The sequence below is a fragment of the Oryctolagus cuniculus genome, chromosome 7, assembly GCF_051225735.1.
Source record: "Oryctolagus cuniculus isolate XC-2025 breed Fujian yellow rabbit chromosome 7, ASM5122573v1, whole genome shotgun sequence".
NCBI classification, from domain to species: domain Eukaryota; kingdom Metazoa; phylum Chordata; class Mammalia; order Lagomorpha; family Leporidae; genus Oryctolagus; species Oryctolagus cuniculus.
This window is the reverse complement of record NC_142873.1, coordinates 62860653-63363717: the sequence shown is the minus strand read 5'-3', so window position 1 is coordinate 63363717 and position 503065 is coordinate 62860653. Positions and strand designations below refer to the sequence as shown.

General features: G+C 41.3%; 1 protein-coding gene across 4 annotated transcripts; it reads right to left on the bottom strand.

Annotated features, from left to right (window-relative positions):
• Positions 1–76972: 76972 nt before the first annotated feature.
• On the bottom strand, positions 76973–481568 carry VAV3 (vav guanine nucleotide exchange factor 3). 4 transcript variants are annotated; one of them, XM_089300257.1, is made up of 28 exons: positions 480950–481561; positions 381433–381549; positions 286126–286184; positions 282572–282637; positions 277839–277947; positions 275286–275378; positions 273123–273191; positions 270731–270834; positions 268222–268321; positions 263173–263268; positions 260185–260253; positions 258122–258208; positions 253560–253645; positions 251501–251633; positions 251002–251111; positions 216226–216327; positions 215531–215631; positions 201815–201840; positions 197063–197108; positions 145993–146129; positions 122410–122475; positions 115659–115693; positions 112223–112339; positions 111560–111647; positions 103687–103816; positions 82052–82135; positions 79865–80016; positions 76973–79196 (listed from the first exon to the last, which is right to left on the bottom strand). In XM_089300257.1, the coding sequence occupies exons 1-28, from the start codon at positions 481481–481483 to the stop codon at positions 79155–79157; spliced, it is 2958 nt and encodes a 985-aa protein (XP_089156383.1). In that variant the 5' UTR covers positions 481484–481561; the 3' UTR covers positions 76973–79154. The 4 variants fall into 4 exon arrangements, with proteins under 4 accessions (XP_089156383.1, XP_002715863.2, XP_089156384.1 ...); XM_002715817.6 differs by lacking the exon at positions 82052–82135 and having other exon boundaries at positions 480950–481557; XM_089300258.1 differs by lacking the exons at positions 76973–79196; positions 79865–80016; positions 82052–82135; ... (8 more) ...; positions 215531–215631; positions 216226–216327 and adding an exon at positions 250620–250764 and having other exon boundaries at positions 480950–481568.
• Between the last annotated feature and the right edge of the window lie 21497 nt (positions 481569–503065).

Below are 503065 nucleotides of genomic sequence, written 5' to 3'. Positions count from 1 at the left end.
TCAGTTCAGCCATAAAATACAGCTAAAGCATTTCTTTCATGGGACTCTTCCAACTCAAGCAATTAAATCTACTTGTCAGGAATTCTGGTTTCTAAGTTCAACTATTTTTATGGACAAAATGATAAAATAATAGAATCGCATGATTGGTAGCAGTTAAAAGTTTTCGTACAGCTAAATAGTCAAAAGTTTTTGTTTACTTTATTCAATAAAGGAATCAAAACAGTTGAACAGGTGGCATGTATCATTCCTCAACTTGTATATTTGGCTTTTCCTAAATTGAATTATTTGACTAAAACAAGCTACATCCAGACTAAAAGAGAAGTTGAAATGAGATTCTAATTTTCCTTGTCAGCTCGTGGCTGTAGCTTTCACTAGGATGCTCTGAGGCCCGGTGAGATCCCATTTAATTAAAGCCCATTCGTTCTGACTCCAACTTGCCCACCGTCTCTCTCTGTGGCCTCGATCTGTGCTGTTTCTTTACCCACTAGAAGGGCTCAGGGGGCTGTTAATGCAAGGAATCAATGATCAAAAATTAATTTTAGAGCCTGTGGTAAGGGTGCATTAACATGAACCGTGCAGCTTGCCTCGTGGAGAAGCTGAGCAGCCCAGCGGAGATTTTCCAAAGGATTTGAGAGCAGAGTTTTGCAGATAGATGTATCTTGAGAATAATGATGCATGTCACTAATAACCTAGCGCTAAGTTATCAGCCTAAATTGGAGACTTCGCAGAGGAATACACAGCCTCTGTAATTTCCAGTTTGGTGTAATAATATGGAAATGGCTTTTGGTGCCGGGATTGGATCAGCCTAAATGAGCTGGAATTGATAGCTGCCTGTAATACTAGGGGCAGGAGAGAGTGATCACGTCTGTGTCCTTGCTGACTTATCTAGGGCTCTCCAGACGTGACAATTTTAAGGAGTGAGCCTTTAAATGTGATATGGAAACGCACTACAATATCCCGCGGCACAGGGCAAGGTACTTCTAAAATTGCCTCAACAAGGATACGGAATGGGAGCGTCCTTTCCAGGCAGGGAAAGTGCTTTTGTTCCCTTGAAAAACAAAAAGAAATGGTAAGTTTGGAAAAAATGTAATGGGGGTATTCTGGGAGAATGGATTTTCATGAAGCAGAGTGACCTTAGCCCGTCCATTAAAAGGGCCCTCTGGCACGGTCCACTCTGAGCCCTGGAAGTCATAGCATTCCAGGAAAAGCTGGTATCTTCACCTTGCCTTTCAGAAACCACACAGTGACCCTGGAGAACTAGCCTGTTGTTCCCACCAGGGAAATGTTGAAATGCTGGAATTGGAAGCCAGAGGCCAGGAACATAGGAAACAAAGAGGTTCTTTTATTTCTATGTTATAGACAGCAACTCCAGTGTTGTCCAACAATTCATTTCACATCTAAGTCATCAGGCATCCGTCCATCATCAGGAATTATGGAACAGCAGCAAGTTTAACCTCCATGGAATCGAGCCAGAAGAAGGTGTTTTCCAGGCATGAAAAGTTCCCTATGAATAAAAACAAACAAGTACAGTTTCCCATGGTCCACCCAGCTCCTGCAGGTTGCTTCAGTCACATCTTGGTGGCCAATCTGTGCTTCACACAAGCACAAGTGAGGGCAAGTCCCTCACGACACCACCCACTCACTAACGTCCGATATGATTTTGCATGTGATGTCCCTTGAACCTGGTATGTTCTTCCCCATGGTGCCCATCTGCTGAGCTCAGCCCTGCAGGCCCAGTGCAAGTACCTTCTTTTTGATGCCCTGTTCCAGGTACTCTTGCCATGTACCAAATCACACCAAAACTTAGTGGAACGAAAGAAGACAAGCAAGGATGGCTTGTCTCCCCTCCTCAGTCAGCCATGACTCAGATGGCTGGGGGCTGGTAATTTGCAATGGAGGATCCACTCCCTAGACAGCTTCTTCGCTGACATGCTGCTGCCTTGGTGGAGGTGACTGAGGGCGGAGGCCTGTTGGTATTGTCAACCAGAATGTCTATGTGTGTCCTCCCTGGGACAACAGCAGTACAGTAGTCAGACATTCCAATGAACAAGGTGCCTTCCCTCAGAATTCTTGTGGTTCTCTGCTACATTCTACCACTCCACACAGTCGTGAACTAGCCCAGGTTCATGGGGAGGGGACACAGACTTTGCCTCTCCACTAGGAGACAAGTCAGAGAATTCTGAGCCTGCTCCTCCTCTGATCATTTCCAGACAGGGAGGGTACTTTCTCGTTTGCCCACCCCTGAACCTTGCGATCTCTATCAACATTCCCTTCTGGCTGTGCTGTGTGGTTGTTTAACCCACCGGCTGTCACACTAGACCTTGACTTGCTCATGGATGTTGTGTCTACAGAGCCTGGCAAAGCTCACAGGTGACATTAGGTACAAAATGCTTGAATGAAATTCCTCCAAGTATGGTCCAAAGGAAAGGACTGTGAGGTTGAGACTCCAAACACACAGAGAACCCTTTCTACTAAAGGTTATAGGACCCCAGAACCAAACCGAGCCCTCTGTGCTGTGGGGAAGAACACTGTTGCTGAGTAGAGGACCTGGGGACTGAAAGAATGCAGGCTCAGCTCTTGGTTTAATTGTCGGTGGCCACAGCAGCCTTCGTCCTTCCCAGGGATACATAAGGAAACACAAAATACATGCCCTGGTCAAGCTTAGGGTCTTAGGAAGGAGCAGACCTCTGAGTGCAGATGTAGCTGGGGAAGGAATAATGTGGGGCACAGGAAAGAGGATTCGTGCAGACTGGGCACCATAGAAACTCTTAGGCATGAAGGAAAAGACCCCGATATGAAAAATGCTTTTATACAAAACTAATCTCTTCACAGAGGCTGAGGTTAAGAATCTGCTGTGATAAGCAGCAGTATTTTTCCATCTGTGATGGACTGAATTGTGTTACCATAAAATTCATATGTTGAAGCCTGATGCCCCAACATGACTGGTTTAAGTACCCTTTAATTAGGTCCTTAAGGTTAAATGGGGTGGGCATCTAGGATGGCTAAGAGGCCTGATCTGAAATAACTGCTGTCTGTGTAAGCAGAGGATGAGACACCAGGAATGCACCAATACAGAGAGAAGGTCACGGGAGGACACAGTGAGAAGGTGACCATCTGTAAATCAAGAAGAGAGGCCAACCCTGCTGGCATCCTGCTCTTGGACTTCCAGATGTCCAGCCTGCAGAACTGTGAGAAAATAAATACTGGTTGTTTAGGCACCCCGTCTGTGACTCTGTGATATGACCATCCTAGCAAGCTAATAAACCATCTAACGTTCTCAGTTTAAAAGTCCGGGGCGGGGGTGGGGGAGGCAGTCTCCATTTAAATCCATTCCTTCGTTCTTCATTTACTGAAGATTTATTTGTGCCAGGCATGGTCTTGATTCTGGTGCCCAGTTACAGTGGAGGACAATATGATCCTGTTCTCAAAGAGCTCACGGTTTGGTAGTTGGTGACTGACAAGGACAAAAGCACAGGCATGGTATGTCACGTGGTCACATGGTGATGCATGATGTGGGCACCGAGTCTGAGGATGGGTCGTTGGCACTTGAGATCAAGTTGAGATGAGAAGTCACTAAAAAATGACATTTGAGCAGGAACCTAACTTAGTGAGAAAACAAGCATTAAAAGTGTCAGGAGGAAGGATCTCAAAGATGGAGGGTGCAGCCTAGTCGGAAGACACAAGGCGAGAGTATGATGGGAGAAGAGCAAGAAGGCAGTGAGTCTGAACGGGCTGAGAAGGAGTGAGCAGTGGGTGAAGTGATAGATGCTCAGGACCCCTTGTTATCTGTTATGCTGAAACCTAAATTTATGCCAACATTTGAGGATTTCTGGTGCCCAGAGGAAACAAAATAAGGAAAGCAGCCCCTTTATATTAGCCTGTCTTAATTAGTCTTCTTTTTGTGCAGTGAGTTAACTAAAAAGCAGCAAAGTATTAAGGTGCTCAATAAATGCTCATGGAATGAATGAATTCATGACCACGTGAACTAATCAGCTCTACAATCATCTATCCAGACATTTGGAACAATCTCAGTTTTAAAATGTTTATATTTATCAGACCATCTATGCCAGGCTTCAATTCAGAAAACACAGTCAATAAATTGTCCAGGGTAACCTGTATTTCTTCTGCAGTCAAAGGAGAAACAGGCAAATCCAGGAAATTTGGTCTGAGGAGTTACCTACCGCTCATGAAACAGAACAGCAAGCACCACCAGGGCAATAAGAGGCACAGATCACCGCGCGGCCGCACTCCTCTTGCCATGCCCCACCTTTTCCTGGGAGCCAGGCGCCTGCATCCTGGGGCCACATGACCTCTAAGCGGATGTCTAACAGGAGTGCTAAACCAGTATGTTGCAAATACCAAACTCCTGAGCCCTACCCCACCCCAATCTGCTCTCCTCAGCTTCCCCTTCCCAGATCCACTCCTTCCTTCCCATTCCTCAGACACCAAACCTTGGAACCACCTCTACCTTTTCTCTCTGTGGTCCATCCAGTCAGAAAGCCCTGCGGGCTTCTACCACCCCAGACCCAACTCCTCTCCCACGTGCTCCACTGCAAGCGTCCTCACTAGTTTCCTTTCATCCAGCCTCACCCCTGCCTTTTAAATCAGGGCACATGGGCATGGCCACCCCCCTCCTCTGCTCAACCCCTCCATGGCTTCTTCGTAGCAGGCTAACATCCCAAAAGCTGATCACAACTCAGCAGGCCAACCTGAGCCTCCCTCAGCCACATCTCCAATCTGATTTCCCGCCACTCAGCTCCTCACCGACTCCACCTCAGACCCATTCCCCGCCCAGCCTTCTGGTACACTCCACCTAAAGGCTCTGTGTTTGCTGCTCCCTCAGCCTAGCTCCTCCTTCCCTTGATATTTTCCATAATTCTTTTAGGACTGGGCGCAAATGTCACCTCACCGGAGCGGCCTCTCTTCCTCCTCAGTCACCTTCCATTCCTTTATCCTGTTGTCTTTTTCTCTCCTGCCCCTTATATCCACTGACATTTTATGAAGGGTTTGTCTATTGTCTGTCGACTTCGCCTGCAGTGTGTGTGGCGGCCGCCACGGCATTGCAAGCACCAAGAGCAGCATCTGGCGTTGTAGACGGCACTAAATACATACCTGTGGAATTAATTTGCGGCAGTGCAGGGAAGCTCCTGGAGCACCTTGAGCCCAGTGCACCTGTCTGCAGAACCCAGGTGACCCTTCAGAGCAATCAGGCTCCAAGCAGTCACTAACAATTGAAAAGTATTTCAGTTCAAGGACAAAAGAAGATGACGTCATCCCTGCACTACGCTGTAGGTTGCTTTTTGTTTCCATCTTGGTTGGTGACACCCAGGACTATTTTATGTCTCTGCATTTCCAGGACTTAAAAGTGGAGCTAACAGGCACTCGATAAGTGTTTTCTGAACTCACACACAGCAGACAAGCAGTAGTACAGAAAACGGCTGTTTCTCACCTTATGTAAAAACGAACCAGTGACATTGTAGCCCCAATTTCACTCTACAAACACTTCACTGACATGCTCATGTCCCTCGCCAACCTCCTCTGTGGCTCATCTGGAAGGCAAGCGAAGGTATTCCTCGCCTGGGTTTAACCAGATGGGGCCAAAGGAAAGAGCATCTGAATCCTATTACCTCCCCCAGCACAGCCTCTTGCCCAGCCTCCCCCAGTGGCATGGTCTATAGGGCCCCAGCTGCTCGCTCAGGGCTGGCATCTCTCCCTTGACAGACCAGAAAGAAGACATGGTGCCCTCTTTATCCTGTGCTTACACAGAACTTGTAGGGAAAGTACTGCTCGTGTTTGTGACAATAGCACTTAATTTACATGTGACATTTCCTGTGTTTTAATGTTACCACTCTGCCACTCAGGTGGGGTGCTCATTACATAGATCCCAAGGGATTGCGCCTTCTGCACTGCCTTGTGCCAGACTGGCTCTGCTGTAATGGGTGCTAACGAAGGGCACAGTGACACAGGAGATGCTGCTCTGGGTTTGAAAGAGTTCAGCCAAGACTCCCTAGGCATGGTACAAACATTAGGAGGAATTATTAACCCCACTTTACATAAAGAGGGGCAGTGTTTGATTTCTTTAGCAATGGCCTCTTGCAACCATTTCCAAATGTAATTACATTGGCTGGAAATGTCAACTGGCACAATAAAATTACCAGCACATTACATAAGACAAACAAAAAGGAACAATACTTCACAGAGCATGTCTAGTGCAAGAAGAGTTTCCTCTGCATCTGACTGTTGCTCTAACTGGGGGTAAAACTGAGCATTCCACTGGGAGGAAATGCAAGACACAATTCAGCACGTCTTTTAGGGGCATGGAGGAAGGCTCTCACCATCTCATGAACATAACTTGTGTAAGTGGGTCTGCCAGGAGTAAGGAGACATAAGTAAGTCAGGGATTAATGGATGCCCCTCTGGCATCCATTGTCTAAGAGAGACAAGGGACAACTAAACTTTTACCACACACCAGCACCTGTGCACCTGGCATTGTGCTGGTACAGGCACACACCTGCCCCCCTTCAACCCCTGTGGCACTCACTTCACCAAGGGCAGAACTGTGGCTTCAGGCAGCAGTGGGAGCTGGGTCTTGGACTTGGAGTTCTTTCTGTCACTCATGGCTGCTATGACCAAACCAGGGGCCGGCACCCTCCTCCCCAGGAACTCCAGTTCATCAGCCCTCCAATATTACCGAGGGGACCCCTAAGTCCCAGCAGTGCTCGTCTCACAGAAGGAGCACTCTGAGGCTGAGGCGTAGAGTACCCTCCTCACTGCCACCAGGCCTGCAGTACCCATCCTGTTCCCAGCATCTTTCCTGGTCTGGCAGCGTGGTTGGCGATATGAACTCAGAGGTGCAATTGCCCAGGTTTGAAGCCTAGTTTCTCTGCTTTTAAGCTAGATGATTGTGGGCCACAACTGAATTAACCTTAGTGTACCTCAGTTTCTTCACTGCTGAATGGGTTTAATAATATCTACCTCACCTTGCTGTTAAAGACATTGAATATCTCACTACATATTTTTTTTAAAAAAAAGATTATTTATTTGAAAGGTAGAGTTACAGACAGAGAGAGGGAGAGACTGAGAGAAAGGTCTTCCATCCACTGGTTTACTCCCCAGATGGCTGCATCGGCTGGAGCTGAGTGGATCTGAAGCCAGGAGCTTCTTCCAGGTCTCCCAGGTGGGTGCAGGGGTCCAAGTACTTGGGCCACCTTCTACTGCTTTCCCAGACCATAACAGAGAGCTGGAAAGGAAGAGGAACAGCCAGACTTGAACCAGTGCCCACATGGGATGCCAGTGCTGCAGTTGGAGGCTTAGCCTACTATGCCACATTGCTGGCCCCTCTCACTACATATTTCAAATTCAGAACAAAATAAACACTTGATAAATATTGGATATTGTCATTTTTTTAAACTAGTATTAAATTGCTTTAGTGGTGTTATCTACTTGCATGGTTTTGACCATCACCTTTACCTGGACATACCGTGATCTCTATCTAATCCCCTGCCCCAGCTGCGGGACAAGTCTGCCTGAAGGGGGGCTCTCCTGCTCAGCGCCAACTGAATCAGGTCAGGCAGGGTGATCCTGACATATTGTGCACAAAGGACCAAAGCATATGCGCCAGTTTAGCTTACAGGGTTCTGAAGTATCCATGCTTACACTGAGAACTTTCCTTTTTGAGTTTAAGTGGGTATGAACAGCCAATGCCAGTGAAAAACCAAGAGCCTACTCAAGAGCTGAGTCAGCAGTTTAAGGACAGAGACTGTGCGGAGTAGGAGCAGGGCCCAGGGAAAAGTGATCAAAAGAGAATAATCTAGGCTTCTCAAGCACCCATGCTGCTGCCTCCCTGACCTGCCAGTCAATTTAATTGTTTAAAATTTTATTCATTTATTTGAGAGGCAGAGATAAACAGAGGAGCGTGCGGAGTTCTCCCATCTGCTGGTTCACTCTCCAAATGCCTACAATGGTCAGGGCTGGGCCAGGCTGACGCTAGCAGGAAGTCAATTACGTGAGCCATCACTGCTGCCTCCCAGGGTCTGTACCAGCAGGAAGCTGGAAACAGGAGCCACAGCAGGGATTCAAACCCAGGAACTATGATGTATGTGGCTTGCTGGTGTCTTAACCGCCAGGCTAAATGCCTGCTCCTCCCCTGTTGATTTCAATCATCACACCCTGCTGATTCGACTGCTACCAGGTGTTTCCACCTGGGTCTTCTCTGTTTTATTCTCACTGCCCCTGTTTGGTTTCAGCCCTCCTTTATCTGCCTCCGGGATTCTTCCAATAGCTGGTGTCTAAATGTCCTTATCTAGCCCCTCCTACTGCCTACTGCCAAAGGGTCTGTATAAAACACACTCAGAGAGTTCAATTCTGCCTTCATAACAAAACTCCTGGAAATGTCTATTTTATTATTTAATAAAATCCAGTGTCTTCAGAGTTTCTAACATCCAGTAGCAAATTGGCTGCTCACTGCCCTGGAACACGTTATCATGCTTTCATTAAACATTTATTGAGCCCTGCTGTGTTTCAGTACCATAGCAGGTAGTAGGGACTTAAGGATGAAGACCTGGTCCTGAAACAACAGGAGGTCCCAGCATCACAGGGGAGATAGACAGGGACCAAAGGAAATGTGTGTCTAGAAGGTGTGGGAAGGATCCAGTCTGTGTGATTGGCAGTGCTGGCTTAGAAGAAGTGACTCAATTAAATTGCTATCAGCATTGAGGACTTCATTAATTGCTTAATCACTTTTATTAAGTGAACACATCCAAAAGAGAAGGGAGAGCCACTGGGTTTAGGTGTAAGAACAGACATAGGATGGTGTTGTGTGCAGGGGTCAAAAGTCCAGTATCTTTAGCAGTCATTGGCATTGGTGGGGGAGGAAGGTGCAGTGTAAAACCAGAAGGAATGGTATGGATTGCCTGCCGGGCCTTTCAAAACCCTGTGACAGACCCCAGTAGCTCAGCAGGGCAGGCTGGACCCCTTTGCAGTCAGCCCTAGAGAAGGCACTAAGGACGCAACCTTCACATCCAACATGCTGTTCTTGCCTCTCAAAGGAGCTGTGCGTCCCAGGGAGGGAATCACAAATTCTTTGAGTCTCTGCCTTCTGCTTCAGAAACTGACATACCAATTCCCACCTCCCGAGTCCCGTGGCATCCACAATGTTGGAACTGGTTTTCCATTATTGAATGCTCTCTACATCAAGAAAAGCAGAGCCAAGGCAACAACCACAGAAAGGTTTCTGACTCCAGCAGAATTCCCCACTCACAGGCGGAGTTCACCTTTCTAGATAAAATGCGAATCATAGTCAATGGTGCCTGGGCTCTTCTGAGTTCCAGGCCACTTTCTCCCGGTTACAGCTGCCTATAGACAACACAAATTCGTGTTCTCCAAGTGAACCCATCCTTGGCCCACTGCTTTCCCAATGGCTAGGAAATCGGTCTTTGAAGATAAGGACACACCCCTGCAAGTGCACACGCACATTTCTACCCTCTTTGGCAAAAAAAAAAAAAAAAAAAGCCTTAAGGAAAAAAAAAATGTTTTCAAGATGTGATCATGAAACTATTTGGTAGGATCTTATAATCTCAAGGCCAAGAATAAACACAAACATACACAGACACAAAAGGAATTTCACCCACTATTATGGAACCACAGCAATAAAAAAGCTGTTTCCTGAACAACATAATAGCTAAGCCATGTGACCTTTGTTGCCATGGAAGAGCGAGAAAATCTGTAAATTAAATCAGTCAGAATGGCGAACCCGAGAGGCACCTTCTGACTGAGACCTTGGGCGGCAGGGCAGAGGGTAAGGCTGGGAAATCAAGCAGAATTGAAGCTCCCCTGGGAAAGCAGCCGAGAGTGGGATGGGGAAGTGTTTATAAGCGGCTCCACATCTTCCCTGGCTCGCACACTCTGGCTTCTCCATTGCGTCCTGCACTTGTTGGATGTTTGGCCTCTGCACCATGGCTCTGGAAATGCTCTGATGTAATTACAACATGTGTACGTTGTCTGCACCTCTAAAGGGGAGCTCCAAGCTATGAGGGTGGGTTAGGATTGAAGGCAAACAGGTTCATAATTTTGTAATGCTCAAATGCATTTGCTTCCAGTGTATTCACCTAAGCAAGAGCTGGGCCTCAGATGTACCTGGGTAAAGAGCAGGCCACTCGCCTCCAACCTTTCACATTGAGCTGAGCTGGAGCTCGGACACTACGACACTATTCATATGTGTTAAGAGGCCCCTTATCCCAAGTGGCCAGAAGTACTGAAGTTTCAGATGCTACCAAGGGGTGGAGTAAGGTGATGTCAGGCACCCCCAACTCTCTTCACCCCTATAGACCTATTTGAGTCTCCAGTTTATTAGAATGCTGCCCTGAAATGGGTTCCATTCATGACCAAATTGTAAGAAAGAAAAGAAGATAAAAAGTCCCAGGAGGAAAATGACTTTGGAGTCAGTGCCACAGCCTATGGCTCAGGGGAGAGGTTAGGATTCTGCCTCGGTCATCTTCCTGGAATGCAAGTGCCTTGGGAAAATGATTTGGGGTATAGTCAGGATTCCAGCAGGAAATGATAGAACACTCAAAGGAGGAAATTGGTGGGTAATATAATGAAGGAACTATGTCCAAAGATGCAGGTAGTTAAGGAAACAGGAATTGTGAAGTCTGCTTTGGGGTGGCTGCTGCCATCCACCAAAGCTTAAAGGATAAGGGAGTGAGCCTTCCTCAGAACTGAAGGAAACTGGTAGGACCTAGGGAGGATTAGGTTTCAGTGGAGGAACCACTCTCTGCCAACCTGCATCCTAGCAGGAAGAAGTCCCTAGGAATGAGCTCCCTTTCTTCTCTGCCTGGGATCTTCAGCCAGTGCCTCTCACTGGCCAAACCTGCCAGGGATCCAGAGAACAAAACAGCCTACTTCTGTCTTCTGAGTAGCCCCATAAGGTTGGCAAGTCTCTGGATCTACCAAAATGGCAACAGGGTGCTTTACAATGGAGTAGCCCATGGGGAGGAGATAGTGAGCACTAGGACTTCAAGGCTCCCGGGCGGCCTAGGGGATGACTGTAGCAGTGGCTCCTCTGAAGGATGCTTGGTGGCCGTCACTGTCTGAGTCCAGCTTCTAAGGGTAGAAAGGCACCCTTAGAGTGCCTTGACCAGGACTGACAAGTTGACCCTCCAGGGGAATCTCATGCATTCTGAAGACCAGGCAATAGGGCGCAACAAGCCCATTCTGCACAGGTCCAAGCAGTAAATATGTTAGGCTTTCTGGGCTGTAGCATTCTCATTCACAACCACTGAAGTCATTCACTGAGCACAAAACAGACCCAGGAAATAAGTAAACAAATGGGTGTGTCTGTGTTCCCATCAAATTTTACAAAAACAGGTAGTCAGCTGGACTTGGTCTTCACACTGCAGTTTGCTAACCCATGCATTAGGGTATTGAGATTCAGGGTAATCTTCTAACCCTGCTCTCATTTGTACCCACAAGATGGTGAGGCTGGGGACATATTTATTTTCCATGTTGACTTCCTGATTTCTACTAGACTGTAAGCCACATGAAAACAGAGCCTTATTTTACTTACCTGGGCATCCTTAGTACTCAGGATTACATGAATGAGTGTTTGAATCAATCAAAAATGAAATATTCATAAAGGGATAATATTTATAATTCCATTTGCTGCTCTTGTTAACCTAAGTTAAATCTTATGCCTTCTTCATTTATTTAGAGTATTGAATGATCAGAATATGTGCAGAAAATTTTATATCCTATAAGGATTCTACATTCCTTATAAAATTGAATCACATTTTCATGTACTTACTGGTACTGCTTTCCTCAAATGAAGGTAGAATAGGTTAGCTCAAACAAATAATTGTTGACAGTAGAAGAGTAAACAGGATCCTAATTAATGTGTTAACTAATGAGACTCCCTGGTTGGCTGTTTAGCCATAACACATGAATTAGGTGTTCATTCCTAACATATGTTCAACTTATGGAGTTAGATATACAGTGATGTATTTATCACATGTGGCCTTCAAAAACTCCAGAAAAAAGCCTTGCAATCCTGTTTTTTATGATCTTGCACACCTTCCCTTTCTATCTTTCCTCTCTGCCACCTGCAGGGTGTCTGTGGCACACCTGCTATCATTAGCACTTTCCTAAGAGAGAACTATGGAACTGCTTGTGAGATACTATTCTTAGCCCCCCAACCACGAATACAAATCTAAAGACTTGCAGGACTATTTAATCAGCAAGGAGGGCGACAGAGCTGAAGAAGAGAATATAAAATAGTTTAGGTGGGATAGTTGGTCCTCACCCCTCTTTTCCAAGCAGAAAGAGCAAAGCAAGAAGAAAAGTATCTCTGCCTTCCACAGTCTTTTTAAAGATTTTTTTTTTATTTACTTCCTTGAGAGGCAGACAGATGCACAGAGAAACAGAGATAGAGAAACAGCTCCCAGCTGCTGGTTTACTTTCCAAATGCCCAAAACGATCAAGGCTGAGATGGGCCAAAGACAGGAGCTGGGAAATCAATCCAGGTCTTTCATGTGGGTGAAAGGAACCCAATCACTTAGCCATCACTGCTGCTTCCCCCGGTCTACATTAGCAGTAGGCTGGACTCAGCTGGAGGTCGGTGTCAAATACAGTGACCTTGATGTGGAATGTGGGAATCTCAAATGGTGATTCAACTGCTAGCCCAAACATCCACCCCTGCATAGTCTTATTTTTCTTTATGATGAGTGGAATACAGCCAACAAAGGATTGGAACAGTGCCTCTGCCTTTTCCTTAAGTAAACAGTGATTTGAATCATTTGACCATAAAATATTAAAGTAAGAGAGTTCTTAGCTTTCCCACAGCAGAAACTTTTGGGGACAGTAGCATTTTGAGGGCACAAAGACTCTAGTAAATTTGTGTTTCAGCATGAGTGGCTGGTAATAGCTATGATCAGGCATCATAAAAGAGGTATAACCTCCCTGTCTAGGTCACCGAATTCATTCAATAAATATTTATTGAGCATTCACCAAGCACCCAGCAGAGATGGGTCCAAATCTGGATTCTGCCAGCTCATCCAGGCCTTTGTTGAGCCTACACATAACTGTTCTGCGAGCTTTTTAGAAGGTGTGTATTTGATACTCACTTTAGAATCATCCTAGAATCAGAAGCAAAGTCCCTGGACACTAACATTATGTCTGTGTCTCTATCTTTTCTTGCCGTGCCTTACCTTGACTATCTAGGCAGAATTTAATGGGAAATGTAGCTTATCAACAATCAATAGATGAAACATTTTTGTTTTTTGATTAAAACAAAACAATCTTTGCTTAGTGTGTTTCAATCTAAATAAAATGCGAATTTTATCTTTTTCTTTTTTAAAGGGACAGTGTTTAATTTTTCATAAATCCTGTGGTCCTCGTATTCCTATTTTGATAAATTATAAAACGTCTTTCTCTCCTCTCATCTTTTCCTGCTGAGACCTCTTTCTTACATTTCTCCTTGTGCCCTCTTGACTTCTTGCATATGTTTGTTCCTCAGAACAGCAAGCTGAGGTCAATGAGTTACTGAAGAAGACCAGTCAATGGAAAAAATTCTTACTGCTTCTCGACATGTGTTGTCCTGAAAGCATAATGATTTGCTTTATAGCACAAGTTTGATAAATGAACCAAACCGAGAAAAACGTTAAATTGCTAAAATGTAAGTATATTTAAAACTATAAGATAAAATGGTGCAATACTCATCCTTACACCCTCAAGGTATCCTGCTAAAGCTCATTCTTGCTCTGTGAACAATATGACACAAACACAGATCATGAAAAATACAGAGCTGAATTTGAGAATAAATAATTAATGTAACTCAAGTTGAGAGGTGAGGGGTGCAAGTTATATATTGAGGGGTAAATCACTTTCATTCTCTTTTTGAACTTCTCATTTACTTTGAGAAAAATAAATAAACATTTAGTTCGAAAAGCACTATAAACTTAAGCAGTGAAAGAAAAGATGCCCATCTGTGGCTCCTAAGCCATCACTGGTCAGCAACATTGGCACCACCAACCGGCGAATGAAGAGCTCTCTGTTAGTGAAACAACTGGTGTGATTTCGATTCTGGTTGGCACTATTCAAGACACAGACATAACTGACATCTCCTTAGTAATCCTGAACTAAAACACATCACAGGATCCAAGAACATTTCTGATTCTTAGAGTTCTCATGAAGGTTTCCCATGAAGCACTGGGAAAAACACTTGCCAGCCTGTCACAGAGGTTCTTAGCAAAAGTGTGTGGATGTTCAGCGTATGGAAGATCCAACAGGAAGGAACTGTTTAATGGTTGAGTCCTGTCCTTAAAATAATAAGAATAGTAAGAGCCTTCAGCCAAATTTGTCTACGATGGTATGATGGTTTGTTTTGAATTTGCTAATAGAAGATAACAGATGAATGTCAGTCCTCACACAGAAGTTATATATTTCCACAGGTCATCTTTAAGAGAATCAGATGGGACAGGAGGGATTTTTCAATACTATTTTAAAACTATCTTTGTGGAAAATAAAGTAGTGGCCTAAAGATATGGAGTCAACAAAAGTAGGAATTAGAGTGCCCACAATCTGATCCTATGATTGCAGGAGCCGGTTTGGGTTTGACCATGTGGTGGTCGTACAAACACTAAACAGAATCTACTCGACAAAGAAGTTGTTTGGACACTAAAAGAGAGACCATAATTCAGGTGATCAGTCAAGGGCAAAGACTCCACAGAGAAAACTTAGGACATGGGAATGTAACTCTTGCTTGTCAAAGAAAATTCCAGAACCCTGACTTAAATGATTCGTGCCTTCACTGTTTTTCAGATAAAGAGACCAAGGCTTAAAGATTGAAAGTGATGGGGCCAGTGCTTTGGCATGGCAGGTAAAGCCACTGTTACAGTGCCAGCATCCCACACAGGCTGCTCCCAGCTGCTCCACTTCTGATCCAGTTCCCTACTAATGTGCCTGGGAAAGCAGGCAGGAACCAAGTCCTTGGGCCCCTGTACCCATGTGGAAGACACTGAAGAAGCTCTTGGCTCTTGGCTTCAGAGAGGCTCATCTCCAGCTGTTGCTGTCATGTGGGGAGTGAACCAGCAGGTGGGAAATCCCTTTCTCTGTCTGCCTCTCTGTCCCTGTCCCTGTCCCTGTCCCTGTCCCTGTCTCTGTCTCTCTGTCTCTGTGTGTGTGTGTGTAATTCTGCCCTTCATGTTAAAAGATTAAAAGTGATTTATCTCGTCATATTTATCTTACATCCATTCATTCATTCATCCAATCAGGAATTTAATGAACACCTATGATGAGCTGGTGATCATGCTAAATGGTAAGTGCAGATGGGTCCCAGCTTGCAGATCCTGCAGTTTATGCAGTTTTAAGAAAATAGTGTATAATCAAGTCAAAACTTACATAGAACATTAGAAAACCACAAAAAATTAAGTCAAAATTCATCACAAATATTATACAATCCAAGGAAAATAGCATTTTTTACTAATTAGCTTCCCTGACAAAAACTCCTATATCTTTTCCTGATATTTTGACTGATCACTTTACTTATGACAATTATTTTAAAATATCATTATCTATAGACAGAAAGGAAGGATATTTTACTCTTTCCTTCAACATCACTGATCTGAATTTTTTCCTGATAATTGGCAGTTTGACATTTTTTTTCCAGCTTTACTATTCATTCTTGGTAAGGTACTATAAAATTATATCTATCAAGAAGAGAACTTCTCTTTTGGTATGCTCCCAGCAATTAAAACCCAATCCTCTATGGCCTTCCACACTTAATGGCTGGAAGAGCTTTCCTAGACTAATTTCTGGCATCATAGACTTCAAGCTCTGCTTGTCACATACCTCTCTCCTTGGAGTTCTAGCAGCACATTCATCTCAAAGAACAACCTTCGGTCCTTCATTGTTACAGTCCAACACCGGGCAAATTGGCACAGGAGGCAATAATTATTATTTCTGCAAGCTGTTCTTGGACTGGGCCAGCAAGCTGTAGCTTAGCTATACAAAGAGGAGAACGTGAACCACATGCATAAATATTGTTAGATTAAAATGAAATCTATATATTCAATTAAACTTCCTCTGAGCTGAGTCCACAAAACTCCCTTAGCCACATCAACACTACTCAACGTGAGGGAAAGTGGCACAGAGAAGTTAGTGGAGAAAGATCTGAAAGTTTGATTGGCTGTAGCTTAAGCATCTAATTTGTTCAAATTTTAACAGAAACAAGCAACCATGTGAGTCTTTGTTAATGATCTCTTTCTTCCCCATCAAGTACAGGGACAATGCATATCGGGAACCTGAATCCTTGTACACTCATTTCATGGCAAATTAATTTCAGCCAGCAAGGGCTCAAGGATGATCCTCCAGAGGTCTCTACCATCAAATGATTTCAGGTATAAACCAGAAAACAAGCAATTACCATATAATGTATCATTTATGAACACAGAGAAAACTATGAACTACTTATGAAGACACAAAAGACAAACCTCACCCAGCCTCAGCAGGCAAGAAAAGCTGGTAATAGTTGATGGTAGAACCCAGACACAATTCACTCAGGCCAGCAGTTTCAGACCAGATAAAATGTCCAAAAGTTGTATGCTATTCTGAGCATGCCGAAGCTACTAACAAAGGAGAGAGTGAAACTAGTTGGTGAAAGTGTCTTGTTCACTATTTTAGAAGTGATAAACTAGAAAGAGCAGCCCTCACGTTAAGCTATCTATAAAGCAAACTTTCCAAGAATTGTAAGTTAGAGATCAGCATCCTGTCCCTGAGATAACTCATGTAGTCACTGGATCCTTGTCACTCACCTGTAACCATCTATTGCACGCTTATCATCAACAGGCTGTGAGCTAAGGGCTTTACATGGTGTAGTGCATTTAATCCATTTGATAGCCCTCATGTTGGGACTTCTTAACACACTGTTCAAATGTGGAAACTAATGCTGAAGCAGATTAAATTCTTTGCCCAGGCTGCACAGACATTAAATGGTGAGGTAGGACTTGTAATAAAGATTTCTTGTCTCTAAAACCAGTTGGGGACTTCTGCCGTGCGTGGCACAGTTGTCACCATAGGAGGCAAAGAGACTGAGAAAATAAAGTTGCCATCCTCTCAGAGGAAAGAGTGGCAAGAAATGACAAAATCAAAGCACGTCCTGTTTCATAGACAAAAAGTGCTGTGAGAGGATGCATTCATCCCCGAGTCCTGGGGCCCCAGACCCGTTCTGCTCTGTCACTCCAGCCTCCTTGCTGATCCTCAAACACACAATGAGTATTTGCACCTCAGTGCTCTTGCACTTGATGTATTCTTTGCCTTAGAACACCTTTCCCTTATTATCCCAGTGGTTTATTCTTCACCTTACTGTGGTTCCTGCTCTGATGGTATTGCCTTAAAAAGAACCCTGGCTTAAATGCACTCCTGTGGGGAGCAACTGGGAGCAACTCGGACTAGACTAAGTTACTGGAATTAAGACTTATTTATGCATCTGCTCTCCCACAATATGGCGCTGGGAGAGGAGGAAACAGCTTCTACACAGCTGCCTCCAGTTCAACCAATAAACAGCAGGACCTGCTCCTGATTGGAGGAGAGCCGCGTACTCGGCGTGTGGGTAGCAGAGTTGGGATTGGTGGAAGAGGACTATAAAGGAGGAGAGAGACGCCATGCACGAGGAACATCTAAGGGGAACATCTATCTGAAGGAACACCTGTGCAGCCCCCGAGAGAGCCGGCCGGCGGTGTGCCGCTCCCCCGCGGAAGTGGGGAAAGTGGCAGGGGGAACCGCCCTTCCACGGAGGTGGAAGGACGGTAGCCAACCCGGGAAGAACCAGCAGCAAACCCGGGAAGGGCCGAGCAGACAAAAGAACAGTGCAGGGTCCTGTGTCGTTCCTCCACGAAGAGGGGGAGTGACATAATGGTGCCGTGACTCGGATATGAAGCCTAGGCAGGGTTTAGTGTCGTTCCTCCACGAAGAGGGGGAGCGACACACTCCCTTTCAGTACATTCCTCCACTATTTGAAATTCATCTCATTCAGCACTACCTGTATGCATGAATGTATATACACATATACCCATTTATCCCCCTTTAGAATGTAAATGCCTTGAAACCAGGGGTTTCATTTTATCGTCTGGTTTATCCCCAGTGCTCAGAAAAAATGTGCAATTCATTGTAGGTAACCACGAAATATTTGTGAATATACAGATATGACAATTTTGTGGCCTAGTGTCATGAATGGTTAGTGGGATAGGCTGTGCTGAAAAGCAAAATAAGAAGAAAAATATAAGTCCTTTGATACTTGTTACGCCACCACAGGTCTGGATCTGTGAGTATAAACTGAGTCATTTTAGTTCCCACAGATGTTCCTTCTTCTCCAGGAAAGACAACATTCATTTTCTTTGTCAGGTAAATTCCTTTCTCCCTGAGTGAGGGCTGTTTTGAGTCCAAAATTGGGATTCTGAGCAACACATTCAGTCCTCATGTGGACTTTTAGATCTTGGCTGTGATCCCATATATCTCTCCTTGTCAGCAAGCCTGACTCCTAAGATATACTTGCTGTGTTTCTCTGGGAAGTTGCTCATAATATTTGGCTTTATCTACCATACTACAAGGTGATATAGACAGATCTTGGGCAAAAATGACTAACGCTAGTTATATAACCCTAGCAGAAGTGGGTCCAAGAATTTAATGATGAAGAATCAGGCCTGAAAGCTATTATTAGTTAGCCAGTATGAATGCCACCCTCCAAATAATTAATATCTCCTCTAATGAAGAAGATGCATTCCAGCAAAACATCTACATGTGATGGTACAATAGAGGAGCAATGACTTAGTAAGTTACAAGGTGCGCTCCAGCTTTGGTGGCCAGTGAGCTTCTTCCAAAATTACATCAGGGCAGAATGTGTTCAGACAGGCCCGTGGGTACAGAAGTATTGTAGCTCCAACACTCCAGTGAAGGCTTAGCTTTAGCCCATGCAGCCATGGCTGCCAAGAATTACTTGTTATTAAAAAAACCAGAGTAGGCATTTAGCACAGCAATTAAGATGACCCTTGAGACAACAGCATCCCTATTAGAGTGCTTGTGTTTGATTCCAGCTTCCTGCTAATGCACACCCTGGGATGCAGCAGGTACTTGGGTTCCTGCCACCTACGTGGGCGACTCAGATCATGTTCCTGGCTCTCAGCTTCACTTCACCTTGGGAAGTGGACCAGCAGATGGGAAACCTCTCTGCCTGTCTTTCTGCCTTTCAAATAAATATAATGAATAAATAGTACTTTTTCCTTTGAAAATGAAGATTTTGTAAAACCTGGATGCTACTAATTTTTTTTAAATAAAATTTCCTTTCTTGTCATTTGGCCCAAATCTAGACACATAGTAAAATATAAAAATGCATTCACAACCAAAGTCATAGATGTTTGCTTATGGGCTGAATTTTCTGGAAAGTGTTGTGATCATGCCCTCACCAGAAGCCCCTCCACACCCTACAGTGGTCAAGCACTACTTCTTCGTGCTCACAGCTAAGGCTGAGCAGACAAAGGCAAAAAGGGCCCTTTTCTCCCCAAGCAGCGCCAGAGCCAATCATAAGGCTGGAAACAACATGTGGTGTCTTGCCCATGACCCCCCTATTCTCACAACCACATGAGTCTCACTATAAGGACCAGCTAGGCCTGGACCCAACACTTTCCTTGAGGTAAATTCCCCGCATCTCAGATGTCACCTTGGCCACCATTGTCTTAAAAGATAGACATCAACTGTGGGGTCAGTATTGTTTCATAGCGGGTAAAGCTGCCACAGGCAACTCAAGCATGCCACACGTGTGCTGATTTGTGTCCTTGCTGCTCCACTTCCTATGCAGCTCCCTGCTAATGGCCAGGGAAAAGCAGTGAAAAATGGCCAAGTGCTTGGGCCCATTCATGTGAGATACCCAGATGCAGCTCCTGGCTCCTGGCTTTGGCCTGGCTCTGCCCTGGCCATTGTGGCCACTTCGGGAGTTAACCAGCAGATGGAAGACCTCTCTCTGTGTGTCTCTCTTTCTCTGTAACTCTGACTTTCAAATAAATAGATAAATCTTTAAAAAAAAAAAGATAGACTTCAACTGCAATTGACTATTCAGCAAGTTGCTTGAAGTCCAAGACCATAATTTCTCTAAACCTACTCCAAGCACGACTGAGAGGATCTTAAACCCGAAAGAATGTTAATAGTTCTTATGTATTAAGCTCATTAACTATATGCCCATGTGGCTGGAACATAGAATACAAAGGACAGGGAGGTGTCAGGTGAAGTCAAATAGGTAGACAAGTTACATCAGGAAGAAGCTTATTTATAAAGATTTGGGACCCCAATAAAATCTTCTTGTAGCATCTAACAAAACTGTCATTGATAAATCTGATACTCAAATCTAGGCCTGCCTGACCCCAACATTGAAACTCCAAAGGAGTATCATGCATACTTAATTACAGTTAGTACCATTATAGATACAATTTTTATGGAAATTTCAATGTCTTATTTAGATTTTTTTATTTAGATTTTATTCTTATTTATTCCCTCCAGTTTGTTTAGAGTCTTTCATTGGCATTGGCATTTTTTCAGCACACTTTTGCCCTCTGTCTCTCAAAATCTGTTCTCTGCTCACAATGGTGTTTTGTTTTTGTTTTTGTTTTTGTTTTGGTGGCAATTCTCCTCTTTCCCCCAACCCAGCACCTCCTTTCAAAGATTTCCAGCATGGTTACTCGACTTCAATGGGATTTTTTTCATCTTCCTTCTTCTTGGCGTCTCCGCATGCTATACGCTTTCCTTCCAGATAAGCTGTTCTTCAGCTTCAGTGACACAGCTCATGCACTGGTCTCTCTTCCTTTCTTGTCCCTCAAATACTTTATCAAGATTCTCTTCCAGCCCCTTTCTCCAGGCAATCGTTTCCTTTACTTCAGCCACCACCTCGAAGCAATGATTCCTAATCCCTGAACTCTAATGCAAAGTCTTCAATTCTCTTTGGCTCATGGACCAAATCCTCCTTCCTTCCCAACTGGTTTCTGCTACTGCAGTTCTTGTTTTATTGAGGACAGCACAATTTGAGGTTCTCCAAGCTGGGGAGGCCTGTCTTCATAGACTCTTCCTGCACTTCTCACAGCTAATCACTCCACAAATCCTAGCCATTCCATCAGAATAGCATTTCTCCTATGTCTCAGCTCTCTTCTATTCTGCTGCCAGTGCCCTGATTCTTACTGTCATAATCTCTTGCCTGGATTATTGGACATGATTTTTGTTTTCCTATAAATTTATATGACAGTAGTATTCAAAAATTTATGCTCTGAGCATACAGTTGTCTCTTGGTATCCACACATGGGAATTGCTTCAGGATCCCCCACAAATACGCAAATCCACAGATGCTCAACTCCTGTACATAAATTGGTATAGTATTTGCATCCAACCAATGTGCATCATTCTATATATTTTAAATTATTTCAAGATTCTTTTAATAACCAATAAAATATAAATGCTACATGAATAGCTGTTTTACTGTGTTGTTTAGGGAACAATAAGAATCTATATACATAATCAATTTAAACACAATTTCTCAAAATATTTTTGATATGCATTGGTTAAATCAGGAGATGCAGCTATGGAAAGCCATTCGAATTTGTCACTATACTGCTACTTAAAACACACACACGTATATACACACACACAGACGCCTATTTGTCCTCATTGCCGCCATAATGAAATCCAGACTCTTCACCGTGGCTTGTGTTTTTATCTGGAGAGGGTAGAATTGCTGTAATAACAATCCCCAACGTCTCAGTCACTTAATGTGTTTGGAGGGAGTCAGCCTCCATGTGATAGCTCAGTGTTGCACTTTCACATCATACTTCATGCTTCCTTCATCTCACGGCAGCAAAAGAACCGGACATAGAGCTGACCACCAAGAATTAAATGCTCTGCACACACATTCACTGGCCAAAGGAAATCACAAGGCTCATACCCAGTTTCCAGACACGTAGAAGTACAATCCTGCCATGTGTCGAGACGAGAGCAGCAAGGTATCGATGTACAGCAGCAGATTTGCCACAGCCCCCTACGTTATGCACGATACTTAGTCAAACTAACCTGTGTCTACACTCATCTCCCTTTTACAATCTAAGTTCTGAATTCCTGAGATAATTCCAATTTTTCCAAACACAACATGATTTTCTTACACACTGTCCTGTTTAAATTCTTAGGTCTTAGTGTCAAGGCCATTTATCCCCAAAATTTTCTGAGCCCTCCAGAATACATAAGTTGCCCTGGTTATATGGTTTTTGCATTAACCCTGCATTTATTTTATTATCAGACATTTCTCATTTTCCATCTCAATTACTTTTGGAATTATGATATTAGTCCCAAAAAGCTGAAACATTCTTGAGAATAAGTAGAATATCTTAGTCATAAAACCATTTTTGTAATAAGTACTAACTAAATATGGCTCTAAATTAGTACTAACTTATTAAAATAATAAATGTAATTTATTATAAATAATAGTCTAACTAAATAAGTACTAACTAAATATGACTGCACAGACCACTTCAAATTCACCCTTTCTGGCTTAGCCATAATCTGGCCCCCACCACCTTCACGGGATTGTCTCCCATTATGTACATTGATGAACTTCCTGTATCACACAATTAAGTTACCATTTTACTATATGCTCCACATTTGCCATCCGATCTTTGTGCCTTTATTCACACTGCTTTCTTATCCTGGAAGCCTTCCTAACCACGTTTTTCTATTTTTAAACCTTACAGATTTTTCTAAAGATATGTAGATATTTTGAAGGCCAGTTCTAAAGACAATCCTCTCTCCATCCTCAAATAATGTATTACAAATAACGTAATCTGAATGCTGTCAGATTTTACCCATAGCCTGTGAGACCACTTTATCATGCAAAGTGCTCAATAACAGTTTGTGGGTAATGCTGAACATTTTACGTAGTAAAAAATCCTTTCTGTTCCCTCCCCTCCTCAGAAACAAGAACTGAACTTCTAAGAATCCATGAAATATTCAACATCCTATTCAGTCCCTATTAACCAGCTGCACAACAATGACCCTGGAGTCTAGAAATACCTGTGCAATTTTAAATGAATGGTCAACAATAAACATTTTGCCAAGGAAAACCAATAGGTATGCCTTATTTGTCGCTTTGCCTTATTCTTTCTTGCTGTTGGATTTATTAATGCCCATATCATCAGAGCTATAATAAGCTTTAAAATTAATGTCCAATGTCTTTTGTAGCTTAAGACTTAATTTATTCCCCAAGTCTTAGACTCTGGCACAATTAGGTTTTGATACATGGACATTTCTGCTTACTCGGGACTTAAAGGAGGAAAGGACTTCACATTTTGAATGGCCTCATAAATATATATTGAATTTAATTTTCTAACATGCAAAACCCATTTTCTTTTTTAGAGGATTTTCAGGCTGGGGGTAGAGCAAGTTTCTATACATATTTTTGTTGTGTGCCATTAATTAGTTCATAAATCAACATGTCTTAGAATTGCACAGATTACCCTAAAGCCAATACACTTAGCATCAGAACACAACATCGTGTTCTTCAATCCCATCCTTGTCTCACAGAGGTTTGGTGCCAAGAAATTAAGATTGCTGGGGTCTCATGGATATTAATAATTTGGTTATTCTTTAGCAATTTTACTGTATGCCTTTCTTTAAAAAATGTTAATCTACATGAATGGAAGAGATACAACCAGCACAATTGAACAGAGAAGTAAAATATGGAGAAAACAGAAGAGGAACGGAACAGGAGACATTTAAAAGTAGCTAAAAATGTCAATCAGGTACATGAAAGTCCATAGGCAAATGAAATAAAGTGATGTACCATGGAGGGTGCATACATTATAACAAAGTGTGCCATATGTCAATAATTAAAAAGGAGGAAAAGGGGGAAAAAGTAGAGGGGAAAGAGGAGGAGGAGACTAAAAAGGCAGAGAAAAGAAGTGGAAGGAAGAGGGATGCAGATGGAAGAAATTCCCTAGCACGCCGCACACTTCTGCACAGGGAGCAATGGACTCATTTCACATTGTTACCATGACTTTGAACGATGAACTTCATGGAGGGAGAAAAGCAGTGCACACGTCTTCTGTTCAAGCTGCACTGCACGCCTCAGAAAGCATTCAATGTGGCCAATACTATAATCAATGGAGCAGACACAGAAATGTCTCCCATCACATCTTTTCATATATTCAGCCTCTACTTTTTAAATTCCAATTCTTTGGGTGGAAAAATAATTCCCTAACCCAAAGAGGCCTCCTTAAATGATAAATTTACACCAAACAAACAACCCATCCTATGAACCAGAGAATCATGAACATCACTTTATGCGTCCATCTAGCCAATCCTTCATTCATTCATTGTTGCTTCATTATTCCTTTATTATATATTTACTTATTTATAGTTATTCTATAACAGCATTGTTCTTAGACCTAAGTAGCTTGATAAAATGAAGACTTTATCAACAAGGAATTGACTGTTTAGGATATAATTGCCGTTCCCGGTCTGGTAAAAGCATACCAGTTCTCTATAATTCCTTGCCTTTGCCCAAATCCTAAGTTTATTTTTCCTAGGTTTAGATCCAAATCTCTAAGTGAGTCACACACAAAAATATCCCTCCTCAGGGTGATAGTCCAGTTATTTTTGTTAACTCATGAAGATGAATCTCTTAGTAATTAACAGGTTTTATTCTACTAGAAAAATCCCTTAAAATAAACCTTCTCGCGGCCAGTGCTATGGCATAGCAAGAAGCAGCTGCCTGCAGTGCCAGCATCCCATAGGGCTCTGGTTCAAGTCCTGGCTGCTCCAATTCTGAACCAGCTCTCTGCTATGGCCTGAAAAAGCAGTAGAAGATGGCCCAAGTGTCTGGGCCCCTGCACACGTGTGGAAGACCTGGAAAAAGCTCCTGGCTGCTGGTTTCAGATTGCCCAGTCTGGCTGTTGTGGCCATTTGGGGAGTGAACCAGTAGATGGAAGACCTTTGTCACTCCCTCTCTTTGTAACTGTACCTTTCAAATAATTAAATAAATAAATCTTTTAAAACGCTTATCTTGGTTGATGTTCACATCCACCCTGTGAGCTGAATTCAGCAGGGTTTGATCATTTGTGCTAACATTCAGGGGGAAATATTGAAAAATAACCGAGATGGCAGGGTTGGAAAGTCTACAACTACTGACTCTTAGTCAAGCTTTCTTTCTAAAAAAAAAAAAAAAAAAAAAAAAAAGATTTATTTTACTTGAAAGGCAGAGTGACAGAGAAAGAGAGAGACACAGAGAGAGATATCTTCCATCCATTACACATCCCCACCACCCAACCCCCAATACCTACAACTGCCAGGGCTAGGACCAGTCCAAAACTAGGATCCAAGTACTCCATCAGAGTCTCCCACATGGCTAGTACAAACTTAGTACTTCGGCCGTTATCTTCTGCCTCCCAGGCACGTTGTCAGGAGGCTGGATAAGAGGCACAGAGTGACCAGGACCCAAACCAGAGATTCTGATAGGGAATGTGGGCATCCCAAAAGGTGACAATCCCCCCAACCCCCTATACCACAAAACCTGCCGCACTCAAACATTCTTTACATCAAGCATCCCAAATCACCACCTACTTCTAGGAGAAACCTAGGGAAAAGAATTAAAATGTAAAAGAACTTCCATTTGAACACTTATAATTGTTGCATCAGTGATTATTCTGAACCTGCTTGAGGATAATAACCTCACAGGTACCTGGACCCTCACAGCACTTGCTGTCATCCTCTGTAGTCACAGCAAGAACCGTGGCTCACTGTCATCTCAAAAATCCTGTTAGTAGTGTCTGCTGATACTAACTGATAGAATTAAAAAAGAGAGAACAATCCAACATGGAAAGCAGGATACACAGCAGACTCATAGAATGGCAGATGTCCTAAACAGCACTCTGGCCTCAGAATAAGCACTTAAGGCATTCGGATCCAGCTAAGAAGCCCATGAGAGTATTTCAGGCATGGAAAGCCAAGACACTCTGAAAAAAAAAAAAAACACCTAAATGAAAGATCTCTGTGAGTGAAATCCCAGTGGAAAGAATGGGCCATCAAAGAAGGAGGTACCTTTCTCCGAAGGGAGGCGAGAAGTTCCACTTTGACTATGGCCTTATCTAAATATGATTGGAGTTGGAGGACTCAAGAGGCTTCCACAGCCTTGGCAGCTCATGACAAGAGCCTCGGGTGATTACTAACGTCATAAATAAGAGTGTCAATTGTTAATCAACAACAGGAGTCACTGTGCACTTACTCCCCATGAAAGATCTCTGTTCTTCATGTGTTGTACTATGTGAATTAACAGCATAACTAGTACTCAAATAGTACTTTATACTTTGTGTTTCTGTGTGGGTGCAAACTGTTGAAATCTTTACTTAGTATATACTAAATTGATCTTCTGTGTATAAAGATAATTGAAAATCAATCTTGATGTGAATGGGATGGGAGAGGGAGTGGGAGATGGGATGGTTGCAGGTGGGAGGGAGGTTATGGGGGGGAAAAGCCGCTATAATTCAAAAGTTGTACTTTGGAAATTTAAATTTATTAAATAAAAGTTAAAAAAAATCCTGTTAGGGGGCCAGTGCTGTGGCCCTGGCCCAGGCCTGAAGCACCGACATCCCATATGGGTACCGGTTCCAGTCCCGGCTGCTCCTCTTCTGATCCAGCTCTCTGCTATGGCCTGGGAAAGCGGTGGAGGATGGCCCAAGTCCTTGGGCCCCTGCACCCTTGTGGGAGACCTGGAGGAGGCTCCTGGATCCTGGCTTCGGATTGGTGCAGCTCTGGCCGCAACGGCCATCTGGGAAGCGGACCAGCGGATGGAAGGACTCTCTCTCAGTCTCGACCTTTCTCTGCAGCTCTGTCTTTCAAATAAATAAAATAAATCTTTAAAAAAATCCTGTTAGGTGGAAAGGGTGCAGATTCTCAGTGACAGCCACTGCCACTTCCTCCCTCATGCAACCAGTGTAGAAGCCAAAGTTCTCTAAAGGGCTCAAGGCAAGATGTGAACTTGATCCTCAGTCGTTTACAGCTTGAGCATCCCTAATCCCAAAATCTGAAACCCACAATGCTCCAGACTCCAAAGCTTTTTTAGAAACCCCAAGACCCTGAGACCCTAAGTGGAAAATTCTACAGCATGAAACTGTTTCACCAATAAAACTATTTAAAATATTTTATAAAATTACCTTCAGGCTGTACATATACATGGCACATATGCCTATCCACAAGATATCTCATTATGTATGTGCAGATATCCTGAAATCCTAAATCAAAAATGTGTGTGATCCTAGGCCTTTCGGATAGGGGTTACCTCAGCTGCACCACACTTGCCCACCCCCCACTCAGCCTGCTTCAGCCGCACCTCCCTTGCTGTTCCTCAGAACAAACTGGGCCTGCTCCTAACTCAGGCCGCTGCCCTGGCCATTTCCTCTGCGGAAGCACTCATTCCCCAGAAGTTCCGTGGCTGTCTTCCATGCTGCCTTCAGATCATTGTTTTCACTGTCACCTTCCCAGTCAGGATCACCCCCGTCCACTATAGTTACAATGCCGATTAACTTTACCCACTTCCTGAAATCTACTCCATGTTGTCTTTTTTTTTTTTTTTTTTTGCTTTTTGTTTTTTGCAGTTTATCATCTTCTAAACTGTATCCTTACTTACTATGTTTATCACTTATCACCTGTTCCCACCTCCTTTGCCTGTCTTACTCAAAAATAAATCTCAAATGGCACACAGGAGGTTCTTCTGACGTCTGTACTGAATGAATGAATACATCCCTAGATAGAAGTCCAGATGCAACTGGAAAACATCATACTTAGTGAAATAAGCCAGTCCAAAAGGGACAAACCAGATATGTTCTCCCTGCTCTGTGATAACTAACAAAGTACCTAAAAGGAAATCTACAGAAGTGATGTTGACACTTTGAGATGCAGTGATTTTGAACAACAATTGTGTTGACTGTTGAGGAACAGATAATTTTTAATTTTTCCATACTATGTGTTGAACTCTTTACTTAGTGTAGGGCTAATCTTATGAGTATAAAGTTAATTGAAAATAGACCTTTGTGGGGCCAGCTCTGTGGCATAACGGGTAAAGCGGCTGCCTATAGTACCCGCATCCCATTGGGCACCAGTTCGAGTCCCAGCTGCTCCACTCTGGTCTGGCTCTGTGCTGTGGCCTGGGAGGGCAGTGGAGAATGGCCCAAGCCCTTGGGCCCCTGCACCTGCATGGGACCAGAGGGAAGCTCCTGACTCCTGGCTTTGGATTGGCGCAGCTTCAGCTGTTATGGCCAGTTCAGGGGTGAGCCAGCAGATGGAAGACCTCTCTCTCTCTCTCTCTCTCTCTGCCTCTCCTTCTCTCTCTGTGTAACTCTGACTTTCAAATGAATCAATAAATCTTTTTTAAAAAAGGAAGAAAATAGATCTTTGTATAAAAAAAGAATGGGAATAGGAGAGGGAGGAGGAAGAAGGGTGGGAGTGTAGGCAGGAGGGAAGGTAGGGTGGGAAGAATCACTGTTTTGAAATTTGAAATTTGAAATGCATGAAGTGTGTATACCTTAAATAAAAAGTTTCTAGGCATTAAAAAAAGATGAATGCCAGGTAGATATTGTTCCTATACTGAGATTCATGGGATGACCTTGGTCTTTCAAGTTGCTCCCTTTATAACCATTAGAGTTACTTAAACATCTTTTGTCTTGCCTTTCCTCTCAGGTAATTCTCAAAGGGATCCAGTCCTGCATCGTCTCCCTGCAGGAACCATTTCTCCCACAGAACTGCCTGCATCCTCGAAGTAGCAGGGGTGGCCTATGCACTAATTGGAGCTTGTTCATGCCCCTGCCTGAGACAGCAAGCACCTTGCATCTAAAGGCCCTTCACTTGGCAGGTGCCATTTCAACACCCTGTCAAAACTGGCTACACCTGAGCGTTTCCTGCCAGCAGCGTGATTTCCTGTTTCATCCATGTTAACATTCCAATCCGGATTCTCTTACCTGGCACGCATTCTGTCTGATAAACATTATCCTTTCCCCTCTGTCTTCTGTTCTCTTATAGAAACATTATTTATTCATAGCATATTATAACAGACAACTGTACAGTCAGGACAAAGGAAGCACATTTCTTCCTAGCAATACCCACATATAATATTAAGGGTGATTTTTCCACTTACAAGATACAGGCTAAGGAGAGTGTCGTGTGTTTGACAGAAACCCAGCTGGCAGGAGTAGCATGGAGGCCCTCCGTCAGGATGTTTGCAAAGCCACCTCCTCACGGATGCCGCTCACCACGCCTCAGCTGCCAAAGTGCTCAATGCGCTCTCTCCTAAATGTGACTCCGAGGTATATTTGCAAGTGGGAAACGCTGACCTCTCTGATCTGTTTGACTGGGGCATGCACCACAGAGTGTATCTTGCAGGAGGAAGGAACCAGAAGAGAGCCTTTAATTTTCTTTGATTTGTCATGGTTTTCATTCCCATTTGAATGGTAGGTGTCAGAAGACCTCTGTGTGGTGAAATGTCTTACCCTTGTCATCATTTCCTCTCCACAGTCTGCCTCACTGCCCATGAACTACACCTTGGAGTCGCTCTGGTAGGAAGCCATCTTCTGCAACTGCCTGGAGACCACTCCCCAGCCCCCTTTTGTTAGCATTGTAACCAAGCTTACATGTGGCCATTTTTAAGGGAGGGGGCATATTCTTTCAGGACAATGATTTGCTAGGCACACAATAAATAATTATTGATCAACTGCTTAAACACCCACAAAGGACATTTATAATCTTGCCATTATATCGTGCAGAGTCTGGAAGGCCACACCATCCATTATAAGAAAAAAAAATCCAGTCTTACTAGTAGCCCATCACACACATGCCTGCGGTCCAGGGAGCAGTGCAAATAGTATCTTTATTGCTCTCCTTGGTTGAGAGAGGCTCAGCCATTCTTCTCTCCTTTTCCCTTGATGTCTCTGTGCCCCCAAGATCCTGGATCCATCTGGTTGTGGCTCCTTGTGGTACAAGTCTGTGGCGTGCATACCTGGCTACACTGAGAGAGGTACTGCTTAGAAAAATAATTGTATTTTTCCATATGAAACATCTAAAATACAAATTACATTTTCATTTGCTAATACTGTCTCATGTCCATGAACTGCACAATGTTAAGAGCTAAAATTGAAGGCATTCTGATTACAAACCAAGTACTGAGCTAAGCACCTTACACATGTTACCCACTTGAAATCCATGAGTATCTATATGTTGAGCACTATAATTTTTCTTATAATTTCATAGACTAGAAAGGTAAGACATGGGGAATTGTACAGCAAGTCACATTATGCAGTAAAGAATTCAGAATCTGAACCCAAGTTGCCAAATTTAAGAGCTGGCACACAGTAGGTATGAGGTGATGTTTGGAGGACTGAGAGAGCTTAGACTTGGGAAGTTCTCAAAGTGTGGTTTGGCACACAGTGAGACTCAGTGCCAAGGGAATAGAACCAACTGGGATAAGGGAAAGAAACTATGGATCATGCCACACGCTTATTACGTGAGGGAGCCTGAGGAAGGCAGGGAAAGTTGCTTTCTTTCTCTTATCAAATATTTACAATGACTACTATCATGACTAGTAACAGCCAGATCCTGCGTTAGATGGAGAGAGTCAACCTAATGTCATCTTCAAAGGGAGCAGAATTAGAGACATAGAAGTGGAGAGGCCCACGAAGCCTTACAGGCCTCAGTAGAGCAAGATTCACAGAGAAGAGGGTGTGTGATCCCTACAGAGGTGGGGCTCCAAGTGAGTAAGGAAATCCTAGGAGTGCCGTTGGCCAAAATGAGGACCCGCAGTTCATAACACAACTGCAATAACAATAAAGGACATTAAGAATCAACACTTTTGGGGCTGGGACTCTGGTGTAGCAGGTAAAGCTGCCACCTGCAGTGCTGGCATCCCATATGGGCACCGGTTCAAGTCTCAGCTGCTCCACTTCCAATCCAGCTCTGTGCTGTGGCCTGGGAAAGCAGTAGAAGATGGCCCAAGTCCTTGGGCCCCTGCCCCCAGAAGAAGCTCCTGACTCCTGGCATCAGATTGGTGCAGCTCTGGCCATTGCAACCAATTGGGAAGTGAACCAGTGGATGGAAGATCTCTCTGCCTGTCCTTCTCTCTCTGTGTAACTCTTTCAAAGACATAAATAAATCTTAAGAAAAAAAAAGCAGCCCTGTTTTTTTAAAAAGTGCATGGCAAGTGAATTATAGATCAATAAAGTTGTTTTTTAAAAAAAAGAATCAACACTCTGCTAAAGCCACCCACAGGTGATTGAAGGGTATTTCTGTTGCCTCCTCCCTCATCAGCACAGTGAGCAGCAGACATTCTTCATGACTGCATGCTTAATGAAGTATGGAGATTCAATCCAAATACACATTCACACAAACCTGCTTCAGCTTCACTGACTAAACCACCTCTTTGTTCCAGAAAGGTCATGTTTGCTGGATTTATAAAGAGGATGTTAAGCAGTGAAGTCAGGTTTACATCTCTGTTGTTTTGTTTTGTTTTGTGTTTTAGCTCCCAAACCCTAATCATTTTTTACCACTCCCTCATTACCAGCTTTCTCTTTTGTCATTAAAGTATAGTTATATGGATTTACCTCCTTGCTTAATTGTATCCGTACAGCATTAGAATATATCAGTGAGAGCCTGGAGTAGCAGGAAGAAAGGTGGACCTGGAATTAGATGATCTGGCATCCAATCTCAGCTGCACTCTCTGCTGGCCCCCTCCCTAGGGAATTTGGGTCTGCAAAATGGGTTTCATGATAGATACAGAGTGAGTTGCTACTCTGGAACTTGAAGATAAATAAGATTGGCTTCTGAAAATTTGACTAGTGTAATTCCACCCCTTAGATGCAATGAACCTCTATGGGAGTAAATGAGATTCTCTGTGACTTGCAGCTTTAGAAACACTCCCAAATTCCAATGAGGGTGCTCTGGGGGCAAAACCAGGGAGAACAAACATGAACATAATTAAGATTTAAGCAGGAAAAAATAAATCAATAGAATTGAATTCTCCTTGAAGGAAGGGTTTGTAATCCAACAGACATACTGGCAGGGAAAGAGGAGTCAACAGACGATACCCTGTAAGCCAAACCCAGCTTGTTGCCTGTTTTTGTGAATAAAGATTTATTGGAATATTTGCTTGCTTATTGTCATTGTCTGCTTTTCTGCTATGATGACAAATTTTATATTTATAACAGAAGCATATGGCCCAAATGCCTAAAATATTCACTACCCAGGCCTTTACAGAAAAAGTTTGCTAGTCCATGATGAGTCTTTGATGTCTTTCAATTTATCTCCAGAATAAAATATGCTCCCATCAGTCCCTAAATTAGATCTGTAGGTCCTGGTTCTTATCAGAATCTTTGTGTGTGGCATTTAATTGTGAATGTCTCCTGGTGTGGTTTCAGTGACAGATACTCCAGTTTCCAAGTTTGGAGGTTTTGGCCTAGATTTACCTCAGGTGAGATACCTGCTGAATGTATCACAAGCTGGTGTCCCTAATGCACATATTCCCACCTTAAAGATAAGTGTACCAAGATATCCAAATATGCAAGCTATTCAGATATTTAATTCCCCTTATTCCATGCCACATCACTGAAGTGGTCTTGCGATGATTTGACTTTCCACATAGAGTGCCCCCAGAGGGCAGGTCAAGTTGGCATCTGCTTGCCAATAGCCTTTTTCATTAAAGATAACTAACTCACTGTGAACTTGATGCATGTGACCCAGTCCCTAAGGGCAGCATGGCAGAGACATTCTCAACAGATTCTGAGTTCAGGACACACAGGTTGTTGTGAGAATTACCTGAGTAGTAAACTTGGACTCAATTGGTAAACCATAAAACCCACAATGTTGCTTTGATTTCCAAAGCCTGGGCACTTAATTGAATCTTGGGACAAGGGGTGAGAGTTCATGGTTGAGGAGTTACTTTGCTCATAGTAGAAATGCTATCAGTATCATTTGTTAATGCTTTTCAATTGAGGTGACCAGCAGAATCTTCTCAAGGAGTTTCACCCCCCAGTTACTGCTTAAATGTCTCACAAGTAGCCTTTCTTCACCCAAGTGAAGCCCTCATCACCTCTTCATCTGCATTTACAAGTGCCTGCCTCCAGTTTAATCTTTCCAGTGATGGCTCATTCATCAGGAATGGGATTGATCTACCCCAACACAAAGCTCAGCATGCTGACCCCATGATAGTGTAATGTTCAAACTCTTCTGCATCATGGCCCCCTTACCTGTCACCTAAGCCGTGACCCAGCTGCACTCCACCATGTGCAAATCCCACAACCCACTATTCCTTCTTCTGCTCCTGTGTGATGGCAGCTTGCTAGTTGTTCCCCACAGCTTGGGCTTCCCTTTTCCGTGGGTACAGGGCCAGGTTACCCAGACTATGCTGCAGCAAGATATGGCTGTGTGTCCAGTCTCAGCACAGTGGAATATAAAGAAATACACGCAACTGCTGCCTCTCTTGACTAAAATGAATGAACTCACCATGAATTCTTTCTCTCCCTCTTGTGACAGGAATTTACATTTTGCAGCAAGGCAGCTGACACATCACTGGTGGAAAAATGCTTACAGGACTGATGGTGAACACATCACTATCCCTGACTGACCTCATGGAGCAGAGCTGCCCCACCAGACTTCCAGCCACCTGTAGCTTGTTACGTGAGAGACAAGTCAAGTCACTGAGCTACAGATCTCTTTGTTGTAGCACCTGGTCTTATGCAAACATGCATACCATTTTAATTCTTCAGGCTACTCCATCCCTGTTCACTTGGTAAATTCCAAACCACCATATTTGTGAGCTACCACAATGCCCTCAAGACCAAGCAGAATTAATCCCTCCTGGTCTTTGTGCTCCATAGCACAAGTATTTGATGACTTCACACAGCATTGCACTGTTGTAACTGGATTTCAGGTTTGACTATGACCGTATCCTCCCATCAGGAAGGTAAGAAATGTTTTTAAATGTGTCTTTGAATCCTCAGACCAAACTTCCACATGTAGTAGGAGGACGTCCGTGTCTTTTTAAAGGCAAATGGATGAAGGCCCGTCCTCTTATATTTTAGCACAGCAATAAGGGGCCTTCGAAAGTGTTAGGAAGCAAAACATAGAAAATGAGAGGAGGGGATAAATGAAAGGGAAGGAACCGTGAGGCAGCGGCCATGCCTCTGGGTCAGCTGCCTCCTCTCCAGCACCCGGTCCTCTGTGGAAACTCAATAACCACATATTGATTGAGTGCAGCTTTTGCGTGTCATTCTCGCCTCCTTCTGCCAGACCCCAAGGAAGCAGCATATAGGAAGTCAGCCAAAAGGCTAAAAGAAGAGGGGCGATGTGTCAGATTTGTTAATTAAGAAGTCACTCAAATCATCAGGTAAATAAATCTATATTAGATGTGTGCGTGTGGTTAGGGTATGGTCCTTTAATGGAATATCTTTGGGTTTATAAGTCGTCTTATGACTATATGACAGTTGTTCATTAAACATTAATTTAATTCAAAAGGTTTTCAAACAGAAACTTCCAAGGGCAACTACTTCTCTGACCGATCCTGGTACTCTGTAAATACAGCACATGTTGCTTATGGTAGCAGAAGCTAGAGTGACAGTAGGAAACTCAGTGGCCTTTAATTATTCAGGCTTTAATCGTGCAAGCATGTACAATCAATATTTGTTGATCTTAATCTGATTACCAGCTAGTGGTGTTCAGTGTCTCCATCAACAGGATAACAATATGACACATTTCATAGACTTTGCCTCAGCTCTTCCAACAAGCTTATTGGAAGGATTTTAATCAGCTAATGAACTCATCAATGGGATTTTCTGGAGCCAAGGCACTTTCCTGTACCTACATCCCAGGGCCATATTTGCCTGACACCTTGTGGCCACAGGAAACATGACAGTCTGTAAATCCAACATCTGCACGCAGGGTGAGCAGCATGGTTGAATGCTAATGTCAGCATTACAGTTTGAGCAAAAACAAAACTGCTTAGACGATGTGTGACATGTAATTATTTCATCTCATTAAAATGGAAGCTAGCCTTTTCTTTTTATATTTATCAGGCAAGTTGGAGCACGTGATTCAATTCTTGTAAGGAAAGGAAGGGGGCTTCAGCCTGGGCAGAACAGCATCGGGTCTGGGGTCAACTACCTTGGCCACTGAACACTTGTCCTGTGAAAGACCGCAAGGTCAGAGTGTGGCTTCCCCGGCATGCGGAAAGAAAGCGTGTGTTCTCAGCTCCGCTAGGACAGGCGATGTCGAGCTGGGGTTGTTGGGGCAGAGGGAAGAATCCAGAGTGTCTAGTGAGGGATGGATCCACGCTTTCATTTTCAGCATTGCTAGGACATAGTGTTGTGACACACAAAGTTTCCTTTTTGGCACCAGAAACATTTTGTTCAAAATCAGATTTAGTGTAGAATCACACAAATATACAACAGGACCAGAAAAGGTTCTTTGATTGAGGCAGGAGGTCTGAGATATGCTGGTTTGGCCTCCCTCCCGTCCCTAAAACCCAGAGCTTCAAGGGTACGGTTGGGAGACCACTGGAGTGCAGGAAATAGCATTTACACTTGCAGTGAGAAGCCCTAGTTTGGCATCCCAATTCTACGCTTTACTACCTGAGTATTATTTAGCAAGTCACTTATCTTTCTAAATTTCAGGCTTTTCTTCTCTGAAATAGGTGAAATAATATTTGCTCCACAGGGCTGTCAGAAACATTCAGAGAGACAGTGAGATGAGAATGTGCTGTAATTACTAGACAAATGATCATAGTGCCCTCATTAAACAGTCATAATGGGTACTCATGCAACAAAGAGGAACAAGCTCCTGACAATGCCTTGCTTTGTCTTCTTGCCAAGTTCTGCCTCCTCCAAGTTCCAGAAGTCATTGGAAGTCTTGATTCATGTGTTTGTCTCTGAGTAGCTCAGAATAGTGAAGACACAGAGGGATGCTCTGAACACTAAAATAATGGGCCTCCACCACACATGTTAGTCCATTATCATCAGCCTGCTCCCGAGGACAGCTGTGCCTGTTTCTCTTTTTCCCTGAGTGTGTTACTCATCCTCTCTTCATATGATAGTCCAATCAGAAGATCCATGCTAGTGTGTATTTAAAAAGGTACAGATATCAGGCCTTTAGAGGTTGTAATGTGTTTCTGAGCACACAAAGAAGTTCACACAAAGTTAACTCATTTAGCTGTGGTGTTTCCTCTAAGATGAACGCCAATTTCCTCTAGATTTTACAGTTTAAAAGCCTGGAATGTCTCTGGAATCCACTTCCCTCCTCACTCCAGGGAGCATGCTTCTGCCAGTGCTGCCTGTCCTGTAAGGGGCATCAATGTTTGTTAACGGGGAGAAAACGAGGGCTGGTGCTGCGCTGAACAAATCTAATGGAGAAAGCCACGAAAACAGCTCCAGAATCTCTCCACGGAGCCAGGGGACAGCAAGACGAAACAGCACAGTCAGCCAGTATCTACTTCCCCTCCGAAATCCGGCAGGAATGGAACGCTTTCTCCCACTGGCGAAAGGATCTGGGTTTCGTTTCGTGGTGTTTCTAAAGGATGAGTGATTCTGACCATCCAGCAGTAGGCTATCACATGCTTGAACCTGTAACTCTGGGCAACCCAACCCCATGAGTGTGTGACACCACAGGAGGAGGCGGAACAGGCAGCACTGCTCCCATGGCAGCAGCTGGGGCTGTCGGCGAGCTAGGATGCAGACAAGACGGAACCTGGCTTATCCCACAGCACATCGTCAGCACAGGAGTACACACTCCCCAGAAAGGGGGATCATTCCCGCAGAGAACTTCACAAATAAGTTGTCTAATGTGTGACCCTGACCCAGCAAGAGGAAACGGGTAGGACCGGATACCATCCAAGAGCTAAACCTTTCTTTTAGGCTGAAAACTACGTAGTTCTATTGTCCCATTAAAGATAATTGAAAAGAAAAAGGGTATTTAATTTAAAGATCATTTCTGGCAAGCCTAGGAACTATCATCGCCAGTACTTGAAGCTATTATATAAATCACCAAAATCAGTACCACAGGCAGTCTTGCTTATTAATGTTCCAGGCATTTGTGCCTTCTCTCTCGTGTCCTTTAATATTTGCTTGTTCTTTTATTTGGACCAAAAGCAGAAAAAGCTCAGTTGCAGACATAGAACATGCAGCCCTCTAGTTCAGTAGAGTGTCTTTTTTTTTTTTTTTTTTTAAAGAGAGGCTTCAGAAGCAAGTTGATAAATGGCTGATGAGAAACAGGGGTTTCATGGGGCTGGCACAAGGAGAGGTTAACCATGCAGGGGAGAATTCAGGATTCGATGATAGGGAGCTGCCATGTCTCCCCTCAAAGGAGAAGTTATCGATTCATTTTTAAGGAAAACAACTTGGATCCTTGAGACTGCTGGAGGGGGAGCAGCGGAGTCTCTGTGCCTGCCACATCAGGTGACCTTTGCGTGGGGCTGCAGAAAGAACAATGGAGAGACGGCGCTCCTAGATTAGTCACTGGGGCTGTTTGATGTGTTCCTACGCCAGATGTTCCCTTGCTGATCCCTGCCTGGCCCATATGTCTTCTGTGAACAAGAGAGCGAGGGAGCCAGGGGCTGCCACTTCTGAAGCAGCGCCAGTGCGGGTTAATGGAGTCGTTGGCAGGAGGCTGCTGCCTGATTGGTCCTTCAGTGTTTCTTTTAGAGATCAAGGGCGTTATGCAGACAGCACACCTGCCCACTCTCAGGGCCAGACTCGCGGCTGATAGGCAGCTTTGGTTCCTGCTGGGTTCTGGAGATCTCCACAGGGCCCCTCAGCTGGGTCCTCAGCCCTTACCCTCCTTCTTCCCAGTCACAAGAAGCCACTGTGGAATTTTTTAAACAGCCATTGCCATGTTCAAAGTGGGGCCCAATCTGGTCAGTGGGTTTTCTGTTCCCACTAGTAATATCCATCTGCCGTCTGCCCAGGTGAGTGTTGGCGACATTCTGTTGTCCTCTGAGGTAAGGGAGAAATGGGATCACCATTTAAGCTGGCAGGTGGAGACAAGAGACTTGAAGGTCTGTTCATTTGGGAAACTTGGCCGCTTTTGTGTTTTGACTTCAGCAAGAGCAGTGTGCTGGGTACAGGAGGCAATGTACCGTTTCCAGCTTCTCGAGAAGCCTGGAAGGGATATTCTCTTTGTCTGCCCACATCATCTTTTTATTTTATTTGTATTTTTTTCTGGAATTCTGCTTGGAGCTGCTCGTGGGCACCTTATTCAGGCTGGCCAATGAGGGAAGCTGTCTGTCACTTTCCAACAAGCACTGGCCTGACAGTGTGCTCCAGGTGTGGCAGTTATGGAATGTAGCACCTAGAGCCAATCAGTGAGTGACTCCCGGGAGGAGTCCAAGTGTCACAAGCAAGGGAGTGCAGACCCCAGCAGTGGGTCAGCGCCTCCATGGGCCAGCAGTTCTGGAGAACCCACTGCACCCCTGCCCTTCCTCGTTGGCTTCGAGATCCCTTTTTCAGTTATGTATGATATTCCTGTATCTGCACTGTAAATTACTGTTTTTGCCAAATCTATTTTGAGTTTCTCTCACTTGCATCTAAAAGACTCCTGACAGATAAGTGAACCAAATCAGATGGATAATCCCATAAATCATGATTTTGAAAGCCAAATCTCTCATTAACCAACTTACCAAAAACCAAACTCCTCTGTTTGCCAAGAAAACCAGTCACAAAACAGGAGTCCTCCCAACTTCAGTATGGCCATGGCTTCTTGAAGGCTTTTAAGTTAGCACATTTAGCTATGGTAATTCCTCTAAGACGAATGCCAATTTCCTCTAGGTTTTACAGTTTAAACCTGGAATGTCTCGAAGCCTGGAAGTTCTGTATGCAAATGAGGTGAATTTCCCGCTAATGCAGTGCGCCAGGCTCTCTGGTTCGGGATCTTATGCTTTGCTTCTACCGGCTCCTCTGCTTCTTCACCTTGTTCCTGCCTCGTGCTCCTATCACCCTGACCTTGCTTGCTCTTGCCTGCAAAATGACTGTGACAAGCTCTTCTGTGTCTAAGGAATGTATTCCCCCATCGTTAGTGAGCTGCTCTTCCAGCAGTTAGCTATTAGGTGAAGCGGTTTTGAATAACTGATTCTAGTGGCTTGAGTAAGATCTCAAACACTCACGCAACGTGGGTGAGTTGGAGACTGAAAGACCTATTGAACAATTAGCTTCCATCTCCTATCCCTTCCCCCTTCCCTTTCAGTGGGCTAGCCTCTTTACCCTGCTTGTGGATGTCCCTGGACTCTTGAGATAAATTCTGACCCCTGATCTGAAGGATCTGCAGGAGCTGCCTTGGGAGGGCCAGGGCTCCATGTTGCACAGGGCCATGCAAGCTACTGTAGTAATTACCTCACTCATATATTGTGCTTCTTCATCATATGCTGCTGCTAATCTGCATTAATTAATTACTTAGTTATAATTGCTTGCTTTTCACATCCCTCCCCACAAGAATAGCAGTTTCTAAGGGCAGGAAGCATTTCAGCCTGGTGTCATCACCATATCCCAAAACCAGGCACAGTGTTGGTTGCACGGTAGATACTCCGCTGCTTCCGTAGGAAATCATAGGTCAGCCAACTCCACCACCATGTGGGCACTATCCTGTTTTCCCCCTCCTACACCGACCCTACTGCTGCCTCCCTTCAACCTTCTGAGGACCAGACCCTGGGCAGCCCTGCTTTCTCCCACAGCTCAGTCCCTTCTTTTGGCCATAGGACTGGGAGAGTCTAACCTGCTGGATGCTGGACGAGTCCAGCTCAGCCTTTTTCTTTCATTTATTTGACCTCAACACCACTTTCCTTCACCGCCCATGTCCCTGTCTCTGGGTGAAGCTTTGCTGCTTCTCCAAGCTACCCAACAGAGTGTGATGAAACACCTGACAGCCATCATCTGCTGCGAAAGGAGGAGACTCAGCAGGACACCTCAGAAAGGGCAGGCACCACAGAGCCAGGCAGGGGAAGGGCAGACAAGGCGGCCAGAATGGGGGCAGTTTCAGGTTCTATCTTTTACTTGCCATGTGATATGGTACAAAGGAGAGTTAATGATAACCACTAGTTCACAGCGTTCTACTTGTGAGAAACAAGAAGCCACTCAGAATAAAAAGCTAAACTGGGATGAATTATGAAGGAATGGCTCACACAGGCCAGTTGTAAGGACAGATACCTCCAATAAGAGCGGAGGAGCTGCTGACGGTTTATCTTGGTCTCTCTCCCTCTCTGCCTGACCTCCTCATTCTATTGCTCTCTCTGTGCCCTGGTTTCCTCTGCATGATTTCCAGCAAGCATCCAGTCCACAGGGCCACCTACACCGACAGGCCTGTCTGCTGGGTCTGTATGTCTTTCTCTCTGTTCTTCTCACAATTAGGGGCTCAGGCTCTGCCGCCCACTACAAAACTTCAGGGGAGTTTCCAATTGGCCCAGTGTAGATAATAAGATTTGCATGGAACAAGAGCTGCCTCTCCAGGCTTTGGGTATGAGTATGGGGAGAGCAATCTAATAATGAGTGGGTGCTGGAGAATTAATAGGCCCTGTCACCTCCCTACCTCATGGTGGTTAAGAAAATAAATAGAATAAATAAATAAATAGAATAGAAAATAGAAAACGATGTCTGTCTCAAACTAGAAGCTCATTGGTTCCACCCCCCGCCCCAATTAGGTCACACTTGCCACCTGGTTAAGGACAGTTCATACTTAAGGTCTTTGCCTGAAGTCACCCTCTTGATTCCATGGACTGTCTACCCCTTTCTTGCTTTTTGGAAAAAAAAAAAAAAACCTGAAACAAAGCCTGACTGGGCACAGATACGCTGCTGACAGCTGCCCTTCCCATCCCACTCTGCATCCTCTTGAGGGTGGGCATCCTGATTTCCACCCTCAACTCAATGGGCTATGCAGGCATTCAGAGTAAGTGTCTCTCCTGAGCAGGGCCAGGAAGGCACCTACTGTTAGCTAGGCACCTGCCTTCCTGCCTTCTCTTTTGACTCTGAATTTAAAGGTTGCCAAATTCATCAAATGAAAATGCAGGACACTCAATTAAATTGTAGATAAGCAAGCAATTTTTTAGCGTGTGTCTCAGATATCCATTGTTTACCTGAAATTCTTATTTACCTGTGTGTTCTGTATTTTATCTGGCAACCTACTTGTGATAGTGCCTTTTCTTGTTTCATTCTCTACAGTGGCTCTCTAACAATGTCACACACACATGCACACACACACGTACACACACACAAACACTACACATCTGCACTCCAAGCAGGCCCATGATGAGCATTCAATAGTTAATTCTCTCTCCACCCTCCTCTGTCTGCCTCAGTCTCCTGTTCCTACTTGTCTGACCAACTTCTAGCCCCATCTTTCTGTGCCTGATTATTTACATTGGGCACGAACCCAGCCCTGGCTCTTAGCAAACTATGCCCTTGGCTCCACACCAACTGTTTCTATAGCCAGAACAGGCACTGTTTTTGCTTATGCACTAAAAGGTAAGGGTAATAACTTAGCTCTTTCCATCTCAAGTCTGCATTCCCCTCTACGATGGTGATTATCCAGCAAACAAGGAAGCATTTCATATTTCACACCATTTCATTCCCCCCTCTTTTGCACTCTCTCATTTTCAGTGATACATTCCCCCAGATCTCTTTGGCCCTCACTTGCCATCTTTACTGAACTCTATGTATTGGTTTCTTAAGGTGTTTTTGTTGCTAATGCTGTTTTGGCTTTATTCCCTGGAGCTACATGCTGGAATGCCTCACAGAGCTACGAAGGAGGGGAGGACAGACTGCATTTGGAATTATCAAGGTTGAGAAATAACAAAGGTCTTGAATCCTTCCCCCTAAAAGAATACCAAGTTCTTGTAGTATATCCGAATTTATTTCATTTGACTTTAGAACTCAGATTCCCGAAGCCACAGATTTATATCTGAGATCAAAAGAATGACAGTTTAACTTACCAGCGATCCCTAAAACACAAAACAAGTCTCAGGCCCTAGAACATCATGATTGTAAAGAGTAAAGGGTGTGAAAAGGTCAGGAAACTCTTAGCCAGTGAGACCTGGCAGATGTCAGAGAGGAAGAAACACCTGCTCAAGCCACCATAGAAGACAAAACTAAACATCTGTCAAATTAGAAAAGGAAGGAATATTCTTTGTCATTACAAGTGAAATGTTTTCCAATTGAATGGGTTTTTACATCAAGCTCATTTTGGCCATGTTTACCAATACAAACATCAGAGTTTTTCAGGGAGCTCAAGAGAGAGCAGATGTTAATTAGAATGGAATCATAGCAAGGCATTCTGCTCTTTGTTATGTCCTAGTGTTGCATTATTAGTTCATCACACCCACTTAGTCAGCATTGCAACCTGGGCAGGAAATAATCTACACACAGAGCTTGATTCATGGGAGTCATTCTCTAAGTGTGATCCTGAGCCAAAGGCACCAGTCTTTCATGAGTCTTTCAACTCAGTAAAAATGCAGCTGACCTACCATTTCAGAGAGGCTGGCGAAGGAACCCTGCTGACAAGCCCTCTGATGTGCCACCACAGCCACTTGGTTGTCACCTACCTGATTCTTTCTGATCACCCTATACTCATCCGCAGGGCAAGAGAAATTACTATTTTTCTCAAAGCATTTTGTCTTAAATGTGTCAGAAGTCTAATTTGGTCCTTTCCTTTGTTTAGCATGGACACTAGAGTCAGTGGTGCAAATCTCAGACCCAGGAGTTACTTGATTTGTTTGTTACCCACACATCTCTTCAGTAACACGGCATTATTTGGTTACACCTTACCCTTGCCTAAGGTCCTGAAGAGGGCAGATCAAGAAGAGTAGAAAGACTATCTCACCCAGGTATTGCTGCTCCTCCCAGGAATGAGGGGGAAATGAATCTTGCACGCCACCAGCAGGGTGCCCTCCACCCAGGTAAGTCCTCCTAAAAATGCAGAGGAAAGCAATCAGGTTTTCACAGTGGAAGGCTTATGACTTGGGTCTCCACCTAGGAGGCCAAGGGGTGCGAGTGACAGCTACAATGTTTGGGATCTAGAGATTTGCTCAATCTCCGACTCTAAACCCAGTCTCAGCATGAATAACCTCAACCTCAATCCAAAATTATTTCTAGCTTGTTACATGGCTCTACATTTACATATATATATATATGCATACACATATATATTAGAAAAAGTGTTTTATTCCTTTATATTATTTATTTGAAAAGGGATGAGAAAGAGAGAGAGAGAGCAAGAGCCTATCTGTTGGCTCACTCCTCAAATGCCCATGATACCAGGGGCTATACCAGGCCAAAGTCAAGGGCCTAGAACTCAATTCAAGTCTCCCACGTGAGTGACAGAAATTCAAACACTTGAGCAATAACCTGCTGCCTCCCAGGGTACACATTATCAGGAAGTGGGAATGAGAAGCAGAGCCAGGACTCAACCCAGATACTGCAACATGGGCTGCGGGTATACCAACTGGTATTCTGACTGCTAGGCCAAATAGCAGCCTGGAAAAACCCATATATTTTTAACCCCCAAAATAATTGTATTGGCCTTAATAATGCCTTCTTCTTATTTTCTGGGCATTGAACAGATCATGTCATACTTAAAGTTCTTCTCTAATGCAATTTTACAACAAAGTATGTTCACCATGTATTAAGTTTATGAAGTCGGCTACCAAATAGGACATACACACATGCACAAAAAACTGTATCTAATATATACCAATGACTGAGATCTGGGCTTTGTGAGATTTGGGGTTTCTACTTTATACTTTTGTGGCCATAGATACAGTAACTTTATTTTTAAAGTGGTAAAACCATCTGACCTTAATGTACCTCTTTCAAAATATCTATTAGTTACTATAATAGCCTTAGTATATGTCCATAAATTCTTTGATATTCCCCTCTGAGGAGGTGGAACATAATTTCCAACTCCTTGAGTGTGGACTGAACTTAATGTCTCTCTTCTAATGAACAGAGTACAGAAAGGGAATAGTAAATGTACAGTGGATCAACCTGAAAGATACAACCACAGCTAAGTCAAGGTCAACTTCAGCAGTAATAATTCATGTTGCTATAATTTACACTTGGATATGATGTGATGAGAAGGACATTCACTTCAGTGGTATTCTTCCCTAAAATGCAGATACCTAGTTCAACTATGAGAAAGTATCAAACACAAATTGAGGGATATGCCACAAAATACTTTATCAGCACCCTTCACAGTTACCAAGGTCAAGAAAAATAAAACAAGACAGAAACTATCACAGATTGGAAAAGATTAAGAGACTAGACAATTGAATGCAATGTGGTATCTTACATTGGATCACGGAACAAGAAATGAACTTTAATAGCAATGGAGAAATTGGAATAAAGCCCATATGATTGTTAATTTTTCTGTTTTGTAAAAGTACCATGGCTACTTAAGATGTTAACATTAGTGGAAGCCAAGTAAAAGGTGTGTATATGGGAACTCTTCTAAACTATCTTTATAACTCTTATATAAATCTCAGATCATCTCAAAATAAAAGTTAAAAATACAAGAAGACTACTGAGCATTTAACAAAAAGCACTAAATCATCCCTTTTCCACCTATATATCACATACCCAGGCAGCTATTCTATGAGGGCATTTCATTCACTTCTAGAAGAGGCAAAAGCTCTCAAAACTTCAAGTATTATTTTGACCAACTCCCAAGGGAACTTCATATCCCAGGAAGACCTGTGAAATCGACCCCCACTTGGAGAAGAGAGCAGCTGGAACTGGGATTCTGTTTGCCACAATGCCCTGTGTGGCTTCATTGTTGAGGTCCCCTCTCTCATGACCATCCCACTGTGGCATTCATCACACCTTTCTTGTTGGCTGCCCTGGAGAAGAAAGGGAGCCTCTGAATATTCAGTCATTTAATCTCTTCCAAGGGAACCCACCCAACCAATCTGCTTAATTCTCCATTTGTCATAAACACACGACAAGGACATTTTAAATCCAGTTTTTGCTTGATTTTGTTTTTTCCTTCCAGAATGAAAAGAGCTCTTTTTACCTCTGAGGGTTTATGTTCCATTATTTCATTGGCATTGATTTCTTTGCCACACAGCCCAGCTTATTTCAAAAGCATGAAATCTGTCCTTGCTATACATTGCCACTGGAGTTCATTTTCTATACTACTTCTCAGGCACTGCTTCTCTTTTTCAGAAAAACAAAGGATTCTGCCAGTGCAGTGATCTTTCTCACAACCTATTTTGGGATAACTTCTGACCCAGGAATTTTGCATTCTGGCTCAGCTGTTGCTAAGACTGTCATTATACAAGATTTTCCTGTGAGGGAAGACTCTCATGTCCCCTGTGGATCATAAAGGGCAAATAACTGAATAGAAAAGAATAGTAACAATGGGCATCCAGTATCTACAGAGCGTTTCTCCATTGGAAGCCATTGGCACGTCATCTTTGTGATCATTTGCAAATACTTAACAAGGGGTCCGTCAATGAAGCAGATGTTGAAAACATTAAATAAAATGAAGGATAATCTGTCTCAGACATTTAACCATTAATTCCTACTAGGTCCTAAGGCAAGCTAGGAATAGAAAAAGAATGAAAAAAGATCAATTATGTGTTTATTCCTTGAGACTAGGAAACAGTGGGGATGAAAGATTTGAGGCTAAAAGACCAAGTCCACAGGAATCTGGTGCAAATTCACATATACTCTACGGTTTGCTGATTCTTTCCCGGTGGAGAAACAAGGACATGAACAGAAATGGGAGCACAACATAACTGTAAGCTGATCTAAGAGACAGGATCCTTGTTGACAAGGTCCTCTGCGCTATGCCCAACTACTGAAATTTGTGTCTCCAACTCAGTGCCTGACATTATCTAAGATAGAACTTTCTTGGCTTCAAACACTAAAAGATAAAAACAAATATTTAGTCTAGTTAAAAACAGCTTTTAACAAATCAAAAACCAAACTATCACCATAATTTCATCATTTAGCAAGTCAACTCTTTTTTGTTTCTCCAATGCCCTTCCAGCAGTTACCAGTGTATGAATATTTTGTAGAACATTATAATCATACATTAACTCTGATGTTTAGATTTAAGTGACAAAAACCACATTTCTGATCTACTATAGCATATTCAAAATCACTATTTTGATATCTGTACAATATTCCATTTTTGTTGGTTTTCTGCAATGTATTTACTGACTATTGGACATGGACATTGATTCCAAATTTTTGCTCATATAAGTCAGAATCTAGAGCCGATAGCTTTTCCCTTTTTTGGGATAGTTTATTAGGGATAATTTCCCAGAGCCTAGATTGAGACATTAAAGCATAGGTCCATTTTTACAACTTGTAAGTAATTTTCCACAGGTATCGGCTACAAGATACTGATCTGTTTAGATGAATGCAGATGATCGAAGCCAAAAGTGGGAATGGATGTGCACCATTGTTTCTGCTGAGCAACCATGCATCAAGCCTTCTATTAGATATCTCTCTTTGGATGACCCATCGGTATTTTCAAACTCATCATATTCCTCCCAACCTTCCCACACTTGCTCCTCCTCCACAGTACCTTGAATAGGGAAGAGCAGCACCACCTCTCCTATCACTGAAACCAGAAGCTTAGGAGTGCTTGGTTCCTTCTTCAATTCATCCTAGATTCCTTCTTAGCCTTCCCTTCTCCCTCTATTTAATCAATCAATTAACTGCTCTGGGTTCTCTCTCTTGGGTATCTCTTGAACCTGATCATTTCTCTGAATATTCATAGTTCCTATTCTAGCCTAAACCACTATCATCTCTCACCTGGACTACTGCATTAACTCCCTTCTCCCCCAGCCTGGATCCCATGCCTCTGGCTTTGTGCCCCTTCTAATCATTCTTGCTGCATACAACACAGAGAGAGCTTTCAAATTACTTCTGTTCTGTGCTTAGAAACCTTTGTCTTCCCATTCCCCTTTGCATAATTTTAACATTCCCATGATGGTTTACAGGGCTTTTCAGAATCTGACCTTTCCAACCTCTCCACTTTTACCATACGCCATTCTTCTTGCTTTCTCTACACCAGCCAGTCTTGTCTTATTTCAGTTCATCCTATTACCCCATCCCCACTCCTCTTCCATCCATCTAAATCCTAACTGCCCAGGCTGTGTCCCATCTTAAATGTCTCCTCCTCTGAAAAGAGACCATGGCATCAATCACTACCACCATCAGGGCCTGTTGTAGCCCAATGACATGCTCTCAAAGTACTCTATGCTTCCCCTATGGTAATGTGTATCTCACTTATTTACCTACAAACATCTATCTGTACCACAGATTGTAAGCTCCATAAAGGCAAGAACCAATTTTGTTTTGGTTACTACTGTATCCTCAAATCCCAGCATGCATTTGAGATGTATTAAGTACTTGATATATTCAATGAATGAATAAATGAATGGATGAGCTAACCATATTCTCAGACCCTATTTTAGAGGTATTTCCAGGATATTAAACAAGATATTCTGAAAACTTTACTTCCAAATCCTTTGATTAGCATTCACATTTTATGCCATATTTGCACTCCATAGCAAGCGGAATATTTGAACAGTTGACTTTTTTCCCCTACATGGATAGATAATTAGTACAACAGCAGACCAGCAGCTAAAGGTGAGTCTAAGCCTACATATTTTCTCCTCTTCCCTGTCTCTCAGACTTGTCCTTTTGGAGAGGAGTGATAAAGCAGATGGATTTAGTTTTTATGTCAGTCATCATCAGCTGAGTGGAGGTTTTTGTGTGAAAGAAAAGGCTAGTATTAAATTGATTGATGGCTCGTTTTTCCTATTTGCTCCTTGGTCACTGGAGTGACACTGGGAGGGCTGCCTAGTTAGAGGTGTATGAGACAATAGATATGACAAAGGCCATTACAGAATGTACCACTTGTAAGTGATTCCTGGAAATGAGCACAAGCACATGTAGTCACCAGTAAACTCACATGCTAAACAACTAAGGAAAACCAATCTTGGATTTTCTTCAGTACTATAAGGAATTATCATACAAGAGTAATGATTGTAGTAGAGTTTCTATTTTATGACAGACACACAGATGATGAGGATTCCTGTGTACATGTAACTCTATCTTTGAGTTTTCTTCATTTCTGATCACACAACCAAATGCAAGGCATGCAAATATGTGATTTTCATACACAGCTCTTGTTGTGTGTGGCACAGGAGTTGTGCCCTACCAGACTTCAGAGCTAGATCCTGCTGCTGTTATCACGTCTCTTATTAAAACATCCAAGGTTTTGCCCTAGGAGATGAAGCTCTAGGCAGGAAGAAATAATTTGCCCAGTGGATCCAATATTGTCTGACAGAGTTTCACTTTTCCCCAGGGACTTGCTCACATCAAATATTGCTGCCATCAGCCTGCTCCCAGTAACTGCTACATCCCCTTGCACTCTCTGGCACAATTGGAGACAAAATCTTCTGTCCCTGGTTATCCTTAGCACAGCTGAGCCTGGCTAGGCCAGTCAAAAAAATTATAGTTCAAAAGGAGCACAAAAGAGGGGCAAACAGAAAAAAAAAAAAAAGAATCACAAACTTGCTTGCTTACAAAGTGCAGACTTGTGAACCTTCTCATGCTGCTGTGAAGAGACTCAAGCGCCCTGTGTTTCTACAGTTTTTCTCCTGGGGACACTATATTTTAACTCAAAAAATGCCATGTATCCAACTTCCTTGCTTCTCAGAGGTGGTGTCACCAGTTGCAAATGAGCCTCCATCCAAAGCCAGAGTGAGTTCTCCCTCTGTCCCTCTCTTGCTGACAACATCAAAGGCGTATCAGCATTTTCTTTCCAAGAGGAATAGTGAGTACGTGAATAAGAGCAACCATTTCTTGGATTCTGTTTCTGGACCCACATCATGATAAGGGACGTTCCCTAGGTTAAGGGGCAGGGGATGGATAGAGAGACAGTAGGGGAGAGAATGTTTTGTGACTCAGCAAAGAGCAAGTTCACAAGAAATTCCCTGCAGGTCATTAGGAAGCAAGTTCCCTCTCCCCTCTCCCCTCTCCCCTCTCCCCTCTCCCTCTTCCTTTCACTCTGTTTTGGTATCAGGAATGGATACACAAGCCAAAGGTGGAAGTTAGCTTCTGTCATATCTACTGGCCTGTTGGTTGGAAACCCACTCAAGACCAGCGCTACTCAGAGCTGCTCATGCAGCTAGTTTCTAACAGTGCTGCCCAATACGATAGGCACTAACCACATGTGACTAAGCACCTGAAATGTGACTTAATTGGGACTGGCATTTGTGGTGCAGTGGATTAAGAAGCCACTTGCAATGCCATCATCCCATACCAAAGCACCATTTCAAGTCCCAGTTGTTTCACTCTCAATCCAGCTCCACACTGATGAATCTGGGAAAGCAGCACAAGATATTCCAAGTGCTTGGGCCCCTGCACCCAAATTGGAAACTCAGATGGAGTTTCAGTCTCCTGGTTTTATCCTGGCCCAGCCCCAGCTGTTGTAGCCATTTGGGAAGTGAACCAGCAGATGGAAGATTGGTATCTATCATTCCCCACCCCCCACCCCCACCTCCCATCTCCTACCTCTCTCTGTAACTCTGTCTTTCAAATAAACAAAATAAATCTTTTTTTTTTTTTTAAGAATGCCCCACAAGTGCGAAACAGGCCTGGGAGCCGATGCAAGGCAGAGTGGATATTCTGAGGCCTGCACAGCCTGGCCTCCTGTCAACCTGGACCCTGGATGCCCCTTCTGTGGGCACCCTCGGAGATCCGGCCCCCGACTCCAGAAGCCCCACTTCCTCACAGGAGACGTGCGGCACGCCTTGGGGAAGAGAAGGGACCAACACAGGTGGAGCGCAAACTCAGCTCAGTGGGCATGTCAGGGTCAGCAGCCTCGCCTCTCCCGGACGGCAGAGGAGGCTCTCTATCTGGGAAGGCTGAGCAACCCGTGGGTGGAAAGCAGGCTGGAAATATTTTGCAACAGAATCCTCATGGGAAACACGACAAAATTAGTAACAGGAATGAGGCTTCCCCTAGAGGATGCACGATTCCTTGGGTCCAAAATAACCACAAGGTCATCTGGTCCAGCTGCCACCAATTGCCTGAAATTTTCCAGCAAGTTTTGGACAAGCAGTCACCCAGCCTCATCCAGCAGTTCCGTGCTCCATGTGGCTGTCCCTGTGGAAGGTGGGCAAGGCTCAGAAAAGCCCTGTGGGGCCCAGCACTTCCTGGACTAGCCTACGGTGGGCAGAGGGCAGCATGCTGGGGTTTGGATGCAGCACATTCCTCCTTCAGGGTGGAACGTTTGCACTCCCTCCCTTCCCAGAAAGGCCTTTGGATGAGGTCCGGTTCTTTACTTGGGGCTGTTCGTGTGGCTTCTTTAATGACCCAGCTTTAAAAATTCCCTGTGGGAGGGGCAATCCTTTGCTGTTGGTTCGTACTTTGGTGAAAGGTTTTTGGAATCATAAAAACCAGAAGGAACTTAGCCCAGGCTCCTCATTTGACTTAGGAAAACTGAAGGAAGGCTGAGCCTTGAAGTGGAGTGCACAGAGCATTCCCCTCTGCTTCCGCCCCTGCTCCTTCTGAGGCACCAGGTCCTAGAGCTCTGGTGGTCTGTGCTTCCTAGGCCCCTCACAGAGATGTCCCTGCCTCTCTCAGTCCCCACATTATCTGATCAACAGTAGTACTGTTCCCTTGATTCTTCCTTCATTTTCAGAATTCTCCTTTCTGTCCCTGCACCACATTCCCAGGCTCCTCCCATCTCTTTGATGGTTGCTTTAGAATCTCCTTGACCTGATGTGTTTTTCCACATGCCCCATAAATACAAGTGCTCCCTATGGCCTACCCTAGCCCTGTTGTCTCTACTCACTCCACATATTCCTTCCCTTGGTTACAATCACCCATATGTGGCTAATTTATAAATATCCATCTTCAACACATTGCTCTCTCCCCAGCAGTAGTAGATTGTACTCCAGGTCCAGCAATTCAACTGCTTACTGATCATCTGCATCTGGGTATTCCATAAGCATGTTTAGTCCACATGTTACAAACTCAATTTATTATGCACTTCCCCCAACCCTTTTCAAGTCCTGTATGCCTCTTCTCTTTGATAGCTACCTCTAGTCATCAAATCCCATCAAACCCAAAAGACTTAATCATTGCCCTTAATGGAAATACAGCAAATTATTGCACCAAGGTTAAAAGAAAGTGGCCTCACCTTCCAGTTTTAGGGGATGCTAGAAATAAAATAAAGAACAAACTCTTCCAATAAAGTCAGCAGACGAATCTACACATGCACAGCTGGAACAGCTCTGACTTTAATCCACAGATTCTTCCACCAGCCTCCTGGTTACTCACCTCTTCTAGGCCTACCTTCTATCAGTCTAGCTGAGAGTCAGTCGTCTACCTTTTCAATGACTCTCTTTCCAATATCTCCAAGTCACTTATCCAGTCATCACAATATGTACCCACATGAGAGGAAACAGAGGAGCACACACACTGATAGACTTTAGAGCCTTTTATTGCCAGTGGTCAAGAGTGGGCTCATACTCTAAAGAACCCTCGACCCCCAAACTCAAAGCAACAGGTTTTATAAAGGAAAAAACCACAAGGAGGGGAGGAAAATACATGGGTGCCAGGGTCAAGCTGACCTGAATCATATACAATTACAATCTTGACATTAGTCCAGGTACTGACCTAAATCATATGTAGGAAATATACAAGCTATAATCTTGACATTACTCCAGGTGCAGCCTGTTTTAAGCTTGAACAATCAAGCTAGGGGATTTCTATATTCTGCCAAGCAGGATGCGGGGTGCTGTTATTGTCTTAGTTTTAAACCATAGTCCCAAAGTGGAGGGTGCTTTTTCAAGATGGAGTTTTGTCTGTCTATAAAATGGAGTCCCTACCCTCATGGTATCACTTCAACAAAAACTGGAAAGGTTCAGCTATCTGTCTTCTCCAGGCCTGCACTCAGCCATAAGATGCTGATGAGAGACGTTTTCCCACCAGGGACATTAGCACCACTGTAAACTTGCAGTCACCTGACTCAGCCTGAGGAGCTCTGCCCATTAACGGTGTTGTCTCTTCTGTTCTCCACAGTCACCACTGCAAAACTCCTCTCTGCAAGCTCCTCACTTCTGACCCCTCCCACATTCCCACTTCACATGCCACATCCTTTAGGAACAGCCTCAAGGAGCTGTCACAATCCTTCTCACTTTCTGCCAAATGGAAGTGTTGTTGTTGTTGTTGCCACCTGAGACTTCTCTGAAGACCAATGACTACTGAGTGTCTTACTATTTGCCAGGATCACAAGGGCAGCTCCTGCCTACCTCTATCTGCTTCCCAAAAGGTTCAAGCACACTTAAATCTCCCTCATGTATTTTAAGTGTTTGGGATCCATTGGTCCACAAAACAGATCATTCAAACACATCTATCCTCATGGAGATTTCATTTTGATGCAGGAGATTATAATAAATAAGATTAAGTAAAATATGCACTCTGTCACATAGTGATTTGTTGCCACAAATCACTTGCTTTTTTTTGTTGTTGTTGTTGTTTGGGGGGATTGCAAATTTAGGGGTGATACCCAGGGAAGGCCTCGGTGAAAGGTGACGTTTAAGGAAAGCCTTGTAGGGGATGAGGGCAATCACCCTGAGGGTACCTGGGGGAAAGCATTCCAGGCAGAGGGAAGTGCAGGTTCACATCTCCGCATCAGGAGCTTACATGGCAAGGAGAGCTGGTAGGCAGAAGCAGGAGGGGGAGATAAGATGGGGGTGGAGCCCGTGTACACTGGGCTTCATGAGTCAAAGTGCGGACGCTGACTTTCACTGTCAGTGAGACGGGAACGCAGGGAGATTTTGAGAAGAGGAGAGAGGAGCTCACGCACGTTACCAGGAACTATCCTCAGTGATCTTGTGATCCACCCCGACAAGTGTGTGTGCCGTCCATCACTGCCTCTAGGGTCTCTGGGTGATGTGCTTTATTTCCTCTCTTGCAATGCTTTCTAAAGGTGTGGAATGGAGAATCCCTGGGCATGGCAGAGAGCTGAAGCTAGACTGCAAGGTAGTAGAGCAAATGAGGAAACTGTGGACTTTGTTCTAAGGCCAGACAAGGAAAAGCTGCCTTCCCATACCTGGACTATGAGAAACATTCCCTCAGTTGAGTTTGCATCAGACCTCCCTGGCTGAAGCCACCCCATGGTTCAGCTGAAATAAAATACAGACTTCTTGCCATGACCATCAAGACTCTTCAGGAGCAGCCTAATTCTCCAAGATCACCCCCACCCCTTGCCACTAAGTACCAAACACTTCATCTTTCTCTTCATCAGACATGCTGGGTTCAATCTTGCCCTGGGCCTTGGCCATTCTTGAACACTTTTCTTCCATGCTTTGTGTTGCTGCCAAAGCGTGCACAACCTCTTCCTGACCTCTGTCTCCTCTGAACATGCTCAGGTCCACCAAGTGTCTCTCCCCGTATAAACAATGTATGCACGTGGACATCCTCAATCCCTCCGAGAGTGTGCACTTGCTCCACCTTCACAGCTGAGTTTCTGCAGGAGCACGCACCCCCTGCCTCAACTTCATCACCAACCCCCTTTCCCCACTTGTCACTGTCCCATCTGTCATGTGCTCCCATGCTCCCCTGGAACTACTCTCATCAGTGTCTTGTCTCCCAGGTTGCTAATTCCAATGTTTACTTTTCAACCCTACCTTGTTTGATCTCTTAATATTATTTAATCCAGTTGACCGTACCCTTCTATGTAAAATTTTACTTTCCCTCAACTTCTGTGACATGACTGGTGTTTCTCTCCTACTTCCACGTCAGGATTTTTTTGCCCATGCTGCCAGGCCTTGAAATGTTGGAACCAAACAAATTCTGTCCCAGACTTCCTTCCTTACTCACCCTAATCCTTTCCTTGGGGCTCCATCTATCCAATGAAGATCACCGTCTATCTGTAAACGAACCACTCTATTCTACAGCTCCCGCTCAGATTGGCTCCTAAGCAGGGATGTCCCTCCCCACAGGGATGCCCTATGTGTCTACGTCACACTTGATGTGTCAGAAGCTGACTCATGACCTTCTCCTCATTCTCGCTGTCCCCCCTCTGCCTCCAAAGCCCCATTTACATCAATGTTCCCGCTTGGGAGATGGCATCACCTGCTGTTCAGGAAAGAACGCTGTGGCTCCTCCTTGACCCCACGCACTCCCTAACGACTCAAATCCACTAAAATCCTATTTAAACAGGCTCCAGGTTCATGTCTTTCTCTCTAATGCAGAGTACATCTGGTCTGCGACTGTCATCTCTCACCTGCATTACGGCAGTCACCTCTTATCACATCTCTTGCATCAACTCTTGACCTCTTCCAATCCATTATCACATTGCAGCCAGAAGAGCCTTTACAAAATGCACATGGGACTGTCACTCACCTGCTTACAGTCCTTCAGTGGATTCCCATGATTGTGATAACACCACAAACCTCAACAGGGCTGGATTTCCACTTCACAATGTCATTTCTTAAACTCCACTGGGCAGCTTAACTCACAATTTTTCATTTCCTCAAAAGCTTCAACCTTTTCCAATTTCTGTGTCTAATTGGTTGTTAAATGATAATATTATCCATCCATTAGATTTTAAAACCCATGATATCATGAACCCTTGTTTATTTTGTTCACTATTTTATGTCCAGCAATTAACAAAGTGCCTGACACACATTTGGGAGAAATATAATTCATTTCCTAAAGATATGCTTTTTGAAGATTTATTTATTTATTTGAAAGGTAGAGTTACAGAGAGAGAGGGAGAGACAGAGAAAGAGATCTTCCATCCTCTGGTTACTCCCCAGATGGCTGGGATGATGGGGGCTGGGCCAAGCAGAAGTCCATCCAGGTCTCCCATGTAGGTGGTCAAGGACTAAGCACTTGGACCAACTTCCACTGCTTTCCTAGCTCCATTATCAGGGAGCTGAATTGGAGGTGCAATAGCCGAGACTCGAACAAGAACTCATAGGGGATGCAGGTTTTGCTGGTGGCAGTTTAACCCACTGCACCACAACAGTGGCCCCCAAAGATGTATTTGAGTGCCTATTTTTGTCTCAAGCTCTATTCTTGGCATTTGTAAAATCAAAATATTTATTTAAAAAAAGGGATGAAACTTTCTGACCTTAAGAAGTTCACGCTTCAGAAGAGAGAAACAGAATAAATAAAACAAAAATGCATATATCACATATAGCATATTTTATATACAGTATATAGTGAATTTAATATAATTTAATAAAGTGTGTTCAGTATAATATATTTGATGGTGATAAACATAGTGGACAAATATTAAATGGTAGATGAAGTATATGATGGGAAGAGGTTGAAGTTTTAAAGGGGGTTGTTATAAGACATAAGATAACATTTGAGAGAGGATTCAAAGAAGAAGGAGAGAAAGAGAGGAGAGGAAGAAGAAGAGGAGAAAAGGATGGGAAGGGGGAGAGAAGAGAAAGAAGAGGAAGCAGGGAGAGGAGGAGGAGGGTTAGGGGAAAGGGGGTGAGGAGAGGAAAGGGGAAGGATCGTAGAAAGGGGAAGGGGAGGAAGGAGAAAGAGGAGGGGGAAGGGGAGGGGAATGAAAGGTAGAATGGGAGAGGGAGGGGCTGAGGGAGGAGAAGGGAGGTGGGAGAAGAGAGAAGGAGAAGGAGAAGGAGCACCAGCTAGCTACCTAGGGGAAGAGTGCTCCAGCAAATGGAATGGCAATGCTAAAGTTCTTAGGGTGCTGGTGCTGTGGCGTAGTAGGCTAAGCGTCCCACTGCAGCACCAGCATCCCATATGGGCTCCAGTTCCCAGACCGGCTGCTCCTCTTCCAATCCACCTCTCTGGTATGGCCTGGGAAAGCAGTGAAAGATGGGACAAGTGCTTGGGCCCCTGTTCCACGTGGGAGACATGGAAAAAGCTCCTGGCTCCTGACTTTGGATTGGCCCAGCTCTAGCTGTGGCGGCCATTTGGGGAGTGAACCAATGGATGGAAGACCTTTCTCTCTGTCCTCTCTCTGTCTGTAACTCTACCTGTCAAATAAATAAATAAACTGTTTTTTTTAATTAGTTCTTAGATGGGAATATGCCTTGGGCCAGAAAGGTGGCCAGGGTGGCCAAAGCAGAATAAACCAGTGAGAGCGGTAGAGAGAGAAAGGAGACACAAGAGGTTGCATCACTCAGGGCCCTGTAGGTCTGTGGACCTTCCATGATGAAGGAGATGGGAAGCCCCTGGAGGGTGTTTCAGTATGGGAGGGACATGGATATCAGCAGAGCAGTCTTCCGAGTTGGCTCAGTTGGGAGTAGATTGAACAGGAGAAAAAATAGCCAACGTGGCAGGTAGGAGGTTGATAGATGATGGTGACACTGAGCAAAATATTTTGAAGAATTGAAAAGATATGCTGATGGACTGTTTACTGCAAATGGAGGAGAGGAATCTAGAGTGATCCTAAGGACTTTTTGCCTGAGCAGATGGAAAGATGTAGGTCATTATGGAAGGAGTAGGATTGAGCATATTCAGTTTATGCAGCCTGTTAAACCTTCAAGACATTTCATGCTGATCAGAGTTGCATTTTTAAGTTAAGATATCACTTGTCAACATGCCTGATACCTTTTAGGATTAGCACCATTCCTTCCAGGCCCAAGGCTCTGGCCCTGTCCCAAACTCCATAGATGTCGTAAAACTGGTCTAAGGGGATACACTCCTTTGGTGCCATCGTTGGCACCAGATCTACAGAACTGCTGCCATCTAGATGTTTACTCTGAGCATCTTTTTAAAAAATCTAATAAGCAAAACATTCCGGACTGTGGAGAAGGCTTGGACTTACTCTACACTTTAAAGCTTCCTAAACTCAGAGGTATTAGATGAGATTTTCTTGGCTAAACCATGTGCCAGGTCCTCTGATAAACCATCTGCTAGGAATCTGTCCTTCTGTAACGCTGAGCCAAGAGTTCCAGATGGGCGCGTGGAAGCACTCTGGTCTGGAGAAAGAAGGCAAAGGGATAACCACGGGCATGCGTTCAAGTCACTGTGCCTGAGCCACCAAGGGCATCATCTGATAATGTCTTCTCAGACCTTCTTAGGGAAATAAAATCATTATTGACCTTAGGATGGAACACCCAAGCCCATTAAGTCCCTAAGACAACTTCTGTGAGTAAATTGTAGGCAGATGTTACCATAATGAGTAAACTGAAAAAAAAATCACAAAACCCCAATTTGCAGAAAAAAGTTTTACCTTATACCTACCATACTAAGTGGGTTAGTGTATTTTCTTAAACAACTTGCTTGCTGAGGAAAAATTTCTCACAGTCAAAAGTGCATCCAAGGAAAGCAGCCAAGCTCTACAGACAGTCCATTATCCACCTACTGGCTCTTGTGATAGATCTTGGGGTGATCAAAATGATAATGTCTCAGTTTGGAACTAATGGCCTGTCTTGAAGGATCCATGTAGCAAGGGTACCAGTTGAATTCTTGGGGCAGTTCTGGACAGCTCCCCATTGTTGCTATCATGTTTAAGTGGAGGAACATCATTTCCTGGTGCTCAGAATGAGTGTCCATCAACTAGCAAGCCTGGTGCCTTTGTGAATCAGTTTAGAAGACAAATCACCACCAAGATTTCCAACCCCTGCTGGAAGAAAGGTAACATCAATGAAATGGGAAGAGAGCTCCTCAAAGGGGAGCTCTGAAGATAATAGCATGCACTTGACTATAAAATCACAGTAGGTTTACTATTTAAAGATCCTTTCACTCGGCGTAGATAGATTAATGCAATAGGTAAATAAGAATAGGCAATGTAATTTCATTAATAAGCTTGTTAAGCAACATGATACTATCTTGTTCATCTAAACTTCTGCTGACAGTTCAAATAGATTCTGTTCCTCATTGATACCTAAGACAGAGGTTTGAATGGGGCTACCCTAACTGAATACATCAGACGTGGAAGTTACCTATAGAAACCACACTGGCCTCCCCCATTCTGGAAAATCTGACCTGCTGTGATTCAGGGGCCCATCTTCCATTCCTGCACTGATAGGAAGGGGGACGTGGGGATTCTCTGGATACATTGAGGCAAAGAAAGATTATGAATGCACAATCAGTTTCTTCTTTATAGGGTACCTCTGTAAACTTGCCAGTGATTATGGGTGACAGTTCCTCTGTCCTTAGAATTACTCTAGAAGCGTGTCTGCAGCACTGGCATACTAATTACCAGTTTGGTAGACCACCATAAAGGCTCTCCCATGAGGCCTTTGAGCATTCTTGAGTATAAGGTTGCAGTGGAGACTGGGCTCCTGTCTGGACCACTTTCTAGCTGTGTGATCTTGAACAAATAAAGAAAATTCATGTGTCAGTCTCTTCATCTGTCAAGTGGGCCTTAGTAGTATAACCCTCACAGGGAAGTAAAAATTGAAGGATTTAATATGTACAAAGATGGCAATTGGTACCGGCACACAGTAAGTGCTGTCTGGTGTTGTGTTACTAGCATCATTTACACGGACACAGGTTCTGTGCCTACTGTGTTAAAGAACTGGATTTAAAATTCAAAGAAACAAGCTGCTCTTGGTGTCGTCCAGTGGCCTGCAATAGCTGCCACCACAAGGGTATCTGGGAAAGCAGGGCGGGCCAGGGTATCAGCTGGGCTGGGAAGCTGGTGGACCCTGCAGTGCAGGTGAGAATGGACTGGGATTGCTTTCTGGCTAAAGGACAATGAGGGCATTCAGATATCTTTTATATAATTGAGATATCATAGTATCTTTCCCACACCATCCATGCAGAAAAAAACATCAAAATATTATACTTCAATATATTGTGTGAAGTCAGAGGAAAATGTGAAATTATGCTTATCAGAATTTTCCTAATCTGGTGATGTTTAAGACAAATGCAACACATTAAGTGTTTTTCATCTTAATGATTTTATTGGGTTGAGTTATATAAAATTGCCCATTTGTGGATCAAATAAGATAAAATACCAGCATTTTCCAAAGGGGTTAGTCTATAACATGCCCTGGACCTTGCTATTCTATGCAATACACTTTAATTATTATTTTTTATACTTTGTACTCTGGGGCAAATTTATTAAAGGGCTTGTTTTTAAAGATGTATATAAAATGAAAACATTTCAGGGTTGACCTTGGGTTGCATAAAGATTAGATTTTCATAAAAACTTCCAATGATTTTGTTTCACTCATACATGGAGCTACTAAAATTGGAAGGCCTTCTGAGGACACCTACTGCAAATCTTTCTTCTGATGAACTAACAGCAGTCCTGAGCAGTGAACTTGTTTACCCAAGGTGACAGTTAGAAAGTGCCAGAGCCAATAATACCTCCTCAGGCCCTGAGCCCCCACTGAGTTTCTCTTGTGGGAAAGTTAAATTGCTACCGTCTGGAGCTTTCAGGCCAGTCCAGGCCATGTTCAAAAGGAAGCCATGGGTGTGGTGTGTAAGACCCTGGGTGTGCACAGGCAAATGGCTGCAGCAGCTGAGCCTGGAACTCCATCTGGGTCTCCCACGTAAGATCAGGGATCCAAGAACTTGGGGCATCTGCTGCTGCTTTCGCAGGTGCCTTACTAAGGAGCTGTGTTGGAAGAGGAGCAACTGGGAGAGGAACAGCTGGGACTTGAATGAGCACTCATTTGGGATGCCAGCGTCTCAGGTGGCAGCTTTACTTGCTGTGCCACGATGCCTTGTCCCCCAGAGCTTTGATTCTGGACTTAACGAATCACATCCAAAATGATTGTCTGTATCCATGAATTCTCAGAGCACTCAGTCACGTGACCTCACAAGGTCCAGATAAGCAACATTGAAAAGGAAGGTACACGGACATCTAACATGAGTCCAGGCAAGGAACTCGGTTACCTCCATTTGACAGTGAAGTCCCAAGTTCAGAGATACTGGCAACTGCCAGGGCTCAGGTCAGTCTGAATCATCAGTAATAGGCAGGTCCACCTTCCTGTGGTGTTCCAGGCTCACCAGAATGTGTTAAGCCAGAAGAACTTAATGAGAGAAACCTAGTCTCAAGAAGTTTGGAATATAAGCTTTTTAGCTTTCTTGCCTCCTGAATCCAAAGAGGGTAAAACAGAGGATGAGAAAGTCCTGTTAGGAAGCACTAGAGGGAAATACGTTGTACTGATTGGTGTGGGTCTGTTTACCTGAACCAATAACTGTGGTACAAGGAATTACAGGTTTATCTTGTCTGGGGCCTGATTGGGCTTAAACCAATTGGGGCTTGTTTCTTGAGTGAAGGATTTGCTCATCAACTGAAGTCTGGTCCTCCCTCGGGATCCACAAAGGATTGGTTCCAGGACTCCTCCAAGGGTGGCAAAATCTGCAGATGCTCTAGTCCCTAATACAAAAAGACATAGGATATGCATATAAATCTATGCACATCCCTCCATATCCTTTCAGTCAGTTCTAGGTAATTATTACACTCTACTGTTTAGACAATAATAACAAGAATTAAGTAGTCACAATTTTTTTCCTGAATATATAATCCTGATCCACACTTGGTTGAGTCTGCAAGTGTGGAATCCATGGAGGCAGAAGGCCCACTGTGTATGGGCAGGAAGAATATCCTAACAAAATCTGGAAACTGTTAAGAAAGGAAAAGTGGAAAATAGGTGCTGAGTAATCAGCCAACAAATACTCCATGCGGAAGCCTATGTGTCAATGATTCATACAGCAGGTTCACTGTTGCTGGGCATTTATATTCTTTTTAACCTCTCACTCTTTTAAGTTGCCCCTTCAACAAACACTGTAGTGGCTCTTTTTTTGAGCATATCCATGAGTATTTTACCAGGATAAATTTCTAATACTGAATTGTAGGGACAAAATATGTAAATGTTGAGCTGATCTTGATTATTTTCTTCTAAGAACTTCGTTCCCACAGTTAACACCCTTATAATTCTGGGAGTTTTGCACACTCAAATATTCACACATACATATATATGTATATTTGCGTGTGTATATATATATATATATATTCCTTGCTAATTTGATACATAGAAGTCTGTGCTTCTCAGACAACATTCCAGAGTGGAGTACCACAGGAAATGATGGCATATTGTTATAGAACTTCAGTTCTTTCAGATTTATCAAAGACATGATTTTTAGATTTCAGGATATCATAGAATATAAAATCTTATACAATGAGGTGCATCAGTCTTCTCGTCCTTTCCCCACTGCCAGAAGTATAACTCACTTTCCTCTGCAGCGAGAAACCTTGGTAGAAATTTTGAGAAATAATTGTATTTAACAGGAATCCACTAATATAATCAGTCATCCCATAAAGTCATGAAAATGTGTGAGAAGATGATGGCACATGTGGATTGTATTCAGCAGCACAAAGGAGGATGATCCAATGGCTAAGAGAGGCTAAACCTTGACATTGGAGGACAGCGACCAAGTACTTTCTTCAAGGACAAAGAAATTGTCCCAGAGGTTTAATGATAGAGCAGTGGCCTACCATTTCCAATGACAGACGGACTGCAAGCATTCTGCTCTCAGTCACGGGAAATCCCCACCTGCTATAGCCAGCAGACTGCTGGGATGATGAGGCCTGTTTGTTATGTGTCCCACTGCCAGAGGGAAATATTGTGAGCTCCCAGCACAAGTCATTCCATGTAGGCTTTTTGTGATTACAGAATGCCATCTCTCTGATTAAAATGGCTTGAATCATTTTGCTATTTAGAATCATTTGGTTTTTGGAATGTGTGACGTTCAATGGAAACTCCAATGTTAGATGAAGAAGAGGCAATATCCAATTAAATTCATTCAAGAAGTCTAGGAGTCACTATGAAGGCATCATTAAAGTTTTTGTGCTCCTCTATTAGTTAGACTAACGACAATAAAATGAGTACTTTTTTTCTGGGCAATTCCAAATGCAGCAATACCAAAAGAGGCCGGCATAGGACACTGTGACTAAATTAGACACTTATGCCTTCATGATTCTTTTTTTTTATACAGGCAGAGTTAGACAGTGAGAGAGAGAAACAGAGAGAAAGGTTTTCCTTCCGTTGGTTCACCCCTCAGTGGCCTCTGTGGCCAGCGCACTGCGCTGATCTGAAGCCAGGAGCCAGGTGCTTCCTCCTGGTCTCCCATGAGGGTGCAGGGCCCAAGGACCTGAGCCATGCTCCACTGCCTTCCCAGGCCACAGCAGAGAGCTGGACTGGAAGAGGAGCAACCGGAACAGAATCTGGCGCCCCAATTGGGACTAGAACCCGAGGTGCTGGCGCTGCAGGTGGAGGATTAGCCAAGTGAGCCGCAGCGCCATCCACCCTCATGATTCTTAATAAAAACAAACAAAAATGCAAAAGAGACATGGAAGATTCCAGCCAAATAATCTTTATCTAACCTGGAAATGCAACAGATAAAATGTGTCCTACTGAATAAAGACATACAGTGTTTCTATCCAGAATAAGAAGACCAATTTTCTCCCATATAAATCTGGATGACATCGTGTGAGTAGACATTTCTATCTTTGCCCATAGATCCACTTTTCACTCTTTCCCATTCTTTTTATTGGGCCTCAGAGAATACTCTTTATGGACTGTGCCAAGCAGAGTCCCATGCCCTCTGCCTTATTGTTGTGTTAAAACAATGGAAAGCCCTGGAAGGAATGGAGGATGTGAGACATTGAAGTTAAGATATTTATCCCCACTTCCTCTATCTGGTGCTGCAGGTGGGCAGTGGCTCATCTCTGGCTCACTCTTACAGCTCCCTCTAGCTCTCTAGGTTCCTGACAGTACTCAGTGCCCCCACTTCTTTGGGCTAAATCATTTTTCTCCACTATTCCTACCCCAAGAGACCTTACTAAGTCTCTCTGGTTCCCCTTAACTCTTCCCTGGGCTCTGTAGACAGTCTCTTCATTAAATTCTCCATTACTCATGTGCTATATGTCTCCTGTTGGAACCATAACTGATGCAGCTCATATATAGTCTATCAAACAACATGAGATATAATTCCATAAAACACACAGGAAAGGCACTCAATTATCCATAGCCCACAGTCCAAACAGAAAATTGACACCTCAACTATAAATTTATGTGGGGTTTTGAAAATGCTAGGCTATTTTTCAGTATGACTCCTTTTTATAACATAAGTCACTCTCTTTTGATTTAGTGTCCTTTATAGTTTTACCCCCCAAAAGATTTATAATTAGCACATTTATACAACTTTATTCTCCTCTGGAATTAAGAGTCTTACATGAGTCTTTCACACTCCAGAGTATTCAATAAAATACTAGACATCTGTCCATTTCTCCAATATATAGCAATATAACCAGAAAAAAATTAAAATTACATGAACTTTTTATAACAAAAAACAGAGTCATTCCTTATAACCAGTCTTAAGAAGAAAAGCAGAATGCTTTCAGATCATTCTCATATCAGCGTAGATATAGTTACTGTGAGAACATAGAGGTATTCAGAAACATGAGTTGCTGGACATAATGAAAATTATTCATGGAAAAGTTTAGGTGGGCCCATGAGTCTGTCACTGAAGAAAGTGGAGTGACTAGGAGTACTATGAGATGGGGGACTTACTATAGAAATTAAATCTCAAGCAATAGCAAAAGTAGAAGTCTGGAGAGGTGAATTGGAAGATCAGAAACTTAAGTCATTAACCAGCCCTCCTGAAGAACTGATGTGGGTGGACAAACCAAAACTTGCAAGAACATCTGAGAAGAAAAACACATGAAGACATTGAATTGTGACCACCAGGAGGAAGCTTGGATAAAGGCATAGGCATCTGTCACCTCCATGCAATTACCACTTCTGTAAATCCACAGTCAAGCATCCAGTATTAGGTCTGGCATTGATTTTAGTCAACAGGAAGAAAAACTAGAGGAAGAGCAAGGGAGTGTTAGGAAACCTGACTGTTGCTAGGCACCACTCTACCTATCCATTATCGCTTATATAACCACAAGAGATTCTTAGAGTAACATTGCTAATTCATTTTTATCTCCTCTAGACCTCATGTAAGTTTCTTGTTGACCAGCTCTAACCGGGAACCAAAGAGACAAGAGGATTTTGGGAAATGTATTTCCCAGATTAACTGAAGGAGTATCATCATAGCTGTATCACAGTTCATTCCTTCTCGACTTGGCACCTATAGACACTTCTTTAAGTATATTTGAAATAAAAGTAAAGATACTAGCAAAATGTGCATCCCCTCAACAGGATGCATTTATTTGAAAACATGAAAATTCTTTTCACAAAAGAAGATACACAAAATCTCAGACGGCTTGTTGTATTCCTTTTGGTGACTTTCATTCCTTTTCTTTGTTTCACTAGCATTTTGGTATCCTGTAACTTAAATATTGGGATAACAGCAGAAGAAACTTCATGAACTATTTATTAATCTATCACCTATCTAGCTACCTCTATCAATTACCAAGTGTATATAACTATGCAGAGCAAGGAAGAAGGCCTCATCAATACATTCCTCCTTTCTACAACACAGCGTGTGATTACGATTGGCTTTTCCAGCATCCATTTTCCACCATCATACTCATTTTCCTCTCAGTTGGTCATAGTTCCATGCTGAATGGGTGTCCCCAGATTTCCACGCATGAAGGGTCTGAACACTAATAGAACATACACTGCTTAGCTTTGTTGTAGATTTCCTGCTTTTTTTTTTATCACAGAGTATGGGAAATCTAAGAGGCACACAGGGTGGAGTTCTGACTTCAGATATACTTCTCTCTGACCATTAAGTAGCTACCATACAATGGTAGCTACTTAATTTCCCCTTGATAATCAGGATCAGTTACCCCAGTACAGTAACATCCTTTTTGGTCTGTTGCTAAAGGGGCTTGAGTAGCACAAGTGTTCAGGTGGCAGCCTCACACTGCAATTTAATAGAGTCTTGTATCTCCCAGTGGCAGTATTACTCCTTTGGGAACTAAACCAGTACAGCCTACACCAATGGGATGTGAAGTTAAAGTTGTAGTTAGAGGCCACTAAGGGGAATTGTGAGAGGACCACTTCTGCATCCATCCTTTGATTTTCCAGCCTGAAAAACTTGGCAATGGAGAAACAATATTTACTGGTCACTGCCTCAGCGCGCACACTGCATGCTGAGGGATATCACCCCAGCTCTGCAGGGTTGCCAAACCAGCTGGACTGCAGACTGACTCTTCAGTGCTACAAGGTCAGCTGCTTCAGCATGATCAGAAACATGGTAATACCATTAAATACTCCCAACACCAGACCATTGTTGCACTTAATTTGCTACAAAATGAATTCTTTGGTCTTAAGCCATGCTCTGTAGAATAGTGAATAAGATATTCTGTAGGTCCATAGATGGTGCTTTTGGCAGGTTCACTGTGGGTAAAGAAGGAAAATCCATATCCAGAGTAAGTTTTGTTCCAGAGAGAGCAGAGTACTACTTTCTATGCTGGAAGTTATCCAAAGTAATCAAAGAGCTGGCAAGATCCCCTAAAGAATGGTGCCATATTCAACACTCAGGGCTATTCCCTGTTGTTGGTTGGTTGGGCATTTATCTGGAGATGTAGTCAGATCAGCTTTGAAGAACAGAATGCCATGTGGCTAAGTCTGTGGATAACAATACCAATAACCAAGGGTTAATCAGAAAACTATGAATGTTTTAATATAGAATTAGATCACATATAATTGTGGCAAATATTTGGGAAGCAATTTCTAGAAGGAAGAGATGGACAGAAAGGAGATAGATCAACCAGCCAGTTCTCCTGAAGCATTGGTGCAGGGTGTACAAGCCCAGTCTTGCACAAAAATATAAGACATACTACCGATACTGCAAAGGGCATCTCCTTGACAGGGTTATGGAAGACTGTGGCATCTTCATAAGTCCACAGCCAAAAATCTGGTTTGAAATCCATGAATCAGAGCTAAACAAGAATGGTGAAGAGAAATGGCAAGCTGGAAACCCCTGGGCATTTCCAAGTCTGTCCATTCTCCACATGTTTGGCTGTATGACCTTCTAAGAGTCATGATTATTATTTTTTTTTTTGACAGGCAGAGTGGACAGTGAGAGAGAGAAACAGAGAGAAAGGTCTTCCTTTTCCATTGGTTCACCCCCCAATGGCCGCTGCGGCCGGGGCACCGTGCTGATCTGAAGCCAGGAGCCAGGTGCTTCCTCCTGGTCTTCCATGCGGGTTCAGGGCCCAAGGACTTGGGCCATCCTCCACTGCCTTCCCGGGCCACAGCAGAGAGCTGGACTGGAAGAGGAGCAACCGGGATAGAATCCGGTGCCCCGACCGGGACTAGAACCTGGGGTGCCGGCACTGCAGGTGGAGGGTTAGCCTAGTGAGCCGCGGCGCCAGCCATGATTACTACTTTACTTCTATTCCCTAAATCTTTTACAATTTTTTTGTCAAGTGTTTTCATGAGACATAGAAGTAATGAGATTCTAGGAAATGCAGTTCCATCTCAACCAAATTGATAGGGCACAATCCTAAAGGATAAAGGCTAGTTGTCCATTTATTTACTCATTCATTCATTCAAAGAAGTATATGATGCCAGTAATACCCTAGATGCTCAATTTACAGAGTTTAAACAAACTTTACAGGAATTTAAAGAATAGTGGAAGTGACAATGTAAATAAACTTCAAATATCTAAATCCATAATTGATAATATGTGAGGGAAAATGGAATGGGTTCATTAGAGAAGATGATAAAGGAGGAACATCTTTGGCTGGTAGAGAATGATGGATGATAACATTGAAGTTGAGACCAGAAAAATGATGAGCAGGGAAATATTTCAGAACCCAGTATATGAGAACCAGCCACCAAAAGCAGAACAAAGATCGCCTTTGAGAGACCAAAGAAAGAGGTGGACTAACACAAGATTGTAATTTGCTGGGGAGATGGAAAGACGGAAATATTCATCTTGGACGGATGAAGATGGGAAGGAGAATTCCTGCAACACAAGTAGGAGAAAGACAAAGGTGGCTAACAAGACTGTACCTGGATTTTCTCAAGAGATATTATCATTCTGGGCATCAGATAAAAGACATTCCAGGCATTGGGTAAGAGCTGCAGGTTCTTAACCGCTTTGTTTATAAGATTCAGGATGATCTCCAAGATCACCTAGAGGGCCGGAGTGGTAATTACATCCTAGATGGGAGATGCCTGCAGTCACATCAAACTGGATCCTCTCTTTAGATCATCTCAAAATCCTAAAGGGGATTGAGTATACTTGCTATAGCTTGTTCTCTCCTGCTATTTTATCTTGAACCGACTCCAAATAGATTTTTATTTCTACCCCTCCATTAAAACTCATCATGTCAGGGTTACCAACCCCTCTCACTACCTAATAGCCCTCATCTCACATGATCTCTCAATATCACTGGTCCAGTTGAACACCCCTCCATTCTTAAAACACTTTCTTCACCTGGCTTCCAGAGAATCATTGTCTTTCTCTGCCTGCTAGAATGTGCTGTGCTCTACAAGAGTAAGGGCTTTGGTTATTCACTGCTGTATCTCTGCTGCCAAGAACAATACTAAGCACATAGTAGGCACTACATAATTGTTGAGTGAATCGAAGGAGTCCAGGGAGAATCAACCAGTATGAGTAGATGGAAAGGGGAATAAGAACAAATGGGATTTGTGAAGCTAAATGGAAACAAGGATTTCAAGGAAGAAGGGGATGATTTATAATCGAAATCCTGCTGAGAGTTGACCTTCGGGATTTGGCAGTGTAGAAGTTTTGGGTGAAAATTTTCTGGTGAGTTAAAGGCAAAGTCAGATCGGAGTGTGTACAAAAGAGAATAGAGGAAGAATAGATGGGAACAACTTCAGTTATTTTTAGGAGTGTTGCTTTAGAGATCATAAAATTGGTAGTAAACAGAGGTGGGCATGGAGGCAAAGGAGGTTTTCCTTTTTTCTTATGTATTTCCTGAGAAGGGTATGTGTATCCTGATGGAAGGTTTTGGTAGAGAAATGAATTTTCAGAATGGGGAGGGAATAATTGCTGACATGATATCATTGAGAACATGTGAAGGAGTGAGATTCCCTGGGTAAGTGAACTGGTGGACTTTGGAAAGGAGCACAGACACAGTCCGTGTAGCAATGGGAAGGAAGGACATTGGTGTAGAACCAAATAGATCAGATGTAGTAAGGAAAGTTAGTACACAGTTTCCTGCAATATCTGTATACAGTATCCTGTGATTTCTCTCCATTGCTGGTGTCTCCCTCTCTGCCCAGACTCTGAACACTGGACTGTCCCAGGGCTCGGTCATTGCTTTGCTTCCCCTCCTACTGATTTTCTAAGATTATCTCATTTAATCCCAAGGACTCAAATATGGGAATTGTTTCCAATGTTTTTTCCACTTCCCTCAAACTCTAGACTCATACAAAACTGCCTGATTATATCTGTATTTAATCTTTAAGCATCTTAAGTTTAGTGTGTTTGGAACTGCACAGTTGATTTCTCACCTTCCTTTCCAAATCAACTATTCATCCTTAGCCACGTATGTGTAACACCATGCACAATGTAGCTATGATGATTCTTTGATAAGAATCCAATCACACACCTTCCCTGCTCAAGATCATCCACTGGTTTCTCAAAAAATAAGACCTAAACGTCCTTCTGTTACCTATGAAGCCCAAGGTCATCTGATCCAAGATTGATTGTCTAACTCATCTGCCAAAATCCCTTTCCTGACCACGGTCTGAAGTAGCACTTTCCTCATACTCTCTCCTTCCCCTGTTTGACTTTTCTTTTCACTGTATTTACCACTTCCTGATATTATGACATACATATTTGTCACTTGTCATCCTGTTCCTGCCAATATAAAGTAGACTCCAAAAGAGCAGAGATGCCATCTGCTTTGTTCACCACATAGCTCTACCACTGTGCATAGGTAGGTGCTCAATAAATGTATTAAATAAGAGTTGTTGAAGAGGTCTGAAAAAGGAAAAGTAATAACATAATCAAAAGAGTGGAAAATGGTGAGAATCAGGGCAGGGATGGCAGTTAGGGGTCCTAGAAATCGTATAGATGAGATGAGGATGACCTGGAATAAGACAGAGGAAACATGGGTCTTAAGAGAATTATTCAGGGGCAGATGCTGTGGCATAGCAGGTAAAGCTGCCGCCTGCAATGGGCGCCATATGGGTGCTGGTTCAAGTCCCGGCTGCTCCACTTCCAAGCCAGCTCTCTGGTAATGTGCCTGGGAAAACAGCAGAAGATGGCCCAAGTCCTTGGGCTTCTGTACCCATGTGGAAGATCTGGAAGAAGCTCCTGGCTCCTGGCTTCGGATGGGCGTAGCTCTGGCCAGTGAAGCCATTTGGGGAGTGAAACAGCAGATGGAAGACCTCTCTCACACATTCTGTATGTACCTCTCTGTACTCTGTCTTTCAAATAGAAAAAATAAATCTTTTCTTTTAAAAAAGAGGATGAGTCACAGAACCTTTTATAAAAAAAAAAAAAAGAGAGAGAATTATTCAAATCTCCTCTTCAAAGTGGTCCACCCAGTTTTGTTTGTGCTTCAGTTCTCTGCCTCACTTGCAGATTTGATCCTTGTGAATATGACATGGCCAAATATTTTTTGACTATCTAGATGCATAATGTTAGAATGTTAGGACTGGAAAGTTACTGCAGATAACAGGAAGCACTGGAGTTGATGTCTTCACTCTACGGATGAGGAAACAGCCTTGGGGAGGTTGGAGTTACAGGTTCAATATTAGAATTCGGGATGTCTTATTCTCATTCTGCTGCTCTTTCTACTTTCCCATTAGTTGTACAAGTATTGCAGAATTGACTTGGGAATAAACATACATACTTTTAGCATCTTAAGAACTTTAAAACTACTAATTGTTTTAAAAATAACTTGCCATGTGATGACAAGAGTTCAGGTTTGCCTTCTTGCCCAATTTTTGTTGTATTCTGGGTTGTGGCAAGAAGTCCCAGAAGGATGCATCAGATATTCATCTGGGTCTTTCTGTTTCACAGCTTTGAGCTGATGGTGCAACAGCCAACATACCTTTCTGGGATTATTAATGTAGGGCTCATCCACCTCTCTCCTGTGTGCTCCTTCTGGATATCTACATAATACCATCTTTCAGGCAGCACCTTAAAAATGGGATAACGTCCAGTATTTTAAGAGAGATGCAAAATAAATCAAGTTAGGAGTAGACCAGATAGGCTGGATAAAGTAAACAATTTTTCCATACTAATGTAGATTAATTGCATCACGTATTATTAATGTAAAGTTTCTCCTTCAAAACACCCAGCAATAATATCTCATCATTAGGTGTAATAAATGCTGAGGGCATTTCCCACCTCTCTACACAGGCACAGCACACTTTTCTTCCTTTCTTCATATTCTGCAGGCCTAATTTGCACAGAATCCAGGAGCGTTTCATTAATTCATTTAAAAAGTTGCTTGTTCTTAATGAGCGCACTCACACCTAAGTACCTAGGAGTTTTCCTTTCCTGGCAAAAAAGATGTGTGATCTTGACACACAGGGTGAGAAACAAAGGATAAATCACTGAGGGGGCTGTTGGCTTGAGAAGCCGACAAATATATGGGTGAAAGTACCGTTGGTTCTTTCAGCATCTATTCGAATTTCCAGTGGAGCCTGACTTTTGTTTACAGCCCTTGAACTTGAGCAGACAGAGACAGGCCCTGGACGCAGTCTTTAAAATAGGTATATCCTCTCTTTGGCTCTCTTTCCTCTTCCCATGCTGCGCACTGCCCTTACAAACCTCTGCTGAAATGTTTGTATTTTTTAGGCAGCTCTTTAATACTATGAGATTATAAGGAAGAGAGTTGGCACAGATTGAATTATGCACCCCTCCCCATTTCATCCAAGACTTAACCCCTGACACCCCAAAATGTGACCTTATTTGGAAACAGGGTCTTTGTAGACAAATCTAGTTACAATGTGATCTTCCTGGGACAGGTGGACTTCGGATTCATTGTGACTGTGTCCTTACCCAAAGGGGGACTTGCACCTAGGTACATTCACAGGATAGTATGGTGGGAAAACTAGAGCTGAGCCATCACAAGCCACGGGACCGCAGGAGGTAGGAGGGAGCCTTGGAACAGATCCTCTCCTTAGGGGCACAGCCCTGCTGCACCTTGAACTTGGACTCCTAGCCAGAACTGTGAGGCAATGCCTTTTCATTATTTAAGCCACTTGGCTTGTGGTATTCTGTTACACAGCCCTGGTAAACTAATTAAAAGAGCTTTTTTGGAAGAAGGGAAGTGTTGATTTCACAGGTCTAGCTGTCTCAGTCCAGAGCATCTGGTGTGAGTTTTCTGAAATGAAAACATGATCACCTCACTCCTTGGCTTAAAACTCCCGTGGCTCCCATCAGCTCCCTACCAGGCCTACGAGACCTAGTGGATCTGGCCCCTGGGAAGGTCTCGTCTCCTTTTACTCTCAGCCTTCACACGCTCTCTGACCACATTGGCCTTTGAGGTTCTCCAAACACTACGATATGTACTTTTTTTTTCACTCCCCTTTGTCACTCAAATTAGACTTCTGATTAAAACTCATTTCCTCATGAAAACTTCCTGGATCATCCTGTTACCACTCTCCTCAGTAATTTTCCTTCTCTCCATCACACATATCAGTTCCCAACATTATGTATCTATCTGTTCATTGACTATCACCATCTGAAATCATCTAAACTCCTCAAATATAAGAATTGTGTCATGCTGATTGGGTTCTAAAAGTCTAGAACTGTGGAATGCATAGAAGGAGCCCAACCCTTGCTTGTTGAATGAATGAAGATTTCCCAGACACTTCAGGGTTTGAAATTCAACAGCTACTGCCAAGGCACACTTGATGGCTGTTCCTACTGTATTCCTGTGCTGGTGGGAGACTGGGCAGCTTCATCTCCTTTCTTTCCCTGTTCCTCTTCTCACACTCAGAACCTCCAGAGGGCATTTCCCCAGTGAGAAAAGAAAGAGAATATGAGATTCCCCAGGTGGATGGACCTCTCTTGCTCATCCTTGTATCCCCTGCTGAGACTAGCATAGAACAGATGTGTGGTAAATACAGATTTAAGGAGCCAACAGGAAATTGGTTTAATTATTTATTTAGTTTTTACAAAGAACTAAATTTCAGATTTTTAAAAAGATTTATTTATTTGAAAGATAGAGTTACAAAGAGGCAGAGGCAGAGAGAGAGAGAGAGATCTTCCATCACCTGGTTCACTCCCCAAATGGCTGCAGTGACCAGAGCTGAGCTGATCTGAAGCCAGGAGCCAGGAACTTCTTCCGGGTCTCCCACGTGGGTGCAGGGACCTAAGCACTTGGGCCATCTTCCACTGCTTTCCCAGGCACATTAGCAGGGAGCTGGATTGGAAGTGGAGCAGCTGAGACTCGAACAGGCACCCATATGAGATGCGGGCCCTGGAGGGAGAGGCTTTACCCGCTACACAACAGCGTCAGTCCCTAAGTTTTAGATTTATCTCCATTTCTCTGGAGTAACCCATGCATTTCAGACAGCCTTCATCCCCTTTCCACTCACACTTCTGTGGTAGGCAGCCATTGGCACGGGGCCCTCAACCATTTCTCAGTCCTGGAATTCTCACCCTATGTCCTCACTCCCCTTGAGACAGGGCTGGATTTAGTAACTGAATGCTCAAGAACAGAATAGAGCGGGAGTGATGGGGTGTCATTGCTGAGATGGTTATAAAAAGACAAGCTTTCATCCTGAGTGCTCTTGTGCTTCCACTATTTTGGGAGAAGCCAGCTGCCATGTTGGGAGGCAGCCATATGGAGAGGTCCATACCAATGAACCTGGGAGCAGACCTGCCCCTAGCAGAGCCTTGAAATAACTGCAGTCCTGGCTGACACCTTGATTGGAGGCTCATGGGAAACCTGAGGCAGAAATGCCGGCTGATCCTCCTGATCCCCTACCCCAGACACTGTGAGATAATGTTTGCTGTCCTCGATTGTGAAAGTTCCAGATGTAATTTGTTATGCAGCAGTTGGTAACACATACAGCATGCTCCACCGCAGCCTTGGACTTCTGCTCCATTTGTGTGTCCTTTTTAAAGCCTTACTAGCGTGAAAAAGTCAAGATGTTTCTTCAGAAGGCCAATATGCACTCAAAGGAAGTTTTTCTTCCATCTGAGTTAGATTTTTAATGTGTAATATTTTTTGTATATTCCAAATGGTGGTCAAAATGCAATTATAAACAAAACTCTCATTTACTGAACATCTACTTTCTGTCAGACACTTTTCTAAACATTTTACACAAACTATCTAATTTAATCCTCAGCACCCACCTCCCCCCCTGCAGTAAGATGCTGTCATCACCCTGTTTAATTATGGAGAAACAGCGGAACAAGCAGTGTAAGCTTCGTGGCCAGTGTTACACAGCTAGGAAGTGGCAGAGCCAGATAGTCTGGTTCTGAGGCTGCGGCCTTCACCACTGATCTATGCCGCTGCTTAGACAAAGTCAGGTCACATAAATGTAGAACAGGTCAAACAGCCTTGAACACCAGCACCAATGTAAGAGAGCTGCCTCACTAGCACTGTAATTTTTATGATTAAAAGATGGGATCATCTTTGATGAACTCAGGATTATGGGATAAAGTAGATAATATATAACAAATAACAACTATGTCTGCCTATTATCTGGCACATATCAATCCAAATATATAACAAATAACAAATGTGTCTAGACTACTATCTGGTACATACCAATCCAAAAAAGGAGCATCCAAATTAGAAAAGGAGTTAGACCTTAAATTATCAGAGAAAGAGACAACCCACACACTTTCCCCTTTTGGTGGAAAGGTCATTCAGATCTTGAGAACAATCTACAAGCGCTAACTAATCAGACTCCTGAGTCACTGTTGGGTTTATGGACACATTGCAAACTCATCAATACACACTGATGGTGTAAAGGACAAGGACTATGATCCAGTTATGTTTCCACGTGACCCTGTGAGGTAGACAGCAGCTCCCACGAATGAGTCTCAGAGGAAAGGCCTTAGGAACTACAGAAATAGTTCTGAAGAATGAGGCTCCCCCAGGCACTAAGTTATCATGGAGGGCTGTAAATAGCATTTGTTTGACCTGGGCTTGAGTTTCAACATTGCCAGTGTCTTCTACCAGCATAATGCTGGGCAAGTCTGATCATGGATGGAACACATTGGCCACTCAAGTGTATCTTCTCCTGTACTCAGGACTGTCAACACAGACCCGATGTCTGTGACAGGACAGGACATGAAACAATGTTTTCTACACTAAGGCCTTTCATCAGCTGGCCATGTGCCTAGAAATCCTGGAACTTCCTGCTAGAAACAGAGTCCATGGTGTTTCATAAAAGATGCTTTTCTGTTTCCCCCAACCGGGTCTAATCAATGGCACCTAACTAGAGATAGGATTCTTTTCTGCTCTTTTTTCCTGGGACTTGGTCATTCCTTGTGCTGAGGTGCTTTCCAAAGTCTGCCAAACTGGATGTGGATGTATAGCATTTCTAATCATAGTCAAACCAGTCCCAGAACACTAGTTTCCATGAAAGATGAAGTGGCTAATGGACTAAGTCTAAATGATTATGAGCTGGGTGAAAATTCCATTTTCCCAGTCAAAATAAGGTAGGGCTGTTAAACTCAACTTCTGCTATTGTTTGTGGGTTCGCGTATTAATCTTGCCAAACATATACCTTTTATTCTGTTTATAATTTGAACACCGAAAATTAAACCATGTGGAAGAAACAAAGCTTGAGCTCCCAGTAGTATTCAAAATAAAGGCTGCAAGGACATAATTTTGTACTTGAGTATTGCTCAGTTTATAAAGGAAGAGGGACCAACATTTATTGAGTGTCTCATAAGTGCCAGTCTCTATACTGTGTTCTGTTTCATGTTATTGCTTATTCCTCACAGTAGCTCTCTCAGGCACTTAGATTGCTACCTGTATAAGAGAAGGGGAAATTTGTAATCAGAAAAGTCAATGACAGAGCTATGGTTTGAATCCAGGTCTGACTGATTCTAAAACTCTTCTTTTTCCTGTGACACCAAATAGTTTGAGTTCCTTTTTGGAGAGGCTGCCTAATTTGGGATCTAGAGTTTTCCCCTTAATTCACTAAGTGACCCTGAAATGTGCTGAAAGAATTTAAAGACGAAGATGGCAACTTACCCAAATGTGTCAGCAAAACCATCTGACCATGTCAGCAATGATGGTGGCGATGATGATGAAAACCGGCTCTATGTAAGCCAGGCAAAATCCCACTTGGTACATAGAATGTCAGCTGAGACTCCCACCATGCTTTGAGGTAGGTGCTGTGAAGATAAGGATTGGCTGAGGCCCCGCATAGCAGGGATGGGATGTGAATCTAGACTTCTGGGGCCGTGCTTTCTTTACTCTTCTCTACAGCTGTCAAACAATGTAGAATAGTGCATGACACCTAAAGACTGCTGACACATTCCGCATTGACGACACTATGTAAAATACTTGCAGATGACATACTTGAGTGCCACCAAGGCTGTGCTTTCATGTTAACAAAGGGGAGTTCTCAGCACAATTGGCAGTGATGAGGATGGAAATGATTTGACACAAGTGTAAAAGTTCTATATATGCTAATGTCTTGCCGGCATCTCATATGGGCACCAGTTTGAGTCCGGGATTTTCCACTTCTGATCTAGCTCTCTGCTAATGTATGTTGGAAAGCAGCAGCAGACGGCCCAAATTCCTGGGCCCCTGCACCCATATGGGAGACCCAGAAGAAACTCCTTGCCTAGCCCCAGTTGTTGCAGCCAATTGGGAAGTGAAGCAGCAGATGGAAGATCTGTCTCTCCTTCTATGTAATTCTTTCAAATAAATAAATAAATCTTAACAAAGAAATGATAAGATAAAGACAATGGAATAGGCTCTTCCAAAAAAAGGCCATATAATGCACCACATAGTAACAAAAATCAGGGGACCTTAGTTCCGGGTGAGGTTCTGGTGGTGATGTCAACCAGAAGCTACCAGGAGCAACCGGCATCTCTCACTCCCTGACTAAGCCTCCATTATGGTTGAGCACTGGTGGGCCTGGCCTGCCAAGGAAAACTCAACTCTGAGTGTCTTTGGTTTAGCTGTTATTATTTTCTAGTGCAAAACTGAGTCAAAATAGAAAAAAAAAAAAAAAGCTGAGTCTCTGACAGCAATCTCTGTTCGTGGTTTTCTTTAGGGCAAAGGAACAGCAGAGTATTCTGAATCCTGTGTTAATATTCAATTGTTCAGGGGCCAGTGGTGTGGCATAGTGGATAAAGCCAGGTTGAAGTCCTGGCTGATCCACTTCTAATCCAGCTCCCTGATAATCAGCCTGGGAAAGCAATGGAAGGTGGCCCAAGTGCCTGCCTGGGTCCCTGCACCCATGTGGGAGAACTGGAAGAAGCTCCTGGCTCCTGGCTTCGAATCATCTCTTCTCTGGTCATTGCCGTCATTAGGGGAGTGAACCAGCAGATGGAAGATCTGTCTCTCCTTCTCTCTCTTTAACTCTACCTTTCAAATAAATAAATAAATAAATCTTTAAAAAGTATTTAATTGTTTAAATCAGTATTTAGTATCAGTTTCTTCTTGGTCACAGAAGCTTAAAATCATACTGAATCTCTCTCTCTCACCCTATAAAGTGTGCCAGGGTAGGGTAGTGGTTATACAGACTCTGGAGCCAGACTTCAAGAGCTGGAACCTGGTTCTGATGTTGACAAGCTGTATGACCTACAACCTCTTGGTGGATCTCAGTTGCCTCATCTGAAAATGCAGGCACAAGATGGGGTTCTGCCTTCTGGGATTGCTGTTAAGTTAGTGCACACAAAGTACTTGGATGTGGCACAAGGTAAGTATGTCAACAGTTCCTATTTACAGCTATTCAGTTGATTTGAGGTTCACTGCTTGTAACTTAGGGAGCAATCTTGAGCTAAACCTAACCACAATTAGGGCATGTATTCCCATGCTAAATTATGAGGTTGGTATAGGTGAGTTATGGAGTCATTTAATGCAAAGACTCCTCAAGTTTGGAGAAATCAATTTAATGCAAGTAGTAATTACTTATTGTATTGACATATTTACAAAATATTACAAAGTAAGATACCACTCCAGTTCACCGTATTACACAAGGCTGAATACAGGCAAGACAAAGTATATGGGAAACCTTTACTTCTGTCTTTGGTATTAGAAATCTACACAAATCTGCAGCATTTAAAGTTTCCAATATGAAGTATTAAAATGTAGACAAAGATGTAATCAATAATGTCACAAAAAGGGTCTCTAATATCTTCTGCTACGAAACCCCCAGGCCAATGAAATGCAACAATAAAGAGTGAACATCATCTGTAAAGGGACAGGGAGTCTAGTCACTAAAATGCACAATCCATGCTGCAATGCTGTACACAGGAGTGAGAAGCAGGGCTCTCCGTCACAACACGTAGCTGACGGTAACAGACAAAACATTCCCAAGACACAGAGTCGCCGATAAGACTTCATAGGAAAGAATCTACTGCAAGAGTACACTTGGACAGTGTAACTTTCCTGTACAGAATAGTTTATAAAATACATTTGGTGAACATTTACACATATACAAAAACTTAACTGCTTTTAACAAATAATTTTTTCTAAGACACAATCACAGTTTACATCAATCTGAGGTAAAGGTCTTGGATCTATCCTAGATGAGAAGTCCTAGCCCATGAGCGTCTACAAGGGGATGTGTCCATTAGGCTTCAAGGACTGGCACCCAAGTGGGCAGGGGAGAAGGTAGGGCAAACCCACCTCATTTCAGAGATGACCCAGAATTTCGAAAGTGAAATGTTCCTGGTTTGGCTCTATGAAGTTAATGCTTTCTAATTGTTTTTCTCTAAATATGAAATATGCTATGAGTCTTTTCATAACATGACTTCTGCTATGGAGGAAATATTTCATCAAGAAAGGGCCAAGTTAGTGTTCTCACTTGGCTGCCTTGAACAGGGATTCTGTGATCCCAAGAAGAATGTTCTTAAAATCCTCCCATAAAAATGAGGGCTTGGTAGAATAAGGGGCCTGCAAATGGGTCTTCCCAGCACTGAGACAGGCCCAGAAAGGGCCTGCAGGTAGGAAGACTGACAGAAGCGGGAAGCCACAGGAGCCCAGTGATTCTCCCTCTACCCTAGAAATGCATACAGGACTCATCTGTGCTTTCCATCCAAAATCCTCAGCAATGTCGTTTGTGCTACTATAGATACTCCCAAGAAAACATGGGAATGTGGGAATCAGCAGTTATGTCTCCAGTCTTTCTGGGTACATGGAAACAGCATAGTAATAGATACTGCTGCTATCAAACTGACTTACTGTAAATGACAGCCCTTGATCTGCTTCTGTAAACAATCCCACCTGACTTGGGTTACTGGCAACTCTCCATACTACGCCCAAGACCACATCATTGTATGAAGTCAAGTACTACATTTCCAAACGATCTGATGCAATCACAAAGGTTGTGAAGATTTATATGGAGACACTCTCTTTTATGTGCTTTTTTCCTCCCCTTTATAAAGAAGTTTGCAAATATAATTAGGACATCAAATGGATAATTAAATCTCTTCTGGAATATATCACTTGCATTGCACACCTGAGCATCTGCCTCTTATATTTTATCATGAGTCATATCTGAGGGTAAGAGTGTTTTCTGCGCAATGAGTCATGTGTTGGACAATTTAAGACAAGTACTGCTGGATCTTTCCAGTAAGCTGCTCAAATGGCAGAACTCTAATTTTTCTTCATGCTAGGAAGAGCAAAATTAAACTTCTGCTTCCTGGTACCATCAAAAAGTCTTGAGTATGGCACATGAGAATAAAGTGAACAGGCATGAAACATTTACTAATGGCTGGCATTCATGGTGTCTGACCAGATGAAAGTAAGAGAAACCCCAAGCAATGTGTGTGCAGGGTTCTTTCGAGAGGAAAGGCTTTTGGCTTTGCCCTGGTCCCTGACAATGACAGACCGGCAGCCTGTTTCTTGCACAGCTCTGGGCAAGCCATTAATCTGTCAGTGCTAGCATCTTTAGAAATCCCAGCATTAAGACTTAGGAGGGGTAAAGGAGTGTGGATGTTGGACCGCCAGATATGCAGCTTTTTAAACACTTCAGTTAATTCCTAATGTTGTGCAGGCTTCTGTTGATCCCTTCTCTGACATTTTTGGTGCAGAGTGCGAAGCTGGATAGAAATTTATTCATCCTCTTCCACATAGGTGGATGGAAACCAGCCCACCTGAAAAAGAAAAACAACCATCATAGCAACATTACCGTGCATCTGGCCCTTCAAAGAATTCTACAAACAGAGCATTTCATTTTCATAACATCCCAATTAAGCTGGGGTTTTATGCCCATTTTAGGGAAAGAAGATTGGTTTAACTACTCGTAGAAGACTAATAGAGTGAATGATAGAAACAAAGGAATAAAATAAGCTTAAACAGTGTTCTAATCCGCTAGCACACATATAAATATGTAAATTAAGTATAACATGGAGCTCTACTACATAATGAATCCTATTTCTGCAGTAGAACAGGATGTAAAGACAGAGGTACAATGTCCCATTCCTTCCAATTTAGATCAGCAGCTCTTACACATATTTTGCACTACCCAGAAAGTTTATACTCTAGGGCTGAGGGTCTAAAAAGAAATGAATTGCCCAACTCTCTTCTAAAAAGGAAGCCGTGACACTTGCTCAGTGAGCTTTATTTATGCCACTATCACATTCACTCTATATTTGCAGTGAGTTCCTTTTCCCAGCAAGGTCCAGCACCAATCCCAGGGGGCAGGTGTCGGGGGAAGGCTACAGCCCAGAACAGGGCCTCTCGCAGACACCATAAAAAGTGCTACCAGCTGTTCAATCTCCTTCAGGGGCATGTGCACGCACATGGCTGGGGGAAAACTTACCCGGCCATTGACTTCTCCTCTCCACCAGCCATTTGCACTCATCTTTGTGTAAATCTTCACCACGTCTCCTTTCAACAGAGACAGTTCTCGCATGTCTCGTGCGCAGAAGTCATATCGAGCAATGGCAATGCCTAGCACCTTTGGACTCAACACTGTGAAGAAAGGATGGGGAGTCATTGATTCACAGTTAGTTAGCAGCCACCAGAACCCAAGTGGACGAATGCTACTGATGCTATCAAATGCACAGTTGTGATTTCATTACAGACCAGTGATAATGGCAGAGCTTGAAAGCAGCACAATCGCTGTTTCAATGCACGCAGGTGTAGGCACATTCATTTTATAAAGTTCAAGAGTAATATGTTTTCACATTCTCCCTAAGAACTTCAAAACATAGGCTAGTTTTGTAAAAACACTAGCTGGTTAATAGCTAAATTACTATCTAAAGAGATAGGATTTAAAATAGCTTTGGCCTAAACTTCCTGCTCATGGCACAGTAATCTGGCTCTCTGAGGCAAAGGTTCATGTTTTATCTAGTAATTTCTTTGACTCAAGACAACTACATGTTTTGGCTCTGATGAAAATCTGTCAAACACATGCCATCACTTGTAGTTAAGTGGCACTTTTCTCCCTCACCAGAGTTTGCCATGTTAAAACTATTGGGATAAACTCAGTTATTGTTTTATATGTAATTTCACTTAGGTGGAGAGGTATGATTCCGATTTCACAGAAGGAACAAATGGCATCCACAAACAATCTTCCTTTCAAACAAATACTGTCTTCTAGAAAACGCTTACTGGGGGGGGGGGGTAGCTCATCAAAAACAAGATGTCAGGGTGTTCATCTCCTGGTTCAATATGTCTCTCTCTCTCTTCTTGATGGTAGCAGAGGAGCCCACCCTCTTCTCAAAGGAAGCTCCAGTTACTGCACTTGTCTGTTGGTCTCCAGTGTTTCATTACACACCTTGTATTAATATCTCTATCTGCTGCTCTTTGGTGTTAGAAAGTATTTTCAAGTATATGTTCAGTGATTCTGAGAATCACTCATCTGAGATTGGTAGGACTTTATAAATCTTAAATGGTAGAGGAACTTAAGTGTAAGAAAAAGGGACAAACAGGAAAGGCCATCTGGGAGCAGTTTGTTAACAGTTCCCTGTGCCCAGGCTGCTGCAGTTATGACTTGTGCTACCCAGGAAGGGCCCACCTACAGGGCAACAGGGGTCTCAGGCCCATTATTCATAGCCTTGTAATGACAAAAGATTTTTTTTTAGTCTCTAGGTGTCAATCATGCAATAAATGAATGGCAATGCTATAGATTCCAGAACTGTAAAGGGAGTAAAAACAGGTCATTTTATTTCACTGTTCAGGACACAAACCACTTTAATGGTTTTCTTGCTGAAAACTGTCCCATGGCTGGGCACTACACTCAGAGTTGGTGCACATAAAAACACCCTTGTGATGGAATAACCCAATCATCAACTTAACCGGGCAATGTCGCAGAGGCCTTCTAACCCCTCTAGAGCATTTTTCTCATCTATTAAATGAAAAGTCTGTACTAGGTGACTTCTAAGCTCTTTCTAGTTCTAAATTCTATTCTTCTATTGGGACTTACAGATTAATTTCTTAAAAACCTGTAAGCAAACATACTTTACCTAGACTTAAGGCACTCCCTTCAATGTCAAATAAACAGCCTCTAAACTTTCTCATTACAGAAATAAAGACCAAAAAACCCAGTCATAAACTAACGAGCTGGGGAGGGATGGGTGCCAATCATCCTTTCAAGTAATGGGTATCAATAATTTTTTTCTTAATATGTGGAGACCAAGTTCAGATCTGGGTTCTGTTTATTGTTTTCCTAGAAATGCAGTGTCTTTTCTCAACTAAACTTTCTGTTCAAGAAATACAATGATTTCACAGAACACATCAGCCCTCATGCCTGTACAACCTCTTCTCAACAGTTGGATTATAAAATGTCTGACACAGCATGAGCTTACACACGGAGACCAGAGAAGTGAAATGTCATGACAAACAGTGGCTTCATGGCAGAGAGGAGTAAAGTGCATGACAGCAATGGAACTCTAGGGACTTTCTGAAGAAATGCATCTATATGAGAAGCCATACATAGAAGTAAACTAGTTTATTTGCAAACAGAAGCAAATTGAAGAAACATATAAAAGCAGTAAAGCAGTACCTGACCAGAAAGGAGTAGAAGAAGGGGGAACAAAGCTGTAGTCTGGAGGAGTTACAAAAGAAAAGCCACAGAACAAAGAAGGGGCTTAGAGAAAGAAAGAAAAGAGAGAAAAGCAAAAGAGCATTTAGGTGTTGGCAAAAAAATATCTCAACACAGCTATTTTGTTGTTGTAATCATGAGAAAACTGTCACATAAAAGTTGGGACATCAAGATTCATTTTCACCCACTTCTCCCTGCTCAACATTTCTAAATGAAGAACAAGTCAAGCTTTTACATTTTGATTGACATTGCTCTGCAGTTCAGAGCTGCCTGTCCTTTTACAGGCAAACACAGAGTACCCACTCCAGTGCTGCCATCTCTGAACCCCATCCATCCAAGGATGCCATTCTCTTCTCGGTGAACTGCCTGATTTCCACTCTGTTATACCAGTGGAAAGGGTACTCCTGTAAATTCTTGATGGAAAATGTTTCACATCAAAACTGATAAAAAGAACGTATAAGGCTGTATCAATGAAACACAAAGAACTGATGGAAAATTTAAGAAATAACTCAATTTGTTAAGAACCAACTGTACCCTCCCTCCATTCCCACATGCAGATGCCAGCTTATTTTCAATGGGAAAATGCAAATAGAAGTGAAAACCACTCTGAATCGTACACCTGGAAAACAAAGTATATACACCCTCCAAAATATAAAGAGGTACAGAAAAGTCAATGGCATTTCGATGCTCAAAGTCTTTTTATTCTTAAGGATAAGAGCCAGTAACATTTCTTAAATAGTTCTAAAGTGTTAAAATACATTATTCAATGTGCTATGTGCTTCAGTATTTCATCTAAAAATCACAGTAACCCTAAGAGGAAGGTATTAATGCTATTCCCTCTTCACATTTCAGAGAAATCTGGAAGCAGTGTGAGCCCAGGGTCCACACTTTCAACCTTTGACCACTGCTGCTCCACTCTGCATCTATTGCTCTGCTTCAGGTACCTCTGCAGGCAGAGGTAAAACCATGGGGCTATCACAATGGGAAGGAAGATGTGGTTATAAACTTTCTATTACTATTTATTCTCCCTGTTTTCATTTAATAGATTATTCAGTTGGGCCATGTTTTCCAAGAAGACAAATGATATCTTGCTGTTTTGGTACAGCTGTATCAATAAGTTCTGGCCAATGAAATGTAAGCAAAAGTATCATCAGGCAGCTTCCAGGGCCTTTCCTAAGAAGACAGTGTGCACACAGCTTCGCCTTGCCTTGGCTTCTGTTTTCTGCCCTGCTGTCTGGAGTGTGGTCATGAGAAGGAACGTCTCTTCTGGATGATACAGCGTGGGCTTAAAGGAACCTGTCCACTACTGATTTCATGGAACAGAGATATCTGCTCTTCTCTCCAGCCCTGGGCTCACTACCACCAGGTTGTATGGGAACTAGAAATGCAACTCTCTGCTGCTTCAGCTGGTGGATTTGGGTTTCTGCCACTTGTACCTGCATGGGATCTGATCGTTATAAAAAGCTTTCTACAACTAACCATGAGGCAAAAGTGGGCTAACTAAACTGGGAAAACATTCTATCATCTTCTAATGTGATCTGCTTCTTTGCAGTAACTGCCCAACTCAGGAGCCTGACAATTCCTCCAAAATTAACAGAATAGCAGTGACTTATTAAGAGATTACCAGAATCCACCAAACAGACTAGCCCAGGGAATTGGAGGGAGTTCAGTTGTTCTTACAACCCTGGGTCTTGGAGCCCTCTAAACACAGAGTGTGTCCATGGTATATTTCTCCCATGCATGATCTCATACGTTCACACTGAACCTACTCTGAAGCATATCCTTGCTAATCATCAAGGTTCTGTTCTGTCCTGTTGCACACTTTGCAGTGCATTTTTTACTTAAAATTCATTGGTACATGTCATTACAACTAATTTTACAATTTGCTCAATTTATTTATTGCCACACAATAGAACTGGCACATTTTCATTTTGTTAAATAGAGGAGAGGCTGCCATCTCTAATTTAATGAAGTAAACAATATATACCTAACTCTATTCCTGCCAGAAAATCTGATGCAAAGATTTCTATCCCAGGTCTGAACAAGAAGCCCTCATCATGCACACCACTTCTGACAGGTATTAGCATTTTTCACGTGAGCTGTTTCCTAATTATTCATGTTTGAGTCTCTCTCTAGGACTATTTTATCCATAGAGAAATAAAAATAGGCTAAATTTCTCCAAAACTGTTAATGAAGGTAATTTAAGCCATGAGTTTGATATATAACAAGAGATAAGTTAGCTCTAAGAGGAAGAAATGAGAAATCAATGGAAATACAATTAAATGCAATTTAAATAATCTCAACAATAAGGAGATTAATTAGATAGATAAGTTGTCTGTAATCTTAAAACATCTGACATTCTTGAAGTAATATGGGTAGTACCTCACCAAAGGTCTTGAATCTCTGTTTCAATTATATGGTATCTATTTTCTAACCCTAAGAGCATATAATCACTTGCATTCATGTCAAGTAGCTAGAATTTGGATCTTATAAAATCTTATCTAAACTACTATAACTCCAATTACATAGTAGTTCGCTGTCATGGTGAGGCTCTGGCCTGTCTGCAGCTTTTATTCTACACTAATTTCTTTTCCTGATGACTGAACAGAGCCTTGGTCTGCCTTGGTTCCTCACCTGAATTCCAGCCTGTGACTTTTAGTGTTTCCAGGACACTGCCATGAAGTGCAGACATTATCTCTCATTTAACCTGCCTGAAATTGGACTCCTTATCTCCTTCCCTATAATCTAGGCTCGACCTCCCACTTGTTTTTCTTTCCACGACTCGGTTGTTCTCTCTGTGAACCCCACCTCATCAAGTCAGTGATGAAGTTTGGCTCTTCCAGCTCGCTCTCTGAGTCAAACGCCTTTTCTTCTGGACTCAGAAATGTGTCCTTCATGAATTCTCAAGTGCTGCCACACAGTCCAGGTGTTGGCATCATTTCTAACCTCAGGCAACAGCCTCCTACCTGGTCTTCTCACTGTTCCAAATACTGCCTCCCAGATACCAATCCGCAGTTCACAACCTGACTGCTCCTGCTTTCTATCCAAATCTGCCATAATTTCTCCAAGTGAATTCTCTTCACCCAGGCCAGCCTCTTACCACCCCCGATGTCTACTGCTACATTTCCACATCAGAACCTTTGCTCATTCTGGAGTGCTGCTGCTTCCCCTGCCTCTGTTATCCTAAACTTCTCTCTCAAAAGCCCAGTGCAGGTCCTCCCCATGGGCCTTCCCTGACCACCCAGGCATCCTCTGGCCCCTTTTCCTTCCTCTTCTAGCCATGTTAGACACTTGCACCACAGCCCTCCTGGGGGCTGCTACTTCATGACTGCATGAGGATTCTGGAGGGCAGGGGCCAGCTCTGATAACACTACTGCATCTCCCACAGGATATCAGTTCCAGTACTAAAAAGCTGAAATTGCTTAAAGGACATGTATCTCGGCAGGGTATTTAATTTTGCAATTTCTTGTGCCTCTTTTGCCTATTCATTTAGCTTATCTTTTGTTCACTTAAGTGTTCAATAAGACTTCCACCAAAGGCCAGCAAAACACAAAGAAAAAAAGTGAAATATGCTCAGCTACTATTCCCAAGGCTTCCGGGGGCCATAATCTATCAGTAATATTCCTACAATCACTGAAATTTTTCTGAGTTGCTGAGCAGCTATTAAATAGTGTACGACTCCTGGCACTAACCATACTGCATGCCTGAGGAATCTTCTTAGGAAGAAAAGGCTAATCAGTCTCCCCTGCCGTTCAGAGTATAGCTCTCAGCCAAACATTTTAAGGCTGGATGGGGGATGCTTTCTACTTTTCTACATGATGTAGCACAACTTGCACCTGCCATTCTTCCTATACATCAATTTCCACTGCCCCTGGGTCTTTAATTCCTACAAGCTGGAAAAACAGCATTTAAATGTTTATACCTATGGAGATAAGAGTAAAAGATAATGTTCTTCTCTAAGAAGGGATGAATTTAAATATAGATGTAAGTCATGTCAGAATAAAGCATTTGCTTAAATATTTTTCACATTGTGTTAATTTGCAAAATAGAGTAACATCCACACTGAGTGTATACCCACTGATTTCTACACACAGATGCAGACCCATGCATTCTTCATCAAACTCCCCTCACCATACCAAGACACCATATTGTAAAAAGTATTGGCAAGTCTATGCCATAGAATAGAATGAGAAGATCCCAGTAGTGGGAATATTCACATTGGAATGTCAGGAGTATCTATCATCTCCTGAACTCTTTGCTCACTGCCTAGTGTTACAGTTAGGCTGCCTACTAATGCATGAAGTTATTGGGGAAACTTTTTGAGAAAGGACTCTTTTATTCATATTGGTGTCTACTTAGAAAATATAAATCAGGGGCCAGTGCTGTGGCGTAGCAGGTTAAGCTGCCGTCTGCGGTGCTGGCATCCCATATAGGTACCAGTTCGAGTCCCAACTGCACCTACTTCTAATCCAGCTCTCTGCTGTAGCCTGGGAAAACAGCAGAAGATGACCCAAATCATTGGGTCCCTGCACCTGCATGGGAAATCCAGAAGAAGCTCCTGGCTTCGGATCAGCACAGCTCTGGCTGTTGCGGCCAATTGGGGAGTGAACCAGTGGATGGAAGATCTTTCTCTCTCTCTCTCTCTCTCTCTGCCTCTCCTTCTGTTTCTTTTTTTTATTATTAGAACTTTTTATACACTTTTTTATTTCTAGAATTGGAATGCTAAGTTCCAATCATTATTTAATTTTTTTTGCCTCCACTTTTTTAAGCTTGGGAAATCCATTAACTTTTTATTTTATTTTATTTTATTTTATTTATTTTTTTAAAATTTTTATTTAGTAGATATAAATTTCCAAAGTACAGTTTATGGATTACAATGGCTTTTCCATAACTTCCCTCCCACTCGCATCCCTTGCATCTCCCGTTCCCTCTCCCATTCAATTCACATCAAGATTCATTTTCAATTATCTTTATATACAGAAGATTGATTCAGTATATATTAAGCAAAAATTTCATCAGTTTGCACCCACATAGAAACACAGAGTGTAAAATACTGTTTCAGTACTAGTTATAGCATTACTTCACATTGGACAACACATTAAGGACAGATCCCACATGAGGAGTAAGTACACAGTGACTCCTGTTGTTGATTTAACAATTTGACACTCTTGTTTATGGTGTCAGTAATCTCCCTAGGCTCTTGTCATGAGTTGCCAAGGCTATGGAAGCCTTTTGAGTTCGCTGACTTCGATCTTATTCAGACAGGGTCTTAGTCAAAGGAGAAGTTCCCTCCTCCCTTCAGAGAAAGGTACCTCCTTCTTTGATGACCCGTTCTTTCCACTGGGATCTCACTCGCAGAGATCTTTCATTTAGGTCTTCTTTTTTTTCCCCCCAGAGTGTCTTGGCTTTCCATGCCTAAAATATTCTCATGGGCTCTTCAGCCAGATCCAAATGCCTTAAGGGCTGATTCTGAGGCCAGAGTGCTATTTAGGATATCTGTCATTCTATGAGTCTGCTGTGTATCCTGCTTCCCATGTTGGATCATTCTCTCCCTTTTTGATTCTATCAGTTAGTATTAGCAGACACTAGTCTTGTTTGTGTGATCCCTTTGACTCTTAGACCTATCAGTGTGATCAATTGTGAACAGAAATTGATCACTTTGACTAGTGAGATTGCATTGGTACATACCACCTTGATGGGACTGTATTGGAATCCTCTGGCATGTTTCTATCTCCACCATTTGGGGCAAGTCCGATTGAGCATGTCCCAAATTGTACATCTCCTCCCTCTCTTATTCCCACTCTTATATTTAACAGGGATCACTTTTCAGTTAAAATTTAGCTGTAGTAACTAATGTGTAAATCATCAGTATGCAACCATTTAGTTCTGACACTTGAGTGAGATGGATAAGACACAGAACACAGAAGTATATCCATTTAAAAAATGTATTTATAGGTGGGTAAAAAAGTACTAGAGACTTGAAATGTGATGCCTATGTTTTTATTGTTAAGGCTAACTAAGTGTTGCTTTAAAGTATTATGTTTTGCCTTGATCAGGCTATGAATGTATATGAAAAAAATGAAAACATTCTCAATTTTCAGTAACATCTGAAATTTGTACTAGCAGAAACCAAGTTCAATCAACACTCTTCCTAAAAGTACTTATTAGCAAGCCCTGAAGTATTTTTGAAGTAACAATTTTCCATTCTGAGTATCACAGAACACTACTGTAAACATGTTAATTATTCTCAGGTAGTGTGAACATTATCTAATATTCAGCTTTCTGTTGTTAGAAGTACATATGATCATACCTATTTATGAAACAGAAAGTCGTTAGTAAGAATATCAGGCAATTGACCCAATGGTATACAGTGGTCACTTAAGTTCACTGCGCAAGACTGGCCTAGAAGTCACCCCAAAGACCTATACTCCTATGGAGGATGTTCTGAAGATCAGTCTAGGAGGTGTTTTTGTTTATTTGTTTTTTTTTGTGTGTTGCTTGTTTTGCCAATATTGTCTACAAATGGCTTAACAGACAGCAGGCTAAGAATTTAATGAATGTTTAATTTTAATTGTGATCCTTATCCTAATTTTATTTTAAAACTCATGTAAGTCTTCCTTTCTTCCTTTTAGACTCCCAGCAAGATCCACAGACTATCCACAGACTATCAACTATCTACTCCCCCAAATAAAGCAAATTAAAGTCTCCCAGCTTAATGTGTATCATATACTTTACATACTGTTACTGAAAAATATAGGAATAATTCAGATTGGCTTCATTTAATTGGATGTTAACAACTGGTAAGTGGATGAATTTTCCATTAATCTAAAATACAAAGATTTAATAAGAAAAACTTATGTCTAGAATTATTGCAAAATATATAGTTACTTATTAATCAATGCAACATAGTAAAAACATACAAAGTCATTAACAAGAAAACAACATAAGTATAAGTTCTTTGCTAATACTATGGAAAATTAGATAATTTGACATCATCTTGGGATTTCAGATTATTTATACCCATTTGTTAAGACATGAACTTGTTTCTAAATCCATATTCTTTAAACCTAACTGGCAGACATGTATTAGATTAGCAATGTGCAAATGACTGAAGACACTGTAGAAGATACACAAATACGTTCAGCCTCTGACTTCAAAGTGCTCACAAGTCAGTGAAGGGATAGACACACTATATAAAGACATGGGCATAATTCATTTCGGATACAAAATGCTATGACTGGATGTTCGGCTCCACCTTGGCCCTAAAAACAAAACATAACCCTATAATCTTCTAGTTGCTCAGGCCAAAGCTTCAGAATCAACTTTCAGTATTCTCTTAGTGTAATGCGTCATATCTGATATGTCATACCACCCTGCTAGATCATCTTCTAATTTATCTCACCTCTAGAGTACCATGTTGGCCCCAGCCACGAGATCTCTCACTGGCTTGCATCCTGAGTCTCTCAACTGGACTCTCTGTGTCTGCCTTGTCCTCTTTCCCATGGCCTTTTCTCAACACAGAAGCCAGAATAATCCTGTTAAAACGTAAAGTCAGACCATGTCTTTGCTTTGCTTACATTCTTCCAACAACTTCCCCTTTCTTCCGGAGTAAAAGCTGAAGTCCTTTAGGGTCTTATGTGACCTGGCCTCCCTACCTCTCAGACCTCATCTCCTGCTGCTTTTCCTCTGTAGGCTTACGCCCTGCCCACACTGCAAGGCCAAACTTGCCCCTTCCTTTGCCTTGGCTATTTCCCCTCTTACCATCCTGAGTCTTTACTGAAATGTAACCTTTGCAACGAGCCCACCCTGATGTCCTACACAAGAGTCATCGACACATATCACTAATGTTATAGGGTACAGGCAGAAAATAAGATTTACTGGGCAGGGGGACAACACACAAGCAGAGAAGCAGATCAAATGTTCGCACTTTCCTAAATGTCCATTGTCTCACAGTGTAGTTGGGCACAAAATAGTCTGCCCACACTGTGGTTAAAGTACCAGCAGCCTGCTCTACATATTGATAAGTTATCTATGCCAGCTTATATTAATAGAAGTCCCCTGGTCATACAAGAAGTCTTGTTTTAGAAATGGGAGTTCCTGGAGCCAGTGGCTGCTGCCAGCCTGTTGAACTATTGACCTAATTCAGAACTGCTGAATGGGCCTTTCCGATAGGCTATTGAAAGGAAAGAAAATAGGAAAGTAAACCTCCCATTTTTTCTTTATCACCCAATCAGCTCAGTTAGAAATCAAAAGCCATTCTCTAGCAATCTTGAGCTTCGTTACATCATTATGGTATTTTTTTCCAGCGCAAGTTTCAACTTCAAATACTACACAGTTTAATTCTTAATCTACAAGGGTAGGTACTTTTGTCTGTTCTATTCACTGCTGTCTATCCCCAGCAATTTGAACAGTGCCTGACCTGAAGGAGGCTCTGTGCAAAGATCTGCTGAATGAATGAATGATCTAGGGAGAGAGCTGTTGGTAAGGGTGTCATAAATAAAAAAGATATGAGGAAAGAAGCATTTGGATTCATTCAAGTACGTAGAACCATGCCTTCTGAGGAGGAAGGACAAAGAAGAGGGGAAGTTAACTGGGAAAGAATGTGTTTTGACTAGCGAAAACTAAGCCTACAAGTTGGGCAATACAGATATTTGTCTGCTCAGTTCTAATTGGAGTGCCTCCACAGGAAAGTGGCCAGGATGGTGAGAGATTCAATGACTGTTTACATGGTAAGGGATTGAAAGGTTATTTCAAAAGGGAGGAAAAGAGGGGAGGCTGGAAGGCAAGTAGAAAGACACAGAAAAGAAAATATACTGTATACTCATACAGAGAGCAGATAGTTTATTTTGAATATATATTCAGTTATAGTATATTCATTTGACATTAATATGGTAGAATGAGCAAGCAATCTATTTATTTTGTACTAACTACAGTAGGTTGGTATCTGTTAAATCAAATTTCTGGATCAATATAAGAAAAAACTGTTCAAAATAAATTAGATATTCTGTGTGGCAGTGGGCATAAAGTCACTTGAGTGTTCAAGCAAATACTGATGATGACCTTTCAGGAATGTCATAAAAGATATTTGTTTAAAGGCCAGCGCTGTGGTGTAGTAGGTTAAGTCTCTACCTGCAGCACTGGCATCCCATATGGATGCCTGTTCTAGTCCTGGATAGTCCACTTGTGATCCAGCTCTTTGCTAATGTACCTCGGAAAGCAGCAGAGGATAGACCAAGTGCTTGGGACCCTGCAACCACATAGGAGACCCAAAAGAATCTCCTGGCTCCTGGCTTCAGATCAGCTTAGCTCTGGCCACTGCAGCCATTTGGGGAGTGAAACCAGCAGATGAAAGACCTCTCTCACTGTGTCTGCATCTCTCCATAACTCTACCTCTCAAATAAATACAAATATTTTTTTAAAAAGTATATTTGTTTGGAAAAGCCTCAAACAGGGCTCACATAGTTGGTAAGCTGGAGAATTTTTCTGCCATTACTACCTATAGAGTATGCATCAGGCTGCATTTAATATAACACTTGAGGGATATGTTTGCTATACTATTTGGTGCAAGTAGATGCTTCATACATGTTGAATGGATGAAATAAAGAATGAAAGTATGAATGAATAGAGGAAACCTTGGCTCAATCTACACTCAATGTCCCAATGCTATTAAGAGAGAAGAGAATTACAGAGTGAAGACCTGCTACTGTATGCAGATTTGAAATTCAGTAGGGGATTGGCCTATCAGTGGTATATATCAAGGCAAAAAGAACTTGCAGTTGATCCTCACAGGTGGGAAATGAGTTTTTAGGAAGAAAAAAAGCTGATTCTCTTAATTTAGACAAACTTCTGATTGTTTTCTAGACAAGAGAGACTAGAAAAGACAAATCTTTGGATTGGGGCCATCATACAAGGGCACTATGATCAATTAGGGAACACTTCACCTATTAAATGCACGGAAGCCAGTGTTAATTGATAACATAAGAGAGCTAATAATAAACTATATACAATTTGTGATATATACATTTGTATTTATATTTATAATTTATGTGAATTAATAGCATAAAAGATGAGAAATACTAAGGACATCATACTGCCTTTTGGGCTTTGAAACGTTAAAAATATGACTGAGTGAAGTTATCTAAACTCGTAAAATTTATACCTGCAAGTCACATTCTGAAAGAATCATGGCTACTAGTCACTAATTTTTAAAGTCACTAGGCTCAGATAAAAATGCTTAAATGGGGCTGGCACAGCAGGGTAAGGCACTGTCTGAGATGCTGACATCCCATATGAATGCTGGTTAGAATCCTGGCTACTCCACTTTCCATCTAGATACCTGCTAATGCTCCTGGGAAAGAAGCAGAAGATGGTAAAAATACTTGAGCCCTTGTCACCCATGTGGGAGATCGAGATGCAATTCCTAGCACCTGACTTTTTGAGGAGTGAACCTGCAGATAGAAGATACCTCTCCTCTCCCTCTCCCTCTCCTCCCCTTTCCCCTCTCTCCTCCCCTCTCCCTTCTCTCCTCCCTTCTCTTTCTCTCTCTCTCTCCACCCGTGTCTCCCTCTCCCCCATCTGTATCTCTCTCTCTCTCCCTGTGTGTCTCCCTATATTAATCATTCCTTTCAAATAAAGACATCTTTTAAAAATGCTTTATAGTAGCCATAATGTAGCACTTGCTAAGGAAGTATACTTGCCAAGTATAGTAGCACTTGAAATAAGTAAATAAAAAAGGAAAGCCCTGGGGCTGGCACTGTGGCATAGCAGGTAAAGCCACCATCTGCCATGCCGGCATCCCATATGGGCACTGGTTTGAGTCCTGGCCGCTCCATTTCTGATCCAGATCTCTCGTATAGCCTGGGAAAGCAGGAGAAGATGGGCTAGGTCCTTGGGCCCCTGCAATCTCATGGGAGACCTGGAAGAAGCTCCAAGCTCCTGGCTTTCCAATCAGCCCTGGCTGTGTGGCCATCTGGGGGCTGAAACAAAGATGGAAGACCCCTCTCTCTCTCTGCCTCTGTAACTCTGCTTTTCAAATAAATAAATAAAATCTTTTAAAAAGGTAAAAAAGGAATGACATTAAAAAAAAATGAAAGCCCAGTGTGACCTAATCATGAAAATGTGCAACTGGTGTTGAGCACTTGCCCACCAAATGAAAACTCTGTGGACACAACAGACATGGGAAGCGAAAAGTATATGAAAATGTCAGCAATATGTTCTACATTATTCTGCCTGTAGAATAGTGTGTGTATTGGGAGAAGCACAAGAAACAGAAGTAATAAACTAAAGTACCAAAGAAAAAGAGGAGGACTTTATAAATACAAAAAAATAATTGTCAAATGAGGCTAAGGTAACATTTCACATGGGTAGCAATGTTGAATAGTGTGGAAGTGGCGGAAGAAGCAGTGATAATAATTGCAGAAACTGAAACATACAGCATTTCCTATATGACAGACAATACTGTGAGTACTGCACATCCACTAACTCTTTTAAAGGTTCATAACCTGAGTATTAAGCATCAGGAGACAATGCTGCATAATGAAATAAACTAGGGGAACTCCAGGTAAACTGTCACTTTCTTAGAAATATATGAGTATCATAAGCTGCATTTCTTGTATGTCTTTTTGATAAACGAAAAGTTTTCATGCACCTCTCACAGGATTGGAGGTTTGTGGACTACTCCCCCGAAGACATTAATTTATGTATAAGGTGTTTGAAAAATAGTGTCTTGGTAATCATCATATTCCTGGACATCAGACAAGATTCTTAGGTCCCATTATTCTCTATCAAATAATTAATACAGTGTTTCAGAAAAATAGGCAGGGATTGCTTGGAAACTTGCCTTGGCTAGGAGTTCCTTCTCTTGGAAGACAATGCATTTGCAGGAAAGCCATAATCTACTGAAAATACTTCATTGAATTAAAGTCATGTTTTTCTTATAACTCCCATCAATGGGCTACCTATTTGGTCTAATAATGTCAAGTCTTTCTATAATTCAAAGTTGTAAGTACTTTAAAAAGAAAATTAAAATAAGGATGGAAAAATTGAGGCAAAATTTTAAAATTAACACAATGAGATTGTACTGACTCTAATGGTGTTGCCACCCTCACCCTTCACATAAAGACATCTCTATCTAGAACCTGTGACCATGATCTTAGTTGAAAAAAAAAAAAAAGTCTTTACAGATGTGATTAAGTTAAGGGTCACGAGAGATCATACTGAGGTTGAGTGAGTCTTAAATCCAATGACAAGTGTCTACACAAGAGGAAAGTGTGGGAGATAGTCCACAGAGAAGCCAAGGTGAGCACCATGAGGGCACTAGGGTGATGCATCTACAAGCCAAGGGACATCAAGCACTCTGGCAACCACTCAGAAATTAGGAGTCCTAGGTAAGGGAAAAATGTTCCCTGAGGCCCATGCCTACATTTTGGTTTCTGACTTTCAGCCTCCAGAGTGATGAGAACGTTTTTCTGTTGTTTTCAGACACAAAGTTTGTCATAATTTTATAATAATTTTAGAAACTAATATGATGAAATTAAAACAAACATTTAAGTTATCAGAATAAAGTTATATCATATTAAACTCAAATGATAAGGAAAAGATGACAGAAGACTGAGGGTAAGATAAATAAATTGGAAAATAAGGGTAGATGAATCTTAATATGCTGAATTAGAAGTGCAGAAAAATTCAAACTAAATTAAGTAGATCTTTAAGAAGCTGTAAGAGGAGATAATATGGATTATCTCCTATTATAATGTATATAATAAATAGTGGTTAGGGAATCATCAGATGTTTCAAAAATAATTAGAAATAAGGGAGCATTGTGTTATGTTGAGTTATGTAAATATGAATGGCACAAATTCTCCAACTTCAAGTTTGTGTCTAAAATGCTAGCTATAAATGAAGCATAAGTACCTTGTCAGATGCTTATAACATAAAAGGAACACAGGAGTGCAAATAAAGAGGCTACACCCAGGGAGAGGCAGGCTAGGTTCTGGCTTCCACTTGTTCTTACAAGGTCATTTGTTCAGTTTTCAGAAATGAAGGGAAATCTTTGTCCATTTTTAAAGAATTGTTGCAATATTTGTCATCACACCAAAGGGAATACATTGATCTTCATTTTGTTGTCAAACCCACTCATCTTTTCATGCTTTTTTCCTCTAATAACCACACTTCACACTCCGATACCTGTGGTGCCTCCCACGGACCTTCGGTTCTGCCTTCACTTATTTAGTCCTTTCTGAGCACCTATCCTATGCAAAGTACTATGCAAAGTGCAATTTGAGAATCAGAAGCAAAGGAGCCTGGCCTCTGTAGCTCCAGGAACAATAAATCAGAAGTAATTAAAGCTATACACAAATAACTGTAATTCTCAAATTACTATATTCTCTATGAGCTAATAAACAAAATATTGAGGGTTCACAACTCTATCTGAACCCAGACCACTCTCCTTGGTTCCAATTGCCTACTGAATCACTGAGTATCTGCACATACCAAAATATTTCTGCAAAACAGAATGTATTACCTTCTCTACACCTATTTGGTCTCTTCTGTTTCCCAGCCAGTTAGTGGTTTTACCATTAGCCAGTCATCACCAAGGCAAATACTCATGTATCATACTTGTACTACTTCCATCTCCACTCCTCTAGCCAACCAATTCACCTTCTAAAGCATTCAAACCCAGCCACTGTCCTTCTCCACTATCACTATCAAACTCTTGGCCAAACCACTCTTATCCTTCTCATGGGCATCTGCAACAGCCTTTTTGTCTATACTCTCTCTAAGCCACTCTTCATAGAGCAGCAGTGGTCTTTTAAAACAACACAATTTTGTCATAGCATTTTTTGCACATAAAGCTTCAGGCTATTCCTACCACAAGGAAGAGAATCCACAAACTGTGCTTCAACCACTGACTCTTTTACACTCCCTTCAGCATGTGAAATTTTTATTTTTTTGCTTAGAAGCCTTCACATAGCTACCTCTTCACTGTGGACTTCCTCTGCTGTCCCACCCACTCCCCTGCCAGTGCTCACAGATCCATTATTCAGCCTGAATGTCACTGCATTAAATCCTAGAGAAAGTTCCATGCACTGGTTTGTAGATATCCGTATGTCCATTTGGTCTATAGAGTTGATTACTCTGTTGTTTCCTTGCTGATTTCCTGTCTGGTTGATCTATCCATTGTTGAAAGTAGAGCCCTAAAGTCTCCCATCACTAATTTTTTTCTTCCATTACTATTATATTGGAATCTATGTCTTCTTTTAGATCCCTTAGCATTTCTTTTAAATAGCCAGGTGCCCTGTAATTAAGTTCATATACGTTTATAATAGTCACAGTTTCCTCCTGATTTAATCCCTTAATCAGTACATAGTGCCCCTCTTTGTCTCGTTTAACAGTTTCTGTGTTAAAGTCTATTTTGTATGATATTAGGATGGCAACACCAACTTTTTTGGTTTCTGCTTCCATGGAATATCTTTTTGCATGCTTTCACATTCAGTCTGTGGGTATCTTTGTTGGTGAGATGTTTTTCTTGTAGGCAGCAAATAGATGGTTTTGTTTTTTAATCCATTCAGCCAGTCTGTGTCTTTTAACTGGAGAGTTGAGGCCATTTTCATTCAATATGACTATTGATAGGTCATGAGTTTGCCCTGCCATTTTCCAGTAAATATTCCTATTGTTTAATTTAGATTTCCTTTGTACTTTTACTGGGAGATTTTTCTACCTTCACCTTCTTTCATAGTGATGACCATGTTTTTGTGTTTCTGTGTGTAGTACATCCTTAAGCATCTTTTGTAAGGTTGGACGAGTGATGACAAATTCTTTCAGTTTCTGTTTTTTATGGAAGGTCTTTATTTAACCTTCACTCATAAATGAGAGAGTTGCAGGGTGCAGTATTCTGGGTTGGTAGTTTTTCTCTCTTAAGATTTTGAATATATTTTGCCATTCTCTCCTAGCCTGTAGGGCAAAATCATACCATGCATCTTCTCTGAATACAATGGAACAAAGCTGTCAATCAGTAACTCAGGAATCTCTAGAACATATGCATAACACAGAGACTGAACAACATGTTCCTGAATGAACAGTGGGTCATTCATTCTGGAAACAAATGAAGATGACAATACACCAGATCAAAACTTATGGGATACAGCAAGAGCAGTATTAAGACAAACGTTTATAGCAATTAGTGCCTAAATCAACAAATTGGAAGGGCACCAAATAAATGAGCTATCAATGCACACCAAGGACCTAGAAAAACAACAGCAAACCAAACCCAAAACTAGGAGGAGAAAAAAATAGAAATCAACAAAACTGAAACAAAAAATATACAAAAGAAACAAAGAGCTGGTTTTTGAAAAAAAAAAAAAAGACAAAATTTACACACTATTGGCCCAACTAACTGAAAAAAAAATAGAGAAGACCCAAATCAATAAAATTAGAGATGAAAAAGGAAATGTAACAACAGACACCACAAAAATAAAACGAATCATAAGAAATTACTACAAAGAGTAGTATGCCAACAACCTGGGAAACCTAGAAGAAATTGACAGATTCCTGGACACATATAACTTACCTAAATTGAGCCACGAAGACATAGAAAACCTAAACAGACCATAAACCAAGACAGAAACTGAATCAGTAATAAAGACCCTCCCAACAAAGTAAAGCCCAGGACCGGACACATCACCTTAATTCCTAAACCTGAAAAATATGCAACAGAGAAAGAGAACTACAGACCAATTTCCCTGATGAACATAGATACAAAAATCATCAACAAAATACTAGCCAATCGAATCCAATAACACATCAGAAAGGTCATTCACCTGGACCAAGTAGGATTTATCCTTGGTATGCAGGGATGGTTCAACATACACAAATCAATCAATGTGACAGATCACATTAACAAACTGAAGAACATTAACCATATAATTATTTTAATAGATGCAGGGAAAGCATTTGATAAAATACAACAGCCTTTCATGATGAAAACTTTAAGCAAATTGGGAATAGAAGGAACATTCCTTAATATAATCAAGGCAATTTAGGATGGACCCATGGCCAGCATCCTATTGAATGGGGAAAAGTTGGAAGCATTCCCACTGAGATTCAGAACCAGACAAGGATGCCCACTCTCACCACTGCTATTCAATATAGTCCTGTCAAGAAAAAGAAATCAAAGGGATACAAACTGGGAAGGAGGAAGTCAAAATATGCCTATCTGCAGATGACATGATTCTATATATAGGGGATCCAAAAGATTCCACTAAGAGACTACTGGACTCACAGAGGAGTTTGTTATAGTGGTAGGATATAAAATCAACACAGAAAAATCAACAGCCTTTCTATACATGGACAATGCCATGGCTGAGAAAGAACTTCTAATATCAACCCCACTCATAATAGCTACCCCAAAATCAAATACCTTGGAATAAATTTATTCAAGGATGTCAAAGATCTCTAGGATGAGAATTACAAAATGTTAAAGAAAGAAATAGAAGAAGATACAAAAATGGAAAAGCCGTCCATGTTCATTGATTGGAAGAAGGAATATCATCAAAATGTCCATTAGTGCTGGAAGCAATTTACAGATTCAATGTGATACCAATCAAAATACAAAGGGCATTCTTCTCAGATCTAGAAAAATTGATGCTGAAATTCATATGGAAACACAGCAGACCCCAAACATCTAAAGCAATCTAATACAACACAAAACAAAGCTGGAGGCAGCACGATACCAGATTTGAAGACATACTACAGGTAATTTATACTTAAAACTGCCTGGTGCTGGTATAGAAACAGATGGATAGACCAATGGACAGACTAGAAATGCCAGAAATCAACCCATGCATCTACAGCCAACTTATCTTTGACAAAGGAGATAAATTCAATCCCTGGAGCAAGGGCAGTCTCTTCAACACATGATGCTGGGAAAACTGATTTCCATATGCAGAAGTATGAAGCAAGATCCCTACCTTATACCTTATACAAAAATTCACTCAAAAGGGATTAAAGACCTAAATATACGATCTGATACCATCAAATTATTAGAGAACATTGGTGAAACCCTCCAAGACATTGGCATAGGCAAAGAGTTCATGGAGAAGACTCTAGTGGCACAATGAAAGCCAAAATTGACAAATGGGATTACATCAAATTGAGAAGCTTCTGTACTACAAAAGAAATACTCAGCAAAGTGAAGAGGCAGCTGACAGAATGGGAGAAATTATTTGCAAAATATGCAACTGATAAAGAATTAATTACCAGAATATAGCAAGATCAAGAAACTCAACAACAACAAAACAAACAACCCAGTGAAGAAATAGGCAAAGGACTCAAACAGGTATTTTTCAAAAGAGGAAATCCAAATGGCCAAAAGACACGTGAAAAAATAATAAGGATCACTAGCCATCAGGGAAATGCAAATCAATACCACACTGAGGTTTCACCTCACCCCAGTTAGAATGGCTTTCATACAGAAATCAATAGACAACAAATGCTGGCAAGGATGTAGGGAAAAAGTTACCCTAATCCACTGTTGGTGAGAATGTAAACCAGTAAAGCCACTGTGGAAGATAGTATGGCAATGCCTCAGAAATCTGAATATAGAGACACCATATGACCCAGCCATCCCACTTCTGGGAATTTACCCGAGGGAAGTGAAATCCAGCACATGAAAGAGTTATCTGTACCCCCATGTTTATTGCAGCTCAATTCACAATAGCTAGGATATAGAATCAACTCAAATGCCTGTCAACTCAAGACTGGATAAAGAAATTATGGGATATACACACCATAGTATACTACACAGTGGTAAAAAAAAATACACACACACACACAACAAAAAACCTGAAATCTGGTTGTCTGCAACAAAATGGATGAAACTGGAAGACATCATACTCAGTGAAACAAGCCAGTCCCAAAAGGACAAATACCACATGTTCTACCTGACCTGTGATAACTAATAGAGCACCTAAAAGGTAATCTATAGAAGTGAAATTGACACTTTCAGAAGCAACCTCTTTGAACAGTCCTTATCTCGCCTGTTGAGGAACAGTTTTTTTCTTTTTTCATACTATTTGTTAAACTCTTTAGTTAACACAGAGTTAATCAAATGTGTATAAAGTTAATTGGAAATAGATCTTAGTAAAAAAATAAAAGTGGGAATAGGAGAGGGAAGAGGAAGAGAGGGGGGTGAGTGGGTGGGAAGGTGGGTATGGGGAAAAAATCACCATGTTCCTAAAGTTGTAATTATGAAATGTATGAAGTTTGTATTCCTTAAATAACAGGTTTGTGGGGAAAAAAAGGAAGCATTGCCTTGTGTTATCACAGTACAAATATCAAAAGCAGAAATTTGTATTGACGGAGTTTTATTACTTAATCTAGAGAATTTATTCAAAATTTACCAGTTCATCACATTTATAGTAACATTTTATCATACATATATTATGTGTTGCTACATGAGGGAACTTTAAAAAGTAAAAAAAAATGGAATTAAAAGATATGACTATTTTGTTGTTAAAAAATCTAAAATGTATGCAGTTTATCCATAACATATTTTTATAAAGGTTTCAAAGTCCCCTTGCATGTATGCATCCTTCCCCTCCAGAATTCAACCCAGGATTACATGTTTCATATAACTGTCATATCCCTTCCATCCCCTTTAATCTAAAATAGTTTCTTAGTAAGAGTTCAGGCCAATTATTTTGTAGAATATCTTTCACATTGGCTTTGATGTTTCCTCAGAATCAGATTCAAATTATGCATTCTGGGGGCAGGAACACCAGCCAAGTGGTGGTGTGTTCACCTTGGAGCATTACAGTGGAAGGCACATGGATCTATTTGTCCCAATACTGGTGATGTTTTCTAACTTTGATCACTTGGTTAAGGGGTGACTATTTGTTCTCTTATAATTAATAAGTTCTTATGTTAGATACATTGATATTATATACATACTATGACAACCAAAATTTAAATTCTCCAACTCTGTGACCCAACTAATTCTCTATAAACAAAAACTTCAGAAAAATGTTTGAGGTCTGCCTCTGCACTAACCAATAAAACAGCTTATTATGCAATTTTTCCAGGTATAAGGGTCTATGAACATTCTACCTTACCTCTCGCTGTCTCTCATGCATACAGAACAAAGAACCTTCAGGTGTTATTTTTCTTAAAGCACAATAAAACCTCTAAACTCATTCTTCAGATGAGAGGCATGAGGCCCAGACTGACTAAGTGCATGCCTATAGTCAGACAGCTACTCAGCGTCAGACCTGAAAATAATCAAGTATTCACTGAAGAGGAAGAGAGGCAAGTGTCAATTCAGTGCCCTTCAAATACACAAGCCCTACAGTTAACTAAGCAATCTAAGGCAGGTTCGCTGTGACCATTTGGGGAAACAGTAAGACTCACACACTGAGCCACAGAACACAGTTCCTGCAGCAGCTACAGTGTCCAGGGAAGCACAACAGCTTTCCTAGCTCTCTTCCCTGAGCTCTCTTCTCTTTATTTCTCTTTTTTAAAAAAACTTTTAGGTCATTCCAAAGGCAATGAAAAAAAAATCCCATAACCTTGCAGACAACCTAAAAGGCAGCCTGCACTGGGCCCCTAATCTAGAAATGCTGTGCTCCTCGCCCAGCCCTCTGGACTCCCTGTTTCATTCTAATCAACATCTTTCTACACGAAATTTTGTATTTGCATGAGGCAACTCCACAAATTTTACAAATTGAAAAATAGTTGTAATCATTCTATGAACATTCTAATTTAGCCCACGGGTAATCAGTCTCTACAATGATCTGGGAGTTTCTTTTCCAAGGTGACTATAAAAACAACAACAATAATAATAAACAGCCAATTTCAGGAGTCAGAGTTGCAATTTCAACCTCTACCCTGAAAACAGGATGCATCTGGGTTTGACCTTGCCTGCTCTGCATTCTCCAAGGCCTTTTAGAAAGAACAGAGATGTCAATGTCCCATGCAATCCAGAAACTCAAGGGTTACTTGTGGGTAGATCTGGCATAAAATAAGTGAGGTATATGTAAAAAATCATAGAAGCCAGGATGTAAATTGCTACAGCAGTTTCAAGCAATAAATTTATTCAAGCCTTAGAAATTCAGGAAAATGTGTGTTAGTGAGTAGCAGCAACAGTAGCAGTGGAAGAAACTGACCTGGAACTTCTCTGGAGAATTTTCTGTGTCCCAGTACTGTTCTGTCTGTCCCACTCTCTCCCCTAGGTTCTCTAGAACTAAGGGAACAGCTCAAACTGGTTTTTGAATATAACTACTTTCCTGGCAGCTTTTAGTATCCCCTGCTGCTAATAAAGCAAAGAGAAAAAGGACTGAAAACAATGACTCATGTGGGGGTAAAAAGTCATAAAAAGTAAAAAACTTTGATAGGTTTTTAAAGAAATTTGTAGGAAATTTACCTTTTAGAAAACACTTTTGAATGAGCAAAAATTATGACAAGTCTAAAAATGTAAGATAATTGAGTAATATTGGACTAAAAAATTAAAAGACGCAAGTTTAAAGTTTCAACAACATATGTGTTCTTACTACTTTCAACGTACAGGCTTGGGTGTATGTCACTCATCACTGTGGCAAGAACAGCTAGAAAGTCATTCAATATAAAAACCACCTGTCAACTGATGTGACAAATTACTTGTATATTTACTTGTACTGACATGTGTGAAATTTTACTGATGTTGTTAGAACCCTGACCATTACCTGTTTCCCTTACAGTGTCTGCTTTTAGGGAAAAAAATAAGGTTATATTAAACTGATGCAAATTCCATTTTGCAAATACCCTTAGATATCCCAGATTTGCTTAGACTAAATATTCTAAGAATAACACATTTGTATTCATTTCTCTCCTAAAACAGTTTTATTTTTAAAGAAAGATATCAAAATAAGGGAATGAGATCACACTTTTCTTCACAATATTTTTCATCATAATATTCTTTTTCATGCTATTTCTATCTCCAGGAAGATTATATAACATTAAGTGGTGAGAAAAAAAAGATCTGGACTTGGATTTACACTCAGACTGTGACATGTTTTTGTTGTTAATCTTTTGCAATGCATTGTGGTACAGTGCTCCTTCTGAAAGGAAGTGGCTAATGTACAGTTTTAGAAATACTGGCATCTGAGAAAGCATGTTAGTCATTTTGAAATTCTGAAAGTAGTCGCTGACTTAGAACCACAAGCAGATGTGGGATACCAGGCTAACTATGAAAGCTGAGCACCAGCCCCATGTAAACACTGTTCCTTGAACAGCGTTCTGACCACCAAACGCTGCATGTATGCTAAAAAGAGTTTGGCTAATATATAAGCCCATGAAAAGTACAATACTTACATATTAACATATCTTAATATTTCTGATTTTTTGAACACAAGCATAATTTTTAACTTGGCACCAAGTTCTATAACTGGAGATGTTCATAAACCTGTTGGTTCACCTTGTTCTGCTTAGTACCAGAAAAACATCCTTGTTCAATGCATTAGTCTATTAATTGGTTACATTTAAAAATTTGGAATAAAGACATCTAATGTTATTGTGCTCCCAACCCTTCAGTGACAGCAAATCATATTCTCAATTGAAATACTCACAGCTGTTGCCTGTTCTATTACCCCTCTGTCCAGCTGAATGCTCTGGCTCCTTGTATGGGAACTGTAGCGTTGTATCTAAGGTTCTGAACCCTTCCTTAAGAGAATGGTGTTTGTAATACTCCACAAGTTCCTTTAGGAAAAAGAAACAAAGAATGTTTTTATAAAGATACTTGTCCTCAATCACATGAACTCCTTAAAATATAACTACATACAACATAATGATGCTTGGTTTAATGCTAATTTTTCCATATGTACAAGGGTATTTCAAAAATTCATGGAAAAATGAAATTAAAATATAAGTTTATTTTGGTGCAAAAATACTTTGTAGTCAGGCATACAGATGTCTTCAAAAAGTTTATCAAGGGGCCGACGCTGTGACACAGTTGGTTAAGCTGCATCTTGCAATGCCAACATCTCCCATCAGCATGCTGGTTCCAGGGCCAGCAGCTCTGCTTCCAATACAGCTTCCTGTGACCACATCTGAGAAAACAGAGGTGGATGGCCCAAGTACTGATGTCCCTGGCATCCTAGGGGGAAATCAGGATGGAGTTCCTGGCTCCTCACTGTTACGGGCATTAGGGGAGTAAACCAGCAGTGGAAGATCTCTGTGGCTCCACCTTTCAAATAAATACATAATTTTTAAAGTGTATGAGGAAAAAATGAAAAAAAAAAGTATGGGTTTCAATTTTTGTCCCAAGATAAACTTATTTTTTATTCCCATTTTCCACACACATTTTGATGTGCCCTCATATATAACAGAGCGTGGAATGTTAATATCTCCCTTTTGTCTGAATACGTGTGACCATACCTGGTAGTTGTCTTCATTACTCTGGCCATTTATAATGTGCCCTAGCCCCTATTGTTATTCACAGCTATGTAATGTCCCGTTAGTCTTCAGTCAGATGTGGTAAATGAAATGATATTAAACTTGAATTTCAGAATAGTGGTTTTGTTCTTATTTATGAAATACTTGCCTTTCTAAGCAAAAATAAAAGCAACATCTGTTTATTGAATACCTAGCAATTCTTTTAGCATCTTCTTTTAGCATGGCAGAAAAACAAACCTGATACTAAGTGTACTTTTCCATGGTAAACAAAAGTTAATAAAACAAAAATGCCACTTGACATTGTATTTGATTTATGATGATGTGTTCATGTTTGATAGCTTTGCATATCATACTCAGAAGTCAATGATATGGTTCTTTCCAATTTCTTCTTATAAATAATTTGCCTTAAATATATCCAACACTAATACAATAATTACCCACCATCTTTCAGGCCAAAATATTAGGAAATTTCTTTTCTTTATTTTTCAGTTTGTAATTTATTTATTTTTTTATTTAGTAAACATAAATTTCCAAAGTACAGCTTATGAATTACAATGCCTTTCCCCCCCTACAACTTCCCTCCCACCCTCAACCCTCCCAACTCCCGCTCCCTCTCCCATTCCATTCACATAAAATTTCTTTTCATATGTTGGTTTCAAAGATTCTGCACAAATTTGCATCCCTCCATTGTAAACTGAAATTGAATAATGATCGATTCATAATGGAAAAATACATCTTATAGCATTAGATAAGTACTGTGGATGCAGTTTCTTATAAATAACAAGCAAAAATAAAAGCAAAACTACTTTTAAGCTAATTATTCAGTGCTTCTACTATAGAACCTTTCTTTTTGGGAAAACAAACAGTGGAAATGCAAATTATTTCTTCCAAAAAAAAATCACACTGTGATTGACTCAATGCCTCCATTCAGTGGTTATGTCCCAAATTGCCAAAACAAGTCATTTGGGTCAAAAATTACTCAAAAGAGAAAGAGAAATCATCAATGATATACTAATTATTTATGCACAACTGGGACACGTTGTGGAACATATTGTGATGGAGGTTTCAGAAGTCCCAAAGACAATGAATACAAGACTCTGCTCTAGGAATTCTCATCCTATAAGGAAGGTGAACATGGGAGTTTGAAGGCATGAGAGAGAACTTCCCATGGTGTATTCAATGAAGTGGGCAGGGGTGTGTTTCATGATGGAGGTAGCTTGGTTTAAATGAAAGAACCGAGATTCTTTTTTTTCTTTTTAATTTTTTTTTTTTTTTTTGACAGGCAGAGTGGACAGTGAGAGAGAGAGAGACAGAGAGAAAGTCTTCCTTTGCTGTTGGTTCACTCTCCAATGGCCGCCGCAGCCAGCGCGCAGCAGCCGGCGCAGCGCACTGATCTGATGGCAGGAGCCAGGTGCTTCTCCTGGTCTCCCATGGGGTGCAGGGCCCAAGTACTTGGGCCATCCTCCACTGCACTCCCTGGCCACAGCAGAGAGCTGGCCTAACAGGGGTGAGATCAGTTTACAGAGCCCAGCCAGGCTGAGAATAGACACAAAGGTGATAAAGTAAAGGTCACCTCAATAAACTCATGGCAGCCTGGTTTGTCTAACACAATGAATAGTGAGAATCAATATTTTTCAGTCCTTAGACCTGTAAATTGGGGATAACAAACCATTTCACAGACTATAAGAAAGACAACATAAAAGTTGTATATATGTGAATAATCATAGCTACTGCTATCCCATGAGCCAGACCCTTTACCTACTTTTTCATATTTTCACTCAAGAACATTGTGAGATGGGCCTTATCCTCACAGATTCTCAGATCTCAGAGTGGTAAACCGACCTGCATAAGGTCAGATAGCTAGTGACTTTCTCCAAAGTTTGTGCTTTAACTACAGCCTACTGTTAGCACATAGTTCCTGGCAAATGTAAATTTTAAGACAGCAAGGCAAAAAGGAAGGAGCAGGTGCAAAGTGTCTAAATTATCAGGAATTTTATTTTCTTAGAATGAAGATTCCGGGGTCTTCTATATATATATGTTTCTTCCAGGGACTGGCAGTGTGGCGTAGCAGGTGAAGTCGCTGCCTGCTGCACAGGAATCCAATAAGGACACTGTACTTTTGATCCTGCTCCCTGCTAATGTGCTTGTGAAAGCAGTGGAAGATGGTCTAAGTGCTTGTGCCCCTGAACCCATGTGGGAGACCCAGAAGAAGCTTCCATCTGGCCCATCTCCGGCCATTGCGGCCATTTGGGAAGTGAATAAGCAAATGGAAGATTCTCTCTGTCTCTCCCTCTCCCTCCCTCTCCTTCCCTCCCTCTCTCTCTCTCTCTCTCTCTCTCTCTCCCTCTCTCCCTCTCTCCCTCTCTCCCTCTCTCTGTCTTCCCCCACCCTCTCTGTAACTCTGCCTTTCAAGTAAATAAATAAACTTTAAACAATTAAAAAATGTTTCTTCCTTTCTCCCTTGGGCTCAGATAATGGGGGTCCTTGATGAATCTAAGGAATCTGGAACCTAACTAACCTTTAAAAACAAAAAGTAGGCCGGCGCCGCGGCTCACTAGGCTAATCCTCCGCCTAGCGGCGCCGGCACATCGGGTTCTAGTCCCGGTCGGGGCGCTGGATTCTGTCCCGGTTGCCCCTCTTCCAGGCCAGCCCTCTGCTGTGGCCAGGGAGTGCAGTGGAGGATGGCCCAGGTGCTAGGGCCCTGCACCCCATGGGAGACCAGGAAAAGCACCTGGCTCCTGCCATCGGATCAGCGCGGTGCGCCGGCCGCAGCGCGCTGGCCGCGGCGGCCATTGGAGGGTGAACCAATGGCAAAGGAAGACCTTTCTCTCTGTCTCTCTCTCTCTCACTGTCCACTCTGCCTGTCAAATAAATAAATAAATAAATAAAAACAAAAAGTAACAAAATACCAGATAGAAGCCTGTATCTTCAAAATGCTTTCAATATTCAAATATTGTGTTTGCATTGTGATAATTTTCAGCATGGCTTACAAATTCAAAGTCTAGAATTAAATTCTATTTAGTGACCAACAATGCTATTAATTTTCTTGAATAATACAAAGCAGAATTTTGTAAGGCCTCTGAAGAACTGTATATGTACACATTTTGTCGCTAATAAAAAGGATACCAAAGAGCAGTTCTCTTAGTCCTGTGATTTAAATTGAGTAAAATGAGTTATTTTCCCTAGCAATATGAAAATAAGTCTGAAATGAATTATTGGCTAACAGCTTTGAAATTCATTTTTTATTCAGTTATAATGAGTTCTATAAAATTTGTTATTGATCAGTATGAATTAAAGCTTATTTGAAGCTGGTTTGAAACTATAGAATTTTTATACTGAAAAGTCATATGGTTATCAACACACATCCATCCCCAAATTTTACAGAGGAAACCAATGGCTTTTCCAAGGCCTAGGGGTCATGTGGCTTAGCGAATGGCACAACCCTCTTTTATCACTTCCCTAAGCACGGGAGAGGTTTTAGTTCTGTTTTTACAGTCTTAGAAGGGTAAGTCTTCCTACCTGTGTCTAGCTGGGCAGAATTAAATAGTGCCACCATGGATCTTTTCCAATTCATGCCTTTGTGCTTTCTGTATTTTATTCTAATCCACCCCTGCTTTAGCAGCCATTGACCTTCAGGTACAACAAGTAAATAAGAAGACTCTAAACAAAAGAAATCGCTAAGCTTCCTTATCTCACACTGACACAGCAGTGTCAACAATTCAACTCTGTCTGAAAAAATAATGAGTGAGAGCCACTCATTCCAATTACCAAGGAAACAGGCAATGGAGACGGTTTATAAACAGCATTTGTACATGGATTGTCTGGCATACATGAAAATTAGAACAAAATTAATGCCTTGTAACCTGGATCCAGAAATCCATTTAGGATTTGAATTTAATGACTAAGAAAAACAAAGATTTTGATGAACTATGTTATTGAAACCCAAGGGGAAAAGGTTAGGTCACAACTACCTCAGGCCAATCTCCTCTCTGAGGAATCGGCTAATTTAAAATAAGCTCCAGAGGGGAGTTTGTTTGTGCTTTACATCCTTTCCAGCTGAAAGTTAAATTCCAGGCCCTACCACATTTCACAGGTAGAAGAGTATAACTTTAACACCAATGATAGTGGAATTCTGAGTTATTCTGAAGGAACAATTTTTCTGAAGAAATCCACAAACATTATTTATACCGGGAACTGATGTCACCAACACGATCAAAGATGACTCCTTGAGTTTGTAGGATCCTGACTTTAAGCAGCTCCTGCAACTATCAGCTTGCATTTCCTTCCATGGTGGTTGGTTACTGAAATATGAGCCACCCTTTCTGACCAAATGCCCACGCGGCATTTCCCAGCTTGACTTCATAGGACTCCAGTACTGTGAGGTTCTTGCACAGAGGTATTTACTAGTTTGTGGGCTTTTTAAGGACAGTTGGATCCTTTTCAAATTCTCTAACAACATAGTGATATACATAGCAATGATTCAATTTAAATTTGCTCAACAAATGAACAGAAACAAAAAAAAGGGGCAGCCCCAGCCTAGTTCTGCGGCCTCCTCAGCAACTTTTACAATTTGCTGAGCCTTTCTGATACTGAGATTTTTCAGCTCCTTCTTTTTCTTTTTATGATTGCATCCTTTTGCTAGTGATTTTTTATTTCATTGTGATTTGATTTTGCTGTTAATTCTCAGTCTCCTTAGCCCACTGTGGTACCTGCTTCCTTAAAAAAGATCCCCAGATACAGAGGAAAACAATATGCATGTGTCCCTAGCAGTAGCATTTCTGAGATTTTACATGTACCATCTAAGAGTAGCTTACTTTAACCCTGTGACAAGTACCTTAAATTCCTTGCCCAAACTTCATTGCTGAAACTTTCACTACTGTGTGGCATAAATTTTTTGATACCTGAATCTCTTCTGCTTTTATAATAGTCATAACTTCATATGGGGATCAGAACTCAAGGATCTGCGCCCACTAATCCAGGTCACTGTGGCATAACTGCCTTCCCACCCAACCTTAGTGGCTGAAGGACTGCCTTGAGCTGAGCCCAGGTGACATAACGCGGAATCAATTCGCTCTTTCCAGTAACTGTTCCTTTCATCCTCTTTGCTTGTCAGATCCTTTTGCTACTTTCAAAGTCTGCAAGGCTGGCATTCATCTTTGGCCCTGCAGCACTTTTTTCCGTGCCATCTTAAGGACAACGCTGTGGGGCAGCCTCATTACCATCCAAGGAAGTTCTGCGGGTGAGAGCTCAAGCTGGTGAGCCTTGCAGAGCCGGGAGCCCAGTGCAAGCTTCCAGCACGTCTCCACTGTGTCTGCCATTCATTATTTGTGCACGCACTTGCCACCCCCCTCCTAGGTGTTCTCTTTCTGAAGAACCTCCCTGGTCCAGTTCTCTGTATGCACAGGCTGCTTATTCCAACAGAATGCAAGTCACTTCCAGCAGGGAGGACGCCTGGATCATGGCTACCAATTTGGCAGAGTTTACATTTCCCAGGACATAACCTTGCTGTCTATCCTCAGCTTTTGAAACTGGAAATGTGATATTTATGTCCATAGAGGTTTTCTTGTTTTTCTTTCAAGATTCTTCAAGTTCTTCAAAACACTGATTTGTATCTCGAAGCACTTCTGAAATTTTAGATAAAATAGCCACGCTGGCCTGCTTTTATAAGGCTCTCAAAACTCAGTTTTAACATTAATGTTAACATCTGCAAAGTGCTCTGAGATGTTTTCCGGAAAGCTACAGTGTGTATCATTTGATGGCTCAATCAATGAAAGCTCCTTCCCAACGTTATAGTTCCCAGCAGCTACAAATGCATCATTCGTGCAGTATCCAGATTCTTCACTATCACTAAACTTGAGGAGCAGACCTGCAACTGCTTTTAAGGAAAAATGATTCTTACTGTTAACAATGTATATATGACGACATGTGTGCAATTCATATGAAATATGCACAATATTCTTAAATACCAACACTATTAAGTTGTAACTTAAAAAAAAAAAAACGGGGACTTACTCAAATGACACTGGTTCATTTGAAGCAACTTGACAATATACTATTTTTATTTAAATACAAAATTTCAATGAACTATCACCTGTTGTATGGTAATTCTGCTGCCTTGTTAATGTTTAATTGTCTGAGGTAATGAATAAGAACCATGGCACAGATAATTTAAAGCAGCAAAAAGCATGACAAGCTTTTCAATTTCACATTATATTACATTTTCTATGTACTAACTTAACTGGGAGAGGAATTTTACTAATTACACCTTTTGTATTAAAATTAAAATACCTTCCCCTGCCTGAAACAGGAGACAGACGCAAAAGGAAGGAAGAAGAAGAAAAAAGCATATTAAAAAATTTGCTGTCATTGAAACTCAAGTTGAAACACACTTACTTTAAATAACTGCAAATTGATTGCACTTATGCTCATTTGACTCTGTCATTCCTCTAACAGTCATAGAGAGCACAGACTCTGAAATATTATCTAAAACAGGCAAATTGAGTGCACACTGAAAGATAGGAGTTCAGCAAAGTAAACGTAATTGGAGTTTTTAAAATTAGAATTATTTTTGAATTCTTCTATAAATTTGTAGCATGATTCTGTTTAAACAATTTTTCAATGAGTAAAATTTCCAAGAAACTGATTTTCTTAACAACAAAAAATAGGGATGAGGGCCGGTACAGGGCATAGTGGTTAGAGCCACCACCTGCAACAATGGCATCCTACGTGGGAACCACTTTGTGTCTCAGATGCTCTACTTCCAACCCAGATCCTGGCTAGTGGCTTGGAAAAAGCAGCAGAAGATGGCCCAAGTAGTTGGACTCCTAGGACTCAAAGGGGAGATCTGGATTAAGTACACCTTGCTCTTGGCTTCAGCCTGGCTCAGCCCTGGCTCAGTTCTGGTGATTGTGGTCACTTGGGGAGTGAACCAGCAGATGGAAGGTCTCTCACTCTGTCTCTCCCTCTCTCTAACTCTGACTTTTAAATAAACAGATAAATCTTAAAAAAATAAGAATCACAGATTGAAAAGAAATAATCAATGCTCACCATTAAGCTTTTAAATTTTCTGTTTTCTGCAATATGGAAAAAGCCATCTCTTGTTAAAATCTTGATGTGCTTTGCTTCATTATTGTACCTGTGGGCAATGAATAACTTATGAATATAAATGTGTTCTTAATCAGTAGAAATCAATAATTACCAGAGGGCATGCCCCAATAACAGTATAGGAATTAATTCTGAAAACAAAATATATACCTATGCCAATACAATGGTGACAGCTAATTAACAAAATATATTTACTGGATTGGTTGAAGACACAATGAATATTTGGAATGAGGGAGGGTTGGATTTGACTAATCATTATGCTCAACTTATTTAGAAAGTTCAGTTTGAAGATACAGAAAAAAAGACAAAATCTATAATTTATTAATTACCAAACAGAACAAAACCTTAGAATTTATTAGAAATATACACATATCAAGTTACCAAAATATAATGCTATGAAAAAATCTAATATGCCAATTAGCAGCCAATAATACTTATTACTGTTTTTCTAACAGAATTTTCAAGTATTAATGAACTCTGTACAGGTGCATTATTTCTGCTGCAATTAGAACCTAGGTTTTCAGCTTCAGTGTTACACACGTCAGATGGTCTATGCAATTATGAAAACAGGAAATCTATTTCTGTAAAAATACTTGTCCTACTTACTTAATGCTAATTGCATATTCTCCTGACTCTTTGGTCCTGTGCCTCACAAGGTAAGTACTATTTACCCTATTAATAAGTTCAGTCTCTGCTTGCAATCTTTCCATTGCTCCAGCATACCTGTAAGAAAAAATAACACAGAAAATCTGGATAGTTATCTCTGGAAAACAAAAGAGCTTAAAAGAAAGTATTTGTCAGTTTTAATTTAATGGTAGATCTGAGTTGATTTTACTTCTATACTAATTACATCGCTTTAAAATTTTTCAGGAAAAAAAGTTAAAGAAAAACTTTCAACAGTACATCAGCTATCATTCAAGTTGCTCATACAGGAGGCAGCTTAGCCTACTGTGCCACAGTGCCAGCCCTCAAGAGTTCTTTCTTAATGTCTGATTGTTCCTTATGTAACACTTCCAATTCTCTTCCATTAATGTTGTATCTTTTCTTAATTTTGAAGATGTACATAAAGGCTTTAAAAATTCTCCTATTCATGGGGCCGGCGCTGTGGTGTGGCGGGCCACTGTCTGTAGTGCTGGCATCTCATATGGGCACTAGTTTGAGTCCCAGCTGTTCCACCTCCAATCCAGCTGTCTGCTATGGCCTAGGAAAGGAGTAGAAGACGGCCCAAGTCCTTGAGCCCCTGCAGCCATGTGGGAGACCTGGAGGAAGCTCCTGGCTCCTGGCTTCAGATCGGCACAGCTCTGGCTGCAAGGGCCATCTGGGAAGTGAACCACTGGATGGAAGACCTCTCTCTCTTTCTACCTCTCTGTAATTCTGCCTTTCAAATGAATAAATAAATCTTTTCTTAAAAAAATTCTCCTGTTCACTATAATGTCAATTTTTTTCAAGTTTCCTTTTCATGCTTATTTTTTGTTGTTCTGTGGCTCAAGGCTTTCCTCAAATGTCTGGTTACTCTCTGTTGTTTATTCATATTTAAGAAGGAGGCACCCAGAAACTGGTTGGTTGCTCTGGGTGTATGGGTGCAAAGGTAAGACCACTGGGAAAGACTTTACCATCTGGCAAAAACCTGACAATTGGGCTTAGTAACACCCAAACATTCAGATTTTACTCTCAGTTCCACTTGCTCTCTTTAGAGGAAATACCTTCCAAATTCCTGTCTGGATACAAGGACAGTGGGGGGAGAGGGGAGGGAGAGAGACTTAGTTGTCACAGTGCTGGAACTGATCAGATAAAGAATGGAGGATTATCATCATTCAGTACAGAGACTTGCTTTAATTTCAGCCCTGTTTTCAGCATGGCATCTCCTCAGCCGCTGCTAGATTGGGTCTTTCCTAGTCTTGACCCCTTGTGGTCCATTTTTTTCCAAGGCTGGCCTTCTAACCCCAGTGCCAACTGCCAGGATGGGACAAGGGAAACTGCCTAACTACTAGGAGGAAGCACTAGGGATCTTGGCTTCTGTCTCCTGTTCCACATGCAGATTTCCAAATAGGTGCCCAGCTTTTGGCCTCATAATTTATCCCTGGCCTTTTGACACCCCAAAATTTAGATTGTAAAACATAATCACTGGGATTTTCTATTTTATAGCCCATATAAGAAATATTTAATCTTGTGGGGAAAACCTACTTTTAAATGTGGAAATAATGAACAGGTAATACAGTTGGTGCCAGTCAAGTTCTCAGTGATTTCAGAACTACCACGCCATCATGTGGGATACTTCTTCCAAACAGTTTAGTACTTCTAAAATGGAAGGTTCGATTTTCCGGTGTAGGCGATCATTTTGCTCCCTCACAGATGACATTTCCCACAAAACTGCCTGCTTGGTTTGAATAAATTCTCCAGGTTGCTCGGGGAGAAAAAGTAATTTTAAAATTTTACTGTGAAATATCTATTTCTTCCTATTTTCGAGGCTCTTCCTTTGTTGGAACATCTTGATTTTTCATCCTTAGGAATAAGACTATTCAAACTGGTCATAATTTCAATTGAATTTTATATACTGGCACAGGTGCATTTTAAAACAAAGGATACAAAAGCTATCCTCTTGGGACTGAAAGGTCCCTAGGTACCTAGTAGGTTTATTTTGTAAATTCCATGTCATTTATGGCACTAGTATTTACGTCTCCAATCATTATCTTATAACTAGAATGCCTGGTCACATAAAAATGGTAAAGCAAAAAGAGAAGGAATCTGATCATTATGCTCTAATGATTTTTACCATTTCTGGATGGTTTCCACCTCTGTTGTCAATGCTATTAGGCCTAGTCTGTATACTTATTTCCTGTTCAGGATTACAGACTTGAATTCCACAGAAACTAAGACCTTGGGTGTGTCTTAAACTGGGTAAAAATACAGCAAAGATTCCCAGTGCTATTACGAACTTGTGAGGGTTCAGCAGAGGCAGACGATGACCAGAGAGGGCCAGAGTGACTGCTGCAGGCCAGCAGGGGGTGCTGCGAGGAAAGGAAGCCCATGTGTGGGCAGTGGGCTCCTCCACCAAGAACAGTAACATGATACTTCTCATGTTTGGGTTATAGAACAGGTAACTATTTACACTTGAAAGTCAAACTAGCACTAGATACTCTCAGATCATTGTTCCCATTCCTCATTTTGTATTCATATCCTTCAGTGCTAAGAAAAACAGAATTAGTCATTCCAAAAGGAATCAAATACAAAATTCAGGGAAGCAAATATATAAACGAGAAATATGCCCACATTGTGCATTTTCAGGGCAGGACAGAAAAGTGCAGACTGCATAATTTGGATGCTGGCATATAGGTCACCAGTTGCATAGCCATAACTTTTTTTTGTAAATCAGAAATAACACCACCACTTTTGCTACGTAAATGTTGGAAAAACAAAATTAAATAAAACATGTGAAGTAGTAAATACATAGTTAGTACTTGGTATAAATGAGCTGATACAATGAATTCTGTATTCTAAAAATATTCATTATAGTTGAAGACATTTAAAAAAATAACAATGTACTTCATTTCTTGGTTCTGCTAAGGATTCTGCCAGCCTTCACAGAGGAAGTGTGTTCTATCCAGACCTACAACTTAGACATCCATATATCTTGCTATTCCCTGTTACATGTTGCAAATTGTATTTATAGAATCAACTATCCTTTTTGAGCTAATCTGGAGTTTCAGACAATGATATTTATTTTTTCTCTCTGCTTCATGAAATTTACCTTATTAAAATGCAACATACATATTCACCAATGTCGCATTTCTTTCTTGTGGCTATTGTAAACTTTCAATTCATAGTCAAATGCACTTACAGGCATACACACACACCATTCTCTGATAAATATACAGAAAGGTCAGCAAGGTATGAATTCATTATGGTGTTTTGTTACATCTGAAAACACCTTTAGCGAAGACAAATGGAAACAGAGCATGGTTTACTACCCCCGCATTTAAAGCATCCTCGAGGTAAAGGTATGGTATTTCAACTTAGCTACATAAACATTTTTAATACTTACCAGGGTTGGCAAGAATAATCTACTGGTTTGGGCACCTAGGATATAAAAAGGCAAAAACAGATTAAGTTTACTTAAGGGAAGCTTTTAGAAATCAATCATTAATTCAGTTTAGCTGACTCAGCTCTATAAAACCCTAAGTAGCACAGTCCTAGAACCATCCAGTGGCAATTTTATACAGAGTGAATCATAGTATATGTCAGATAAGTATAAAATAATTCATTTCACTTTAATTCACTCTTTCATTCATTTTACTGCTACTGAACCTTCAAGGGGAGAGATAGCAGAAAAACATGAACTAGAAACTTTCAATATTTATTATCAAGGCAATTTAATCCTATCATTGAAAACTAAAATGAAAATGCTATTAGGAAAGCCAAATAGCACTCTACTTTCCCAAGACATTGGGAAAACACACAAAGCAAATGCTATGCACTGGATTTGGTTTTTATTTTATAACCTGAATTCTAACCTCTGATTCTGAAATCTACCAACTGGAAAACCTTTATTCTGGAAAAGTCATGGGAAATAGTAATTTTTCCCATAAATTATAAGTGACATACCCTCACTTGTAATAGTAAAAGATATAGTATTTCAAAGACACAGTTATAGTGAATGTATCTCTAACCTACACCAACTTTCATAATGTGTTGGTTACTCTCACCCTTCCAGGTTATGAACTATATATCACAATATAACTTTCTGGTGATAGTACTCCTGTGATTATTAATATTTAAGTATTTTTAACCTATGGATCACATTGTTAATACTACTTCATAAAATCCTGATAGACAACAATACTGAAAGCAAATTATGCCCATTCAGATCTTGCAGATACTGACTTATCATTTTGCTTTCACAAATAGAAACTGATGAGCAAGGTTTCCTTTTGATAAGATATACATAGCTTCTGAAACATACGGGAAAAACATTTCCTCCTTCCCTCTCTTTAATTGTGTTCTTCAAATGTATAATGTATGCTTCTCCCTAAACCTGTCTTTGTCTATTTCTCTCTTTCTCTCTCTCCTTGGATAACAACAACAAGAAAAGGACATAAACAAGAATAGTGTCTGCAAATACTAGCTGATAGAATAAAAAAGGGAGAGAAGGATCCAACATGGGAAGTGAGATACACAGCAGACCCATAGAATGGCAGATGTCCTAAACAGCACTCTGGCCTCAGAATCAGCCCTTAAGGCATGCGGATCCAGCTGAAAAGCCCATGAGAGTATTTCAGGCACGGAAAGCCAAGACACTCTGGGGGGAAAAAAAAAAAACCTAAATGAAAGATCTCCACGAGTGAGATCCCAGTGGAAAGAACGGGTCATCAAAGAAGGAGGTACCTTTCTCTGAAGGGAGGAGAGAACTTCCACTTTGACCATGGCCTTGTCTAAATATGATCAGAGTCGGTGAACTCAGGGGACTTCCATAGCCTTGGCAGCTCATGACAAGAGCCTAGGGTGATTACTGAGGCCATAAACAAGAGTGTCAATTTGTTAAGTCAACAACAGGAGTCACTGTGCACTTACTCCTCATGTAGGATCTCTGTCCCTAGTATGCTGTACATTGAGATTTAATGCTATAACTAGTGCTCAAACAGTATTTTTCACTTTATGTTTCTGTGTGGGAGCAAACTGTTGAAATCTTTACTTAATGTATGCTAAACTGATCTTCTGTATATAAAGAGAATCGAAAATGAATCTTGATGTGAATGGAAGGGGAGAGGGAGTGGGAAAGGAGAGGGCTGCGGGTGGGAGGGACGTTATGGGGGGTAGTCATTGTAATCCATAAGCTGTACTTTGGAAATTTATATTCATTAAATAAAAGTTAAAAAAAAAAAAAGAAAAGGAGACTGGCAGGAGGAGGGTAAAAAACTTCAACAAATTCTGACTTGGGATGCCGTTAGCTGGTGAAAGGCTGGAAATCCAAATCAATTAAGGTGGCATAAAATACTGAAGTAAAACTCCATCCTGATGTGTCCTACTGTCTCCTTTTTATTCACAGGGTATATTCTTCTTCTTTTTAAAGATTTATCTATTTATTTTAAAGTCAGAGTTACAGAGAGGTAGAGGCAGAGAGAGAGAGAGAGAGAGAGAGAGAGAGAGGTCTTCCATCCACTGGTTTACTCAAATGGCCACAATGTCGGAGCTGTGCCTATCTGAAGCCAGGAGCCAGGAGCTTCTTCCAGGTCTCTCATGTGGCTGCAGGGGCCCAAGGCCTTGGGCCATCTTCTACTGCTTTCCCAGACCATAGCAGACAGCTGAACTGGAAGAGGAGCAGCTGGGAATAGAACCGGCCTCATATGGGATGCCAGCGCCACAGGTGGCAGCTTTACCTGATATGCCACAGCACCGGCCTCTCTCCTTTTCTTTTTAACGAGTTAAATTTTGTTTATTTATTTTACAGGCATAAGTAGGGAGAGGAGAGAGAAATAAAGAACATTCATTTCTGCTGTTCCCCCAAAAGCTCTCAAGGACTGGGGCTGTAAGCCAGGAACACAACCCAAGTCTCCTGTGTGGGAAGTAGGAATCTACTTACTTAGGCCATCACTGTTGCCTCCCAGGGTCTGCAGTAGTAGCAAGCTGGAGTCATGAGCCAGATCTCTGGAACTGAACCTAGTACTCTGATGTGGGGCACAGCTGTCTTAAACACTAGGCTATATGCACTCTCCAGGTAAGTATATTCTAATATGTGGGGATCCAGGGCTACCTCCTTGGTTATGATTTTCATAACCATATCATTTTTCATGTTATTGGCCCTCTCCATTTCTCTTATGAGTAGCCTAGGTCTTTGTCATCATATGTAAGATTGTAGATAATTTCATTATGAGTAATCTCATCTTCAAGCATATGGTTACTATTTTTTCCTAATGCCATTCTCTGATTAAATTTTGCTATGGACAGAGCATTTAAAAAATACTTAATTAATAAAAAATAGCATGTACATAGAATTTATACATAACTGTATCTGTGTATGTTATATATGTTTATCAACACATACATAGGGGCTGCTAGTGTTGTGGTGCAGTAGGTAAAGCTTCCACCTGCAATGCCAGCATCCCGTACAGGTACCAGTTCGTGTCCCAGCTGCTCTACTTCTGATCCAGCTCCCTGCTAATGGCCTGGGAAAAGCAGCCAAGGATAGCCCAGGTGCTTGTGCCCCTGCCACCATTTAGGAGACCTGGTGGTAGCTATTGGCTCCTGGCTTAGGCCTGGCCCAGCCCCAGGCATTGTGGCCATTTGGGGGAAGATCTCTCTTTCTTTCTCTCCTCTCTCTGTGTAACTCTAACTTTAAAATAAATATTAAAAAAGAAATATATATAGACACATGCTTTCTCGTGTATTAATTCTTTCAAACTTCGACCATACAGAAGCAAACTTTGTGTGTATTTGGCTATAAATGTCATTAGTTTATCTGTTGTTGGGAAAGCCAAGTTTTTAAGCTTATAGTAATTTTATCTCTAAACTTTTAACATATTATCCTTATTAGATATTATAGTTTCACATTCTAGAATCTCCACTTGACTCTTTTTTACAATTTTTATTTCTTTGCTGAGGATTCCTGTCTGTTCATTTTGAATGTATTTCCTTCGTGTCTTTGAGCACGACTGTAATAGCTGTATTTAAAATCTATTCCTGCTAATTCCATCATTGAGGCATTTCAGGATATATCATCTTTCAATATCTTTTCGGTATGGGTTACATTTTCCTGATTCTTGTATATTGAGTAATGTGTGATTGTATTTTGCACAATTTGAATAGTAAGCTGTCATTCAAAGTGAACCTCTCGATGCTGCTGTGTCTACATGGAGTGTTTTTTCTTTAAGCAGGCAGCTGAATTCTCCATTAAGTTATTTTAACCTGAGCTGAGTGGCTTAGAGTCTTTACCATGTAGCCAAAGAACTTGGGTAGTTTATACACAGCATTTGAGGTTACCTCTCTGATTCCTTCCTTTCTAAGATCCCCCCTTCCCTCTCCAGCTGCTGTTGTTGCTTCAAACTGCTACCCTGGTCCTTCAAATCAGAACTACAGTTTCCATCTGAATTCTAACCACTCTAAACTGCATAATCCAGTACTACTCTCGAGGTAGCCATAACCCGGGAACTCTTCTATCGTCATTCTGTTTCTCAAACTCCGATTCTCCTCCTAACCAGTACCTTCGGATAGTTTTTTGTTTTCCCCAAAGTTTATAGTGATTATCAGTGGGAGGACTGGCCCAATAGAAGTTACTCAACAATTATGAGTGGAAAATTCTTGTTGTTCTATTACTGCTGTGTTTATATCCCTTTATAAATAATTTTTCTCATGTTTTAATTTATTAAAATACTATTTCCTCTAGAATATCCTCTAGTTTTGTTACAACATGTCTAAGTATTGATTTAATATACTCTTCCTGATTCTCAAAATTAGTTTTAGCTTTTATTCTAGAAAGTTCTTAACTATTATCTATTTGAATATTGCTTCTCAATCATCTCTATTTTCTCCTTCTATTAGGTGTATTTGAATCTTTTCAATCCATTCTGCATTATATCCTCCAATTCTTCATATTTCTGGACTGTTCTTTGGGAAATTTCAAATTTTTCTTCCAATTTTCTATCCAACTGTGTCTGATATGCCATATAATGTGTCTATTAAGGCTTTCAGTTCAATTACTGTAACTGAGGCTTTGAAATATGCCCAGAAAATTGAACACTGTCTTGTTCTCCTTTTAGATTTTATTCCTTTTATTTCTTCAGTCATATTACATATAAAATTTTAAATTTACTATCTGATAATTCTGATACCAGCTATCGTTGTGGTCCAATTATATATTTTATTCTTCTTTCTGACCTTATTTAGCTCAAGGTGGTTTGTTTCCTCCTAAATTTAATGAGTCCAGACCGTATTTTTGTTCCCTGGGACTTTATCCATACAAATCCTTTGAGGACTATGAGCAGAAAGGTCCCATCACACAGAAAATTTATATTTTAAATCGGTAAACAATAAATATGGAATCATTTTAAACTACAATTCCAGCTTAGAATTACTTAGCCATAGAGCTTCTATGAATTCCAGCCCTACATCTGGGTAGTCTTTGGATTTAAGATTAGGAATTCTTAGGGAATACTGCATGCTCCCTCTTCTTTTTTTTCTCCATACAACCCAAAGACAACACCGAGATAGGTATCTTTTTCTGTGGGACTTTTTTCCCTAGTCCACCCACAGAGGGCTCCTGGATTCACAGAGATGCAAGTGTGCACTGTGCTGCGGCTGCAGGCTTTGTTGCCTGTCACCACACTGCCTGAGAGGATCTCATCTCTGGACCTCTAGAGTACTCAGTTCTAGATTCCTACCTGTATACCTCAGAACTCTGGGGAAGACTCGTACAGTGCATGTAAGAGAGGACCTTTTCCCCTCAGAACTGACTGCCCAGTACTACTCTTGGATCCCTGATAAACAACACACGCAGAGTCAGTGACCCTGTTTCCCAAACTCCCTCAAAGCTACTCACTACCACCCCACAGTCTTGTCTCTTGCTACTTACCTTCAGTTGACTTACCCTACTGTATAAAACAATCTGTAATTTCGTTAAACAAGCAGTAACAGTTATTAACTTTAAGCTATAAAACAACCAGATTTGTAATACTAAGAATAATGTCCAGTTCGAAACTCTAGGACCATTGAAATATAGCAAGAAAGTTTAAGGAGGATTTTGAGGTTGTTTTTTAAAGCAATCATCTCTACCACATTAATAAAAGAACTTCACTTACTTTTGGAGTCAATAACAAAACAACAAAGACCTTTGTGGAAAAATCTGCCCTAAATACAGTTGTGATTCTAAAAAATGTTACTCCAAATAGAAATGTATCAGTATCAAAAAGCATCAGAGTACATTTTATGATATATTCATCTATAGTATTATTTGAGTAAATATTCCTTAATTATCCTTTTATCTGTATTTGATATTTTTAGAAAATTTCATTATGACATTAATAAACAGTGATGACACAGGAAAGCATAGAAGATGTATTCAGAGATCAGACTGAGTACTTCATGGATTTCTCATCGTCTACCAAGCTTCCAACCATGCTCTCCCTGCAATGCAAGTGATTGGGAAAAGAGTAGGTCGTACCATTCTCAGCTCAGTAGGAACAGGGAAAGTTGTTCAATGCATCTAATCTGTAGCTTGAGTTTATTTCTTCTAAAACCTTTCAGAGAACTTAATCTTTTAAATTCTACTAAGATATATCTGCCTCTTTCATAAATACACTTTTGTTTATAACCTACAGCACTGTAGCACAGTAGGTTAAACCACTACCTGCAGGTCTGGCATCCTATGTGAGTGCAAGTTCAAGTTCTGACTGCTCTACTTCAGATCCAGCTTCCTGCTAATGAGCCTGAGAAAGCAGTGGAAGATGGTCCAAGTGCTTGGGCTCCTGCTCCCACATGGGAGACCCAGATGAAGCTCTTGGCTCCTGGCTTTGGCCTGGCCCAGCTCCAGTCATTGCAGCCACTTGGGGAGTGAACCAGCAGATGGAAGATTTCTGTGTGTGTGTCTCCTTCTCTCTAACTCTGACTTCAAAATAAATAAATCTTAAAAAAAAAAAACTGAAAAAAATTTTCTGACATGGAATCCTAATGAATTTGGAAAAATATGATCTGCTCAGAAAATGCAATCATTAAGGAGTGACTTGGCCAGTATGTTTATACATTCTTGCAAAATTAACCATAGTATCAAAAACATAACAAGAAAGAAATAAACTACTAGTACTCACACAAGGGGAGGGCTTCACAGCATCACTTGGGAAAAATCCAACTTCTCCAGATGCTAAATTTCTACCCTAAATTAGAAAAAAATCCAGAATTGAAATGAAATTTACTGTAAATGATAATCCCACAATGCTCGATAACAGTACTATTTCTTTGAATCCCAAGAATTATTTACATTTTGTATTCAGTCCTGGACATTCGCTTACTATGACACAGAAAAAGCAAAAGCAGCCAGTTTTTTTTTTTTTTTTTTGTATTTATTTGAGATGCAGAAAGACACACAGACACACACACACACACACACACACACACAGACACACACACACACTGTGCTCCCATGTGCTGCTTTACTCCCTAAGAGTCCACAATGGCCAGGGCTAGGACAGGCTAAAGCAAAAAGCTGGGAATTCGTCCAGGTCTCCCATGTGCATAGCAGGGACCCAAATATTTGAGCCATCACCTGATGCCTCCTAGGGGTCTACACTGACAGGAAGTTGGAATAGAGAGCTGGAAATTGAGCCTAGGCACTCCGATAAAAGAAACAGTCATCTTAATTGCTAGGCCAAACACCCAGTTCAGACAGTTTTCTTCCTTGTTAGACACTTAATAAGTGGTTTCATGTTGTGGTTATAAAATAAAGTTTATTTTTGAACATATCATTCAATTTTGTTACTGCTATATGTCTGATTCTATACAGAAATAATAGCATACTTTATCTTTCAATTTTAAATACATTAACACAAGTATTATACTGGTTTTGTGCAGGAATCAGGAAATAAGTTTAAATGGACACTATCAATGTGTTTAACAGAATATGTGAGTATATTCCTCTAATAAGGTGAGAAGAAACAGTGCTAAGGGTCAGAGATGGGGAAGAAGGGGAGAAAACAGGGGGAGAAGAAAGAGCGGTTTAGAGCAAAGGGGGAGAAAATTCAATAACCAAGCAGAGGAGATATTAATTTAGACAAGGCTCAAAAACTGCACTGTCCTTGCATAGCAAAAGACAAATATTCATTCATTCATTTATTCAACAGTCTTTGGTATTAGCTTGGTTAGATATTGAGGCAAATATAAAAATTGATAAAACAGTTCTTGCTTTCCCCTATATGTTGAGACCAAAGCATGTATATGTATAATAATGATACTATGGGAGTTAAAGATGGAGGAAGATCAAGGTTGGACATGAGGGGTGACTCCATAATCCATTCCAAGGGATGATGTACATACGTGTGGAAGTCACAGAGAGGGGGTTCTTGATATCAAAGGATTATGACTATCTTGGGAGGAAAAAAAATATACATATATGTAGAGAGAGAGACAGAGAGAGAAACACAGAAATTAGTGTAACCAGAAGGCAGGAAGAGACTGTCAGGAAAGAGAAAATCCAAGACTAGCGAGTTAATGCAGTGTGGTAACTGTCAGGTTGGAACAAATGTTTCTTTCTTCCAATTGTACTCACCGAGTGCTTTTCAGTGCTATGTTTTAAGCATGACATTGAGCTATCAGTAAATATATTTGGTGTCTATGCAACCAGCCAGAGCTTTATTCGTAAATGCACTGCAGTGCTACCTGAGTGTAAAATACAGGGGCGTGTGGGTGGGGATCCTAACTGAGTGGGCCCAGGAAAGAACAAGAATGATTTTTCAAAAAGCAACAGTAAGACATCTGAGTCTTCACTAAAGGAAATAAGTTCATTTTGCAGGGGAAATGCCCAAAGATGGTTTACATAATGTTCTTTCCAAACTACATTTGAAACGTATCAACAAATGAGAAAATCTTGGCTCTTACAAGATGGTGAACTGTCAACACTCATTCTTCATTAGAACTGCAAAAGGTCTTAATCTACAGGATGCAGAGTTCAGGAGAAGCAGTGATTTTGGGACTGTGCATGATGGCCAATGTAATAACTATTTACTATCTCAGAACAAAATCAACACGGAGCCGTTAATCTACATTGATACTTTTACTCTGTCCTCCTCCAAAACTCAGTCCACATATCACCTGTTCAGTTACGTCTTCTATAAAACCTTTGTGGAGCTGCAGGTCCAGGAGAATCCCATGCCTGCTCCCTCACTGCACCCTCGCCTACTCTCCATAGTACATAAAGAAGGAGGACCTTTGCAAAACCTACCAGGGCATTAAAAAACATTGTGGAAAACTGGAATTAAAAGTTTATTTTGTTACGAAATGTTTTAAATCTATGTACACCTTTTTCATGGTACACATTTTTCATGAACTTTTTGAAGATTCTTTCATATGTATGGACTTCACTTTTTTTTTTTGGTACCAAAATAAACTTATTTCTTACTTTCATTTTCCATGAGCTTCTTGAAGCTTCCTCATATTACCAATAGTACATGGTCATCTCCACTACTGGACCAGGAGTTCTTTGTGATCAGGAAAAACATCTCTGTCAATTTCTGTATAACCCAATGTGGACACGTGGTAGGCATGTAATAAATGCTTCTGAATTGAGACTTTGCTCAATGTGATATTCTCTTGTCAACATGCCTCTTCATCAAAAATTTCCAGAGGGCAGGCATTGTGGTGCAGTGGGTAAAGCCCACTGCCTGGGCTGCTGGCATCCCATATGGGTGCCAGTTTGAGACCTGGCTGCTCCACGGACCAGGCTGATCCAGCTGATCCAGCTCCCTGCTAATGCACCTGGAAAGACAGCAGAAGATGACCCAAGTATTTGGGTCCCTGTGCCCATGTGGGAGACCCAGAAGAAGCTCCTGGCTCCTGACTTTGGCCTGGCCCAGCCTTGGTTGTTATAACCATTTGAGGAATAAACCGGTGAATGGAAGAACTCTCCCTCCTTCCTTCTCTGTAACTCTTTAAAATAAAATTAATCTTAAAATTTTTCAAAAAAAAAAAATCCTGTTTTCATAAACACAAGCAATAGAAAGCACTAAGCTACCTCTTCTGTATGCAAATGTCCATATGTTGACCTTCCTTGACATTTTCTACAAGGACTGTGTGTTGGGGAGCACAGTGTCACAAAACCACTAAAATGAAGGGAGAACAAAAGGATGAATGGGAATTACAATCATCTTAGATGGTAGAGAAAGGGGCCATGATTATATAAGAAATGCTCTAAAACTGGTCACTTGCCATCCAAGTACCAAAAAAAAAAAAAAAAAAAAAAAACAAACCAAAACCCAATACATTTGAACTGTTGTGGGTAAACCAGTACACTTGGTCATTTTATCAAAAACCATTTTGTTCTTTCTCCACTTCAAAGGCACTATTACAGACCACTTCGGAGTGGGGGAAACTCACTAAACTCGCTGCCATGGTCATTCTGCATTGCTTTCTTCTTAAGGAAATGCTTTAGCAGTGCAGGTTACAGTTCCTCAATGACCATAGGCATCCCTTAGATGACATAAAGCAAGATATTATTCAACAATTCTCAATGGTGAATTCTTACAATTCCTCACTTACTCTTAAGAGATGTCAGTTTTAGGTAAGGGAGATAAAATGTGCTATATTCAATGATTTCCACTTATTAAGGAAATAACTACCCTATGACATTTGGAAGATTCAAAACAAAGCAATATGTAGGAGGAATGTCTTTGGTTCCTTGGTAGATGTGCGTGGGATGTACATTGGTAACTCATTAATACTAATGGATGCAGCAGCTGTTAATCCCTGACACATGAATGGCACAGCAGACTGTAACTATGAAATAAACCATCTTCAAAGCCTTTGGTTTAGTGGCCTTTTGTGATGATTTATCTAAGAGACTCGACTAACCTTGATGAGCAACATGTAACTGAATTTCCTCCTTCTTTACATTCCTCTGTGGGCATTTCATTCTGGCTCAGATAATCAGCCTGTCATCCCTTGCACACCTATTACAAATGCCAGAGATAGGGAATCATCTTTCAGTTATCCTCGTGTCTGATATTTGTTCTGGGAGTCTCTCAACATCTTCAAGGTCAGCCTGAAAACATTCTCCTTCATACTCAAGTGTCATCTAATATACCATATGTGCTATCTTTATATGCATTTATTCTGCAGGGCGTCTCTGTACTGTGTGATGGAGCTTTTGTAAAACTAATAGTACAGGATGGGCCATTTTTATAAAAATACTGTTTTTGGAAAGTACCTGAGAAAATGGGCTATGGGTTGCAAATAATAATGAGAAAAGATGTGCCTTTATAATTTTCATTAATTAGAACACAGAAAATTATAATTCATAAAATAATGTTGCTTCTCCTGAAAAGCAAATAGCTTCCTGTAGGAAAACATATCAAACTAAAATTATTGACAATTTTTTCTGAAATTCTTTACCATCATAAATATAAATGCACTATTAAGTATGTATTTATTCCTAAATGACTTCAAGTTTTAATTAAACCTCATTTTTCTTCAAGAAAAATCCACCACGAATTGTAATAAATTTAAAGTACTTTAGAAACTACTTCTGCAGAGGAAAACATTGATGTATGCCAGGAAGGCAGAGCTAAAACTGCATTTTTAAATCCAAAAGACAAGGATTGCTTAAAATGACAGAAGTATCCTCCAAAAATCTTAATCGTAAATTGCTTGGCACCTAACTTTGTAAAAAGGAGGAAGAATTGCTTTAAGAAAAATACAGTGTCTCTTCCCTGTGGCTCATTTATCCCCTTAATACTACCTGGATTGGAGCTTTAATGCACTCCTGGAATCACACTGAACAATTTGAAACAGATGTGGAATGCTGACTGTAAAAGGGACAGATTAATGGTTATTCATGAAAGATTGGAAAGTCTTCCAAGTTACAATGCCCTAAACACTCTCAACATATGCAGGATGGTGCCGTGGGGATTACTAAGCAATTTGTTATGCGTGGGTAACGGCCAGGGTGACTGTCACCCTGCCCAGTCACTTTGCCTCTGTCAACAACACACCGCTTAAGTGGAGGGGAAGAAAGAAACACACAGAATGATCACGGATTGAGGGAATACAGGTGAGTATACATACGACATAGGTTACAGACTGGATGGGCAGATGGAAGGATGAATAGAGACAGAAGCACTGGATTATGCTGAACTGGCCTGTGAAGACATACAATGGAAAAGGGGAGACGATCAGGAAAAGACCAAGTCTGAACCAGCCTCTGGTAAGCAGTGGTTTGTGTTCTCAACTGCAGCCACGTTTGTAACCACCATCGTCACTCAGGGAGATGTCAGAGCAGGTTCTTAGAAAACACAGACAGGCAGGAGCATAGGGATGTGGCATCAGAAGAGCCTGTTCTATTCCTAGCTCTGCTATAAAAAGCTGTGTAACCTTAGGCAAGTCTCAATGGTAAAACAGGAATGAAGATAAGACCTACCACACACACCTTAGCAGGCTGTTACAAGGATCACAGAATTAATATGTGTGAGAGCACTTTGTGAATGTCCCATACTTATTTTCTATTTCACCCATAATATTGCTGTTTGATTATTCTCAATCAGTTCTTTTATTTCTGAATTTTCACTTTTGTCTCAATCATGTTGATGCAACAGAAATGCTTAATCTTGCACATAATCCCAGCAGTCTCCTTACATTTAAGCAAACTTGTTAAACCATAAATAATGTAGACTCCCGTATCACTTTCACCTGAATAAGATGTATTGTATTTCAGATAGTTTATTTTTTAACTGAAAACCTTTATTGCAAGTACACATATTCCTTCATTGTTAATTATCTACTAAGTGGAGGACAAGATATATGTTTCTTACTAGTGAACCTTGAAAACTCGCCAGGCATAAATGTATGTGGTTGTACTGAATGACTATCATAATAATTTCCAAAATATTCTGAACACAATGCCACAAAAGCATAGTCCATATACTTTTGATATTCCTTAGGCAAAAGAGCATAGGATCTTTTTATTTAACTTTTATCCCATATATAAATGTTAAAATTCAAGTTTCAAAAGACCATGGAATTTACATTTCTGGTATAGTTCATATGTAGTTAAGTGGCTTTCATAGGCTTAGAATTCTGAATAACTAAACAAGTTGCATGCACCCTGGTCTAGGATCTTTGAGATAAATTTATTTTCAATTTGTATGCGTTTATCCTTGCACCAAGTTATCAAAATAGATTTCAAAAGCTTCGATTTTATATTTGATGATTTCTTCAATTCTTAACAAAATTGTTTGTGTTTACTATATCTCTGAAATTTTGGCAGATGGAAGTGTCCAAAAAAAAAGACTTAAGAAATTTTAAAAATATTCTAAAAAGCCATAAGCTGTGTTTCTACACTTACTAGATGTGAGATGAATATAGCAGTGAATAAGGCTTTGTGGAATATTTTTACTATTATTTTAAAAAATGTACTTGGTGGGGTTCCTGTATTTCTCCAGCAAGAGAGAGGATGCTGATCATGAATGTCTTTAGAATTTTTCTGTAGTTTCAGTGGGCAAGACCTTATTGTACATGATGCCATGCTGAACTGTAATAATATAAATGTATTTTTCTTGTGAAAGAAACAAGAGAATGCTTTGACAATGGTTAAAGAAACTCAGCAAGCAAAACCCAGTCTGCATGTAAGGTAAGCCAAATCTCAAGTGGGCCCTCCACACAAAATCTGCACAGAACAAGGCACTATCATATCTTTGGTGAAGTCCTGGAAGGGAAGAAGCCATATAACAAAATAAGCTAAGCTGGAAAAGTCCAAAGAAATTTGTTTCCCTAACTCTGGCAGACAATAAATATTTATCCTTACTGATTTTAATCATCACTAACCACAAGGAAATATCTTGAACAGCACTTTATATATTAAATGCTTACGGTAGCATTAGCAATTTTAAAGAATGTTACTTTTCTACTAAGACTAGAATCAGTGCTTTAAAATGTATTGGTTTCATCTGCAAAGAGGGATAGTTTGACTTCTTCCTTCCCAATTTGTATCCCTTTAATTTCTTTTTCTTGCCTAATGGCTCTGGCTAAAACTTCCAGAACTATATTGAAGAGCAGTGGTAACAGTGGGCATCCCTGTCTGGTACCAGATCTCAGTGGAAATGCTTCCAACTTTTTCCCATTCAATAGGATGATGGCCATGGGTTTTTCATAAATTGCTTTGATTGTATTGAGGAATGTTCCTGCTATACCCAATTTGCTTAGAGTTTTCATCATGAAAGGGTGTTTTGTATTTTATCGAATGCTTTCTCTGCATCTATTGAGATAATCATATGTTTTCTCTCCTGCAGTTTGTTAATGTGGTATACAGTTAGAAACGTGCCAGGGGATTCCAATTCAATCCCATCAAGGTGGCATGTACCAATGCCATCTCACTAGTCAAAGTGATCAATTTCAGTTCACAATTGATCATAATGATAGGTCTAAGAGTCAAAGGGATCACACAAACAAGCCTAGTGTCTGCTAATACTAGCTGATAGAATAAAAAAGGGAGAGAACAATCCAACATGGGAAGTGAGATACACAGCAGACTCATAGAATGGCAGATGTCCTAAACAGCACTCTGGCCTCAGAATCAGCCCTTAAGGCATTCGGATCTGGCTGAAGAGCCCATGAGAGTATTTTAGGCATGGAAAACCAAGACACTCTGGAAAAAAAAAAAAAAAAAAAAAAAAAAAAAAAAAAAAACCAAACCTAAATGAAAGATCTCTGCAAGTGAGATCCCAGTGGAAAGAACAGGCCATCAAAGAAGGAGGTATCTTTCTCTGAAAGGAGGAAAGAACTTCCAGTTTGACTATGACCTTGTCTAAATAAGATCGGAGTTGGCGAACTCAAAAGGCTTCCATAGCCTTGGGAACTCATGACTACAGCCTAGGGAGATTACTGACGCCATAAACAAGAGTGTCAATTTGTTAAGCCAACAACAGGAGTCACTGTGCACTTACTCCTCATGTAGGATCTCTGTCCTAAATGTGTTGTACAATGTGAATTAACACTACAACTAGTACTCAAACAGTATTTTACACTTCGTGTTTTGGTTTGGATGCAAACTGTTGAAATCTTTAATTAATATATACTAAATTGATCTTCTGTATATAAAGATAATTGAAAATGAATCTTGATGTGAATGGAATGGGAGAGGGAGTGGGAGATGGGAGGTTTGCGGGTGGGAGGGAAGTTATGGGTGGGGAAGCCATTGTAATCCATAAGCTGTACTTTGGAAATTAATATTTATTTTAAAAAATTAAAAAAATAAAATGTATTGGTTTTACAATATATACAAGGCACTGTGCTATGTGCTAGGTGACTAAAATTCAATAAATGCAACCACCATCTTCAAGAATCTCATTCAGATAATGTCATTTCCTCAATTTGCTTTTACTTTACTTTTGATTTATTTTTGTAAAGTTTTTTTGAATTTTATGTCATAAATAAACCTTATAAGGTATTATTAGAAAGTTGAGAATATGATGATGAATTCCTGGCCTTCTAATCTTCGGTAAGTCATTTAAAATTTCTTGCTTTCAATATCCTCATCTCTGAGATGAGAGCTTCACCCAAGGATCCCCAATGGTGTCTTCACCACCACAATTCTTTATTTACGTATACTTTTCCCAAGGATCTTCAATTCTCTGGTCACTTACTACTGGCCATTATTTATTTAATCCACAAATTCTTTATTATGGATAATTTTTGCAGTAATTTAACCTAGTTGCTTTTATTTACAGAAGAGGACATGTTAATGTATAGGAGTCTTTTTTAAACTTTTATTTAATAAATACAAATTTCCAAAGTACAACTTTTGGATTATAGTGGCTTTTTCCCCCCATAACCACCCTCCCACCTGCAACCATCCCATCTCCCACTCCCTCTCCCATCTCGGAGTCTTAATGATCTTCATTTTAACTCCATGTGAAGACATCTACTTGCCAAAGTGTATACAGGACAGACCTCTTAGAAATTACATTCATTCATTCATTCATTCAGGAATTGGGATTATCATGAGTAAATTCACTATATAATCTGTTGAATTATTTGGCTCACAGTCTAAACAGCAGGTGCACATTTAAACCCCTTTTGGTATCAAGTCAATAGTCCAGATTGACAAACCACCAAAAATATTCAGTGACTGACACAAACTTCTAGTAATTATAATAGAATGTAAATTATATGGTAAAATAACAGAAGAGTTTCTCAGAACTGTCCCCATAAAATGTTACTCTTTCACTTTCCAGAAAAGAAGAGATAGTATGTCTCTATGTGAATTTCTGCTTAGGTGACATTATAATCTACATTATCCCCTGCATTAAACATTGGAAAAATACAAGATTTAGTAACCAAAAATGCCATCTTGAAAGTTAACAATTAGGTCCTCACCCACTTTGTCAGGAGGTTTGCCAACTCCCAGAATACAGTCTGTACACTTGGAAGCATTCCTGCAAACTCAGTTTATAATCTATTCAATCAAAGCCAGTTGGCAATCACCCAGGGAAAACGTTTCTCACAGGCCTTTACTAATGTCTATTATCTTCTATCCTCATGTCTCTCAAGGCCTTCGTCTCCTACTGCAGTCACATGCTGCCTTTTTCTCCTTTCCTGTAATTAGGGATCCTGATACCCTCAGGGTCAAAAAATCCAATAAAAACAAAGGCTTCAAATTAAAGGCTATACAAGCGTACTTCAAAAGGTTCGTGGAAAATGGAACTGAAAGATAACTTTATGTTGGTGCAAAAAAATTTGAAATCCAGGCTAAGGGGAATCTTCCAAAAGTTCATGAAAATGTATTATTACCAAAAAAAAAAAAATAAACAAATAAAAACAAAAACAAAAAACAAAACCCTATACATTGATTTCAAAATTTTGCTGCACCAACATGAACTGATTTTTTATTCCATTTTCCCACAACATTTTTAAAGTGCTTCCATGCTAACCAAGTAAGCCTTTACACTTTCCTCTTGGTTTTTAACCCCCACATCCACGATCTCAAGTCTGCCTTGACGTCTCCTGATGGACAGGCTAATACACCAGCCAGTGGTGAGCAGCAGTGTAGAAGAAAAGCCCAGGTGAACTGAGGAGCACCCTGGAGCTGTACTCCATCACTGCTAAAAAGGTGTAACTGCCACAACAGCACTGAATTTGGAACTTCACAAAGAAATACCCGCCGGTAAGAATCTGAATTGGGAAAAACATATCAGTTGCACAGATGCTGATTCCGGTCCATAAGCCCAAAGCAGTGAGTCTTTTGGTAATGATGTCTGTTTTAAAAGGAGATTAGGTTATCTGTTTTATATATATATATATATATATATATATATAATGTTCTTATTTGTCTTTGATTATCATGCAGCCTGAATCTTGAATTTTAGATCAAGAGGGGAAAATAAACACTTTCATAAAATTTACTGGACCTAATATTCTTGTGTGATCTAGATAGATTAGAGAAGTCTCCTTGTAAACTGGAGCAGAGTAAAAGAATGTTTCAAAGTGACTGACTTCTAAGGCTGCAGGGAGAGGTGTGGGGAGGAAGGACCTACTAATTCCTCCCGGCCACACCTCCCTTCTCCAGCCCTCAGATGCTGGAGCCAGGCTACGAGTCATGGCACAGATCACACAGGTTCTCACTCACATGCCCTTGGCAAGGGTTGTTTTCTGTAAACCCACCTGCTTCCCTCCACCTCTCCTTGAGGTATCTGAGGCCTTCCTCATCCAAAGGGCTCTGAAAAAAGGGCTCACAGGTTTCAGCTTGATATGTATATAAATCAGTCCTTCCAGTGGGAATCATCACTTGCACTTTTATGTAGAATTATGAAGTGACAAGTTTTATCTCTGATTAAAGAAATTAAGCACTGAGTGTAAGAATTATGGGGGCACAATAGTCTTCTACGAGCCCTATATGTCAGTGGGACTCTTGGCATTAAATAAAATTAAATAACAAGCAAAATACCAGATAATCGTTTTCCCACTTCTGAAAAATGAAACTTAGCTTCTACAATCATTATTATACAGAAGTACATTTTCTTCCTTTTCAATTTTCTTTCCCATTTCTTTCTTATAATTCTCACACCTCTGTAAGTCATTTAAGTACTAATATTCCCATTTTATAGATGAGGGATCAAGGTGAGGATGAAACTTTAATTCACCTTAAGACTATTCTGGGAGAACAAAGATAAATCTAAATCAGACCAGATGAACATTTCACCATCTTTCAAACCACTTCATACAGTAAGACTTGAGTTAATAAACAATGAACTTGAAACCTTGTAAATAACATATTATGGAACTAGTATTGTGGAATATTCATTCTACACCTGCAGCCTAAATGTCTATTTTCTTCTAGGCACTGGAGACAAACAGATGGAAGTCATAGTCTTATCTTTGTGGAGTGCTCAACCAGGCAGGAAGCAGGATGAAGGCTGGGGGGGGGGGGGGGTTCTTGGTTCCAAGAAGATCCAAAAGAAGGTGAATATAGTACTGTGCCTTGATGGTAAGGGTTTAGCTGAGACAATGAGAGTAGAAAGGAACATCCAGGTAGAGGGTAAAATACACATACATGGTGGAGATTTGAGAAAACCCATTCCTTGTGAAAAAGATCTCCCTAATCCAACTCTTCAATTTTTTTCCAGCTCAAAGTGAGTAAAATACACCTCTCTCTATTTATTTAAATCTCCTGGGTCATATCTGTTTGAACAGTAAATAGAACAGTATTTTGAAGAGGCAGGAGTTGTGGTGTAGGCAAGCAAAGCCATTGCCTGTGATGCTAGCATTTCTTATGGGCACCAATTCGTGTCCTGGCTGCTCCATCTCCAATCCAATTCCCTGCTAATGGTCTGATAAAAATTAGCAGAAGATGGTCCAATTGCCTGGGCCCCTGCCATTTATGAAGGAGATCCAGAAGAAACTTCTAGCTCCTGGATTTGGCCTGGCCTACCATTGGCCATTATAGCCATCTGGGAAATGAACAAGTGGACAATCTTAAAAAACAGAGAGGAAAAAAGAAGAAGATTTCTGCGGAAAGTAAAAATTCTTGACAAAGTAAACTAAGACTAGGACCACTCACTGTTCACTCACTACCAGTGTCCCAATTGCTGGGATGAGGGAAATGGAGAATGAACAGCTTGCTGTTCATGGCCACGTCCTGAACTACATGTCCACCAAGTTCTTCTCAGGACTCGCTGTGACCAGGAATGCTTTTCTCCCGAGAATGTATGAGTTCCTGTCAAGCTCACATCATTTCCTGACTTTTCATTGTTTCTTGTATGACTCTTCCCCTGAAGCAAAAACTCAAAAGAACTTTAAAAAGCAAAAATTATCGCATAGAGCAATGTTTTGTTTCCTGGTTTTTCTACCCAAAAAGAACTAACTGGCCATCAAAATGTGTTTTCTTTAGATGTGTTAAAAAAATAAAACAACTCTTCTGAAACAAAGGTAGAGTGATCTAACATACAGAAATAAAGTAAGAGACAAAAGTCTGGAAGAGGCTCTAATTTTAATTCTGTAACTGCCATGCTATGGATAGGGGATGAATCTGGCCCTTTAAGCCCACAGAACTAAATGAGGGTGACAAGATTTTTCCATTTATCCTCTTTATGGAGATCTCTGTAAATTAATCAGAATGTGTGTAAAAACATTTTCACTCCTTAGACTAAAGATCATGTAGATGCATGATTTGGAACTGTGAAGTATCACAACTGTTTTCTAGGTTATTTAACTTTCATTGTAGATAAAAATACATATATTTTTGGCACGGATTACAGTTCTACTGCTTATAATTGCCTCTTGGTTCCAATTAGCTTACAAAATTCTCCCAGTGGAGTATCTGGAGATTCATAAATGACAATGGAGAAAAATAAAGTCCTGTGATATAGGATATGGAATCATAATCGTTTCCTAAACTTTATTCTAAGAAGGAAATATACAAAGCATGCTATTGTAAAAGAAATCTTTGATGGCATGGCTTGAGTTGACATTTACCGTTTTCTTTCTATTGCTCTCCCTTCTCTGGTAAGTATAATCTGTTATCTTTCTTGAGAAAACAAAGTTCCTAATACAATCTCTTCCAGCATGAAGGATGTTCTCTGCTGTTATTAAGCCTTTATTATCATGTATTTTAACAAAGACCTATAAGCAACAGGTTTACCCCTAAGCAGTCAATGACACTGTTATACTCAGTGAAAACTATGGCTTACACCTGCACTAAGAAATGTACCCTAAATGGCCAATTTCCTATTTTATATTCATTTCAGTTGAAGACAATTTTATAGAGCTTTCAAGGAAAGGAAAAGAGAAAAAGAAGACAAAGAAAAAGCTGCCAGAATGAATTCCTTCAATGCAAAGACTGAACAGAGCACATTTTTACAGCTCAATTGACAATTCATTGTTTGAAAGAAGTTATAATGAAAATGCAGAGCCCATTCACTTCAATAGCATTAGAAATTACTGTTGTTATAATAATAATAATATAGACTAGACTAATAGCTATTCAAAGAAAGAAAGTTCCTGAAAGATAGTAGAGGCTAATTTGTATTCTCTGGACATAGAATATATAGAAAACATGACAGTCTATAACAAAATCTGACTTTCCACATTAATGAGTGAAGTGATACACTTGGGAAAAAAAACAGGATATAAAGTTTAGAAAGCACAAGTTGTTGAAAATTTCCAAAGAAGACAAAGCACTTAGCTAGTACAAAAGATATTTCTGAAATGCAAATGAAGGCCATAGTAACATCACAGTAAGTATTCTAGATTTTTACCTACAGGCTTAATACTAGATTTATTTGACATATGATTTTAAAAACTCTTAATATAAAACTCAAACTAGAGACCAAGTGCATCCCCTATCCTGAACTTTAATATTTCAATAGGTCATTAATGCTATGAGGTTGGTACCTGGTTGTCTGTTTCCTGGTCCTAACAATATGAATCACAGCCAGGCACTCAGTAGGTACTTTCTAAGTATTTGGATGGTAGGTGGAAGGATGAATAAGAGTTACAGCTTAATGCTCACTATGCTAGAATTCCTCCTTATATTTTTATTTTATATGCTGTGATTATAATTACTTCCACTTTACAGATGATAGATGTAAAACTGAGGCCAACAGAGTGTTTAAGGTCATGCTGCTAGCAGATGGCAGAATCAATAACTACTACTCAACAAAATGTACTATGATTTTCCAAATTCTAGTGCAGGAAAGAAAAAACACTCTATCTTGCTTCTCTGGTACTAATTATGTGCAATCTCAAATAAGATTGGATAAGGATCAAAAAGAAGTGCTGAAAAGCTATGTTCTCACATGCAATTTAAAAAAAATTCCCAGTTGAACAGTCACATAATTTAGGGTGTAAACCATAAAGTACATGCCTTCTTTTGACTTGTACTCTTCAGCAAATTATCATACATGGAACCACTGTGAACACATCTACAGACCATATGACTCTGAAGTATCAACCAGTACATTTCTTCATACACTTACACCCAACATGGAGAAAAGATTTTTGCTCAGGATTTTTAAAAGCATGCCACTCAAGATCATGTCATTTTGTAAGTGCAGTCTCAAGCTAGTTTCTTACATGTATCTTCCCCAAGTCCACTCTGAAACAAAAGCTAATTTTATTAAGACAGCATTGAGACATTATAAGAAATGGAATACTTTTTAAATCAAAGAGAATAAGTTCAGTAGGAAGTTTGTGGCAAATACATTTTTATTGTACACTAATTCTTTGGAAATATATCCTTTGTGTAGCACCTATCATAAAGTATTGAGTTCATTGTATTATTTTGTTTTGTAGCTATGCTTAATAAATTAGTTTACTCTCTATGACCAAATAGTGAGCATGGGATAATGCCCATAACTACAATGGAGTCTTATTAACTGAATCATCTAATTAACGGCTCACGTTAGATTTATCTTGGGTTTAGTACAAATTACTCATGCTTGGGTTCAACCCAAGTCATCTGTATATTGATCTTCAAAAGTCAGTGTGCACTGACATAATTACAAAGGCCCCCCTAAGTGATTCAGTGAGGATTCTGTACATTGGTCTGGTCCAGCCCCCTTCATGTAACATATAAAAAACTAAGCTACGGAGTGAGTGAACGACTTGACCCATGACATCTTGCTCTCTTGCTGCAAATGAATGACCTGAATCCAGTATTTCTCACTCTGTCACTGTTTCTTTTATTAAGGCTAGAGTTTGTTAACTAAAAACCCTTTGATTGGCTTAAAGGTATTCATAAGACAATCCTAACTTAAGTTACATGCATGTTACAAACACCAGATGAACTTTTAACACGTCTGAAATGTCAAACATACCACAAGCTGCCAGCATGCATGAATGTTTCTCCTGAAGACAGGAGACCTAATGTCAAACCACTGACTGGAGCTGATAATTGAAGTGTGAGCAGTGTCTGAGCAGTGAATACAGAGTTGGCACCTGATACATACTTGCTGATCTGAAATAAATGTGCTAATTGTTTTTCTCTGTTCTAAACACTAACCTTATTTTTCCCTAACCATTACACACCCCCGGCTCCCCCTATAAAGACACATACACACTATCACTCGAGAACTCTCATTCTCCCTACAATTCTCCAGAGTATTTCCAAAGCTATTCTACCATCACACCAGAAAATCTTCATGTTTCCAGGCAGCTAAGAGGAAATAACAACTAATAATGTCTTTCTTTTTGTCTAGAAAGAATAGAAGACAGCACAATTTAGTAAAAGGAGTACTTAGGGTGGTTGTCACAGAGCTTGAATTATAATCTGTATGCTGTGAGGACTAAATGAAATAATGAATCTGAAAACACCACTAAAAAATTGAAAGCACTATCTAAACCTAATGTGATAAAAAAAAACAAATGAGGAAAATGAAAAAAGGATACTACACAATTTTTTACAATTTTTTTACAAGTCTAAGTTATTGGTAAAAAAATCTCTGTACCTATTTCAAAATCAATAAGTAAATATTTTTTTAAAAAAGAAAGGAACAGGGACTGAAAAATAAGAGGCCCCCCAAATTCTCTCTTAAAATAAACGCCTCTAAGCACATACTGTGCATGTTTCCAAGATTCCTGCTGACCTAATTCTACAACTTTCAGAATGATCTCAAGGATATTATAGTATCTTATACACTTATATCACCAAAATCTTCAACACTTAGTGCTTGGCTTGACTACTTCAGTGCCTTTCTCTACAACAAGAGATTGGAACTGATTGGTTTTCAATATCATGGGGAACTGCTTAAAAATCAGCTTATTCTTAGAACTGCTAGACAGCTTCAGAAATGTGTTTTGGCTGTGGTACATTGTTACTCTGCAAGTATTCAATTGGCAAAGTCCACATTCTTTGTACCTGGGCTGGTGCATGTTATTTTAAGATTTATTTATTTATTTGAAAGGCAGACTTGTACACACATACACACATACACACACACACACAGAGAAAGAGAGAGACAGAGAGAGAGAGATCTTCCATCTGCTGTTTTGCCCCCACTCCCCAAATGGTCACAAGGGCTAGGGCTGGGCTAATCTGAAGCCAAGAACTAGGAGCTTCTTTAGAGTCTTCCACATGGGTACAGAGGCCCGTGTACTTGGGCCATTTTCCGTTGCTTTCTCAGGCACATTAGCAGGGACCTGGATAGGTAGTGGAGCAGTTGGGATTCGAACTGGTACCTATAAGGGATGCCCACATGGCAGTCAGTTTCATCTGCTACACCACAGCGCCAGCCCTGCAGGTCATATTTTTAACCAACAGCAGAAGTAATTTGGCACCAGGTCTATATGTAACACTTAAGAAGGTCTGGCACCTTCTGCTTTTATACCACCCATTACATAAATCTAAATAATAAATTATGGAAAATAACAAACTGTTGTATAATAAACACAAAGTGAGATGCTGTCACAAACTTGATGGTAGTAAAATAAGCCCAAGAAACTGGTTTCTTTAGAATCAGAGACAGCTATCTTCTTATCTTACAGAGCACATAAGCCTCACTCACCTCCCTTAAGAAGTTTAATCACGGATAACATGATTAACGAGGATGCAGCAGTTTGTGGTAGGGAAGAATTCTTGAATTCTAGGGCAAGAGTTCCTAGGTTTGAACCCAGCTCTGCCAAGTTACTGTCATGTGATTTTGGGCAAGTCACCTAACTTACAGTGCCTCAGCTGGCTCATCTATAGAATGAGTATAATAACACTAACACATTTTTATAGAATTTTCATTAGTATTACATGAGTTAATATATGTAAAATACACTTAGAACTCTGTTTTGTACATGAAAATATATGATGAATATTAATTGTTGGAGCTGTTGTTGCCACTATTATTGCAAGAAATGAAAAAAAATAAGCGGGGGGAGGATGCTGTGGTATAGTGGGTAAAGCCATTGCTTGCAGTGCTGGCATACCATATAGGCACCAGTTTGAGTTCCAGCCGCTCCACTTCTGATCCAGCTCTCTGCTATGGCCTGGGAAAGCACTGGAAGGTGGTCCAAGTCCTTGGGCCCCTGCACCCATGTGGGAGACTTGGAAGAAGCTCCTGGTTCCTGGCTTCAGATCAGCAAAGCTCTGATCATTGCAGCCATCTGGGAAGTGAACCAACAGATGGAACTCCCCCCTTCCTCCACCCCGTAACTGCCATTCAAATAAATAAATCTTTAAAAAAATAAAAGGGAATTCTGCCCAATTATGTCCAAATTAAGGTAGGAGTAAAAGAGTAGATAAGATAAGACAGATTTCACAGTATAACTCCAAGTGAAATGCCAAGGAGTGGGAGGTAGCGGTGTGTGAGAGTGATGATGAAAACGTAATTAGTGGGAGAATGATAAGATCTGAAGTCAGAGAAGAAGGCAGGGACTGCAGCACGAATCCTCTAGGTCACAAATTCATTCATGCTAAGGTGTGAATTATGTACGGTTACAAAGGAGATGCTGAAAGACTTTAGCAAGAAGTATGTAGTTGCATTAGGATTTTACAGGGGTTGCTGGTGAGTGTTGCAGGCAAATTTTGGAGGTGAGGAGATCAGTTAGAAAATGGCAATTGCAGAGATCATGCGAAAACTGATTAGAGGGGAGATGGAGAAGAAATTCATTGGGAGTGATTTAGAACATAAAATGAGGAAGACTTCATGACAGAAGAGAGTGAGTAGAAAGAATAGACTTTATGAAGATTTCAGACCTGCATGCAAGAGGATAGATGGACCGGATGGTTTTGCCATCAATCGCTAAGGAGATGGAGTACTTGAACAACACTATCAATTACTTTGACCTAACTGACATTTGTAGAACTTTTTACTCCCAAAAGCAGAATACATGTTCTGTTCAAATGCACACAAAAAGTTCATCAAGATAGACCACATTCTGGGCCATAAAACAATTCTTAATAAATTTTAAATTATTCAAGTCACACAAGCTATGTTCTTTTATGATAAGGAATTAAGTTAGAAATTGGGAATAGAACTATGTCTGAGGAATTGCTAAATTTTTTGGAAACTAAAGAATGTATTTATTAATAACCCATAAGACGTAAATGAACAGGTAATTAGAAAATATTTCCAATTGACCGGAAATGAAGATCTATCATTTTAAAATTTTTGAGTGGTAGCAAAAACAGAACTTAGAAATTTAGAGAACTAACTGCCTATAATGGAAAGAGAAAGGAGAGTGTTCAAATCAATAAGCAAACACTCTACCTTAAGAAACTGGAAAAAAGGAGTGAATTAAGCACAAAGCAAGGAGAAGAAAAAATAATAAAGATCAGAGTAGAAATCAATGATATAAGAAAAGAAAAACAATAGAAGAACCAATGAAATGAAAATCTGGTTCTATGAGAAAAATCAATAAAATCCATAACCATGTAATCAGACTGAAGAGGAAAAAAGGACATTACCAATCTCAGAAATGAGAGAAATAACACCACTACAAACTCTACAGACATTCAAAGGATAAAGAAAGAACACTGCAAACATCTTCATGCCATTACATTTGACAACTTGGACAAAATGGACAAATTCCCTGAAAAAATCAAACTATCAAATCTCATGAAAAAAAAAAAAAAAAACAAACAGATGACCTGAATAGCCCTATATTACAGAAACTGAATTGTGGTTTAAGAAGATCTTCCTACTAAGGAAACTTAAGGCCTAGATAACATTCCTGACAAATTCTATAAAGCACTTCAGGAAGAAATAATGCCATTTCTAGAAAACCTGTTACAGAAAATTGAAGAGAATAGTTCCAATTCTTTCCTTGAGCATTACATGTTATCCAAAACAGACAAAAACAATTCAAGAAAATAAAAAATATATAAAAGGATAATCTATCATTGCCAACTGAGGTTTACTGAAGGAAAGCAAGCTGGGTTTAATAAGTGAAAAAAATCAATGAAATCCACCTTATTAGTAAACTGGAAAAAGGGAAAAATGATATAAACATTTCATTTGATGCAGAAAGCATTCAACCAAATCTAACATCCATCACTGTTTAAAAACTCTCAGCAAACTAGGATTAGAAGGACATATCCTCAATCTGATAAAGGGTATTAATGAAAAACTAAAGATAGCATCATACTTGCTGGTGAAGAACTAAATATTTCCCTCTAAATTGAGGAATAAGGCAAGGATGTGCACTCTTACTATTTGTATTTAACATTTTATTGGATGTTCTAGGCATTGCCACAAGGCAAGAAAATGAAAGGTTGGGGGCCAGCATTGTAGCACATGGGTAAGCTGTCTCTTGCAACACCAGCATCCCGTATCAGAGTGCTGGTACCAGGTCTGACTACTCAGCTTCCAATTCAGCTTCCCGCTAACGTACATGGGAAAGCATCAGAGGATGGCCCAAGTACTCAGACCCATGCCAACCATGTAGGAGACCTGGATAGAGTTGCTGGCTCTTGCTCTTGCCCTGGCCCACCCTTGGCTGTTATAGCCATTTGGGGAGTTAATCAGCAGATTAAAGATCTCTCTCTCTCTCTCTCTCTCTCTCTCTCTCTCACACACACACACACACACACACACTGCCTTTCAAATAAATAAACACATTTTTTAAAAAGTAAAAGCATCCAGATTGCAAAGGAAAAAGTAAAATTGTTTATTCACTGACAACATGATTATCTATATAAAAATCCTGCTGGAATCAGGAAGAAAATCTACAAGAACAAATGAATTTAACCAGACTTACAAGAGAAAATTCAACATGCAAAAGTCAACTGCATTTCAATATACTTGCCATAAACAGCAGACATTGAAATTAAAACTATCACTGACAATAGCATCAAAAGGAAATAAGAAATAATTACAATAAATTTCACAAAAGACTGCATGACTTTAATTTTGACAATTACAAAACATGGCTGAGAAATTGAATATCTAAATAAACAGAAAGTATACCTAATTCAGTGATCAGAAGACTCAATGTTGTAAATTTTCCAATATTGATCTACAACTGAATATAACCCCAATCAAAATTCCAGCCGGCTTTCACTAGTGAATTGAAAAGATGATTTTAAAATTCATATAGAATGCAAAGAATTAAGAATAGCCAAGGGGCTGGCACTGTGGCATAGTGGGTAAAGCTGCTGCCTGCAGTACCGGCATCGCATAAGGGTGCCGGTTCGAGTCCCAGCTGTTCTACTTCCCATCCAGCTCTCTGCTATGGCCTGGGAAAGCAGTAGAAGATGGCCCAAGTCCTTGGGCCCCTGTACCCACGTGGGAGACCTGGAGGAAGCTCCTGGCTCCTGGCTTCAGATTGGCACAGCTCTGGCCATTGCGGCCAATTGGGAAGTGAACCAGCAGATGGAAGACTCTCTCTCTCTCCCTCTCTCTCTGTGTAACTTTGACTTTCAATAAATAAATAAATCTTTTAAAAATAGTTAAAACAGTTTTGAAAAAAAATAAACAAATTTGGAAGGCAAACACTATTGATTTCAAGACTTCTTATTTGCTGCAATTAATCAAGCATCATATTTGTACACAGATGGACAAAGAGATCAAGGGTCAAGAATAGAGAGTCTAGAAACAGACCTATACTCATAACTAAGGATAACTCTTTATCTACAAAAGTTTAAAGACAACCAAGTTGATCAAAAACTCTCAGCTCAACAAATGCTGGTTTAACACCTGAGTTTCCATGTGCCAAAAAATGTACACCTCTCATGCAATACACAAAAAAGACTCACAATGATCAATAAACCTAAATGCAAAACTGAAAACCACAAACATTCTAAAAGAAAACATAGGAAAATATCCTTGCAATTTGGGGATAGGCAAAGATTTCTCAGATGGGATACATACAGCTGATCCATAAAATAAAATGGCAAACTGACTATATCAAAAGTAAACTTCTGCTGTGTCTACAAAATTATTAATAGAAGAAAAAGATAAGCTACAGATCAAGAGAAAACTTACAGATCAGCAAATTTTATTAAGTACTTTTATCCAAAAGTAGAAAGGGAACTCTCAAAAATCTATACTAAGAAAACCCACAAACTCATTTAAAAAACTTGATGAAATATTTGAACAAGTACTTCAGCAGTGATGGCATATGGTTGGTAAACAAGCCCAAGAAAACATACCTAACATTATTAGTCATTAAAAAAAAGTAAATTCAAACCACAGTGGTAAAAAGACTAATCACACACAATGTTGTAAAGGAAATAGGGCACCTAGCACTCTCACTTGTACAGCGGATTGAAATATAGCACTGGTATGGTGACTTTGAAAAAAGTTTTGTAATTTCTGAAAACAATTAATCATATATATACCTCTGACCTGCTCATTCCTCTTGATATTTTTCCATAAAAATGAAAGCATAGTTCATATAAAACTTATTCTTGAATGTTCATAGAAGCTCTAAACAAATGATAACTTTAAAAGTCCAAGAACACATGACAAACAAGTCATGCTGTATCCATGAAATCATAATCAGCAATAAACTGTTTTTAAACACAGAAACATGGTTGGATCTCAAGATATTCATGCCGAGTGACAGAGATACAAAGAAAGAATACATATTATGTGATGTGCCATAACACTATAAAAAGTGTAACCTCATCTACTGTCTGAAGGCAGAGCAGTGGTCACCTGAGGACGGGGACAGGGTGGAATGGAGGGGACAGCCAGAGGGGCATGATGACTACAAATGGGCACAAAAATTTGGGGAGGGAGCTGACAGATACATTTATTATCTTGATAATTAGTGATAATTTCATTTATATATACATTTCTCAAACATAATAAGCTGTATACTTTAAATATGTACAGTCAGCATATCACAAAAGTAAATTTTGTTTTGGTTTGTTAAGTGGCATAAGAAATCCAAGTTGCAGCAGTTCTTGTAGGAGCTGTAGGAGTCTGAATTATGAGTAAGACACAGAAGGATAGATAACGAGTATAGTCTGCTATCTCAACAAGTTTAGCTTTAGGTATGGAAGAGAAAGAGGGTGGGAAGAGCATGAGAGGATAAGACAGCCTCACATAACCAGAAAAAAGTTTGAGTTATATGTGTTCTATAGTAGAGTCTGAGCATATTCACACTCTATAGAAAAGGTGGCAGTTGAGAGAAGGAAGTTGAAAATTTAGGGACAAGAACCAACTGACAGAATACAAGATGGAAAATCCAAGGTGAAAGATAAGCGTTGCATAAATGGAATCCTATGAGTACAAATGCAGGTATGTTTTGTGGTTAGCCTCAACAATGCAGGAGTGGACTGACAGGGAGTAGAACTGGGGAGGATGAGCTTTGAGAACAATAGGATACTTAAGAATGGTAGAACGTTGGAAAAGGCACTGGCCACAGCAGTGGAAATGGTGGTTGCACATAAATGCTCCATCCAGCGGCATTCTTACCTAACAAGAGGGTGGACAACAGCCTAGTTTTAAATAAACAGAACAGCTATCACATACATGTGAGTACAACAGAATGTTATCCCACACTCTTCCTGTTTGCTCTCTCTTTACCCCAACCAAATTTCACTCATGCATTAATCTATTGATCATCATCCCCAGTTCCTCAAAATAGATTTTTAACATTTGTTAACTTTTTGGGGAAGCATCTTTAACATGCACAAGGAGACACAGAGTAATTTAATGAACAATAGAGTTCTATTATTCAGCTTCATCAGATCTTAACATGATACCGTATTTAGCCCAATTAACAAAATCCTTGAACCAAATACAGGCATACTAGCTAGAAAAGATCTCACCACCAGCAAACATCAACATGCTCATTTACTTTCCAGGTTTTGTATGTTTCGTGAGTGATGCACTAAGTACCTCTTAGAACTTCATGTACTGTGGGCAGGCAAAAACCAAATATGGCCACAAATGGCCACTAGCAAGCTAACTAGTTGGTTTCCCTGAAGTTAACTGCTAATGTATGAAAGCCATGCAAATGAAATCATGCCCACAGGTACTAGGTTTGGAAAAATAATGCTCTGGCAAAGTATGAATTTTAATAAAAATATTAATTATGACTCACAGCACTGGCACTATTTTTCTTCAATACATGAACGCTCATTGCTACTTTGGCATTGGTAAATATGGGGAAGGTTAAGAATTATTTTTCTTTCACATCATGTAAAATCTCTGAAGCTGGAAGTATGTAATCAGTTTCTAAAGAGAAGAGCTTTATTCCATAAGCAGCAATAAATCATCCATTAAGCCTTTTAAAAAGATTGTAATTTGGACAAATACCTGCCAAAACAGACTGTGTGCATCTCCTCTGAGAAGTTCAACAGTATCCCCTGCCTGGATATGTAAGGGGGGTCCTTCATGAAGGCCGGGGGGTGGTGTTCCCATATAGTTCCTAATGACCTGCATCTTTGGTAAACCTGAAAACAAGCAACACACATTTTAGAACTCAGAAAGCAATAGTGTGTGAAGTCTAACTGTACTTTTTAAAAAATACTATTATTAACAATAAAAAAAATTTAATACCACTAAATCCAAGTAAACATTTGAAGTCATTCAATGCAATGCTTCTCAACTTTCTCATTATTTGAGATGGTGATGGAATAAGACACATATTTATACACTGATTTCTTACATACTTTTCCTCTCCCTTAGCATCAATCTCTTTTTCATTGAAAAAATATTTCTTTTGGCGGATGCCTGCTTCATAAAAAACACATCACGTAGGGTTTAATGGAAAAGAATCAATTTTTTCATCAACTCTATCCTTTCTGCCTATTACTTTCCTCTTGGGCCTTGGCTGATTTCATCACCATGGAGGCTCACCCCTTCTGTGTATGGATAACATTGCCCAGTATAAGGCTCATATCTTAAGGTTATCTTTGTAATTCAAAAGCAAAAAGGTGATGGATGTGCCACTGCAATACTTAAGACATTTATATGGAGAAACTCTTCAGGCTCAAATTTAGGCTTGCAAAACAGACCCAATAAAAGGGAACATGTCTAAACCAATAGCATCAACAATATTTGAAATACAGATCCATCCCTTCTCTTTGTATTTCTTTGAATGTGCAATGAAGGCCTCAGTTCAATATTTCATTTTTTGAGAACAGCAGCTTCAACTGCACACAGGTCTAATTGCACCAATATTGGTCATAAATGGACAACATCACAGCCATTTTTTCATTTAAGGGTGAAGCTGCTCTTTTCTAGAGAGAAATATCACTCATAAACTTATGTGTTGCACATTTGGGGACTTGAGCCATTGCTTATTACATATCCGGAATTTTAATTCTAATGACTGCCCATGCGGAAGCCGTAACTTGCTGAAAATGCTGCATGAAATAAAGAAGAGTGGATGGGGATGGCGCTGCGGCTCACTAGGCTAATCCTCTGCCTGTGGCACCGGCACCCCAAGTTCTAGTCCCGGTTGGGGTGCCGGGTACTAGTCCCGGTTGCTCCTCTTCCAGTCCAGCTCTCTGCTGTGGCCTGGGAGGGCAGCGGAGGATGGCCCAGGTGCTTGGGTCCCTGCACCCGCATGGGAGACCGGGAGGCAGCACCCGGCTCCTGGCTTCGGATCCGCGCAGCGCCAGCCATAGAGGCCATTAGGGGAGTGAACCAACGGAAGGAAGACCTTTCTTTCTCTCTCTCACTGTCTATAACTCTACCTGTCAAATATAAATAAATAAATAAATAAATAAATAAATAAATAAATAAATAAAGGGTGGATGACTGCTATTCGGTCCTGAAGGTCCAAATCCCCTAGAAAAGACCTCAAAAGCAACATGAAATGTTCCAGCAAATAGTTAAATTTTTCAACATCAACATTCGTTCCAAAGGGGAGAAAACAAATTAAACAGAATTGCAAAGTTTAAGTCAACATTGTTTTATCAATGCAGGCAATCAGAAGGCAGAAGACTGGAAAACACTGTGCCCTTAACCCCAATTCAGCCGCTGTGTTTGTTCAGGCATGTTACGTGTTGCTCCATCTCCCCTTCACTTCAGTTCTTGTGCCATGAACCCCTGGAGGTCTGGCTTTCATCCTGCATCTTTCATGGACTCTTTCCCCACCAGATGTTGTAACGTAGTGCCCCAACACAACCTGCACACTTTATTGCCTTTCCCAAAAGCATCACCCAGCAAGAGAACTCTTCTGGGTGAAGTGTTTATCAGACTTGTTCTTCATATGCTGTTAACGCCCTAAGTAGTTACCATTGCTAACTTAAACTATACCTAAATATCCTAAACACACGACAAGTGACATAATGATCGATCAATAGGCAGCAGACGATGTAGGATCAAGCAGAATTTTGAAATATGGACTGTTGCAATTGACAGTTAATCCACGTTTGGGGAGAGTTACAGTTAGCCTCTATTTTACTGAGCATTTCCAGGGCCAGAAAAGTATTTCATTTGGTAGACTCCCTGGGTAATCTCACTTTTATGCCAATTTTTAAATAGAGGCTGGAGGTAAGAAAGAAGAGTTTTAAAACCTGAAATGGCTCATGGACATCAAATACTGAGGCTGTCAAGAGCCCTGGCCTTCTCTGCAGTTGTCTCTTGCCAAGACCCATAAAGGGAGAAAAGCAGCAGTGCCAAGTGACAAATGATGGACACAGCAGCTTTTTTATTGTCCACATGCACAAATGAGTCATTCTTGAAAAAAAGATTAAAAATTCATAGAATTTTTAGAAAAAAATTAACTTTGATGACATTTCAACATTCATGTATATACATATGGAATTAAAACCACTAACATGTCAAAATGTCATGTATCACAGTACCTAGGTTCAAAATCCAGCTCTGGCTCCTGATTCCAGCTTCTTGCTAACGCAGACACTGGGAGTCAACAATGATGACTCAAGTAATTGGGTTCATGCCACTCCCATGGGAGACTTGCACTGCGTTACTGGCTTCCAAGCTCGGCCTGGCCCAGCCCTGATCACTGGAGCATTTAGGGATGATAGCTTGCTCTCTCTGTGTCTCATTTTTAGACATGGGGTGGGCATTTAGCATTGGGGTCAGACACTGGTTGGGACACTGGCATCTAATCTCAGAATGTCTGGGTTTGAGTCTGGCTTTGCTTCTGATTCTAGCTTCCTGCTACCGCATATCCTGGGAGGCAGCAGGAATTGCTGAAGTATTTGGATTTCTATCATGCACATAGGAGAGGCAAAATAAATTCCAGTCTCCTGGCTGTGGCCTGGTCCAATCCAGGTTGTCGCAGGCATTTAGGGAGTAAACCAGTAGATGTTGTAAGCTCTCTGTCTCTCTTATCCTTTCAGAAAAAAAAATGAAATAAAAATTTAAAAATATACACATACTCAGGTTACATAGATGCTGAGATGTGAAGCATGCAGCAGTGCTGCCTCATGTATCTTTTTAGATGGGCCAGAATGCAGCACATGGCCTGGTAAAATCATAATATTCTAAATAGACAACAACACAGATATTAACATAGTATAATCAAGAAATAAGACCTACCTATGAAAATCAGAATGATGTACTTTGTTTTTATAGCTCATTTATTCCTAATTTTTTTCATAGGCTATCTTTCTGGCTATTAATTTCTTCTTGGTTAGATATAAACTTCACTGGGAAAGTTAGTTAGTAGCATACCAGAATGAGTGTGTTGCTCACCTTATACCTAAAACAAAAAAATGTATAACTCTTGCCAAGAATAATAGTTGAGCCCATGTAATACCCAAAAGAAATGGTTGCTAGCCTCAATTCAGACATAAAGAACTCACAAAGCCCAGTGTTTGACTCATATGATCATTCTGTGGGATGAGTTACAAGTTTGTGAAATAAAGGAATTTATATTTTGGGCTATTTGTTAGGGTAGGGTAAGCTTTGGCTATTTATTCATAATTGGTCAACCTTTCAATCTCTCAACATGATCATGATCTGCTGTCAGGGCTGCAATGCTACAGAGATCAAAGGATCAGAGGAATAAGACAAAGACACAGTGATATGATGAATTCTGACACTTTCCCCTTGCTTATGACACTAGCATATAGAAGGCGTTGCACAATCCTTGGGGGGGGGGTGTAAATGGTTGCATTCCAAAAGGCCTCTTTATATTCTTCCTTCTCACAAAAAAGTCACAGTAACAGTGCTGTGAATATAATCATGTTAGCTGATAAATAATAAATGCAATTAAAATAAAAAGAGAGAATGAGTTAAACTTCACATCAGTGCTCAACCATCAATAGAATACTTAACACAATCTACTATCACAGCAGGCATCACACTTCATAAATGAGATCAAGAACAGAGAAGAAATTAGATTTACAGATGTTCACATTTCAAATAGCCATTTATTGTTGATTTAGTGTAGTTCTTCTCCCCTTACAAAATATGCCCAGCAGATTTTAACCTCTCTTTAAAAATGTGCAGGACAGAACATTCACTCCACATACCCATGACAACTCAGTCATTGTTGCATACAATTGATTAACAAGGTCTTCCCATAAACTTATTCAAAAATCTCTGTGTAATGTCTCTCCATTGACCTGCCTCCTTCCATCTGGAATTGTGCTGAGGAAGGCACATCTCCTTTTCACAGATTAGCCTTTTAAAACGTGTTCAGGCTTAAAATTCCTAGTCTCTTAAAAAAATCATTCATATCTTCCTATGGTTATCTATACTTCAAGGGATTCTGACATGCAAAACAGCATAAACTACAAAAGTAGTTCTCTAGTTTCCTTCATTGATACTGATTAAATGGAAAAACCTTCATTAAGAACTATTTTAAGAGTGGGGCATTCGGCAGAATGGTTAAGATGCCACTGACGACACCTGCATCCCACATCAGAGTGTCTCTGCTTGAATCCAGCTTCACTGCTCCTGATTCTAGCTTCCTGCTAATGCACACTTCGTGAAACAGACAATGATGGTTCAAGTAGGTAGGGGCCTGTCGTCCACAGCTGAGAACTGGATGGACTTCCAGGCTCTTGGCTTCGGCCTGGCCCAGCCTCGGGTGTGAGTGAATAAATGGATAAGAGATCTCTGTCTCTTAAATAAATTTCATTAATTTAAAAAAGTTATCCTAAAATAATGAAAAAATATACATTTCATTACACCATGAACTCACAACTTATCCTAGAAAGCTGCTTCTTTCTTCTTGGGAAAACACATACCCAGTACTTGCTTTAGTTCCTTTCTGCCCCAGACTTGCATTTACCATGTATACAAGTACAGTTACAATGCTACTCCCTAAAACATAAATGCTTATTCTACAACTGCAAAATAATATGCAATTTCAACACACATATTTGGGCAATCTTGAAAATTCCTTAAACTTTATATAATCAATAATCTAAGGAAATAAGATTAAAATGGCTCGGTCAAAACCTGATCTCCTAACAAATGTTTACTTACCTTAGCTTGTTTTATTCCCTACAATAATCGTGTGTTGTCCAGCTAACTATAGCTTTAGTACACATGTGGCTTCAGAATGCTCAGGGAAAATGTACATTATCTTTTAACTCCACATTCCCATGAATGTTTTGAAGCCCCCCATATAGCTTTTGGACAGTTTGTTCCTTTAATGTTTATTCATTCTATTACTTTCATCCTCAAGTCATCCTTCTGCATAAGCAATCAACACAGAGCAGCACTGGTTACATTAAAATGATGGTTTACTCCATTAACTGTTGTGGGGCCCTGGTCACATAACTCAAGCCATGTGGAAGCATGTAGAATGCTAGTCTCCCAAACATAGTGTTTATGAAAGAAAGACCTACAACAAGATTTCCTTTCAAATATGACTTCAATTCCTCTAAGTGTGACACATATCCACAAATAAAAAAATTTTTGATTTTTAAGATGTTAGTTCTAGGCAGAACCTCATCAGAATATCTGTCATATATAAACTACTTCACTGATACTTTTCACATAAACCTCAACCTTCAATGAATTTAACCAGTTAATTGTACCAGTATCAGCCATTGTGTCTTCTAAGCAGGGCAACAAGAGTGATTGCCATAATATAGATCAGTATCTATTCATGATGCTGACATCACTGGCCTAATGCAAAGGCCATCCCTGGGGCAATAACTACTAGGAGAGTGCTGCATGGGAGACAAATGGCCTGTCAGTAATATGCTGGCCTTTCACCTCTGAGGCCTCATTTAAAATCTAAACACAGCCACAGGAAAAAATAATTAGTTTTACAAGATGTCAGAGGATATAGTTGGTTTACCCTGGGAAACCGATCACAAGAATAACATATTCATTCATTCATTAAATGTGTCTGGTGTGCTCAAGTGCTGGGCTCGGCAGTTTCAGAACAGGGCAAGGGCAAGCTTCCTGTCCTCAAACAGCCAGTAGTCCACTGCACAGAAAGGTGAGCGCACACAACACAGCAGCACACGAGCTCCCACCCCAGGCGAATGTGTGGAAGATGCTCCTACCCATTAAAATGCTAGGAAATTTTAATATCTCGAGTAGGACCCTGAAATACACGTTTGAACTCGTCTGTACCTCTCATGGGTGTGGTTTCCAAACTCTGGCCAGGTTTGGGCATCACATTCTCGTGAATAAACATGCAAAGCACCATGACCCAAACCACTTTTTGAGAAAATTATAGTGAGGTATGTCTCTCATCTTATCAAATAAATGCGTTTTATAGTTTGAAAATAATTTTTCCTAATTTTGAGAATCTAACTTTTTTACATTTTTAAACTGATACGTAAAACTATACACGTTCATGGGGCTCCATGCAACATTCTGATACATGTATACACTGTGTAATGTTCCTTAAGGTAACTGCATCTATCACCTGAAATATTTACTACTTATTTATGGTAAAAACATGCAAAACCTCTTCTTCTGGATTTTAAAAAACAGGCAGTATATTACCATTTTCTATCATCACCCTCCTACTCTTGATACACATTCACAATCTAAGCGTCAGATGCTGATGACCAGGCTGAGCGGTCTGCGATGCTAGATGCTGGCCTTCACCTGCTTACCACACCCAGCAAGGCCCTTTCCAAGGAAGCACTGCTCCTTCCTTCACAGGTTGCACTTAACAGAGAAGCAATAGGAGCCCTGAAAGGAAACCATCTGCTTCAGCAGAAGCAGACAAGTTGGTGGAAAACAAACTAAAGAACTAATTGTTCACACAAAAAATACTTTCCATCAATGATTTTAAAAATCTGTACCCAAAGAAGCCTACTTTTACTTTTATAAACAATTATGAGTCACATGAAGGACATAATCACTGCTCATATAAAAACAAGGATCAGGCATAGAAGCTGATCCTCCAACTTTATAAACAGTGACAAGTGACCAGAGACTTCAGAGACTTCTATGCCTGAATTCTATGGGAGTATTAGTGAATCATGCATCAAGGGCGAAAGATATAATACCTTTTAGAAGTTACTTCCTTTATTAAAAAGAAGCTAGCCGGCGCCACAGCTCAATAGGCTAATCCTCCACCTAGCGGCGCCTGCACACCAGGTTCTAGTCCCGGTTGGGGCGCCGGATTCTGTCCCGGTTGCCCCTCTTCCAGGCCAGCTCTCTGCTGTGGCCAGGGAAGGCAGTGGAGGATGGCCCAAGTGCTTGGGCCCTGCACCCCATGGGAGACCAGGAGAAGCACCTGGCTCCTGCCTTCGGATCAGCGTGGTGCGCAGGCCACAGCGTGCCAGCCGTGGCGGCCATTGGAGGGTGAACCAACGGCAAAAGGAAGACCTTTCTGTCTCTCTCTCTCACTATCCACTCTGCCTGTCAAAAACAACAACAACAACAACAACAAAAAAAAGTAGTTCATCTAATTACATCTTCTCTTAGGAAACATTCTCCTTAGAATTAATTGGCTTAAGCTTCATTATTAAAAGATTTTGAACAAAATTAAAAAAAAAAAGAAGCTATAGACTACCAAATATGAGAACTGTAGAATCTCATGTTACTCTAAATTCATGCAAATTTAACATTCTGCTTTATCATATATGTGTACTTCAGTGGAAAAAAAACAAAGTTTCCCTAAAATCTTTAAATAAGATCAAAGTTCTGGGAGAATATTTGAAGTGTTTGGCATGCCGTGAAGTATCTTTCCTCAGGGTGTGATGAGTCCAGTCCAGGAGCACGGTCCTGAGCTAAGTCTCCTTACCTTCTTGGAAGACAGAAAAAGAATAAAATCACACAATTTCCAAGTAAGGGTATCATCATCTTATATGGTACATTATGAAATTAAGAACCAAATGGTATATAAATCAAGTAAACCCCAACAGCCAGACAGACACAGAAACAGAACTAGACCTCAATTTACCAACCCCAAGTCCAGGCCTCCCTGGTGCAGGCTGATCATTCTCTGCAACCTGAGGGAAGCCAGCAGTGGCAGGGACGTGGCTTCCTGACAGTGACCGATGGGCCCTCAGGACGATTTGATTCCCTGCTGGTCATGGATGCTAACCCAGGAAGCAAGAGGGGACGAGGTAGAACTTTCCTTCCAGGTGAAAGATTAAGAGCTCCTGCAAATTAGTTAAATTCTGGGAGAAAGGTAATAATTCCCACTGGTGTATTAGAAAGGCAGAGCTTCAAAAACCCTCAGCTTAAAAAAAGAAAAATCCCTGTGCTTGACAATCTGGTGAACTCAGTGCCTCACCCGTCCACATGCGGCTCTGTGGCTCCACGGGCAAGTGGTTGCACGCAGTTCTTTCTACACTAAGCTATAATCACTTAAGCCACATCATTCTTCCAACCACACCCAAGTGTCTCGGGATGGTGATTAGACAAGGACTGCACGTGAGACAGTAATGGTGCAGAAGGGAGTCTGTCCAAAGGCTCAGACCTCATGCAGGAGGATAAACTTGATCAACTTTTCTCTTAGAGAACACAGAATGTGGGAGGTGGAGTTTTAAGTCATTGAATGATAATTATTTCTCATTTCTGAGGAGAAAAGATAATTGGGAAGGGGTCAGCACTGTAAAGCAGCAGGAAAAGCCACCGCCTATGCTGCTGGCATCTGTATGGTCACCTGTTTATGTGCTGACTGCTCCACTTCCAATCCAGCCTCCTGCTAACTGCTAACAGCGTGGGAAAAACAGCAGAAGATGACCCAAATGTTTGGGTCCCTGCCACCCATGTGTCAAACTCAGATGAAGATTCTGGCTCCTCGCTGATCCTGGCTCAGCCACTGGGGAAATAAACCAGTGGATGGAAGTTATTCCTGTCTCTTCTTCTCTGTTAACACTTTAAAATAAATAAATAAGTCTTTAAAAAATGATTGGAATCAGGGCCAGCGCTGTGGCACAGTAGGTTAATCCTCCGCCTGCGGTGCTGGCATCCCATATGGGCGACGGGTTCTAGTCCCGACTGCTCCTCTTCCAATCCAGCTTTCTGCTGTGGCCTGGGAAAGCAGTAGAAGATGGCCCAAGTGCTTGGGCCCCTGCACCCACGTGGGAGAGACTGGGAAGAAAACCCTGGATCCTGGCTTCGGATCAGCGCAGCTCTGGCCATTGAGGCCATTTGGGGAGTGACGTTTCTCTCTGTCTCTCCTTCTGTCTGCAACTCTACCTCTCAAATAAATAAATAAAATCCTTTAAAAAAATGATTGGAATCAAAAATTTCCAAAACTATTGGTCCAGAAAGATCCACTGAAGCCTGCTGTGTAATCTTTCTTTCACGAAACGTACTGAGCTCCAGAATGACTGTGAACATGGTTTCCTGGGCTGGTTTCTGACCCTCCTATCATAGACCTCATCCACTCAAATTAACTAAGCATGTTTCTTTCCTTCAACCAACATGAACATTTAGCAATTCAGTCACAAAGGACATCTAAAGGACAAAAGAGAAAAAGTAAAAATGATTACGGCACTTTGTGCAACCGACCTTGCTTTCTTTGTTGTATGAGTTCATTCATTTATTCTACAAATATTTGCAGATCATTCAACTATAGATACTGGGATTACAGCTACAAAAACACTGACTAGGTCCTTCCCTCATACACCTTGTATTTTAGGGAAGACAAGCAAAAAAGGAAGCAGATAAATATAATAATATCAGATATAAATATTATAAACATGTATTTAGAAAAATATACTATTTAGAGGGTAACTCTTTAAGAGAAGGTGATCAGATCAGATTTAGACTCTGAGAAGACAGTCAGCATTTAGGTGGAAAAACCTGAACAGGCAAGCTAAACCACAAACTGAAGACTCAGAAATGCACCTGAGGCACTTAAGGGACATAAAAAAGGCAGTGGGGCGTGGGAGGGGAATCAGACACTGCATGAAGGCAGTGGCTACAATTTAAAATTGATAATATAAAATTCTGAGGACCTGTCTCACGTACACTAGTTCTGTTGAATTAATTGAGAAGTATTGAGCAGGTCAAGTTCTCGTTCTTTCTGGCACATACCAACTGTTGTCTGTACCCCCCCCCTTTTCCACCCAAGGTGAAAAATAGTCTTACCTAACTCCTCTCACTCTTCAAAGCTCATACACAACTTCTGCTAAGAAACCTTCTATACACTGAATTATATACCCTCCTCAAATTCCTATGTTTACCCTTAATCCCAGTGTGATAGAAGTGGGAACCTTTGGATGATTAGATAATGGGGAAGGAGTCTCCACAAAGAGACACTGGAAAACCTCTCACCCGCTCCAACCCACAGGCACACAGTGAACAAGTAGCAAGTTACGGACCCAGAGGAGGTCCCTCACCAGACTGAATCTGCTGGTGCCTTGATTTTGGATTTCTCAGCTTCTGGAGCTATCCAATTAACTGCTGATTACTGGCTGATCTGTCCATAGTATTCTGTTGTAGCAGTGTTACCAGAGAAGCAAAGGGTTCTTGTCTTCACGCAAGAAAGAATTCAAGCATGAGACAGAGAGCAGGGGAAAGCAATATAGCAAGGTTTATTAGGGTAGGGGCATCCGTAAGAACAGATGGGCACCTCTCCAGACAGGCCCTGAGAGAGAGTGTGCAGTTGACATTTAGGCTGGGGTGTTTAAGGGGATGGGTCTTGCCTTCCCGCCTCTTCTTCTCCTTCCCTCGAACAAAGGACTTGTTGGATATAAATACGAAAAATTCCTTTCTGAGTTTTTCCTCCGAGTTATCAGACAGGGGAAGCCTGACTGGCGTCGCCCTGCCTTAGAGGAACGATGTTTATCCGGTAGAAGGGGCAGGGCGTTTGAAATGCAGATACTGGGCTGCATCTGTTAGGTTACTGGGACGACTCTGAGATGCAGATGCTGGACCTAGATGTTAGCTCCTTAGGCCTTTGTCGCACACACATAAGCTCATTTCTGACTTCCTACCTAACAGCAGCACCACCCCTGTTCTCTACAGTGTAACTTCAATGCCTAAAATATGTACTCCCTTAGATTCTCATGCTTATTGCTTTAAAACCACTTATTACACAAAAATTAGTTAATTACTATAAAATATATCTACCAGGCCATAAACACCTTTCTATCTATAGTCTTCTTTAAAAAAAAAAAAAAGATTTATTTTTATTTGAAATACAGAGTGAGAGAGAGAACGTGTCTTCCATCCACTGGTTCACTTCTCATATGACCACAAGGGCCGGAGCTGGGCTGATCCTAACCCAGGAGCTTCCTCCAGGTCTCCCACATGGGTGCAAGAGCACAAGAGCTTGGACCATCCTCCACTGCTTTCCCAGGCACATTAGCAGGGAGCTGGATTGGAAGTGGAGCAGCCAGGAACCAGTGCCTATATGGGATGCTGGCGCTCTAGGCCAGGGCTTTAACCTGAGGTGCCACAGTGTGGGCCCCTGTCTATAGTATTCTAACAGTTTACATATATGTTTGACCATCTTGGCAACAAAGGTTATGTTCTTTATCCCAATAGATTGTTTTGGGAAGAAGGAAGGAAGATAGTGATCCTTCTCCCTCAAAGACCACACTTACAAATATGCAAATGTGCATATACACACATGTAGCTGTACCACTAAAATGTGTCTCTAATCAAACCACTTCTCCCCATCTTCATTTCCATCCCCCACTTCAAGCATTGCCATTCTAGCTGACCTTTCCTTGTCTATTCACATAATGCTTGATCACTCTACACAGAGCAGCCTGGATTTCTAAAAATATATTTAATGGCATTTCCTCTTTTAAAAAAAATCCCTTCCCATTGTACTTAAAATTAAATCTCAACCATCAGTCACCACTATAAGACCCTATATTTTCAAGCTCTGGTAAGTCTCCAGTCTCACCTTATCCAATCTCATAATCACTATTTGTAGTTATACTTACCACCTTCAGGTGCTTAAAACACCCAAGCAAATGGGTCCTACCAGGACAGTCTACATTAGGAATCTGTAATTTATACAGTGATTATCTATTATCCATCTCCTCTTTTTTCCTTTCGTATCTATCTATACTTCCTAAATTTATATGATAAACATCTATTATTTTAATTAGCTTTCAATAATAAAAAAAAGTCCAGACATATGGCCTAGCAGTTAAATGGCCATTAGCAGGTCCACGTCCCACGTGGGAGTGTTTGGGTTCGATTCCTGCCTCCAGCTTTCTGCTAATGTATACCCTGGGAGGCAACAGCGATGGCTCAAAGCAGTTGGGTTTCTGTAACCCATGCAGGAAATATGAACTGAGTTCCCAGCTCTGGGCTTTTACCTTTGGTCTCCCCAGCAATTGTTCTCATCTAAGAAGTGAACCAGAGGGGTATGGGGGCTTGCTCATTTTCACTTTCTGCCTTTCAAATAATTTTTTTTAGTTCAGTCTTTCCTGGTTACCAATACCATGATCATCACATGGAGTCTCCAAGAGAAAGTTTCTTTTTTTTTTTTTTTTAATGTTTATTGCTTTCATCTACTTGAAAGATAGTGTGAAAGACACATACATACACACACACCCTCCCTCCTTCTGTTGACTGGTTCATTCCTCAAATGCTCTCAGCAGCCAGGGTTGAGCCAGGCCAAAGCCAGGAGCCCAAGAGTCCATCTGAGTCTCCTGTGTGTGGCAGGTACCTGAGCACATGGGCTATCATCTGTTTCTTCCCCAGTGCATTAGCAGAAAGCTGGGTTGAAAGCAAAGTAGCTGGGACTTGAACCAAGAGCAGCTTTACCTGTACACCACAATGCCCAACCCTCAAGTCTATAAATTTAAAATAATTTCTAAATAAAAAATACTTAGTTTTATTGTTACTACAGAATCAAGCTCTCATCACTTATTATTAATTTTGACTTGATTTTAAACTGCATCAATACATTATCTGAAACTGAAATCTTACATGAAATAAAAATTATTGTAATGTGTAAAGTTGCTAATGTCTTTTTAAAAATCCTTAACGACTCTTATTAATTTATACTCATCCTGATTATGCTTTAAATTAGGAGACATGCATCATTTACGGTAAAAACAACCACAAACATTTTTATTCCTAGACACTCAATTGTTTCCAATTGTTTGCTTGCTCTTCCCTGGTTTTCTCTTGACCTCCCTCCTCCCTGTGATATACCTGCTTGAGTGGCAAAGGGCACATTCAGATTCGTTCCCCAAAGATTCAGATTTGTGCATAGTTTATTGATTTGTATGTTAAAATGAAGAGCACATAAAATTGGTATTCCTGACAAAAAGACTCCAGACTACCATTTTGATGTGATTTTAATTTTTTTTAAGTAGCTAGGGAACCTGGAGGTCAGAGACCAACCATCAACATACCTAAGTAAAAATATACATGGCTGGCGCCACGGCTCACTAGGCTAATCCTCCGCCTTGCAGCGCTGGCACACCGGGTTCTAGTTCCGGTCAGAGCACTGGATTCTGTCCCGGTTGCCCCTCTTCCAGGCCAGCTCTCTGCTGAGGCCCGGGAGTGCAGTGGAGGATGGCCCAAGTACTTGGCCCCTGCACCCGCATGGGAAACCAGGATAAGTACCTGGCTCCTGCCATCAGATCGGCACGGTGCGTCGGCCGCAGCGCGCCAGCCGTGGCGGCCATTGGAGGGTGAACCAACGGCAAAAAGGAAGACCTTTCTCTATGTCTCTCTCTCTCACTGTCCACTCTGCCTGTCCAAAAAAAAAAAAAACAAAAAACAAAAAAACAAAAAACATATATATATATATACACACACATGGATTGAAGAATCTCTTTATCCTTCTTGCAAAAATTCTTCTATAATGAATATAACTTCTGAAATATGATAAGGTAGAAGCAGAAGAAATGGTCTCCACTTTATAAAATGATCCTACACTGAAAATATTAAATTTGAAGATCTTCCAACCTGCTCAGTCTTCGCAAACTTTCATGAGCCCCTTATCAGACTCTGAAAATCTGTTGCCACCACAAAGCCTAAAAGCCAGCTCTAAAGTTTGGGTCACATCTATCTGTTTACCTAGAGCTTTCTGTTTTCCTTCTTGCACATTTTCCTAAAGTGAAAAAGGGAATTCAAGGTATATGGCTCCAGATGTGAGCAGAGTAAAAATTCTCAGTTTAAATCCAGTGAATGCATAACTGTGACTCAAGAACATAATGTTTCATAAGGGACACTGGATACATATCCACATTTTAACGTGGTAAAGTTTTGTTTAAATTCCTTTTCACAGGGACCAAAGATCAACAACCAAAGTATCTATGTAAGCATATATAAACTGAAAAGATTGCTCCCACCTCAGCAACACTCCTCCTGAAACTGTCTGTAATCTAGAGAGGAGGGGATAGCAGAAATCATGCCAAGTTGTGTATTCTTTTTTTTTTTTTTTTTTTTTTGGACAGGCAGAGTGGACAATGAGAGAGACAGAGAAAAAGGTCTTCCTTTTCCGTTGGTTCACCCCCCAGTGGCCACTACGGCCGGCGCACCGCGCTGATCCGAAGCCAGGAGCCAGGTGCTTCTCCTGACCTTCCATGCGGGTGCATGGTCCAAGCACTTGGGCCATCTTCCACTACACTCCCGGGCCACAGCAGAGAGCTGGACAGGAAGAGGAGTGACCGGGACAGAATCCGGCGCCCCAACCGGGACTAGAACCCGAGGTGCCGGCGCCAGAGGTGGAGGATTAGCCTAGTGAGCCGCCGTGCAGCCAGCCAATTTGTGTATTCTTTTGAATTAACACTCCTCTGGCAATGCAGACACCATACACTGGAATAATGTAGCAACTGCACAGAAGAAGGTTCCTAAGAGTATTTAGTCAAACATTGTCATTTACACATGAAACAATTTAGTGTAGCTGCACACAGCTAGCTTAAAACCAACTTGGTTTTTTAAATTTTCTTTTCCCTAACATTACTGTGGTACTCAGTAATGGTGGAATCCTGAGTTGATGTGGGGAGGAGGGGAGCGGGGAGAGGGAAGATTACAGACAGGTCACACACAATTATTTCAGATTTAATACTTAATGAATAATCATTACATTTTCCAAAGGAAATTGAGAAAAAAATCAGATTTAAATTTTCTAGTGAAAATGATAGTTTTGTAACCAACAATAGACTCTTAAGACTACTATAGAAAATTCAGATTTAATTCCAAAATCTCCATACCCCAGGATTATTACGTTGAGAATACATATTTGGCCTCTTCAAACTAGGAACAACAACAACTATATATATATATATATATATATATATATATATATATATATAGTATTACCATATAAGCTCTTCTCATCTACCCTTTTCCAATGACTAAGATTTCAAATGTAGAGAGGATATCGACTTTATGAATAGTATTAGGATTTCTTTGTCCTTCAAAATCTCAATCCCAGCTGCTCCCCACCTCACTACCCACAACCAATTCAAAAACTACTGCTTCTCTTGTTGACTTTCCTTTTTCTTCTCATCTTTATGACTAGTCTATTTCTTTCCCAAAATATTTCATTTCACATCATTTTTTTCTACATAAAGAGCCTCTTTCATTAACCTAAAATATCAAAATTATATTATGGTTTCAACTTGTTCAAATGTAACATAATAAGCTATTTAAATGGCTAGACATACAGTTCCAGTTCCTTCTAATCATCTGAAAAATAATAATGAAATGCTAGCTACATTCTAAGGATATAATAAAATATAAAAGCAATAATTAATAAAATGTAAACTGTAGGCTACAAAGAAAAATACAAATGTTAATAAGAAACTGTGCCAAGAAGTTATGAATCATCTGGAAGGCAGATACATTGGTAAAAGAGGGTTATGCCTAGAAAAGACATTGAAATGGGACTTTTAGTTCCGCCTCATTTCTAAATTGAAACACCAGTGACACTTAACATAAAGTTCACATGCAATTAGTTTACAAAAGTACTTGAATAGAAAACATAATATCTAATATGGAACATGATTTTAAACCAAACAACTGATTGCTCAGTAAATTTATTTGCCATGAAAAAGTATTGACCTTAACAATAACCTATTCCTGAATTATAAGTCTGGTCCTTTCAATTACGAGTTTCTTACTCATCAGTAAACATAAATCTTACAGGCAATTCTTTTTTTTTTTTATTTTTATTTATTTTTTTGACAGGCAGAGTGGACAGTGAGAGAGACAGAGAGAAAGGTCTTCCTTTGCTGTTGGTTCACCCTCCAATGGCCACCACGGCCAGCGCACCGTGGCCAGCACGCTGCGGCTGGCGCACCGCGCTGATCCGAAGCCAGGAGCCAGGTACTTATCCTGGTCTCCCATGGGGTGCAGGGCCCAAGCACTTGGGCCATCCTCCACTGCCTTCCCAGGCCACAGCAGAGAACTGGACAGGAAGAGGAGCGACCGGGACAGAATTTGGCGCCCCAACCGGGACTAGAACCCGGTGTGCCAGCGCTGCAAGGCGGAGGATTAGCCTAGTGAGCCGTGGCGCCGGCTAATCCTTACAGGCAATTAACAAATCTTGTCTTTTTCTTTTTTCATTGTCAATATACCATTGCTCATCCTTTGAAGTTGTGATATTTATACTGGGTTGAACAACAGGAGCCGATTGCCTTCGGCTACTTTTCAATTATCAAAAAGGCAACTTTGTATAGTTTAACCAATATGTACAAAAATAATCCTTCTAAGATATACAAATTAAGTATCTAATATGAATGAAGTCACAGGAAAAATGTCTGATTAAACTCAAGTAAGACAAAAAGCAGGTATAATTTTAGGCAGAAAAGAACATCTTATGCAAATCTGCACTCAGGTATTTGCTCTGTGGACCAACACTAATTAGTAACTCTCTGTCCAATAAATCCAATAAATATTGGTTCTTCAATCCAATCTACCTTGGGGGCTATGTGTTATTTTCAAAACCTAGCTACAGAATTTTCTCTAGGTTTCAACAGCAAGAATATTGCATTTTGGCCTTTAAAGCTGGGAAGTATAATATATGATGGTAGAATTTTTATGTTCTTTTTTGTAAACATTTTTCACCTCTGTATGGTGAAAAATATTTTTAGCTGCAGGCATTTAACCTAGCAGTTAAGAGACCTGCATCCCACATTGGAGTATGTGGGTTTGGCTTCTGCTTGTCAAGGCAGACCCTGAGAGGCAGCTGTGATGGCTCCAATAATTGGGTTCTAGATTGACCTGGATTGGTGGGGGAGCTGGATAGAGTTCTCACTTCTGGCTCCATCCCCAATTCAGCCTGGCTGTTGTGGAGCATTTGAGGGTGAACTAATGGATGGGGGTGCTCAGCTCTCTCTCTCTGCCTCTCCAATAAAAATTTAAAAAATGTTTTTAACCCACTGCAGAAACAAAAAATATTTTTCATCTGTAGAAAAAAGACTAATTCATTCATCTTTATTAACTCCTAGCACATGCTAGTACATGGTAAAAATCTGATGGCACTGAGTAATCTAATTTTCAGGAGACATTTTTAGTTTCTAAGAGTTAAATGTTAATTTTAAAGCATACACATGATAAAAACCAAGTTGATAGCTCTTTGTCCTATTATCTGCAAGGACTTAAGAATTTATGATATTTGTTCTTAAAATTCCCTTTGATTTAACCACTATGACCTAGGCAAAAGAGTGATTCAAATACTGGGCTACAGCAACTAAACTGAGCAGGCCAGGTGGGAATTGCAAGAGGAGGCTGATGGAAGCAAAGGCAGCAGAGAGCAAGGAACAGGAGGTCTCTAAACCTGCAGTAACAAAATGAGGTGTTATAGTTACTGTTTTAGGAAAGGCCCACCCCAAGGTATGGCTATGGGGATACATGGCTGAAACAGAAAAGGGACAGGGGTCACAGTAGGTAAAAATATCCATGGCAGGTGAAGTGAGGAGGCTCAGGCTTGGATGAGTGGCTTGCCATGTGCAGTCACCCAGATGGAAGGCAGTATTTCCTTTCTGAATATGCAGCAAATTAGAGAGGTGTGCACATGAGAGGACAGCACAGTGGTCAAGAATACAGGTTGTAGCGAGCACTCCTAAGGTTGACTCTCTCAAACAATTCATTTCCATGTGTGGAAAATAGGGTACTAATATTATCAATGATATTTGTGTGAAATAATTATGGAGCACTAAGAGCACTTGCCATGTGGTACAGATCAATGGATGTTGGACCCTTCACTGAGTCTACTTGTTTTTCTGTAGTAGGTTATTTATGTTTACCTAGGGTACATGATCCTATGCTTCAAAATACTGCAAGAAAATAATATGCATATACTTAGTTGTAATATCAATCTCAAAATTAAATAATTTTAACTTCAATATAATCATTATAAAGAATAATAATTAGAACTGTACTATATTAATGTATGGATAAATAGACCAACAAATCAGGAAAGCAAGACTAGAAACATGTCATTCATGTGTCCAGATGAAATAAAGAATGAAATATAAATTGCAAAACCATACAGCTTTGAGAAGTTAATATATTAAACCAGCATTATGATAGTAGGCAGAGAAGGATGACTTAGTCAAGGCACCAAAAGGATATCATAAAAGTACAGATGAATAAATTTGTCTCCATTAAAATTCACAACACTGAAAATAATTTAAAATTCATGCAATTAAAATCAGAAAATGATTAGTACCCCAAATACACAAAAATATTAGCAAAAGAAAAATGTAAAAAGCCTAATAAAAAAAAGAAAATATGAACAGGTAATTTATAGGTAAGAAAAACTGAATTAACCTTAAGCATGTAATAAAATGTTCATTGTCAGTTATGTACTATTAAAGGAAGAAATTAAAACAATAGAATGTCAACCTATATCCTTTATATTGGTAAAGTCTTACAAATCCAGTACACTAAAAATTATTGAAAATTTAAGGAAATAAGAACATTCTGACTAGGATCTAATAAAAGTTGAAAAGTTAGTATCTCTTTACCCTTAAAGGTTAAGTACACATACACCTATCATATCTGTTCTTATAAATGTGAAATGTTTTACAAGTATACCTTAATATTTCACTAGAGGCTCTTTAATAAATACTACCATTGGAAGTTTTATATTACCTTAAAAAGTTGTTTAGGCTATATTCACCATGAATACTGTAAGTAGCACATAGTATGAATAGTATTTGCAGTGAATAAAATTAGCAAACAATTTTCTAGGTACTGACACAGTGCCGTCACTACTTTATTTAAAGCTTTACCTTTTGATTTTGTCTGATTTATTAGATGAGATACAAGAGATGACAGAGAAAGTACTGAATTGTTCATGGATGTCTGTCCCCATAAATAGAAATTACGCCAGCTCACTGTGCTGGGTACAACATCCTGCTCCTTTCTGTGTCTCTGACCACCCGTGACAGTCTTCAACAATGCTCTCAGCAAGCATCCCCAAAGAATAGAAAATGAGTAAACATTACTGCTGCATACAAGCCTAACCTGTAACGTGTTTTTCAGGTAAGACAATCATTTATATTTCCTGAATAATTAAAGTAAGACCAGCTTATGAAGCAAAACAATCTAACAAAGGTTAGGCCTATATAGTACCAAGGTGACATTTATGAGCAAATTCCACCTCTGTGAAATCAAGGCCTAACAATAAGACTCCTAGTATTTTTTAAGCAGAATTTCAAACTTCATAGCCTATGTTCTCCTTACTTTCTTCTTTTTGGCTATCTCAGGTAATAATGAATGCTACAGAAGAGGATGGCCAAGACAGAATTGTTCAGCATAAGGACTTAATCCTTCCTGACACCTGCTGCAGAGAGGTGCCTCTGGGCATATATTCTCTAAGACACAACAGTGATTCATAGAACCTTGAAGCTATGACTTCTGATCTGCATTGCTGTAGAGGTCAACAGCAGTTCCACAGGGCCCCAGAAGGAAAAACACACGATTCAATGCAAAACGATACATTTCAGGAATTCACAGAACACACGGCATGATGTAAGTTCTATTAACTGTAACATGGAACACTGCTGAAAATTAAAACAGCATTTTCATACTTGTTATTCAGTGATATTTTCTGGTGCTTCACAGGTATTGTTAAAAATGTCCAACCACTTAAATCCTCAATCATTTTATGAGAACAGTCATACAAGAGAAAATTGCTAATTAACTGCAATTAGTTTAGCTACCCAGGAGAAATATAACTAGAAAATCTGCAGTTTAGGTCCTAGCTTTGATTTTGGCATAGAATTTATATGAGGATGTGAGCATTTCATTAAATGTCATTTTGCCTCAATTCCCCTACTGGCACAATTCTTCAATATCTTTTTAATAGAAAAATACTCTTGTTCAAATAAAAGGCCTCAAGAAAGTTACTAGCATATAAGTGTAGAACATACTATCATAAGACATATAGTTAGAGAAAAAAGGTTTGAGTTGTTGCTTCAAAGTTACAGGAAGTGAGCTTGAGAATTAGATAAATTCATCATGGAAACTCACTTGTGTAAATAAATATACAGATGTATATGTTTTAAAAATATTTATTATTTATTTAATTTATCTGAAAAGCAGAGTTGCAGAGAGACAGAGGCAGAGTCAGAGGCAGAGAGAGAGAGAGAAGTCTTCCATTTGCTGGTTCACTCCCCAAATGGCTGCAATGGTGGAGCTGTGCTGATCTGAAGCCAGGAGCTTTCTCTGGGTCTCCCACGTGGGTGCAGGGGCCCAAGGACTTTTTGCCATCTTCCATTACTTTCCTAGCCCATAACAGAGGGCTGGATTGGAAGTGGAGCAGCTGGGACTCAAATCGGTGCCCACATGGGATGCTGGTACTGCAGGCGACACTTTACCCACTAAGCCACAGCACCGGCCCCATTATGTACTCTTGTTAAAAAGACTCACTTGCACTTGTAAGGCTCCTATAGATTCCAGAACTTTACGATGTCCCAAAAGACAACCATCTGGGACTCCAAAGCTGCTTCTTTAGAGTACTGACAATATGACTGCTCTTTATATGGAGAAGCACTTTTATTTTTACATAACTATATATGTATGCAGAAATATATCATATTTTAACATAGCATTTTTTTTTGACAGGCAGACTTAGTGAGAGAGAGAGAGACAGAGAGAAAGGTCTTCCTTTTCCGTTGGTTCACCCCCCAAGTGGCCACTATGGACAGCGCGTTGCGCCCAGCACACTGTACCGATCCGAAGACAGGAGCCAGGTACTTCTCCCGGTCTCCCATGTGGGTGCAGGGCCCAAGCACTTGGGCCATCCTCCACTGCACTCCCGGGCCACAGCAGAGAGCTGGCCTGGAAGAGGGGCAACTGGGACAGAACTGGCGCCCCGACCAGGACTAGAATCTGGTGTGCCCACGCTGCAAGGCGGAGGATTAGCCTAGTGAGCCATGGCGCCAGCCCATATAGCATTCTTAAAATCTACAAAAATATATCCTAGGTTAGTCTTTTGTTGTTGTTGTTAAGGAAAAAACTGAGCTGTTATTATCTACTGGCTACCACATTGGGTCTCAGGTATGCACAATTACCTGCTCTTCTATGTTTTCCATTGAAAGCTTCTTTTCCATACATGAGGGTAAACATTCAGGGGTTTCCTGTGAGATCTGGATTACATCATGAAGCCCTCAGGGAAAACAAGGCAGAGCGGTGCCATCTGAAGTAACCAGTTCCCACCTGCCATTCCCACTACCTTCTTCCCTGGCGGCCGCCTTTACAGAAAGCTGCTCACAGGCCACGGCGCCCGCGGGAAAGCCCTCCCACAGCTGAGATGAAAATTCTCTGACATCTAAAAGAGGTCCCCACAGACAACCTGGACCCCGTGTAATTCACCCCCTCCTCTCCTCGTCCCAGACGGCTTCTTCCTCGGTGCCTCTCCAGAGCCCACTCAGGCTGTAAGGAGGGGGATTCCTTCCTCTTCAGGCCTTTCCCACACCGCTGTGACTCTCTGATGAATGGTGTCAATAGCAAACGCCACTTTCAAGGTGCCAAGCTTGAAGTTTTCTTTTCTGCTGCCCTGAATTATGTAATTGTTTTTTTTTTTTTTATCTTAATTATCTCGAGTGGGAAGGCATTTTGAGATTCAGCTCCCACAGCTTTAAAACAAGGTGACTAGAAAAGCCAGTTTCTGCAGTCATCCATCCATGCCTTCACAGAAAGAGAGAAATAGTCACCAGGCGTGACAGTGACCAGCCGCCTTACAGCTTCCCTCTCTCTCAGATTGAAGCTCTGACGTTACGTCCACTTCCCTTTCTAAGGAGCACATCACTCACCGTGGCTGCAAAATGGAGTCCCTGGGAGGAAATTTATTTGTTGGTATTTTAGCTCTGTGATTCTGCTTGTTCATCTTTTCCTAGCATCCATTCATCCCTGTGTCCATTAGTCTTAAAAAAAAAAGTCTACTTTGTGATTAGATTAGGAATAACATAAACAAGATAGGTTTGCTTTTACCCTCAACAAAGTCTGGAGTCTAACAGGGAAAAGGAAAATTACACAGGAAAATATTATAAAAACACTATTCTATGGCAGAAAAAGATTAAGTGTTATAGAAGCACAAGACAGGAGGGTCTAATCTCATCTAATCTCGTGAAGAGAAATCCTTTTCCCCAAGAGTACTTACCAATATGACGGTGATTTACATGAGATATGGATGAAATTTTTGTGTTTAAGAAAAAAAAGGCTTCAAAAGTACTTTTTTTTTTTTTTTTTTTTTTGACAGGCAGAATGGACAGTGAGAGAGAGAGACAGAGAAAAGGTCTTCCTTTTTGCCGTTGGTTCACCCTCCAATGGCCACCGCGGCTGGCGCGCTGCGGCCGGCACACCGTGTTGATCTGATGGCAGGAGCCAGGTACCTATCCTGGTCTCTCATGGGGTGCAGGGCCCAAGTACTTGGGCCATCCTCCACTGCACTCCCTGGCCACAGCAGAGGGCTGGCCTGGAAGAGGGGCAACCGGGACAGAATCCGGCGCCCCGACCGGGACTAGAACCCGGTGTGCCGGCGCCGCTAGGCGGAGGATTAGCCTAGTGAGCCGCGGCGCCGGCCAAAAGTACTCTTAAGAATAAAAATGTGGGCTGGTGTTGTGGCACAACAGGTTAAGCTTCCGCCTGCAACTCTGGCATTCCATATGATTGCAGGTTCAAGTGCCAGCGGAGCTGCTTCTGGTCTAGCTCCCTGCTAACACGCCTGGGAAAGCAGCCGAAGATGCTTTGGGCCCCTGCCACCCACTTGGGAAGCCCAGCTGGAACTCCTCGCTTCAGCTTGCTCCAGCCCCCGCTGATGTAGCCATTTGGGAAGTGAACCAGAGGATGGAAGATCGATCTCTCTCTCTCTCTCTCTCTCTCTCTCAAGTGAACCAGAGGATGGAAGATCTCTCTCTCTCTCTCTCTCTCTGTCCCTCTATAAGTCTGCCTTTCAAATAAATACATCCTCTTCTAAAAAATAAAGATTCATTAAATGTCAAAAAACACAAAAGCTAATTACTAAAACATCTCTCAAAGTTCACTGTAGTATTTTATGGTATAAAAAAGTTGGAAATAATCTAAATGAATAGCAATAGGAAACTGATTAAACAGAGGGTATAGCCTTATAATTCAATAACAAGCTAAAATACAGAAATTAAATCATAGAAGACAGTTAATGGTATGGGATTGTTCAAATAACTTGCTGAGGAATAGCAAAACAGGAATGTACATATTAAGACATTTCCACTTAAAAAAATAAAAGTATACAACAGCACTGAAAAACCTGTCAAGACACATGCCACAATGTTCATAATATTTATGAGATTTGAAAAATTTTGAAAACATTTTTATCTGTATTTTCTGAACTTTATATAGTTAACATCTGTTTCTAAAGTTTAAAATATTGACTGATTTGAGAGGCAAGCAAGTAGAAAGAGAATGATGGAGCGCTCTCACCCACTGGTTAACTCCCCAGAATACCCACAATGGCCATGACTAGGCCTGGAAGAAAAGAGGAATTCAACTTGAGTTTCTCATGTAGGTGACAGGGACCCAAAGGTTGAATAACCTGCTGCTTCCCAGGGTCTGTAACAGCAGGAAGCTGGGGTTGGGATCAGAGTCAGTACCACACCATTCAAGTTACCAACCACTGGGGACAAACCTAGTTAACAGAGTACCCTTCTGTGACTTCGAATGAGCATCCCTTCTGGGTAGGCCTGGCAAGCAGATGGTACATTCCTGCAAAGAAAAAGCTCTCCTTCCCTGGGGCAGACTCCTTCTCACGCCAGGACCTGCGAGGCCCTTAGGAATGCTGGCTGCAGTTCAGCCTCACTCCCCTTCACAGAGAAACTTGGTGACAGGCATACAATCTGTAGCCCCCATCTCGGCCCCTGGTGCACCCAAAGTGCACACCGCCTGCTCCTGCACAGTTGGCCCTGCACTTCCACAATACATGGCCTTGCTCCTAGTTCAGTGACCATTCCAGTCTCTCAGGCTGCTACCTCTGGAGCCTCTTCTCAGCCCTTATAAGCAGAAAGATTCCTTTGTCCCACTGTGTTTTGACAACTTTCTGAACTTCTTATTACACGAACTATTAGGCAGAACATAAATTATAGATTAATTTTGTTTCCTCCCCATTTGAATATAAGCTTCACAAGGTCAGGGACTATGAATTATTCAACTGTTTATCCTAAGTATAGTGTTTGGCTAACTGTCTCTCAATAAATATCTGTTGAATAAAAGAAATGCTGCATGAATGTTTATCATTAAAGAATAAATTATTAAAAATAAGTTTTATAAAAATTTTTACTTTATTTCTTGACTAATTTTGCTTATACAAATATAAGGTCTATTTTTTGTATATACCTGTGTGTGTAGTGAATTCTCAATTTTATGTTGCTTTGGCATTCATTTTGAATACAAGTTTAACTTTCTCTTAGCAAAAGCAGGGTTTGGTTACTCTTAACACCATTTCTAATTCTATGCCACATTCCAAATGGCTCAAACCAGTAGCTAGAAATGAAAACTGAAGGGTGTCTCTCCCATTTGGAACACAGGTCTTCCCTGTGTTGCACTGATTCAGGCATTTGCCAACAAGCTTAAAGTGACCTCTCCCTAATCCCTTATAAACGTGCCTGGTTGCCCTGCCTTCTTTTTCCATCTTTTTGCCTGCCTCTTCAGTCTTGCTTCATGTGACCATGGGATGGAGGCTGTCCATGTGACTCACACCGTCTGCCATCTACTCTCCTTGCCCAGGTTCTGACCTGTTTCCTACTGTGGTGCTGTACAGGGGTAGCCTCAGGCCAGTTTTCCCCACAGAGGCTGAGGCAAACACAAGGTCAGGCAGGCATAAACTAGACCCAGGTCAGACAGGTGCCATGAGCCCAGCTGCCAGTATCAACGAGTTTTCCCTGTGAGTGGCTCCTGGTACAGCTCCCCTCCATTTCCCGTTAGGGCAGGTTCGCTAGCCACTCTGAACCTGAAACACCAATTTAGCCGGGACTCGCAAAACATGCTGCCAGATTCTACTTCAAATGAAGCAAGGCTTTAAACCACAAGCCCTCAGAACAAAGGTACAACTGTGATTCTCTTCTACACGTGCCACACTCTAGGACTTGGTAAAACCCAATTTCTCCAACTCTGCCTCCCACCAACAATAAAGGTGGCACAAGAGACGCGCTGAGTGTTCTTCTCTCCCAAATGAACAATTATTACTTACATTTTTAACTCATAATATGCCTATAAGAACAACACTAAAAAGCTCCATAGGCAACTATTTTCACAGTATAGACCTGGAATCTCAAAACCAGAGTATTGTATTTAAAGAGACCGTATCATTAAAAGGAAAAAAAAAGAGTTACTACATTTGTTCAGCATGGAAAATACTTCACAAAATCAGTCTCTCAACAAATTTATACTCCAACACATCATCGATACACACGTCTAGTCCCTTCTCCAAATGATTAAAATTATATTAAAAACATGACAACCCGCTTAAGAAAAAATTATAGTTAAGGCTGAAACATCAGGAAAGCTCAAAACATATGCGTAAAGAACACTGTCTCCATTTTCACTGTGTCTAATCTGGATTTTTCTCAAAAGGATTTCTATAAGGGAAAAAAATACGTTCCTGAAGTGAGACGATCATGTCACGGGGGCAGAAGTTAGCTCACAAACACACAGAGCACTTCCAGGGCCAAATGCTGCTGCTCCTCCGTGCACCACGATTTTGGAGGCCCAATACTTAGCTTTCTTGTTTTATGAAAAGCTCTGAGAGTTGCATAGATTTTATTCAAGGCCACTGGTCTTAAAGCTTCTTATGCCCCCAATCCAACCAGACTGACAGGTTCTATGACAATGCTTTAGCAAGAACGTTTACTAAAGAAATGAAAGCTCTACAGAGCTCTACCATGTGTTAGAGAAAAAAATGCTAACAGAGGCACATTCTCTGTGTGCCTAATGGGTAGAAAGAGACATATTAGTCACAGGAGTAATGGGCAAGGAAATGAAGCTAAAAGTTTCTAACTCTATCCAACTACTCCTTTAAGTGCAGGCAGTTAAAAGCGCTTTCATAATGGGGGCAGATGTCAATCAGAAAGCAGTAATTCACCAATACCTGGGCCCTTGCTACTCACAGCAATGACCTGTAACTCTGCTTCCTGGGCTAAGGCTGGTCTCATCTTCCTGAAGTGCCCCTGACATTTCCATTTTAGTTCTTCGTGAATCTAAATATGCCGAAGCATTTAGGTCTTAAAGATATCTCTGTTAACTCTAAGTAAATTCTTGTAGAAACCCAGGAATGCATTGATAATTGGAACATGTGTTTCTCTAGTTCATCTAGTTAGTCAGAATTAAGTGGAGACCTCCAAGGTTGGTAACTGCCTAGTGTGAAATGTATTCAGTGATTTAAAAATACACTTTTTGTGAATATGCCAATGGAATTTAATATATGAACTTTTATCTTGTTAAACAAGGTTGTGGGAACTTGTGTTGTTAAAAAAAACTTTCATAATAGAAGCAAAATTGAGAAATGCACTGTCCTAAGTAAAGTATTTTGGTACAAAAATAACCTTAATCAAATAAGTACGGCTAATACCCAAATGGAAAGGCTTTGAAAATGTCTCTGAGTCTTCTGTACCATCCATAGCTAAAGCCTTCTCCAGATATTTGAATTCTAGAGAAATCTGGATTGAAAACAGAATAAATAAAAACTTTATAGACTCCTCTTTCACCAAACATATTAAAGCTACAGAAATGTAACAGGCAGTCCAACATACAACATGATTCAAAATAATTGCTGATCAAGTGGCTAGAACTTTAAAAAGAAATGCCAATTTACAAAAGAAAAAGTTTGCTGGTATTCTACCTCTGCTGAAAACCGTGACTACCCTGCCTTTCTGTACCAGCAAATTCCTCTTCATAGTCACAGCCAACAGTGCTATAACAGTGTTCCCGCTGCAGCTATCATGGGTCCTGAATGAGATTCCTGTTGTTCCAGTTTGGCTCTGAGTGGCTGGTATTAGAGACAAATTATTTTCATTTGAAGATTCATGCAAAACTTATCAAAATACCAGTTTCTTGATACATCTGTGTTCAATATTGCTGTGGGTTTGGAATATTTTATTCATTGTTCTTAGAAAGAAAAGTTAGCAGAATTAGTACAGACTCACCAATACTCAAATGTAAAGCTCTTCATGATTTAAATACTCATTTGAAAAGCAAACAGCTAACAAAATAAGTCTGCTCGTCTCATTAACAAATGGTTTGCTTAATTTTCAAAGTGTAAAAAGCAGCAATATATACCAGCTTTTCAAAGAGGTTAAAGAATTTTCATATCACAAGCTAGTGCTGCATTTTATAAAGTTGGGCTTGTAATTCAGTTCGGTGTATGTTTACTGATCACCTACTATGTTCCAGACACTATGGATACAAGTCTGAAGACATGAATTTCCAGCTATTGATGGGATCCTGAAAGCCTGTGGAAAGGAGCTGTCAATCCAGATGGTTCAAAAGCAATATTCAGGCAGTGCTGCCACAGGCGAGGGACCCACAGGGCAGAGCAGGCACGGATAACACAAGGAAGGCTTCTTGGAAGAGGGAGGGACTATCTTAATTCAGATTAGGTGAATGAATCATAGAAAAATATTACTTGGCCAGATACTGAAGGTTGTATTTTGGCCAGAAACAAGACCATGAGCCATAACAGCAGCAAGAAAGGATTCAGCATGTGTAAAGAATTACCGGGTCTCTGCTATGGCAGAAGCGATGAGGAGCAGAAGTTAGGTAAGAATCAGAACTCAGAGGCCGGTGCTGTGGCACAGTTAAGCCATGGCTTACGATACCATCATCCCAGATCAAAGCACTGGTTCCAGTCCAGGTTGCTCTGTTTCAGAATCAGCTCCCTGCTAATGCACATGGGAAAGCAGCAGCAGATGACCCAAGTATTTACGTTCTGGCCACCCACACAGGAGATCCAGATGGAATTCTGGGCTCTAGACTTCAGCCTGGCCCAGCCCTAGCCATTGTGGCCAGCTGGTGAGTGACTCAGCAGATAAAAGATCTTTGTCAGTCTGTATCTCTGCCTTTCAAATAAATAAAACCTTTAAAAGAAAGGAATCAGACCCTGGGAGCCTGGGAGCCTGTCCTGTGGATAGACCCTGAGAAAGGGCTAGAGTTGAAGCACCAGGTCATGGTCTCCGTCCTCCAGGTCTTTCTTCCCACGTCTGCAAGAAGGTGATAAAGGAACTTGCTACTGGAGGCGAGATGAACAGCTAAGACACTATTACAACAGCCAATGTATTGAGTATAATGAGAATTCCCTCAACACAAGCAGCATGGGATGAGGAGAGCTTAGGGAAAACCAGGGGACTGGGAATCATCCACACTGGGCCAGGCAAGAGGAGGTGCACTATGTGGGGACAGCTTACAATGATCAAATCCACTTATTTCTATTTTTATATATTTATTTTTAAATTGACATTTGGAGATCTGATTACTGTGTATAGCCCTTGTCTATACTCTTGAGAAACAGTGGTTTTTCTACTTACTACTTTTTGAATTCTTTATTTAGTGGAGGTTAAGCTTGTGATTATAAAGTAAATTGAAAGTATGTCACTGTAAAACTTAAAAGAAAAATAAGAGGAGGAGGAGGCAGTTAGGGAGGGGGGATAGGGTAGGAAGTATCACTATGCTCCTAACACTGTATATATGAAATACACGAAATTTATGCCCTTTGTATAGATAAGAGCTAACTTTTAAATCAAAGCCAGTTTGATTTTTCATTTGGGCTTGGGCCAGCAATTCTCAGCAATGTCAGTGCTGACATCTTCCTCCCCACTAGTGCCTGAACCTCTCCCACCACAACCGTCCTCCTTCATTAAACACTTCTGTGCACAGGTCCCTGTGCTGAAGCCCTCTGAAGACCAGGTGCTCGCCTTGCAAGGACATATCAACCTAGTGGGAGAGATAAGGCACATTCCTCAATAACCACAATTTGCAAATACACTTTGTACAAATCACTCCTTTGCCAGTCATGCGGCAAGATCAAGGGTGGGAGCCCAACTCATCTTACATACCCAGACTTACCAGCCACTCTGCCGAGAGCAGAGGTCAACACAGGGACCCGTCATCCCTCCCTGATCCACAGGATCCTCGTGATCCATTCACATCAAGTTTTGCTGTGTCCCTACTGCACTGTCTTCGCTGAAAAGCCACACAGCCAAAACATACATGGAAGCTCTATCTGCTTCATCCCCACACCAATGGGGACGGAAACACAGGACAATGGACCTGACCTGTGTAGGTGACAGTTCAAAGAGGCAGTACCTGGGAGCAGGGGACACAGCCCAGAAGCAAACCACAGAGAGGGAGCAGCAGAGCTGGGAAACATCCCCTGGTTCATTACGTTCAGAAGCAGCACCAGGGGCCCTGCAGAGTGCAGGTTTTGATGCCAGAACCTTCTCCATTCACCTTCCTCTTCCTGCTACCTTTTCACCTCACCCTTCCTCTGTACGACAGAAAGAATCTTAGATAGTGAGGACAGGTATTGAAAATCACCAAATCCAACCCCCCTTCCCAATTTTCAAGAGCAAAATCAAGCCCAGAAAGGGTCCATGACTTACCAAAGGCACTCATGAGGCTATCAGCAGCCATGAAAAATTAAGAAAATTCTTCGGCATGGGAGGAGAGCAGAGCTAAATGACTTCTCAAAGGTCAGGCCCTTGGCCAGGCCACAGCGATGCAAAGCAGGAGCGGCGGCTGCAGTCTGGAAAGGGCCGTGGGGGCTGCAGGACTCCGAGGGCCACTGCACGCGAGGCGGGGGAAATGCGTGGTGCTTGGACACGTGCCAGGATTTCCAGAAGCAGCACCTAACTTCCCACCCTTCACACTTCTGCAGCCAGAGCACGTCACTTGGTTTCCTGCCTTAAGGAGTCCTTTAGGGTAGAGAGCAAAGGTTTGCAGAAGGCGCCGGTGCTCTCTGCTAAGCCTGAAACCCCACAGTGATGGTGTCGGGTGTGTCTTGGCAAAGAGGGAGGCGGAGGGTGGGCCTCCAGCAGCACCTACACGGCAGAGAGGAGATGCCACAGATGGAGAAGCTGACAGAGGTTTGCAGGTCGAGGGGAGCCCAAGAACTGCTTACTGCTCCACGGCTTCTCCGTGGACACCGCAGCATTTCAAAGGTTTGGTAGGTGTCCACTAAGGCGGGGCCCTGGGCCTCAGGACACCCTCCTGGCCACACGCTGCCCTGCCCCATGCGTGAGACTGGGACGGACAGTCTTCAGAAAGCACAGGAAGCATAAGGGCCCAAGGCAGGAATTAATCTGATTTGAAGAAAACAGACGGCTTTATTTCATGTGCTGCTGAACGCAGGGACTGAAACTCCCGCTGGCGCCTTGTGAATGGAGTCGTTCTACAGACAGAGAAGTGCCCGCTGTCCTGCAGGCCAACCACACTGTGCCTGCCGCCATAGCCTGAAAATGCTGCACAAACCAGCCAGCGCGTTCTCTTTAAATATTAATTTAAATTAGCCTTTTAAATAATATAATGATCTATTTGTAGGACATATTTCTATCATTATCTCAAAATAACTGGAAATATTTTACTTTTAAATACGCTAGCTCACACTTTTAAAGCCAATCCCAGTTCTAAGAGCTTAACTCATTTAAACCTTGAAACAATTCTATGAAGTGGGTCTGATTATGAAGCAGAGTGATTAAGGAAGCAGGGTGAAGGCACAGAGTTTAAAAAGCCGGTTAACAGTGTAGACAAGATTCAAACGCAGGCAGCCCAGCTCTGGAATGTACAAATAGTCAATTTTGTTAAAACTATCACAGCAGCCTGTACTGCTACCTCTGCTTGTGGAACTGGATCACCTGAAGTAGAACTAAGATCACAACATGACTATGGCCTCAAGTGTCTGGGCCTCAGGTCCAGTCTCTACAGTTTTCAGTTCACGCACCTGTCCAGGACCCTGGAGATGGTGGTAATGACGGTGAGGACAACAGTGATAGCTTGTGAAATGCATGCAAAGAGTCAAGACTGTGCCAGTGTTCTACACGTACTTTCTCTCCGTCAATCCTCACACAGCCAGCTCTGGAAGGTGGTTCCAGCACTACCTGCAGTTACCAGAGGTCAGACTGAGGCAAAAGAGGTTGACTAGCTTCCCAAGCGGGTACTGCTAGGCTGCAGAGTGACACACTGAACCCACACAGTGCTGACTATAAAATCTGCTTTTATTTTCAGAACAAAAAAATTAAGATTTATTTATTTGAAAGGCAGTTAGAGAGAGAGAAAGCGAGAGAGTGAAGGAGGGGACAGAGAGAGATCTTCCAGCTAGTGGCTTACTCCCTAAACAGCCACAGTGACTGGGAGCGAGGCTGGTCCAAAGCCAGGAGCCAGGGGATTCTTCCAGGTCTCCCACATGGGTGGCCCATGGACTTGGACCATCCTCTGCTGCTTTCCCAGGCACATTAGCAGGGAGCTGGACTGGAAGTAGAGTAGCTGGGACTGGAACTGTTGCCTATATGGGATGCCAGTGCCACAAGTGGCAACCTTACCAGCTATACCATAGCGCTGGCCCCCAAATCTGATTTTTGTCCATTTATACTGTCTGACTCCTCATAGACAGGAGAGTATGCCCTATAATAGGGCCATAATGCTGGAAGTATAATCAAACAGTATCTCCCTATTTTCCCAGGACAAGAGATATAATCCTGTAAGCATTTTTATTATATGAAATACTGCCATAATAGAGTGATGACTGCTGACTGCTGATGTTTATGCCAGGATTATATACACACATACACATAACCAGCAATAACTCATAGGACAGTCAATCTCTATAAATCATTTAAAATAAAAAAGTGGGCCCTAAATCCTATTTACTACATACATTTTAATATAAGACATTAAGAGAAAAGATTATAAAGAACAAATAGCAGTTTTCAATTATTATATTGTTTGGGGTCACTTCCTGCATTTTGCTGGCTTTATTCTCTGGTTATGTTAAAATCAAAACCAAGGCACACTAACTGAAAGATCCAGAATGCTGTAGGGAGTCAGCTTCCTCCTGTGCTTGGAACTAAAGCACCCCAAGGTGGGCAGGGACCTCAGGACATCCACAGTGCCTACCAGCCCCCCCCCCCCCAACTGAGGACTTTGAGAAGCCCCTTCTCAAATTTTCACGTACCTCTGATTGCTCTCATCCCCATGGAACCCAGACACTCAGGTCCCAGCAGATTGCCACCAACTCCTGGAAAGCCCTGGCTTCAAAGTCACATTCTCCCGCCTTCTGGTATTAGCTGTGAAAGTGTGCATTCCTCCTCAACCTGACCAAGAAGATTTCTCTTTAGCCCACCTTGGTTCACTTCCTTCCTCATTTGAGTGTCTGACATGACCCATGGCAGAGGCCAGCCCCACTCCAAAATAAGTCTGAGAGAATACACTAACTTAGCAAGTGCTGGCCCTCCAAAAGACTCCTAAATTAGTTTAAAACATTCAATGCTTTTACTGGGTAGAGAAATATTACATATATAGTATAATAAAATATAATATTTGTATAAGGTTTTGGTTTAAAGCTGAGCTTCAGTGTTTCTTACTTATGTGAATCTGGACATGTCTTAGACTTTCCATGTTGCTTCCTCATCTGTAAAATAGGCATAATGTCTCCCTCACACTCTTCTGTGAGAATTAAACTTTGCTATACTTACAGTACACAAATGTCACTAATATTTCCTCCATAGTTACTCCACCAGCATGCAGGCAAAAATATATATCATACTAACATAGAACTTCAAAAAGCCCATGGAACACAGAATTAAAATGTAAAATTATTTAGGTACAAAAGTAATTTGAAATCTAGTATTTTCAGAATATGCATTTTTCCATACACTTTTTTTTTCAAGATACTTTGCATGCATGGATTTCAAAAACTGTTTTGCACAAAAATAAAATTCTTTTGTTTCTTTGTGGCATACAATGAAATTTGTAGAATAAGAGATCAGCAAATCACTAACTTTCTCCTCACTGTAGTAAGAAGAGAACAGAGGCCTGGCCCCAGAGACTACGTGAGTACAGTCTGAAAGGAAGAAGGTGGCAATTTCAGAAAAACTGATGGTCAAAGGAATACAAATGGTTCAGCAGGAATTTCTAATGCTTAGCATCAACTTTACTTTGTATTTTGAAGTGAAACCTACAATTTGGCCTGCCACACATTCAATGGTATTTTACTTTATTTTGGCTTTATAGCTGGCAGTGTCTTATTACAGAAGCATCCTGCAACAGTGAGTTCCCAAGCTACTTATCTCAACATGTTTATTTGAATTCTCTTCAACTCTTTTGCAATAAGGGTGTGAGGTTCAGGATTTCTAAGGGAGTCAGTGCTGACTATTCAGTAAAAATCCCCAGGGGAAAAAGTCAAGAGCTGATAAGAAGGTCAAAAAGAATGCAGGGGGAAAAAGAAAGAAAAACGAGTTAGGCTGGTGTTCTTTAACGGTGAAGACAGAAAAATTCTTGCCTGCGCTTTCATTGTATTTCACCTTACAAAAACCTCCTGCTATTCTGCTCTGCTCAATGTCTTTTTTCAAAACTATTTTGACTTAAAAATGAACTAAGCCTTACTACATGTCCCTATGATCTCATCTTTATCCTTTACTGTTTAAAGGGGGACAAAAAGAGCTACCCCCAGCTATTGTTGCTGGACACAAACCTTCCCTGTCTCCTGTGATTTCTGTGAAACCTTCAGGCTGCATCTTCAATCATGTCCTTAGAACTTCCTGTTCTTCTTTTGGCACGGTACAATCCTTCTGATAGACTCGGCCACTGAGATTCAGAAATAAACACTTGAAGGGCAAGTCTAATAAGGGACACGTGAGAAATCAACACATTTTGCAGGAGTGCCTTAAAATGTCACCCTAGACCTCTTTCTATCTCTGATCCTTGGTGACTGGTAGTCGTGGCCAGGTAGATTGCAGTACACCTCGGCTTGCACAATAGGCTCTTTTTCTATTGATAACTGTTCAAGTTGGCACATCTATTTTTCACACGAGATTGTGTTATTTATTTATTTATCTATGGCCATTTCTTTCATCTACTGGCAAGGCTTTGTGCCACTCATGAATTTTTCTTACCTATATTTTTTTAATCAGAAGATAGAAAAAAATAGAAGTATACAGTTACAAAGAACGAACAATAAAGTTTCTAGTAAATGTAAATCAAAAACCTACACAAGAGATGTAGTAACCACGTGGCTCACCCTAAAATACAACTAAAACTACTAGTTGGTAGCTTTGGGATTCACAAGGAGAGAAGGCCTACACTTCAGGGAATGGAGAGTCCCTACCCACACTTTCGGGGACAAAAAGTCCTTTTCAAGGTCCCCACGGGTGCCTAAAGGTCAACCAATGAGGATCAGACCTGCCTCAACTTTTAACCCCCACGCCCTGTATCTATAAAAGGAGCCCTCCCAATCTCTGAAGTGCGACTTCCTGAGCACCATCTCCCCCCTTTGGGACCTGGGAACCTCTCCCGGGAGCGGAGTCCCAATAAAAGCTTGTGAATTAATTGATTCATCTGCCTGGGAAGATTTGTTACGTGCCGGACACCTTCCACTGAGAAGCTGATATATATGGCAAAATAAAGAAGATTTCACAACTTGGAACTTTTAATTTTATCACACCAGTTTATATGCCATGGCTAGGTTCAATTATCCTTCTTGACTAACACATTTTCTCATTTGTGCCAATAGCTAATCCTGCAAGGTATGTAGAGAGAATATTTTCACTGCCATTTTACAGACGAAAAAATTGTGGGTTATTATTGTCCAGAGATCTGCACAGAAGTTTGGGTTGAAATCTGTGTTTTCAAACTCCAAGCCCATTCTGCCTCCAAACAAGGGTAGTGATTTCCCTCCTTCCGGGTACTGGTCACCGAGTGGCATGCACTGTCTCTGCCGTGCCCTGCATGTGTTATGATCGCACAGGCAGGGAGTAACACTGCCAAAGAGTGTGGATCTAACCCAAACTCTTAACCAATACATTCTACTGCTCTATATTATGCATGGACATTCTCAGAGCAAGCTGAATTTATATAACATTATCACAAGTTAAGTAACAGCCAAATTAAAACCTTTTTGAAATGAAGATTAAAAAAATAGGGAGATTTTTGCCTTTCAGAAATGTTATTAAAAATTGGCATGAGACATGAAGTATGTTTGTTCTTGTGCTTCGATGATGATTAATGAACTCCTTTTTGGAGAGGCAAGATCTGCACTTGGCATTAATATTATAAACTTTTCTTATCCCAGTAGCTTCTCTTTAGGTGGGGAAAGCAGTTACATAAGGCAGTGATTAATGAGATGCCACAAATGTTGATTTAGTCCCAGATATGGAGTTTTTTTCTTTCAAATCTAAATGCTTCACCAAAATTAATTTTAAGTCACACTACAAATATGAGTAAAGTGCCGATTCAAGTTGAGAATACATCATATGCTCAACCTGAGTCCATATGCTTTTTTCCCAATTTCTTCCTGTTTTGCTAGAAAAAAATATCCCTGAACAGTTTGAGATTCCAAGAAGGTGTTGTCACTTCTTTTTCTCAAAACCATTGGCCACATTTTGTTCTTGGATACTGCTTGAATTTAAATGGAAGTTGCACCAAGCACTTAAATATGGGATCCACAAAGCATGACACTATCTTTTTTAAAATGGCAAGTTTCTTCTTCTGGGAGTGAAAAGCTATATTAGCAGTATAATGGCAGGTGGTAGTGGAGAAATACATGAATATTTCCGTCTCTCATCTATTTAATCCTGTTGAAGAAGAAAACTTCTGCCCTAAACTGAAGGCATCACATGACTCCGTTGGGCCATTTAGAATGCTAGGGCGTTACAGGCACATCTGCTGATATCTGGACAACCAGCAGCACCTTCTCTGAGCAGACCATCAGGAGCAACATGCCAGGCAGGAAGTCAAAGGCACCATTCACCGGCTTAAAACCAACTTACCCAAGAAAGTCTATTAACTAAACACCTAACGCTTTCATGGCAACATACAGGAGGCCTCTCTCACGAGCTCCACTGGCTGCTCCACTGGTAGTAGTGAATCACAGATATCCTGTTTTTTCCCATGTGCCCCATAGTGGTGCCACATATTATTAGAGTCCTTCCATGTCCTTCCATGTGTTATGCCCTGTACCTCTTTTGCATCACTACTCTTGTACTTTGGGTCCATTTTTTAAATAAAATAAGAGTTAGTTGATCATAGGCACTACAATACTGTAGCAGTCCATCTGATAACCAAGATAGCTATAAGGTGTCTCTGGACAGAGTGTATTTATTTGAACATGCAGGACAAACAGATGATTCACAGTGTCAAAGGTGGGACGGGGCAATGTTTTAATATACTACTCAGAACAGCACACAAAACCTTGGGCTTCTTTATTTCTAGAAATTTCTATTTAATGTTTTTTGACAGCAGTTGACCAAGGATACTACAGCAAAGATGAGCAAAACCATGGATGGAGGGGAGAACAGGGAGGGGGAGGGAGAAGACTACAATACAAAACTTCCCAAATTAGAGCTCTGAAGCATAGAATTTCTACATTAATTTTGAAATGAGGACAAATCTGTTGCATATTTCAAGCAAAATAGAAATCGTAAATTTTGTAATTACATGAAAGACTATTACAACATTTTAAAAATAATAGATCTAGTTTCAGCCCTAGCAGCAACTGAGAAAATTAAGATGAGAAAGAGATGTAAAATTAAGAAAAATGTAGACACGGAAGGGGAAAGGAGCAATGGGAAGAGCTACTCTAGACTCAAAAGAAAGCTACAAAATACTTTTCTACTTACATAAAGGTTTAAGGGAGGTAATTATATGTCATCATATTTTATAAATAAGAAATGATTATCTCAAATTAAGTACTTCCATTTGTTCAAATTGTTATTTCCTTTTAGAGCACATATTGTGATTTTTGAAAAATTATTTAGAGACAGAGTACTCCCAACTACTGGTTCACTCCTGAAATGCCACCCAAGCCCAGCACTAGCCTGGGACCAAAGCCAGGAGCCAAGAACTCAGTCCAAGTTTCCCATGTAGATTGCAGATGCCCAATTACTTGAACCATTCCCACTGTCCCCCAGGGTATGCTTTAGGAGGAAGCTGGAAGCAGGATTCAGAGCTGTAAGCTAAAGCCAGACACGTTGATGTGGGATGTCAGTGTCCTAACTGGCAACTTAACTGCTGAGCCAAACACATACCCCTATTATATTTTTTTGCCTATTATATCTTACTATCTGAGCATACCATGTGTATCATAAAACACAAAATAAAATGCAACATGGTATTTAGCAACATATAAAAAGATAATTTTAATTTTATTCAGTGTTTTAACAGAAAGCCTAAGAAACTTTTTAATGTATATTTTGTATCTGCTGACAGAATTGTAATCCTGCATTGGAACCGCACCCCTTCTCAGAGTGAAAGTTCCTGTCCCTAGGACCCTGATCCAGCTTTCAGCTAATGCACTCTAGGCGGCAGCAGATGATGGCTGCCTCCCATATAGGAGACCTGGATGCAGATCTGGGCTCAGCCCTGGCTGTTGTTGCCATTTGAGGACTGGATCAGGGAAGGGTGGAGGGTGGAGGTGTGTGGAAAATCTCTGTGTTGCCTTGGAAATAAACATTTAAGAAATAAATACAATTTAAAAATGAGTTAAGTGATCAATGCTATAAATTTTAAACAAAATTAGTAACACATATTTAGAATTCAGAGGAGAAACTTTCTAAACATAAGAACAGTAAAATCACAAACATCAATGATTTTGACCACCTGCAGATTTAAAACTTTATGTAGAAACAAGCCAGAAAAAACATGAAAAATATTTTCAAAAAATTAGATTAATTTTATTTATATTCAGTTTTTATTATAAACAATTTACGAAAGCACTAAACCTTGTACAGTAAAATGGGTAAGGCATAAAGCACTAAAAACCAAGGACATTCACTTTATGGTATGAGTGAAGATAGTTCTTGACTTAAAATTTCTAACTTTATAATCCTGTAAAATTGATATGCATTCATTAGGAACTCTATGTTGAACACTGATCTTTTCCTGAGCTAGCCACATGTAGCACAATAGTTTATAACTTGATGCTGAACAAGATGCAATTCCCAGGCAGCCACACCATCACAGAGGTAAACACCAATACTATGTGGTGTACCATATGATGCGCAATGTGCTGTTTATGCTCAGTGGGATATCAGACCTATAGTATTTTCCATTTGCAATAGGTTTAATCAAGATGTGACCTCATCGTAAGTTGAGAAACATTAGTACTATGACATGAATAGCAAAATATTTTCTCATCCTGTCAAATGACTTAAAATAAAAAGAACAAAGCTGTTGAGTAAGCATAGGATGTAACATATTCTTGGGTTGATAATGGTGGGGAAATAAAGCAGGGCCATATTTCTAAAGGGCAAGTTGGCAGTCTAGTCATATACATCCAGTACCTATGCTTTGACCCAAAAACTCTACCTCTGACTCCAGTCATAACTAACAACCAGTCACACGGGCAGATGACCCTGGAAGTAGCACTCTTGACTGTGTAAACTAGAAAGACTCATGTCAAATACCACACTAGGCTGAAACCACTCTGCATGTGCTCCTTTGAGTCACTGTCTCCTGTATTTCCCGTCTTCACTATTACCTTTGCTCTGGGATGCTGCGTGCTGTGTAAGGGAAAACACATCTTGTTCACTCTTGTAAGTTTACCACCGAGTCTGTGTATTTGTCAAATGGTTGAATGGACAAATAAACAAATATGTTCATGAAACAGAGTTAGTGACAAAAGCAGAATACCACACTGAAAATGCAGACATTTCATAAACACAAAGGTACTAGGTAAAAGTGTTAAAGGGTGACAATCTGATGGGATTATAGGCAATTTGTCCAGGGAATTTTTCTATACTGACTTGTATTTTCTGAAATTTTTAGAGTAAATTTTATAATGCAAAATTCTAGTTTATCAAAGAAAATTGTTATTAAAATACATTGCATCACCTTTAAATACTTGGACAATATGTACCTATTATTTTTATTGCAACAATGCAAAACAATCTGAAACCAGTTTTTCAGAATAGCAAATATTTAAATACTGTACATTAGTTTACACAGTTAATTCCATAAAATGTTTTTTTTTTAAATTCAACTGCTTTCAACTTTAATACTTAGACTGCCAGAAAACCTTTCCATTTCAAAGCTGCTAAGCAGAGTGAGTTCTGCCGGGTGTCATCCACCCAGCATGTTTCAGTGCCAGTGTCTACAGTTGTTTGTCTCAGAACCTCTAATTAGCTGCCTTATCTTCTACTGGAATTCTTCTAGTGCTAAGTTTTAATCGTCCAAATTAATTGAAATACTGTAGCAATTTCAGATTAACATTTTCAAAATTAACAATGCATAAAATAAAATCACCCATAAATTTGCTTGGTTACAGCAGCCACTAAGGAATTCTTTAAAGCAGACAAGATCCCACTGCTAACTTGCATATGCTATACTGCTATACTGCTAGACCGCAGGAACAGGCTTTTCTCTATCCAAAGCATGGCACAAGTAGGGCACACTTTAGATCCCTGGGAGGATAAAGACTTTGGAGCCAAATACACTGCAATAAAGCTTAGGACTTGCTAGGAGCTGTGTGATCCTGGGAAAATTACTTAACCCTCCAGAGCTTTGGTTTCCCCTGCTGAGAAATCCCAAGATGTCTGCTTCCTGATCTTCATAGCCTCAGTTAATTCCCTTCCCTGCATGGAAGACCTGTCACATCCCTCTAACCAATAGAAGACGGCACAAATGATAGGACGGCACTTCCATGGCTGTGTTACAAAAGATTTTAAATTTTTTATTTGTTTTATTTATTTTGGGGCCAAAGTCAACAGCCAAGAACTCAGTCCAGCTCTCCTAAGTGGGGGGCAGGGCCCCAAGTACTTCACTTACTGCCTCCCAGGATGACATCAGCAGAAAGGCAGAGTCAGGAGCAGAGCCAGGACTCACACCCAGGCCCTCAGACATGGGACAAGGGTGTCCCAAGAACCATTTTAAGCACTGTGCCAAATGCCCATTCCCTGTGTTGAGATTTTAATTTCCATCTTGCTGCCACAGTGTGATGGAGCCTGCCCCCGTAGCTAAGAACGGAACACAGCCTCTGGTGAGCAGTGTGACGGGCACTGGGTCCTGATTTCTATAGTCCAAATGGAAGAGATCCCTGCAGCATCTATGCCAGTGAATTTGGAAGCAGACTCTGTTCAAGTCGAGCCTTCACATGAGCTCTAGCCCTGGCCAACACTTTAAGTGAGGTTTTATGAGAAACCTTGAAGTACAGAACCCAGCTAAGCCAGGCCAAGCTATCTGACACATAGGAAACAAGAGACAATAAATGTGGGTTATTTTAGGCTTTAAATGTATGGTAACATACTAAACAGAAAAAAACTAACACAGGTGTTTTGATTTGTTCTTGTATGTTTAATAGCAATCATTATCACCATCATTCACAGAGAACTTAGGATGTGCCAATGTTTGTTGATGAATGGCTTACCTGACATCTCAATCTTCATGAGGACATTACTGGTGGTGGCTACGAATACCCCCATTTTAGACATGAAAAGACATGTTTACTTGCCCGAGATTATACAACCAATAAGTAGAGGGGCAGGACACAAACCCAGGTCAACGTCACTGCAGAGCCCTTCCCAGGGGTGGGGAGCGTCTGGCCCATGGGCCTTATATGGCCTGCAAAATCATTTGGTCTGGCCACGCCAAGGCAACCGCGGCAGGACTCAAAACCAAGTACATCTATGGCAGGCTAATTTTTAAGTTGATAATTTTGTATGGCTCGTGAATGATGTTATAAATATCCACATGGCCCTTGGCAGAATAAAGAGAACAAAGGTTCCCCACCCCCGCCTTAGACTAAACTACTGTACGTGACTGCCCCTGGCCATGCACAGCACTGATGTTAAAGTGATTCACGTAGACAAAGCTAAGCCCTGTGCTCCTCTCTCTTTCCTCATGACTCCTTCATTGCACAGAGGCAGGCTGGGCCCATGTTGACGCCTGCAGGCTGCGCTTCAGGCTCTCCAGCATTCTCACACTGGCCCTGCAGCTGGGAGAACACTTTCCCTCCCTCCTGTCTCCACCAGATCTGCTGTGTGGGGTCCTGTTTGCTCAGCTCTCCAATGTGACGGGGACCAACACGCAGTAATGTGAATGAGAAATAGAACAAGGGAGTTCTCTCTTCCTAGAAACACAGCAGCTGCATTCAGAGCAGGCCATGAACTTCATGTTTTTGGTGCAACAACAGTTACAAGGAGATCAAATGTGTGGTAAGAAAACCGTTACTAGGTGGAGCGGGCCTTTGTTGGGAAGCTCCAGTCCCTGTTTTAGGTATATTACTCCAGCTTTACCTCTTCTGATACTAGAAAACAAACAGAAGAGCCTGCAAGCGGAAAAAAGACAAGATAGGAGAGGTGGAAAACACAGTCCCGGTGTGCTCAAGGATAAACAGCTGAAATGTCAAACCACACTCCTCTGTTGTCCTTCCCTATTCTGACAGAATTTACAGAAAATAAAGCCTGTGGGACAGGCTAGGTCAGCTTCATGCCCCATCTTGAAAGTGGGCACAGAAGCCAGGTTGACCAATCCTGGGATGCCCTGGCTGCAGCAACTGCTTCAGAGATGAGCACAGGGGCTATGCTGGGCTAATCAAAGCCCTCTTCGGGATTTTTGCTAGATTTACTTGGAAAAGGGTATTCTAATTTTCTATGGGTTCACTAGCTATGAAATCCATGCATATATGAGATAATGTGGAAAATGTGTATTTCAAAAAAACTATGCCTAGATTTCAAAAGTTTTTTGCATCCAAATAAACATCTTTTAATTCAGATTTTCCATGAAAGTTTTGAATTACCCTTGTACACTGAGAGTTACTAAAGGGCACCTTCGCCTCTAAATGTGACAAACTTGCCTGAGGTGCCTGCTGATAGGAAGTCAACAGAGAAAAAGGAAAACTGAGATATAGGGAAAACCCAAACTGTGATGGCATCAGTCAAGATCCTGTATCCATTCTGCTTGAAGCAAAAACACTTCAGACTTTCCAGTTACCTGAGTCACTAGACCCTTGATCTCCTTTCCCTCTTTAAAAAATAAACTAGTTTGGAATGTGTTTATGTCAACCTACTGGCTGATATACTAATTTAGAAGTGAATGGACTCGAATCTGGCAACAGACTGGCAACTTGTACACTTACAACGGTATACACTTATACATCTCTATTTCTTATAAACTGACATTTACTGGTGTATCCATTAGATATTCTGCCTCCTTGTCTTGTGTCATTCTTCAATCCACAATGAATTCTCCTTCATCTATCTTGATACTCAACTACACCATTCACAACCTACACAACATACTTGGTTGGTTCATCAGCTACTATAAATATTACCAATTTAACATGTTATGTTTGCATGTCTTATCTCTTCAACAGTTCCAAGCCCCTCAAAGACAGAGAAAAGATCCATGTATTTGTAACATCTACCTAGAAAAAGTCAGTCTCAAAAGAAAAATGGTCTGTAGAAACAATGAGGAGAAGGCTGGCATTAAAGTGGGTAAAGCCACTGCCTGTGATGCTAGCATCCTATATGGATGCCAGTTCAACTACCCGCTGCTCCACTTCCAATCCATTTGCCTGCTAATGGCTTGGGAAAAACAGTAGAAGAGGGCCCAACCACTTGGGCCCCTGCACCCACATGGGAGACCAGTAAAAAAAAAAAATACAAAAACAAAAAATTCCCGGCTCCTGGTCCAACACTGGCCATTGTGACAATTTGGGAGTGAACCAGCAGATGCAAGATCTCTCTCTGCTTCTCCCTATATCTCACTCTATATAACTCTGCCTTCCAGATATTAAATCTTTGAAAAAATGAGGAGAAAGTAATATGTTTTTTTTTCTCAAATTAAAATTTAAAAAGTCAACTTGATTTCAATATACTAAAAGATACTAATTGCCAATATGAGTCATCCTGACAGAATTCTACAAACTGCTCTCCAATGTTCTAATTAATTTGAGAACCATCTTCACCATTTGTATATGGATAAGAATATATATTATATATTAATAAGAATATGAACTGTTGCTATGGTTGGAATATTATTTACCCCACCACACACACATGCACGCACGCACGCACACACACACACACACACACAATCATGCAGGACTTTAAACTCCAAAGTCATAAGTTAATGGTACTAAGGGTGTGGAAACTTAAGTATGGTACGTAGATGTCCTTTGGTCATTGGAGGTGGGGGAAACTGCCAGGTAGTTCCAATGACAGGGTTGCTGTAAAAAGCCTGAGCCTGTGCCCAGCCACTCCTCGCTTGCCATGTGATCCTTTCTCCATATTGCTCTGCCACTACTATCTATTACCTTCATCAGAGGCCAAACTAATGGGGCCACCTGATATTGTGTACAAAATGAACTTTTTGTCTCTTCACAACTTAGCTACCTCAGGTATATTCTTAGAGTAACAGAAAACAGATCAATGTAACTATTTATGCTACTAAGGATTACTTTATCAATTTCTCTCTCCTTATATCAGTTGGATGTTACTTACATCAAATATTGTCATTGAAAGCCAATGTGTTTTGATCTAGCTGGTTTCTTTCATTTATGTTACCTTAAAACTAAGTCTGAAACAAGGTTACCTGACTCTCAAAGGTTGTTCATCATATAAGGCATACAAAATTTTTTAAGTTTCTATGTTACTTAGCATTACATGGCACATTCTTTTTCTTCTAAAATGGGCAAATTTACACTAGCATGGCTATAGAGATAGCAAGGGAAGTAGTCCAAGCTATATTTCACATTCTAAGGAAGGGCCATTTTTATCAATGATTTTTTTTTTGTTTTGTGTTTTTGACAGGCAGAGTGGACAGTGAGAGAGAGAGAGAGACAGAGTGAAAGGTCTTCCTTTTGCCGTTCGTTCACCCTCCAATGGCCGCCACAGATGGCGCACTATGGCAGGCGCACCGCACTGATCCGAAGGCAGGAGCCAGGCGCTTATCCTGGTCTCCCATGGGGTGCAGGGCCCAAGCACTTGGGCCATCCTCCACTGCTTTCCCTGGCCACAGCAGAGAGCTGGCCTGGAAGAGGGGCAACTGGGACAGAATCCGGTGCCCCGATCGGGACTAGAACCCGGTATGCCGGCGCCGCTAGGTGGAGGATTAGCCTAGTGAGCCGCGGTGCTGGCCTATCAATGATTAATGTTCAAAGTAACTCACTAGGTTTAAGACTTTCTTTTCAGAATGTTTTTCTAAATATTTAACAGATACACACTATCGTCTAAAGACATAATTACTATAATAACAGAAATTACGTTAGTGACCCAGAAGTAGTCTCTGTATATAACAATCCAAATGTTTTGTTATCTCAATAGTCACATTACTGATGCTATGTTTTCCACCTAAAAGCACCCCATCTACATTTTCAAATATTCGCCCCCCTTTCCTTTCTACTCCAAAGGTACCCGAGCAGTATTAGGAAAACACTGGCTTGGCACGGCGTGTACAGACCTGCCAGATGGCAGCAGTAGAGATCTTTTTGTGAACTCCAAATGAGCCCTGAAAGGGAGAAATAAATCCTCCTCAAACCAAAAAAGATGCGAGCCAGAGGCTGTGATGCTCATTTCAGAAATCTGCTATCATGGTAAAGGGAATTAGAACAGTAGCCCCAAAAATAACTACAAGGGGATCAACTGCCTTAGTGCAAAACTAGTCTTACTGTTCATAGCTTAATAGAAGCCAGGGGGAAAATCAGCTATTTTAAAATCCAGAGCATGCTCCCCAGCCTTCGTTCACAGCTTGCATTTCTCATTTCTCTGCAATGAATCTTAATCACTGGGTTCTACTGTCCCAGTTTCTATCAAGTTCATTTCTTTCAATGTGAAATACATTTTTACACATTTACAATTATGCTCCCAATATTTAGATTAGGATTTATATGTGATGAGAAATTAGTTTTGGAGGTGACAGAAAAGACAGAAATAGGTTTCACTGATTAATATGGAAATATTATAATCTATGGAACTTTATTACTTATCTATTATAGACAAAAGCTCATTTACTAAAACTTTCAAAAATATATGTTTGCTTCCCTCATACAAAAAAAGAAAAATGTATTTTTATACCAGTCTTTTAAATAAAATACTAGGTTGCTATTTTTCTTTTTTCTATTTGGAGACTAAATTATAAAATTCCTCTAAGGAGAAAATTGATATTCCATTTAAAAACAAATGTAAAAGAACCTAACAATTCTATTTAGACTGTATTAAATTATAATTTAATAAACCAACAAAATAATGTTATTTTTATTAATGAAAATATCTGTAAATAACTCAGCTTAAGAGCAATTTGAGCCCACAATTATCTTTTCTCAGTTCATTTTGCTTTTTTGTACTTAGTATGCATAGATCTTTTACATGTTTATCAGACTACTATTTTTTTTTTTTTTTGACAGGCAGAGTTAGACAGTGAGAGAGAGAGACAGAGACAAAGGTCTTCCTTCTGTTGGTTCACTCCCCAAATGGCCGCTATGGCCAGCGTGCTGCGCCAATCTGAAGCCAGGAGCCAGGTGCTTCCTCCTTGCAGGTGCAGGACCCAAGAACTTGGGCCATCCTCCACTGCCTTCCCAGGCCACAGCAGAGAGCCGGACTGGAAGAGGAGCAACCAGGACAGAATCCAGCGCCCCAAATGGGACTAGAACCCAGGGTGCTGGCACCGCAGGCGGAGGATTAGCCAAGTGAGCCGCGGCACCGGCCTTCAGACTACTATTTTTAAAACAATGTCATTTCACAACAGTTATATGAAACATAATATTAAATGTTTTATATTTGCATTTATACACATGCATATATGCAATTAAAACTTTGTACCTTTATCTATTCCTTTCATAGGCAGAACATAAATTCCTTGTGGAGAGGGGTCTTGTTTTAAAATCAATGACATCACTATGGTTAATGTCAAATAAGATATGAAGTTGGTCATGAAAGAAAGATTTCTTAAATGCCATTCTTCAGACAAGAACAGATAGGTATGGTGATATATATCAATCCTACCTACTTGAAAGGGGACAATCTTTCAGGATGTCACTACCAAGAAAAGGTTAAGGCATCTCCTCCTTAATGAACAAGACAGCATTTCTAAGCCACAAGTATCTCTTTGTAAACAAGAGTTTAACAATGAGCACATGGAAAGCACCAACTCTCAGAAAGAACTCATCAATTTAACTGTTATCTGTCCATTTACTATTCAAGGTTATCAGAAATCACATAAGAAACTTCAGATCAGAAAGGCAGTAATCTACCTAAAAATTTCTACTGTATCTAATCTTTAGGCAATACAGCACAGAACAATAGTTTGAATATTTTAAAAGCTAGTGGCTGTGGACTTAAATATAAGATTCTATGAGATCCACAAATAAAAGACAATTTTGCAATTGTCTAAAATTGAAAAAAATGACACATGCCTTGTTATATAGATCTGACACATGCAAACTGATATACATCTTGCATCTTCTAACACAGATAACAGGGAAATTTTAAAGCTCAGTATTAAAATTTAATTGGTAACTCTGACCTTGAGTGCTAAGATTTTCTTGAGATTTATGATCTCATGTTCTTGAAAAAGGCCTAGCACCTCCATGTTCCTGAAATAATTGATCTGTTACAAGTGCTATTTTCCTGATACCAACATCTGTCTCAGGAAGAAATGCACAAACTCATGAAAATACCTTGCTAAATTTAAGAAATACGAACGAGCCACCCAAATTTGCATCTAACACGTTACTATTTTTATAAAAGCAGTCAAGATTAAAAGTTGATAAATTTCTTAGCACACAGCACAAGAAAAACTACAGAGCAAAGCAATCTGCAACTATTGTGTATAAAGACTAATACCATTATTAATGAAAAGTTTTTCTCTTACCAAATGAATGTTCTTATTTTTATTTTTATTCATTCACTTCAGAGGCAAAGAGAGCGGCACACAGAATTCCCATCCACTGGTTCACTCTCCAAATGTCTGCAATGGCCAGGACTGGGGCAGGCTGAAGGCTGAAGTCAGAACCCAATCCAGGTCTCCCATGTGGGTGGCAGGGATTCAATTACTTGAGCCATCACCGGCTGCCTCCCATTGTGCACATTAGAAGGAAGCTGGAACCTAAGCACTAGGGCATTGTATGCAGGTGACCCAACTGGCATCTTAACTGCTATGCCAAAAATCAGGCCCAACAAAGGGAATGTTTTAAGTACATTAACAACCCAGAATGTAAGCCTACAGTTTACATCTTTCTTGAGTTTGAATAGAATTTCACAACATACACTTTCTGCCTTGGGAGTTTTTGTTTATTGCAACCACAATCTAATAATTTCACCAGAAAACTCCCAACCATCACCATTGGTTGTGCCTACTGGTAAGAGTAAGCAAAAGCTTACGGAAGCCTGCAAAGAAGAGAATAAGAGCAAATCTGAATATGACTGTGATTATATAACCTCAATGGAAATGCAACATAAAACTCAGGATTTATTTGCAAAGAAATAACTGGTAAACATCATTGATCTTAATATGATAAAATGTTCAGCATTAAACAACATGCTGCAACACACACTATAATAATTGCCACTACGTAGCATTCACTACCTACTGGACACTTTCAAAAGTGCTTTATATCTATTAACTCATGCAATGCTCACAACAACTTTTCAAGGCATATGCTGCTATGAAATTCCTTTTGCAAATGAGCAAACCACAGCAGAGAGAAAGGAGGCAAAGTGCCAAAGGCCAAACTGCAAGCAAACAGCTACATCTGGTCCCACGTCCAGCGAATGTGGATCAGAGCCATCCTACCATCAGCAGATTCCACCAGTGTTCCAGGAGGACACCAGCAGGATGGATTTAGAAAGCAAGAGAGACAATGCATACAACCATTAATCCACATGAAAAATTAAAAAAAAAAAAACCTCACACTTGTGTTATCTGAGAGAGAGAAAGACATACCAAGGCAGACACACAGAGAGGGTGCTCTCATCTGCTGTTTCACATCCCAAATGCCCAAAACAGCCAGGGCTGGACTAGGTTGGTTCTACAGGTAGAAAATCCAGTTCTCACAAATGCACGGCAGAGATTCAATTATTTTAGCCATCACTACTGCCTCTAAGGGCTGTATTAGCAGGAAGCTGGAGTCAACACACGGAGGCTGGCATCAAACCAAGGCACTCTGGTATGGAATGTAGACATCTTAATTACTGGGTCAAACACCCACTCTGCTATGTAACAGGATTAATTAAGCTCCTACTATCCACAAAACTGTGCCTCAAAGTCCTTTCTGACACAAAAGGTCTATGGAGAAGATATGTAGTTTATATTTGTCCATGGCTCTGAAATTCAGACCCTATGAAATGGTTATACCCAGCCTCTGAAATGGCTTAATTTTATTTTTCCTACAACCCACCCTGAGACTCTAGAAGACCATCAGCATATTCAGTCTTGGAAATGTCTACTAAGTAAGCTTTAGAGGAAAATCAAAACACTTCGACAGTGAGAGTACTACCAGCAATTAATACACCTTGGAGGCACTTTGTCCATGCAGCTTCAACTGCACTGATCCCTGTGTAAACACTGTGGGTGAAACATCTCCCACACAACTGTGATCATCTGTTACACAACAGTCGCATCAGCAGCAACACAAGATGGCCATCAAGCAATGGTTAACTGAGCAGAGAAACCCAGCAACTGGGCATCAGAAAAGCTTGAGGGGAAAGTCAACCAGCCCTAATCATATAATTTTAGCCTACATCAAAAATAGCGAAAGGAAGAAGAAGGTGTTACACCACCAGTCACTTCAAGAGGCAAGATCACCAACTATTGTTGACTTTTTGGCTTAGAAATGTGGAAAAACTAAAAATACATTGATAATATTTATTATACCTATTAAAACATAATATAGTCTAAGGACAAGACATATAGCAGTGTTTCTTTTTTATTTGTAACTTTATTCTTCATGAAGTTCTAAAATCTTTAGACAAACAGAAATATCAGGAGAGCTGTACTTATACAAAGCCATCACCTTTAGGATAACGGCATATAAATTTATTACTGGTCAGCTTTGTGTATTTAGAACATGAGTTCATTACAATTCCCTTTAAATAATCTACAGGATTCTAAAAAGCTTTGGCCATAAAATATATTGTTAAGAGTCAAATGTTTCAACTGACACTAAAAATATAGAAATGCATTTCCCTGGAGAGAAATGGACTAAATAAAAATGCCCATATTAGAAATAAAAGACACTTAAAATATAGCATCTATAGAGGTTAATTTTCTGAAACAAAAATACTACAAATCACACAAAATAAGAAAAATCCCTCATATTCATAGCCATGCACTCCTATTAAACAGAATAGAGGAAGTCTCTTCTAAATATTATTGCAAAGTCCTCCGCAGAGACTATTGTCTTGGGAGAGCTAGAACTATTAAAAACTAAACCAGACCCTTATTTTTTAATAGCCTTAATTTTGTTCTATAGTTAAAAGATTTAAACTGATCTCAGAACACAAGTGAGGCAATTTCTAGCCAGAGGCAACAAAGCTCCCATAAACCCCAGATAGCTCATAAACTGGCATGGTCACCATGGGTGTGGTTTCAGTTAGAAGCTATAATGCTTTGAAAACTAAACTTTACAACTAGGTGAACACTGCTTATGATGAGAAAACAAAACAAAAGACAGAATCCAGATTATTTCTCAGCAAGGGTACTCTGCGTCTCATCTTCCATTTACTTTGTTATCAAGTTCATACATTTAGAACCCTTTAGCTGGGAATACCTTTAACCCACAATAATAGGAACATATATATAACAAAATATTTGGTAATTAAACTATGGAAGGTGGCATTGCTCAATGGACAAAAACATAATTATACTAAAATAAGGGCAGGCCAAACCTCGCCATGTTAAATAAAAAACACTGAATATTTTCTGCAAATAATTGGTCTCCTGAGAAGGCACTTGTTCAGCATGCTTCTACTGTAAAACAGCACAGATACAGGATCAAGATATTTTCCCAAAGTTTATTCTTTCTCCTACTCCCCTAGAAAATGTTAACCTTGAAGTGCCAGCTTGCTAGTTGATTTTCTTACCAGACTTAGGATGGAGCAGGGAAGGGGTGCTGGGTATGTTAGCATTCACCAGGCACCCTGAGGCTGTTCAGAAAGCAAATAGCCAGCTGCTGATTGTAGAAAAGTGTGGTACTGTATGCAGCTTACTCATCCTGTGAATGATTTACACTTTAGACTGCAGCTTTCTGGTCTCACAGTACACACCAAACTGTAAGAACAAAGGTCAACAATATGCCTTCTGTAACACTTTCCATGTACTTTCAGGAACTAAATCACTTTAGCCATTACTACTGCCTGCAAGAGTCTGCACTAGCAGAAAGCTGGAGTCAAAAGCTGGAGGCTGGCATCAACCCAAGGCACTCAGGTATGGAATGTGGGCATAACTACAGTCATGATCATAGGGTATATAATCAGCAACACACCTGGATCCACCTGTCTGGAAGTTCTCCGGAGTCCATTGGTCCGTTTCTGTGAAAAAAAAAAAAAAAAGGTAATACAAAACAAAATAAAGACATATTAGTGATTGGGTAATACTAAATTTTATAACTTCTGATACTTTGGAAGGAATGCTGCACTTTTTCCAACTAAAAGCATGACTAAATTTGATCAAAATGGGTTTTTAATATTCATTTTCATAATTTAACTTTTTGTTTTTCTAATTGATCCTCCACATGAATGCCATTACATTTGATAAGTTGTTGATACAACACTAAGACAAAGAAATCTTTTTGTTTACCAACTCCAGATATCATGACTTCACTTTTTTAAGTACCTGTGACTACAGGAACAAACACAGCTCAGACCACTGTTCTTGGTTGGAAAACATTCCCAGCAATGATATACGAGCAACAGCCTTCAACTCGTCTCGAAAAACTCAAACTCAGCTATATGTGGGGCTAGATGGACCAGAGACTGAAAAAAGGATATGGCCTCAAAACTAACATCTGAAGCCCTGATTTTAGCCAACATTGAAATGATAATGGTGTTTTAATTATGAACCAGTTGTTTCTGAATACTTTGACAAAGCAAAACAGAAACACAGTTTGTGAACCATAGAAAAGTGAAACTTTAATACAGAAAAGAAGTCCATAAGAAAGAAACACTGTGCATTACAGAAGAATTACAAAAGAGATACAAGATACAAGAGACTTTAAATCTTTGGAAATGCATTGTTACACATTGGATTTCACACACATGAGGTTCATTCCCACCTCAGCACTCTGGTAATCTCACTAATTAAGGACTTGAATTTCACATTGTATAATACAAATGGATGAAAGGCTGACTCTATGACTATGATATAATTCAGATTTTTGCAAGAGTGTGTTTCTTTTTATGTGTAGGGGTCTGCACCTGTATATGGAGACTTGGTTTCATTCAGCACACTTGGCTTTGCCTAACACACGTTATCCACCCCACGTTATCCACAGATGGTTCTCAGGGACTCTGCTGCTGCAGCTTTCATACCCAGAGTAAATGGCTGAGCTGGAGGCTTTCGGCCTCCAATCATATCCTGCAGACTCTCAGGATCTCTGGTGAAAGCAAACTAGAGGAATTTTTGGAAACATGATTTTTGTTTTTTCCCCCAACTACTTCCAAACTGGATTTATAAAAAGATGAATAGGATTGTTAAAATGGCCATTGCAGCCATGTGGAGTGAGATGGATACCTGGACTGGAAACTATCAACAAGAGTTGCTGTGAGGGAGAGGGAAATGGTGCTTAGGGCTTCTTGGTGGCCAAGGCCTGGAGAGGGGAAGCGTGAGGAGCTGCAGGTTCAGGTCGGTTAACATGAAAGGAAACCACCTGCAGAGAAAAACTCTGGTCTCCCTGAAATTTTATAGAAAAATCCCAGAGCTTTTGATACAAAGGAGATCACACAACTGAGAATATTTTCAACAGGAAAATACCTGAGATGGGTACATGGATGCTACTCCCTACATCTCCCACCACCACCTTACCATACCATAGAAGCTGTCTCTCTGCTCATCTGACACCTTCCACTCTTAAAGTGCTTGGAAGGCAAGGAAAGCAGTCAGCCTTTTGGTCTGATTGCTAGAATCCCCTGACAAGCGTATGGAGACACTACTCATTTAAAACATGAAAAGGAGAACTGTGTTCAAGAACACCTCTATATTTTCTTTAATTTAGCATTAAGATAAGCACCAAAAATGTGATTATTGTAAGAACAGATTCTAGAACAAGACTAGCAAAGTTCAAATGCAAATACTACCACCTGGCATTGCTTGACTGTGAGCATCTCACACGTCTGTACCTCAGTTTTCTCATCTACAAATTGGGAATGATAATAATACTTCCTAGGGGTTTGTGATAAGAATTGAACCATTTATATGAAGTGCTTAGAAAAGTAGCTGCCACATGGGAAGCATTATTAAGCGACAGTTTATTATGATCATTAGTAACTTTATGCATTTTGAATGCTTAAATTCAAACAAAGGATAAATTCTTCTACTAAATCTATGTCTTGTTTTAGGTTCTTTCGTCTGAAAAAAATCACTGAAAATTAGTCACCTGAAAAAAGAAACTTTTCTACAGGATGGATAGGTTGGAAAATGAACTCTGATCTGGTGTACAGAATATATATATATATATATATTTTTTTTTAAATAACTTAGGTTACTTAGACAGTGTTCGTTTGGGTAGTTAGAGATTTACTATTGTTTAAAATAACCTAAGAAGTGTTTTATATTGCAAAAATTTGGAATATGTTTTAAACAATTTTAAAACATAAACTTCAATTGTCATTCTATCATCCCTGTTCCTACTCCCCTTGACAGCTACATGCTAAGGCCTACGACAGAGCTGAACAGGCCATTGGCCCAGCAGGGGGAAGGAGGAGGGGAGGACACATGTACGCCATCTCTGGAGCTCTGAACTACAACTCAGTGACCATGAGAATCCACGTTCAGGGCCTCTCAATTCCTTTGATCTAACTAGAAGGCAGGAAAACACCAAACCTAACTTTATAAGGAATTAATAGTTATTTCTTGCTTCATTATCTATTAACTTGTCTTTCTCTAAAAGAACAAAAAATACCTTTATCATCCACAAATCTCTGTCTCTCTTCTTGCCTCTTTGGGGATTAAGTGAATTCTCTGTTGATTTTCCCAACTAGACAAATAAGCCAGCTTTGCTCCTTCTACCTGCTCTAGCCTGTGTTAAGGAATGAATTCAAAGTTGCTAAAGAGATATAATACCCAAGGTATCATATACCTTGGGTGTGTTGATGGAGGCCCAGGACCTGTGGTTATGGACAGCTGAACCTACCTTGAGAATCAAACATACAACTAAAGATTAAAAAAAAAAATCACAATCATAGTTACTAAAAGGGAAATACCTGGGGACTATAAATCAGCTCCTGAAGAAAAAGACGGTGGTCAAGAGGGGAAAGAAGAAACTCACAGAGTTCACCAAGCTAACTCGCACATCACCTGAATGTCTGCCTTCAAGAGGGACACTTCTGGTATAGGCAGTGGACAGAGATGCTCCTTAATGTTCTCTTACTACACTTCCGCCTTCAACCGAACTAAAGTTTCCTTAGCATACTGGCCGTATAAGACTTTGCTATCTTTCTCCATCTAGTAGAGATTATTAGCACAGTCACATGTTAAATAAAAATTACACTTATTATACTTGAAAATTAAGCAAGTCATTAAAAAACCGATGCGGCATTTAAAAAATGTGAAAATTAATTCGTTTCATAAGAGATTTACATGCACTTTTTAAGCATAAAATGTGTGTGAACTATTTAATATCGTGAAAATTATTAGCCACTTCTTATTACCACCCTTTTCTGTAAATACACCCACTTCATGTTACTTGATTAAAATGAAATGAAGTAATCTTACTTAGAAAAAATAATATACACATCTAACTGGATAAATATTCAGTAACACTGAGTTAGAGTTCAGAGCTCGACAAGGTATCTGTCTCAATAACCAAGAAACAGTGCAGGAGAGCACACGAAAGCTGTTTTACAAGATCAAGGACACTGCTAAAAAACACTTTGATAGCTCTGACAAAAATTTATATATAAATGAAATACTAAAATATATTTTAGCCCTAAAAGAACCTGTAAGACCTATTTTTTTAAACAACAATAATGCTATGCATTCCTTGGTCACCATCTAGTTTCTATGATATTAGTCAATGGATTTACTGAATAGCTGAATGTAATATGAACTTCTTCATACAACACTCGTGATACCCTCCATACAACAACTGTATATCCGTGCAAAAAAAGGAGAAACAAGTGCTTCACATGACATTTTGTTATATTTTTCATTTTCAACCAACTATCTAAATGCTAGCTTACTAGAAACATTAACATGACACCACTTTTAAAGACACATAAATGTTACATACTAAATTATACTAAATTGGTAAACAGTTTTATCATTATTCTGAAATTCTCAGATTACTGTACTTTTGGTTCACATTACTAAGCACACACATTTCATATTTTAATTTTCTCTACTATGGTATTTTTTCATGTTCTCGCCATGGTATTAAGGGACTGGGGAGGTGGTTCAGGTATGAAATTTGTTATTTTTTGGTTGATAACCAGGGCAATGGTTGTTGGGAATTTGCCATCTTGTTCATTCTTTTGTATTTTTTAGGCTAATTTTATTCTAAGGTGGGTAACACTATTCACATATTTCTGAACCACTACAATTCAGATCCTGTATTAAACAAGGGGAAAGTTATCAGATGTTGACTTGATTAATAGGACATGATATTATTCTTTCTTGTGCTCAGGTAACTACTAGGAACATGAACCCATGTCCTTAGATGAGCAATGCTGGAATCTTTAGTACCGGCAAATGCTGTACAGCGACATAACATTTCATGACAGAAGACACGTCTACCAACTTCCTGGAGAGAAGCCACCCTTCCTACGCTCAATGTCCCACAGCACACACAGCCTTAGACTCCATATTCTCATTTTCTCTCTACCTGTGATCTCCTAACAGGAACTGTGAGAACTCCTCTGATTTAACTTGTGCATTTCATTAAAAAGTACTTGCTAGCTCCATTTCTGTCTCTATTCATTTTAAAAGGCACATTTAACATTGTAGAAGCTCGGACCTGCTTAAGCTAGCAAACAACCTGAAATGCAAAGGTTATATGAAAATTTTTAAATGTTAATCTTACCTCTGGTGGTTTGAGCGTCCCTTGTTCTGAAACAAATGTGAAAATTGGCATTGTCAGTGTAAAGTTATTTTGTTTGGTTAGCAACCTTAGCTTGTGCTCTGCAGTGTGGTAAAACACTACTGCTTTGTTTTCTTAACTGATACCTGTAATATATTTCCAGGGTCCCTCAGGCTGGGCTAGTAATTGTTTTGCAACCCAAGTTCTCTTACCTTATTGGCTTGTCAGGAAAGTGACTCATAGTTCTAAATGACTTCTCAGTTATGCTTAACTTTTTCAGTTGTTTATTAAGCAATGTCAATTCAACCGCATAAAGCTCCTTGAAACAGAGGCTTGCACTAAGTTTATATGCATGAGAGAAAGCTAAAGGCAAACCTTTCTGCACACCTCACTTTAAGAATCTAAACGCACTAATTTACAAAGGCAGTGCATTGATAGAACAATGGCAAATTTAACACAGTGCATTATACTCCATATGAATTTTTTTTCATTAAGAGGCTATAACTCTTGTTTTTAATTTTAGGAGGAATACAGTCTGATTTAAAGATGGAAATAAAACCCTGAGTCAGGATTCGATTTCAATGCTAATTTTCCTTTCATCCTTAGTTCACCTTTCTATAAATAGGGACAACAATCTTTCCCTACAATACAACTCTTGACATTCACTAACAGTTATAAAGAAGCCTGGGACCTTCAGGTAGAAGGAAGAGCAGAGCACAGGCCGCCCTTGGAAAGCCAGGGGACAGAGTTTCTGCTTCCTGTCCCCGTGCCAGGAGCACCAATACACATTACAGTTTCTCCAGACTGACCATCACCTTGCCTATACTTTTCCCATCCAAAGCGACCTCTCAGGAATGACCAGAGAGGGGAAGATGCAATGGAGGGGGCATCAGGAGAGCAGGGCAGGCCCAAGTGGGAGCTGGGTGGCGTGTTTCTCGCAGCGGCTCTAAGCCCCACTGCCAGAGCTGGCAGAGAAAACTCCTGCCACTGGACCAGCTGCTCCAGACGGGTTTACAGAGCAAGACTGCCTGGGGCATGGAACAGAGAGTTGCTTTACTGTTTGTTTTTTAAAGGACTACTTCTGATTGATGGAAACAGAAGATATATGAGCAAAAAGTCACCTTTCTGGAGAAAAGCTGAATTCTGTATCCTGTTGTCAATTTCAAGCCCCATGGCCCTGGTTTTCACAGATAACTGTGTCTTAAGAAAGCATCTTTGCTAGGCCTGAAATCAGTCTTAACAAAGAAGTAATCCTGGATAAAATGCTGGAAAGAGATTGCCTAAGAGAGGGCTGGTTTGGGAAGAAGGTCTATAAAGCAGCACTGGGCTGGCCCAGCCTCTGAACCCAGGTGAGGTGAACTTGGGTTCTCAGCAGGGCAGCTGTGGTACCTGTTTCTCTGGTTTCCCCAGAAAGACCTATTTGCTTGGATAGCCCTAAACTACTTGCTTCTCCTAGTGGAGAGGCAGAATGCGATCCTGAGCTGAGGATCAGAGACTGCAGGAGGCCTCCAAGTCCTCTATTCAAGGAGACAGAGGAAAGCTTTATAACACTTCCACAGGATTCTGAGGTGGGGAACCCTCAGATCTTCCATGTTTCAGTGCTCCCAACTCCATAAGCGTGCACCTTAATTTCACTTCAAATGCAGCATCTATTCTGATTATTCACATATAAGTATTTCATATCCTTGTGAAATAGGCCTTTCCCAACAAGTATTATTTGTGGCAGCCAGTGTTTGGGTGCGGTGGGTTAAGCTACTACTTGTAACCCCGGCATCCCATATTGGAGTGCTGGTTTGAGTCCTGGTTATTCCACTCCCAACCGGGCTCCCTGCTGAGGCACCTGGGAAGGCAGAGGAGGGTGGCCCAGGGGCTTGAGTTCATGCCACTCACGTGGGAAACCCAGATGGAGTTCCGGGCTCCTGGTGTCAGCCTGGTCCAGCTCCAGGTGTTACAGGCATATAGAAAGATATCTTCCTCTCCCTCCCTCCCTCTCTCTCTCTCTTTCTAGTAAAATAAATGTATTATTCATGGTATAAAACCTATGACAGCTCCATGTGACAGCAGTGTCAGATCAGGCCCCATGGAAGTCCTCTGGGCTCTCCTCGGGAAGAGGAAACAACAGTGTTTAGGGTGGCCATGCCACTGTGCAGACACCTGTGCCTTGTCACTTGGGGAACACATCTAGAAACAGAAGACCTTCCCTTACAGGCTCTTGATACCTTGTTGCTCAAGTCAGGGCTGCAAGCTGGCTAGCTCTCAACATGAAAGAGAGGTTATCACAGAACACACAGGGACCTGAGGCCCAGAGGACTGGCACCAAGTGAGGGACAGCCTAGCCAGGATGGAGCCCCTTCCTCTGCTCTCCCTCCTTTATTTCTCCACATCCTCATTGTCTCCTGCTTTCCTCTGTGGGAGTCTCACCAAGACTATGAGCTAATCCCATATTTCTGACTGGATGTCTGCACAAAGCCACCCCTGTGTAACCCACATGAGAAAATGGGAAAAGGGGCTTTTTGCTGGATGCATTTCTAAGCGGGACCACTCTCTCCGCTTTCCTGGCTTTACTCCTTCTTCCCATCCACCCCATTGCCCAGGACAGCCACTGAAAGCAGACTTGACACGAAGCAGTTAGCATCCTACTCTGCTCATGCTGACTCTGCTGTTTAAGGAGCAGCTCTCGTACATCTGGGCTTCTATGTAGTCACATCTCATGGAAGCATTCTAAGGATTCTGAGGGCAGGGCAAAAGCCAAAAGGGTGGCAAAAATTCTTAGGATTTGCTTTGAATGAAAACACCCTAAGCCAGGCTCCTTAACTTCTATTTCTGTACTTGGAATGAAGGTCATTCCACTAAATGGCTTCTTTTACAGACATAACCTACATTCTCATAACCACATTAATACAACAGCTTATTAGTTTTTAAGATTAATTTATTTATTTAAAAGGCAGAGTTTCAAAGAGAAGGAGGGACAAAGAGAAAGATCTTCCATGCACTGGTTCACTCCTTAAATGGGAACAACAGCAATGGTTGGGCCAGGCCAAAATTAGGAGCCTCATACTTGATCAAGCCTCCCATATGGGTGACAGGGTCCCCAAGCATGCCAGCCATCCCCTGCTGCTTTTCTAGGAACATTAGCAGGGAGCTGCATCAGAATTGAGGCAGGCAGAACTTGAACTGGTGGCATATGGCATGTTGGCATTGCAGGCAGCAGCTTAACCCAGTGCAACACAATGCCAGCCCCGATGCAGTAGCTTGTTAATGTACACTGATGGTAATGAGAGAGAGAGAGAGGGAGATAGTATTTCAGATTTTTAAAAAGTAAAAGATCATTCTGGCTTAAAAAAAAAAAAAAAAACAGAAAGAGATCCTTTTTCTATTAAGTATCCTATGGAAAAGTTGCTCTAATCATGAAATCTGTAACCCAATCCTTGACTGCCTCTTGGTATGTACCCAAACGTAGTATGGAATGAAGTAGAGCTCCAGAAAACTCCATGTGCCACAGTTCTGCATTAGGACTGGGATAATAAGAGCTGATATCATTAACACTTCTATGGTTGAATCTGACCTAGGAGAAGGGTTGCTGGGTGAGACCTGATGAAAATGTCTCTTTCTCTCTTTCCTTCTCTTTCTCTCCTGGGAGTCTTCTTAAGATAGTAATACAGTTCTTCAAGTTTCCAAAAGTTTTTAATCCTCAATTTGTCTTTATGCTGCCGCCTGCTTCTCAGGCTGCTATTGATCAAACTATAAAACGTTCTTACCCTTTCAAGACCCTTTCCAGATGGTGACTCGCAGGCCCTCAGGGGTTTATACCTCGCATTCTTTCATCATGTCCCAACGGGTTAAATGGGATTCAGGAAGTGGTGTGACTGAGGTGTGTGGAGCCCTTGCAGCACTACCTCTTCATGGCCTGCACACAGCTCCCTGTGCATGTTTGTGTACGAGAAATGACTTTCACTGAGGTTTAGACTCTCATACTACGATTCACTAGTTTAAATATAAAATTCTCTTCTGCTATATTTGTTTTTTCCAATGCAAGTGGCTCTTTGTTCACCCTTTACTACACAATTTTATCTGTCTCTTATCTGAAGTTTTATTACTTACGACTAAACAAATCAATGTTCAGTAAGTCCGTTTGTCTCAAAAGGGGCTACAGAAAAGTAAATACCAAGACAGTTTTGGAAGAGTCTCACCATCATGGTTTACAAGCTATTTTTGTGAAACACTAAAACTAAAAGACAGCTGAATTGATCCAGTTTGGGGGAAAGATGTACAAATTCCATGCTCACCACTCAGATCTAAAAAAGTTTTTAAAAGAAAAAAACCATACAGAAAAACACAAGCCATAAATAATACTGGGAAAGAAACTGATTTCAAGTCTTTTCAGAAGCTCTAACAGGAATCCAACCATATAATAGTTTCCAATTCATTTCAATAATTATTAATGTATCATTAAACTGACCCAAATAGTTAAATGGAAAGAAAATAACCACTCTTGAATATAAAATTGTCTTGATGAGTTAAAAAGTTCAATTTTTACAAAAGGTTTTAAGCAATATCAGGCAAAACCAAAGTCAATTTTTGGTTATGAAATCAATGATCAAGCCTCAATTCACAAAATAGTAATGTGCCAAAATGTCTAGTGGCAGAGGATGAAATAAAATTGTATTCTAAAAACCTGTCTCTTGTGCTAAAATAGGCAATACTACATATAAAAGAGTCCTTTCTAGAGGCAAATTTGGGGTGCAAATTCTACATAGCAATGCTGCAGGTTTAAACCACTAGGATTCCAATTAGGGGTGGCTATTGCAGCAGCAGGAGCAGCCGCTGGCCTAGATAAAAGAGCGATTAAACAGATAAGCAAATGGGGATCTGCCTCGGTTAAATATTAGAGCAGCTGAGGCTTGCATTCCCACTAAAACAAAAGATGCACAAACCAAGTCTGCCGCAGCAGTATTTGCCTTCCAAAGTTACTTTCTTTGTTCAAACTGAGAAGATGCAAAGCAAGCTATATTGATCAATGTCATGGTAACAAGGGGACTGGAAGGGCTTAGTCATCTATATTAGAGTGGGAAAAAAACCATAAACATCCCCAAAGTTTGCAGCCTAGGTTTAAATTTTAGGGTAGTGTACTCTGAGAAAGAAATGCCACCCTAGAGTTACACCAGCTTTGCAGTAACTTGTTGAGAGGGCCTAATATAACTGAGTTCATACTATTCATTATTAACATTAGAAACTTCTGGCATACACTTCAGAGCCCGTGTACATGTTGATCATTGAGGTTGCCATGGTGAATGTGAGTCAACTCAAGTTCAGTGAAAAAGAGTGGAACTGCCTGTCCTTTAAATCCAGGCAAATCCTCGAATGGTAAGACACAAGGACATCTCCTATCTTCACATTTTTGTTTTCAAGTTGCATTGTCTTTTAATAAACTTAGCACATCTTTCACTTAAGTTAATATGTCAGTCACCTATTAGAGTGAATGAATGACTTCACTCTGAAATGTGCTGCATTTTTGCCATGTAATTACCTTGTCCAGGATGAATGAAGACTACATAGATATAAGGGATATAGATCCTGAAATATAAAAGATTTCTGAACCTGAAAAGGATAACATCCAAAGGCTCTTCCATTAAAAAAAGGCCTAAGAGATATTTCAAATGCTTAATGATTAATATTTTGCCATATTCTAGAACATCACTAAAGATTGTATTTGGGTTCAAATATTCCTACTTTGGGAAAAAAAGTGATAACTGAAATGAAGTGTCCTTTCTTTTTCACAGTACTAAGGGATGGATACAAAAGATGAGAAACATGCTTTCCAAATTAAAGGTGCATATAACCTATGAGTAGAAATAAAGCTGGCAGAGACAGCAATGCCCACCAAACAGTCCACATGGTCCACTACATTGTCCAGCTTCCTTTATGACTGAAGCCATGTAATAAGTTTTAGCCAATGGCAGTGATCAAAAATGGCACTGTTTAATTTAGGCTATGATTCTAAATGTAGCAACCCTGGGAGCCTCATGTCAAGTCGGCAGAGTCACAAGATGGACATGACCTGGACCCCAAGATACCGTTTAGAAAGAGATGCGCCAGAGGACCACTGAACCCACAGCAAATAGGGCTCAGGAGAAAAACTTGTATGTGTTAAAAATCACTGGAGCTGGGGAACGCGTTAGTTACCACAACACAGCCTAACTTTAGCAAATAAACAAAACTACATCGAAGCTAATTAGAGAACAAGTTAATTCAGGTTACCATTGGGTGACCAAGGTGAGGTTAATGATTGGCAAAGAGCTTTTTTACTTACAGGAAGTTAAGTAAGCATAGGCCTTGAAATAGTGCAGAGAAGAGAAAGCATATTTCAGAGAGAAGAAATAGTAAAAGCTGAGCAAGAATTATGAAAATGGAATTGAATGGATCAGAGAGTAGATTTCTCCAGAAAGGAAAAACATTTTTGTCATCAGGTATTCTGTGAACTGGTTCACTTTCTTGCTACTTATTAACCTAACCCAGGAGTCCCTTGTCAAAGGCCTATTGATCAATGCTTAGGGCTTCAGCCTTTCCTTGCATAAACACTAGAAAGGAATATAAAAGGTCTAATCAGTTCTTTCTCTAACAAGTCCCCACCAGGAACTCAGAAAAGCCTTTTATTCTACTTGTCCACTTTCTAATTAATGGTGAAACCATAACCTATAAAACCTCCCAGACCCTGCTGCTTTTGATTCTAAGACCATAATAATCATTAGGGCCTGGAAATCCTGGCGAACCACACTCTACTCATTCATCCATCCATCCGTTTGGTGACCCAATCACTCATTCATTCATTCATTTACCATGTCTTCCTTGAGATCAAAACATCAATTAAGTATAGTTTTTATCACCAAGAGGCCCACATCTAATTGGGATGATCCATATTGCATCAGTTATAATAAATGGGTTCCATGCAATGAAAAAATAAATATAAGATGGTAGGAAACCACAGAGGACAGACAGACAAAAAAAGTCCAAGCACTGAGAGATCAGAAAAGGTTTTTCAAAGTCAGGACAACATTTGCATTGACTTTTAAAAAAGGAATATAAATTCTTCAGACAAGTGGAGGGAAGATATTTAAATAGAGAAATGGGAGACCAGCATTTGACCTGGTGAGTATGACACCGTTTGGGGATACCTGCATCCTATATCAGAGTCCCCATTTCTGAGTCCTAGCTCTGCTCTTCATGACAGCCTCTTGCTAACGTGGACTCTGGAAGGTGGCAGGGGATAGCTGAAGTAATTAGGCTCCTATCCATTACATGGGAGACCTGGATTACATTTCAGCTTCTGGCTTTGGCCTGGCCAAGCCCTGACTCTTGTGGTTATTTGGGGAGTGAACCAGCAGACGGGAGATCTCTGCCTTTCAAATACAAAATAAAAGTAGATTTTAAAAAATAGAGAAAATACACTTAGATACATAAACATGAGAAAAGTAGTTGGGGAACTGTGAGTAATTAAACAGAGTTGCACTGTGGGTTAGAAAGTGGCAAAAATAAGTGTGAAAGCATGACCTAGAGCTTCATATGCCATTTTGGGAAGTCTGAACATTATTCTATAAGAAATGGAAAGTATAGTAGGTAAAATTATGACATAATTAGTCTCAATGTTAATATGTAGATCATTTTAGAAATTATGTAGAAGGTATAGGATTAAGATTAAGGAGTTAAGAAACTCTTACAGCTGTCTGAATAAGAGACAAGGGCATTTTCTATCTATAGCAATATCACATTGGTGGATTACAGAGAAATTTAGGAGGAAAATTAAGAATAGGAAAGTGAATGAACATGGGGAGCAGAGGTAAGCCAATGCTGACACCAGGCTTGGGTGAGTGTATGGATGGCAGGCATTTAATTAAGGAGACAGAAGTTTGTGGTAGGATTAATGAGGCTGATGTTAAATGAAATCTGAGGTCACTGTAGAACATTTGGGAGGAGATATGTGAGGAGAAGATGGGAAATTTTTGGAAGATGAAAGTTTTTTAAGATTTATTTATTTGAAAGGCAGAATTACAGAAAGAGAAAGAGAAAGAGAAAGAGAAAGAGAAAGAGAAAGAGAAAGAGAAAGAGAAAGGGAGGGAGGGAGGGAGGGAGGGAGAGAGAGAGAGAGAGAGAGAGAGAGAGAGAGAATCGATCTTCCATCCTCTGATTCACTCCCCCAATGGCTGGGGCTGGGCCAGGCCAAAGTCAGGATCCAGAACTCCATCCAGGTCTCCCATGTGAGTGGCAGGGAGTCAAGTGCTTGAGTCATCACCTGCTGCCTTCCAGGAATATTAGCAGGAAGTTGGGTCAAAAGTGGAGTAGCTGACACTAGAACCAGGCACTCCAACAGGGGATGCACACATCTCAAGTGGAGGCTTAACCCACTGTACCACAATGCCTGCCCAGGAAGATGGCAATGTTTTATACACAAGTTCAGGAAAGCAGTGTTAGGCAGAGCTAGAACATTATATACCTAGGGTGTGGGCTGTAGCTAGAGCAAGAAAAATGGATCAGATCAGCAAAGGAAGGCAAAGGGGATGTGGTGGAAGGTGAAGATCGTCAAGGAAAATGGTTAACAGCATCAAATGACTGAGAATGGTCGAGGAAGGTAAGTCTGGAAAGTGACAACCCATGGATCTGGCAACTGAAAGGCAGAGTGGAAAATTCTCAAGTCTTCACGTAGCCCCTTGGTTTCCCCTGTCATTCTGCACAACCAGTGCCTCTTCTCCATTTGACCACTCCTCTCCACAAACACAGCCAGTGTGGAGTAAAGATGGTGTGCTAACCTTCCAACATTTATGACAACATAACCACTCCTACCAGCCACAGCTTCCTGGACCACAAGTGAACTCTGGACTCAGGGACTCACTGGGCCAGGGAGAGTCCCTTCTTGCCTCTTGAGAATACAGTTAGGCTGTGCTAGGATTGGATACATAAAGCTCTATAATGTTGGGGAGGATTTCAAGTCACCTCTGATCAAATGTTATGTGGGAATTTGCTTTATGTAAACATTTAAGTTTGTCTATGTCAGTCTTATTCTTTTGCTTTAAATTTGGCTATTGGGTAATTTTCCTCAAAGTACTCCTGAAATGATATCACACTCTCCTCCACACAAAAGCCCCATTCAGGTAACCGACTGTTCATCCTCTTGCTTTCCCTTACTTCCACATTTCTCCAAATACTATGCCAATGGCAGGAAACTGTATTGCTGAAATGCTGCAGACAAGTATTTCTGGATGCCAAAAACAAGTGCCTGTGCGAGACATAAACCCATGCTTGGATTCTCAACAGGCCAGGATCTCAAAATACTACCTATTTTATCACTCTCAACATCAGACCCACTAAGCTCAAACTCACACTCCATTCACAGAGCAGTGCAGGAAGGGAGTTTGCGGAAAGGACGCCATGACTTCGAACTTTGAGAGGGCACCTATTTGGGAGTGGGAGGGAGAAGGCTGCTGAAGGAACCATAACAGATTCCTCTTCCCACTGCAGACAAGGTCCCTGTTACTCTACTACAGGGCTCCCCAGCAAATCTCGATCTGAAGTCAAAAATAGAGACGCCCCTGGGCAGGTTTTTACTCTTTCCTGATGCCAAGTAACTATGAGCATCCAGTGTCATTGGTCTCTTCAAAATGTTGAGTAGGTGGCCAGTGCCGCAGCTCACTAGGCTAATCCTCCACCTGCGGTGCCAGCACACCGGGTTCTAGTCCCGGTCGGGGCACCGGATTCTGTCCCGGTTGCTCCTATTCCAGGCCAGCTCTCTGCTGTGGCCCAGGAGTGCAGTGGAGGATGGCCCAAGTGCTTGGGCCCTGCACCCCATGGGAGACCAGGAGAAGCACCTGGCTCCTGCCTTCGGATGAGCGCGATGTGCCGGCCACGGCGGCCATTGGAGGGTGAACCAACAGCAAAGGAAGACCTTTCTCTCTGTCTCTCTCTCACACTGTCCACTCTGCCTGTCAAATAAAAAAAAAATGTTGAGTAGGAAAGGGGGAGGGGAAAGAAGAAAAGGAGGAGGTGGAGGAGGAGGAGAAGAGGGAAGAGGAAGAGAGAAGGGAAGAAACAGGCAAAAAGCACAAATGTGAAAACAATAGGGGGATGGAGGTCAACACAAGAACAAATAAGAGAATCATGAAAGCAGGTAAATCAGTTCAACCCACCGCCCCCCAAACAAATTGAGTCAGAGCTATAGAAAAACTTTTCCCTGCTCCATAATGAATGATATAGCAAAGTTTAGAGAATGGTGCCAGTGTTGAATAGCTGACACTGTGCAAAAGAGCCTTTTCTACAATGTGCGGAGGACCAACAGTCTTATTCTTAGTTATATTGTTTTCATATTTTTATGACCTAGTTTTCTCACCCTAAAATAAGGGCCCTAGAGCTAAAGGTGTTTAAAGTCCTCCCAGTTCTGAGAGCCTCTGTGTAAAGAGGGCAGCTCAGAACCCAGGATGCCTCTTGCTTGCAGCACTTCAAAACATTCAGACCCCAAACCACTCGGTAGAGATACCAACTCAACTGAATTCCAAAGTGCTTCTGCCTAAGGAAGTGTAAGAAAATCTCTCCCTTTCAGCAAGCATGGGATTACCTACTGGGTTCAGGAATGGGTATTTGACACATTTGCCATGTTATCATCACAGATATTGTCACGTGACGGGTAGCACAGTCCACTGGTTAAGAATAAATTAAGAAGCAAGATTACCTGAATTTTAATCGTGGCTCTGTTGAATAAGCATTTTAAGCAAATGGCTTAATCTGTGCCTCAGTTTCTTATGTGTAAGATAAGCATAGCAACAAGGCCAACTTAACAGAATTTTTATAGGACTAAATGAGTCAAGAGTGGCAAAGTACTTAGAACAGTACCTGGTACTATATGAGTATTAGTTTAAAAAAAAATAAGGCTAGGTGCTATGACAATCACTATTTCATGAGGGAAGAAACAATAAATTACAAAGGTTAAGTAAATGTGGTCCAAAGTCCTCAAGGGTTAAAGAGTGGAGCCTGGATTCAAACAAGACCAAAGTCCAGGGCTTGGAAGTTTTATCACCATTGCATGCTGTCTCCCTATGCAACATGACTCACCTAGGGACACAGTATATTGATATAATGATCAAGGGACAGACACTAGAATATACTAGTCTTCGTCTGGCTAAACCAGGAATTCCCCGCTATTTCTGATGATTTTTTTAAACATAAAAATTAAAACTTTTCAGGTCATATTTTAGTTTCTGTCTTCTGTATCGTTTCAAAGTTTGGTGCTCATTAATTTTTCCATCCACATTTACTCCAGACCATAAACACATTCTTCAAGAAACTGACTTCTCACTCTAACAACTTGGATAAAAGCTGTTCTTACTGTATCCAGGCACTGGGTTAGGCACCAACACTGTCTCATTGGGTCCTCACAATAATCCTCTAAATTATATTTAAAGATAAACAAAAGCTCATGTTTAAGTAAACTCCCCAAACTCGCTTAGCTAGCAAATAGCACAGTTTGGATTGCAACCATCTGGGCTTGATTCTCAACCACCCTCCCACACAATCCCCTTTAGAACACAATCACCATGCTAACTCTGGGATGGCTTCAGGTTCTTGAGAGACTACAACTCATCCAGACAGGGCCACGGCATTTGTAAAACACTGCACTACCATGGGCAAGTAACATGTTCATCATTTTCGGAGAGAACACAGGATGGGACATGCAGGGATGGAAGAACAAAAATTTAAGTGACAAACTGCATCAGTCTGACAAAGAGTATCAGTAACTGCTAATGCTTCTATTCCATTGTTCAGCTTTGTAACCTGTGTCTGACTTTCAGATGGATGTGATAACCTGGTCTCTCTCACCTAACTGGCCATGAACAAGTTGCATAAGCACTCTGGCCCCTGTCAGAACGTGGGAAGGGCTATTCTGAAGACAACGAGCTCATGCAGGAAGACGCCTGGCAGAGAACCCCCAGGGCGGGCACAGTGATGTGCTTGGATCTTGCCAGAATCTTTTTCTTTGTAGCTGCCAGTGCCCAAAGCTGCCAACAGCATATGAGGCCTCTTAAAAATGTCTACCAGGGAACAAGGGTGCTATAATCTCAGTCCTCTCACAGGAGTCACCTTTTCCACAACTGCTCATTTTCTGAACTCAGCTCTGAAATGAACTATTCTCTGTTTCACTCTTCTTCACATTATCCAAAATAATTCAATGTCCACCTTTTCCTTTGGGAAAATCAAAGGTTGACACGGCTACCTTTTGAACTCAGCTGTTTAAGATCCTTTCTAGTGTTCAAAAAGTTTTACTGATTTTGAAAGGTCTTATTGATAAAACACAGAGAAACTCAGGGGAAAAGGACAAAGAGAAAGACGAAGAAAGAGAAAGAATAAAGAGGCCAGAAAAGAAAGAGAAGGACGAGAGCCCAAAAGGAGCAGAGAGAGGCAAAAGGCTACTGAATGCATAATCGCCAAGTCTTAAAAACTGGTTCATGTAACAAGCATGGAGCATTCTTTTTATAAACCAAGGAGAAAATATTTACATAAAATCCAAAGGGCATGTACTCTTTGTTAAAAGCTAGAAAATGACAATGTATTCAATTTATTAATTCATCAATTAGGCTGTGTGATGCTTCTGGAACCATCAGCAATTCTAAGCTAAATATCTAAGAGAAGAAAGAAGAAATCTACCTACTAAGGAAGGAAGTAAAGAATATTTTCTTTCTGTTTTGTGATTCCATTTATTCATGTTGCTTGCATTTGTACAGCTTTAGTGACATATTTAGGGGTTGAGATTAATGAAATAGGTGACAAGGAACAATCCAAGTCCCGCTTACAAACTTCTGCCTTCAAAATATCTGCATCAAAGTCATACAAATTTTAAATAATTTATAACAATAAGTCACTGGGGCAGACATTTGCTCTAGCAGTTAAGACACTTGGTTAAAACTCCTGCATCCCACATCAGAGTACCTGGGTTCAATACCCTGCTCCACACTAACACGAACCCTGTGGAGGCAGTGGTGCTGGTTCAGGTAATTGGGTTTCTGTCACCCATGCAAGACACCTGAATTGGGTTCCCAGCTCCTGGCTTCCTTGGCTTGGCCCAGCTATGTCCATTATGGGCCTTTGAGGAGTGAACCAGCAAATGGGAGCTTGCTTGCTCTGTTTTTCTCTCCTCAAACACATACACAGTGATGTAAAAAAAATCCTTATGAATTTTAAAGTGTTCTAATTATACGTATAGAATATAATTTTAATGGCCAGCAATGTGGCACAACTGGCTAAGCTCTGTCTGCAATGTCAGCAACTCATATGAGTATTGGCTGGAATCCAGGCTGCTCCACTTCTGATCCAGCTTCCCACTAACGTGCCTGATATAGTAGCAGAAGATGGCCCAAGTACTTAGACCCCTGATACTCATGTGGTAGACCCAGATGGAATTCCTGTCTCCTGGCTTTATTGTGGCTTGACCATTGTGGCCATATGGGGAATGAACCAATGAATGGAAGATTGATCTCTTGAGATCTCTCTCTACCTCCCCCACCCACCCTGTCTCTCTCTTCCTGTCATTCTGCTTTTCAAATAAGTAAGTCTTCACAAAATATATAGTTTTAAAAGCAGATATGCTGTAGTAAGCACTTATTAGAGGTAAATCAAGCCTTAGTTATGTTTAGCAAGTTTTAGGTCCTCATTAACAGAATCACAAGAGTAAACAGAACTTACCGCCACAGTTAACCCTGCCACAGTTGTCCACTCGTCCCAAACATTCTTTGTGTGCTCTTGCTCCACACTTAAAACACAAATAGCCTTGGTAAAATGTTCCTCTGAAAGGTAAAAAGTAAGAGTGACATATTAAAAGGTGCTAAGTTCTGCCTGTCTTACATCATTAGAGTAAGAAGGGGATAAAGTGCCAGAGTCCTACTCAAATACTCTCAGCAGAGACCTTCCGGGAGGCTCAACAGGGAGCTCCAGGAACAAGGCCTTAGCAAAGATCTGTGACGTCCAAACTTAGGACAATACCCCTACTTTAGAGTAGTTTGTCCACAAAGTAAAAAAAATTAAATGTCTCAGGTGGGGGTTCATATTGCAATGCTGCAGATTAAGCCACTGCTGCAAAGACGCCAACATCCCATATGAGCCCTAGTCCAAGTCCCGATCCAGCTCCCAGTTAATGGTGGGAAAACAACAGATGTCCCAAGTTCTTGGGATCCTTCCACCCATGTGGGAGATCCAGAGGGAATTCTGGGCCCGTGGCTTGTGGCAGTCATTTGGGGAGTGAACCAGAAGATGGACAATCTCTCTGTCTCCTCCTCTGTCACTGTAAATATTTAAAAAAAAAAAAAAAAAAAAAGGCAGCTGAAGTTGTTAGCAATGATTTTAGCTCCTTTAAACTAAGAAACAGGATGGCACACACTTACCTCAAGAGCATCTGGCAGACTTTGCAGGATGTCACCCGAGTAAAGGTGTGCATCTTGAAGTCATGGAAATTAGAGTCCGCATGGTCTGGCCTTATGTTAGATCTATAAAAAGGATAAAACGTCACTTCCCAAAGGCAGTTTCACAACAAAGCAGCAGACTAGTCATCTAAAACCTAAATTAATGAGAATGACATTGGGCAGGTATCTTATTCAAACCAAAAAGGCTATTACATATGCAATGCTTTCTAAGCTGGAAGTATGCTACCCATTAAAATACACATCAAAATCTGGTTGTATGGGAACCAGCAGCATAATCTTCCTCAGAATGGAGTGTTCCCAGAGAACTTTCCAGAAGGCACTTGGGTCAGCTTGTCTGGAAACCAACCAACCCTGCTGGAAATCAATGCTGTGTGACCATTTGCCTTTCCCAGTCATGGCGGACATGTCACTGAAATGTGAACTAGCAGGCCAGAGTGGGAGAGACGGGGCTTCTCTGCCCGAGTTAAGCTCGGCTAGACTCTGAAGTTGTCTACAAAAAGGAATAATTGTATAGAAAGTTTTGAAACAAAGTATCAGTCTGATCATAAAAACTTCTTCCTGCACAAAAAATTCACCTTCCTCACAATCCAGATAAAAACTAAAAACTCTTTCTCATCATTTATATTTTTGTTTCATTTATATTACACACATATACAACAAAAAATAATTGACATTCACACACTAATATTCATTGCACATATACTCTGTCATCTCGGGACAACCACGTGGTGCTCATTATTGCATTTAATTATGGCAAATGCTAATCATATTACAAGCAGGGAAACTGAGGCTTACTCTAATGTGAAGGAAATGGGAGCATCGGGGACACCTGCCAGGCCTGTACTCTTAGCCACGGAAGCCATACTAAATACAGGAAATCAGCAATATTCACGTTAAAAGAATTGGATTTTTGTGTTTAGTGGGTAGACTGGAAGCAGTTTAAATTAGTCAATTCTACTGGACTGGCATATATTATCCTTCATTTAGCAATATTACTGAAGAAAGCAGAAAAACTACAATAGGATACGTGAAAAATGACTACAAATCAGGGGTCCATCTAAAAAGCCAAGACAATGCACTTCAAGATGTTACACACAATTTGAGAGATTGTAGGAAAAGTTTGAGATAATGATGAGCTAGGATTTCCCCTCTTATAGAATACAGCAACTTGCAACCACACAGAGCCTCGGCGTAATGAAGCATAACGCAGGCGGGCAACCAGGCATCAATCTCCGAGGTACCAAGAGGAGCCTCATGAAAAAACATTCACAAAGGCAATTGGAGTAGCAGGCAGTGAAGCAGAAGTGTCAGAGGGGTCAGCCTTCCAATCCATCTGCTGAATATGAGCGTGCTAAAAATGAAACCAAATAGCAGCGCCATCTGGGATTTCTCTGCTCTGTGCTCCTGGTGACCTCGCTTTTGAGGAAAATGTCCCACGGTGTGCGGAAAAGGGTGGCCATTTCCACAGAAACGTGTTGCTGATTAAAAATTACAGGACTCTTCTTCGGGTACGGAGGAGTTGAGAGAAGAATCTATAAACAAAACTCTCTTCAGTTTTTTCAGAAAACATTTGATCCCTGAGCCCATAAGGCAGTGCATCGAAAAGAGCATCAAAATCCATTTCCTCCGTCGGGGAGGGCTGCTGCTCATTCTCCTCTCAGCAGCAGGGAGGTGCAGTCGTGGATGAATTGTCAAAAGCAGTTTCAGTCCCAGGAACTTGAAGGATGCATCAGCCTGAAGTTTTCAAATAAAGGTAGGTCTCCTTCAGGCAGAAACTTGCATGCATGGACCCCAAACAGGTAAGAATTTAATTAACTCCAGAAGCCAGCCTCAGACATAGGTGGAACACCCTTCTCGTGGGGTCAAACCAACCTATACATGGAGTTGTGTCTGGATCAATTAATCAACTCACTGGGAATAAACTGACTTTTCAGAAGACAAAAAGTTGAAAGGAGAATCAAAACACACTAGGAGGTTTTAAAGAAACCTGATGGGGGCTGGTGTGGCATAATAGATTAAGCCACCGTCTAGGATGCCTGCAACCCATATGGGTGACAGTTCTAACCTGGAAATGCCCATTGTCCTCCAGACCAGGAATCTGCATGTAACTATTCCAGCGCAATAAGAAGTGGTGTCACTCAGGAGGGAACATGCAAGAAAAACCCAGTAAATTAGCTGAAGTCATCAAGTGCTACCTGTTGAGAGATGTTGACACACACGGCCTGTAGCCTGTGAGGACGCAGAATTCAAAGACAGTAAATTGGATGGATAAGAATGGTTAGGAAGGTAGCCTGGAGCAGAAGCAGACAGAGAAACATCAGGATTATATACTAGGGAAAACACAGGCACAAAAAAGCAGAGCCAGTGTTGTGGTGTAGCGGGTAAAGCCACCACCTGTGATGCCCATGTCACATATGGTGCCGGTTTGTGTCCCAGTAGCTCCACTTCTGATCCAACTCTCTCCTAATGGGCCTGAGAAGAGTAGTGAAAGATGACCCAAGTGCTTGGGTCCCTGTCACCCATGTGGGAGACCCAGATGAAACTCCAGGCTCCAGGCTTCCGCCTGCCCCAGCCCTGGCTCTTGTGGCCATCTGGGGAATGAACCAGCAGATGGAAGACCTCTCTCTCTCTCTCTCTCTCTCTCTGCCTCTCCTTCTCTGTGTAACTCTTTCAAATAAATAAATAAATCTTAAAAAAAAACACACACAGAAACACACACACACAGCTGTGGTTCCTACACAGAGAAATCTCTTGTGAGGTAAGAGTTACCACAGTGAGACAATTATAGGTTGAGTTCTCTATAGAGGACAACTGAAGAATCATTCTCCACACCTGCATTTCCAAGTAGATATTCATTTTCTCTTAATCGTTGTTCTGGTCCAATCTCTCCTCCTCTGAAAATATGACCACTTTCTCTCTTTTCAGCCTTAAAAATACCTTCACCAAATCTCAGGTATCTGTCTCTCTTTCTCTCTGTCCCTCCCTCCTGCTCCATTCTATTTCTCAAGATAGCCCCAACACAGACACTCTACCATGTTGCATAGATTAGTGGACCAGTTCCCAGAGGAGGAGATCAGATGTGTCCTCCACTAACTCTGTCCAGTCCTGAAAGAAATCTTCACACACCATTAAAAGTGCATGTGTGTATGACCACCTCCATGTGCCTGTATGGTTAAGGACAGGGGCAGTGCCTTCTACTGAATTCATCACTTTGTTGTAGTTACCACTTTCCACCAGGAAAATTATCTGCTAGATATTTATGGCTGCTGGAAGTCAGAAAAATATTATATTGTAGCATTTTCTTCACTTGTTTTCCAAAGACTGACCTTTGCCACAGTATCAGGTGGAAAGATGGAGGAAGAACGAATAAAGATAGTTACTAGGTCAAAAACTTTTACCTCCCATAGGGAAGAAAAATGTAGAAAAACATAATGATTATCTGGAATACAACTAGATGTTATAAATTATATTTATTTACCTATATCCTCTCTTCTTTGTGAGAAAATATTTACTTTCATACAGGTACGATAATGCCACTCATAAAGATATTTTAGTAGTATGAGAGTGTAGCTGATTAGTAACACAGCCATGATTTTCACAGCCTGCTTTCAAAATCAACAGTTTTTCTATTTAACCATATACTTTAATTCCTGAAATCATTTTAATAATACAATTTAAGAATACAGGAATCAAATAATTGCAAGACAAAATGATCAATAATCATGATCCATTACAAAAGAAATAAGATAACTCATGACATCACAGTATTATTAACATTTCTATATAAGTATATAAAATAGTTTATTTCATCATATTGTATTGAAAGTGAAGATGAGAGACCTGGAAGCGGGTATAGATGCTTGGGAAAAAAAAAAATCTGTCTGTATGCAAGTCTTTTTTTGTGTGCCAAAAATACACAGATACAGATATACACCTACAATTATAAGTGTGGGTCACCAAAATTCAGAAAATAAACATTTTGGCCAAATAAATGTCAAATATATATCATTTCATTGTATGTATCTTTCAAGAAAATCTGAACAATCTTCATTTTTGTATTATTCTAAAGTATTTTCACACCTCACAATTTAACAAGATGAAAACATTTCTTCTTGCGTCTTTCTAGTAACACTATTTTAACTAGAAGTAAATTACTATAAGCTGGGGCCAGCACTGTGGTGCAGTAGGCTAAGACTCCACCTGCGGTGCTGGCATCCCATATAGGCATTGGTTCATGTCCTGGCTGCTCCTCTTCTGATACAGCTCTTTGCTCATGGCCTGGGCAAGCAGTGGAAGATGGCCCAAGTACTTTGTGGGAGACCTGGAAGAAGCTCATGGCTCCTGGCAGTTCCAGCTGTTGTGTCCATTTGGGGAGTAAACCAGTGGATGAAAGACCTTTATCTCTGTCTCTTTCTCTCTCTGTAACGTTACCTCTCAAATAAATAAATAAAATCTTTTTTAAAAATTACTGTAAGCAATAGTTCTTAAAATTTTCCCAAAGTAAGGTTTTAAAATTACTTAAAAGAATGTAGATTCTTTATTATTTTCAAGATTCTTAGGAATTAAAAGATGAATTTATTCTGAAAGAGCTTTGCAGCATATAGTATTCTGGGTTTACAGTTTTTTTTTTTTTCTTTTAAAACTTGACAATGTTTCTCCGTTGTTTTCCAGCCTGTCGGGTTTCTGATGAGAAATAAGCTGATAGTTTAATTGGCAATCTTCTGAACATAATCCAGTGTTTCTTTCATCTACATTTTAGAATATTTTATGTTTTACTGTTAAAAGTTTGAGTACAATGTGTGTTGATGAATATCTTTTCTCTCTTAGGAGCTCTATGTGCCTTGTGTACTTGCACATCCCATTCTTTCTCCAAATTAGGCAAGTTTCCTGTAACTATTTCAATGAATAGGCCTTCTAACCCATTCTTTTTCCAAATCTTCAGGAACTCTTAAGACCTGTTATGTTGTGTTGCTCGATAGTAGTTCATAAATCTAGAGCACTCTTAGGCCGGCGCCATGGCTCAACAGGCTAATCCTCCGCCTAGTGGCGCCAGCACACCGGGTTCTAGTCCTGGTCGGGGCGCTGGATTCTGTCCCGGTTGCCCCTCTTCCAGGCCAGCTCTCTGCTATGGCCAGGGAGTGCAGTGGAGGATGGCCCAAGTGTTTGGGCCCTGCACCCCATGGGAGACCAGGAGAAGCACCTGGCCCCCGCCATCGGATCAGCGCAACGCGCCAGCCGCAGTGGCCATTGGAGGGTGAACCAACGGCAAAAGGAAGACCTTTCTCTCTGTCTCTATCTCTCACTGTCCACTCTGCCTGTCAAAAAAAAAAAAAAAAATCTAGAGCACTCTTTTTAATTATTCTTATTTATTATTTGGTCTGACTGAAAATTTCCAAAGACTTGTCTTCCAGCTTGGATATTTTTTTCTTCTGCTGGAACAAGTCTGTTTTTAAGGCTTTCCACTGTATTTTTATTTGACATATTGAATTCCTTTCTAATATTTCAAAATCTCAATTTCAGGGGAATATTTTTCTGCCATGTCATGTATGAATTTCTTTTTTAAAAAGATTGATTTATTTTACTTGAACAGTGGAGTTACAGAGAGGGAGACAGGGTACAGAGGATCTGCTCCACCCTTCCATGGAGAGAGCAGACTTGTTCCCAGAACAAGCTGCCTGTGGGTGCTCTAAGGCCCGGGGCCTGTGATATGTTGAGATGCTGGGAGCAACTCACAGTCCTATGTGAGTGCCTAGCTCCCTGTTGATTACGCCAGCAAGACCCAAAGTATGTGGGTATGTGGTTTTTTTTTTTTTTTTTTTTTTTTTTTTTTTTTGACAGGCAGAGTGGATAGTGAGAGAGAGAGAGACAGAGAGAAAGGTCTTCCTTTTGCCCTTGGTTCACCCTCCAATGGCCGCCACGGCTGGTGCGCTGCAGCCGGCACACCACGCTGATCCCATGGCAGGAGCCAGGTGCTTCTCCTGGTCTCCCACGGGGTGCAGGGCCCAAGCACTTGGACCTTCCTCCACTGCCTTCCCGGGCCACAGCAGAGAGCTGGCCTGGAAGAGGGGCAACCGGGAAAGAATCCGGCGCCCCGACCAGGACTAGAACCCTGTGTGCCGGCGCCGCAAGGCGGAGGATTAGCCTAGTGAGCCGTGGCGCCGGCCAATGTATTTTTTTCCCTCTGGTAAAATCCCTGGATCACATGTACACACAAGAGCCACCATAGCTCAATTTGTGTCAAAATGGTCCCTTCTCTCTACACCTTTTTGACATAAGTCAAGGACATAAGACCACAGCCCTGCTCCGCAGAAGCAATTCAACAGGGGGCCTTCCAGGACCTATTCCATCTGTCTATCTTTACTTAAGTATGCGTCATACCCTAAAGTCAGGTACTAAGTTTTGGCCAAATATCTTTTAAATTTAAGAATCAATTCTTCTACAACTTATTAAAATTGCATGTAGATAAGGTGAACATTTTTGCCAAATCTTCAAATACTAGTTTTAAAGGTAGCAGGCCTTATAAATTAGAAGTCCTAAAACAAATAAAAGGCTATTTTTATCTTAATATATGCTAGCTTATGTAAATCATTTCTCCTTCAGGACTGAGTACAGATGAGATAAATACACAAGTCTGTGAGCCCAAAGAAGGCCAATATCATGGTTGGCAAGCACCATCCTCCGCATGGTCCCCAACATGTAGGGCTGACCACTGAGCTGGCTGGACCATGGGTCTAACTTACTACATTATTTCTCATACCTTTAGAATTACTAATTAAACATTCTAGACTCAGAATATCCTACCCAGGTTGTTTCTGACAACCCACAAGCTCTTCTAAAGTTTCCAGTTCTGATAAAGCATTCTTAAACCTAGTAAAATCTTAGCTAAAACCTCAAAATGAGATTGATCATTTTACATCCCAAATTTAGACTCTCCTGTAAGATACAGCTTTAATGGACTCATTTAAATGGTGTTTTTCCATTTTGTTAACATGAAAATTTCCAGAATAGAATCCAAATATTTATTTTTAAAATATTCTATATCATTAAATTAAATCCATTAAATAGAGATTGAATAAGTACAGAAATATATTCACCTAATCTTTCAGTAAGTGATCCCAAATCCTTACTTATTTTTCACAATTTGTTCCCATAACACTACAGCATACTAATTATACTGCTGGTTATTTGAAAGTAGAAAGAAAATGAAATAAAGGTCCTGCAAAAACTAAGCTAAAACAAACGAACAAACCAGTTCAAAGGAACATTCTTCATCTATTCCTAAGGATTCATAAAAGGAATACAAACAACAAAAAGGATTTATAAATCACAATCAAATCTTGTTCCTTATATTTGATATCACGTAGTGTTTTAGCCAGGAAAATGAATAAAAACTTTCAAAAAACCTCTAAAAATAACATAATCTTGACTCTGGAAAACAGTATTTTCTTATATATCATATACCTCTTTATTTCATTCAACATTCACATGTTAGTAATTTTAAATATACATCCATCACTGTATTTTGATGAGATATGGCAAGGAAATTATTAAATGAAAAGTAAAATCTGCTAATTCTACAGCAAATTTAAAGTGGAAAAAAAAGTCACTCTCTGTAATTTGGGTATATATCTTTTTAAACTTGATGTATGGCTTTGGCATGTAACTTTTTTTTTTAAGATTTATTTATTTATTTATTTGAAAGGCATAGGTAGAAAGAGAGGTCTTCCATACACTGGTTCACTCCCCCAAATGGTCTCAATGGCTGGAGCTGGGCCAATCCGAAGCCAGGAGATTCTTCCAGGTTTCCCACACAGGTGCAGGAGTCCAAGGACTTGGGCCATCTTCCACTGCTTTCCCAGGACATAGCAGAGAGCTAGATTGGAAGTGGAGCAGCTGGGACTTGAATGGGTTTGGCATATAACTTACTATCTATATTTTAGTTTCTTCAGCAATAAAATAATTCTGTCACTCCTGTTATAGAAGGTGACATCCAAAAAAAACCCAAAAAGTGACATCCAGGAATGACATAAAAATAAGTGGCTCTGTTTGTTGTTACCTGTTCTACCTACTATTCAAATTTATCATGAAGTGAGGACATATACATGTACAATTGTATAATTAAATTTCATTGCTCCCACAACAAAAATCATATCTATTATTGTTTCTGCAACCAGAGAGACAAACATTCTCTAGAACATCCAGAGATGTAGAGTGATGTAAGTGAGGACACAGCCATCACCATATTTTGAATCAATGGGAATAAATGCTTTTCTTGTATAGAACACATAATAAACATGTTACGATTTCTCTTTGCTTATAAAACAGTTTATCCTATCACCCATTCAACAAGCCAAATGCTTACTATGTGCCAGTCTATTTTTTAACACTGGAATTACACTAGTGAATTTATGTGGCCCAAACAATCACAGAACTCTGGTTAATCCTGACAATATTGCTTTGTCTCAATTATTCCATTAAGATACACTGTTCACCCTCTTCAGAGAAGGAGACACAGAAACATGAGAGGGTAGAGAGACTACACAAGTAAGCACACATGTGAGAAAGGAGAAAAAGGTGTGTCAAAGTTCAGGCTTTAAAAAAAAAAAAACAAAAAACTTACATTGGATTAGCCACTCCAGATAAGCAACAGGTTCTACAGAATTTGGATTTTTTTATCCTCTGGTCCAATAAATCTGTACCATAATTCAAACACTGAAGATAATATGAATTAGGAATGCTGAGCTGGCATAGTGGATTTAGGTTGCTGCAGCACATTTTAAATTATATCCAGTAATATGAAGTTGGCTGTTGAATTAATGTGTTTTAGAAGCACATGGAGACTGAGACGATACTGTTACAAGGCAATATTAAGGAACAAAAGCAGGAAATCTGATAGGTAATCTGACAAGTCTGGAAGGCTTTCCCTTTCAAATTCTTTAAGGATTATGTTTCCAAACATAATCCTTTAAAAAAAAGTTTAATCAACATCCCATCCCTTGCATACAAAGTCTGTTTTACACTAAACCCTGTGTACGCAAGTTCAGTATGCACTGAACAGGATTCTTTTATCTCTCCCCCACCAGAGAGAAAGAGAGGGAGAGGGAGAGAGGGAGACAGGGAGGGAAGGAGAGAGGGGGAGAGGGGGAGAGGGGGAGAGGGGGAGAGGGGGAGAGGGGGAGAGAGGGAGAGAGGGAGAGGGGGAGAGAGGAAGAGGGGGAGAGAATATGTATTTTAACAGAATTGAGGACAAGCAATACTGTCCAAATTAAATATAGATCTATGACTGCTGGAGCTAGATAAATTTGATACAAATTGAGGCTACCATCATCTGTGAAAACCAAAAATCACTCTTCAGGAAAACCAAAAACTTTAAAATTTTAAATATATTCCTTAAAAGAAAAGGCATATTTGTTATGAACATGATTGTGGCTAGTAAAAATGTTTTAAAAAGTGGTTTGTTAACAGTCTAGGCCCAATGGGACTTGGAGGCTATGAAGGCTAAGAAGATAACTGTCCTCTACCAACTTGCCATAAATTTGCAGAGACGAGACAAATATACATCAATTTGTGCAAAAGCTGAGAACTTTAATGAGACTTCAACAGCCATGTGGCAAGCTATGCACAAGAGCTGTTTTTGGTTAGTGGGGAGAAAAACACACAACAACCAGTGAATCCAGGAGGTAAGGTATAAAGGGATAGGTATCTATCCCATATTGAAAGCAACCAGGCAAGGTATTGTATTTGAGTTTTAGAGTGAGACAGAAGGGACCAATACAGTGAGAGTACTGGGTGGGGCCTACACTGTGGCGTAGCAGGTAGAGCTGCAATCTGTGGTGCCGGTCTGTGTCCCGGCTGCTCCACTTCCAATCCAGCTCCCTGCTAATGGCCTGGGAAAAGCAGCAGAAGATGGGCCTAGGCACTTGTACCCTGCCACCCATGTGGGAGACCCTGATGAAGCTCCTGGCTTCGGCCTGGGTCAGTGCTAGCTGTTGTGGCCCTCTGCAGCAGTGAACCAGTGGATGGAAGATCTTTCCCTCTCTCTAACTCTTTAAAAGTAAATTAATTGGCTGGTGTCATGGCTCACTAGGCTAATCCTCTGCCTGTGGCGCTGGCACCCCGGGTTCTAGTCCCAGTTGGGGCACCAGATTCTGTCCCGGTTGCTCCTCTTCCAGTCCAGCTCTCTGCTGTGGCCCGGAAAGGCAGTGGAGGATGGCCCAAGTGCTTGGGCCCTGCACCCACATGGGGGACCAGGAGGAAGCACCTGGCTCCTGGCTTGGGATTGGCACAGTGCACCGGCCGTAGTGACCATTTGGGGGGTGAAGCAATGGAAGGAAGACCTTTCCCTCTGTCTCTCTCACTGTCTAACTCTGCCTGTCAAAGCAAAAATAATTAATATAACACCATAATTATGTCATGATTTTAAAAAGAGTGAGAGGGGCCGGCACTGTTGTGCAGCAGGTTAACAGCCTGGCCTAAAGCGCCGGCATCCCATATGGGCGCCGGTTCAAGACCCAGCTGTTCCACTTCTGATCCAGCTCTCTGCTATGGCCTGGGAAAGCAGTGGAAAATGCCCAAGTCCTTGGGCCCCTGCACCCGCATGGGAGACCTGGAAGAAGCTCCTGGCTCCGGATAGGTGCAGCTCTGGCCGCTGCAGCCAATTGGGTAGTCAGCCATCAGATGGAAGGCCTCTCTCTCTCTCTCTCTCTGCATCTCCTCTCTCTGTGTAACTCTGACTTTCAAATAAATAAATCTTTAAAAAAAATATAAAAGAGTGAGCATATTAGGGTGAGAAAGAAGGGATCAGAGTCTAAATGTGTCAGCAGGACACAGCAGAGGCTTATTCACGCTCAACAGGTTGAGTGCTGATAGCCAGAGTTCTAAGGTGGACAAACAAAGCATCAGGGGGCCATGCTTGAAGACTAGGTTTAGACATAGAATTAGATCAGGGAAAACAGGAAGTTAACAATAGTCAAACTTGGACGTGTGGCAGGGGAAGTGGAGGAATGTCTGTCAACAGAATAATTAGGTTAGGGTGTTTGACCACATGATATGGCTAATACTGTCTGTCTTTCTTAGTATTACAGAATTTCTTAGAGCAGGGATGGGATGCTAAGGGTGGACAGAGAGGAGCCAGTAACTCTTACTAGGGTGTAGAACCACTGGGAAGTTTTACATGTGGACTGCAAGGAATGGATAAAAAGCACCAAGAAAGCAATGCATCCTCATGTACAGAACCAGTACATAGAACCTAGCAGACACAAGGTGCCACAGGGCTGGATAAGGAAGAAATCGGGGCTTAAAGCAGCAGAGAAACATGTCTCACCTTTAAGAAGGAGAGAAACATGGTGAAAGCTCAGCTTTCTGCTGCACAGAGGTGAGCAGAAACAGATACAGATGCACATCTCTCCCCATAAAGAAGAGCACAACTACTCCCATCACGATGTCAAGATTGCCTCAGAGGGGCTGGTGCTGTGGCGTAGGCATGTGGGTAAAGCTGCCGCCTGTGGTGCCGGCACCCCATACGGAGGCCAGTTCGTGTCTGGAGTGCTCCACTTCCGATCCTATAGCTCTCTGCTATGGCCTGGGAAAACAGTGGAGGATGTCCCAAGTCCTTGGGCCCCTGCACCCACATGTAAGACCAGAAGGCTGCTCCTGGCTCCTGGTTTCGGATTGGCACAGCTCCGGCCGTTGCAGCCATCTGGGAGTGAACCAGCAGATGGAAGACCTCTCTCTACCTCTCTTTCTCTCTGTCTCTGCCTCTCTGTAACTCTGCCTTTCAAATAAATAAATAAATCTTAAAAAAAAAAAAAAAGATAGTGGAGAATGGCCCAAGTGCTTGGACCCCTGCACCCGCATGGGAGACCAGGAAAAGGCACCTGGCTCCTGGCTTTGGATTGGCATAGTTCTGGGGGGGTGAACCAACGGATGGAAGACCTTTCTCTCTGTCTCTCTCTCTCACTGTCTAACTCTATCTGTCAAATAAATAAAAAATAAATAAATAAAAAAGATTACCTTAGAATACAGGAACTCAAAGCTTCTAAATGCTATTCCAACCCTGAAGAAAATCTGACATCAAAATACATATGCTAGCACAGGGATCTCAAACCAAGCTATAGTTTCTTTCAGCACCAGAATGACTGTGGGCCACAGCTCATTCCACCTGTTGCTTTATGTCTACATCAACAGAGAAGGAATATCTTGGAAATATTACTCCAATGCTGAATACAAACCTGAGATGGATTCATGACTGCAGGGCCAGCATTGTGGTGTAGTGATGCCGGCATCCCTTATGGGCACAGGTTTGAGTGCTGGCAAATCCACTTCCAAGCCAGCTCCCTGCTAATGCACCTGGGGAAGTGGCACCTGCACGCACATGGGAGACCCAGAGAAAGCTCCTGACTCCAGGCTTTGGTCTGGCCCGGCTCTGGCCATTGAGGCCATTTGGAGAGCGAAACAGAAGATGGAAGATTTCTTTCTGTCTCTCCCTCTCTCTAACTCTGCCTTTCAAATAAACAAAAATAAATCTTCAAAAATAAAAAATAAAATGTCTTCCCAACAGATGAAGGGAAGTACTAGTTTTATTAACCAGTATCACAGACCAGACGCTTTGGGACTAGAAATGAACTTAAAACATTCTGGTAAGTTACTACGCAGAAGTCCAAAAAAAAAAAAAAACAACTGATGGCAAAAGGAGGTTTTCATACAGCTGTTTTCTGCAGAGTCAGTCATATTTAAGAATTTCAGAATATGCAGATGGTCTAAGCACAGGCTCATTCTCCACCGTGAAGTATCAGATTGATCCTCTATTCCTGCTTTTCTGCTGAATGTTGGTTTTTTCCCCCCTCAAAACTAATTACATTAGAGAAACTCAGAGTAAAATATTCTGCAAAGCATACTTTCCACACAATCCTTGTCAATGAACTTCAAATTGTCTTGTGATTTGGGATTCTCTATTCTATAGTCTCTACCCATTTTGAAATAATTTAAACTCCCAAATGAGGCAAAAGCATACAGAACAGTAAAACTCAAGTGGCTATTCCTAAAACAAAAATTGGAACAGTCTCACTGGCTTGAAATAGACACATGTGCCAGTCTATCAAAAAAAAAAAAAAAGAAGAAGAAGAAAGAAAAAAAAGACAATATCATCCTCAAAAAATATTCTCCAGGTACTCTAGCCAATGAACTTCAAAATAAAAAAGGAGTGCCTACTATGCTATCTCCAGACAATGTACAATAAAAATACCACTTTGCCCCTGACCTTGAAGTGCTATTCCCTGAATTAAAGAGGATTTGCTTGAGTCCACATAGCCTTCCAAGCCCCAACATCAGGGAAGACTTAGTGATGACCAGGAGCACCATCGAGAAGCTGTTGCTTCCTCAGAGAGCTCCCTTCTGAGCTTGCATCTCCTCTGCCACAAGCATCATCCAACCACATTATGCCGCAGGCCCCATGCTCAGGCCCCTGCGTGTGCCTGTGCTGCCTCGGTGCTCTGCAGGGCTCTCTCATCGCACAACTCGTGCACACCCTGTAATAAATGCTGCAGCCACCTGCACAGCTCTGGTGTAAGTTATCCACTGGCTGCCACTGCCCTCCACATGCACCTCTTGTCTTTCCCAACTTACACTTGGATACTCCTTCTGAGCCTGGCACCTTTCAGACTGCCAGCTCAGTGAAATAGTAGTGAAATAATAAGAAATATGTACATTTCTCTCCCCACCAATTCCTAATATAGAGCTCTTAAAACCCTTGTAGATGGAGTTGCAAGGAAATCTCTTCTTCTAGCAGCTGGTCTTTGACCCTGTGTCAGACAAAGCACACCTAAGACCTTTGTAATTTCCAGGATGATAGAAGTATCTTTGTTCTTACAAGAAAACTTATGGTGGGCTCTGGATAGCCTCAGGATGGGGCCCAGTTGGAGGGGAACCAAACATGTGATTGATTAGAGGTTTGGAACCTTCAGCACCTCTGACCTCCTGGGTCAATGATTTAATCACTCATGCATATTTATGGAGGCCCCCATAGAAACCCAGAAGGACTGGGTTTAGGGAGCTTCCAAGTTGCTTAACACAATGAGGTTCCCAAAGGAAAGTTCTGCTGGAAAGGCAGTGGAAGAGGCCATGGAAACCCCATGCCCTGTTCCACATACCCTACCCTATGCATCTCTTCCCTCTGGCTGTTCAACTGGGTCTTTTATAATACCCTTTACCATAAACTGGGGTCCATGAATCCTTCAGTTCTGTAAACCATCCTAGAACCTGAGGATGGGGTCATGAGAACCTCACTTTACAGTAGAATTAAGAAGTACAGGCGAAAATCTTATTACTTGCAACTGGCTTCCAAAGTGTGTGTGTGGGGGGGTGTCTTGTGAGACTGAGCCCTTATCCTATTGGCTTTGAGGCCAACTCCAAGCATAGAGTACTCAAAGTGAATTGAATTATAGGTAGCCCAGTTAGGGTTTGCTAGCACACTGCTACACCACACTTTGGTACCAGAGGTGAAGTATTCTGTGTTGAGTAGTGTGTAAAAGTCAGAAACAAAGCTTTGGTTTATTTCCTGTCCTCTACAGAATTGTTAACTTACTTTGATTTCTTGTTCTTCCTAAGAGACTATCTTTTGGCCTTGTGCATTAGGACCTATAGGATACAACCAAAGAAACCCTCAGCCTCGTACATCAGCCCTGGACAGAACCCTGGGCCTGAATTTGTCTGGGAGCAGACACTGAAACTCAACATCAGCAATTTCTAAGTGCTCAGGACCTCCGGAGTATGCTGACATACTCTGAGCATCTTCTCCTGTAACTCCACAATGACTCTACAAAATATGTCATCATTTCTATTTGCTGATTGTGATACTGTGGCTCAGAGAGCTGAAATGATTTTTCAAGCATTGCGAGACTGGAAAATCTCAGCATGATGATTCGAATGTTTGTTACCTGTTGAACTGCAAAGTAAACATGTTCAACCTCTATACTTTAAGACCTTGAATTTAATCAGGGGAGAACTTTTAGGGGTCTTGGTTCCTGGGAATTTTCACCTGGCACATCCCTGTGATCATGCCCAAAAAAGCCCTAACCCAGAAGAATATTCCCTAAGAGGCTATGATCTTTGCTTCGGCTTTATAGTCACACTAAATGCACTGAGCTGAGAGCCCACACTGTAGGGTGTCTTCATTCTTACTACCCATCCATTCCAATTCCCAGAAGGAGGAATTCAGTGCAACAAGGGGGTCTCAGGATGACGCTTTCAGTTTCTGAGGATTCCAAACAGCTTCATGGCTCAGTCCGCAAATTAGCAGACCCAACTCTCCTGGAACCTCAAAGAAGCAGCGGTACAATTAAAAATGGCGACCAGTCTTCACATGGAAGGAGGCTTGTTCCTTCCCAGCGTGCAAAACAACTTGGGATCACGTCTCTACATAGTGGTACCAACACTATTCCAGTGTTGTAAAATGAAAACAAACAACTATCTAATCAACGTGGGGCTGAAGGGAACGTCAACTCAGTTACCACCCACAAGTATAATGGGCCCCATATTGTGGTGAAAACAAAACAAACATCCAATAGTCTTATTTTGTTTGAATGTTACCACAAACACTGTGAGGTAGAAATTCTCTTGCCATTTCATGATTTCCAAATTAAGGCTCCGAAAAGTCAAGCAACTTGCCAAGCTCACAGAGCAATTATTAGATTGGACTCTGACTTGATTCTTCTGCACTCTACAGTACTAACGAGTTTAGAAATAATTATGTGGGTCACAAAGGGCAACAAAAACGTTTTAAATAGGCAAATTATATCTACAAAATAAACTTATCTTTTAATTCCATTTGTGTATTTGCATACTAGATAAAATTCTGCCAACCATGCTGGGGAGGGGTGAAACCACAGACAGGGGTACTGACCACAGCAGCCTGGGTGGGAGGGTCTGAAGAACTAAGAAAGTGACATAGGGAATGAAAAAAGGAGTCAGAAATGAAAGACAGGCTGGCGCCGTGACTCACTTGGCTAATCCTCCACCTGCAGCGCCAGCACCCCAGGTTCTAGTTCCGGTTGGGGCATGCCGGGTACTAGTCCTGGTTGCTCCTCTTCCTGTCCAGCTCTCTGCTGTGCCCCAGGAAGGCAGTGGGGGATGGCCCAAGTGCCTGGGCCCTGCACCCGCATGGGAGACCAGGAGGAAGCACCTGGCTCCTGGCTTCAGACTGGTGCAGCGCACCGGCCATAGCAGCCATTTGAGGGGGGAAGGAAGACCTTTCTCTTTGTCTAACTCTGCCTGTCAAAAAAAAAAAAAAAAAAAAAAAAAAACAAACCAACACGAGAGCGGTGTGCCAGATTAGAAATAAGCATTTTTTAGAGGTCAGCCTCGCAATAGTCAGTTGCGAGGCTGCAGGTGGCTAGCCTGACAACAGGGAGACCAGTTAAGAAGCTAGCAGTAACCCATGAAGAAATTATAAAACCTTCCTCATATTTTCCCTCTCCTTAATTGTTTGAGCATGACTGGTACCGTCACAGGCAGGGCTGGAACTTCATGAATGGACTTGGAAAGAGTACTGATCCTGAACTGAGTTTTCTTTAAAATGTGGTGCCCTTAAACAGAAGCACGCAACATAAAGCAAAGAGAATGCAGGAGGCACACTGCAGCAGGTACGCAAGATGCTCAGGGTTCACCTGCTTTTGACCAAACCTTTAAGAAACCGGTCACACCAGACACATTTCAATAGCTAATCAGAAGCAATTCATGGTTTTCCTGAGTGACTGGCCATCACAAAAGAAGGTTTTAAGTCAATAGCAATATTTACTGACATGTTATTCCTTTTACTGATGGCAACAAGGTAACCCTACCATCTTAGGAAGTATATATTTTTAAGTAGAAATTCTGACATGTAAAATTTATGTTATTACCAAACAAAAGAAAGAAAAACAACAGACAAAATAAAAAAAATCCGTAATAAAAGATTTTAATATTATGCTATCAGTTTGTCTATATCAAAAATAAATGATGTTGTGTGACAGTCTACCTTCAGGGATGTTGAAAAAATCAATGACCTTTTTGAAATTTGAGCTCTAATATTCGCAAAGTGCTTTTGGGTCAGTTAAAGAAAAACTCTTAAAGGAGCACACAAACAGATTAACAAATCAATCTATAAAAAGAAATAAAAAAGATACTGCTCACAGAAGATAAACAAATTACTCCAAAGCAAAATGTTCTTAAACTCCACCTGAGCCACCAGAAGTGCTCCAGAAAGGCTCTCTGGGCCCTGCTGCACGTGCTCCGGGGACACCTGAGGTGGAGTGGTGCTGACCACTACTGGCCACTTGGGTCCTTTCAGTTTTCCTAGTCACGTTACAATTGTGTGTGAAAATGCCATTGATTAATCAATTCTCTACATAATAAAGCTTTGGCTTCTTGTGTTTTCATTATCAAAAGGCTTTCTTACTAAAATCTAGTAAGTTTTCTGGATCACACATCATCTATATTTTTTCAACAAGGGTTCACAGTTAATTTCTTTGGTTCACTATGATGATGCTTTTTATCGAATTAGCCCTGATTATTAGCCTTATTTCCTTTATTCAGATGTTGAAAGTAAGCCATATCTTCATTTATAATAAAATGAACTGAACTAGTTTTGATTTTATTGTCATTACCTTTCCACAGATGGAATTGGCCTGCTGACTGAACTTCCCTCCTGCTTTACAGAATGGGTACTCAAAGTTTAAAGCACAGCGTCACCATCAGGGCACGAAAGCCTTAATCTTCTCCAGTGTGCATAACCACACACATACATGTAAACCCACATAAGTATGAAGGTACTTTGGAAAGCTTACAGAAAAATGTAACTAAAAAAAGTATTTGGGTGTTAATTTTTTTCATGAAACATGTTTTCCACAGACTTTCGGAAGATCCCCATGTGCACTGATTTCAATTTTTTTTTTGCACCAAAACAAACATCTTTTCATTTTTCATGAACTTTCTAAAGTGCCCTTGTATATACACACACTTATACAATTGGTTTAAAAAAACCTGTTGAATGTATCTTTTTGTTTGTTTTTTGACAGGCAGAGTAGACAGTGAGAGAGAGAGAGACAGAGAGAAAGGTCTTCCTTTTGCCATTGTTCACCCCCCAATGGCTGCTGCGGCCAGTGCACTGTGCTGATCCGTAGCCAGGAACCAGGTGCTTCTCCTGGTCTCCCTTGTGGGTGCAGGGCCCAAGCACTTGGGCCATCCTCCACTGCACTCCTGGGCCACAGCAGAGAGCTGGAATGGAAGAGGGGCAACTGGGACAGAATCCGGCACCCCGACCTGGACTAGAACCTGGGGTGCAGGTGCCACAGACGGAGGAATGTATCTTTGAGGACCAAGAGAGATCAGAAAAAAAATTAACTTTTGAGCAGAAATAAATGATGATTAGATTATAATGTTGGGAGGGGGGGTGTGTGTCACATTTAACTTTCACACTTTATCTTTTGCCATACAGGACAAAAGAGACCTCAAATATTTCCCAATTTCCTCTTCAATTGATGAATGAAGTTCCAAAGAGAAAAAGAGGCTCGCCTGGGAACCAAAGCAAGGGTGGGATGCGGGTCCTTTCTTGCTATCTTCCTCCTTGCCCAGCACTCTTTGAACTCCCCTAAAATGTCTTTTTCCATTCAGTTTCCTATTCTGTTTTTAGGATGTTGGGATATGATCTCCATAATTAAAGCTTGAAATCTTTAAGCCTTCATTACTATTCATCATTAACAGTGTCCTCAGCTGCCTTGTATTTCATCCAAAATATTAAAAATATTTTAAGCATAAATTAATCATTAGGCATTTAACCTTCAAGTACATTTATGAAATCAGGTTTATTGGCAATTTTACATGAATGTGAATTCTCACTTTCCAAATGAATTTAAAAACCAATTGCAAATAGTCTACTAATAAACACTTAAAATTAATATTTGACTATTTCCCCAACCAGCCAGGTTCATATTGTCAACCTACCTAGTATATTCAAAATCGCCAGCTAGCCATATTTTAAATTAAACATAAGCCCATGAGATTTAGCTTCTGTGGACCTGGCACATTTAGACTTGTGTCAATATCAAGAGTCAATGCAAACCTAATACTAAGACACTCAATCTCTTACTTTGAAATTTCATAAAACCAAAGATTCCCTTAAAGCATCAATACCTTTTAGAGTCATTTTAAACCCCCCAAACAAACTCAATCTAAGGAGAGTTTCATTATAATTGAATATGGAATTGCATGTTGGACTGTGCAAGACATTAAACAATTAAACAAGCAAGAAATTTAATTAAATTTCTAATTCACTTTGGATTTCACTGTATCCTGCAATTAGAAGGTTTCATGCTAGTATCAAATATTCAGGAGTCAGGAATGCCCTGATGAAAGTAATCTGCAAAGTCAATAGCAGGCAGTATGTTAATGTCAAACAGATGGCAGAACAACAGGCCCTACTGCTAATATCTGGTTGGATTTTACTCCTCTATTCCAAATCCACTGGCCCTTGGATAGAGGTTGGCAGAATTTCATGACAGGGATATAGGGAAATGAAGCAGATCCCATTACATGGGAAAGATACTCAGTAATAAAAATTTTGCTTTGAGGGAAGAGTAATCACCAGGAAGCAAAGGACCTAGAGCATAGCCTCACTTCCACTACTTGCTACCCCATGGCTGTGGGCAAGTGATTGTGTATATAAAGTTACCCAGGGTCTGAATGGGTATGAAGTCTGAGATCTACCACATAGGCTTCCGGAATTGATCTATTTATAAGATAATGGAGGCAAGAAGCAGTGGTATTGCTCTTGACCTCAGTGACGCCTAATCTGGGACCCTTTTTTTATACTGCCCTAAAGAAAAATCTTCATGTGAATTATCTCCTGTGTACATATTATACAAAAATATGTGCATGTATAAATGTGTGTAACAGAACATGTCCTCAGATCAACTCTACTGTGTAAAAGGCCAAACACAGACTTCTTAGCCACTTAAATAGTCAAGTGCCACAGCAGAAAAACACCTAGCTAATGTAACCAGATAGATACAAGTGTTTTAAGTCAAGAAACAATACAAGCCGAGATCTCAACTACAGAGGCTCAGAGTTGTCACCAGCTTCGATTTAATCTTCATACCCTCCTAACTTGAAGGACTCAAAGTTGTTTCTTATTCCTTATTCCTAGCCCTTACGTTATGTGGGAAATCCCTTAGGTTGCTTTATGGCGTTTCTTCTAGTAAATCAAAGCCCGGCAAACAGTGTAATTTTTTCTCAGTCTGAAAGATGTCTAGGTCAGGATAATTGGAAAACTCAATTCAAACTCCTACCACAATTAAACAGGCAAGGCACAGTTTTGCCTTAGTAAACTACATGTGACCTCGGGTCTATTTTGTTATGTATGAAACACTACATCCAAGCTATCTAGTTTTTAAAATGCACTGACAGCAACAGCTTTAATTTAAAATGCCAGTGTTCAATATGTCAAAGCTCAAATATTCTCTGGGAAGAAACTTCAGTGCATATATATTATTAATGTACTATCAGAGAACAGATCCCTGAGTTGATTCTGACCACCGAGTCATTAGTCAAAGACGATATAAAGCAAATCTGGTGTACGATAATAGATGGGAGGATTTTGTTGCTGGTTGCTCTTGCTATCCAAAGGAGAAGACACAACGGAAAAAAATGTTAGAAGACTGCAGTTTGGGGTTAGGAGATAGGAAACCTAAGCTTAATAAAACATCAGTTTTATTCCTCACCAGCCATCTGAGCAAGAAAGTCCTTGTAGAAAAGAATGGGAGCCGCAAGTCCCACACGCAGTGACTGAGGGGACATCAGTGCATCTCTGTCACAGGATGAGCTCTGTGGCTTCGGCGGCTTGCTCCCACTTCTGGCCCTTAGTTTTTTTATTTGCAAAAACAGAGATAAACTGGAACAATTATAGAGTTTGTGAGGATTTAATGAGACAATATCAAAAGTATAGCATTTTGCTCATAAAATAACATTAATGTCAGCAAATGTTAATTCTCTCAATGAATGGATGCAAGGAAGAACTGGAAGAATATTTTTTGTTTGTTTGCTATAACTAACATCAACAAATAATGTTTTTAGTAAAAATATATCAGTTTAGGACATTTGTGACTTTTGAAATCACTCTGATTTATTCAAAGAGCTGGCTTCTTTGCATAGACAGCAATGGTCCATGATAAATACAAAGCTATGGAAAAGACAGAGCAATCAAGAACCACCAGCTACTGGACTATCCGACCCAACTCTGGGACAGCTGATCCCAACTTTCTTAGAGAAAAATGTTCAGACGGAAGTCTGCCATTCTAGTAAGTGAAAACAGGTCAGACACACGGTGCCGACACCCACTTCAAATCTGGCTCCCCAGGAAGCAGCAGCTATTCAGCACTCAGTCCGGTTTATCCCAAAGGAGGATGAGGACAGCGTTATCACACTGTGGTCATACCTTCAGTGTCTTCTGTAATAAACACCCAACGCTACCTACATGCGGGATGCAAACAAACCCAAGTATTTATTTAGGACTCATCTTAATCCACCCTGATAACTGGCCAGGGCTTAGTCTCAGACAATGAGGATTTTTCTCTGCAATTTTTTACTTCTATAAAGAGAGCCTAAAAGGACTAAAATCTCATTCTCTAAACGATGGATGAAAGAAAACACCAAGCCAAGAAAAATCAAAAGTTTGAATAAATCAAACCAAGTTCAGTCTTCTGATAAGATAAAGGGACTGGAAACCAGATATAAATTAACATGGAAATGAGCACTTAATTTGCTTTAAAAAAAATCCTTGAAGCTCAAATCACTCTGACAAACTGTTGTTAGTAATATGCACAATGCTGTCTATTTGATTTGGTAAAAATACCAACTCCTTGGAATCACTAAAACACATGTGGAAAATATTTATTTAAATTCAAAATATATTCTCATCTTGGACATGAATGTACCACACAAGAATATTTCTTATTTATAAAACAAACTGAGGGACACTTTCATCTTTTGAAAGCCACCATAGGTATTCTTGCCATAAATGAGGCAGCATGGTGTGAAGGAAAAAGTCCTACATTGATATTCAAGTTCAGACTCTGCCACTTTGAACTGAAAAAATGCACACAAAATACTTAGTTTCTCTTCTCTTTTCTGATTTGTTTTTCAAGGGATAATGCCCTGCTGAATCAAATGAAGTATTATCCAAAAACAGGAAATGGTACAATATTATAGAAGAATAAGAAATTATTGTTATATGCTACTAGGCTCTAAACATTAAAACATGAAGGAATTAAAATCAGGAACTTTTCTTCAAACACTTAGAATATTAAAGACTATGTACAGGGGCCAGTGCTATGCCTTAGCAGGTAAAGCCATTACCTGCAGTGCCAGCATCCCATTCAAGTCTCGGCGGTTCAACTTTTGATCCAGCTCTCTGCTCTGGCCTGGGAAAGCAGTGGAGGATGGCCCAAGTCCTTGGGCCCCTGTTTCCAGGTGGGAGACCCAAAGGAAGCTCCTGGCTCCTGGCTTCGTATCAGCTCAGCTTTGGCCCTTGCGGCCAGTTGGGGAGCGAGCCAGCAGATGGAAGACTTCTCTCTCTCTCTGCTTCTCCTTCTCTGTATAACTTTGACTTTCAAAAAAGAAATAAATCTAAAAAAAAAAGACTGTACAATCCAACCAAAAATTCAAAAATTGATTTCTAAACATGTCAAAAACATATGAAGCCTTATTTGATTTTTGTGGGGACAACAGTATGTAGAACTCATTGTATACCACCCATAATTTTGAATTAAAAATGAACATCTAATTTATCCACACCATCACCTGATTCTGATCAACATTCATAAACTAGTGGTGAAAGAATCTTCCTAAACTAAGTTTCTTTTCATTTTTTTTCACCAACAGAAATTATATTTTAAGCAATTTTAAATATGGACATGGAGGAATAACTATCTTCAAATATCTGAAAGGGGTCACACAGGGAATATGGTCAGACATGTCCTTTTGGGTCCAAGAAGTGGCATTAGCCAAGTTTTGCTTGAACTTTTAGCCTTCAACTCATGATAAGTTTTCTACCGTGAAAATTAACCAAAGTTCCAGAGGCTACTCTCAGAAAAAAGCTATAAGAAAGACTCAGACAGTGAGCAGCTGGAATAAAGGAACTTCAAATAGCTTATAAATTTGTCAAATAGTATATTTTGTGAACATTTTGATCATTATGAAATGCTATGCAGAATCTACAGGAAAAACACAAAACAAATTAACTTTTCTAAATTACAAATCAGTGACATATATATTTTCCCTAATCTTTGAAGCAAAAGGCATATATTCTTTTTTTTCCTAAGATTTATTGATATAATGTGAAAGACAGAGCCATAGAGAGAGGGAGACCGAGCGAGAGAGAGAGACAGAGAGAGAGACAGAGACAGAGAGATATCTTCCATCTGCTGGCTCACTCCCTAAATGGTTCCTACCACCGGGGCTGGGACAGGCTGAAGCCAAGAGCTTCATTCAGGTGTCCATGTGTGTGCAGGGGCCCAGGAACTTGGGCAATCTTCTATTGCTTTCCTAGCTATATCAGCAGAGAGATGGATGGGAAGTGGAGCAACCAGGGCACAAACGAGTGCCCGCATGGAATGCTGGTGTTGTAGGTGGTGGCTTAACCTGCTAGGCCACAATGCTGGCCCCAAGACATATATTTCTTTCTTTCTTTTTTTTTTTTTTTTTTTTTTTTTTTTTTTTTTTTTTTTGACAGGCAGAGTGGACAGTGAGAGAGAGAGACAGAAAGAAAGACAGAAAGAGAGACAGAGAGAAAGGTCTTCCTTTTCCGTTGGTTCACCCTCCAATGGCCACTGCGGCAGGTGCGCTGCGGCCGGTGCACGGCGCTGATCCGAAGCCAGGAGCCAGGTGCTTCTCCTGGTCTCCCATGCAGGTGCAGGGCTCAAGGACTTGGGCCATCCTCCACTGCACTCCCGGGCCACAGCAGAGAGCTGGCCTGGAAGAGGGGCAACTGGGACAGAATCCGGCGCCCCGACCGGGACTAGAACCCGGTGTGCCGGCGCCGCAAGGTGGAGGATTAGCCTATTGAGCTGCGGCGCCAGCCAAGACATATATTTCTAATAACAAATTCCCTTTTCTAAAGGAAGAAAAAAAGTCATCAGCTAAAATGTCTTTCTTTGATCCTTAAGGGCCAATAACTGAACATCTGTCCACCGGTACAGTACTTTCCTAGGTTGGAACTTCCAGTTCCACTTTCCTCACCTCAAAATAATATGTGGTATAAACCATTTCACTGCATCTTCCAACTTTTTACTGCTTTGCATTAACATTATGCTGACTTGAAAATATAAGCCGGTGCCACAGCTCACTAGGCTAATCCTCCGCTTTGCAGCACTGGCACACCGAGTTCTAGTCCCGGTCGGGGCGCCGGATTCTGTCCCGGTTGTCCCTCTTCCAGGCCAGCTCTCTGCTGTGGCCAAGGAGTGCAGTGGAGGATGGCCCAAGTGCATGGGCCCTGCACCCTATGGGAGACCAGGATAAGTACCTTGCTCCTGCCATTGGATCAGCGCGGTGCGCCGGCCGCAGCGCACCAGCCGTGGCGGCCATTGGAGGGTGAACCAACGGCAAAGGAAGACCTTTCTCTCTGTCTCTCTCTCTCACTGTCCACTCTGCCTGTCAAAAAAAAAAAAAAAAAAAAAAAAGAAAAAAAAGAAAAAAGAAAAAGAAAGAAAGAAAATATAAGCCTTATTAAAATGTAAACTCCATATGAGAAGAGAACTTGTCTCATCATTACAGCAGGAGTCTTCAGAATGTTTACATATCCTTTAATCCATTTTCCACAAACTTTATCAAGGACCCTCATACATCCTTGGTGCTTAGAATACTTCTTGATCATATAGGAGATGTTCAGTAAATACAGAAATGAAGCCAGACAGATGATATATACTCTTATTCAAAATTCTTTCAAGTATGACTTTATGACTTATTTAGTTGAAAGAGTGCATATGTGTATGTGTATGTGTGTATGTGTGTGTGTGAGAGAGAGAGAGAGACAGAGACAGAGAGACAGAGAGGAAGAGAATGAGATCTTCCATCCACTGACTTACTCCCCAAATGACCACAATAGGCAGAGCTGGGCCAAGCTAAAGCCAGGAACCAGAAACTTAATCCAGGTCTCCAACATGGGTGGTAGAGGCCCCCAAACTAGAACCATCATCCATTGCTTTCCCAGGTATATTAGAAGGGAGCTGGATTGGAAGCAGAGTAGCTAGGACTTGAATGGGTACCCATATGGAATGCAGGCATCGTTCACCACAGCTTAACCCAGTGTACCACATTAGCCCTTCAAGTACGACTTTATCATTTCTTCAACTAGAATTCTCTTGTCTACTGCCCTGTGATGAGGAAAAGCACATTTGTTCCATTGTTTCCATTGTAAGGATTGTCAATTCTAATTCCAGCTTGCTTTGTGTTATATAACAGAAAGCAGCATTTCTATGACTAAATAATTTCCTATCAATAAACATCCTGAAAGTAGTACATATGACATCAACTACTAGGCTTAGACCTACAGGGTTAACCGTGTTTCCTAATCATTGAATTCACTGTTTTATATGTGTGTGTGTGTGTGTGTGTATTTTTTTTAATTTGGAACAAACCATACCCTAAGTTGACTCAGTATAACAAAAAACTCCAAAGCAAGCATTCTCTTTGTGTTAATCTCTACACTACCCATACAAGCTAGATACACCATGCTGATCTTCACTGCCAGGTTAAAATCCACTAGTTGCACTATTATTATGTTCATTTCTTTAAAAAGGAAAAAATTCATAGATCAAGGCTCTACTATAGAGTCTCACTGAAATAAATCCTAACTTAACTGAATAATTTTGTTTGCATTTAGTTTAAACCAGAGTAATGCTTTTACGTTAGTACAAATTTGGTTGTCTATCATTCACTCTTCTAGTCCTGTGAATTTTCCTTCCTTATAAGCATGTTCAAGAATGCCAGAAAAATGTCAAATAAATATGAAATATAACCAGAAAAAAAGGAAAGAGGTTGATCCCCACTAGGCAATAACAAAACAAGAACACTATTTAATATTTACTAATGCTTTGTCATGCATGAAATGCTTTCGGATGTTTCTGGATCAAACAGGCTACTAAGAGACTGCACTCCATGACAGCTGTGATTTTTCTGAGCACTGTCCCGTGTCCTACTTCCTTTTATTGCTGCCAGTAGAGCTCTCCATACTGACTTAACTGCCAATTTTGAAAGGTTATAGACAATACATTAGATTCAGGGAGGGTTGAGCTGGCTTCAACTTGGGAGATTAATGCGAATAGGTCAGCACCACGGGACTCAGCTGAGCCCACAAGCAAAGGATTGCGTCAGCATGGATCACAACACCCGAAAACAACTTCTTCATATTAAAAACTGGTCATGTAAGCCTTTTCAGGAGAAAGAATAAAAGCCTGTTTCCACAGAAAATAATTTCTCAGAAAAACCCAATAATGCGTAAGGGCAAACACAGACACGGTCTGTGGACTGATATTTCGATCATTATGCCATTCAGGCTATCAGTTTCCAAGCAGGCTCTGGACACCCAGAAGATACCACAGTCAAAATGTCACACCCACAAACAGCTCACCTAGAAAGGCTCGTCCCCTGGCCAACTCGGCACTGTGACAGACTGTGTGTGTACCTCACAGTTTTCCTTACAGTGCACTCCAGGGAGGAAATTTCAGAATAAATATCAGGCACAAATGGCATTCTGCTGGAAAGAAAATGCTTCAAGAGCACAAAAAGCATCACTGATTAAAGCCGTTCCTTGTTGATGTGGCTGCCTACTGAGTAGAGAAAAGCTTCCCTCACTGCAGCTCCTGGCCTGCACTCACTGTCCTTTCCAATGAAGCCCGTAATAAAACTTAATGAAACCAGAGACCTCAAGTCACAGAGAATCAGCATTGTGGACACACAGAGAAATGCAAGGAAGTAGGTAGGCTTTGAGCACCTCAGTCTCCATGGAATTTGGGCCAAGCTTTGCCTGTACCTCTTTGGTGCAAGGAGGCCCCAAACAGTATATGACTTGTATATTTTTCTGCCATTTTTCTTACACACATGGTTGAAATCAATGCTACCTAAAAGAGTCTAAGAAATGTGAAAATGACCCAACCTTCTGGGTTCCATAAGTTTGATCCCAAGCATCAAGTCAGCCTGCCAGGGGGACACACACACACAGAAGTCCCAGCATTAGACGTCTACAAAATGCCTTAGAAAATCATACTCTTATTTTTGAAGGCTAATATAGAAAAGAGATAACTACATATAATACCAACTTCAAGAATTTTGAAAAATCTAATGCAGCCAGCAGAGGACATGAGTTTCTCTGCGTCTCCTACTAGGACTCCACCTTACACAGCTTCTTCTTGTGATACTAGAAGAAGTCTCTCTCCCCTAAGATCTCTTGAAATATTTTGTCAGACAGTAAGAACTCCACAATTCGTTAAATATTTGTTTCTTTTCAGGTCTTGGTTGTCAGAAACATAAGCATAAAATTTTAAATTTACAGAGAAGATGTTTGGCCTAAATATTAAGCCACTGGCTGGGACACCTACATCCCACTATTGGAGTAGCCTGGGTTTATGAACCAATTCCACTTCTGATTTCGGCTAAGGCACACTCTGGGAGGCAGCAGTGATGGCGCAAGTAGCTGAGTCCTTGAAAGCCACGTTGGCAACCAAGATTGGGTTCCCTGCTCCTGAATTTGGCCCAGCCCCAACATTTGCAGAAACTTGGGAAATAAACCAATGAGAGAATGGGAGTCTACTTTGTGTCTCTTCTGCCTCTCAAATATAGAAAAATTTCATATATACAAAAAATGTGGTTGTCAATTATGTGTCAGGTATTGTGGTAGGACAGATTATGCAACAACAGGATCTCTGCCTTCCTGCTATCTATAGCCTGTTGGGAAACAGACATTAAACAAACACATGGATGGACCTAATGGTAATCCCATCAGTCTATCAGCCCAGGCAGTTCACCCTGGAACTGTAAAGGTACACATGAAGCAACCAAACTATCCAAAGAACTAATTTTAAGCAGACAAAAAAAAAAATTCATTGATCAGCAGACTTACATGCATGTTTTGGTATGTATACTGTATTTTAATAAAATCTTTTTGAAAAAAGTAACTTTAGGGTGCCAGTATGTGGCACGCTGGGTTAAGCCATTGTTTGTGATGTTGGCATCTTGATTCAGAGTGCCAGTTCCAGTCCCAGTCACTCTGCTTCTGATTCAGGTACCTGTTAATGCACCTGGTAAGGCAGTGGAAGATGACTCAAGTAGTTGGGCTCCTGTGACCACTTTGGGAGACTGGGATGGAGTTCCAAATTCCTAGCTTAGGCCTGGCCCAGCCCTAGTCATTGTGGATATCTGGAGAGCGTACCAACAGATAGAAGCTCCATCTCTTCCTTATCTCCCTCTCCCAATCCCAACACTTTAATTAATAATTATTTTAACTTAATTAATAAATAATAAAAAAGTAATTCCCCTTCATTAAGCATCTCAAAGAATATAAAAGGGAATACAACCCAGAGTCCACAGACACACATCTCAAAAGACCCTTGCTTCCTTCCCAAATGTCAGATCCCAGAGCTCTTCCACAGTCTCCAGCACATTGAAACCCACAAGTTTCTTTCTATGCACAGACACAGGAGGCTTTCTTTTACCAAATTCCCAGCTCTCACCATGTAGCTCAGTTGAGTTTCTCCCTAATATGCAATAAAGAATCTTTCATCTTTAGGAGAAGAAAAGATGGCTAAAACAGAGCAGGGTACTGATGGAAGGAAGCCTGCAATGCTACTCTCAGAGTAATGGGGAGGGGAGGGGACAAAATAAGGCAGGGCCTTCTTCAGTCCTGGTAGAATTTTGATATCATACAAAGTACAATAAATAGCCAACAAAGCATTGAAAGTAGGGAAGAACATGAACAGATCGCTCTGGGTGTTTTGTGGAGACTGGACCAGGTAGCAGGAGAAAGGGTATGTGGAAGCAAATTCGAGACACAGAAGGCTTAAAAGGGGGAGGGGCAAATGGTCAGATTCAATCTGCAGAGGCTGTTGAGACAGGGAACCTGTGGCAGGAGAGGACTGTGCCAAGGGCAACTCTTGGGCCTCCACCTACTGATACTTCAGTAAATGAGGATGGAAGAAGAGATGATTTTGACAGAAATATTTAGACTTCAGTCTTAAAATTTAATCCATTATACATTAAGTAAACATTATTCAATTTAGAAGTAGTATTTAAATTCAATTGCAAAAGCTCCCTCATTGTTAAATGCCCAGGGCTTCCAGTAGCGTCTGGCAACAAGGCAAGAGCTCGATAAATATTTGCAGAATGAACAAAATTTCCTTTGGTAATTACCTCTCTGGTATTCAGAATATCTGAGCAATAACTTTGGATTAAAACAAATTATGTTTGATGAAACATAATTCTATTTTCAAAATGTGAAAAATATGCTTATTGTTTTTGTCACACGAACAACAGAAAGTAAATTTCAAGAAAATGTTCTTGCCTAGTGGGGCTGAGTTTGAAGATGATGCTTGGAAACACTGTTCTATTTGACCTCTGATTACTTAAAGTTTTCTTTTTAATTCCACGGCATCTATACTCTTAATTGTGAGTGACTTCAAATTCCTCCTGGAAGTAGATGGAGAATAAATTAGAAAGATTCACTGTCCTTCAGATTAACTGCAATTTGTGGGGCTTGATGGCTTGATACTTGCCGCCACTCACCCCTTCCCATTCTGGCAGCTAGCTCTCTTTCTGAGGTTGTGGGTGAGTACACAGAGCTCAGGGATGCCCCTCCCACCCTGTGACTAATAAGACAGTGCAGCCTGGCTCCAACCCTCCCCAGCGCTGGAATTTCCAACCCCCATCCTCATTCTCTTCTCCCGGATAGCATTCACCGTAGTGTTTAACTGGTAACTATCCTAGGTTGATATTTCAGCAAACAGGATGACTTCGGCACTATTCTACTAGGCTAACTCATTACTTATTAGTTGATCCATCCAGCACTGTGATTAGCATACAATACACAGTCACGAAATCTTAAACCGCAGCATAATAAAGCTATATGCACTGACAAAGGGGCTTTTCTGTTCAAAGGAGGAAATGTGAATGCTTAGAATCTCAAGAACTGAGTCAGGCCAGTCAGCAGAAACTCCACATAAGAGAACTTTTCATTCCTCTTCAATGAACTCTGAGAGGCTGCTTCTGAAACTACCACTATCTACCCTAGGCAATGCTTTATCTTCCTCTCCTCGTTAACCTTTCTCTAACCCTCCTTCTAAGAAGCTGTCCTAATCTATTGTTTCATTTCTTCATCTCATATTTTACCTAGTTTTGACTCATTTCTGAGATGCTATTCACAGTAGTAAAGCAAACACAAAAACCCTCATTCTGGCTGTAGACAGCAAGATCTGCATCCTCATAGACAAAGAAAATCCCCATGAACTGAGATCCTCAATGTTGTTGGAAATGATACAACTTTATACAACCGAGCTGAAATGCTCCTGTGACTGCCAGTTTCCTGAGTTATAAAAGGGTACAAACAGGTTTATCAAGTTAAATCTAACAGAATTCATAAAACACACTGGTTAGAAGGGATATGGGGAAAACATATCTATGGTTTCCCATAAAAATTTTAACACTGCTACAGGACCTGTATCCACATTTTACAACATTATTCTGAAAACCAGTTTACCCCAATAAAATATTTGCCATCCTATTTCACAGATGAGTAAATGCAATTGTGAGAGACAGTGACCAAAAGCCCTTTGGGAATAAATAAAACTCAGCAACACATATCAATCATCCTCTTAAAGATTTAAATATATTCTTCAGAGTAGGGTCCCCAGAATGACAGCCCTGGAACATTATTTGGCTCAACAATCACTACAAGGACCTCAAGAATAACCAGTCCTCCTGCCACTTCTCATGGGAAAAAAAGGAGAAAAAAAAATCCTTCTTCCTACCCTCTCCAAGTGGGTCACTGCTGCTTTTCTTTGTAGAGCCCTTCCTGGAGAGGTTTGCCAAGTTCAGACGGGGTTCACTGCATATTTTAAATGCTGGACGTGGCAATGGCCAAAGAAGGTCAGAGAACAAGACTGCTGAGCAAGGATGGGATGCACTGGGAGAAGACAGAGAGGCTGAGATGTAGGTCACCTCTGGGGAGATGATTTGTGTTCACCAGATACTTACTGTTTATTGGTGCTCATGCTTTTCTTTGGTCTTTGTTTTGAAGTTCTAAAGTAAGAGTGGTATTTTATGTGCCTTACAGGTGATTCACAATTATTTTAAATAAAGATGATCCAATCATCCTATAAACAGAATTGCCATCTTCTGTAAATAGTTCTGGCAAACATTTCATCATTCTCAAAAATATCAACTCCCTTGACTTCCCAGCATCCTCTCTGCCGATGCCTCCAGTTCCGTCTCAGAGTTCCTTAAAGCTGAAGTTCAGAGTCCCTGAGAACTAAGCGACTGTTATAAATGCTAAAGACACAGGGAGGGGCTGTCCTATGGCGCTACACAGGGCTTGCAGTTTTTCACATATTTTCATGAATGCTGCAGGTTTTATTAGCTTTCTTTTATTCTCCATGACTTATATAGTAAGTACTAGAACTTTAGATAATGGCTAAAACAGAAAAAAAAAGAATCATAGGCAAAATCTTAAGCTTTAGGATTTACCTAGGTTATTCTATTTTTCTGAGCACAAGACAGGCAAGAGCTATCTTACAAAGCTGAGAAAGAATATCAGGGCTTTTCTACATAATGAGCTTCAAAAAGAGAAGAGGAAATAATGGGATAGTCTGATGCCTGATTAAAATCTTGATTTTTATTTTATCATCCATGGCATAATCCCTGCTTATAGAAGAGCTCAACTTCAAGTCTGAGCAATTCTCCAAAAAGGTTTCCGTCCTCTCGTGAGCTGCACGGACAGTCACTGGAACCCTTAAATACAAAGCCACTTCTGATGTTTTACCCATGTTGTTGAGACGCTTGGGAAATAATCACAGATTAGCAATCCTGGGTTCCCACTGTGCTGCAGTCATCCTCACTGTGGTAAAGCAACTGCAATCCATCTGCGTTCTTGAATGCACACACCTGGAAGGCAGTGACTGTTATCTGCCTGTAACAACCCATTCCTTCCTTCTCTCAGCTAGAGAACCTCAGTTCTTAACCAGGTACTGATTCGACATCTAGATTATATTTCCCAGCCTCCTCTGTCAGGTGTGGCTACATGTCTAAGTTCTAGAAAGTACTATACAACAGAAGCTTGAAGCATTTCTGCAAAGGATCCTAAAAAGTGAGGGATTACCGTCTGCTACCTGAAATGGAGATTTTATACCTGGAGTTCTGATAACTATCTTAGACCACAAGGTAACCAGACTTGGGGTAGAAGCTAAATGCTGACAATGGCAGAATAAAAAGACATAAGCCTGAGTTCCTCGTGCTCTGGAAGCCACCCTACCACGCCCCATCTACCAACTCCAGATGCTTTTATGCAAAAGAACTACATTTAAGCATCTATCTCATCAAGTCTCTTATACCCAGGGATTGATTTGATTTCCAAAAACTGAAGAAAACAGTAACCGATATGTCTATTATACAGTGAAAGGAGGATGACTGCTCTGGGCTGAGAAATTCAGCTTTCCTCCTCTGCAGAAATTCCTCCACCCATCAGAAAATATTAGACTACCAATCCTCCCCACAGGAGCCAAGGCTTGTGATCAGCTGTGCCTTTGCACATTACTACTAACCTCAGCATGCTACCACTCCAATTGCAGCTGCTCAACCCCAGGTGCCTCACTAAAAAAAGAATACTAGCTTTATGATATAGCTGACTGTTGGTCAGAAACTGGACAGAGCACCTTTTCACTTGTGCCCCAAACCACATGGATCCCCACAGTATAGTCAAAGGCACTAATGTATGAAACTACTAACCTCTAATACTTAATTATTGTAATCAACACCAATAAATCACAAAGACCACCATGGAATACGATGTTCTCTGGTTTTATAAGTATCCATAAATGGATTAGAGTCCTAAACACATACCCGTAGTAATGATAGCAATAACAGTAGGTATCGCTTTATGGTTCAATACCATATTATTGTTATTGTACCATTTGGCTGTACATAGTACAATATGATGCCAAATACTTCCTGGAATTTTGAATAATTATTGCCCTTAATTTGCAGATGAGGAAACTGAAGCTCCGGCAGGGGTGAGGGACGTCTGGCCTGTAGACTGTGTAAGGCCTGCAAAACCATTTGGCCTGGCCCTTCTGAGGCAAACACAGGCAGGACTCAAGATTTAATAAACCTGCAGCAGGCTAATTTTTAAGCTGAACATTTTATATGGCCCACGAATGATGTTACAAATATCCAAATGGCCCTTGGCAGAAAAAAGGTTCCCCACCCCTGCATAGGTTAAACAGCTAAGGCCATGTAGTCAGATCATAGCAGTAATTACAGCAGAACCAAGAATTGTCTATAAGCCTAAAAATATTTTGGCTATACAATCCTGCCTTTCAAGATATTAAATAAAACAATCATATCAGAATGTTTATCTTCCTCCCCTCAGAACTACAATAAATCACTGTAATCCTACCTCAATTTTTTTATTACATAAGTACTTCCTAAAACAAAACAAAACAAAATTACAGGATATTTCAGAAAATGGTAAACAATGCTGGAACACAAATAAAATCACGGAAGTGTTTTTCTTTTCAATCTCACTTTTTGTTAACAGTTTCACTTCATGGTTACCTGTATATTTCCACAAGAGTCACTGCACACTTTTTGATCCATAAATACCAAAAATGAAAAGAAACACCCAGAACAATATGTTCCTTGGTAATTACTTCTCTGTATGCCACCCTTTTTGAATCAAGTCTGATTAATTTTCTACTCTTTGTTGAACTTCCTCTTCGGTACAAGAACACTAAAAGAAATCAAGTCCTTAAAGCATTCACTGAATACATTAAACAATTTAGCAAAGATTCAAATAGTAAATGATTTTAAAACAGAGGGGAGGAATTGATGTATTAAAAATAAGATGTGTGCACATATGTATATTTAGTGTGTGTATGTGGAGATATCTGTATTGAATTTAGAGGTTGGTATACTAAAACAAAGCAATTCCATTAAAACTTTCACATTATAATAATTATTAATATTTTCTTAAACTGCTAAAAGCTGGTCCTTTTCGTGGTCCTATGAGAAGAAAATCAAACAGAAGGTTGGAGCTCCCTCTTGCTTCCTTTTGAAGAAATTCACCAAAACTCTTCTAGGAGACAGAGGTTATCCAGCAGGCAGCTTGGCAGCACGCGACAGTGTCACGTGTTCCACCATCATCTGTATTCAGCAGGGGTGGGGAACGTCTGGCCTGCAGGCCGTGTAAGGCCCACAAAATCTTCTGGTCTGGCCCTGCCAGGGCAAATGCAGACAGGACTGGAAATCCCATAACTCTCTAATAGCAGGCTAATTTTTAAGCTGATAATTTTGAATGGCCCATGAGTGATGTTATAAATACTCAAAGGCCACTGGCAGAAAAAAGTGCCCCACCCCTCATACATGCTAGAAACATTAGGCTACATTGATTGTTATTCACTCCTCATGATTGACTTAATAGGAAAAGACACTTTTAAAAGTAGAAATACTCACAAAGCCATTTCAAACTGTTCCAGCCATTTTTTCTTTAAATCTTTTGTTTTGCAATAAAATTCCAACCCATTTTGTCCTTGGGTATGAATGAGGTAGAAGCCATAAGACCACTGTTAAAATTAATATTCCTTGGGTTAATACAAAGCACTTCTTAATAGCATGTTTCCAAATTCACTAAAACACCACCTTGAGCATCCAAAATCTCAAAGCATTATCAAAACAGAAACTGTAAACAGTTAAGTGTGTTAATAAGATATAGGCAACTTCATCTCTCTAACAACATCTATGCCAAATGCATCTTGCTGCCTTGATCATTAGAATATTTAGAGATAATTAAACTTGGCATTGCCCAGTTCCTACTCTCACAGGTATGTAACTATTCAATCTCTAGAAACAAAACACTTAGAACAATAAGTCATATCTTGCATTAATGTATTAACACACTTTCCTGGATATTCAAAGTTATGAGTAAATTAGTTATTAGTTTCCCCAGAGTCACCTTTTTATTTTCTTTATCAGTTGTAGGATTGTTGGCTATCTTGTACTGCTGAAGATCTATTATTTCCTTCATTTCATAGTTATCACCTTTCCTTTTACATACAATCACTGCCAAATCAAACAAGAAGATATGCCTGTGAAAGAGAGGAGAGAAGGGAGGGAGGGAGGGAGGGAAGGAGAGAGGAGGAGGAGGAGGGGCAGGGGGAAGCAGGTGGGGGACAGGGGAAGGAGGGAGAGGGAAAGAGAGAGGAAAAAAAAGGGATTTAGGAAAACCAACCAAACTTTTTTCCTTTGCATTAAAGATAAGAAGGCAAGAGGCAGTGTAGCACGTTGGAAGGAATGCAAGCTCTGACACCATCAGAGCTGCCTGTATCCTGGCACCACCCTCTTCCATGGGAACATAACTGCTCTTCGGTCCCTCATTGTAAAAATGGGCAAAATTGGGGCCGGCACTGTGGCGCAGTGGGTTAATCCTCCACCTGCGGCACCAGCATCCCATATTGGTGCCAGTTCTAGTCTTGGCTGCTCCACTTCTGATCCAGCTCTCTGCTGTGGCCTGGGGAAGCAGTAGAAGATGGCCAAAGTCCCTGGGCCCCTGCACCTGCATGGGAGACCAGGAAGAAGCACCTGGTTCCTCGCTTCAGATTGGCGCAGTTCTAGCTGTTGCAGCCATCTGGGGAGTGAACCAACGGAAGGAAGACCTTTCTCTCTGTATCTCCCTCTCACTGTCTGTAACTCTACCTCTCAAATAAATAAATAAAAATCTTTTTAAAAAATGGGCAAAATCTAATACAAGCAACGTGCACACTGCAGGATTATTGAAAAGACCAACTGAGATAAGCCATAAAGTTTATTCCTAAGCACTTATTATTTAGTGAAAATGTTAAAACCTCTAAAGAATACTATTAATGACTAGAGAGACAACCTTCTCCTGAAGTCACTAGGAGCCCGCCAGAATGCCTTGGAAGTGTTGTCTGTCCCTCTCACAAAGGTGTCTCACTCATTTCAAGTCCCCAGGCCCACCTGCTGGGCAGGTGTTCTCCTCATCCTCCTTGCACTGGGAAGGAGACTGCCAGTGGAGATCATCTGCTCCAGGCCACACTGCTGCTGAGGAGCAGAGCAGGATTTCCGGGCAGCTCTAAGCTTCCAACCTGTGCCCTCACCCTCTAAGCTGCTCCCCGTGAGTTCAGGGACCACCGACAACACGAACTGAGTGGTGAATGGACAAACTGTTAAACAGAAGTGATGGCAAAATCTGCATGTTACTACTTTTTTCTATAAAAACAATGTTAAGTCGGGCAAAAAAACAAACCTTATAATGCTATCATTCAACCTCCAAACTTGTGTATTTTCATAAACTCTCAATGATTAATACAAATACTTCTCTTTACACAATGATGATAAGTTCACAGAGCTCTAATACTTGCATCTCTTTGGCAAAGTCTGAAGTTTAAGGATATGCAACTCCTGGGAGCTACTGTGGAGACAAGGTAATGATGTAGAAGCAAGAGCTGATGCTGCCCCCTGCTGGCTGACCTGTTTTCCAAAGATTCTAAAAAATGGCCAAATAAGCCACAAAAGCATCAGTCTGACAATCACATACAATTAAAAGACTGTAGGCCAATGTCACTAATTCAGGTTCATCCATAAATTTCCCTCTAGAAAAATATCACTAGATGCCCTCACTTAGTCTTCTTTCTTAAGACATTTTCTGTGAGTTATTTTTAAATGTTTACCAAAAAAAAAAAACTTCGTTTTTTTATGGTCATTGTATTTATTTTAACCTTAGCTGACTATATAGAGAGTCATACATGTATGTATGTGTATATATGTGAGTATATATATATATATTATTTTCTTCTTAAGAACTTAGAAAAATCAACAAATATCAGAATAGAAATGGAGATATCTAAGATAGCTCTACCAGAACATTTTAGAAACCCAGTTGGTCTATTCTCTTGTTTTCCTCCCATCTTTTCTCCCTGAGGAATTGTTTTTAAGGTTGTCTCAATCTTCTGACGTTAATTACTTAGTCTCAAAATAAATACTGCTCTTCTCACCTTTCTTGTTTTGTATGCTTGTCCAGAGTGGTTATCCGAATTTCACCATCTCCCTGAGGTCGTCCAAAAAGCAAAACTGGTTGGTTCTAAAATATAAAATGTATATGTCTCAGTTTTTCAAGTCATCTAACAAAAAAAAAGTATAAGAAATTTGCTCAGGACAAGTAGATTACAAATTTTATCATCGTTTTAGTTTTTTTTTTTTTTTAACAAACTGAAAAAGCTTAGATCTGTATGATGTATGAGGGTACTTCAAAAGGCTTGCAAGAAAAAATGGATACAGAAGATTTTCAAGTTTGTGCAGTTTTTTTCATAATATGCATTTTCATGAACTTTCTGAAGACCTTTAGTATGCATGGATTTTTTAAAAAAAATTAAACCAAATACACTTATCTATTAATTCCATTTTACATGAACTAACTGAATTACTCTCACACTCCCAAAGATTTCTTCTTAATCCCAGGAGGAAGTTAATTTTACTTATAATCTGCAATGAGAAGCTAGCTGCCAAAACAAACAGGAAGAATCTAAAACCTGAGCATTCTACCGATGTTTTTATAATATCTACTGTGTGCCAGCCGCCGTAAGAAGTGTAAAATGAGGAAGACCTTTCCTCATGGAACATACTGCCTAGTAGGGTAACAAATACTCACAACAGCAACTACAGACGCACAATGCCATGAGGAAGAGAAAAGGATGGGAACCCAATTTGATCTAGAAAATCAGGGATGGATTCCTTGAGGTAAGATATCAAAGATAAAAAGTTATGACTTAACTAATTTTTTTTGTGTTTTTCCCCAGAAACCTTTTATTTAAGGAATATAAACTTCATGCATTTTGTAATTACAACTTTAGGAACATGGTGATTCTTCCCACTGTACCCATCCTACTCACTTTCCCACCCCTCTTCCTCCTCCCTCTCCTATTCCCATTCTGATTTTTACTAAGATCTGTTTTTAATTAACTTTATATACATATGATTAAAAATAATATATAAGTAGCCATATATATACATATACACATATAAATAATAATCAAATTATATATGTATACATATATGACCACTTATTGTATACTTGCTAAGGGAATAAAGGATTAAAAATTGTCATTTATATCTGTCACCAAAATTTCCATTATAATAAAGGACACAGATATGTGCTTAATTAACTCTATTATAGGAAAATATTTTAAAAAATGCTCCCTATCAAAATCCTAAAGACTTTAAGGAAACAGAAATTTCCATCTTAAAATTAATAAAGATTCTTAAAGAACCCTAACAGCCAAAATAACCTTGAAAAGAAACAATGTTGGAAGTCTCACACTTCCTGGTTGCAAAACTTACCACAAACCTACAATAATCAATGCAGTGTGGCACCAGTATAAAGATAGACACAGAGACCAAAAGAATAGCAAAGAATCCAGAAAGAAGTCCTCACAGTATTGTCAACGATTTTTAACAAAGGTGAAAAGAATATTCAATGAGGAAAGAGTCTTTCCAACAAACAGTGCCAGAGAAAATTGGATACGTATACACAAAACAATGACATTGGCCCCTGCCCTTGCATCAAACACAAATATTTATTGATATAAAGATTAACTCAAAATGAATCAAATGCTGGAATTTAAGAGCTAAAACTATAAAACTGTTAGAAAAAAGTCAAGGGGACGCTTTAAGACACTGGACTTAGCAATGATTTGGTCAATAAATTAGATTTCATCAAAATCGAAAGCTTTTGTACAAGAAGGATGCTATCAGTAGGGTGAAAAGGCAATCCAAAGAAGAAAGTATCTGTGCACCATGTTTAGTAGGGGGCTGATATCCAAGATATATCTAAAGAATTCCTACAGCTAAATAACACAATATTTAAAAAAAAAAATTGTTTCCAAAAACAAAGCATTAGAATAGACATTTCTCAAAAGAAGATACACAAATGGCCAATTAATGCATGAAAAAGACTTTCAACACCAGTAACCAATAAGGAATTGTAAATCAAAGCTACAATAAGTTCATGCACATTAGGATGGCCATTATCAAAACAAACAAAAACAGAAAATAACAAGTGTTAGCAAGGGTGGGAGAAAATTGGAACCCTTGTGCATTGTTAGTAAGAATATAAAATGGTGCAGCTGCTACAGCAAATAGTATGTCAATTCTTCAAAAAGTTAAACAGAATTACCAAACAATCCAGAAATTCCACATCTGGGTATACAACTACAAGAAGTGAAGGCAGCTTTTCAAATACATATTGGCACCCCTATTTTTTCAGTAGAATTATCTAGCACAGCCAATAGGAGAGGCAGCCCACTTGTTCAAGCATTTATAGTGGATAACGGTGGACTCCAGGGAAAAATGTATGAAATATTGATACATACTCCAGTATGTATGTTCCTTGAGGACATTATTCTAACAAGCAAGTCACAACTGGATAAATATCATATGATTCCACTTTTATGAAGTGCCCAGACTAGTGTAACTCATAGAGTGAAAAAGTCTAATGGTGGTTTGCAGAGACTGAGGGAAAGGGAAGGAAAGGAAGAACAAAGAGTTTGTGATGAATGAGTACAAAGTTTCAAGTTTCACAAGAGGAAAAGAATTCCAGAAATGCCTGGGCTACATAACCTTGTAAAGTACTTAATGACACCATGGTACTCATTTTAAAATGTTTAAAATGGTAAATTTAATGATACGTAGATTTTACAATTTTAAAAATGCTGCATGGCTGTCCAGGCAATACACTAGAGACTTCTGAAGAGGGAAGAACGACAGAACATTAGAAATAGGGGTTCAGTTGGACCCTAAAGGAATTTGATAAGGAGTATCAAAACATTCCAGGCTCTGAGAGGACTATGATCAAAGGAAGAATTAAAAAAAAATACATGGCGAGTTGGAAATATTATACTACAATAGAATATTCACAATGAAAATACATGCACAGTTATTAGCCACATTAGTTCAGGAAAATAGTCCAAGTCCAGACCATGGAAGGTCTTCAGCACCATGCCAGGGAATGCTGATTGAATACGCAAGGCAACAGAACATCCTGACAAGTTTAGGAAAGAGTGAATGGAGGAGTCCACATTTTGGGACTGTGAGTATGTGAATAGATGATCCCAAAGTACCACGATTGCAAAGGTAACAGATGCCGCAGCCTGAGATGGGGAAGGGGCTGTATATAGAAGTATGAGATTGGTTCCAGATGTTTCAGAAAGACAGGCAATGAAGTCGCTCTATAAAAAACAAACAAACAAACAAACAAAAAAAAACAACAACAACAACAAAAACACCCATCTCTGTTTCGGACCATCCTCAGGCGAATCCAGGTCTCCTTCCTCTCCTGAAACCCCTACAACAGCTTGCTGATTCGTCTTCCTGCTTCTAGGCCATCTGGAGATGCAAATTGGACTCTCACATCCCTGACTGGGCTTTTACCAGCTTCCCACTGCAGTCGCAATAAAATCCCAGCTCAGTGCTCTGGTCTCCAAGGCTGTGCCAGGCAGCTCCCTGCCCCTCCTGCCTCAGGGTCCACCATTCTTCTCACTCATTTCCAGTCACTTTTAACTTTCAACTTCTTGGGCATACCTGGCTCTTGCCCATCTCTGGGCATTTCACTTGCTATGGATTGCTCTCCCACCCTACCTGATCTTTGTGTGACGAGCTTCTTACCATGCAGGTCTCAGTTCAAATGACAAATGACTCGAAGGACTTTTTCTAATCACCCATTTTACCTAATCCAGGACTCCCCTTATCATCCTCTGCCACAGCACCCGGTTCACAGCACTAATTTCAATATGGCTTATTTTTAAAAAAATATTTATTTATTTGTAATATGGCTACAGAGAAAGAGAGGGAGAGGCCGAGAAAGAGATCTTCCATCTGCTGGTGTACTCCCTAGCTGGCCACAACAGCCAGGGCAGGGCCAAGACGAAACCAGGAGCTTCATCTAAGTCTTCCATGTGGGTGCAGGGACCCAAGCACTTGGGCCATCTTCTGCTGCTTTTCCCAGGCCATCAGCAGGGAGCTCGATCAGAAGCGCAGCAGCTGGGACAGGAATCGGCACCCATATGGAATGCCAGCACTGCAGGCAGCCGCTTCACCCACTACGCCACAACGCTGGCCCCAATACAGCATTGTAAAACTCTTCACTCTTTTCTCAGTCAGGCAACCATCTTGTTGACCATTACAGTCCCAGCTGGAAGCACCGTGTCTGAAGCATATGGTCACCCACTAAATATACAGAAAAGGAATGACTAGGAGACAGCCATAAGTAGGTAGGTAGGTGAGGGAAACAAAAGAAACGAAACGGAATCCAATGTTTAGAATTCAGAGTTCGTGGAGGAGAGGCAGAGTGTGACTAAGGGGCGAGGGACAAGTGATAGCAAAAGCCCCTGGACAATGACAAGGCACAGGTGCCCAAGACAGGCACCGCAATACCGCCAGCTGGAGGAATCGGAAACAGAACCGCCAACAAGAGACACTCGAAGGTGCGCTTCTTTTTCACCAACTCTGAGAACGACCCCCGTCTGGGGAGGAGGGGAAGAGGGAGGGAAGGATAATTACATACCAAATTTTCTATAGACAGCTGAAACTGCTTAATTTCACGAAGCGTCTCATTATCTCTTTTCACTTCATTCACATACTGTGCCAAGTCCTGAAGAACAAAGAGACACAAAAAGAAGGCACATGAGATGAGGGAAGAGATACAAACGGCTCTGAAAGAAGACACATCATTACTTCCATGAGTGGTCAAAGTTACCGCCACAACGGCTCAATGACAAGAAAATGAATATTCAATCCATCAACGCTGCGCCTCCGGGGCAGTTTTATAATGTCTGGAATGCAGCTGGCAAGATGGAAAAGTTGTCCTCTTGCACACCCCTGAGAACAGTCACCATGCTGAGGCCTTAAGAGGCAAACACAAACAAAATGTGCTGCTCTGCGAGCCAAAGAACGGAAACTGGGTCAGAAGAATGGAAATGCCACGTGCACCCGTGACTGACCTTGGGAGCATTATGTTTTCACACAGGTTGGAACAAGGGCAAAACTGAAGGATTAGCCAGAAGGAGAAAAAGGAATTCAAAGTTAGACAACGCATATGGCAAGACTTTTCTGCAAGCAGTAGATGTCTTCCTGGTTCCTAAGAGTGCTCCATCCAGGCAGCTGGCTCGATTTTGCAGTCAATCAAGGAGAAATAAAGGAGATGTGAGGAGTTAAACAGCACACAAATTGAATTAAAGTGAACAAAAAGACATCGGCCGTGTTTCTCCATGTGCCGTCACCTATTTCAAAATGTCTTTTCTCATATTTGAGGAAACATTAGCTAATCTTCCCAAACTGTAGCTAGCTATTTTTATAACATGTGCTCCAGATTTTCCTATTTTCTAAGTTCTTTTTCTTCTCTGCCCTCTTAAATTCATCGGCAACAGTAGGAGCAGAACTCTGCAAACAGCCGTTCCTAACTTTGTTCTAAATGGAGGCCTTTTTGTAACAGGGACCTGAAAGTGACTTCTTCAAAATTGGAAACTTGGAACTTTTTTTTTTAAGATTTTTTTTATTTATCTATTTATGAGGTAGAGTTATAGACAGAGAGAGGAAGAGACAGACAGAAAGATTTTCCATCCATCGGTTCACTCCCCAAATGACCACAAAGGCTGGTGCTGAGCTGATCGGAAGCCAGGAGCTTCTATTGGGTCTCCCACAAGGGTGGGTGCAGGGGCCCAAGCACTGGGGCCATCTTCCACTGCTTTCCCAGGCCACAGCAGAGAGCTGGATCAGAAGAGGAGCAGCTGGGAAACAAACCAGCACCCATTTGGGATGCCAGTGCTGGAGACAGAGGATTAATCTACCACACCACAGAGCCAGCCCCTAACTCTTTATAATGACAAGTAATTGTGTGATGTATCTTGCTGGTGGTACAGAAGCCAACAACACAGGAACGTCAGTGCCCAAACTGGAAGAGGGCCTGGTTAACGCATTCTGCTTTGCTCTGAGCAGGGTCACATTGCCATTTTCTTTTAAAGAAAAAAAAATTGCATAAGTTTTCAGTTTGGGGCAATCACTATTTCTTTCAAGGTTATTTTTATTCAGTATATTGTAGAAGTTGGGGTTTTACATAATCCCCACTATGTGCAAAACATAACTGCCCTTATCTACTTGTAGTTCTTGATTTTCAGGATTACCTGAAAATAGAAATCCATACTGAAGTCCCCTTGTACTGATGCAAGCATCCCCAAGGGCAAGCCTAGCAGACAGCCTCACAGGAGGAAAATTAGTCACACCAGTGTCTCAGAGTCACCAGCCGACCTACCACTTCCACAAGGAAACAGTTTGCTACTAGTGACCAGGAAAAGAATGTGAAATAGAGCAATTATATTAAATCGCTCCTGGTGGTTATGAAGTTTGTCATCACATAGAAGTTAGTTTAATACATGTCTTGATCGTATGTGTTTTCGTCCAACAGTAGAATCCATGTAAGGACATCTACATCAGTAAAAAACACCCAGCTGTCCCCAGCAAAAACTAGTGTGTCTTATATTAAAGTGTCATATACACATATCAGCAATTTAGAATGCTTTATTTTTAGGCAAGAATCAAAAGTATAAGCAAATGACTGACACATCGCCTCACCTTCATTGCATCGAGAGCCAGTTTCAAATTTGCCTTCTCCACAGGGTCAGGGGTGTGTTTGACCAGTTCCTATTTGGAAGATACAGTTTAGTGCCACTTCCATCAGATTAAAACCAAGACATAAGAAAGAAAACATCTTTTGTAAGTACCATCACTCTCATTATTCTAGCCTTAATGTGAATAACCTGATGCCATGTGGCTTCATTTTCATCCCAAACTTCAAACTTTAAGATGAAGTAGAAGCCAAAATGACACAAGACACACTTGGAAGTATGTTTCTTTCAAAGATGAGTCTGAATTCTATCCCTCACCATTACACGGATACCACCTCCCAAAAGGTAAAGAGCTAATAGCTAACTGAACCAATAGGCTTCAGTCACTATCACATTTGGTTTCTCTACATTTTTGATCCCTTCTAGTGTCTTAGGGCCATCAGAATTTTCTATACCTTGCTGATATTGCTGTTATGGTTTGTTCATCTTAAATTTCTACCTAGTCTCTTAATCTGCATCTTGGGAAGTTATTGTCCTCTAGATTTGTCCTTTCTTATTTGTACTGTACATGCTCTACAAATTCTACCTCAACCGCTGTCCAAGCATCAACTACTAGCTAATGGGAAACTACTCTCAGCTGTATGTGCTAAGCCCAGAACTCAGTCCTGAGTCCTGGATGCATATAACCAACTACACAGTGCCACCTGAGTGTCTCACAGGGCCTGCCAATCCAACATGCCGAGAAGTTAATCCCTATCCACCTATCACCCATTCTTGTTATTGTTTATGTTTAATGAATGGCAGTATTTCCCTCTGTGTAATGACTTTAACAAAACCCTCAAAGGTATCCCAAACTCTCCTCTCCCCCTCACTATGTCCTGTTGTTGTTAACTTTAATCATGCCCATTGAAACCATCTGGTCTGCTGCTACCTGCTTCAGGTGCTTGCCTGTTTCAACCAGGGCCTCTGATGGGGTCTGTCTCCTGGCTGCCAGTCTCTCTGCACAACAATCCATTGACTCCTCCTGATCTGAATTCTGCAACCTCTTTCATTTTTTCTCTTTCCTCTTCCACCCTAACAACCTATGTTCTACCAATCCTAAATCAATAGTAATTATCAAAATACATTCTGATATCTCATCCTATATGAAATGGTTTCTCTCCTTATACAGCTTTTCCTCTCTGATCTACTTGCCAAACTCTTACTCATCTCTCAAAGCCCAACTCAAGAACCACTCCTCTGGGAAACCTTCTATAACAGAAGCCTCCATGCAGGTCCCCAAGCCTTAGGTCTACTTATTTCAGACTTTATTTGTACTACTTCTGTATCTCTTCTATGTAGCTACACATTGATGGGTTACCTGGCAGTTCACATGGCATTTTCCCCTTCTAAATGGTGAGCTGTATCATTGTAGGACCTCTCTTACATTGCAAGTGCACAATACTATTTTTGGTACATGAGAGCCTGCAAAAACTTTCATTCAATACCAATAGTGTGTTGTTTTACATGCAGGACCTACAGAGAATCTAGAAAGCATAGGAAGTCTATCAACTTTCTGCTCTTTTAGTTCTATTTTTACCTCTTATTTTTATTAAATAAAAATAGTAAAGTTTCTAGTCCTCCACTATAAAATATTCTAATATTTTAAATGCACAATTCAAATCATGCATTTCCAAAGTGATTTCTCCACTAAAGTATAATAGTAAGTAGGAAGTGTACAAATTTATAACATTTGTTCAACAAATTTCTAGATCCCAAATGTAGCTTATTCTTCACTACTCAGAGATGGAAAAAACACTGCTAGAATTTTTATCTATGTGTGGTACTCAAAATAAAACTTCCCATTTTAGAAAGTCATCATGGAACTAAACATACTCTTGAAATTCAAAATACAAAAGAACCCAAGAGAAATTAGGGAAAACAGTTTACTGAATCTGAAAAAAGTAGAGTCATATTTTATACTATCATATGTCTGTATAAAATCTTCTAAGAACCAAAATAGATATATTTTTTTCAAAATCATACCTTCTAAATTCTTCAATCAATATTTGAGTACACCAGAGTTACAAATAAATTATTATCTTATTTTGGTCATGTTTTTAGTTCCACAAAGCCTCAGAACCTGATTGCCTGAGTCTTCCTTATTAGTTTTTCATAAAATTCAATTTGATTAAGTTGCTTTGAGTTTAGGTCTTATAAATGTTTTAATGCATTTTTAAGGAATAATCAGGGTTTGAATTTTTCTGATTTCTCAGTAGAACAAAAATAGAAATGACTAATAATTTTGTGGCTACAGTTCAAGAAATTTAATATACACGATGCACAAAGCACAGCAGACTCAAAATTGTATTTCACATACAGGTAGTAGATCTTCTTAAAATGACATTTCACAAGCATCAGCAGAGCTGACAGACTAATACAGTAAGACATTTCTTTGGAGCAGAACTAATGAGTCTCCTGGTGTAGCTATCAAATTAAATTTATAAGACTCTCCACCCTCATTAAAGGACTAACCATGGAAACCATAAGCTTTGTGGGTTATAACAAGAATCACTTCAAAATAAATGGAGTCTTATTACAATTTATTAGAGAAGAAAGCAATACAGAATGTGGCACAATTCTCTTCATTGTTATAAGGCAAAAGGTCTAATATGATTAATCTGACAAAATTTAGATGCATCGAGACACTAATGAATGATTACTAGATCACTGCTAAGTACAGAAGACTTCGTTGAAGGACTTTTTATTTGCTTTGCCTTGTTTCTTCATTTTGCTTTTTTAAAATCAGTTCTCTTTGAAGGACACAAAATGTGACTGGCATATACAGAAATCATCTTTGCCAAAGGAAGAAAAAATGTCCAGTTGTTCTATAATATGTCAACATTTCACAGGAATAGGGCCCAAAATATGGAGTATCTGCAACATAGCTGATATTTCACTCACACGTCATTGAACGAACTAGTGAACAATAAACAAGCAGTTTTAAGTAGCATACCTGGAGGAGAAGGTGATACTTTAAAACACGTTGCATAGGAACCACAAGCAAATCCCGAAGAGTGAATTTCCCATTATTTGCTCTTTTGGAACACTCCTAATAAAGAGTTAAAAAAAAAAAAAACTTTGTTAGTTTTATCAAGGGGAGAAAGATACAGAATAACCAGGAATGTTATTATACAATAAACATTTTGTTATTTTCCTTAACAATGTTTCTCTCTAAATAACAGAAGGTTCTTCAATTTAAAAACAATCTCATAGTATTTCAATGCTAAATATGAACCAAAGAGAACTCTTATGTTTGAAAGTTACTTTCTCTAGTGTAAAATGGTGGTCCTGCAGTGTCTTCCTGAGTTTGTCTTTAGAGTGGTACCTTCCACCAAGCTCCCATAGTGGACACACGTAGACCAGTCTCAAGACACATGGCCAAAGGCTGGCACTATGGCACAGTGGGTTAAGCCACATCTTGAAACACTGGAATCCCCTATCAAGTCCCAGGTGCTCCACTTTTTTTTTTTTTTTTTTTACAGAGTGGACAGTGAGATAGAGAGAGAGAGAGAGAGAGAAAGGTCTTCCTCCACCACTGGTTCACCCCCCAATGGGCTGCAGCCGGCGCACCACACTGATCTGAAGCCAGGAGCCAGGTGCTTCTCCTGGTCTCCCATGCAGGTGCAGGGCCCAAGGACTTGGGCCATTCTCCACCACATTCCCAGGCCACAGCAGAGAGCTGGCCTGGAATAGGAGCAACCGGGACAGAATCCGGCGTCCCGACTGGGACTAGAACCTGGTGTGCTGGCACCGCAGGTGGAGGATTAGCCCATTGAGCCGCGGCGCCGGCCGAGCTCTACTTCTTATCCAGGTCCCTGCTAATATGCCTGGGAGGACAAGGAAAGATATTCCAGGTAATTGGGCCCCTGCCACCATGTGGTAGACCCAAATGGAGTTCCACACTCCTGCTTTTGGCATTGTCCAGCCCTGACAATTTCAGCCATTTGGGGAATGAACCAACAGATGGTTCATTGCTTTCTCTCTCTATCCCCCTCTCTCTCCCTATCTCTGTATCACTCTGCCTTTCAAATATATAAATCTTAAGAAAAATGGTCTACTCATCAAACCTGCCTTGAGCCTTGGTTGATTCAGTTCTCTCCAACTGCGATGTGCTTTGTCCGGCCACTATCAAAATTCATCACCCTCTTTGTAACAATCTCAATGAAAACTGTGTTTTCTGTATACATGTCTGCATATATCTGTGCCTTATGGGTCTCTTAATTACTGCCATGTGGAACATCTTCCCCAAAGTATCCTTTAAGCCTTTAACACGTCGTTTAAGCCTCTAAGAATTTAGCAATCACTTAATAAATATTTATTGACCTGAATGAAAGGGAATGTCTGACTCTGAAAAATCTGCCAAAGTACAAACTCTTTTCTCTTAAACACTTATGTAAAAATAGCATTGACTTGCTCACTCTTTTGACAGCAACAATGAATTTGAGGAATGTACTTTGAATATCAAAGCAAGAACAAGACTTGGCAACTCTTCACTATGTGAGCTCAGAGAGGTGATTTTTCTAATGTTACTATTTCTAACATATTGATGGCATCATTCAGAGATAGAATAATAAAGTGTCATTAAAAACACAGTCTTTATGGCACAGCAGGGTAAGATGCCTATCACATAATGGAGTGCTGGTTTGAGTTCCAGCCACTGCACTTCTGATCTATCTTCCTGCTGATGCACCTAGGAAGGTAGCACAGGATGGCCCAAGGGCTTGGGCCACTGCCACCATGTGGGCATCCAGGATGGAGCTCTCGGATCCTGGTTTCAGGCTGGCCAGATCCTAACTCTTATGGCATTTGGGGAGTGAACTGGTAGATGCAAGATTTTGATCTTTCTCTTTCTCCTTCCTCCTCACTCCCTTCCTATCTCTTCCTCCCATCTCCATTGTTCTACCTTCCAAATAAATAAGTAAATCTTTTCAAGAAAAAAAATATTTACTGAAGAAAATCTTTTTTCTTAAAAAAAGCACCAGTGGGGCCAGCGCTGTGGTGTAGTAGGTTAAGTCTCTGCCTTCAGTGCTGGCATCCCATATGGGCACCAGTTCAAGTCCTGGCTGCTCCACTTCTGATCCAGCTCCCTGCTGATGGCCTGGGAAAGCAGCAGAAAATAGACCAAGTGCTTGGACCCCTGTACCGGCGTGGGAGACCCAGAAGAAGCTCCTTTGGATGAGTCCAGATCCAGCCATTGTGGCCATTTGTGGAGTTAACCAGCCGATGGAAGACCTCTCTCCCAGTCTCTCCCTCCCTCTGTAACTCCCTGCCTCTCAAATAAATAAGTAAATCTTAAAAAAAAAAAAAAAGTACCTTCCGTGAGCAACCTCACTCATTCAAAATCCTCACACAATTACACATCCAAAACAAGGACATTTCCAGTTCGTGGAAAGGGTTACACTTTCACAAACCCACTCCTGCTCAGGAGTTTGTTTCTCTTTGCCCACGGGTAACGTGACACATCATCTGGAGCTACACAGCAGAGGTCATCAACTCTAACGCTCACGGTGACTCAGGGAGTGTCTGACTACAGACCTTAGGTAAAATGAACGGGGCACACATCCTCCTATGTCATCTTTTGTCTCTTCAATTACTATGGTTCACTGGAAGGGTAACCATCTCAGTTCATTCCTTCCTTCTACAGATTGTAGAGAGCTCTGGATCAGGGTCTCAAACTGGGGATCAATGTATAACATTGAGGTGAGCACACCTTACTTCCCCAGTTGCATTTTAAGCTCTTTGGAACCGAGGTAATACTTATACTTGTAGTACTATGCTATCTGATCAGAGTGTTAGGAACAGAAATGTCAAGCATTTAAAATTCACTATGATATGGAAGTTAGTTTCAAAGTTGTTAGCAGAAATATCAGTTACTTTGAGATCTAAGTTATAGGCTCAGGAAGTAAAGAACACAGCATAGCTAGCATGAATGAGACCTCAGTGCAAAATGCTCATTGGTACAGAAAGTAAGTAAAGGGGAGAAACAACTCTTCCAAAACACCCAGTCACCTGCTCAGCCTAAACTTAATTCTACCTGGAAGAAAAATAAAATGGGGAAGGATGAGCCAGGCTTTGAGGGAAAGATACAGTGACTCCATCACTCTCCTCCCCGTGTTGACTTGGTTCCAAAATAGAGAAGAAAAAGACCAAAAGTAAAAATCAATAAAAACAAAAATAACCACAAAACAGAAGACACAAAGAAGACAAAGAGACATCAGGAATAAAGCAGCTTTCTCTCCATCATGCTGGGACTTGCAGCAGGTAGGGCCAACACAGCAGTTCTTGGAGTGCTTTGCTAAGAATCTGATCGCTTCCAAATCAGGCCCGCAGGCAGAAGTAGGGGCATTCAAGCTGAGGGAAGGAGAGCCGGCAGTGCCTCGCTCTGAGCCTTTCAAATTCAGCCTGAGGTCCTCTCTTGCTGAGACAAATAGTGAGGATGTACGCTCTATAGTTAGAGACCCAGAGGACAGTCACCAGGCAGAACACTGACGGTGACTCTGGGAAAAATAAGAGCAACATCCAGACAGGCTGAGGACAGAATGAAGGTTTGCCTCACACTTTGCTGACCCTTATCTTGGACCACAGTTTTTTACCTTTATGTTTTAATAAAACTGCTTTAATGGTTTCTATATTAGGAATTTGTTACACGAGTTATCAAATTTTATTTTATCACAACATTTTGAGTCTAGGTGCCTTACAGATCTACCCTTAAGAGGCTCTATTCTCCAAACAGGGGCAGGACTCCTTTGCACTGATAATGTAGTGGATGTAATTTAGTGGTGAATCAAACTATCTCCAGCCTTAAGGTCAACATCATCAAGGGATACTAAGAGGTAAAGAAAAAAGATCCATGATATAGAGTTTGTACTACTGCTTGGTAATCTGTTCATGCACAAATTTTCTAAGCAATGTTTCCCTTTGTGGGAGTTACAAGCTATGAAATCATGCTAGACACGCCAAAATCATGAAGGAGTTCTGACTTAGAAATCATTGGCCACTTTTGCTCCTATTCACCATCTGACCTCACTGCTAAACTGAATGAAGAGCAGGGAAGGGATATTAAAGAGGCAAACAGCCCATGCATAGCCATTTAAAAGTTGAAGATATCTGAGATTTAGGACAACCCAACACATGGATAAGACATTTAAGGTGATGATTCATGTAATACAATCACTTATCAAACTTTTTTTAAAAGTATGAACTCTTCTCATGGAAGATGTGTGTGTGTGTGTGTGTGTGTGTGTGTGTGTTTGTACAATAATCATGTCAAACAATTTCCCAGACAGGTTCTATCATGACCTTGTGTTGTTTACACTGGCTGGTAAGTCATTTCTCAAATATTCCTGACTCTTCCATTTCTTCCAGAATGTCCTCCATGGGATCTCATCTGTCAAAGCTCCCCCTATCCTTCAGTGATTTAACTCAAATGCTGCCTCTTCAGATAAATCTTCCACAATCTGCACTGAGGTCATCATTCAATCTTACAGAGCCCTGGCATACAGTGTGCATCCCACCCACTAGAGCTTTCTATATTTTTATGGTCTTTCCTTCTTCATACAGGTAATATCCAAATCCTTCTTATACATTGCCCCTACATTTCTTATTTTTTTAATAAATATTTTAATTCTGCATATACAGCATTACCATGTATCTTACTCACCCTACACTTCTGAATACCAAGTTGACCCTAGGCAACTCTGCAAAGCCTCTCTGAATTTCAGCATCCTCTTCAATGAGATAAGAAAATTAGTGACAAATATCTCAGAGTCACAAGGGCCTAATGAGATAATGTACATAAAACATAGGTCCACCAATGTTAGGTTTTACTATTGTTACTGTTACTACTATATTATTATTTTATAGATCTATTAAAACATTTTATAAAGTTGACAAGAAATGTTATTTTATGGAAAATATACTGTTGCCCTGATTATAAAGAGAGGAATGTGGTGCTTTCAGGTTTGTTTTGCTTTACATCATAGATAAAAAAATAAACAGTCACCTCTAATTTCAGTTTGACATCTTCTTTTGTCTTAGAAATGTGGTCTAAACTAGAGATGGCGGACTCCACTCCACTGCAGTATTGCCCATAAATAACCAACCTGAAAAGAGAAAAGAGAGAAGAAATTGTAAGGCAAACAAGAATGATTGCAGAAGGAAATAGGCCGAATTTTCCTCTTCTTCAAGCCAGTTACAGAAAATAAAAGTGCAACATGAACTCCTTTTAATACACAGCACAAACACACAGTCAGAAAATGAGGGTCTCTCATATTCACAGTAATAAAATGAGTTAATTCGGGGGTCCAAATTTGGATGGGATTAATTCCATGTGCTTTTTTATAGCAGGTACACTTTAAAAAGTGGCTTAATGACTGTTAATGGTATTTGAGTAAATATATACATGTCTCAGAAACAACAGGTAACGTTCCCATTTTTGTTGCCAACATCTCCTATCCAAGAGCCAGTGTAAGTCCTGGCTGCTCTACTTCCTATTCAACTCCCTGCTAAGGCACCTTGAAAAAGCAGCAGAAGATGGCCCAAGTATTCAGGACCCTGCCACCCATGTTGGGAGGAGTTCCTGGGTTTTGTCTGGCTTAGCTCCCTCTACTGTGTCAATTTGGGGAGGGAGCCAGTAGATACAAGATCCTCTCTCTCCCTCTCCCTCTCTCATACACACACACACACACACACACACACACTGCCTTTCAAACAAATACATAAATCTTCTTATAAAATTTAAAGTTTTGTTTAAGCTCTCATTAGAGATAACTTTTTCACTGTATATTCACACTCAAAAACAGTTATATTTTCTATTACAATTTTATTGCAACCACTATTTATAATTTCACTCATTAATAAACCTTCTACTCCTTACTACTTTTGAATTAAGAAACATCTATCATCTGAAAAGTAGGAATCATAGGCCTGAACTCTGCTGGACACAAGATTGGTGCATGGACCACAACCCACTTCAGAAAGGTGTATCTGTAGCAGTACAGAAACTTAACCAAGAGGCTGGTGCTTCTTAGGTTTCATTTAGCTGCTTACTAGAAAAAACTAGTAACGTATTAAAGTTTATCTAAAGGGTGACACAAAGCAATTCATTAGCCACTTCCTAGTCAGTACTTAGAATTATATGGGTTGATTTAAAAACAGAATTATATTTTAAGTGAAATTTCTTGATGATTTAATTCATTTGGGATTTTTTTTCTTTCAAACTTAAGAAAACTGACTTTGACTAGAATCTAATATGCCAAAAGAGAGACAACAAATATTAGTCAGAAGAAGTAACAAGTATCTGCTAACTTATACCCAAAGTCTACAGACAGGAACAAGAATTGAAATTCCTTACTCAGGATTGCATCACTAGGTAATGACAAGGCCTGCAAAGGACTCTCAGCCTTCTGACTTGTTTTTTTTTTTTTTTTTTTTTTTTTTGACAGGCAGAGTGGACAGTGAGAGAGAGAGACAGAGAGAAAGGTCTTCCTTTGCCGCTGGTTCACCCTCCAATGGCCGCCGCGGCCGGCGCGCTGCGGCCGGCGCACCGCGCTGATCCGATGGCAGGAGCCAGGAGCCAGGTGCTTTTCCTGGTCTCCCATGGGGTGCAGGGCCCAAGCACCTGGGCCATCCTCCACTGCACTCCCTGGCCACAGCAGAGGGCTGGCCTGGAAGAGGGGCAACCGGGACAGAATCCGGCGCCCCAACCGGGACTAGAACCCGGTGTGCCGGCGCCGCAAGGCGGAGGATTAGCCTAGTGAGCCGCGGCGCCGGCCCTCAGCCTTTTGACTTGTAACGCATAAGCCCTGCATTGGATCCCTTCTGCTTTTTTCAATAATACATATTTAGAGCTCAAATTATCAACCTGAAGTTAACAGTCCCCTGTTCTAATTACTGCCGAGGTAGTATTGTGATGAAAATAGCTATTTGTTAGTCATTTTAATACTACCCCTTCTCTATAATTACAAATTTATACCCATATTTTTGTTTTATATATATATGTATATATGTGTATACATATGCGTGTATATATACACACATACATATGTGTGTATAAATATATACATGTATATAAATGTATATATGTATATGTATACATACACATATATAAATGTATATACATATATACACATATATAAATGTTTATAAGTTGTACATGCTTATGGGGTGCTACGTATTTCAATATAGGTATACATCAGGTAATGTTCAAATCAGGATAAATTTATGTATATCCTCAAACATTTAGGTTTCCTTTATGGAAAAACATTCCAAATGCTTTTTCTAGTTTTCAAAAGACACTCACACACAGAGTACTTCATCATTATCAATAGTCACCCTACTGTATAACTTTCAGTCTATCTAATTGGAACTTAGTACTTGTTAATTGACCTTTCCCCATCCCTCCCTCCACTCTACCCTCTAATCACAGGTAGCCAACATTCTACTCTCAACATCTATCAGATCAACTTCTTAAGGTTCCACACAAGTCACAAAATTAAAAACTGGACAATTACCTTTCTTTGTAGTTAATGAAAACTTGATACAAGTTCTGGTCATTTTTATTTACAATGGAATCATGAATCTCTTGCATTAAGTTCCGATGAACTTTTACAAGTTCCTTAAAAAACAAAACAATGTGAAGTAATCAGAACCAATAATCATACTCATAAATATACCCCAAACCTAAAATCCCTATTGTAGCTAGTAACCACTCAATATATTCACAATGTTCTCAATATACAAAATTGCTAACTTTAAAAAAAAAAAGAGAGGAAAAGAAGGGGGAAGAGGGGCCGGTGCCACGGCTCACTAGGCTAATCCTCCAACTGCGGCGCCGGCACACTGGGTTCTAGTCCCAGTCAGGGCACCGGATTCTGTCCCGGTTGCCCCTCTTCCAGGCCAGCTCTCTGCTGTGGCCCGGGAAGGCAGTGGAGGATGGCCCAAGTCCTTGGGCCCTGCACCTGCATGGGAGACCAGGAGAAGTACCTGACTCCTGGCTTTGGATCAGCGCGGTGCGCCGGCCGCAGCGCACCAGCCGCAGTGGCCATTGGAGGGTGAACCAACGGAAAAGGAAGACCTTTCTCTCTGTCTCTCTCACTGTCCACTCTGCCTGTCAAAATAAATAAATAAATAAATAAATAAATAAATAAATAAATAAATAAATAAAGAAGGGGGAAGAGGAAGAAGAGGAAGGATTTGAGGGGGAGGAGAGAAAGGGGAGTAGGTAAAAGGAGACCACGCTAGTGGAGAGAAGGGGGGGAGATGAGAGGAAGAAAAAGAGACAGGAGATGTTTATGGGCAACTACACTTTCAGATCTGACTTGAAATATTAGTGCTCTATGAAAAAAGAAATTATCTCAAAAGCTATTAAGATATAATTTCTTCCTTGTATAAAAATATGTCCAATTCATTTTAGTTTTACAATCAGTACAAATTTTTAAATAAAACTGTCCCAGTGCTTAATGTTTTATTGACAGGGTAAAGTAATGATTCATGTCCTTAGGATACAGAAATGTAGATTTGTACTTTGGTCAATTAGTGGTGTCCTGGTGCTAAGCTAACAATAATCATACTGAATTACTTGAAACCAGACAACTAATTGCATAAATAAGGAGCAAATAAATTGTACTAGACAACTGACTGGAGCACTCAGAAGTCAGAATCTCACATTTCTCTCATAAGCAAGTCATTTTCAGGCAGGCAGTAAACACATGCAACAGCCAGCAAGTAAAGGCACTGGAAACAAAGCGCCCACTCTTCCACGACTGCTTCCCATGCACCTGGGAGTGCCCGTGGACTCCACACTGGCCCTTTCCTTGGTGGGATGGACATTAAACATGATGATGTCGGCCTTGTCATTTTCTTGAGGAGGATGGAGTATGGAAAAGACTTAAGAATAAGGAGTATCATATGGGCTCGCTGTCACAGAGACCATGCAGACTTAAGGGGTCTAAGAATCCTGTTTCCTAGAAAGCACAGTTTGTTTTTTTTCTGCTAAACTTTTACCTGAAACTGTAAGCATTTTCTTCTCATTTGGTTACAAATCAATGGAAATGTCTTTGTTAGGCCAAAATCAGGGAGAAAGGCAACATGCCAGAGCCTACTGGTTGCAGCTCATTGAGAAGAGGAGGGACTTTTCAGGTGATACAAGTAAGCCTGTACATGATATAGGTAAAATTAAGGTGTGAGTGTGTGTGTGCATGCACCTGTGTGTTTGGATAAACCAAAACACATTCTGAGAACCTGAATCCTGCCTAGAGTGACCTCATGTGGCATAGCACTTCGCTTGTTTCTAGATTTATGTGCAAATGCCCTTTTAGAATCAGAAGACTACGATGAGGTATTCCAACATTTGAAATGCTTGCACAAATGTGAAGAATACATCCTCACATTTTATTAACATAGTCTGGTAAGTCCTAAGAAAATACTGTGTTTCAGAAATGGGAGTTAAGGTTGACATACTGGAAACAAAATGACTCAAAGAGCAGACGCTGAGGACATGGAGAGAGCGTGGGAGGCAGAGGAAACTGAGGTAGTCAGGACAGTAGACAGGACACGAAGTCCGAGGGTCTGGAGGAGCAGCGCAAGAAGCAGGGGCAGAAGGGGAGCCCAGGAGACATTCAGTTGCTGGCACTAAGGATCATTTCATTGAGACGACCTCTTCATGCCTCAGATAAGGGCAATATATGAGCCTTACGTATCCATTTGCATTGTGACTGATTTTTGGTTGAAGATGTGACATATGTCACTTTAAGGAAATCAGGAGATACAATCTTAGGAAACAAAAAAACTAGGGTCAAAATAAGATTACACATAAGAGAATATTAAATCACAGATCTGGGACCTACTAAGAAATGAGAACTTTATAGAAAACACAACAGTCTTGGCTAGTGTATCTTTACTTACAGGAATGTTGATGAATACGGAATCAAATTCTGCTGTGGTCAGAAATCTTTTTAGTGGTGCCATGAAATACTACCAGGAGAGAAGAGGGAAATCATAATTAGCACAATTTGTCCTACTCAACAGAATAGTTTTCATCTTCAAATACTTACTGACATTCACTGTTTATCTGCATTCTGAATACAAACAAGTAAAAGCTGTTTTCTCTGTCTTAAAATTTTACACCTGAGCAGAGATATAAAGACATACACACAAGCTAATATATTTGAATTATGAAAGGCTTAGACAATAAATGCCTCTGGAAGAAAGAAAGAACATTATTGGCTGAGTTGGCAAAACTTCAGAGATATATCTGAGGGTTCACAAAATGTACCCCAAATGCTTTGTGAAGTTTATAAATTCCTGAGAGAAATTATCTGTTTATGCAATTATGGATCATCCCTTAAGAATTTTAGTTCCTGGCCTACTGCTGTTAGCAATTTCAATATTCTGTGTAGATAATCCTCCCAATAGCCTAGCTTCTCACTTCCTGACCTCCAATAATCCTGTGCTTCACCGCAGCTCAACTCCCAAACCTCATGGTTACACCCCAAGACCTTGTCATTATCAACAATTGCAAATCCCTAGGACTGATTCAAACAAACAACTCCCTGTTGACCCCCTCCTTCCTTTACAGCTCGTTCTGTCCAGGAATTCTTCAGCCCTACTGGTCTGCCAATCCGCTGACCCAGCCAAGCCCTCACGTCCTACTTCCCTCCCTTCCCTTTCACCCTCCTTGAACTGTTATCAGAAGCACTTCTAAGACTGCACCCACCCTTATCTCTCTACTCCCACGATGCTTTCGTGAAGAAAACAGAAACTCTGGCTAAATCTGCCACATATTTTGTTAAGCACAGCCTATAATAGTAGTCAAATTTTAAATGATCACAAAACCCCAATGTGCCTATAATGGCACACAGCCCTACCACATTTCCTGATCATTGCAGTCTCCTAAACAGCTCTTCTGCACCTTTCTCTCTTTTCCTAAACTTCCTCCTGGTTTTCATTTTCCTAACCTCTATACACAAGACTCATCAGAAATGGCTTCAAGCCTTTTCCCTAAAAATATGCATTCCCTGGAGTGGTCTCAGTCCCATTACCTTAAATGCCATTGTGGGATGATAAAAGCCCAACCTACCTATAAATTCAACCTTTTGACCCCAATGCCAGATTCACGTATCTAACATTCTCCTCCATTTTTCCCCATGGGGTGCTAGAAGGTGGCACAAAGTTAATATGTCCCAAGTGACTCATGCTTCCCCATCTCAGTAACCATCTGCATCTTCCATGCAAATGTCCATGCCAAAACCTAGCAGTCAGTCAGATTCCTCTCTTTCCCTCAATCCCTTCCTAACCTACTACCAAACCCAGTTGGTTCTGCTTTCAGAGTTTCTTCAGAATCTGCCCATCTCTTACCAGCACTTTATCATCTTGATTCCCACAAAATCTTTGTTTTCCTCTGTTCCACCCTTACCTCCTAAGAACCACAATGAGATGATCGTGACTAAAATCATTTCCCGTGACTTCTGCTGAAATACTCTCCTCTCTCAATGTTCCCACCTGACCTGATGCCCCCCCCCCCCCCAGCTCTCTGCCCTCCCGCTCCAGCCACTCTGGACTGCTGCTCTTTCCTGAAGCCTCGGCTGAGCACTGTCCCTTCTGAGGCCTTCCTCCCAGGGGCCATCTTCACTGGGATGTCTCCCTGGCTGGCATCCTCAAGACACTTAGCCACCTGCTTACACACGATCCTATCACTGAGGCCTTCCAGGATCACTCTATAAAATGCCACCAATACCTGCCTATACTGCTTTCTCCTAACTTATTTTCCATTTTAAATGTATGACATTTGGCCTGCTTAGTTTGCTTACATTCTAAGCCTTGCCATGAAAAAATGCCATGAAATCAGCATTTGGTTGTATTTATTGCTATACCCTCAGTCCTTAAAACATTGCCATTAAGGTACGAAGACATTAATAAACTGTTGTGGAATGAATAAATCTGCTTTGAGATTTTTAAATACGAAGTTACTCTTAAAATCAGAATAAACACTCAGTAGAATCAATTATTCTGTTATATTAACTACAGAAGGCAGTATTTGGGTATCAAGAATAACAGCTGATGACTTACTTTTTCTATTGACTCCAAAGTTTCTGCATATTTTTCTTCCGTCTGCTTAATTTCTGCTAAGCAACAACTTCGTATATCATTTTCTGGGCACTTCTGCATTTAGAATTATCAAAATAAAATTACTAATCTAAATGGTAGTAGATAGAATAGATCAAAATCACTGACAATTTTAACGTTGCATTCTTTTTTCTTTTTTAATTTTTATTAATATGAACAGATTTAATGCATTTCATAGATGTGATTCTAAGAACATAACCATACTTGCTTCCCTTCCTCTCTCCCTCAAACCCCCTCCTTATTTCATTTTTTCTTTGCATTTTAATAAATCACAAAACTTAAAGATGCATTTAACAGCTTTTCGTGAATTATCATTGCTATTCTTTTTTATTTTTAACATAATGAAAGTTTTAGATGGTTAAAAATAAGCTTCAACCCTTGAAATTTTATTTTCATTTTCTTTTAAAGACATAGATACAGGAGGGGGACAGAAAGGGAGACGGGAGAAAGAAGAAGAGAGAGGTGTGGGGAAGGGCAGGGGAGAGGGGACCTTCCATCTGCTGGTTCACTTCACAAATGCCTGCAACAGCCACAGTGCTAAGCCTGGCAAGAGCTGAGACCCAGGAATTTCATCTGGGTCTTCCATGTGACAGGCAGGGGCAGGGACACAAGTCCTGGTGTCATCATGTGCTGCCTCCCTGTAAGTGCAGGAAGCTGGATGGGAAGCAGCATCTCTGGGACTCAAATCAGGCAGTCCATTATGGGACATGGGTGTCTCAAGTGGCTACATAAGCAAGTGGATTGAATGCCTCCCCTAGACACTCTTAATTAAAACATGTATAAGAAATGGCAATATTTCCATGGCATAAGATGATTTCTTTAATACCTAGCATATTTCACAAGTCCATAGTAATAACTGTAAAAATGATCAAAAGATATTTAATAAGCAAAAACCTTCAAATACTTTTTTTCACCCAAACATTACCATCTTAGGGTTTGGCTCTTTTACTAAGTGTTTAAGACTGAGGGTGGGGGCCAGTACTGTGGTGCAACAGGTTAAGCCATGGCCTGCAGCGCCAGCATCCCACATGGAATTCCAGCTGCTCCACTTATAATTCAGTTCCCTGCTAACACATCTAGGAAAGTAGCGGAAGATGGCCAAAGTCCCTGGTCCCCTACACCCATGTGGGAGACCCGGAAGAAACTCCTGGCTCCTGGCTTCAGCTGGCTTTAGCTTCGGTCATTGCAGCCATTTGGAGAGTGAATCAGTGGATGGAAGATTCTCTCTCTCCTTCTCTCTTTGTAACTCTGCCTTTAGAATAGATACATTAATCTTAAAAAAATATATTATAAAAGGTTGAGGGCGGTAGATGCTATGATCAAATATTCTGAGATATGATGGAGTTGGGTTCAAGCAGTAGTTTTGTTGTTGCTGGCTTTTTAACTGTGAACAAGCTACACAGAGAGAACTGGGTAAATTCTTCAAAGCTCTGAAGAAACCTAAATCACCATTCAGCTGATGAAAAGCTACTGATGTAGAGGAAGAAGATACTAACAAAAGCTTAAGCAACTGACCTCCATTTCACATTATACATGAGAAAACAATTCAAAGTAATTCTCTCTGAATTTTCCAGATATACTAATGGCAGATAAAACTTGGAGGGCTTGTTGACTACAACAATATGAGAAACTAAGTTTATAAAATATTAAAAGAGCTAGGAGATTTACAGTGAAAAGAAAGAAAAAAAGTATTCCAATAGCTAACACCTATGAGGAAATATTCTTTAACACATTCTATCTTACATCTAAGTTTAAAAAAATACCCATTTTGTAAGAGAGTATTTACTTTCTTTTCTTTTTTTTTTTTTTTTTTTTTTTTTTTTACAGGCAGAGTGGACAGTGAGAGAGAGAGACAGAGAGACAGAGAGAGAAAGGTCTTCTTTTTGCCGTTGGTTTGTTGGTTCACCCTCCAATGGCCGCTGCGGCCGGCGCACCGCGCTGATCCGATGGCAGGAGCCAGGTGCTTATCCTGGTCTCCCATTGGGTACAGGGCCCAAGCACTTGGGCCATCCTCCACTGCACTCCCTGGCCACAGCAGAGAGCTGGCCTGGAAGAGGAGCAGCCGGGACAGAATCCGGCGCCCCGACCAGGACTAGAACCCGGTGTGCCGGCGCCACAAGGCGGAGGATTAGCCTAGTGAGCCGCGGCGCCGGCGAGAGTATTTCATAAATTCATGATTCCATAAATTATATTCTATTGCTATTGTGCCATTGTTTAGCTAAGTGCCATGTCATTTTCCCTATCAGGTCTGTTTCTCTCCTAGTAAAATGAAAGGATTAGACCAGAGACTCCCGATGCTTGTTTTGACCTATAAAATGCCATGCTAAAGTCTCCAAATGTGATAATAATAAGTCCTACTTGCATACTTATTAGTAAGCAAAGGCAAGATAAAAACAACTATTCCAACAGAGGTTACATATATATCACATTAATTAGTCCTTCAAGTAATTACTTTCCTAACAAAATACTCAGAGTAACAGAAAACAAAAGTCCTACAGGTTGATGTGCTTCCTCTGCTTTCATTAAGTCCTCATAGACTTCTCCTCCTTCATCTTCCCCATATACACAGTCATAAAGATCTTCCTCATCTTCTACACGAGTTTCACTAAAACGAAGAGCACAATTGAAAAGTCATTATCTACTAAGCAGTAAATACAATAGCTGGAAATCATCTACTGGATTTTAATTTTAAAATTTAGAAAGGAATAAATGGTATTAATGGAAAGAGCCAAAGATGTACATTACAGTTCTGTCTACTCCAATAAGAATGATGGCAAACAACAGAAGCCAACCTTGAGGCTTTGTAGCTAACATTTAATGCGTATGCTGTGTGCAAGCACATAAACAACCCTTTTGCATAGACTTTCTCACTTAAAACATCCAGCATTAATTGCCTTATCACGTATTCCTTATAATTTGATCCATCCAAGAGAGATGGAAGTTGAGAATCAATATTATTTGACTTCCCAAAGACTACAGCTAGTCAAAGGCACAGCAAATACTGAAAACCAAGTCTGTATTATACTGTGAGTGTCTTAACCACTCTGCCGTACCACGTCTTGTCTTTCAAATTTCAATGTCTCAGTTTCATTATCTGTATTAAAGTGTATAAAAACAGAGAGGACAAGGGTTAAGGAGTTTCTAATATATAACAAGTGGTCTTTTTAAGAATATCAATTGCTGCAGGGTTATTATCAATTTCAAAGCTAGTGATTTTCAAACCATGCCCCCTCAAGGCCCATTCAGAGCCTCCCCTTCAATGGACTCTGTTTTTATCTGTTTTATTTGTATTTTGCAAAGAAAGAGCCTGAATGCCAAAAAGCATTTTTTAAAAAACCATTTAAAATTTTTTGCTGGTCTCCTGGAAGTAAAAATAATACCTCTTTTCAATGTTTCATAAAATTGCTGTTTATTTTCATTTTATTTGAAAAGCAGAAAGAATCAGAGAGAGAGAGAGATCTTCCATCTACTGGCTCACTACCCCAATTCCTGCAACAGCCAGGGCTGGACTTGGCCAAAGCCAACACCCCAGAACTCAATCCAGGTCTCCCACATGGGTGACAGGTAACCAACTACTTGAGCCATCACATGCACCATACTCCCAGAGTGCTTATTGGTAGGAAGTTGGAATTGGGACTGGAGTTAGGACTTGAATCCAGACATTCTAATACAGAATGTGTCCAAAATTACACCTTAACCCCTGTAACATATATCCACCCCAACACCCTTTTTTAAAGTTTCTATGAGCACTTATGCTGTAACTGACTGGTACTCCTCATATGATACTGTAAACCCTTCTGTCAAAGAGGAACAGCTGGGGCCAGTGCCGTGGCTCTCTTGATTAATCCTCCGCCTGCGGCAACAGCATCCCATATGGGCACCGGTTCTAGTCCCGGTTGCTCCTCTTCCAGTCCAGCTCTCTGCTGTGGCCTGGGAGGGCAGTGGAGGATGGCCCAGGTCCGTGGGCCCCTGCACTTGCATGGGAGACCAGGAGGAAGCACCTGGCTCCTGGCTTTGGATCAGCGCAGTGCGCCAGCCGTAGCGGCCATTTGGGGAATGAACCAACAGAAGGAAGACCTTTCTCACTGTCTAACTCTGCCTGTCAAAAAAAAAAAAAAAAAAAAAAAAAGAGGAACAGCTGATTCCACACACTATATATTTGGTTGCTACTGTTTCAGTTTTTCCTTTGCTCAAGACTTCCACAGATGGTACCTATTAACCAATAATCCCAAAGATTCAGATTAACCAATAAGAATATGTTGGAAGACAGGATTAGCATCTCTAAAAACAAAGTTCAATTACTTCAGTACCAACGCTCCTAAGCATCTCTGCTGGATCTGTGCAGGTGAACACTATAAACTGATGTGAACAAAAATAAAACACTAACTATAAAGTCAATTGGCAACTTGGAACATTTTTCAATAGTGAAAAAAGAGGAGAACCTAGGACACTCTTAGCCATCTCATGTCCCTTCCACCCCATCCTGTATCTTTCTCTCCAACAGAAGAGAGAACAATGCCCTTTGCAGTGGGAACCAGCCTCACATTTGTGCCAGGGGCTTCTCTTCAGTAAATTCACACCCAAAATTTACAGCCCAGAGAGATCATAATAATAAAGGTAAGGCTAAAATCAAGCTGTCACAGCAAACTCAAAAAGCAAGCGTTTCTAGGGATAATACCACACTTGGAATTCAACTACAAGATACAAGTTAAAACAGACTGCATTTTGCAGAGCATGAGCTTGAATTTCAGAGCAGCCAAGTTAGAGCCCCAAGCTTCCTCCAAACTCAGCTAGGAATTGCATTATTTCAGGATTTACCTTGGCATCAACTCTGCCAACAAACACAAGTAGAACAGATAAGGGAAAGTTATAAAAAATACTAGGTGTAAGTGGCCATGAGTAGGGTTTAAAAAAGAACATCATCACCACAATGATTCAAATAGTACATTCTTGCTAATACTTCAGATAATCTGGTTACAGTACCAATAACCTTAATAAAGACACTTTATGGTATTGCAGGCAATTCCATAAGATGATCAGCATCTATTTGGTTAGTACCAGTGAATTCTTAGGGATTTTTAAGATGAGATAAGAAACAATTCTTAATAGATATTTAAAACAAGAATTCAAGACCATTCCAGATGCCATTTACGATGGGGAGAGCAGCTGGCCATTCATCCAGGGGGCTTCTGTGAGCACCTGCCTTTTCTCCTCTTCAGCTGATAACTCTTAGAACAGGCAAGCCAAGGAGAATCTGGGATCACCGCAGGGAGTGGGAGCCAGACTAAGAAGTACATGGGAGGCTGGTGCTGTGGTGTAGCAGGTAAAGCCGCTGTCTGCGGTGCCTGCATCCCATATGGACTCCATTTCAAGTCCCAGCTGCTCCACTTCCGATCCAGCTCTCTGCTATGGCCTGAGAAAGCAGTGGAAGATGGCCCAAGTCTTGGGCCCCTGCACACACATGGGAGACCTGGAAGAAGCTCCTGGATTCTGGCTCCAAATAGGCACAGCTGCGGCTGTTGCGGCCAACTGGGGAGTGAACCAGTGGATGGAAGAACTTTATTCTCTCTCTTTCTCTCTGCCTCTCCTTCTCTCTCTGTGTAACTCTTTTATGTAAATAAATAAATATTTAAAAAAAGAACTATATGGGTTCAAAGTCCAAAGACTGCAACTTACAAACAGTATTACCTTCAGCAAACTATTTAATTTTCAAAAGTAGATTTTCTTATTTTTAAATTGTGACAATAGCAACAACCTGATAGCAATGTGAGATTAAAGGACAGTGTATACGACATGATTAGTGCACACACTCAATTTGCCTATGGCTAACAGGCTAGAGAGCTCAGATCTGAAGCATAATGCCTGGAGAACAGTAGATTCTTGATGCAGTTTTGGCTTATTTAGACATTCATTTACTGAAGACCTTCTCTACCTGGCACAGTCTGAAGTTGTACAGAGTACTTCCGTATTTTTTTTTTTTTTTTGACAGGCAGAGTGGACAGTAAGAGAGAGAGAGAGAGAGAGAAAGGTCCTCCTTTACCGTTGGTTCACCCTCCAATGGCCGGCGCACTGCGCTAATCTGAAGGCAGGAGCCAGGTGCTTCTCCTGGTCTCTCATGGGGTGCAGGACCCCAGCACTTGGGCCATCCTCCACTGCACTCCCGGGCCACAGCAGAAAGCTGGCCTGGAAGAGGGGCAACCGGGAAAGAACCTGGTGTGCCGGCACCGCAGGCGGAGGATTAGCCTATTGAGCCGCGGCGCCGGCCTGAAGTTGTACATAGTCATGAACAAGGTCAAGGCTTTGACCTCACAGAGTTGACCTTCTAAGAGGAGAGAGACGATATATAAACCAACACAAGATGATCTCAGGCAGTGGTGAATGTTACAAAACACTGAGCAAGGAAAGTGGATTTTGGCAATTTTAGGGTTTTTAGGGAAGGCCTCTCTATACAGAGACATCTGAACAAAGACTTGAATGGTAAGGGGTCAGGCACACGGACAGGAGAAGGAGCAATCATGAAGGTCCTACAGCAAAAAGAAGCTCTGTACATTGGGATGGATTAATTTCCATGGGTTCCATGAACCTCTCCTGGAGCACAATCAGCTTATTAAAATTCTTTGCAAGCATGCCTGCTCTTTGTCATCAGTTCCTTGAGGGATAAGGATCATGTTTTATGTTTATTAGTAATCTGCACAAGTCACTCAATCAGCACAAGATAATCACCAGCAAGGATCCTTCGCCTCTCCTGACTATTAAACAATAAAGCCCAAAGGATTCTCTGTTCAGAACAAACACCATCCACCCAGACATCCCTGCGTAACTCAAGCCCGTGCTTCATCTCTCCCCTGCTTGCCCTCACAAAGCACTATCTGCCCTAACCCTCCCCCGGTAGTGGATGCTATTTCTTTTTCATTGTTCCCTAGCTGTCTAACTTCGGCTTTATCTGTTCTGTTTATTATGTCTTTCAGGAACTTATGAATTTTACTTCACTTTAGAATATCTTTACTCTTCACAGGGACACACACAGAAACTAAAACCAGTGGAACCATATTTTCTCATGAAGCTTTCCAATATCAAATTAAGGTTAATTCTTACACATCCCAATGCTTATACATCTTATATTTCACATTAATCTATGTTTCCCTTCAGAGAGCTTATTTAACAGTTAAGATTCATGATACATGCAAAGACTGGCAGTGGTTTAACAGTGCTAGAAATAGTCAACATACTCTATTAAGTCTGGAAGGCCTTTGTAGATGTCTTCATCATTAATGCTTTCTTCTGTTGGGAAGGGCCTAGGGAGAAGAAAAAAAATGGGTAAATGATCAACTACCAGGCTGGGCACTAACCTCTCACTCAACTGTGTGTTGAGTGTCCAGTGTCAAAATGGCTGACCCTGTCACCATGTCTCTAACAACGTGCAGGGCCTTCCCTGTAGGGCTGGTCCAGGGACTGTGTCGGTTCCCCTGGGAAGGCTGTCGTGCCTGCTACCCAACATCATGCGCATCACTTACTTCTGGTCACTGCAGCTCCCAGTGCAGCTGGAGACACGTTAATGTGCTCATCTGAACCCCCACCTGCCAAGCACCTGCAGACTCACGTCTTAACACCTACCAGAGCACCCCAATTCAGACAACAAGCGGCAGTACATGAGCCTCAGTCATCAGCACCCTCTCTTTTCAGCTATAGAATCCCATTAGAGGGCCGGCACCGTGGCTCACTAGGCTAATCCTCCGCCTTGCAGCGCCGGCACACCTGGTTCTAGTCCCGGTCGGGGCGCCAGATTCTGTCCCGGTTGCCCCTCTTCCAGGCCAGCTCTCTGCTGTGGCCAGGGAGTGCAGTGGAGGATGACCCAAGTCCTTGGGCCCTGCACCCCATGGGAGACCAGGATAAGTACCTGGCTCCTGCCTTTGGATCAGCGCGGTGTGCTGGCCGCAGCGCACTGACCGTGGCAGCCATTGGAGGGTGAACCAACGGAAAAGGAAGACCTTTCTCTCTGTCTCTCTCTCACTGTCCACTCTGCCTGTCAAAAAAATAAAAATAAAAATAAATAAAAATAAAAAGAATCCCATTAGACTGGCACATTGGTAACAATCATCCTTGCATGAAACAGTTCGCTAGCAGATGAAAATGATTAGAAGAACCCTGTGCCCTCTATACAGCATTAAGGGTCCTGACACAATTTTTTTTTTTTTTTTTTTTTTTTTTGGACAGGCAGAGTAGACAGAGAGAGAGAGAGACAGACAGACAGAGAGGAAGGTCTTCCTTTTCCGTTAGTTCACCCCGAAATGGCCGCTGTGGCTGGCGCACTGCGCTGATCCGAAGCCAGGAGCCAGGTGCTTCCTCCTGGTCTCCCATGCGGGTACAGGGCCTAAGGACTTGGGCCATCCTCCACTGCCTTCCCAGGCCACAGCAGAGAGCTGGACTGGAAGAGGAGCAAATGGGACAAAATCCAACGCCCCAACCGGGACTAGAACCCGGGGTGCCGGCACCGCAGGCAGAGGATTAGCCTATGGAGGCACAGCGCCAGCCCCTGACACAATTTTCTATTCAGACTTTAAAGTATTTAGGTTGTATTTTTTAAAAATCTTCCTGGTTTGGAAAAATGAATCAACCAAACTTCATGAGAAAAAGATATTTTCTCTTCTCCTATTCAATAAAATCACATCACACTTCCATTTATACCCTATTCCAACTGCTTAGCTTCCTTGTTTGTAACATGATGCTTTGGATTTTCTTCCTAACACCAATTTAATGCCCTAAATTTATGCCTAACAAAATCTCAGTAATCGTACCATAGTACCAAAGTTTTATTCTTCTTTTATAGGTGGCCACGATTTCATATGTTTCATAAAAACAAGATGATCCATCAAAATAATGGGTAAGCTTTAAATAATTAATAGATTGGAAAGCAACATTTCACATTGGTTAATGGATTAATTGAATATTAAGATAATGGTGTAATATATAGTTTACAAATAAATCTACATGTGTAAAAAAGGTCAAAGTTTCACAAAATTATTTTTATATTCAGACACATATTACTATGTTTTTATACCAATACAGATCCATTATAGAGAACTGTAGTCCACTGTAGAAAAAATTTTAAAGAAAAACATTTATTTTATAATGTCACTTTCAGTGGATTTTTATATTGCTTTCTCTTCTCTTTCCTTTGTCTTCTATGCTTAGTGCCAAGATTAAGGGCTCCAATTATTTTTTTCTTTGCTTGGTTTTGACCAATATATTAATTAAACACTTCACATTTCCTTAAATATTTAAACTTTTTTTTTACAATTTTTTATTTATATAAGGTGAAGAAATTTTATGTATTTCACATATGCAGATTTAGGAGCATAGCGATACTTCCCTCCCTCTCTGACATTTATCCTTTCAGAATAAAGAATACATAAATACATAAAAATGGGATAATAATTTTCAAAATCTGTTTAAATATAAAATATAAAATGCAAGTATACATTGGCATGGAAAAATATTCATGTATTGAAAGGCAAATAAGGAGGAGTTTACCAAGTCTACAGACTGCTTCTGCAGAAAGCTGACCTTCATGGAGCTTTTTCTTTTTTTTTTTTTACGATTTATATATTTGAAAGTCAGAGTTATGGGGAGGAGTGAGGGATAGAGAAAGAGAGAGAGGGAGAGATCATCTATTCACTGGATCACTCCTGAGATGGCCACAATGGCTAGGGCCAGACCAGACCAAAGCTAGGAGCTCATCCGGGTCTCCCACATGGGTGGCAGGGACCCAAACATTTGGACCATCTTTCACTGCCTTTCCCAAGCACATCAGCAGTGAGCTGGATCGGAACAGCCAGGCCTTGAACCAGTGCTCATATTCTATGCTGGCATTGCAGAAGGCAGCTTTACCAGCTATGCGACAGCACCAGCAGCCCCTCACAGCTCATTTCTGAGAAAGGGTCTGCAGGATCTCCTCCCTAAGGTCACTATGCTTTGTACACTGGGACTAAGGGCTGCCTGGTCAGTGCTTAGCACTCCTGCAAGACACGCTTGGATCCATTCCCTCATACTATGAACAGGACATAGAAAAACAGTAACAACACAGGCAGAGAGACAGGCACACAGAGCACCCACGATGGCTAGGGACTGGAATGTGGAGCCCTGAGGAAATAAATTAAAAACAAAACCTGTTCTCTTTCCACCAAGCCTGGTTCTGTACCTACAGATACTGTTTTACTTTCTAATGTTGCAGTATTTAAAACGGAGAAAGTCTAGCACAACATAAAAAACTATCCAGCACAACATAAAAAACTATTTTCTCCTACCTAACAACTGCATAATCTTCCATCATAAGGAGATAATTTATTTTACAAATGTAATTTCAAGTTTTTAATTCATTACCAAACTTTCAATACACACCCCTGTATACATATCATTTTATACTTGTTTTTAAAGTTGTTAGTTTTATGGTCTTTTCTACAGGAAATAAATATAACATGTTTTAAAATATTTACTTCAACATTTGTGTTTGTCTTATGAACAATATGTACAGGAATGCTGAAGAAAGTTTTAAAAAAGAGCTATACCAATGACAGTCACCAGTGAATTAAGAACCACGTTTAGCCAGTGTATCTTAATGGACACTAAGTTCTTACTTGCTAAATAAATTTTAAATGAGCAAGAACTCTTCATGAATGAGACACTTGTATGCCCTGCATACAAGTAGTTGCAAACGACAACTATTTAAATAAAGAGCCATGCATGGAACCCAATAGGACACAGAACCACAAAGAAACGAGCTTACCTGATTCCCGTGGCCAACGCTATAGGTGTGCGAGACAGTCGGGATAATGTTTCTATAACCTAAGAAAGAAACAAAAATATTAATTGAAAATGTACACCAGGAAAAATGATTTTCCCCCAAAACAATAGTTTTCCAATCTACTATTAAAACCAGCACATAAATTTGCAGATGCCAAAGAAGGGCAGAATGGGGAGATCAATTATTAGGAATTAACACTTAACATCATACTTTTGTTCTTTTAACTTTATGACGCTGAGTAAATTAACAGCTATCTAAGCTGTCATTTTCCTACCACTAAAACAAGGAGTTGGAGCCAGTGATCCCAAACTCCTGGTATCTCTACTACCACAGAATCTGAAAGATCCTATAAAGCTGCATTCTCCAACCAGGTATCCCCTAACCTTATGACGCTATTAAAATTTTAAGAACAAAAAATTCAGTTCTTCGTTGGACTAGCCATATTTTAAGTGTTCAGTAGCCACTTGTGTGTACTGTATTAGACTGCACAGACATCAAATTTCTATCAGCACAGGACATTCCACTGGACAGTACAGCTCTATGGCGAAGTGTACCTGAGTCAAACCATGTGAGTTCAAATGCTGGCTTTACCATTTTAGCCAGGGAATTTGGGGGAAACTGCCAACTTCTCTAGGCTTTAGTTTCTTCATCTAGATAATGCTTACAATAATAGTTAGACCATTAATGATCACTAGATTATGAGATTAAGTAAAATGGTACATGTAAAATATTTAATTATATTTATTCTCTATAATCAGTGAATTTAAGAAAAGTATCTTACTTAAGCAACAGCATCTATAATTTTACCTTTGCTTCAGTATTTTATGCCTAGGATCATCTCACTTAAAGACTTAGAAAGCCAATGACTTCACATACATTGTTCTCAAAGTCTGTTTTTATAGCAGATAAAACTTATTCTACCTTTCAAAATTAACCAAAGTAAAACTTTACAAAGTCCTACTATAAGCCCTCTTCAGAATGAGAAAAAAAAAAAAAAAGCGGAAAAGGTAAAAATCTATCTCTGAGGTCAGGTGATTTTCTAATTCCTCAGTTTACAGACCGAAACACAGAAGTCAAGTGCCCAGTTCCCTGCGGAAGCTTCACCTGGAGATTATCCACACACATACTTCCTCCTGCACGGCTTTAAGAGGTAGCCTGCTGCTGCGGTCAGAAGCTCACGATGGCAGGATACGCGTGGGACAGTGGTTAAGTCACTGTCTGGGACACTCACACCCCTTAGCAGATTTCTTGGGTTTGACCTTTAGCCACTCTGCTTTCAATCCAGCTTCCTACTAATTCACACCTTGGGAGGCAGCAGATGATGACTCAAGCACCCTGCTACCCATGTAGGAGACCTGGATTGAGTGCCAGTCTCCTGGCTCTAGCCTGGCCCAGCCCTGGCTGCTGTGAGCATTTGGGGAGTAAGCCAGCAGATGGAAAATTTCTGTCCCTCTGTGTCTTTTCCATAAAATGACAATAAATAACTTTTAAAGGAAGTTCATGTCTTGCCTTTGGGGTAGGACACCTAAGGCCACAGCTTATTAGTTTTCAGTGAGGCTCATCTCTACCAGCCTCTGTGAAATGTAGACCATAACAGCTAACACCCCACCTCAAGGAATGATGAAAAGAATTAAATGAGATATGCCCAAACACTTAATACGTGTAAACTTCCATTATTACATAAAACAAATTACACAGAAAAAGTTTTGAACTGAATTAAATTACATGGTGACACAGAAAGTAGAAATATATTCTTGAAAACTGGTAAAAGATTTTTAAGTAGTCTCATTACAAAAAAATGAAAAGTAATACACATGCTAATCAGCTGAATTTAGCCATTCTAAAACAAGTACATGTTTGAAAACATGGTGCACACAATACATGCAATTAAAAGCCAATTTTAAAAATTAGGTTTAATATGCAAAAGAGACAAGGGAGCACAACTCTGGGATGATTCCAAAGGGTTAAATGGAGCAAGGACTATGGGAGCTAAATGAACTAAATCACTGACCCCTACATTCTACATTTTTTTAAAGATTTATTTTATTTATTTGAAAGACAGAGTTACAGAGAGAGGTAGAGACAGAGAGAGAGGTCCTCCATCTGCTGGTTCACTCCACAGATGTACACAATGGCCGGAGCTGCAGCAATCCAGAGCCAGGAGCCAGGAGCTTCCTCCAGGTCTCCCACATGGGTGCAGGGGCCCAAGGACTTGGGCCATCCTCTACCGCTATCCCAGGCCATAGCAGAGAGCTCAGGCCATAGCAGAGAACTGGATTGGAAGAGGAGCAGCCGGGACTAGAACCGGCGCCCATATGGGATGCCAGCACTTCAGGCCAGGGCTTTAACCCACTGTGCCACAGCACCGGCTCCAAATTCTATATTCTGACCCTGGCTTCCTGCTATGACCTGGCCAGGGTGGGGGTGGGGGGTAAAAAAATTAAGTGAAAGCCTTTGTCCAATTTCATCACAGTTAACAGAGTTGAACATCTGATAGTAAGGCAAGACACAATTATTCAGATAAGACTTGAAATCAATTAATTCCATATAATAAAGCACATTCGGTGAGTCTATAAATTCAGATCATACATGAATAAATGCTAACAAGTTCACTAGAACAAACCAATACAAAATGAAAAAACATTTCCTAAAATTTCAAAATTACTCATCATCAGTGAAAAGACTAGCTTCAGGAAGGCTCTGGAATAACTTGTGGAGTAGTACACAGACCTGAGGCACCTACACTGTGAAGATCTAGCACGCACCTCATCCTGATCTGGCACTGCTGTAAACCTAAGGGTGAAGTCTGCCTCTGATTCAGCTTTGCATTGTGGTTCTAGCACGGTTACTGCTTAATAACAAGAAAAAAATAGCCATATTTTACTATTGCTATATATTTTATTGCTATTTTATTATGTGTTTTAACAGCAATGTATTTCATTCCTTAGGGATATTTTCTACAATTATGATGTATCTGCAAAGTAAGAACATGTTTGCTGTTCCTTTTCCAAACAACGAGAGCTACGACAACCTGCCCCCTACCGGCCTGCCTACCACCCTCAAAACTACACCTTGAATTTTTATATGAATGCCCACCAGAGGGCGCCAGATGACAGCATATTAGTGTACGCCTGACAACTGTTTCTAAGAACAAGTGTTTTTGAAAATCAACAATCCGAAACCAACTCCTATTATTTATTTATTTAAAGAATTACTTTTATGAGTCAATAAAAATAATATATTCAGATTCAGTATATGAACAGATTGTGTGTAGTGTATCTTAAAGTAATGAGTCTCTCTGAGAACCCACACTCAAGTTTTTTGGTCTTATTGTTCACCGAGTCCATCCATTAAATCTAAGTTTAGCCAAAGCAAATAGAGACTGTTTAGTCGACGTGGTGTTTTCAGAACAGCGTGTATTCTGCAGAGGCAAGTGTATTCAGATTTGGGATAGACAAGAATATAAATTAATGCCAGACTCTCCAGTCCTCCATGTGGAGGTTCTGCCCGTCATTAGAAACACATTATCATGAACATTCGTAAAAGAAAGTATCCCCAAGAACACAAATAGGATTATTTCCCCAGCAATGTAGCAATTCCTAAATTGTTACATCAAGATAATACGAAATTATGGACAACTGACTCCCAGATAGGGAAGTTAACTAGTGAGAGAACATCTGTATGTTAATAGGCCAACAAGCAACCATGCCAAATTCGTGGTGTGAGTTTTCTTTCCTCCTTACCCTGTCCCAGTGTCCTGGTGGACAAGGAGAGTAGAATTTGTAAAGAAGCAAAAAGCATTCCAGGTAACACACACAGGAGCTTCCTGTAGAGGGAGGTGGGGCGGGTGCCCAGGGCTTCCCGCATCTGCTTTAGAAGGGTGGTTGAGAAGGCTTAGCAAGGAGGCCACAGGATCTAAACGGCATTTTAAACACATCATTCAGCAAAGCAAAGGCTCAAGTAGGACAGGAGGACTCGGGGAGCAAGCAAGGGCCCAGGAGACAAGGGCGTGGTGAGGGGTTTCTCAATCATCCGAGGGAGAAGTGAAGTCTGAGCTACAACTGCAGCGGTCAGGAGGGAGAAGGGCCGGTGCACTGGGAAGGCTGAGGAAGGAAGAACCAAGCTGGGAGACAGGGGAGGAGGCGGTTCCAACGCCATCTACCGGCAGAGCCCCTGGGCTGCTTCTGAGCAGGGAGCTCTTGTTCTGGCCCTTCCCTCCCAAGGCCAAGGCGCCCAAGGAGCCAGGTCCTCACTCCTACAGGAAGCTTCTGTGACCAAACCCACTCCAGATGGGTCCTTTGTGTCCCCATTTGACTTTGGACATAACTGCACCTTGGCACCTCTCACTGTACTAAAAATAAAAATGCATCAGCCTTTTAAAATATTTTAAAGACTTGGTATTTGGTTTGTCAAATGAAAATAATACAGTAATACATCAAGTGGCCTCTCTCCCATCTCACCTTCTGCCTGAAGGGCATCACAGCTAAGGACCTGGTGTGACTCTTCCAGAATTTATCATTTTCCTTTTATTATGAAGTAATGGGGCTTTATTATACAGATTTCTCTAGAGCAATTTCTTTCATTAGCAATAAACCAGTCATGCCAACATATGACTCTCTGCATTTTGATGCTGTACATTATTCCAGTGTATACAAACAAACATGATTTAGCCATTCTTCCGACAATGATACTTTCAACATTCTGCTCCAAAATGGCCATCCTTGTTAACTACCTTTTCACCCATGCATGGGTACTTCTACAGAAAAAGCTTCTTAAATGCACTGACTAGTACAAAAGGCACGACTGTTTATAGACACCCCCGAAGAGTAGGTAAGAACATAACAATTCTGGTGATCCATCTCTTTCCAATCCTACAGTAGCGAATGCCTTAAGGGCAGGGGTATCACGCTCACTCTTCACCTCTGTATTTCCATTGTCTTAGTCACAGACAGGCTCATGATGACAACATCACAAAACTATGTCAGTCAAACAATTCAAGGGGTAATACTTAGCCTGCAGAACTGTTTTGAGGAGTAGGGATAATGTATGTCAAGCTACACAAAAGGCTTAACCTGGCACAAGTGTAGACTGAATGAATAAGGAATCGACTACGACAATTAAATACTAAGTATAAGAGAGCTGCCTATCCAGACCTCCCACCCACAGCATCCTAGCGCCTTGCAGCAGACTTCTTCCCCTAATGATGAGTTTCATGTCATTTAGACTCTCTTATTTCTACCATCAAATCAGTCAGTTTAAAAACTATGAAATAGCTGGCACCGCGGCTCACTAGGCTAATCCTCCACCTTGCAGCGCTGGCACCCCGTGTTTTAGTCCCAGTCGGGGCGCCGGATTCTGTCCCGGTTGCCCCTCTTCCAGGCCAGCTCTCTGCTGTGGCCAGGGAGTGCAGTGGAAGATGGCCCAAGTGCTTGAGCCCTGCACCCTATGGGAGACCAGGAGAAGCACCTGGCTCCTGCCATCGGATCAGCGCGGTGCGCCGGCCGCAGGGCGCCGGCCGCGGCGGCCATTGGAGGGTGAACCAACGGCAAAGGAAGACCTTTCTCTCTGTCTCTCTCACTGTCCACTCTGCCTGTCAAAAAATTTAAAAAAAAACTATGAAATATACACAATGGGATATTATTCAGCTATAAAAAGTAAAATCCTTCCATTTGCAGCAAAATGGACACAACTGGAGGGCATCATTCTGAGTGAAGTAAGACAGACAAATATCGCATGTTCTTCCTATGTTTGGAGGCTAAAATTTAAAAATGACAAATAAAGAAATGTCTGAGTGTATCTGTATTACTGCAAATCTAGTCTTGTAAAACAAGTTTTATAACTTTGTCAAATCAGTGGTTAAGAATGTTACACCACTATAGTTATAATGATCTGTGATTACTTTAAAATTTATTGTATATGGGTGAAATGGTCATTTTTCCATTCAATTATTGTCTATAACCATTGTCTATATTCCCACTAAACTAGGATCTTCTTGCTTTTTACTTGTTAAACTTCTTATTTTGTGAAGTATTAAGCCTTTTTACTGTAATGTAAATTTAAAATACACTATCTCAAAGACTAAAAATCAAAAGGGAGCAGGAAGGAGGGTGGGAGGGATGCAGAGAATATCATTTATGTTCTTAGAATTTTATCTCCAAATCACATTGACTTTGTTAAAACTAAGAAGTTAAAATTTAAAAAAAGAAAGAAAATCTCAACAAAGAAGGAAAAAACTATAAAATAAAATAGCTTTCAAAGACACAATGGCAATATCGTACCCACTTTTACAGTTTTCTTCATAGACCTCTGACAAATCCCCAGGCAAATCCAGCACATGAGTGCTGTCAATGCCATAGTCTAATTAAAACAAGTCATCCACGCAGAAGCAGTGTGTTTTGGCTACTTTGAAGGTCCTGAGCTAAGGAAGCCATGGCCGGAGAGAGGAACCAACATGCAGGTCTGCCAAAGCACTGTTGATTAACTGTGGATTCATGTCCCGGAGTTTGCTATTCTATTCTGAAGTTTCACTTCTTAACTCACTCCCTGACCCCATGAACGAGAATCTGGGTTCCAGAGGAGTTCCTAGGGGAGCGATCCTCACAGAGGAGGTGGGCTCTGCAAAAGCAGTCGGGTAGCTGCAGCTTGAGTCCCAAGTGTAAGACTAGTCTGTGGTTCAAGAAGGGGCCTGCAGCTTCGCTGCACAGCGGCATGAAGTCACCGCCTAGCAGCTGAGGCTCAGGGTACAGCTTCTGCATCGTGGTCCCCGCAGCCTCTGAGCAAGGGCTCTGGGGGCTTGTGGGAAAAATCTCGGCCTCAGAGGAAGTGGGAGTATGGGCCTGGGAGTGCAGGGGCCAGACTTCAGAGAGCAGCAGAGGCCCACAGAGCAGGCCGGCGGCAACCCAGAGGCAGCCCAGAGATCTGGTGTAGCCCAGGCTCCAGACTCTATTCTAAACCCTGCCAGATGGTGAGTCTCAGACTAACAATATATTGCACCCCAACTCTCCTAGGAAATCAACAGAACTCATTATCTTAATTTTCTTTGCAATTCTAATTTCACACAGTAAATTACCCCATTAGGATACACTATAGCTTAGCATCCCTTCCAGCAACCCATCCTGCCTAAAACACCTGGTTGTTGCTTTGTATGGTGCTGTTGGAAAATATCCCTAGCTCCTCCTGAATGTCCAAAGCAAACTAGCACTGTCAGATATAATGAAGAAAAAAACATATCTCTGTATGATGAAGACTATGGGACATGAATTTCATTGTTCAAAAGAGTGGTTTAACCATATAGGTTAAATGAGTCAAAATTCTAGTTTGTGCTAGCCTTAGTAGTCATCATAAATACAAGAAGCATTCTATATTTACTAGCATTTGAATCTTCAAAAGTGTAACTCTCAAAAGAACAACCACCTCCATTTTTGAAAGTAATATATTGGACTGTTGGGAAGGCAGTCTCAGAAGTCACATTTTCTGGGCTCAAATCACAACTCCACTCCCGCCATGGGGAGTTACAGAGGTACTCAGCATCACAGCTATCTTCCATACAAAAATACCATAAAATATTACCTTTCATACAACTTGACGGTGAAGGGTAAATAAGGAGATGTGTGTGTGTGTGTGTGTGTGTGTGTGTATACACATCACATAATTCTACTATTTCCTAGTGCCATCATCATCGTTGCCAACACCGTCATTATTGGTAAAGTAACACTGGGTCATTACAAAGTATTTCAGAAAACAAAATGTGAAGCCTTCTGCAGGGGGCGAGTAAAAAAGCTTTCAGATGAGAGAGGACATGGGAATGGACTCAGGAGGCCTTTGGCATCCAGCCCCTCACATTCACTGCCCCAAGTAAGTAGCAAAAAATCTATGCAACTAGAATGTTTGTCACTTAAGCACAATTTCAAGGCAAGTCCTTTGCCTGAATCACTACCTACTACTACATGGTCAATGGCGACAACTCTTTATCATGCAAAAATCCTAGAGCCACCATGTTCACTCAGTGGCTCCTAATTATCTTAAGTCACCAATCCCTCTGAGAATATAATGAAAGTTCGTGGTGATTTCCTCCATAAAAATACAACACACACATACACACACACATTCAGCATCTTATCTCAAGAATTCCATGGATGTCTTGAAGCCCATTCATAAATTTTCTCGATTTGCAAATCATTTTGCCTACAAGGAAACCAAGGCCCAGAAAAATTAAGTAGGACTCCCAAGGTCAAAGGATTGGTATAGAACCCAGGTTCTTTCTCTTCTGTCCAGGTGAATGCTCTTTTCACTTCACCATCCTGTTTATAAATCTGCACTGACACGGTGGATACAGGCGGAACATGTGGAACATGCTGGATACACAAATACACTCTGTATGTTGAAAGTAGAAAAACGAAGACGCAATACTTCTTGCTTTCAAAAATCACCATCCATTAGGAAACACAGTAGGGTGGGGGGAAGCAGGAAGAGTGCACACAGACTGACATCACAACATCTGTCTGCAGCCCAGAGCAGGGGCAAGGCCAGCTGTGTCCTTCAAAAGGAGGAGGGAGCTATGGAAGTTCAAAGGCTTCTCGAGAGAGGTCCCTGAGCTGCCTCTTGAAGGGCAGTTAGGTAGGTCTCAGCCTATTTGTCTGCAGGTTCAAAGATGAGCAAAAATGATCACACCCTGGCCCAGCTCCTCCGTCATCAAAGCCACTCCAGTGAGAACACCTTCATATTTTAAGCAGATTCGCTGGCACCGTATCCTCTGAGGATCTTTTTGTAAAGACCATTTCCAAGATGACGTATTTCTTACTTGATTGACAGTGAACATTTTCCAGAGTATGAGGGAAACAGTGCCACCAAGCAAACAGACCTGCACTTGTCTCACAAGGCAGGTACACACCATGGCGGTCCTGCTGTCCCTGCTTTCTTGGCCTCAGAACACTGCCTCTGAAAACCCCAAACAGAACATTCTTCCCTTGAACTGCTTCTCCCTCCTAACTCCAACGACCCCACAATTCCACTCCTCTACCCACCCAGACATTAGGGTCACTTTATAGACTCAAGTCCTAGATCTTAAGTGCATCCATTCCTTCTTCTAAGTCTCTCAGATCCAACCCCTTCTCCTCCCATCTCTTTGCTTTGGTTCAGGTCTTCTCCATTTCTTGCCTCAATTATTGGATTAACTTCCAATTTGTCTCCATGCTTCCAATTAAATTCCTTTCAAATTCGTGCTGTATTTGGTTCCCATAGAGGTTGCATTGCATTTTAGAACTGTCAATCTGATTGTATCATCATTACCATACTCTCACTTTAAAATTCTTAAATATTAGCCACCCTGGGGGCCAGTGTTGTGGCACAGTGGGTTAAAGCCACAGCCTGCAGCAGCAGCATCCCATATGGATGCCGATTTGATTCCAGGCTACTCCACTTCCAATCCAGCTCCCTGCTAATGCACCTAGGAAAGCAGCGGAAGATGACCCAAATCCTTGGACCCCTGAGCCCATGTGGGAGACCCAGAAGAAGCTCCCAGCCTCTGGCATCAGGAGCTCAGATCGGCTCAGCTCCAGCCTTTGGGACCATCTGGGGAGTGAACTAGAAAATGGAAAACCCCTCCCTCTCTCTCTAATTCTTTCAAATAAATAAAATAAATCTTAAAAAAGAAAAGAAAACCTTGGAGCCTCCTTAGTCTTGTTTAAAAAAAAAAAATCCATCCTGCAAAGAGTTCTAATTACTTAACATCACACCCTGGAGCCTTCAGGATCTACTCCCCTTCCCCGCGCCCGCCTACACCCCCATACCTGCCACATTCAGCCACACCCAGCCACTGTGCCTGCTGAGTCCCAGACAGGTCCCAGAAGCACACATATAAATTCTAGCAGAGTATAAAATTCACACTACTATAATTTACAGAGGTGGTTTCAAAATTAAAACCTTCATACTCTAGAACAGGCAGATTAAAAAAGAAAAAAAAAAAAACCTGAGACCAGAAGTGTTAATTTCCTGTTAAAAAAAAAAAAGAAAAACTTTTCTGCACCCTGTTTTAACTACCCCCTGGCCTGAACACCCAGGAAGATGAAACCTGGCATTCGTCAGTGCACAGGTAGCTATCCGGAAGCACAGTTCTCTAGCGAGGAATTTCCACTGCTCTTCCTAGTATACTAGTCTGTTAGGGTGTATTGAACTTACAGGTAAATGATAAAGAATTCAATTATTTACATATAACTGTAAAAGGGACACTTTAGCCGGAAAAATGTAATCAAATGATTCTCTGCGTTTAAGCAGAGATATAAGCTACCAAGATCATGCGGCGATATTTGGACACGCAATCAGAATCTAGCTGTGACCATGTAGATGAGCACACAGTCCCCACTGGACGGTGGCAGTGGGGACTCACAGAGCAGAGGCTGAGGCTGTTGAGGGTCATCCCCAGTCTACTGGGAAGCCAGCATGGCTTTCACACGACCCACTTAGAACATATATGGCCTAGGTGTTCACGGCAAGTCAGAAGAGAGGCTTCTCATGAGATCTGAAATAGACAGAGAGGGTTCTGTGGGACTTCAGGGACTTGGAAAATTAAATCAGTGCTCAAGCTTCCCACAAATCACACAGCTGGGGCAAAGTCAACACATTTTCCAAACTTAGCTCACGTTCCAAGTCATGTATCTCCCTGACAAAGATTTCTGCCTCCAGAATATGTTGTCCCTATGGCTATCACCACCTTACAGGATAAAATACAGAGAGTTCCAGAAAGAAAAGGCAATGCCAGAATAAAAGGATCCCACAGTAAAGAACATGTCACCGACCACCAGCGGGAAGATGCCCATGTTTAGTCCCAGCCTCAGAGAACGGATGTGCACAGAGAACAGATGGTGAAGCATCTGCAAGTGGCTCCAAATTTCAAACCACCTAAGAGAAATCACTACTCTGTCGACAGGACTGGGGTAAGACTATGACAGTCCTTCAAGTCTGTTCTGGCTGGTTTAGTTATATTGATTATTGTAAACCCTCCTTGAAAACACTCATTTTGAGATGTATGGGAACAATTTAAATGCAGGTAAATTAATTCATCATTATGGGAGAAATGTTGTTTCTATACCAAAGCTAGTTGTTAGAAACGTGTAAGCCACATATATAACTCAAAAACTTTAACAAAACTCACAAGGAAAAAATAATAAATAGATTAGATGAATTTTAATTTTAATCAATGTATATTGTTTAATCCCATGTGTTTAAAATAGAAATGTACTTCAAAATATTCATGGAGAGGTGGGCATTTGACATAGTCATTTGAGATACTTGAATCCCACACAAGAGTCCCTGGGTTCCAGTTCCGGACACTCCAATTCTGATCCAATTTCTTGCTAATGTGTACCCTAGGAGGCAACAGATGGAGTTCCAGGCTCCTGGCTGCTCTGGGCATTTAGGAAGTCAGTCAGAGGATGGAAGACCTCTACCTGCCTGCCTTCCAAAGCAAAAAAAAAAAAAAAAAAAAAAAAAGTTCATGGAAATGAAATTGAAAGATAAGTTTATTTTGGTGCAGAAAAATGTTGAAATACAGGTCTGGTGCCATGGCATACCACATAAAGCAGTCGCCTGCAGTGCCAGTATCCCATATGGGCACTGTTTTGAGTCCTGGCTTCCCCACTTTCGATCTAACTCTCTGCTATGGCCTGGGAAAGCAGTGGAAGATTGTCCAAGTCCTTTGGCCCCTGCACCCATGTGGGAGACCTGGAAGAAGCTCCCGGCTTCACATCGGCCCAGCTCTGCTCATTGCAGCCATTTGGGGAACCAGTGGATACAAGACTCCCTGACTCCCTCCCTCCCTCCCTCTCTTTCTGTAACTCTCTCAAATAAATATTTTTTTAAAAGTCAAATACAAGTAAACAGGGAGTCTTCAAAAGTTCATGAGGAAAGCATATTGTAAAAAAAAAAAAAAAAACTATGTACAGATTTCAAAATGTTTTTACACCAAAATAAATTTTTAAAATGTATTTATTTGCAAGGCAAACAGAGATTAAGAGCTCCAACACACCGACTTACTCCCCAAATGCCCACAATGGCTCAGATTAAGCCAGGAGATGAATCCAGGTCTCACATGGAGTAGCAGAAACTCAATTACTTGACCTATCACCATTAATTACCTCCCAGGGCTGGAGTCAGGAGCTGGAGTCAGGAGCTGAACATGGATACTTCAGTCTGAGACACAGGCATCTTGAATCTTAACCACTAGGCTACACACCCACTCTAATTTTTTTTTTAAATTTGAGAGGCAACAGAAGGAAAGTTCCCATCTACCTCTTTACTCCCCAAATACCTGCAATGTAGAACCAAGAACTCAATCCAGGTCTCCCATGTGGGTAGCAAGAACACAATAACTGGGATGTCTCCTAGGGCTCTCATTAGCAGAGCTGGAATCAGTAGTAGAACCGGGAATCAAACCCAAGCACTCTCATGTGGGATGCAGGTGTCATAACTGCTAGGCCAAACATCATCCTTCAATTTTCACAAACTTTTTTTTTTTTTTTTTGACAGGCAGAGTGGACAGTGAGAGAGAGAGACAGAGAGAAAGGTCTTCCTTTGCCGTTGGTTCACCCTCCAATGGCCGCCGCGGCCGGCGCGCTGCGGCCGGCGCACCGCGCTGATCCGATGGCAGGAGCCAGGAGCCAGGTGCTTTTCCTGGTCTCCCATGGGGTGCAGGACCCAAGCACCTGGGCCATCCTCCACTCACTCCCTGGCCACAGCAGAGGGCTGGCCTGGAAGAGGGGCAACCGGGACAGAATCCGGCGCCCCGACCGGGACTAGAACCTGGTGTGCCGGCGCCGCTAGGCGGAGGATTAGCCTAGTGAGCCGCAGCGCCGGCCCAATTTTCACAAACATTTTGAAATATTCTCATTCTATAATTTCAACATGTAATCAATATAAAAATCAAGACATTTTACACTGCTTTTTCTTGAGCTAAATCTTCAAAATTCAGTATGTGTATTACAGTTACATCTCATCTCAGTTCAGACTAGCCACCCTCTGAGTGGCTGATTGCACCACACCGGCCAGCATAAACCTACACATAACCCTGCAGAGACCTGGAGGCATAGTGGAGGAAGAAACAGACCTTCCGTGGTGAAAATGCCTCATTGTGCAGATGCCAGGTGGCAGCTTAAGAGTGGCACAGCACCCAGACACCCTATACCCTGATGAGGCCAAATCAGAGAGAGAATCATATTGCTAGATGTCTATCGCCTTTGCAGCTAACAGAGGGACAAAAATGACCCTGAGAAGTTGGCAAGCCCTGGACTAAAGAGGAAACTACCCCTTCCACATGGGCCTTACATACTTCATACATTTCCCCACTGCCTGCAAATGTCAATTTTGACATGTTGATTCTCTCAGATGGTCACCCATCTATACATTGATTCCCTCTTCAAGCCAAGTTTGACTCTGGCAACAGACAAACAGGACAAGACGTCTGTCCCCAATGTGCTCACAGTAGAACTGGGAAACAGACAAGCTAAAAATCACAAAACCACATACATGCAATTGCAAGTGAGACAGTGACAAGAATTATGGAGAAATGGTGCATGGTGCTGTGAAGAGAGAGTACAGAGGCACTTCTCTTTAGCCAAGATGTCAGGGAAAGCTTTTGGACAAAGGGACACATGAGTTGAAATCTGCATTTACAACTGGTTGATCAGGTCTTCCATTCCAGCATTTCACACAAAAGCATCCATGTTTTTCAATGTCTCATATCACTCCTTTTCTCCATTTCTCTTCTTTCTTCCAAACAGGGAATGACACTGAGTGTCAAGAGATCAGAAATCTCATCAATAATTGAGTTAGTCTGCAAGTGGTAAGAATTTATTACAAAGTGTCTGTCTGCCAATGCAGGTTTGTAAGGAATTTAATAACATTCAAATTTTTATTCTGGGATGACGGGGCTGTCAATTCAACAGGGTAAGAAAAAGGAAGACAGGTTGTTGGGACAGAGATAAGAAAAGAGATTACTGCGGGAGTTCAGATAAGAGTACACTGAGTAACCTATAATGGAGAGGAGGGAATACATTCAAGTACATTTCAGAATGAGAGGTCAGGGTGGACGCCTGACTCAGCAGTTAAACTGTCTCTTGGGATGCCTGCATCCCACACCACAGTGTCTGGGTTTCAATCCTAGCTCTGATTCCAATTCTAGCTTCCAGCTAAAACATACCCTGGTAAGGAGACAACAGCCTCAGTACTTGGGTAACTGGCACCTACCCTGGAGATCCCTGAAGTTCCTGGCTCTTGGCTTTGATCTGGCTCAATCCCAGCCATTGTGTGTGTTTGAGGAGTGAGTCAGCAACTGGAGCTTTCTCATCTGTCTCCCTCTCTGCTTCTCAAATAAATGAAAGATCTCCAAAAAGTTCAAGGGGAATGTATATTATGTAAAAATATGTAGATTTCAACTTCCTAAGATTTTTATTTATATTTAGCATTATTTGAAAGGCAGAGAGAGAAGCACACATACAAATATACAGAGAGAGAGAGAGAGAATTTTCCATCCACTGGCACACTCCTCAAGTGCTTGCAACATCTAGGGCTGAAGCCAGGAATCTGGAATCCAGTCTGGATCTTCCACATGGGTGGCAGGGACCCAAAACCTTGAACCATAACCTACCATCTCCCACAGTGTGCATCAGACGTGGAAGAGCCAGAACTCCAACCAGGTTTTCAACATGGGATGCAGGCGTCTCGAGTTGTGTCATAACTGATATACAAAACGCCTTCCTCTGATTTCCATTTTTTCACACCAAAATAAACACCTCTGAATTCCATTTTCCATGAATTTTGAAGTGTCCTCATATGCTTAACTAAGGTAATACAGACAGCTACACAAACATGGTTCTCAGATGGACAACACCTACATGTCACAATCTGGTTGAATAGCAGAAACACTTGGGGAGCTTTAGGAAACCATCTATGCCCAGACCTTACCTGCCAAGAATACGAATGTGATGAGGCCTCAGCATCAATGTTTTTCAAAATATTGTTTTTGAACCGTGAGCTTAAGTAGAATGGCCTTCTGAAACCCTAAAGTCAAACAGTCGGATTTTCACATTCCCTAATTTAGTAAATAATTACCAAGTGCCTATGATTAGCAGGCACTATGGTAAGTGCTTAATTTTGTTTAATTACAGAAAATTTATGAGTTCTATCATATTTCATTTTATTTTTTAAACTTCTATTTATTTTACAGAGAGACCAACAGAGAGCTACCATACACTGGTTTATTCCCTAGATGTCCACAATGACACAGGCAAGACAGGAGTCAGCTGGGCCAGGTCCAAAGCCAGGAGCTGGAAATTCAACCCAGATTTCTCATGTGGGAAGCAGGATCCCAATTATTTGAGCTGTCACAACTGCCGCCCAGGGTCTGCATTAGCAGGAAGCTAGAGTCAGGATCCAGAGCTGAGAACTGAATCTAGGTACTCTTGTGTGGGAGGCAGTTAACTATTCCTGATATCCTACTTAAAAACAAGGATCCTCCAGGGATCAGAGAGGTTAAATTATGCGTAGCAACACAGCAAGCAAATAAAACAACCTAGATGTGAACCTAGCTCTAAATATTCAGATCTGCTAACTCCAAGGGATGCTGCCGGTAACTCTGTATTTGAACCTTTAATGATGACATGACAGTGCTCCTTAGTCCTTGAATAACTTGACTCCCAAAGAGTATAAGCCCTTCAAAAGCTAAACCATACCCACTGTTCCAGTAAACCTTTTGCTGTGCCCAACACCCTACAAACACCTAAACTCGTCTGCTCCTGAATTCACCATCACGCTTGGAAAGCAAGTATGGGCTACCTCTTCCGCATTTTATCAAAGTAGAAACTTTATTGTTAGAGGAAAACCTTTCCATAATTGCCATACATGAAGTAATATGGAAATGGAAATGCTACATATGCATAGTCAAAAATACTTGCTTTATTAGTGTAGCTCGAATTCACTTGAGAATATTAAGATGTCACAACAGTAACTTCTTCTGTTTATCCTGACCAATAAAAAGGAAACATACACATCACAGCAACTCAAAAATGACTCAAATAGTCTGTAATGGGACCTCAGCTCTGGATTTTTTAAAAAAGCTTACTATGTGATTCTAATATGAATGCAGCAATGTTGAAAAACCAGTGACTTAGATAAAATAATTTACAACAGCCCACTATAAGTCCCCTAAAAAATCTCAACAGGTGAAAAAGACTGCTACTTATAAAGGAGGACTTCCTGTTAGGAAGCAGCTAACTGCCTTTTGTATAGCACTTGGGAACAAACTCATATACAGTAAAATATCAAAGAGAAACGCCCTAAGACCACACATTAATTCTAATTTATTGGAACATTTTATTTGTTTGAAACTCAGGTGCTTAGTGTTTGGCCAAGGGAAATCATTTATGTGTAAAACCTCCTTGTACCATGAAGCTGAGCACCAGAGAAGCAGTGAACACACCAGAATCCAAACAGGAGCAAAGTGTTCAAACCCCAGAATCCGGCAGCTTGTGCTTTTTCTTCTGGCTTGCAGTTTAACAGACCGCGAGGAAACGTAATAGTCTTTGTAAAGAGTTCTGTCTCTATTTAGCAGTATAAATATTTATTTGTATATAAAATTAACCTACCCCACCCAGAAATAGCAGTGGTACACAGCTGAGTGCTAGCCTACATAACACAAATGCACAAACACATGAACACACAGTGAGAGGCTCTGGGCTGCGCATTCCGCAGACATTACTAAATGCCCTTGAAAACTTCACGAATAGTCTCATTTTCCTCACTTTATAGCAAAATTGAAACTGAGAGGGAGAGCACTGAAGAAACTTGCCCGCAGTTTCAGAGGCAGTACAGTGGTAGGGCCAACACGGCACACAGGTAATGTGCCCTGGAGTATGTAACCAAAACCTTGAAAGATCCACATAGCTCATAAATAGTGCTGGACACATAAAAGAACCTTCTAGGACAAAGAGAACTCAACGTTATATCTGTCCTAACTTCTCACATTTTCAATTTTACATTGCTGTTTATTACCTGTCTCCCTGAACTAGAATAGAAACTTGCCGACAACAGGGAGGGTGTCAGCCTCATTCACATCTTGGAAAACAGACGCTCAGTCATCTCCTCTTCAATGGAGGAGCTACAATGGGAGCAAATTCTTGGAGGCGAGGACCTGGCTTCAGGATAGAGGTGTATGAAATAAGGCTAAAGAGCTCAATTGGAGGCCGACAGCTTTACATGTCAGGCAAAGGGGAGTAGACTTTATTTACACAGTGCAACAACTAGTTTTGAGCTTAAGAATCAACCACCAAAAGTCCTACGTTATGGGGGAACATTTGGCCTGCTAGTTAAGATACCCATTGAGATGTCCACATCTCATATCAGTGTCTAGGTTCATGTCCTGGCTCTGTCCCAGAGTACAGCATCCTACCAATGCACACTCTGGGAGATAGCAGGTGATGGCTCAATTACTTGGGTCCCTGCCACCCATGTGGGAAACCCAGATTGTCTTCCAGGCTCCTGGCTCCTGGTCTCGCAATGGCAGGCATTCAGGGAGTGAACCAGCAGATGTGCTGTCTCACTCTCTTTCTCATTCTCTCAAATACTATTTTTTAAGTAGTCTGTTACTGCACTAATTTGATGACTGCACAAGATAGTTCAGAGGAAGAAATTCTGAACTGATTATGGAATAAACTTGAGGGATGGTGAAGGAAGTAGATATGACAAGCTTTATGAACAAAGGATCAATTAGTTCACTACTGTAAATGCCAAGTCCCAGAGAAGCAGGCCTAGCATGGACAAATTTTAGCAAACCTGATGTGACTCCATTATTATGTAGAAGATGCCTTACAGAGTAGATGAACTCTAGACACTATTTAGAAACTCAATTCTGCTATACAGCAAGACAGCTCTTGTTGACAATGGATGAAATAGCTCACAGAGAACTGTCAAGAATCTCAAAGACCCAGGTGACCAAGGCACCTGACCTGAGTACCGCTGACCTTAAACCAGGTCAAGCTAGGTTCATAAAGCAGAGGCTGGCACACAGCAGTCCAGCTCCACTGAGGAATCTGCAGCTACGTGTGGGGTGTATGTAGGTGGGTGTGGCACTCACAAGGGCCAGTACAAATGAATGAAATTTTTTACAGAAATCAGTTCGACTCCATTTTTTCCCTTCATCTTGCTTTTCCAGTGTTAGCCGTTACTAAGGAACATGCCCAATCACAATACATTGTTTTCCTGTCTACCTAAATACACTAGCTTTAATCAATTTTTTTTTTGAAATTCACATGCATTTTGATGTTTTTAAAGTACTAAGCATAACAAATACTGGAGAGGATGTGGAGAAAGGAGAACACTTATACACTGTAAATTAGTGCAGCGACTGTGAAATACACAGAAATAGACTTGCCATGTGATCCAGCAATCCCACTACTGGGTATATATATTCAAAAGATATGCAATGTATCAAAGAGATACTGGCACTATCACATTTATAGCAGTACTGTTCACAGTAGCTGAAATTCTGAATCAACCAAGGTGTCCATCATCAGATGAATGGATAAAGAAAATATACACAATGGAATATTATTCAGCAGTAACAAAGAATGAAATTCTACCTTTTGCAGAAAAATGGATGCAACTGGAGGACATCAGGCTGAGTGAAATAAGTGAGACCCAAAAAGAAAACTACCACATGTTCTCCCTTATATGTGGGAGCTAAAATTAAAAAGGAAAAAAAAAGAATAAAATAAATGTCTTTGTGTATCAGCATTGCTGCAAATACAGTTTTATAAAACTTTGTTTTCTACCTTTGTGAAAACAATGGTTAATACTATAATATTAATGTAGTTTTAATGATCTATGATTACCTTAAAACTTACTGTATGTGTGTAAAATGATCATTTTCCATTCAATTATTGTTTATAGCCATTGTCTACACTCTCACTAAAATAGGGTCTTCTTGCTTTTTACTTGTAAACTTCTTATTTGGTGACATATTAAGCCTTTTTACTGTAATGTAAATTTAAAATATGTTATCTCTAAAATTAAAAAAAGAGGGGGAGAAGGAAGAAGGGTTAGAGGGAAAGAAGGGATGAGAGGGAGGAAATATCATTATGTTCTAGAATTGTATCTACAAAGCCCACTGAATCTGTTAAAAAAATTTTCCCAAAGAAACCTTTTATTTAATGAATATAAATTTCATAAGTACAACTTCACGAATGTAGTTATTCTTCCCACCATACCCACACTCCCACCCCTCCTCCCTCTCTCCTTTCCAGTCCCATTCTCCATTAAGATTCATTTTCAATTAACTTTGTACACAGAAGACCAACTCTGTACTAAGTTAACGATTTCAACAATTTGCACACACACACACACACATACACAGAAAAACAGTTTGAGAACTAGTTTTACAGTTAACTATCATAATACAACTCACTAGGGACAGAGGTCCTACATGCGGAGAAAGTGCACAGTGACTCCTCTTGTTAATTTAACAATCAACACTTTTATGTATGACATCAGTGACCATCCAAGGCTCTTGACATGAGCTGCCTAGGCTATGGAAGCCTTTTGAATCATAAAAGTACCTCCTTCTTTGATGGCCACTTCTTTTCACTGGGATCTCACACACAGAGATCCTTTATATAGAACATGTTTTGCCAGTGTCTTGGCTTTCCATGCCTGAAATGCTGTCATGGGCTTTTCAGCCAGACCAGAATGCCTTAAGGGCTGATTCTGAGGTCAGAGTGCTACTTAAAGCGATTGTCATTCTATGAGTCTGCTGTGTGGACTGTTCCCCATGTTGGAACATTCTCTCCTTTTTAATTCTAGCTGTTATTACTACCAGATATTTGATCCTATCTGTATGATCACTTTAACACTTAATCCTATCTATATGATCACTTTTAACACTTAATATGATCACTTTAACACTTAAGAAGTCATTCTTTCTTGAAATGTTAATTTCATGTTTACAGATTTCATTTTAGGTACTCTATTAGTTCTCACAGATCAGGGTGAAAATATGATATTTGCCCTTTGGGGACTGGCTTATTTCACTAAGTATGATATTTTACAGATTCATCCATTTTGTTGCAAATGATCAGATTTCATTTTTTTTACTTTTGTGTAGTATTCCATAGTGTATATATTTCATTTATTTATCCAGCCTTTGGTTGATGGGCATTTAGGTTGATTCCATGTCTTAGCTATTGTGATTTGAACAGCAATAAACATGGGGAGTAGATAACTCTTTTATTTACTGATTACATTTCCCTTGGTTAAATTTCATTTCTGTTCTTTAATTTCATTTTGAGACCCCTTCTTTCATTCTGAGTCTTTGTTGATTTTCTCTTGAGGAGTAACTTTTCTTGAATTACTTACATGGCTATTTCTGAATCAGTATGACAGTATCTGCTATTTCAGAACTCTGTTACCTATGACTATTCAATCCGGAAAGGGACTTCTACTTTAAGAACCTGAAAAGACTTCTTTTTCTGGATTTCAGATAGCTTGCAATGAACAAGGGATACTTTTTAGTTCCGGCTCCTCTTAGTGGTTAACCAAGGATAATCTCAGTCTCCCTCAGGGTCTGAGTATTTACTAAGGAATGGCACAGAGGAAATAATTCTAAGGTGTAGAAAAGTGGCTCAGCCCTTATGTGCAAAATGACAGCAATGAGCATAGAGTGCAACTTTTGAATGCACTAAATTGGGACAAATGTTTCCAATTTTTTTTCCTTTGGAATAGCCTTTGTTTGAGATTTTATTTCATCTTAACCTTGGATGCAGTATTTCACTGCAAAGACTGAGCACCATTAGCCTAAATAACAAAAAAGAGAAAAAATTAAGTCACTCAAGGCCAAAACTCTCACCAGAATTATGTGGGGCCATCATTCTCTTCTTCAGAAGTTGCTTCTGAGATACTTTCTCCAGCTAGTCTCTGAAGACAGAGCTGGGCACTAAATACACAGACACCCCTTGCTTCAGTGGGATGTGGCCTGGCCTCATCTTCCAAGCCAATGTTACTTCTGGTGGTGTTTAGGATCAGCATTTTTCTTTAAGATTTAATTTATGATGGGGATGGGGAGGGAGGAAGAGACCTTGCATCTCTGATTCACTCCCCAGACAACTACAATGGCCAGGGCTGTTTCAGACTGAAGCCAGGAGCTTCTTCCACATCGCCCACATAGGAACAGGGACCCAAACGCATGGGCTATCTTCTGTTGCTTTTTCCAGGAGCATCTGCATGGTGCTGGCCTGGAAGTAGAACAGCCAGGACTAGAACTGGTGCCAATATACAATGCTGGCATTGCAGGTGGAGGCATTATCCATGACACTACAATACCAGCCCCGGGAACAGAATTCTTGAATGAGAAATCTGTGTTATAAAGACAGAATGACTCAGATCACTTCCAAATAACTTAGTAAGCCATATCCTCTGAAGCCCTTATCATATCCATAGTGCTACATAATAATTCTTATGGCACACAGTATTAAAATTCTTTAGAGAGAACCAGGGTAGCTATGTCTTATCTTGAATTCTGCGCAATGGCAGATTCTAGTCTAGCAAGAATATGATATTTCTATTATGATAGAATAATCAAAAGAAAACGGATAATACTATCTGAATTCTCTCTCCAAAAATGAATAGTCTGTCAAAATATGCATATTTCAGAGGTGTTCAAATCTGAGTGATCGTTTATGGGTATTTCCCCTTGAGGATACTTTACAACAGCCTGAATTGAGGGGGGAAAACCTCAGACAGCCCAGAATCAAATGTTTGTATCCACTAATAATTTTACATAAGTCACAAGTCTTTTGACCACTACAGAAAGAGGACTGAGGTGAGGCAAAGAGCCCCAAAGATTCAGATCCTGATGATGTGACTTGGTCACATCTGATTTGGTCAGATACTTTCATGAGGCCAGGAAACAACGAATCAAAACATGCTCTTGACTTCATCAAAGCCCCGACTCTCATTGCATTTCAAAGGTACACCCCATAAAGTCCTGACTCTCAGAGTTGAATCTGTGTAAATGCTCCAGAATGGGGTAATGGATTGTTCAAATTAACCCAAAGCATATTAGGCCACTGTAGAAAGTCCCTGGCATCAGTGTATCAAGCTGGCTCCTGCAAGATGGTGTTGCCCAGGTGACTGCTGAAAATGCCATGCACTTGGCATGGGACTGCACAGAGATTCCATCCCAGTTCCTGCCCTGACTCAGTAAGAGACAATGGCCAGGCCATGTCTTCTTTCTGGACCCCAGATCCTCATCTCTAAATTGTGTGACATAGGCTAGTTGGATCTCTATGCTCATGACTAAATTGCCACACGTCCACTTCCCAACAGTGTGCCAACAGTAGCAGAATCTTGCCAATGACTTATTTTTAAAAATCGGTTCTCCTAGGAACAAGTTATACATTAAGGGGCCAATGAGCTTGACTATTCTATACATACTCATATTCTGTAAGTCATGGAAACACTTATACACTCCACCTATAAGTTCACAGAAACACTCATTCACTCTATCAGATTTCCTCATTATGTGATAGTCACATTTTTCTGACCTGACTCTTTTACAAAGTGTATGCATCAGGGCCAGCATCATGGCACAGTGGGTAAAGCTGCCGCCTACAATTCCAGCATCCCATATGGGTGACAGCTCGAGTCCTTGGCTGCTATACTCCCAAACCAGCTCCTTCCTAACATGCAAAGAAAAGCAGTGGAAGATGGCCCAAATGCTTGGGCCCCTGCTACCCATGTGGAAGACCTGGAGGAAGCTCACAGCTCCTGGCTTTGGCCTGGTCCAGCCCCAGCCAATGCAGCCATCTGGAGAGTGAACTAGCAGATAGAAGATCAAACTCCCTCTCCATCTCTCTAATTCTTTCAAATAAATAAATAAATTTTACTTAAGAAAAGAAAGTTTATGGGGCATGTAGTAGGCATGGTGGTTAAGGCACTGGATGCTTGCATTCCATATCAGAGTGGCAGGGTTATAGTTACAGCTCCACTTTCTTTTCCAGCTTCCTACTAATGAACACTCTGGGAGGTAGTGGTCATGGGTCAATTAGTTGGATCCCCACCACCCACATGGGAGACACTGATCAAGTTCCAAGCTTGGAGCTTTGGCATGACCGAGTCCTATCTGATACGGGTTTGGGGTAGTCAATGAGCAGATATAAGATATCTTCCTCTCTCCCTCCTTCTACATCTTTTGCCCAACCTCCCCTCCCCACTTCGCCTTCACCCTCCAATTTCAAATATATATTTTATTTAAAAAAGTAAATGAATCTATTTGGGGCCCAAATGAGGATGAAATATTTGTAAAATAGCACATTACATTTCACAGGTATATATAAAATATAGTCCCACACAAAATATTTTTATAGGGGGCTGGCACTGTGGCATTGAGGGTAAAAAGCCACTGGCTACAGTGCTAGAATCCCATATGGGCACTAGTTGGAGTCCTCTTCTGATCCAGCTCTCTGCTATGGCCTGCAAGAGAAGCAGAAGATGGCCCAAGACCTTGGGCCCTTGCACCCATGTGGGAGACTCAGAAGAAGCTCCTGGCTCCTGGCTTCAAATCAGCCCAGCTCCAGCAGCTGCAGCCATTTGGAGAGTAAACCAGTGGATGGAAGACTCTCTGCCTCTGCCTCTCTGACTCTGCCTTTCAAATAAATAATCTTTAAAAAATATATTTTATAGGAGTCTAATGGAATTGGAAACAGACATGTATTATTGCTTGAAAACAGATACAGATACATTTATATATAGAAATTTATCCTACAAGGACTTTTTAACATAAGTGCATACTGATTAAAATCTTTTGCCATCTATATATTTGAATAATTTTTCTTACCTTCTAATTCTCAAAATATTAAATTGTTTACTTCAGTCAAGTTCATTGTCTTTTTGGTTCAAATGAATAAAATAATTTTTAAAATAAGTGAAAAAACACTCCTATAGCATGACTTTGAGACAGGATAATAACAGCGTTCAGGTTACTGAAATGCAAGAAGGTACTAATTCTACATAATTACTATTAGCTACCGTTGTTCAGTACTGTGTGTCAAGACTGTAAGGTGGAAATTAGAGCAATTTGGCTCAGTAAGAAACTGAGTGTCAGAGAAATTACATAAGCAGTCTAACATGTGCATGTATAGCCAGTGAAATTCAAACCCAAATCAAGTCATTCTCAATTTTGCAGAAGTCAAAATTTTGTTTTCATTTCATCTTTCACTTAAACATATGCTTATACCATAATTCCACTGGGTGTCAGGGGTAAAAAAGCATCATTAACATATAATCCCTTTCCTCAAAGAGCTCCCAATATTGTGTAAAAGAGAGAGTCAGGAAACAAATCACTGTAATCAAATGCAAAGAGCTATGAGGAAGATAGTGACAGGGCTCCCTAAGTACAAAAAACACCTGAAGGTTTCCAGTGATTCACAATGGAATAACATTTTAAAGGATAATTAGTGGTATGTTCTGTACAGAACAGTGGAGAATGGCATTCTAACAGCAGAGAAATAAAAATGCACAACATTTAAGACAAATCATGCTATGTCTCAATAACATCATTGCCTTTAGGGTGGGATAAAAACTAATGGAAGGCCGGCGCCGCGGCTCACTAGGCTAATCCTCCGGCTAGCGGCGCCGGCACACCGGGTTCTAGTCCCGGTCAGGGCGCCGGATTCTGTCCCGGTTACCCCTCTTCCAGGCCAGCCCTCTGCTGTGGCCAGGGAGTGCAGTGGAGGATGGCCCAGGTGCTTGGGCCCTGCACCCCATGGGAGACCAGGAAAAGCACCTGGCTCCTGGCTCCTGGCTCCTGCCATCGGATCAGCGCGGTGCGCCGGCCGCAGTGCGCTGGCAGCGGCGGCCATTGGAGGGTGAACCAACGGCAAAAGGAAGACCTTTCTCTCTGTCTCTCTCTCTCTCTCACGGTCCACTCTGTCAACAAAAAAAACAACAAAAAAAAAAAAACAAAAAAAAAAAACTAATGGAGAAGGGGACTGGCATTGTGGCATAGTGGGTAAAGCTGCCATCCGTGATACTGGCATACTATATGGGCACCAGTTCCTATCCTGGCTGCTCCATTTCCATTCCAGCTCCCTGCTAATGGCCTGGAAAAAGCAGTGGAAGAAGGCCTAACGTTTGGGCTCCTACCACTCATGTGGGAGACCTGGAAGAAACTGCTGGCTTCAGCCTGTTCTAGCCTGAGCCATTGCAGCCTTCTGGGGAGTGAACCAGAGAATGGAAGATGGATTGTATCTAAGAATGTACGTGTGTGTCAGATCTTAAAAAAAAAAAAAAAAATTAATGGAGGAGCCGGCACTGTGGTGTAGAAGGTAAAGCCACTGCCTGCGGTGCTGGCATCCCATATGGGCACCGATTCGAGTCCCAGCTGCTCCACTTCCGATCCAGCTCTCTGCTGTGGCCTGAGACAGCCATGGAGGATGGCCCAAGTCCTTGGGTCCCTGTATCCGTGTAGGAGATATGGAGGAAGCTCCTAGCTCCTGGCTTCAGATCGGCACAGTTCCAGCTGTTGGGGCCATCTGGGGAGTGAAGTGGATGGAAGACCTCTCTCTGACTCTCCTTCTCTGTGTAACTCTTTCAAGTAAATAAATAAAATCTTTTAAAAAAATTAATAGAAAATAACAGAGAAGTACCGAATTACTTTTTTTTTATCTTTGTTTTTATAGATCAGGAGTCCTCAAAATTTATTCTGCACCAATATCCCCTGGAAGACTTGAAAATGACAAATTGTTGGGCCCTACCACCAGAGTCTCCAGTTGAGTTGGGCCTGAGAATTTCCATTTCCCACAAGTTCTCTGATGCTGTTGATGCTGGTGGCCCAGGGAACAAACTTTGAGAACCTCTGATACAAATAAGCCATGGAGAAGCTAGCACAACAGCACAATTTTTTTTTTTTTTATTTGACAGGTAGAGTTATAGACAGCGAGAGAGAGAGACAGAGAAAGGTCTTCCTTTTGTTGATTCACTCCCCAAATGATCGCTACAGTTGGCGCTGCGCCAATCCAAAGCCAGAAACCTCCTGGTCTACCACGTGGGTGTTGGGGCCCAAGCACTCGGGCCAAACTCCACTGCCCTCCCGGGCCACAGCAGAGAGCTGGACTGGAAGAGGAGCAACTGGGACTAGAACCTGGAGCCCATATGGGATGCCAGTGCCGCAGGTGGAGGATTAACCAAGTGAGCCACGGCGCCGGTCCCTAAGAGCACAATTTTAAAATTTATTCATTTTACCCTTGTGCCTTCTGTTAAATAAAAATGTAGATAGATTTCTGACTTAAAAAACGAACGCTTACCATACACAGGTCTATATGCTGTGAGCAGACTCGTGGAAAAAACACCAATCAAGAAAGAAAAATTCTAAGGACTTTGATCTGTAATTTAGTTTGTGCATTTTTGAGCATTCACTTTTGTTCCACCTTCCAAAAGCTGGGCTGTTCCAGAAGTGCATTTGGCCCTCTCACTGCTCTGCACACAGGGAGAGGACTGTGCAGGCACAGGAAAGGGACTTCCAGACCTAACTACTGCCCCAGGTGGCCCCTGTTCCCATGTCTCCCTCAATTCTCAGCCCAGCAGCTGGCTGAGTTTCTAACAGACAGGAAGTCAAGGTGGACACACAGAACTGTCAACAGCAGTGGCTGGCCGGAAGATAAACTGCTATAGATTTCACTTTTGTTTCTATTTATTAATATTTCTATATGTTGGGTATTTTACTAATAGGTATACATAAAACTTACTCAGAAAAAGTTTTTTTTAATTAAAAGATGCCTTTAGAATTGTACAAACATAGGCTTTTTAAATCTATCTTTATTGCTCTGAATAACCAGCCTTTGGTTTAAACAACATATTATTAGAAGTCAAAAATGTCAAGCTAAGGAAAATAGCTGATCAGGAAAATGTTGTAACGTGGAAGTGAGACATCAAAACTTCTTAGAGCAACAGCAACCTTACTGTTTCTCGAGATAATTATAACACTTTGAAAGAATACTTTTTACTCAGCTATGTAAGTTCTGAATTTTACTGTTAAATATCATTTCCTACTTGTAAGTTATACAATTCCCTGACATATGTTGAAAAATTAAGTAATTGTGAGAAATTTCCTGATTCAAAATCATTTTTCTTATTTGCCTTTTCTGTTTTTGGTGTTTGCTCATTTAAAAAAAAAAGTCAGATTCTGTCATAAAGTAAATGAAAACTATATCATCACAAAAATTAAAAGAAATATGACAGGAAGGAGGAAAGAGGATGGGAGGCAGGGTGGGAAGTATATTATATTCTTAAAACTGTGTATATAAAAACATGAAATCTGTGCCTTTATATAAATAAAAATTTAAAAAGAACAAAATTAAAGTAATATAATTTCTAAAGCTCTCTGCTTAATTTTTCATATCTGAACTAAATGTAAAATCACAAAAAGAAGGTAGGGGGGTTTTCAGGCATAAATGTGGAATAATATGTAAATTAATTGAGTGACTTACTTTCTGCCAACAACAACTTCTTAATAGCTTTAGCCCTTGAGGGTAGAAATGTACTTTGGAATATTTAGCATATTTTTCTTGTTGTTAAAATACCAATAGTTCAATGTGAATCCTATGTAACAAGACATGACAAACAATCCTAACCACCCCTATCTTTTCTCAGAATTAAGTTTCCCTTATCCTAACATGCAGAGCAAACCTGATGTGACACAAATGTAATCGTGTACAGCAGGCTTTGCTTTCCTGTACAGTTGTTTCCTACTCAAAAAGAACTACAAAGCCACTGGAACTCTTGGTTTCTAGGAGTCATTTCAAATAAAGACACTTTCCCAAGAAACACTATTTCAGTGTAAACGTTAACACAGTTTCTTCTTGATCGTTTCTCAAATATTCCAAATATGTAGATATTAGAAAGGAGAGAGCTGGAACCTATAGCAACTTCCTTTCAATTACAGTTAAACTCAGTGTTGTGAACCAAACTGGGCTGTTTCCTTCTTTATATAATGGAAATCGTGACTAATCCTTATCTATGAGAATATGATTTATCTTCAGCTTTTTACTGAGTATATATGAATCTCAAAATTTTTTGCACCAAAATAAAGTGATTTTTTAATTCCATTTTCCACTAACTGCTTGACGCTTCCTGATGCAATGGAACAGAGCTTTTAGAGATAGTTCTAGGAGACTGAGGAACAGTACCAATCTGATTCCACATAACACCCCAGCTGGTAGAGGGGAAGAAGTCGAACAGGAGAGCGGGGCACTGGTGCTCCACAGCTGCTGCACGTGACTCTGCATGTTGTGCAGTTAGTGCTAGCCTAGCCTCACAGGGCTTTATACACACTCTGCCTCCTGAGCCCTACAGGGAAACCCTGGACACCAAAGACGAACTAGCAACCCATTTGACTTTGCCTTGCAGCAGCGTTACGCGTAGATGATGGCATGTTCCTTTAAAAGCAATACAAGATGCTTGTCAGCTTTCTTTTTTCCTCTTTTATGACGATATGGTTTACTGTACAAGCCCGGAATCAGCAGGAACAGAAAATGAGCAGATGTTATTGTTCCTCTAAAGAAGCGTGCACATTTACAATTATGTAGCAAGTGTTGCGATTTAGCAATTTACAAAATGCTGTGCTCAAATTATCAAGCAAAATATAAAAACTTTGGCCATTTTCCTACACCTGACCAGTAATGATTGATTTCAGAATTTGAAAACTTGTTTAGAAAATGCTTTCAATGTACTTATTTAATTAGGTCTTAAAATAGAGATATTTTACACAACATCCTGGGAGGTTTAGCTGACATCATTCCTTGAAGTTTTGATGCTAAAATTTCCATCATTAGTAGGAAAATGGGATACACACAGGCAATGCTAATACTTAGAAAAGGCTTACAAGTAAGGACTATTACTGAACACAGGGATTGCAAAAATAAATGAAGAGAACCTGCCAGGCCTGAGAAGAAAGCACTTCCAATGAAAAGTGGGAAAGACAGAAGTAATGAATTTGCACAAAAATAGTAAAATTCAAACAGCTACAACCCTTTTCAACTTGTTTTTAAAACCTGAGACACTATTTTCTTACAATATAACATTTTTGTTGGTATATACAGTTTTTCATGACTACTAGGAAAAGAAAAACACTTAACACAGTATAAAAATCAAGAAACAGTCTATCACTTTTTAACTGGGACACTGCTTTTGACCTTCACTCTCAAACTTCACAGTGAGGGTAATTCAGGACCCAAACCCTTATCAAGTGACACCCACAGCCACCCTCAAGTTCAAAGCCTTAGGATCCAAGACACAAGACACTCCACAGACACCTCAGGCTGAGGCATTACCTCAAGAGTCCAGAGCACAACTTTTTCCACGGAAAACTTTTTTTTAATCCACAGAACATTTTAAATTATAAAAGTGGCTATCATTGCATTTAGCCAATTGTGGAACACATAGAAGTTTCTCCCTAGTTTTTCAAAAACACAAATAATGCAAAGAATAATAGTTCTGTATCTAAATATCTGTCTGAAACAAGCTATAAAATAACATAAGCAAATAGCGTTTACTTCTGGGAACTGATGCCTCAGCGCTGGACTGCAAACTGCCCTGTTCCTTATCTCAGCTTCCTCTGCATTGCAGGACTTGGTTAGGTGAGAGCTAGTCTTACCACCTATAGACCTCAAAAGACCACAGTGACAAAACAGGCAGGCCCTGGGGTCTGACACCAGAGACCTGCATCAGCACGCTTCCCCACAGCCCCTTTCTAAGCACCCAGAGACCCTCATCCAGCAGAGCCGTTGTCCTTGAGACAGAATAAGTGTCCCCTTTCTTTCACCCCAAAACCTTGTCTTCATTCTTTTGATTTGGCACCGGGGACAAGCACTGAGCTTTCCGTAACATGCCCATGTATCTATTTCTGGATAATAAGTTCCCAGCAGTGAAGTTTCTGGGTCAAAGGCTATGAACGTCTATTAAAGTTCCTGACAAATATACAAAACTGCTGAATTGTAAGGGCTGTTTTGTTGTTGTTGTTTTTAATAACTTCCATACAAATCAGCTACTGTAGCTGTTTGCAAGGCTGAGCAGAGCCTGACCTACAGGAAGGGGCCGTGTCACTGGACTGTGCCTCTGATTCAAGCATTCTGAGAGGCTCCTGTGATTTTTCTCCCCCTAAAAAGATTCCTACGTTAGTCCTGGCAACTGAACAATGAGCAAGCCTTACAGTGCCTTTCTTTGAACTATATCTTGAAGGTTTCCTTTGTCCACCATCAATTCAGTAACATTGTGGGGCGGAGTCATCACTATAATTAGATACAACCTAAGAGTCTGGGATTTCAATGGGATGTAACTCCCAGTGAAAAGAACACAAAATGAATGAATTATTTAATGCATTCAGCAAGAGAGATCACATTTCTAGAGAGGAAAGAGCATTACAGCATCAGCACCGGCTGCTTACGGCTTGGACAGCGCACCAAACCCGGCATAGGCACTGTCTGGGCCTCGGGATCTTTAACGCATCTCTAACCTTAGTCAAGTTAAACTGCAAATATGCCATGAGCATGCATAACGTGCAAGACCTGTTCTAAATACTCTCAAAGAAACCAGCCTATGTAAATCATGGAGCTTATAAATTAAGAGAGGGATCAGGAAAACAATAATACACATTAAAACAGGGGAGACTGTACTTAAACAACAATCCTTTTGGATATAGCAAAAAAGTCACTAGGCAAAGGTACCAACTTGTGCAATTACTGTAGATTACTGGGCCCTGTTGTAGACAAATCCCATTTTACACTGTATCTCAGGATACAAAATTTGCATCCAGGTTATCATACCTACCCAAATAATCCAAATATTATAAATTATTTGGATAACAACAGAAAAAACTTATAAAACATTTATTTTTACATTATGTTATTTGTAAAATGTGTAATGCTCTGAATCCAACAGAGAAAATACTGCTAGAAATGTGTTAAGAATGATTAAGCTACAGCATAATTTATTGTTACTAGAAAATGACATGTTGCAGTAAAAACAGCACATTTGTGATTACAAAATGTTCTCAGAAGTTTATGTTTTTATAAAGGCCACAGCTTCTGAAATAATTTCCTATATTTCAACAATATATATTTGCAAATATATATTCAGCAATATATATTTGCCACAAAAGCAAATGCTGATTAAAATTCTGTTGATAGACTGATGCTGATAGGGCAGGCTCCAGCTTGCAGGCAACAGCCACAGCCTGGACTACTTTCCCAATGCTGAACCTGAGCTCCAGCCACCGGGAGGAGTCAGTACAGAGGTGTGGGTGTCTCCCAGGCCTCCCTGCTCTCCACAGCTGTTCCTACTCCTTCAGAACCACAGAGGACCACGAGGGGGGCCCGTGAGAAAGCACAGGAAGTAGTGGAGGGGCTGCCTGCTGCTTCTCAGAAGCAGAAGGGAATGGGAGCCTAGACTGCCCAAGGAACTGAGCAAGTCAGATTTTCCAGTCAGACTTTTAATTTTTTACACCCTATTTTTGTCTGTAACTAACTGAACTATGATTTTTTTTAATTAGCATGACCTACAGAAATTTTATCCTTTCATGAAAATCCATAAAATGCCATATGGTCTCATTTGAATGCCATTCCATGATGAGACTAAATTTTTTTTATTATTTGGGCTTTTCACTTTGGAAATTTTTCCCCTCAGTGTTTCAGTTGAACAATTTTATTTTTCCATCCAAACAGAATCAACAAAGAGGTAATCATGTTACAGCAAAGCTTCCAACACATTTTTTCCATTATCTGGGCTGCTTGAGACCATCCCACAATGAACAGTAAAGAGCAGGAAAGCGGGTGAAAAACAGGAACCATAGGCAGAAGGACCGGTCAAAAGGGAAGAGATGGACAATAAGGAAACGCAGCATAGAGAAACATCGAGATGATAAAGAAGAAAATTAAATTTAAAGAAAAAGAGAAAAAAACATGTAAAAAGTCAAAATGAAATAAGAAACCAGGAAATAAGAGATCTGAAGGTGGCATTTTCAAAAAGATCACTTCATTTCTAGAACATCATTTGACTTCTAAAAGTCCTTTCTTCACTCCTGAATGTGCTGTGAATTAACAAATACTTTTCTTGTAGGATAAACACTTGAAGTTCTGTGAAGGTCACACAGGGAAGATTAAAGAAGTAAAACTGACAATGCTTTGTTTGTAATTTATTTATTTGAGAGGCAGAGAAACAAAAGAACATTCCCTTCTACTTGTTCACTCCCCCTCAGTGTCCACAATGACCAGTTCTGAGCTTGCCAAAGCCACAGACCCCAATGCAGATTCCCCATGTGGGTTAATCTAACCACTTGAGCCACCTCCCCTATCTCCCAGCATCCACACCAGCAAGAAGCCAAGCCAGGTATCAAGCCTAGTCACTCTGACACGAGAACTGGCATCTTAGTCACTAGACTACACACTCAACCCTGTTGCTTTTTAATTGCTTTCCATGCTCAGAAAACAAAGTCTAAATGATTCTACAGCTGGCTGGAGGGTGAACAAATATTTAGAAGAAAGCACATTATCAAGTGAGGCCCTTAAGACTGTACTCAGTGCTGACCCAGGCAAAAGAACAATCGGCCTGATGGAACCATGCAGGTTAAAATCTTAAGCATGGCTAATGACCTACACAAATTTTCTTTAAAAATAGGATGACTTTATGGGCAAGCCTGACACAGAAAGACAAGCTAGAGAAAGCTTTGACTAGCATTGGTATAAAATAATGGTGAACCAAGAGTAATGCTTACCAAAATTTGTTCAACATGATCAGATCTGCAGAAGACAATTATCCCCTCACCTTACACACACAAAACTCTAGGTTACTAAATATATTCAAAGAATCTCATCAAATCTTATGATGGGAGAAATCCTAATGGACTATTTCAATGGATTGAAATTCATAAAAATGTAGAACAATTATACATGAAATAATCGCAAATAAAAGTAAACATATTAAAACAAATAGTGCTTTTAAAATGTAAACTATTGCAAGTCAATATTAAAACTATTAACAACAATGGGGCCAGTGTTCTGGCATAGCTGGTTAAGCCACTCCCTGCAACACTGGCATCAAATATGGGTACCATTTTGAGTCCTGGCTGCTCCACCCTGCAAATGCTCTTCCACCCACATGGAGGACCCTGATGGAGTTCCTGGCTCGAGGCTTTGACCTAGCCCAGCCCTGTTCATTGTGGCCATTTGGGAATGGAAGCAGCAGATGGATAATTTCTCTTTCTCTCCTTCTCTCTGTAACTTTGCCTTTCAAACAAATAAATCTTTTAAAACAAACAAACAAAAACTGCTGGGGCTGGCGTTGTGGTATAGCAGGTTAAGCTGCTATCTGGATGCCAGTTCGAGTCCCAAGTGCTCCAATTCCAAACCAGCTCTGTGCTGATGTGCCTGGGAAAGTAGTGGAGGATGGCCCAAATCCTTGAGGCTCTGCACCATGTGGGAGACCCAGAAGAAGCTCCTGGCTCCTGGCTTTAGATCAGCCCAGCTCCGGCCGTTGAGGTCACCTGGGGAGTGAACCAGCAGATGGAAGACCTCTCTCCCTCTCTCCCTCTCCCTCCCTCTCTCTCTCTCTCTCTCTCTCTGTCCCTCTCTACTCTACCTCTCAAATAAACAAATTTTTTTTAAAAACAAAACTGTTTACCACAAAGAAAAACAGACAAGGACAACTATAAGAAGAAGGTGAAGAGCCGCTAACCTAGTATGCACCTAAGTCCTTTGTGAAATGCCTTTGACTTCTAACAGAGATTCCTCTGTAAGAAAAACATTTCACCAATAAGATCAGCTGACTTACGATTTTTGTTCCAAGGCTGTTCAAGGTGCAACAAGAAGCCAAAAGTTCACATCACTTTCTATGAGCAGGCAAATCAATCATGCTATGCCTCACATCAAAAAGTATAGTTTGGGAGGCAGTAATAACGGCAAGTCCAAAATGAAACAAAACCACAACTTTGTAGAAAATTAAGTTTAAAGAAGAAATATTACAGTGTCATTAACAAAGATTTACTGGGAAGTATAGCACTGCAAACTGTGGCTTACAGGAAGTTACACAGCACAACAGCTGTCAGATAAGCCAACACCACAAAGATCATGGGAAAAAATGGAATTAAAAGATAAGAGTGTTTTCATGTAAAAACTGAAATCCATGCATATTAATATATTTTCCATGAACCTTTTGAAGACCCTTCATATGACACTCTTGCCAACATGATTCACACACACAGTGAGAAACAATTTCAGTGGAGACATACCTCAAGAAAATATAGAAAGGAAGAAATCCTGTAACAGATACAAGAAAAAAATCTTGGGAGAAATATCCTGTTAACTCTCAGGTAGCATTTGTGTCCCTTTTTTATTACCTAAAAAACTATCTGTTGTTTCTTACACTCTTATTTCTAGGAGTAGGAAGAGTAGAAGTTAACCACAGACCCCCTTCATACAAAGTAGAAATAGTTACAGCTCAGGTCATATGTACACAATGAACAGGAGGACTTCAAAAATCTCATGGGGGCCAGCACTGTGGTGTAGCAGGTAAAGCCTGCAGTGCCAGCAACCCATATGGGCACCGGTCGAGTCCTGGCTGCTCCTCTTCCAATCCAGCTCTCTGCTATGGCCTGGGAAAGCAGTGGAAGATGACCCAAGTCCTTGGGCCCCTGCACCCATATGAGAGACCTGGAAGAGGCTCCTGGTTCCTAGCTTCAGATTGGCGCAGCTCCAGCTGTTGCAGCCATCCGGGGAGTGAACCAGCAGATGGAAGACCAACCTCTCTCTCTCTGCATCTCTGTATAACTCTGACTCTCAAATAAATAAATAAATCTTTAAAAAAAATCTCATGGAAGATGAAATTAAAAGATGTGTTTATTTTGGTAAAAAAAAACTGAAATCCATTTATAATTTTACAATATGTATTTTCTAGAAATTTTGTGATCTATCCCATGCATGAATTTCAACATTTTGCTCCCAAATAAATTTATCTTTTAGATCCATTTCCAGGAAGCTTATGAAATACCCTCATATTATTATTACCCTGTTTTCTGTTACCATAAAAAATGCCTGAATCTGGGTAACTTATAAAGAAAAGAGGGTTACTTAGCTCACAGTTTTGAAGCCTGAAAAAAATGAAGATTGGGCAGCCCCACCAATTAGGACCCCAATGATGGCCACCTTGCTCTTAATTAGGTGGACAGCATTGTGATGGGAAATGCAAGCAAGAGCAAGAGATCATATGGTTGGATGGGAGGCCAGAGCAGGGGTAGGAGCCAGCGTTTTTAATGTTGCCACCTGAAGACCACACTTCCAACATAAAACCATGGAGGACAACCACATCCAAACCATAGCACATGACTCTGCTTAACACACTCACAGTGCATGTTGTGGTACAGAAGGTAATGTCACCATTTGGGAAGCCCACATCCCATATCAGGAGTGCCTAGGATCAAGTCCCATCTCTGCTTCCCATTTTCCACCCTCCTAGTGCACCTGGGGAGGCAGCAAATGATGGATCAAGTACTTGAGTTCCTGCCACTCACATGGGAGGCCCTGATGGAGATCCTGGCTCCTGACTTAAGTTTGGCCCAGCCCTGGCTGTTGCATGCATTAGGGGGAGTGAATTAACAAATACAACATCGTTCTCTTCCTCAGTGTCTCTGTCTCTCTGTTACTCTGCTTTAAAATGAATCTTATTTAATTTATTATTAAAATAGATACATTATTAAAAATAATAAACAAAATAGCATTCATTTCCTTATTCAGAATGACATACAGAAATCAGAAGCCCAAGTAAGGGCTGATTTAGAATGACTAAATCAGGTTCTGTTCTTGCAATTTAATTAAAATATTAAGCTCTTTTCTTATACTAACTAGAAATACACATACAAAGGTTTATTTCCCATTCCATTAACCAATTATGGGTCTAACACTAAAAACTAGAAAACATAAACATACACCACAGGGTTTTTCCCTTAAGGATTTTGGGAAGGGAAGCAGATCAACATTAAAGAAATTAAAAATACCTGATGAAATTAGAAACTACTGGGGCTGGCGCAGTGGCACAGTAGGTTAATCCTCTGCCTGCAGAGCAAGCATCCCATTTGGATGCTGGTTCCAGTCCTGGCTGCTGCTCTTCCAATCTAGCTCTCTGCTATGGCCTGAGAAAGCAGTAGAAGATGGCCCAAGTGCTTGGGCCCCTGCTCCCGCATGGGGGATCGGGAGGAGGCTCCTGACTTCAGATTGGTGCAGCTCTGGCCATTGTGGCCATTTGGGGAGTGAACCTCTCACTATCTGTAACTCTACCTCTCAAATAAATAAAAATCTTTAAAAAAATACTATACAGCAGTCAAAAACAATGAAATCTGGTCATTTGCAACAAAATGGAGGAATCTGGAAAACATCATGCTGAGTGAATTAAGCCAGTCCCAAAGGGACAAATATCATATGTTCTTCCTGATCAGTGACAACTAACCAACCACAAAAAAGGAAACCTGTTGAAGTGAAAGGGACACTATGAGAAACAGTGACTTGATCAGCCCTTGTCCTGATTGCTGATGTAAATTTAATACTTTATCCCCTTTAGTATTTTTTGTTCTAGTTAATACTATTGGTTGAACTCTGTAATTAACACACATTTATTCTTAGGTGTTGAAATTTAACAGAAAAGTGATCCCTGTTAAATATAAGAGTGGGAATAAGAGAGGGAGGAGATGTACAATTTGCGACATGCTCAATCGGACTTGCCTCAAATGGTGGAGTTAGAAATGCTCCAGGGGATTCCAATATAATCCCTTCAAGGTTGCATGTACCAATGCCATCTCACTAATCCAAGTGATCAATTTCAGTTCACAACTGATCATACTGATAGGTCTAAGAGTCAAAGGGATCACACAAACAATACTAGTGTCTGAGAATACTGACTGATAGAATAAAAAAGGGAGAGAACGATCCATCATGGGAAGTGGGATACACAGCAGACTCATAGAGTGGCAGATGTCCTAAATAGCACTCTGGCCTCAGATTCAGCCCTTAAGGCATTCAGATCTGGCTGAAGAGCCCATGAGAGTATTTTAGGCATGGAAAGCCAAGACACTCTGGCAAAAAAAAAAATAAAATAAAATAAAATAAAATAAAATTATCTAAATGAAAGATCTCTGCGAGTGAGATCCCAGTAGAAAGAACGGGCCATCAAAGAAGGAGGTACCTTTCTCTGAAGGGAGGAGAGAACTTCCACTTTGACTATGACTCTGTCTGAATAAGATTTAAGTCGATGAACTCAAAAGGCTTCCATAGCCTTGGAAACTCATGACTAGAGCCTAGGGAGATTACTGACACCATAAACAAGAGTGTCAAATTGTTAAGTCAACAACAGGAGTCACTGTGTACTTACTCCTCATGTGGGATCTCTGTCCTTAATGTGTTATCCAATGTGAATTAATGCTATAACTAGTACTCAAACAGTATTTTACACTTTATGTTCTGTGTAGGTGCAAACTGATGAAATCTTTACTTAATATATACTAAATTGATCCTCTGTATATAAGGATAATTGAAAATGAATCTTGATGTGAATGGAATGGGAGAGGAAGCGGGAGATGGGAGGGGTATGAGTGGGAGGGAAGTTATGGGGGGGAAGTCATTGTAATTCATAAGCTGTACTTTGGAAATTTATATTTACTAAATAAAAGTTAAAAAAAATAGAAAAAAATAAAACAAGCCAAAAAACAGAAAATGTAGAAAAAAACAAAAAACAAAAAAAAAATGTACAAAAGAAAGATAAGCCCTTTAGAGTTAGAAGAAACATAGATGAATGCCTACTCAAACACTCTTATTTTCTGAATGAGCAAACTCAAGTACGGGGAGGTGCAGGGCTGCCCACACAGCCTGTCATTTCATAGACCAGCAGCTGTGCCTGCACATCTACAAGATGCAGCATACTGAACAGGGCCAGTGCTCTGACATTACCCCAAGCCTCCTGACTCTGGGGCAATACACAAACTATACCTCCGGAGACTGGCATTATCTCCCTCACACCAAGCCTGGTAACAGTACCCACCCCTCCCTCCAGTCAGGTGTTAAACACAAGAGACTGGTGGGTGATCAGATATCTTTTGAGGAAATAGCCATGGCTGTCACTCTTAAAAGAGTTCACTACTAAATGGGGATAGAAACACAGCTGACAAATTATAACACTGTGCAGATTGTGGCAACATTGTAGAAAGGCCTAAAGGACCATAACAGGTAAGTGCTGAACCTGATGCCACTGGGGAGCCACACAGAGAAAGGAATGTGTGCACTCAGCCTTAGGGGCACCAATTCCATGGGCAGAGAAGGGCACCTGGTGCGGAGGTAGCAGTATGTGAGGCGTGCCGGTGCACTGCAGGTCTGGGGAATGCTGAACCGTCAGCCACAGCCAGGTCCTTGCAGCAGAAAAGACACCAAACAGCACAAGGTGCCTGGAGCCACTTTTCTGAGAAGTCTGGCAGCTGGGTCAGGGATGTGAGCCTTTTCCTCTGCAGCACTTAAAAGCAATCCAATTCCTTTTTAACTTACAATGTTACACATGTTGTCCTCATTATCTATGCAACAGAAAGGAAAAAAAAATCACACAAACTTCCTAATGACATACACGACAAAAGGTATAGAGAGACAGTTACAGTACAAATCTACTCCCTGGTATTAGTCATGTGTTGAAGGGACCTCTGACACCTAAAGGTCCGTTTGAAAAAATAACAACAACAAAAAAAAGACCATACTCTTACTTAAGATTTACTATGAGGCCGGCGCCGTGGCTCACTAGGCTAATCCTCCGCCTGCAGCGCTGGCACACCGGATTCTAGTCCCAGTCGGGGCACCAGATTCTGTCCCAGTTGCTCCTCTTCCTGTCCAGCTCTCTGCTGTGGCCTAGGAGTGCAGTGGAGGATGGCCCAAGTGCTTGGGCCCTGCACCTGCATGGGAGACCAGGAGAAGCACCTGGCTCCTGGCTTCGGATCAGCGCGGTGCACCGGCTGCAGCGTGCCAGCCGCAGTGGCCATTGGGGGGTGAACCAATAGAAAAAGGAAGTCCTTTCTCTCTGTCTCTCTCACTGTCCACTCTGCCTGTCAAAAAAAAAAAAAAAAGATTTACTCTGGATAAAGGCCATAAAGCATTACTAATGCTGGCATTCATGGTTCTCCATTTCTGTTACTATATCATTAGAAGAAAAAGTTCTGAAGAGGGCCCAAGTACTTTCAGACACGTAGGGAAGAAGGTAAATGTTTTGGCATGCGCATCTACTGACTTAGAAAAACACTATTTGCCAGGAAGTGTGATAGACACTAAGATATAATGGCAAGGGGCCAGTGGTGTGGTGTGGTATGGTGTGGTAGAGTGGGTAAAGCCTCTGCTTGCCATGCTGGCATCTCTTATGAGCACCAGTTCCTATCCTGGCTGCTCCACTTCTGATCCAGCTCCCTGCTAACAGCCTGGGAAAAGCAGAGGGAGATGGCCCAAGTGCTTGGGTCCTTGCTACCCATATGAGAGACAGGAATGAAGCTCCTGGCTTCAGCCTGGCCCAGCTCTGGCCAGGGCAGCCATTTGGGAAGTGAACCAATGGGTTTCTCTCTCTCTCTCTCTCTCTCTCTGCCCTCCTCCCTCTGTAACTCTGACATTCAAATAAGTAAACAAATCTTTAAAAAAAGAAAAAAGATACAAAGGCTATTTGCCTTATTTAGACAACATTCTTTCCACATGATGCCAACATGGGAAACAAAGGTAGTGAAACAACAACAGGTAGTACCTAGTTCTAGGAAGGCATCTTCTTGGAACTGGGCCAGTGGAGGAGAAAAGACTCATCTCTGAGGATGTGACATTTCAGCTGGCACAAGAAGCTTCAATGAGAAGGACACAGTCATGTGAAAATCAGACAAAGAATGTTCCTGGATGGGGACAGCAAGAGAGAAGACCCAGTGGTAGGAGAGGGTATGTGGTGTGTTAGATGGTAGATAGCCTGTGTCCACAGAAGCATGGCTGAGAGGAAGTGAGAGGAGGTTGGAAGGATTCCGAAGGGGCGAATCATGTGTGTGGAAGACAGAAAAGGGTTTTCAGCAGGACACTGTACTGAGATACATTTCTAAAGGATCACTTTGGCTGCTCTTCAGAAACAGGCTGAAGGAAGGCAAGAGTGAAAGTGGAAAAACTGATGTTAAAAAAAAAAAAAAAAGTACTAACAGTCCAGACAAAAGATAATGTCCATGGGGCAGGTATCTGGCAAAGCAATTGAGATGCTTCTTGGAGTACTGGGGAACCAAAGTAGGTTCAGTGTCTGTTTGCAACACCAGCATCCCATATTAGAGTGCTGGTTTAAGTCTTGCTTACACCATCTTCCTGCTACCATTGCTGAGAGAGCAGCAGACAATGGTCCAAATGCTCTAGTCCCACCATTCACGTGGGAAGCCCAAATTGAATTCCGGGCACCTGGCTTCAGTCATTTGGGAGTGAACCAGCAAGTGGAATACCTCTCTCTCTCCCTCCTGCATTCCCTACCACCTCCTTCCCTGCAACTGTCACTCTGCCTTTCAAATAAACATATCAACGTTTTTTTAAAAAAAGTTGCCACTTGGGATGCCTGCTCCCACAACAGAGTGTCTAGATTTGAGTCCCAGCTCAGCTTCTGATTCCAGCTTCCTGCTGATACTCACCCTGGAAGGCAGCAGGTGATGTTCACATAATTGGATATCTGCCTCCCATGTAGGAGACTTAGACTAAGTTTCTGGCTCCCAACAGTCTAGCCAGCCCCAGTTATTGTGGGCATTTGGAAAAAGTACCAGCAGATGGAATCTATCTCTCTGCCTTTCTAATAAGCATAAAAATTGTTTAAAAAGATAATGTTGGTGTGAACTGAAGTGGTAGCAAAAGAAATGCATTCCTTCTATAGTATATTATGCAAACCTACTATGTACCAGGCACTCGCCTGGTGGTGGGAATGTAGTGAACAGTGAGGCTATCGAGCCCCTTCCTTGTTCTTGGAATTTTTCATTTGTAAGTACACACTGAGGCCGGCACTGCAGTACAAAGCGTTAAGCCAGCGCTTGTGATGATGTTATCTCATATGGGAGTCCAGTTTGAGTCCCAGCTGCTTCACATCCAGTCCATCTTGTACCTGGAAAGACAGTGGAAGATGATCCAAGTGCCTGTCTGCCTGCCACCAAATGGGAATCCCAGATGGAGTTCCTGGCTCCTGGCTTTGACCTGGCCCAGAACTGGCTGCTGCAGCCATTTGGGGAATCAACCAGCTTATGGACGATCTCTGTCTCTCCCTCTTGGTTGTCTTGCTTGTTACATAATAAGGAAACAAATGAACAAACCATAAAAATTTAGATGATAAGATGCTATGAAGACAATAAAACAAGTTAACCAAATAGAAAGGACTGAGAGATGGAGATCAGAGAGCCCACTTAAGCTGCAGTCAAGAAAGGGAGTCTTTTACCTGAGTTCTGATTGATGAGGAAGTGCCTAAAAGTACAAAGGAGAAGGAGAAAGCTCAACAAACTCAAGGTGAGTCTTGGAAACAGAATCAGCAAGACTTGACAACATAAACAACCAGAAGTAATGTTATAGGCTAACTTAAGACAAAATTTAATATTTTGGGGTTTTGTTGCTTGTTTAGATAAGAATTTTAAGCACTGGCTCAAACATGACATGCAACGTGGTAAGGTTTAGAAAGTGAGAGGAATACACAGGAACAAGAGGGCTTTATTAAGGGAGAGTGGGTCAGAAAGAGTAAACCGGGAGTTCCTCCCATCTTTCAGGGATCCTCCCAGGAGCAAGACAGGAAGCAGGAGCAGGCAAAGCAGAGTGCAGGTGAGTAGCAGCAAAACAGGGGGTGGGGGGCAGTGCTCAGCCCTCTCCAAACCTTGCTCACTTCCAAAATGGGAGTGTCTACACAGTCTGATTGACAGGCAGGTGGATACAGGTGTGGCCTCCAGCTCCTGAGCCTAATTCTCTCTCTCTGACTACCCCTATCAGTAATGCCTGAGTTTAGGACTTTAGAAACTACACATAATAGTGCCAATTTCTAAAATGAAGGATTAGGAAAAAGTAGGAATTTTGGAATTAATGGTTCCTTTAAGATGTAATAAATCTGAAGTTTTAGGACACAAAATTGGAGGTGAGTATAGACCTTACAGAGAACTAGCCCAGAGATTAAAATCTGAGAGACTCTGAATAGAAATGAAACGCAAAGCCATGGGAGTGGCTGAGTCTCCCCAGGTGGACTGCGTAGAATTAATAAAGAACAGGCCTTAGAACAGATCCTGGGCCAGTGCTGTGGTGTAGTGAGTAAATCTGCTGGCTGCAGTGCCAGCATCCCATATGGGTGCTGGTTTGAGACCCGGCTACTCCACACCCGATCCAGCTCTTTGCTGTAGCCCGAGAGGGCAGTGGAAGATGGCCCAAGTCATTGGACCCCTGCACCCCCATGGGAGACCCAGAAGATGCTCCTGGCTTTGGATCGGCTCAGCTCATTCTGTTGCAGTCATTTGGGGAATGAACAAGGGGATAGAAGACCTCTCTCTCTGCCTCTGCCTCTCTGAAGCTGTGCCTTTCAAATAAATAAATCAATCAAAAAAAAAAAAAAAAAAAAAGGAAAAGGTCCTGAGGAATTTCATATTGTAGAGATCAAACCATGGATGAGAACCCATGAAAAGACAGAAAGATAGGAATGGGTAAAGAAGTAATAGGAAAACTAGGAGAGTGACAGTTATGAACTAAATCATATTCTACCAAAACCCATGTGTTGAGACCCTAATCTTCAGTGAGGCTGTATTTGGAGTTGGGGCCACTAAGGAAGTGATTAAGGTTAAACCAGGTCATAAGGTTGAAGCCCTAAAATGATTGGTCTTCTTATGTAGAGATGCTGCATAAGTGTCTCTAAGGGGGGCTCACCCCCTCCTGAGATTAGAGGCAGGACCACAGTTTCTGCTCCTGCCAAAACAGGCTGGAGATGGGCACACCTGCCCAAAGGAATGTGGCAGTGGGAGCAGCAGGGGGCTAATGGACATGAATTGGTACCTGGAGTATTTTCAGGAATTTGTAATTCTGCAGGAGCATCTAAATGGGCCTGTCTCTGAAGATTTACAACACAGTTTTCTTCCCTATCTTAGCTCACCAAACGGAATTCCTTTTCCCAATCCTTAAATTGATATATAACCTTGCCTACATGCCTGATGGCTTGTAGACTTGCTGGCACCCTCTAAATAATAGTGGGAGTGCATAGCTATCCAGAGGCGTGCTCTTAGAATGGACACTCCCGTGTCCTGTGTCCTCATTTGAAAAACCCCAGATTTGTAAAGAGAGGTCAGGGAGCTCTCTTGATCAGCCTTCGTGTCCATGCACGTGAGAACACAGAAGGCAGCTGTCCACCAGCCGGGGAAAAAGGCCTCACCACCAGAAGCCAATTTTTTCAGTTCTTTGATTATGGACATTAGACCTCCAGAGGAGCAAGACAATAAAATGTTGTTTTTGTCACGACAGTTTGAACAGATGAACATGGTATCACTTCAAGGAAGCCAAGAAAGGTGGTTTCAAGAAGCAGGAACGGTGAGCTTTGTGAAATGCTATCAAAAGGCTAGTTAAGGCCAAAGAAGTGTGCTGGCACATGGAACATGAAAGTCGTGAGTAACACTGATAAAACAATGTCAATGTTGTAATGAGAACAGATGCCACAGTGGAATAGACTAAAATGCAAAAGAGATGAGATAAAGTGGAGAAGCACACAAGATAATCATTGAGAAATGTTTTCTGAGAAAGAGAAATGAGAATGGGGTGCCAGCTAAAGGGCAGTATGAAACAAACCATTAGCATATGTATATCTGCTGATGGAAAGGACCCCACACAGAAGTTCAAAGGATAATGTGCATTTTCACTACTAAAGGACAAGTTATACTGCTAGGTAGCATAACTTGAATCTGGCCAGATGAACCTGGCCAGCCTTCAAAGGAAGAAGTGACTTAATTTAAAATACATGAACACACATATTATCTATATGTGTACTTGTGCTAACAGTTCATTTTCTCTATGCAACATTCTCCGTCAAACTGCCAAAATTTTGTCAAGAGAATATGCAATTAAAAAGGCCAGCACATTTTATGGCTCAATTATAAACCTATATAATATTTTACAAATAATAACTAAATTATTGGTTACAGTGATTTACTTAATAGGTCTCAGGTAAAATCCCAATAAAAATTATTACAAGCCACGTGAAAGTAGTATTAATCAAAAGAAATAGAAGACTATGAGTACTATTTTTAAAAGTCAATAAAACTACAAATGGTAATATATGTTTCTAAATAAGAAATCTGCAAACTACCACCACAGTTAGACCAAACCTGTCCCATTGCCTATTTTTGTAAATACAGTTTTATTGGAATAAAGCCATGCTCATTCACTTATATACTGTCCGTGGCTGCTTTTGTACTACACAGGTAGTTTTGAGTAGTTGCAACTGAGACCAAATAGCCTATAAAGCCTAAAGTATTTCCTATCTTATCTTTCACAGAAAAAGTTTGCTGGCTCTTGATCTAGATAATTTGCAAAGGGGTAGGGCCACCCACACTGATAGGCCATGCTAACCTGACTCAGTGATGGGTGGCCTCCAACATACTACCAACAACAGGTCTCCGCTGACTATTCTTGCAGCTTTTCTGTAGGCTTTAATTTTTTTAAAATAAAGTTACATAAGGTAAAAACAAAAGTAATCCATGTAATGACCCTTAACTAAATATAATGATTAATTTCAAAGGCAGTGCCCTCGTGGGAAAAACTGCCAGAGTCCGTTCCTCCTACAGAGACTGAAGAGGACAGGAATACAGGCAGCCCTCTGACAGAGAAGAAACAGCACCTCCTTGTCCCCACAGGAACTAATGATCATGACCACTCTCCTGCAGAAATCCATTCTGTCCAACTGTCTACTAGCCTACCCACAAACACTTTGATCTTCTCTCCCTTTCCCAAACAATCCTCTTCCTAATAAAATAAAATAGCTTCTGGCCAAATGTCTGCCTATCCAAATTGCAGCGAACTTTCAAAGTTCAGCTTTGATATTCCCTCCTGCCTGATTTCCTCCTGTTTATCTGGACCAATGTTGATCTGCCCTTCTGGATTTCTCTGCTGCTGTCAGGACATTTATCAGATACCACTTACAGTGCTGTAAATGTAGGTCCACATACACACGGCTGATGTACATCAGGCTGGAGGAAAGCAGTCATTTCATTTTATCTTCAATGCCTCAACAGCAGTCACAACGATGGGGCAGAGCACAGCCACAGGCCACCTTAGCAGAACGTGGGGTCAACAACAAGGTCTCTTTACCTTGTCACTGCACTTATTGTTAACAGGTTTAACTTAAGCGGTTTCACTGGTATGGATGTATTTTCTCTTTTTTGTACCACTTTTGTATTATTATTTATATTTACTGGAAAGGCAGAGTGACAAGGAGAGAGAGGAAAGAGAGAGAGAAGGAGGGATGGAGGAGGACAGCCAGCCAGAGCATCAGGTCTTCCATCTGCTGGTTCACTTCCCAAATGGCCACAACAGCCAGGGCTGGACCAGGCCATCTCCAGGAGTCAGGAACTCCAACCTGTCTCCCACATGGATAGCAAAGGCTCAATCGCTTGGGCAGCCAGACGTATTAGCAGGAAACTAGACTAGAAGCAGAGTAGCCAAGACATGAACTGGCACTCCATTATGGGATGCCAGCAACACCTGCGTCAGTTTAACCTGCTGTGCTGCAATGCCAGCCACAAATTTGAGAATTTTCAACTGTAAGTTATAAGGTACATGTTTAAAGCTCAGTACTTGTTTCTCTTCACCTCACTGCTTACTAGCCTTGCACAGTGATTAATCCTTCAGGTTTTTATTTGCAAACAGAGATAGTAAGAATGTGAGTCCTTCTGCCTCACAGTCCACAGCAGGGCTCAAGGCAATAATGTAAATCAAAGTGTTTGGGGGGGAAATGAAAATCACCATCCAAATATAAGGTCACTGCGCTCGCTCGAGTGCTACGACTCGGCAGGCAGCCAGTTGATTGATGTTATGTGCTCCTGAAGAATCTTTTCAATCTTAGTGAAAAATCGAGGGCTATTGCAGCACTTACACTTTATGACTCTCAATAGACAGGTCAACTGATAATTACAGCCAAAGTGCTCTCACAGGCCCTTGTGGCAAAGGCTACCAAGCTGCAGTCTTTGAGATCATGTGTGCCTTAATCAAATTGATTTTCCTGATAGGATATGAAACCATTACTAACATAGGAAAAAAAAACATTACTAACATAGAAAGGATAACTCATGGAAAATGGAGAGCATAATGTCAGCCTGAGTTTGTGTTTTTTTAAAGCAGATAACAGATTAATGCTAAGCACTAAATATGTCACCTTTTCTGAATTTTATATTAAAAATGGTAAATTTGTTTGTAATTTAATTCTCTACAAATCTCATAAAGATCTTTAAAAACAGTATATTAATGAACTAAAACTTAATAGTATATTACATGCAAACTCCCTTCACATATTTGTTACCTTCTCCAATATTTTAATATAAGTTTATTTTTAAATCTTATTCACATTTTCCCTACTCTGAATTATCAAGGAGGAGATCATTCAAGATTTATCTAAGCAAAATAACATTTACTGTGAGTTAGCCAGAGGTAAAATCGAAGAACTGCTTTCCACTGGGAGAGATGGAAAGAAATGCACCATCTGACACTTCTCACCATCTCTCAAGGCTTTCTTCCTTGCTCATCACCTAACCATGAGTTTAACATATTAACTTTAAAATGTGGTGAGTGGGCCCTCTAGCCCACCATTTAAATCACCATCACACTGACCAGGGTGATCTTTCTCATCTAGGTTCCCTGAGGAAATGTGAGTGGGGCACAGTTCAAATAGGTGGATTTATAATCATGGGAAAAGTCACCCAAGAAACAGTAATTACAGAATTGAGGAAGAGAAAACTTCAGGCAATCAGACATGATCCGAGGACTCTTTATTCACCGAAGGACTTGGCCGCAGAATCCTTTTCAACAGTGCTGTAGAAAACCACAGACACAAAACAGAATCCATGGGCAGACAGCACAAAGCATCATCAAGCTCCCTAGGTGAGGTTTTCTGAGGGAGTTTGTCCTTGCCTTTATCCAATAACAGTTGTTGTTTGTATTTTACCACTGGTTTTACTTAAGATACTCTTATTTCTGTCGATGACTAAATTTTTATGAAGGAACTTACAGGATGTCAAAATCAAAATTGGAAAACTTTTTTTAAAGTAACTTACTTCATATTTATTCATGCCAATCCTTGTTCCAGACCAACGAGGTGCTCTAGAATTACTGAGAAAGGCCCCTATCAAGTTTATGTCAATCATGTATTACCTGGGATACAGGAGTCAGGACAACAGCACAGGCACACCCCAAGCCAGGAAATCATCAAAGAGCTGGGTTCCCCGGGCAATACTCCAGGTACTCATGAGTCGAAACAATTTGGGTGAGTGAAGAGGAATAACTGAACAGTCCAACAGCATTCATTCTGGCCTTCGTCCTACACTGGAGCACTTGGTACTCAGGGACCAGGCGTATCAGTCAACAAGCACTTTCTGACTGCTCTCTTGCAGAAGAACAAAGTGGCCCCTGCCTTTCAGGAGGACATGCTTCAGTTGTACAGAGGGCAGCTACCATCTGAAAAAGACCAGACTGCAAGGCAGAAGTTCTGGTTTAATCCCTAGCTTGGGGAGAACGTGAGTTTTCTATGATGGCTGTTAACAAATGACCACAATCTTGCAGTTTACAACAACCCATATGTATAATCCTATATTTCTGTAGGTCAAACATTCAACACGGGTTTGACTGGGCTAAATAAAAGGTGCCTGAGCAGGGCAGTGTTCCTTGGTTGGAGTTCCAGCAGAGAGCATCCCTTTCTTGTCTTACTCAGTACCTAGAATCTGCCCATGCCCTCTTTGCTCATGGCCCTCTGCTTCCATCTTCAAAGCCAGCAAGGTGGCATCTCTCTCTGGCACAGGTAATGAAGGTTCTCTGCTTTTAAGGACCCATAAGAAATGCTGGGCATCCAAATAATCCAAAATGATCTCCCCATCTCAAAGTCCCCAATGTTAGCACATCTGCCAAGTCTCTCTTGCCATGTATGATAAAATACTCCGTTTCCAGGAATTAGGACATGGGCATCTTTGGGAGGCCACCATTCTGCCTACCACAGGAATCAACCTTGCAAATGTAAGTTTACCTCTCAGTGATCCAGCTGCAAGAGTGAGAAGCCTGGACTACCTCATTCCCAAAACCACCTCCAACCCCATTTTACTCAGCTATGTAAATGCTCAGAATTCTAACACGTGCCTTCTCACATCACAAATCACAGATGCTGGAGAGCAGCACACACACTCTGCCTTCCCTTCTAGCCAAGCAAACTGGTCTATCTGCCATGATGAGCCACTGACACAGAAAAACGTTAGTGAAAAAGACTGAATGGTCTGTGGAAAGAATGACAGAACATCACAAATCTGCTCCTCTACAGAGCAAATGAAAAGAGGGTGGCAGTGCTGCTTACTACAGCACTCTTGCGTGTTAAATCTGGGTTGACTCGTTTTGTAATACCATTAAAGTCAAACAATTGTCCCTCAACCATCTGCTCCCATTATTTATATAGCCTTTATGTAGTCTCCTTGCCTAGCCACATTCTGTCTGCAAGCGATATAAAACTACGAATTCATTAGCATGCTCTACATTAAAGTGCATTAGAATTAATTCTGAACATAAAACCTAGCAGTACAGGTTATTTATACCAACACATTTTTACTTCAAGCATAAAAAATACACCGCTAAGCACTAACAGTATTTTAGTTTCTTCGTGGGCATTTCCTTTGCATAAACCACAGTCCCGTACAGTATTTCCTGTAAAATAACCACGTCATTTTTTTTCTTCTCAGAATGGGGACATTTGGCACCTGCAGTCAGTCACAAGTAGCCTAACAAAGTTGACTTTATTACTCAAGCCCACAAACCCACCCGGAAAGTCAAATGCAAATATGACAACATTTTTAAACCTTGATTTTTAAATGTTAAAAAAAAATCATTGCAAGGTCCATATCTGCCTCACGTATTTTTGCATATAATTACAGAACATATGCAATGACATGGTCCTGTGAAATGATTTATGTCATGAGCATCCTTTAAGTTAGGACACCTCCCAACTGATACACTGTACAAATTCTATTCACTTTAAAATTCTATATCACTTTAAAAACTAAAATGCAAGTCAAAAGTGCACAGAAGCATTCCATGTTACTGTCGCAAAAACTAGTTTAACTTCTTGACCAAAGACTGAGATGCCCTTTTCCCATGAAACTCCTGCTCTTCAAATGTGTGTAGAGCACTGGGAGAAATAAGTGCGCAGGCTTCTGTTGCCCTTCCATCAGTGCAACTTCACTGAACTGTAAATGCCAATTTGTAGCCATGAGAGGTCCCAGAAATAGGGGCTTCTCACGTACATGAGATGACTTACTGCTCCTAATGAGGCAGAACCGTACATTCCTTTCATTAATTTAGAAAAACGGTGACCCCACAGAAGGCTTATTTTGTATATAAAGTTATATCTTTCCTAACTCAAAACTAGTTTGCTGTTCCAAAACCAGGGTCAGTGACATCCACTAAAAATCTTAACTCAACGGAAGTAAAGCTCAGGTGTGGGTATTGGCCATAAATGCTCCTAATAAGATCTTACTAAAATTATAGTTAAATGAAAGAAAAAATTCAGGGTTTTGTGGACCCTTTTAAAGAACATCAAGAATTTTTTTCAGCAGTGTTTTAGATCATTCTTATAAACAGTAAGTGGAAAAGACGTGAAACAGAAGTCATTAAAAACTACAAATGAGGCCAGCGCAGCGGCTCAATAGGCTAATCATCTACCTGCGGTGCCAGCCCCCCGGGGTTCTAGTCCCGGTCGGGGCGCCGGATTCTGTCCCGGTTGCCCCTCTTCCAGGCCAGCTCTCTGCTATGGCCCGGGAGTGCAGTGGAGGATGGCCCAAGTCCTTGGGCCCTACACCTGCATGGGAGACCGGGAGAGAAGCACCTGCCTCCTGGCTTCGGATCAGCGCAATGCGCCGGCCGCAGCACCCCGCCCGCGGCAACCACTGGAGAGTGAACCAACGGCAAAAGGAAGACCTTTCTCTCTGTCTCTCTCACTGTCCACTATGCCTGTCAAAAAATTTAAAAAAAAAATAAATAAAACTACAAATGAAATCTATCTCCACATAATATCAAATTGATCTTTCCAGTTTGAGGTTAATGAACTGAGTAAACAGTTTCTGATTAGGTATTATAAGAAAAGGGGGGGGCAGCATTGTGGCATGATGGGTTAGGCTGCAGCCTGCTGCCCCAGCATCTTTATGGGCACTGGTTCAGGTCCTGGCTGCTCCACTTCCAATCCAACTCCCTGCTAATGTGCCTGGGAAAGCAGCAGAGGATGACCCACGTGCATGGGCTCCTGTATCCATGTGGGAGACTTGGATGAAGTTCCTGGATCCTGGCTTCAGATTGGCCCAGCTCCAGCCATAGAGGCCTTTGGAGAGTGAATCAGCATATGTAAGACCTCTATCTCTCTGTCTCTCCTAGCTCTGCCTTTCAAATAAATAAAAGAAAAAAAATGAAAAGGAATGGCTATAAAAATTTACAAGGGAAATGTGACATCCGTAAAGGTAAGCAGGGTAATCTGTAGCATACATTTTAACAATTAGAAAGTATTCCTTGGTATTTATTGCAAGGTTATTCTCAATATTGTCCTTCTGGGACAGCCTTTCCTTCTCTCTTTTTTTTTTTTTTTTTTTTGACAGGCAGAGTTAGACAATGAGAGAGAAAGACAGAGAAAAAGGTCTTCCTTCCATTGGTTCACCCCCTAAATGGCTGCTACGGCTGGTACGCTGCACCAATCCGAAGCCAGGAGCCAGGTGCTTCCTCTTGGTCTCCCATGAGGGTGCAGGGCCCAAGGACTTGAGCCATCCTCCACTGCTCTCCTGGGCCACAGCAGAGAACTGGACTGGAAGAGGGGCAGCCAGGACAGAATTTAGTGCCCTGAACGGGACTAGAACCCGGGGTGCCAGCACCACAGGCGGAGGATTAACCTAGTGAGCCAAGGTGCCGGCCAAGGCCTTTCCTTTTCTTTCAATTCATATTTAGCCTTAACAGCTCATCTCAAGTTTTATGCTATTCATCAACTGTCATAATTTTCTCTCCTTTGATTTTTTAGGCTGTTCTTGAGGGAACTTGGCTATATTCTTCCTTGCACATTTATGACTGTGTTTCATTCACAATGGAAATGTAAAATTTATGGGGCCAGAGTTGTAGTGTAGCAGGTAAATCCACTGATGTGATGCCAGCATCCCATATGGGTGCTGGTTTGTGTCCCAGTTGCACCGCATCCAATCCAGCTCCCTGCTAATGGCCTGGAAAAAGCAGCAGAAGCTGACTCGAACATTAGGGCCCCTTCCACCCATGTGTGAAACCCAGAAGTTGTTCCTGGCTTCTGGTTTTCCCCTGGCCCAGCCTGGCAGTTGCAGCCATTTGGAAAGTGAAAAAGCAGATGGAAGATATTCTCTCTCTTTTTTTTCTCTCTCTCCCTCTTTCAGAGCAACCACTGGAATTTCATCCTCAATTCAGGGGGTAGATTCTGCTGGATATAAGTATGTAAAAATCCCTCTATCCAGTTAGAAAAACTCTTTGACAAACTTTGTCCAATCACTAATGTAAAACCTAAACGACAGCCTTGCCTATAACATCTATTCAATCTATAAGAGCTTTTGAATAGGATCACAAGATTGATTTAAAAGAACTAGATACTGGGGCCAGCACTGTGGCACAGCAGGTTAAAGCCCTGGCCTGAAGTGCCGGCATCCCATATGGGCACCGGTTCTAGTCCCAGCTGCTCCTCTTCCGATCCAGCTCCCTGCTATGGCCTGGGATAGCAGCAGAAGATGGCCCAAATGCTTGGGCCCCTGCACCCACATGGGAGACCTGAAAGAAGCTCCTGGCTCCAGACTGGCACAGCTTTGGCCGTTGTGGCCAATTGGGGAGTGAAGCAGTGGCTGGAAGACCTCTCTCTCTCTGCCTCTACTTCTCTCTGTAACTGTCTTTCAAATAAATAAAATAAATCTTTAAAAAAAAATAAAAGAACTAAATAAGCTTGGAAGTAGATGCAGTCATCAGAGGTGCATAGCATAGGTCCCATCTGGCAAGTGGCTATGCAAGCAGAGGTGGTGGAATGCCAAGGGCACGGCAGCTGTGGAGACTGACTGGTTCTGACAGCAACGCAATGGCCAGGAGAATGTAACTAACAATACATGGACCTTAGTTCCCTCCTTCTAAAAGGGAGAAGATCATCATTAAAGACATGTCAGAGCTCCAGTTTCTAAATTCAGTGCCTGAGGAAGTAAGGGGGCACACTGCAAACAAGTAGGTGCCCAGAGGGTCAGGCAGGGTGTCCACAGAACCGAATGAACTATGAAAACAGATGTGACCTTCAAAGGTGACTGGAACCCACTGACCTGGCCTTTAAAAGTCCGAGCAACAACCAGCAAGCGTGACGGCAATTCTGGAGGCAAACCCACCAACTGGCCCACTCTTTACATCGTGACATTTTCAAATTCATTTTAATCTGAATTTTTTATATAAAAGCTAAAAAAAGACTCTAAAGAACTACAGAATGTTTTAACTTATGAACTCTTCCAACTGACCAATCCACAAGATGTAACACAATGAATGTCTTCAACACTCTGTTAGAAATGATTTGCCAGGCCGGTGCCATGGCTCACTTGGCTAATCCTCCGTCTGTGGCACCCCAGGTTCTATCCCCGGTTGGGGCGCCGGGTTCTAGTTCCGGCTGCTCCTCTTCCAGTCCAGCTCTCTGCTGTGACCTGGGAAGGCAGTGGAGGATGGCCCAAGTGCTTGGGTCCCTGTACCCACACGGGAGACCAGGAGGAAATACCCAGCTCCTGGCTTCAGATCGGGGCAGCGCCGGCTGTGGCGGCCATTAGGGGAGTGAACCAAAGGAAGGAAGACCTTTCTGTCTCTCTCTCTCACTGTCTAACTCTGCCTGGCAAAAAAAAAAAAAAAAAAAAGAAAAAGAAAAAAAAGAAATGATTTGCCTGGCTCTTCCAAATAATTTCTGTTTTCTAAGATGTTTAAGCCATCAATATTCATATCCAAACCCTGGAAATTTTAAATAAACAACACTGTAGAAAATGGAACTCAATGAAATACAAGTTATGCAGAACAAATTACAGGAATAAGTTGTTAGTTGAGAGTATTCACATTAAAAAATACAAAGGACTATGGTTTTTGCAGACGCTATCAGCCACCTTTACCACCAACCAAAGAGTTTAATTTATTACTAAAAATAACAGTTTTGATAAGAGAACTTTGCATATCTTATCTTTCTAAAAATACAACTACAGGAATTATTTTCAGATCTAATTTCTTTTAGCATCAAAATCCTACCTAAAGACCCACTTTAAAAGAATGAGCTTAATTTTTCAGTACATGTGCCTGACTACTTATTGCAAAGCCTACCCCCGCCCAACCAACACACATACACACAAAACCCCTGACAAATTGCTATACTTTCCTCCTACCAAACTAGCATTTTCCAACAGATTTTATGAATGTCACTGCCAAGTGGTGGTTGCATAAACATCCACCATACTATTTTTTGTGTTTGGAATTTTCACTATTGAAAGGTTTATAAAAGTTTGAGCTAACAGGAAAACTTAATGCGAAATAAACAAACTTTTAAGGTTCTAAAAAATCATGGGAAAAAACATGAAGATAAAAATATGAGCATCAAGTATTAATATTTATATAAGAATGTACCATGGGCTAGTAAGAACTAAGCAAAGATTAGACATAGATATTCCAGATAAAGTAAAAATATTTTAATTACCCAATGAATACTCAAATTGGTTTATTATAAAAATGATACCTTGAAGAAAATCAAAGATGTAGAAAAACCCAGAATACAATCTAACTACTATATTTTCACTAAAATAAAATATAATCTCAATTGCAAATGAGGCTTCTCAAACAACAAATTTAAGTCTAATTAACTTATAATGAAAAGTCTCAGATAATAACTCAGAAACATTCCCAAGTAATTAAGTTCCCAAATTGGTGGAACATCCTCAATGTCCTTGAACAAGCAAAGAGAAAATGTGCAGAAATTCTGAACACAAAATAATCTCTAGCAAGACAAATATAAATATGAAAACCATGACCATGGTACTGTCTTTGACTTTTGTAAAACATACTTGTGATCCAACTTGCAGGATAAATCCTTAGCTCCCCTACATTCTCTCCAACAACATATTAAGTCTCCATTCATCTAAAACTAAACTTAAATCCAAACAGTGTTTTCTTTTAATCAATTTAGCTCAACATACCATTATTATCAATTATATGTCATGTACTATTTTCTCTACAAAAAGGAATAATGGAGGACCCTGGAGTTTGCTTTTGATGACATGTATATCTAAGTTTGGGTTGGATTTTCTGTACATCCAGAGATATCATCCAAGGTTGATCACTGTTTGCACTTACAAACACAATGAGCATATGGCACAATATTCCTATATGAAATGACACTTTCATGAACATTTGCATTACTATGAAACTAAGATAAGACTATCACTTTATCCAAGAGTGTAACAAGGTGAAGTCCAACATAGCTGTAACTGTGATTGTACTGTATGTCTGCTTCTATTACTATGCAGAACACAAGATGCAATGAGGTGATGGTCATAGAAGTAATTCTACAAAAATCATTTATATGCTTAAGAGTCTGGTTCCAACTGTTCTTGAAATATAAAACTACATTACCTTAAATGCAATCTACTGTTTCAGACTTTTTGTTTATACAGACTCTTTGCCTCTTCCCACTGAGGATCATACACATGAAAAATCATCCCAGGATTGAGTATATTCAACAGTAAGACTCCTGAACTGATTCTCAGGTTCATGGAAATACCTTCATAGCAAACTCTATAATAAGCAAATGCATTAACAGTCCTTAATGAAGTCTCTTACCAAATGTTACAGGAAAGTAATGGAGAAGTTAATTTCTATGAATTACTCATTCAGTTAAAAATCCCCTACTATTATTAGTTTTTGACCCAACACAAAATCAAGCAAGGAAACCCAGCAATGTATAACAGCACTTCCTGGCTTATTAAAGAAATACAACTTTCAGACAGTCAGGAATTTTCAAATACCCAGGTTCTATGAATTTTAATAATCCCTGAATATGGAGCATACTATATGGATCTGGTATACACCAAATATTGAGGGTAGATATTTACAAAGTGGAGTGAGACCAACCCTCTTTGAAATATTACTATGAGTTGCTCAAGTCTCTTTTTCCATAATTTCTCACTAGAACTGAGACTAACAAAAGTTTAGGGAAACTTTTTTCTGAGTTTTATATATTTATGTCTAATATTCATCTACTATATTCAAGATATATCTATCCCAAACCTTTATATTCTTTCTCTAGGAAGATAAATTCAGTTCTGAATATTCAAGAATAAGCTGCAAAATGCATTGATGATTTGTGGTTTGAGCCCATTTTACCACTTGGTCAACCTTTTTTGGGGCCCCACCAAGCCAAGTAAAATTTCCTTGTTATTTGGAAGCTAGCAAAGGTCTACCAGGCCAGTCAGATAACAATGGCAGCTCTAATAACAGGATTCTGGAATTATCAGCGGGTTGACATTAACTCTTCCATTCAAGTTCTTCCCTGAACACTATGGATAATCAAGTACTAGCTATGACAATACTTATTCACATGCAATTATATTCACAGTGTCCATTCCTTAGGTTTACTATATACAAGACAGATTTCAACAAACCACATGTAGTGTTTTTGTTCCTTTTCACAAGTTAAATAAACTCACAGTATGATATTTGAAACCACACACATTGTAAAGGAGAAAAAAAATAGCACACACTTTTACTATGACTGAGCAGTTAAAGAACAAAAGTTTGGTATATATTCTGATGGTTTCCCTGTGCAATTGTATGTGGGCATGTATAAACTAATTTTACATCTAAAAACTGTGTCATTATGTACATACTCAAACAAGCATCTTCTAAAGGGAAATAAATAAGTACATGATACACCCATGAATGAGTCAAATACCACGTGTACTCACTGTAAATGTTCTTATTACACAATGCCTCTGATGTCCTCAGGTCTTAAGCTAGCCCCTTTCAGGAACAGCTCTCATACTGTAACATTGTTGGTCCCCATGCAGTGCTCTAAAGCAACCATTTTTTCAATGTCCTATTGCAGAAAATCAGTAAGGACAGAAGGCTACCAAATAACTTGATCCAATAATCCAAGCAACAATGGCAGAACACACATCTTTTTCAAGCCCACTTGGAACATTCTGGGCTGTAAAACATATCTTAACACATTTGAAAAATGAAAAGTATACTGATATTATCAGATGAATGGAATTAAACTAGGAATCAAATCAGAAAGGCAGCTGGACACGCCAGGTATTTGGAAACAAAATCACATACTTCAAAGGAACTCAGAGGTCCAGGAAGAAATCTCAAGTCAAAGTTAAAGTCAAAGTACAGATAGTCGGGGCCGGCACTGTGGCACAATGGGCTAAGCTACCACATGCCATGGGGGCATCCTATATAGGTGCCACTTTGAGTCCTGGCTGCACTACTTCTGATACAGCTCCCTGCTAATGTGCCTTGGAAGATGGCCTAAGTCCTAGGGTTCCTGCATCCACATGGAAGACACAGATGAAGTTCCTGGTACCTGGATTCAGTCTGGCCCAGCCTTGGCCATGGCAGCCATTTGGGATGGAAGTGTTAGGCAGAAAGTTAGAAATTAGCCTATGTGTATGTGAGAGGGGCCTGAGGAGAGGAATGAAACAGCCTCAGAAGCAGCCCAGTATTTAACACTGCAAAGTCCTGCCCAGACTCTGATAACTTTCCAGCTGGTCTCAGCCCTTCCTCCAAAGAAAGCTCCCAGAAGAATCCTCTCTCCCCAACACTAAATGGGTTACCTGGGCTGAAAACATGGAGCAATAAAACCTTTACATCCTTCCTCCCAGAATTTCACCTAATTTACACTCAGCAAACCCTTTGTCCTGGAGGAGGAGTAGGAGGGGAGCGAGAAAACCCTGGGAAGAACTGGACTCCTGGGCCGGCGCCGCGGCTCACTAGGCTAATCCTCCGCCTAGCGGCGCCGGTGCACCGGGTTCTAGTCCTGGTCAGGGTGCTGGATTCTGTCCTGGTTGCCCCTCTTCCAGGCCAGCTCCCTGCTGTGGCCAGGGAGTGCAGTGGAGGATGGCCCAAGTGCTTGGGCCCTGCACCCCATGGGAGACCAGGAGAAGTACCTGGCTCCTGCCATCGGATCAGCGCGGTGCGCCAGCTGCAGCGCGCTGGCCACGGTGGCCATTGGAGGGTGAACCAACGGCAAAGGAAGACCTTTCTCTCTGTCTCTCTCTCTCACTGTCCACTCTGCCTGTCAAAAAAATTAAAAAAAATAAAATAAAATAAAATAAAATAAAATAAAGAACTGGACTCCTTCCCCTTACAAGCCCCAGTCTGAACACAGACTGCACACACTCAGCACTCAGCTATGTGCTGAGCCACCGCCTGGCCTGCCAGGTGCATTCTCTTCATTTAACCATGCATCCCTGCTTTCCTCAGTCTGAGTGGGTGATCTCTCTCATGTTCTGTCTGAAGAGGTGTCCATCCCTTCTTACAGATGCCCTACTTTAGCAAACCTTGCTACCTTGCTCTGTCTCATGCCTGAATTCTCTCTTGTGCAAAGACAAGAACCCCACCGATCTCCTCTAACAGAAGCACAATCCATGCTCTCTCTTTCCAATTTGCCTTTCAAATAAAATATGTCATAGAAAACATTCAGGTAATCAAAATGTGTGAGATGCTACAAGTAGTGTTTAGAGAGAAATTTATAGCACTAAATGCTCAAACTAAGGCAGAAGATCTAAAATCAATCATCTAAGCTCTCACTTTAGGAAACTAGAGAAAGTAATTTAAGCCTAAAACAAGCAGAATAAATAGTAATAATTAGAACAAAAATCAATAACATTGAAAACAGAAAAATAAAACAGAAGCCAATAAAACCAAAAGCTGGTTCTTTGAAAAGGTCAATACAATTAAGTAAACTGATCAAGAAAAATAGGGGTGACACAAACTGCCAATACCTGAAATCCAAGAGAGATCACTACTACTAATCCCATGGACATTAAAAGGGTAACAACAGAATACCATGACCAACTCTATACCCACGAATTTGATTAACTTAGATGAAATGACCCATTCCTTGAATAATAAAAAGTTACACAGAGAGAAATAGATAATACTTATAACAGCTAAAGAAATTGAATTAATAATTAATAACCTTCCAAGAAGAAACTACCAGGTCCAAATGGTTTCATGGGTAAATTTTACCAAACACTGAAGGAAGATGTAATACCAATTCTACATTATCTTTTCCAGAAAACAGGATTGGAGAGAATACTTCCTAAAGAATTGTACTGGAAATTGCAAATGTTTCAATGTTAGGGAACAGGCATCAGTGTTTTAAACCCATTACATCAAAAGCTGTTGTGGCCAGCGCTGTGGCTCAATAATCCTCCGCCTTGCGGCGCCGGCACACCGGGTTCTAGTCCCGGTCGGGGCACCGGATTCTGTCCTGGTTGCCCCTCTTCCAGGCCAGCTCTCTGCTGTGGCCCGGGAGTGCAGGGGAGGATGGCCCATGTGCTTGGGCCCTGCACCCCATGGGAGACCAGGAGAAGTACCTGGCTCCTGCCTTTAGATCAGCGCGGTGCGCTGGCCGCAGCGCGCTGGCCACGGTGGCCATTGGAGGGTGAACCAACGGCAAAGGAAGACCTTTCTCTCTGTCTCTCTCTCTCTCACTGTCCACTCTGCCTGTCAAAAAAAAAAAAAAAAAAAAAAAGCTGTTGTTTCAGTATGCTACACATGAGTTACTTTTTACTTCCTGTAACATGAGTATTTTAAAGAAGTTGTACAAAGACATATGGTAGTAAGGAAACAGGTCATCAAAGGATGTTAACATCATGCCTTTTGCAATACAATCCCTGTATTTCAACAGATTTTAACACGTCCCTCTCGGCCACGCACACTGAATTCCAGGGTTCTTGACCACTGACTGGTATATATGCCAAGGTCTTGCTTTGCAGACATTTTGTCATTTACATCTCACAGGTTTCTTCTAATCCATCAGGGCAGTGCTCACAAGCTAAGGCTCTTAACACGCCCCCAAGAAAGATAAAGGGAATAACAGAAGCTGATCAGCTGTTCTGGTCAAGTAGGATGGGAAAAGGGTGTCTAGGAACAAAAAACAAAACAACACAACACAAAAAAACCATGTTCAAAGGAACAGAGTCGGCAAAGTACTGAATGGGTTAAAACAAAAAATGGAGTGGGGGAGGAACAAATTGTTCAATTGGCAAGAGCGTGTCATACAAGAATCATGACAAAAAGAAGAAAAAAGAGCCAAGAACTATAAACAACTGACAGGAACTGAAACTTCTGAGCAAGGGATGAACAGGCTCAGAGCTGCTTTTTAATGATAAGTTGGCAGTTCAACAGCTTGGAAGGGAAGGCTAGAGGCAATAAGACTAACTAGACTGTTGCAATACCTTGGCCAGAGATACTGGGGGCCAGGCTGGCTGGCAGTAGGGAGATGAGAAAGAGCTTATGGGTACAAAAGGAAGACCACACAAGGTATTTATGGCAATCCCAGAACACACAGCAATAGTCAATGTCATGTGGTTTTTTTATTATTATTATTATTATTATTATTATTTACTTGACAGGTAGAGTTATAGACAGTGAGAAAGAGACAGAGAGAAAGGTCTTCCTCCCGTTGGTTCACTCCCCAAATGGCCGCTATGGCCTGTGCTGCGCCCATCTGATGCCAGGAATCAGGTGCTTCTTCCCGGTCTCCTATGCAGGTACAGGGGCCCAAGCACTCGGGCCATCCTCCACTGCCCTCCTGGGCCACAGCAGAGAGCTGGACTGGAAGAGGAGTATTCAGGATTAGAACCCGGCTCCCATATGGGATGCTGGCGCTGCAGGCAGAGGATTAACCAAGTGAGCCACACGCCAGCCCCTATCATGTGGTCTTAAATCCATTAGTTCACATAAATCCATTAATTCCATCATCCATGCGGCAGACACTGTTCTAGGGTGTGGGAACATAGCAGCTAATACAACAAAGTCCATGTCTTCAACAGAGCTTATCTTCTAGGATGAGGGAAAATAATGTAGGCAGTGAATGAAACAATTTTAAAAGTGTGTGTTTAATAAATACTTTAATAAATATCTCACAAGTACTAGGAATCATTGAGAGGATGGCACTGTGGCATAGTACACCACACCTCCGCCTGCGGTACTGGTATCCCATCTGAATGCCAGTTCAAGACCCATCTGCTCCTCTTCCAATCCAGCTCTCTGCTTATGGCCTGGGAAAGCAGTGGAAGATGGCCCAAGTGCTTGAGCCCCTGCACCCATGTGGGAGACCAGGAAGAAGCTCCTGGTTCCTGGTTTCAGATCAGCTCAGCTCCACCTTTGTAACCATTTAGGGAGTGAACCAGCAGATGGAAGACCTTTCTCTCTCTGTCTCACCCTCTCTTTGTCCGTAACTCTTTCAAATAAATAAATGAAATATTTAAAAAAATAAAAAACTAAAAATAAAGAATGATTGGAGACCACTAAAAAAATATCAAGGACACAGGAATTGACAGGGGGTAGAGGAAGTGGTGGGGGTTGTTTTTTGTTTCAAATGTTCAGGAAAGGCTTCTGTAATAAGGACATTTAAACAGAGATCTAAAGGAAGTGAGCAAACCATCTATCTATACTCCATCCCTTTCTGTGGTGAATATATCTCAAAACTGAAAGAAATTTAGCAATAATATTTGGCTAGAGGTCAAAAGCTATAAATATGTTCCAATCTAAAATAGGTAACACTGGCCAGCGCTGCAGCTCACTAGGCTAATCCTCTGCCTGTTGGGGTGCCAGATTCTGTCCCAGTTGCTCCTCTTCCAGTCCAGCTCTCTGCTGTGACCTGGAAAGGCAATGGAGGATGGCCCAGTGCTTGGGCCCTGCACCCTCATGGGAGACCAGGAGAAGCACCTGGCTCCTGGCTTCGGATCAGCGCAGTGCGCCGGCCACAGCGGCCATTTGGGGAGTGAACCAACGGAAGGAAGACCTTTTTCTCTCTCTCACTGTCTAACTCTGCCTGTCACAAAAAAAAAAAAAAAAAAAAAAAAAGGTAAAAACATTAGATGAGAAATATTTTAGCGGGACAATGAAGTGGAAACATCAGCTATTTACATAAACACATTTAAGGTTCAATAGTTATTTCTCATTCACTACAATAAAATGAATAAATGACTACTCATTTATCTGGATCTGAACAGCCCAATTCTCTGCACACTTGCAATGATGCTACTGTAAATTGCTATGTGCGATAAACACATACATAAACTGGAGTTTGAATAAGTGGGAAGACATAAACTATCTTAATACGTTTATATTGTTTACATGTTGAAATTATATTTTGGATGTATTAGACTAAAAAACTAAAATCAATTTCTTTTTACTTTGTTAACATTGCAATTAGGAAGCTTAAAATTGCATTTGTGACTCTCATTTCTGTCGGATGGCATTGTTCCAGATGGTGTCATTACTTGTTAATTTTTCTAAACTAGTGCTATAGCAAATTACTTGAAAACAGATATCAACTTAGCAAGAAGAAAGGAAATACTGAAAAAATAATTTCTACCAAAAACTGTTTCATTCTAATACTTGTATTATCCCTATTCTGAGAATAGAACACTTGTTTGGGGCACTGCTTTAAACATTAGTTCCAGAGGAAGTTATTAAATTCGGAATGAGTGCTTCCCTGTAAGCCTCTGCGCGGCCAGGGAAGAGTTGGGGGATGGGATGGTTGAACACAAGGGCCCTGCACTGTTGGCCACACTTGAGTCGTCCAGGGAAGGGCAGCTGACCCACACTGAGCCAGTTTCTGTCCTTCCTTCTGATTGGATCACTTTGTTTTAGGTGTGGCCTTTACAGACAGTGTATAGTTGGATCTTTATGTCTCACACTGAAAACATTTTAAATATTTTCACCCACTTTTCTTTGGGGATACTTTCACATTAATCGTGGGCCTCTCTCTGTAGCTTTTCAAATTGTATTTGTTTATGGCAAAAGTTTTAGGTAAGATGAGAAATCATTCAATTAGATTTGGTTTCTTTTTTATCTTAAAATAAATACAAACTTTGGTGTCATGATTTTCCAAGTATGCAACTTGGTTTTCTCTTCTTGTTCTGTATTGTTGGGTCAAATTTGGTAGAGGACATAGATTTAATCAGCTATTGTTATCTGATTTATTTAACTATAGCTTAAAGTATCCCAAATGAGAGAGTTGTGAAACATTAAAATTGAGGTGATGGCACTGTAGCATAGTAAACCACACCTATCTATCACTGGTCATGTTCCTACCAAGATGAGGAATCCAGCCTACTGGGGAAAAAAAAAAAGTAGAGAGATAATACAGAGAAGGACAGAATGCTATTTGAACTCCTGGTTCCAACTATTCCTGAAGTCCACCTCTACCTTGCCCTTCCCTGTGGTTTGGCTCTTCCAATTTATGGTAGAAACTACAAGTCATTAAATTCTCTACAGTATGCTCAGTATGAAAGCCACCTGGATTAAACTTCTGACTCTTAACATTGTTCACCTTAAGTTGTCAAGAAGCCCTTTGTGCCAGAGCTACCTCATGTGTAAACTGCGAATGATAAAAAGTACCTAATAAAGCTGTTATAAGTTTCACTATATACATGAAATCTGAAGACAGTACAATTACATAAAATACTTAAAAAACAGTTATCAGCTGGTGCCATGGCTCACTAGGCTAATCCTCCATCTGAGGGGCCGGCACCCTGGGTTCTAGTCTCAGTTGGGGTGCTGGGTTCTACTCCTAGTTGCTCCTCTTCCAGTCCAGCTCTCTGCTGTGGCCTGGGAAGGCGGTGGAGGATGGCCCAAGTGCTTGGGCCCTGCACCTGCGCAGCGCCGGCCATAGCGGCCATTTGGGGGGTGAACCAACGGAAAAAGGAAGACCTTTCTGTCTCTCTCTCACTGTCTAACTCTGCCTGTCCAAAAAAAAAAAAAAAAAAAAAAAACACATAGTTATCAGTGCTGATTAGTACCCAATATAAACTATTGTCTTAAAATTACTGTTTGATATGGAAGAATGAAAAATTGTGTATATATTTTTTGGAGCAAGGTAGTTCAATTTACTAGCAACCTGCTTCAAGAATGAAGAGGCACTTTCATATGTGCACACCAGCAAGGATATTCAGAAATGGTTAGGATACAAAAAGCCAAACTTCATCCAAGATGGTCCACGCCTAATTTTTTCACTGTGCCTTATTCGGGATTGCTAAACTTGGACCCTGGAAAATGCACTGTCAGAAAGCTCAGGTCCAGTGACCTGTGGTGGATAATCCTAGAGTAATACCTTCCCTACAAAGCGGGGAGATTTCCACTGTGGAGGTTTAAAGATGATCCATTTAGAAGAGGGAAGAGAGAGAGAGGACTTCCTAACAATGAACGAGGCTGAGCACTCAGGAGTACTAGTGATGGATGCATATATCACGAAAGACTCAACTTTTACTAAAGTTTTCTTCCTTTGAATCTGTAGACCCATCAGAACAAGCAACCATTTTTCAGAATTTTCTTCCTGTCATCTACAAAGATCTAGCAAAGTATTCCACACATGTTTCCTTTTAGATAGAGGCACAGCGGAAACAAACACATAGTCACAGCCCTCCACAGCACTGGAGCTTGGAGGGCAACAGGCTGTCCTAAATCCTAGGCAGGGATCAGCAGCAAAATTATAAGCACCCAAGGTGCAGATAGGAACAGGGCAGATGGGAGTAAGTGCAGAGAAGCAGTTGCTATGGACAACTAAGCAGAGCTGCATTCCTAAAGCTAGCAGAGGCCTGGGAGAGAAGGCAGTAGAAGAGTGTGACTTCTGAGGCTTACCAGCATTTCTAGCCCATATCATCAGGCTGTGGATAGACATGTTCAAAACAGTCACAGACACATCCATTCATTTCATTTCAATTGTTAGCAACTACCTTACCTTAACTAGAAAACCACTAAGGTGGAAAAAGGCCATTTTTTTGTTTTAACAGTAAATGTACATTTTATCTTTCATCTTAAATGTTCTTGCTTATTAAGGTAGAAAGCATTGTATTTGATTTACACTGTACCACAGAGGAGTAAGATTTTCATTTTTATTTGCAGGAGAAAATAAAGTCACCACATACCTACACTTGTTCTTTTTTAAGAGTCTTTTTAATACACAGGAAGCCAAAGGGAAATAGAAGCACTCCACAGGATGCTGACCCAAAGGGACAGCCTCTGAAAAATAATTCCTGCCAAACCAGGAAGTTGCGAGGAATAAACAGATAACGGACATGATTTCAAAAATATATTTAATATTATCATTAAGTATTCTCTGCTAAATGTGCTTCAGTAAATATACCAACTACCCACTTAGAAAACAAATGATCAAATCAGTGCTTTCTTGATCAATATTTTAGAAAATATAAGAAACTGATTCTACTTTACTAAGTTGCTAATTTTTAGAAGTTTTCAATTTTACTGGATACAAAATGGAAATGATTCTCCATTTCAACGACATGACTGTGATACTGTTTTTTGATCTGTAGTTCTCATTGGGGCATAGCTGATTTCTGTAAATACCAAGCCTGAGAAGTACAAATGAGTTCTGCCTCCAGCCTGCATTCCAGCACTAAGCAACCAGAGCCAGAGCGATGGCTACCAGATGTCTGGACTGCTGATGACAATGGAGCCAAGACTGCACCTGTACCTTCAACACACATTTCAACTTTTTTTTTTTTTTTTTTTTTTTTTTTTTTGACAGGCAGAGTGGACAGTGAGAGAGAGAGACAGAGAGAAAGGTCTTCCTTTGCCGTTGGTTCACCCTCCAATGGCTGCCGCGGCCGGCGCGCTGTGGCCGGCGCACCGCGCTGATCTGATGGCAGGAGCCAGGAGCCAGGTGCTTTTCCTGGTCTCCCATGGGGTGCAGGGCCCAAGCACTTGGGCCATCCTCCACTGCACTCCCTGGCCACAGCAGAGGGCTGGCCTGGAAGAGGGGCAACCAGGACAGAATCCGGCGCCCCGACCGGGACTAGAACCCGGTGTGCCGGCGCCGCAAGGCGGAGGATTAGCCTAGTGAGCCGCGGCGCCGGCCTTCAACACACATTTCAAACAGGAGTATATGGGAAGTGTCTTTCTCATACTAGAATGATGAAATTTCTAATTCCTTACTACTTTCTATTTCCCTGTTACTTTAAAAAAAAAAAAAAAAAAGAAGATTTATTCATTTATTTGAAAGGCGGGGGGGAGGGGTGGAGGGAGGGAGGGAGTCTTCCATCTGCTGGTTCACTCCCAAATGGCCACAACAGCCAGAGCTGAGCCTATCTGAAGCCAGGAGCTTCTTTTGGGTCTCCCATGTGGGTGCAAGGGCCCAAGGACTTGGACCATCTTCCACTGCCCTCCCATGCCAGAGCAGAGGAGCTGGATCATAAGTGGAGCAGCCAGGTCTCGAACTGGCATGCATGCATACAGGATGCCTGCACTGCAGGCAGCGGCTTTACCTGCTATGCCACGGCGCCAGCCCGGATCATTTCCCTGTTTCTTTATAATACTCCCCAAATTTGAAGTCATATTTTCTCATGCAACTCTTCAAAATCTTTTTTTATTAACAGTTTTGAAATAAAATTTGTTTCTGACTAAAGAAAACATATTCACCACAAACAATTTGCAAGATACAGGAAAAAATTCTAAAGAAAACATTTTTTAAGGAACTCACTCTAATCTAGCCACTGATAAACAAACCTGGTTAAAATTTTTGGTAGTTCCTTCCGGCTTATACATATAATCTTAAAGCTGGGATCACAGTTTACATACTATTTTATACTATACTTTTCTTTCATACATTTTAAAGGACATTCTCTGTCATTCCATTACTCTTTCAGAATATTTAAGTGGCTATAGAGTACAGTTTTGAAAAGTCATTCAACCAATATCCTTATATAAAATGGCTATTTGAGTTCCTATTTTTATTACAAATTATTAAATCAACATAGCATCTACTGCTATCTAAATATGTAAGACTTCATGCATATTTATTTATAAAGATAAATTCTTATAAGTATAAACTACTAGGTCAAAGATGATAAACTATTTTAAGGTTTGGACACACCTTATCAAAATGGTGTATCAGCAACCATGCCATCAGTGACACAAAGGAGTTATTTCACCACAGAGATATGATTAAAAGGACAAGATCACCAAATTTTACTTTGCCTTCATCAACTCAGTATTCTCATTTGAAGCAAAATGTTTACCAATCTTATAGATAAAAATAAAGACTTGCATTCTTAAAAACTATTGTATTGACTATAGTTACAATTTTGTACAGGGTTAAGAATGCTTATTGGTCATTTGTATTAAAAGATATATGCAAATGTATGCACATTTTTGTGAGGCTATGTGGGTGAAAATCAGTTATTTGTGCCCTTGGGCATTCCTCTCTTGAATCTTCCATTTGTCTATTGATCTAGGAGAGTGGAGGTTAAGAGCTTACACCCTGACCTAACCACATAGGTTCAAATCCTATGTCTACTACTTATTAGTCATGGGGCTATGTCAAGTTACTGAACCACTTTCTGTAAAATGGAGTTAATAATAGAATTACTGAAAGTATTAAACACAACAATCTATTATGGGACATAGCAGATACATGCTTTCTATTGTAATCTATATTTATTCTTTATGGAAAACAAAACTTACCATTGTATTTTCCATACGTGTTCCATATTTCATCACAGTTTACCATACATGCCTTTGCATTATTTTTTAAATTTTCTAAGTTTTTTCATTTTGAAACATGAAAATCTACCAACATCTGATTTATGTGTTCTTGCTTCTACACTTAAAAAGGCCTTTCCCATCTCACAAAAATCATCTATACTTATATCACTGCTAGTTCTTATAATGTGTCATTTTTTCAAACAAACTAAAATTTGTTAAAACAGGACACAGAAACAATATCCAAGAGAAAACCCAAAGAAGCCATTAGAAACAGATCAGAAGAAATCAAGAGCAGTGGAGGTTATCCAGCATTCTGTCTTGAACACTCACATAATGTTATACTTGTATCACAGTGAATCCACAATGTCAAGTGGAATAAGAAACATGATCACCCCACTACTTCATGAGATGTAACTGAAGAACATTCCAAACATGATGGCAACTCATGAGCTAACTTTCTATGTGTTTAATAGCTACACTTTCATATCTAAACCTCCTGTGTACTCAGATGAGGTTGTCACAATGCAAGGATAACTGTATAGTATTTTTTATCAAAACTAGAACACTTTAAGAGTGAAGGGTCACATTAAGCATTGCCAGGTCAAGAGATATACACCAAAACCACCTTGGGCAAACAGGAATTTATGGTTATTTATTACTACATCACTGAAGATCCTTGCCTTGAGGTCTTATAACAAACGGCTTCAACAATAAATAATTCTTTGTTTTTTTTTTTCAGAATTTTGCAAGCCCATGGTTGTGCTGCTAGACTAATAGATTCAACAACCTCATTCACAAACCCCTTTTGCTTCCCACCTTTCATATTTCTCCAACCTTGTCACCTGCCACCTCTACTCTGCTCAGATGGCTCTAACAGTCATCTGGTTGTCTGCCACATATAATGACATTTCTCTGAAATTTTCCTTCCCAGCCACTTTACAGCATGTGATGTAGCGAGGTGCCTGCCCATCTTGAAACTATCTTCTCCCTGCCAGAGCAATTCATGAAGTGGTGGGAGTATCTTATCTGTCATATGTGGGAGGGTGGAAAAGGTTGAGAACTGCTGAAAGGTGGTGTGAAAGCCTAACACCAACTGCAATGAACATCCCAAAGTCAATGTTTTATATACCACTTGTCCAGGTCTATTTTCATTCACATAGTCACCTCACAACAGTGCTCCCAGGTCACAGGCAGCCTTCGCTGTCATGCTGATTTAGAGGCCTGAGACCTTTTTGTGTCCTCACCATAGTCTAAGGCCTCAAAGACCTCTACATTTGGCTGGTGAACGGGGAAAAACACAAATATATGGAAGATGGTATATAGAAAGCTTTTATGGGCCAGGCCTAGAAATAATACACAACACTGTCACACGCGTTCCACCAGCTAAAACTTAGTCACTTGACTACACTTGACTGCACCGGAGGCTGGGGAGTGCAGTCTAGCTCTGTAACCCCAAAGAAGAAATGGCTTTGGCAAACAACACTCTAATATCTGTGGTAGATCTAACAAACAGCATGAGGGACTAAGGAACCTAATGAAAAGACAACGAAGCAACTAGTAAAAGAACTCAAAAGCAAGATACAGCATGATGTCTTGCTCACAACAGATTCTCTGTTTCAACCCTAGGAAAATTTGCTGAGTCCAGAGAGGACAAGAGGCTAGAAGACAGGAGGAAATACTGCGAGCTACAAACACAGCCTACATTCCACTGCTGCCCCCTGAAGACTTTTTTTTTTTAAAGATTTATTTATTTATTTATTTGAAAGGTAGTGTGATAGAAAGAGACTGAAGGGAGACAAAGGATGGGGGATAGGGAAAGGAAAAGGGAGATAAAGGGGGAGAGGGGGAGAGGGAGAGAGTGGGAAAGAGAAAGGGAGAGGGAGAGAGAGACAAAAAGACAGAGAGATCTTGCATATACTGTTTAACTCCCCGAATGGCTGCATCTGCCAGGGCTAGGCCAGGCTGAAGCCAGGAGCCAGCAACTCCATCTGGGTCTCCCACATGGGTGCAGGGACCCACACTTGAGCCATCTTCCACTACCTTATCAAACACATTAGCAAGGAGGTGACAGAAGCAGAGCAGCCAGAACTTGACCCGACATTGTAAGGGGAGGTTTCACCTATTGTGCCACAATGCTGGCCCCAGCCCTGAAGGTTTCCAAAGGCCCTCACACAGCCTCAAACGATTTTCCTACCCAACGGTCTTACCTGCAAGAACCACAGAGGCATTTGCGAAGTGGCAGAAGCAGAACCTGATATCTTTTGGAGCATCAGACCATATCCACAAAGGCTCATAAAAGAAATTGGTGACACCAGATAGAGAAGGAAGGAACAGAATGAGATATGCCCCCTAAGTAACCAACAGGACCACTCCACAGCTGACATGAAATATGGGCATTTACAGTATTTGGAACAGCTTGAGCTATTGAACAGAGGGTATTACATTATTCTATGAAGCTCTACATACAAATTATCTGGTTTAAGCCAAAATCAATGGGAATATATCTTTTCATGAGTAGATAATTGGAAGTTGTATCCATTCTACGTACTTGCTGCTCACAAGACCCATTAAACTTTATTTTTAAGATTTATTTATTCATTTGAAAGGCAGAGAGAGAAGGAAAGACACAGAGAGAAAGATCTTCCATCTACTTGTTCACTTCCCAAATGGCTGCAATGGCCAGGGCACGGCCAAGCTGAAGCTAGGAGCCTGATCTCCATCCAGGTCTCTCATGTGAGTGGCAGTGGCTCAAGGACTTGAGCCATCTTCTGCAACTTTCTGAGGCACATTACCAGGAAGCTGGATTGGAAGTGCAGCAGCCAGGAATCAAACTGGTGCCATTTGAGATGCTGGCATGCAGGCAGCAGCCTAAACCTCTAAGCCACAATAGCAGCCCTGACGTGGAATTTAAATAGCACTTTTCTCTCTGGGACAGGCACCCTAAAAATCAACACTACTATTTTAACAGTCAACTTAAATTGCCTATCAAGTTTACCATAACTAGTAGGTCTCTGTTCTCAAGTTTGATTCTCCGGTTAACTAATTGATATCTCAAACACTGGCTGAAATCCACCCAACAAAGCAAATATAAGATTATTACTTATTACCATAAAAAGTTAAGCAACTTCTAAGTATCAAAGCAGATATGCAAGTTTGTTTTTTTCAAAAATCCCATCAACTCTGAAGACATATAAATGCTTGTACTCAGTCCCAAGAATGGCCATGAATTTCTTTCCATATTCTAATGATTACTCAACAGTCTTACAATTATTTTTCTGAAAAATCCATGCTGAGGTGACAGAACTACTAACTAAAATTTCACCAATATAAACTAGATCAGTCTAGCTGATTTTACAATGCTAAGTAGGAAATACTTTTGTCCTTTTCAAATTCTCCATATAAGCAATCAAAAGAAACAGCATCAGCCAAAGGGACTATCTATAAACTTATCTCACCTTTCCCTGTACTCATGAAGTTTATCTTCAAATAAACAATTAATAGATTTGCTCTTAGCAGACCTTCTCAAAGATGAACAGAGTTCAATGGAATAGAAAATTGAGGCTTCTTATGCAGGAGATTTTAAGGTGTTTGCAGGTTTCAAAGACCTGTAATACAGTATTCAATGGTTTTCACTGTTTGTTTTAGTACCAACTTCTGAGGCAGTACCTAAATTTTCAGAATCCAGAAAATGAAACACACTATTAAGAGGAATTCCTGCCATGGGCAATCCTGAGTACTACCATTAGTGAACAAGCAGAAAAGCAAAAACGTTTTCCAAAGTTCTTATCCTCTTTCCCTGTCTTAGAATATTTCCTTTCCACAAAATTTCATGAATGTCTAGCAAAAAAATCCAACTTTGTGACCACAAATCACTCTTCTTGAAGGAATTAAAATCTACTGTCAGGCATAATAACATAAAGCAATAACTACTAATCATTTACCCACATAGAAACCCAAGATACAGATCTAATATGAATTGGCACTCACAACCTACTAAAAGCAAGTCCAATTCAGGATCACTTGGATTTCCAAAAAGTGAACACTAAATTTTTGTTGAACAGCCAAGAGATAATTTAACAAGCAATCAGTAAGAGATAGAACTGGAAATCTCTTTTTACGTAAACCCAGATTACATGACTAATTCTAAGAATCCTTTCTATTACGCACAGTACTGTCTCTAAGTTCCTCTTTATGCTAAAGGAAAATCTAACTTCCTACAACATACACTCATTTTATCATAATTTATTTTTTAAAAAGTCATAGAAAAAATATCAACTGCACCATCTGTACTAACAGCTCTTTTCATTTTAAAATGATCATTTTGTCTTCTTAAGTGAGCCAGAGTCAAAGAACTAAATGACAAGAAATTCTAATTTTTGTCACATATTAGCTGTTTCTTATGAATCTGATTTTATATATATATATATTTTCACCTAATTCCAAAAGAGTAAATCAATAATTTGATTATTACTGGAGAATCAGTATAAAATGAACTGTACATTTATTTATATCTTTATTCCTCTTTACCTCTTAGTTCCTCTGATATAATATATTTAACCTCAAATAATCACAATCTATATAATACAAACTATGGTGAGAAGAAAGATTTCATTTAAAGAAAGAAGATCATATAATCAGAAATATGGAAAGAACTGCCTCTGTCCATTAGATTTGAAGAACATGCATTTTATCAACTGACATTTTCCTATCACATATTCATGTCAGACATTTTTCTGAAGAGTTGACATTCAGAATTTAAGTATTTTGAACTTCCCAGAAACTGTACAATATAAATTAACTAACTTGATTTTTAGTGAGGAAACTGAGTATTCTCCTTTTTTTTTTATTAATTCATTTAAATGATTAATGAGATTCTGACTGCCTTGAGATTTTTGTCATACTTCCTGCCTATAACCACTTGGATCAAAATTTCAAAAGTTAATAAACTTTCAGAACTGTAAATGTAGGCACCAAAGAGAAACTAGCTATGAAAGTAAAAATTGTCTTGGTATTACTAAATTGCTAATGTATTACTTTTATTCTTTTTAGGCAATAAATAAATCACTACCTAATGGGTATTAAAGTATGTAATAATAGGTAGTATTCCTATTAGAAGTCCTAATGTAAGTTAAATATGAATTTTATTGAAACTTATGACTGTATTGGTATGTTTTCAATGGCAATGAAAGGGTGATTTTAGCAACAATGGAAGATACTAAGTGTGAATCCATTTCAGTGCAAGAATTTCAATTCCTGTTTCACTGTCAGACTCTAATGGGTATTGTTTTGTTTTGTTTTTGGCAAATCAAAGATTTTAACTTTTTTCTGTAACAAAACTAACAGATTTTCTCATAAAATATTCAGAATGAATTTTAAAAGCAAGGGGAACATTAGTGAATGATTGTGCCTGGTTCTCGTCTCGGAAAAAGAACTGACAACTCTACCAAAGACTTGGCTGGGCCTCCCAAAGTGGGAAGGCTGATTCCCAGAGATCAGCTGAGGCCAGAGACAGATGGCAGGAGGGAGCTGTATGGACTGCATGGAGATTTTTCAAGAGCAGAGGGGGAGACATTGACTGTACTACTGAAAAGACACAAATCAGGGAAAGAATTTCTGTATCAAACAAACAGCATATGCTAACAGCATGGATTTAGAAAATGTCCTGGACAAACTATACTACCCTGGCTCTGTGATGAAGAAATAGGATTATAAAAATTTTTATAATTTTTAAAATTTTTATTTATTTGAAAGAGAGACAAAAGGAATGGTGGAAGAAAGAGAAATGTCTTCCATTTTATATGTATATGTAATCTTCTATCTTCTATAAATATAATAAAAATATGATGAAATTTAACAATTTTTAAAGTAGACATGTAAATAGTCTTTATAGTGGTCTTTTTTTTATGTCTTGCTTTTTCTATAGTAGTTTTCTAAAATTACAAGGTTTCCCATTTAATTGTTTTCAAATTACATAGACTTTCAGGCTAGCTCATAAGCTCATTTTTTGGACTAACTTGGTTTTTTCTCCATTTCACAACAGCGAGAGAGAAATGTAATCCTCAGACTGATATGATGGTGGCTGTTCCTTTAAATGGCTTCTATTTCTTTTAATTTTAAATTTCTTAAATTTCCTGTTTTCTATGTGTCTTGATTAGACACATAGACTTTTTCTTTCTTTTTCTGAAATTTTATTTAAGGTATACAAATTTCATGCATTTCCACATATACGAATTTAGAAACATAGTGATTCTTTCCGTCTTACCCTCCCTTCTGCCCACACTCCTACCCTTCTTTCTCCCCTAACACCCTCAATGTATCTGAAGGATTGTTCCATAGAAAATTTAGAAGTTGACTCTACATGGCATTGATTAAAAAAGAAAGAAAGAAAAACAAACAAAACTTAGGAAAACATATTATGATTTGCCATGGTGATAATTTTCTAAATAATTTGTTACTCTAGAACTGGATCCATAATTGGAACTGCTGCTACTTAGGAAATTTCCCTATTATCACTAGGAATCACTCAGCCATTACAGAGGGGTTTCAACTGTGAATCCAAAACAGTGAAGGAAAATATATACATATATATGCTTGATTGCTTATTCATATACCTAAATATCTACATATTTATGAAAATCTTGGCGGCAATTTATTGACTGAAATCCAAGTTACAACAAAGGAGAAAATACTCCAGCAATTTTTTGGAAAGCCAAAGATAAATAATCATCTCTTCCTATCATCATTATATTTACAGTAGTTTTGCTAAAATGCCATGAAATTTAAAATTAGTAACATTAGTATTATTAATATAATAAGAAATCATACCTTATTTTTAGGCAGACAATACAATTTTTCTATTGCTTCTTCACAAAACCTAAGGCTATTAGAAAAACATCAGCAAGGATTGCATGAAAGATTCATTGTTAAACTTTGTAGAAATAAGGAGCAGAGGTAATTCTAGATCGAAGTTAACCTTTTACACATGTTTTTATTTATACCCAATCCATATCCAATGCTATCAATCATTGTCAAAATTTGACAGACTGACCAATAAGAATGATGTTCTATGTCCTCCCATATCATAATACAACCTTCTAGAGTCACCTTCTAGAGTCACTTCTTATCTACTGTGCAGCTACTTTAAAAAGACAACTTATAGAAAAGATTTAGTCAACATCTATAAGGTACCTCTCTCAGAAGCAGCAAAGGAGGAGAGCAGCAAGGTAAAGCCCACACCTATGGTGACCAAGAACACTTTCTGCAAAATTAATTAGGTGCATGCACACTCCCATGGGAAATATTCTAGAAGACTTGACTGCCATTCATTCTGCCCAATCTAACGATGTCTGACTCTCTGTACACTGACCTGTCCTCACACTATTGGTCCTCATCCATTACGTTGATTCAATAAGACTTTCACATCCAAATGGCATTATAATTGGCACCAAGGCAAACCAGAGAAGGGCATGATCAACTGTTTCTCCATTGGTGCTCTGCAAGATACAAGCACTATAGGGGAAAACAAAGGACCTAGAACTCAGCTCTACCTAGAGGAAGACCATGTGGCCAGATTCTACAAAATGGCCAGTGAGTACCAAACACAGTTTCCTGTAGTTGTTTGGAGCTTACAGCACTCCTGGAACATGCTTCCTGTGTCTAATCCTGTACAAGTGAGAACATTCATCCAGTTCTACCCCGTATCAGCCTTCTCACTGAGCGTGGGAAGTAAATGCCATTACTTCTTTATTCCTACAGATACACCATCAAGCCACTGGGGGTGGGGGGAGCATGAAATAAATATGGAAAATGCCATCCTCCCTATCTAAAGGATCCTGTTGATAGGAAATAAATACACAGGCCCAGCAGGGAAAGGACTAAAGACCCAGAGCTCTGCATCACTGAGGCTGTGCCGACAAGTAAATTGGCTATTAAAAATCGTGCACTGGAGTTAACCAATTCTCCTTGTGGATTTCTCATCCATCATAATCACAATAATTTATTGAAAGCAAATTAGACCCAATAAACTCCATATGTAATTTGGATAAAGTACATTTTATCTTATCTTTAAACCACTGTGACAGGGTTAAGGATCTCTGAACTCAGCTGAAATGGGATAATGGCCCATAAGCTCAGGCTGGGAAACAGAATATGACACTTAAAAGCATGTATTTGCCATATCCTTGGAAACAGACATAAATGTTCCTTGAAAGTATCCTTCAACACAAAGTAAATATTTCCATCTAATGAAATCTCTAGAGGCCAGCATTGTGACACAGTGAGCTGAGCTGCTGCCTGCAGCCCTGATATGCCATATCAGAGCATCCACTCAAGTCCAGGCCACTCCACTTCCTATCTAGCCCCACGCCAGTGGAGGAGGGCCCAAGTACTCTGACCTCTCCACTCACCTGGGAAACCCAGATGGAGTTCCTGGTCCTTGGCTTTGGCCTGGCCCAGTCCTGATCTTTTTAGATATTTGTGGAATAAACCAGCAGATGGAGGATACTCTACATTAAAATAAATAGACATATCTTTTTTTTTAAAAAAAAAAAAAGCAAAAGTTTAAGTATTATCATTGATCCTGTTTCCCCTAGAAAATTAGAAAGTACAAAAAAAAAAGCCCACACAAATAATTTTTAAAAAGAATGTAAGTAAAAATTAGAATGGCCCAATATAGTAAAAATCTTTGAAAAATTAGACAAAATACTTACTGCATTGCAGATTATATCTATGGAAAATTAGTGTAAAGGGAATTATCTTAACTACAAAAACCAATGTCAAATGTGCAACTGCTCCATTATTTTCCCTTGCGGTGTTCTTCAGTCATCCAGGAATCACCATTCTCTCTTCTGTCCCCCTTACTTTCTCACTGCCCGTATTAATTCCTCAACAGTCAAGGTGCAGCCCCACCTCCTTGCTATGGTTCTAGTAACGGTCTGCAATGCTTCAGTTTCATCTCTGGGCTTCTAGCAATTGATATTACACCTGTCCTTTCCAGCCTCCTCAGCTGACAAAGCGCTTAGCTCCAGTACACAGCAAGTCATCTCATGCAGGTCTGTGGAGAAGCACTTACTAGTCTTTTGTCAGAGTCGATGGGGGCCCTGCAAGAAGGCCCAAGGACCCTCACACCCTGGCTCCAATCTCTGCTGCGCACCAAGATCCAGCTATCCTGAGCTGCATCAAACACAGGCTACAGGCTGCTATCTGCCAAACCCCAACATCCCATGTGGACTCCCACTCTTTAGCCTCCTCTATGACTAGCCCCTTCCTGCAGGGTGCTTTCTCCCTGCTACTTAGAAGCAGGGCTGTAAAGCCATTAAGAAAATGGCCCACGATGACAGAACAGAAATTACCCACATTCCACTGCCTATTTGCTATGCTTTCTTTTCATCTATCTGAGCCTAAGATTCTTCACTCATAAATTGGGGATAGTAACATAAGAAGAAAAAGAAAATTAGTATAAAATATGTAACCAGTAGCAGCACGCTTCCCACTTTTCGGTCCAGATTGAGCATATGGGTAAAATTCAAGTAAAATGGCATTTCACGGTACCCTTGTTAATCATATCTGAGGAGAGCTGATCCCTTTATCCTGTGTTCTTCAACTTGGGTGACTTTACAGAGGTCAATTACTGCACTTAGAAAAGTGTGATAGAACTGTTATTTAGTTAGTTATATCCTGTGTAACATGTGGAATTTAAGAGAAGATTAAAGGCACCTTTTGTTTTAAAAGCCTCTTTGAACAGCTTCTATGTAATCTTTTTTTTAACTTTTTTTTTTTTTTTTGACAGGCAGAGTGGACAGTGAGAGAGAGAAGGAGAGAGAAAAGTCTTTCTTTTCCATTGGTTCACCCCCCAATGGCCGCTGCGGCCCGCACACTGCGCTGATCCGAAGCCAGGAGCCAGGTGCTTCCTCCTGGCCTCCCATGTGAGGGCAGGGCCCAAGGACTTGGGCCATCCTCCACTGCACTCCCGGGCCACAGCAGAGAGCTGGACTGGAACAGGAGCAACCGGGACAGAATCCGGCACCCCAACTAGGAATAGAACCTGGGTTGCCGGCGCCGCAGGTGGAGGATTAGCCTATTGAGCCACGGTGCCGGCTTTTAACTTTTATTTAACAAATATAAATTTCCAAACTACAGTTTATGTATTACAGTAGTTCCCCCCACCATAACTTCCTTCCCATCCACAACCCTCCCATCTCCCGCTCCCTCTCCCATTCCATTCACATCATGATTCATTTTCAATTATCTTTATATACAGAGGATCAATTTAGTATATATTAAGTAAAGATTTCAACACCCACATAGAAACACAAAGTGTAAAGTACTGTTTCAGTACTAGTTATAGCATTAATTCACATTGGACAACACATTAAGGACAGAGATCCTACATGAGGAGTAAGTGCACAGTGACTCCTGTTGTTGACTTAACAAATTGACACTCTTGTTTATGGCGTCAGCAATCACCCTAGGCTCTTGTCATGAGTTGCCAAGGGTTATATTCAGGTTTCAAAGGAATCTCCAAACTGACTTCCATAGTGGCTTTACCAGTTTGCATTCCCACCAACAGTGGGTTAGTGTCCCTTTCTCCCCACATCCTCGCATCTGTTGTTGGTAGATTTCTGTATGTGAGCCATTCTAACTGGGGTGAGGAATCCCTAGAGCATATGTAAACAATCTTAAGGAAAAAATGAAGTTCAGATAAGTCATCATGGAACAGCAACCAGGACAGAATCCAGTGCCCCAACTGGGACTAGAACCCGGGGTGCTGGTGCCACAGGCAGAGGATTAGCCAAGTGAGCCATGGCGCCGGCCAGGTTTTTGTTTTTGTTTTTTTGTTTTGTTTTGTTTTGTTTTTTTTTTAAGATTTATTTATTTCTATTGAAAGGCAGAGTTACAGACACAGAGAGAGACAGAGACAGAGAGAGGTCTTCCATCTGCTGGTTTACTCTCCAAATGGCCACAATGGCCAGTACTGGGCCAATCTGGAGCCAGGAGCTTCTTTGGGGTCTCCCACGTGGGCACAGGGGCCCAAGCACTTGGACCATCTTCTACTCCTTTCCCAGGGTATCAAAAGGGACCTGGGAGGGAAGTGGAGCAGCCAGGACTCAAACCAGCAACCCATAGAGGATGCTGGCTCCACAGGTGGATGCTTAACCTACTGTATCACAGCACTGGCCCCTATGCGTATAAGTTAAAAATCATAAATTATATGTATACATGTTTATAAAGCCTCAATAAGTTACTAGTCACTAAGTGTATAGATATGTAGATGAAGGCTCTTCAAAAAATGTATAGAAAGTAAATGCTATGAAAAAATTATGTGGGATTTGGAAACAATTTTTGCACCCAAATAAACTCATTCCATTTTTCCATAAACTTTTTGAAGTACTATTGTATTATACCTTGGTATTTTTATAAAACTGTACCTAAATGCATTTTTATTTACATGTATAGTAGAAATCTCAAAGAGAAATTCAAAATTAAGAAAAACGAAAACTACATAGATTCACTGCATGGTCAGTGGCGGAACCTTTCGAACCACAAAGGGAAGTTAATTGCAGTTCCCAAACTAGATTTCTGGGAACACCACCAGGGGGAATGAAAATTCACAACAGGGACATCCCATGTCATGCTTTTAACTCTGCAGTGCACCGTGACGTCTTGTGCATCTGCAGAAGTTCACAATTCTATAATATCACTGAAAAGAAAGCAGACTTGGGCTCAAAGGGAATGCCTACGCTGAGTGCTTTCATTGAGGACTGTACAACTAAGAATTACCCAAGCAAAACACTGCTTTCTGAAATGGCAAGATTGCACACCACATGTACCAGTAAATGGCATTATGGAATCAGAAGGGATTTCAAAGTGGAAGACACTGAGAACAAGTTAAAGGACTATCCCGGGGCATCTACTGGAAGAGGCAGGACTAGCCTCTATTTACAATGTGTTTTTTTTTATTTATTCATAATTTAATTAACGGTGCAGTAGTGCTGGTAGCCTCCTCTCCCTGGGTCTTCAGTAGGTCATGGCGGCTTTTCTCACCATCGAGGCTGGAACAGCTAGCTCCCATTCCTCATCACTTTATTTCCTCAGTGGCACTGGCTCTAATTCTGTGTCATGCTTCACCTGTTTTGCTTACTCAACTCTGATGGTACCTTGAGGGTACAATCATCTTCCACATCTCTTAAGACATACATGGGTCTGGCGCAGCGGCTCACTTGGTTAATCCTCCGCCTGCGGCGCTGGCATCCCATATGGGCATCAGGTTCTAGTCCTGGTTGCTCCTCTTCCTGTCCAGCTCTCTGCTGTGGCCTGGGAAAGCAGTGGAGGATGGCCCAGGTGCTTGGGCCCCTGCACCTGCATGAGAGACCAGGAAGAAGCACCTGGATCCTGGCTTCGGATTGGCGCAGCGCCGGCCATCGCGGCCATTTGGGGAGTGAACCAATGGAGGGAAGACCTTTCTCTCTCTCTCTCTCTCACTGTCTATAACTCTACCTGTCAAATAAAAAAAAAATGAGGTATATGGGATAGAAGCATTTTTGGAATGAAGGAATGATGGGTAAACTACAGAAGTACCTCCTTACCCACAGGGGATACACTCTAAGACCCCTGTGGACACCTGATATTGCAAGTAATACCAAACCCTATATTTTCCCAAATCTAGGTAACCCTTCTTCTTTTCAGGAAATGGGTTGGTGTCACTTGTTTCAGGGCATCCCAGGTTCAGCACTGTCTGATGTAACACATTGCTGTCAATCAGAACACGTTTTCTGCTCATGTCCTCCATTCACAAATTTAACACCTTTTCTTTCTAAACTGTGCACTGGCGACCATTACGCTGGTCCCCTTTGTACTTTGCATGGTTTCAGTTACGCATGGTCAACCAAGGTCTGAAAAGATTAAATTTCCAAGTCCAGAAGTAATTATTAAGCTCTGAATTGAGTGCCATTCTGAGTATCTGCTTTATGCCATCCTGGGACGTGAACCATCCCTTTGTCTCCAGCATACCCACACTGTTACACTACCTACCCATTAGTCATTTGGTAGCTGACTCAGTTATCAGACTGTCAAAGTATTATATAACTCAGTGCTTATGTTCAAATAACCCTGATTTTACTTAATAAAGGCACCAAAGCCCAAGAGTACTGATGCTGGCAATTTGGATATTGCCATAGAGGAGCCATGAAGTGTTTTCTTTCCATGAAAAGATGACAGCTCTTGACTAAATAAGAAAAAAAAATCATACACTAAATTTGCTAAAATCTATGGCAAGGGGCCCGCACTGTGGCATAGTAGCTATCCCACATGGACACCAGTTCGAGTACTGACTGATCCACTTCCAAATTAGCTCAATACTAATGCTCCTGGGAAAGCTGCAGAGGATAACCCAGGTGCTTGAGCCCCTGAACCCACATGATAGACCAGGAAGAAGCTCCTGGCTTCAGATCAGCCCAACTGCACTGGTTGTAGCCACCTGAGGAGTGATACAGTAGATGGAAGAAATCTTTTTCTCTAATCCTGCCTTTCAACTAAATAAATAAATCTTTTTTTAAAAAAATCTATGGCCAAACAAATCTATCCATGAAATTGTGAAGAAAAAAGAAACTGATGCTAGTTCTTTTGTCACACCTCATGCTACAAAGTTTCAGCCACATGTATAAGTGTTATTTAAGATGGAAAATCTGAGTATGTACATAAAAGAAAAAAACATAGAACAGATAGGGTTCAGTACTATCTCAGCCATCAGTTGGCATGCTAGAAATTAGCACTACAATGCCATGATAAGTCAATCTGATAACTAAGGCACCTACTAAATAACTAATGGGCAGGTAGTGCATACAGCATGAGTACACTGGCTGCAAGGATTTATGTCCCAGGCAGGATAGAGCAATACTATATAAGACTGCATCACACTACTCAAAATGGTACTCAACTTCAAACTCAAGTTGTTTATTTCTGGAATTTTCCATTTGATATTTTTGGAGCACAGTTGACTGCAGGTAACTAAAGCTACAGCAAGTAACACCACAGATGACAGGGGGACTACTGTACTCATAAGTTACTACTGACTGAACCCTTATCCTCTACTTCACACTGCGTTAACTGCTTTACCCACAGAATCCGACCCACACTCCTTGCTACAATCCTATTAAGTAGAAATAACAATTAGGGCCATTATATAAACTAAAAATTAGATTCTGAGAGGCCGAGTCACTTTACCACAGACATGAAGCTGGGGAGAGAGTTATGTGAAACTTAGTTTTACTTGAATCAAGATCTTAAAATGACCTAAGAAAGAAAGTTGGATTAATGTTCAAGGTCAAGTTACTGTGAAATGGAGCAAAAGGACCAAGATTCCAGTTGGAACTGAAGGAATAAGCAGAGACACGTGGGCAAAGCAGACACACACAGGACCCGGAAGATTCAATACACCAAAGAACCAACTAAACCTAGAGCTCTGGATGAAGCACACATTCTGGGATGGGGTTGAGATACAGGGGTTAAGCTGCCATTTAGGACACCTGCATCCCATATGAGTGCCTCCTTGGAGTTCTACCTCCACTTCTAATCCAGCTTCCTGCCAATTTGTACCCTGGGTAGCAGCAGCCGATAAGATAGCTCAAGTACTTGGTTCCCTGCCACCCACATGAGAGACTCAGATGGAGTTCAATGCTCTTGGCTTGAGCCCAGCCCAGTCCTGGATATTGTAGGCTTTGGGGGAATTAAAAAACAGGTATTGTTTGTCTGTCTATTTCTCCCTCCCTCCCCTTCTCTCACCACTTTGGCTTTCAAAAAAAATGAAAACCAAAATAAGTAAAAACACACATTCTCAGGTTTGAAACAATGTGTGTATGTGATCTTGAACAAAGTCACTATGATAAGGGGCTGGCTATGGGATAGGAATAGGAAGGAAGGGACACAGACACAGGAAACTTTTTTTTTTAAAGATTTTATTTACTTTGAAAGTCAGAGTTACACAGAGAGAAGGAAAGGCAGAGAGAGGGAGGGAGAGAGGGAGAGGGAGAGAGAGGGAGGGAGGGAGGGAGAAAGCGGTCTTCCATCCACTGGTTCACTCCTCAATTGGCCACAATGACCGGAGCAGCATTGATCCAAAGCCAGGAGCCAGGAGCTTCCTCTGGGTCTCCCACGTGGGTGCAGGGGCCCAAGGGCTTGGTTCATCTTCTACTGCTTTCCCAGGCCATAGCAAAGAGCTGGATCAGAAGTGGAGCATCCAGAGGCCAGCACCAGGGCTCAATAGGCTAATCCTCCACCTGTAGCACCGGCACCCTGGGTTCTAGTCCCAGTCGGGGCGTTGGAGTCTGTCCCGGTTGCTCCTCTTCCAGTCCAGCTCTCTGCTGTGGCCCGGGAAGGCAGTGGAGGATGGCCTAAGTGCTTGGGCCCTGCACCCTCATGGAAGACCAGGAGAAGCACCTGGCTCCTGGCTTTGGATCAGCACGGTGCGCCAGCCACAGTGTGCCAGCTGCAGCAGCCATTGCGGGGTGAACCAAGGGAAAAAAGGAAGACCTCTCTCTTTCTCTCTCTCACTGTCCACTCTGCCTGTCAAAAACAATAAAAAAAACAAAAACAAAAAACAAACAAAAAAAAAAAACCTAGGAGTAAAAAGATAAGATTTGCACTTCTGGAAGGTACTGTAATAGTTTGGAGTCATTCAAAATGGAGACAAGGGGACACTTAGAACACTATTTCAATCATCCCTGTGAGGAGGGTCCTTACAGTAAGGGAAAAAAAACAAGGTTACAGAAAGGGCAATTCTAACTGTTCAGTTACTGGCAGTAGGAATAAACAAACAGCTTTACTGAAATAGAAATAAGTTTGAAGAGTAAATAAAAAGTGGTTCAGAGAGCAGGCATTTTGTTTGCGGCTTAGATGCCCAAATACCATATTGCAGTACCCAGGTTCAATTCCCGGATCAAGCTCCTGGCTCCAGCTTCCTGCCAAAGCAGACCCTGGGGGGAAGCGGGAACAGTCATGTATTGGAGCTGCTGCCAGCCACATGAGATAGCTATATTGCATTCTCAGCTCACAGATTCAGTCCAGCACAGCACCAGCCATTTACAGAGTGAATCAGCAGATGGAAACTGGATCCGAGTCTGCCTGTCATATAAATACAATCTTTAGTAATAGCAAAAAACAAAGTTCTGTTTTGTCCACAGTTAGTTTGAAACAATCTAATACCTAACAGCTAATCATATGCATATTTTAGAAATTCTGAATTAAATAGAAGTTTGATTTCCTTACTGTAAGACTTTCAAGTGCCTTCCTATGCTCTATCTAAAAATATATGAACAAGAACATTTTTCCCTAAGCTTTCTATTAACATTTCTTAGGAGAATAAGTTTCATTGCAAAATACTAGTCCAGAAGTTTTCAACTGCATTTAGGTTAGAGAAGAGTAAAAAAATTTTTGGTCTCAAAAATAATTAGAAAGTGAAATTGAATGATCACTAAGGTATAAAGAATAATCTTTGCATGGCAAAAGCATTAGAGTTCTCTAGAATAAGGTAAGAATGAGAAAATCTCCTAGCAGTAAGTGAAATAGATGTAGAAGTTGCTACAAAGGTCAGCTCTATCCAAAGACAAAAGAGAGGAACAGTGTTAATGATGCAGAAATTTTATTAACAGACAACCAGACACATATATTAGGGAAGGCTAGAAAGCTATTTCCTCCTTCTCTACTTAAATATACACAAACCAAGCCATGGAACAAACTTTCTTTGTCCAGGGAGGAATCATTCTAGTGCTCTCCCTTGGTTATGTAAATAAAAGCAAACCTCCCACTGCTAGGAGGACAAAGCACAGAGGCCTTTGTGGGCTGAGGGAGGCTGACTCCCGACACCACCCCATGGTTAGGCCAAGCCTGCTCTAGGCTGGAAGTTGGCTGATTGGCAGGAAAAGTCCAGAGCCTTCTGAGAAAATTGAGACCAGAGATCCCAAATGTTACCCAGAATCTAAAAGTCGTACAACACAGGATTTGAATACGGAGGCCCTAACTCAAACATGCAGGAAGGATATAAGGAGACCCTGAACAGAATTCACTGGAAAGCCAGGAAAATTGTCTCCCTAGGCTCAACACATAGGTTACAATGTTATAGGGGTGGATTAAAAACTGGTTTGCCTAGTATGGGGCTGTGAGGGACTAGAACTATAGGAGCACGCCAGCACCAGAAAACTAAGTTCTCCCAGGAACCATAGGAAACCAGTCTTCCACAGTTCCATGCAAGCAGATCATCAACTGGAGATCAAATTCCTTGTGTTTTGAAGCAGGACTGATCAGGACCCTGCACAATGCACAGACACCACAGATTCTTTAATAGTGTAGGGTGTGAAATGTTGAACCTCTAGTAACAGTAGGAATTCAAACAATTAACTCTAAAAGGATTACATTTACAAGGCAAGATATCATTCCTTGTTACACGGGTGTTGATCACTGTGCATGTACTACACAATACAAACAGATCCTTCAAACTATACCAAGGTGAGGTTCTTGGGGCTACCTGCAACCAGGAGACTTTGGTTGGAAACATGTTCTTGTGACCAAGAAAGCCAGGAAGAAAATTCCAAGAAAATAATCCATCCTGCATAGGTTCTTTAAAAGGTGAGCTTCCCAGTACCTGCAGGGACTGGAAGCACAGAAGCAGTACATGGAGATTAACCAGTAAACCAGATACAAAATGCTGAGAGGTCAGCCTGGCCGAACAGCACAGGCTGGCCAGGAGGGGACTCTTGTACCCCTGCCTCCATGCACACTGAGGTGTCGAAGTCTGGTTAGAAAGGATGACAACTGAAAACATACAAAGTATAGCATGCTACCTGAACTTAAAATGCAAGGAATTATAGGCCTGACAGAATTCTGTGCTGACAGAGTCCAGCACTGTGACACAGCAGGTTAAGCCAGCACCTGCAATGCCGACATCCCGTATGCGCACTGGTTTGAGCCGTAGCTGCACCACTTTCGATCCAACTTTCTTCTAATGTGCCTGGGGAAGCAGCAGAGGATGGCCCAAGCACTTGGACCCCTGCTCCTAGGTGAAAGAACCAGATAGAGCTCCTGGCTCTGTTAGGGGCAGGCAGACAGAATTAAACTGATTAGGTTTGTGAGCTGGAGGCCACGCCTTCACCCTCCCTCTGTGTGAGCTCATGCCCCTACCTGCCCTCACCTGTATGCCCACCTGCCAATAAGACAACGTAACCACTGCCCTTTGGAAGTGAATAAAAGGCCTGGAGAGCCTGCACCCCCTCCCTTGTCCTGGACCTTTGGGTGTGCGACCCTTTGGCCGCCTCTCTGGCTCAGCTTTCCTGTCTGCACTATGCTACCTGTGGCTGCTCCTAACTATATATTTTGCTCCATGTAGCTCCTGGCCTGCTCTCTGCCTGGTATGGACCCAACTTACATTTCTAGACTTCCTTCTCCCCCAAATAAAGCCTTCATTTTCCTGTGTATTTCTCTTTCTAAATAAATGCTAAAACCTTACCATGTCGCCTGTTTTATTTGAGCTGATATTCAGAATTCTTATCTGAATAGACAGCAATGACCCTCAACATTAAAATTATTAATAAAGCTGGCCCATTTCAGTTCCTGGCTTCGGATCAGCCCAACTCCGGCTGTTGCAGCCATTTGTGGAGTGAACCAGCAGGTGGAAGACCTCTCTGCCTCTCCCTCTCTCTGTAACTCTGCCTTTCAAAAACATAAAAGAAATCTTAGAAGAAAAAAAAAAGAAATCTGCGCTGACAATATAAAGACTGCTTCACACCATCAGTTCTCTGCTCATAAGCCATTTCAGGAAGGAAAAAAATGCATGAATGCCTCCTGTGATACACAGTATAGACAGATGTGAATTTGTTACACAAACCAGTTAAAAGTCCCTTTCTACTTTAACAATGTACTCCTTCGTTTTCTCAGCAAGCTGAAATTTATTTTTAAGTGGCAATGTATCTAAAGTGCTAAGAGACCAAACCAGCCCCCATCCTGAATCTACTCTGATTTAGTGTCTAATTTAGTTCAGATCCCAAGGGGGAGAAAGTTTTAATGAGCTTAACAGTATCAACCACTCTCAGTGTAAACTTCACTGCAGATCCATCAACCACAATATCTATGCAAAAAAAAAAAAAAGGCAAATGAAACATTCTTACCATAAAAGCCAAGGGAAACGTAAGTTATAAGGAACAATATGTGCATAAACCCATACACACACTCATGGATTGTAATCTTCCTAGTAATCTGAGCCACAAACAATCAAACAAAATAAACTTCATTTCAAGAAAGTGCCACAACAATTCTCTTTTTCAATTCTACAGATAGCCACTTTCAGATCTTTGATTGATCTGTATTTACTCAAACTACTAGTCCCAGACTGGATCTAAATTCACTCACTCAAACATTTATTAAGCAAAAACCCAGACCTTTTAATAAATTGAGCCTATTTTCACAACAATCTTTTCTGGTAGGAATGATTATACCACCTCCAGAGAAAGGACTAGGGATCAAAGGGTCAGGGGGCAACTCTGAACTCACAGAGAATTCTGCAGGGTTTTCTGACCTTAGACCATTTTGAACCAATGAGTTAACTCTAAGCCTTATTCATCTCCAAACGAATGAGTTAGAAGGTGCTTTAATTCCTTTCTACCCTGTGGAGTGTGAATTTTTGGGTTTTTGCTTGTTTATTTTTGTTAAGATTTGTTGATTAAAAAGGCAGAGTGACAGAGAGAAAGGGAGAGACAGAGACAGATTTCCATCTGCTGGTTCACTCCCCAGATACCCGCAGCAGCCAGGATGAAGCCAGGAAATCCATCCGGGACTCCCACACTGATGGCAGAGGTCCAAGTACTGGGATCACCATCCGCTGCCTTCCCAGGCACATCAGCAGCAAAGCAGAGCAGCCAGGGCTCAAATCAGCACTGCACAAGCAGTGGCTTAATCTTCTACACCACAATCCTGGCCCCTTTACCCTGTGGCTTTAAAGTCATTTTCAAAAAAAAAAAAAAAAAAAAATCATTCTGTATAGCCCCAAAATATAGACACAGCTGGGGGTCTCAGGAGGAGAGGAGTTCTCAGGCTGCAGAGTAATTCCAGCCTGTTTCCCAGATCCTGCAAAGACAAGGACATGGAAAGGAGCCTGATTTTTGAGAGTCTTATAAATCTAAAGATCTACAATATTCCTTGAATCAATGGTAAAGAAAAGACAGACCACAAAACAAGGACATTACTTCAACTATTTTTAAAATGTTTATCTGAAAGGTAAAACAATAGAAAGAGAATGAAAGAGGCAAGAGACCCTCCATCTACTGGTCTGTCCTCCAAATGTCTGCAACAAGCAAGGATGGGCCAGCCTGAAGCCAGAACCTGGAACTCAGTGTGAGTCTTCCACATGGGTGGCAGGGACCCAACTACTCAAGCCATCATCTGCTGCGTCCCAGGATGCATCAGGAAGAAGCTAGGTCAGAGGCAGAGGTGCAACTAGGACCCAGACACTCCAATACGGGGTGTGGGCATCCCAAGCAACAGCTTAACACGCTGCAACACAACGCCCACCTCTTTTCATTTACATGCTGTGAAACACAGAGGTTCTAGCACTCTGCCTTCCCATCTACTCTTCGTTATATCCTAGAAGATATAAAGCCAAACAAATGGTCTCCAAGTTGCATGGAACTTGGATAGCACATAAAATAAAATTAACATATCTACAGGGCCTGAAATCATCCAACAAATGAAACACTTAAATTACCCTCATTCTTGGACGAGAGAACAAAAATTGGCTCAAAAGTGAAAAAACAAAGAATGCATTGGCTTACGTCACGGCAAAACCAGATACATGTACTTAGCTTGGGGCACAGCTTGATTCCATGCCCGTCCTCAGCTCTAGATCTCTGAACTTGGTCCATTTTGAAATTCCATGTGGTACCCAGATGGCTATGTCTTCTCCAAGCCTCTCAGACTGACATCTTTATACTTCTAAACCAGAGGACAGTAAAACAAAACTGCCCCTGCAAATGACCCAAGACATCAAACAGTCCCAGCTGAGTGACCCACGCCATCCCGAACCCATCACTACAGCCAAAGGCATGGGGAGTCTGCACTGATTAAACATCTAAACCATACTAAGAAAAAGGAAAAGACGGCTTCTCAAAGTAGATCATGGGCCACACAGGAGGGAGGAAAGATGGATAAGCAGAATTAAATAAATTGGTGCTATCTCACATTATACAGAACAAGTTATTTCCTAATTTCAGCCCTGTTGTGGTAGAAAGGGTAAAGGCACTGTCTGTGATGCCAGCATCCCATATGGGTGCCGGTTTGTGTCTCAGCTGCTCCACTTCCCATCCTGCTCCCTGTCAACAGCCTGGGAAAAATGTGAAAAATGCCCCCAAGTGCTTGAGCCCCTGCCACGCCATGCGTGACCCAGAAGAGGCTCCTGGCTCCTGACTTTTTTGGCCTGGTCCAGCCCTGACTGTTCTGGTCATCTGGGGAATGAAATAGCAAATGGAAGATCTTTCTCTCTGTGTCTCCACTTCTCTCTTTATCTCTGACTTTCAAAAATAATAAATAAATATTTTAAAATATATTAATTTTTGCACTTAACTCAAAATTCAACCCCTAAGTTTACCTTTATGTCTCAAACCTATTAAAAACAAATGATAGTGAATATAGTAGCAATAAGAATAGCTAATATTTATTGAGTATACTTACCCCTTGGATCTAGACCCTCTGTTAAGCACAGTACATGCACAATTTCACTTAATACTGTCCTAATATCAATTTGTAGATGCAGAAACTGAGGCTCAGCCCAATATCATTCAGTAACGAAAACAACCAGGATTCAAAACCAAGATACAACTGAGAAGCCAAGTTCTTAAGTAAAACACAATTCTCTCTCAATAATGATCTTACCAAGTCCCAGACCCCTGAAGCTGACTATCTGAACTCCTTTTGACAGCACCTGTCCTGAATCTTAACATGTCAAAACTATGCTATAACTATTCAAATCAGCTGGAACGACCTTCAGCCAAGGATGATTCTCTTCAAGAAAACGTATCACCTTACACTGGCAAGGTGCTTTATAATACTTGAAACAACGGACATGAAGTCTGTGAGTAGCAGGAAGCAGGTGCCTGCCCCCAGAGTCACCAGGGGAAGGTGTCACTCCTATCACTCACTTCGCTGGACAACAGCAGCAGCCTTGTTTCTATTACTCACTGGAAATGGTCTCATTACAGAAAAATCCCATGTGCTTCTGCACTGCAAATGTGCCGACAGACAGGTCAGTAGGAAATGCTTCCAAAGAGCAAAACATTCACCAGAGCAGAGTAACAGAAAATTCTTCAAAGGCAGCAGGGAAGTGAGCAAATTTACAGATCCTGTTGTAATGCCCAAAAGGTAATATATCTTCTAATTTCTTTTTAAAAATGTTTATTTTCACCTACTTAAAAAGGCACATTGACAGGGCAGAGTGGGACAGAGAAAGAGACAGAGAGATGTACTACCCACTGGTTCATTCTCCAAATGTCTGCAACAGCTGGTGCATCCGGCCAAAGCCGGAGCCAGGAACGCCCTCTAGGTCTCCCATATAGATGGCAGCCATCATCTTTGGCCTCCCAGGGTGCATGGCAAGAAGCTGGATAGAAAGCAGAGCAGACAATTCTCAAACCAGCACTCCCATATGAGATGTAGGTGTGCCAAGGTGCTTGCTACAACACCCACCTCCAACTAGTGATTTCTCACATTATAAAATTATAAAATACTTTTTTAAATTGCATAATCCAAGCAAAGCAAATAGCAAAAATTTACTTATTTTGTCACCAGCAAGTCAGAAAAGGCTGCATCTTTTTATATTTATCTTTATTTGAAAGGCAGAGTTACAGGGATGGGGTAGTGGGGGAGAAGGAGAGGGAGAGAGAGGGAGAAGGAGAGAGGGGGAGAGGGAGAGAGGGAGAGAGGAAGGGAGAAGGGGAGAGGGGGAGAGGGGGAAATGGGGAGAGGGGGAGAAGGAGAAGGAGAGGGGGAGAGGGGGAGAGATTTTCATCTACTGATTCACTCCTCAAATGACAGCAATGGCCAGTTCTGGGCCAGGGCAAAACCAGGAGACCAGGAGCTTCATCCAGGTCTCCCACTTGGGTGCAGAGGCCCAAGCGCACAGGCCATCTTTCAGTGTTTTCCCAGACTCATTAGCAGGGAGCTGGATTGGAGGGGAGCAGCCAAGACACGAATTGGCACCCATATGGTATGCCAGTATTGCAGGTGGCAGCTTTACCAGTCCCCTTCATCTTTCTTTAAGGTAAGAATTTAAATGATTTTTCAAAACATAAACCCAAAGTCAGGCAGGAGCTGTGAGGGTTCTTAAAAGGGTATCCAGACTCCCCCATTAGGGAGCAGGGACAAGCCCCAGCCATCCAAGACAAGCCTGCCTCTCTTTCAGGAACCTCTGGCAGCACTGAACAACCCTGAGAGGTCCACCTCAAGGCCTCTGCCAACTCCTAAGTGAATTCAAGTACTAAGCTCATTCCTCATCTCTGTATGATCTTTAAAAAAAAAAAAAAAAGAAAAAAGAAAGAAAGAAAAGTATAGAAAACATGCAAGCTATCCTCATTATTGTTGGTATTGAATCCATTAGAAGCGCAGTAAATTAACACGGAATGAAGAACTCCTATCAGTAAATAAGGGTAACAATACTGGAAAGCGAAGTTTCCATAAGCCTTTCTAAAGTGTCCAAGAGTGGGTTTGTCACCATTCTATAAAAGAATCAGCACATTTCTGGTAACATTTATTTTCCGGGATTTTCCTCATTTCCAATAGAAAACATCCTTATCAAGCCTCTGATTCAAGAGTTTTCCTGAGGCCAAAACTGAGGGAAAGCTTGGGCAAAGATTAAGAAATAAAACACAACAACAGAAAGGGGGGGAGGGACAGTGTAGCTAGAACTTGATCACGTGTGAATACACATGAATCTGTGAGATGTTCGTCTGTTGAGAATTACTAATTGTAATCATTGTTACACTGCAGACTCATAAGTAGTACCTGAAATCTTACCGCTCTTGTAAAAGTTCAACTATAACTAGACACCAAGTGACACATCACTTGTGCTTTTTAATTTTGTACATCCCTGGGGCCAGCGCTGTGATGTAATGGGTAAAGCCGCTGCCTGTAGTGCCTGTAGTCCCAGCTGCTGCTCTTCCGATCCAGCTCTCTGCTGTGGCCTGGGAAAGCAGCAGAAGATGGCCCAAGTCCTTGGGCCCCTGCACCCATGTTGGAGACCTGGAAGAAGCTCCTGGCTGTGGATTGGTGCAGCTCCAGACATTGCAGTCATCTGGGGCGTGAACCAGCAGATAGAAGACCCCCCCACAGCCCCCCCCCTTTCTCTTTCTGTGTAACTCTGACTTTCAAGTTAATAAATAAATCTTTAAAAAAATTTTGTACATCCCTTTGGTCTCTCCTATGAGTCCATCCTTTTCCGTGACCATCCACACAGTGAGACACAAAATAGCAGACAAGAAAAGCAATGTCAGAAGTCAGAGACCTCAACTCCAGATCCTGTTCTTATTCTCTCAATAAGACTTTAAAACCACTATCTAACCTCTCCTGTTTTAGTTTGCTAATCTGCACAGCAGGAATGCTTGCTTGTTGCCTTTACAAGACTGTTATGAGAATCAAGTGAGGTCAATAATATTGAGCACTCTGAAAACTTCAAAATGTCACAAAAATATTAGGTTCTACTATTTCAATTAACATAATCCTAGGCAAAAAGGTACTAAATTTACATAAATTCTAGATTAATGTGCAAACACACATATTTTTCAGCTTCACTTGACAAAATTTAAATCCTAAGAGGAGGAAATAAACTAATTTGCCCATATCCCATTGAAACTTATAGTCATGCAGCATGGGCAGTGGTTAGTTTGCTGTTTAGGACATTCACATCCCATATCAGAGTGCCTAAGTTTGCGTATTGTCTCCTGATACCAGCTTCCTGCTAATGTGCACCTGGAAGGCAACAGTGCTTGGGTCATGGCCACCCAGGTGGGACACCCATATTGAGTGCCTTGGTCCTGGTTTTGGTCAGACACAGTCTCGGCTGTTATGGGCATTTGGGGAGTGAACTGATGGATGGAAGGCATCTTTCTCTCTCTCTTCCTCTATCCCTCTCCATCTCCCTCTCTGCCTTTCAAATAAATAATTTTTAAAATGGTTCTGTTCACAATACCAGAACTTATTTTGTATCTGAAACAACACTGTTCAAAATTTTTCAACTAAAAACTTTTAAACTGCATAAATTATACCAGTTCCATCACATACAGGCTAATAAATCATAAACACAGGCAAGAATGCCACAAATAGATAATAGAACTGAGAAGACTGTGTCAGTATTTCCAAAGCACCTGGGACACTGCAGCCACAGGTAATGGAACAGTGATCAAGAATCAGCCAGATCTGGGATCAGACCATTGCTCCAGTCCCTATGAGATCTGTGACTTGGGGTGCAGATTTTCTCATCTGTACAGTGGCATAAATAATGCTGTCTACCTCTTAAGGTTATGAAACATTATTTTTTCTTTTTCTTTTTTTGACTGGCAGAGTACAGAGAGAGACAGAAAGAAAGGTCTTCCTTCCATTGGGCCACCCCTCAAAAGGCTGCTACAGCTGGAGCTCTGCCAATCCGAAGCCAGGAGTCAGGTGCTTCCTTCTGGTCTCCCATGCGAGTGCAGGGTCCAAGGACTTGGGCCATCCTCCACTGCCTTCCCAGGCCACAGCAGAGAGCTGGACTAGAAGAGGAGCAACCAGGACAGAACCAGCGCCCCGACTGGGACGAGAACCTGAAGTGCCGGCGCCACAGGCAGAGGATTAGCCTAGTGAGCCACGGCACTGGCCCAAGGTTATGAAACGTTATTAAGTAATACACACACGAAGACTGAAATGATACTTCCACATCCTAGGTATGCAAGAAGTGGTGGCATTGGTGGTTTTACCTAGAATGCATCATGTCTAATAGTGGCAGCATTGGTAACTTACGAAGTGGTATCACAAATTCTTTAATTTTTAGCACTTTCTTAAGTACAAATTCTGTTCTGAGAGATGAAAACAGCAAAAATATACATGATTTTAAAACAGCAAGTAGAGGTTGTAGTTCTAAACCATAATGCCAAGTCTAATTCTTCAGACTTACAAATGCCAAAATATTTTAAGTAGTCAGAAGTATATTCATACATTTTATTCCTTTATATTCAATTTCTTGTAATTTCTTGTAATTTCATCTCTCCTACAGAGCTGCCATTGTCAAGTCAATATGACACACATTATTCCACTAGAACAAAGCCATGCATTTTAAAGTATTCATATCACCTCCCAATATTTATTAACAGAATGTCTTGCAAATTTGAATGTAGACTAGTACTTTCTTAATGAGTTTTAAACACAAAAATCTTTTCACTTCCCCGATTCTTTTTCACTTTTCAATTCCCTAAAAAAGAAAGTGAAAAAAAAAAGAAAATCAAAGGTTAGAGAAAGCAATGGGCTCAGGGAAGGATCAGAGAAAAGTAAGAACAGGAGCATCCCTGGCACTGCTTTAGGACCAACAGCATAGAAAAGCATCCACCTCACCGGGGCTTCTGTTGGATTTCTCTTCATTCTGCAGCCATAGACAAATGTGCTGCCCTTTCCTGGCTAAGTCTTGGCTTCTAGTTCCTTGCACTGATTATCATATTTTATCCTCCATCTTTTTTTTTTTTTTTTTTCGGACCTCAGGACAGTTAAATCACAGCTTGCCAGAGTTAAAAGAGATCTCAGAAACCACACTCTGACATCTATTTCCTTTTGCAGCCTTCCAGGTGAGCAGGCAATCTGATGGCTAAAGAGGCCTGTGACCTTTAGAAGGTCACACAGTGACTCTGGATCAAAACCAAGCAGAGAACCCAGGACGTGGCCCTTCCCGCACAGAGCCGTTTCAGCATCTACATTTTTATGTTTCTGTCTCGCATTTGTGCTCTTCTTCCCTCTGCCAAGCACGCCACACCCTTGCTTGGTTTTCACTGTATAACCAAAATATTACCTCTTTCCAATCAAATAAAGTGTCACTCTCAAACTGCCTTGTGTTACAGCAACAGCACCTGAGTTACAAGAGTAAGGACAGGCAGGCGCCACAGCTCACTAGGCTAATCCTCTGCCTGCGGCACCGGCACCCCGGGTTCTAGTCCTGGTTGGGGCGCCGGATTCTTTCCCGGTTGCTCCTCTTCCAGTCCAGCTCTCTGTTGTGGCCTGGGAGTGCAGTGGAGGATGGCCCAAGTGCTTGGGCCCTGCACCCCATGGGAGACCAAAAGGAAGCACCTGGCTCCTGACTTCGGATCAACTCAGTACACCGGCCGTAGTGGCCATTTGGGGGGTGAACCAATGGAAGGAAGACCTTTCTGTCTAACTCTGCCTGTCCAAAAAAAAAAAAAAAAAAGTAAGAACAAACTTCTCCACATAGTAGGTGTTTTCTTTCTTTTGTGATGACTTTCGTAATGCAACTATGTCAGCAGGGGCTGAAGTCAAGTCAGCTGAATTACCTGACTCCTTCATGATTGCTTACTTGTCTAAAGCTTAAACTAATGCCCCATCACTTCACAAGAAATGCCCATGATGTTTGAAACGATGATTTCTTTCACCTAACACATATGCATTTAGTGTACATACAAGTAGTAATAGTAAATATTAAAATTTCCATAAAGAAATTACATAGAAATAAAAAAATATGATTTCTAAATAGAAATGACTTAACAATCTTAAGCATTTCAAGTTGTCATTTCAGTTGTCAACACTGAGAAAGGGGGAAGAGAGGCTGAAATTTCTCAACTTCCAAAAATTAGGTGCCTTCCAGATACAGAAAATACTGGAGGGAAAAACAGTGGTCCTCAGGAGAGCCAGGGAGCCAGCTAAGTCAGAGAGGACGGTAGTCCCAGCCTAGGGGATAGCCGGCAGGAAAAATCTGCACTGCACAAAAAGATTTCCCTTCCACTGCTTCAACTCCAAAGCAATCCTATCTCATTTGGAAAGCTGCTGCTGTTTATCTGGTTGTTGTTACCATTGGATGTTGTTTTTGTGTGTTGCTAAGCCAGCTGGGTATGAAATTTAGCCATATTATACAGACAGGTGATCTACTTACATCACATCCTCCAATTTAAGGAATTCGATAAAATATTCTCCAATCAAAATATAAAAAAATAAATGCACTTACTTTTCCAAAATCACGAACATCAAACAGGTCAAATGCTTCAAAGAGTTCGCTTTTCCTCATTCCAAATGTCTCGCAACAAGCCGTGAGGAACGTCCTTATGTTCTTCAGACAGAGAAACTGAGGGATGGGAAACAGTCATTAGTATAGAGAGAATGATGCTGAATGCTTTCTCTCCTCCGTCACACTCACACCGTTATCCAGGTAAGGACGAGGCAGGCAGCCCTTGAGGCTGCTTCCAATTGCTCCTGTAGCAGTACTGACTGAACAGCCACTCTCAGGCCAGGAGATCCAGCAAGGACACAGCAGACCAAACCTCCACCCTCAGGAAACTTCCATTCTAACATGGGAAGACAGAAGGGAACAAGTGCAGCAACAGACACCAAAAAGATAAGGACAACAGAGAAGAATAAAGCAAGCGGCGGACAGGAAGGAAGGAGGAGTGTGTATTTCAGACACAAATTTGGGAGTATTAGTATAGAGAATGCTTAACCTTGAGATGGGCGGAGAGGAGAGGAGTGGACCTAGGACCAGGAAACTACATCAGGAAAGGAGGAGCAGCCACAAAGGAGTCTGAAAAAGAGTGACCAGTGAGGAGGGTGAGAAAACAGGAGAGTGGGCTTCCAGGAAGCCAAATAAAGCCAAGTGTTTCTAGGTGGAGGGAGTAGTAAACTACGTCAGACACAAGTAAGATTTATATCAAGTACTGTCCCTGGAATCTGGCAGTGTGAGGGTCACGGCAAAAGCAGGTTCTGCGTGGGGGACCAGGGTAAAAGGTTGCTAGAAGTAGGTTCCAGATACAATGGGAGAAGAGGAAATGAGAATAGGATGTAGAGTCTTGAGTTTAACTGCAAAGAGAAACAAAGAAATAAAACTTAAGGAAGGGCTTTTTAGAACAATGGCAGATATTGTAACATGTATTTTTTAAAAGATTTATTTATTTGAAAGGCAGAGTTACAGAGAGAGACAGAGAGATCAAGAGATCGAGAGAGATCGAGAGAGAGAGAGATCTTCCACTTGCTTGTTTACTCCCAGTATGGTCACAACTGCCAAGGGTGGGCCAGCAGAAGCCAGGAGCTTCTCCCAGGTCTCCCACATGTGTGCAGGGGCCCAAACACTTGAGCCGTCTTCCACTGCTTTCCCAGGCCATTAGGAGGGAGCTGGATCTGAAGTGGGGCAGCCAGAGCACGGATCTGGCCCACATGGGATGCCAGTGTCAGAGTCCATGGCTTTACCTATATGTCACAATGCCAGTCCCTTAACATGTATTTCTATGGGAATAACATGATAAAGAAGGAAAAGTTAGTCACAGAAGAGAAGAGCAATTACTCAGACCAATTACTTGAATAGGCAAAGGGTGGGGGACCAGGTATTCCTGTGCAGAGCTGACCTCAGGGAGCATGATCAGCTATGCACTCTACCAGGAGGGACAGGAAGAAAGAATACGATTGACAATTGAAAAACACAAACATCGAAATCTACTCTCAGTGTCTAAGACTCAGATCCACCTAAGTAAGATACAGAATACCCTCAAAGTGAATTAATTCTTTCTGGAAATGTCAGTTGTAACACCACACATATGCCAAAACTTAAATCAGGGTGACTTATATGAATTACACAAGAAAATTAGGCTTTTTTTTTTTAAAAAAAAAAAAGGAAAATCCTTAACCTCTGATAACAATCAGCAACATATCAGCCAATTACTGAACATTAGCTCTTCTTTTGAGCCCTGTGTCAATGTTTTTTGTGTTTTATCTCAGTTTTTAAAATTTGTATAAAGTACATTTTACTTTCTCTATATTCGAAACATAGAAGCTTTTCAAAAGCTTAACTTAAACACAGTTTTACCCTTTACAGAAATCATTCTCAAGACCTAAATATTTCAGGAGGGTTAAAAACCACACGGGAAGCATCATAAACCCTTTGAAATACAAAGGCAGCAGCCAATCACCACATGCAGCTACTTTCACTTTAAAAAATTCATGAGGGACCTTTACAACACAGAATCACTCTGCATGTAGCTCTTCCACATAGACTTACTCACTCACAGATTAAAAGCCGTGCATTTTGCCAAGACAGACAATAATTACTCTCTCGGGGATTATGCAACTGCTCTCTTGCAATATTTTTTACATAATTAAGTGCCCCACTCATAGCTCACCAAGGAACAAAGCATAATTGCACATGCCACCCTCTGAAGGTTTCTCACCAATCTCAAATTTTCCCCATGTGAAGGAAAAATGGCAATCAGGTTCCACTAACGTGCTTTGATCATTAATTCAGAAAAGCAAATATTACTACTGAAAATAAGAACAGTATGTAATCTAGTCTCCACTGCGTACACAGAGGAAAAAGTTCAACGCAGGCCTTTCCTTAACTTCTTGTCCCTTAACTAGTTCAGTTCTACTAAATTTAACAAATAAGTACTGGATTTGAAAAATGTCATTGTAGGTGCTCGCTTTTCCAGGCAGTCCTCATACTCGATTACCCCTTTATGTATATTATTTCTCCAGTCAGTAGTTTTAAATGATTTCAATGCTACATATACTAGAAATGCTAAAAATGAATAACACAAGGTTAGGCCTCAAATTTCTCTTTTAAGTTTATCAGGAGATTTTCACACTGCTCCAAAATTCAGCTAATATCACTAGGCTCACACGTCACTCCATGCTCACAGTGTTGAGGGACAAGGGAAGTAAGTTGTGTACAATAACAACTCCAAACATGCAACCACTACAACACGGGCCATACATGCTACTCCGTGTATCCCTTTATCTTTATTTATAAAATTTATTTTGTTGAGCCATTTCAAAGTAAGTTGCAAACACAGCACTGCACTCCTAAATAATGTCTCTCCTAGGAACAAGAATATTTTCCTACATATCTACAATACTATTATCATAGCTAAGAAAATTAACAATAATTTCACATTAATCTAACAGCCATTCTATATTTTCAAATTTCTTCAAATGCGTACCAATGCCTTTTTGCACTATTTTCCCCCAGTCTAAGATCCAGTTAAGTTTTATCCATTGTATCTGATTATTTAATCTTTGCATTATCTTTTAATCTCCTAACCCTTCTGAGTTTTTTTTTTCTAACTGATAGCCACATTTTGAAGAGTGCAGGCAGGCTGTCTTATGAAAATCCCCATTCTGCATTTGTTTGCCTTATATCTTTTTTAGACAGGCAGAGTGGACAGTGAGAGAGAGAGACAGAGAGAAAGGTCTTCCTTTGCCGTTGGTTCACCCTCCAATGGCCGCCATGGCCGGCGCGCTGCGGCCGGCGCACCGCACTGATCTGAAGGCAGGAGCCAGGCTGGTCTCCCATGGGGTGCAGGGCCCAAGTACTTGGGCCATCCTCCACTGCACTCCCTGGCCACAGCAGAGAGCTGGCCTGGAAGAGGGGCAACCAGGACAGAATCCAGCGCCCCGACCAGGACTAGAACCTGGTGTGCCAGCGCCGCAAGGCGGAGGATTAGCATAGTTGAGCCGCGGTACCAGCCATGTTTGCCTTATATCATTAAACTTGTTCTTCCAACTCTTATTTCCTAAAAATCAAATCTTATATTTCCTGATTCTAGATCCAAGTTCAAAAGTTTTGACAAAAATAACTCATAAGACTTCTGTATTTCATAATGTCACAAAGACACAAAACATTAGATTGTTCCATTATGGGCAATGCAATTGTAAAGGTGGATGTCCCCCTTACATTCATAACCTGGGGATGCAAATGCAGTATCATGTGGTCATTCTGCTCCCCAGTCATCTTTCACAATGGGTATAACATCCATTGATTATCCTGCCTTAAACTGTTTTATTGGGACTGCAAATAGCATTTTTTTCTAATTTAATTATTCATTCCACATTTATTAGCTGGTATTCTTTTCTGAAAAAGGGTTTTCCTGCCCTTACGCTCTCCCTCCACCTTTTTGTGTTTATGCAATAATCAACTGCCAGGGTAGGCATTCAGCCCAGCAGTTAAGATGCCAGTTATAATTTTCACATCTCATGTCATGCGCAAGGGTTTGATACCCAGCTCTGGCTCCTGACTCCAGCTTCCTGGGAGGCATTGGTGACAGATTAATTGGGTCCCTACTACCCATTTGGGGGAGCTGGATCAAGCTCCCAGCTCTAGTCTCCTGGCTGTTGCAGATATCTGGGAAGTGAACCGGGGAATGGCGGCTGTGTGTGTGTGTGTGTGTGTATACTTCTCAAGTAAAATTTTAAAAATAATCAACTAACATCATTATTCTTTTGCATTCTGCTTGTCCCAGATTTGACCAAGGGTCCCTTCAAACTGGTTCCTGACATGTCCTTCTGACCTGATGCCATTTGCCTTTGTTTTCTGCCTTTTATTTTATCAAGTTGCCCCAGGCCCTTGTCACATTTTCCCTGCACTACTTCTAAACCCAGCCATTTCTCCAGGTAGATCTGTTTCCATTTATATGCAAACGGTATTTAGAAACCAAAGTCTGAGCCCCAGGTTGCACCTAGATGACATGAGCCAATTGCATTAAATGAGCCAATATCTCTACCTTTTGCTTAAGCAATCACTTGCAAAAGAAAGAGTGATTATAAACAGGACTGGCCAAATCAGCCTTTAATGGATTTCTATAGCTTTCTCTGTGGAATGCCTACTAAAGCCAATTGTCATATCTGGTGAGCAAAAAAGAAATTTGAGATCACTAAAGATGACTAATAGACAAGTGACATTGTGGCTATAGATATGACTGGCATTTTACACATTATTTCAGCATCAATTCTTTTTTCCTAATCTACTCACTAGAAACTTTTTGCTAGGCATTTAGATTATCAGCAGCAACTTAAAATGTGCTGTCTTCAGAACTAATTCATAAGGTGCAAGGCCAAATCTGTCTTAAATCCATCATAAACATATCATACTTTTGAACAAAATTTATAGAACTTTGCTAAACCATTTAATTAAGGCTTTCCTAGAATTTTAGTAATTAAGTTTAAATAGCTTTAGGATGTTTAAATTATTAAATCTGTCCCTGAGACAGAGGTGAAGGAAGCAGTTTGAGCTATCTGGTGATAATGGTTGCTGTTATTTCAAGACCTAGAGGACATGGGTTTGGTTTCCTGGCTCTGAGATATACAGATCTCCTGCTAGAACCAGGCTTATACCAGTTTAGGGAAGCAAGGCTAACTAGATTGACCTACAGTTAATTGTACACTTATGGGGCCACACTGTGATATAGTGTCTTAAACCACCGCCTACTACACAAGCATCGCATATGGGCGCAGTTCATGTTCCAGCTGTTACACTTTAAATCCAACTCCCTGTTAATGTGCCTGGGAAAGCAGCAAAAGATGGCTCAAGGGCTTGGGCCCCACCACCCACATGAGAGACTCAGGGGAAGCTCCTGGCTTTAGCAAATTCCAGCCGTGGACATTGTGGCCATTTGAGGAATGAACCAGTGGATGGATGGAAGATCTTTCTCTGTCTCTCCCACTCTGTAACTCTGCCTTTCAAGTAAATAAAATTTTTTTTAAATTACATACTCACAGGAAAACCTTAGTGTGCTAAATGACACACCGACCAGCTGCCATGGCAGAAAACATCAAACCATCTAAGAGCACAAAGGGGTGGGGGCCAGATACCAGGTAATCTCCACCTACTCCTCAGAAAAACCATGAATATTTCTCCTCTTCATTAGAATGCACCTCTTCTTCTTTTAAATGACCCACATAACGTTAAACACAGTTCAGAGGTGGGGCCACTCCCCTCCAAGCAGGCCCTACTCCACCTATGGATGGTGCATCTTTGCTTTCTCAATAAAATGCTTGCTCAAGCTCACTGTTCACTCTTCTACAACTCAGTCCCAAGTTCTTTCTTGAAGCCAAGTCAAGGAAGTGTGTACCAGGCAGCTTTCCCTGTCCAGTGCCATCCCTACAAGATGAGGAGTTGCCAATTAAGGATACAGAAAAAGTTTTTTTTTTTTCTTTTCTATATCTTGAGGTTTAGTGATTTACTCAAGTTTACATAACTGCATTTGCCAAAGTAATGGAATCAGGATTCAAATTCAGGCACTCTGGATACAAAGCCTATATCCTTATTTAGTATCCTATACTAATTCCATTTTTACAATATGTAGAATTAAATGTCTGTCTTCTTATTAGGGAGACAGTGTTGGGTAGGTAGGCAAGACAAGATTAGTTGGGATATTGTCATATTAATTTGACAGAAAATCATAGTGATTTACACTAGGATAGGAGAAAGGGGAATCAAACAAACTCTAGGAGGTAACAGAAGAAATACCTGACACTGATTGAATACTGGCAAGCACTTGTGGGAGCACATATGGGAGACTTAAGAATTACAGGTCTGTCCTGCATGGGCAGTCAGGGCATGCAACGAAAATAGCAACTCAGTAAATAAAGGCATAGGGCTACAGAAAGGGGCCACACAGTGTCACTTAATTCTCATCTTCACAAACAGAAAGTCCACAAAATCAATGGCATCTAGCCTCTCTCAGTATCTACTGACAAGCTATATATTCTAATCACAAAGTCACTGTCTTCACACACCATGCTTAGCCTCTTTGCCCCTTCAGAAAGTCACAGTTTGCTTATTCCAAGTTGTGGAATGAAAATGATAGACAAGCACTCAACACAGATGGCATGAAACCTTCAAAGGATAAATCTTACACCCTCAAGGCCTAGAACATCCTAAAATCACACATCAGGTCAAAGCTCTCCAGATTAGAAAATGTTTCACAACCAGAAAGCTCTCCCAGTGGAGGAAGCGCAGGTGGCTTTGCGTGGTGCAGCCTCCGCTGGCAGCACTTCTGTGTTAGCGGTACTGATGTCACAGAGAGAGGAAGCAGGCAGAGGTCACACTGCTCATGCTCGCAGTAAAACCGACAGGCTGCCTCCCAAGCCACGTGTTCAGTTTCCTTGCTCTCTCCATGCAGAAGAGATAACTGACCTCTTCCCAGGGATATGAAGGCAAACAAGGCCACTTCTCTTTTCCTTTGTATTTGAAACAATCAACACCTCCATCTGTAAAACTGTTAGCAACCGGGGAATGGCTGTGTTCACTGAGGCCACCTAGGAGGAAAAGCCTCCCTGGACTGTCAGCAATTCCGGACAGCCTCAGCACCGAGTAGGAAAATCAGCTTCACATCAGGTGGAGAGAGAGGGCCTCAGGGCCTCACTTTTTAGAGACACTCATTACCCCATCTGCAGGAGAGGCCATGAGTCTGCTTGCTTGGCATAATTCAAACTGGAGCGGTCACTAACAGGCAGAGCACCCAGCAGAGACTACCACGAAGCTCCCTTCCACTCAGCACGGCACAGGAGGAGTTCCCTTCTGAGCTGACCCGATCAAGCCCCTCCCAGCACCGCTATGACCCTGACCCCTCCGCCTTTCCTCTCCAAGGGGCTCCGACCACCCTTTGCAGAACTAGTCAGGAAAAACACAGGAGGGGAATCAGGGCCAAGCTTCCTCCCTTACTAGAGCTTCCTATCCCTGGCCCTTTCACCAAATCTTCTCCAGCCTGGCTCTCCATCCGTCTTTTCAAATTCACAGAGCTGAATCTCACCTCTCCTGGAATTGTTTTAAAGAGATGACTTTTATTCCTATGTAGAACCCACCTGTCTCTTCCCCTGTGAGCCAGGGGGTCCCTAACAGAGGAGGCTTCTTTGCCATCATGTCTTCAGATGCCTTAAGAATTCCTATAAAACAATTACGCAGCACAGAAGCTCCAGAGCGGCGTCACCCTGGCGGTGCTGAGATTTCTGACAATGGATACCGGAACAGGAGGGAAACGGGAAAGAGCGCCTCTTGTGTTCAGTCGTGAACCCCAAGCTCCCCTGTTTTCAGCGAACTAAAGTCAGTATTTCTGCTTGGATTATTTTTCAGGCCTCAACTCATTTTTAATTGACAAAATTTTAAAATACTTCATTAAAATATAGAAATTTCACAGCATTCATAGTTATATAAGGGTTTGTATTTAATGATACTGAAAGCGAGGAAGCCCATCAATGTAGGGCTGCATTGTAGAAACGCACAGAGCCTCCCCTGTACAACACCTGGCCCACACTTCAAAGGGCAATAACTATGCTTGACTGTAAGGTATCTGCCCAACATTGTCCTTCGAAATAATAAAGATGCTGGAGTATAAAGACAATCTATTTCATCCTTAGATCACAAAGCCTTTTATAACAGACTTTGTTTTTTTTTTTTTTTTTTTTTTTTTTTAGACAAGAAGAGTGGACAGTGAGAGAGACAGAGAGAAAGGTCTTCCTTTACCGTTGGTTCACCCCCCAATGGCTGCTGCGGCCAGCACACTGCGCTGATTGGAAGCCAGGAGCCAGGTGCTTCTCCTGGTCTCCCATGCGGGTGCAGGGCCCAAGGATCTGGGCCATCCTCCATTGCACTCCCGGGCCACGGCAGAGAGCTGGACTGGAAGAGGAGCAACTAGGACAGAATCCGGTACCCCAACCAGGACTAGAACCCGGTATGCCAGTGCCGCAGGTGAAGGATTAGCCTGGTGAACTACAGCACTGGTCAACAGACTTGTTTTAAATCATCAATGAGTATGTTCTCCCTGACCTGTTATAACTAATAAAGCACCTAAAAGGCAATCTGTAGAAGTGAAATTGACACTTTGAGAATCAATGATTTGAATAGCCCCATGTCTTTATTGTTGAAGAACAGTGGTTTTTTTAATATTATCTATTGAATACTTAAAGAGTTAAACATATGTATATAAAATCAATTGAAAATAGATCTCATTAAAAAATAAGAGTGGGAACATGAGAAGGAGGAGGAAGGGGGGTTGGAGTATGAGTGGGAGGGTGGGCACGGTGAGAAGAATCATCATGTTCCTAAAGTTGTAATTATGAAGTGTATGATGCTTATAACTGTAAAGCTGTTTAGTTCTGCATACATTCCTATGGACCTACTTCTAAGGGTACAGTTTAAAATTGTCATGGAACCCCAAATCCCCTTAAGCTGGGTGGTAAAAAATATCGTCTTAAGTGTTAAAGTGATCATATGAATAAGATTAAGGGTCTGGCAATAATAATAGAATTAAAAAGGAGTGAATGCTCCCACGTGGGAAGCAGTCCACACAGCAGACGCAGAATGACAATGGCTTTCAGTATTGCTCCAACTTCAGAATCAGGTCTTAAGGCCTTTCGGTTTGGCTGAAAAGCCCACTGGAGCATTTTTTTTAAAGATATTTATTTATTTATCTGAAAGTCAGAGTTACACAGAGAGAAAAGAGGTAGAGAGACAGAGAGAGACAGAGAGAGACAGAGAGAGAGATCGGTCTTCTATCCGATGGTTCACTCCCCAATTGGCCACAATGACTGGAGTTACACCAATCCGAAGCCAGGAGCCAGGAGCTTCTTCCAGGTCTCCGACACAGGTGCAGGGACCCAAGCACTTGGGCCAACTTCTACTGCTTTCCCAGGCCATAGCAGAGAGCTGGATTGGAAGAGGAGCAGCCGGGACTAGAACTGGCACCCATATGGGATGCCGGCACTTCAGGCCAGGGCGTTAACTTCCTGTGCCACAGTGCCAGCCCACCACAAGAGCATTTCAAGGATGGAAAGCCAAGACACTGTGGCAAAAACTGTTCTACATGAAGAATCTCGGTGGGTGAGAAACCAATGGAAAGAAGTGATCATCAAAGAAGGAGGTACTTTTCTCTGAAGGCAGGAGAGAACTTCTGCTTTGCTTATGGCTTAGTCTAAATACTGACAGAGTTTGTGGATTTGAAAGGCTTCCATAGCCTAGGCAGCTCATGTCAAAGGCCTTGTTGCTCACTGATGTCATACATAAATGTTAACTGTTAAATTAACAACAGAGTCACTGTGTACTAACTTCCCATGCAGGACCTCTGAACTCAAAGAGTTGTATTATAATTATGTCTAAGGGTTTGCAAAAGCTGTATCATTCCTTGGCAACTCATGACAAGAGCCTAGGGTGATTACTGATGACATAAACAAGAGTGTCAATTTGTTAAGTCAACAACAGGAGTCACTGTGCACTTATTCCTCATGCAGGATCTATCTCTGTCCTTAATGTGCTGTACATTGTGATTTAATGCTATAACTAGTACTCAAACAGTATTTTTCACTTTGTGTTTCTATGTGGGTGCAAACTGTTGAAATCTTTACTTAATATATGCTAAACTGATCTTCTGTATATAAAGAGAATTGAAAATGAATCTTGATGTGAATGGAAGGGGGGAGGGAGAGGGGAGGGTTGCAGGTGGGAGGGACGTTATGGGGCAGGGGAGCCATTGTAATCCATAAGCTGTACTTTGAAAATTTATATTCATTAAATAAAAGTTAAAAAAAAAAAAAGCTGTATCATTCTTGGGTGCTTCTTTCAAGTTAGTTAAGTTTCTAAAAAAAAAAGTGAAATTAACTTTGAGATGCAATGACTTTAAATAGCCCCTATCTCGACTGTTGAGGAACAGGTTTTTTTTTGTTTGTTTCATTTTGCTTTTTGTTTTTGTCCATGCAAATTGTTGAACTCTTTACTTAGTATAGAGTTGGTCTTCTGTGTATAAAGGTTAATAAAAAATGGATCTTAGTGGAGAATGGGACTGGGAATGGGCGAGGAAGAGGAGGAGATGGGAGAGTGGGTGGGAGGGCAGGTATGGTGGGAAGGATCACCACATTCCTAAAGCTGTACTTCTGAAATGTATGAGGTCTGTATTCCTTAAATAAAATGTTTCTTTGGGAAGAAAAATAAAAATAATCAATGACTAAACATTTTTGTAACTTATCTATAAAAAAAATTAGCAACCATCTCTTTGGAATAAGAGAATCACTCATGGTAGCCAGGAAACTCAGTGAAATTTAACACGAAGCTATGTTTCTGTCCCTTTACGTACATGTTTATGTGGCAATATCTTTTTTAGTGTTACCTCAAAAGCTGTATTTTAGAAGTTGATCATCTATTATTAGTATTTACAAGTGAAGTGAGTAAAGATGTTAAATTATTATACACCTTCAGCGCAGGCAGTCTTCAGTCTGAGCCACCTGCCTATGGTGTATGTTCAATGGTGGGTGTTCTCGGACCTTCAGGGGCCCTGGGACAGCAACCACCGTAACAGACACATACACAAGTCCTCCACTTCCTTGAGCAGCTCTTGTCCTCATAGAGGGAGCACAGGAGCCTCCTACCTTGGCAGGAATTTCCAAGGCCTTCTGTCAACCCCTGAATGAGCCCCCAGACAAGGAAGAGGTTACCAAGCATATCCTTAATCCTCCTTAATGTGTTTTTAGTCTCTGTACTGAAAACTTGAAGACCTGGGATGTGCAGAGGTCAAAGTTGACTGATTTTAATGAGAAAAAGTAGCACTCAACCAAATTGCTATCCTGAACACAGCTATCTCAAAGCACACTAAAAATGCTCTTTACATTCCGAAGGCAACTTGCAAGGTTTTATTAGGTGTGCAGAAAGCAGCACAGAAATCTATGTTGTCCTTGAGGGCAAGTCTTAATGCAACTGTCAATCCAGAGAATGTGTAAAAGTCTAATGTGTTCAAGTCTAATCTGAAAGGAAAAGAGTTGTATGCAAACTCAGACAAGATGACCTGAAAGCAGGCAATCCCACCACATGAACCTCCTGCACCTGCAAACAGTCACCTGTGGACAAAGCCCAAGAACTCCCCAGGCCTCACTGTTGCACTGCCCTCTCCAATCTTGGCCCCTCTGCTTACTCCTGCTATACACCCACCTTCTACCTCACATGTACAGCCAGGGCAGGATTTAGGCAGAAGATACAAAGGGAAAACAAAGAATGGAAGCAGAGTTAAAGCCAACATTGACTCCTTCCTCATTTAATCTGTCTTGACTCTATTCATAGATGAGGCAGCTGAGGCAGGCCAAACACTTGGCTCTAAGTCACCCAGTGAGTAACAGGCGGGGCAAGGTTCTACTCCAGGCTGTGAACCTGAACCATGAACTGTGAACCACCATGATATTCTGTAAACCAAGGGGCTGGGAGCCACAGGTTCTGTCCTTGAAGGGATGACAGTGGGTGAAGGAGAGAAACAAGTGAATACAGCATTTCAATCTTAGCGTAAGAACACTAGGTTTAGGCCAGCGCCGCGGCTCACTAGGCTAATCCTCCGCCTGCGGCGCCGGCACACTGGGTTCTAGTCCTGGTTAGGGCGCTGGATTCTGTCCCAGTTGCCCCTCTTCCAGGCCAGCTCTCTGCTGTGGCCTGGGAGTGCAGTGGAGGATGGCCCAGGTCCTTGGCCCCTGCAACTGCATGAGAGACCAGGGGAAGCACCTGGCTCCTGACTTCAGATCGGCGCGGTGTGCCGGCCGCAGCGACCATTGGAGGGTGAACCAACGGTAAAGAGGAAGACCTTTCTCTCTGTCTCTCTCTCTCACTGTCCACTCTGCCTGGAAAAATAAAAAGAACACTAGGTTTAGTGAGAGTACAAGGGAGGGACTCCCACAGAGAGGGGCACGTGCAAAGGCCTGGTCTCCTGGAAGAACAGCAGTCATTCAAGTGTAACTCAGAATTAATGTCTCCATAAGGACCAGGCAATGCCCCACCAGGGGGGCAGCCCACCACAGACAAGAGTGTGTAAATGGCTATGATCAGCAAGGGCACTAAGCACTCCCCATGGAGAAGCTCTTGAGTAGACTGAACCCAATTAACAAGACACTGCTGTTCCTTTCCATCCATGAGGACTAGGACACAATACATCATCCATGGTGGCAAAAAAGCAGCAGAGGGAAATCCAATCCCACTGTGGCACCCTGTGGTGGTGGGCGGGGAGGGTTTGTCCAGTAGCAGCAAGCAGACTGGACTGCAGGCAGCTGCCACTCAGACCATGAGCCTTCGTACTGAAAGCCCGGCACAGCCTCCAGTCCCCAGGAAAACACTACAGACAGCGGAAGGTACAAGGTTGAAGGTTTCCTTTATCCTCCTTACTCCCCTAAAAATCTCAGTGGATGATTTTGCTAAGAAGGCTTCTGACCAGCAGACAGTTTCCAAAAATTCTCTTCCTGTGGCTCTTATTACCTGGCTTCGCGGAAAGTAGTTCTTTCTTCCTTCAAGTCCACCCATGCTGGAAACTGCTGTCACTTTATTTGCTCCCTATTCTTCACTCCCACAAATGCCACTGCCCCATAAACTCAGTTTCCATATTTGCCACTCACTGGGTAAGTATCTAACATAAATCCAAATTGAAAAAAACAAAATTCCTACTTGTCATGAGAAAAAGACATTAGAGAAATGAGGACTTTTTTAAAAACCACATCAACCAGATACCTGAAAGCATTATGTAACCAGATGCTCTACCAATTATGGTTTTTTTTTTTTTCTATTCAAAGGCAAGAAAACAAGGAAAGTATAATTTGCCTTCCTTAAATACAAGTCATGAAGCTGAACTAGAAATAGTTGGAATATTTGTTGGTAGGTTTCCACTAGTCAAAGAAAATTCTCTCCTTAAGTTTTCCCTCAACCTCAGGCTCTGGGCTAATCCAAGCCTCAGGCCCCACCCTTGACTCATAGAGGCTGTCCCCAAACCCCCGGAGTAAACGAAACACATGCTGACTATGGGCAGGTGCTCCTCAGTGCAACTCCGGCAAGTCAGCTTCGACCCAAATGGCTTTAATCACCAACTGATTTAGCATTTTGTTCTGGCTCTAGTGAACTGCCATTGAGTATTGTTAAAAAGAGTAACATTGGCCGGCGCCGTGGCTCAACAGGCTAATCCTCCGCCTTGCTGCACCAGCACACCAGGTTCTAGTCCCGGTCAGGGCGCCAGATTCTGTCCCGGTTGCCCCTCTTCCAGGCCAGCTCTCTGCTGTGGCCCGGGAAGGCAGTGGAGGACGGCCCAAGTCCTTGGGCCCTGCACCCCATGGGAGACCAAGAGAAGCACCTGGCTCCTGCCTTCGGATCAGCGCGGTGCGCCAGCCGCAGCGGCCATTGAACCAACGGCAAAAAGGAAGACCTTTCTCTCTGTCTCTCTCTCTCACTGTCCACTCTGCCTGTCAAAAAAAAAAAAAAAAAAAGAGTAACATCAGGCTGGCACCATGGCCCACTAGGTTAATCCTCCACCTTAAGCGCCGGCATCCCATATGGGCGTCGGTTCTAGTCCCGGTTGCTCCTCTTCCTGTCCAGCTCTCTGCTGTAGCCTGTGAAGGCAGTGGAGAATGGCCCAAGTGCTTGGGCCCCTGCTCCTGGCTCCTGGCTTTGGATCTGCACAGCTTAGGCCGTTGCGGCCATTTGGGGAGTGAACCAACATAAGGAAGACCTCTCTCTTGTCTCTCTCTGTTTGTAACTCTACCTGTCAAATAAATAAATAAATAAAAATCTAAAAAAAAAAAAAGGAGTAACATCAACAATATTCGTATAAGTAAATTTAATCTGAATTTAAATCATTATATTAGGATTCATTATATTAGGATTACATCATTCATCACAATAATTATTCTTTGGGATGCAAATGAGCCCAATACATAAAATCAGAAGCCACTCATTCTAGCTCTTTATTACTTTTCAAGGAAATCTAAATTCCAGGATATTGTCCTTCTATCTGCATGACAAATGCTCCTGACATATATATGAAGACCCAAACTACATCCCCCACATTGAAACATTTTTCAAATCTTTTTTAAGGCATATAACTTAGTGTTTTCAGTTCAAAACTCTTGTCTACTGCTCACACAAAGCCAAGGTATAGAAGTCCCTCTTCTGAATGGTGCCGCTCTGATACTTCAACCCTTACACCAAAGCCACCCACTATTCACGGACCCGTTATCTCATGATCCTCATGTGTTTTGTTCTCCTTACCAGAACTACATATAAATAAATAAATAAATAAATATCTATATATGTGCATAGACATATATTTTTTCTAGTTCCTTGTCCACTTTGTCAATAAGTAGGGAACATACATCATCACATTAAAAATATTAATTTAATAAAATATCAGACTGAGTTCCAACCAGTCTGTCACTTGGGTTCTATCTTTTAAAAAAATGGAGATTACAAAATTTTCACAAAATCATACTTAAGAATACCATATGAATTCCTATATATGAAGTAAAAATAAAAGGATTAAGGACTGCTTTACACTTTTGTAACATGTAAAAATTATTTTTCCCACTGGTTTCATCAATACAGAGAATTTTTTTAGAAAACATTTATTTAATAAATATAAATTTCCAAAGTACAACCTTGGGATTATAGAGGTTTTTCCCCCCATAAACACCCTCCCACCCGCAAACCAACCCATCTCCTCCCTCTCCCATCCCTTTCTTCATCACAATTCATTTTTAATTATCTTTATATACAGAAGATCAATTTGGTATATACTAAGATTTCAACAGTTTGTACCCACACAGACACACAAAGTATAAAGTACTGTTTGAGTTCTAGTTATACTGTTAATTCACATAATACAACACATTAAGGACAGAGATCCTACATGGGGAGTAAGTGCACAGTGACTCCTGTTGTTGATTTAACATTGACACTCTTATTTATGATTTCAGTAATCACTCGAGGTTCTTGTCATGAGCTGCCAAGGCTTATGGAAGCCTCTTGAGTTCACGAACTCCAACCTTAGACAAGGCCATAATCAAAGTGAAGTTCTCTTCTCCCTTCAGAGAAAGGTACCTCCTTCTCTGATGGCCCGTTCTTTCCGCTGGGATCTCACTCACAGAGATCTTTCATTTAGGTCATTTTTTGCCACAATGTCTTGGCTTTCCATGCCTAAGAAACTCTCATGGGCTTTTTAGCCAGATCCAAATGCCTTAAGGGCTGATTTTGAGGCCAGAGTGCTCTTCAGGGCATTTGCCATTCTATGAGTCCGCTGTGTATCCAGCTTCCCATGTTGGATCATTCTCTCCTTTTGAATTCTATCAATCATTATTAATAGACACTGGTCTTATTTATATGATCCCTTTGACACTTAATCCTATCTTTATGATCAATTATGAACTTAAACTGATTACTTTAACTAGTAAGATGGTATTGGGGGCCGGCGCCGCGGCTCACTAGGCTAATCCTCCGCCTAGTAGCGCCGGCACACCAGGTTCTAGTCCCAGTCAGGGCGCCGGATTCTGTCCCGGTTGCCCCTCTTCCAGGCCAGCTCTCTGCTGTGGCCAGGGAGTGCAGTGGAGGATGGCCCAAGTCCTTGGGCCCTGCACCCCATGGGAGACCAGGGTAAGTACCTGGCTCCTGCCTTCGGATCAGTGCGGTGTGCCGGCCGCGGCGGCCACTGGAGGGTGAACCAATGGCAAAAGGAACCTTTCTCTCTGTCTCTCTCTCTCACTGTCCACTCTGCCTGTCCAAAAAAAAAAAAAAAAAGATGGTATTGGTACCTGCCAACTTAATGGGATTTGGAGTCCCATGGGACATTTCTACCTTTACCCTTAAGGATAAGTCCGATTGAGCATGTCCCAAATTGTACATCTCCTCCCTCTCTTATTTCTACTCTTATTTTTAACAGGGATCAATTTTCAGTTGGATTTAAACTCCTAAGAATAATTGTATGTTAAATAAAGAGTTCAACCAATGGTATTAACTAGAAAAAGAGATTACTAAAAAGAATAATATAGTAAGCTGTTCCTCAACAGTCAGGACAAGGGCTGATCAAGTCATTGTTTCTCATAGTGTCAGTTTCACATCTACAAGTTTCCTTTTAGGTGCTCAAGTAGTTGTAACAGATCAGGGAGAACATATGATATTTGTCCCTTTAGGACTGGCTTATTTCACTCAGCATGATGTTTTCCAGATTCCTCCATTTGGTTGTAAATGAGTGGATTTCATTTTTTTTTTTTTTACCGCTGTGTAATATTCTACAGAGTACATATCCCATGATTTCTTTATCCAGTCTTCTGTTAATGGGCATTTAGGTTGATTCCATGTCTTAGCTATTGTGAATTGAGCTGCAGTAAACACTGAGGTGCAGACAGCTCTTTTATTTGCCAATTTAAATTCCCTTGGGTAAATTCTGAGGTGTGGGATGGCTGGGTCCAGTGGTGGGGCTATATTTAGGTTTCTGAGCAATCTCCAAACTGTCTTCCATAGTGGCTTTCCTAGTTTGCATTCCCACCAACAGTGGATTAGTGTGTTTTCCCCACATCCTCGCCAGCATCTGCTGTTAGTTGATTTCTGTATGTGAGCCATTCTAACCAGCGCAAGGTGAAACTTCATTGTGGTTTTGATTTGCATTTCCCTGATTGCTAGTGATCCTGAACATTTTTTACGTGTTGTCGGCTGTTTGCATTTCCTCTTTTGAAAAATGTCTATTTAGGTAGTTGGCCCATCTCTTAAGTGGCTGTTTGTTTTGTTGTTGTGGAGTTTCTTGAGCTCTTTGTAGATTCGGGTTATTACTCCTTTATCAGTTGCATAGTTTGCAAATATTTTTTTCCCATTCTGTTGGTTGCCTCTTCACTTTCCTGACTGTCTCTTTTGCAGTACAGAAACTTCTCAGTTTGATGTAATCTCAATTGTTAATTTTGGCTTTGACTGCCTGTGCTTCTGGGGTCTTTTCCAAGAAGTCTTTGCTGGTGCCTATATCTTGCAGGATTTCTCCGATGTTCTCTAATAATTTGATGGTGTTGGGTTGTAGATTTAGATCTTTAATCCATGTTGAGTGGATTTTCGTGTAAGGTAGGAGTCTTGCTTCATCCTTCTGCATGTGGAAATCCAGTTTTCCCAGCACCATTTGTTAAACAGACTGTCCTTGCTCCAGGAATTGGTTTTAGCTCCTTGATTGAATATAGGTTGGTTGTAGATGTTTGGATTGATTTCTGGTGTTTCTCTTCCGTTCCACTGGTCTATCCTTCTGTTTCTTTACCAGTACCATGCTGTTTTGATTATAACTGCCCCTACAGAGAACATTGTTATTTACTATATACCAAAATATCTCCTTATCGAAAGAGGTGATGGGGTAGTGCCTCTAAAAATTAAGTAAAACATTTCCCCCGACTGATTTCAACATCAGAATAAAAACAAGAGGTATAAGTAATCTTTCTGTAGAAATTTTCAGTGGGGAAAAAAAATCTGCATACTACAAATCAGATAAGCAAAATAGCAGAACACTTAGTTTTAAACTAAGCAACATACCATTCCTCTCCCTTCACCCAAGTACAAAGAAGAAATCTCTTCTATAATGCCTTTCAGGAGGATCCTTGCACAAACTAATTAACTCTGGAACAATTCTATTCTCATGTATATCAATCATTGTTTTTCTGTGCCAAATTGCATTCCATTTTGTGCCCACATTTCTAACTTCTCTAATATTTTCACTGCACCCACACTTCTCTCCAAATTTAGCATCATCTCCAATTTTTATGTAAATAAAAACAGAATCATCTGTATTTTACAATCTAGTGATTAGAAAAGTTAACATCCCTAAATTCTACTAGCCAGTGGGAAGAAGATTTGAACTCACATCTAACTGCAAAGCCCACTCAGTGACTACACAAAATTACTTGCCACCCAGTTCCTGATGGCAAAGCTAGTATTTTTCCTCCTAGTCTTTCCTAAACCTAGACTTCCCAGGTCTTCCCCTCCTAGTCTTGCTCCCCTATGTATGCACTGTGTGCACGTGTGTGTGTGTGTGTGTGTGTACCCATTTAAATTTACCTAACACATTTCAAAGGATTTTAAAAAAAATTTTACCATTCTGTGTTAGGTCTAAAAAGACTGTTACACTAAATGAGATAATCGAGGAAAAATCTAAATTTCAGTAATACAGTTAATTTTATTAAGCACTGAGTGCCCAGTCCATGTTATGATACCATGTTAGGTATAGGCTGAGTTCAAGGCTAAATGCCAAAGATACAAAGAGATGATAAACAGGTCCCTTCTCCCAGGAAGTTGATGGTCCAAGAAACAGCACAAAACTTGAAGGAAGTGGACAAATAAAAGCATCTTTACTATTCTATTCACTGTCTTGTAGATTTCTTATCCCTGAATTATATATATCTACATCTATATATAAAATACCTTTTTTCTCTCCCTTCTTTCATTTCTTCAGTTTTAATCTTTGCTATTTGAATTTAGGCTATATTTAAGATAACCACTTACCTTATACAAGGAAAAATAGAACAAATGAATTACAGAATCAATAGAGGACAGCCTATTCTATGTTTGTACATAAAGACTATAATACATGCACTAAGTAAATAGGCATTCATTAAAAATGACAGACATTCCATAATGTCTCCTGAGAGTATTTTCCCCTGAATTCTGTGGATAAAGCATTAAGTCTGCTCTTGTACTCTCTCTACATTCTCAAGTCAAAATAAGACATAGGTAACACTGTTGACCCAGATTTTTCCATTTGTATACCATTTTGCATTAGAATTTGATTTGTATGTATTCATTTATTTTGGTTTACTTGAGGGGTAAGGAGAGAGAGAGAGAGAGAGAGAGAGAGAGAGAGGGAGGGAGGGAGGGAGGGAAGGAGGGAGGGAGGGAGGGAGGGAGGGAGGGAGGGAGGGAAGGAGATCTTTCAACCATTGATTCTCACCCCGAAATGCCCACAATAGCCAGGGCTGGGCCAGGCTGAAGCAAGAAGCCCCAAATTCAATCTGGGTCTCCCACATGGGTGTCAAGAAGTCAAGTACTTCAACTATCATCCATTGCCTACCAACATGTACATTAGCAGGAGACTAGATTGGGAGTGGAGTAGCTGAGACTTGAATCAGCACTCTGATATGGGATACAGGAATTCCAAACAGCAGCTATAATTCTGTGCCCAACACTTTCCCCAGAATTAGTACTTGAATGTTAGCTTTGGTTTTCTCTTCTATGTTGTGCATTTGTTTGGACATTATCATTAAGCTAGGTGCAACCTGGCCTTTAGTCTATGACTGATACAAAAGATCACCTACAAAGTTGGAAGCAGCCCCACTAATGTCAGGAACCAGACAAGGATGCCCACTCTCACCATTGCTATTCAATATAGTCCTGAAAGTTTTAGCCAGAGCCATTAGGCAACAAAAAGAAATCAAGGGGCTACAAATTAGAAAGGATAAAGTCAAATTATCCCTATTCACAGATGACACGATACATATACATACACACACACACACACACACACACACACAGCAACCAAAAGACTCCATCAAGAGACTATCGGAACTCACAAGAGAGTTTGGCAAAGTAGCAGGATTTAAAATTAACACAAAAAAGTCAATAGCCTTTGTAGACAAAGAAATGCCATGGTTGAGAAAGAACTTTTAAGATCAATCTCATTCACAACAGCTACAAAATAAAATACCTTGAAATATATTTAACCAAGAAAATCAAAGATCTCTATGATGAAAATTATAAAATATTAAAGAAAGAAATAGAAGACACAAAAAAAGTGAAAAATCTTCCATATTTGTGGATTGGAATAATAATGTCATCAAAATGTCCATATGAAAAAAACAATTTACAGATTCAGTGTAACCCCAATCTAAATACCAACAACATTCTTCTCAGATCTAGAAAAAACAATGCTAAAATTCATATGGAAACACAAGAGACCCCAAATAGCTAAAGCACTCTTTTTTTTTTTTTTTTTTGACAGAGTGGACAGTGAGAGAGAGAGACAGAGAGAAAGGTCTTCCTTTGCCCTTGGTTCACCCTCCAATGGCCGCCGCGGCCGGCGCGCTTCGGCCGGCGCACTGCGCTGATCCAATGACAGGAGCCAGGAGCCAGGTGCTTTTCCTGGTCTCCCATGGGGTGCAGGGCCCAAGCACCTGGGCCATCCTCCACTGCACTCCCTGGCCACAGCAGAGAGCTGGCCTGGAAGAGGGGCAACCAGGACAGAATCTGGCGCCCCAACCGGGACTAGAACCTGGTGTGCCCCCGCCGCTAGGCGGAGGATTAGCCTAGTGAGCCGCGGCGCCGGCCGCTAAAGCACTCTTATACAATAAAAACAAAGCTGAAGGATCCCAATGCCAGGTTTCAAGATATACTACAGGGCAATTATAATCAAAACAGCCTGGTACTGACAAAAAAAAAAATATAGAAATGTAGACCAATGGAACAGGATAGAAACTTCAAAAATCAATCCCTGCATCTACAACTAACTTATCTTTGACAAAACAGCTAAAAAACATTCCTGGAGCAAGGACAATCTCTTCAATAAATCATGCTGGGAAAATTGGATCTCTGTTTGCAGAAACATGAAACAAGACCCATACCTTACACCTAAAAAAAACAAAAAACAAAACAAAACAAAAAAAACCTCCACTCAAAATTGATCAAGGACCTAAAGCTATGACTCAAACAATCAGTTTATTAAAGAATGCTGGGGAAACTCTAAAAGACATTTGCATAGGCAAAGACTTCTTGGGAAAGACCCTATAGCATAGGCAATCAAAGCCAAAATTGACAAATGAGATTACATCAAGCTGAGAAGCAAAGTGAAGAGGCAACCAACAGAATGGGAGAAAATATTTACAAGTTATGCAACTGATAAAGGCTTAACATCCAGAATCTACATAGAGCTCAAGAATTCAACAACAACAAAACAAACAATCCAGTTAAGAAATGGGCAAAGGACTAGAACAGGCATTTTTCAAAAGAAGGAAATTCAAATGGCCAACAGACACATGACAAAAATGCTCAGGATCACTAGCAATCAGAGAAATGCAAATCAAAGCCACAGTGAAGTTTCACCTCACCCCAGTCAGAATGGCTCTCATACAGAAATCAACAAACAACAAATGCTGGCGAGGATGTAGGGGAAAAGAGGTGGGAATGTAAACTAGTACTGCCACTGAGGAAGACAGTATGGACCTACCAGAGAAATCTGAATATAGATCTACCATATGACCCAGCCATCCCACTTCTGGGAATTTACCCAAATAAAATGAAATCAGTATAGGAAAGAGTTATCTATACACCCATGTTCATTGAAGTTCAATTCAAAACAGGTATAATATGGAATCAATCCATATGTCCAAAAACTGAAGACTGGATAAAGAAATTATGCTAAATATACACTCTGGAATACTATGCAAAAGTTAAAAAAAAGAAATCCTGTCATTTGCAATGAGATGGACACAATTGTAAAGCATTATATTTAGTTAAATAAGCCAATCCAAAAAAAGACAAATACTGTATGTTTTCCCTGATCTGGGGTAACTAATAGAGTACCTAAAATGTCATGTATTGGAGTGTTTATAGCCCTTTTCTCTATCATTGAGGAACAGTATTTTTTTCTTCATACTATCCATTGAATATTTTGCTTAGTGTAGGTTTTATCTTATTAGTATAAAGTAACCTGAAAATAGATCTTTGTAAAAATTAAGAGTGGGAATAGGAAAGGGAGGAGGAAGTGTCATCCTGCAAAGAAAATAATACTCATGAGCCAGAAGTTCATATATCCAATTATTCTATCACTGAATATTTTCACTTTTAGCACCATAATTTTATTTGGTAACTAATTTTTTAGAAAATCTATAACATTTAAAATTATTTTCTATTAATAACTTGCTAGACTAAATTTTAAATATTTTCTTATTTTTAAAGTTTAGTTTTTATATGGCTAGGAAAATATTTTTCCAACAGTACCCACTTCCAACATTATAATAAAAATTACAGGTTTAAAGCTTTTACTTAAAAAGAATCCACTTTTGTATAGCCCGTGTGTTATTCCAACAAAGTTATATGATCTATTTGTAAAAGATCAAGCATTAAATGTGGCATTATTATTATTCAGCACATCCAACTTTCTTATAAGAAACTACTATGTCCATTATATCCTTACAAGATCGCAAAGAAAGAAAAATCCCTACATAAATAAATGCCAGGGTTGTTTTCATGAATCAGCAGTACATGCAGAGGACACCACAGGTCCATGGGTTCCCTTACGGAAGTCTTCTGGTAAGTGATAAGAAGTGGCAACAAGCCAAAGTGCAGGGCAGAGGCTGGCTTGGACTGCAGCAGCTGCTGACGCCACCCCTCTAAAACACTGCTGTCAGTTACTACATTATTTTCCATGATGGACCAGAAATGACCATTCCTAAACATTTTATTCATGAATCATCACCAACGCCCAAATTCCAAATAATGGTATATTGAACACCTACCTATTAACTTAAAGTACACCCTCACACAGAGATTACTTTGAGGAAAAATTACCTTCAGTAGTTCTCACCATGAATTTAAAAAGCTAGGTAAAAATTCAGTGTTCACTACTCAAAAAAGAAAAAGTGGGAGAAAGGTAAAAATGTATTAAGTAAAATACCGTCCTCTTATTACAGATTTCCTCCTGACTGCAAAAAGTGTCAATGCAAGTTCTCAGACATCCCAATTGCAACAAATCTCATTATAAGGAAGTGACACAATTGTCATTTCACAAGATATTTCATTACAATGTAACTGTTTAGAAAAATGAAATGAATCCTAAACTTTGACAAGAAGCTTACAAAATGAGAGAGGAGACACACAGACTATCTGGTTCTATTACTCTCTATAATTCAGGACAATAAATGCTTTCTGAATAATCATGTTTTAAGTGGCAAATGTCCAACCCCAAAACCAATGAGGAAAGAAAGAAAAAGAGCTATGAGAAACCTAGGGAAACAGGAACAGGAATATGAGGCCACAATGAGCACTTTAGTCCAACACTTCCTAAAGATGGCTTAGACTCTCTCATCTGAACATGAGCTTAGAGCTGAAGTCAATTTGATTTCCTCAAAGACAAAGAAAACTATGGCTAATATCTGGAGTCCCAAGGTGTACTTACAAAGGTGCTATTCCATATCTACCATTATCTGCTATTGTAAAAATACGCAGGAATTTGAAAAATAATAATGGTAGCACTAACACGTATGCAGGTCTTACTCTAAGGGTAAGGCACTATTCTAAATAATCTAATCCAGTCCTCACAGTAATCCCACAAGAGGCTAACCTACATTTTACAGATGAGGCAAGGAAGGTAGAAAAAGTTAAATATTGTCCGTCATACAGCCGATAAATAATTGGAGGGGTAGGGATCCAAATAGACGTAGCCTAGCTTCGTAGTCATGGCTCTGTCTCACTGTACTTCTAGGTCTCCTAACACAGGAAAGAAAACACTGTGAAGGACACATCACTGATTGCTACATACCTTTCAAACACTCGTAACAAACAGAAGAACATTGTCTTAAATAGTAATCCCATCATCACGTGTCTTTGCTCAAAAATCAATTGTATGTAAATGTTGTATACTTTCACCTATCTGTGACATTTTCTCTCAAAAAGCCATGACTCGCACAGCAGTATAGAAACCCTTTCGTGGTGTTGAGCCCACCATGCTGACAGGAATGTAGCCTTGGATTCAGCAGGAACACTGGAGAACTGACGCTGTCCAGAAAGGTGTTTAGTGAAGGAACTTCATAAAATGTCCCAGTGGGCGTTTGCCTACAGCTTGGGCTTCATGCAGGAGATGGCTTCCTCCCAGAGAGGGTGCCACACACCTCCTTCCACAGGTGCAGCATTTGCCAGACTCGCATTGTACCAGACCACCACCACAGACCATGCTCAATTTAGGGAGCCAGGGCACGGAACTGTGGAGCCCTTGCTGCAAAACACTGGCAGGCAGCTGCACTGGACACAACAGACCAGACATAAATCAAGTGTTAAAAAGAAATCAATACATAGAGCTCTCCATTTAGAAACTGCTTTGAGCCAGTCTGTAAGAGCTGGCCTTTGGAGGAAGAAAAGCATGCAGAGTGCCTCTCCTCAACTCACCCCCTCCCAGGAACCATCTATCTTCTACTATCATCAGGATCACCATTGCCTGCATTCATCAGATTAACTGCACAACAGCCATTATTACCAATTTGATATCTAAAATGCCAGGGACATTCTCCTTATTCAGCAAACTGCTTTGATTTTCAATGTTAGTGAATTTAAAAAACTTAAATAAGGATGGATGTTTGGCCCGATGGTTAAAACAGCTGCCTGCAATGTCATACTGGAGTACCTAGTTCAAGTCCTGACTATTCCACTTCCAATCCTGCCTCCAACTAATGCACACCGTGGGAGGCAGCAGGTGATACTCAAATACTTGCGTCCCTGCAACCCTCTTGGGAGACCCAGATTGAGGTGTAGGCTGCTGGCTTCTGTATGGCACAGCCCCAGCCACTGCCACCATCTGGGAAGTGACAGAGATGATAGCATTCTCTTCCCCTCCTCCACACTCCTTTCCACTCTCAGTCCTGTCCCCTCAACTCTCTCTCTCTCTGCCTTTTAAAGAGAATGAAACAATTTTTTTAAATTAACTTACATAAAGGCTTTAAGCAGTTTGCTTACAGATATGCTCTCCTACCATCTATGTTTATTAGAAAGTCCTTTAGCTCCTCTACCACAAAACCTCCCACTACAAAAAGACTAAACACAACCCAAGCCTAGCAGGATCAACAGAGGTTGAAGGTGAGAGCTTCTCTATGTTGCCCATAATCTTTTTCTTTTAATTTTGAAATATATTTAGTTTTACAAAAATGTATAAAAACAATACAGAGAATTCTCATATCCCCATCAAAACATTTATGTGAATTTTTTATACAGGTCCTTTTACTTGCTAAAATTGCCCCATAACTTTTTGCTTACACTGGTCAGTAAAATCCAAAGTCTTACAACCAGTCATATGTGCTACATCTGGGAAAAAAGTTTTTAAATAAAAGAGCTAAAACTGTGAGTGAGCACTAATCTCATTTTAAAAACATTAGATAGAAAGTATATTCTCAGGGTGGACAGTGTGATACAACAGGTTAAGTGGCTGGCTATGATGCCAGCATCCAATATGAGCACTGGTTCAAGTCCTGGCTGCTCCACTTCAGATCCAGCTCCCTGCTATATACCTGGAAAAGCACCAGCAGATGGTCCAAACGCTTGGAACCCTGCCACCCATGCAGGAGACCCTATGGAGTTCCTGGCTCCTGGGCCTGGCTCTGCCCAGCTGTTGTGGACATTTGGGAAGTGAACCAATGGATGGGGAGATATCTCTCCCTTCCTCTAACTCTGCCTTTCAAGTGATGTCCATCAGCTGAGGACTGGAAAAAGAAATCATGTATATATACACAAAGGAATAGTACTCAAACATCAGAAAGAATGGAATCCTGTCTTTTGCAACAAATTGGATGCAACTGGAGACTATTATGCTCAGTGAAATAAAGCAGTCCCCAAAGAAAAATATTGTATGTTTTCCCTGATTTGTGGTAACTAATATTCAGAGTACAAAGAAAATAACATATATGAATTAAACTGACATTTTGAGATTTGATTATTTATAGCCCTTGTCTACACTCTAGAGGAACAACGTTTTTTCTACTTATTATTTGTTGAATTCTTTATTCAGTATAGGGTTAAGCTTGTGATAATAAAGAATATATAATAATAAAAGAAAAATTTGAAAAGAAAGAGGGAAAGTGAGAGTGAAGGTGGGTAGGGTGGGAAGTATCATTATTCTCTTAAAAGTATATATGAAGTACATGAAATCTGTTCCACTTTTATAAATAAATTTAAAAGCACAAAGACAAAAAAAAAAAAAAAGAACAATGAAATGAAGAAGAAGAATGTTGTGTTGCCCACAGATTTAAACTTATTAAATCTTACCCAAGTTATTCTGTTGGGTAAAGAAGTCATTATAATTTAAATCAATTGATAGAAATCACTGACAATATTAAGTTTGGAAAGCAGCTCATAACTTAGCGTTTACAGCATGACTTCTTTTGTAAAATACAGGTGGATTAACACAGGAGCCTGTGAATACTCACATATAATTCACATGTACACACATGTACACACATGTGGCAGTACACACAATAAGCTCAATAATGATTATCTCTGGATAATGAGATTTCAACTTACTCCTACTATCTTCATACATAGAAATTACTTTTATGAGTAGTAGTCCCCCACACATGAAAAATTAAAGCTGCTTTTCTCTTAGAAAAAATATATAAGAAAAAAGTTACATGAGAAACTAATATTTGCCATCAATACCACGAAGAGATACTAAGTTTCTACCATGGCTACGGACCTTCCAAGTGGCACGTGGCCTTTCTGTCCAATATAGCAAGCCTGTAGACAAGGATCTCTCTGTAAGGGCTCTGTTACTTAACATATCCGTTTACATTATTAACATAAGGCTGAGTTTCCCTAAATAAAGTTCCCAACCTCTAGAGTCCCTGAAGGAGCACAGGAAGCATTTAGCAGACTACTGCTACTGTAATATGTTTTACTACACTTAACTACTTAGGTATTTTCAGCACTGAGAGTTTTTTTGGTATTTAAAATGTACCTCTTATGAAATATATCTACTGGAAATGCATTGCCCATAAAATATGGAAGCAAAATGTAACAGATGATTATACCTGAATACTTAAAATAAAATGTTTCTTTATTCTAAACAATGTACTTCAATCTAAAAATAAAGTCAAAAGTCTTTCAGAATTAAGATTCCTCATCCTGGAAAAAAAGTGACATATCAAGATTTCAGTCGGGCCGGCGCTGCGGCTCACTAGGCTAATCCTCTGCCTGCAGCGCCAGCACACTGGGTTCTAGTCCCAGTCGGGGCGCCGGATTCTGTCCCGGTTGCCCCTCTTCCAGGCCAGCTCTCTGCTGTGGCCAGGGAGTGCAGTGGAGGATGGCCCAAGTGCTAGGGCCCTGCACCCCATGGGAGACCAGGAGAAGCACCTGGCTCCTGCCATCGGTTCAGCGTGGTGCGCTGGCCGCAGCGCGCCAGCTGCGGCGGCCATTGGAGGGTGAACCAACAGCAAAGGAGGACCTTTCTCTCTGTCTCTCTCTCACTGTCCACTCTGCCTGTCAAAAAAAAAAAAAAAAAGATTTTAGTCTAAGAAAGGGATACAACCAACAGACACCACCAGAGTACTCAGGATGCAGAGAAGGAATGGACACAATGCTCTCTCTCAAGGAGTTACTACCCATGGGAGAAACACACACATTAACAAAAAAGAGCTCAATAAAACAGTCCAAATGTATGGTGAAGATGAAAGCATATAGTGATATGTGGTTCTTAGAACACAAAAACATAAAATGTGTGTTCCATCTAGAAAGATGGAATTAGAAAATTTTCCTCAGTGCGATTATTTCCTACAAAAGAATTATGATAGCATATATTCCTGTACTTGCACCCAGAAGCACAGGATAGGTTGTCATGGGCACAGTCATAGAGATCATTAATGCAAAGACTCTGGGCTGAGTCTACAGAGATATGCAGCTTTGCCATCTTCTCATTCACTGCATATCAGCTTCAGCACATACAAATGTGGCATAAGGTACAGAATAGACATGGCCCCCCCATGTCCACAAGGAGAGACAGACAGGAACAAATCACTACAACACAACTTAGTAAGAGCTGTAACAGAAATATGTCCACAGCTATGGAGGCACAGAGGATGGCACAGTTCATACACATCCCGGGAAGGCTGAAGAAACCAGGAGCCGTCCGTGCGCTCTGAAGGGAGTCTGCTCTTTGGGACCTCCTCAGGCAGCAGGCTATGTGGGGCTGAACAAGGTCTACTGTGGCATCACTCCATCTAATCCTTAGGCACAAGCCACCAAATAGATGTTGCTCTTATTGTCTGAGGTACATGCGATTACAGAGGTGCAGTTAACTTGCCCAAAGCCCAACTACTAATAACTGGTGAAGTTAGGTCTGAAAGCAGATCAAAATTGCACTTGGGTGCCCTGACTTCCCCCCAGACAAGAAAGCAGTAAAGGTATGGCTTGTATAGATCTCTATCCTGGACGGTTAGATCTTTAGTTTCCTGAAGCTTGATCTCTTCAAGAATACTCTTAGATCTTTAACCACCATTTCCCCGTGAAAATCTCTTTTTCTATATGTCCATATACTTTCAGCATACTTTCTATTAGCAGGCATCTGTAACTCACTAAAATTATCTCTACAAATACTTTTCAAGAAATTTTTAAACTAGACAGATTACAAAGTGAAACTTAATACTTGATGTTGTCAGTAACTTGCAATAGTCATGTATGGGTAGATGTCCACTTACAACATAGCATACAAGCTACAATACTAAGTAACCCACTGAAAAGTGACAGGGTATGTGAAGTGAAGACACAGTAGAGTGAAGTAGCCAAGTGTAGCCATCATACATTTTGTTGCCATGGTTCAATGGGTGGAAGGTATCTGTACATCCCCTACTACCACATGCAAATCTGATATCTTCTGTATATTATTCTGGGAAATTTGCACGCAAACGGTTCAAAGTCATCAATGCAGAACTTTACAAGTTGTTTTTATGTCTTCAACTATTAAGAGGTAGAAATGAGAAATCTTCTCTTCTACATGGAAAGTAACATGGTACACTTTATAAAGTACAGACTTTAAGGGATCCACACATCAGACACACATTTAATCTACCAGATCTGTCAGGATAAGTCTCTGAAGTATGAGTGCATGTTGATGGCTGCCATTTTTTTTTTTTTTTTTTTTGACAGAGTAGACAGTGAGAGAGACAGACAGAGAAAGGTCTTCCTTTGCCATTGGTTCACCCTCCAATGGCCGCCACGGCTGGCGCGCTGTGGCCGGCGCACCGCGCTGATCCAATGGCAGGAGCCAGGTACTTATCCTGGTCTCCCATGGGGTGCAGGCCCAAGGACTTGGGCCATCCTCCACTGCCTTCCCAGGCCACAGCAGAGAGCTGGACTGGAAGAGGAGCAACCGGGACAGAATCCGGTGCCCCGACCGGGACTAGAACCTGGTGTGCCGGCGCCGCAAGGCGGAGGATTAGCCTAGTGAGCCGCGGCGCTGGCCTATGGCTGCCATCTTGTTACAAAATTATCATTGCGTCTAAACCTCGAGTGAAGCATGCTAGAATAAGCAGTATGATGAATAACTGTATTTCTCTTAATGGTCCTATAAACAGCCTTCTGAAATAGCAATCCTCACCACGATATGGAGATACGGCTCAGTTAACAGGAGATTACAGCATCACAACAGGGAGTCTGTGGTTTCTGTGAACTTTCCAGACATATCTTACATCTAATTTCTTCTGGTAGTGGGGTTTTTGTTGTTGTATAATTAAATTCTCAAAAAAATCTTATGTTGTTAATGAATGCATTTCTTTGCCTTGTATGTTTCATGTAAATTAGGCTTTATAAAATCACCTGCTTTGTCACCGAGGCACAATAATAACCATGTCACCCACTTAACAGCAGGCAATAAAATATGTGATGCTATACATAATAAAGATTACTAGACTGTAAATATAAATCAGAATACAAGGGCTATGCATGGCTATAAAAACTGATAGTAAGAGAAAGATAATTTATATTGATGAGGCACCTGCTATGTCCAAGGCATTGTAGACAACAATTTACCTAAGTTATTACACAGCAATGGGAAGCAAAAAATTTCCAGTCTCTCTCCCATGATCTACTGATTTAAGATCATTGATCTAAGGTTCCCAAATTATATACCAAGATCTTGCAGAACACCTCAATAATCACAGAGACACTGCAGGATATTTTACATTTTCAAGGAAATCACAGTAAGATTCAGCATCTGTCAAATACTGCATGAAATTTCAGCTGACTCAGTATGCAGCTTCCATGAGACAACACTCCACGCCCTCAATGACACCTCCTTGTAAAGGTGCACGTTCAGCTGTTGCTGTGATTGACAAGTAAACAAGCACAAGAACCAAATAAAGCACAACAGAAGATGGACTGTGGCGGTGTGTGATCTTATTCCAAGAGTGAGAAAGCAAGTACTGCCCAACCAGCATGCACACTCCATTAGTATTTGTATTTAAGAATAAAACAATTGAAAGTTTTTCTTACAACTTATGTATTTTCAAATAATTGCTATGTTGTTAGGAAACAAATATTTATTAAATTGCTTAGAACTAACTACTTAAAAACAAAACTATTTGCTGTTGGTGATGTACTTTTGGCCTAGGGATGAAATGGGGGGGAAAAATCACTAAGATACTAAATGAGCTGTAAATCAAGCAAGCTGAGAACCTCTATTGTCCATTAATTCTAACCTCCGCATACAAAGAGCACAAGCTGGACCAAAGGTCTTTAGAGGCTTCACCTACTTTTCTGTGCTCAGTTTCTAAAGCAGTTAAAAGGCTATGTGTGATGGGATGTACAATATCATATCGCATTATCAGCACAACAGATGGAGACATAATTGTTACCATACATTTTTCTCCACTCACATCTACTTTGCTGATCTTCCATTCTGTGTCATTAGTCTAAATATCATGATTGCTTTTGAAAGCATCTGTACCATGTTTATCACACATTTGGGAAGAGCACCATTATCTATTCTGGGTAACATCTCTCCTGTCCTTTCACTACTGCCAATCCCGGGAGTATGAAGCACTGCTACACAACCTTATGAAGGGCTGTTTAGATGAATTTTCTCTTTGCATGTAATCTGAAAGTAGAATGTTGTTGAGTTTCTCCTTTTTCTACATGTTTTTGAATTAAACTGTGGCCCTACATGTTTAAACCTTCAGGAAAATATTTATGAAATTATGCCAACTATAACGCCACTTGTCATGAAGTTATAAATCATCTATGTAGACATCTATATATCTTATATAAGAGGTAGAGGAGGGGGGAAGTAGGATACCAAGAAAATTAATTTTAAAAAATCTTTAGGGGCCAACTCTGTGGCACAGTGAGTTAACGCCCTGGCCTGAAGCGCCAGCATTCCATATGGGTGCTGGTTCTAGTCCCAGCTGCTCCTTTTATGATCTAGCTCTCTACTATAGCCTGGGATAGCAGTGGAGAATGGCCGAAGTCCTTGGGCCCCTGCACCCTCATGGGAGGCCTGGAAGAAGCTCCTGGCCCCTGGCTTCGGATTGACGCAGCCCTGGCCTTTGCAGCCATCCGGGGAGTGAACCAGCAGATGAAGACCTCTCTCTCTCTACCTCTCTCTGTAACTCTGTTTTTCAAATAAATAAAGTAAATCTTTAAAACATATATTTTAAATTTTCTAGGTCCTTAAGATGCATTCTTAGATTATCCGTGTGATATCTTCTTTTTTTTTTTTCAGATGTAGGCACTCACTTCTATAAACTTTCCTCTTCATTTTTGCTGTATCTTACCAGTTTTAATATGCTGTTTCCATTTTCATTAGTATTTTTTTTAAGATTTATTTATTTATTTGAAAGGCAGTTACAGAGAGGCAGAGGCAGAGAGAGGGAAGTCTTCTATCCACTGGTTCACTCCCCAAATGGCCGCAACAGCTGGAGTTGCACCCATCTGAAGCCAGGAGCTTCTTCCAGGCTCCCACGTGGGTGCAGGGGCCCAAGCACTTGGACCATCTTCCACTGCTTCCCCAGGCCACAGCAGAGAGCTGGATCAGAAGTAGAGCAGCCAGGACATGCTGGTACTGCAGGGAACAGCTTTACCTGCTACACCACAGCATCAGCCTCTCCAGAGTTTCTTTTATTGTTATTTTCCAGCTTTATTTCATTAGGGTCAAAAGAGACAAGATATGACTTTAATTTTTTTTAATTTGTTGAGATTTGTCTTAGGGCCTAGTATATGATCTATCCTAGGGAATATTCAATGAGAATACATAATCTGCAGCTATGGGATGGAATGTTCTGTAAATATCTGTTAGGTCTATTTGGTCACAGACTACCTCTGTTTTTTCATCTGGTTGATCTGCCCAGTAAAAGAAGTGGGGTATTTAAGTCCCCCAATATTATTGTGTTGGGTTTATGTCTCTTTTTAGATCTATTAATACTTGGGATATACCAAATAGAGAACTTAGTAAAGTCCTGGCCATGGATACCGATGTTATTTTATTAACGTATAAACTCCCATGGCTAACATTTGTCTCTCATGAAAGTATAGACAGTGAACTGAAGGCACCTCATCTGCCTGTGTGAAACAGTTGAAACTGATCAGCCAGCGCTCAGGCTGTATGTATCTCACTGCTTCTCAGTGAAGTCGGGGGACACACAATACATAGGGAAAAATCAAAAGTGTGGGAATACGCTGTTGAGAAAAAAGAGGGTAGCAAGATATTTGCTATTTCTTAAAATATCAACAGATGGCTTTAAACAATACTTTAGGTCTTTTAGAAAAAGAACAGATAGCAGGAAACATCTGCTGCTATACGACCGAGGTGGACCAAGCAATCTTTGAAGTAATGAACTTAAAACAAAGGCTGTGAAAGTGGAGTACACGTCTGCCAGCTTTCTTTTTATTTTTTGAGGTAACATTGTTGATGTACATTATAGTTAAAGGGTTAATGCTCTGCTAATTAAAGAGCTCAAGAAATACAATGTAAAAAGGCCATAGTTAAACAGGAATATATGAAAGGCCTATAAACAATATGAATTAAAATATGTGAATTTCACTCATATATAGTAAATTTTAAAATACAGGTCCTTAAAACTATAGTAGTATGTCACTTTAACAACTTGACAAAGATTTGAAACAAAGCATGACAAACAGTATTTGCAGCAAAACTGATATACATAGGCATTTCCTTTTGTTGCTTTTGATTTTTTTTTTTTTAATTTTAACTGCCACAAATAAGGGGGAACATGCTGTATTTGTCTTCCCATGTCCAGCATATTGACTTCCTAATCACTAGGACACCCAGAGACGGAAGCAGAATGGAATATGGGTTAAGTCTGGGCCTCTGGGCAGAGACTGCATCTGGCTGACCTCCAGCTCTACAATTCACGGGCTGCAGGGCTGCAGGGTGCCTGGCACATGTTACAATCCCTACAGAAATAGCAAGTCTGACCGGGGCGCCCGAGGAGCTGAGTGTGCATCTCTGTCATCCTTCCACAACTTCAGCTAAAAACTGACCAAACTGATTCTTCTCCTTTAACTTTATTCAAAAAGTCCACCCATGTACCAGAAATTCTTTTTTTATGACTTTTTTTTTAACTTTTATTTAATGAATATAAATTTCCAAAGTACAGCTTATGGATTACAATGGCTTCCCCCCCATAACGTCCCTCCCACCTGCAACCAGAAATTCTTAACATTCTCCAGCCATCTCAAGCTAAGCACTGCTAAACAAAATTTTAATTTCCAGAGAAGTGACACCTTTGTCTGTGTGAATAAACGAAGCCTCAGCTCCCACTCTTGCAGTGTTGACATCATTTTTGGCCTTTTGTTCCCAATCACACCCAGTCCATCACGGATCCACCCATCCCTTTTGCACCGTTGTCCTGTTATTCCTGTGCTTTCCATTCTCATACCCTGAGCACACCGCACCTAAATACAGGTTAAGCATCTCAAGTCCAAAATCTGAAATTCAAAACGCTCAAAGCCTGAAACGCTGTGAGCAAGTATTTCAGATTTCAGGTTTTGGGATTAGGGATAATCAAATAGTAAGTCTATGCAAATACTGTAAAACTCCCAACTCTGAAATATGAAGCACTTCCAGGTTCAAGAATCTCCAACAACAGATATTCAATCTACGTTCTAACACTTTCCTTACTGCTCTCTTCTTTTGCCTCCTTCCCACCTAACCTATTTTACCAAGGACCTGTTCTACAATTTCTTTCCTCTTTCTTATATGTCAAAACTCAGTCTCAACAGATGTTTGTGGCATTTTCTCCACTGGGGCCACTGAATGGACAATGACCAAGTAGCCCCTTTGTGCAAAACAGAAAAGGCATCTTGCTTTCCTTTTCAAGAGACTTCTCTTCTACTTGCTAGAAACTCTGAGTTAACATCCTGGTTTTGCTAAAGAACGCCACGTTACTGCTGGATGTTACTCTACGTAATGCACGCGGATGATGTGACTGAGCTGTGCAGGCCTCGCACCACATGAGCAACCACACAGAAGAGTAGTGTCTTCAGGCCTCTGGGTCTTTTCCAGTACCAATTCCTCATCACACAAGTGCAACAGAAGTCATCAATGACCTCATAACCACCAAACATGCTGGTTGAATTATTTACTTTCTTACTTGACTGCTGCACGATTTTACATTATGAGCACGGTCCTTTTCCATATACTTGATGACTGCAATTTCCTCTGGATTTCTTCCTACCCCTCTCACCACTGTGTGACAGTTTTTCCTAGGACCCACTGTCCCTGCTATGCAGTGACTCCCCTCAGGGTTCCATCCTTGGCCTCCCTTTAAACGAGACTCTGACTCTTGGTCATGACTTCAATGATTCCCAAATCAGTCTGGATGTCCCATTTGTACTCCCCTCCAATGCTGCCTATTGTAATGCGCTGCTCCAATACCCCAAATGAAGTCCAAAGTCTAAAACAGAGCCACAATACTCACCACCACCTTCCAAAAAATAATAAAGGTTTTTTTCTCCTACCTTTAGTTAATTCATAATCACCGTCCCTGAAGCCTTCTAATGGTAGGAAGGCCAGAGTCACTCTCAGTTTCATGTACTTATGCATTCAACAAATATCTGAGTGACTTCCATGTACCAAGATGATGGTTCAGGCATCTGCAATGTGTCTGTGAACTTAAAACATCTAGAAGAGAAATTTCTCCACCATCCTGAAACTCTTTTTTTTTTTTTTTTAAGATTTATTTATTTGAAAGACAGAGTTACACAGAGAGAGGAGAGGCAGAGAGAGAGAGAGGCAGAGAGAGGTCTTCCATCCGCTGGTTCACTCCCCAGATGGCTGCAACGGCCGGAGCTGTGCCGATCCAAAGCCAGGAGCCAGGAGCTTCTTCCAGGTCTCCCACATGGGTGCAGGGGCCCAAGGACTTGGGCCATCTGCTGCTGCTTTCCTGGGCCATAGCAGAGAGCTGGACAGGAAGTGGAGCAGCCAGGTCTCGAACCAGCACCCGTATGGGTGTTAACCCACTGCCCCACAGTGCCAGCCCCCATCCTGAAACTCTTATGAAGGACTAAGATGGCAGGGGGTGGAGGAAAGAGATAGATGAAAATAAGCTTAGTAATTAAATATAATACAAATATTCAATATTTACTGAGCAGTGCTATGGCATGGTAAATGAGGGGTGGGTAAAGGAAGTTGCTATTCTAAATAGGTGGAAAGGGTAACCTCTTCCTGACAGTGCCACTGCGGCAAAGGCTCAAAGCCTCAAGCACAAGGATATCCAGAGGATGAGCACTGCGGGCAGAAGGAATAAAAACTGACAAGATGTCAAGATAGGAAACTGTTTGGTATATTGGAAAATATCATGGAGCTAGAGTGGCTGGCGTAGATGGATTACCTGAAAACTGTCACTGAGTGTAAACAGGCCTATGATATCTGTGATGGGAATCAGATTCTTGGAATACAGTACCTTTCTATTAGCACAGCCTGAAATGTCAGGTATACCTAGCACCACTGCTCATCTCTACATCAACAACGTTCACTTCCTATACCACTTTCACAGTGAAGTTTCCCTGTGATGAATCATGGCCACCAAATTCTCTGAACTCCTGCTTTCACATGGTTAACATCTGTCATATGCTACCATATATTACACATATTTGCTCTCTCGATATGTGTCTAGGGCACAGAGCAGTGTCAAAAACTCATGAAAAATGAAATAAAATTTTGTTCTAGTGCAATAACTTTTAGATCTATGCGTATAAGGATCTAAGAGAATTATCAACACTGTCCCTTCTTCCTCTGGGCAAACAGCCTAGAAAGCTGTTTAAAAGTGGTGTTTACTTCATGATTAATGTTATTTCTATCAAATATTACCTGAAATATCTGCATTCACTCATAACGTAATTATAACAATCATCAACTTTAGTAATTTCCTAATTTAAATTCTGAATAATGGTAGGCATTTGGCACAGAGTTTAAGGCATCGCACCCCATACTGGAGTGTCTGAATTCAAGCCCTAGCTCCATTTATAATTCAGCTTCTTGCTAAAGCACACTCTGGGAAGCAGCAGGTGATGGAACAAGTAATTTAGAACCTGCCATCCACACCAGAGGCCCAGACTGAGCTCTGGGCTCTTGGCTTCAGTATGTCCCAGCTCTGACTATTACAGGTGTCTCTATTTCAAAGAAAATAAAATAATAAAGTCTGAGTCAATTTTGTTAGTTAAAAAATAATTTGTCTCATTCTATTAAGTAATAGAAAAGCAGTATTAATTCTTGAATAGATATGAATCCTTAACATTTTTAAAGACAATTAATAGGTGACTTCTTTCCTTGCCTAAAAATCCCTCTCTTTTGCAGCTTCAATAACCCTTTTGTCCTCTGCTATCACTCAAAGAAAAACATAACAGGCCATATTGGTAAAAACACACTTTCATCATAAACACAACATCAGGGCAGTATCATTTAACCAAATCAGTGAAGTGAAAATATCAACATAGTTCTCAGAAAGTCAAGAAAATTCATAGTTCATTTAGGTTCCCTAAATGTTACAAATGCCATTAACGTAATGACAATTACTCAACTACCATTAAGGCTGATTTTTTAGAACTTTTTATATATTTTTATTCAAAAGGCATACAGACACACACAGATCATCTATCCACTGGATCACTTCCCAAATGCCCAACAGCTAGTATTGGGCCAAGCCAAAGCCAGGAGCCCAAAATTCCACCCAGGTTTCCCACGTGACAGAGACCCAACTACTTGAGCCATCACCTTCTGCCCGCCAGGGTGCTCATTAGCAGGAACCTGGAATCAGGAGAAGAACCAGGACTCGAACATAAGCACTCCATTGTGGGATGGAGTGGCATCTTAACCAAACAACCACCTTATCATTCATCAAGGTTTAATTATGCTTGAAAATAATTTCTAATTGACTTTTTTTTTTTTTTTTTGACAGGCAGAGTGGACAGTGAGAGAGAGAGACAGAGAGAAAGGTCTTCCTTTGCCATTGGTTCACCCTCCAATGGCCGGCATGGCTGGTGCACTGCAGCCGGCACATGGCGCTGATCCAAAGGCAGGAGCCAGGTGCTTCTCCTGGTCTCCCATGGGGTGCAGGGCCCAAGCACTTGGGCCATCCTCCACTGCACTCCCGGGCCACAGCAGAGAGCTGGCCTGGAAGAGAAGAATCCGGCGCCCCGACTGGGACTAGAACCCGGTGTGCTGGCGCCGCAAGGCAGAGGATTAGCCTAGTGAGCCGCAGTGCAGGCCCTAATTGATTCTTAATTCTAATAGAATGCTTATAAATATTCAGTATTTTGTAGCTAGTTACAGCCAATGGTCAATTGTGTCACAGCCAAATAATTTTTTAAAGATTTATTTATTTATTTGAGAGGCAGAGTTACAGAGAGAGGGAGGGACAGAAAGAGGGGCCTTCTACTCACTGGTTCACTCCCCAAATGGCTGCAATTGCCAGAGCTGGGCCAAAGCCAGGAGCTTCCTCTGGGTCTACTATGTGTGCGCACGTGCCCAAGCACCCAGGTGATCCTCTGCTGCTTTTCTGGGCCACTATCATATGGCTGGATCTGAACTGGAGCAGCCAGGACTCAAACCGGTGCCCACAGGGGGTGTCAGCACCACAGGCAGAGGCTTAACTCACTATGCCACAGCATCAGCCCCAGCCAAATTCCATACTTTTATAACCAAGTAAGATGCAAAGATGCAAATATGAATAAAGGTCCAAGCATCTTGTATGATATAGGGGTGGGATGCAGTGATGCGAGAGGCCAGTTTATGGCATCTATTTATCTGAGCTGAGAAATGGGAGTAAACAAAAAGAAAATGGAGCATAGCAGAATATATCATCCAAAAAAAGGTGTCACCCACCATGACATTTGAATCAGTTATCACATTCCTCGAAATATTCCCAGAGGAAAAACAGTATATACAAAGATTCAGCCACAAGGATTTCTGATAAAGCACTGATGTAATAGCCAAAAGTTGGAAACCATCTAAATGACTGACTGTATTAAAAGAATCCACAATGCAGGCTGGCGCCGCAGCTCACTAGGCTAATCCTCTGCCTGCAGCGGCAGCACACCAGGTTCTAGTCCCGGTTGGGGCACCGGATTCTGTCCCGGTTGCCCCTCTTCCAGGCCAGCTCTCTGCTGTGGCCCGGGAGTGCAGTGGAGAATGGCCCAAGTCCTTGGGCCCTACGCCTGCATGGGAGACCAGGAGAAGTATGTGGCTCCTGGCTTTGGATCAGTGTGGTGGCCAGCTGCAGCAAGCAGGCCGCAGCGGCCATTGGAGGGTGAACCAACGGCAAAGGAAGACCTTTCTCTCTGCCTCTTTCTCTCACTGTCCACTCTGCCTGTCAAAAAAAAAAAAAAATCCACAATGGAATTATAAGAACCCATTCAAAATCCATTCAATTTATTGAAATAGTTGATAAGAACAGCTTCCACACAAAAAATGAGTATACTCCTTTAACTATATGTGTGTGTATAAGAGCTCAGAAAGATGTGTATTTAATAAAAAGCAAATTAGCACTTAGAGTTCTGACTAAGCGTGAGGCCGTAAGTAGCGTGTGCACAGATCTCGAGCAGAGAACTAGGGAGCACCTTGTGCTGAAGGTCACCTACTGATAGCACATGTCAACATCAGTCCTGTCCTGTCAAGCTCTGTCACAGTGGCTGAAATCTCAAAACTGTATTTCCCAGATTTCTTGCCAGCAGGATTTCAGTTTAGCCTCTGGACAATAGCACTCCTGTGGAAGTCAGACAACTGGAGAGAACGTACAGTAGCCTGCAGAAGCCAGCACAAGTGGTGACAAGTGTGGGACTGGGGTTTGTGAGGCGTCTGGGGAAAGCTCCTAGACACCTCCCAGGTGGCTGAGATGTCAGTCAGCATCTACCTGGCATTTTGGCACCTCCTGATCTCTTCAAAGTAGGATCAGTTATTGATTATCTTCCCTCCCTAAAGAACTCCCTACATTAAATCCCTCTGGCTAAGATTCTTCCAGTGGTTTCTCTTTTTCTAGCTAAAAGAAGAAAACAATGGCCTCTTCTAGGTATAACTTAGTGACCTTCTTATTGTTTGCATTTTCTGGCTTTTTAAAATAAACAGGTGCTGTATTTAGAATATGGAGGAAGATCTGGGGGTTTTGCTAACACCTATATTGTAGTTCATCACAGCATTCCCCCTTCAGGTCTATGGTCCTAAACTATGCATACTTATAGAATTTTAACAACCTTTGTTACCTATTTTCTATATTAACATAAAAAAAACAGGATAGGAAGAGAAAACATAATAAAGGAATGAGATATGATCACTTATAAAAAAGCATCACAAGGGGCCCAGCGCTGTGGCACAACGGGTTAAGGCCCTGGCCTGAAGCGCCGGCATCCCATATGGGCACCGGTTTGAGACCCGGCTGTTCCATTTCTGATCCAGCTCTCTGCTATGGCCTAGGAAAGCAGTAGAAGATGGCTCAAGTCCTTGGGCCCTTGCACCCACATGGGAGACATGGAAGAAGCTCCTGGCTTTTGGCTTCGGATTGGCGCAGCTCCGGCATTGCAACCGATTAGGGAGTGAACCATCGAATAGAAGACCTCTCTCTCTCTTTCTCTCTGCCTCTCCTTCTCTGTGTAACTCTGACTTTCAAATAAATAAATAAATCTTTAAAAAAATCAAAAAATACAATTAAAAGAAATGACATAGCCATCATGCCCATGCCTCCACCCTCTCCCAATAAAACACACAGCACTCTCAAAGTATTCAGAGAACTTCCCTGCATACCTCAGCAATGTAACAAGTCCCTTGCTATACAGATGTATGACTGATCTTTGTACAAGTCACTCCCATCACTTTTAAAGTTAAATTGGGCATTTGATATCCTGTTAAAGAAATAAGGAAAGGGCTTCAAATATTCCCATTAATGGCCAAAAGAAAAACACTCATTTGCCAAATAACTATTTCTCTGAGAAATTCATTGGCCACACTTCATTTTCAGGATCTTCTCACTGAGCAACTGCTTTAAAATTTGGCATTCAGTAGGCATCCCACCCTGTTCATTTCTGTTTCCAAAACTCTGAGTATTAAGAGCCCACCCATGGACACTCAAAACAGAAAACGTCCTCCAGATGATTAAAAACAATAATGAGTAACTGAATCTCGTTATAAAGCTTTCAGCTACTTCAAGGCAATTTCACATAAATAAAAGATTGTAGTAAGAGTATTTATATCAATAGACTGTATAACAGCTGTTGGTTCATAACTATACTAAGAGTTTAAAAGCCATAAAAGTGGGGTAAGCACTGTGGCCTTCAGCGCCAGCACCCCAAGGGGGCACCAGTTCGAGTTCTGGCTGCTCCACTTCTGGTCCAGCTCTCTGCTATGGCCTGAGAAAGCAGCAGAAGATGGTTTAAGTTCTTGGGCCCCTTTACCCACGTGGGAACCAGAACAGCTCTTGGCTCCTGGTTTCAGATTGGCCCAACTCCAGCCGTTGCGGCTATCTGGGGAATGAACCAACAAATGAAAGACCTCTCTCTCTCTGCCTCTGCTTCTCTATAACTCTGCTTTTCAAATAAATAAAAAAATCCTTAACAAATAAAAGTTATAAAAGATAAACAAAAGATGGTGAGCAGAGACTAGAAAACAATGGTGACAATGTTTTCCAAAATTATTTCCATTATCAGCGTTAAGTTATGTAACCTGTTGGGCCAGGTTTAATCCAGTTAGTACCAATCAGTGGCAAGTTACATATCCCTTAAATACAGAAAAGCATAGAATAACTAAAAATTCTATTTAAAATATGTAGAATTTCCTAAAAAGCCATGATATAATCTCATCTTGTTGTCTTACACAGACATATTTTTAACCTCATAGAACTTTTCCAGATAGTTTGCAAAAAACCACTTTCAAAGTTATAATGAGAGCGAGCATTTGAACCAGCAGTTAGTACGTTCATGTTCCACATCAAAGTACTCGGGTTCAATACCTGGTTCCTGTTCCTGACTGCAGCTTCCTGAGCCTGAGAGAGCTGTGATGATTCATGCTCCTGCCACCCATGTGAGAGACATGGATCGAGTTCCCTGCTCCCAGATTCAGCTTGGTTCAGCCTGGTCATTGTGGGCATTTGTTAGAGGAGCATATACTGACTGTCACTGTCTCTCTGTCTCGGTCTCTGTCTCTCTCTCCCCATCCTCCCTCCCTCCAACACTGCCTCTCTGCCACCCTCTCTTTTTCCCTCCCTTCTCTTTTTGCACACTCTCTCCTTCCCCACCCCCATCCCCCGCCAGGCTACTTTTCTCTGTCCCTCCCAGTTTTGCCCCTCCAATTTTAAAAAATGTTAAGATGTAATAGAGGGATCAAGATCTTTTGCCATGTATACACATTCTCTGGTTGTGCCATCTTGTGAGAATGTGAGTATACATTCATAATCAATGAATAAAAATATTAAATACTTCATAAAAAGTCTTCCCAAAGCTTACTCAACTTCACCTTCCAAATCGGTCAAGTATAATTTGAACAAAGAAACTAAGAAGTGGCAAGTGCCTATAAAGGTCCAATTAAGAATAAAATCTACAATTATTATGGCCGTCATTACTGATGCATTTACTGAGCACTAACTACGCGCAGGTACTGTGTGAAGCACACCACATAATGAATCCTTCATTCAATCCTCACAACTCCTTGATGAAAGTACACTTATCTTCATTACATGGATGAAGAAACAAATTTGGAGAAATTGAGTGGACTGCCCATGTTGTGTTCATGGAATTTATATCCAGGAAAATCAAATTCCAAAGCTCACTAATGCTCAATATAAACTTTGCCATCACAAATAAAAACACAGAAGCAAGAACAAATCTCTCTCATGGGTCACCAGTTATCAAAACTTACAAAAATACAAATTATAACACATACTCTCTCCTGGATGATGGGGAAGATAATGACCTAATTTTCATCCCAGGAAGAATGCTTTCAAGCAAACCTTCAGAATTTAGAAAGTCTACCCACATAAAATTGTATGTGTTATTTATTTTCTCTAAGCAGCAAGATTAAAACTGAATGCCGTTGGGGCCGGCGCTGTGGCTTACTAGGTTAACCCTCCACCTACAGCACCGTCATCTCATATGGGTACTGTGTTCTAGTCCCGGTTGCTCCTCTTCCAGTCCAGCTCTCTGCTGTGGCCTGGGAAAGCAGTGGAGGATGGCCCAAGTACTTGGGCCCCTGCACCCACGTGGGAAACCAGGAAGAAGCACCTGGCTCCTGCCTTCAGATCGGCATACTCTGGCCGTTGTGAGCATTTGGGGAGTGAATCAACTGAAGGAAGACCTTTCTCTCTCTTTCTCTCACTGTCTGTAACTCTACCTGTCAAATAAATAAATAAAATCTTAAAATTAAAAAAAAAAGCAGAACTGAATGCTGCTGCAGCGGCAGCCACTAGCACAGGAAAAGTCAGAAGTGCAATAACTGAAGGCCACAGAAACAATTCTGATTCCAGGAAAAGGTCAAGCTCAATTTAGCATATTGCATTTAATCATAATAAATGTTTAAAAGATGCAATATTGCTAAAATAAGGTCTTCATTTTATGCATGGAAACTAAAATTTCAGTTTGCACAAGGCAGGCCTGAGTCATATGAAATTTATTCAGGTGGACTCTCTATTCAACACCACCAGACAAATAAAACTTCACTCAATTGCTCATTGTCCAACAAATAAAGCATATTCTTTTTACTTTCCAGTTTCTACAACAATGGTAGCAGCCAGAAATGTAGCTCATCATAATCACTTAAAGTCAGGTGTTTTTAATCATTATCATTTCCTTTTCTAATAGGAATGTGAACTAATTGGAAAATACAAAGAACTACAAATTATACAATGAGTGATCTGTAATGCTATTAACATTAATATCTGTGCATTATATTCCTTACTTTGATTCTTCTTTCATGTGAGCTACGAATGAAACAAATCCAACACAGTAACCTGCATGCAAAGAAATAATGAGTTCAATAAGAGGAAGTACTCAAAATGATGGCTCATTCAGATAGAAGAATCTCATGGAAAAATGCTGTTCCCATGAACACCACTGTGGACAAAACAAATTCTGGATGGAGTACAACAGTGTATTGGTCTGCTCTGGGAACTGCTAAACTCACTTATAAACCCTCAAAATGGTTAAGATAAATAAATAAAATGCAAATTGACTTATTTGAAGTCATGTTTGGCTTCTTCATTATATGAATATATTAAAGAGAATAGGTTCTCAGGAAACAATAGGTCATCACAGAGGTAGCTGCTGTACCAAGAAAAATGACACGAATATTTAAGCAGGTGAGAATTAGTTGTCAGCAGAATAGCCAAGTGAGAATGAAACAGGTTCTGTTACAAATAGTGAACCAACTGGGATAACTGATATACAACACCACAGAAGACACAAAATAGAACCTCATAGCAGCCCAAGATGGAGCTCTCTCTTACCCACAAATTCAACTAGACAAGTTCTCTAAATTCCTCTGCCCTTTAATTACATTATCTTTTTTTTTTTTTTTTTTTCCCGACAGGCAGAGTGGACAGTGAGAGAGAGAGACAGAGAGAAAGGTCTTCCTTTGCCGTTGGTTCACCCTCCAATGGCCGCCGCGGCCGGCACGCTGCGGCCGGCGCACCGCGCTGATCCGATGGCAGGAGCCAGGAGCCAGGTGCTTTTCCTGGTCTCCCATGGGGTGCAGGGCCCAAGCACTTGGGCCATCCTCCACTGCACTCCCTGGCCACAGCAGAGAGCTGGCCTGGAAGAGGGGCAACCGGGACAGAATCCGGCGCCCCGACCGGGACTAGAACCCGATGTGCCGGCGCCGCTAGGCGGAGGATTAGCCTAGTGAGCCGCGGCGCCGGCCCTAATTACATTATCTAGAAACAACTATAATAAATGTATTACAAACAGTGCTGGTGCAGATAAAAATGTAGGGAACATTGGTAAGAGGCTTCAAGTGCCAGAACACAGAGAACACAAGAAGCAGCCTGGGTAGCGCTATACAACCTGGAAGCTAAAAGCAAAGGTAAATTTGAGATCTTGTTTTGTTTTTATCACTTTTCCTTTGAAAACGGAAAGCTTTGTTAAATCTGTGGAACACACGAAAACATACCTAAAACTATCATTTTCTAATTTCTTTCACACAAACATTACAACTTCAAAAACAGACAAATGTTTTCAAAACAGAATCCATCAATTTAAGAAGCATTGACGGGGCCAGTGCCGCGGCTCACTAGGCTAATCCTCCATCTAGCAGCACCGGCACACCGGGTTCTAGTCCCGGTCGGGGCGCCGGATTCTGTCCCGGTTGCCCCTCTTCCAGGCCAGCTCTCTGCTGTGGCCAGGGAGTGCAGTGGAGGATGGCCCAAGTGCAAGGGCCCTGCACCCCATGGGAGACCAGGATAAGCACCTGGCTCCTGCCTTTGGATCAGCGCGGTGCGCTGTCCACAGTGAGCCAGCCATGGCGGCCATTGGAGGGTGAACCAATGGCAAAGGAAGACCTTTCTCTCTCTCTCTCTCACTATCCACTCTGCCTGTCAAAAAAAAAAAAAAAAAAAAAAAAAAAAAAAAAAAAGAAGAAGAAGAAGAAGAAGCATTAAAGGAACTATTGTGTTGTGTTTTGTAAATTTTGTTAAACAACTTCAGATTTTAAAAATACATAAGGAAGTGGCGTAGTGGGCTAAGCTTCTGCCTGAGTCACCAGCATTCTACATGGGCACCAGTGCATATCCCAGCTGCTCCTCTTTTGACCCAGCTTTCTACTATTGTCTGGAAAAGCAGCAGAAGATGGCCCAAGTACTTGGGCCTCTGCACTCACGGGGGAAACCCAGAAGAAGCTCCTGGCTCCTGGCTTCGGATAGGGCCAGCTCCGGCCACTGTGGCCATTTGGAGAGTGAACCAGTAGATGAAAAACCTCCCTGTCTCTCCCTGGCTCTGTCTGTGATTCTACTTGTCAACTAAATAAATAAGAGGCCAGCACTGTGGCATAGCAAGTAAAACCAACATCTAAAGTGCCGGCATCCCATATGGGCACTGGTTCGAGCCTGGCTGCTCCACTTCTGATTCAGCTCTCTGTTATGGCCTGGGAAAGCAGTGAAAGATGGCCCAATTCTTTGGGCCCCTGCACCCATGTGGGAGACCTGGAAGAAACTTCTGCGAGTGAACCAGTATATGGAAGACCTCTCTCTTTCCCTTTGCCTCTGCCTCTCTGTAACTCTGCCTTTCAAATAAATAAATAAATCTTTAAAAAATAAAATCTTTAAAACATAAGGAAATATTATCAAGAGCAGACAGTGACTGATTTAATATCCATATCACTGAAATATTTTCCCCAGCCACCTCTACCAGGAACTTAAGGGCTTATACCCTGATTTTTTAAAAGGTCATGTAAAATGAAACCATGTCCCACAGACTTCCCGGCTTCTCAGCCTCTACTATTCACTCTCTCCTCCTCTAATCTCTCATTTTGCTAACAAAAATACCATGGAGATTGGAAAGATAAAATTTAACAAAATGTGAAAAAAATTAAATCCAAACTATTCCCCAGCTTGCAACAGCACAGGGACTAGATGCCTGCATCCACACCCTCACTGATGCCACAGTCTCAGAGGATGAGGTGCATCACTGGGCACTGAACTCATCTGTGAAAAGCTGGCCTCAATACTGTTCTCTGGTTGAACTGAAAAATCTCAGGCAAGTGGCTCCCTTAGACAATTTTTTTTTATTTTAAAGCTATTTTATTCAAGTTTATTTTCATATTTTTACACATGCTATACAAACAGGAACTATCCTTTATTTTTAAAACAAAAGCCTTATTAAAATATAATTTACATAGCATGAAATTAACCATTTAAAACATGTACAGTTTATTTGTATTTAGATATTTTTATATACCACTACTCTCATCATTATTTAATTACAGAAGCAAATGTAACTTTAAACAATTTTTTGGTCTTGTTTTAAATGTTATTTAAGGTATACGAATTTCATGTAGTTTATGTATACAGATTTAGGAACGTGGTTATACTTCCTACCCTCTCCTTCCTCCCACCCACGCTCCTACTCTTCCTCTTCCTTCCACTCCTATTCCCTCTCTCAATGATCTACTTTCAGTTTACTTTATGCTTGTAAGATTAACCCTACAGTAAGAGTTTAACAAACACTAAGAAGGAAAAAACACTGCTCCTCAGCAGTAGACAAAGGCTATAAACAACCATGGACGCTCAATATGTCAATTTCACTCCTAAACATTGCATTTTTGGTACTCTATTAGTTATCCCAGATCAGGGAAAACATATGGTATTTGTCTTTTTGGGAATGGCTTATTTCACTAAGTACAATGGTTTCTAGTTGCATCCATTTTGTTCCAAAGACAGGATTTCATTCTTTTTTCATGGCTGAGTAGTATTCCATAGTATATATATACCATGATTTCTTTATCCAGTCATCAGTTGATAGATATCTGAGTTGATTTCATATCTTAGCTACTGTGAATTGAGCTGCAATAAACTTGGGGTTACAGATAACTCTAATATGCTGATTTGATTTTATTTTGTTTAAATTCCCAGGAGTAGGATTGCTGGGTCAACTGGTAGATTTATTTTCAGATTTCTGAGGTATCTCCATACTGTCTTCCACAATGGCTTTGCTAATTTACATTCCCAGCAACTGTGGAATAAGGCACATTTTTCCCCACATCTCACCAGCATTTGTTGTTTGTTGGTTTCTATATGACAGTCATTCTAACTGGGGCAAGGTGAAACCTCACTGTGGTTTTTATTTGCATTTCTCTGATGGCTAGTGATCATGAACATTTTTTTCAAGTGTCTGTTGGCCATTTGAATTTCCTCTTTTGAAAAATGCTTTTTCAAGTCTTTGCCCTTTTTTTTTTTTTAATTTGACAGGTAGAGTTACAGATAGTGAGAGACAGAGAGACAGAGAGAAAGGTCTTCCTTTCATTGGTTCACTCCCCAAATGGCTGCCACAGCTGGCGCTGCGCCGATCCGAAGCCAGGAACCAGGTGTTTCCTCCTGGTCTCCTACACGGGTTCAGGGACCCAAGCACTTGGGCCATCCTCCACTGCCCTCCTGGGCCACAGCAGAGAACTGGACTGGAAGAGGAGCAACCGGGACTAGAACCCAGGGCCCATACAGGATGCCAGCACCGCAGGCGGAGAATTAACCAAGTGAGCCACATCGCTGGCCCCTCAAGTCTTTGCCCTTTTCTTAATTGGACTGTTTTGCTGAGTTTACTGAGCTCTCTATAGATTCTGGATATTAATCCTTTATCAGTTGCATAGTTTGCAAAAATTTTCTCCTCTCTGTCGACTACCTCGTCACTTTGCTGAGTGATTCTTTCGCAGTGCAGAAGTTTCTCAGCTTTGTGTAACCCCATTTGTCTATTTTGGTTTTGATGGCCTGTGCTTCTAGGGTCTTTTCCAAGAAGTCTTTGCCTGTGCCAATTTCTTGCAGAGTTTCCCCCAATGTTCACTTCTAGTAATTTGATGGTATCAGGTCATAGACTCAGATGACTGGTCCATTTTGAGTTGATTTTTTTTTATAATGTGTTAAGGCAGGGTTCTTTTTGTTTCACACTTCTGCACACAGATCCAATTTACCCAGCACCATTTGTTGAAGAGACTGTCCATACTCTAGGGATTGATTTTAACTCCTTTGTCAAAGATAAGTGGGTTGTAGATGTGTGGATTGATTTCTGGTGTTTCTATTCTGCTCCATTGGTCTTCATGTCTATTTTTCTGCCAGTACCAGGATGTTTTGATTATAACTTCTCTGTAGTATGTCTTGAAATCTGGTATTGTGATGCCTCCAGCTTTGTTTTGGCTATATAAAATTGCTTTAGCTATTTGGGGTCTCTTGTGTTTCCATATGAATTTTAGCATTGCTTTTCCTAGATCTGAGAATAATGTCATTGGTATTTTGAATGGGAGCACATTGAATCTGTAAATTGCCTTCAGTAGTATGCACATTATGATGATATTAATTCTTCAATCCACAAACATGGAATATTCTTCCATTATGTGTGTGTCCTCTTCTATTGCCTTCTTTAATGTTTTGTAATTTCCATAGTAAATATCTTTACCCTAGGCTAACTGCCCACTGCACCAAAATCACTTGGTACAGTGGCAGTAAACTCAGGCTCAAGTACATCAATATGCCCATTTCTTGAGTATTTCTTGTCAGGGCAAAATGAACATAGAAATCTCGTGTGTATGTTACCTCTGAAATAATCTATTATGATTTTTTTTCTAAGCAGGTTTTTACAAACCATAGAGTATAAATAGATTATATTCTATCAAGAACACAAACATAGTATTTTCCTTTCTTTGTAGAAACATACTATCTGCAGCAATCCCTATCTATTTTTAATATATTAAATTATTAATAATACTTAAAACAGCTTTGACATTCAATTGTACAAAACAAAAGCAAAGGAAATGTTTAAGATGAATGTCACAGACCAATATCTAATATCTCCCAGAGAAATGTCAGAGAGCCATATATGTGAAATACAGATCTGGAAGATGTCGTCAGCTGAAGTGTGAATGACCCACTCTGAGGTTCTGTGGCATTTCACTGTGCCTGGGTCAAGAGTAGACAATTGAAATTACACCACTGACCACATAACAGCAGTAAAATTTTTAAATGCCCTAACTTGTGATCAGATAACTCCAGAAATGTTTTCCTCTTCTGGAATTTAGTACATGAGACAAAAAAAGGATGGAAATACATTTGATCTTAAAAGTATTCATAAATTTCCAAGGATAGATTCCAAAGATGATCAGGGCCTTTTATCAACCACGAAATTTATATCAACATGGTTATCCAGCAATCCACACATACAAACCCTCAACCTTGACAGAGTAGAAAGTTAAGGAGGCACTAACAAAAATGTGAACCATCACAGGTTATTTAAGACTTTAGATTCCTTTCATATAACTACAAATGTCTTATTTTTCTATGCATATGTGCAGAGATATAACAAATGATAGATGGATAGATATAAATAGCTAATGCGAAGTGAAATCCTAGCAATGGAGGAGACCAACTCAATTGTGCCAACAGTCTCAGACAGAAGTGCATGCATGGGATGATTCAGAGGGCAGCTGACACAAGAACCCCAATCTTGCAACAGTGATGTGCAATATGCATTCTTGGGCCCTGCCCTCTGGAGCTTACAGCCTGGCTGCTCATATCTTCCCCATGGCAATGCACTACAACCCCATAAGCTGGCACCAGCTCAGCCACAGCAGCAAATTCTTTGAGCCCTAATGCTATCATTCCTTGATGAAGATTAAATGATGTCTCTCCCTTAAAACGGAAGATTGAGCTAACGTGCATAGCAGCACATTATAACCTGTCATGTGCAACACAAATGGGACCTGAAGTGCCCCTGTTTTAACAGGGAGGACTGTCTTCTCCAGCCACCTTTCTCCAGTATGCCACAATGTTGGACAGCACAGAGGTTTTCAGATCTACTCGAGAAGCACACACTTACAAGCAAAGTTACACCAGTAGTTGAATGTTCACAGGCTTGAGTACTCCACATTGTGGGAGACATAGAAGAAAACCAGGGCTGGTTCTTTTGCTCGAGAAGTCAAAGTTTCACCAGGCAAACAGAAGAAGCATGCATGAAATAGCAGCAAAGCTAACACTTTACTGAAGGGCTAAACCAGGAAGTGAGGCTTACTTCAAAAACTAAAGGGAAAGGAAGCATTTTCAATGTCAACTGACAAAATGTGTATCAAAAGGCACTGCAGCAGGAAGACAAAGCCCCTACAAAGGTGTACAGGTAGGAACACACCTGTGGCTTGGCCAGAGACGGTCTTAAATAGTGAGTGGTAAGAGGAGCAGAAGTCGTTCAGACTGTGCAGACTCAAATACCAAGGAAAGGTTTTTTTAGCATAATTTTTTCAACTTTTAATAAATATAAATTTCCAAAGTACAACTTTTGGATTATAGCAGCTTTTTGCCCCTTAATCATCTCCCTCCTACCCACAACCATCCCATCTCCCACTCCTTCTCCCAACCCATTCTTCATCAAGATTCTTTTTTTTTTTTTTTTGACAGGCAGAGTGAACAGTGAGTGAGAGAGAGAGAGAGAGAGAGAGAGAAAGGTCTTCCTTTGCCGTTGGTTCACCTTCCAATGGCCGCCACAGCTGGCGCGCTACAGCCGGCACACCGCGCTGATCCGAAGCCAGGAGCCAGGTGCTTCTCCTGGTCTCCCATGGGATGCAGGGCCCAAGCACTTGGGCCATCCTCCACTGCACTCCCAGGCCACAGAGAGAGCTGGCCTGGAAGAGGGGCAACCGGGACAGAATCCGGCGCCCCTACCGGGACTAGAACCCGGTGTGCCAGTGCCGCAAGGCAGAGGATTAGCCTATTGAGCAACGGCGCCGGCCAAGATTCATTTTCAATTATCTTTATATACAGAAGATCAAGTTAGTATCTTTGCACCCACACAGAAACACAAAGTATAAAGTACTGTTTCAGTACTAGTTTTACCATTAATTCTCATAGTACAACACATTAAGGACAGAGATCCTACATGGGGGGCAGGTGCAGTGACTCCCATTGTTGATTTAACAATTGACACTCTTATTTATGACGTCAGTAATCACGCAAGGCTCTTGTCATGAGCTGCCAAGGCTATAGAAGCCTCTTGAGTTCACAAACTCCGATCTTGTTTAGACAAAGCCATAGTCAAAGTGGAAGTTTTCTCCTCCCTTCAGAGAAAGGTATTTCCTTCTTTGATGGCTCATTCTTTCCGCTGGGATCTCACTCACAGAGATCTTTCATTTAGGTCATTTTTTTTTTTTGCCGAAGTGTCTTGGCTTTCCAAGGAGTTTTTAAATTTAATCTAAGGGCCGGCATAGTGGCGTAGTGGGTTAAGTCACCATCTGCAGTGCCAGCATCCCATGTAGTCACCAGTTCGAGTCCTAGCTGCTCCACTTCCCATTTAACTTTCTGTTAATGTGCGTGGGAAAGCAGCAGTAGATGGCCCAAGTACTTGGGCCCCTGTACCTATGTGGGAGCCTCAGATGAAGCTCCTGGCTCAGGCTTCAGCCTGGCCCAGCCCAACTCTGGCTGTTGTAGCCATCTATGGAATAACCAGTGGATGAATGATCTCCCTCTCTCTGTCTCTAATTCTGACTTTCAAATAAATACATACATAATTAACTTACTCTAATACTCCTAAAACATTGATTACATAGACCCTTGGGTCACACGACTATCACCATGGAACATGTTGGCAATGGTAAGAGAATTTCAAAGGAAAGAGCCTAACTAGAAAAGGCTTAATGAGGTACAAAACTCAATCAGAAGTAGGCTCATTTCAGAGCCAATTCCTTGCTCATTTTCCAATGCAAACACACGAGTCAGAAGAAGTAGATTTAATTTCTGATAAGCCAGGTTAGGTACAGATATGACTGTCATTGTCACGTGGTTTACTGAGCTGGGAGGCTGCACAGGTTTCAGGAGATACATTTGGAGGTCACAGCAAGGCAAGTTGCAATCCTCGAACCTGAAAAGGTTACTCGATCTCTGTTCCTCAGTTTCCTCATATACACAGTAGACTACTCCCTCTGCACAGGATTTCAATTAGGGGGAAAAAAACTTCTAAATGTTTAAATCATACATAAAGGCTAATTAAATAAGAACAGCACATTTTGTTAGTTGATGAGCACCCTAATGGCAGGGACTATAAAGGGTTTTTATTCTCCAGTGCAAATCCAGAGCCTGTCGCCATCCCAAACATCTGTAGGAACGAAGTAAGTCTTTGATATTGTGTCAGTCTCAAATTTAATGCAACATATCCTTAGTGAGCACCGATTAGGTACTGAGTACTTAGTAGGCCCTAGGGCTCAAGTGGTGAAGAAACCAGCAAGGGCTCCTGTGTATGGTCTAGTGTATGGTCTAGCGGGGAGTGCAGGTATGATACAAAAAAAAAAAAAAAAAAAGTGTAAAGGTGCAAAGCCCACAAAACAGCTATGCAAGTCTAGAGCAAGAATGGGGCAGATTCAACTGACTCTATAAAGTCAGAAGAGCCCTTCAAGCTCAACAAGTAACAGTCGTCAATTACTCCTATAATTTTCCAGAGTGAGACACGGTATTAAGATTTAACTGCCTGTTGATTTAAATGTAGATTCCTTTTTCAAAGATTGCTTCATTAAATTTCAAAGACTGGTACATGAAAAAGGGGAGTGCTTCACAACAAAAGTGGAGGGAGGGCCTGGCCTACTTGTGAGAACCCAGGTATCTTAGGTAGGAACCAAAGCATGTTAACTCATAATCAGCTGTTTACCAAAAAGACCTTAATTACTGTAAGCAATCTGTTTAGTTACAGGTTTGTCTTAAAAGGAACATGTTCTCTAATTTCAAATATATTCCAAGTAACCCATTTTGAAATTTTATGAATTTTCACGACTGGAGCCATGAATGTTAACCTCCAAAGTAACCAACATTTATTGAGTTTCTCCTCTGTGTAAAATATCAGAGAAGGCATCAAGGAAAATAGGAAAAGATTTAAAAGATATAACTATTACAAAATATATAATCTGTGTAGGGAAAAGATATGACAAGAATTCAAAATAAATGGCAAATAAAATCTAATTAGAAACCTAAGTTTCATGAAGACTAGAGTGACTGTCTTTTGATCACCAGTTACTACCTTAAAAGGCAGCAAAGAAGGGAGCTGTGGTACAGCAGGAAATGCTGCCACTTGCCACGCTGACATCCCATCTCAGTGTGCCAGCTGGAGTCCCAGCTGCTCCACTTCCAACACTTCCCAGTTAATACACCTGGGAAGGCAGCAGAAGATGGCGCGAGTACTTGAGCCCCTGCCACTCGCATGAGAGACCTGGATAGAATTCCTGGCTCCCGGCTTTGGCCTGCCCCAGATCTCACTGTGGTACTCATCCAGAGTGAACCAGTAGATAGAAGTGTCTGCCTATCTATCTTTAAAAAAAAAAAAAAAAAAAAAGAGGCAGCTAGACAAAAGGAAAGAAGGAACCAAGCCATGGATTAAGCAAGGAAAGCAATGTTGCAAGAGGGTCCAGGAAAAATTTCATGGAGAGTAAGAATCAGGGGCCAAAAATGGTAGTCAGGGAAAATCAAACAAAAAGGGAGAGGGAAGACAAGTTGAGGAGATGGAAAGCATGAAGGCCATGACTGGGAATTCATGCAGAGGAGTCCAAAATAAGGCCAGAAATGTGGATGAAGCTCACACTTCCCAAAAATTTAAATGTCAAACTGAGGCATGGGGGCTTGAGGGGGTTGGCTACAGAAAGTTAAGATGGTTTGTAAGAGAAGAATGTGATCAAAATGCACCTGACAGACCTTGACAGATGCTGTGGCAGACACTGCTGCAGAAACCCTGCAAGAAATGAGAACCTAGGCTAGGGCAGGCGCAGCATGACCAGCTCGCAACCACCAGTTCGCTGACTCCCTGGAAGTCACAGCAGTAGCCAGAAAACTTACTCAACATTTTACCACCTGGCAGCACTAAGCACTATCATCAATATTTTGACACAATCCTGAAAACAACTCAGAAAGGAGGGAGTTTCTCAGATTAAAAATTAAAACTCAGAGCTGGCATCTCCACCTAGCAGACTGAGCTGCCGCCTGCAACGCCAGCATTCCATATGGGCACCAGTTCTGTCCCGGCTGCTCTACTTCCAATCCAGCTGGGAAAAACAGCAGAAGATGGTCCAAGTGTTTGGGCCCCTGTCACCAGCATGGGAAACTCAGATAAGGTTCTTGGCTCCTACCTTTGGCCTGACCCAGGTCTGGCTGTTTGCAATCACTGGGGGCTGAACTTGAAAATGGAAGATATATTCTCTCTCTCTTTCTCTCTCCCTCTCTCCCTCCCTCACTCCCTCCCTCTCCCCTCCTCCTCCCTCCCTCCCTCCCTCTTTCCCTGTAACTGATTTTCAAATAAATATATTTTTTAAATTAAGATGCAACAAAAAATTAGGACTCAAGGAAGTTAAGCAAGTATGATGGTCTATCTGACTCACAGCTTCCTGGTCCAAACCACTGCATTGCCAAGTCAGTCAGGAAGGGGTACTGAGACTTAAAAATCACTATATTTTCAAATCTGGGTGACTAGGGGAATGATGACACCATCAATAAAAACAGAACACAAGAAAGACATTGAGTTTCAGAATGCTGTATCTGGGGTTACAGAAGAAGAGACAACGAAAACTGAAGAGCAGACCAGAACAAAAAAGTATAGCATCAAAGGCAGGTGTGAGGGCCAGCACTGTGGTGCAGCGGGTTAATGCCCTGGTCTGAAGCACCGGCATCCCATATGGGCACCGGTTTGAGACCCGGCTGCTCCACTTCCAATCCAGCTCTCTGCTATGGCCTACAAAAGCAGTAGAAGATGGCCCAAGTCCTTGGGCCCCTGCACCCATGTGGGAGACCCGGAAGAAGCTCCTGGCTCCTGGCTCTGGATCAGTGCAGCTCCAGCTGTTTTGGCCAACTGGGGAGTGAACCATCCGATGGAAGACCTCCCTCCCCCTTGCCCCGCCCCTGCCCCCCGTGTGTGTGTGTGTGTGTGTGTGTGTGTGTGTGTAACTCTGACTTTTAAATGAATAAATAAATCTTAAAAAAAAAAAAAGGTGAGTTATGGATTAGGGCTGGGATACAGACCTAGGAATTAACTGCAAAAGGGTAGCAATTTTATAGAACATTCAATCATTCAATGATCAAGTGTTCTGTGAATACCTATGCCAAGCACAAGGCTAGCCTGTGGAAGGAAATAACACCAGAAGTTTATACTTTTAAAGATCTGACAGACTGCCTTAGTGGGAAGAAGTTAATGAGACCTTTGAGAAACACCTACATGCAGGGGTGAGAAAGGAAGACAACAAGCAGAGAATACCAGGCTGGACACAAAAACACTGCAGAGTGAGGTGAAAAACTCTAATACCATGATTTCAGCAAAGCAATGGCAACAGAAGCCACCTGCAGATGGCAATGGCTTCCTAACAGCACACTGGATTAACAGACCATGAAGCTCAAAATGCTCCTTAACAAATCTAGGTGGACACAAGCAAGTATTTAGCTCTCTATGAGGATACAGTGTTTCAAAAATGTGAACCTAGATTACTACAAACCAAGAGGCAGACGCTGACAATAAACCAAGATACAAAAGAAACAAACAATACAGGCCAGGGTTGTGGCTTAGAGGGTAAAGCTGCCACCTGCAGTGCCAACATCCCATATGGGCCCAGTTCAAGTCCCAGCTATTCCACTTCCAATCCAGCTCTCTGCTATGGCCAGGGAAAGCAAAATATGGCCCAAGTCCTTGGGCTCCTGCACCAGCATGGGAGACCCAGAGGAAGCTCCTGGCTCCTAGCTTTGGATGGGCACAGCTCCAGTCATTCTGGCCAATTGGGAGTGAACCAGCAGATGGAAGACCTCTCTCTGTCTCTGCCTCACCGTGTGTGTGTGTGTGTGTGTGTGTGTGTGTCTGTGTCTGCCTTTCCTTCTCTAACTCTTTGAAATAAATAAATAAATCTTTAAAAAAATTTCATCACATTCTATGTTAGAAGCATTTTTTTCAGTGTATGTGACTTAAGGTTAACTACATATTTTGATAGCAAAAAAAAAAAGCTACAGTATAACAAACCATAAAAAGTACTTTGAAGGCATATTTTTACATCTACATGAACCCAACAAAAGAATATTTAATATAATTCAATGATCCATACTTATTAATGAATCAGATACAGTTTCCACTCAAGTTCTTCTCCAATACCTATGTAGTTACCATTCACAAAAATAATAAATCAGAGTCTGGCATTGTGGTGCAGTGTGTTAAGCTGCTGTCTTCAATGCTGAATGCTGGTTCAAGTCCTGGCTGCTCTGCTTCCAATCCAGCTCCCTGCTAATGCACCTGGGAAAGCAGCAGCAGCAGATGGCTCAAGTCCTTGGCCCCCTATACCCACCTGAGAGACCTTGATGAATTCCAGTCCTGGTCCAGTCCCAGAAGTTGGAGCCATTTGGGGAATCACCCAGTGGATGAAAAATCTCACTCCCACTCTTACTCTTTCTCTGTCACTCTGTCTTTCAAATAAGTAAAATAAATCCTTCAAGTAATAGCAATAGAAGTCAGCATGGTGGCACAGCAGGTGAAGCCACCACCTGCTATGCCAGCATCCCACATAGGTGCTGTTTGAGTCCAACCTGCTCCACTTCCAATCCAGCTCCCTACTAATGGGCCTGGAAAAGCAATGGAAGATGGCCCAAGTATTTAGGCCCTTGCCACCCATGTAGGAGACCTGGATGGCGTTCCAGGCTCCTGACTTCAGCCTGGCCCAGCCCTGGCCATTGTAGGCATTTGGGGAGTGAATTAGGAGATAGAAGATTTCTTTCTGTCTCTCCCACTCTTTGTAACTTTTCTAAAATAAATAAATAAATATTTTAAAAAATAAAATAAGCCAGTCATCAGTCATAAATTTACATTTAGGAAAATAAAAACAAATCACTGTCTTGAAATATTCTCTTGATAGTCATCCTAAAAACAAAATTTACATCTGTTTTTAGATGACAATATATTAAAGCTGTACTGAACAGTAATGTAGTTTTATAGAGAAAATGTAATATAACTATTGTTTGAATCAAATTCGCTATGTAATGATTATATTACTGCTCATCATTTTCATCAATTTAAGCATGTGATTTCATTTATAGAGGAAAGGAATATAAAATGTATTGAATTTGGACTAACCCTGTTTTGTGGCTCCAATGGGTCTATTTTAATCAAATTTCCATGTGGCAGATAATTTTAGAGAGTTTTTCTTTTAGCCTATTCATAATATTAAGTGGAAATTTGTCTATAATTCTGGATAAATCTTACATGTTACAGCACAAAAAGCCTAACAGTTTATATTGGCAAACAACACTCTGTTAAAGATGAGAAAGCACAGCATGCAGGGATTCAACAGCTTTCCCAGGTTGACATGAACGATAGATGGAGAGGAGAACATATGCAATATGCATAACTTCCTGTAAGCATGTTAAAGGTTTCTAAGCACATATTATAATTACGCAGGTAAACATTATTACTAATGTGTGTATACGAAGACCTATAGAATGTTGATATCCATAAATAAATAAAACCAATTAATTAACATTTAAACCACATTATGAAATCCCAGTAAATCATGCAGAATCTTTAAGAACAGGTTTAGGCTGGCGCTGCGGCTCACTAGGCTAATCTTCCGCCTTGCGGCGCCGGCACACCGGGTTCTAGTCCCGGTCAGGGCGCCGGATTCTGTCCCGGTTGCCCCTCTTCCAGGCCAGCTCTCTGCTATGGCCAGGGAGTGCAGTGGAGGATGGCCCAAGTCCTTGGGCCCTGCACCCGCATGGCAGACCAGGATAAGTACCTGGCTCCTGCCATTGGATCAGCGTGGTGCGCCGGCCGCGGCGGCCATTGGAGAGTGAACCAACGGCAAAGAAGACCTTTCTCTCTGTCTCTCTCTCTCACTGTCCACTCTGCCTGTCAAAAAAAAAAAAACAGGTTTCAAATTGAAGACACACAATCAATGTCCCAGAAACAGAAGTCAGAAACATAGAAATTTAATATATAATAATGGTAACTCTAAAAAAAAAAGTGAGAGAAGAAATTGACACTGGTTCTCATCTGTGAAGATGGTAGGATAACTTTCCTATGAAATAATTCCTCAAAATCACTTCAATGAACAGAAATATTAGTAATATTTTCTTTAGTAATATCTGGAAATGTAATATCAGTTGAAATGTCTCCAGTTTTTGTTTCTACCAGACAGAAAGAGTCATTTTTTTCTTTCAAAAACATGGCATGCAACAATTTCAATATCTAAATAACCCTCTAAGGAGGAGATGTATCATGATACTCCGCTGCACTACACTTAACGTACGGCTTGTAGCAAAATGAGAATGCCACTGGAACAATGCTACTATCTAAGGGGTTTATTAAACCAAGGTTAACAGTTGAAAAAATAGGTAAAACAGAAGCTCACTGTTACCACCAACAGGTATCAACATGGTCATATGCTAACAAAATTACAGATCCAATAACAGGCACAACATTCTCCACTAAATAATAGAGAAGAGGAAAAACCTCAAAATACAAAATAGGAGTTGGCATTGTGGTATAGAAGGCTGAGCCACCGCCTCTGACACCATCATCCTGCATCAGAGTGCTGGTTCAATCCCCAGCTGCGTCCTGTCCAGCTCCCGGCCAGTGTACCTGGGAAGCAGCATCTGCTGGCCTGAGTACTTTGGCACCTGCCACCCACAAGGGAGACCTAGAAGGAGTTCCAGGCTCCTGACTTTAGCCTGGAACAGGCTGAGCCATTGAGGCTATTTGGGAAGTTACCCAGCAAATGGAAGTGTGCATACACCCTTTCTCTCTGTATGTTTCTCTGTCATTCTGTTTTTCAAATAAGTAAGTCTTCAAAGACATACATACACAAAATAAACACCTGGAAGAGCTGTCTGCTATAAATTAACATTGAATTAATACCACTTAAGGGTGCTAAATATGTCCACCATCCATAGCCACAGAGCCAGAGAGCATTTTATTCACCTAAAATGAGCTATATTATGATGACTTTTCAAAAGTTGATTTATGGATAATCTATTTCTTAGTAAGAACTTGTGAGTCTGAACTCTGAACTACTTCCCTTTCATGAAGAAACTTCCTACCTAACCCTTATGTTTTACTGCAAATTTTGTAACTTTTTAAGAAGTGCTTTTTTAACAAAGCAAATTCAAAGAAAATACAAACATTTCCCACTTCTCCTGCCAGAAAGAATCCTCCTTCTGAATTTCTCACACTTTTTCAGTATCTTACAATGATCATTTTTTTCTTATATCTATGCTCATATACATACATAAATCATTTTCCTCTTAGCTTTTCAGTTAGCTGAGAAGAGCTAAGAGTTTTATTTACATTTTCTTCCCCTACACATCTTATGTTGTACACATACTAGTAAGATACATGAAGAGCATAAAAAACTTGCCAGTTTCTTATTATAATTTGCATAGATATCATCACAAAACTTTTATTTATTTATTTATTTTGACAACTAGAGTTACAGACAGTGAGAGAGAGAGAAAGGTCCTCCTTTGTTGGTTCACTCCCCAAATGGCCGCCATGGCCGGCGCTGCGCCAACCCGAATCCAGGAGCCAGGTGCCCCGTCCTGGTCTCCCATGAGGGTGCAGGGTCCAAGGACTTGGGCCACCCTCCACTGCCCCACCCCCACCCCGCCCAGGCCACAACAGAGAGCTGGACTGGAAAAGGAGCAACTGGGACCGAACCCGGCGCCCATATGGGATGCCGGCGTGCGCCAACAAGGGAGGATTAACCAAGTGAGCCACAGCGCCAACCCCAACAAAACTTTTAACTGGCTTCTATCTCTATTACAATTCACCTAAACTCTGTTCCTTGCAGGATTACCTTAAAGCAAAACCCCAAGTATTTCTCCTATATGAAATCCTTCAGTGGCTTCCTATCTCCCAAAGAACCAAGGTCATGTGCATGTCATATATGGCAGATGCCATCCCATTTGCTCTCCCCTCACTTGTTACAGAAACCCTACAGCCTGGGTCTGGGGAACCATGCTATGCACAGTTCCTTCCCCTGTGCTCTCACTCTTTTATCTTGGTCGGGCAAATTCCTATGTACCAACAACCAACTCGGACCGTTAAAGCTCATCACACACCTTTCTCAAACACTCTGCACAGCAGTTTGTGCATACCAGTCCTGCAGCTCTTCTCATACACAGAATACAGAAGGAAACTTGAAAAGAGTAAATATAGCTATTTCTTTTCCTCTAAATTTTAAGAGGGCACCAGGTAGAAACCACAAGGATGTTTGTCTAAACAGCTAAATGCCAGAACTATACATAAAACTTCAACATCAACGAAGTTCTAGGTAGTAGTAGAAAAACCTACTCTATTCAAATATGGGACCTGCCTGACAATGCAGCCACCACTCCATAAACAGTCATCCCTTAGGGATGCATTTCCTGATTTAACACATCACCTAAGGAAGAAGTCTTAAATGAAAACTGTGATGAAATATTGCTAATTCTTAGAATTATTTTTAAAAGTTCCTTTATTTTTATTTGAGAAGCAGATAGAGAGAAAGAGAGCGCAAATGAGCACTCCCATTCTGTTTCACTCCCCCAAATATCTGCAACAGCCAGAGGCCAAAGCCAGAAGTCTGGAACTCATGTGACAGGAATCCAACCACTTGATGCTGCCTCCCAGGGTGCACATTAGCAGGAAGCTGGAATAGGAACTAGAGCCAGTTACTGAATCCAGGAACTCTGATTTGGGTGCCTTAATCTCTAGGCCAAACATCAACCCCTTTTTTTTAATTTCAATGTAAGAGACAGAGATAGAATACTCCCATCTACTGGTTCTCTCAATTGCCCACAATGGCCAGGACTGAAGCCAAGCACCCAATCCAGGTCTCTCTCATGGGCAGCAGAGACCTAACTACTTGAGCCGTCACTGCTGCCTTCCAAGCTGTACATTAGCAGAAGTTGGAATAAGGAACAGAAAGCCAGGAACCAAATCCAGGCACTCCAATGCAGGACACTGATGTCTTTTTCTTTTTTTTTTTAAGATTTTTATTTACTTATTTCAAAGGCAGAGTTTCAGCACAAGTGGCCTCAATGGCTGGAGTGGATGCCAACCTGAAGCCAGGAGCCAGAAGCTTCTTAGGAGCCAGGAGCTTCTTACGGGTCTCCCACATGGGAAGCCAAAGAGCCCAAGCATGTGGGATATCTCCCAATGCTTTCCCAGGAGCATTAGCAAGGAGCTGGCCTACAGTGGAGCAGCCAAGACTGGAACCGGTGCCCAAATGGGATACTGGCACCAGGGGTGACATTTTAACCCACTATGCCACAAAAATGGCCCAAAAAGGATCTTTCTTATGCATACTTACAACATATATGAATTAGACTTACTTGATCTGCTCAAACTGTATTTGGGGAAAAATATCATTTCTTCTCATATCACATCACCATCCCAGCCGTGGACTGATCATTCTCTCCTTTTGGCTACCACCCAACCTTGGCCCACACCTCAAATGTTGCCCACATCAGGTTGTATCATAATATATATTTACATACCTAGCTGCCAAGACAGAGAAACAAAGCTTCCCATGCAGCGTAAATTATCAACTTGAATTCTCTGTGTCTCAGTATCCAGAAGAAGGGTTAAGTATACTCAGGCAATAGAACAAGGGATTTTTGAGGCAAATTTTACCCAAGCCCAAAAAAGTGATTTCAATTAGATAATACACTTTAAGTGATGTGTTTGATAAAGATATTATCTAACATAAATCACAACATACTCAGCAAACTGTGAGATTTAAATCATGACTTTCACTTTTTAAGTTTCATATGTTGTAGACCCACACAGGTTGTATTGTACACAATTAAATACACTGTATTAGGTTAATTTTTTTTCCTCATAACATGGCCTAGAACCTAGATTTTCTAATCACTACTATCGAATTAATTTTTTCAAATTAAGAAAAATGTTTACATCATTGTAATTTACCAATTTTGATGTGTAACCAATATATAATACATTGCACATAAGGGGCAGCATTTGAACTTTCTCAAGTGTCTACACCTGTGAAACCCATCTCACAAAGTAATCCACAGTCCCACTGCCCTCATTAGCGTCCCAGAAATTCTTCACACCCCTTTGTCCTGTCCTTCCTCCTCCCTGTCCGTAGCAGCTATCAATCTGCTCTCTGTAACTATGAATTAGTTTGTGTTTTCCACAGGTTTATATAAATGGACTTACACAGCATATTTCTGTTTAGTGGGTTGGTTTGGTTTCAGAATTGCTTAACTCAAACTCAAATTAGAAACCACCCCTGTGGTTATCAGGCCTTATCATTTTCTCACCCATGGCAGTTACTTTGGAATCACTATTTAGGTCTCCCAAAAATTCAAATGTTGAAATCCTAATACCTTAGACAGTGTTAAGAAGTGGGCAGGCCTAGGGCCCAAGGCAGCACCTTCACCCTCCCAGCATGCAAAGGCATCATGTGTGAGTCGGGAAACAGGCTCTCTCACCCTACAGAGAACCTGCCATCCTCTCCATCCCATCTTCAGTTATGAGAAAGCTACCCAGTCTGGGGAGTTTTGTGAGAGCAGACCAAAGGAACTGAAACAGCACACATTGAACTCTTCCTTCCAGGACTCTCTGAACAGTGTCCAAACACTTGGATCACATTTTGGAGAATGGATGTAGTAATGGATGTGACTTCTATCCATTCCCCTCATCAATAACTGGAATTTGTCAACAATCCATTACACTTTTGAAGACAAAGAATTTTTTAAATCCAATGCATATCGTTGTTTTAAGACTAAATACCTTGGCCGGCGCCACAGCTCAATAGGCTAATCCTCCGCCAGCAGCGCCGGCACACCAGGTTCTAGTCCCGGTGGGGGCACTGGATTCTGTCCCAGTTGCCCCTCTTCCAGGCCAGCTCTCTGCTGTGGCCAGGGAGTGCAGTGGAGGATGGCCCAAGTGCTTGGGCCCTGCACCCCATGGGAGACCAGGAGAAGCACCTGGCTCCTGCCTTTGGATCAGCGCGGTGCGCTGGCAGCAGCGCGCTGGCCGCAGCGGCCATTGGAGGGTGAACCAACAGCAAAGGAAGACCTTTCTCTATGTCTCTCTCTCTCTCACTGTCCACTCCGCCTGTCAAAAAAAAAAAAAAAAAAAAAAAAAAAAAAAAAAAAAAAGACTAAATACCCAGGGGCTAGCACTGTGGCACAGCACATTAAAGCCATGGCCTGCAGTACCAGCACCCTATATGGTCATGAGTTCAAGTCCCAGCTGCTCTACCTCTAATCCAGTGGAAGATGGCCCAAGTGCTTGGGACCCTGTACTCATGTAGGAGACCCACAGGAAGCTCCTGGCTCCAGCCTGGCTCAGCACGGTCACTACAGCCATTTGGGGAGACTGAACCAGCAGATGGAAGACCTCTCATCTGTCTTTCTCTCTTGGTAATTCTTTCAAATAAGTAAAATAATTTTTAAAAAACTAAATATCGAAGCCTAAATAACAAACCTACTGTTATAAATTCTAGTTATATAAGGAATTTTGAGTGTTCCTAAACAATAGATGCCAACTTGATAACCAAGTTTATTCACCAGACAATATTATGACAAAAGCTATAAACTCTCAAAATTAAACAATAAGGACTTAATGATTCTCTGCAAGACTGACCTTTAATGGCATGAAAGTTGCCATATTAGCAAAAAGGAAAGACTGTCTTCTGGCTTCCTCTCAGTATATCAACAAGAATATGACATTTGAGTTTCTGATCATGCAAATGTTCTATATACAAAGAAAATTTAAGAAACTGTAGACTTAAGTGATCAGATTTATTTATTTTACTGACAGCAGAAACAGCATATGCATACCTATTCAAAAGATGATGCCATTGTGAAATATGAGATGGGGGGGGTATCTTCTATCCACTGGTTCACTACCCAGAAGCCTGTAACTGTTGGGCCAGACCAAAGCCAAGGGCTAGGAACTCACCTAGGCTCATCCATGTGGGCGGCAGGGACCCAAGTATTTGAGCCACCATTTGCTGTCTTCCTGTATGTGCACTGGCAATCAGAAGTGGGAATCAGAAGTTTAAGAGCTAGGACTCCGAGCAGGTATAATAATATGAGATGCAAATGTCCCAAGTGACCACTACTAATTCTGTATAACCATCAGAAATGGGTATATATGTTCACCAATAGACAAATACAGGATACTCAAGGCAGCATTTTCTGTAATATCAAAACTTAGATAAAAACAGGAAAGTAGATAAATAGTGTTATATTCACACCTCTTAGCTTTGGCCTGACCAAGTCCTGACTGTTGTAGGCATTTGGATAGTAAACCAGCAGTTGGAAGCTCACTTGTTCTCTCTCTCCCCACGCTTCCGTTGTGTGTGTGTGTGTGTGTGTGTGTGTGTGTGTGTTTGCCTTTCAAATAAGATGAAAAATAATTAATTTAATTTAATTTTGGGGGCGGCATTGTTTTATAGAGGGTAAAGCCGTCACTGCAATGCTGGTGTCCCACATGGGCACTGGTTTGAGTCCTCGATGCTCCACCTCCAATCCGGCTCCCTATTAATGCATCTGGGACAGCAGAAGATGGTCCAAGTGCTTGGGCCCCTGCACCTACATGGGAGACTAAGGTGAAGCTCCTGGCTCCTGGCTTCGGTCTGGTATAGTCCCAGTCATTGTGACCATTTGGGGAGTAAACCAGCAGATGAAGATATTTCTCTTTCCATCTCTCCCTCTTTCTCTAACTCTGCCTTTCAAATAAATAATTCTTTAAAAAATTTTAGCCCCCATTATTAATAGCTTTAGATTATTCAAATGACATTGAATGCTTACATACTTTAAATTACCCATTGACACCAAAATATAAAACCTACAAATAAAGATATATAGGCAAATTCTTCCTTATTTTATAAATTTGAAACCAAGAGAACTTAAGTGGTCTGTTCAACTGTCACTGACTGTAAGAAGAACTAGCACCTTGGGGGCCGGCGCTGTGGACAGCGGGTTAAGCCACTACATGCAGTGCCAGCATCCCATATGGGCACCGTTTAGAGTCCCGGCTGCTCCACTCCTAATCCAGCTCTCTGCTACAGCCTGGGAAAGCAGTGAAAGATGGCCCAAGTCCTTGGGCCCCTGCACCCGCCTGGGAGACCTGGAAGATGCTCCTGGCTCCTGGCTTCAGATCATTTCAGCTCCGTTCGTTGTGGCCAAATGAAGAGTGAACCAGCGGATGGAAGACCTCTCTCTCTCTCCTTCTCTGTGTGTAACTCTGAATTTCAAATAAATAAATTTTAAAAAAAGGAACTAGCATCTTACCACAGGGGCAACCCTAATTCCATGCCATTTAATAGGGGCATTGATAAAGAGGGAAAAGGGCTTGTTTTCAGCAATTCAACATCTTTCCATTTTATTTCAAGTTTGCACTTTTGAACATCTAAGAACCACCTTCATGTAACTAACTCACTGAGAATCAGTCCTATATTTGAAAGATACAAATCGAGTACATGCTTAACAGTGACCAAATAACTTTTTCTCATGATCGACCAGCCCAACACAATGAGGGCTCTCATGCTCACACAGGCAAGGAGAGCTAGCACGACACACTGAGTTGGGCATTCCTAGTGCCTACACTGCACTTACCTTGGTTTCAGAAGCATAAGCCAATGGGTCATTTAACTTCATGGGACATTATTTTATTGTGCTGGTGACAATGGTAACTCACCCTGACAGCTAACAGAAGCAGGTAAATCACAGCACTAGAAATGCCACACAAATGTCAGAGTGGGTATGAGACATACCTCAGAGGAGTACAAGACAAATGATACCTTAGAAGGGGTGGCTGAAGAAACAGATTCACTGAGCCTGTGTAGCAGCTGTGGGGGGGCTGCCTGGGAGGGAGGAACAGCCGTTTTCATGGACAGAACCTGGAAGGCTATGCAGAGACCCGTCATCCTTCAGGCAATTTGAAGGAACCTAAACAACTGAACAACAGGTAGAGTATGACATGCGGAGTGCAGCTCCACAGGCACAACACCATGAAGTCCTCGACACAACTTCTGTGGTGGACTGAATAGTGTTCTCCAAAGATATCCAAATCCTAATCCCTGGAACACATGAATTGACCCTTCTATGGCCAGAGAGATTTTGCAGACATGAAGAAACAAGACCTTGAGCTGGGGAGATTATGCTTGGCCACCTGGGCGAGTCCTGAAGATCTTCAAGTGTCTTTATGAAAGGGAAGCAGGGAGATTTAAGCACCAAACAGAAGGCGACAATGAAACGAGGACAGCAGAGACTGAAGGGTTGTGCTTTGAAGAGGGAGGGTGCGGCCACAGGGTCAGGAAAACCGGTGGTCCCTGGAAGCTGGATGGGCCTGGATGTGCCATCTCCCCTCAAAGCCTCAAAAAGGAACCAGCCCTGTCCATGCTGTGACTTTGACCTCTGGCCTCCAGAATTGGAAAGTACTAAATCAACTAAAGTTGATTTTGGCCACTGGGTTTGTGGTGATACATTACAAAACAGGAAACTAATATATGCTATGGAACATTTCCCCACAATGAACAGAATATGCCTCTGTAAACCAAATTCATGACAAAATAGTGAAAGTCTGTGAACACAGTACAAAATCTCAGTATTTTCAGACTTAAAGTATATTGAGTATAACAGTGTTTTTCCAGGTTAATTTGGAGTTTTTGTTAAAAATTATTGCTCTGTTTGTTTACAACACTCCCATCTGTCAGAGCTTTGAGAGGCTTCATTTTGTCGGTGGCTGGCAGATTTTCATTAAAAAGATAATCTTTCTCCAGAAGTTATTGAGATGTCTTCTACCTTCAACAACAAAGGACATCTTAGACCCACTGCTCTTTAAAATCTGCCCACTTCAAGTTCTGGCTATAAACATCCCCAGGTCAGTTAACATTAATTAACTTCTCTCTAAATACAGGCGAGGAAAACTGTCTAGAGATGAAGAGGGGCTTATCTGTCCATTTCCTGCTATCACATTTATAAGGGCTATCAACTTAATTGAAACATAAAAACTGAATAGTTACTTGAAAAATGTGGGGGAAAAAAATAAAGTGCAGCATCTGCAGATACAGTCCTAATAAGCATCAATAAGAGGAGGGCATTCTTTGCATTTTCCTCTTGGGCCCGAAGGCTGGCTCACAACAGGGCTCCAATCAAAATGGGAGAGCACCACTGCTGTTCTCAGGGCGCCCTGTGAACAGTGAATGCAGAACAATTTTGGACACCATCATGATCCTACTCAAAAAGCTTCTTAACTCTCAGCCGAGGGACCTGGATTTACTCAAGGAAATTTCAGGAGGATCTTGGGGGACTGTAAGCTCTCTATGCTTTACTTTTAATATACTGATGTCCTTTAGAATTAGGAAGAATACATTCTGAGGTTATCCTGTGAAAAAGAGGAAAACAGTACAAAACCCATGACTTACTGGATGTCACTGTTAAGGTACGAAACAGATTTACCTCTACTTAGCTTATGATCAAACTCTTCTGCTACTAAGAAAGATTCCTGAGGGATGTGAATTTAGACCAAAACACTTAGAGCACAATATTTTGCCATTCTTTCTGTCCTATAAAAATAAACACAGCTACACAGATTCTGTGTATCACCCATATGTGGAATTATTCTTGGAGACATTTAATGAAGATAAATCATAGTAGCAATTACTAAGAATTCCAAAGTTTTCTAGGCAAAGCTGTATTTTCCAGGAGGAATGGCTTCTAAGAAAAGTATAATTCTGACCAAAAAGGATAGTTCTTACCAAAAATATATAGCTCTGTTTAAAAACTGAATATATCTTGAGCACTGAAAGTCTCTGCAAGAAAATCTAGGTCTCAAAAATAAGTTACAATGAAAACTTAGCCACAGGAATTTTATATGTGGTAGTTAGCATTTTCAAATATCACATTCAGAAAAAATCAGACTAAGTGCATACTCTTTGAGGAATTTTGTAAATCACTGGCTTGTTATTAGGAGGAAAGCATATGCTAAAGAAAATATAGCTATGCACCAAGGCAAATGAGAGAAGAAACACTACAAGACACATTCCTAAAAAACTAACTACAGGCTATCTGCAGTTTTGAATAGAACACAGGAGGGCAGAAGTTTCCCAGAGCACAGAGTTTCTCCAAGACAAACACGAATAACAACCCCTATGTTTCCTCTATCACTTCCCTCCAAATAACATGAAAATTCCTCCCACAGACTAAGCAAATTAACAAAACAAGGTTCCAGTTGGCAAACATGCATTATCAGCCAATTTGCCAATGAGAACACTGATGGGATTCTTCTTTCAATACAAATTCAAAGGTTTTCTCCATTTTGGGGCAATAACAGATGTGAGATTCCAGTTTCCTACAATTCTCCAAAGGAAAGTAATTGCCTCTAATTATGCATTCATTTTCATGCAATTAAGCCAAATGTGATTTGATCCCATTCAAGTCAATAAACACTGCACTCCCCCTAGGATAAAAACTCGAGGAAAATGGCCTATGCTTTTAGTCAGTAAGTACAGAGTGACAAGGTTCACAGGTGAGGTAAACAGGGACGAGGAGCAGCAGAGACCACAGGGGCTACTGGACCCATGGAGCTGTGAAATATTCAGTGGGGGGGAAGAAAATGCTAGAGTCTGACAAACACCAAGAGTCGGTCTTCGGTCGACACATTTGTTTCCCCATCAGAGAACCAGGATAAACACGATACTCAATCACTCACCACCACAGTCACACAAAGGATTGAGAAACCATTGGGGCCCTCCCATCAGCTCTGAGATGCAAGGGGACAGTCAGGGGCAGTGGCAGTTGCCTTGACTGAGAAAGGTGCCTTAAACGGAGGGGACAGCACCTGTGTTGGTTTCTGGAGCCAAGCACAAATTAATCAGCAAATATGAAAGGAAAGGCACAGTCAAGCCCCAGTCTAATAAAGGGAAGGCGCTCTGAACAGCAACAGAGGCACAGAGACAGCAAGCAGGTGAGCATCTCGGGCTCTGTGCAGCTACCTTGGAAGGGAGGAGACAGTGGAAGGAGTTTTATTTTAATGCATGAGAGATGGGAGCACACCAGGCCCCTTTTGGGAATCTTACTACAATCTTATAGTTTGGGGAGGAGAATTAATGAAGGACTCAAAACTCCTAGATTTAAGGAATATGTATTAAAATGTGAATTCCTAGATCAAGTATCTTGAAAGTGTACCCAGGGGGGCCGGCACCGTGTCACACTTAGTTAGTCCTCCACCTGCGGCACCAGCATCCCATATGGGCGCTGGGTTCTGGTCCCAGTTGCTCCTCTTCCAGTCCAGCTCTCTGCTGTGGCCCAGGAGGGCAGTGGAGGATGGCCCAAGTGCTTGGGCCCCTGCACCTGCACAGGAGACCCGGAGGAGGCACCTGGCTCCTAGCTTCGGATTGGCACAGCGCAGGTAGTGGTGGCCATTTGGGGAGTGAGTCAGCGGAGTGAGGACTTTTCTCTCTGTCTCTCTCTCACTGTTTGTGACTCTACCTGTCAGATAGATAGATAAAAAATAAATTAAAAAAATAAAATAAAAAAGTGTATCCATAATTGAAGCAAAATACTTGGAAAATATATCTAAAAACAATTTGAATAGCCAAATTAATGCCTTTACACAACTTGAATAGTAGAGGACAAACTCTATGAATCATTTTAGGAAACTGCATTTAGCCAATGAAAAATTCTATATTTAATGTAAAATTAATTGGGCATAGGCATTAGAATTATAATAGGACTAGATTAGAACCGAAAAGATGAATTAGATTCTGGGTCTGATATTTAGATTGTAAATAGGAGATTTAAACTCTAATGCTAATAAACTTTTCATATCAATTTTTTTTAATGGGACAAGCTAGAGAAATAGTGACAGCATCTACAAATCAGTGTCTCTCATTGATTATCCTTTGTTTGTAACTTGTGTTTTTAATAGTTTCATTCATTTGCTCAATTGACTGTAAGGAAACCAAAGCTGGCCAAGTGAGTCATGATGACTCATAGCACCTCTCCTGGAGTCGCCCCAAGACTGACCGGGCTTACTCCACTGGGCCTGAATGGCAAATTGGAGAAGAATGCATGACAGAGAGCCAAGGGCTGCCAAGGATGCCAAAGGAATTGTCCCATCAGGACAGTGAGGATGTCCTGAGAGTAGACTTCCCTGCACTTCCTTTCCAGGTTGGAATTTATGCTTACGCCTCAACCCAAAGTACAGAAAAGGCATCTGCGTCACACTGCTCCTTCCCCAACAGACCCTGAGATTTCACACACATCATTCTTTCAAAAGAAGGGACAAAGTACACCCTTTCCAGCCTTAAAGGCGCACATCAGATCTGTGAGGGCTGTGAGAGACGGGAGAAGCACAGCGGCTTCTCAGATCATGTCTTTCCACAGGGAAGGCAAAGGAAGCCTAGCAAAGGGACAAACCTCCACACTTAACAGCCCCACCATTACTGAATAACCACCATAGAGGTGTTACTTCTTAAAGAAGCAGGAATGAAACCAGGGCATGACTAAGCTGGCTCCTGCCTTTGCCCAGTGAGTGCAGCTAGTGATCGCAGCAGCTGTAACAGCAGCACGAAAGGTTTTCCCTTCTCTGCCTGCCAAATCCCAATACATCATTTCCTTCCTGCTGGACTCCACAGCTTCTGGGGGTCACAGACCACGTAATTCTTAGACTATGGTATCCCTGACCATTTGAGATAAGTAGAAAGCATTCAACCAATGAATACTGAATGCAAAATGAGCAGAGAATACCTACAACTGTTTCTTGGCCATTCACCTCCCAAACACCATGGGGACCCAATGCTAGAGCAAGTATGCATCATTATCCTACATGCTGGCACCACAGGCAAATCATGCCTTCAGGTTCATCGTAGCATTTCCAGAGGCAGTATCTTCAGCAAGTTCTCAAACACTCAGGATAGAGTGCATAGTCCCCAACAACACAGTACCAGTATCTATGTAAGCAGTGTTTGATTGAACAGAATCTTCAGAATATATTTAGTCTATTAAAATTTCCAGTCCTTGGATCTTAGAACACTTTTTCTATATAAATAAGGCTAAGGTGGTCATGTTCTTAAGCCAACAGCCTCATTTCCTCAAAAAAAGAAAACAGAAACATGAAATCCTTTTAGCTTCATATCTTCTAAAGATCACAGCGTGCACGCTATCACACCAGAACATGTCTGCCATTTGTGACATGACTGGCAAGGACCCAAGCCCTAACCCTCATGAGGAAGTCCAGGAGGACGGATTCAGGACTACAACCATTCTGGACCCTTAAACACGAACAGGTCAGAGAGAAGGGGTAAGAAAAATGAAAATGAACAACCAAGAATCCTAAAGAGATGGAAGAGTTCACTGAACCAGAAAACTGACGAGCTTCTATCCTTCAGACACAGGCCAAGGACAAATCCTACTCTCAAGGAAGGCCGAGGAGGAAAAAGACACCAGATGGGATCCTAAAGTCGAGAAGCAAAGGCCCCTGGGGATCCAGAGTCTTTGAGAATAGGGCCCAGCAGAACAACGGGGGTGGTGATAGGAGGGAGGGATGAACGACAAGCCTGAAATATCTGTTCCTTGTAGAAGCAGAGAAGTGGACAGGAAAAGGGGGCGGAGTGGGAGGGGTGAAGGGAGGAGGAGAAGATGAAGCAGGCGAGTGAGGAAGTGCCATTCCTGCTGTTGAGTGTTGATCAGCAGCCTGGGAACAAAAGGTTCCAACAATTCAGACGTCCCCTGTGGAAGAACTGGTTGTCCTTTCCACCAAGTTTCCTGTTTTGGACAGGCCCAGAGGGTCTGTATGCTATGATCTCACAACGCTGAACCCAAAACATATTCAAATATTTTAGTGTCCCCAAGTAGCTATGTAGTTTTGATGATCTCAAGGGCTCCAACAGACTAGGTATTTGTTAAGTACGTGCAGAACCAAAGAGCAATGAAAAGGGGAAATGTTTTGTTCCTGGTATAAAATGAAGTTCCTTTCGCATACTCAGCAAAACTGCAAGGAACTTCCATATTTTAGCACAGAGTAACCAAAATACAGTAAGCCAATTAGCTTGCTAATCAGCTCCCTCTCAAAAAATAAAGGGGGCAGGGAGTATAGCTGAGTTCCTTTTATTGTTTTATGGGTCATTTCTACTCACCATGTTACATCACATGTATTTTTTAATTATATATGAACACGATGTTCACTCTACCTTTACTCTCCGATACCAGTCATCTCCACCTTTCAGACTTCAATGCATTCAATGCATTTGGTATAGGTATTTATAAATATCATCTCTGCTGAATTACATATCATCTACATAATATACCCTTTTTCTCACTATATCATCATCATGAATCCAGTTATGATATTAACATCCCTGTTTTCAAGAAAAAAGTAGTAGGTATGTATATGTATGTAATATCTACATATGAAGTGAGTTTGGCAAAATGATTTTTAAACAAGGTTAGATCTTTTTATATATATTTGTATTTAAATAAACCATAAAAAGTCCCAACCACAGTGACACCACAAGAATGCTCCTCTCCTTTTGAGCCTCCAATATATTGAGAACTCAGGGGACCTGAGAATACCCCTATTAACCTGCATTTAGAACCAAGTGAGAGACAGATGCATGAATCAAAGAAACAGAGGTAAAAATGCCAGCTGTTGATTCTTAAGAGCTGTATCTGGAGAAGGGCTTCGATCTGAAACCAAATAGGCTAACATCCCTCACCTCCACAGAGGCAGTACCTGCTTGGTAGTTACCCTCATGGCAGAGAACGGACCAAAATGATTGTTTCCCAGGGCCTCGTGAAAGTCCCAGAGAGGCCTAAGCAACACATGCCCCAGTCTTAACCGATCTGTGTTCTCCTCAAGTAAGTCACCCTTCTCCTCCTGGGGACGAATGGATGAGGAAATGGAGAAATCTGGGAAGTATATCCTAACAGAAGCTCCTTCCCATGAAGACTGGGCATAAATAGTCTCCTTAACAATCGCATGAACTTTTGTCCTTACCCATTAGGCTACCTGGCTGCAGCTGTTCCCCAAAGGAGACAGAGATCAGTTTCCTAAAGCAGCCTTGTCCCCACATGGACAGGAACTGTCCATTGTAACCAGTCTCACTAAGGGTGGTCCTTACGATCACTGGGGTAGAGAAAGGGAAGTTTCTGAAAGAGACCAGAGAAGTGTATCAAATACAGTAATGTTAAGGTTATGCAGAAACTGACGTTGAAATTGACTCCCTATTTTCTTTCTAATTCCTAACTATACCCAGTCATGATGTCTAATGTAGACCAGGAAGTCTACAATGAACTTTAACCAAATCCTCCAGTAACTACCATAATAAAATGAAACAAATAGGGGTCCCAAAGTTTAAACCTCCTGGTCTCAGTTTTCCAGTAAGATATTAATGGCTAAAAATTAAATTTTCTTGCAAGTTGAAGTCCAAAATGTTTAATTCCAAAAGAATAAAATTCTGGGCTCCAATTATCTTGCCTTTATATGCACAAAGTCTCTTCACCTGAGTTTCCCATAAAGCAGGGAATGAGACAAAAGCTCCCATGAAGGCATTTAGTCTGGGAAGTCATCCTAAGAAGTGGGGGAGCAGGCAAATGGAAACAGAGAAGAAGGCAAAAACAAGGATGCATTACTGAACTGACCTTTGCTATTGGAAATGGGTGCTGGATGCCACCCAACGTTCTGAGGAATCTAATGCAGTGTGCCTCTAGCTGCCCTCCTGGGAGGAAAGGGGGCAGAGAGATTTATGGAGTGGTGGGCAAGGGGTACCCTGTATGAAATCCAACAATAGTTAAGGCCAAATTTGTCCTTTCAAATTTTGCATTTCCTGCTGTCAGAGGAGTTCTTGATATCTGGGTAGAACTGCATTAGGTTTCGTCATGCTGTTGTTTGCTTTTTGTTTTTAAATAACTTCAAGCTGTCATGGACACTGACTCAACTTCATCTCAAATCTTTGACATCTAGCCTTCACTTTCAAAGAGCCCAAATGGTTATAAGAGCAGGCAAGATTATCACCTGCCCCACACTCAAATTTACAGTCAATCCTCAGGCCAGAGAGTAGTTACCAGACAAGGAATGTAGTGTTCCAAGAATCCAGTACTTGGCAAAGTCTTGATCTACATAATTGCTTCAAAGACAACTACAGAAACCTAAGGGCATGAGAGATGGAGTCTACAAAGAAGAGCATATTCCTCCTCGTTGTAGCCATGCCAAGATACCTGCTACACAATGCCAGTTCTCCAAAGCTTAAAACTCACTAGGGGATGAAAGTCTAATGATGGATGGACAAACTGTGATATATACAAACAATGGGTTATTCAGCTTTAGAAAGAAATTCTGACATTTGCTACAACATGGACAAACCTAGAAGACATGTTCAATGAAATAAGACCATCACAAAAGGACATATTTCATATGATTCAGTCTGTATGATGTACACAGATTAGCCAAATTCATAGAGAAAGTAGAATAGTAGTTGCCAGGGTGTACTGCTTAATATGTAGATTTCAGTTGGGGAATATGAAAGGTTCTAGAGATGAATGTATTTAATGGCACAGAATTGTATACATCAGAGTAGTTAAAATGGTGAATTCTATGATATAACTAATTATGTATGCATATATATACATATATAAAGTTAAAAAACAATTAGAGAAACAACTAAGAGAAATCTTCAAGCAGGAGGTTCATTTGGGCCCTATGCATTTGCCTACTAGCAAAAAAATCATACTTGCATAAATGATATGGCAACAAATTGGAAAATTTAGAAGAGATGGATAGATTTCTGGATGCATATTTTACCAAATTTAAGACATTTACCAAGATGAAGACTTTGGTAAACCTGAATAGACCAATAACCAAGGTTGAGATTAAATCAGTAATAATGAGTCTTTCAACAAAGAAAAGCCCAGGACTAGATGGCTTTGCTGCTGAGTTCTACCAAATTTTAAGGAAGCACTAAAACCAAGCTATTCTAAGCTATTCTAAACTATTCCAAACTATTCTAAACAACTGAAAGGGAGGGAACCCTTCAATACTCATTCTATGAGACCAGCATTACCTTAATTCCAAAACCAGACAAGGATACAAAAAAAATAGAACTATATACCAATATCCCTGATGAAGGTAGATTCAGAAGTTCTCAACAAAATACTAGAAAATTGAATCCAAGAACACATCGAAAAGGTCATCCATCCCAAAAACTCAGATTTATTCCAGGGACAGTTCCACACACTCAATAAATGTGATACAGCACATCAACAAAATGAGGGATAAAAAACCATACGATTACTTCAATAAATGCTGAGAAAGCATTTGATAAAATACAACATCGTCTCATGATACAGACCTTAAAAACTTGTGTATAGAAGGAAAATGCCTCAGTACAATAAAGGCAATATGTTACAAACCCACAGTCAGCATCATATGGAATGAAGAAAAACTGGATGCATTTCCACTAAGATCTGGAACCAGATAAGGATGTCCACTTTCACCACATATAAATATATATATTTATGGAAGTTTTAGCCAGTGAGCCAGTGCCATTAGGCAAGAGAAAGAATTCAGGGGGATGCAAATTGGAAAGGAGGAAGTCAAATTATCACTGTTTGCAGACAACACTATTCTTTATACAGGGGAACCCAAATACACCGCTAAGTGACTATTAGAACTCATAAAAGAACTCAGCAAAGTGTAACCAAGGATTTGAAAGATCTCTACATTGAAAATTACCAGAAATAGAAGACATAAAAAAAATGGAAAAATCTTCTATGTTCATGGATCATCTCTCAAAGCTCAGCATTTAAGGGATAACTGCCTTCTTTCAAAATTCTGAAATCTCCAGCAGTGGTAGCCTCGGTCCCTCGGTCCCTAGCTGTGGACGCTTGTCTCCCAGCCTGCGCACTCAACATTTCTTAGATTGCAGGGTTTCTCTGAATCCTGTGCTTGTGGCATTCAAGGACTGAACTACCTAGTGAATTATCATACCCACAATCTTTTAATGAGCAGAAACGGTCCAGTCTTGGGCCACAGCCTAGTAACCACTCCCTTTTGTTATGTAATTGCTTTGGGCTAAGAAAACTACTTCCTGAGGAGGCTCACCTCTTAGTACTCACATTTCTTGCAGCTGAATTTCCGCAGATTCCTGAAATGCTTTCACCCACAGTTTGAGGCCTGCAGCCCTTGAGCTATGCACCGACCTACACCTCGGCAGGCAGGTCCTTCACGTTTTAGCAGCCGTGCACTTCTGTTTCTGCATAATTTGGACACATGCCTCACATTTAATTTTGCCCCAGTGACCCTGGTTTCTTCTTGAGAAAGACTCAGACCCTCTCTTCCCTTGTCTTCCACCTTGGAGCTATCACTGTTGGGTAGAAAGAAATGGCTCACATCTCACTATTTTTTTTTAAATATTTATTTATTTGAAAGTTAGAGTTACACAGAGAGAGGAGAGGCAGAGAGAGAGAGGTCTTCCGTCCAATGGATCTGAAGCCAGGAGCTTCTTCCGGGTCTCCCACGTGGTTACAGGGGCCCATGGACTTGGGCCATCTTCCACTGCTTTCCCAGGCCATAGCAGAGAGCTGGATTGGAAGAGGAGCAGCCGGGACTAAAACTGGCGCCCATATGGGATGCCGGCACTGCAGGCCAGGCGTTAACCCGCTGTGCCACAGCGCCGGCCCCCACATCTCACTATTTTTGCTTTTTCAATATCTTCAGTATTTTATTAGAACAAATCTAGATGAGAATTAAAAAATTATATGATGTCCCTCTTCCACCAAAATACACACATACACTTATTACTTAAACACATCTTGTCACGCTTCACTTCCTGAGTTAAATCATTCTAGCCAGGAGGGCACTACCCAACAGGCCACTGCTAGCCAAGCTTGAGGGGTCTCCTCCTTTCCCTGCCTTCCCTTAGAGGCCTAACTAGAACTTGGGACTGTTCCTTCAGGGCACCTGTAATTCCAGGAGCCCAATCACAGCAACGTGATCACTTTGAAATCCACTTAGTAAATTCCTCAGTATTTTACCCTGATACTGCTAGGCCACTCCCAGTAAAAACTTCTTCATAACCACTTGGCATTGCTACCTCCAGGCTACCCAGCCAGCCCCATGGTCTGGACATACTAGAACAAGGTGCTCCCTTCATGGCAGACATAAACCATGACCAACACCACAAGGCAGCAGCATGTCAACCTTGACTAGCAAAGAAGTCTTTACAGAGTTCAGAAAGCGAAAACAACAAATCCAGCCTTAAGTTATATTAATTGAATTTCCAGGTGTTTCTACTTTAAACTCTTGCTGAGTTTCTGAAGGGGCACTTCGTAGTATTTTCTGGACCCTGTTGAAAACATTTCCAATCTCTGCGAGTATCTTCATGTCCGTGGCCCTTTCTAACTGGTAATCATCACAGCCACTATCTCGTCCTTCTTCTGTCTGTCCTAGCTTAAGGTCTCATTTTTCCCCCCTTCCTTTCATAAAATGTCAACTCCTCTCCAATCATAGTCTTTTCAATCTACCACTGCTCCTTTTCTGGCAAGACCAAGATGTTTTTTAAACTACTCTGCTTCCTCCTTAATTTCCTAAGGCAACCTGATCCTGGAGTCGACTGCTCTAGGCCCAGGACTTTTTAATCATTCTCAGTGCTTCAGTTTACAACAATTTTACTGACTCCTTTGTCTATCTCAACCCAAGAATATACCATATGTTTTTTTGTTTGTTTGTTTGTTTGTTTGTTTTTTGACAGGCAGAGTGGACAGTGAGAGAGAGAGACAGAGAGAAAGGTCTTCCTTTGCCGTTGGTTCACCCTCCAATGGCCGCCGCGCTGCGGCTGGTGCACCGCGCTGATCCGATGGCAGGAGCCAGGAGCCAGGTGCTTTTCCTGGTCTCCCATGGGGTGCAGGGCCCAAGCACCTGGGCCATCCTCCACTGCACTCCCGGGCCACAGCAGAGAGCTGGCCTGGAAGAGGGGCAACCGGGACAGAATCCGGCGCCCCGACCGGGACTAGAACCCGGTGTGCCGGCGCCGCTAGGCGGAGGATTAGCCTAGTGAGCCGTGGCGCCAGCACCATATGGTTCTTAAATAAGGATCAGTCTCACGAATTTTTATCTGCTTATTCACAAAATCTATAGTTTTTTTATAGGTGATGCTACAGTGCCATGATCTAACAGCCAGAACCTATATAACAAGGAAATCCAGAACAAAGCTCAATCACGTTTCATTATGGAGGAACTTCTGTGCCCCATACAGTAATGGTTCTGCTTTTCCCAGGTCTTACCTTGGAGGCTTGCCTGCCCACCAGCAGAAAGGATGCATTCTTGGTCTGCTCTTGGTTGGTGGATTGTGTTTGGTCATAGGAATACGAAATGAGGTCTATTAAGATTTTGTAGATAAACTATAAAATTACATAAGATTAGTCCTTCCAGAGCCTTCCTTCAGCCTGAAGTGAAATTAACTGAATGTGGTAAAGCCAATTCACCACTTCCTAGCCTGGCCTGATTCTCACAGTTAAAGGAATAATCTCCCACAATAGCATTACTGGAACTTGGTTGCTCACCTCCAACACCAGCACAAGGCATCCCTACAAAACCCACAGTACAGGTGTTTCAAGTCTACCCACGAAGCCCAGCACAGCCCAGAGGCTAGAATCAGCACACCCTGCACCTGTCAGGACCTACACACCCATCACCAACAGCTCTGCCTAAGGCAGCCACTTGCCTGTGGGCTAGCCTGCCCTAAGCTTCACAGTCTCCTAAGCTCAAAATAAACTTTTTTCATGCTGAGAAGAAATACCATCAAGCAAAACAGAGAAAGCAGATAAAAAATGAGACATTTTCATAGTTAAAAGTGAATGCATACTGGAAAGTGTAATTTAAAGATGCAGACTTCTCTTTCATCCCTTCCACCACAGGCCTCCCAAGGGAGGAAGACAGCACCTACCGTGCTTAGCTTTCCACATGAGTGAGAGGAGACCAGAAAACAGCTACCCTCCTTATAGACAAGTAGGCCTCAGAGAAAAGACAGAAAAAGCTAAGTGACATACACCTAGGCACACACTTAATACATCAAAACAAGATCTTCCACAGGTAAACAGCAGATGGAAAAAAGAGAGTATGTCCTCCAAAATATACCTAATAACCTGAGTTGTTATATCATCAATGCCTAATTATGTTTGAACACAGAATGTGCTAAATAAATGTTTGTTGAATTGGGTGAACTCTACTTCAGAATAAATAAGTTTGTAGTTTTAAACTTGCAGAAGTATGTAATATAAAATACCTCTCACTTCGAGAATGCACCAACCATTGAGGTCTTGAATGAAAGGAAATAGCTCAGGCATAATCTAATCTCATAGGAATGCTTATCTACATCATGAAATCCTTCAGCTATGCTATTTGACGTAAGATGATGGACAGTTCAAGTCATGTTATCACAGGTCTTGGATGAACACTGTTGGCTAAAACCAAAGACCGCTTGATACCAAACCATAGTTGCTGAAAGTGTCTGCCCTCTCTTCAGATTTGCCCTCATTAACATGAAAGATTATGTAAGAAAAAGTAAGCAAAGTCTGATTACAAGACATATACAAGGGGGCCGGTGCTGTGGCACAGCAGGTAAAGCAGCCACCTGCAGTGCTGGCATCCCATATGGGTGCTGGCTCAAGTCCTGGCTGTTCCACTTCTGATCTAGTTCTCTGCTATGACCTGGGAAAGCAGAAGATGGCCTAAGTCTTTGGGCCCCTGCACCCATGTAGGAGACCCAGACAAATCTCCTGGCTCCTAGCTTCAGATCAGCATAGCTCCCACCGTTGCAGCCAACTGGAGAGTGAAACAGAGGATGGAAGACCCCTCCTCCACCACCTCCCCCGCCTCTCCTTCTCTCTGTAACTCTGACTTCCAAATAAACAAATAAATCTTTTTTAAAATACATACACAAGACATATACCTGAGCAATTGGAATCACAAAGAAAAATAAATTATTCCTAAAACTCTTTCATGTGTGTTTACAGATAAGTTATTATGGATTTTGTTATTTAAGGATCTTTAAGTTTTTACTAAGCACTGGGCATTGTGCTGGCAGACAGGTACCAGCAGTGAATAAAATGAAATGGCTCCTGCCATCATGAAGCTTAGGTCCAGCAGGAAAATCAGTCATGAACAAGTAATTAAAAGGATGAATAGGGTCCAGGATTGCAGCACAGAAGATTGGGCCGCAGCCTGCAGCATTGGTGCCCCAGGTGGATACTGGTTGGAGTTTCAGCTGCTCCACTTTTGGTCCCATTCCCTACTGATATGCCTGAGAAGGCAGCAGAAGATGGCCCAAGTGCTTGGGCCCTGCCACTTACATGGGAGATCCAGATGCAGTTACAGGTTCCTGGCTCTCCTCTGGCTCAGTCCTGGCTGTTGTGGCCATTTGAGGAGTGATTCAGCCAATAAAGATATGTATTCATATTTCTATCTCTATGTCTCCCCTGAAACCCCCCTCCCATACACACATTTTTCCTTTGAGGTAAATAGATGAATCTCAAAAAAACCAGGATGACTTGTACAAAAGGGGAATTTGTAAAGAAAAGACACAAATGGCAATTTCTCAGTCCAGAAGAAAATGACGAGTTACAAATTCTGGGATTAGAAAAATAGCCAATTTGACCGGGGCAGAATGGGTGAAAAAGGGAGCTAAGGCTGCAAAGTACAGCAGGGCCAGATCACAAAGGGCCTGACTGGGATTCTGCACTTTACCCTCAAAGCCTGGGGAAACATTTAGTCACAAAGGGGTTCAAAGGATCAGATTAGTGCTTGGAATTGCTATGCTTTTGCTTTTGTTTTCGAGATCACTGATACACATTTGGGAGAATGGATTGCTGTAAAGTAAGATAGAGAAACTACTTAGGAGGCAGTGGTCAAGTGAAAGACATGGGGTGGGGAGATGCAAAGAGGAACACGGATGGATTTAAAACTGAACACAAGCTTGTACCAGCTAAGTGCTTGACAGACTTCAGCAAGTAGCTATTTCTGTCCCATATCACCATGAACCTGGATTTAGAGGTTAAGAAATTTGTCCATTCAGCAAATAAATGCCTCAAACTGGAATCCTAAATGACACCAAAGTCCTTGCTTTTAACCAAGACTGCAAACCACTCCCCCATTGTTCTTCAAATCGGAAATGCTTCTCTATAAACTATCTGGCAGGATGTTGGCCAGAGTTGCAAATATGTTCTTAACCTTTGACCTAGAAATTTCATTTTGAAAAATAAAACTGAAGGAAATACTGCAAAGGGAGGGAGTAATCAGTACAAGGACGTGGATAGTGATGTTATGGATACGGAAACAGCCCAAATGACCGATGACTCAAACAGGGGTGCACTAATACGGATAACTATCCCCCATCTTCAGAGACACACACTCTGCCCTTCACTACTTCATTATCACTCTCTATGTGCCCTTGAGGAAAAGGCTCAGCCTTCTAAAATTCTAAGCTACAGTAATTACGTCCTTTTCCTGGATCTCTCAATACCTAAGAAAGAGGTATCAGTAAGGCTAACCATGATAGTCATTAGTAGTAGAATTGTTTTTTTTCTGTTTTTTTGTGTGTTTTGTTTTTGCCACTCTTATTAAGAGGTGTCTTGGCACAAAGCTCTGAAGCAGGAAGGTGCCAAACACTACCTTATCTAATCCTTGCAAGGTCCTCCAGTGCAGAAAGTGTTGTCCCCGGGAGGAAGCTAAGGGAACGGAGGTTAAAGAGCCTTCCCAGATCATATAGCCAATCAGGAGCAAGTGCAAAATCTGAACTCTGAAGCCTACGTCCTTGTGCCCACATGATGCCACCTCCTGTCCTGAGTTATCACAGAGGAAACAGGCACAGGATCACTGATCTTAGTAGTGACAGAGCCAGCCTTAGCAGGCAGATCTCCCAATCCCAGGTACAGAGCTGCATCTGTCTTACCGCAGCTATCACACATCAACTTACCAAGTAAATGGCCAGAAAAACTGACCAGTCATTTTTAAAGCCACAGTATTCAAAATCTTACATTCAATAAGTCTGAATAAAACATCTACAGGAAGACAGAACACAAGTTTGCCAACAAAATGATCTAATTTCAAAAGACCAGCAAAATGATCTACATTTCAAGAGAAATGTAGGGAAAAATCCTATACCATGAGAACATGATGCGGTGGGACAGGAGAAGGGAGAGAATCTCATATGGTCATAAGTGCCCACTCTGCCCCTAGTATTGTGTGAAGTATTTTGTCCATCTGAGATCACCCGACTCATCTTATTTCTCAAGCAAGAAGACCAAGACAGAGACCGAGGTACCTGCCCAAAGCCACTCCATCCATGGGGTATATGATGCATGTCTTACACTAAAACCTACATTCTTTCAACATAATATTCTGCCTTCCTCTCCAACACAACTGGCATAGATACTTTTTTCACCCTTGATTAAGACAATACAATCTAGCACTCTCGTCAAACCAACATTAGGGATGCATTAGACACTCAATAGCACTTCATGGGAGACCACACTAAATGCCAAGCATGTGACAGAAAATTGAAATAGAAATGGCCTCTAATGTCATGAATTCGTAATCCAGGAGAAAGTTTATGGTGACACTTAAACATACAGGAAGATTCATAATTTCAGGAACTTGGGACATCCTTTATCTACGCTAAATTAGAAAAATCTCATCTTCCTTACAAACGGAGTAGCTCTGACAGGCTATCAGGTAACTGAAGATTTAATTCTTTAAACATCAGATCTGATTCTATAATTATTATGTAATCATTTTTCAACATTTTGTCAATTCCCCAGGGATATTCTGAGCCCCAGAGTCTGAGACCCTGTGTGCCTATCCTCACTGATGTTCCTATTCTATCACAAACAAAAAGGAAACGAGAGAGAATAAAGTCTAATAGCATATGAAAAATTCTGAACTGAAGCATTTTATAATCCAAAAAAGTTTCAAAGAAATAAAGCAAAAACAAAAGAATAAGCTTCAGTTGAAGGCCTGAGTCACTAGTATTCTGTCAAGAGCTATGATTTAGTAATTCTGAACCTGGACTGGTTCTGCCAAACTAAGTAAGTGTAGCCAAATCCCTACATGTTTAGAAGCTTCAGATTGCTTTTTTTTTTCTTTTTTTGACAGGCAGCGTTTGACAGTGAGAGTGAGAGTGAGAGAGAGAGAGAGACAGAGACAGAGAAAGGTCTTCCTTTTGCCGTTGGTTCACCCCCCCAACTGGCTGCTACTGCCAGCATGTTGCCGCCGGTGCGCTGCACCAACCTGAAGGCAGGAGCCAGGTGCCTCCTCCTGGTCTCCTATGTGGGTGCAGGGCCCAAGCACTTGGGCCATCCTCCACTGCACTCCTGGGCCACAGCAGAGAGCTGGACTGGAAGAGGAGCAACCGGGACAGAATCCCGCGCCCCAACCGGGACTAGAACCCGGGGTGCTGGCGCCACAGGCGAGGATTAGCCTAGTGAGCCGCGGCGCCGGCCCAGATTGCTTATTTTTTTAAGACATTTTATTTCATAATAAATTCAGTCTTCAATTTACAAAAGAAATACAAACACACACCAAAAAAAGTAATACAAAGAGCTCCCATTACCCTTCACCCCACTTCCCCTATTAATACCTCATGTTAGTATCTTTGTCACAATAAACCATATCTAGCTTCCCCTAATTTTTTTTTATCCAAAAAGCTTTCTCTCTCTGGTCCCTCCCAGCCTCTGGTGAGCAACATTCTGTGTGCAGATTGTTAGGTTTTTGTTATTGTTATTAAGCTTTAAATTTTAGCTCCCACGTATAAGAATGTGCACTTTCTGTGTCTAGCTTATTTCATTCATGTCTTCAGTTCCTTCCATCACATCCATTTTGCTACAAATGACAGGATTGTATTCATTTGCATAGCTGAATAACATTCCACTGTGTATGTGTATGTATATATTAAGTCACTGTATCAAAGAGACACCTGCTTCATGTTTATGACAGCATTGTTTATAACAGTCAAAATATGGAATCAACCAAGATGTCCATCATCAGATGAATGGATAAATAAAATGTGGTATATGTAGTATATTGCTCATATTTAAAAGCAGGTTGCTGAAACAGAATTATCTTAAAGATCTTTTCCAGTTCCATAACTGTAGATAACTCTCTGAATAATAAAGCCAGTTACTATAATGGTTCATTTAAACAGCACCATCTTTCTCTTAATCTTGTGCAATACTGGAAGTAATTACACATTCTCTGTAGCCCAAGATTATGGTTTTTGAGTTCTTGAGTCTATGATTTAGAGTTTTCATAAGTGCCAACTTAATTTTCACCTATCCCTCTTTTCCATCTTAATGTACAAGCTATAATTTCCTTGGACTTCAAAAACAGCCTTAAATGAAAGAAATTGAGCACCATCTTGGATATATCACATGCATTATTTCAACTAATTTAATCCCTCTAAAATTGCAAATACATTGTCATATCTATTTTATAAGCTATGTAGAAATGCAAGATCAGAGTGATTAAGTTGCCCAAGATTACAAGCGGCATAGCTAAGATTCAAATCCAGATTAACATACACAAGGCCACATATTTTCTACTACACCATGCTGACTCCCAAGCTGATGTTAATTAAAAGTCCTTAGGTCAGAATCTAGGACTCCTCCGAAGATTGGAGAAATTAAAATTTACCTTGCTACATTTACATCTAGTTTAATATATTTTCTTCTACAGAGAGTGAGGACATTTGTCATTTTCTAAAATGCATTTTTTTTATTTAGCTTATTTTATGTAAAACCAGGGAGGGCTTTAAGCAGCTGCCAAATGGGTATAATATCAAACAGCTCAGCGTTTGCTGGACAGGGGGGAAATTAGTTGCAGCCATCATTGAACCTGGCGAACCGTTTATTAAACACGGAGGGGGAAATGTTAAACCCTTCACTAATGTAGACATGTAAGAATCCTGTTAAATTATTTTACTTTTCTCATCACTTTTCATTTAACAAAGGTCATTAAGCAGAACTGTATTCTCAAAAAAAACAGAGAATTCAATTAAGATTTACCTATCAGAGCCAGTGCATAAATATTCATAAGAGTCCTGCTTCATGTTAACTTTAATAGTTCTTCTGTCACATTCTCTTCTTAAAGAGTTTCTCTGCAGGTACCCAAACCCTTTGTATAAATTCTCATCTTTTAACTCTGGAGTTCCCAAATTTCTGCTTCCCCATTTACTAAGGATGAACTGCTAAATTCTACTGAATTTCAAAATACAACTTATAGGCATACACAAGGTTTTCTGTCCAAGTACCCTGTCATAAAAAATCTGAACTCAACCAATGTATTTTGTAGCTCATTGATCTAAGCTTATTAACTTTCCTTAAGCAAATGTTGTCTCATAGTTGAAAGTCAAATACGTGAACTTAATTTCTTCTCAGAGTATCAATAAGTGACAGAATTTTTCTGGAGCCCTTTCCCCTATGAGACACTGCATGTAGGACTAAGAGAAAATATCACTACTGAATCAGGAAATTACCCAAAAGAGGGGGAGGGGCTTGCAAAAGCAAGCAGACACTGAGTTGGTTTCAAGAGGGGCTAGGCAGCCTGTATACTGCTGGGAACCAACAAATGTGCCTTGAGAACCTCGATTTCATTGGTCATACTCATTCAAGTGCGCCACTGAACTCTGGAGACCACAAACCAAAAAAGGACTACTGGTATACAGTGTTCAAGTTCTCAGAATCGAAGTTCCCATAGCACCTGATCCTCTCTGAGATTCTAATTTGTTGAATATTCACCCTTCAAGACACCAAACAAACAATCACTCAATCAGTATCTACCTCACTCTGAGGGCTCAAAGGTTTAAAAGAAAAAAAAAGTGCATGCAGAGGTAACTTGTAAAATCTGGAACAGCTGCTGCTTCTAGTCACAGTAATAATGGGCACCAATGTGGGGTGTGGAATGAGACAGACTGAGTCAACCCCCAGGAAGACTGCATAGAAATGATGAGGGGCCAGTGCTGTGGAGGTGGGTTAATCCTCCACCTGCGGCAACAGCATCCCATATGAGTGCCGGTTCTAGTTCTGGCTGCTCCTCTTCCGATCCAGCTCTTTGCTATGGACTGGGAAAGCAGGGAAAGATGGTTCAAGTACTTGGACCCTGCACCCAACTGGGAGACTCAGAAGAAGTTCCTGGCTCCTGGCTACAGATCAGCACAACTACAGCCATTGCGGTTATTTAGGGAGTGAACCGTCGGATGGAAGACCTTTCTCTCTGTCTCTCTCTCTCATTGTCTGTAACTCTACCTCTCAAATAAATAAAATCTTTTAAAAAGAAAAACAAAAGAGTATATAGCCAAGACCAAAGAGATCAGGGAGAGAGGTGATTCCAAGAGAAAAGAGGAGACAGCGGATGGTCCAGCAGGTGTGAGCAAGCGAGAAGCAGCAAGTCTGCAGGTCAGAGGCAGAAAGACAGCAGGCCTCTATACTTTGTACTTTAGATGACCATTAAATCCTTTAAGATATTCAAGAAAATAGGACATGATCCAATGCTCCAGCCCATACTCCAAAGATATGTACTCTAATGTTTTCACTGCCAAATGCAAATGGTGGACCCAAATTCCCGTACTTACATGACTATGGATATTTCATCATTGCCCCAAGTAACTGCTTTGTTGGGGCCATCACTGATGTCTGATGTCTTTGCGCATTCTTTGTCTCACATTCTCTCTCCTTTACCAGTGTTCCTTCTTAAATTTTCCTCTCCAGTAACTACAGTGTCTCCATCTTCTTCCTGGCCTTGTCTCTCCCACCCAGCCACATGCACTTTTGCACTGGCCTTGTCGCATCCAATGACATAACTTCCTTTCTCTTGCAGTCAAGCTTTTGCCATTTCAAATCTATTTTCTCACAACCCCCAAGAAACAGAAACTTTGTGTGATTTATCTTTATGCTTTCTGTGTCCAGCACATAGGAGGTACTAGACAAATGTTTATGTAAAGGAGAGCTACATCCCAATCCAGCCATAAATATTCTTTCTCTCTCTCTCTCTCGCCTCCTTTGTCAATGTACAACATTAGGGCAGAGGAGGAAGGAAATCTTCTTGAGTACTTACTAGTACCAGCATAATCCAGACCAGAAAAGCAAAACGTACATACCAAATATTTGCCATGCCTATTGGCTAACACAGCTGGCTCTCTTCTCATCCCTCTATTTTTAAAAGGAAGTCTACAGTAAAACCCATGCTGTCCAGTGTGGGGAGCAATCCGGACTAGACTGAGTTGCTCGAATTAGGACTTATTCTATGCATCTGCTCTCCCACAATATGGCGCTGGGAGAGAAGTAAACAGCTTCCGCACAGCTGCCTCCAGTTCAACCAATTAACTGTAGGACTTGCTCCTGATTGGAGAGCAGCGTACTCAGCCGAGTTGGGATTGGCGGAGGAGGACTATAAAGGAGGAGAGAGACGGCATGCACCAGGAACATCTAAGGGGAGCGTCTGGCTGAAGGAACACCCGTGCAGCCCCCGAGAAAGCCGGCCGGCGGTGTGCCGCTCCCCTGCGGAAGTGGGGAATGTGGCCAGGGGGAACTGCCCTTCCACGGAGGTGGAAGGGATAGTAGCCAACCCGGGAAGAACCAGCAGCAAACCCGGGGAGGGCCGAGCAGACGAAAGAACAGCGCAGGGTCCTGTGTTGCTCCTCCACGAAGAGGGGGAGCGACAGTCCAGATTAAAAGCAACACAGGGTCAGGCACCGAGTTTTATTCTCTCTTGAATTCTCATCCTCCACTAAAAAGGCCAATTTTTAACAGACTTACTGACGCAGTTTATCAATCAACTTACTTGAAATTCATGAAAACAGAGCCAATCAGAAAGCAGAAAAGTTATGAAATCACCAGAAAAGCCAATAACCCCCAAAGTAATCAGATACAAAATAACCGAAAACAGGCTCATTATTTCAGATGTTTCTATTTTAAACATAGTAACTTTCAGTGCTAAATAATAGTGTCATTTTTACATCTGCAGGGTATGTCCTGCTTTTTGCAAACACTCTCCCAGTCATTCCCTCATGCAATTAAACCATCTGTCCACTGGGTTTGGCACCAGAAATGGGAAATTTCACTAGCTTTGGAATTAGGACAGTTGGACTCGAGTCCTGTCTTCACCACTTCCTTCTGTGTGACCTTGAGAAAAGTCCTTTACCTAGTACACATTTCAATTTCCTTCTCTAAGGGCAGTGATAAGATCATACTCTGCCCACCTCATAGATGTGTGAGGATGGGGACAGGTGGGGAGAGGAGGAAGGAAATAAAGCTTACTGAGTGGCTACTGCAGGCCACACAATATTTAATTTTCATCATAATCCTACAAAGTGGCATTTTCTATTTCTTGCCCATCAGATGAGGAAACAGATTCAACAACTAAAGTAGCCTTCCCAATTCAAACTACTAAATGCTAGAGCTGGAATTCAACTATCTGCCTGATCCCTGATCTTCATAAAACCATAATACCTCTTAAGTGAGATCTAAGTACATATAAAAAATTGTAATTGCTGCTTACATTATTATATGTGTATCTGCTGCTATTGCTTTAAGTATAGAAGACAGAGGCAAAAGAGAAGCAGATACTTGCTAAGGCTACACAGCTTGTCAGAGATATAGCCGGGACTAGAACTCAGTTCTGTCCTTTAGGCTTTAAAAAAAAAAAATCATGCTGCATCCCCACCCAGAAAAAGAGAGACAAGATGCTTGTTTATTCAGGCCAGCTGTTACACATCTATTTTAAGACATGCACTTTGAAAATCATGGAAGGTGAGTATCAAGTGCATCATTAAATATTCCATATTAATTGACCCCTAAGAGAACTCCCATGTGAGTAGCATATGTTGCTGGCTTCCTGTTAAGCAAGAAGTCAAAAGCTGACTACACTTCTTGCCACATACATTTTGAAAGCACATTCAACTACCAGCACAAAATAATAGTCTAAAATAACTTCCCATGTTAACCCAAAGAACCTATTTCTCTGTTCATCATTCTGTCTGCTAAATGCACAGATAAGGAAAAGCAAAATATAAACTTGTGACACCATGCAGAGTCTAAGTTAACACAGGGGAAAGTATGGTATAATTATATTCCGAATAGCAGCTAACAACAGACTTCTGCGAATTTACCAGAATGGTTATAATAGGAAAAAAGGGAAACACTTCAAAGCACACTATTTTAAAAAACAGTTTTCCTGCTTCTCAGGGACATACAGGCACTCTTGACTCCAGAACAGAACACTAAACCATGTGCCCAAACCAGCTGTCATAAGGCACAATATTCAAGACTCAAAGCAACCAGCTACACTCACTTTTTCTCTCCCTCTCATTAACTTTCCTTAGTTTTTTTTTCTCTGATTCTATTTCCTTTTCCCACCATGTATCGGCCAAAGGTCTAGCTTCCGTTTTACACTAAATGTGATAAATGTGCACACAATCCTTCAGTTGATACATGCAATATTTTGAATCAAAATTCTAACTCAATATTAACAAGTACAGAGGTGCTATTAACAATAGCCACAAGGCAAACCAGAGAACATTCCTCCCAGGGAACACCAAGAGAGAGCAATACAGTGGGGAAAAATAAAAACATATTGCAGTTCCTACTCAAATATGTCAATGGCTTCAATAAAGAAAATGCAATTCACTTTGTTCTTTTAATTTTTATTTGACAGAGTTATAGACAGTGAAAGAGAGAGACAGAGAGAAAGGTCTTCTTTCCGTTGGTTCACTCCCCTAATGGCCACTACTGCTGGCACTGTGCCATTCCGAAGCCAGGAGCCAGGTGCTTCCTCCTGGCCTCCCATGCGGGTGCAGGGACCCAAGCACTTGGGCCATCCTCCGCTGCCCTCCTGGGCCACAGCAGAGAGCTGGACTGAAAGAGAAGCAACTGGGACTAGTACCCAGTGCCCCAACTGGGTCTAGAACCCAGGGTGCCAGCGCCTTAGGCGGAGAATTAGCCAAGTGAGCCATGGCGCCAGCCAATTCACTTTCAATGTTCTAATGCTCACCTTGGCACCACCATGAGCAACTTGTTAGTACAAGTGACTAAACCCCTCTTGACCTCAGAAAGTATGGATCACATGGGATAAACAACAGCACCTGCTTTCTGGTGGTGTGTCGATAACATGAGACAGTGCATGGGAGGTGTCAGCAACTGCCTTCTATGTTTTTGCAGACATAGTACAATGTCTGTGGCCAAAACCCATTCATTAGGGACCTGTTACTTGCAAGTCACAGGGCTAATTAATTAATTCACTTAGCCCCCACATCAACTCAAGGAGGTAGATTCTTTTAGTAGGTCTATTTTAGAAATGAGAAAGTTGAAAAACAGTCAGGTTCAGTCACTCTGAAAGTCACTCAGATGGTAGGTGGTAATGTTATCTCCTGCTATTAGAATGGCACTTAGTGGTTTTTAATGACCTAGATAGGGTTGAGTATGTCTTATTTTTAAAACTTATACGAAAAAGTAGTTAAGAGTCATCATTTTCCACTCATTGATGAACTTAATTTACACCTAGTGATGCATGCTATTATGTATTACTTCCGGCGTCAACTCATGGAGATGTCAATCAATGACTTTGCCTATAGCAGTCTCAAGCAAGTCAAAACCCAGAAAGGAGAGAAAAAAAAAACCTGCAAAATCATATTGCACCTCTGTACACAGTACAGCCCAGCACAAAATTGCCTGACCAGCCACACATGAGAGAGGAGTCCAGGAGGACCTAGTGCAGAAGTGACTTACATAATTTAACTACAGTTTTACATTTCACAAGGGTTTGACACATGTTAAACATGCACTTGCACATATTTATGGGGTACAGTGTGTCACTTCAAGATATTTATACAGCATACACTGAACAAATCACAATAATTAGCATTCTTAACCTCTGTTTGGAGCCTTTGAGTGCCTCTCTTCTAGTTCTTTATAAAATACAAGAGGTTACTATCACTCCACTCTGCTGTGGAACAAACTCCTTCCACCTAACCATATTTTGGTGCCCATTATCTATAAAGAGGACTCTTGAACTGAATCTTTAAGCAAACAGCCAAGAAAGAGGAAAAGACACATGAATAGCACAGAGACACTTAACAGCATAACTATTCAGAAACCACAAAAAGGTCAGGGGGCACAGAGTGGAAGGAGCTTTGGGGGTTGAGGCGGGATGAGACCACAGGCCACTGCAAGCTTATCAGGGGGTCTGGACTGTATACCGTGGTCCATTGGGAGCCACTACACAGTTGCCAGAGGCTAACAGACCACCTGCTCTGTGTGGGCAAATCCTAGAGGTCCCGAGTCACTCTCCATCACACTCTGTTCATCAGCAAGTCTTTGTGGTTCTATCTTCAAAACCCATCCTGAATCAAGTAAGGGAACTAAGCACATAGGTGCATGCAAAAGAGAAAGATGTAGGGTCCAACTGATGACGCAGAAGAGCACGAGGTTACAGTGACGGAGGAACTGGCCTTTCTACAGGCACTGCCAGTTCACTCACAGTAAAAGACAGAAAGCAGCACCCACGAGCAGAGACACCAAGGAGAGGAGCTTGAGGAAGCTCTCCTTTGAGTTTGTCAATTTTCCCAGTGGACCAGCAGGTTCATCAGTTGAGAGAAAGAATGAAGAAGGAGATGATAGAGGTTTGAGAAAGAACAAAAAGTCCCAAAGAGTCACCTGGAAGAGTTGGAGAGCTAGGCAAGTCTTCCTGCTGCTTGGTCTCAGGACCCTTCTGCACTCAAAAAAAAAAAAAAAAAAAAAAAATGAATACTGGGGCCAACACTGTGGCATCATAGGTTAAGCTTCCGCCTCCGGTGCTGGCATCCCATATGGGCACCAGTTCGAGTCCTGGCAGCTCCACTTCCAATCCAGCTCTCTGCTGTGGCCTGGGACAGCAGCAGAAGATGGCCCAGGTCCTTGGGCCCCTGAACCCATGTGGGAGACCCGAAAGAAGCTCCTGGCTCCGGATCGGCACAGTTCCAGCCATTGCGGCCATCTGTGGAGTGAACCAGCAGATGGAAGACCTCTCTCTCTCTCTCTCTCTCTACCTCTCTCTGTAACTCTATCTTTCAAATAAATAAATCTTTAAAAATAAATAAATATATCTTTTTAAAAAGAAAAGGATCCAATTTAAAAACAAAACAAGAATGAATACTGAGATTCCCTCAACAGCTTTTGTTGGTGGAAGTCATATCTATCAGTGTTGAACACTAGAATGCTAAGCTGAAAAATCCTCAAAAGCACTGTCAATTACAGCAATGCCTTCAGCAACATCACATAGCCTTTGGAAAACTCCACTATGCCCTTGGTGAGAAAACAAGAATGAAAAGAGCAAATAATGTCTTACTACTAGAAGAGGTTTTGATCTTTTGGAACCTAAAAAGCATCTCAAGGACTGCCAGGATCCCAGAACACATTCTGAGAACATTTGTTCTAAAGACATATAATCAGATCACTGAGTAGCCTTAAGTGCCCACTTGAGGTTAGAGATCACAAACTTAAAGTGGAAGCAGTCAGCATGGTGCATGTATTCCTCTACCACGTTCCTCGGCTCAGCTGTAGGCAGGGGCTAAGTAACAAGCTGGAGTCAACCAGGGTTTTGTTTACCCAAATGAGCAGGACAAATCAAGAGAAACCAAGGAAGTAATTAGAATGGCTATGGTGTTTAAGCTGAGTAGGAAGGAAATGAAGACATGAAGGCATTGAAGAGGTGGTAGGACCAAGGAGTTCAAATGATTGTTGGATTTTAGGTATTAGCAGAATAAGCCAGAAAGAAAGGGGTAGTGAGAGAGTGGGATGCTTGAAACTGAGAAGACAGTGTAACCTCAAGGTCAACACCCAAAACTGAATGTGCCCTCCCCCTTATATCCCCCCCGGTCATCAAGCCTGAAACCTGGGCCTCGGTCCCCAACTCCAACTCAAACATCTCTAATCCTCATGTTCCTCTCTAGCCCTGTCCTCTCCCCTCCTTCTCTGGCCTCACTCTCTCCTGACAACTCCAGCAACAGTCGCATTCATGCCTAGTGCCTCCCCATGCAATTCACCCCTCGTTCCACTGTAAGTGAACGTTCCACAGTGATCAGACTTCACCTATGAGACAACTGTAATCACAGACATGCTGATGTGAAACAGGCAGACCTAGGCTGTTAATGTGAATTGGGAGGGTCTATCCTGGTCAGCAATGTCACAGGTGTCATGCGATGACTCTGAGAAGGGAGCATGAAATGAAAAGTCAACTAAAAGGGCCGGTGCCGTGGCTCACTTGGTTAATCCCCTGCCTGCGGCATCCCATATGGGTGCCAGGTTCTAGTCCCGGTTGCTCCTCTTCCAGTCCAGCTCTCTGCTGTGGCCCAGGAGGGCAGTGGAGGATGGCCCAAGTACTTGGGCCCTGCTCCCATGTGGGAGACCAGGAGAAGCACCTGGCTTCTGGCTTTGGATCGGCATAGCTATGAGTGTAGCGGCCGTTTTGGGGGGTGAACCAACGGAAGGAAGACCTTTCTGTCTCTCTCACTAACTCTGTCAAATAAAATAAAATAAAATAAAACAAAATAAAAAAGAAAAGCCAACTAAAGTGACACTCCAAAATGTTTAAGGAGTATTTAGATAAGGTCAAGAAGGCCAAAGACATTGAGAAGGCAAAGTCAGAAGTGTGAGAGTTAGGAGATGACCAGGAGAGTGTGCCGCGGTGATCGTAAAGGAGGTAGCAAATGATCAATAATGTCAAGCGCCACAGAGGGATTAAGAAAAATAAGAGGGGAACATCACATATGAAAATTAGGAAATGTGTGGTGATCTATACTGGATCAACCCCATGATATAATTTTCCCTGTCTTGAAAAATGGAAAGAAAAAGGGACAGTTTCTGGCAGCCCCAGGATTGCAGCTCACCCTAAAGTTTCAGTATTTTGGTCCATTAACCTAGGCTCCATCTCCTGGAGAACCCAGGTTAAGCCACCAAGTACAAGACAGAACAAGTGTTTATATGATGCCTTAGGATGCTTTAACTACTTAAGAAAAAAATCTTAATTATTTTGAGCTTAATACTATACTGGAAGATTATCAGAGGCAATAACCTAACAAAAGGCAGAGAGAGGGCCGGCGCCGCGGCTCACTAGGCTAATCCTCCGCCTAGCGGCGCCGGCACACCGGGTTCTAGTCCCGGTCGGGGCGCCGGATTCTGTCCCGGTTGCCCTTCTTCCAGGCCAGCCCTCTGCTGTGGCCAGGGAGTGCAGTGGAGGATGGCCCAGGTGCTTGGGCCCTGCACCCCATGGGAGACCAGGAAAAGCACCTGGTTCCTGGCTCCTGCCATCGGATCAGCGTGGTGCGCCGGCAGCAGCGCGCCGACCGCGGCGGCCATTGGAGGGTGAACCAACGGCAAAGGAAGACCTTTCTCTCTGTCTCTCTCTCTCACTGTCCACTCTGCCTGTCAAAAAAAAAAAAAAAAAAACAAAAGGCAGAGAGATTGCTGACTTCGGAGAAGACTAAACGCTGACATTATTCTGAATTAAAGGTGCAATGGGGCACACACTCTCTCTAGGCAGTGACATTCTTTTTCTCTGACATTCTGTATAATCCAATAGCCTGCACATAAACTGTTTTATTTGGGAACAGGAAGAGCAAAGATGTATTTGGACTGCTTACTTCGGCACTACAATATAATCAAAGTTTTTAAAATAATAAATGGTTACATGAAGCAGAAATCAAGTTTTTATTTAACTCTTAAAAAAAAGTTAACACCATCAAAATGCAACTGAGTATCAGTAGCTTGGAAGGAAATCCTGAGGACAACAGTGTCATATTCTTTTAGAAATGCTGCATCACCAACATTTGATGCCCAGGGGACAGTATTATGTGGAAAAGCATGGAAATCAATGGCTTAAAGCATTACAATCTGAATGGAAAGAAGCCTGAGGAACACACTCAATTTATTTCACTTATATATATTTTTTTTGACAGGCAGAGTGGACAGTGAGAGAGAGAGAGAGAAAGGTCTTCCTTTGCCATTGGTTCACCCTCCAATGGCCGCCGCGGCCGGCACACCATGGCCAGCGCATCGTGCTGATCCGAAGCCAGGAGCCAGGTGCTTCTCCTGGTCTCCCATGCGGGTGCAGGGCCCAAGCACTCGGGCCATCCTCCACTGCACTCCCGGGACATAGCAGAGAGCTGGCCTGGAAGAGGGGCAACCGGGACAGAATCCGGTGCCCCGATCAGGACTAGAACCCAGTGTGCCGGTGCCACAAGGCGGAGGATTAGCCTAGTGAGCTGCGGCGCCGGCCCACTTACATTTTCTTAATGCACTTTTTGAAGGGACCCCCGAAGCTTGCAAAATCATTTTAAGACAATTCAAAGTATACATCCACTGCACTCCACAGTCAGTAAACTCATGGAATGTATTGCTACAGCTTTCAGCCATAATAAAAAGCAAAACTTCAAATTTCAAAATAAGATAGTCTCATCAATGACAGATTTATGGTGCTGATTCAGGGAGACTTAATAACTAAAAGCAATATCAACCTAGTCATTCATGCCTCTCCCGGAGGCACCACCACCAGTACAACCAGCACCCATAGGCTCTCCTTCAAAGTCTTTCATATATTTTGTGTCCCACAGAGAATGCTGTTTAATATGAAAACACGATCTAATACAGACACCAGATTTCTTGGATTTTCACTATCTGGATTTTAGTTAACTTTATTCCTTATAATAAGGGGAACATGTTAATTAACTAAAAGGGATTAATGTTTATCTCATTATAAAATAAAATCCAAATTAGTTTTTAGTGTGTTTATTTTTCAACTGACGATCTTCCCGTTACCGAGATGACAACACCAAAAAAGAGGCTGATGTCCACAGCCAAGAAGAACAACAGGAGGTTTGGGATCCATTTGTGCTTCTCTTTGGGAGGATAACTTATTAAGACTCCAAGTTTCGGGCCAGCATCGCAGCTCAATAGGCTAATCCTCCACCTGCAGTGCCGGCACACCGGGTTCTAGTCCCGGTCGGAGCGCCGGATTCTGTCCCGGTTGCCCCTCTTCCAGGCCAGCTCTCTGCTGTGGCCAGGGAGTGCAGTGGAGGATGGCCCAAGTGCTTGGGCCCTGCACCCGCATGGGAGACCAGGAGAAGCACCTGTCTCCTGGCTTCAGATCAGCGCAATGCGCTGGCTGCAGCGGCCATTGGAGGGTGAACCAACGGCAAAAGGAAGACCTTTCTGTCTCTCTCTCTCACTGTCCACTCTGCCTGTCAAAAAAATAAAATAAAATAAAAAATTTTAAAAAAAAAAAAGACTCCAAGTTTCAAACTGATAACTGAGCAATCATTACCTTCAGGGTTTTTAATGCAAACAAAGCAGAAAGAAGAAAACAAAAGAACATCCCACTCATGGGAATAAACAATCTTATGCTAGTAATAGCCTCCCCTTCAGGAAAACTAGCGACAGGCAAAGAGCAAAACAACAATAAACTCATTCTGCTTGTCAACATCTGCTCAGAGCAATGTCTCCAATACCTCAAATCTGAAGTGAGAACTTCCCGTTATTTCCCTACAGTACATGATCTTCTGTGTCAAATTGATATCATCAATAAAAACTCAGTCAGGGATGGAATAACTCGGAGACACAGCAAAAAGCCCCAAGCACCAGGAACAACATCTCTAACTTCAGAACAGTAAACTCTACTGAGATGCATGTCAGGGTTGCTCTAGGTTAGCAGGTTATTCCCAAAGCTGTTTGAACAGAACTTATGGGGTAGGAGCCTTATAAGTAGGAGCAGGTAGGCCCTTTCCCAAGAAAGATAGGAGGCAGAAACACTTAGGATGCTAGCCTAAAGGACTGTAAAATTTTATATTTCTTATTAAATTGTAACTATCACCTATTACTCTTATATGACAATAGCAGAAAAAAAATTAATTTTGCGGATAATGACTACATTACATAATATGTGCTGGGGACTATAGGCATGTTAAACATGTCAATGTAATTGATAAAGTTATTTAGTAAGACTCATTTAAGGATTTAATGACAACCTGTAAAATACAAATTCATGTGCCTAAGTGCTCAGCTGTTTAGCAACCTCACATCTCTGCAACAAGGCCAAGATAAGGAGGGAAGCCTAGACAGACACCACCATGCTCAAGTTCTAGCCATCCGGGATTCACACTTGAGAAGCCCTCCCTCATAGAACACTAATGGGAGAAACTGCAATGGAACCCAGAAAGCTCAGGAGTAGACAAACTTAAGAACTCATAAGCACCCTGACCAAAGGAAGAAGTTAACTGCCCTACTTACCTCATTATAATCTGGTGGTTATCTGACAGCACAGGGTAAGAATTTCTTTAGGCCACATATTCTGGTGTGTTCTTTGTGGCACCCCCAGTGGGGAAGACAGCTCTCACACCATTGTATTTGCTAAATTTTCATTCCTGATGCTAAACACAGTAACTATGACCCTTACTCCTCAAAAAGACTAAATCACATCTAATATATTCTAAGAAGAGTTAAACACATTCAAAAGATTTTCATCATTGTTAATATCCAAATAAAGGTTTGCGTGTCAAAATGGGAGTTCCTCAGCTATCCAGAAAATTTGATTATTGAGAATAACTCAAAGGATAACTGCTGAGAGTGGCAGGAAACAAGTTTCAGGAAATGTGCACAGTATTATGCTCCCTGCTGGTGGACCACAGCATCCTGACCCACACAGCCCCCAGAGACTCTGCACAAGATGGAAAATGGGAATCCATGGAACTGGACAGCCACCTGACTGCAGCACCTCCCCCCCATAGTGGAAATATCTGTTATACCCCAGACAGGACACCTGGAGTTGAGACACCCTGATGGGGTCCACAGTGCTACCAATCACCATGGAGGTTTAGGGGACGGTATAAGATAATTGACCTCACTTTCAAATACACATGGCCCTCACCACTTGCATGCCTGTTCTTTCTTGGGAACTGCCCACCAGCTGGTTGAAGGCAGGCAGGCAGGCAGGCAGAGGAACCCTGATGGAACGTGAACACCAAGACAGGGAGGAGCGTATGAGCTCCCACTTCAACTGTACAGTTAATCAGAGTCACTTCTCAAAAGGCACTGCTCTCCTCGCTAAGTAGCAGAGGTTCTGCATCACACAGGATCAGCGCCAAACTGTGTCACCGAGGGGACTCTCTCCTCTCCCTTTAAAGTTGAAAGTATCTTTTTTACACTGTGAAAGAGAAAAAGGAGGTTCTGGATGGTGTTTCAACATCCTTCTACACAAAAACTTTCCGGCTGCCATGTGACTTTCGAGCTGACGCTAGGGTGCACACAGTCTCCCGGAGCCGCATTTCGCTACAGCTTTCAGAGGCACGTCCAGGCGAGGCTCAGCCCCAGGAGCCCCAGGAGCCCCAGGAGCCCGGGGCGCACCAGGCCACCCGAGCGCACGACCCACGGAGGGAAAGCGGAATCTCGAGCGCAACTTCTCATTTCCCGTGGCTGCTGGGAGACGCTGGACCGGCTCCTTCTCACAGGCTGAAGAGCAGCTCTGAACACACCCATCCAGCTGGCCGCGGCTCAGGGGCCTTCGCAGGCAGCCCCGGTTCCGCTGCCTTTTCCTTCCTCCGCCTAGTGTCATTCCTGTTACAGATAACGGTCCCCAACGCCCTCCACTTCCTAGAGTCCTTGTGTATGTCATGGTTCCTCTTTCAACAAAGCACGGACGCAAAAACAGAAAGCAGAAGAGCAGACGAGAAGCAAAACGACACCACCACCGCACCCCCCATCACCTCGTCTCATCCTCCCCAGCGTTTTTTATAGATGAGCTGACCCTACAGAGAGAGAGAGAGAGAGACACGGAGTAGCTGAAGGGCACGCAAAGACAACTGTTATCTTTTTTTCCCGCCTCCCATAAAGCCTTTGCAATCAGCTAAAGAGCTAACTAACCCATTTCTAGCCCAAGTAGGAAGCGCCGAGGTGGTCCCCTGAGCAGCAGGCTAGGAGGCAGGGCACGCCAGCGCACCTAGATGTTTGCATTCACACAAAGAAATTAGCCGCAAGATTAATGGGAGACGCCGGCTGGAGCCGGGGGTTGCCCGCGCCGGCCTCCTTACCTGGGACATCTGCGGCCTCAGGTTGATCTCCTTGAGGTTGATAGAGTGCGCCCGCAGGTTGTTGAGCAGCTGGCAGAGCAGGACCCCATCGCGGAGGGTCTGCGCCAGGTCGAACACCTGCGCCGAGTCCCAGGTCACCCGGTGGTTGGCCGGCAGCACCTTGCAGTGGATGAGCCACTGCGCGCATTGCCTCCAGGGCTCCATGCCCGACGGCTCCGCTAGGCGCTCGGGCCGGGGCAGGAGGCGAGGATGCGGCCGCAGCCGCCGCCGCCGCGGTTCCTCCGCGCCCCGCCGACGCCGGCAGCGGCCGCCCGCGCCCTCCCTGCGCGGAGTCCGAGCTGCAGGCGCCGCGGCCGGTGGGTCGGGGTAGCCGCGCGGGACTTGGCTCCGGTGCCGGCCCCGGCCCCGGTCCGCCGCGGCCCGGCCGCCGCTGCAGCGAGTCCCGCGCGCTCTCCGTGCGCCCCGGCCGGCTCGGCGGCAGCGGCTGCCGCGCACAGGCTTCCGACTCGCGAGCCGGGCACCCGCACTGAGCATGCCCGGCGCGCGGGCCGGGCTCGTGCCGTCTGCGAGTCCCCAGGGGCGCGGGTGGGAGCGCGCGGGCGGCCCCGGCTCGGGGTCTGGGGCCGGGGGCGGGGCGTGGGGAGGGGCGGGGCGGGCGGAGCCACTGCCCGGTGCTAGCCCTCGGGCTGTCAGAGGCGTCCAGGGGTGTCCTCACGGGGCTGCCCGCCGGGTTGGAGGGAGCGTGGCCGAACACGGTAATAGGTTGGGCTTCCCTCTAGGACCCCTCCCCAAGAGAGCGAATGCAATTTACAAAGTGGGGTCCCAGAGGAGTGGGGGATGAACTGTGGTTCCGAAACAACCCAAGGAAGGGAAGAAAGCCGGAGCATCCGGGGAGCACAGCCGGGAAAGTTTTGGAGAAGGTCGCCGCCGCGCCGCTGCCCGTTCTATCCCCTAAAATGCTTTCGTGCTGACCACCTCCCGAGCCTGGCCTCTCAAGTTAGTTGCTTCCAAGGATGTTTTGGCACCTCAAAAGGTGAGGGTGTGCCTAGGGGGGCCTGAGAAACCGCCCCCAGCCCCGAGCCGGCTTCGACGCCAGCCTTTTTTCTTGGGGATGGGGTCTCGGATCAGTTCCCTGTGGTAGTGCAGGTCCTTTCGCTGACCCCACCGAAAACCTGCCTGGAGAAAACAGGCCGGTGACACGGAGGCCGGGCTGCGCATGCGTGGGCGGCTGGCGCCCAGGTTTGAGAGCAGAGCGCGTCGGCCGGGCTGACCTGCAGGGGCTGCGCCTGGGGGACCCGGATGACAGCTGGGGCGCGCCCCCCAGAACTCGCGCGGCCTGGCGGTGCGCCTTCGCGTTTGCTAAGGCGAGCTTTCGGGCACTGTTAATCCTGCCTTTTTTCTTCCCACCATGTCTCCCACCTACACACACACACACACATCCAAAAAACATAGTGTTTACATAATTTGTAGAAAGATACCGCCCATTGGGAACTCTTGTGGTCCTTGGTCAACCTTCAGAGATGCATTCCTTTAAAATTAAAAAAAAAAGTCCAAGTTGATGTGATTTTAAATCATTTTCTACATTTAATATTAGACTTCTGTATGTATCCCAAATATTCTGTTATGAACCATATTACTTCTATCAACCGGTCAGAGGGTGGTTTTTAAAAGAACATGTGATCCGTTGAGGATAGATAGAGCCTGGCAAGCCCAGCACAGAGTGTACACTCAGTATTAAAACAACACATCAGCCTGAGGTTCTCCTTTCCTCACATGCATCCTTCCCCAGAAGTTTTCTTCTTGTTTCAATGCAGATTTCATCAATAGCACAATGCTTCCTAGACCATGGTTTTGGCAAGAGTAGTAGTTCCCCCTTATCTGAAGGACTTATGTTCCAAGACTTCAGTGGATGCCTGAAGCTGCAGGCACTGAAAGGCACTCCTAAGATAAAGCTTAATGTGTAAGTTAGTCACAGTACAGCACCTGCGGTGCTGGCATCCGTATGGGCACCAGTTCACATCCCAGCTGCTCCACTTCCAGTTCAGCTCCATGCTAATGGCCTGAGAAAAGCAGCAGAAGATGGTCCAAGAGTTTGGGCCCCTGCCACCCACATGGGAGACTGGGAAGAAGCTCCTGGCTTCTGGCTTCAGCCTACCTCAGCCCTGGCAGTTGCAGGCATCTGGGGAGTGAACTAGTGAATGGAAGACATTCTCTCTCTCTCTCTCTCTCTCTCTCTCTCTCTCTCTTCCCCTCCCACTCTCCCCCTCTCTCTGTAGCACTGACTTTCAAATAAAATCGCTTTTTAAAAAAGAATGCAGGCCGGCACTGCGGCTCACTAGGCTAATCCTCCGCCTTGCGGCGCCAGCACACCAGGTTCTAGTCCCGGTCGGGGCGCCGGATTCTGTCCCGGTTGCCCCTCTTCCAGGCCAGCTCTCTGCTGTGGCCCAGGAGTGCAGTGGAGGATGGCCCAAGTGCTTGGGCCCTGCACCCCATGGGAGACCAGGATAAGTACCTGGCTCCTGCCATCAAATCAGCCGGTGTGCTGGCCGCAGCGCACCAGCCGTGGCAGCCACTGGAGGGTGAACCAACGGCAAAGGAAGACCTTTCTCTCTGTCTCTCTCTCTCTCACTGTCCACTCTGCCTGTCAAAAAAAAAAAGCAAATTTTCCATGAGCTTTTTGAAGATTCCGCACACTATAATAAATTTTTTTAATTATTTATTTATGGACTTTTCCAGTTAATGTTTTCAGGCTGCTGTTGACCCCTGATCACTGGAACAGTGGAAAGCAAAATGGATTGCTGTAAATCGTACTACATATCTTTATGTACTTTGTCTTTATAGACCATCTAAGCCCTCTGAATCACCATTTAATACAAATTCCTACATAAGGAGAAATTAAATTGGGAAAGTTTCATTAAAAAGGAAGACTTAGTAAACAAAAACCATGAACTCTGTTTCAGGTAATATCACACCACTCTTGGGAGTGGTAAAATACTCCTATTTCCAAAACCCAAATGGGAGACACTGTACCAAGATGCAACCTGGATCAAAGTCTGCACTGTGCTGCCTTCTAGCAACATAACCTTGAGCAAATTAGCCAATTCCTCCAAACTTCAATTTCCACATCTGTAAAATGAAAAACAACAACAACAATGTATCTCATAGATTGTCACCAGGATCAAATGATAGCAATGCCTTCCCATTCAAATCACGATCTGTAGACAGTCGCAGCATCTGGGAGCTGATCAGAAATGGAGACTCTTAGGCCCAACCCCAGGCTGAAGGAATCAGAACTTGAATCTATTCTAACAAGGTCTGCAGGTGACCTATATTTCCATCAAAGTCTGAGGAGCACCAATGTAATGAATAAAATGTGTGGAGCCTGACACCTAGTAAGAACTCAATAGACATGACCTAACAGAACTCCTTTTCATTCGCCACAAAATGCAGAAAGGACCAAATAAATTGTATTCACTCTTTAAAAATCAAATGTGTAGGCCGGCGCCATGGCTCACTTGGCTAATCCTCTGCCTGTGGAGCCATGACCCTGGGTTCTAGTCCCGGTTTGGGCGCCAGGTACTAGTCCCGGTTGCTCCTCTTACAGTCCAGCTCTCTGCTGTGGCCCGGGAGGGCAGCAGAGGATGGCCCAAGTGCTTGGGTTCCTGCACCCGCATGGGAGACCGGGAGGAAATACCCGGCTCCTGGCTTCGGACCAGCACAGCGCCAGCCGTAGCGGCCATTAGAGGAGTGAACCAACGGAAGGAAGACCTTTCAGTCTCTCTCTCTCTCTCTCACTGTCTATAACTCTTTCTCTCTCTATCTCTCTCTCTAACTCTACCTGGCAAAAAGTAAAAAAAAAAAAAAAAATTAAAAAATCAAATGTGCAATACACTTATATATTATAAAATAAGTAAAATATGGCTTCATAGCATAATGCTTCTCTAACATAGTAAGCCAGGGTATGGCTAAAAGTATAGTCAGTGGCCGGCGCCGCAGCTCACTAGGCTAATCCTCTGCCTTGCGGCACTGACACACGGGGTTCTAGTCCTGGTCGGGGCACCGGATTCTGTCCCGGTTGCCCCTCTTCCAGGCCAGCTCTCTGCTGTGGCCAGGGAGTGCAGTGGAGGATGGCCCAGGTGCTTGGGCCCTGCACCCCATGGGAGACCAGGATAAGTACCTGGCTCCTGCCATCGAATCAGCGCGGTGTGTAGGCCACAGCGCACCAGCCGCGGCGGCCATTGGAGGATGAACCAATGGCAAAGGAAGACCTTTCTCTCTGTCTCTCTGTCTCTCTCTCTCTCACTGTCCACTCTGTCAAAAAAAAAAAAAAAAAAAGTATAGGCAGTAAGTACATGGAAAGCCCAGAAGAGGGGGCTAGTGGAGAACAGGGTTCTTCAATTAAACATGGAGCTAAGTGGCCACAGGTGAGTCACGTGGAAGACATTCAAGGGTCAGAAACTGGGGCCACAAAAAGGCAATTGGCTGCTCACCTCAACTGTCAGCTACAGTCGTTTTTTTAAAGAAATCTTGCTACCTAGAGAAGACAACAAGTTGACAGCTAGGAACTCAACTATCAGTGGCAACTCCTTGCTAGTCGTGGCACCCAATGTTCTCTCAGGGCTTGAGGGGGGTTCTTGCACACCAGAAATTGGACATCAGGATCTCTTCCAGGTCCTTGAGACCTGTGTTACCACCAGAGACACACCCACGCTATTCCATTTACTCATTGTCCACTGTGATTGTCAAGCACATTATCTGAAGTTTAAAAGAAAAAAGGAACCCCCACGCCCTCCTACCATCATATAGTTGAATAAAATGAAGATCAAAAGAGCTAAACATCTTGCTCCTTGATTTAGAGTTCAATCAGAGGGCTGGTGTCCCCGTATCTGTGTTTTCTTTAAATTTATTTTATCTGGTTTTATTTATTTGAAAAAGCAACACTGAGACAGCTATCTTCAATCTGCTGATTTACTCCCCAAATTCCCACAGCAGCTGGAGCTGGGTCAACCTGAAGCCAGGAGCCAGGAATTCCATCTGGGTCTCCCACGTGGGTGGTAGGGACCCCAGCACTTAAGCCCATCATTTGCTATCTCCCAAGATGCACAGTTACAGGAAGCTGGAGCAGAAGCAGACAGAGGAGGCAGGACTCAAACTACGCACTCCAGTATTGGATGCAGGCATCATAAGCAGCAGCTTTATCTGCCGTGCACAGCACCCGCCCCACAGCTGTGCTGCTTCTGTACCAGAGCTGCAACTCAGCATTCTAACAGCTACCTTAATGAGTTTAATTACTGGCCTAAACGTCTTTCTCCCTGCTAGACTGAAACACCTTGAAGGCAGGAGTGGCAACCTTCATCTTCAGATTCCCAGAACTACCCTTGGCACTTGTGACACAATAAGCACTCAAGTGATGAATGAATGAAAGGACTGTGTTTCTCTCCCTCTCCTCTCTCCCCTCACCTCCCCCTCCCTCTTCCCATTCCTAGGTGTCTCACCGGCCTTTCTAGGCCCTCTCAGGTGAGCGTACTGCCCTCTGCTTCTCTCTTGTATCACTGTGCTATTTGGACCCAGCCACAGCCTTGTACTACCAAAATGAGAAACAACAAGATGGGGGGGGGGGTGTCCTGAGCTGCAGAAAAGCTGAAAACAAATGATATCACATACTAAGTCCCTTTCCATGTTCAAAATTCCACCAGAATGTGAGGATGCAGGAATTCACCAGATTATCCATCAGCCCTAATACACCAAAAGTCTCCGAAGTGAACGAGGGGAAGGTACATGGAGCCATCAGTTGCTACCTCTATACTGTTAATGCTTACTCTTTTTTTCCTCTTATATTTTCAACTTCTAAATTTATAAAACATGAAGATCTGTCTACTACCCAGAAATTCAGAAACCCAAATTTATTTATTCCTTCCTTTTTTTTTTCATTTTATGTCACAAGAGAAGTAAATCATGAATGGTATACAGCATATCAAAGATAAATAAGCTCTAGAATGAATTAAAATACAGAAACATAAATATTGTAGGCTGTAAACTAAACCCAGGTTGTCGGTCTGCTGAGCAAATTTTCTTCCGCTACAATCAAACATACTTTGATTTCACATAAACATTAGGGATGTGGGTTTCAATATTCTGGTAATTTGATACAGTTTTTAAAACAAAAGCCAGAAAATCACTGCGAAAATAGGATGGAGGTAGAATAAGATTTCTGTAAATATCATTCCTTTAATAAATGGGCCCAGATCAATGTGTATTGAAAGATTCGAGGGTTGAGTACAAGTGAGCAGAATCTTGTTAGAATCACAGGACTTCTTTTCTCTTCTGGTCAAGTTCTGATATTAATACTCTGAGTAGCAACATTGATTACAATAAAGGCCTTTATTCAAAATGACACCATCTAACAAAAGAAATTTACTTGAGATAATTTATGGTACAAATAGCTTCCAAAGAAGCTGTTGAAATGTGACTGTAACTCTGTATGTGTTATAGGGATGGACTAATAATAGATGAATTGGCCCACTGACATCCAAATATACCCCTTCTGCATTGTGAGTACACAAAGAGAAAATGGGGCTTTTGCTTCACAAAGTTAATTGCTCCACAGTAGGGTCTTCGCAAGAGACTGCTTTACGTTAAACATGTTGTGGCCCTCAAGCTACAATTGGACATTAGTATATTGTCAAGCATTAGCAGTGGTATATGTATACATAATTTTTAAAGATAACCAAGATCAGACTTACACAGAAAAGCTAAATAGCTCTGTGTATTCCAATCAGCAACTGAAGACCTTAATCTCATTTGTGATACATTTAAATTCTGTTTGCATGTTTGTGTAAATAAAGTGCCAAAGAGTTATTTATACTGAGATGAATATTAAAATCAATTGTAAAGAAACTTTTGTGGAAAATATTTAGTGTCCCAGCTTCCACAAAATCCTGTACCTATTCAATGTATACTGTTCTTTACAGAATAATTATATCTTCAGGTATGCCATGCCACAACTACCACCACCTCCCCTCCACCTCTACTCTGCTCCTCCTTGGGGTCCTTGGGAACAGGAACTGTACCTAATTCATCTCCTATATCCCTGACCTAGCACCTAGTCAAGGATGGATTTATAGATGGTTGGAAGGCTGGATGGGTAGACAGTGGGTGGATGGGTTGATGGGTGGGTAGATAGGTAGATGGATGGTAGATAGGTAGATAGGTAGATGGATGGTAGATGGGTGTGTGGGTGTGTGGGTGGATAGGTGGAGGGGTGGATGGGTGGATGGCTGGATGACTAAACGAGATAAACAGGGGTATAAACCATATAATAGTAATGCTGATGGAGGATAAATTTCTACTTACCATTTCTGCATGTTGCCAAGATTTATTTCTGACAACAATGTGAAAACAACACAATACTGCCAGATAGATTGGCTTCCCTGTGTGAAGAGAGGGCAGGAGTACCAGAATGCCCCCCCACCTCGTGCTATCTCCATTTCAAATACACAGAAAGATCAACATACATACATACATACATACACATACATATAGTAGGTATAGATCCCTTTGACTTAGATTTCTTTAGCAACTAAAATCCATTCTTACACAATTAGAAACTTTTCCTGAAAAAGACCACATATTTCGTTAAATTTGCACCTTGTGCCTGAGACAGATGACAATAGCAGCTGCTATTTGTGAGTTTATTGTGATCACTGACAACTAACTACATGTTTCATTTATGCTTCCTAACTTCTCCACAATTGTTAACCTCACTTGATAGATGAGGAAACAGGATGAGAAAACTCAGCCATCTTTCTCAAAATTCAAGCAGTTGATAAGTGGTAGAGCCAACGTTAGTGCTAGGCTTCTTGATGCCAAGGTCTACACATTTAACTGTGACATTACGGCATCTCCCTAGAGATTTAAGACAGAATGATCTCTAAGAGCAAACTCCAACAGGATGGCTTCACACACAGCCAACTTTAAATGCTCCCCACCTATGGGAACCTATTGACAAAGCGGAGTAATTGAAATCTCTCCTGGTGTTATTCAAATAGCAGGAAAAGAATAAAAGTTTGTGGATAAAGGAGTTTTGCTTTAATTTTTTGTCTTTATCCTTGAGACATTCCATTTTTAAATGTTCTAGAATTTCTTTAAGCAGCCCATGTATTCTTTTCGGATATAACCTCTTTGTTTTATTTTGTTGTGTTTTGTGTCAGATTGCCATGAGGTTTTGAAATGTTGTGGTTTAGAAATCCTATGGGTATCTTTTCTGAACATCAGAATCATAACAACAGAAGAATAATTCAATAAAATAAAAAAAGGTCAACCGGCATTTCTGGGAAGTGAGTAAGCTAAAATGCACCAAAATGGAAACCTAGCATGCTTTATTAACCTCACACATGTGCACACACAGACACACAGTCACATATTTTTGCAGACTGTTTATACTTCATTTTGCAATCTTGGCATTAGGTTACCTGTGAAATCATAAACTGGTTTTTATTGCACACACAACTGGAAAAGGTTCATTCACTGGCTGCCCTAGAAATATGCTTCATCTGCTCAGAACAAGAACACAATAACTTCATCTTCTTTTGTTGCTGGCTACAACTTTTAAGCTGTTCCTAGAAAAATTTTCAAAATTTAGTAAATAATTCATGTTCTGCTAGCTTTGTTTCCGCTTTGCTGGCATAACTCAGGAACTAAAATTCAGAGTTATTTAAATCAGAATACAGCATTAGGGTGGAAGAAAGAAAGAAATCCAAAGAGGATTACCAAGAGACAGCAGTAATAATTCAAATTATTTTAAAGAGAGAATAGGAGGAAATTGGTAAATCTGAATAGGAAAATTTTTTTCTATATGTTTAAGTGTCAGTACAATATAGAAACAACAATTATTCCAAAAAACAGGAAATCATTGCTTCTTACAAAAAAAACTTGTCAATCTATCAAATCAATTTTTTCTTAGCTCATTTAACAAATTTTATTTAGCACTTTCTAGAGTACAAAAACACTCATCTAAGTTTTAATAGGGTGGAGGTAAAACAGAGTTCCATATGAAATCTCTGCGAAAATTTGGCTAACATTAAAAGATAAGGGTTTGAAAAGTGACCTAAAGTAGGTACCCAACATTATTCTGTGTGGTCGTGTTTTTATATGTGATGTCAGTTGCTGTAGCAGTCGAAACTAGCATAAACTGATGAACAAGCACTGAGCTACTAGGATTGTTAGATGTGCAGAACACAGAGCACCATAGGACTGTGGTCTGTGATGGGCAAAGAAGAGAAGCAAAATAAATGAACCTGTCATCATCCAGAATCCTGGTATTTCCACAGCCTTGTCCTTTTCATTGAGTCTGCTTAATCAGTCTAAGTGTTAGGAACCAGGAATAACCTCTGGGATAGATCCAGATACAAAAATGCTAACAGTGATGCAATTTAATGAAGCAAAAAGAGTTGAAGTCATTAATTAAAAACTCAAAAAATGTTCTAAGAAACTCAAAGATCTGTAAAACAAGAAAATAAATAACCCAGTTTAAAAATGGGCAAAGACCCAAAGCCATATAAATGCCCAATATGTATATGAAAAAATGTTCAACATCACTAATCATCAGGGAAATGCAAATTAAAACCATAGTAAGCTACAACCTCAGAGAATTTAGAATGGCTATTTTCAAAAAGATAAAACATAAGTATTGGTGGGAATGTATACACAGTGAATGCAAATTAGTGCGTCTATTGTGAAAAACATCAGGGAGGGTCTTCAAGTAATTGTAAATAGAACTAATTACCATATATGATCCAGCAATCCTCCTTCTGAGTATATATCCAAAGGAAATGAAATCAGTATGTCAAAGAGAGACTATATGCCATATTCATTGCAACATTATACACAATAGTCAAAATATGAATCCATCCAAGTGTCCATCAATGGATAAAATATAGTGTATACACAAGAGAACACTATTCAGCCTTCAAAAAGAAATCCTATCATTTGTGACAACACAGGTGAACTTGGAGGACATTATGCTAAGTTAAATGAACTAGGAACATAAAGACAAATACTGTTCATCTCATTTATATATAGAATATAAAACACTGGCCGGCGCCACGGCTCGCTAGGCTAATCCTCTGCCTGCGGTGCCGGCACCCCAGGTTCTAGTCCCGGTTGGGGCGCTGGAATCTGTCCCAGTTGCTCCTCTTCCAGTCCAGCTCTCTGCTGTGGCCTGGGAAGGCAGTGGAGGATGGCCCAAGTGCTTGGGCCCTGCACCTGCATGGAAGACCAGGAGGAAGCATCTGCTCCTGGCTTCGGATCAGTGCAGTGCGCTGGCCATAGCGGCCATTTAGGGGGTGAACCAACGAAAGTAAGACCTTTCTCTCTCTCTCTCTGTCTCTCTGTCTCTCCCTCTCTCACTGTCTAACTCTGCCTGTCAAAAAAAAAAAAGAATATAAAAACGTGAACTCATATCAGTGGAGTGGAATGGTGGTTGCCTGGACCTAGGGTAGGTGTAGGGGACCAGGAATGGGAAGATGCTGATCAAGGGGTTCAAAGTTACAGTCAGTATTACCAGTTAATAATTACATATACTTGAAAATTGCTATGAAGGTAGATCCTAAATGTCCTCACAACCAAAAACTGACAAGTATGTGAGGTGATTACAATGTTAATTAGCTTGATCTAATCATTTTGCAATGTGCACATATATCAAAACATCGGATTATATACAACATAGATACATTTTTAATCAACCATACCTTAAAGCTGGAAGGGAAAAAAAAAACTTCAAAATGCTAAAAATCCCAACTAATTTAAGTAATTCCCAGTGAAGTCCCTCACCCCCTAAGGATCAGTGTTAATCTCCTGAGTGCTGTCTTTGCTAGGGAGGTGGCACATTCTCTCACAACATGATGGGAGAGGGACTGCCACAGGCACCAGGGAAGTCAGGCAATCAGAACTCAGCGTGCAAGGACAGTCTCCCAGCCTGTCTCGATCCCACAAATAGGGAGTGGAGTGACAGGAGTCAATGTGACAGAGTCTGTGCTGCTGGTGCCTGTGAGTGTCTTTCATTTTGATCTGTCCCTTATTTGAAAGCATCTAGGAAGATGTGGCCACTGGCTGAAGTTTCTCCTTATGGCTGCTTGGGGTGATGTGCATATGCACAGTGGATAATCGTGGCCCAACACCTCCGCGGAAACCGCCAGCATAGTTTTTAATAAAAGTGAAAAGGATACAGATGCTCCTGACCCCTGACCAGTAAGTCTCTGTTGATGAAATCAGGATAATCAGGTCTTGTCTTTGCTACTACATCCAATTTATGGACAATTTATGGCAGATATCTGCCTCATAATTGCTTTCCTAATACTAATTACATCTTTCATATTCAGATATGAAAAGCTCAATGACTCTTTAATAATGCATTATGGAATTTATAGAAGGTGACAATAGTTCCACTGTTAATTTGAAAGAATTTTTCATCTTAAAGAGCCGGAAGCTAGTATTGGTGAAGAAACGACTCCTATCTTTTCAAAATAATCTAGTATATTTTTGAGGCCACATTTAACTGTGCCTTCCCTCTTGTTGGAATTTAAAGTTACAGGCAGTATTTTTATGTTTGGAGAAACTGATCCAAAAGAGACACAGTTTAAATATGTTGTCTATATCTGATCTGCCTTTACCTCCAGATTTTTTATCTCAAAGCTCTCCACAATATTCTCATACTCTGCAGATATACTGGAGAAGATTTAAGCTTTGAATTCTGCTTTTCAAAGGGTGTTTTAGGGATGAGCCAAGCAATCATCAGTGTGAAACAGGATTAAAAACTAAATCGGAATCTCATTCAAGTTACACACTGTGGCAAATGAGAGCAGCTGCTAGTATACACTGCCAGTGGACTCCGTTCCTATATCAGCCACGGCAGCCTTGCTATGATGCATGACCACAAAATGCGGCTCTACCAGGGCTGGGACACGTCTGCCCCATGGGCCATCTAAGGTTGGCAGAGTTGTTTGGTCTGGCCATGCTAAGGCAGCTACAGGTGGGAGTCGAAATTTAATGAATCTATAGGCTAATTTTTAAATAGATAATTTTCTATGGTCCATAAATGATGTTTTTTATATTTATATTTTATTTTATTTAATGAACATAAATTTCCCAAGTACAGCTTATGGATTACAATAGCTCCCCCCCTATAACTTCCCTCCCACCCACAACACTCCCCTCTCCCACTCCCTCTTCCCTTCCATTCACATCAAGATTAATTTTTAATTATCTTTATATACAGAAGATCAATTTAGCATATATTAAGTAAAGATTTCAACAGTTTGCACCCACACAGAAACACAAAGTGTAAAATACTATTTGAGTACTAGTTATAGCATTAATTAAACACCTAAGAGTAATTGTGTATTAATTACAGAGTTCAACCAATAGTTTTAAGTAGAACATAAAAAATACTAAAAGGGTAAAGTATTAAGTTCTTTTTTTTCTGTTTCTTTTTGTTTGTTTGTTATATAGTTTTTTTTATTTAATAAATGTGAATTTACAGAGTGTAGCTTTTGTATTGTTGTGGCTTCCCCCCCCCCCCAACCTCCCTCCCTCCTGTGGCCCTCCCCTTTCCCACTCCCTCTCCCATCCCGCCCTTCATCGAGTTTCATTTTCAATTACCTTCATATACTGAAGATCAACTTAGTATATACTAAGCAAGGATTTCAACAGGCTGCACTCACATAACCGCACAAGGTATAGGGTATTGTTTGACTAGTAGTGTTGTTTTTAAGTTTCATAGTAGAACACATTAAGGACAGAGATCCTACGTGGGGAGCATGTACCCAGTGACTCCCGTTGTTGATTTAACAATTGGCACTCTTATTTATGGCGTCAGCAATCACCGGAGACTCTTGCTATGAGCTGTCTAGGCTATGGAAGCCCCTTGAGTTCACCGACTCTGAACTTGTTTAGTCAAGGCCGTATCACAGTGGAGGTTCCTTCCTCCCTTCAGAGAAAGGCACCTCTCTCCTTGATGGCCTGAACCTTCTGCTGGGGTCTTGTTCACCAGGATCTTTCATTTAGATTATTTTTTGCCCCCATGTCATGGCTTTCCATGCCTGTGAGACTCTCATGGACATTTTAGCTAGATCTGAATGTCCCAAGGGTTGATTCTGAGGCAGGAGTGCTGCAATTCTATGAGTCTGCTGTGTGTCCTGTTTCCCCCACAGGATCATTCTCTCCCTTTTAATTCTATCCTTCATTATTTGCTTATACTGGTCTTATTTGTGAAATCTCATCGACACATACCCTATCTTTTTGATCGGTTGTGTATTTATACTTATCACTTTACCAAGTGCACTGACATTGGTACCTGCCTCCTTGGTAAGATTGAGTTGAAATCCCCAGGCACATTTCTAGTTCCACCATTGGAGGTAAGTCCGAGTGAGCATGTGCCAACCTATATATATCCTCCCTCTCTTATTCCCACTCCTATGTTTAACAGAGATCACTTTTCTGTTAATTTTAAACGCCTAAGAATGATTGTGCATTGATTAGAGTTCAACCAGTGATCTTATGTAGAACAAACAGAGCAACAACAACAACAACAAAAATACTAAAAGGAATAAAATAGTAAGTTGTTCCTCAATAGTCTAGACAAGGGCTGATCATGTCATTGTCTCTCATAGTGTCCATTTCACTTCAATGGGTATCATTTTAGATGCTCGTTTAGTTGCCATCGATCAGGGAGAACATATGATATTTGTCCCTTTTGGACTGGCTTATTTCACTCAGCATGATGTTTTCCAGCTTCCTCCATTTTGTTGTAAATTCCCAGATTTCACTGTTTTTTACTGCTATATAGTATTCCATAGAGTACATATCCCATAGTTTCTTTATCCAGTCATCCGTTGATGGACATTTAGGTTGATTCCATGTCTTAGCTATTGTGAATTGAGCTGCAACAAATATTGAAGTACAAATGGCTCTTTTTTTCTCCCCTTTAATTCCATTTGGGTAAATTCCAAGGAGTGGGATGGCTGGGTCCTGTGGTAGTGCTATATTCAGGTTTCTGAGGACTCTCCAAACTGTCTTCCATAGTGGCTTTACCAGTTTGCATTCCCACCAACAGTGTATTAGTGTCCCTTTTTCCCCACATCCTTGCCAGCATCTGTTGTTGGTTGATTTCTGTATGTAAGCCAATCTAACTGGTGTGAGGTAAAACCTCATTGTGGTTTTGATCTGCATTTCCCTGATGGCTAGGGATCCTGAGCATTTTTTCATGTGTCTGTTGGCCATTTGGATTTCCTCTTTTGAAAAATGTCTGTTAAGGTCCTTGGCCCACTTTTTTTATTGGGTTGTTTGTTTTGATTTTGTGGTGTTTTTTGATCATTTTATAGATTCTAGTTGTTAATCCTTTATCTGTTGTGTGGTTTGCGAATAACGTCTCCCATTCTGTTGGCTGCCTCTTCACTTTCCTGACTGTTTCTTTGCTGTAAAGAAACTCTTCAATTTGAGGTAATCCCATTTGTTTATTTTATCTTTGATTACTCGTGCCTCTGGGGTCTTCTCCAGGAATTCTTCGACTGTTCCAACATCTTGAAGGGTTTCCCCTATGCTCTCAATTAGTTTCATGGTGTCGTGGCACATCTCTAGTTCTTTGATCCATGTTGAGTGGATTTTTTTATAAGGTGTAAGGTAGGGGTCTTGCTTCATACTGTGACATGTGGACATCCAGTTTTCCCAGCACCATTTGCTGAAGAGGCTGTCCTTGTTCCAGGGGTTGGTTTTAGGTCCTTTGTCGAATATGAATTGGCTATAGATGTTTGGATTGATCTCCGGTGTTTCTATTCTGTTCCATTGGTCTATCCATCTGTTTTTGTACCAGTACCAGGCTGTTTTGATTATAACTGCCCTGTAGTATGTCTTGAAAGCTGGAATTGTGATGCCTCCGGCCTTGTTTTTATTGTAAAGGATTGCTTTAGCTATTCTCGGTCTCCTGTTTCTCCATATGAATTTCAGCATCATTTTTTCTAGGTCTCATAAATGATGTTACAAATATCCCCATGGCCCTTGGAAGAAAAAAGGTGCCCCGTCCCTGCAACTTAAGCCACATCTGTAACAGTGCATTCCGTGCGTGATTGGGAAGGCTCTGCTAGGCTGTAGCACCTTCCCATGTCCATCCTAGACTCCTGCACGCTCAGGAAAAGGCTACCCCCTCAGGAAGCCTCTCCTGATAACGAATAGAACCTTGTCCTTGTCTCACCACCACCAGCACCTAAGCCTCCCCACTGGTGTCATTTTCTACCTGTCATGTATTTATTTTTATTAGGCTTAGCAGAGAATCTTAGTGAAATTCAGTGTCTAGTTCATCAGGGAGTTTCCAGGAGCTCACTACGTATTGATTGGATAAATGAACACATGATTGGTCAGACCATGCTATCTGTAGTTACAAGCCACAAAATCTTTTCTCATTATTAACAGCATTCGGTACATATTTCACCCTTCTGCTACCTACATTTCACCTTATGAAACAGTTTTCCTCTAAAAGTGTGGGTGTCTCAGGGGGTGGGTGCAGGTGGGCTGAAGGCAGGTGACAAATAAAACTCAGAAAGGGCCTGATTCATCCAACTGAAAAGCAAAATCATTTCAGAAGTGCCAAAGAAAGTGAAACACCTCGTGAAACTGTGGCGTTAAATGCTATCTATTTAGTGGTTAAGCAGGTATTATAAGCAAATTAAGATATAACTTAAAATGCAAATATGCTTAATGCGAGTCTCAGAATTCTTTTTCAATCATCCTAAACCGAACTTTTCTTATAAGAGATGTGGTTTATTTGTTTTTCAAGGATATTTTCTCCAGGATGCCTGAACTATGCATGATTTGTGTGAGAGCGACAAGGCTTTCCAGCTGTTCAAAATTAGCTTAGTCACCAGTCTAGTGAGACCATCCATGAAATACCCTGGTTATTGGCAATCTGTTATCTCTGAGCTCTCTAAATTAAATACCACGGCAGTTCACAACGAGAAGAGGTCAAACCACTTAAGCAGAGCATGAAAGAGAGAGGACTTGTCACTATCACTCTTAATCAAATTCTTTCACTTCTTTTATTCTTTTTCATTCTGGGGTTTGGTTGTCTAAATTCACGTTCAGGGATAAATGGTCATGGGCCACTTATTAGAGCTGGAGTCCTTCCCTCAGGGGCCAGGATTCTGTTGCTTGAAACAGGAGATTCAGAGTGTGAGCTAGGAATTGAACTACATGTTCTACACACCTTATTTGATCTACAATAGCCCAATTGAGTAGATCTTATGTACCCATCCTACAGGTTGGGAGCAAGATTCGGAGAAGCCGATGATGTCTATAAAATCAAGGCTCTAGAATTTATGGGAGAGACCTGGGAGTCTATTAAGTCAGAATTTCTGCATTTTTAGTCTAGTACTCCTGGGTGATTATTATTACGTTTTATTGTGAAAACTTTCACACAGTGCCAAAGTAGATGGTACTCATTGCCCAGTTTTAACAGCTACCAGCCAAAGCTGTGGGCATCTTTCAGTTGTTCAGACTTTGTCCTATGGTGCTACAATGTTTATGTCCCTTAAATGAAACATCCAGGTTTTTTTTTTTTTTTTCAAAATAACAAAATTTGAGACCCAGTGAGGTATAGTGATTTCACTGTCACTCACTTGCGGAGCAGCAGACCTGAGAAGCAAATCGAAAATATGTGATACCGGCTGGTGCTGCAGCTCAATAGGCTAATCCTCCGCCTTGCGGTGCCGGCACACCGGGTTCTAGTCCCGGTCGGGGCACCGGATTCTGTCCCGGTTGCCCCTCTTCCAGGCCAGCTCTCTGCTGTGGCCAGGGAGTGCAGTGGAGGATGGCCCAAGTGCTTGGGCCCTGCACTCCATGGGAGACCAGGTTAAGTACCTGGCTCCTGCCATCAGATCAGTGCGGTGCGCCGGCCGCTGCGCGCCGGCCGCGGCGGCCATTGGAGGGTGAACCAACGGCAAAGGAAGACCTTTTTCTCTGTCTCTCTCACTGTCCACTCTGCCTGTCAAAAAAAAAAAATATGTGATACCAAGTAGGGTTTATTTTTAAGCCATAGCTGTACTCTTTGAGTTAATATATAGCACCAAATTGAAAACTCAAAACATATATAAACAAATACATGATCATTGTCTTTAAATATGTACAATTAAGATGAACTTGTCACATTGTAACTGTTAAATCATGCTTTGAGGTAGCCTGTGAGCAAGGACCAAAAAGAATGACATACACAGTACAATAGTATATAAACACAACATTCAGAATCGACAGACTACTTGTGGAGAATTGGAAATAAAAAACAGGCTGGCTGGACCAGAAAGGACCATGTGGGACTGCCAGGGAGACCAAAACCTGGAAGTTCTCATAGGCGATGTTGAGCAGGGCTAACAGAGAGCTGACAGAGAGCCCCAGGGGGTTTTAAATAGTGAGAAATATGGCCACAGTTGCCATTTAGGAAGAAAAGTCTGGCCACAGTATGTCTGGAAAAGATAGATTCAAGAAGTGGGGTGACCAGCTAAGAAATGGCCACTGAAGCAGGCATAAGAAGAAAAAGATCCACATATGAGAGACTTACAGGATAACAAGATCAACTGGATTTGGTGTGAATAACAGGGAGGGACTAGTTAAAAATAACTCAGTTGCTAGAAGAATTGAGGGTGACTAAGATGAGCTTTACTGAAGACAGCAGAAGATCAGTGCTCAGGGTTTGAGAGCTGCCAGCATGTGAAGAGTTGAAACCCTGGTAGATACACAGATATTCAAAGAATCCCTGGAAACTCACATTGGAGAGGTGAGAAGAAGAGGCAAAGGCTGTTCCTCTGTATCGCGTGAATCCAGACCAGAGCCTGCCAGAACATCATCTCAAGGTTAGACCCCATGGGGCTGCCCTTTCTACAACTGCCCTTGACCAACACCATGTGGGTAGAAACCGTTGCCATGTCATGTCTGTACTGATTTTTGGATAATAATCCCTTAGGGCCAACCCTGATTCCATATCTGACTTATAAACAGGTCTTTACATTAGGTCTTTAGAGAAAAAAAAAAAAGAAATTAATGAAAAAATGATCAAAACACACAGATAGCAAACTACACCTGCTTCACAAAGTATTAATTTTGGCCCGTTGCATGGGTTTCATACAGGTGTGGCCTTGTCCAACAGTAATTTCTCCTCCTGGGTGATTAGGAGGTCTTGAACAGCAAAGGCTACAGGCAGGTGTTGATTCTGTCACCTGCTGAAACCATCACTCTGAGTGCCACTGGGAAGAACAACACCTGCCCTCAAAAAACTCTTCACCCCACCCCACCCACAGTACCCATGTGCCCCTCTTTCCAAACCCTTCTCAAATTCTGAGCCCATAGAAGAGAATTTTACATTGTTACATCACAGTTATTGCCCATAATCAGAGAAGGAAAACATTTCTTTTCTTTAGCACACTGGTTACACTGTATCCAGAAATCAAGATGGGGAGAGTTCCAAGAAGGAACTGGGCTCTAACTTGGCAGGTCCTATGGTGCCTTCTTACGCTCACCTCACCCGGTTCTGAAAGGCTGGAGCAGACCATTCTATCTTCAGGCTCTTTTTTAAAGAAATCAAAGAAGTATTGTCATTTTTATTCAATCAGATTGTTTTTCCAAGAAAATTTTTTTTTCTTGAAAGGACACCTACCTAGCCCTACTAATGCTGTAAAATGTTTTGAGTGAGGACAGTTTTTGAATCCTGTGTTTTTAGAAACAAGCATTCATATTTTTATTAATAATGTATAAGCTAATGGTTTGCACCACTCTGCTTATGATATCTATAAATCTCCTTTCCTTTTTAAAGGAAATTAAATTAAAAATTATAGACTATTTCCAATTAAGAAACTGATGAAGCAAATAAATGCTGGGAAATAGTGCTAAAAAGGTATTATTTTATGCTGCAAAAGTGATAGGGCTAAAATCCAAGTCAAATAATTCTCAAGTGAATGGTTTCAAGAGGAACAATATTTCCTCTCAAGAAGCACCTATGAAAAGTAGTTCACTTGAATGGCACTCCCCAGGAAAAAGGGTTAGCCGCAGACAGCAGGTTTAATATTGGAAGTAAAGGCTATTGTCAGTTGGAAGCTTTCCCCTTCTTTTCTAATTTTTGAGAAGGTCTAGAAATTTAAATCTTTTATTCAAAATGTATATCCTAATGTTATTCTCTTCATTTTCTTCCTCTTTTCATCCTGTCTTCCATAGATTTTATGTAATAAGGAAACAGTTTCTCTGCTGTTAGACACTGCTTTCAGGAGGCAGGTGGCCACCAACTGGGAAACCCACTTCCCATGCGAGAGTGCCTGGTTTGAATCCCAGCTGCACTCCTGGTTCCAGCTGCCTGCTAATGCACACACTGGAAAGCAGCAAGTGATGGCTCAAGTGTGTAGGACTCTGAAATACACATGGGGGACCCCAGTGGAATTCTGGACTCCTGGCATTGGCCTGGCCTAGTCCTGGCTTTTGGGTGTTGCAGTGGCAGGGGGAGGGGAAACATCTGAGGAATGAACTAGCAGATAGAAGATTTCTCTCACTCTTTCTGTCATTCTGCCTTTCAAGTAAATGAAAATAAATATTTTTCTGATTTTTAAAGAATTTATATATTATTTATTGAAAATCAAAGTGACAGAGGGAGAGAGAGACAGAAAAAGTACTGCCTGCAATGCCAGCATCCTATGTGAATGCAAATAATATGACCCAAGTGTTGGGTCCCTGCCACCCATGTGGAAGATCTGGACAAAGTTTCTGGCTCCCGGCTCAGCCCTGGCCATTGTGGACATTTGGAGAGTGACCAGTGGATAGAATATATCTGTGTGTGTGTGTGTGTGTATTTCAGTCTCTGTTTCTCCTCTCTCTATAATTCTTTCAAATAAATAGAGAGAGAGAGAGAGAGACTTTTATTCATTGGTTCACTCCCCCAAATGCCCCTAGCACTCAACCCAGGACCCAAGAACTCAATCCAGTTCTCCCACGTGAGTGGCAGGGGTCCATGCAGTTAAGTCATCTCCATGGCCTTCCCAAGTGCATTCACAGGAGCTGGATCAGAAGCAGAGCAGTCAGGACTAGAACAGGCACTCTGCTATTGGATGCTGGCATTGTAAGCAGCTGCCTCTTAAAACTACATTGAGGGGCCAGTGGCGCTGCGGATTAAAGCCCTGGCCTGAAGCGCCGGCATCCCAGATGGGCACCAATCCTAGTCCTGTACCCACATGGGAAACCCGAAGGAGGCTCCTGGCTCCTAACTTCGGATTGGCCCAGCTCAGCCATTGTGGCCATCTGGGGAGTAAACCAGCGGATGAAAGACCTCTCTCTGTCTCTACCTCCCTCTGTAACTCTGTCTTTCAAATAAATAAAATAAATCTTTATTAAAAAAACTACATTGAACAAGGAAGATATTATCTACTGCAAGAGGAGGGGATCAAATGATAGTTCTGAACAGACAGATTTTGCTTAATCGTCAAGAAAAGAACTGTGCTTTTACTTACACATAAAAATTGTGCAGTTCTCCTTGTTCTACAACAATTAGGCTTTCATCAAGCATATGTTTTCCTGTTATAATTTATAAAGTTCACACAGTGATATTAAAAGAGGCTTTTTTCCCCCATAAAGAAAACCCAGTGGCCCCATATTCCCACCAATACATGCCAAAAGAAACCTTTCCCACCAACAGGGATTATCTCCTTTTGATTTATTTTAGACACAGAACTTGTAACTTCAATTGAATAAGGAATAAATATTCAATTATGAAGTGTTTTAAACCCTGAGGCTGCTGTGTAGAAGGAAAGTAATAAATTAATCCTGTAGAATCAAGATTATACATTGCTATCCTCTGACTGTACCTAATTATCTCAGATGATAAAATGTTTCAGAAATTCAGCAGAGGATTATAACGAATTATCAGGACATGCAGTAAATTACTAATTAACACATCCTCTAAATAAAAGTGAATTTTTTAAGTTCCTAGGTGAGTGATTATCAGATCAATTCGAAGTGAAATTGCATATGTATTATCTAGGGTTCAAAATCTCAGAAATGAAAAGAATAATGCTTTCCTTCAAAAATAGTTTCAAACAGTATTCATTGAAATCTGCTAACTTCCAAGAACAAATTTTAACACAGTTGACATTCTTCCATATTCAAAGAAGTTGGATGTGCAAGTCAACATCTAAACCCTACTGCTCCTTTTCCACCCAAAAATGACCCAGTAACTTCTCCCCCAAATGGCTCCTCCTCTCAATTTCCCATTTTAATTAAATTTATGGTCAGGACCACAGAGAATATGACCAGTGACGTACATTTGCTCAAGCAATGTTGAAGGTTCTAGCAAGTGTCCACCAAGCTGTAGAAGCTCAATATGAAAGGTAAACATTCCAAGGAGCAGAGAACCAGGGTTCTCCTTGGGACTGGGTAATCTGGGGCAATTTCTTGGGCCTTGGTTTTGCTTGATCTCCTGATGCAATAAATTGGACTCTGTATTTCTAAAGTGTTTCCCTTTCAAAATTTTAATTCTAAAGGTATTCATACTCCCTCTTGGTCCAACAAACTCAAAGCCATGGAAGAGGACTACATTGTTTTCATACAAACTGTTGTTTAACTTCCTTGGGCCTTTTCCTCTCAGGCATGGTCTTTAATCTTGTTTATACATTCTTACTCTGCTAGCCACTTAGGATATTTCCTAGCTCTGAATCGTCAGTGGTCCCCTGTAGTCTATCCTATCAGAGATTCTTCACAAAAGAGTATCATATGATATATTTGGAGAAACAATTAGGTTGGAATTCATCAAGCCAATCTTATTTTCCACTTCTCCAACATAGCAGAGAACAGTGGCTCATCTTACTGCCAAACTTTTATTTGCCATGGTCCTGAACCTTGAAACTAATTACTCATTCCCATTCCCTTTCTTTTTTTTTTTTTTTTCTTTTAATTTTGTTTCCTTCAGCACCACGCTGATCCGATGGCAGGAGCCAGGTACTTATCCTGGTCTCCCATGGGGTGCAGGGCCCAAGCACTTGGGCCATCCTCCACTGCACTCCCTGGCCACAGCAGAGAGCTGGCCTGGAAGAGGGGCAACCGGGA

What these genes read in the sequence shown, in the direction of transcription:
- VAV3 (XM_089300257.1), bottom strand. Translation starts at nt 481,483, where the DNA reads ATGCTCAGTGCGGGTGCCCGGCTCGCGAGTCGGAAGCCTGTGCGCGGC. An exon ending in TTCATTAACTACAAAGAAAG is followed by an intron (nt 268,322 to 270,730) that starts GTAATTGTCCAG and finishes TTCTCTTTTCAG; the next exon opens with GTTGGTTATTTATGGGCAAT. An exon ending in TTCCAGACAGGTGGATCCAG is followed by an intron (nt 146,130 to 197,062) that starts GTGTGTTGCTGA and finishes GCTTGTTTTCAG; the next exon opens with GTTTACCAAAGATGCAGGTC.